The sequence below is a fragment of the Lacerta agilis genome, chromosome 1 (genome assembly GCF_009819535.1).
Source record: "Lacerta agilis isolate rLacAgi1 chromosome 1, rLacAgi1.pri, whole genome shotgun sequence".
Taxonomy (NCBI): Eukaryota; Metazoa; Chordata; class Lepidosauria; order Squamata; family Lacertidae; genus Lacerta; species Lacerta agilis.
In genome coordinates, this window is record NC_046312.1 from 1,797,011 (window position 1) to 2,373,726 (window position 576,716).

Below are 576,716 nucleotides of genomic sequence, written 5' to 3' on the forward strand. Positions count from 1 at the left end.
TGGACTGGATGGCCCTGGTGGTCTCTTCCAACTCTAGGATTCTATGATTCTATGATTCTATGGTAAAAAGAAAGCTGGCAGGCTTTTCTTGTGAAATGCACCCTGCTTCAAGCATGGCGCCCCCTTCGCCTCAGAATGAAAGCCCTCTCGCCTGTGACTGCTGCCCAGCAAAGGGGTTGACACATCCCTGAGAGGCGAAAATAAATAGCTTTTATCGTCATTGTGGTTGGCTTGGGGCAAGATTTACAGTTTTCTTGGTGCCGCTGGATGAAATAACTAATGACTCCAAAGCACAGATTTATTGGAGAGATGCTGGTCGACTGTCAGGTTGGGCTGGATAAATGGCAGCAAACAGTTGTTTCCCATCAGAGATCCGTCATCTGACATTGAGCACATTCGTGTCTCCTTGGCAACGGAGGTCTCACAAGCACAGCAGGCAAACAGATGGACCTTGATGGTCCAACTCCTTTCCTGGACAGGAGGGAAGTACTTTGCACAATGCATAGAGAAACTAGCAAACTCCCTTCCACTGGAGGCAGAAATGGCCACCAACCTGGATGGGTTTAAAAAAGGATTGGACAGGAGTTACAGTGGAACGTCTACCTGTAACCATAATCTGTTCCGGAGGTCCGTCCAGAGGTTGAAATGGGTCGCTGGGAGAGGCGCCATTGTGCGCAGGCACGGATGGCTATCGCCGCTTCTGTGCATGTGCGAACAGCGATCGCCGCTTCACCTGCTGATTACTTCCGGGTTTGCCGCAGACGTTGGGCGAAATGGACACATGCGGAGGCAGATGTAAGAAGAGGTTTGGCTGTACCAAAGAGAGGTCAAAAACTGTTTATGTATGCAAAAACTGCAGTGAGAATTATTTTAGCCCAAAAAGGGAAGCAACGAGAGATACCAACGAAAGAAGTGTGGCAGATGAAGATGATGGACTTTGCGGAGTTGGCGAAGCTGACCGAAGAAATCCGAAACCAACGTGATCAAGCTTTCCCAAAAGTCTGGAGTAAATTTATACAACGTTTGATGGACCACTGGAAAGAATTAACAACGCTAGCAGTGATAATTGTTTTTACCTTTTTATACTTATTTAAAAATTGTGACGTTTTGAATGAGTGAAACGCAAATGGGAAAATGTACAAATGCTATGAGATGAAAACCAACCTTGGGAGGAAGTCGACAGGCTCTCATGAGCAAAAGAAGTAAAGTGGATAATGTGGATGTGATTAAATATTATAAAATGGAAACTTAATAAAAATATTATTAAAAAAAAAGGATTGGACAAATTCGGAGAGGAGGAGAAGGTGAACCCCCTTCATCAGTCCCTGGAGATTTCAACTGTCTTCTTTGGGAGCAAATTCCAGAGTTTAACTGATTTCTTAATTTTTACACGGCCACCAGGAGAATTGGGAGTCAAAGTTCCACCTCCGTGGATCTTCATGTCTTGTTCTGGCCAAATTCCACCCATTTCATAGAATCATAGAATCATAGAATCATAGAATCATAGAGTTGGAAGAGACCACAAGGGCCATCCAGTCCAACCCCCTGCCAAGCAGGAAACACCATCAAAGCATTCCTGACAGATGGCTGTCAAGCCTCAGCTTAAAGACCTCCAAAGAAGGAGACTCCACCACACTCCTTGGTAGCAAATTCCACTGTCGGACAGCTCTTACTGTCAGGAAGTTCTTCCTAATGTTTAGGTGAAATCTTCTTTCTTGTAGTTTGAATCCATTGCCCCGTGTCCGCTTTTCTGGAGCAGCAGAAAACAACCTTTCACCTTCCTCTATATGACATCCTTTGATATATTTGAACATGGCTATCATATCACCCCTTAACCTTCTCTTCTCCAGGCTAAACATACCCAGCTCCCTAAGCCGTTCCTCATAAGGCATCGTTTCCAGGCCTTTGACCATTTTGGTTGCCCTCCTCTGGACCCGTTCTTGCAGTCCATGGGACTCTCAAGAGTCTCCTCCAGCACCACAATTGCATTGGCTTTTTTAGCTGCTGCATCACACTGTTGACTCATGTCAAGTTTGTGGTCTACCAAGACTCCTAGATCCTTTTCACATGTACTGCTCTCAAGCCAGGTGTCACCCATCAATTTGGGTTTGTTCCTCTGAGGCTTCAGGGAAGAAGCCACTGGCATCTGGAGCACCAAGGAAAGGGCGAAGCTTCAGCGCCCCCTGAAATGGCACATCTGATAGCAAAGCCGTTTGTCAGCTTGGGGGCCGACAGGCTGAGTGGGGAAGTCTCGCACCCAGGAAAGTTTACCTCTGGTCCTGGCAGAATGAGACATTGCGGGGTACAAATAATAAATTCTTATTATTATTATTAAATGTCAGTTTTACCATAATCATAGCCGAGCCGACTGCGGATCAGGACGGGCTGGCGGAGAGGAGAGGAGAATCTCTCCGCGGTGAATTATATGCTGTGGGGAAATAATTTACACTGCAGAAACAACCCAGCGCCTACCCTGATAAAACAGGACTAACGGCAAGTCAGGGGAGAGGGGAAAATATCAGTTTCACCAAAACAAAATTAAATAAAAAATTCCTTCCAGTAGCACCTTAGAGACCAACTAAGTTTGTTCTTGGTATGAGCTTTCGTGTGCATGCACGCTTCTTCAGATACACTGAAACGGAAGTCACCAGACCCTTATATATATTGAGAGGGTGGGGAGGGGTATTACTCAGAAGGGTGGTGGGAATGGGGGATTGGCTGATGGGTGTGGAAAACCTGTTGGCGTCTGTTAACGACTGCAATTGCTCTTAGAGGAAAAAGCAAGGCGTGAGATCTCAAAGTAGCTGTCTTAATACAAAGGAATTTCAGAAATAGACTGGAAAGAGAAGTGGCTGAATTGCAACTAATCACCAAACTTAAAACCATGGAGAAACCTGGTCTGAACAAAGACATTGGATTCTTATCTCATTATACATGACAAAGCAATCTTTAGCCATCTCAGAGTGTCAGAGGAGCAGGAACAATCAGAAGGGGAAGACAGGGAAATGGCGGAAGACGCAGAGGGGGAGAGAGCAGAGAGCAGTCAAACCGTCAGTGGCGTAGGAAGGTGGGGGGGTTGAGAGTGGCATGCCCCCGGTTCCAGCTGGTTCCAGCCTGGAGGGGGGGGTGACACTCGGCGCCACCCCCCCTGCGACTCCCAGGCTGGCACCCGGCACCACTTCCGTGTGGCGGCTTCTCGCGCGGCCTCGAGCCCGGCTTCGCTCCTTTCCTGGTGGATGCGAGGCGGCGGCAGCAGCGGCGAGGCAGAGTTGCCTCCATCGAGGGGCGGCGCCCCCACCCACAGACTGCGCTCCGTAGTGTGCATGCGTCATGATGTCACAATGCGTGCACTCTACGGAGCAGCACCCCACCCCCAGGGGGTGCCCCCACATTTGCCACTCCGGGCGGCAAAGTGGCTCCGTACGCCACTGCAAGCGGTGTCAAGGCTCTGTGATGCTGAGGAAGAGTCCAAACGCCACCCAGGAAGTTCAGAAACAGGGGGGGGGGGACTGTTCCCTCGGCACAGGAAAGAAGAGAGTTAAAACGCAGATTCGCTCGCTTATGGTGCTCAAAGGAAGCCACTCCCCAAATCTGACCCATCGGATTCAGACGCATGAGTTGTAACTGTGCTGTTTGTACACATGTAAATAAAGAACTGCAAATATCTCTCTGAGTGAGCAGAGGGTGATTATTGTGAAGAGCAGGCACCACCTTGACCCCATGGAAGGCGAGAATGGAAGAACTGAAAGGGGGGTGAGGTGAAATGCAAGGGCAGGAAACTGCTAGAGATACGCAGAACAATGGAAAGCCAGGGCACATCATTAACACACCATCTTTCCAAGGCAAACATGGTGTTTTTCGGAGGAAATTGCCACTCCAGCTGATGGGAGTGGTGCAATATGAATTAGCTATGTTTGGAGGTTAATAGAAAAAGGATGGAGGAGAAAACTCAATGCTGCAGATAACAAAGACCTCAGTGTGAAATCTGCAAATGAGTTCAGTATTCACAAGATGCCACTGTTCTAGGAATTCTAAGGTCTCATATATATAAATCATATGTTCATAAATTTACAAGGCAAACACATACATAAGTATATAAACTACGTGTCTGAAATAGTACAGCGGTACCTCGGGTTAAGAACTTAATTCTTTCCGGAGGTCCGTTCTTAACCTGAAACTGTTCTTAACCTGAAGCACCACTTTAGCTAATGGGGCCTCCTCCTGCCGCTGTACCGCCAGAGCACGATTTCTGTTCTCATCCTGAAGCAAAGTTCTTAACCTGAAGCGTTATTTCTGGGTTAGCAGAGTCTGTATCCTGAAGCGTCTGTAACCTGAAGTGTCTGTAACCTGAGGTACCACTGTACAGGAGAGCAATCCTGAAACCATTTTGACTCTCCCAAATTGACCTCAAACATTTCTCTGCAAGGAGGAAGGAAATGAGAAAGCCTCCCCATTGTCTTGTTGCTCACCAATCCAGTCTTAAGGGCACATTTGTGAATGAATAGGGCGAGTCTATGACCTTGATTCAGGAACTGAGGTATCTGAAGAAGCGTGCATGCACACGAAAGCTTATACCCAGAACAAGCTTAGTTGGTCTCTAAAGTGCTACTGGACAGTGTTTTAATTTGAGTATTTACCATCACAAAAGAATGGTCAGGACGTCCAGGTAAAAGCAATCAGTGACCATTATCAGGTATCCTGGCAGACAGGTTTTCTGCTGTAGACCGCCCCCCTGTGAGGCATGTGTGATGTTTGAGGGGGTGGTCTTGAGCTACAGGGGAGGCAATTTTCAAATGTCTATATAAGAGCTTGCACACCAATGTTCTGGGTTCTTCCTCCCTCCAGCATGGGTGGGGGGGGGGAGTGAGGACCCTGTTGCAGCAGTTTAATAAAGATCAGGCTTACTAGCCACTTTGCTTCTCAATATTCTCTGCTTGGCCTCTGTTATTTTCTCCTACCCAGAGAGAACCTACATAAGGACTCTATTTGGGCTCTTGGGTACAGCATAAGGCAGGGATGTCCAAACTTTTTTCAAAGAGGGCCAGATTTGAGGAAGTGAACATGCATGAACCTTTTTAGGATTTTACCCAAAAGTTGTTGATGTTGTTAAGCTTTTCTTTAGGGATTTAACCCCAAAGCTGTTGACCTTTTTAAGGATTTTACCCAAACGTTGTTGACCATTTTTTAGAACCCTGGGATGAAGCCCTGGAACTACCTGTGGGGGCCGGATTGAAATGACCGGCAGGCCGCATTAGGCCCCAGGCCTGACTTTGGACATGTCTCCTCCTCCTCCTCCTCCTCCTCCTCCTCCTCCTTCTGCAATCCCTCGTAGCCAAGTAAGATTGTCTTCCATAAACACGGTTTGAACAATGAGTCTGTAAGTTACTGCGGAGGCCAATTCTGGATTCACACATCCTTCCACACTGGGGACATTGGTTTCTGGCCGGTAGTTGATCACGGTGTGGATTTGCCAAGCGTGCCTTCCTCTTAGCATGTTTCTCCCTTGTGTCCTGAGTTCGAGTGTCTTCAAAGCCCATGACACCTTTGGTCAAGGCTGTTCTCCAACTGGAGCGCTCACAGGCCAGTGTTTCCCAGTTGTCGGTGTTTGTATTACATTTTTAAAGATTTACCTTGAGAGTCTTTAAACCTCTTTTGTTGACCACCAGCACTACGCTTTCCATTTTTAAGTTTGGAATAGAGTAGTTGCTTTGGAAGACGATGATTTGGATTGGGTTTTTGGAAGACGCCTGTGCGTGAATTTGTTTTATGTGTGTAGATCAGTGCACGCTGACCAACGCACAGTCTTCGCAGTAGGGCTCTGTTCCGATGGCATGAAGTAGTCACGACAAACTGGTATGCCTGGCATAAGGGAAAGGGAACCATAGTTTTCTTGTACCACCACCTTTGCCATTGAATGGAAGGCCAGGGGTTCCCGTTTGAACCGCAGCTCTCACATGGCAGGGTGGACATCAGAACAAGTGTATTATCTGAGGAGCATAAGAACATCAGAAGAACGTCTGCTGGATCAGGCCAATGGCCCATCTAGTCCAGCATCCTGTTATCCCAGTGACTGACCAGGTTCCCCAATGGGAAGCATGCAATCAGGACATGCGTGCCACAGCAACTGTCCCCTCCTGTGGCCTCCACGAACTGTTCTTCAGGAGCATTGCTGCCTTTGACCATTGAGGCAGAGCCCAGCCAGTAGCCACCAATAAAGCTATTCTCCATGAAATTGTCTTATTTTCTGCCCAAGCTGGTGGCTGTGCCTCCTGTGGGAGGGAGTTGCATAGTTTAACTGTCCAGGGTGTGAAGTAGGATTTCTTTTATCCATCCTGAATCTTCAAACTTTCCGCTTCTTGCTGCGTCGGACGCTAAACCATGGGTAGGCAAACTAAGGCCTGGGGGCCAGATCCGTCCCAATCGGCTTCTAAATCCAGCCTGTGGATGGTCCGGGAATCAGCATGTTTTTACATGAGTAGAATGTGTCCTTTTATTTAAAATGCACCTCTGGGTTATTTGTGGGGCCTGCCTGGTGTTTTTACATGAGTAGAATGTGTCCTTTTATTTAAAACGCATCTCTGCATTTTTAAAAAAACCCCAGAGCATTACAAAATGAGATGGGGAAATCCAAGCCGTTCAGCAGCACTGGGAGGAATAGGAAGATCATTCCTCCACGACGGCTGTCACATTGCAAACAGTTCGTCCCCAGCGCTCTAGGGAGGTAAAATCTGTTTGCACAAAACACTGCCTGCCCTGCTATATCTTGATCCCAACTGATTCTCGTAAACAGAGCCCACTTCATCCTGGCCCTGTAACCACGGAAAGAAACAAGGTGCCAAGCAATTTCCATCAGCCCACACATCAAAGCCCTGCTACAAATCTGCTATGCGGAGTAAACAGTATTCTGGGGTCATTATTCTCTCTCTCCCCCCCCCCCAGGCAACCAGAGGGAGAACTGAGCATAATAAACAGTTGGTTTGTTGTTTCTGACAGAAGGAAAAATTGCCATCATGCAAGCCTCGCCTGTGTTTATCTTGGCCTTTGGGAGAAGTTGGAGACTTTCAGCATCTCTACAGTTGATCTCCAAAGGGGAGTATGTTCAACAGCAATAATACCACTCATTTGGCCCCAGCTGGGAGAGAGTTCAGTGGGAGGAACAGGGGGGGGGGCATTTGACATTGCCATGGCTGAGTTTCACTCATCTTGGCTGGGAGTCCTTCAAGACTTGCTCCTTGCCTTCTTCTCTCAGCTGGCCAAAGAGGGTGGGGCCCTGACTAGCCGACTGACCGTCTCCAGCTGCAATAGCTGAGGCAGCCAAAGAGGCCAGAGGCAAGCTGTGCTGTCAAGGGGTCTTTAGTTAGTTGTGCTTCCTGCTTTGCAGGCGGTTCGACTGCATGACCCTTGGGTCCTCCTTCCAACTCTGCACTTCTTTGATTCTATGAAACTCCCAAGAGCATATGAGAGTTAAATGTGTCCGACACTTTGGAGAGGTCTACCCAATGTTTCCAGAAACATGGGAAGGAGGGGACTTGACCAGTGCCAGCTTTGCCTATTAGCTAAACAAACTATAGCTTAGGGCCCCACTCTCTTGGGGGCCCCCCCCAAAATTAAAGGAAAACAAACCTGGATGTACATTTCCAAAATATAAGATAAAAAAACGAATAAAATAAAACCTACATACAGCAACAGTGTTTTGTGTTGTGTAGGCTCCTGTTTGTTATGTGCAAATGTCTTTAGATATCTATTGTTGTTCAGTCGTTCAGTCGTGTCCGACTCTTCGTGACCCCATGGACCAGAGCACGCCAGGCACACCTATCCTCCACTGCCTCTCGCAGTTTGGCCAAACTCATGCCAGTCGCTTCGAGAACACTGTCCAACCATCTCATCCTCTGTCGTCCCCTTCTCCTTGTGCCCTCCATCTTTCCCAACATCAGGGTCTTTTCCAGGGAGTCTTCTCTTCTCATGAGGTGGCCAAAGTCTTGGAGCCTCGGCTTCAGGATCTGTCCTTCCAGTGAGCACTCAGGCCTGATTTCTTTAAGGATGGATAAGTTTGATCTTCTTGCAGTCCATGGGATTCTCAAGAGTCTCCTCCAGCATCATAATTCAAAAGCAGCAATTCTTCGGCGATCAGCCTTCTTTATGGTCCAGCTCTCATTTCCATACATCACTACTGGGAAAACCATACCTTTAACTATATGGACCTTTGTCGGCAAGGTGATGTCTCTGCTTTTTAAGATGCTGTCTCCTTCATGGATGACTGCCTTGTTGTGGCGAAGGGGTTTGAATAACTCAAAGAAGCTATGAGCTGTGCCGTGCAGGGCCCCCCCAAGACGGACAGGTCATAGTGGAGAGTTTTGACTAAACATGATCCACCTGGAGCAGGAACTGGCAAGCCACTCCAGTATCCCTGCCAAGAAAACTCCGTGGACAAAAACAACAGATACCTATTAAGTCCATCAATTACCATATAGCATATACAATATTCAACACAAAAAACAGCATCAATTTGTTGTTGACAAAGGACAGCTGGAGATATAAAGGGCCCCATTACCTTGAGTAGCTTAGGGCATCATCAAATCTAAATCCAGCCCTGGACTTGATCAGGCGTGGGCAGGAATGAGCAAGTTGCACAAAGGTAATGATGATGGGGTAAGGAAGGACATGTTTTCTAGGAGACGATTCATACTGATTGGAGAAAGAGCCTACAGCCCAGAGGATGCACAGAGTTCAGTCAAGATATGCATATTCCCCAAGGCCTCTTGAGACTGTGTACACTGACTGGGAAATGTGCACAATTACCGGTATCTGTTCACAGATGGTGTGCAGATTCTCCACCCGGCCTGGTGGATGTGCACAATGGCCAGTTGTTATTTGTTTAGGTTGTATTTATACCCTGCCTTCATCTCCAAGGAGCTCAAGGTGGCGTACCATCTCTCATCTAATCCTCACAACAACCCTGTGAGGTAGGCTAGGCAGAGAGGCAATGAGTGGCCCAAGGTCACACCCAGTCAGCTTCGTGTCTGAGTGGGGATTCAAACACTGATCTATAAGGTCCTTGTCCAACACTCCAATCTCTACACCTTGCTGACTCTCATGCACTTTAGCCACTCAACATTACCCTTGACATATATAAATATATATCTTGCATGCCTTGCAGCCCTATGTAAAATAATAAGATTATGATGGTGATGAAGTGTTTAGAATACAGGGTTTTGACAAGTTTCATCCGACACTTCCGGCGAAATGTGTGTCAATGTCTGGGGATCAAATATCTACCTTGCGCATGAGGTTTTGTGTTGCAATAGTTGCAAAGATCTGCATTAAAAAACAACAACCAAATTACACCCCGAAGCCCAAATTCCTCTCCTCTTCCAGTTGTAACTTTGCAGACAAAAACTAATTAGCTCTTCTGTGTGCAACAAGATTCCTGCACAACAAATTTTGTTCCACTCCATTAACTTGTTCTTGGGTTAGCATGGCCACAACCTTTGCACAACATAAACATACATAACCCCACATGTCTGGTTTTGCTTTGAATCACCCCCCCCCCACCTATAGAAAAATGTTGAACCCATTTATGCTTTACAGAATAACCCAGAATAACCAACCATTCAACAAGAAATCAATAGTTTGATTGCAGCATTTCATGCACCTGGAATTATATAACAGGCCCTCGGCAAGATCAGGATTCTGTCATCTCCCAAGATGATTCCCCCCCCCCTCTCTGTTGCATTTACAATTAAGAAGATTCTTCTGAAGATGTAATTATGAGCAAGAGATTGCTGAGATCAAAGAGACAAAAGCCCACGGTCAGCTCCAGCACGGTCAGACCACAAGTCTTAAATCAAGGCTATTATTTGCCCAGATATTTTAGCAGACATTTCCACTGAATGTAACAGGGGAAGGGGGAAAAAAACATACCCAAATCCCTCAACCATCCCTCATAAGTGCCGTAGAAGACTGCAGTGGAATTTTCCACTGTTAAACCCTTTCACCAAAACACCATTCCCATTTCAGTGTCAATTAAACAATTATACTTAACAAAGGCTAGCTATGGCTGCTTCCTCCACAGTTGCATACCGACCAACATTTCTCCGATGGAAATAGGGAGATCCTGTTTGTTTGTTTGTTTGTTTATACCCCGCCCATCTGGTTGCACCCAGAGTGTTTTCACTGGGCTGCTTCCAACATACATAAAAACATCATAAAGCACTAAACATACCCCTGCCCCCCCAAAAAACCTTCCTTCTACTAGGACTGCCTTCAGATGTCCTCTAAAGATTGTATAGTTACTTATCTCCTTGGCTCGGGAGTTGCATAACTCCACAATATGCTAAGGAAAAGCAGGATCAAATCAGAAACTGGGACAGCCTATGTAAATCTAGGACTGACTCTGGAAACTAGGGACACTGGGAGGGTCTGCAGTTGGAGAAGAAGAGGAGGAGGAGGAGGAGGAGTTTGAATTTGATATCTCGCTTTATCACTACCCGAAGGATCATAGAATCATAGAATCCTAGAGTTGGAAGAGACCACAAGGGCCATCCAGTCCAACACCCTGCCAATCAGGAAACACCATCAAAGCATTCCTGACAGATGGCTGTCAAGCCTCCGCTTAAAGACCTCCAAAGAAGGAGACTCCACCACACTCCTTGGTAGCAAATTCCACTGTCCAACAGCTCTTACTGTCAGGAAGTTCTTCCTAATGTTTAGGTGGAATCTTCTTTCTTGTAGTTTGAATCCATTGCTTTGAGGAGTCTCAAAGCGGCTAACAATCTCCTTTTCCCTTCCTCCCCCACAACAAACACTCTGTGAGGTGAGTGGGGCTCAGAGACTTCAGAGAAGTGTGACTAGCCCAAGGTCACCCAGCAGCTGCATGTGGAGGAGCGGAGACGCGAACCCGGTTCCCCAGATTACGAGTCTACCGCTCATAACCACTACACCATATTGGCACACTAGAAGCAGCAATGCTTCTGAATCCCAGTTGATGGAAACCACAGGAGGGGAGAGCTGCTCCTGTGTTCGAATCCTGCTTGCTGGTTTCCTATTGGGGTGTCTGGTTGGCCACTGTGAGAACAGGAGGCTAGACTAGATGGAGCTTCGGCCGGATCCAGCAGAATCTCCTTTTGTTCTTACATTCTTAACTCAGTTGCAAAGAATGAAGCCAATGAACTACAGAGAGAGTCCGATCCTGCCTGTTTCTTGACTTTATATTCTACCCCCTTTCATAAGATTTGCCTACAGGTATTTTTCAAGGAGATGGGATTTTTCTTTTCTTTAATTAACTACTCATGCTACATGGGAACCTAAATTCTGACAAGCGTTAAAAACCCCAGGCCTGTATGTTCTACATGTCAGCTGCTTTTTCCCTGCACACCCTTGACATTTGAATGGACGCCATAGCTGTGAGGCTCCCATTGATTCGTGCCTCTTTTCAAAGCAAACGTTGAGAAGTTACAAGGCTACGTTTTCGAGAGTGAAAAGCAGCGATGAAAGGTCAACTATAGGGAAACATTTACATAGGAATTGGCGGAGAAAAAAGAACAACGTTCGCTCAATCAGATGAGATGGAAATTCTGTGGTACATGGTTCATTTTCAACTTGTTCCACGGGGGAACTGGAGTCCACCAGATTTAGGCACTCATGAAAGACCACTCTCTGTACCCAAGTTTGGGAAACCTTGCGATAGGATAGAAACCCAATTCTCTTTGGAAAATTTGGCTTTTGAGAGCACAAATTAAAATCAATTGGATAGCCCATAAAAATACAAATTACCTGGATGAGTGGTCATGTACATGATTTCAAAATATCACCTCAACGGGAAATTGATTTGTGGAACACCAAACAGTGACTACTGGTTTTTGTTTTTAAGGCAAGGTTTGATACTGGAAAACCTATTTGGAAAACCAAACCTTTAAGCGCTTGATAAATATTAACACAACAGTTAATACACCACACTCCTTGGCAGCAAATTCCACTGTCCAACAGCTCTTACTGTCAGGAAGTTCTTCCTAATGTTTAGGTGGAATCTTCTTTCTTGTAGTTTGAATCCATTGCCCCGTGTCCGCTTCTCTGGAGCAGCAGAAAACAACCTTTCTCCCTCCTCTATATGACATCCTTTGATATATTTGAACATGGCTATCATATCACCCCTTAACCTTCTCTTCTCCAGGCTAAACATACCCAGCTCCCTAAGCTGTTCCTCATAAGGCATCGTTTCCAGGCCTTTGACCATTTTGGTTGCCCTCCTCTGGACACCTTCCAGCTTGTCAGTATCCTTCTTGAACTGTGGTGCCCAGAACTGGACACAGTATGTGTCACACCCTAAATGGCAAACACAGCATGAATATGTTGGAAAGGGATCTACATGCAGATCAATAATACCTAATCCTGCTTCACAGAGGCTTCATGGGATAAGCCCACCTACCCCAGCCTCAACTCCTTGGAGAAAGGGCGGTTTCCAAAGAGATCTATAAACTTAACACAAGACATTCTATAGCCAAGGTAGATCTCCACCCAGTTCTCTAAAAAGCCCAGGGCCAACATGATTTAGTAGGCTGCTCTCTGTGTTACAAAAAAGATTCCACCTAAACATTAGGAAGAACTTCCTGACAGTGAGAGCTGTTAGACAGTGGAATTTGCTGCCAAGGAGTGTGGTGGAGTCTCCTTCTTTGGAGGTCTTTAAGCGGAGGCTTGACAGCCATCTGTCAGGAATGCTTTGATGGTGTTTCCTGCTTGGCAGGGGGTTGGACTGGATGGCCCTTGGGGTCTCTTCCAACTCTAGGATTCAATGAAAACCATTAGCCCTGCAATCTTTCTTAAGCCCTCCGTAGCTTTCAATGGTCCAATGGTTTGTCACAGGTGATCTTTCCACCAGATCTCCAGCATGTCTGCTCAGCTTGCCGCTCATTGCAAAGAGAAAGCCTCTTCTGGGAACCGACGGAGGCCACATGCAAAATGAGATCTGGGGAGCGTTTTTTAGCTGGACTCAGCAAAAGGTAACCATCATTAGCAATGTGCTGAATCAGACCTCCAGGGGGCAGCTTTCAGAAGCTTAAGGCGAAAAATACCAGGTTTAAAAACACAGAGGAAGAGAGAATGTGCCTGGAATGTGGAAGCTGCAAATGTGCTTGGAATAAGCAAGTCGTAGATCTAACAAGGCGAGTGGCACATCGAGAATACTTTAGTCCTTTTGCAGTTGATATGGGAGGGAGGGGGCATTTCACCTCTTGAAGACATTGCAAGGGTCAGTGGGGGCTGGCTGTGTCCATGTTTGGAGGTACCAGGTGCATGGCATGAATGGGCTGGATTCTTGGGGGGGGGGGTCTGGGTTTGGGAGGTTTGCTGCCCTTGTAATCAAATTAGAGATGGGCACTAGCAACAAAGATGGAAAAGTGATGAAATACCAACTAAAGAACAATGACAAGAGAACAGGGGTGTACCCAGGATCAAAACTAGGGGGGGGGGGGCAAGCCATGGCCGTTCAGGTTCAAAAAACAAAAACAGCTTCAAAAAAACAGAAAAACTCTCTCCCCCCCCCCAATGGCTGAAAAACTCACTTTCCCAGGATTCTCAGTCCTCGCAATGGAACTACTCACCATGCAAGGGAACTCAGTGTCCCAAGCTCCCTTGCAATGATGAATCCCGGCAACGATGAATTCGCCCCCTGACACTGCCCAAGTCTCAGCCTGAATCCCCATTTGCCCAAGCAGGGTGCAGGCTAGGATCCGGTCTCTGATAGGCACGCCAGCTCTTTGTCAGCATGAGGGAGGGGGAAACAGCCGGCACAAAACACACACACACACACACAGTGGCCAACTGCCTCGGCAAGAGCGGTCGAGCTCAATTGTTATTGAGATTTTGGGAGGGGGAGAAAGACCAGTCGTTGAGCTTTTTTTTCCTTTTAGGCTGCCGATAACCATTTATTTTTTTTTTGCTTGGGGGTGCGGCTGCCCCCCTGCCCCCCCGGTACAGTCATGCAAGAGAAACTTATGGAATAGGGTCTGGTGGCTTCCGTTTCAGTGTATCTGAAGAAGTGTGCATGCACACGAAAGCTCATACCAAGAACAAACTTAGTTGGTCTCTAAGGTGCTACTGGAAGGAATTTATTTTATTTTATTTTGTTTTAACTGAAAGACTTGGAGATAAAGACAATAGAGACATTTTAAAAAGACTGAGAACCATTAATGTTGCATTTACGGAATCATTGTAAAGAAATGGACTCACTAGCAGGTTTTGAGTAAACACTTGCAACTAACAAAATCAATATAGAAGCTATAAAGATGAGGTTAAAATGACAAGAATAGAACAACATTTGATTTAAGAATATAATTCTGAAGTATAATTACACAAGCAGGACAAATTTATATGTAAAAAAACCCCAGAAGGGGAAGTTGAAGGAAGTCATGGGGGGCGGAATAGGGAATTCATTTACTTATTATCTGTTGTGATTGTGATAAAAATGTAAACATTATTTTGAAAAATCAAAAACAAATTAGAGATGGGCAGCTTCCTCAAGGGTCTCCCTGTTTAAACTTCCACCCATCCTAAAATATCAAGAAAGCTTGTCAGTTTCTGTAGTCAAAACAGGGGCTTCCCAAAATGTCCACCCTCGTGCCTGCCAGCCCCGGAAGCTCCCAGTCCCACTCTCTCCTCACCTCCTTCCATCCCACCCCAAAACCCATTCCTCCTTTCCTTTCCCTTCCAAGTCAAGTGATGGGCAGAATAGGAACAAGAGTCCAGGGGATTTCCAAAAGAAGGATTCCCCTGCCTTCCCCCCACTTCTGGACTACTGCAATGCGCTCTACGTGGGGCTACCTTTGAAGGTGACCCAGAAACTGCAATTAATCCAGAATGCGGCAGCTAGACTTATGACTGGGAGCGTCCGCCGGGACCAAATAACACCGGTCCTGAGAGATCTACATTGGCTCCCAGTACGTTTCTGAGCACAATTCAAAGTGTTGGTGCTGACCTTGAAAGCCCTAAACGGCCTCGGTCCTGTATACCTGAAGGAGCGTCTCCACCCCCACCGTTCTGCCCGGACACTGAGGTCCAGCTCCGAGGGCCTTCTGGCGGTTCCCTCACTGTGAGAAGCAAAGCTACAGGGAACCAGGCAGAGGGCCTTCTCGGTAGTGGCGCCCGCCCTGTGGAATGCCCTCCCATCAGAGGTCAAAGAGATAAACAACTACCTGACATTTAGAAAATACCTGAAGGCAGCCCTATTTAGGGAAGTTTTAAATCTGTGATATTCTAATGTATTTTAATATTTGCTGGAAGCCGCCCAGAGTGGCTGGGGAGACTCAGGCAGATGGGCGGGGTACAAATAATAAATTATTATTATTATGTTCCCATAAGAAGAACCTCTCTGGATCATGCCAGTGGCCCATCTAGTCCAGCGTCCTGTTCTTGCATCGGCCAACTAGATGCCCCGATGGGAAACCCAGAAGCAGGACCCGAGAGCAACAGCAAAATTCTGTCCTCCTGCAGTTTCTAGCAACTGGTATTCAGAAGCACACTGCCTCCCGCCATGGAAGTAGAACATAGACATTGGGTTTAGTAGCCACTGATAGTCTCGTTACCCTCCATGAATTTGTCTAAGCCTCTTTGAAAACCATCCAAGTTGGTGGCCACGTGTAGATAAGCAGCACGTCAGAAGATGAAGCCCAGTCACTCCTGGAAGATCGTATTTTTCGCTCCATAGGGTGCACCGGACCATAGGGCGCACCTCGTTTATAGAGGAGGAAACAAGAAAAAAAAATATTTTTCTGGTTTTCCTCCTCTAAAAGCCCTGTTTTTTTTTTTTTTTTGAGGATCAGCTAAAAGCTTTGCAGCTTTTTTTGCAAAGGGAAAAGCCCTGTTTTTTTAGGATCAGCTAAAAGTTTTTCAGCTTTCTTTGCTAAGGGGGAAAAGCAAAGAGGAAAAGCCCCATTTTTCTGGGGTTCAACTCACATTTCTGCAGCTTCTAAAGGAAAGGGAGCCTTTTCTACAGTTTCCAGACAGATAATCTAATCAGCCAGTCACATGTCGCTGGGGAAACAAACAACCTCCCTCTGCAGCACATTCAACAATGGAGGCCTGGGCAAGAGGGCGGGGTTGAAAGGGAGCCGGGGACTCTTATCTCTCTCCCAATCTCTTGCTGATCAGCTGCTGAGCAGGGTCCTTTCAACATCCCCCCTTTCTCTTTGTAAAATAAAAACCATGATTCTCTTTTGGCCCCTGGGCAATTCATCTCCAGGGACCACCATTCGCTCCATAAGACGCACAGATATTTCCCCTTACTTTCTAGGAGAAAAAAAGTGCGTCTTATGGAGCGAAAAATACGGTAAGTTTCCCCAAGGACTGCTACAAATGCAACAACCCAATGGAGAACTCCATGTCCCAGCAGCCACTGAGGGTCTCCTTCCTGATAAGGAGCACCTCAAGAAGCAGGGGCACCAGAACAGTTATTGCAGTCCTGGTGTTGGTCCTCACTCCTGTTTTCCACAGTAAGCAGGTACCTGGGAGAGATCTGCAAGAAACAGACAAGATGCACCTCGGTCTCACCAACCGAAGCACCTAGCATAGGGACTTGGGTGCCACAATTTCAAGACCCTGCTGAATGCAAGACGACACTAGCTGACGAAATCTAGGGAAATCAGAGGAACCTTGCTGTGTGGGCTGTGAAGAAGTCCTTGCTCGAATTCTAAACCTATATCGATGTTCTAATTCCTGGTTGGCCGCGGTGTGCCCACAAATGTCACCCTGGATCTGCCAGAAGAAGCCACAGAAATGTGTGATTCCATCAAAGTGGTAAGGTAATAGTGGGAGGTAATAGTACCACTATATAATGCTCTGGTCAGACCTCACCTGGAATACTGTGTCCAGTTCTGGGCACCACAGTTCAAGAAGGATACTGACAAGCTGGAATGTGTCCAGAAGAGGGCAACCAAAATGGTCCAAGGCCTGGAAACGATGCCTTATGAGGAACGGCTTAGGGAGCTGGGTATGTTTAGCCTGGAGAAGAGAAGGTTAAGAGGTGATATGATAGCCATGTTGAAATATATAAAAGGATGTCATATAGAGGAGGGAGAAAGGCTGTTTTCTGCTGCTCCAGAGAAGCAGACACGGAGCAATGGATTCAAACTACAAGAAAGAAGATTCCACCTAAACATTAGGAAGAACTTCCTGACAGTGAGAGCTGTTCGGCAGTGGAATTTGCTACCAAGGAGTGTGGTGGAGTCTCCTTCTTTGGAGGTCTTTAAGCGGAGGCTTGACAGCCATCTGTCAGGAATGCTTTGATGGTGTTTCCTGCTTGGCAGGGGGTTGGACTGGATGGCCCTTGGGGTCTCTTCCAACTCTAGGATTCTATGATTCTATGGTCATAGGTAGACTGGATGGACCTGATGCAGCACCGGCTTTCCTTATTTGCTTACGCCAGGTCCTGATGTGCCCAGAATGACATGAATCATCCCATGCAATGGAACGGTTGTCTCCTCCAAACCCAGCCCGGCAATTCTGCTGCAAGAGAACCACACGGCTATTCCCATCTGCCTGCCCGCCACTGCCTTAGGTAAGGTGCCTTAAGTTTATCACAGAGAAAAGGAGAGGGAGATAATGGCACTTCTGAATACGCTAATATATGCTAATGTGTGCTGAGTGTCATGGCTCCTCGGCTTGTGCTGGGACTATCTCAGGGCAGCTTCATGGTGACGGAATTTAAAAGCAGCAAAACAGCCTTGCCGGGGAAGGTCATGATCATTTCCGACAAGGGTGACTTATCCCTGTCACTCTCCCGGTGAAAGCTGCAAAGCCGCCACCCCAAGGCACCCCAAGATCTGATTAATATTTCACCGCATTCTAAGAAATGCTCACCAATTAACTCGCCCAAGTCCATGATCAATTAAACATGAAGTGATAGGGAAACTTCGCGGGGATGAGATGACAACGAGATGACACGGTGGGCTGGATTCTTTCTTTTTCCTCTTTGGCAGTGAGCTTCTCTCAAGTCAGCCTTGGAGCGGGAGAGGCTTCCAGAGGGGGAAGAAATCATTACAGAGATAATAAATGAAAAATTTAAAATTGCATTAATACCACAAGCCAACCCCCTGCCTGTTGAATTTTGTCAAGGTTGTAATGAAATCTCTCAAGTATTCGTGTGTCTATTATTTATTTATTGGCTGCAGCTGGAATTGCACTGGCAAGGTTTTGGAAATCGAATAAGAGGCACCTCCCCAAACGATGGGATAAGTAAGGTTTGGGGTGTTTATTCTCCCATGGATTAAACTGGCTGGCTATCAAATGGGAGAGGGCCACACACACATGGACCTGGGGAAGAATATTTATTGTGCTGTGATAATTATGCTTATTGTCAAAGTCTAAACTGATCGCCGAAGAATGGATGCTTTTGAATTATGGTGCTGGAGGAGACTCTTGAGAGTCCCATGGACTGCAAGAAGATCAAACTTATCCATCCTTAAAGAAATCAGCCCTGAGTGCTCACTGGAAGGACAGATCCTGAAGTTGAGGCTCCAGTACTTTGGCCACCTGATGAGAAGAGAAGACTCCCTGGAAAAGACCCTGATGTTGGGGAAGATGGAGGGCACAAGGAGAAGGGGGCGACCGAGGACGAGATGGTTGGACAGTGTTCTCGAAGCGACTGGCATGAGTTTGGCCAAACTGCGGGAGGCAGTGAAGGATAGGCGTGCCTGGCGTGCTCTGGTCCATGGGGTCACGAAGAGTCGGACACGACTGAACGACTGAACAACAACAAACATGGGAGTGAACCCTCTTGGATTCAGTAATAGCATTCAATAATACTTCTGACCATACATGCTCAGGGTGGCTCTAATGGGAATTGTTTTTGGTTGTTTAATAATTATTAGAATCACAGAATTGTGGAGCTGGAGGGGACCACGAGGGTCATCCAGTCCAGCCCCCTGCAATGCAGGGATCTCAGCTCAAGCATCCATCCAACCTCTGCTTTAGAACCTCCAAGGAAGGAGAGTCCTATGGATTAGAACCTAAGGATGTAAGAGGAGCCCAAGCAGGGTGCAGGCTAGGATCCGCTCTCTGATAGGCACGCCAGCTCTTTGTTGGCATGAGGGAGGGGGAAACAGCCGGCGCAACACACACACACACACACAGAGTGGCCAACTGTGCCTCGGCAAGAGGGCAAGAGCTCAATTGTTATTGAGATTTTGGGAGGGGAAGAAAGACCAGTCGTTGAGCTTTTTTTTCCAGGAGGAGAGGTTTTTTTTTCCTTTTAGGCTGCCAATAACCATTTAATTTTTTTTTTTGCTTCGGGGGGGGCAACTGCCCCCCTGCCCCCTGGATACGCCCATGCTTCCTTTAATGTGTGGGTAGGCAAACTAAGGCCCGGGGGCCGGGGCCGGCCCAATCGCCTTCTAAATCCAGCGAGTTTTTTACATGAGCTGAATGTATCTTTTTATTTAGAATGCACCTCTGGGTTATTTTGTGGGGCATAGGAATTTGTTCACCCCCCCCCAAAAAAAATATAGTCCGCCCCCCGCAAGGTCTGAGGGACAGTGGACCAGCCCTCTGCTGAAAAAGTTTGCTGACCCCTGCTTTAATGTGTCCTGAATTTCCCACCATTCAGTGTCATTGGATGCAATAGCGGAGCTTCATGCTCCGGCACTGGAGGGGGGGGGGGCAGAGAGCAGGCGGGGCCAGCTCCTCTTCCTCCGCCAGTGAATGGATGTCCACGAGTTCTGAAGGAAAACTCTTTCCCTACCCACTCTCTCCATGCCAGGAATCACTTTGCAAACTTTTACCAGGTCACATTTTCTTCTCTTTCCCCTCTAAAGTGGAAAGTCCGAAAGGCTGGATCCTTTCCCCATAGGGGACTCGCTCAGTCTCCTCGATCACTTTGGGGTCCTTTTCCTGAATATTTTCCAACTCTCTAATGTCCTTTTTGAAGGGAGGTGGAATACTGAAGACAGTATTCCAAACGTGGTCCCATCACATATTTGTATAATGGCACCATGTCGCCAACAGTTTTATTTTCATTTTCTTCCCTAATGATCCCTTGCATGGAATTAGACTGGAGATAGATGCCAAATGAATGTTAGCAAGAATTCCTTGCCCAGCATTTATTTTTTATATTTACAATGTGCATGTTTTGTGTATTTCTGTGTTCTCTATATAATGAAAGCCACTGCAAACACATTTTTGTTTTAAAACAATATGTTTGCTTTAGCACTGGTGTCCCATTTATATTCACTGTTTTGTTTAATTAGCTGTTTGGTACCCCTCCCTTTAAAATCACTTTCATTTTGTTATTTGCTCATTAAATGCACACTCATTTGGGTAATTGCTTTGTTTTCTTTCTCCTGTTTTCTTGCTGTTTCCTTTTTTCCTTTATTTTCTTTTTTTGCCATCTTGAGTGGTGACAGTGGAAACAACAGACCGGATTTCAGAAGCCATTCCTCAACACTTGATGTTTACTGAACTGGGTCCCACCCCCCCACCCCCCAAAAATGACCCTGAAGTTTCTGAATTTTATTGACATGGATGCTACATTTGTGTTGTATATTATGCTTTTTTATAGTGGTTTTTTTGTTTTTGTTTTTGTTTTAATCAATGTTTTGTATTTGCTGCTAGCTGTCCTGAGCCTGGTTTTTAAATTGGGAAGGGTGGGGCATAAATAAATAAAAATATTTATTATTTAGTATGGCTGCCATCTCATTTTCCCAAAATGCGCAGAATGTTGCATCGCTCTGAAGCATTCAAGGGAAAGCTGTGGTGGCTACCATGTAGGGCCACTGATTTTTTGTTCATGTGGCACCCACTATTCTCTCTCTCTGACTTTTATATCCCATTCCCCCCCCTCAAGTAGCTCCAGGTTCTCCTCCCCCTCCTCATTAAACCCCGACAACAACCCTGTGCTGTAGGTTAGGCTGAGAGGCAGTGACTCTCTGACGGTCCCTCTGTTAGCATCATGGCTGAGTGAGGATTTGAACTCGGGTCTCCCTGTCCATAATCCAGCACTCTAACCACTCCACTGCGCTGCCTCTCCATTCACCTTGTTGCAAACCGCAGTGTGGCTTGTGCAAAGAACAGCGCAAGAATTGCCTAAATCAGGCACGTCCAGCTCCCAAGAGAATGCGATCTACTCCCAGTATTTTTTAAAAAAACTGGCATTGCCATTGGAGGGAGGAGGAGCATGCATTTTTGGGGGGGAGGATTGCCCAGAGTTGTTGAGCTTTCTTTGGGGGGGGGGGCAGAGGGACCTAGTGCCGGGGGAAGGGGGCAGCTACATTCCTTGCCAACGATCAAACAGGATGCCGCAATCAACCTTCAATCAACCTGCAATACCCCAGAGATCTACCTGTAGATCGCGGTTGACCAGTTGGAGATGTCTGGCCTAAATGAATAAATCCAGCTGTTGCAGGGGGTGGGCTGGTGTGGAGGACTCCATGGTCCTGAATGGGGTAACTGTGCCCCTGAAGGACCAGGTGCGCAGCCTGGGAGTCATTTTGGATTCACAGCTGTCCATGGAGGGGCAGGGCAATTCTGTGTCCAGGGCAGCTGTCTACCAGCTCCATCTGGTACGCAGGATGAGACCCTCCCTGGCTTCAGACTGTCTCACCAGAGTGGTGCATGCTCTAGTTATCTCCTGCTTGGACTACTGCAATGCAGTCTACGTGGGGCTACCTTTGAAGGTGACCCGGAAACTGCAACTAATCCAGAATGTGACAGCTAGACTGGCGACTGGGAACGGCCGCCGGGACCACATAACACTGGTCCTGAGAGATCTACATTGGCTCACAGTACGTTTCTGAGCACAATTCAAAGTGTTGGTGTTGACCATGAAAGCCCTAAATGGCCTCAGTCCAGTATACCTGAAGGAGTGTTTCCACCCCCATTGTTCTGCCCAGACACTGAGGTCCAGTGCTGAGGGCCTTCTGATGATTCCCTCACTGCGAGAAGACAAGTTGCAGGGGACCAGGCAGAGGGTCTTCTTGGTGGTGGCGCCCACCCTGTGGAACGCCCTCCCATCAGATGTCAAGGAAATAAACAACTACCTGACATTTAGAAGACATTTGAAGGCAGCCCTGTTTAGGGAAGCTTTTAATGTGTGACATTTTAATGTATTTTAAACCTTCTGTTGGAAGCCGCCTAGAGTGGCTGGGGAAACCTGGTGAGATGGGCGGGGTACAAATTAATAATAATAATAATAATAATAATAATAATAATAATAATAATAATAACAACAACAGAAATCTCACATCCTGGCTGCTTTCAGTTGATGGGGTGGGGAGTCTGTAGCACGGGGATATGATTCTGGAGCGCCCTCAGGAATGCACGTTTCTCTCAGTCGGCCCACAGTTGCCCAACCTCCTTTATTTTGTCTGCCGTGTTTCTTAGGAAGAAGCAATCGATGGATGCTCAGTGTGTTGACAGAAACACCCCACGTCCTCCTGCCCACGAGTTATGGTAACTGTTACAGCACATGAAAATTCAGATCTATTAGACTGGCAAGCCATTGTGATTCGAAATGATAAGCCTGGGTGGCTGTGCTCACCCCACCGTTGTCCTCCTGCTATTAGGAATAATTGAGTTTTACAATTGCCCGTGCTAATGTTTGCCTCGTCGCCAGTTTTCTCTCCCCCTTTTTGCCATTATCCTGCATGCAAGGAGACAGCCTTGTGTATTAGTTATGTACTTTCTTGCTGTCGCTGGTCTTGATTAAAACTCCTTGATTAAAAGTCTGCTCTTGCTAATAGCTGTATGAAAGCCATTTTTTCCCTCTGCTTTTTCTCTCCCCTTCGCCAGCAATCAAAGATGCTAAACGCTCCATCTGACACAACAGCGCATCTCCCTCCACAAAGAATATAATAGCCTGAACAATAAATGGAAAGCCGGGTTCCTTTTATAAATTGTTTTCCCATTATAACAAGAAAAAGAAAGAAAGAAAGAAGCAGATCTGTAAATTACTCTGAACTGACCACATCGTGCCAGCGGGGTTAAAATCCATTAATGTCTCGTCCATTTTGAAATGTTCGCTTTGGAAATATGAGGATTGCAAATTTCATCGTTGCTTTTGGGCAAATGAATGGGAGTCGAAAGGAATTTCTATGGAAGGGATGTGATTATCTGCCCTGCTCTCTTTTGCTCCCCTTCCTACCCCAGTTGCTTCCCCCGGCATCTGACACCACGTACCTTGGAAGTCAAACGTATTCCGATCCGGAAGTCCGTTCAACTTTCAAAACGGTTGGAAACCAAGGTAGGTGCCGCTTCTGATTGGCTGCAGGAAACTCCCGCAGCCCATCAGAAGCTGTGGAAGCCGCGTCAGACATTTGGGTTCCAAAAAACGTTCGCGAACTGGAACGCTCACTTCGTGAGTTTGCGGCGTTCGGGAGCCAAAACGTTCGACTCGCAAGGCGTTTGGGATCCAAGGTAGAATCATAGAATCCTAGAGTTGGAAGAGACCCCAAGGGCCATCCAGTCCAACCCCCTGCCAAGCAGGAAATACCATCAAAGCATTCCTGACAGGTGGCTGTCAAGCCTCCGCTTAAAGACCTCCAAAGGAGGAGACTCCACCACACTCCTTGGCAGCAAATCCCACTGTCCAACAGCTCTCCCTATGTAACAAAATGTAAATGGCTACAGAATTCAGAATCCAGGCATTTGTCCAAGCGTGTAGTCCTCTTGGTGGCTTTGAAGGGAGGCTTCTAAGTAGATACAGTTGTACAAGAAAGAAGATTCCACCTAAACATTAGGAAGAACTTCCTGACAGTAAGAGCTGTTGGACAGTGGAATTTGCTGCCAAGGAGTGTGGTGGAGTCTCCTTCTTTGGAGGTCTTGAAGCGGAGGCTTGACAGCCATCTGTCAGGAATGCTTTGATGGTGTTTCCTGCTTGGCAGGGGGTTGGACTGGATGGCCCTTGTGGTCTCTTCCAACTCTAGGATTCTATGATTTGTGGGAGCGTATCCATTTGTACACACCCTATATGGGAAACAGGTGTCATCTTGGCTGTTCATTATCTAGCCAATCACCTCCTGCCATTCGAGCACCTCACCACCTCTCATCTAACCATAGTTGTTGGAAATGCTTACGCAACCCAAGTTTTCTTTTGCGGTATAAGCAGAGCCCTCCTTGCCCCTTAGCTGGAGTTGTTTTCCACTCTAAAAGCCAGCATCGGATTCCTCCTAAGGTGGTTCTTACCAGTTTTGCGGTCAGCCAGCGCTCTTGCTTTGTGACACTGAAAACGGGTTTTGCTGAATTTCTACCTCAGGGTGTGTCAGGCAAGAGAGAGAAGGGGGAAAAGACAACCATTATATCAATGCTGTATTATGATTATGGCCAGCTCATCGTATCTGAGCTTTCCAAATGGGCAGCCAATAGATGCCTCGCAGGCTCTGGCTTGAAGGCCTCATTGAGTTCAGGGGAAGAGACTGAAGACCCACTTCAAGCCATAATGCAATGTTCAAACGCTGCTTTGTCCCACCTCCAAGAGCCTCAGCTGTCCAGGCTCATGAATTCCACCAACGAGCTTCAGAGTTACCTTACGAGAAGTTTTGAAACATGCTTTGGTTACGAAAAGGAGATAAACCGGTAAATATGATATCTATAAGGTGATGAGGAATCTATTGAAAACAAATTCAATAGAGGCCATCAAGACTAAATGAATGTTTTATTAGATATATAAATCTTGTGCTCCACTATTAAGTCCTGCTTGGATTTATTAAATTCTGTGTGCTTTGAGGAACACACTCGAATTGTAATAAAAAAGACGGATTGAATCTCATCAAATGTTAATAATCCTCAAGCAGGTCGATTAGATCTTCTGCGATGTGGGTGAATATTGGAAGCCCTAATATTTGTTGGAAAACATTCGGCAATCAAACGCGGTGGGCATGAAGCTATGACGGCTGCAAGGTATGAGGCTGGCAAGTTCTCCTGCTCAAGTTCTGCACTGCTCACTTAAGAACCTAAGAAGAGTCTGCTGGATCAGGCCAATGGCCCACCTAATCCAGCACCTTCTCCTCCCAGTGGCCAACCAGATGCCCCAATGGGAAACCAGCAAGCAGGATCCGAGCCCAAGAGTTATCTCCCCTCCTGTGGCTTCAAGAAGCTGGTGCTCAGAAGCATTGCTGTCTCCGACTGTGGAGCCAGAGCAGAACCGTCCTGGCTAGTAGCCATCAATAGTTCTCTCCTCCTCCATGAATTTGCCCAATCCTCTTTCGCTAAGTATTTGTAGCTCAGCTGTAGTGTTTTCTTTTCTCTCTCCTTTTATTCCTTTTTCTTGTTCTATTTGTTCTTCTTCGAGGCTTGTAACTGCTTTCTCTCATGGAATCCTAGAGTTGGAAGAGACCACAAGGGCCATCCAGTCCAACCCCCTGCCAAGCAGGAAACACCATCAAAGCATTCCTGACAGATGGCCGTCAAGCCTCCGCTTAAAGACCTCCAAAGAAGGAGACTCCACCACACTCCTTGGCAGCAAATTACACTGTCCAACAGCTCTGACAGTCAGGAAGTTTTTCCTGATGTTTAGTCGGAATCTCCTCTCTTGTAGCTTGGAGCCATGGGTTCGAGTCCTACCCTCCAGAGCAGGAGAAAACAAGCTTGCCCCATCTTCCGCTTTCCAAGCATCACCATGAAGGCTGTCCAGTTTCTCCACCCCTTGGTCATCATTCTCTTGCCATTCCTCATGGACCATCTCTCCCTTTGCCTCTGATAGGATCGGTCTGTAGTCCTTGTCATGCTAGAATCATAGAATCCTAGAGTTGGAAGAGACCCCAAGGGCCATCCAGTCCAACCCCCTGCCAAGCAGGAAACACCATCAAAGCATTTCTGACAGATGGCTGTCAAGCCTCCGCTTAAAGACCTCCAAAGAAGGAGACTCCACCACACTCCTTGGCAGCAAATTCCACTGTCGGACAGCTCTCCCTATGTAACAAAGACGTATTTGATGGCGGGAGGAAGCCGCCAAGGGTGATGGCCGTCACTGCTTCCTGTGGGAGAGAGTTATGCAGTTTAACTCTGTGCTGCATGAAGAAGTTACAGGTGGGTAGCCGTGTTGGTCTGCCATAGTCAAAACAAAATCGAAAATTCTTTCTAGTAGCACCTTAGAGACCAACTGAGTTTGTTCCTGGTATGAGCTTTCGTGTGCATGCACACTTCTTCAGATACACTGAAACAGAAGTCACCAGATCCTTAAATATAGTGGGGGAGTGGGGAGGGGTATTACTCAGAAGGGTGGTGGGAATGGGTGATAGGCTGATAAGTGTGGAAAACCTGTTGACGACTCTAAACGGCTGCAGTTAGTCTTGCAGGGAAATGCAAGGGGTGAGATGGCTAAAGATGGCTTTGTTATGTATAATGAGATAAGAATCCTATGTCTTTGTTCAAACCAGGTTTCTCCATGGTTTTAAGTTTGGTGATTAGTTGCAATTCAGCCACTTCTCAGTTTTGCAACTAATTGCAACTAATCACCAAACTTAAAACCATGGAGAAACCTGGTTTGAACAAAGACATTGGATTCTTATCTCATTATACATAACAAAGCCATCTTTAGCCATCTCACCCCTTGCATTTCCCTGCAAGACTAACTGCAGCCGTTTAGAGTCGTCAACAGGTTTTCCACACTTATCAGCCTATCACCCATTCCCACCACCCTTCTGAGTAATACCCCTCCCCACTCCCCCACTATATTTAAGGATCTGGTGACTTCTGTTTCAGTGTATCTGAAGAAGTGTGCATGCACACGAAAGCTCATACCAGGAACAAACTCAGTTTGTCTCTAAGGTGCTACTAGAAAGAATTTTCTTTTTTTTAAAACAGAATTTATTAGCTTTTTCATAATATAACACAAACCCAACCCCACACCTACAAATACAAAAACAAATACAAATACACATAATGTCAGGATTCTTCTTCTTATCTATATACCTTGCCAAAAAAAAAAAATTCTAGTTCTGAATCTTGACTTTTGACTTCCCCCGCCTATACACCTTCGGTTTTAAATCAATATACTATTTCCTTAACAACTTTTCTCTGTAAAAAAATTAACTTTACTTAAAAAAAAAAAAAAACACAATTGTCTTAATCTTTGCATTATAACCTAGATCTTAACCAAATATTCTTATAGCTAAACTTATTTCTTCTATCCTTTATCATGCTGCTTTTAACTTAAGATTCAATATCTCCTTACTTATTTAAAATAAACTTGTAATTAACAGACTTCACACTCCGATTTCGGATACCATGGCAGACCATTTGGATTATACATTTAATATTTCAACCCACTCCCCCTCTGTCCATTGTCTTTTTCTGTCTTTCACCAGAACCAAATCTCCAATTGTCTTCCTCTAAGTGTCCACAGGTCCAGGCTGCATCCACAACAAACCCCGCATCGAGCCTCAGGGTGTTCCTCCCCTCCATTCTGGGTTTCTCCGTTTCTTTTTCTTCTTCTTCTTCTTCTTCTTCTTCTTGTAGAAATCTTAATTCCTTGTCCCTTGCCCCCGAGCTGCCACCTCGGAGTCTGGATATTGTAAATTTTCCCGTTCCAGGGCTGCCACCCCCAGAAACCGGCCCCCCTTCCTTTCGGAGTTGCCCAGCCATCTCAAACCATCCTTCAAGCGCCTCTCCCAGCTCTTTGCCAAAGTTTGTTTCCATTGTGTAGAACTTTTGAAAAGCCTCTTCTGTGGAAAGTAAGTTCTTTTCATTTATAATTCCACTCAAAATTTGTAGTTTTCGATTAAGCAGTTCCAGTTGCAAGACAGTAAGCATTTCCTCATCCTCCAAACCAGAGCTCGATACCAGTGCAAGCGCAAAGTCCAGCATTTTAGGAGGGAGGGTGAGTATCAAGTTTCAGTTCCTGTCTCTTCCTTTCTTTGTTTCAGTTTTTCCCCACGAAAGTCCAAGTCGTCGCCATTTCTCCGATGCCGGAGTATAAAGACCAAAACTTCAAATGGAGATATTTTTTCCCCAGTTAACCCCCGGAGGGAAATCTCAACAGTCTCAGTTTTCAAATTCCAAATACTTTCTATCGATTGTTGTAGCAGCAGTCACTTAAAGAGTTAATTCCTTTCATCTCCCGAAGGGAGGGAGGCGGGCTGCCTTTCTTCTTTCCCCCAGATCGTTCCAGGAATACAAAGAGTCAATCAATTACTCACCGCCTCTGGGTTCTTAACAGCTCATTAAGGACAGGTAGAACTTAGACGCTCATCACAGGCTTTGTCGCCGCATTTACATCCCGGTTGGGGCATGTCCCCTATAGCCCGGCTCCGTCGTCCCTTCACCCCCACTCCCCCTTTACAGGGGGAGCGGGGGAAGGGTTCGGAGCCACAACGGGCACAGCCGGGGAGCCCAGGGTGCGGGACGCTCTTCCCGCACCCCAACCGGAGCCCCGCTTTGCGGTAGCAGGGCTCCTAACCCCCGGGATGGACTGGGTGCTTCGCAGCCGAAGCAGCCCACGACCACCCGCAATGGCGTCAGCCGCCGGAAGTACTAGAAAGAATTTTCGATTTTGTTCTGCATGAAGAAGTTTGCCCTTCACATTCGTTTTCGTGGAACTTGCAGAGGAGAATTTGCTTAGAGATATGAATAACAGACAAGGCTAGTCTGTAGGGCAAAAGAGGAAGTAGAACAGCTCAGCAGTGGAGCTCCCAGGGCTGCTCACAGAAGGAATTCTAGTCACTATGGAAGTGGAATCTCTGTATACCAACATCCCACACAACGATGGTTTACAAGCTATAAGGAACACCATTTCAGATAAAACTACAGCAGACTTTGCTACCAAACTTTTTGTCCTTACCCTTATCTGAAGAAGTGTGCATGCACACGAAAGCTCATACCAAGAACAAACTTAGTTGGTCCCCTAGGTGCTACTGGAAGGATTTTCTTATTTTTTATTTTGTTTTGAATATGGCAGACCAACACGGCTACCTACCTGTAACCAGGAGGACAGGGAGTTCTAGATCTGCAGTCTTCATATGACTGGCCACCATGGTGCTCAAGAAATGCAAAGAAAGGAGAAGAGAGCTATCAATGGCTACCAGCATCGATGGGCTGACTTTGGCAGACGCTGACGAGGACCCTAGCCTTTGTCCTTATCTTTCTTCAGCTGAATTTGAAGAATTCTGTGCATTTTGCTGGCAACACCAGCAGGGCATTTCCCCCAAAAGACGGAATATATTTATATGCACGTGCTAACCGGACTTTCAGGCGGCAAATCATCCAAAGAAAGCAATACATTACAGCAAAACAGTAATAGAATATATATATTGTGAGGGAAACAAACAGCACACCCAGGACCTGGGACCATGCTAATGAATCCCATTATTCATCACTCTCTTAATGGCTCAGCCATGGATAACTGGCATAATTCAATTGTAAAGAGGCTTCATTGAAACAGATGGAGCCTGCCAGGACTTTAATGGGCACCAATGTGCATTTCGCATGGCTAACCAGGCTGGCAGGGGCACTGCCCCACCCGTTTGAGAAACTGCACTCATCCTACCCAAATTCTGTTTCGTTGTTGCTGCTAACAGCACACAAACACACACACACACACAGAGAGAGAGAGAGAGAGAGAGAGAGAGAGAGAGAGAGATTTTCCCTACAGATGCGTTGACTCAGGACACATGAAATGAAGTGCAGATCAAGGGAAGTAATGTTGTTGTTCAGTCATGTCTGACTCTTTGTGACCCCATGGACCAGAGCACGCCAGGCACCCCTATCCTCCACTGCCTCCCGCAGTTTGTTCAGACTCATGTTGGTCGCTTCGAGAACACTGTCTAACCATCTCATCCTCTGTCATCCCCTTCTCCTTGTGCCCTCCATCTTTCCCAACATCAGGGTCTTTTCCAGGGAGTCTTCTCTTCTCATGAGGTGGCCAAAGTACTGGAGCCTCAACTTCAGGATCTGTCCTTCCAGGGAGCACTCAGGGCTGATTTCTTTAAGGATGGATAAGTTTGATCTTTTTGCAGTCCATGGGACAGTTTGGAGACTCCTCCAGCACCATAATTCAAAAGCATCAATTCTTCGACGATCAGCCTTCTTTATGGTCCAGCTCTCACTTCCATACATTACTACTGGGAAAACCATAGCTTTAACTATACGGACCTTTGTCGGCAAGGTGATGTCTCTGCTTTTTAAGATGCTGTTTAGGTTTGTCATTGCTTTTCTCCCAAGAAGCAGGCATCTTCTAATTTTGTGACTGCTGTCACCATCTGCAGTGATCATGGAACCCAAGAAAGTGAAATCTATCACTGCCTCCATTTCTTCCCCTTCTATTTGCCAGGAGGTGATGGGACCAGTGGCCATGATCTTAGTTTTTTTGATGTTGAGCTTCAGACCATATTTTGCGCTCTCCTCTTTCACCCTCATTAAAAGGTTCTTTAATTCCTCCTCACTTTCTGCCATCAAGGTTGTATCATCAGCATATCTGAGGTTGTTGATATTTCTTCTGGCAATCTTAATTCTGGCTTGGGAGTCATCCAGCCCAGCCTTTCGCATGATGAATTCTGCATATAAGGTAACAGGACTGCTCTATTTTGCCTTGGTCTGACCCCCCTGGAGACCTGTGTCCAGTTCTGGTTACACAGTTGAAGAAGGATATTGACAGCTTAGAAGGTGCACATAGGAGGGCCACGAAGATGGTGCAGGGTCTGGAAACCAAGCCTTATGAGGAACAGCTGAGGGAGTTGGAGAAACCTGGAGAAGAGATGGTGGAGCGGAGACATGACAGTCACCTCTAAATGTCAACAGGACTGTCACATGCAAGATGGACCAAGCTGGTTTTCTGCTGCTCCAGAAGGGAGGATTCGAACCAATGGCTCCAAGAAAGGGGATTACAACACAACATCAGGAAGAACTTGCTGACAGCAAGAGCTGTTCAATAGTGGAATGGTCTCCTTCGGGAGGTGGTGGACTCTCCTTCCTTGGAGGTTTTTAAGCAGAGATTGGATGGCCATCTGTCATGGATGTGGGATGTGAAACACAGAGCAGTCAAATACAACATTCCTAGAGTGGACATAAAAAGGGTGTGTCTGGATCAGCCATTTGGAACTTCTTGGTGGCCTCACCTGTGTAGGTAATGAAACACAGGGGAGGCTGCTCTCCAAGAGAGGACAAAGGAACTATTTCCTTATGGGATAGATCTTAAGACAATCATAACCTTTGGGATTTAGTGTCAGGAGTATAACGTATTCCTGGACACAGCAGAGTTAGACGCAGCCTTTCTGGAAGCTTCTGGCTGTTGTGAAATTGACTAGACAGCTCAACGCAGGAACTCAGCAACTCACTGGATAACTATATGCAGTATTTATTGATTGAAGCAACTAGCATCCATAAGTTACTATTTACAGACTTTACAAAATAAAAGAAACAAAACATAAAATCTTTTCCTCTCTCTGTCTCTCTCTCTCTCATCAACCTAACGCCACACACCAGCACCTACCACACCCTCTCAGAGAAAGCTGAGTTCTTTAAGTACTCCACTGACCAATCACAGGTGCTTGCTAATGGTCAGAGAGAGAGCAATCTGGGCTTTCTGCCAACTACTAATTGCTTAAAGATAACAGCTGCATTTCCTTTCTGCAGTAGGTCACTGAAATCTCTAACAATAGATTCCAGGTGTATATATTTTGTAACTTAAGTCTGCCTTCTGAGATCCATCTGTGAACAGAATGTGTGTGAGTAAGCTCTTTTATTCAAGACTGTGTCGTGTCTAATCTTTTTATGAGGGAATAAAGGGGAATTGCCAGGAAACTTATTTTACAGGCTTAAACAAGCCTGGCAAAGACGTTATCCACTGTACAAGTTTAAAAAGGGGAATGTTACTCTGCTAAATTATAGAACTTGTTAACACAAGTTAGGAAGGATATAATTAAACAATATATACTCTCCTGCCTCCCTGAACATTCCCACAATGGATCCTTTAGCTGAGATTCCTGCATTGCAGGGGGTTGGACTAGATGACTCTCGGGGTCCCTTCCAACTCTGCAGTTCCGTGCAGCTAAAATGCAGCCTGGCCTGCACCTGCTTCTTCCCCCTCCATTTGTTAAGTCCATCTCACTCATCCTCTGGCGCCATCATGTCCTGCGTTTCACACCATGAGCCGCTGGGAGTTACACTTGGCTTTCCCAGGTCATCTTTGCTGTCCATGCCGACCACGAAAGGGTGACCTGCCCTTGCTCCATCTCGCTTGCAGGCTCTGAAATTAAGAAAAGAAAAACGGCAGGAAAGTGAGCTAACAAAACAAGTTTCCCAAAACACACTCACACCCCGGCATTTCCAAAGCAAAGCATAGTTCTCCTTCAGACGAAATTACTATTATTTCCATTAAGTGCGTCCTCCAGCGGGGATGGCGATTTGCTTCTTTGGTTGATTTAAATCATCTCTCCCATCTCGTTGGGCTCCGAGCCCTCTACTCATGTTCCAGTCTCCATAGAAACAAGATGCGGTTGGTTTTCACTCAAATGCAACCATCAAAAGCGATGTGCTCCAGCATTGCCTAAATAGCAGCTCCGCTCTGCAGACACACAGGCCGGCGGGTGGGGTGGGGGAGGCAGTTCCTTGAGAATGCAATTGCTGCTTCCAGATCTTATCCCTCAAGAGAAATGGCTATTTCTCTCGGAAGGCGGAAGGGAGAGTGTAGTTCTGAGCAATCAACACAATACTTACCCCATGATATTTTGGCCCAAGGAAGTTTCCCCTGGTGCTTTCATTACCATCATCAGTACAAAGCCATAACTCCTCCAGGAAACAGAAAACTGCCGTGCTGGAAGGCCCACAGTGCTAGATTCCATGTCTCTGTGGGATGTGATCCACTGGGAGCAGTCAAATACAACATTCATTGTTTTCCTAGAGTGGACCTGCAAGGGGATGTTTGGTCCAGCCAGTCGAAACATCCTTTTTCCTCCTGGCTGGAGCATCCTTCCTTTTGGATGTGATCGAAGGTGTGCGTGACCTCACCTGTCCAGGTAACAAAAGGATGAGTCACACAGCACACCTCTCTCTTCTTCACTTCCTTCTTCGTTCAACCAGCTTTTAGCTAGGGCAGCTCTGCTAGCTCTCAGCTAGCAGAAGGACTGGGATTATTCCCCCATATGGGGTAGACCCACATGTACATATTTGTAACCAAGTCTGCCTTCAGGGATCCAACTGTGAACTGATGTGAGTAAACTTCTTTTACTGAGTTTGAATAAGATTGTGGCGTCTTTATTCTTTTAAGAGGGAGTCAAGGGAACTTACCAGGAACATACAATTCAATCTGAGACAGACTGAATTGTATAACAGTGAGAGGCTCACACGAGCCTGCAACCAGCTATCTGCTGTGCATGTAAAAAGGGGAATGTAAACTCTGCTAAGTAAAGGAACTTGCTAGCGCAAGCTAGGAAGGATATTAAGAAACAATATATCCTCTCCTGCCACCCTGAACATTCCCACAATCTTTTCCCCTCCAAGCAAAAGCATCGTCCGGTCAGCCAAGGGCAGCCAAAGTTTCTATTCTCTGAAGGTCATCTTTATGTAGGATCTAGGGATGTTGGTGCCACCTGAAAGCCAGGACTCCCCAGTTATAGACTCTGCACACACCCAGGAGCAACATGACCGCCACATGTGAGCATCTGATATGCTAATGTACTTCTGGGCTGCATCAACCGAGGTCTTGCCTTCTGGTTTCCCGTTGGGGCACCTGGTTGGCCATTGTGAGAACAGGATGCTGGACTAGATGGCTCATTGGCCTCGTCCTTCAGGCTCTTCTTAACGTTCTTACGTGTCTGGAATTAGTGATGGGCTGGATGAGGGGCAATAAAGGCAACCCAAATCCTCATGAGCTGGAGATGTTGTGGACTGACTCCCCCAACTCACAGCGATATATTTTAAGAAGGGGTGGAAGTGGTGTCCTGACCTCAGAGACTGTATGTGGGAGTGGACTCCACTTAGGAAGCAGCAAGGGAATCTGTTCATGTTCAGAAGTACCCTCTCCTTTGCAAGCTAAGAAGGAAGCAGCTGGTATCTTAGGCATTTTAGGAAAGCTCAGTCGGTAGGGCATGAACTCTTAATCCCAGGGTTGTGTGTTCAAGCCCTGCGTTGGGCAAAAGATTCCTGCATTGCAAGGGGTTGGCCTAGATGACCCTTGGGGTCCCTTCCAGCCCTATAGTTCTAGCATTCTATGGACTACAGCCCTCATTCTTCTTGACTGATTACAATTAATGGATTCAGCACGTTCTCTTGATTTTAAAGGGGATGCAACAACAGCCTGGGAGCTGCAGAACATCAAGACACGAGGAGAAAAGGTACCATGGTTCTCCTGATACAGAGGAAATTTGCGCTGAAACCCTGACATGTTTTTTCCGAGGGTCTGTCCTGAAGACAGATAGCAGGAGTCGGGTACTAAAAAGCACCTGCTGCCACAAACTCCTGATGTCAGCTCCTCACTGAACAACTCAGACATGGTTTTGATAATTGCTAAAAAAAGGGAGGGAAATCTCAAGCGAGGTCTTTTCCGCAGTCTGCTGCGCCGAGCTGGGTAATGCAATTCTTCCCAGAGACACTAAAAAAGCAAATGAAGTCTGCAGATCTATTTTTGCCTTCTCTTATGTGGTGCATTATGAAGTGATGCTCAAAGTTCTGATAAACAGGTAAATAAATTTTACTTAGGGGGGGGGAAGAATAAGAAAACAGGCCAGTGCTACAAATTGCTTTCCCCGAGTGTTTTCATCTTCAACAGAGATAGCAAATGCAAACATGCCCAAACCTATTTTTATTCCCTGGTAATTCCCACATGGACGAGATCTGCAAGCAAGCTGCATTTGGGGGGAAACTATTCTGCTGATGTTGGCAGGGTCAGGAGGGAGAGGCTGGCAGAAGCAAGGAGTTGGGAGAGACAGAAAGAGCGGCGGCAGAGGGGGGGTACTTAATAGAAAATTGGAGCATAAACACTCCAGTTGCCGCTAACACATTTTCACTCTCTGTTGATGGCGCGTTTTATGTTATTTTATTCAAAAAATGCAAGTTAAGTTTTTGTCGAGATAAACCAAAACAGGAGAAGAGAAGAATCTGTTCCATGCTTGCAGTTTGCCTCCTTAAACCACAGAGAAGTAACATTAGGAAGAACTTCCTGGTGGCAAGAGCTGTCGGATGGTGGAACAGACCCCTCAGAAGCTTTCAACAGAGGTCAAATGGTCATCAGTCAGGGATTCCTTAGCTCCAATTCCTGCATTGTAAGACCCTTCAGGGGTCCAGTCCAACTCTCCAATTCTATGATTCTAGGTGTGATGAGCTTTTATTTATTTCATAAAATCTATAAACCACTCCATCCATCCATCAACCAACTAACCAACCAACCAACCAACACACCCTTCCATCTATTTGCCTGTTGCTCCCTTTCTCTGTAACTATCTCTGAATTTAAATAAATAAAAAATTGACCAGTCTTCTTCTTCTTCTTCTTCTTCTTCTTCTTCTTCTTCTTCTTCTTCTTCTTCTTCTTCTTCTTCCTCCTCCTTCTCCTCCTCCTCCTCCTTCTTCTTTCATCCCTCGTAGCCGAGTAAGATTGTCTTCCATGAACACAGTCTTAACAGTGGATTCGCAAATGACCATGGAGGCCAATTTTGGATCCACTCGTCCTTCCACAGTGGGGACATAGGTCTCCAGCATGCCTTCCTCTTAGCACGTTTCTCCCTTTTGTCCTGAGTTTGAGCATCTTCAAAGCCCATGGGACTTTTGGTAAAGGCTGCTCTCCAATTGGAGCGCTCGCAGGCCAGTGTTTCCCAGTTATCGGTACTACATTTTTTAAGATTTGCCTTAAGAGCATCTTTAAACCTCTTTTGTTGACCACTGGGATTTCGCTTTCCATTCTTAAGTTAGGAATCTGCCATCTACCTACCAACCTACTTACCTCTCTGCTGGTAGGGGGTTGGACTGGATGGCCCTTGTGGTCTCTTCCAACTCTATGATTCTATGATACTTTTAGAATTAAATGGCAACCAACCCTCTTGTTCCTCTGGGTCTTACACATGGCTTTTGTTCTCCAGGGAAAACTTTCACTAAGATGCGGCTGGTCCATGGTGAAAGTTATCTGCAGATCAACAAGCTGTCTGCCGTTTATTAATGGCCGGTTGAAGGGAAAGGCACCATTAAGCAGGATCTTCTTCTGAAACTTATGATATCCTGGGCTGGTTATGGAACATTTATCCCACACCTTGCGGCAGCTGCTGCCTCACCTGCTTGAGCTAACATTTTCCCAGTATGAAGGATGTGGCCTGTGAAGGGGAAAAAATCCTTCGTTCTGCTTGACCTTTAGAAATAGAGACAGATACCAGATGGGTGCTGAGACTTTCTCCACAGAGTTAACTTTGGTTTCGGACAAATTGCTTCAAGTTACAAGAAAGGAGATTCCGACGAAGTATCAGGAGGAACTTTCTGACAGCAAGAGCTGTTCGATGGTGGAATGGTCTCCCTCAGGAGGTGATGGACTCTCCTTCCTTTGAGGTTTTAAAGCAGAGGTTGGATGACCATCTGTCATGGATGCTTGAGCTGAGATTCCTGCATTGCAGGGGGCTGGACTGGATTGCCCTTGGGGTCCCTTCCAACTCTAAGATTCTATGGGCTTTGGATGGATCTTGGCTATAAAACAAAATCGAGAAGAGTATTCTCCCCCAAGTAACTTGATACATTCCCACAATGTAAATCCAGGAAACCTCAAAAGGAAAACTGCCTAGGAGGAAAGGGAGGGTGGGTCAATAGCCACCTATGAGCAAATCTTGGAATCTCCCAGAAAACAAGATCCTGAATTATTCAAAGAAGCTCTAAAAATAACTGGAAGATAGTTAGTTGGGGTTGTTGTTTTGTGCATGCCATTGCAGATGTCTCACAGATGTATTTTAATTGTTAGATTGTTCTTTTAATCTGGTATGCTGCTTCTGTGCAGTGAGAAAAAATAATAAAGCTCATCTCATTTTAGATCATTTCCTACAGCTATGTCTCACTCTCCAAGGCCTTCCTTTGCTTACATGAACCTCTGAGGAAATCTGTGCCCTCCTTTGCCCATTAACCTTTTGAATTTTCCTGGTATTTGATAGCATTTCTGCTAGTGTGGGAGAGCGAGTGTGGTGTAGTGGTTAAGAGTGCTGGACTCATAATCTGGTGAACCAGGTTTGCATCCCTTAATCCAGTGTGGTGTAGTGGTTAAGAAGAAGAAGAAGAAGAAGAAGAAGAGTTTGGATTTGATATCCCGCTTTTCACTACCCGAAGGAGTCTCAAAGCGGTTAACATTCTCCTTTCCCTTCCTCCCCCACAACAAACACTCTGTGAGGTGAGTGGGGCTGAGAGACTTCAGAGAAGTGTGACTAGCCCAAGGTCACCCAGCAGCTGCATGTGGAGGAGTGGAGATGCGAACCCGGTTCCCCAGATAACGAGTCTACCGCTCTTAACCACTACACCACACTGGCTCTCCAGTTAAGAGTGGTGGACTCGTAATCTGGTGAACCGGGTTCGCGTCCCTGCTCCTCCACATGCAGCAGCTGGGTGACCTTGGGCTAGTCACACTTCTCTGAAGTCTCTCAGCCCCACTCACCTCACAGAGTGTTTGTTATGGGGGAGGAAGGGAAAGGAGAATGTTAGCCGCTTTGAGACTCCTTCAGGTAATGATAAAGTGGGGTATCAAATCCAAACTCCTCCTCCTCCTCCTCCTCCTCTTCCTCTTCTCCAACTGTGGAAGCAGAGCACAGCTATTCTGGCTAGTAGCCACTGACAGGGCTCTCCTCCATGAATTTGTCTAAGCTGCTTTTCAAGTCCGCTAGGTTGGCGGCCATCCCTACCTCCTGTGGGAAGGAGTTCCCTAGTTTAGCTATGTGCTGTGTGGTGGGAAAAAAGCCTTTTAAAAATCTGCCCTGAAATCTTCCAAGATAATAATGCCCACTCACACCACAAGGAGCTCATAACCCACCTACTCTCAGCAGCCAGAAACATCATAGCCAGAAATTGGAGAGACCTGTCAGGAGTAAGCATGGACCAGTTGTACCAAACAGCATGGGAAACATCCTTATTAGAAAAAAACAACAACTAATGAATAAACTGAAACTGACATGGGGACAAATGGAAGAAGACACCTTCAAAGTGCCGGATTTACGTATAAGCTAAACAAGCTATAGCTTAGGGCCCCACTCTCTTGGGGCCCCCAAAAAAATTAAAGGAAAAAAAACACCTGGTTGTACATTTCCAAAATATAAGAGAAAAAACAAATAAAATTAAACCGACATACAGCAACAGTGTTTTGTGTCGTGTAGGCTCCTATGTTCAACAATTACTTTGATGAAATACATATTTTGTTATGTGCGAATGGCATTAGAGGTCCATCAGTTACCATATATATATAGCATATATTCAACACAAAAAACAGCAACCATTTGTTGTTGACGAAGGACAGCTGGACATATAAAGGGCCCCATTACCTTTAGGAGCTGAGGGCCTCATCAAACCTAAATCTGGCCCTGTATGCAGCCATCATGGCGGGTTGGCATTGAGAGCCTTCTCCTCCCTAATTTTTCCCATCAATGCCCTTTGTTGGTTTGGATGTAAATCTGCCCCCTGCCAACACTTGGCATTAGCCTCCTTCCTTCTCTCCTTTTTGCGTTATATCCCATCAGTTCTGGACATGAAGATATTCTGTTTGAATTGCTTGAATGTTATCTCCGTTCAACTTCGGTGCGTGACCTTTCCGCTGGGATCCAGCCATTACACTGAAGGCTCTATTCAGCGGGATTGTTCGACGCACTCAAACATGGCTTGCCAGAGGACTGCGAAGGAGAGATAGGGCTCCTGCTCCAGAATTCACAATGCAACAAAGCACCCCCCCCCCTTTTTCTCTCTCTCCTGGTGACTCACGGCACCAACAGGCTTCTCTCGTTCTCCTGATCTCAGTATTAGAAGTGGGGTGCCCAAAGCTCGCCCCTCTCTGAACCTGATTAAACAGCTGGAAAAATCTGCTTGAATATCCACCGGACCCTGGAGGATCCCCCTCCTGTGTCCCTGACATAGAGGGGAGCCAGCCTGGAGATATTTATACAGAAGGTCAGTGTCGGAGCTGACTAAATCAATAGAGGAAAGCTGGAAAATGAAAGCAGGGTATTGATGAAGAGGCCGAGCTGTGGGCACAATAGTAAGAATGAAAGAAGAGTGTGCTGGATTAGGTCAAATGGATTAGTTTTCCGTTCCCACAGTGGCCAAACAGATGCCCAAACCCTCCAAGTGTCCCTATTTTCCAGGAACAGTCCTGAATTTACAGAAGCTGTCCTGGTTTCTGATTTGATCCCCAAATGTCCTGTTTCTCCTTGTTGTTGTTGTTTAGTCATTTAGTCATGTCCGACTCTTCATGACCCCATGGACCAGAGCATGACAGGCACTCCTGTCTTCCACTGCCTCCCACAGTTTGGTTAAACTTATGTTAGTAGTTTGGTAGTACCTGTAACTGGTTCATGTTAGTAGCTTCGAGAACACTGTCCAACCATCTCATCCTCTGTTGTCCCCTTCTCCTTGTGCCCTCCATCTTTCCCAACATCAGGGTCTTTTCCAGGGAGTCTTCTCTTCTCATGAGGTGGCCAAAGGATTGGAGCCTCAGTTTCAGGATCTGTCCTTCCAGTGAGCACTCAGGCCTGATTTCCTTCAGAATGGAGAGGTTTGATCTTCTTGCAGTCCATGGGACTCTCAAGAGTCTCCTCCAGCACCAGAATTCAAAACCATCAATATTTCGGCGGTCAGTCTTCTTTATGGTCCAGCTCTCACCTCCATACATCACAACTGGTGTTTTCCTTAGGACATCGCTATTTTCATTGGAGAAATGTCAGAGGGTATGGAAGACCACAAGCAGGATTCAAGCACAAGAGCGCTTTCTCCTCTTGTCAAAACAAAATCGAAAATTCTTTCTAGTAGCACCTTAGAGACCAACTGAGTTTGTTCCTGGTATGAGCTTTCGTGTGCATGCACACTTCTTCAGATACCAAGATTTATGGACTTCCATTTCATGCGGCTCAATGTGGTGCCTTCCATAGTTCCAGTTACAGGTGGGTAGCCGTGTTGGTCTGCCATAGTCAAAACAAAATCGAAAATTCTTTCTAGTAGCACCTTAGAGACCAACTGAGTTTGTTCCTGGTATCTGAAGAAGTGTGCATGCACACGAAAGCTCATACCAGGAACAAACTCAGTTGGTCTCTAAGGTGCTACTAGAAAGAATTTTCGATTTTGTTTTGACTATGGCAGACCAACACGGCTACCCACCTGTAACTTCTCCTCTTGTGGTTTCCATCAACTGTTATTCAGAAGCATCCAAGTCTTCTCCTGGTGGCATGGGGAACTTGTCTAACAGAATTAGGGTGCAGGGCAGGGAGAAGGGGGGAATGGAATATCCTGTTGTGCGAGGACTTCTTGCAACGAGAAAATGCTTACAGAGCACTTAGTCGGATGTAACCCTTTGAGTCTTCCTCTAAAGTCTGATTTGCCTTCTCAGAAACAAAGAATGTGTCACAGTCCTTGCCAACTGCACAATTTCAAAACGCAACTGCAAAGTTCACACCGCTTCTGCTCTCTCTCTCTCTCTCTCACACACACACACACACACACACACACACATGTTTTCTGTGTGAGCAGATTCTGCACACAAACCTTGAAGAGCAATCAACCCCTTTGCCTTGCAGCTGCCTTTTAAAGTGGCAGAACAGGTCTGTATTGCATCTCCATCTCCATCTCCACCCCCAAGCCCTTTTCTTTTCTCTCTCCCTTTCTCTCTCTCTCTCTCTCTCTCTCTCTCTCTCTCTCTCTCTCTCTCTCTCCACTTCATTTTCATAACTGAAATTTAATGGATGGATGGATGGATGTTGGCCACCTTGAAATATGTAAAGGGCTTCTCCATGGCAGATGGAGAAAACCTATTTCCTGTGGCTCCCTAGATTAGGACCCAAAGCAATGGACTCAAGTGACAATAAAAGAGCCCCCAACTTTACATAGCGGGTTCTCCTTCATGGAGAGCACGTGTTGCGGTGGGGGCCAGCAAGTCACCCCTCTGTTGTTGGGCGGGATCGTTTAGATGGCCAAGGGCTATGATTGGGCTCTGTGTGTTGTTGGGGGAGAATTGCATGTAGCAAGTTGTGATGGACATGTCGCCCTGAGGGTATAAAGGTTGCTGGGACACAGCGTGAGCCCCTCTTCGCTGCGTGCAACGGATCACCCGCCCTCCCTCCCTATAATTTAGGCTGCTGCGTTGACCTTGCTATGCCTGTCTTGGGATCATCTGCTTTTGGGGCAGGGGCCTGGTAGGAATTTTTCCATTTGGCTGATTGGCTGGTGCCATTTGGTTTTCGCCTACTGCATAGCAATTAGTCACAACTTGTAAGGTTTGCGGTTAGGCATTGGTTAAAATTGGTTGGTGGAGGGGAAGTGGTTGGCTGTGCCTGCCCCTCCAACGCTGCTGCTGCGCGAGGAATTCTGTTAAAGGAATCCAGGGGCTCACCATGCTTTTGTCCGTACCCCCTGGTCAGGGGCTAGGGCCACGCAAGAGCCCCTGGGAACATTAGGGGAGAGGCGAGGGCCTGACCCCCACCCCCCGGCTCCCATTCTCTCCCCAAAGTGTTTTCCCTTTACTGACTTCCGTAAGGCGGGCGCATGTCAGTCTGTCCCCAGGCGGGGACAGATAGTCGGAACCAATGCCTAAGCAACCACTCACATTTTGTATTTTAATAAAGTTGTGTCCAAAATTATGCCAAAAACCTTAAACTTAAATTCCTGTGTGAAGTGTGTGTTTATTTGTGGAGTGGCTTGGGGACCTCGACATGCAACAAGAATATTTTCTGACAGTAAGAGATGTTCAAGAGTGGAGCGGATGACATAAGAAGATGTCCTATGCCCCCCATGACAGGGGGTTGAATTAAATGATCCTTGGGGGTCCCTTCTATGATTCTCTGTTGGGTTGGGACTCATAAAGATATGCTTCTCATGAGAAAGGATTGCGGCTCCTCTCTCCAATGTTTGGGTCGAATCCTGGTGCCTTTGCCGTTCTGCTCTCCAGCCTCCAGCCTGGAGTAGTCTTTGCCCCCTCTCTCCTCTCTTTGCTCCGGCAATCCTTGAAGCGGGCGATTGAAATTCTGGCCCTGTGCTCTGCACATTCCTTGCCAGAGAGGCCCATTCATCAGAACTTCCTTGTTCTGGTTCAATTAAATTCTATAGCACTCAGAGGTGATGTAGCACTAGCCCTGGTGTGGAATTTCAATCCCGCCGACGCTCTTGTAAATACACGGCTGAGGATAAATTGGCCATCAGTGGCGCTGAGAGGAGGCGCAGAAAGTGTGTGACTACAGCTTGTATTTATATGCTTGGAAGAGGGTGAGCCATTGCCAAGGACCCGGGCAATGTTGTTGAGCCTGGCAAGAAGGGGGCAGGATTTGGGTTTTTAAAAATGTAAATATATATAAACATAAACTAAACCCTGCTTTGCATTGGATGTTTTCAAGCAATGTTTTGGCACAGACTGGGAGATCTTGCTTGGATCACTACATTTAAAGCTGTGTTTGTATGTATCCAGATATCTTTGCCTCCATCTCAGAAGAGGAGAGTGGGGCTGGAAAAACAAAACTCCTTTCTCCCACCTTAATGCTGGGAATTGGCTTGATTGTTGTTGTTGTTGTTTTTGATTTATTGACCACCTAATGCAAAAGAAAAGAAAAGAAAAGAAAAAAGTCCCCAGGTGTTTTGCAAACGGAATAGAAAGCACGTAGTTGACAAATAGCGAGCATCAGTGCAGGAATAAAACAACAACGCCGAGAACCACAATCCTGCAAATAAAAATAAAACCCAGCTTTACATGAGATGTTTTGGAGCCGCGCTTTGAGGCAGGCTGGTAGATCTCGCTACGTTTAAAGTCTTGTGTGTGTGTGTGTGTTCAGGACTTTGAAAGAAACTGTGTTGTATCTCAGAAGATGGGAGTGGGGTTAGAGAGGCAGTGTAATGCAGTGGGGCAGTTGAGGGTTGTTCTAGGACCTGGGAGACCAGGGTTCGAATCTCCACTTGGCCACAAAGCCCCCATCTCTCAGCCTAGTCTACCTCGCAGGGTTGTTGTGAGGTTGAAATGGGGAGGGGAAGCATAGAATCATAGAATTCATAGAAACATAGAGTTGGGAGAGACCACAAGGGGCATCCAGTCCAACCCCCTGCCAAGCAGGAAACACCATCAAAGCATTCCTGACAGATGGCTGTCAAGCCTCCGCTTAAAGACCTCCAAAGAAGGAGACTCCACCACACTCCTTGGTAGCAAATTCCACTGCCGAACAGCTCTCACTGTCAGGAAGTTCTTCCTAATGTTTAGGTGGAATCTTCTTTCTTGTAGTTTGAATCCATTGTCCCGTGTCTGCTTCTCTGGAGCAGCAGGAAACAACCTTTCTCCCTCCTCTATATGACATCCTTTGATATATTTGAACATGGCTATCATGTCACCCCTTAACCTTCTCTTCTCCAGGCTAAACATACCCAGCTCCCTAAGCCGTTCCTCATAAGGCATTGTTTCCAGGAAGAACCAGGTATGCCACCTTGAGGTCCCTGGAATGTGAACATAATAATGAAGCATGGGGGGTTGGACTAGATGAGCCTCAGGGTCCCTTCCAACTCTACAATTCTATGATTCTGTGAAATAAATGAGATGAAAAGGAAAATTGCCCTCCCCTGCCCCCCCAATCTAGGAAAGGGCTTGATAGTTCATTGCAGGCATAGGCAACCTTGGCCCTCCAGATGTTTTGGGACTACAATTCCCATCATCCCTGACCACCGGTCCTGTTAGCTAAGGATGATGGGAGTTGTAGTCCCAAAACATCTGGAGGGGCCGAGTTTGCCTCTGTCTGGTTTATTGATTTGATTTGTTAGTCACCTAATGCAAAAATAGGCATCCTGCAAGCAGAATAACAAGTACGGAGTGGAAGAAAATTATCAACCACTACTGCAGGAATAAAAGAGCAACATCAAGAAGCGCCATCCACACAGAAGATAGAGATGTTAGAGATATAAATTCTCCCAACACAGGCAAGGTTCCAGGAGAAGCTCAATACCCAGCGACTGAGAAAAGTGACGTCTCCACCAGCCCCGCAACATCTGGCACAGAGGATGCATGTCACAAACGTTGGCGCATTTTCCTGACAGCCAAAGATGTTGCCGGGGTGTTGGGAGGAAATGAAGAGTGTTGTGGTGTCAGGATATAACACTGTCCCCCATGAGTTTGTCTAATTCTCTGTTAAACCTCATCGAGGTTGGTGGCCATCAGAGCCTCCTGTGGAACTGAGGATGGAGGAGACCAGAATTCAAATCCTCACTCGGCCATGAAGCCGCTTGGATGACCTTCAACCAGTCACCTTCGATCTGTCTAGCCTGCCACCTAGGGCTGTTGGGAGGATAAAATGGGGAGAGGGAGACCCATGGCTGCCCCTTTGAGCTCCCTGGACAAAAGAAGCGGGCATATAAATGCCCTTAAACCCATAAGTAAATGTGACACACGGGTGCAGATGGAGCAGCGCATAGTTAAACTATGGAACTCCCTCCCACAGGAGGCAGAGGCGTTGAGTAAGAATCTCCTTTCTTGTAACTGGAAGCCACTGGTGCGAGTCCTACCCTCGGGAAACAAGCTTGTTCCGCCTTGCATGTGGCAGCCCTTGAAATTAGAGAGTTGCTGGAGGGGAGCAGGTAGTGCCTTGGGGACAACTGGAGAAGAGCTAATGACCCATCTAGTCCAGCATCCTGTTCTCATAGTGGCCAACCAGATGCCTGTAGGAAACCCCAAAGTGGGATTCAAGGGTGAGAGCATCTCTCCCCTCCAGCAGTTTCCAGCAGCTGGTCTTCAGAAGCACCATGTCAGAGACCAGACTGAGGATTACAGCTCTGAAGAGGAATGTTGGGGACCTCCCTCTGTTACTGCTCCTGACCAGGATCCTGAAGCTGTTCAGGAACAGTGGAGCAGTATAGATTTAGAGAATTGGTTTGAAGAGGGACATAGTTCGGAAAACAACAGCTTGGCAGAGCTGAGTGGGGAACAGCTAGAAGAAGCAGAACGGGAAGAGAGAGAAATAACTGAATCCCCTTCCAGGTAGGTAGCAGTGTTGGTCTGCCATAGTAAAAAAACAAAATAAAAAATAATTCCTTCCAGTAGCACCTTAGAGATCAACGCCAGTGTGGTGTAGTGGTTAGGAGCGGTAGACTCGTAATCTGGGGAACCGGGTTCACATCTCCGCTCCTCCACATGCAGCTGCTGGGTGACCTTGGGCTAGTCACACTTCTCTGAAGTCTCTCAGCCCCACTCACCTCACAGAGTGTTTGTTTTGGGGGAGAAAGAAGGGAAAGGAGAATGTGAGCCGCTTGGAGACTCCTTCCGGTAGTGATCAAGCGGGATATCAAATCCAAACTCTTCTTCTTCTTGGAGTGAGCTTTCGGTATCTGAAGAAGTGTGCATGCACACAAAAGCTCATACCAAGAACAAACTTAGTTGGTCTCTAAGGTGCTACTGGAAGGAATTTTTAAATTTTGTTTAGACTCCCCTTCGCTAGAGAGTGTCCAGCCTATCTCTCCAAAGGCAAGGAGAGCTGATAAGGTTGCTATGCCCAGGGCTCAGTGGTTGCGATATCTTTTGCTGTGATCATTAAGCACTCTTAAACTGGTGAGGGACTCAAATTGCTCTGTTCTGCTGATGCATGGCCAAAGGGGGGGAGGAAGCCGTTTCTCTGAAGCCTGACGCGTCACTGCCTCTGACAGTGGAAAAGGAGCATGGCCATCCTGGCTAGGAGGAGCCATTGATAGCCCTCTCCTGCTCCATGAATTTGCCTAATTTCCCTCATCTATGTTGGTGGCCATCCCTGCCTCCTGCAGGAGGGAGTTCCATAGTTTAACTTTGAAGAAGGTGTGGAATCTCCTTCTTTGGAGGCTTCTCATTGGAGGTTGGGTGGCCTGTGATTCCTGCATTACAGGGGGCTGGACAGGTTGACCCTTGTTGGTCCCTTCCAACTCTGTGATCCTACGATTCTATGAAGGTAAAAGACGGGTGGGGGGGAGAGATTTTGTAAGATCCTGTACTCACCACTTTGAAAAGAAATGTCCCCAGGGCAGTCTGGGACGAGGGGAAGAGGAGTCAGAAAGTCCCTCTTCACGCACCACAAAGTTAAACTATGGAACTTGCTCCATCAGAAGGTAGTTATATCTGTAATTATGGATAGATTTCCAAGAGGATTAGAGCACAATGCTGGACTTGATGGGCCACTGCCCTGATCCAGTCTCTTCTTAAGAGCCACATATTCCTTCCTCGGAGGTTATTAAGCAGAGGTTGGGTGGCCACCCGTCAACTGAGATTCCTGCATTGCAGGGGGTTGGGCTAGATGACCCTAGGCTCCCTTGCAACTGTAAGATTCTATGATTCTATACTGGCTTTGGTTCTGCATGATAACTGGGCAGTTTCTTTCTTTGATGGCCGGGTGCTTCTATATTATTTGACAAACAAAACAAGAAGCGATCTTCTCCTGCCTGCCTCGACGCCATCGATTCAGCTCCAGCAATGTGAGGACCCTGGCAGGCAGACTATAAGCTCTGGGTGCTAATTCAGCACCAACAATTGTGCAACAAGTGTGGCGTCCGCAGCACCTAGGATACAAAGAGTGGCATGTGGCCTTTCAGCGACGATGGGGGAAAGCTCTCTCTCTCTCTCTCTCTCTCTCTCTCTCTCTCTCTCTCTCTCTCTCTCTGTCTCTCCCCATCCTCTGGAATCCAAACACATTGCCCAGCGCAGCGGAGAAAGAGCTATTTCAGGATATATGAAATTGCTGTGAAGCAAAGGAGGTAGAGAATGGCTGTCGAAAGGAGGTGTGCAATGTTTCCAGATTGCACGAGAGCTCAAAGGGCAAAGAGCGCGGAGTCTATTTCTTGCTAAGGGACCGCTGAGGAGGCCTCGCTGTGCAGGTCGGCATCTTGTTCAGAAAAAGCAGGGGGGGGAGAGAGAACAGTAACAAATCAACCCCCAAGCAGGCTCATCTCCTCATCTCCTGGAAGAAGAGTCTCCTTTCCCGCCCCCTTGACATGGTAATTATCATTCAAGGTGCTGATGGCAGCAAGCTTTACAGCTTCCAAATAAACGGTGCTTTTTGAGGGAAGGGCTCCCCAGGCAGACATCAGCCAGCAGAGAAGAGCCAGGGAAGGTGAGCCGGGAAAAGGATGCTGCTTACCTAAGATGGGCAGACGAGGGCCGGTCAGGCGTACAGATGAGATCGCAGCCACTTGAGCTCTTGACTGAGAGATTCCAGGGCAGGGACACAGGGGAAAAAGGGTCATGCAATCTCTATATATCTCCAGTCCTGGACAAGGCAGATATCTCACAGGTGTAGCCAGCTCTACCTCTCCTTTAAATCAGAACCAGTGAAGGGGGTGAAGGTCCTGCCTGGAGAAAGTTGGAGGATGGATGGTGGATAACGGATTGAGGTTGAATCCTGACAAGACAGAAGTATTGTTCTTGGGGGACAGGGGGCGGGACTCACTGGTCCTGAATGGGGCAACTGTGCCCCTGAAGGACCAGGTGCGCAGCCTGGGAGTCATTTTGGACTCACAGCTGTCCATGGAGGCTCAGTAAGAGCTGACAGTGAGAGCTGTTGGACAGTGGGATTTGCTGCCAAGGAGTGTGGTGGAGTCTCCTTCTTTGGAGGTCTTGAAGCGGAGGCTTGACAGCCACCTGTCAGGAATGCTTTGATGGTGTTTCCTGCTTGGCAGGGGGTTGGACTGGATGGCCCTTGTGGTCTCTTCAAACTCTAGGATTCTATGATTCTAGGTTAATTCTGTGTCCAGGGCAGCTGTTTACCAGCTCCATCTGGTACGCAGGCTGAGACCCTCCCTGTCCGCGGACTGTCTTGCCAGAGTGGTGCGTGCCACTCTGATGGTGTTTCCTGCTTGGCAGGGGGTTGGACTGGATGCCCCTTGTGGTCTCTTTCAACTCTATGATTCTATGCTCTAGTTATCTCTTGCGTGGACTACTGCAATGCGCTCTATGTGGGGCTACCTTTGAAGGTGACTTGGAAACTGCAATTAATCCAGAATGCGGCAGCTAGACTGGTGACACGGAGTTGCCGCCGAGAACACAAAACACTGGTCCTGAGAGATCTGCATTGGCTCCCAGTTTCTGAGCACAATTCAAAGTGTTGGTGCTGACCTTGAAAGCCCTAAACGGCCTCTGTCCAGTATACCTGAAGGAGCGTCTCCGCCCCGTCATTCAACCCAGACACTGAGGTCCAGCTCCTTCTGGTGGTCCCCTCCCTGCGAGAAGTGAAGTTACAGGGAACCAGGCAGAAGAAACTTAAATGAAATGGAATCGAATAAATCACCATCTCCTGTTTTTATTTCTGGATTATTACACTTCTTTCCGCCCAGTGTTCAGTCTAGAAGCTCATGCTGGGCTTATCCCATTTTGTCTCCACAAATCTTCTGCAGGGTTAGGTTGAGAGGAACTGGTCCATGTTCAAGTGGATGCCTGAAACCAGGTCTCCCCGTCCAAGGCCTCGCTCACTCTTAGAAAGCAGGATGGGTCTGAGAGGTTTTCTATTTGCCTTGCCACTTCCCCCAGGGAAAAGGGTGCTTTGCTGCTGAATCAGGGCAAATGTCAGCCCATGGGAAACACTATTGATGTTTGCTCTGGTTCAGCAGTAAAAAGCAGCTTTCCCTGGGGCGAGGGAAACCTCAGGACAAGCAAAAGTGTGGACGATTCCCTGTTTCCAGCAATCTGATCCAGTATTAGACAGTTTCCTACATTCCTGGAGAGCCAGTGTGGTGTAGTGGTTAAGAGCGGTGGATTCTTAATCTGGTGAACTGGAGAACGGCATTGCAAAACCATGGTTATGCTTCAGTGTGGTCATTATTGTGAAATGTGCAAATTCCCCAATCTGGCTGTTTCATTTAATTCAGTTTAATGAATTTTAATTAATCCAGTGTGGTGGTGGTTAAGAGTGGTAGACTTGTATTCAGGTGAACCAGGTTTGCGTCTCCACTCCTCCAGATGCAACTGCTGGGTGACCTTGGGCTAGTCACACTTCTCTGAAGTCTCTCAGCCCCACTCACCCCACAGAGTGTTTGTTGTGGGGGAGGAAGGAAAAGGAGAATGTTAGCCGCTTTGAGACTCCTTTGGGTAGTGAAAAGCGGGATATCAAATCCAAACTCCTCCTCCTCCTCCTCCTCCTCTTCTTCTTCTTCTTCTTCTTCCTGTGTTGATTTTGGGCCAGATAGAATCATGGAATCATTCTTTGAAGGGATTCCCAAGTTTCATCTAGTCCAACCCCTGCATTAAGAACATAAGAATGGCCTGCAGGATGAGGCCAATGATGCATCGAGTCCAGCATCCTCTTCTCACAGTGGCCAACCAAGTGCCTCAATGGGAAGCCCCGAAAGTAGGATCTGAGCGCTACAGCACCTGGTATTCAGAAGCATTGCTGTCTCTGACGGGGGAGGCTGAGCACAGCCTTTGCGGCCAGCAGCCGTTGATAGTCTTTCCCTCGCCCATGAATTTGTCCAATCCTCTTTTAAAGCCAGCTGCATTGGTGGCCATCACTGCCTCCTGTGGCAGGGAGTTCCATAGTTTGTCAGGACACAGCCATCCCGACTAGGAGCGATTGGGGTATCAATGGCTTAGTCAAGGCTGCCTTCTTCTTTTCCCATCCCTCTTTGCTGCTTAAGGCTACATTCTCAGGCGCAGCAAGTGGCAACCATTCATGGCAAATTACAGCTGCAACAGCTCTCCAGCCCATCTCAGCCGTGAGCCGCGGCACATTGTCTTGAGAGCAAAGGTGGATTTACAATGCTCCCCCCCCTCCCAGTCCATGTCAAATGACTCCTCCACCACCAGCCTCTTTAGAATTCACCCGTTCTAATTAAGATTCAGGGGAAGAGAAGGTTGAGGAGGCAATAAAATGCAGAGAGACTCACATTCTTTTAAGCTTAATTTACTAGTTCATAAGCTGGGCACCCTCTAGAATTCCAGAGTGGCAGCAAAGCAGTTGGGCTAATGAGCGCGAGGGGACTGGTAAATCGAACTCGGGACTCGGCCGACTCTCAGCAATGTTGTTGTGTGGCGGGGGGGGGGGGGGGGAGGAAGATGAAGAAGGGCAGTGAAGAAAGACAGGCACAATCTGTTGGGCGATTGATTATTATAATTACTATTTTACTTTTTGAAGTGAATTTTCAACATAATTTTCAACAGAGTGGCTGGGCCAACCCAGTCAGTTGGGCGGCATATTAATAAAACTAATACTAATACTACTAATAAATTTAGAATATCTGCCCTTCTGCCATGATCCCACACAGTTTAAGGGTGACAATTTTTATTTGTTTATTTTTGAACATTAGAAGAACCTGCTGGATCAGGCCTCCGGCCCATCCAGTCCGGCATCCTGTTCTCGCAGTGGCCAACCAGGTGCCCCGATGGCAAACTCACAAGAAGGACCTGACCACGAGATACCTGTGGGAAACCTGCAAGCTGGATTTGAGCACAAAAGCAACTCTCCCCTCTTGCAGTTCCCAGCGGCTGGTGATTCAGAAGCATTGCTGCCTCCTGCTGCGAAGGCAGAGCATAGCACTCATCCTGGCTAGGAGCTACTGATAGCCCTCTCCTCCTCCATGAATCAGTCCAATCCTCTTTTAATGCCAGCTAGGTTGGTAGCCACCTCATGAGAAGAGAAGGCTCCCTGGAAAAGACCCTGATGTTGGGAAAGATGGAGGGCACAAGGAGAAGGGGACGACAGAGGACGAGGTGGTTGGACAGTGTTCTCGAAGCGACCAACATGTTGTTCAGCCGTGTTCAACTCTTCATGACCCCATGGACCAGAGCACACCAGGCACCCCTATCCTCATAGAATCATAGAATCCTAGAGTTGGAAGAGACCCCAAGGGCCATCCAGTCCAACCCCCTGCCAAGCAGGAAACACTACCAAAGCATTCCTGGCAGATGGCTGTCAAGCCTCTGCTTAAAGACCTCCAAAGAAGGAGACTCCACCACACTCCTTGGCAGCAAATTCCACTGTCCAACAGCTCTTACTGTCAGGAAGTTCTTCCTAATGTTTAGGTGGAATCTTCTTTCTTGTAGTTTGAATCCATTGCTCTGTGTCTGCTTCTCTGGAGCAGCAGAAAACATCCTCCACTGCCTCCCGCAGTTTGGCCAAACTCATGACCAACTCATGCCTCCCACAGTTTGGCCAACATGAGCCTGACCAAACTGTGGGAGGCTGTGGAAGACAGGAGTGCCTGGTGTGCTCTGGTCCATGGGGTCATGAAGAATTGGACACGACTAAACAACGAAACAACATCAGGTTGGTGGCCATCCCTGCCTCCTGGGGCAGGGAGTTCCATAGTTTGACTATGTGCTTTTTAAAGAAGTCCGTTCTTTGATCTGTCCAGAATCTTCCAGCTTTCAGCTTCAGTGGAAGCCCATGAATTCTGGTGTAACAAGAGAAGAAAGAACTTCTCTCTATCCACTCTCTCCTTGCCATGCCTCCTTTGATAAACTTCTATCATGTTGCCCTCTTCCTTGCCTTCCTAAAAAGTCCCAAACACTGCCACCTTTCTTCATAGGACGGGCGCTCCATCTCCTTCACCCTTATGGTTGACCTTCTCTGAACCTCTTCCAACACCACCATATCTTTCCCAAGGTGAGGCAACCAGAAGAAATGCAAGATATATAGAGAAATTCCTCCCCACCACCACTTTCCAGACATGCCTCCGTGAATCCTAGCAATTGCATTTTTGCTACCTGCCCATGTTTGCTGGCATAGCTGTGAGTCTTTCGACACTCATGAGATTTGACTAGGGCCCTCAGGATTTGCAACTTGAATGTCAGTGTTCCTGTAGTTTTGGACGTTCGCTGTCACTGCCCGACCCAGCACCAAACACGGCTTTGAATGTTTTCTGCCCTCTGCCCACCGTTATGTTCTTGGTGACGATGAACGAAATCTTTGCTCGCCCATCACCTGCCCGCAGGCCCAGCGCATAGTGCTGATTGGCTATATCACCCTAACCATGTTCCCTGTCGTCAGGTGACTTCTTCGCACCCGTTGCAATCTTGCCTAATATTCCACTGCAACTTTCCCTTTCATCAGTCTGTCACCCTCTTGATGGCTATTCATATGCCGAGGCACTTGCACTATCCATCACCTGTCAATTATCTTCCTTTTCTTTTCTCTTTTGGAGCTATCGGGAAGGAGCCTTTCATCCCCAGCGCACAGGAGCAAACCCTTTTTTCTAAAGATAACACCTTCCGACGTGCAAAGGTATTTGATCACATCGCTCCACTAAATGGGCTCTCAGACGCAAAGTAAATTTGGACGTCACCTTACAGGAGCTGGAATGACCAGTTAACAAAGGCGTCGAGATAATAATATACAGATAAGGGTGCTGCTCTCCTGTAAATTACAAATTGAGATACATGCACCATTGTCTCAATCCCCATAATAAGGATTTGTGAGGTATAGGCTAATTTGATCATGTGTAAGATCTCCAGGCTTGTTGCTGGCATCCGTTTGTCTCAGGAGACAATGGAGGAGTGAGCCTTTTGGGGAGTAAAGTCAAATCATTAAAGAGTTACAACGCCTGCTGTGGTTGTAGAGACCGATATGGGAGAGACATGTTTAGTTGCAGCCGGGGCAGAGGAAGGCTTCTGGTGTGTTGCTGCAGATGCACCAGGGCGTTTCTTCCCTCTGTGCTCCTCCCAGCAGTCAAAACATCTTTGTAACACAGCCTTATGGGGAGTTGATAGCATTGGTACCAGGTGATGCCAATTTTGGCCTGAGCTTGTAGGTCTCTTGGTGCACTTTCAGAGCTGCATCCTTCGTTATCCTGCAGGGGCATCAAGAAAGAGCAGACTTTTGCCCACCTGGCTCCCTCCACAAGTTTTGGACTACAACTCCCGTCAGCACCAGGCTGGCCAGGGCTGATGAGAATTGCAGGGCTAGCTTTTGGAAGGAGCCAGTTTGAGGTATGCTGGGTTTGGGACCCAGCATGTGGGCTGACAGAGCCGTCTTTCCCATTGGTCGGAACAAAATAAAAAAATTCATTCCAGTAGCACCTTAGAGACCTTCTGAAGAAGTGTGCATGGAAACGAAAGCTCATACCAATAACAAACTTAGTTGGTCTCTAAGGTGCTACTAGAGGGACCCATGTGGCGCTGTGGTTTAAACCACAGAGCCTAGGGCTTGCTGATCAGAAGGTTAGCAGTTCGAATCCCTGCCATGGGGTGAGCTCCCATTGCTCGGTCCCAGCTCCTGCCCACCTAGCAGTTCAAAACCATGTCAAAGTGCAAGTAGATAAATAGGGACCGCTCCAGCGGGAAGGTAAACGGTGTCTCCGTGCGCTGCTCTGGTTCGCCAGAAGCAGCTTAGTCATGCTGGCCACATGACCCGGAAGCTGTCTGCGGACAAATGCCGGCTCCTTTGGCCTATAGAGCGAGATGAGCGCCGCAACCCCAGGGTCGGACACGACTGGACCTGATGGTCAGGGGTCCCTTTACCTTTTAAGGTGTTACTGAGAGGATTTTTTTTGTTTTGTTCTGACTACAGCAGACCAACACGGCTACCTACCTGTAACTATTTCCCATTGGTGTTAGTGGTTCGTTGCGCCAGGGCGCCGGCCTCTCAGGGGCGCCCTAGCGAGTGGGGGAGCTGTGCGGCTTTGCCGGCTGCCTCCCCTTTCCCTGCACACCCACCAGCTGCGCCCCTCCAACTATATGGCTGGCGTGCGTGCAGCTTCCTTCGCAAGCCTCCGCAGGAGGAGAGCGATCCCCGCAGAGGCTTAGGATGGAGGTTTCCCTCCCAAGCTTCTGCATCTGCTAAAGACGGCCCTGCTCCCGGTCGTTGTCCTCCTCCTGCTTCCTGTCGAAAGGCAGCGTGCAGCCTTCCCACCCATGCTGCCTCCTTGGGCACCCCGACGCCAGAGAGCATGTCTGCTAGCACATTTTCCTGCTTGATCGCCGCTGCCACGCGATCAGGGCGGTGGGGGAGGCAGAGGACATAGAATCAAAGAATCATAGAGTTGGAAGAGACCACAAGGGCCATCCAGTCCAACCCCCTGCCAAGCAGGAAACACCATCAAAGCATTCCTGACAGATGGCTGTCAAGCCTCCGCTTAAAGACCTCCAAAGAAGGAGACTCCACCACACTCCTTGGCAGCAAATTCCACTGTCAAACAGCTCTCACTGTCAGGAAGTTCTTCCTAATGTTTAGGTGGAATCTTCTTTCTTGTACTTTGAATCCATTGCCCCGTGTCCGCTTCTCTGGAGCAGCAGAAAACAACCTTTCTCCCTCCTCTAGATGACATCCTTTGATATATTTGAACATGGCTATCATATCACCCCTTATCCATTTTCCACTGCCCCCTCCCTTGTTTTGGAGTTGCTGGGTGTGTGTGTGTGTGTGTGCCGGAGGGCTCTTTGCACCACAGCGCCGGATATGCTTAAGACGGCCCTGTGGGCTGAAGCTTGGGACCCACACGTGGGCTGAAGCTGAAGCCACGCTGAAAGGCGGCAACCGCCTCATTTCGCTTTGTGCTCTTCTGTTTGGGAACGGAGAGCAAAATGAAGGCATCCTCCCTCGGAGACACGAACACCAGCGAGAGGATGAATGAAGCTGCGTCTTCCTTCATCTGAGCTCAGCAGGCTCTGCCGCCGCCAAACTGAGACTCGCCTGGCTATGTGCGCTCAGCCACTTCCTCTCGCTCCGGGGTAGCAATAAACCCACCGCCGGATGATAAACTGCAAACATCTTGCGAGAACCTAGGCAGGGAATTCAACGACAAAGTGGGAAAACATGTGTGGGAATGACCCTGCCGTCTCAGGGGCACATGTGTTACCTGGACACTTTCATTATCATGTCATTATAATTATATCATTATAAATTTCCTCCATCGTCTTCCGAGACAGGTGGATGCCAACAATTATATATTTGTTTACACCCCACCTTTTCCCCTGACTCAAGTGGCTTACAGATAACATAAGAACAGCTAAAACCATAGAAGAAAAACAACCATTAAAAAACAATTAGACATGAATAGAAGTAAAACTATATATACAATCTGTTAAAAACATACGGCTGCTTACAATAAAAACAGCACAGCACCAGACCTTTCATTAAAAGCAGTCAGTTCCCTAAAGCCTGTTGGAATAAGAAGGTCTTCACTTGGTGGCAGGAAACAGGTGAGGGAACTAGTTTGCCTCTTCTAGGCAGGGAGTTCCAAAGTTGCCTGGGAGAAGCCACCACCAAGAAGGCCCTCTCCTGTGTCCCCATCAAGCGTGCCTGGGAGGGTGGCAGGACCAAAATAAATACCTTCCCTGAAGATGTCAGAGTCTGGGCAGATTCCCATAGCCTGGACCTATAGATCATAACCAGCCCTTTGAGTTGTCCACAGAGACAGACTGGTAGCCATCTGCTCCCTATAGCCAGCCCTGGTCAGGAATCTGGCTGTAGTTCTTTGAACTAGTTGGAGTTTCAGAGCACTTTTCAAAGGAAGCAAGTTGCAGCCACTCACCTTGAGGCCTGTCTCCAAAATATGTGAGGCTGAAGGCTTAGCAGCCAGAAAATACAATCGAAGCATCTCAGCAGCTTTTGCTTTGTTTTGTTTGTTTATGAAAAAGCACTCATAGATTGCTGTTTCACGAAAAAGAAGACCATTGTTGTTGTTCAGTAGTTCCGTCGTGTCCAACTCTTCATGACCCCATGGACCAGAGCGTGCCAGGCATGCTAATAATAATAATAATAATAATAATAATAATAATAATAATAATATTTATTATTTGTACCCCGCCCATCTGGCTGAGCTTCCCCAGCCACTCTGGGCGGCTCCCAAACGAATGTTAAAACAATACAGCGTTAGATATTAAAAACTTCCCTAAACAGGGCTGCCTTCAGATGTCCCTTAAAATAGGATAGCTGCTTATTTCCTTGACATCTGGTGGGAGGGCGTTCCACAGGGCGGGCGCCACTACCAAGAGGTCCCTCTGCCTGGTTCCCTGTAGCTTTGCTTCTCGCAATGAGGGAACCGCCAGAAGGCCCTCGGCGCTGGACCTCAGTGTCCGGGCTGAATGATGGGGGTGGAGACGCTCCTTCAGGTATACAGGACCGAGGCCGTTTAGGGCTTTAAAGGTCAGGACCAACACTTTGAATTGTGCTCGGAAACGTACTGGGAGCCAATGCAGATCTCTCAGGACCGGTGTTATGTGGTACCGGTGGCCACTCCCAGTCACCAGTCTAGCTGCCGCATTCTGGATTAGTTGTAGTTTCCGGGTCACCTTCAAAGGTAGCCCCACGTAGAGCACATGGCAGTAATCACTGCTTCCTGCAGTTTGGTGAGACTCATGTTGGTAGCTTTGAGAACACGGTCCAACCATCTCGTCCTCTGTCGTCCCCTTCTCCTTGTGCCCTCCATCTTTCCCAACATCAGGGTCTTTTCTAGGGAGTCTTCTCTTCTCATGAGGTGGCCAAAGTACCATAGTGGTTTGCAAAACATAAAAACACAGTCAAACAAACAAACAAACATGTTAAAAGCAGACTTAAATTGACCATTGTGGAAAGATGCATTCTAAATCATCTCTAGGGTGATGACAGCATTCCGTTTTTATGTATATAGGAAAACCAGGAGGATAGAGCAAATTGGGAGGGGGATCTTTCCCAGGCACATGCTACAAATTCACAAGGATTGTTTTCATAAAAAAGCTTCCCTTCTTTCAACCTTTCTGCATATGGTCAGCAGGGTGTTAAGGGTCAACAGGGAACATGGGTGGCGCTGTGGTCTACACTACTGAGCCTTTTGGGCTTGCCGATTGGAAGGTTGGCAGTTCGAATCCCTGAGACGGAATGAGCTCCCGTTGCTCTGTCCCAGGTCCTGCCAACCTAGCAGTTCGAAAGCACGCCAGTGCAAGTAGATAAGTAGGTACCACTGTGGTGGGAAGGTAAATGGCATTTCTGTGCACTCTGGTTTCCGTCAAGGTCCTTCGTGCGCCAGAAGCGGTTTAATCCTGCTGGCCACATGACCCAGAAAGCTGTCTGTGGACAAATGCCGGCTCCCTCGGCCTGAAAGCGAGATGAGTGCCCCAACCCCATAGTCGCCTCTGACTTGACTTAACTGTCCAGGGGTCCTTTACCTTACCTTAAGAGAAGCAAATGGTGGCATCCGGTAACACTGGATTCATGCTCCATCAACCAACAGGGAGTTTGTGAGACTGACACACAAAGAGTCGGTCGCTACCGCAGCTCATTCTCAAGGATGCACATGCTTCCCCAAATGCTTTGGCCCAGATCCAAAGTCAAATTAGAAGACATTGTACAAGATTCTTGTGTCCAGTTCTGGGCACCCCAATTTAAGGAGGATATCGACAACCTGGGACGTGTTCAAGGCAGTGCGGCCAGGATGATCAAGGGTCTGGAGAAGAGGAGACTGAGACTGAGAGGTGACATGAGAGCCACCTTCAAACATCTGAAGGGCTGTCCCATGGGAGCAAACTGGTTTTCTCCTGCTCCAGAGTAGAGGACTCAAACCAAAAGATCCAAATGACAAGAAATGAGATTCCAACTCAATGTTAGGAAGAATTTTCTGATAGCAAGAGCCATTCAGCAGTCGAAGAGACTCCCTTGGAAGGTGGTGGACTTGCTGGAGGTTTTTGAAGAGAGCTGGGATGGCCACCTTTCAGGGATTCCTGAATACAGTGGTACCTCGGATTACAGACCCTTCAGGTTACAGACTCCGCTAACCCAGAAATAGTACCTCAGGTTAAGAACAGTTTCAGGTTAAGAACGGACCTCCAGAACGAATTAAGTTCTTAACCCGAGGTACTACTGTACCTTCTTTCAGAAGACTTGGAAATGTGCTCAGGTATGGGAGGGTGTTTGCACAGTGTGTGTGGTATTAAAAATGGGGGATAAGGTAAGGTGAAAGACTGAAGAAAGTGAGACATTTTATTTTTCAGCTCAGACGTAGCAAACATCACAAGGGCTCGCGCTGCCATTGACTCTGCCTTTGTCAACTCTTTCTCTGCAGAGCAAAACATTTGTCAAATAATATAGTATCTCCCTTTTGCTTTCCGCTTCCTCATCCGCCCTCCCCTTTGGTGTGAATATCCATAATCCATAGATCCAGGCTCTTGGGCCTGGTTTGTTGTTGCTCTGGGCAATGGTTAAATTTATGATTTTAGGACTGCTGCACTCATGGGAAAGGAGAAGGGGAAATTTGCAGAGATTATTTCACCTTCGAGGGTGAATAAATGTTTAGCAAAGAGCATAATCCCTCTGAAGGAGGCCGGCATCTTCACACAGCTTTCGGCAGGAAACAATGAGGGACCCTGCTGCATTATTTTATTCAAATGTTGGTTTGGATAACGTCGTTTTCAAGAAGATAATGACGGTTTAAGGTCGGCCTCTTTTAAAAAGTGGATGTTTATCAGGACAAGGCTTGAACTGCGGAGGAAAAAAAACAGGCATTCTTTACAACCATTCTGGAATATTGCACCTCCCGCAAGCTCTCACATACCGTCCAACTTTTTTTACAGGAAAAACCAGGATGCACATCTTCCGTGACACATTCACATGATCTCGCTCTGAGATCGCGGCACAAGGGTGCATGAGATTGCAGCACCCCAAATGGCCTCTGTGATCTTGCATGAAAAAAGTCCTGTTTTCCCCCGGGACACTTGGCATGCATGCTCTCAGCTGTCTCTCCCTAAAGGCTTGCAGCCTGCAGGTGCTTCTGGATGCTGCTCTGTCGCTGGAGGTAGCCTCAGTGTCCAGAAGGGCCTTTTACCAACCACAGTCCAACAGGTACAGCCATTTCTGGCCTGGGAATGCCTGGCCACAGTAGTTGGTGCATCGGTTACTTCAAGGCTGGATCAATGCAATGCGCTTTATGCGGGGCTCCCCTTGCGCTCGATCCAGAAGCTGCAGTCGCTGAAGAATGCTGCAGCATGATTGCTGACAGGAGTGCGGTTTTGTCAGCATGCAATTCCTGTGCTCAGAGAACTGGCTGCTATTCTGCTACCAGGCCGAGTGCAGTGTGTTAGTATATAAACCTCTTAATAACTTGGGGCCAAAAAAAGAAGGAGAGAGACATAATTTGAATATTATTTGATTCAGCGAATGCCTTCCTAGTCTTTTCTGGCTTTGAGATCTAGGACCTGCTCCCTCAATTGGCCCTGGGCAGAGAGAGTGAAGGGCCAACCAGTAGCCATAACTCCGGAGACATGTCCAGGAGAAATTCTGCCCCAGCAGCCACAGATTCAGAGCATCACAGTCCCAGAGGTGGAAATTCTGCAAAAACCCATTATCAGAAGAATACGACCTGGCCATATAACTGGCAGGCAGTGGCGGAGCTAGCTGCTCTGGCACACGGAGTGGCACAAATGCTGTGCACCCAGGGGCGGGGCTAGCTACCCAGGGGGTGGGGCTAGCGTCCCAGGGAGGCACTGCCCGCAGAGAGTGTCCCAGGGGGCGGGGCGTCGATGTCACCCCCTCACGGATGACACCCTGGGCAGACCGCCCCCACCGCCCCCCTTCCTCCACCAGTGCTGGCAGGAAGCAGTTTAGGAGGAACCTAACAACTGACTTGTTAAGAGTGGAAAACAGCACCAGGTAAAGTACAAGGAGGGTTCTGACCATAGCTGTCAACTTTTCCCTTTCCTTGCAAGGAATCCTATTCGGAATAAGGGAATTTCCCTTAGAAAAAAAAAAGAAAAGTTGACAGCTATGGCTCTGACAGGTACAGTGAAACACAAACCAACCAGCATCTCAGCTTGGGTTGAGTAAGTGTTTCCAAGGACTGTAGTTGGATGAGAGATGTTGGTGCGAAAGGGTGGGTGAAACAGCCAAGATGGTGTATTTTCCCGTATATAGCGTGCATCATAATGGAAGGTGTGACGGATTGGCCCTAGGGTGGAGGAGTTATTACCTCCCAGCTCAGAAGGAGTTGATCCACCTTCATCTTGACTGACAGTTCATCCTTTGGGGGCTGGACGGTCCCCGGTTTAAAAGGAGGGAACAGCCGTTTTGACAGTTGAGAAGAGGGAAGGTGTGTGTGGAGACAGGGAAGAAGAAGGGTGTGGGGCCAGGATAGTGGTGGTTTAGGTAAGGTTAAGTTTAACTTGAAACTATAGAGTGAAAGATTTTTCTGTATTACCGCAACTAAGATTGTGAATGCATGAATCTTCTATTCTCAAGAAAATAAAGTTCAGTTCTTTTTGGTGCCAAGGAGGAATCGTCATTATTGGTCCAGCAGGGTATCAAATCTCACAGAGGTGTGGACTCAAGAAAGGGCAAAACTTACCTGAGGAAAGGGAGGTGATAGTTTGTGGACCCAATTTTAGTAACTGAGAGGTGGGGGTTCGTCACAGAAGGCACTCGCAGACCCTCTGGAAATGCATTATTGAATAAAGTCTGGCCAATTTGGTGTGAGCCTCGATACTGAACCCTCAAAGTGGATTTTTTTTATTCCAAATCCCATAACAGAAACACCACTGGACAAACTATGGGGTTTGTGGATTTGTGACACGAGCGACGGACAACCTGGGTAGAATAACAACCCCTGAGATAGCAGCATCTGAACCACAACCCCATAAACCGGGGGAGGGGGGCTCCTTTAAACAATGCTCCTTTTGCATCAATGTCCTTGAACCAATCAATCGAGAAACGTGAATTTCCTGATTGCAGAACACATTTAAAACCCCAAACGAGAACATTGCGAGCGTCTACCTTGCTCAGCCCAAATTAGCGTTCTATTTTTATGCAAATGGAGTTTCCGCATGGATTTCTGTCAATCAGGGACTCCATCTCTTGTTTGGCATCTTTCTGACGGTTTGGTGCTTGATGAGTGTTCATCATCTCCCTGTCACGGTTGCCCTGAAAAGAAAAAAAAGGGGGGAGGGGGAGATGCTCAAATTGGAATATCTTTGCAAGACTATAATTTGTAGATTTGGATTTGTAGTTTTGTAGTATGAGGAGGAGCACGATAGCCAGCTGGTTGATGCTGTGCTTCTTCCAAAAGACTGGAGTTCCTTACTGAAAGTTCCATACAAACTGGGGAGCTGGAAGGGACCTAAAGGGTCCTATAATGATAAAATCTTAGAGTTGGAAGAGACCTTGAGGGTCATCCAGTCCAGCCCCCTGTAATGCAGGAATCTCAGCTCAAGCATCCCTGACAGATGGCCAGCCAACAGCTGCTTTTAAAAACTCCAAGGAAGGAGAGTCCCACCTCCCGAGACAGTTCCAACCCCCCCCCTTGAGTCTGCCCATAAAGAGCAAATCGAGAGCGAGACTTGTTGTGAGACTTTTGTAGGTGAGGTGAGAGTTTATTTGGATGGAGAGGGACGGCATTCCAGAAGGAAAAATGAATTGATATTGATCTATTGGTTGTTGTTGTTGTTGTTCAGTCGTTCAGTCGTGTCCGACTCTTCGTGACCCCATGGACCAGAGCACGCCAGGCACGCCTATCATTCACTGCCTCCCGCAGTTTGGCCAAACTCATGTTAGTAGCTTCGAGAATACTGTCCAACCATCTCATCCTTTGTCGTCCCCTTCTCCTTGTGCCCTCCATCTTTCCCAACATCAGGGTCTTTTCCAGGGAGTCTTCTCTTCTCATGAGGTGGCCAAAGTACTGGAGCCTCAACTTCAGGATCTGTCCTTCCAGTGAGCACTCAGGGCTGATTTCCTTCAGAATGGATAAGTTTGATCTTCTTGCAGTCCATGGGACTCTCAAAAGTCTCCTCCAGCACCTTAATTCAAAAGCATCAATTCTTCGGCGATCAGCCTTCTTGATGGTCCAGCTCTCACTTCCGTACATTACTACTGGGAAAACCATAGCTTTAACTATACGGACTTTGGTCGGCAAGGTGATGTCTTTGCTTTTTAAGATGCTGTCTAGGTTTGTCATTGCTTTTCTCCCAAGAAGCAGGCGTCTTCTAATTTCGTGACTGCTGTCACCATCTGCAGTGATCATGGAACCCAAGAAAGTGAAATCTCTCACTGCCTCCATTTCTTCCCCTTCTATTTGCCAGGAGATGATGGGACCAGTGGCCATGATCTTAGTTTTTTTGATGTTGAGCTTCAGACCATATTTTGCGCTCTCTTCTTTCACCCTCATTAAAAGGTTCCCTCTATTGGTAACTTGGTCTTAATGTAACATTTTTTATAGGCAACTCTGTATTTTTGTAATATTTTGTTTAAGTTGTCTGCTGTCGCTTCAGTTTTTTTGCCCACCACTTTGAGATATTTTTAATCTATATAGTGGTATAGAAAATAAATAATCAATTCAAAGGCTGTTGCTGGAATCAGAGTGTCTTGTCATTTGGCACAGGGAAGTCAAAAGTGCCAAGGGGCGGCAACCCCACCACCAGTGATCTTGCCTTAATACACAAACCATTGTAGAAATTGTAGGCCATGGACCTCTGAGTGTCTGCTGCTGGAGAGATGCAAGTCCCAGATGCAAATCCCAGGCTTCATGCTGTGCTCTCTGCTGGCAGGTGGGAGCCCCCAAGGCATCTAGAGGTGCCACGTTTTCCCCACTCCTGCTTACGCTGTTGGCCAAATGAATCGAGGACCCACATGACTCACCTGGCAGGAAACAAACGCAGCCAGGAGACTAATGACATTGTTGATCAGAGTGCAAACCTTCACGGTAGAGAGGCCATCAGGACCGCCTTGGGCAGCAAATGCCATAAGTTTAATTATGCATTGCATAAAGCACTTCCTTTCACCTGTCCTGGATCTACTGCAAATCAACATTATCAGAGGGGCCCAAATTTGGAGCAGAAAGGGGCAATTTCTCTCTAGCCTCTGTCTCTGCACCATATTTTACAAAGCTCCCCTCAGGTGGATCTCTTCAGCTTCCTTCCTTCCTTCCTTCCTTCCCTCCTTCCTTCCTTCCTTCCTTCCGAATTAACAGATCTGAAATTCTTTACTCAGTGCTTCCCAAACCCTTTTGGGTTACCACCTCCCGAGTTCCACAAACTCATTCCCGGCACCCCCTACTCTACACTGTAAAAAGCATGATCCGGAACAGCAGTTTGCACGACGCACTGAGGAAGATAATAACATGGCAAAATTCAAAACGGTAACAATCAATTGCGCATTGTTGCAAAATCCAATTAAAACTATTTAGTTTAATTAATTCAACAAAAGGGATGGAAATGATCCAGCGAAACCAGCTTTTCAAAGTCTGATAGTCATTTACACCTCCAACCCTCCTGTCACCCCTCGTTTCTCAGCGTTTCAGGGTGGTGGTCTTGGGCTACGGGGGGGGGGGGCAATTTCAAAAGTCTACATAAGAGCTTGCACACCATTGTTCTGGGTCCCTCCTGCCTCCTTCGTGAGGTTGTGAGCACCATGTTGCAACAGTTTAATAAAGATCATGCTTACTAGCTGCTTTGCATCTCAATATTCTATGGCTGGCCTCTGTTATTTTCTCCTACTGATAGAGAACCTACATAAGGACTCTATACAGGCTCTTGGGCACCCCATAAAGGAAACAGAGCAGTTTTTCTCCTCTTCATCCTTGAGAGAAGTGACTAGTGGGGTGCCACAGGGTTCTGTCTTGGGCCCAGTCTTATTCAACATTTTATCAATGACTTGGATGATGGGCTTGAGGGCATCTTGATCAAGTTTGCAGATGACACCAAATTGGGAGGGGTGGCTAATACCCCTGAGGGCAGGATCACACTTCAAAATGACCTTAGCAGATTAGAGAACTGGGCCAAAGCAAACAAGATGAAGTTTAACAGGGAGAAATGTAAAGTACTACACTTAGGCAAAAAAAATAAAAAATGCTAGGCACAAATACAGGGTGGGTGACACCTGGCTTGAGAGCAGTACATGTGAAAAGGATCTAGGAGTCTTGGTAGACCATAAACTTGACATGAGTCAACAGTGTGATGCAGCAGCTAAAAAAGCCAATGCAATTCTGGGCTGCATCAATAGGAGTATAGCGTCTAGATCAAGGGAAGTAATAGTACCACTGTATTCCGCTCTGGTCAGACCTCACCTGGAATACTGTGTCCAGTTCTGGGCACCACAGTTCAAGAAGGATACTGACAAGCTGGAACGTGTCCAGAGGAGGGCAACCAAAATGGTCCAAGGCCTGGAAACGATGCCTTATGAGGAACGGCTTAGGGAGCTGGGTATGTTTAGCCTGGAGAAGAGAAGGTTAAGGGGTGATATGATAGCCATGTTCAAGTATATAAAAGGATGTCATATAGAGGAGGGAGAAAGGTTGTTTTCTGCTGCTCCAGAGAAGCGGACACGGGGCAATGGATTCAAACTACAAGAAAGAAGATTCCACCTAAACATTAGGAAGAACTTCCTGACAGTAAGAGCTGTTGGACAGTGGGATTTGCTGCCAAGGAGTGTGGTGGAGTCTCCTTCTTTGGAGGTCTTTAAGCGGAGGCTTGACAGCCATCTGTCAGGAATGCTTGGATGGTGTTTCCTGCTTGGCAGGGGGTTGGACCGGATGGCCCTTGGGGTCTCTTCCAACTCTAGGATTCTAGGATTCTCATAACACAAATTTGTGGAGGAGTGGGCTTTCGATGGCTGCGAGACATTACAGAGGCTCTGTAGTCAGAGGCAGTGATGCTTCTGGAAACCAGTTTCTGGAAACCACAGGAGGAGAGAGTTGCTTGTGTGCTTGGATCCTGCTTGCAGGTTTCCCACGGGCACCTGGTTGGCCACTGAAAGAACAGGATGCTGGACTCGACGGGCCCTTTTTGCATCAGCTGAGAATAACATTGTACGACTCCGAAGAAGCACTTTCCGCCGGGTCCGTTAAAGCCTGCGCCACAGTGAAGTTGTTACCCCTGTGGATTTCATTCCACGAGACGGTAGCTCCTCCTAGTGGGGCACGAAGCAAGTGGAGAGAGCAGCCCCTTTCTCCAGACGCAGCTGCTGGAATGTCTTCCACCGATGGGGAATGGCATCGCTGCTTCAATTTTTGCAAAAAAACATCCTAATCGTGTTGCGCACAAAAGACTGCAAATTCAAGGCAGATTCCTGGCACGTTGCAAATTTGGACACCTTCCAAGGACACCAGCAGGCTGGTGCCCACTCACTCCTCCCTTTAAGAGGGGCCAATATCCCAGTGGTTTTGCAGGCAGCTGAGCTGGTCCCAGTTTCAATTCCTGGTCTCTCCAGTTAAAAAGAAATGACTAAGAAGAGGTGTGGGGAAAGGAGACAAAAGGGCAGATAGATAGTCAAAGCTGGGGGGGGGGATATGAGAGAAACATACAATGAAAATGTTGTCTATAAGAATAAATATATATATGCATATATATTATAAATTAGTTTGGAGATGGTCTTGAACACCAGTCAGGTTAAATCAAATAAACAAGGAATATTCGGTGTTATGTTGGAGGGGATGCCAGGAAACTGGGAATTATGTCCACATGTGATGGGGGTGTAAATCTGTACAATTTGGGGGGGGGTAAAGGGAGATAACAGAAAGCACCGGATTAAAGCTGACCGAAAGTTCAGAGGTAGTGTTATTATCAATTTACGATGGGGTGGACGGTTCGCAGGGTATGAACAAATTTATTGACAGCTGCACGAGTTATTATAGCTAGGAAGTGGAAGGGGCAAGGTTTTAATGATAAATTAACAAGTGCCGTTAAGGTAAGACGGGGACTATGCAGGAGAAATGATTCTGAGAAGATACGGAGGTTGTTTGGAGTCAAACCATTGAAAGATGTGCTGAAATTTTGGGAGGTTGGATAGTTACAATGGAATGGTCTCGGTGGTGGGGTGCACATTTTTATTCTTATTTATTTATTGTTATTCCTTTGTCAAATAAAATAAAATAAAATAAAATAAAATATGTCTAAGAACATAAGAACTTAAGAAAGAACCTGCCAGATTCAGAAGCATTGACTGCCTCCATGTATAGGGGAAGAGCATAACTAATTTTGAAGGAGGAACCCTGTTTTCCATTTGCATCTTCTTCTTTTTTGGAAAGCATGAATTGCACAGGTTCACCCTTAAAATGCAACCTGATCCAAATTTCTCCCTACCAGGCACCATCAGGAGTTTGCAAATGCACCGTGCTGGATCCTTGGGGCCGCTCTGTGCTCCCAGGGCAGGGCAGGGCTCCTGGCTCAGAGCTTTGCAGCCATCCGATATCGAGGCAGTAAAACCCGAGGAGATTTTACGCACCGGCTCAGGGCTCAAGAGTCACTGTTAAAGCCCATTTATGGACTCACTCGCCTGCTCCCCGAGCAAATCCTCCCCTCATTAAACCTTCCTGGGGAGAGCCATCAGGTTTCACCGCCTTGTGTCACAAATGGCAAACGGGCCGAGAAAATGCCATTCCGGGACTGCAAACCAGGAGGCAGAGGAGGCACCTGAAACGACCTGAAGCAGAATGAGGCTGATGGGAGGAAATCGGACATTTTTAGGTCCTCGGGGGCAGTGAAAGCAAATTGACGGAAAAGGAAACTTGACTTTCTGAGTCCATGAATCGTAGAATTGGGGGAGTGAGTTGGGTATGGAGAAGAGGTGATATGAGCAGGGGCGGAGCAAGGTGGGGGCGGGCTGCCCCGGGTATCATCTGCGAGGGGGGTGACATTTGGCGTGCCGCCTGCCCGCGACTGCCACCTACCCCAACTGTCAGGGGGTGGGGGGGGGGAGCTGAGCCGCTTTGCTGGCTGCCTTCCCCCTTCGTTTTGACAGCCCCACGCTCCCGGGCTGCAGGAGGGGGCATGCAGGCAGGCAGGAAGGGGGAGGACAGGAAGGAGGCAGGCGAGCGAACAAGTGGAGGGTAGGGGGAAGGAGAGAAGCTCCCCCAGCTCAGGACTGAAAGCTTGTAATCCCAAAAAACAACAACTTTGGCCAACCCCTCCCCCCCAAAAATCTCAACATCTTTGGCCAACCCTCCCCTTAAAAAAGCTCAACAACTCCTGGCAATGACAATGGGTACATCACAGCTACTCTCTTTATACTGTGAGTAGATTGCAGTCTCTTGGGAGTCCATCTAGCGGTACATTTCAATGCGGGGGGTGGGGGCGGCAAAACAATTCCGCACCGGGTACCACCTGACCTTGCTACGCCACTGGACATGAGAGCCCTCTTCAAATTTCTGAAGGGCTGTCCCGTGGAAGGTGGAGCTGGCTTGATTTCTGCTGCTCCGGAGTTGAGGGCCCAAACCAATGGATTCAAACGACAAGAAACAAGATTCCGACTCAATGTTAGGAAGACGTTTCTGAAAGCAAGAGCCATTCAGCAGGACAAGAGACTCCCTTGGAAGGTGATGGGCTTGCTGGAGGTTTTTGAACAGTGGTGAGATGGCCATCCGTCAAGGATGCTTTAGCCTGCATTACTGGGGGTTGGACTGGATTTACGAATTATAGGGTTGGAAGGGACCCAAAGCACCATCTAGTCCAGGCATGTCCAACAGGTCGATCGCAATCTACTGGTCGATCGTGGGGTGTTCCTGGTCGATTGTGGTCAATCTTTGGATCCTCAGCAATCTATTATCAAATAAAAATTTAAAAAAAAACTCAACAACTCTGGCTCCCTAAAAGAAGCTCAACAACTCTGGTCCATCCTCCAATGTCAATGGGTAGATCACTGCCAGTTTTTTAAATACAGTGAGAAGATCACAGTCTCTTGGGAGCTGGACATGCCTGATCTAGTCCAACCCCCTGCAATGCAGGATGCCATGAACCATGTTTTGCTTTTGCTGGAAGCAGGTGTTTGTGTTCCCCTCACTCCGGGCCCTCGTTCACGCCTCTGACCACTACACCACACTGCATCTCAGTTTGCTATTCATGTGCGGAAGGCTGGAACAGGGCTATCCCAGTGATGGGGTGAAGCCTGCCCTATTGGAGGGATGGAGATGATAGTTTTCCTCTCCGTTTTAGTCTCCCAGCCTGCAAATCAGTTGTTTATGGGCTCACTCCCTCCCTCATCCACTTATAGAATGCAAAAAGGCAGAGAAGATGCCTAATGGCTTCATCTGTTTGCAGCGCATTCCGGAAGCTTCCTTGACGTGTCACCAGGAATATTTCACAGCTTCCTAATGAGGACCGGTGTTTGCCATGCCGAGCCAGCTCCTTGGTGCTCTTGGCAGAGAAGGAGCTGCTGTTTGCCTCCTAATGATAACTGAATTACTATAAAGAGATGCAGTGGCATCTAATTGCAATTGAGAGGGGACATCCCTAACAACCTCTCGGTCTCATTAGGAGCTGTCTGTTTTCTCCCTGGTGTTCTGGTGGGGTTTCTTTCCTCCAAAGCCAAGGTTTATTAACTCCTTTAGCAGAGGAGCGACTTGGCAAACACCTTTTGGAGAAAATGCTGAACCTTTCAGGGTCTCCACATTCTCTGGTGCTGTGCCACCACGTAGGTACCAGTTTCTGGGAACAAACCATGGGAGTGTGCTGTCTCCTTCATTTTCTGTCTATGGCTGCTGGGCCAAGGCTGGATTGAGACACATCAAAGAAGCGTTTCAGTTGTAAATTTAAACAGGGAAAACAGGTAGAGAAAAATGAGACTCCACGGTGCCACCTGGTGGCACAATGTTATATTGCATATACAACGCATGTATAACACGGCCCCATGTATAAGACTACGCCCCCTTTTAACATTATTTTTTAGAGTTCCAAGTGGACCTTCGGTGGGGTGTGACTTCCCCCGCAATTCAGTCTTTCCTGGGGATTTTCTTCTCTTATTTCAGTCAAGGCTGAGATTGCTCTCCCAGGGAGTAGAAGGATAACAACAACAACAACAACAACAACAACAACAACAACAACAACAACAACTTATTTATACCCCGCCCATCTGGCTGGGTTTCCCCAGCCACTCTGGGCTGCTTCCAACAAAATATTAAAAAATACATTAAAACATCAGTCATTAAAAACTTCCCTAAACAGGGCTCCCTTCAAATGTCTTCCAAAACCCAGGTAGTTGTTTATTTCCTTGACATTGGATGGGAGGGCATTCCACAGGGTGGAAGGAGGCAGAATCCCACCCCTACCAATGTCCATTGGGGTACCAGATTCATCAGAACATTGGAAGAACCTGTTGGATCAGGCTAATGGCCCATCCAAGCCACCATCCTGCTCTCACAATGATGAGGTTCCTGTGGAAAACTCTGATTGAGTTGAGATTCCTGCATTGCATGGAGTTGGACTAGACAATCCCCAGGGTCCCTTCCAACTCCGCAACTCGAGGATCTGAGGATTTAAGCACAAGGGCATCTCTCCCCTCTGGTGGTTTCCATCAACTGGTACAGTGGTACCTTGGTTCTCAAACTCAATCTGTTCCAGAAGTCCCTTCCAAAACCAAAGCGTTCCAAAACCAAGGCGTGCTTCCCCCATAGAAAGGAATGCAAAATGGATTAATCCGTTCCAGACTTTTAAAAACAACCAGCATTATTATCTAACAAGACCATGGATCCATGAAATGAAAGCAATAGACAATGTACTGCAGCCACACACTCAATCAATCAGTAGCCGAACCGGGTTCCACACAGTCACAAAAAAGAGCTGCAAAAACAAGAATGCAAAATAAATAGCAAAAACAGACAGACCTCAGCGTAACACTCAAAACAGAAGTGTGGCACTCAAAACGGAGCACGTTCGGCTTCCGAAAACAGTTCGCAAACCGGGACACTGACTTCTGGGTTGGCCATGTTTGGGTTCCAAGTTGTTTGAGTACCAAGGCGTTTGGGAACCAAGGTAACCCTGTATTGTACCCACCCCAAAATAACAAAGTCTCCCCTGTGATGGAGCAACTACAGATATCTTCCTGAAGTTAGGTCAATAGACTATTTTTTGAAAAATTCTGTTCCCCCCCCCTTGTCTAGTTGGACCCTCTTTCAGCTCTGGCAAATCCTTTCTCAGAACTCACCCCACATATGAGTTCAAGACTATCACTCAGGTGAAAGATACCCTGTTTCTCAACCCCCCCTTTGATATCATTATTCTTTGGGGCTTTCTTGGTGATCCATTACTCTTGTGTGGTTTTTCTTCTTCTTTCATTTTACAATGTTAAAATCTTTTGTGTCAACAGAATCATGTACAAGGGCCTAATAGGATTTATAGGCTTTTATAAATTAGAGTTATGGAATATTACCTGCTTCTCTTCATTCTTAACCAGCAATTCCTGGAGATAGATGGCCTTTAATGACACGTCGTGGCATTACACATTTATTTATTTTAAACTCGCCTGCCATGCAAAGCTGAACGGGGTGAAAAATGACATTTCAAAGGGGACCTCGGAGATTTTAGGAGGAGATGGAGAGGAACGGAGATCCATTCTAATCCAGAATGACTGCCAGGCATGCGTTTCGCACAGCAATTAGCTGAACAACACATTAGCTCCAGGAAACAGGGATGGCTTTTTGAAGTCTGCAACTTTTCAGCACTTCTGAGCTTTCTACTTAGTGGGAAGGAAAGGTTTCTGGGGCTCAGCCCTGTGGAAACCCTTCTCCACCTGCCTTATGTAGGAGAAAGGGAGGTTGGTCAAAACCCCATCAGGTTAAAAGTCCAGCAGCTGTTCTGCAAACTTCTCTGAATGTGAATTCAAGTTTCAATAAAGGAGAGGATGGGTGACACCTGGCTTGAGAGCAGTACATGTGAAAAGGATCTAGGAGTCTTGGTAGACCATCAACTTGACATGAGTCAACAGTGTGATGCAGCAGCTAAAAAAGCCAATGCAATTCTGGGCTGCATCAATAGGAGTATAGCATCTAGATCAAGTGAAGTAATAGTACCACTGTATTCCACTCTGGTCAGACCTCACCTGGAATACTGTGTCCAGTTCTGGGCACCACAGTTCAAGAAGGATACTGACAAGCTGGAACGTGTCCAGAGTAGGGCAACCAAAATGTCCAAGGCCTGGAAACGATGCCTTATGAGGAACGGCTTAGGGAGCTGGGTATGTTTAGCCTGGAGAAGAGAAGGTTAAGGGGTGATATGATAGCCATGTTCAAATATAAAAAGGATGTCATATAGAGGCGGGAGAAAGGTTTTTTTCTGCTGCTCCAGAGAAGCGGACACGGAGCAATGGATTCAAACTACAAGAAAGAAGATTCCACCTAAACATTAGGAATAACTTCATGACAGTAAGAGCTGTTGGACAGTGGAATTTGCTTGAAGCCACAGGAGAGAGGAGGGCTCTGGTGCTCGAATCCTGCTTGCAGGTGTCAGGAGGTTCTACACACAAGTAGGAATCCGGCAGAGACACATGCCCGACTGGCCTGTTCTCTCCCTCCTGGTTGGTTGGTTGGAAGATTCAAAAGCTTTTTCCAGCCCAAACATCACATCGACTGATACCAAAACGTATCAGCACACTTCAGGATCAGCAGAGTATAGGCAGTCAGCGTTCAGACTCAGAAGTGCAGCTTTGTGGCTAAACTTCGTTTATTTGCATATAGACACTTGGAGCATCGCAACTCAGCTTCTTCCTCTTCAGCATCAGAAAGCAAAGAGAGAAAGAGCAAAAGGACAAATGTCCGACATCACGGAAACACAGTAATACAAACATCCTGCCTCCGTCACTTCCCACAATGTGGAATGAAAACAGACACCGTCATGTGATATAAACAATCCCACGACTGCAACACGGGAAAAGAATCTTAACCGTTTTGAGGCATGAGTCCTACCTGGAGTTGTCAGGGATTGAACCCGTGAACTTCTGAATGCAAAGCAAGTTCTCTACCCCTGAGCCACAGTCCATTGGTCATCACCCCTCCCCCAACCAGACGCCTTGGCAGGTGGATTTCTGGAATTTGAGCATGGGGCTACCCAAGGCTGGATTTAGGTTTGATGAGACCCTCAGCTACTGAAGGAAATGGGGCCCTTTCTAGGTCCAGCTGTCCTTTGTCCACAACAAATTGTCGCTGTTTTTGTGTGTGTTGAATATATGCTATATGGTAATTTATGGACCTAACAGGTATCTCAAGCCATTTGCACATGTTGCCTTGCAACCAGTCCATGCAGAATGTAGGCACCCTATATATAGAAAGGAGCAAACCAGTGATATTTGAAGGAGCAGGCTAGCAGGCGGGGCCCATGACTTACATCCTAGGAGCCTACACAACACCAAACACTGTTGCTGGATGTAGGTTTTATTTTATTTGTTTTTTATCTTATATTTTGGAAATGTATGTGATGTTTGGAGCTTTGAGGGTTAAAGAAGCTCAACAGTTCGCTCCTCCCACAGGGATGATGTCACTATATCCGGGTTATCTGCTGTATACAATGTCTTTGTGATTTATGTGACGCACCGTTTATTTCCGAGTCAGTCCTACTTTTGGTTCTGAACCGGAGAGACCGGAGAGATGATGGCCTCCCAATCTCCGGGAAAGTGGCTATGATTTATATGCTTGTAATAAAGCGTACTTGCTTTGAAAAAACCCAGACGTTGTGGGAGTTTAATTGCTGGCACGAAAGGTACACACACCGTTGCGCAAGAAGAAGTAAGAAGTTTGAACAAACTCTGCAAAAGGACTGGAGAAGCAGGAGAACGCAGAGGAAGCATTGCTGGACACCACTCCAAGTGCTAAACTGGTTTTAAGGCTTTTCCAGTTAAAACCAAAAGCCCCACAATGTACATCCAGTTTTTTCCTCCTTTAAATTTTTTTGGGGGGGGGCTCCCAAGAGAGCGGCGCCCTAAGCTAGAGCTTGATTAGCTTATACGTAAATCAGGCACCGGGGGCCACCTAAATCCTGTGTCGGACTGGTGCTATTAGACAAAGAAATGGGAGTTTCAGTTCAGCTCGATTTAGTCATGCTCATTAGGTGCAAAGCCTGAGCCAGAGAGTTCCCTGTGTGCCTGATCCTTTCCATAGGGCTGCTCCCCACTTTATTCCCCTACCATATGGTTGGCTCAGTGCAAACATCAACGCAGGGATGGTTGAAGCCGGCAGTGTGAATACCCGCTTCTCCCCAGAGCATCCTGAGCCCCAGAGCCGCTTCTCACCGCAGGCACGTCACCCGAGCTACATTTGGGAGAACATAATTTCTGCTGCCCTTCAATTGCATGTCAAACACTTCTGGTCTTGCCACGATATTACATCCCACAGCCATTAAACATGTATTATCTTTGGAAGAAAAAGCAGAGATTAATGACCCAAACCAGAATGATGAATTTACTGTGGAAGGAGAAGGTAGACTTACGAGGGAAGCCGGAAAGATGGAAGAGCAAAAAAATGTTATTATGGGCAGATAAGTAATGAAAGGAGAAGGTTAAAGAAGGAGAAATGAGCAAGTTGTTATTGTAAATGATTTTCTCGCCGGAGAAAGAAAGAAAGAAAGAAAAAAAGACAGATTATTTGGATGACTTTGTCCCCTCTGCCTTTTTAGACACACTCACTTCCCGGCACCAAAGTAATAGATTGATAGATTTCCATACAAGACCAGATCATTATGATCTGCTCTCATCTTTTGCCAAATTTAGACCAGAGCATCTCAGTCAACAGTTTTGGCCCTTCAGCCAGGATTTCTCATGGAGGAATATCAGAGCTCTGAAAGTTTGGGTGGGGAAGCTGATGTTCTCCCAAGTGTTGTTGGGATTACAACTCTTATCAACCTTGACAACGGGGCTGTTGGAAAATCCAGGACGGTGAAGAGAAAGAACTTACTCATGCAGCACTTCGTTAAACTGTGGAACTCACTGCTGCAGGAGGCAGCGATGGCCACTGACCTGGGGGGCTTTAAAAGAGGATTAGACAAATTCATGGCCACTGGTCCCATCACCTCCTGGCAAATGGAAGGGGAAGAAATGGAGGCAGTGAGAGATTTCGCTTTCTTGGGTTCCATGATCACTGCAGATGGTGACAGCAGTCACGAAATTAAAAGATGCCTGCTTCTTGGGAGGAAAGCAATGACAAATCTAGACAGCATCTTAAAAAGCAGAGACATCACCTTGCTGACAAAGGTCCATATAGTTAAAGCTATGGTTTTCCCAGTAGTAATGTACGGAAGTGAGAGCTGGACCATAAAGAAGACTGATCGCCGAAGAATTGATGCTTTTAAATTATGGTGCTGGAGGAGACTCTTGAGAGTCCCATGGACTGCAAAAAGATCAAACTTATCCATTCTGAAGGAAATCAGCCCTGAGTGCTCACTGGAAGGGCAGATCCTGAAGTTGAGGCTCCAATACTTTGGCCACCTCATGAGAAGAGAAGACTCCCTGGAAGAGACCCTGATGTTGGGAAAGATGGAGGGCATAAGGATCTCGAAGCTACCAACATGAGTCTGACCAAACTGCGGGATGCAGTGGAAGACAGGAGTGCCTGTCGTGCTCTGGTCCATGGGGTCACGAAGAGTCAGACACGACTGAACGACTGAACAACAACAACGAAGGTTCCAAGTCAAATTGGCTATGCTATTTCTCCATGGTTGGGGGTAGTAGTGCCTCTGAAGACCACGGGGGGGGGGGGGCTCTTGTGCTCAAATTCTGCTTTGAATAATAATAATGATAATAATAATTCATTTAATCATCCCGCCCATCTGACTGGGTTTCCCCAGCCACTCTGGGCAGCTCCCAACAGAATGTTAAAAATAGAAACAAACATTAAAAACTTCGCTAGACAGGGTGCCTACAGATGTCTTCTAAAAGTCAGGTAGTTGTTTATTTCCTTGACATCTGGTGGGAGGGCGTTCCACAGGGCGGGCACCACTACCGAGAAGGCCCTCTGCTTGGTTCCCTGTAGCTTTGCTTCTCGCAGCGAGGGAACCACCAGAAGGCCCTCGGAGCTGGACCTCAGTGTCCGGGCTGAACGATGGGGGTGGAGACGCTCCTTCGGTTCTACTGGGCCGAGGCTGTTTAGGGCTTTAACGGTCAGCACCAACACTTTGAATTGTGTTCGGAAACTTACTGGGAGACAATGTAGGTCTTTCAGGACCGGTGTTATGTGGTCTCGGCGGCTGCTCCCAGTCACCAGTCTAGCTACCGCATTCTGGATTAGTTGTAGTTTCCGGGTCACCTTCAAAGGTAGCCTCATGTAGAGCACATGGCAGTATCCAAGCGGGAGATAACCAGAGCATGCACCATTCTGTCGAGACAGTCTGCGGGCAGGGAGGGTCTCATCCTGCGTACCAGATGGAGCTGGTAGACAGCTGCCCTGGATACAGAATTAATCTGCACCTCCATGGACAGTGGTGAGTCCAAAATGACTCCCAGGCTGCGCACCTGGTCCTTCAGGGGCACACTTACCCCATTCAGGACCAGGGAGTCCCCCACACCCGCCCGCCCCCCATCCCCCCAAATCAGTATTTCTCTCTTGCCGGGATTCAACCTCAATCTGAGTTCCCCATAGGCATCCTTTTGGCCACTGGGAACAGGATAATGGACTAGCTTCTGCCTTGGGCACTAGCCCATTGACCTCCCTTCACTGCCTTTCCTTGGAAATTGCCATTGACCCATATCCCTGGTCTCTGGCTTCCCACATGTGGAGCCAGAATCCTGTTATCTCTTTGGATGCCTTTGGGAGACAAGCAAGCAGGATTTGAGCACAAGAGCCTTCTCCACGCCTGCAGTTTCCAGCAACTGATATTCAGAAGCATTTCTGCCTCTGACTGTGAGACCATCATAGCTAGTAGCCTTTGATAGCTTTCTCCTCCATGGAATTGACCGGTCCTCTTTGAAAACCATCTCAGTTGGCTCACCGTTGCTTGGCACAGGTGCAGCTTTTCAGCTGAGTCCACATAGAATCATAGAATCCTAGAGTTGGAAGAGACCCCAAGGGCCATCCAGTCCAACCCCCTGCCAAGCAGGAAACACCATCAAAGCATTCCTGACAGATGGATGTCAAGCCTCCGCTTCAAGACCTCCAAAGAAGGAGACTCCACCACACTCCTTGGCAGCAAATCCCACTGTCCAACAGCTCTTACTGTCAGGAAGTTCTTCCTAATGTTTAGGTGGAATCTTCTTTCTTGTAGTTTGAATCCATTGCCCCGTGTCCACTTCTCTGGAGCAGCAGAAAACAACCTTTCACCCTCCTCTATATGACATCCTTTTCTATATTTGAAGATGGCTACCATATCACCCCTTAACCTTCTCTTCTCCAGGCTAAACATACCCAGCTCCCTAAGCCGTTCCTCATAAGGCATCGTTTCCAGGCCTTTGACCATTTTGGTTGCCCTCTTCTGGACACGTTCCAGCTTGTCAGTATCCTTCTTGAACTGTGGTGCCCAGAACCACCTTCTCCTCCATAGTCATTCCTCCTCTTCAACAGCAAGAGATCTGCTTTGCTCTGTCCTCCTGCTGCTTCCAGGGACTCTAGAGCTCCCTTAATTCCTGGGGACCAGAAATGCCACGCCAGATTTTGGCATATCTGGCTTTTGTATCACTCAATACAAAGCATTTGGCGGAGATATAAATACTATTATCATTTTGCAGTAACTGACACCCACTGGCTCTCAAAGTGAAGGCTTAAATGGACAAAGGAGGCTAGGCTGCCCCCTGCCCTCCTTGCCGGACGACAGCTAAGGAGCAATTATTACTTTTGAAAGGTCAGGCTGCCGGTTGTGCATCTTTGCTGCCAATAAAGCTCAGCCTACAGCTTTTTTTTTTTTTTTTGCCTCCATTGATCCACTCGGCTATTGTAAATCCAATCTGCTTTATGATTTATTACAGGATGAAATCCATGTATTATTTCCCTCCTCTGTAATAGGATCTGATGATTTCTGGCTTAGCGAGAAAGAAAGTCAATAGTACAAATCTACCCGGTCCAGTACTCAGCGACCACCTTGGGAGCCCCAGCTTATCATCCCGGAGGAGGCTCCCTTTCTGGCACAGTCCCTCTCTCAACACTCAACAGAAAGCCCTGGAGCTCGGGGGGGGGGACACGCCTGCCCTGGGGGAACCATAAGTGGAAGGCACGGTCCTCAGGGCCGTCTTTACCCGGGGGTACAAAGGGTGTGGGGCACCTGGGCACTGAATTCTGGGGGGCGCCGCCTAAGCTCTTAACTATCTACCCGTTATGAAACAGTAAATAATTTTGATCAAGCTAGAAAAACAAAATACATATATACCTAGGTATTACCGAAATGTATACCTACTGTTTCACTAAAGGACTTTCGGCTTTGTGTGGCGCTTGTCATTCACAACAACAGCGCTTGACTCATCGACGGCGCTTGTCATTCTCTTTTTTTAAAAAAATAATAATAATTAAAAAATCATTTTTATTAATTTTCCAATAAAAACAGCCAAATAACAAATCCATCAAATCATAATCCAATTAAAAACAATTAAAAAACCAAATTATAATCCAAATTATTAATTATTGATTTTTCCAGGTTTCCCATGGTCTGAAGTATATCTCCAATATTTTCATTTCTGCCTTCTTCTTGTTGTTCTCATATTTTCCGCATTCCGATCTTAATGATTTAAAGTTCCCCGTCCCTGGCTATGCGATTCTCAATCATGTCAAATATCATATACCGGTATCCGGTATCCTTTCATCCATCGGGTACAGCTTTATTTGTGCACATATATTTTTTTCAACTGTCTATTTGCCAGCGCAGCTTTTCCTAACTTCATTCCAACCTTCCAATCTGGGCCTGTTGTCCAAGTCTATTGTTTGAAGTTTAATGACGCGGTAACTCCCAAGTTGTTAAATTGTTGCTGTTCACGATAATTTCCCTTTGTTAAATTGTTGAGCGTACTATTTGCAATATTGCAATGTAAATGAACTGTATTCCACAGATATGAGTCATTTCCAGGAGACCACACAAATCCCCCCTCTGGGCCCTAGAAGGGGGGGGGGGTTGCTAGACATCAATTTAGCCTTCTCTCTCGCTCATAATGAAGAAATTCTGCAAACAGATGCACTGTATGTTGTCCCAAATTGTTATCTCAAGTCATTATAAAGTCAGCTAGCAAATATTTCGCACTTCCCTTGAAAAAGGGAGCAATTTTCATTTTTCCGTGCTGCGTCATATTAACAAGCGCCATCTTGTTTCTTCTTTTATCTTTATGGAGTCTAAGTAAAGCTGATGGCACTTGTCATTCTCATTGGCACCGTGCATGCGAAATTAACTCTTACATCAAAACATTATGTTACGTATTGTATTGAGCTGCTATGCGGCAGTGGGGCGAGTCAGTTTCTCCTAAGTAGGTGCCTAAACAATACCTATAAGTTTAAGTGTGGTGGTGTTGCATACTTAAGTATAAGTGTATTGTAAATAAATGAGCAAATAAAAAAGTTTGTTTCTTTTCCCTCCCTTCTTTCGTAAACAAGAGATAAGGTCGAAACAAAATAAAAAATAAAAAAAATTCCTTCCAGTAGCACCTTAGAGACCAACTAAGTTTCTTCTTGGTATGAGCTTTCATGTGCATGCACACTTCTTCAGATACACTGAAACAGCAAATCCCGCATTCCCACTGCCCTTCTGAGTAATACCCCTCCCCACCCTCTCACTATATATAAGGGGCTGGTGACTTCTGTTTCAGTGCATCTGAAGAAGTGTGCATACACACAAAAGCTCATACCAAGAACAAACTTAGTTGGTCTCTAAGCTGCTCCTGGAAGGAATTTTTTCATTTTTCATTTTGTTTTGACGACGGCAGACCAACACGGCTACCTACCTGTAACAAGAGATAAGGTGTAAGCATGGTGTCTGACATAAGAATAATAAAAGTTAATTTGGGAGCTAAACTATTTTTTTGGGGGGGGGGGGGCTGGGTGGATCTTTGCACCCAGTTGGCGCATATGCTCAAGACAGCACTGATGCTCCTCATGACCCTGACAGACAGCCATGTAACCTCCGCTGGTCAGTCTGGGTCCCACAGTGTCTCCAGATGCTGCATGGCCTGGCAGGATATCAGTCCAACCAGCATGGTCTGGTGCACAAATGTTGCACGGTGCGATAGTCAGCACGCGCATGCATCACATCACGTGCACATGCATTCCCCGAAATATTGTGTGGGATATGATCCACGAAAAGCAGTCAAGTACAACATTCCTTGTAATGCTAGAGAAGACATGCGAGGGAATGTTTGGTTCAGCCAGTTGAAACTTCCTGTTCCTCCTGGCTGGAGCATCCTTCCTTTGCACGTGATAGAAGGTGGGCGTGACCTAACCTGTCCAGGTAACAAAAGGATGAGTCACGCATCACTCTCTCTCTGTCTCTTTTTGACTTCTTCGTTCAACCAGCTTTTAGCTAGGACTGCTCTGCTAGCTCTCAGCTAGCAGAAGCACTGGGATTATTCCCCCATATGGGGTAGACCCACATGTACATATTTGTAACTAAGTGTGCCTTCAGGAATCCAACTGTGAACTGATGTGAGTAAACTTCTTTTATTGATTTTGAATAATATTGTGGGGTCTTTATTCTTTTAAGATGGATTCAAGGGAATTTACCAGGAATGTACAATTCAATCTCAGACAGACTGAATTGTATAATAGTGAGAGGCTCACACGAGCCTGCAACCAGCTATCCGCTGTGCATGTAAAAAGGGGGGGAATGTAACTCTGCTACATAAAGTTAGGAAGGATACTAATAAACAATCACCCGTGTTTCCTAGGGAGTCTGTCCCATAGTCAAGCAGCCCTTGCCGTCAGAAAGGTGAGTTGGAACCTAGGAGGTACATTAATCTCTTGCCTTTATAATGAATCCATCAGGTGGACCAGTACTCTTATGCTCTTTTGCAGACTTCAGGGTGGGGGTAAGCTGTGGGGCTCATGGTTTGCCTAGGACTGCCTAGTCATTCCCGACTGGAGAGCTGTTTGAACCAGGAATTGAGCAACAACCCCCCCCTGGCAAAAAAAACAAAGTTCTTTCATGGCAGTGAATGTTAGATTGATTCTGAGCAGTTGTATCCTCAGCAAGCTGAACTCCTGCACTTCCGGCACATGCAGAGAAGTTCCTTCCAGGGTGAAAAACTAAGTAGCTTCTTAAGTCTTTCGTGGCAACTTCCAGCTGGGATGTGGTGCGCCAAACTACAAATCCCAGGAAGCCATGCAACATGCACAGCACCATCCACATCGATGCTCCCAGTATTACAGGAGCCGATTCTGAGCTCAGTGGATGGAAGTAGAATCTGTCCATTTCATTTGGACTTATTTTTAAAGTCCTCAGCAAAATTCAGCAGTATTTTAAATGTGAATTTCTGCTAATAAACACATTTCCCATGTGATTTTGCCTAGGGTCATTTTTTGAAAAGCAATTTGCCCCAATAGATTCCAATTTTCCATGCAGTTTTAATGAATAGATGCATTCTTAGGTCCTAGTAGATACATTTTTGTACACTGCAATGCAAAGTTCAGAGAAGCACTGGCGGAGGAAGGGGGGTGCAGCTCACCCCGAGTGCCATCCCGGGGGGGGGGTGACATCGCCACACCCCCCACGCTCACTGAAGCCCTGGATTTCCCACCTTCTTCTCCAAGCTGCTCAAGGTGGCCGACACAGCTCTCCCCCTCCTCATTTAATTCCCACAACAACCCTTTGTGGTAGCTTAGGCTGAGAGGCAGTGACCAGCCCCCAAGGTCACCCTATGGGTTCCATGTCCAAGTGGGGATTTGAGCCCTCGTCTCCCAAGTCCTGGTCCGACACTCTAACCACCAGGCCATGCTGCGTAGGTCCACATTTCATAGAATCCTAGAATCCTAGAGTTGGAAGAGACCACAAGGGCCATCCAGTCCAACCCCCTGCCAAGCAGGAAACACCATCAAAGCATTCCTGACAGATGGCTGTCAAGCCTCTGCTTAAAGACCTCCAAAGAAGGAGACTCCACCACACTCCTTGGCAGCAAATCCCACTGTCCAACAGCTCTTACTGTCAGGAAGTTCTTCCTAATGTTTAGGTGGAATCTTCTTTCTTGTAGTTTGAATCCATTGCCCCGTGTCCGCTTCTCTGGAACAGCAGAAAACAACCTTTCTCCTTCCTCTATATGACATCCTTTGATATAAAATTTATATAAAATTATTTAAATGTGAAGCGAATCATATTTCTTCCCCATTGCCCGCGTGATGTGGTTCTCACAAGAGTTCCCTGCGCCCCCTCGCTCTGCAGGAACCCCACCCCCCACCAGCTCTTGAAAATCCAGGAGAAACCTTTAGCAATGCAGGTCTGATCCCTCCTGGAGGCTGACTTGGCGATGGGCTGTTTTCTCTTTCCTCGGCAGGAGCCAGCTCCTCCTGCTTCGCTGAATGCATCATTGCCGTGAATCCGCTTTTTAAAATAGTGGGGTATTTCTCGCTGTTGAAACATCTAGTAGCAAGGCATAAAAGAACTGACAAGTGCTTTGGAACAAAACGCAGGCAGCCAAAGAATGGGAAATGGCTCTCTGTTCCACACGCAATCTGCCCCCTCTTTTCCTCCGATTCAGCTCCCTCCAATCATGCCACTTCCATTGTGAACTATTATTCCTTGCTATGCAAAGCAATAGAAAGAGACTAATGGATTCCTTGAGGGAAAATGTGCGTGTAGGGGCAGCTTTCTTTCCCACTTCTTGAATATATATATATATATATATATATATATATATATATATACACACACACACACACACACACACACACACACACACACACATAGATTGGAGGGGGTGAGGGGAAAAAGCAAGTAATTACCCCTGCTTTTATTTAAGATTGCCTTGGCTAAATATATCATATTTTTGCAGCGTGAAAGACTACCCATTTGAGCTTCTACTTAATGGCTCGTCATTAGCATTTGCTTAAAATAGAGTCATTGATTCGCCAGGAAGCCAATACTTTGCCGGATGCAGAAAGCAGGCTCTCGCCTTGATCTGGGGATCCCTGTTTGGGCCTGTGGCTTATGGCAGGACACAGTGCCATGCTTGCAGTAATCGTGCATGTGTTGCAAAGGAGGGCAACCAAGATGATCAAAGGTCTGGAGGAATGGTTGATCTGAAGGGCTGTCTCATGTCTCATGGAAGATGGAGCAAGCGTGTTTTCTGTTGGACAGTGAATGGTCTTCACCAGAAGATGGAGGACTTTCCTTCCTTGGAGGCTTAAGCAGAGGTTAGATGGCCATCTGTCAACACAGGCATGTCTAACCAGTTGATCACAATCTACTGGTCGATCGCGGGGCGTCTCTGCTCAATCCTGGTCGATCTCGTGATCTTGAATGATTAACTAACTAACAACTAACTAACTAACTAACTAACTAACTAACTAACTAACTAACTAACTAAAAGCTCAACAACTCTGGTCAATCCAATGGGTAAATCACTGCCAGTTTTTTTATTATAAAGTGAGAGTAGATCGCAATCTCTTCGGAGTTGGACATGCCTGCTTTGACAGAAAGCCCTGGCCCTCTGGATGGAAAAAGGACACTCCTGCCATGGGGGAACCATAAATGGAGGGCATTGTCCTCATGACTGAAATGTGGAGAGCGACAACTAAAGTGGCAGCTTGCTTCCCAAAGGGATCAATACACCCTGCTGTCTCCCCTGCTTGCGGGTTTCCCATTGGGACATCTGGTCGGCCACCATGAGAACAGGATGCTGGACTAGATGGGATTTTGGCCTGATCCAGCCAGGTTGCCTTAGGTTCTTCAGGGTCCCACCCAGCAGCCTTTCCCAGCAGGTGGCAAGGCGACCTCACAAGCTATTTAACAAAGATGACTCAATTTAACCGGCAGCCACAATGCACGGGGCTAGAGATCCTCCTTGTCTCAAACGGTTAGGCGAGCAGTGACGGGCTGCAGCCCTAATTTAATAAATAGCATTTAATTAGATATATCAAATTAGTGCCACGCAAATATTTGCAGAGCTTCTGTTTGTGCTGGCGCTAATGAATGAAACACTGGAACCCTTTCAGGCTCTCTCCCATTCTTTTCTTCTTTTCCACAGGTTTTCTTCTGCAACGTCTTTTGTGCCAAAGGAAACTAGGAGGAATAAATTACACAGTATGGAATTGTGTGTGGTGAGGATTTATTTTAATTTTTTTTTTAAAAAAAGAAAAATAGGGGAGGAGGGGATCTGATGTTGGACGTTTGGTTAATAGCTTTTCTTTTCCTGCTGAATATGTATTATTGACGTGCATCAAGGAACAGCGTGGAAGACAAAAGGAGCTGGCCATGAGCCTGGCGACTCCGGAAGCAGCCAGGGCCACGTAACTGATTATCTCTTTCATTTGGAACAGTTTTATATGCTAATTCGGAGGGCCGAGCATGCAGATAGGAGCAAATCAAAATTCCTGGCACACGTGGAAAAACGGAAGCTGGCTGGGCGGCCCCCTCCCCACCCCGAATTGCTTTTTTGTTTGTTTTGTTTCAATATGTTAGAAGTCAGGAGAAATAATCCCACTCATTTTTCTTCCCTGGCAAAGTGCAAAGGGTGCTCATGATGGGCAGTTTGACATCCAGGGCATTGCCTCCATTCCTGGACTTCAAAGCTCTTGTTACAGGTGGGTAGCCGTGTTGGTCTGCCATAGTCAAAACAAAATAAAAAATTCTTTCCAGTAGCACCTTAGAGACCAACTAAATTTGTTCAAAGCTCTTGTTATTCGGTGCCAGGTGAGCCAATATTCTGTCCCCAATCACAGAAGGATGGATTCTGCAACCAGAATCAAGCAAATCAGTGCATTTGGGTAGATCCCCTCTTTTTGCTATGAGAAAGATTTGGAGCGCTGCGAATGGTTCTGGTCGCCTGGCCTCGAAAGGGATATTGTTGTGTTGGAAAGGGTTCAGTAAAGGGCTGCCAAAATGATCAAGGGAATGGAGCAACAGCCCTATGGAGAATGGTTGCAGCATTTGGGGCTTTTTAAGTCTAGAGAGAAGGCAAGTGAGAGGCGGCTGGGTAGAAGTTTATAAAGCCATGCCTGGCATGGAGAAATTGGAGAGATGAAAGCTTTTCTCCCTCTCCCGTAACACCAGAACCCGCAGACATCCACTGAAGCTAAATGTTGGAAGGTTCAGGGCAGATAAAAGGAAGGACTTGTCCACACCGCATATAGTTAAACTGTGGAACTCACTTCCACAGGAGGGAGTGATGGACACCAACCTGAATGGCTTTAGAAGGGGATTAGGAAAATTTGTGGAGGAGACAGGGCTATGAAAAGCTACTTGCCAGAATGTCTATGCTCTGCCATCATAGCTGGAAGCAGCAATGCTTCTGAATCCCAGTTTTTAGGGAAATGCAGGAGGTGAGAGACAGGTCTTGGGCTCGAATTGAAGGGGTTAATTAGCTAACCTGTATATATTTACCTGAATGTACTGTTAGTCCAGAAGTATAAAAGAACTCTTTCTTATGGAGGCTTTTGCTGTGAACTTTGATCTGCATTGCACTCCTTGCTGTGTAAGCTATGACTAAGAGTCTGGAGATAACAGTCGAAGATCAACCTTGCACAGAGAGGAACTGTCTAGGTCAGAAACAGATAGGATGGCTTTGCTGGAGTGAGCATGTTAGCGCATGAACCAACTCAGGGCTAAATGTCCTTTTGCCTTATATGTACAACAGGAAATGTTCCTTATATGGGCAAGGATGGACAAGGACAAGATTCCTGGGGTGGGAAGATGAGCCAGGGAACTGTCTATAAGAACTGTCTGAAAATTGACTTTTTTTGGACTTGATTGGGTGTCTAAACACCCCAAGTGCCTCTGCATGCAGAAATAAATCTTTCTCTCTCTGAAGCCAGCAGCCTCAGTGTCTATTGACTGCTTCCATTTTCTCAGCGGGCGCAACTTGAGGAACCCCGTTGGGGCAAATAAGGCTCCAGAATCCTGCTTGCGGGCTTCCTCCAGGTACAGCGGTACCTCCGGTTACGAACTTAATTCATTCCGGAGGTCCGTTCTTAAGCCAAAACCATTCATAATCCGAGGCGCGCTTTCGCTAATGGGGCCTCCCGCTGCTGCCACGCCGCCGGCACGCAACTTCTGCTTGCATCCCTGGGCAAAGTTCGCAACAAGGGGCATCTACTTCCGGGTTAGCGGAGCTCATAACCCGCAGCGTTCGCAAGGAGGACAGTACGTAACAGGAGGTTCCACTGTATTTGGTTGACCACTGTTTGAACAGGAAGTTGGACTAGACTGGCCACTGGTCTGATCTAGCAGCCTCTCCTTATGTTCTGCCCCAAATCTAGTAACCCAGAAGAAATTGCCATAGCAACAGGCAGAACTTTCCTTAGAGGATGTGAGAGAAGAAGCTGACAATAAGGAAGGATTAATTGAAGCCGCTTAATGAATAGAAACATTAAATGCTAATGAATCATAGATGTCCCACCAAACCCTGTTATGAATTAGTCTGAAAGCCAAAAAGAAACACTCCAGTTGAGTGAAATCAAGGGGGAAAGAAGAAGTATTTTCACACTCACTGTCCTTGCAATGAAGCAATGGATCAAAAAAATAAATAAATCTGGAATTTCTGAAGAACTCCAGAAGTTGTACAGCTAGAGAAACAGATTGGAAGCCCCTGGATTCTGCAATGCCTCCAAACGAACCACAGAGTTGGGTCGTGGGAGATGAGGAATGAGGAACTGACAAACAGCATTGGCAGCAGCAGGAGAAGCGTTTTAAAAACCAGGAGATTTTTTAGACAGAGGGAAAAAATAATTTGCAGCTCAATTAAAATGGCTGTTTTAATGCAGAGAACTGAATTGAAGACTGGGAAAATCAGGCTGGAGGAAAATGAATAAACAGAGTTTATCCATCCCTTCCTCTTTGAATTCCGAGTAGAAATGGGTAGGATTGTGATGTAAGCAGGGAAATAAATGAAGCTAAATCATGCATTGAACCAGATTGGCGAGGAGTCCAAAAAACCAAGGCGTACAGTTTAGTGCAACCGTTGGCAATTGTGCAAGATCTGGTGGCAGCTTTGAGCCTTGCGGGTTGATAGGGAAGTTCCAAGAGCTTCGTGCAACCTGGGCTCTCCTCCCGTCTGGAAGGGATGGTCTTCAGGGAGCGCATGATGAACTCTCCATCATCCGCAGGAAACCAGGATTGCCATCGAAGCAAGTCGGAGGCTGGAATCAATACTTGGCATTATTTTAATTAACAACTGGAGGGCACTTGATCCTGTCTCCAGTCAATTAAAAAGACATTATGTAGTGATGAAGTGGGATGTAATGATATCCGCGGTTCATTCCCACCTATTTGTCTTGAATGAAAGGATGCCTTTAAAGAAAGGTGGAAGCTGCGGGGGCCAGATCACTTCCGCCTCCTAGACACTCGCGAGTCCCCAAGCGGCTGCCATTCGGGTGGGGGTGCCAAAAACAAACCCATTCGGGTGGGGGTGTCAGAAGGAGGCTCCCTGTTCCGATGGGATCCACTCCAGGGGGCATTAGAAGGAAGGAAGCGGAGATCAGTGGGTGGATTGACGCACAGGAGTGAGATCTCCTCTCTTGTCAAAGGCCAGCCATCATGATCCATAAGCCATAGGATTTGTATGGCATGTTAGAATGACCCAAGTCATAATTCTCACAGTGGCCCTGGAAGTTAGGATGTTGTTTATTTTTTTAATGAATCCTAGAATCCTAGAGTTAGAAGAGACCCCAAGGGCCATCCAGTCCAACCCCCTGCCAAGCATTCCTGAAAGATGGCTGTCAAGCCTCCGCTTAAGGACCTCCACCTCTGCCGCCTCCCTCCTGTTTTCCCAGGCCAAGGAGCGCCCATCGCTCGACAGCCAGCTTCAGCAGCCTTCCTCTGCAAACAAGCTGTTGAGCGGGGGACACATTTCTCGGCTCGGGCTCACACAACCCGGGAATATACAGGTTTTTGATTCATCCGGGACAGCAGCGGGAAACGCATTTAAAACGGGGGAATCCCGGCCAATACGGGATACTTGACAGCACTGGCAGGTGTAAGAGGCTCGGGATTTAAACTAGGCAATAGGCTTCTTCTTCTTCTTCTTCTTCTTCTTCTTCTTCTTCTTCTTCTTCTTCTTCTTCTTCTTCTTCTTCTGCAATCCCTCGTATTCCTTGCCAAGATGTTTTGGGATCTCAAGGAGTAGCTACGTTCAGTTGAGATAGCAATCTTCCCAAGGCCACCCAGTAGTGAGCTTTATGACTGAGCAGGAATCTGAACCAGTCTCCCACAGGCACCCTGTCAGTCTACTGCACCATGCCAGCGTTCTAGCTGCTCCACTCGCTTTTGCTTCTGGCTCCGCCCACCACTGCCATGTGACTGTCATAGGTGAAGCTGCTGGTCCCTTATTTTCAAATCCGAAAGTTGACAGCTATGACACCTGCCTTTGAACAGCCTCTGAACAGGTTGATGGTTTGTGAGAGCTGTGTTCCCCCTTGTCATGCAGGATGCAGATTCAGAAGCAGAGGACCATCCGGTTGGACCCTCCCTTTCCATTGTCCTGAAAGTTCTTGATTGTCTTGCTCGCCTGGTTCCCACTGAAGTGGCCACTCTCTGCTGATGTGAGCCATGGATTAGCATTCATGCCCAGCGGGGGGGGGGGGGGCATTGCAGCGAAGACCCCCCCCCACAGAGCCCACAGCGGCACCACTAATGAAAATTAGAGAGGGTTTAAAGGTCATTCCAAACTCATTCAGCCTCTCTTAATGGCCGTCTGCAGGATGTGATTACCATTTGTTAACAACAGAGATGATTTATTAGCAGGTTTCCGAGAGGCTGGTCTGGTAAAGCAGAGAGCAAGGGAAAAGGTTCACACTTGTGAGCAAAGAAAAAAAACCCCAAACCACTTGAGATCACACAATCTCTTGATCTTGGGAGACCCCATGGTTCTCCCATGAAGTACTTTCCCTGATGACAGGGCAAGGGGTTTCCTTGGAGAACTCACAATCCTCATTTATTGGGGCAGGAGCCCTGGCATCCTTAGGGCGGCATGTATGCTCAATTCCTGCACATCTGAGCCACTCTTCTGAATCCACATCCATACAAGCTAGTTGCCTGCGTCTTGAAACATCTGGTGGGGGCAAGGGACATCCATCTGCTCTGCTAGACAATTGCTTGATGCGTAATTTGGGTCAAAACTAACCCTATCCAGGGTTTTCCCTTTCCACACAATTAACATTGCATGGAGAGAGAACATGGCTGTTGGCATTAACCCTCCCGCACCATTGCATTCCCTGCCAGCCTGGCTCCTTCAACACACACCCTCACACACTGTCCCTGGTCACAAAAGAGTTGCAGATCACAGTGGGGCATGTGGTGGAATCAGTGGCGGAGTAAGCCGATTGGGTGCCTGGGGCGGCATGCGTGCCATGTGCCCAGGGATGGGGCCAGCCATGGGGGCAAGAGGCTCCGTGGGGCCTCCGAGGAGTCTGCCGGCCTCCTCCCACTCAGCCGCCCTACGGCTGAGAGGGAAGCAGCAGGCAGACCGTTTCGGGCAGCGCGGAGCCTAGAATCATAGAATCCTAGAGTTGGAAGAGACCCCAAGGGCCATCCAGTCCAACCCCCTGCCAAGCAGGAAACACCATCAAAGCATTCCTGACAGACGGCTGTCAAGCCTCTGCTTAAAGACCTCCAAAGAAGGAGACTCCACCACACTCCTTGGTAGCAAATTCCACTGTCGGACAGCTCTCACTGTCAGGAAGTTCTTCCTAATGTTTAGGTGGAATCTTCTTTCTTGTAGTTTGAATCCATTGCCCCGTGTCCGCTTCTCTGGAGCAGCAGAAAACAACCTTTCACCCTCCTCCATATGACATCCTTTGATATATTTGAACATGGCTATCATATCACCCCTTAACCTTCTCTTCTCCAGGCTAAACATGCCCAGCTCCCTAAGCCGTTCCTCATAAGGGATCGTTATGGGCCTGCGGGTGCCCAAGCCACCGCGTCACACCCAGGAGAGAGGCGTGGCTCGGGCACGCTGCAGGCCCTGCGGTGAGTGCCGCCCAGCATTTTGTCACCCCCTTCAGTGGTGACACCTGGGGCAGACCACCCCCACTGCTCCCCCCTTCCTTGGCCCTGGGTGTAATCCCTGTTAGATCCATTATTACTGAGTCCGGGGTCACATACACAAGAGGGCAACCTAAGCACAAGACTGGAGAGAGCTGCTTGAAGAGGAACTTGACAGCGGAATGTTAAAGTGAAAAGCAACTTCGGATAAAGTACAAGGAGGGTTCCGATACGTGGAGTAAAAAATGGGTTGAGTAAGTTGCTGTGGTTGGATGAGACGGTGAAACAGCCAAGTTGACACACGCTTGTTCTAACTAGTGTTTTCTAATGGAAGGCTCTCACAGAGGGGGTTGGGGATAAATGAAATAATAATAATAATAATAATAATAATAATAATAATAATAGCAATCGGGTTTTTTAGCATATTAAAAAATAAAACATATAAACCATCCTAACAGATTTCTGGAAAAATAGGTATTTTTCATAATGTTTTGGAGTACATAATGAAAATGTTCAACCTCAAGCTGTCTTTGCCCTGTTGTAGTATCACAAGAACCTGTTTATGGATCATTATTGTTTGTTTACTTTATTGAATTTAAATATAAAACTAAACTAAACTAATAATAATAATAATACCATTGTGATTTCTGCACTAGGCAGCAAAACGTCCTGAGCAAACCACGTGAAAACATGAAAGAGGCAGGTTTAAATTATTATTATTATTATTATTATTATTATTATTATTATTAATTTATTATTTGTACTCCGCCTATCTGGCTGGGTCTCCCCAGCCACTCTGGGTGGCTTCCACCAAACATTAAAATACATTTAAGATAAAGGATCAATTCATTTCCTTGCACGTCTAAAGTGTGGCTTCTCCCTGTGGAAAGGAATTCCTGCCCTGACATAATGGTAAAAACAAAGGGAGTTATCTGGGGGGTTAGCATGAGTCCCATTTCTGCCTGGGGCCATTTCATTCAGCCGGGCGGGAAACGCCTCTCCCAAGTCACCTAATGGATGCCACCACAGACAATCTATTTGTGAGGAGTTATTGTGTCCACGAAACAAAAGGGAGCAGCTCTGTGCAAGCTTGGCTGCTCTTCAGTGCAGAGCACAGCATGGAAAGTGGTCAAGAGAGCACAAAATGTAATTATAGTTACAGGTAGGTAGCCGTGTTGGTCTGCCGTAGTCGAAACAAAATAAAAACATTTCCTTCCAGTAGCACCTTAAAGACCAGGTATCTGAAGAAGTGTGCATGCACATGAAAGCTCATACCAAGAACAAACTTAGAATCATAGAATCATCGAGTTGGAAGAGACCAAAAGGGCCATCCAGTCCAACCCCCTGCCAAGCAGGAAACACCACCAAAGCATTCCTGACAGATGGCTGTCAAGCCTCTGCTTAAAGACCTCCAAAGAAGGAGACTTCACCACACTCCTTGGCAGCAAATCCCACTGTCCAACAGCTCTTACTGTCAGGAAGTTCTTCCTAATGTTTAGGTGGAATCTTCTTTCTTGTAGTTTGAATCCATTGCCCCGTGTCCGCTTCTCTGGAGCAGCAGAAAACAACCTTTCTCCCTCCTCCATATGACATCCTTTTATATATTTGAACATGGCTATCATATCACCCCTTAACCTTCTCTTCTCCAGGCTAAACATACCCAGCTCCCTAAGCCGTTCCTCATAAGGCATCGTTTCCAGGCCTTTGACCATTTTGGTTGCCCTCCTCTGGACACGTTCCAGCTTGTCAGCATCCTTCTTGAACTGTGGTGCCCAGAACTGGACACAGTATTCCAGGTGAGGTCTGACCAGAGCGGAATACAGTGGTACTATTACTTCCCTTGATCTAGACGCTATACTCCTATTGATGCAGCCCTGAATTGCATTGGCTTTTTTAGCTGCTGCATCGCACTCTTGACTCATGTCAAGTTTATGGTCTACCAAGACTCCTAGGTCCTTTTCACATGTACTGCTCTCAAGCCAGGTGTCTCTAACTTAGTTGGTCTCTAAGGTGCTACTGGAAGGAAAAAAATAATTAGCCAGGGACCATTGGATTTTTCTTCTCTGGAGAGCCGCGGGCTCCTGTGCCAGCCTCTGGTGTAGATCCATCTCATGCCCACAGAGCCAATTTAATGCATCTGGGCTGAGTCAGTGGTGGTCCTGAGGACCCCTCGCCCAGAGATAACCGACTTCCGTTCTCTGTCTTACTGTATGAACCTTTATTGTCCAACACAAACTTTCATCTCGCATGTTGCAAATTAATCCATCGAATGGGGGTTCTAGAAATCACTAGCCTCCCCCCCCAGCTCTATCTAGGAGAAAGGGAAAACTCTGATCCTCAACCTTGACTGCCTTGTGGACATCAGCGAGAAAGGCTTCAGGAGTAAACCCCAAGGAACAAGCCATACCCACAGCCTTGCGGGACATCTTCAGGAGAAGGGAAGGCTAAGGAGTAAACCCTACACAAATCCAGAGTGGAGTCCCTAAGACCATTGGATTGTGCCTTGTATGCCTCCTTCTGGAAGTTCCTACAGCCAAGCTGGTGACAAACGTCTTGCTCTGATTTCTTTTGGATCACCTCAGTGAGGCCGAGAGGGGGGTCTTGTCAACTGGGCTGCCGAGGACCGCCAGACACACTGCCCAGGTTTGCACCCCAGGGAGGTCATTTCATAGAATCATGGAATTACAGAGTTGGAAGGGACCCCAAGAGTCATCTAGTCCAACCGCTGCAATGCAGGAATCTCAACTAAAGCAACCATGACAGATGGCCATCCATCCTCCACATAAAAGCCTCCAAGGAACCAAGAGTTCACCATCTCCCAAGGGAGTCCATTCCACTCTCACTGTCTGAAAGTTCTTCCTGATGTTTAGTTAGAATCTCCTTTCTTACAACTTGAAGCCATGGGTTCGAGTCCTACCCTCTGGAGCAGGAGAAAACAAGCTTCCTCCCTCTTCCACGGGACAGCCCTTGAGATATTTCAAGATCGCTCTCGTATCTCCTCTCAGTCTCCTCTTTTCCAGGCTCAACATACCCAGTTCCCTCAACACTCAATAAGGAGAAGACCAGGGGGAGGAGAGGACTTAAGGGAGGACTAGAATGATCTTACCCAACACTATCCAATCAATTGGGGGCGGAGCTAGACTTTGCCTAATGAGGGATGCAAGATTATCCTAGAATGCTATGACCTCAATCAACGCTCTCCAATCACAGCAATTGGAGACGGAGCTAGACTTTGCCTAATGAGGGGTGCAAGATTAGCCTAGAATGCTATTACCTCAATCAACGCTCTCCAATCACAGCAACTGGGGGTGGAGCTAGACTTTGCCTAATGAGGGGTGCAAGATTGGCCTAGAATGCTATGACTTCACTCAACGCTCACCAATCACAGCAATTGGAGACGGAGCTAGACTTTGCCTAATGAGGGGTGCAAGATTGGCCTAGAATGCTATGACTTCACCCAACGCTCTCCAATCACAGCAATTGGGGGCGGAGCTAGACTTTGCCTAATGAGGGATGCAAGATTAGCCTAGAATGCTATGACCTCACTCAACGCTCACCAATCACAGCAATTGGAGGCAGAGCTAGCCTTTGCCTAATGAGGGATGCAAGATTAGCCTAGAATGCTATGACTTCACTCAACACTCACCAATCACAGCAATTGGGGGTGGAGCTAGACTTCACTGCAACTTACTATCAGTTCTCTAATTAGAACTGTGTTGTGTTGTGTTGTGTGTGTGTGCGTGTGTGTTGTGAGTACATTGCACACAGTCCAGTACTTTAGTATAGCAACAGCCAGGCACATCATTATAGTGTTTTTCTGATGATTGTTATTATTCCAGTTGCTAGGCAGCCACCAATCAAGCAAGCAAGGCAACAGCCTAGTGTTGTGGCACACCATGTTATTCTCATCATCTTCATAATCTTCATCATCATCATCATCATTCCTGAAGCTGGGGACCTCTGGGTGGATGGAGTGTTCAACAAACATAATCACCACTTACCAATACCTTACCTGGAAATAAGCTTTATTGAGCATAGTTGTAAAATTATCTCTTTCAGTTGAATGACTGAATCATCGGCACAAACGTTTTTCTACAGATTTTTTTTTAAAATATAAAATCAAGCCTCCTCACTGTTTACCTGTGTCTCTTTGTGCTTTTTTTTGAAATATTACTGTTTTCAAATGTTGAACTTTTATTTTCCTCCTTTTAATATCCAAATCATTTGCATACACGCCCCCCCTCCCCTTTCCATCCCCAGGGTTCTGAAAGAATGTAGAATATTCGTAATAATTATAATAACTCTTGATTAGGCAAAACTCTTTTTCTTTTTAATGAAGTCAAAAGCTGAGATAATTTAAGGGAAAAGGTCTTCAATTTTTTTCCCCATTACCAACTTGTATAGAAGGGGAAATTTACAGTGTATTGGAAAAATTGGCTGATTATAGGTATGGGATGGAGCCAGGTAACTGAAAATAATTTGTACAGGTTTTATTTTTTTCTTTTATTATTATTTTTCTGTAAAAGTGATTTGCTGTCGTTGTTTTTTTTTTCTGTAGTTTTTTTTTTTAATTTTGCTAAAATAATAAAATAATATTTCACAATTTTGCACAAGAGTCTGATGAAAGGGCAGAGGACTTCTCTTCTCCGTGTTTCTGACATGAAACCAGGTCGGCTGGCCTGCATTTTGCTGCAAAGAGTCTGTTTGCTTCCCCTCGCCCCGTTGACCTCCCCCTGCTTCCTCAGCTCGCTAAACGTAAGGACCAATCTGGTTTTGCGCAGAGGTTAGAGTAAGGAAAACTCTGTGTTTGTGTGTGTGTGTCTCTGTGTGTGAACCACCTTCTTCTACAACTCCTCCAGCCAACCTCACTTGGTACCCTGGAAAGCAAGGGCTGCCCCTGTTTCCCCCAGGATCAAACAGGCACCAATTTCTCACAGGTGCTACGTCGAAAGGCCATGGCTGTTGGGAAGGTCTCTGCCCGCAAGGGGATTCCAAGTCAATCCATCTCCAGAAGCAGGTCGCTGCTTTTGCTCCTTACCATTCCTCTTCGGCGTTTACGGTTGACTTTTTATTTATTTAATTTTTTTGCTCTTTAGGGAAAAAAAAAGAAGTGGTTTTGTTTTGTTTTGTTTTTGCAAATGTCCCCCGAACCTGCAAGCTTCTTCCCTCCCTCCGCGATTTCATTTCCCCACCCCACCCCACGCTTTTCTTCTTCTCAGGCTTGTTATTGTTGAAGGCACTTGGTTTCCATGGCATTTTAGAAAAAAAAGATGTTAGTTTGGTTTCGTCACTTGGTTCAAACGGATGATTCCGGCTGGGCTTGGGAGGGGAGGTGTGGAGCGAGGAGGAAGAGGAGGTGGGAAGGGGTCTCGGAGGGCGCAAGGGCCTGGGGGCAGGGGAAGATGGCATCCGGGCATGGCGTCCGAGCAGCCGCAAGCCAACTTTGGACAAACCCGTGTCGCCGCCGAACGTCCGTATGTTCCTGGAGTCACGTCAATGCATGCAAAGCGAGGAGGCCGCAAACCGTTGATCTAGCCTTGCCATGGGGAACTGAAACGAGAATGTCTTCCAGAAGAGCTCGGGTGCCGCCCGAGGAAAGGGGGCATGGGACTCGGTGCAAGGGGAAAACCTCGCGTGGAAGGGGGAGAACAGAAACGCAGGCTTATCTTCTACCCTGTTTTGCAGTGAGGTGTAGGGAGTGGGCTCTCTCCTCCTTTCCCCCTTCTTTCACGCTCTCTCTCTCTCTCTCTCTCTCTTTCACGAAATCTCTCCGTTGGCAAGTCATTCGGGCCTCCATGGCAACAAGCGAGCTATTCATTTGAAACAAAACAAGCCATGACTTTGTGCTTTGAACAAGGAATTCTATAGCTCTTTGACAGAGTTCGTCCAATGAATGCTGTGTATATATGTGTGTGTATGTGTGTGTCTTTCTCTCTCTCTCTGGTTTCGTTTGTTCGTCTCTAATTAACCACAAAAGCACCTGAAGGTCTCTCTCCTTCACTTCCACGTGGAAAACTGTGGCGTCCGCAGCCCCTTTGTCGCTCCATCTCTTTTGTCTTTTATAAACTCCCAAGGCTCCTTTTTTATATATATTTATATTTTTTTAAATGTTCGATTCTTCTTCTTCATCTTCATCATCATCTTCTTTTTTATTTTTTAAAAAAATCGTTTTTGAGTCAGTCAGTGGAGGAATCTTTGGTAGTTTCTGTTTCTTTTTAAAAATGTTCTCTTTTCCTCATGCCACCTCGTCTGCTGTAGCCTCCGCCAGAATAAGGTCACCTCTGATGACTTAAGACAGACATGAGAAGGAAAACGGGGAAAATCCGTATATGTGGCAGAGTCCTGACTGTGCCCGAAGGTATATCTGAAGAGAGAAGGGGAAAGAGAGTTACGCAGGCCTCTGAGGATTCAATGGACGGACAATGGATTCTCCCTTTCCTGTTTCCCACTCTTAAGTCCACTTCAATGCAGGTTTTTGCCCTCACAAAAACCTGAGCAGATTTCAGATGCATTCCTCCTAGAAAGCACATTTTTTCCTAGGAAACTCTCCTTCCATCACTGCTAGAAGTATAAAACAAAATTTAAAAATTCCTTGCAGTAGCACCTTAGAGACCAACTCAGTTTGTTCTTGGTATGAGCTTTCGTGTGCATGCACACTTCTTCAGATACACTGAAACAGAAGTCACCAGACCCTTATATATAGGGAGAGAGTGGGGAGGGGTATTACTCAGAAGGGTGGTGGGAATGGGTGATCAGCTGATAGGTGTGGAAAACCTGTTGGCGACTGTTAACGACTGCAATTGGTCTTACAGGAAAAGGCAAGGGGTGAGATGTCTAAAGATAGCTTTGTCATGTATAATGAGATAAGAATCCAATGTCTTTGTTCAGAGCAGGTCTGGTGACTTCTGTTTCAGTGTATCTGAAGAAGTGTGCATGCACACGAAAGCTCATACCAAGAACAAACTTAGTTGGTCTCTAAGGTGCTACAGGGAGGAATTTTTTAATTTTTAATTTTGTTTTGACTAGGGCAGACCAACACGGCAACTTACCTCTAACTGCTAGAAGTATAGTCTTTCAGTGCGGAATTTGCTCGATAAGTTCATTTCCCCCCTCCCCTTATAATGGTATGAGCTGGAGGTTCAGTTGCTAACAGGGGCTCAGGGCCGGCTTACCAATAGGCGCTAGGGGTGCAGGATACCCAGGCACCAGGCTCTCAGGGGCGCCAGGACGGAACCTGGGGCCGAGATTTGGGAGTCCGGGGATTGAAGAGCCAGGGCAGCCGGCAGCCGCTGCAGAGCCTGTTGGAGGGCTGCAGGCTTTCCTGTTGCGGGCGCCGAGGCATCCAGCCGCCTCTGCCCTCCTGAGCATGTGCGCTAGGTGGTCCATCAAGCGGCCTGCCCAGCGCACGCACACTGCTCACACGAGGCACGCAGCTTCCCTCCCAAGCCTCTGTGGGGGGTGCTGCCCTCCTGCAGGGGCACACAAGTCTCTCCTCCTGCAGTGGCATGGGAGAGAGTTGCGTGCCCCCGAAAAGCTCAACAACTTTACCCCCCCCCAAAAAAATGGGGGCGCTGGGCTGTTTTTGTGCACCCTGGCGCCGCATATGCTAAAGACGGCTTGGACTACATGACCCTCACGGTCCCTTCCAACAATTCTATTTTCCCAGGTGTGCCTGTATTCCCCCCCCCCCCTTTCTGGCTAGTTCACCCTTATGAGCAACCCATAGCTTCAATTCAGTGTTGGGCTGAATGTCGCGTGGGGTTAATGACAAACGAGCAGCATATTTGGCTAAAGGGACAGAGTGGTTAGCCACTTAAATTGCGATGAAGGGGCTGTTTCCCCGTTTGCAAGTCTTCTGTTCCAAAGGAAGCAGTCACGAGACATTAAGCCTCTTACACATTTCATTTCATGCCATAATACGAGGAGATGTGCATGGGAGAGGGAACCGGAGAAACAGGAGCAATCCGCGGTAACGTTTTAATGTTCCGATGCTCTGCTGAATTACAGCGCATAAACCTGCTCAGAGACCTTAGGGTGAAGGGCAGGAAACAAAAAAAACAAGTACTGATCTTCTGCAAACTAAGGCATAACCCATGGGCTGGGGACTGGATCCAGCCCAATTCCCTTCTGGATCCGGCCCACAGACGGTCTGGGAATCACCACGTGGATCGGCATGGGGATTCTGATTGTTCGGTCTGCGCCATTTCCCCACTCCCTCACACGCACCGTGGCGGCGCCTTCTCCTCCCTCCCTCCCTCCTCCAGGCTTCTCCCTGCCCTGCCTAGAGGAGGAAGGGGGCTGGGCTTTGTTGAGCCGCGGTTGGCTGGGCGCCATTTTAAGCAGCCCCTCTCCGGAGCCAGTCCTTTCGCGCCGCTCAGCGCCCCTCCTCCTTCGCTGCCAGCCCCTGCCGCTCGCAAGGCACAGGTAAGCAGCCACCGGGGCTTGTCCAGTGCTGTGGAGAAGGGAGGGGAGAGTCGTGGGGGGGATTTCCACCCCCAAAATATAGTCCGGTCCCCCACAATGTCTCAGGGACAGTGGACCGGCCCCCTGTGGAAAAAGTTTGCTGACCCCTGGCGTAACCCATTGCAATTTACTCAGTGGTGTAGCGCATCTAAACAGGGCCTGGATAGGGCGCAAGGGGCAAGTCCCCAAAGGGGGCGCAACATGGAGGACACATAGAGGGGGGTCTTCACCCTCTGTGCTCTCCAGCCCCCACTGCCAGCAGGGCGCAAGGGGTGTCTCTGCGGGGGCCCCCTCTAGTTTGTGCCCCCCGATTGTGCACCCGGGGCCACAGCCCCCCATGCCTCCCCTGCTACGCCACTGAATTACCTGTTCCTTAGTAGTGGCTTATATTTAGAATACGCAACAAGCCCTCCCATTGATCATGGTTAATTTATTGTGCCTTCCTCTAAACCCATTTTTTCTTCCCATTTATTAATTGCAGTTTCTACCCATTTATTATAGCTCATATATTTTCCTCTTTTTTTTCAAAACGTCAAATTTTTGCCACGTTTACTTTCAGGATCGCCGCTCTTGCCGTTTTGCAATATTTCCCAGACCCTCCTGTTCATTCCCATGAGTGCAGTCCAGAAAGGGACTCCTGTGGTTATGCTCAAAGGTTCGAACTTAAACGGCTCAGGACCACAATACCTCAAGGACTGCCTCTTCCCATATGAACCTACCCGGACACTGAGATCATCTTCCGAGGCCCTTCTCCGTGTGCCTCCTCCTTGAGAGGTCAGAAGGGTGGCAGCATGAGAACGGGGCCTTCTCTGCAGTGGCACCCTGTCTGTGGAATGCTCTCCCCAGGGAAGTTCGCCTGGCGCCTTCATCATACACCTTTAGGCACCAGGCAAAAATGTTCCTTTTTAACTAGGCCTTTGGTTGATCTTATTGTCACCCAACAACTAAAAGGCTTTTTTTTTTTTGGAAAGGGGTTTATTGGGTTATTGCTTTTGGTTTGATTTCATATGTTGTCGTCTTGTTGTGAACCACCCAGAGACCTCCGGGTATAGGGCGGTGTATAAGTTGAATAACAGGAAAAAAGAAAAGAACTTAAGATTATTACGTTTCCACTGGGGCCTTGGAGCAGATGGCTGGGATGCTGCTGCGAGGACATGGGTGGGTCAAAGAGGAACTTACGATTGTTTACATAGTCCTCTTTTGTGCATTCGCCTTCCACAATTGAGATGTCGTCGATGGCGATGTCGCCTTCGATACCCTTGCCGCGGATCCCTTCAAAAACAACCTGCAATGAGATCACATGGGAAAGATTATCAGCGCAGCAGGAGCAACAGCAATAGGGGATCGTGCCTGCAGAGTTGCTTCCAACAGACACAGGGCCAGTTGAATCTCCTACGACTACTATATCTCTCTGTGAGGTTTGGAGCTTTCAGGGTTAAAGAAGTTCAACAGTACGCCCCTCCCACAGGGAGGATGTGTCACAACATCCGGGTATCTGCTGTATGCGAAGCCTATGTGATTCATGTGACGCACTGTTTATTGTCAGTCCTACTTTCGGTTCTGACCGGAGTGGCAGGAGATGTCGTCCGTAAGCCCAGGAGAGAAGCTCCGTGATTTATATGCCTATAATTAAAGCTTGATTTACTTTAAGCAAGCCAGACGTTGTGTGGAATTTATTGCTGGCACAAAAGGCACACATACCGTTGCGCAAGAAGAAGTTTGAAGTTTGAACAACTCTGCAAAAGCACTGGAGAAGCAGGAAAACGCAGAGGAAGCGTAGCTGGACACCACTCCAAGTGCTAAACTGGTTTTGAGGCTTTTCCGGTTAAAACCAAAAGCCCAACACTCTCCTTTATGAATGTTCGGTAATCTGTTTTAAGAAGGCACCATCCACAGTTCCTTCTATTTCTTTACATTTCTTTACTATGTACCATATGTGGTGGAAATGCAAAAAAAGAAAAAAAAGGAATTTTGGGATATGATCTACAAATTAAATTTTTTTTTTGTTAACCTTCGCCAAAAATCCCGAAGCTTTTCTCCTAGGTATTATAGGCGTAGATATACCGAGGGATTTGAGGACGTTATTTATGTCTGGAACTACAGACACGAGAATGCTATTAGCCCAATTTTGGAAAGGAGACAATATGCCGACAAAAATGGAATGGCAGGCAAAACTATTTGAGTACGCTGAGATGGCAAGACTAACAGGGAAAGTTAGGAATCATGATGACCAAACACTGAACACAGAGTGGGACAGATACAGACAACACCTAAAAGATAATTGTAAACATCTGAAATCTTTGGCAGGCCTTGAATGACTCCTGCAAGGTGACATAACTTATGCATATATTGGATAAATATAAACTAGACATTATTCATTATGCAGTTAATATAGAATTGCAGAGGACCCACGTTCAAGTGGAGGGAAGTCTTAATACTTTACTATATAATTTTAGTTCATTTTCAACATTTAAGTATTTTTTTTCTTTTTATGTACATCTCTGATGGAGAATTATAACTGTGATGTATACTAAAAATCAATAAAGATTAAATGCAAGATATAATAATAATAATAATAATAATAATAATAAGGCATCATCCAAGTCTACAGACTGGCTTGGAGATCTATAACAGACCCCTACAGTAAGATAACACTTGTTTCCCTCACCTACAATTTTTACCCATATACTCTCAATCTGCCTTCCATGCTCCAGGTCATGGATTTCTTCATAAGTGTACGTATCCTTTACATGCAATGCTACTCCTCCTCCCTTCCTGTTTGGTATATTCCTTTTGAACAGGTTATACCCCTCAGTTTCTTAGATTTCAGTCAGGAGTTTTATCCCACCAGGTTTTAGTAATGCCTACCAGGTCATATTTGTCATCCTGAATCAAAAGCTCAAATTCGTCTTGCTTGTTTCTCATACTCTGTGCATTAGTATAGAGACAACTGAAACAATGAGGCAACTGCTGTCTCTGCTCCTCTGGCTCCGGAACAGTGTCTGAGATAAGGGCAAGGAATCAATTTTGCAGCCCCAGGGACACAGCACGGCTCCTGACAGTCCTGCTTCTGTGTGTCATGTTCCTCCATCACCTGGAATGGGTGATCTTCCTCCTCCCTATGGGCACCCCTCATGTCATCTGGCCCAATAGCTTGAATTGTGGATAGGTGGGGTTAAATGAGAGCCATCTTAAAATATCTCATGCTCCAGAGGGGAGGACCTGAATCGATGCATTCAAATGATAGGAAAGGAGATTCCAGCTAAACATTAGGGAAAACATTCTGGTGACAAGAGCTGCTTGCCATGGGATGGAGTACCTGGCAAAGTGATAGACTCTCCTTCCTTGGAGGTTTTAAAGCAGAGGTTGGGTGGCTATCTGTCAGAGATTCTTTAGCTGCGATTCCTGCAGTGCGGTGGTTGGACTAGATGACCCTTGGGGGTTCCTTCCAACTTTCTATGATTCTATGATTCTTTGTGGTTCAGAAAAGAGCTATGTCAGACTGTCAGACTGCGAGACTGCAGTGAGATCTCAGAAGGTCCTTTGGGCAAGGACTGGCACTCTTTTCATCTATACAAAACAGCACTCCGGTAATGTTGAATTCTAGTTTATACTAGAAAATGCTCTTGCTATAATTTATCCCTGCCTTAGCTGGTCATTTAGAATCAGGGATTGCTGCAAAGCATTCATAATCCCCTCTTCAGATGAGAAATGCTTTCCGATGATATGTGGGCCTGGGAAGCATAAAATAAATCTTGGATGCACTTCAGTGTGCGAATTAACCTATAAAAAGCTTTAATTTCTGTGCTGGAGCAACTGCATTTACTGCAGACAGAGATTCACTCTGATTCACTCCACTTAAAATTAACTGGGAGGTTTACATTCCTCCCCATTTAGGCTCTGAAATGCAAAATAAAGTTTGGTTGGCCCAGGAGCTGCAAGAAAGAAAGAAAGTAATTTAAAGTTCCAGCTGTGCTGACATTTATTCTGCTTTATTTGTTCAGCGTTTTCACGGCCCTAAATTTGTTTTATGCTGTAAAATAAGAAAGGGAGGGGCAGGGGAACCAGGGAGGCAGGAAACTCCAGGAGCGAATCGACAAATTGAATGATTCCACTGAAACAGACTCTCGCTAGTCCTGTTCATGGGCAAAGTAAGAGGGACAGGGCATTGGAGTTAGCAATGAGTTATGCAAAAGCATAACAGGTGCATCCGGGGGTTGGGGGGGTTTTCAGTGGGGGGGGTATCTTGGGAATGGCAAAGTTCTTGGGGTACACTGCATAGGCTAGAACCTCATGGGACTCACATTCACTATCTCCATGCCCTCTCTATACTTGTAAGCAGTTTCCCTCTTGGTCTGAATGCCCTCCCACATCAGTATTCATTGTTTTCATTCTGCAAATGACACACAATTGATTATTGCCCCCCCCCCCCTGCAATTTGCACTGTGTTCCCTTTGCATTGAAATAAATGGGGTGGACTAGCCTAATAGTTACACAACTGATGGCGTAATTAATCATGGGAAACGAGGTCACAGGCGAGAGAGCAAGGTGGAAAAAAGCAGGTTTTGTCAGAAGCCGAATCGCAGCAGAGCGGAAACGCAGCAAATATGTCTCAGAATGGAAATCAGTGCTGAATTGCATCCCTAGTTGCAATTCAGTTCTAACCATGGCTACTGAGATGCAAGCCCCACTGAGTTTGTGGTACCTATGAAAAGGCAACATGGTTGTGAGCGCACCACGGGGATAACTTGCATTTCATGGGATGCCCCTCAAAAGGAGCCGTATCTTCATTTCCTCTGCAACGTGTGGAATCCAGCCTCGTAGCTCTGGCAGGTGCATTAACACAAAAGGATCAATTTTGCTCGTCAGCCATGAGCAAGAAACCAGAACGGATCTATTCAGCCACCTGGCCCATTTCAGGAAGCACCTGCCAATCATCTGCATATGCTCCAGACCTTAAGCCCTTTTCAGATGCATATGCAAGAGGGGAGAGAATGCTTTGCCTAGCAATATAAAGTCCAATATTGATGCTTAATCAGCAATGTCATCATATGCAAAAAATATATATGCTTTGATTAGCATCCCAAACGAAGAGATGAGTAACACAGTATAATAATGGAACTACTGGATCTTGGCCACTGCCTGCCAGTTCAGAAGACTCTGAATTTCATCCATCTTTGGATGTTACATCTAAGACCAGGAGCACAAATCTGCCATTCCAAATTTGAATTTCAGCGCCCAGCAATGTCCTCCTGACTTGGGTGGCTATTTAGACGCACACAGTGCAATCCCATTACTCAGAAGTAAGCCCATTCCTTACCTGAAATGAAGTGTTTGGGTGTATATTCACTCGGGCCTGAGACCAATGCTGCCCTTTGTTGCCGCTCGAAGACCAGAAGGGGTTTTCTATGGAAGCCTGGTTCTTTAACCGCAGGTAGACATTCAAGGTTCCTTTGAGAGGGAAACAAACACACAAAGCAGAAGGCAAATATTAGGAGGTTGTGAGATGTTGGGTGATGGGAGGAGAAACCTGGAATGGGCCACTGAGCCAGAGCTCTTGAATCACAGACTAGCAGAATCGCAGAACTGTAGAGATGGAAGGGACCCCCGGGGGGCATCTAGTCCAGCCCTATGCAATGAAGAAATCTCAACACACAGTTCTCCTCATCCAATTGGAAACCACACCAGACCCTGCTTAGCTTTGCAAATGCATTAGCAGTGATTTGAAGATACATAAGAATCATAGAATCATCGAGTTGGAAGAGACCCCAAGGGCCATCCAGTCCAACCCCCTGCCAAGCAGGAAACACCACCAAAGCATTTCTGACAGATGGCTGTCAAGCTTCCGCTTAAAGACCTCCAAAGAAGGAGACTCCACCACACTCCTTGGCAGCAAATCCCACTGTCCAAAAGCTCTTACTGTCAGGAAGTTCTTCCTAATGTTTAGGTGGAATCTTCTTTCTTGTAGTTTGAATCCATTGCCCCGTGTCCGCTTCTCTGGAGCAGCAGAAAACAACCTTTCTCCCTCCTCTATATGACATCCTTTTCTATATTTGAACATGGCTATCATATCACCCCTTCACCTTCTCTTCTCCAGGCTAAACATACCCAGCTCCCTAAGCCGTTCCTCATAAGGCATCGTTTCCAGGCCTTTGACCATTTTGGTTGCCCTCTTCTGGACACCTTCCAGCTTGTCAGTATCCTTCTTGAACTGTGGTGCCCAGAACTGGACACAGTATTCCAGGTGAGGTTTGACCAGAGCAGAAGAGTCTGCTGGATCAGACCAAAGGGGGTCGGTCTAGTCCAGCATCCTATTCTCACGGTGGCCAACCAGATGCCAGCCAAAAACCTGAAAACAGGATCCGAGCACAAGAGCAACTCTCCCCTACTGCGGTTTCCAGCAACTGGGATTCAGAAGCATCGCTGTCTCTGACTGAGAAGACAAGAGCAGGGCCAGCTGCCATCGATATCCCTCTCCTCCTTCAAGAATTTCCCTAATCCTCTTTTAAAGCAAAGCAAGCTGGTGGCCATCCCTGCCTCATTCCTCCTTGCACTGCTTTAGGTACCCTGCCTTTTCTTGCTGGCTTTTAAGGCTGAAATTTTGGTCCAGCGACGGAGATCATTTACTTTATTTATTGCAGATTTTAATGTTGCCGACAAAGGTCCGTATAGTTAAAGCTATGGTTTTCCCAGTAGAGATGTATGGAACTGAGAGCTGGACCATAAAGAAGACTGATCGCCGAAGAATGGATGCTTTTGAATTCTGGTGCTGGAGGAGACTCTTGAGAGTCCCATGGACTGCAAGAAGATCAAACCTATCCATTCTTAAAGAAATCAGCCCTGAGTGCTCCCTGGAAGGGCAGATCCTGAAGTTGAGGCTCCAGTACTTTGGCCACCTCATGAGAAGAGAAGACTCCCTGGAAAAGACCCTGATGTTGGGAAAGATGGAGGGCACAAGGAGGAGGGGACGACAGAGGACAAGACGGTTGGACAGTGTTATAGAAGCGACTGGCATGAGTTTGGCCAAACTGCGAGAGGCAGTGAAGGATAGGCGTGCCTGGCATGCTCTGGTCCATGGGGTCACGAAGAGTCGGACATGACTGAACGACTGAACAACAATAACAGTGTTGGGTCCTTTATTATGTTTTGATTTGTGTTGGAAGCCGTGCAGAGTGGTCGGAGCACTATGGCAGTCATACATGGGAAGTCGAACAGAATCCGTTCCGGAAGTCCGTTCAACTTTCGAAACGTTCAAAAACCAAAGCGCGGAAGACCCACTGGATGTTTGGCTTCCAAAAATAGTTTGCAAACCGTAACAGTCACTTTGCGGCGTTTGCGGCATTCAGGAGCCAAAACGAAAGCTGTTCGAAAACCAAGGTACAACTGTATTATTATTCTGCTCATCACATTTTATATTTTAATGGAGCATTTCCACTGTGTTAGTTTAATGGTGTAGTAGCAGTAGGAGTTATTATTAAAATTATAATTAGTAGTATTACTATTATTAAAATGCATGTTTACGCACCCTGAACTTTAGGGAGATGGTGAGATTAGAAACTGAAATATATATTTATGTGTACGTGAGTGTTAAAAATGAACAGATTTATATTATAATGATGTATTGTTTTTCTTTTGCCAGTGACTATCTCCTTGCAAAGGCCCAGAGTAGCACCTGCCCTATTCAGACCTCAAACCTCCGAGGGCACTTGGCGAATGCCTCAGAAGCTCGTTCCAACTGACTTGGTGACTTTGCGGAAGAGTAACCCCAGAGAAGTTTGAAAGGAGCTTATCCCGCAAACACGTGTCTGCCCGGCCAGGCCTTTCATTCCCGCTTCTAAGAAGGAGCAGAGCTTTCATGCATATGGATGTTGCCAGCCAGCCTCGTTTGATCTCCGCAAGGAGCTTAAGAAGGTCTTAAGACGCTGGGGTTCTCGGATACATGGCGCTCGAGATGCTCGGGCTCCCAGCCCCTTTCCCCCAGACTCAGGGGGGAACCTTTTGTGCAGCAGATGTCAGTTCAGCTCAGGAAGCTCCCTGCCCTCTTCCAGCTCCATTACCCTAATTTAACAGTCTCCAAAATCCCTTGGATTCTGGCTGAAAGATTTTCGACGATGAATAATCCCAGGCAGCGATGAAAGACGGAGGCGGCCGGCCGGCCAAGCCTTGCGATGTGGCCACTGGCGGAAGGAATCCACAGCCCGACCTGTGGCTTCATGTCACAGAAAGAGGCGCAGGGAGTCCTTTTCAGGCTCGAGGGCCATATTCGTATCTGGGTGACCTTCTGAGGGCCACCTGCTACTGGTGCCCAGCAGGGCCTGGTTTGGAGGCTCCAACTGGTGCAGAATGTTGATGGGTTGCTGATGAACACAGCACACTGTGGTTAAAACAGCTGCACCGGTTGCACATCCAGTACAGAGCTGGGTTCGAAGTCCTTGGATTAATTCCCAAAGCCCTGAACAGTTTATGTCCGGAGTCTCTCAGGGATCGCCTGAACCCTTCGATCCCAACTCGATCTCTGAGATCATCTGCACGAGTGTTGTTGGTCATTCCCTGAGTTGCTGAAACTAGTCCAGTCCTGTGGAACTCCCTGCCACTAGAGATTCAGCAAGTGCCTTGTGCGCCAGCTTTTAAATGCCTGCTGAAAACTTTTTTATTTTGCCAGGTAGTTATGAATACAACTTTACCTCAGTAGTTGATTGATGTCAGATTCTAACTCTTTATATGGTTTTTTATTGTACTTTTGTTGTAAACAGCTTTGATATACACATAGATTTAATGATACAGCAGTACAGATATATATGTGTGTGTATATATATATATATATATATACACACACACACACACACACACACACACATATATATAATATAAATCAGCACGTCTGTCTGCAAAATCAAAGCCATATTTGGACAACATTTTGCGGTCATTATTTGGGCTGTGTAGCGATTATTCAGGTACCAGAACTGAAGCACAAAACAAGGAATAGGTTTTTATTTTTGCATTGTATTATTTTCTGACTCATAGGAAATAATAATAATAATAATAATAATAATAAACCAAAGTGGCTAGTAAGTCCAATTAATAATAACCACAAATAAATAAATAACTGGCTGTAGCTCAGGGGCGGAACAACTGCTTGGCATGCAGAACGTTGACATCCCCTGTTAAGGGGGGAAGAGGGTCTCAGATAGCAGGGGCACCTTTTAGCCAGGGGCTGGGCTGACTTAGTATGAGAAAGGATCTATAAAAAAATAAATAAATACTGGGTTTGCCAGTTTATTCCCCAAAGGAGGTATGCCCAACAGCTAAAAGCAGGCTACAGTCGTTGAAAGCTCCACTTTCTGGCTCCAGGTGAACTGAGATGAATTCTTCCTAGTTACCAACTCTCCTTCCCTGGAGGTTTTTAAGCAGAGCCTGGCTGGCCATTTGTCAGAGATGCTTTAGCTGAGATTCCTGCATTTCAGGGGGTTGGACTAGAGGACCTTTGAGGTCCCTTTCAACTCTACGCTTCTGTTATTCTATGATTCTAACAGCTGAGGTGTAATGGGATGTTCAGGAACATTCAAGCTTCTCAGCAGTTTGAAAAAAGCCCATGAAGAATAAAGTCTGGCCGCGATGAGAGATAATGGACCTCCCTGAGGCATTTAGCTAAGCCAGAGCTCTCTTCCACCAACTTCTCCACATCTGAATTCTCTCCGGAGGTCAAGCAAGAGATGCTGAAAAGGGCAAGGCCAGTAGCAATGTTTGTTAAGCAGTTTCAGTTCATCCCCAAAGACCAGGAGCTGGAGATGAAGGACGGAATAAAGGTCAAAGGTAGGGGAGAAGAGGAGAGGAGGAGGAGAGGCAACATCCCTGCCCAGAGAACATTCAACCTCCCTCAGAAGATCTGGGCAAACTTATTTCGTGACAGCAGTGATATCAACATGAGAAGTGGAATCAGCTCACCTATGTGTTGTCCGTACATTAAACTTATATGCAGAATTCATCATGCGAAAGGCTGGACTGGAATTAAGATTGCCGGAAGAAATATCAACAACCTCAGACATGCAGATGACACAACCTTGATGGCAGAAAGTGAGAAGGAATTAAAGAACCTCTTAATGAGGGTGAAAGATGAGAGCGCAAAATTTGGTCTGAAGCTCAACATAAAAAACAAAACAAAACACTAAGATCATGGCCACTGGTCCCATCAGCTCCTGGCAAATAGAAGGGGAAGAAATGGAGGCAGTGAGAGATTTTACTGTCTTGGGCTCCATGATCACTGCAGATGGTGACAGCAGTCACGAAATTAAAAGACGCCTGCTTCTTGGGAGAAAAGCGATGACAAACCCAGACAGCATCTTAAAAAGCAGAGACATCACTTTGCCAACAAAGGTCCATATAGTTAAAGCTATGGTTTTCCCAGTAGTGATGTATGGAAGTGAGAGCTGGACCATAAAGAAGACTGATCGCCGAAGAATTGATGCTTTTGAATTATAGTGCTGGAGGAGACTCTTGAGAGTCCCACGGACTGCAAAAAGATCAAACTTATCCATCCTTAAAGAAATCAGCCCTGAGTGCTCACTGGAAGGACAGATCCTGAAGATGAGGCTCCAGTACTTTGGCCACCTCATGAGAAGAGAAGACTCCGTGGAAAAACAAAATCGAAAATTCTTTCCAGTAGCACCTTAGAGACCAACTGAGTTTGTTCCTGGTATGAGCTTTCGTGTGCATGCACACTTCTTCAGATACGGTATCTGAAGAAGTGTGCATGCAAACAAAAGCTCATACCAGGAACAAACTCAGTTGGTCTCTAAGGTGCTACTGGAAAGAATTTTCGGTTTTGTTTTGACTATGGCAGACCAACACGGCTACCCACCTGTAACTGGATCCCTGGAAAAGACCCTGATGTTGGGAAAGATGGAGGGCACAAGGAGAAGGGGACGACAGAGGATGAGATGGTTGGACAGTGTTCTCAAAGCTACCAACATGAGTTTGGCCAAACTGCAGGAGGCAGTGAAGGATAGGCGTGCCTGGCGTGCTCTGGTCCATGGGGTCACGAAGAGTCGGACACGACTAAACAACAACACAAACTTGTGACAGCAGTGAAATTAACACGAGCAGCGGAATCAGCTCACCTATGTGTTGTCCGTACATGTTGTAATAGAAGCTGAAGCAGTATGCCGTGTTGGTGGCTCCGTAGGGGTTTTTGGGGGGGATGCTGAAAAGAGGGCTGGTCAGCCTGGCCCGGTCTCCTTCCTTCCTGGGACTGGAGGCTTCAATGTACATGAAGAACCCTGCAAAGAGGAAACAGCAAGGTTAAGCGGCGAGATGCAACCGAACCCAGGAAGAGCTTCTCCTTCTGCCCAGGCTGTAGACCGTCAGCAGGTAAATCAGTGGTTCCCAAACTTTTTTTGGGGGGGACGCACCACCCCCTTGGTTCCATAAAGTGACCCCCAGGGCCCCCTTCCATATAAAAAGCATTATTCAGAATAGCTGTTTGCATAACCCACTAAGGAAGCTGGCAATGCAATGAAATTCAAAACGGTAGCAATTAATTGCGCACACATTCAAAATGCAGTTGAATTATTCAGTTTAACTCAGGCTTTCCCAAACTTGGGTCTCCAGCTCCTTTTCGACTACAGTTCCCATCATCCCTGACCACTATTCCTGTTAGCTAGGAATGATGGGAGTTGTGGTTCAAAAACAGCTGGAGACCCAAGTTTGGGAAACCTGGTTTAATTGATTCAACAAAACTGATGAAGTTGATCCAATGATACCAGCTTTCCAATCTCCGACAGCCATTTAGCAAGAGTCTCAGAGGCCACATTTAGCAACTATGTCACTTTTCAGTAAATTCTTAATGCGATGGGTGAGCATGATGAAATGTTACCAGATTCCCAATGTCTAGTTTAGAGTCACTTGGCAGGAGTTTTAAATTGCCACTTCCAGGGTCCCCCTGGCACCCCTTTTCTCTCAGTACGCTCCCTAGTTAATTCCCCCCCCTCCCCAGGGGCAGTACCAGCCATTTGGGGAATCCACTGAGCAAAATACGTGGGTCCCATTTATTTACATTCCAGGGTCCCAAAGGCCAATTGCAACTTTCAGGACATATTGGACTTAAAAGTTCCTGGCTCAAATGGTAGCATCCTTCCCAGAGATGTCTGAGATTGGAGATCCTGAATCATGTCCCCAGCACATAAGATAACCTCAAGGTTAGATTGCTGCAATGCGTTCTACATAGGGCTGCCTCTGAAGGCGGTTCGGAAACTTCAGCTAGTGCAAAATTCAGCGGCCAAGTTGCTCACCGGAGCAAGACGGTCTGAGCATATTACACCAATCCTGGTCCAACTGCACTGGCTACCGAATAGTTTCTGGGACCAATTCAAAGTGCTGGTTTTGGCCTATAAAGCCTTAAACAGCTCAGGACCGCAATACCTCAAGGACCGCCTCTTTCCATATGAACTTCCTGACAGTAAGAGCTGTTTGACAGTGGGATTTGCTGCCAAGGAGTGTGGTGGAGTCTCCTTCTTTGGAGGTCTTGAAGCGGAGGCTTGACAGCCATCTGTCAGGAATGTTTTGATGGTGTTTCCTGCTTGGCAGGGGGTTGGGCTGGATGGCCCTTGGGGTCTCTTCCAACTCTAAAATCTATGATTCTATGAACCTACCCGGACTCTGAGATCATCTTCTGAGGCCCTCCTTCGCGTGCCTCCTCCTCGAGATGTCCGGAGGGTGGCAGCACGAGAACGGGGCCTTCTCTGCAGTGGCTCCCCGTCTGTGGAATGCTCTCCCCAGGGAAGTTCACCTGGTGCCTTCATTATACACCTTTAGGTGCCAGGCAAAAATGTTCCTTTTTAACCAGGCCTTCAGCCAGTGTGGTGTAGTGGTTAAGAGCGGTAGACTCGTTATCTGGGGAACCGGGTTCGCGTCTCCGCTCCTCCACATGCAGCTGCTGGGTGACCTTGGGCTAGTCACACTTCTCTGAAGTCTCTCAGCCCCACTCACCTCACAGAGTGTTTGTTGTGGGGGAGGAAGGGAAAGGAGAATGTTAGCCGCTTTGAGACTCCTTCAGGTAGTGAAAAGCGGGATATCAAATCCAAACTCTTCTTCTTCTTCTTCTTCTTTGGCTGACCTGATCTACATCCTATGCCTTTTAAAAAAATGCTGGCTCTTTTTAGGGGGGTTCTATTGGGTTGTCATTTGTATTTTGATCTTCTGTGTGTGATCTGAGACCTTTGGGTATAGGGCGGTATAGAAATAAAATTAATAAATAAAATAAAATAAAGATGCTCGAAGGACACATTCCCCTAGTGTCTCTCCCAACGGAGTCCATCACCCAGGGTACCCAGGACATTACAAATGGAAGAGTGAAGGAGCTCTTGTGTGTGGTCAAAAGCCAATCTGAGCTTTAGGCCGAGATATGAACTTTACCTTCCTTGGATCCCGATCGGTCAGCGCTGGGCCCTGTGTTTGGGGTGTACTTGGTGTCCCGGAGGATAATGTTTTGCCTGGTCCAGTCAAAATTGTCCTTCTCGTCTTGGGTGAACAGACAAATGTTGCCGTCTTCAAAGCCGCAGTGGAATTCTCCTGCCAACAGACGGACACCGCATTCACATGAAAAAAAAGAGAGGATTTCAACAACTGGGAAGCGTTTGGGGCTCATCATCTCAAGCAGGCTGAATGCAGACAACCCCAAGACAAGGCTCTACTTTGGTCCTTAGCTCCGGCAACCTCTAGGAGGAAACAGCCTGGGAGGTCAAGCAAAGGTATGTCCAACTCCCAAGAGACTATGATCTACTCCTACTGTTAAAATTTTTTTGGCAGCGATCTACCCATTCGATTGACCAAAGTTGTTGAGCATTTTTTGGGGAGCCTTCACCAAAGTTGTTGAGCTTTTCAACAGTTGATGGTTGTTGTGCAATCAATCTGGATCACGCGATCGACCAGGGACACCCAGCGATCGACCGGTAGATCGCGATCGACCGGTTGGACATGCCTGATGTAGAAGATTTCTTGGTGGGGGCAGGAAGGAGCAGCGGTGGAAGGAAGTGGAGGGATGGGGGGTGGGGTGGCAGCTGTAAAGCGGAGCAGAACATCCCTAGGTAGGTTTAGCTGAAAATTCATCTGAATTCAATGGGACTTCTGAGAAAGTCTGCCTGGGACTGGGCTGCAAAACCCATTGAATTCAGGAGGACTTGGAGCTAGGTAAACATGCATGGGATCAGGCTGTAGGTTGCACTGAACTCTATAGTAGTGCTTTTAAAAGCTGGGAGCAAAAAAAGAAATTAAGGGACTGCAGCTAGGATCCTAGGGAGTGGGCTGGCTCTGCTTCTCTTCCCTTGCCATCAAAATACCCCCAAGGCAGAAGGAGGAGAGCGAGATTGTTCCATGAGGCAAGCAGAAATGTTTGCATTTATGGAGATCACTATGTCACATTCCTCCTTGCATCAATAAATAGCAGGCTCATAGCCAGGATTGCTTGGGAATAATAATAATAATAATAATAATAATAATAATAATAATAATAATAATAATAATAAATTTTTATTTATACCCCGCCCTTCCCAGCCAAAAACCGGGCTCAGGGCGGCTAACACTAATTAAAATCACAGCAAAAACATAAAAACAATCAATTTAAAATACAGATTAAAATACAAATTTAAAAATTCAAAATTAAAACTGCAGTCTCATTTCCAAATAGCCCACCAATAAAAGAATGTTTAGAGAGGTTCCATTCAGCATCTAACTGTATCCCAACATAGATGAAAACCTGCTCCCATGATCTCAGGAACCGTCATGCAAAATTTGGTTTAAATCAGTGCTGCTTTGAAAAGTTTGGTCTGCCATCTTGATTCAAAATGGCACCCAACCATATCCCAACATAGGCAAAAAGCTGCTCTCTTGATCTAAGGATGCATCATGCGAAATTGGGTCATGACATCTGAAGAGGTGTCCAAATGCTTAGCAAACAGAGAGGCAAGCAACTTCCCTAAGCATACCATAGATTATATTTATTGACATTTCATTCTAATTAATGCAGAAACCAGGTATTGCAAATACTTACGTAGGTGAGGATTCATTGGAGCTAGAAGGGAAGGAGAAGATCCTAAAATTAATTAATTTCTGCACATGCTAATGAGAAATTTGCAGCTGATTCTCTGCCCCCTCTAATTATCTTTCCAAATCGACAATCCACTTAAATTCCATTCTCAGTTCGTTTTATTTAAGGCATTTGCATTTATTCATTTAAGACCTCAATTTTTCATACATCTAAATCAGTGTTTTTCAACCACTGTTCCGCGGCACACTAGTGTGCCGTGAGATGTTGCCTGGTGTGCCGTGGGAAAATTACTTTATATATAGTCAATATAGGCACAGAGTTAAATTTTTTAACATTTTCTAATGGTGTGTGCCTCGTGATTTTTTTCATGAAACAAGTGTGCCTTTGCCCAAAAAAGGTTGAAAAACACTGATCTAAATGGTGTGCATACAAAACCACCCACAGAAAATGGAGTTTCTGATGTTGCATTTTTGTTTTGTTTCGTCAGTTTAATTTTGTCCAGTTTTTAATATTAACTTTGCACTGGCCTTATTTGTTTAAAGTGAAAGGCATTGCATAAATACTTGTATGACATAAATGCATAAAAATGAACATTTCGCCTTCGGTTCAGATGGGGTTATTTTGCGAGCATATACTCATGTTTCAGTAAAACGACTTCTGAGATGGAGGGAATGGGGAAGGAAATCCTGGCACTCTGCGCGACTCTTGCTGAAACGTCGGAGGAGATTTAATAAATAAATAAATTCCTGCAAAGGCGTAGAAATTTTTATAAATAAAATATAATAAAATAATACAAAGATAAATGGTGTCATGTGACTCCAAGGCTACAGGGGAAGGGAAGGCATCGGATCTTAATATGCAGAACCCATTTGTTCTTCTGTGTCCTATTTCAGGGAAAGGGGAACTTTGGCTCCCACTCGATGTTGTTAAATGCCAACTCACATCAGTCCCAGGCACCATCCAAAAACACCTGGAAGGCCACAGATTCCCCATCCCTGTCATGTTTCATGGAAATAGGTTTGAAAAGCATTGTGCATATAAGAGGATGAGAAGAGCCTGCTGGATGAGGCCAATGGCCCACCTGGTTCAGCATCCCGTTCTCTCAGTGGCCACCCAGATGCCTGCAGAGAACCCGAAATCCGATCATGAATGCAACAGCACCCTCCCCTCCTGCAAATCCCCAGAAACTCCAGCCACCAACAGCCTGCCCCTCCACGAATTTGTACGTTCCTGATTCCAAGGCCACCCAAGGTGGCACCCACCCCAGCCTCCTCTGGACGCATGTGGTACAGTGTGCAATGTGTAAAGAAATATGTGGCTGGCCCAAGAGGTCTTTGCAGGCAAGACCTCTGCTTCCTTTCTCCAGCTCATCTCATTCACTCGGATTCTCTGTCTTCTCCCAGGCAACTCTTCAGAAGAGTAGCTTGCTACATCTGGCCAGTGGCCCATCTAGTCCAGCATCCTGCTCTCTCTCTCTCTCTCTCCTTCAGTTATACAGGACCACGGCTGTTTAGGGCTTTAAAGGTCAGCACCAACACCTTGAATTGTGCTCAGAAATGTACTGGGAGCCAATGTAGATCTCTCAGGACCGGTGTTATGTGGTCCCGGCGGCCACTCCTAGTCACCAGTCTAGCTGCTGCATTCTGGATTAATTGCAGTTTCCGGGTCACTTTCAAAGGTAGCCCCACGTAGAGTGCATTGCAGTAGTCCAAGCAGGAGATAACCAGAGCATGCAGCACTCTGGCGAGACAGTCCGCGGGCAGGGAGGGTCTCAGCCTGCGTACCAGATGGAGCTGGTAGACAGCCGCCCTGGACCCAGAATTAACCTGCGCCTCCATGGACAGCTGTGAGTCCAAAATGACCCCCAGGCTGCGCACCTGGTCCTTCAGGGGCACAGTTACCCCATTCAGAACCAGGGAGTCCCCCACACCTGCCCGCTTCCTGTCCCCCAAAAACAGTACTTCTGTCTTGTCAGGATTCAACCTCAATCCGTTAGCCGCCATCCATCCTCCAACAGCCTCCAGGCACTCACACAGGACCTTCACCGCCTTCACTGGTTCTGATTTGAAAGAGAGGTAGAGCTGGGTATCATCTGCATATTGATGAACACCCAACCCAAACCCCCTGATGATCTCTCCCAGCGGCTTCATATAGATATTAAAGAGCATGGGGGAGAGGACGGAACCCTGAGGCACCCCACAAGTGAGAGCCCAGGGGTCTGAACACTCATCCCCCACCACCACTTTCTGAACACGGCCCAGGAGGAAGGAGCGGAACCACTGTATAACAGTGCCCCCAGCTCCTAACCCCTCTAGACGGTCCTGAAGGATGTCATTACTTTGTTCTTCTTATGTTATCTTATAATTTCTTTCACCTTTTCATATCCATTTTTCACCTTTTCATATCTATCCAAGGTGGCCACCCAGATGCCTGTGGAAATCCACAAGACGGATCTGAGCACAGGAGCAACCTCTCCTCCTGTGGTTCCCAGAAATGGGTATTCAGAAGCATTGCTGCCTCTAGCTGTGAAGGCAGAGCATGGGCTTCATCCTGCTTGGAGCCACCGATAGCCCTCTCCTCCTCCATGAATCAGTCCAATCCTCTTTTAAAGGCATCCGGGTTGGTGGCTGCCACTGCCTCCTGTGGCAGGGAGTTCCAAAGTTCGACTATGCACTGCATGAAGGCCTTTCCTTTGTTTGTCCCATTCACCTTCATCGGACGCCCATGAAAACGGCTCCAGTGCCGTCCTTTCCGCCTTCATGGATCTGAGCCCATTGAAGGCAAGCACCACTCGAGTGCTAACCTGGTCTGAAATTTGACTCAGCGAAAACTCTTTTGAAAGAACACTTTGATTCAGCTGCACTGCCTTTGTACTTGATCCCCAACCCCATACCTTTCTCTAAGAAGAATAATCAGCGATTTGCTTCCTGTGTAATTTTCCACGGGGAAAAAAACGTAGTCGGTTATTCAAGATCGCCCTCTCCGTGTTTGCTAACACAATTACATTGCTCATTATTAGTATTATTTTGGCATTCTCCTGACTCCAAATGAACCCAAATTGTGGGGGGCGGCGCTGAGCGACACCCGCTTTGTCGCCAAACTTTTTTGGCTTTTAGGGAAGCTATCATTAACGGCGGACCTTGAATGGCGCAATATTCATATTGTTCTCAGCGTGGCGGCCAGGGCGGAATGGGTGGGCTGGCAAACAAGGCTTACCTCCCCTGTGAGTGGCAGCAGCGCAGAAACAAATCCAACATGCTGGTTAGTTATTTGAATGTCAGGGACCAGCAGCGGAAAGAGAAGATGGAGATGTAGGTGGGGGGAGCTGCAGTTCACAGGGATTTTTCTGCTGTCCCTTCTGGAAGTTCTAGCGCCGAATGGGTGGGAGAGAGGGTGTCGAACCAGTGCAGGGTGGTGGATAGAGCGCTGGGCTACGACCCGAGGGAGACCAGGGTTCGAATCCCGACTCGGCCATGCAGCTCACCGCAGGACCTCAAGCCAGTTCCAACTTACTTCGCAGGTTCGTCGACAGGAGAAAATGCAAAGCAATTTCCCCTAGCAGACACTTCTCGGTTTGGCAGTTTCCCCTAATATGTGCATTTCTATGCAAATATATGCATTTCTGTGCACATGACGAGGCTGGAGAACTGCAGTGCGAAATTCAGAGAGGAGAAAATTTGGAAAGGGTGCCTCTGTTTCAGCTGGCACATCATCTCAGAAAGTGCGAATTACGTAGATTTGCCTTTCAATGTGAAATGGATGGATTATCTCTCTCAACCCTAAGGCAGTGGAGCTGCATCCCTCACATCAGCAGGAGCGACTATCTCTTCCTAGAACAGGGACGTCCAACTCCCTACAGACTGTGATCTACTCACAGTATTTAAAAACTGGCAGTGATCTTCCCATTGCCGTTGAATGGATCAAAGTTGTTGGGCTTTTTTTTAGGAAGCAAATGAATGAATGGAACTGAATGAGCATTGTGAGATATACACAGAACACAATAAAAAGTCAATTATATAAAACACAGTTTAGGGTCCTGAATCCGCAGTGAAATAGTGGACCTTAATTTGATGGACAACTTTTTTTTTGCTAGGAACCAAAAGTTGCTGAGCTTTTTTGGGAAAGGCTAAGTTGTTCAGCTTTTCCTGGGAAGCCAGAGTGTTGTTGTTCAGTCGTTTGGTCTTGTCCGACTCTGTTGGACAGTGGGATTTGCTGCCAAGGAGTGTGGTGGAGTCTCCTTCTTTGGAGGTCTCGAAGCAGAGGCTTGACAGCCATCGGTCAGGAATGCTTTGATGGTGTTTCCTGCTTGGCAGGGGGTTGGACTGGATGGCCCTTGGGGTCTCTTCCAACTCTAGGATTCTATGATTCTTCATGCCCACATGGACCAGAGCATGCCAGGCAACCCCATCCTCCACTGCCTCCTGCAGTTTGGTCAGACTCATGTTGGTAGCTTCGAGAACACTGTCCAACCATCTGGTCTTCTGTCGTCCCCTTCTCCTTGTGCCCTCCATCTTTCCCAACATCAGGGTCTTTTCCAGGGAGTCTTCTCTTCTCATGAGGTGGCCAAAGAGTAGTTGAGCTTTATTTAAGGAAGCAGTAGTTGTTGAGCTATTATTGTTGTTGTTATTATTATTAATATTAATTTTGGGGGGAAGGCGATCCCTAAGGGACCAGTGATCTACCAGTAACACCCCGTGATCTACCAGTAGGTCGTGATCTACCTGTTGGACATGCCTGTCCTAGAACATCCCACCTGGTCACAATGCAACTGTGTTATGCACCAATGCCTAAGACTCAATACCTGAATGCTCCTCCCTGCTTTTCCTTACTTCTAACTATAAAATCATAGAATAATTGAAATGTACAGTTGGAAGGAAACCTGAGAGCCATCTAGTCTAACCTTCTGCAATGCAGGAATCTCATCTAAATGACAGATGGCCATCCAACCTCTGCTTAAAAACCTCCAAGGAAGGAGAGTCCACCACCTCCTGAGGGAGACCATTCCACCGCCGAAGAGCTCTTGCTGTCAGAAAGTTCTTCTGAATCTCCTTTCATGTAACTTGATTGGTTCAAGTCCTGCCCTCCAGAGCAGGAGGCAACAAGCTTTCTCCACCTTCCATGGGACAGGCCTTGAGATATTTGAAGACGGCTCTCCTATCAGCTCTCCATCTCCTCTGAAAACCATTTCCCAAACCATAAACCAGCTTTGGCAAAAAGGCGGCATGCAAGCAGATAAATAATAATTAGAATCTGGATGAAGTAATCCACTTATTCCTGCATATTTCCGGAGGAGATTTGATTGCGTCCACCTTGAGTGTTTGGCGTTGTCATAGAGACAGCCTCAGATGATACCTGGCTAACAGGCTCATTTTCAGCATTGAGTCAAGAGGAAGGCAGCCGATATCGTAAACATTTACCGTGCAGGACTTCAAACGTAAAACAAGACGAATGCAGGAGTTAAGGAAGAATTTACAACCCAGTTGGTAGCATGACTAATCTTTCGCTCTCCCCCCCCCCACTCCTCTCTTTCCAGCCCGCAGCCAAAGAGGCATGAATCAGACTATTAATATTCTCAATAAACTTCTAATTGCATGTGTGGCACTTTGCACAAGCCAAAATGACTCATTCTTTGAAAAAGACGTTACCCTCCTCTTTTCGTGCAGGAGCACCAGCCAAGTATAAACATACATGTGCGTGTGCCAGAAACGGAGATGCTATTCAGCACAGATTTTTTTTTTTTTTTAAAAAGGACTTATTCACCCAGAGCATAGGTAAACTATTGAACTTGCTCCCAGAGGAGGGAGTGATAGCCATCAAACCACATGATACCCAGCTCTATCTCTCTCTTAAATCAGAACCAGTGAAGGCGGTGAAGGTCCTGTGTGAGTGTCTGGAGGCGGTTGGAGGATGGGTGGTGGCTAATGGATTGAGGCTGAATCCTGACAAGACAGAAGTACTGTTTTGGGGGACAGGAGGCAGGCGGGTGTGGAGGACTCCCTGCTCCTGAATGGGGTAACTGTGCCCCTGAAGGACCAGGTGCGCAGCCTGGGAGTCATTTTGGACTCACAGCTGTCCATGGAGGCACAAGTCAATTCTGTGTCCAGGGCAGTTATCTCCCGCATGGACTACTGCAATGCGCTCTACGTGGGGCTACCTTTGAAGGTGATCCAGAAACTGCAATTAATCCAGAATGTGGCAGCTAAACTGGTGACTGTGAGTGGCCGCCGGGACCACATAAGACCGGTCCTGAAAAATCTTCATTGGCTCCCAGTATCTGTCCGAGCACAATTCAAAGTGTTGGTGCTGACCTTTAAAGCCCTAAACGGCCTCGATCCAGTATACCTGGAGGAGCGTCTCCATCCCCATCGTTCAGCCTGGACATCGAGGTCCAGCACCAAGGGCCTTCTGGTGATTCCCTCCCTGCGAGAGGTGAGGTTACAGGGAACCAGGCAGAGGGCCTTCTCGGTAGTGGCACCTGCCCTGTGGAGCGCCCTCCCATCAGATGTCAAGGCAATAAGCAACTATTTTACTTTTAAAAGACAACTGAAGGCGGCCCTGTTTAGGGAAGTTTTTAATGCTTGGTGCTGTATTGTTTTTAATATTCTGGCTAGCCCCCCAGAAGGGCTGGGGAAACCCAGCCAGATGGGCAGGGTATAAATAAATTATTATTATTATTATTATTATTATTATTATTATTATTATTACCCAGATGGTTTAAAAAGAACTTTGGACAAATTCATGGAGGTAAAGGTAAAGGTAAAGGGACCCCTGACCACTAGGTCCAGTCGTGTCCGACTCTGGGGTTGTGGCGCTCATCTCACTTTACTGGCCTAGGGAGCCAGTGTTTGTCCGCAGAAAGTTTTTCCGGGTCATGTGGCCAGCATGACTAAGCCGCTTCTGGCGAACCAGAACAGCGCACGGAAACGCTGTTTACCTTCCCACCGGAGCAGTATCTATTTATCTTCTTGCACTATTGATGTGCTTTCGAACTGCTAGGTGGGCAGGAGCTGGGACCGAGCAACAGGAGCTCACCCCGTTGCGGGGATTCGAACTGCCAACCTTCTGATCGGCAAGCCCTAGATTCCGTGGTTTAACCCACAGCGCCACCCGTATCCCATATTCATAGAGGAGAGAACAATTGATGGCTGTTAGCCAGGATGGCTGGGCTCTGCATCCAGGGTTAGACCTTTCACGACAAGGCTTGGTTTCCAGGCCATGGATCATCTTGGCTGCCCTCCTCTTCACATGTTCCGGCTTATCAGCTTGTTAGTATCTTTCTTATATTGCGATGCCCAGAACTGGACACAGGACTCCAGGTGGGGTCTGACCAGGGCCGTCTTTACCCAGGGGTGCAGGGGGTGCGGGGCACCTGGGCGCCAAATTCTGGGGGGCGCCAGGCACCCACCTCTGAAGCCACCTAATCTCTTAACTATCTACCTGTTATGAAATAATAAATAATTTTTGATCAAGCTAGAAAAACAAAATACATATATACCCAGGTGTTACCAAAATGTATACAGTGGTACCACGGGTTACAGACGCTTCAGGTTACAGACGCTTCAGGTTACAGACTCTGCTAACCCAGAAATAGTACCTCGGGTTAAGAGCTTTGCTTCAGGATGAGAACAGTGTTATTGTTATTGGAGTTTAGTTTCTCTTTTGAGTGTGTCGCAGTTCTGTACGCTTGTTCAGAGAACGCAGACGTGCACGATGGAGTCTCTTGTACATAGACTGTGATAAAATAGTTTTGAACTATGGATTTGTCTGTCTTCTGTCTGGATGGATGAAAGAAGACGTGCGTGCTGTTCTCAGGAGAAAAGGGTCGCATATATCGGCTCTTTGGCCTGAAGGGCGAATGTCAGCCAAAGTGAGCTACGGAAGACAACCCAGATCCTGGGGCTCCCACCGTCTCCACAGGGAGTGCATTTCCACTGGTAGAAGAAGAGTTTGGATTTGATATCCCGCTTTATCACTACCCAAAGGAGTCTCAAAGCGGCTCACATTCTCCTTTCCCTTCCTCCCCCACAACAAACACTCTGTGAGGTGAGTGGGGCAGAGAGACTTCAGAGAAGTGTGACTAGCCCAAGGTCACCCAGCAGCTGCATGTGGTGGAGCGGGGAATCGAACCTGGTTCACCAGATTACGAGTCTACCGCTCTTAACCACTACACCACACTGGCTCTGGTAGCACTGTACCTACTGTTTCACTAAAGGATTTTGGACTTTGTGCACTCATTTACCAAAGACATGCCGTGCCGTGCCAGAGGCGGCGCTTGTCAGACTTGGGGGTGCTGGGTGGATCTTTGCACTCTGGCGGCGCATGCGCTAAAGACTCCCCTGGGTCTGACCAAGGCAGAAGAGAGCAGGTAGGCCTGTGCCTAGGCAGCAGGCCTCACGGCACCGCGCTTCCTCTGCTGCCAGCTCCCTGCAGCACCTCCTGCTATTGGGACCGGATCCTGCCGGCACTGCAAGCGTGATGGATCTGCTTGGCAGGCTGAGCCAAGGCCCAAGCGAGGGGCTTTGGTTTCCTCTCCTGCTATAAAAACCAGCCTTTTTTTATGACGATGTACTTACAATGTGGAAAATTCCCCCTCTAAAAAACGAGGTAGAGGGAGATTGTAAACATTCAATTAACTGCCTTTGGTTACCGGCTGATAACAGTTCCGTTCCTGGCATTTGGAGGAGGACGTTTCAACCGACAAAAGGTTTACGCTCTATTAATACGATTAATTGGCTTTAAAAGTGCTACTGGAATCTAATGTTCCATTACTGCGAGGCGAGACACCCTCCTGTCCTATTGCTGCAAAGGGGGGGGGGAGCCATTTGTTGAGGGAGGGATATTGTCTAAAGCTCTGAAGAGCCACATTTCCTAGGATCCTTGAATTAGGGACCCCCTAGGACCACCCAGTTCTCCCTTCCTACAATGCAGTGCTTGCAAAACAACCCTCTGCAATTTGCAGTGCGTACTTCCGGGGCTGTCTGCACGTTTTAATCTGGGTTTGTTTTTGTTTTTTAGTTTGTCACTGATTTGATCTTTGGAATATTTTAATTATTTCTTTTCCTGGTGGCTTTATTGTCTTGCCCTTTCCGTAAACTGCTTTGAGGTTTCGAGAGGCGATTGTTTACAATCTACAATTCTATGATTCTACGAAATCAATACGATGAAGCAAATCTGCTTACCGCTGTATTTGATCACACGTATGGTCGAGTCTCCGTCTCCGAATATGGTGACCGGCGTCAGGCGGACTTCGTAAGCCTCAGGCTTGATCAGCTCGGTCAGGTTGTAGGTGATCAATTCTCCCTTCTGGATCTTCAGGTTCACAGCAATTTCCTGCTCCCACCAGCGCTGCTGTCCGGCCTAGAAGCAAGAGGCGAGAAGGCTGTTGAGTTCCAGATGCTCAAAACATGCAAATGAGCAGCGCAAAACCCGACAAAACTTGAGAAAACCAGAAAAATGTTTATTTATGAAATATATTACAGTCATACCTCAGGTTATGGCCGCTTCAGGTTGCGCGATTTCGGGTTGCGCACTGCGCCAAACCTAGACGTACCGGAATGGGTTACTTCCGGGTTTCGGCGCTCGTGCATGCACAGAAGTGCCGAATTGCACTTTGTGCATGTGCAGAAGTGCCAAATTGCATCACGCGTGTGTGCAGATGCAGCGCCGCAGGTTGCAAACGCGCCTCCTGCTCGGATCGCATTCGCAATCCGAGCGTCCACTGCTGTTGCTTAATTTTTTTGCCCAGAAACTCAAAACAAAGTACAGAACAACTTAGGGAAGAAAACAAAACTACATAAAACCAGGAAAAAGATATATTGTATGTTGAAACAGCCCACCCACTCTAAAAGGCTACAGATAAAACAAAATAAAAAATAAAAAATCCTTCCAGTAGCACCTTAGAGGCCAACTAAGTTTGTTCTTGGTATGAGCTTTCAGTATCTGAAGAAGTGTGCATGCATACAAAAGCTCATACCAAGAACAAACTTAGTTGGTCTCTAAGGTGCTACTGGAAGGAATTTATTTATTTATTTATTTGTTTTGACTATGGCAGACAAGCACGGCTACCTACCGCTAACTGAGGCTACAGATTGTGGTCTCTTCCAACTCTAGGATTCTATGATTCTTCGATTTCTATGTATGTAGAGAGAAAACCCTATTAATCAGCTTAGAACAAAGTCTGGCTGGTGGATGCAATTGCCTTGTCCTCATAAACGGAGTCTTTTAACAAAGCTTTGCCCAACCACAGTGTGTAGGCTTGATTTCCTTTGACATCCTACGCTAGCCTTGTTGATGGGAACAAACCACTCAAGGTGCAAGGAAGCCAGAGCAGAGACGCCTCTTTAAACATTGCTTCTTCTCTGGGAAATTGCATCGGGAGACGGTTTGCTTGCAGAGAGAGTTTCCATTTGACCCCAGAGGGAAATGCATGGGCCACTCTCCATTATTCATTAGGATGTAAGTGAGCAAATTTGTTTGCTTGTTTTGAGATCTTACGGCCGATTTTCAAGGACGTTCTCTCACAGAGCTGCTTCCAACATGTAAAATAGCAATGGAGCCATGAAGAACGATAAAAAAAGGAATGGAAGGCCACTCTCTGTGCTTTCCAGAAGTGATTGAAGCCAAACCCTCCCCAAACACACAACAAGCTTTCCCAGCTAGATGAGAAGGTCTTTGCACCAGGAGTTCATTTGTTGTGAATTGCCCTGTGATATGCAGGTGAAGTGCTGTGTACAAATTTAATAATAAACAAACAATTCAAATCAATAAATTTGGGATTGTTTTAAAACCGATTTTCAGTTAGTTTTCTGCTTCATGATATGTCTGTAAAAAAAAGAAGAAGTCTTTGCCAAATATGCAAAAGGACATTCCTAAATTAACCAGGTTAATCATAGAAAATAGAATCATAGAATCCTAGAGTTGGAAGAGACCCCAAGGGCCATCCAGTCCAACCCCCTGCCAAGCAGGAAACACCATCAAAGCATTCCTGACAGATGGCTGTCAAGCCTCCGCTTCAAGACCTCCAAAGAAGGAGACTCCACCACACTCCTTGGCAGCAAATCCCACTGTCGAACAGCTCTCACTGTCAGGAAGTTCTTCCGAATATTTACGTGGAATCTTCTTTCTTGTAGTTTGAATCCATTGCCCCGTGTCTGCTTCTCTGGAGCAGCAGAAAACAACCTTTCTCCCCCCTTTTCTATATTTGAACATAGCTATCATATCACCCCTTAACCTTCTCTTCTCCAGGCTAAACATACCCAGCTCCCTAAGTGTTGTTGGACTCAAACTCCTTTCATCATCCCTGATCATTGCCCAGGCTGGCTGCTGTGGTTGATGGGAGCTGGAGTTCAACAACATCTGGAGGCACCAGGTTTGGGAAGACCACATTACAATTTTCAAGCACACAATTAAAAAGGTAGAGATTGACAACAATGTCAGAGGAGTGCTCCTGGATCAGGCCAATGGCCCATCCTGTCCAGCCTCCTGTTCTCATAGAGGCCAACCAAATAATTGGGGCAAACTTGCAAGCAGATTTGAGAACAGCGGCAATTCTCCCTTCCTGCGGTTTCCAGCAACTTGCGTTCAGAAGCATTGCTGCCTCCAACTGCAGAGGCAGAGCCGAGCCACTGATAGCCCTCTCCTCCAAGTTTGTTGGAACCAAGAATCTTATGCGCCCTTGTAGACCAACACCTTTGCTAGCGCATAAAGCAGAGGTCTCCAAACTAAGGTCCGTGGGCTGGATACGGCCCGAGGGACTCAATTTTCTGGCCCGTGGTGACCCCCGCCGCCCACTGCCACCACCTTCTCTTACCAGCGCAGAGCGGCGTGGCGTGGCTGCCCACTACCAGGTCGGAGGAGCACCAGAAATACCTTGTGCACATGTGCAGCACATGTGCAAGCGTTATTTCTGGTGCACATTCGGGGCAGAGGAGGCCCATGCACATGCGCACAAGCTATTTCCCGCATATGGGCACACACTCCCCCGCTCTCCAGCCCGCCACACGTTCAGCGCTGGAGACACTGGCCCGAGGCACGGTAGGTTTGCTGACCCCTGGCATAAACTGTAGTCCACGAAAGGTAATGAGCACGTTAGTTTTTAAGATACCGCAAGTATCTTTGCCGCTTCCATTTCATTTAAGTGTGTCAGAGGAATCAATAAGTTTGGCTCGGGATGAAGGATTAGAGATGCCGAACTGGGCCCCAGTTAAATTGGGAAGGAGAGCGACCTGGAAGAAAAGCTGGCATGGCATTTAATGATTCATTTATTGCTTAGCTGCAAAAGAGCAAAGTTCTGTCCTGGGACAGGAGAATAACTGAGCTATTATGCAAGAGGAATTTAAAGGGGCGGCAGCAATTTCAGAACATGCAGAAAGTTTGCTTTGAACCCCTCATATACAAATGAAATAGAAAAGAAAACAATGAAAATAAATTGGGTGTGTGTGTGGGGGGGGGAGAACACAGTAAGCAAGGAAGCAAACAAACACCCTCTACAGTATGGTGAAGAAATTGAAAGGAAAACGTATCATCATTTACATTGGAATTTCAGAAATGTAAAAACCGGGCCTACCTCTCCATTAATTTGTTTTCTTGATTGTGTTTCTCTCATAATTTTTTATCATTAAGGCAGTTTGCCAAATTTTTCTTAACCAATTAGACACGGCAGGGGGGAATCTTTATTTTTTCCATTTCCCCGCAAGACACTGTTTTGCTGCTGTTAGCAGTGCGGTAATAAGCTGCAAATCAGTATGAATGGCTTCATTTTATATTCTGAAGGGCAACCAAAATGATCAGGGGGTTGGAGCCAATGATGGCATCCGATGGCTACTAGACAAGCTAGCTATGCCCTGCCTCCCCAGGAGGGGAAAGGGCTCCTGTGGTTGGATCCTGCCCCCCTGTTTCCCATAGGCAACTGTCCAGCCCCTGTGAGAACAGCCAGCAGGTTCTTCTCACGTTCTTAGACTTTGTGCTTCGTGTGACAAACCGTATAAATATTCCTTACATTCTGCATGCAGCTCAGAGGACTTGGCACTCATCCAGGCTTGTGTGTTGAGCACACTGTTTTATGGAAGTGGGTTGTGGGCAACTTACAAGCATCAGGTGCGAGGCCTCAACACCTGCCACATGCACTGCATCAAGAAGGTGCTGGGTATCACATGGCAGGACAGAATCCCAAACAAAGATGTGCTCTCCCAAGCCCACATTGCCGGCATGTTCACACTCTTGTCTCCGCGATGTCTACGCTGGTTTGGTCACGTCCACAGAGTGGAAGATGGCAAGACCCCCAAAGACACGCTCCGTGTGGAACTGGCTTCAGGCACCAGGCCTGTTGGCAGAACAACTCTGTGCTACAAAGATGTTTATAAATGTGACATGAAGTCTGGAGGCATCAACCGCGCCATGTGGGAATCCCTTGCAGACGCCCGCAGTGCCTGGAGACAGACAGTCAGGTTTTTGCATCCGCAGCAGTGACCAGAGGAGGAATGACCGCTGGGAGGAGCACCGAGAGAAGAAACTCCAAGGTGCATCTGCAGCAGCACAACTGGACGCCTTCACTGAGAGCCAGTGTGGTGTAGTGGTTAAGAGCGGTGGACTCGTAATCTGGGGAACCGGGTTCGCGTCTCCGCTCCTCCACATGCAGGTACTTCTTCTTCTTCTTCTTCTTCTTCTTCTTCTTCTTCTTCTTCTTCTTCTTCTTCATCATCATCTGCCGCAGCTGCAACAAAACATGTCTCTCCCATATTGGTTTCTAGAGCCACAGCAGATGCTGTAACTCTTCAACACTCTGACTTCACCCACAAAGGTGCACTGTTCCATTCAGGGCCTTCTTTAGCATATGCAGCGCCGGGGTGCAAAAAACTGCCTAGCGCCCCCGATTTTTGGGGGGTGGGGGCAGGCCAATGAGCTTTTTTTTAGGGGGCAGCTCAGAGTTGTTGAGCTTTTTTTTGGGGGGGGCATGCAACTCTCTCCCATGCCACTGCGGGAGGATAGCAATCCCAGCAGAGAGGTTTGGGAGAGAAGCTTTGTGCCTCTTGATGGCCTGCCAATCCCAGGTGTGCAGGAGAGCGGAGCCGGCCGGCTGCCTCAGTGCCCACAGCAGGAAAGCCTGGGATGCTCCGACGGGCTCTGCTCTGCTCGGCAGCGGCTGTCAGCTGACCTGGCTCTCTTCAATCCCCAGACTCCAAATCTTGGCTTCGGACTCTCGGCCTGGTGCCCCTGAGAGCCTGGTGCCCGGGTGCCCTGCACCCCTAGCGCCTATGGGTAAGCCGGCCCTGGTTCCATTGCCTCCTGAGACAGACAGATGCCAAAACAACATCCAGGTGCCTGGATAAAAAGAGAGCTTTAAGGTGAATCTGTGCATTGCTTGCTTTTCTTCAGACTGCATTTATTGAGGCCTTTTGCCAGGTTGCGATGGTCACCCATACATGAGAGACAGAGAGAGAGAGGGAGAGAGAGAGAGAGAGGAGCAGACAACGACAGATCCTGTTTGCTTTCACTGGCTTCGTCTCCTCCTGCCGAGTTTGAGTGACAGCTCAATTTTTTCAGCTCCAAGGAATCTTGGTGATCGACGCCGTTGCAGCCGGAAGGGTGGTTGTGCGGTAGGGAGGGCAGCTCGCTCCGGAAACTTAAAGGTTTTCAACTTTCACAAGATTGTTACCCGTCAAAACCCTCTTGACATGTGTTTAGCACTCGCTCTGTCAGGGAACAGCGGCAGAATGACAAGAGGTGCTGTTTTAAGGAATTCTGCCACAGAGCCGGGCGATTGATCTCCAGTGGAATCTGGGTCGTTTCTCACTCAGATCCAGACAGACTTTTGTCTCGCTGGGAAATAAATAAATAAATAAATAAAAGCATCTGAATTCACGAGAAGGCAGGGATGGTTTGCCACTTCCAAGACTGCCTGAGCGGTGTCCACACAGGTGGAAGTTGCACCACGCAGTGAGACTTCATTGCTCCTGTCAGTTTACTCTCTTGCCATTTATTCCTCGTTATTCAACAAGAAGCCTTGGAAGAAGGATGAAGGAAAGAAAGGGTGGTGAATCATCCATCCATCTGTGCAGGGAAGGACCGCTCCTGCTCCATCTGGCAAGTGATTGACACCCTTATCTGCCCTTTCAGGATCCTCGAAGTTGCCGATATCGCCTCCTGCGTCCTCCCGTCAATCAAGATGTGATTGACGTAGCTTTGAATAGACTCCTCCGCTTGCCATTTCTGGAGTCTGCTCGGAACCACTTCCGAGAAGGCCGGCGAAACTCTCAAGAAAACAGTAGGGCAAAAGAGCATGGGTGCTGGATCAGGCCAGTGGCCCACCTGCAGCTTGGACCATCAATGCTTCTCGAGGCCGCTGGCTGGAAGCTACAGGAGTGGAGCAAGTGCTCTTGCAATCACATCCTGCATGCTGGTTTCTCCTCGGGGCATCTGGTTGTGAGAACAGGATGCTGGAGTGGATGGACAGCTTGCATGATTCTGCAGGATGTTTTCATGTGCTTAGCTAGCCCAGCATCCTATGCTCAGGATGCCCCATTGGGAATAATAATAAATAAATAGATTTGTTATTTACACCCCACCCATCCGGCTGGCTTGCCCCAGCCACTCTGGCCGGCTCCCAACAAAACAGTAAAAGATCCAACATTAAAAACTTCCCTAATCAGGGCTGCCTTCAGATGTCTTCTAAAAGTCAGATAGTTGCTTATTTCCTTGACATCTGATGGGAGGGCGTTCCACAGGGTGGGCGCCACCACCAAGAAGGCCCTCTGCCTGGTTCCCTGTAACCTCACTTCTCGCAGGGAGGGAACCGCCAGAAGGCCCTCGGAGCTGGACCTCAGTGTCCGGGCTGGATGATGGGGGTGGAGACGCTCCTTCAGGTATACTGGGCCAAGGCTATTTAGGGCTTTCAAGGTCATTTTGTGCTCGGAAACATACAGGGAGCCAATGTAGGTCTTTCAAGACGGATGTTATCTGGTCTCGGTGGCAGCCACTCCCAGTCACCAGTCTAGCTGCCGCATTCTGGATTAGTTGGAAGCCCATAAGCAGGACCTGAATGCATTTTGTCTCTCTGCTCTTACCATAGATATTCTATGTTATTCTGGGCTCAAGGGATCTTCACTGCAAGAGTCATCCCTAGATTAAAGTGGGTTGGGCTAAATGACCCTCTGGGTCCCTTCCCAACCTACAATTCTATGATTCCGGCCAAGATTTTGCACATGGAGAAATGAAGAGCTTGGGATTTTTATTTTTTTATTTTTGCTAAAGCACAGGCATAGAGGATATTTTGTTTCTGTTTAGCGAGAAGCTTCATTTAAGTTTTAAAAAACCCCACGTTGCTCTGCTCTAACAACACAAAACACCCCGAGCTCCTTGGAACTCCACGGGGCAGTATTTTCGACAGCCTCACTTTGTAATGCCTATCGGAAGCCTCTAAGGCCCAGACCGGCATAGAGCTGCAATGTCTTTTAAAATGCAGGAAATAAAGAGCTTTGTTTAAGCACAGATTGAAACGGAGGGAGCACAGAGTGACTTGGGAAAAGATCAGAATTTTGTTTAGCCTGGAGAACAGAAGACCAAGAGGAGATAGGATGGCGATGTTCAAACATCTGATGGGCTGCTGCCCCCATGGAAGATGGAGCAAGCAAAATAGACTTTTGTGCTCAAGGGAATGAAATGGCCATAGCAATTAAAAAATAATAATATTCTTGGGTTACATGATCACTGCAGATGGTGGCAGCAGTCATGAAATTAGAAGACTCCTGCTTCTTGGGAGAAAACCTAGACAGCATCTTAAAAAGCAGAGACATCACCTTGCCGACAAAGGTCCGTATAGTTAAAGCTATGGTTTTCCCAGTAGTAATGTATGGAAGTGAGAGCTGGACCATAAAGAAGGCTGATCGCCGAAGAATTGATGCTTTTGAATTATGGTGCTGGAGGAGACTCTTGAGAGTCCCATGGACTGCAAGAAGATCAAACCTATCCATTCTCAAGGAAATCGGCCCTGAGTGCTCACTAGAAAGACAGATCCTGAAGTTGAGGCTCCAGTACTTTGGCCACCTCATGAGAAGAGAAGACTCCCTGGAAAAGACCCTGATGTTGGGAAAGATGGAGGGCACAAGGAGAAGGGGACGACAGAGGATGAGATGGTTGGACAGTGTTCTTGAAGGTACCAACATGAGTCTGACCAAACTGCGGGAGGCAGTGGAAGACAGGAGGGCCTGGCGTGCTCTGGTCCATGGGGTCACGAAGAGTCAGACATGACTAAATGACTAAACAGCAACAACAAACAACAACAACATTAAAAGGAGGCAAGATGCTCAAAGGACAGGATGGTGACCGACTCTTAAACATCTCAACTGGCTCACCTTCTTTTCATCTGAGGGCCACTGTCACCCTGAGTCAACCTTCCAGGGGCCACAGACCTGGTGTCTTACTGGGCAGAGGAAGGAGGGTTGAGACTGCTCCATTCTTGGGAATAAGGATCAAGGTTTCCAGTCCCTTGATAATTTGGGTTGCCCTCCTCCGCACACCTTCCAGCTATGATTCTAGGATGTGTCAATAGAATTCTAGGCAAGAAGGGAGATGCTGAAAGTTTAGGACCAGGACAACGCATTTGGTCTCAAATCCAGAGGTGAATTTGGGGCAGTGCAACCCATTCCAACGAATCAGGTGCCGAGCCTAAGGGCATTGCGATGTACACTATCCCTTTTATGTCCTTGGGAGCCAGTGTGGTTTAGTGGTTAAGAGCGGTAGACTCATAATCTGGGGAACCGGGTTCGTGTCTCCGCTCCTCCACATGCAGCTGCTGGGTGACCTTGGGCTAGTCACACTTCTCTGAAGTCTCTCAGCCCCTCTCACCTCACAGAGTGTTTGTTGTGGGGGAGGAAGAAGGGAAAGGAGAAGGTTAGCCGTTTTGAGACTCCTTCAGGTAGTGATAAAGCGGGGTATCAAATCCAAACTCTTCTTCTTCTTCTTCTTCTTCTTCTTCTTCTTCTTCTTCTTCTTCTTCTTCTTCTTCTTCTTCTTCTTCTTCTTCTTCTTCTTCTTCTCCTCCTCCTCCTCCTCCTCCTCCTCCTCCTCCTCCTTCTCCTTCTTCCAAAATAATTACCATGGAAGGAAATAATTGCCTCCAAGGACATGCTTTAGCCCAGCAGAGAAATTATTTTTCTCCTGGCCCAGATTTTGAGCTGTATTTCATCCCGTTCTATTTTAGTGTTGGCCATCCATAAACCTCTTGCAAACAAGATCCGAAAAGCTCTGTGGGTTTCTCTGCTTTAGAAGAGAGCTCTTCTCCTGGTTAACTTGGCCCTGGATGGTGTCTGGAATAAAACCCAAGTGCCAGATTGTGGATTAAGCACCCCCTCTCCAACAGGGTGGTTAATTTAAGGAATCAAGGCAAGGCAATCTAAACCTCTCAGTCGGAGCACTCGACACCCGCTCTCCAAAATCAACTCTTTGCCAAAGATGGAAATGAGATGATGTTTTCTCCAACAAAAGTGTGTGGAAATTTTGACAAAAAAGGGTCTCAGCCATTTTTATTTTGCATAGGTCGAGAGCTCCTTTAGCACAGCAGCTGTGAGATGAAAAATCCTCCATTTATCGCTTTGTTTTTATTCCGTTTTTCAGAGTGAGAAACCCTCCCGAGGCAGCTTGCGGTGATTGTAAAACTTAAAATGACAACAATAGTTGATACGCAATTAAAGATGATCAAAACCAGCCAGACAACAGGAACTCACCGCCAGCACGTATGACAAAATCAACCAAACAGCAAGCAAAACAAAAAAAGTTTTGAAGGTCTGCTTAAAGGCAGCTGCTGTTAAGAACATTCCACAGATGTGGAGCCAACACCAAGATGACCCTGACTCTGACAACTGCCAGTCTGAAGGTGGAGCGGAAGGTAAGTCTGATGGGGTGGAGACGCTCCTTCAGGTATACAGGACCGAGGCCGTATAGCAGAACTGGCCTTACTAAACACCTTCCAAGACAATAATGCCCACTTACACCACAAAGAACTCATCACCCACCTACTCTCAGCAGCCAGAAACATCATAACCAGATACAGGAGAGACCTGTCAGGAGTAAGCATGGACCAGTGGTACCAAATAGTATGGGAAACAGCCTTATTAGAAAAAACTAACCAATAAGCTGAAACTGACATGGGGACAAATAGAAGAAGAACGGCTTCTCCTCAGTATGGCTCCCCTTTATCACACACACACACACACACACACACACACAGCCCAACAAGACAACAACAAAAATCCACCAACAGCATATGAATCAATATGGCTAACCTGACCCAAAACACCCACCCACCCCACTCACACATGAAAACAAAGACCACCACAGCCAACCACAAATGAACAACCATACCCTAGGCCAACCCCAACCTCTCACCACCAAAGAAACTCAAGCGAACAACAGAGAACATGCACAAGCAACACTGACACCATACATTAAGTAAAATAGAAACATCGTCACCCTCCATCTCCCGCACCCCCCCCCCCACGTCCACCTCTTTCCCCCTTTCCTCCCTAATGTCTCAACAAATGGAACTGATTTGTAAAAATGTTGCATGAAAAAAATACGAGAGAGAGACATTGCACATATTTTTGTAAATCAATAAAATCTTTAATAAAAAACACATTTTTTTTAAAAAATCTGGATTTCAAGAATTGTGTAAGATTCTTTCCACACCTAGAACCGACAGCACAGTCCTCACCATGCCTCCTCAGAAGGAATTCTCACGGATTTCAACGAGAACATAAGTAGAGTTTGCTGGATCAGGCCAACGGCCCATCCAGCACAACATCCTGCTCTCACAGCGGCCAACCAGAAGCCCAAAAGTGAAACCTGCAAACGGAATTTGAGCACCAGAGCTCTTTCCTCTCTTGCAATTTCCAGAGACTGGTATTCAGAAGCATCTGCCGTGGAAGCAAAGCATAGTATCTCCTCCACAAATTTGTCCAATCCCCTTTTAAAGCTACCCAACTAATGGGGTCAAGTCCCACGGCAGCAGGCACAGGACTGAAGTGGCTCATAGCTGCCTTTCCTCGAGGCAAAAGGGGTCACAGGACCCATGAATGATTTTTTAAAGTGTTACAGTTACAGATGAGGAAAGTCCCTTGAGCTTTTTTTCCTCCTTTTTCTTTTTAACGTGTGGGTGAGAATTTGATCCGCCTTCTAGCTACCCTAGGAAGACTGGTGTGCCTAAAGATCAAACTGTATTATTTAATACTCATTCCCACTCCTTATCAGGTTCCGCAACTGAGTCAAAGAGGGATATTTGCTTTTGCAAATGTGTTTGCACTGAGAGATTCCTTGAACATTATCGCTGGGCAGACTAACTCTTAAGCAAATTCTCAGCAGGTGTTAACAGGGAAGAAGGCGTCTAATTATCACCCTGGCTCCAGGAGATATCACGGCAGTAATGAAGGAAGAGAACGGAGTCTCTCTCTCTCTCTCTCTCTCTCTCTCTCTCTCTCTCTCTCTCTCTTCCTCAAACAAACACACGCGTGAAAATCCCCATTTGCAGTTGAGTCACATAACCAAGAGCAGCTCCAAGTGAAGGCACATCTGGACATTTAAAAGATTGTGGCTATTTATTTGAAAGATGTCCTACTCACCCTTCACCATAAGGTTCCAAGGTAGGTGAGGACAATACATTGATACAACTGTGGAGTTGGGAAGGGATTCCCAAAGGTCCTCTAGTCAGTGGTGTAGGAAGGGGGGCGAAGGGGGCGGGGAGCCCCGTGTTCCAGGCTGGAGGGGGTGACACTCTGGACGGCCCACCCCCCAGTGCAACACCCAAGCCGAGCCCCACAGATGGCGGGAAAAAGCCACCCGCCCCTCACCGCCGCCCGAGCCTGAAATAGCAAAGCACGCGCCAAGCAGGTTAGCCGTTGGCGCGAGCTTTGCTGCTTGGGCTGCGGGCGGAGGCGAGCTGCGGACTAAGCCCTGCCCCTCCCCTCTGCCCGCTCATACCAGGAACAAACTCAGTTGGTCTCTAAGGTGCTACTAGAAAGAATTTTCGATTTTGTTTTGACTATGGCAGACCAACACGGCTACCCACCTGTAACTTTATCACACACACAGCCCAACAAGACGATGACAAGAATCCACCAACAGCATACGAATCAATATGGCTAACCTGATCCAAAACACCCACCCACCCCATTCACACAGGAAAACAAAGACCACCACAGCCAACCATAAATGAACAACCATACCCTAGGCCAACCCCAACCTCTCACCACCAAAGAAACTCAAGCGAACAACAGAGAACATGCACAAGCAACACTGACACCATACATTAAGTAAAATAGAAACATCGTCACCCTCCATCTCCCGCCCCCCACGTCCACCTCTTTCCCCCTTTCCTCCCTAATGTCTCAACAAATGGAACTGATTTGTAAAAATACGAGAGAGAGAGAGACATTGCACATATTTTTGTAAATCAATAAAATCTTTAATAAAAAACACAATTAAAAAAAAATCTGGATTTCAAGAATTGTGTAAGATTCTTTCCACACCTAGAACCGACAGCACAGTCCTCACCATGCCTTCTCGGAAGGAATTCTCACGGATTTCAATGAGAACATAAGTAGAGTTTGCTGGATCAGGCCAACGGCCCATCTAGCACAACATCCTGCTCTCACAGCGGCCAACCAGAAGCCCAAAAGTGAAACCTGCAAACGGAATTTGAGCACCAGAGCTCTTTCCTCTCTTGCAATTTCCAGAGACTGGTATTCAGAAGCATCTGCCGTGGAAGCAAAGCATAGTATCTCCTCCACAAATTTGTCCAATCCCCTTTTAAAGCTACCCAACTAATGGGGTCAAGTCCCATGGCAGCAGGCACAGGACTGAAGTGGCTCATAGCTGCCTTTCCTCGAGGCAAAAGGGGTCACAGGACCCATGAATGATTTTTTAAAGTGTTACAGTTACAGATGAGGAAAGTCCCTTGAGCTTTTTTTCCTCCTTTTTCTTTTTAACGTGTGGGTGAGAATTTGATCCGCCTTCTAGCTACCCTAGGAAGACTGGTGTGCCTAAAGATCAAACTGTATTATTTAATACTCATTCCCACTCCTTATCAGGTTCCGCAACTGAGTCAAAGAGGGATATTTGCTTTTGCAAATGTGTTTGCACTGAGAGATTCCTTGAACATTATCGCTGGGCAGACTAACTCTTAAGCAAATTCTCAGCAGGTGTTAACAGGGAAGAAGGCGTCTAATTATCACCCTGGCTCCAGGAGATATCACGGCAGTAATCAAGGAAGAGAACGGAGTCTCTCTCTCTCTCTCTCTCTCTCTCTCTCTCTCTCTCTCTCTCTTCCTCAAACAAACACACGCGTGAAAATCCCCATTTGCAGTTGAGTCACATAACCAAGAGCAGCTCCAAGTGAAGGCACATCTGGACATTTAAAAGATTGTGGCTATTTATTTGAAAGATGTCCTACTCACCCTTCACCATAAGGTTCCAAGGTAGGTGAGGACAATACATTGATACAACTGTGGAGTTGGGAAGGGATTCCCAAAGGTCCTCTAGTCAGTGGTGTAGGAAGGGGGGCGAAGGGGGCGGGGAGCCCCGTGTTCCAGGCTGGAGGGGGTGACACTCTGGACGGCCCACCCCCCAGTGCAACACCCAAGCCGAGCCCCACAGATGGCGGGAAAAAGCCACCCGCCCCTCACCGCCGCCCGAGCCTGAAATAGCAAAGCACGCGCCAAGCAGGTTAGCCGTTGGCGCGAGCTTTGCTGCTTGGGCTGCGGGCGGAGGCGAGCTGCGGACTAAGCCCTGCCCCTCCCCTCTGCCCGCTTTGCTTCGTTCCTTCCCACTTGGGCTGCGGGCGGAGGCGAGCCAGGAAGGGGTGTCAGCGGCCCAAGAGAAGCCCGCCCCTCCCCTCCGCTCACAGCCTGAGCGGGAAGGAACGTACCAACATTGCGCATGTGCGCTATGGAGTGACTCCGCCCCTGGGTTTGCCGCCCCGGGTGGCAAAGTGGCTTCCTCTGCCCCTGCCTCAACTCCAAACCTCTGCAATGCAGGAATCTCAACTAAAGCATCCATGGCAGGTGGCCAGCCAAGCTCTGTTTAGAAACCTCCAGTACCAAGCCCACTGTTTTCCGAGGGAGATCGCTTTACTGTTGAATGGTTCTTGCCTAATATTTAGCTGGAAAGCCCTTTCTCGTCATGTGGGTCCTCCGTTCCAGAGCAGGAGAAAACAGGCTTGCTCCATCCTCTGTGGGACATCCCTTTGGACCTTTGAAGACGGCAATCACCTCACCTCACAGCGCTCTCTTCTCCAGGCTAAACATCCATCCTTCCTAAACCAGAGAGTGGCACCATAACTGAAGTTTTGCAGTGTGCACATTTACGGATTTGCACGTAATGAATGAATGAACCAATTAACCAAATGAACACAAATGAATGAAAACGGATGTTCTTTGCACCCCTTCCTGGCCCAGTCACCATAACTTTAGGGAACGGTCCATTGTTGTTTAGTCGTTTCCGACTCTTCATGACCCCCTGTACCAGAGCACGCCAGGCACTCCTGTCTTCCACTGCCTCCCGCAGTTTGGTCAGACTCATCTTGGTAGCTTCAAGAACACTGTCCAACCATCTCATCCTCTGTCGTTCCCCTTCTCCTTGTGCCCTCCATCTTTCCCAACATCAGGGTCTTTTCTAGGGAGTCTTCTCTTCTCATGAGGTGGCCAAAGTACTGGAGCCTCAACTTCAGGATCTGTCCTTCTAGTGAGCACTCAGGGCTGATTTCTTTAAGAATGGATAGATTTGATCTTCTTGCAGTCCATGGGACTCTCAAGAGTCTCCTCCAGCACCATAATTCAAAAGCATCCATTCTTCGGCGATCAGTCTTCTTTATGGTCCAGCTCTCACTTCCATACATTACTACTGGGAAAACCATAGCTTTAGATAGATAGATTTATTGTTACGGTTCTCAACCAGCATGAACCATAGCTTTAACTATACGGACCTTTGTCGGCAAGGTGATGTCTTTGCTTTTTAAGATGCTGTCTAGGTTTGTCATTGCTTTTCTCCCAAGAAGCAGGCGTCTTTTATTTTTGTGACTGCTGTCACCATCTGCAGTGATCACAGAACCCAAGAAAGTAAAATCTCTCACTGCCCATAGATCAACTGAATTGAGCCTCTTCTGGTAGGGCCCATTTCTAGGCCATTTGTGACCATTCACTTCTTCACACAGTGCAGAGGTAAACTGTGGAACTCCCTCCCACAGGAGGCAGAGATGACGATCAATTTGGATGATTGTAAAAGAGGATTGGACCAATTCATGGAGGAGGAGAGAGCTATTGATGGCTACTATCCAGGATGGCTCTTCTCTGCCTTCGCAGCCAGAAGCAGCAATGCTTCTGAAGACCAGCTGCTGGAAACTGCAGGAGGGTGAGAGCTGCTCTTGTGCTTGAATTCTTCTTGCTGGTTCCCCGCAGGCACCCACAGGTTGGTCACTGTGAGAACAGGATGCTGGACTGGAAGGGCCACAGGGCTGGTGCAACAGGCTCCTCTTATTTTATTATGGAGCCTCCAGGTCCTGAGGCAGTCTATCTGGATTCTTCTGGTTATTTGGCCCCTGTGAGAACAGGATGCCAGACGACAAGCCTGACCCACAAGCATTCTTCAAATGTTCTGAAGTGCGAGCTGGCAGAACCGTCTCAGATTTCCTTCCCCTCTTGGCACAGTCGCACATTCCTTATTTAGTAAGAAAGCAAATAGCGCGAGGCCCGAGTGGAGCTGTTCCGGAACGCTTTGAGCTTCGCTACCAAACGGCAAGCAGCTCAGATCCCGTTGCTTTGCCTGAAACGTGCTCAAGCCGAGGCGCGCCAACTCCCCATCGCAGACATGTCAGCCCTTTCAAAAGCCGCTTATCTCCACGAGTGCTCTTTGATAACGCCTTGTAAGCTTTGCCCGGGGGCCCTGTGTCTCGAGCAGCCGATCCGGGGAGCGCCGAGCACGTCCCGCCATCTTGCCTTTCTGAAGACAAACCCGCCTCGCAGGTGGCACTTGTGAGGACGCAATGAATATCAAAGTGCTCATGTAACTCCTCAGATAAAGGAGGATGCAATTATTGTTCCAGAACAACACTGGCAGGCGGATACAAAAGCCAGCCTTCGCTCTGCATCCTCTCATCCACAGGGAAAGTCAGCAACTAGTCAATGGTCTTGGTTCTCTGCTCATCAGGACGTTGTCCTCGACTGAGGCCAAAGGCTGCCCATAATCTTCTCACTTTGCCATTGGTTTATCCTGCGAAGTCTAGATCGTCCTTTTCTGATCTGGTGCCCTCCTGATGTTGGAGACCAAGGACAATAAAAGTTGTATCTTAGAGACCAACTAAGTTTGTTTAGGAATGCGGGTGGTGCTGTGGTCTAAACCACAGAGCCTAGGGCTTGCCAATCAGAAGGTCGGCGGTTCAAATCCCCGCGACGGGGTGAGCTCCCGTGGCTCGGTCCCAGCTCCTGCCCACCTAGCAGTTCGAAAGCACGTCAAAGTGCAAGTAGATAAGTAGGTACCGCTCTGGCAGGAAGGTAAACGGCGTTTCCGTGCGCTGCTCTGGTTCACCAGAAGCGGCTTAGTCATGCTGGCCACATGACCCGGAAGCTGTCTGTGGACAAATGCCGGCTCCCTCAGCCTATAGAGTGAGATGAGTGCCGCAACCCCAGAGTCGTCCGCGACTGGACCTAACGGTCAGGGTTCCCTTTACCTTTAAGTTTGTTATTGGTATGAGCTTTCGTGTGCATGCACACTTCTTCAGATACACTGTATCTGTACCAGTGTATCTGGTTTCAGTGTATCTGAAGAAGTGTGCATGCACACGAAAGCTCATACCAAGAACAAACTTAGTTGTCTTTAAGGTGCTACTGGAAGGATTTTTTTGTTTTTGTTTCGACTACGGCAGACCAACACGGCTACCTACCTGTAAATAAAAGTTGTGTAGCAATGTAATGGACTCCCTCAGAAGGTGGGGGTCTCTCCATCTCTGGAGGTATTTAAGCAGCGGTTGGGGGGCCATCTGACAGCAATACCTCAAGGCCTGCCTCTCCCCATATCAACTGACCCAGACCCTACAATCATTGTCTGAGCCCCTTCATTGTGTGCCTCCTCCACGAGAGGTCCGGAGGGTGGCAACACAAGAACGGGGCCTTCTCTGCAGTGGCTCCCCGTTTCTGAGATGCTCTCCCCAGGGAGGTTCACGAGGCACCTGCATTATACACCTTTAGGCACCAGGGGGAAATGTTTCTCTTAAACCAGGCATTTGGCTGATTGACATCTGGTTCCATTTTAACTGTGTTGTGTGGGGGGGGGGAGTTCTTGGTTTGTTGTTGTTCTTATTTTACAACAGTGGAACCTCAGTTGTTGAACATAATCTTCTTCCGGAAGACCGTTCGACTTCTGGAACAGAGGCGCCAAGGGCTGCCTGCAATTTCAATGGAGAAAATTGAGAAACGCGCCTCAATTTCCGAGACGCATTCGGAAACGGAAGCAATTACTTTTGGGTTTTCGGCGTTTGAAAACTGAAACGTTCGGCTCCCGAGATGCTCGAAAACCGAAGTTCCACTGTATGTATTTTGTGGTTTCTGTACCGTGATTTTATGTTGCGAACCAGTATGACATCTTCGGGTGAAAGGTGACATAAAAATGAAATAAATAAATAAATAACAGGTGTTTAAGTTGAGAACCTTGCATTGCAGGGGGTTGGACTAGATGGCCCTTGGGATCCCTCCCAACTCTACAGTTCCATGATTCTATGGTCACGGCTCCCATCAGTGCTGCGTTGGCTGAGGCTGATGTTAGCTGTAACATCTGAAAGGGCAACAGGTTGGCAAAGGTGGATCTGCCTTAAGAATACAGTGGTACCTTAAGGCAGATCCACCTTTGCCAACCTGTTGCCCTTTCAGATGTTACGGCTCCTAGTTCAGTGCTTAACAGTTGCAGCTGAGAGCAACGTCAAGAAGTGCTCTAAGGTAGAATCCATACAAACCTTACCAGGACATCATTCAAAAGACCTGCATTAGTGCCTTGGAGCTGATGTGGAAGGGGGCAACAGGTGATGATTTTGGGAGGATGATGATAAAGTAGTAGTAGCATTCAGCCGTAGCAACATATCTACATGTAGAGTGATCTGTATCACTATACAGTGGTACCTCGACTTACGAATTTAATCCGTTCCGAATGCACATTTGTAGGTCGAAAAATTCATAAGTCGAAAAAAGTGATTTCCCCATAGGAATGCATTGGAAACGAAAAATTCGGAAAAATTCGTAAGTTGAGTAAACCCCATCTAAAACCACCAACGGGTGTCCTTCAGATGTCGAAAAATTCGTAGGCGTGCAGGCACTTTTTTCATTTGTAAGTCGAAAAATTCGTATGTCGAGTAATTTATAAGTTGAGGTACAACTGTATAAGAATAGCCTTCTGGATCAGGCCAATGTCCCATTTAGTCCAGCATCCTGTTTTCACAGTTATCGAGAACATGCCCGCAAGCAGAACATGAGGACCAGAGCTCTCTCCCATCCCATGGTTTCCATTTCTCCAACTGTGGAGGAAGAAGCCATTTGTGGATGGTAGCCATCGAGATAGCCCCCCCTCCCATTAATTTGCTGAATCTGCTTCTAAAGCCATTGAGGATTTTGGCCATGGCTGCCTCCTGTGGGAGAGAGTTCCACAGTTTAGCTCTGTGCTGTGCAAAGAAGGACTTTTTCTTACCTGCTCTCAGTCACCACTCAAGCTTTGCAAGATGTCCTGGGAGCGCCCTACACCAGTGACCAGCAGTGAGTTGGTGGTCTGATTTAGGAAAATAATCTGGAGGTAATGCAGCCAGTTCCTTTGCAGAAGAAGTCAGCCTCCTTATGCATGTGCTATTCCATAAGGTAAAGGGACCCCTGACCATTAGGTCCAGTCACGGACGACTCTGGGGTTGCAGCACTCATCTCGCTTTATTGGCCGAGGGAGCTGGCATCCAGCTTCCGGGTCATGTGTCCAGCATGACTAAACCGCTTCTGGCGAACCACAGCAGCGCATGGAAACGCCGTTTACCTTCCCGCCGGAGTGGTACCTATTTATCTACTTGCACTTTGTGCTTTCAAACTGCAAGGTTGGCTGGAGCAGGGGCCGAGCAACAGGAGCTCCCCCCGTCATGGGGATTCGAACGCGCCACCTGCGTCCCTTTATGCTATTCCATAGTGGGATTATAAATGTGCAGCTCAACAGCCATACCTATGTCACATACCTGCGAGGGACCTCACACAACCTTTGACCTTTGCCCAAGTGATGCGATGAGAAGGGAGGGATGCCAACTTTCGCCAAAGTGGGGTGGGTGGTTTAATTCCTAAAGACCATTCAGTTTTCTACACCACTTTGAGATTATTATTTTTAAAGTCCTCATGAAAATGCACCAGCATTGTAGCACTGATTTCTCCTCCTATACAGTTTTGTTTCTGTGGTTTCCCAAAATCTACCCATTTCTGAGAGCAAATTTTATCTCTAAAATGATGGGTTTGGGTATGTTATTTTCACTGAAATGGATATTTGTATGTACACATTTCCTCTAATAAATGTATTGTCAGGAAAAAAAAACTCTCCTCGTGGCTGCCGGCGTCGCAGGAGCATTTAGAATACAGGGACCCATGTCCGTTGTTCACGAGCTCCTCCTCCCCCTCCTCAACTGGAAGCGACCATTCCTCAAGCGGGGGAGAGCAGGGGGAGCCAGGAAGGCGGTGCCGGGGCTTAGAAGGGGTCAGAGAGCCTCAGCACCGTGGGGAAAGCAGAGATAGGGGTCAAGTTCCCACACTCCGGGGTCGGATGCAGGAAGGACGTGGGAGAGGGAGACGGGGGTTTAGAATCCCGCGGCTTTTTTGCTGGACAAAGAACCGGAAGACTTCATTCCGGGACTCTGCTGAGGATTGAGATGGACGTTTGAACATTTACTGCACTGTAAATAGCTCAACATAAAAAAAAACCTAAGATCATGGCCACTGGTCCCATCACCTCCTGGCAAATAGAAGGGGAAGAAATGGAGGCAGTGAGAGATTTCACTTTCTTGGGTTCCATGATCACTGCAGATGGTGACAGCAGTCACGAAATTAGAAGACGCCTGCTTCTTGGGAGAAAAGCAATGACAAACCTAGACAGCATCTTAAAAAGCAAAGACATCACCTTGCCGACAAAGGTCCGTATAGTTAAAGCTATGGTTTTCCCAGTAGTAATGTACGGAAGTGAGAGCTGGACCATCAAGAAGGCTGATCGCCGTAGAATAGATACTTTTGAATTATGGTGCTGGAGGAGACTCTTGAGAGTCCCATGGACTGCAAGAAGATCAAACCTATCCATTCTCAAAGAAATCAGCCCTGAGTACTCACTAGAAGGACAGATCCTGAAGTTGAGGCTCCAGTACTTTGGCCACCTCATGAGAAGAGAAGACTCCCTAGAAAAGACCCTGATGTTGGGAAAGATGGAGGGCACAAGGAGAAGGGGACGACAGAGAATGAGATGGTTGGACAGTGTTCTCGAAGCTACTAACATGAGTTTGGCCAAACTGCGAGAGGCAGTGAAGGATAGGCGTGCCTGGCGTGCTCTGGTCCATGGGGTCACGAAGAGTCGGACACGACTGAACGACTGAACAACAACAACAACAACAAAATAGCTTTCACAATAAAGAACTTAGTTTTTAGAAGTTGTCCGCCTGGCGCGTTACTCATGAGCAACCACTGAACGATCTAACATGTATGCTTGTCGTTTGGTCAGAAAACTGCACCACCAGATTCAGGCACAACCAGCTCTCCATCTTTGTAGCCAAAAGAGTTGCATTTGAAATATGTTGGGCTCCATGTAAAGAGTTCTGTGCCTCTCCTGCCTTTCCCTCGACAACCTCGACAACCAGGAAAAAAACAAAAACACAACATGAAGCTCGTGCAGCAGATTGTGATGACACTGCAGGTGTCTGTCTCCACTGCAAAACATCTTTCCTCTTTTTTTTTGTTGCTGAGATTCCTGCAGCCCTCCAGCCTGAACCGGGACTGCGTCTTTCATCTTCCTGTTCAGCTCTGCATCCTAGAGAGGTACAAATTCATTTTGTACATCGAAAACCCTCTTTTGTAAATTGCGCGTGGCCCCCCCCCAACTTCTAATTGACAGAGACAAAAAGCGAGTTGAAACAGGAGATGAGATTGGAGTTGGGGGAAAGGCACCTTGCCCTGCTTCGGAAGAAGCACCTGAGCCTCTCACCTGCCGGATGCCCAGGTGGTACGTGAGGATGCGGTCCACAGCGTCCGGGTTCATCTGAGTCCACTCGAGGCTGTAGGCGTAGACGCGGGCCCGATTCTGCCACAGCGGGTTGTAGGTGTCGTAGTAGAACTCCGGGGCATAGGCTTTGCCTGCGGGGAAGAGAGGAACGAGGGTCAGGCGAGAGGAGGCGATGTCAAAGCAGAAAGAAAACAGTGTGTGCGCATCATGCTTCTAGTCATGCTTCTAGTTTTAACATGAGTAGAATGTGTACTTTTATTTAAAATGCATCTCTGGGTTATTTGTGGGGCATAGGAATTCGTTCATTTCCCCCCCCAAAAAAAAAATATAGTCTGGCCCCCCACAAGGTCTGAGGGGCGGTGGACGAGCCCACGGCTGAAAAAGGTTGCTGACCCCTGTTAGATCATGCAGCGGTGGAGTAAGCCTCTTCGCTGCCTGGGGCAGTGGCGCAGAGGCACCCCCCGGGGGCGGGGCACGATGCGTGCATTGTGACGTCACGATGCACGTGGATGCAGCATGGAGGTGAGGGGTGGGCCAGCGAGGAGGGGGCATCATGCCAGCGACAAGCGTGACGCCTCCCCCTCGCTGGCCTGCCCCTCCCACCGAAAAAAGCTGCTGAAAGGGGGAAAAGGGGAAGCAAAGCAAGCGCTTGAACGCGCCTGCTTTGCTTCCCATTTCCCCCTTTTCAGCAGCTTTTTTCAGCGCTGGGCTCCCTGGGCGGAGCTGCGGCATGGAGGTGAGGGTCGAGCCAGCGAGGAAGGGCGCCCTCCTTGCTGGCCCGCCCCTTGCCTCCATGCCGCGGCTCCGCAGGCCAACCAGCGCCAAAAAAAGCGCCGGCCGAGCAAGGGTTTGGAGGCACCAACCGTGGGGGCGGGGCTCTGCCCTGGAGTGTCACCCCCGGGTGGTACCCGGGGCAGTCTGCCCCTTATGCCCCCCTTGCTATGCCCCTGAGATCATGGGTGGGCAAACTAAGGCCCGGGGGCCAGATCCGGCCTAATCGCCTTCTAAATCTGGCCCACGGATGGTCCAGGAATCAGTGTGTTTTTACATGAGTAGAAGGTGTCCTTTTATTTAAAATGCATCTCTGGGTTATTTGTGGGGCATAGGAATTTGTTCATTCCCCCCCCCCCCCTAAAATATAGTCTGGCCCCCCAGAAGGTCTGAGGGACAGTGGACTGGCCCCCTGCTGAGAAAGGTTGCTGGCCCCTCTCTAGATCATGCATCTTAAGAACGGAAGAAGAGGAGGCATGTGGATCAGGCCAATGGCCCATCTAGTCCAGCAGCCTGTTCTCACAGCGGTCAACTCAATACCTGCAGGCAAGTAGGATCCGCGCACCAGAGCCCTCTCCCCTCCTGGGATCTCGAGCCACTAGGATTCAGAAACATTGGTGCCTCTGAATCCTAGTGGCTAGGAGCCACCAATAACCTATTATTATTATTATTATTATTATTATTATTATTATTATTATTAATTTTATTTATTGAATTTATATACCTTCCTATACCCGGAGGTTTCAGGGTGGTTCACACAAAAAGATCACAGTATATAAAATAAAAATTAAAGCAATAACCCAGTTATACCCCTCCCCTCCCAAAGGACCACATTTTAGAAGGGTATGGGATGTCTATCAGGTCAGCCAAAGGCCTGGTTGAAAAGGAACGTTTTTTGCCTGGCGCCCAAAGGTGTATAATGAAGGCACCAGGAGAGCCTCCCTTCGGGAGAGCATTGCACAGACGGGGAGCCACTGCAGAGAAGGCCCCGCTCTCGTGTTGCCACCCTTCGGACCTCTCAATGAGGAGGCAAGCGAAGAAGGGCTTCAGAGGATGATCACAGGGTCCAGGTAGGTTCAGATGGAAAGAGGCGGTCCTTGAGATATCGTGGTACTGACCCGTTTAAGGCTTTATAGGTCAAAACCAGCCCTTTGAATTTGGACCGGAAACTAATCGGTAGCCAGCGCCATGAGTTTTTCTAACAGATGAAGTTCAGACTATAAAATACATTCATAAATGAAATGCACAGTAAAGCAATCCCATTTAAAAACACACCACAGCAATTTAAAACAAGAGGCTCAAGTTGAACGATGGAAGGTGTGCCGGTGTAAACAGATGCGTCTTCCAGAATGCCAAGATAGATGGGGACTCTTGCATTTCACTACGGAGTGCGTGCCACATTTTATTTATTTATTTAATTTTTATCCTGCCCTTCATCCAAAGGCCACAGGGCGGATCGCAGCATAACGATGCAAAATAAGAACACAAAAGACATCATAAAGAAAGGCTGCATTGCAGGGGGGTTGGGCTACATGACCCTCAGGGTCCCTTCCAACTCTACAATCCTGATCCTAAAACGGAGTGGGTGTTATTTGCTGATCTTAATGCTTGGTGCCTCAGCTCGCTTGTTTTCCTCTTCCCTCCCCATCCCTGTTCCCTTTTGTGCCGTGTCATTTTAGACTGAGGGCAAGGACTTTGTTGCTTCCCTTGACACGTAAGCTGCTCCAGGAGCCCTCCGGAGCAAAGAGGGGGATACAAGTGGCCTCTGAATAAATAAATCAATGGACAATAAATGTCTGAACGAGTCCTTTATACACATTTGAGCTCAGAGCAACATTGCCCTGCATTGTGAAATGTATCAATATTAGTGGAGTGTAGGGTATTCTCTTCCACAAGAAATGGAACTCCTCACAGTCCGTTTTAGGTTGCGATTCCCGACAGAGCTGGGCTCTGCCTTGAAAGGAGATGCTCTGGGGCGCTTGTCAGCCCAGGCAGGAGAATTTCAGTTAAAATTCCGCTCACAGAGAAGCTTCCATCTCCACGGCATTTCTTATCGACTGCGGGCTTGGCGCCTCCAAAGAGCAGGCAAGGAAAGCGCAGGATCTCTCGAGTTCAAAGAGGTTCCGCCTGCCCGTGAGCAGGAGGATCAATACGGAACAGAGATTGCGGTGCTGAACTCAAAGAAACACAAGTGTGTGAGAGGAGGAGGAGGAGGAGGAGGAGGAGGAGGAGGAGGAGGAGGAGGAGGAGGAGGAGGAGGAGAGAGAGAGAGATGGAAATTGTGGGCTTCCAATAAATCATTGCTGCAATGATTCTCCAACACCAACTTTGTTGGACTGGTCATGTTGTGCGGATGCCTGATTATCGTCCAAAGTTCATAGAATCCTAGAGTTGGAAGAGACCACAAGGGCCATCCAGTCCAACCCCCTGCCAAGTTGTCCAAAGCAACAACTCTATTCTGAACTTAAAAATGGGAAGCGTAATGCTGGTGGTCAACAAAAGAGGTTCAAAGACTCTCTTAAATCTTAAAAAATGTAGTATAAACACCGACAACTGGGAAACACTGGCCTGCGAGCGCTCCAATTGAAGAACAGCCTTGACCAAAGGTGTCATGGACTTTAAGACACTTGAACTCAGGACACAAGGGAGAAACGTACTAAGAGGAAGGCACGCTTGGCAAACCCTCACCGGGATCAACTCCCGCCTGGAAACCAATGTCCCCACTGTGGAAGGACGTGTGGATCCAGAATTGGCCTCCGCCGTCACTTACGGACTCATTGTTAAAACCGTGCTCATGGAAGACAATCTTACTCGGCTACGAGGGATCGCCAAAGAAAGAAGACGACTTCCAATGAAGCAGAATGTGGAAGATTCAGGGCAGAGCAAAGGAAGGACTTATTCATGCAGTGCAGCGTTAAACTCTGGAACTCTCTCCCACAGGAGGGGTGGCCACCAACCTCTCTGGCTTCAAAAGTGAATGAGGCAAATCAATGGAAGCGTATTGATGGCTGCTAGCCCCAATGGCTGGGTTCTCCCTCCAGAGGCAGCAACACCATTTGCTGGAAACCAGAGGAGGGGAGATGGAGGGCACAAGGAGAAGGGGACGACAGAGGATGAGATGGTTGGACAGTGTTCTCAAAGTGACTGGCATGAGTTTGGCCAAACTGCAGGAGGCAGTGGAAGACAGGAGTGCCTGGAGTGCTCTGGTCCATGGGGTCATGAAGAGTCGGACACGACTGAACGACTGAACAACAACAACAACAACAACAACAGAGGAGGGGAGAGTTTCTCTTACGCCTGAATGCTGCTCATCGGTTTCCCAGAAGAGTCTACTGCTTGGCCCCTGTGAGAACGGGACTAGATGGGCCTGATCAACCGGCTCTGAGTGTAAGTGTGTGTGTGTGTGTGTGTGTGTGAGAGAGAGAGAGAGAGAGTTTGCCTTCCAAAAGCAGAGCCAGTAAAACCCAGCAAACCTGAAAGCTTTGAACTTAACACTTTGGCAGAGTTCTGGTGCAAAGTCCCTTTCTTCAAACTGAATGTTGTTGTTGTTGTTCAGTCGTTCAGTCGTGTCCGACTCTTCGTGACCCCATGGACCAGAGCACGCCAGGCACGCCTATCCTTCACTGCCTCTCGCAGTTTGGCCAAACTCATGTTAGTAGCTTCGAGAACACTGTCCAACCATCTCATCCTCTGTCGTCCCCTTCTCCTTGTGCCCTCCATCTTTCCCAACATCAGGGTCTTTTCCAGGGAGTCTTCTCTTCTCATGAGGTGGCCAAAGTACTGGAGCCTCAACTTCAGGATCTGTCCTTCTAGTGAGCACTCAGGGCTGATTTCTTTGAGAATGGATAGGTTTGATCTTCTTGCAGTCCATGGGACTCTCAAGAGTCTCCTCCAGCACCATAATTCAAAAGCATCAATTCTTCGGCGATCAGTCTTCTTTATGGTCCAGCTCTCACTTCCATACATCACTGCTGGGAAAACCATAGCTTTAACTATACGGACCTTTGTCGGCAAGGTGATGTCTTTGCTTTTTAAGATGCTGTCTAGGTTTGTCATTGCTTTCCTGCCAATAAGCAGGCGTCTTCTAATTTCGTGACTGCTGTCACCATCTGCAGTGATCATGGAACCCAAGAAAGCGAAATCTCTCACTGCCTCCATTTCTTCCCCTTCTATTTGCCAGGAGGTGATGGGACCAGTGAATACTGAATACAGTATCCAATTGCATTTTTTCTTCTTCGAAAATAAATACACATGTGCAGAACAATATGCTCCATTTGCACTATCTAGGGGTTTTTTCCCTCTGAGGAAACAGGATTGCTTGCAGGTTTCTGCACTGAAATGCAGCGAGCAGCTTCCGATGTGCGCATTACGTACAAATATGTATGTAGGACTTATTGCTACAAGGGAGCTCGGTATTCTTATCCCATGGGGGGATCTCGATATGTGTCGAGTCTCAATTTGCGGGGTGGGAGGTGACCTACAAAGCTCAAAGAGGCTTGGATTCAGAGGCTTGCAGAATTGTAGAGTTGGAAGGGACCCCCAAGGGTCATCTAGTCCAACCCACTGCAATGCAGGAATCACGGCTAAATAATCCCTCTGTAGAAAAAACTCCAGTGAAGGGCGCCCATCGCCTTCTGTGGGAGCCCATTAATAATGGAAGCAGCTGCTCTGTGCTTTATTTTATTAACAGAACAACTGTTTTAATTGCATTGATGAACCCCACACAGAGGTCCCTTTGATCTAGGGTGGGTTACAAGTATTGTAATACAACAAAACAAATATTGCAGAAGGGAAACCGAGGCTCGGAATGGGCAGCTGGTCTGAGACCACTTCCGCTTACTAAGATGAGGTTTGAGTCTGTGCAGCTCTCATCCACCCCACAGCCATTATGCCCCTTTAGCGCTTAACAATTTAATTATTGCTATCGTTTATATTCCACCTTTACGCCACAGAGCTGAAAAATGATGTGCTTGGTTCCCTTCCCTCCTCCATTTCTCTTCGCAGCAACTCTGTGAAGCATGGGAGTCCGAGAGGCAGAAACCGGTTCAGGCTTTGAAACGAGTCGGATGCATTAACCACTACACCGCACTGTCTCAACCGGCTTATCGCGACCCAGCTCCCAGTTTTGACGCAAGAAATGTAAGCCTCTCGGGGACGTAGGAAAGTGCCTTATAATGAGCCAGACCATTGGTCCATCTTGCTCAGTATATATTGCACTGACTGGCAGCATTCCTCCAGGGGGTTGGGGCAGGGGATACTCTCAGCCGTACGAGGAGATGCCGCCGGGACCTTCTGCATTCAAAGCAGATGTTCTGCCACGGAGCTACAGCCTTCCTGTGCAGACCGGGACTCCAGAAACCCCGGCCACATCCCAAAGGCCTTAATGGATATGTCGTGTGTTCGTTTAGCACTCTCTGCGTTTTCCATAAATACACAGAGAGAGAGAGAGAGAGACAGGGAGACGCAGCGATTAGTCTGACAGGGTGCGGTGGAGGAAATGAACTGGGGAACGGCGCTCCGGCAGATGGCGGGGAAGCATTTCCTCTCCCCCAGAAAGATCAGGCGCGTCAAGTCTCAAAGCCTCGTTCTCATAATTACCAATTTGGCAAAGAATTCGAGGCAGGGAAAGCAGACACAACTGTTTACGCTTCCCTTTCTTAAATGGCTCGGGGAAGAAAGAGCATTTTTGCATTCATCCACATTCTCGGAGGAAGAGATCGGAGCATCATCATCATATCATAGAACTGGGTGGTGGTAATTGGGGGTGGTTTGTGTTTTTAAACAACAACAACAACCAAGAAAATAAAGAAAATAAAAAGGGCTGTAGAGTTGGAAGGGAGGTCCCAAAGGTCAACTTGTCCCCCTCCCCCTGCAATGAAGCAATTGTTAAGCATAATTGTTTAATATTCACTGAAATGGGAATGCCAGTGGTATGGGTGAAAAGGTTTAACTCTAAGGGACTCTGAGCTTTAACTGAGTTGATAATTAATGCTTGTTGTTTTCTGCTAGCCAACGCGTGAGTGTTTAACCTTAGATCACATGAGAGGTGTTGAATTGCAAATCCGCCATCCTGGAAAGCAGGTGGCTGGAGTCTTTGTTCTCAGACTCCGTGGAAAAAAAGGTGGCTCTCCAGGAAAACAGCCTCAAGCTGGAATGCAGGTTGTGGGGAGAGACAGACCTCTGCTTCTAGGGCTGTTGGAGTTAGTTCATATGTTGGAAGATGCTGAGTTTATGCCTCGGACTGGCATATGTCCTATGGAACTGTTTGGATGCATCAATTGATGTTTCTGCATCATTTTGAAGAAAGTTCTGCAAGTAGAGTTTTGAATAATACCTAACCGGTCTGCAGAATGTTTCATTTCCAAAAAGAGTTTTGATGCATCCAGTCACATCAAACTGCAGTAGGAATCAGAAGGTGATCACAGGTGGCCTTCTGTGGGGAGGACATTTTTGCTCAAGATTTTGCTCCTTTTGGGATCACCACTAAGAGCACAAGATCGCAAGAGGAGTGTGCTGGATCAGACCAGTGGCCCATCAAGTCCAATATCCTGTTCTCTACGTCGGAAATTCACATAGTTCTGCTCTGCTTCCAGGGTTGGAGGCAGCAATGCTTCTGAATATCAGTTAGTGGTGACCACAGGAGGGGGGAGGAGCGCTCTTGTGCTCATGTTCTGCTTGCAGGTTTCGCACTGGGGGCATCTGGTTGGCCCCTGGGAGAAAAGGTTGTTGGATTAGGTGAGCCACTGGCCTCATCCTGCAGGAACTTCTTAGCTTCTTATGTAGGTCCAGCCGCAAGCTCCATTACACAACTGTCTCAGCTGTTCAGTTTCCAGTACATCACCTGCCCCAAGCACACAGCCCTTTTCAGCAGGGAGCCTGTCAGGGATGCTTTAGCTGTGATTCACGCACTGCAGGGGGCTGGGATGGATGACCTTTGGGGGTCCCTTCCAACTGTACGACTCCACGAGCCTCCTGGTGGCTCCTTGTGGGGTTTAGGGCCCTGGCTGTTCCCTAAACTGCAGTTCTGAAGATGGGTTGGGGTCGAATTCGCTGATCCCCTCGCAAGTTCTGGTTCCTCTCCTTACGAGACTTGTGGTTTATAAATCCCAAACAAAGCAGTATATTTAACCTGCGAGTTATGGCCAGCTGCAGCCAGCCTGAAAGATGCTTTGCATTACCCGCTTGGCCTTTATTGTGCAATATATATTTTATGAAGAGCTGATAATAAATGCAGATGCAGATTCCTCTCTTCTGTCTGTGCAATGGGGGAGGCATGCCGTCAGTTTGAATTAGATACACCTTCAAGCAGCCGGGGGTCTGTTGGAGGAGACCATTCTTCCCATTGCAAGTCACTCTCCACCTTCCAGCACCAACTGATCCTCTCTCCCTTTTCGCTGCTTCCATTAATTATACAATTATCGAACTTAAGATGCGCACAGCGGGATCTCTGGAGCAGGCACAATCCCAAGAAGTGGACCCAGTTTCTTCCATGCTTCCCTTTCTCAGAGAACAGAAAGTCCACAAAACCTTCCGTGCCAAAACTAAGCAAACGTGACCCCTGCTGGATGAAGGGGGAAAGAGCAGGGATTTTATCTGCCTTTCCTCCAGCACAGAATCAAAGAATTGAAGATGACCCCCAGGGGTCATCTAGTCCGACCCCAACAATCTTGTTTCCCCAACTCCAGCTTCATCCTCCCAGTAAAAACAAAGAAAGTGTGTTGCTGGCTTATCCTAGAGACCAGAGACAGATCCGTTAATTTCAGTTTCTCCCAATCTCCCATTCCTCCACCCGCCCGCCCTTCTTAAACCCAGTCCTTCACATTCCTGCAGCAACTTGGAAATTATTACTTTTATAAATCCTCATGAAAATTCATCAGCATTACAATGAGAATTTCTGCTGATAAATACATTTTCTAGGCAGCTTTGGCTAATAGACCCACTTTTTTTTTTTTTTTTTGCAAAGCAATTTACCCTAATAGAACATATTTCTATACACACAGAGAGAGACATTTACTCTAGTATATCCATTTTCTTACACATTCCTTGGCTGGAGAACCGCACCGTGCAATTCAGAGAAGTGTGCATTTCAGAGTGTGCGTCGCATACATTGCAGGGGGTTGGTCTAGATGACCGTTTGGGACCCTTCCAACTCCACAACTCTATGACGCTCTGCACATTTCCTGCAACAAGCCTGTAACTGATGCAAATAAGTGCTGCTATCACCATATCTCCTGAAAGGTCACTTCCCTTACATTGACTCATGACAGTACAGTGGTACCTCGGGTTAAGAACTTAATTCGTTCCGGAGGTCCGTTCTTAACCTGAAACTGTTCTTAACCAGAAGCACCACTTTAGCTAATGGGGCCTCCCGCTGCCGCGTGATTTCTGTTCTCATCCTGCGGCAAAGCTCTTAACCTGAGGTACTATTTCTGGGTTAGCGGGGTCTGTAACCTGTAGCAGGGTCTGTAACCTGAAGCATCTGTAACCTGAGGTACCACTGTATTGAGGGGCCCATATCGGTTCTGATGTGGGGAATTCCTGTGCCATAAAAGGAGAGGAAGCTGTCCTCAGGCCATTGGGTCCCTCTTGTTGTTGTTCAGTCGTTCAGTCGTGTCCGACTCTTCGTGACCCCATGGACCAGGGCACGCCAGGCACGCCTATCCTTCACTGCCTCTCGCAGTTTGGCCAAACTCATGCCAGTCGCTTCGAGAACACTGTCCTACCATCTCATCCTCTGTCGGCCCCTTCTCCTTGTGCCCTCCATCTTTCCCAACATCAGGGTCTTTTCCAGGGAGTCTTCTCTTCTCATGAGGTGGCCAAAGTCTTGGAGCCTCAACTTCAGGATCTGTCCTTCTAGTGAGCACTCAGGGCTGATTTCTTTAAGAATGGATAGGTTTGATCTTCTTGCAGTCCATAGGACTCTCAAGAGTCTCCTCCAGCAGCATATAGCTCAGTGTTATCTACAGTGGCTAGCAGGTGCTCTGTGGGTTTTTGGGAAGGACCATCCCCTACTCCTTACTGGAGATGCTGGGGATGGAGGCTGAGATTCTGCAAGAACAGCAGATGCTCCACCTTTCAAATCTCTGAGCCACAATCCACCAGGTTTTCCTCCAAGAGCTTCACTTCCTCGTGGCTACATTCCAGAGAGCAAGACAGACCACAGCAATCGCTCTTCACGCATAGCCCGTGGTTAAACTGTGGAACTTTCTCCCACAGGATCAGGGCCGGATATAGGTTTGATGAGGCCCTAAGCTACTGAAGGTAATGGGGCCCTTTATATGTCTAGCTGTCCATTATCAACAACAAATTATCACTTTTGTGTGTGTTGAATATATGCTATATGGTTATTTATGGAGCTAATAGGTATCTAAAGCCATTTTCACATAACAAAATATGTATTTTATCAAAATCATTTTTGAACTGAAATTCAATTAAGAAGAAGAATTTTAATAGTGAAATACAATTAGGAAGAAGCATATTTTTTTGGGGGGGGGCAAGAGAGTGGGGCCCTAAGCTATAAGTGGAAGTGGAAGACAGGAGTGCCTGGCATGCTCTGGTCCATGTGGTCATGAAGAGTCGGACACGACTAAACGACTAAACAACAACAACTAGGCTTCTGTCACTACATAAGCAGAGTCTGCTGGATGAGGCCAATGGCCCATCTAGTTCAGCATCCTGTTTTCACAGTGGCCAACCAGATGCATATGGGAAACTCTCAAGCAAGACCTGAGCACAGGAACACCAATCCTTTCTCCGATTTGTAGCGGCTGATTCCCCCCAGGGGCACAGTTATGCAGAAATTCAGCATAGCCCCAACACCAAACTTTGTAATACTTGTTGTGGGGATTCCAAAGTAACCCAAATGCAGAACTTCTTTCATGTCTTTGCACTGCAGTTGATGGTTTTGGTACAAAGCCATTTGGAAGACAGAGTAATTAAACAATGATTCCTCTTCTGGTAATATACCCTTGTTTTGTTTTGTTTTTTTGTAAAATGACAAACACTGTGTTGTCTGATGTCTGCTTTGCCAAGTCAGCATTAATAACTGGAATAAATCTGGAATAGATCTATCAGTATATAAATATTTTGGCCACCACAACTGCGTCTGATGGAGGCTAGATTCCAATATCATCAAATCCTGGTCTCTCAGCCCACAGTCCAACACTAACCATTACACCGCACTGCCTCTCCACGCAGCCATCAATCAGGGATTTATTTGTTTCATGAAATTTACACACCTCCTGAGTGTAAAAGCAAACAAACCTCAAATAACAAAAATATAAATTGATAAAATCAAGGGAAAAAATGCATACAAAAAGTCAAAATACGAAAAGAGATTAATATGCACATCTGGACAGGCTTATCTGAACAAGAAAGTTTTCGGCAGGTGCTAAAAAGAGTCCAGGGGTTCTATGCTGACAAGGCCTCAGTCCTGTCAGCAATTGCGCTGCAGCATTCTGCACTAACTGCAGCTTCCAGACTGAGGAATGATGGGAGTTGGAGTCCAACTACATCTCTGTTTTAGAGACTACATGACAGCTTTCATGTGCTTGGCCAATCAGGGTAAAGGACAGTGAAGATATAGAATCCCAGAGTTGGAAGAGACCCCAAGGGCCATCCAGTCCAACCCCCTGCCAAGCAGGAAACACCATCAAAGCATTCCTGACAGATGGCTGTCAAGCCTCCGCTTCAAGACCTCCAAAGAAGGAGACTCCACCACACTCCTTGGCAGCAAATCCCACTGTCCAACAGCTCTCACTGTCAGGAAGTTCTTCCTAATGTTTAGGTGGAATCTTCTTTCTTGTAGTTTGAATCCATTGCCCCGTGTCCGCTTCTCTGGAGCAGCAGAAAACAACCTTTCTCCCTCCTCTATATGACATCCTTTGATATATTTGAACATGGCTATCATATCACCCCTTAACCTTCTCTTCTCCAGGCTAAACATACCCAGCTCCCTAAGCCGTTCCTCGTAAGGCATCGTTTCCAGGCCTTTGACCATTTTGGTTGCCCTCCTCTGGACACCTTCCAGCTTGTCAGTATCCTTCTTGAACTGTGGTGCCCAGAACTGGACACAGTATTCCAGGTGAGCGGAATACAGTGGTACTATTACTTCCCTTGATCTAGACGCTATACTCCTATTGATGCAGCCCAGAATTGCATTGGCTTTTTCAGCTGCTGCATCACACTGTTGACTCATGTCAAGTTTGTGGTCTACCAAGACTCCTAGATCCTTTTCACATGTACTGCTCTCAAGCCAGGTGTCACCCATCCTGTACTTGTGCCTTTCATTTTTTTTATTTTTTTTTTGCCCGAGTGTAGTACTTTACATTTCTCCCTGTTAAAATTCATCCTGTTTGATGTCCCAGTCCCCAGTCGCCTTTGGAAAGGGGTGAAGTGGACACTCTCGAAAATGCTCCAGAAACCCCATAATGCACCTTCATATGTACAAGAGATGGATGGAGCTCCACAGCCGAACAATGTTCCTGTGAGGCTTGGAGGGTGCATGGAGCATCCTTCCAGTTTGTGAGCCACTGGGGTTTTGAGCCCAGTCCATTCAAACCACGCAAAAAATTAATTACTGTCCTGACCCTCCTGCAATGGAGAGGCAGCCTGCCAGGGTCACGTTTCCGATTTACCTTACCCAGACACAAAGCCCCATAATTGGCGTATCAGCTGCGGACGTGGCAAAGCGTCTTTGGAAAGACCCACTGCGATAATTTACTGGAAGCTTTGAAGACTTAAAGCAGAGTTTTGACTATGGGAGGAAATGTACAGGGTGGGCTTAATCCTGCCCTGACATTTTGTGTGAACGGAGGGATACAGACGCGTTTCTGTTTAAACTGGAGCTTGTAGGTGTGTGGGGGGTCACTGACGGATCAAGTGCTTTAATAACCGAAAAATAAAGGAGCCAGCAGTATTAAATAGTCTGCGGTTTAATGAACAGCTTTTAGTTATTCCTGCAGACTGTAGTTTGGTCAGGCTGTGTCTGTTGCAAAATAATTAGACATCTCCTTGCTGCCGTATTGTGCTTTCCTGAATCCACAAAAGATCCCTTTCGAACTTGGCTCCTCGTGGGTTTGGTTTGATATCTCTATAGACCCTCTCCTTATCTATTCTGGGATGTCCTCTGAAGTCAGAATTGTGGCATGGCGGGTCAGGATTAAATATAAAATCTGAAGAAGTGTGCATGCACACGAAAGCTCATACCAAGAACAAACTTAGTTGGTCTCTAAGGTGCTACTGGAAGGAATTATTATTTTTTTATTATTTTTTTTATAAAATCCTGGCACATGTCTACCCATTTCATAAACTAGACCTGGTATATTGGGACTGAGGTGGTAGGTTGCGATCCAGCAGCTTAAAAATAAGAATCCCATTTTAGGTTGCATCAATTGAAGTATCACTTCCAGATCAAGTGAAGTAGGGATGGCATTGCCCCACTGGCACAGACGCTTTTGTTACCTGGTTTGTGTGGGGATACTTGTGAAGCAGTAGTCGGTTCCTGTGAGATCTGGCAAGATTTTGGCGAGATCTCACCAGAAACCGGCACCACTCCAGGCTCTGCTACTCCACCACTGGTGGTGGTAGCAGGGCAGACAGGGCACCTCAGCCTGCCTCATGGGTGGTCCAGGTCTGAAGGGAAGTCATAGTATCACTCTGTTCTACCTTGGTCAGACCACACCTAGAATACCGTGTCCAGTTCTGGGCACCACAATTTAAGAAGGATGTTGACAAGCTGGAAGGTGTGCAGAGGAGGGCAACCAAGAAGATCAAGGGTCTGGAAACTAAGCCATATGAGGAATGGTTGAAGGAGCTGGGTATGTTTAGCCTGGAAAAGAGGAGGCTGAGAGGAGATATGACAGCCATCTTCAAATATCTCATGGAAGACAGTGTGATGCAGCCGCTAAAAAAGCCAATGCAATTCTGGGCTGCATCAATAGGAGCATAGCATCTAGATCAAGGGAAGTAATAGTACCACTGTATTCCGCTCTGGAAACTAAGCCATATCAGGAACGGCTTAGGGAGCTGGGTATGTTTAGCCTGGAGAAGAGAAGGTTAAGGGGTGAGATGATAGCCATGTTCAAATATATCAAAGGATGTCATCTAGAGGAGGGAGAAAGGTTGTTTTCTGCTGCTCCAGAGAAGCGGACACGGGGCAATGGATTCAAACTACAAGAAAGGAAGTTCTTCCTAATGTTTAGGTGGAATCTTCTGACAGTAAGAGCTGTTGAACAGTGGAATTTGCTGCCAAGGAGTGTGGTGGAGTCTCCTTCTTTGGAGGTCTTGAAGCGGAGGCTTGACAGCCATCTGTCAGGAATGCTTTGATGGTGTTTCCTGCTTGGGACGAGGTTGGACTGGATGGCCCTGGTGGTCTCTTCCAACTCTAGGATTCTAGGATTCTAAGAGGGAACAAGCTTGCTTTCTACTGCTCTGGAGGGTAGGACCCGAACCCATGGCTCCAAGTTGCAAGAAGGGAGATTCCGCCTAAACATTTGGAAACACTTTCTGACAGTAAGAGCTGTTCAGCAGTGGATCGGACTCCCACGAGAGGTGGTGGACTCTCCTTCCTTGGAGTTTTTAAAGCAGAGATTGGATGAAGCAGCTGTCAGGGATCCCTTATCCAAGATTCCTGCATTGCCGGGGGGTTGAACGAGAGGCCCCTTCCAACTCATCATTTGATAAACTTCTGCCATGTCCCCATTTACCGCCTCTTCTCATACACTAAAAAGCCAAGCAAACTCCAGGAAGGACGTTGATCTCTTTGCATATAGGCTGGCTCTCTGAACTGCCGACTGAATGAGGAGGCGGCACATGAAGGTCTCGACATGGTGCCCAAGACGTCACAGAACATTTGCCGGATGACTCAGCCGGACACAAAAGGTCACCTCGTGAGAGCTCTGATGTGTTAAACTGGCTGTGTGAATTGAACCAGAGCTTCAGAGCATCAAAGGTGAGGGATGGCTTCGTTTGAACTTTGCCTGTTGGGGGGTCAGGGCTTCAAAGAGGTAGCAGATACATGGCCTGCAGGACTCTGAAACTGCCACCCTGGATGGCAGAGCTAGGGAAAAAGAGACTTATGTTCTCCCTGTCCTTGCGGGAGGTTTAAAAATCGTGGAAACCGTTCTTAAGGCTCCTATGGAAACCTATAACTTACCCTGCTGTTTTGTAGCCTCCAACTTTCATTTGGACTTAAAAGAGGAAGCTAATAACTAACAGTCAGTCTGATATTCAAATCTCCCTTTGCAGGGAGGGGAGAATTACAGGTGATTTGTTCTCATGACCCCACAAGGAAACACATTCAGTTGAGTGCCATCATTTACAGCGGATGTCTCTGGGGTATTCAACGGACTTGAAGGTACCAGCTACCCAGGGGGTTCCAGACAGAGGAGGGTCCAAGCCCCAGGGGTTGAACCTGAGACCTTCTTCATGCAAATCAGGCGCTTTCTAGTTTTACTGTCTGTGACCCTTCCTCTTATCGAATGCTGCCTTGTTGAAAGCTTTCTTCTGAGAACCTGGAGGTTGCAAATGGAACGATTTGCACTGAAAATAAACACTTTCCCACTGAACCTTCGCCCTTCTGCAAAAATAAATATAGCTTTGCATCTTTGCTTGGTGGCTTCCGTGGTTTCTATGGAACTCTGCACATTTCAAAATTCTCCAGGACTTTGGGAGTCTTTCATGTATTTTAATATTTTGATATTTGTTGGAAGCCACCCAGAGTGGCTGGGGGGACCCGGCCAGATGGGCGGGGTACAAATAATAAAATTATTATTATTATTATTATTATTATTATTATTATTATTATTATTATTAGAATCCTAGAGTTGGAAGAGACCACAAGGGCCATCCATTCCAACCCCCTGCCAAGCAGGAAACACCATTATTATTATTATTATTATTATTATTATTATTATTATTAGCAACATAAAACAATCTGATAGGTCTGGCTTTGGATAGTGATGGAGTTCATGGTGGGAAATCATAGAATCATAGAACTGTGGAGTTGGAAAGGAGCCCAAGGGTTTTCTAGGCCAACCACCCATAATGCAGGAATGGGAACTTTAGCTGGTTTTTTTTAATGTTGCATGGATTTCTTTTAATGCATTCTAACGTGGGTTCTGGGAGACTTCCTGGGGCTGGCCAAGATGCCTCACATTGTTTCTCTAAGGATTCCAGAATTACCGTATATACTTAAGTATAGGCCGACTTTTTCAGCACTCTACTCGAGTGAGGCGGGCAGGGGCGGAGGGACGAGCAGCGAGAAAGTTTTCCCCTTTTTTGGGGGGGGGGTAAAATTAGGTGCCTCGGCTTATATTCGGGCTGGCTTATACTCGAGTATATACGGTATTCTGTTGCCGGTCCAGGGTCTGATGCATCCACTGGGATGGTGGGGGGCAACAATGGGTCTAATGAGGTATCAAGTGTTAGGATTCCTTTCCCGTGTTGCAGTCGTGGGATTGTTTATATCACATGACGGTGTCTGTTTTCATTCCACATTGTGGGAAGTGACGGAGGCAGGATGTTTGTATTACTGTGTTTCCGTGATGTAGGGCATTTGTCCTTTGTTTTCTCTCTCTTTGCTCCCGTTGCTCGGTCCCAGCTCCTGCCCACCTAGCAGCTCGAAAGCACATCAAAGTGCAAGTAGATAAATAGGTACCGCTCTGGCGGGAAGGTAAACGGCATTTCTGTGCACTGCTCTGGTTCGCCAGAAGCGGCTTAATCCTGCTGGCCACGTGACCTGGAAGTCGTCTGCGGACAAACGCCGGCTCCCTCGGTCTATAGAGCGAGATGAGCACGCAACCCCAGAGTCGGACACGACTGGACCTAATGATCAGGGGTCCCTTTACCTTTACCTAAGGAAGTGGCACTTTATAAAAATCATGCGCTGAGTGGAGAAAATGGATACAGAAAGGGTTTTCTCTGTTGTAAGACGAGAACTCGTGGAAATCCATTGAAACCGATTGCTGTAAGGTTCAGGGTGGATAAAAGAAAGCACTTTTTTCACGCAGCGCCTGGTTAAACTGCCGCACTCGCTCCCCCAGGAGGCAGTGATGGCCACCCACTTAGAGGGTTTTAAAAGAGAACGAGGCAATTTCGTGGAGGAGGGAAAGGCTATTGACAGCTACCGGCCAGGATGGCTCTGATCCGGCTCCACAGTTGAAGGCAGGAATGCTTTTGAATGCCAGTTGCTGGAAACCCAAGGAGGGGAGAGTTCTCTCGTGCTGAAATCCTGTTTGCAGGTTTCCCATGGGGGCATCTGGACGACCACTGTAAGAACAGGATGAGGGACTCGAGGGGTCATTGGGCTAATGCAGCAGGGTCTTGCGTTCTGGAAGCCTCTCAGCCCTCCCATAGACATGAAATGGCGCTCATGGTTTAAAAACAAAACACTCAACGAGAACTCAAGTCTGTTTGCAACCTCCAGAGTCCACTTTGTAAAGAGTTGTCTGCCAGAGGGCAAAATCACGATTTTTTTTTAAAGACCTTGTTCTACAAGTTATCTCATAACAACCCACACAATGGTTTGCAATATCCTTTTTTATTTTTTATTTTGCAATGCAATAAAACCAAGTGAGGGGTTCAGCCTAGGATCCAGGATTGCGTGATGAAGACAGGAATCAATCCCTAACAGAAGACATAGAGTGATCCAAGGATTTTGGTGTACTTTTCTCTGCCTATCTATAAGTTAAGTTGATGAGAGGTTCCATAATGCCTTTGATGCAACGGGTGCCAACAGGCAGAATGAGGCATCGGCAGGTAATGGGCCTCGATCCTGCACCTCTCTTTGTAGGGAAGAGCTGAGAGACAGGGAGGGGGTCCCTGATTCAACCCTGCCAGTGCTGTGCAGATGGGAAAATATGTCAAGCTCAGTTTATCTTTTTTTCCTCTCTCTCTGATCTTAAATTTGGTTCTGTGCATTTTCAGATCGGCTTGTGATTGTTATTTCTTAAAGTCCTCGTGAAAAATGTTGTGCAATCATCCCCGATGCCATCCATTTTCACCAATATATCCATTTTTTTAAAAAATGCACCTTTAACTCCAGTAAATCTGTTCTTGTACACATTAGCGAGCAAATTTTGGAAGAAAACGAATTTCCAAAGGCGGCTGTTCATCAGTCTGTATGTTGTGTCAGGAAGTGCAAATTAACTACCGGTAAGTTTGACTTTCCGTGCAAATGGAACTGAATTCTTCCCCCATTCCTACATGAGAGAAACGTGGGCTAGAAGGAGAGTCATCCAAAGCTGACTTGGGTGGCATTAATATCCCTTGAGTTGACAGTTACATCCTTCCTTTGGGGCATCAAAAGAGCCTTTTGGATCTGACTGGTCACCCATCTATTCCAGCACCCGGTTCTCACAATTGCCAAGAAGTTGCCCCAATGGGAAGCCCATCATAGAATCATAGAATCCTAGAGTTGGAAGAGACCCCAAGGGCCATCCAGTCCAACCCCCTGCCAAGCAGGAAACACCATCAAAGCATTCCTGACAGGTGGCTGTCAAGCCTCCGCTTCAAGACCTCCAAAGAAGGAGACTCCACCACACTCCTTGGCAGCAAATCCCACTGCCCAACAGCTCTCACTGTCAGGAGGTTCTTCCTAATGTTTAGGTGGAATCTTCTTTCTTGTAGTTTGAATCCATTGCCCCGCTTCTCTGGAGCAGCAGAAAACAACCTTTCACCCTCCTCTATATGACATCCTTTTATAAATTTGAACATGGCTATCATATCCCCCCTTAACCTTCTCTTCTCCAGGCTAAACATACCCAGCTCCCTAAGCCATTCCTCATAAGGCATCGTTTCCAGACCTTTGACCATTTTGGTTGCCCTCCTCTGGAGACGTTCCAGCTTGTCAGTATCCTTCTTGAACTGGGGTGCCCAGAACTGGACACAGTATTCCAGGTGAGGTCTGACCAGAGCGGAATATAGTGGTACTATTACTTCCCTTGATCTAGACGCTATACTCCTATTGATGCAGCCCAGAATTGCATTGGCTTTTTTAGCTGCTGCATCACACTGTTGACTCATGTCAAGTTGATGGTCTACCAAGACTCCTAGATCCTTTTCACATGTACTGCTCTCAAGCCAGGTGTCACCCATCCTGTATTTGTGCCTTTCATTTTTTTTGCCCAAGTGTAGTACTTTACATTTCTCCCAGTTAAAATTCATCTTGTTTGCTTTGGCCCAGTTCTCTAATCTGTTAAGGTCATTTTGAAGTGTGATCTTGTCCTCTGGGGTATTAGCCACCCCTCCCAATTTGGTGTCATCTGCAAACTTGATCAGGATGCCCTCAAGCCCATCATCCAAGTCATTGATGAAGATGTTGAATAAGACTGGGCCCAAGACAGAACCCTGTGGCATCAGGTGAACCAGAAATCAACACCTTCCTGTGGTTTCTAGCAATTTGTACCCAGGAGCATTGCTGCCTCCAGAACTCAACTCTCTCTATTTTGGTTTTCCACAAAATGTTTCGGGCCACAATTCCAAATCACCATTCTGGCCGATGGGAGTAGTAGCACACAACATCTGGGAGGCACAACATCCGGTTGCAGGCGGCTGCCCATCGCGGTTGAATAATCTGCTCTGAATGAAGAGCCTGAGTGACGATCGGCTGGTCTGCCTTGCGGAGCCCCAGAGCATCTCCCCGTTGCATCAGGGGAGAGCGACGGAGCTGTGCTTGTTTGTAATGGGTGGCAAATTGTTGGGCAATGAGTGCCAGAGCTATTAAACAGGGACTCGGCAGCGAGCAGGAGGGACGTTAATGGCCCCCGAGGCTCCTCTCTGCGCCGGCAATTTGGGCTTCTGACAACGCAGCGGACAAAAGCAACCGTGTCAAAGGGATTCTTTTCGGATCTCTGTGGAAGGTGGGGGAATCCAAAGCTGAGCTCAAGGCAAGAAATCCAGAGATGATGCAAACCCTGCCTCCTCCCGCACATTCCTTCTCCTCACCCCAAGGAACATCAGAAGAGTCTGCTGGATCAGGCCCATAGCCCATCTAGCTCAGCATCCTGCTCTCACAGGGGCCAACCAGGTGCCTGCAGGGAACCAGCAAGGAGGATGCAAAAACAAAAGGAGCTTCTCCTCCTGTGGTTTCCAGCAACTGGCATTCAGAAGCATTGTTGCCTCTGACATTCATGCCTCATGACTAAACCACTGAGCCTTTTGGGCTTGCTGATCAGAAGGTCGGCGGTTCGAATCCCCGCAATGGAGTGAGCTCCTGTTGCTCTGTCCCAGCTCCTGCCAATCTAGCAGTTCGAAAGCACGCCAACACAAGTAGATAAATAGGTACCACTGTGGCGGGAAGGTAAACGGCGCTTCTGTGCGCTCTGGTTTCCATCACGGTGTTCTGTTGCGCCAGAAGCGGTTTAGTCCTGCTGGCCACATGACCCGGAAAGCTGTCTGTGGACAAACGGCGGCTACCTCGGCCTGAAAGCGAGATGAGCGCCGCAACCCCAGAGTCGCCTTTGACTGGACTTAACCGTCCAGGGGTCATTGACCTTTTATTTTTTTACCCTTCCCCTCCATAAATTTGTCTAAATTACATCCTAAATCCGCAAGTCATTCCTACACACACATGCAGAACGCCTTCCAACATTTCTCCAGTGAAAATAGGAAATGTCCAAAGGAACGGATCAGGACCACAATACATCAAGGACCGCCTCTTTCCATATGAACCTACCTGGACCCTGAGATCATCTTCTGAGGCCCTCCTTCATATGCCTCCTCCTTGAGAGGTCCGGAGGGTGGTAACATGAGAGCGGGGCCTTCTCTGCAGTGGCTCCCTGTCTGTGGAATCCCCCTCCCCAGGGAGGCTCACCTCGCCCCTTCGTTATATACCTTTAAGCACCAGGCAAAAACATTTCTTAAAGGCCTTTGGTTGACCTGATTGACATCCTATACCCTTTTAAATGTGGCTCTTATTTTGGGGGGGAGGGTGTTATTGGCTTATTGTTTTTATTTTGGTTTTATATATTGTGATCTTTTCTGTGAACCACCCTGAGAGCACCGGGTATAGGGTGGAATAATAATAATAATAATAATAATAATAATAATAATAATAATAATAATAATAAACAGAATAGAAAATTCTTTCCAGTAGCACCTTAGAGACCAACTGAGTTTGTTCTTGGTATGAGCTTTCGTGTGCATGCACACGAAAGCTCATACCAAGAACAAACTCAGTTGGTCTCTAAGGTGCTACTGGAAAGAATTTTCTATTTTGTTTCGACTATGGCAGACCAGCATGGCTACCCACCTGTAATAATAAACAGGACATTCTAGCATCAAATCAGAAGCTGGGACAACTCCTGTAAATCTAGGACTGTCCCTGGAAAAATAGGGACACTTGGAGTCTCTCTCTCTCTCTCTCTCTCTCTCTCTCTCTCTCTCTCTCTCTCCCTCTCTCCCACACACACACACACACACCTACACACAATTATGACAACATGCTCTCAACACATGCACACTGCTTTTTCTCCACCACAAAGTGACCACTGCCTGCCCACATTGATCAGTGATGGAGGAAGGTGGCCTGTCTTTTGCACCCAAGAGAGAAGGGACCTGTTCCGCATTTCCATGCTCTGGAGTGCGCACTGCAGACCTTGGCATCCTGGCAATCCTGGGGTTGGGGGGAAGCCTCTGTCCCCTGCCCCATCCTGCCCTGCCAGCCCTAGACCGAGCAGTACAGGGGGGAAGCCTACCTGTCACCAGAAAGGTGCACCTCCCAGCCCCCGCCTCGTTGATGATGTTGCAGTTGTAAATCCCATAGCTGTCCCTGGAAAGGCTCCGGATCGTGTACTCGGTGGAGTCCTGGGCGTCAAACTGCCCCGTCCGAAGGAGTTTGTTGCCCAGCCGCCACTCAAAGGTCAAGACGCGGGTTGGGTAAGCCCTCAGCACGCGGCAAGTCATGGTGACGCTTCGGCCTTGGCCCTGGCGGATCTCCAGGAAGGTGGGCTCCACGGCGGGGGGATCTGCAAGAGAGGAGAGGGGATTGCAACAGGTTTTCTTCAGTCAACCACACCGGTTGTGGTGCTGGAGACAGTTTTGCTAGGTCAGAACCCACCAAAAGCAGAGTCGCCAAGCCTATATAAATTACACAGAGGCCTTCCTTAGCTTTGCACACAAGTAGACAATAAGTCACATAACAAGCGTCGTTGCGACCGGGTAACTAAGCAACAGCCTTATCAGACAGAGCAATCCCAGGCACAGAGGAAGCATCAAGGCTGTAAACTCATCAGCAAATTTCTTCGATCGTCAGAAGATCTCCTGGCTCTCTGTTTTTTACAACATTCCCTCCACCCATCAAGGTTTTAAGAGTTTCTTTTCACTGCCTGTAATTCATTCTCCTGGGTGGGACTCAAATTGCAAGAAAGGAGAATCCAACTAACAGTTAAGAAGAACTTTCTGGCAGTAGGAGTCCCAGGTAGGAATCACAGCTTAAGAACCCCTGGCAGATGACCCCCCCCACACACACACACCTCTGCTTAAAAGTGTAAGTTGTTATAACGTGGGGATCGTGATTCGGCAAGTGATTTCAGCTCTGACATAGCAGGCAGGGGACAGCTTCTTCATGTAACACTCTTTATTCAGACAAACAAGACTGGGGAACTGAGGAGAGGGATGCTACATTTATAGGGACAGAAGACTGGCTAGAAAAGGATAGGATACATTTTGGAGGGAACAATCTCAAGCAATCACAAAGCTGCCTTTTGCTGGGAACCAATAAGACTGAGGATCCAAATACAGCAACTTGAATGAACCAATAGTAGCTGTTCTTTCTGGAACAGGAAGGCAGTTACTTCCCCCTAATGTGAATACAGACAATAGTAATACAGATATTATAACCCTTGAATCAATACACAACAGTAAGATAGCCCACCACCTTCCGAGGAAGTCCATTCCACTGTTGAACAGTTCTAACCATCAGAAATATCTTCCTAATATTACCAGTATGTCAGAATCGCCTTTCCTCTCCTTTGAATCCATTGGTTCCTACCCTCTGGAACAGCAGAAAACAAGCTCGCTCCATATGACAGCCCTTGAGATGTTGGAAGATGGCTATCATACCTCCTCTCAGTCTCTTCTTTCCCAGGCTAAACATACCCAACTCCCTCGACCGTTCCTCATCAGGCTGTATTTCCAGACCATTTAATAACTTGGTCGCCTTTCTCTGCCCACGTTCCAGCTTGTCAGGATCATCCTTAAATTGTCGTGTTCAGAAGTGGACTCCAGGTGTGGTCTGACCAAGGTAGAATAGAGTGGGACTATTCCTTCCCTTGATCCGGACACTAGATTTCTGTTGATGCAGCTTAGAATAGCATTAGCCTTTTTTGCTGCTGCATCACACTGTGGGTTCCATTAAGCTTGTGGTCTATTATGGGCACACTGCCACTCATCCTGTGCCTAGAAAGTACCGGTCTGAGCTGTTTTCATCTTGCCCCTCTCATCTCCCAGGGAAAAAACCACTCTTTAGTGCTAATTCAGAGCAAATGTCCACCTGGAGAAAACATGCATTGCTGTTTGCTCCGATTGAGTACTAAAGAGCAGTTTTCTCTGGGGGGAAGCAGCAGGACAAGTGGGAATGTGGATAAGGACTAAGACTCTTAGATGCTTTTCCTGTGTACTCCTGTCAAGCCAGGTGTGTCCCCCATCCTACCTGTGTGCATCTGGGTGCTTCTGCCTAAGTGCAGAACCTTTCACAACAAATAAATGACAGAAGAGACACTCCCAATTTTGCACATCCCCCAGCAACGACCCACACGTCCTTTGTGACCATCGTCATTAGCCACATCCTTTGGGTGTCCCGGCTCTGCTGGGCCCCTACAGAGAAGCTGCCCTCCTCGGTCATCTTTCCTCCAGCCTTCAGGCTATTAATGGGCCAGATCCTTCCAGCCTGTGGAGGCGCAAAGACCTTTTGTGGCTCCAGGCATCTGCTTGATTGACAGGCAGGAGATTAGACGGTTTTAAACAGCGCTGAGAGTTACAGGTCATTCTGAGTCCCCAGGAGGGCAATTAAAGTTCTTTCTCTTTTCCTCAACTCTCTGCCCCCTCCCCTAAAATTACAGATTTTTCCCCTTCTGATGAATTTCAGTATTAGATCCAGGTGAGGGAGGGAGCTGGAGGCACACCTGGACTGGGATTTTCAGGTGGGTCTGGCTGGGGAAGCTCCTAGTTCACTGGCAGAGCAGTGTGGACAATCCTGAGCCACGTAGGGAGATCAATGTTTTCATAGAATCAGAGAACTGTGGAGTTGGAAGGGACCAGGGTGGGTTTGATTTAAATCAAATCGATTTAAATTACTAGTCTTGATTTAAATCATTTCTTTTTACAGAAAGCATCCTTCTTGCCGGTATAATCTTAATATTTACAACCAGATGGAGGTTTCATTTTTGGAATAATAAATTTTCATAGTAGTTTTTACAGTTATATAAAAAAATGCTGATTTGGTTATACTATTACAAATACATAGATGGATACTGTAATTATGAAACAAAATAAAAATATATATTAAAAATTCCTTCCAGTAGCACCTTAGAGACCAACTAAGATTGTTTTAGGTATGAGCTTTCGTGTGCATGCACACTTCTTCAGATACACTGAAATAGAAGTCGCCAGACCCTTATATATAGCGAGAGATTGGGGAGGGGTATTACTCAGAAGGGTGGTGGGAATGGGTGAAACCACACCTATCAGCCAAAACAAAATAAAAAATTCCTTCCAGTAGCAACTTAGAGACCAACTAAGTTTGTTCTTGGTATGAGCTTTCGTGTGCATCTGAAGAAGTGTGCATGCACACGAAAGTTCAGATGGCTGGCAGGAGCTGGGACAGAGTAACAGGAGCTCACCCCGTCGCAGGGATTTGAATTGCCCACCTTCTGATCGTCAAGCCCAAGAGGCTCAGTGGTTCAGACCACAGTGCTACCCCCGTCCCTTCCTTGCACTTGAAACATCAAAGCAGGTGAGGGGGAACCTTCCTCCTGCAAGGAGATTGCCATGATTTTGGCGTCTTGGCTGCTGATTCCTCAGGCAGCGGAACAATTTGCAACCTGCTTCAATCAAGGATTGCAAACAGCAGCCATTGAAATCAACGCCGGCTTTGGGAAGGCTGTCAAAGGGCTGTTTCACAGCAGATCCGCCAGGCGGGCTCCTGGCAAACCGGGTGCTGGGAACAATCAGCACCTCACCTGCAATTAACGTTGAGGTTTCTCGATGCGAATCTCTCCTCCTCTCCACGCCTCTGCTTCCCAGGGGTGCAATGTGAATCCTGGCAACAGACCTGCCTCCCAACGAAGATGGTCATAAAGCGCCAAAAACCAAGCCTAAATATAAGAATGTAGGAAGAGCCCTGCTGGGTCAGGATAGTGTCCCATCTAGTCATAGAATCATAGAGTTGGAAGGGACCCCCAAGGGTCATCTAGTCCACCCCCCTGCAATGCAGGAATCTCAGCTTAAGTCTTGCATCCTGTTCTCACAGTGGCGAAGCAGATGCCTCTTTTGGGAAGCCCCCTGGCAGGAGCCGAGCACAAGTGCCGTCTCTCTACCTGCTGTTTTATTAATTTTCATTTTATTGATTAGTTTCATATAGTGCTGAGGTTCACAGGGCACTTTCCAAAATACCGGTGTTCAGAAGCATTGCTGTGGAGGCAGAGCACAGCCATGGTGTTTAGGAGATTTCAATTGGCATTGCCAGCCCTCTCCTCCTCCAGGAATCTGTCAAATCATCAGGGTCTTTTCCAGGGAGTCTTCTCTTCTCATGAGGTGGCCAAAGGATTGGAGCCTCAGCTTCAGGATCTGTCCTTCCAGGGCTGATTTCCTTCAGAATAGATAGGTTTGATCTTAGAATCATATCATAGAATCCTAGAATCCTAGAGTTGGAAGAGACCCCAAGGGCCATCCAGTCCATCCCCCTGCCAAGCAGGAAACACCATCCAAGCATTCCTGACAGATGGCTGTCAAGCCTCTGCTTCAAGACCTCCAAAGAAGGAGACTCCACCACACTCCTTGGCAGCCAATTCCACTGTCAACAGCTCTTACTGTCAGGAAGTTCTTCCTAATGTTTAGGTGGTATCTTCTTTCTTGGAGTTTGAATCCATTGCCCCGTGTCCGCTTCTCTGGGGCAGCAGAAAACAACCTTTCACCCTCCTCTAGATGACATCCTTTTCTATATTTGAACATGGCTATCATATCACCCCTTAACCTTCTCTTCTCCAGGCTAAACATACCCAGCTCCCTAAGCTGTACCTCATAAGGCATCGTATCCAGGCCTTTGACCATTTTGGTTGCCCTCCTCTGGACACGTTCTTGCTGTCCATGGGACTCTCAAGAGTCTCCTCCAGCACCAGAATTCAAAAGCATCCATTCTCCATTGGCAGGCTTTAAAAGAGCATTAGACCAATTCCTAGAGGAAAGGTCTATTGATGGATACTAGCCTGGATGGCTCTGTGCTGCATCTACAGTTGGTGGCAATGAAACTTGTGTATATCATCCCCTCCAACATTTCTCTGATGAAAATAGGGACATCAAAAGGAAAAGCAGAACAGTCTGGGATCAAATCAGAAGCCGGGACTAATCTGTTTGGCCACTGTGAGAACAAGATGCCAGACTAGACTGGCCACCGGCCTGATCCAGCAGGCTGTTCTTAAATTCTGATGTCACAGGAAGCTCCCCCACCTACCCCGCAAAGTGGTTTTGGGCTGCCCATCATCGCAAAGGCTGGGCGTGTGTCTGAATCAATCCTCTTCAGATCCTCTTCCTCGCCGCAGGGCTCCCTTCTCGGCATCTGTCTCCTGCCGCCAGTCACCAGAGTATTCTCCAAGAGACAGATATATCTCAAGCCTGTTTGTAGTGAATTTGAAACTTTTATTTGCTGAAATAGTCACAAATCACAAGGAGGGGGCCTTACGAGGCCGGCTCTCGAGGGATTCTCATTTGCCACAGTGACAGACTTCTTTAAAGTTCCATGAAGCCTGCATAATTTACGGCTCTTCAGAATAACCTACTCCGCAGCCGATGTTTTATGCATTATCACTCCATACTTCATATTTTGGATGAGGTGGTTTGCATAGAGGAGACGGACTGCACAGAAAAAGAGAGCAATGCATCAATGGAGGCGGGTGGAAATGGCTTCGATTAGCAGGCGCGGCCGGGGTGTGTGTGTGGCAGTGTGTGTGTGTGTGGCATCCTGATCAAGTTTGCAGATGACACCAAATTGGGAGGGGTGGCTAATACCCCAGAGGACAGGATCACACTTCAAAATGACCTTAACAGATTAGACAACTGGGCCAAAGCAAACAAGATGAATTTTAACAGGGAGAAATGTAAAGTACTACACTTGGGCAAAAATAAAAATAAAATAAAAATGAAAGGCACAAATACAGGATGGGTGACACCTGGCTTGAGAGCAGTAAATGTGAAAATGATCTAGGAGTCTTGGTAGACCATAAACTTGACATGAGTCAACAGTGTGATGCAGCAGCTAAAAAAACCAATGCAATTCTGGGCTGCATCAATAGGAGTATAGCATCCAGATCAAGGGAAGTAATAGTACCACTGTATTCCGCTCTGGTCAGACCTCACCTGGAATACTGTGTGCAGTTCTGGGCACCACAGTTCAAGAAGGATACTGACAAGCTGGAAGGTGTCCAGAGGAGGGAAACCAAAATGGTCAAAGGCCTGGAAACGATGCCTTATGAGGAACGGCTATGATTATTATTTATTTGCAAAATATGTGTCCCTCAAATAAGCTTCCAGCCATGCTTCATGGCAACCCCATCTGTATGGTGGTTCCTATTCATTCATTAGAGGCAAAACCTTCCCTTTGTTCAAGGTCAAGCAACCCCCTTTCCCCATTTTTGCATGGTAAGAAAACATTTAATTTTTATTATAATTGTCCTTCCTTCTCCCTCAAAGGGGCACAGAAGCTGCTGCAGAGATCTCTGCTCTCAGACCCTGGAGGCCTGGCAACCCTGCTGGTCTCAAGGCCCACACGCCATTGAATTGAGAATATTAATTTATGCCGTTGCAATCTTGCCTGGTTACCATACAACAGAATCTTTTCCATTGTTTACTGGCCCTGTTTATGTGATTTTCTTTTTTGGGGGTATTGTATTTCCCTGTTTATTTTTATTGCTTCGCTCCCCCCCCCCACTCTGGGATTGAAAACATTCGACAAAGAGCAGACTATGAATACTGCAGAAAATAAATAACACAAGGCTTTTGCAGGCCCCGCGATGGACGTCCTGAGCACTTTCCTAGCCACAGTTAGGAAGGGCCTGGGAGAAGGAAATAAAACACGACGGAAGCGACTGGAGTGGGCACCACTTGGCAGGCTCTTAATACCCATAAAAATATTGCCAGTATGGATTCCCTGACCATGTCCAGAGCAGCAGTCTCCTTTTGCCAACGATACACTTCATGTTGGAGGTATTTGAGGGGCTCGTAAAAGGAACCACAAACCCACAACAGTGGGGGTTTTGCTCAGGCACTGGATGCTTGGCCTATTGCTCAACATCCTAAAAACCAACAAGCACAAAACAGCTCTGAAGCAAAATCCAACTCAATGGTGTAACATTGGAAAGTGTCAATCACTTCTCCTACCTGGGCAGTTATCTTTCCACAAGGGCCGACATTGATGCCAAAATCCAGCATCGTCTGAGTTCTGTGAGTGCGGCTTTCTCCCGATTGAAGTGCAGAGTGTTTGAGGACATTTGCAGGGAAACCAAAATGCTTGTCTACAAAGCTATTGTACTACCGACCTTATACTGTATGCTTGTGAAACATGGACCACTTGCGGTATAAATGCCATCTCCAACTCCTTGAAAGATTCCATCAACGGTGTCTCTGAAATTCTTTTACACATCACTTGGGAAGACAGGTGAACTAATGCCTGTGTACTGGAAGAAGCAAAAATCACCAGTGTCGAAGCAAGGATTCTTCAACATCAACTTCGTTGGACTGGTCATGTGCGGATGCCTGATTATCATCTTCCAAAGCAACTACTCTATTCCTAACTCAAGAATGGAAAGCGTAATGCTGGTGGACAACAAAAGAGGTTTAAAGACTCTATCAAGTGTAATATAAACACCGACAACTGGGAAACACTGGCCTGCGAGCGCTCCAATTGGAGAACAGCCTTGACCAAAGGTGTCATGGGCTTTGAAGACACTCGAACTCAGGACGCAAGGGAGAAACATGCTAAGAGAAAGGCATGCTTGGCAAACCCTCACCGTGATCAACTCCCACCCGGAAACCAATGTCCCCACTGTGGAAGGACGTGTGGATCCAGAATTGGCCTCCACAGTCACTTACAGACTCACTGTTAAGACCGTGTTCATGGAAGACAATCTTACTTGGCTACAAGGGATCGCAGAAGAAGAAGAAGAAGAAGAAGAAGAAGAAGAAGAAGAAGAAGAAGAAGAAGAAGATGATGATGATGATGATGACACAAAAGCACAATTGTGATTTGCAGGGTAAGAACAGACCCTCCAAATTTCCCTATTTTCCAGGGACGTCGCCTGATTTAGAGAAGCCGTCTTGGTTTCTGATTTGATCCCAGAATGTCCCACTTTTCCTTAGGATGTCCCTATTTTCATTCAAGAAATCATGGAGGGTATGGAGTTTTCCAACCCCAGAGCTGTCTGAAGTCAATCCTGTATAGGAAAGGGTTTTTTAAAAACACGTTTAATGTTTTATTATGTTTTTATATATGTTGGAAGCTGCCCAGAGTGGCTGGGGCAACCCAATCAGATGTGTGGGGTATAAAAAAGTAAAATTATCATGATGGAATGGGACGTCTCTATTTTCATCAGAGAAATGTATGTGAGAAGGCACGGCTGCATGTTTCAGCTGACCAGCTGCACATACAGAAGTTGAGTGTGTCGTGTTCAGGCTAGGCAGCGGTGGGAAAATGGGTCCATTTCAATTTCTCACTGCTTCTCATTTTCACAATCTTCAGTGCAGGTCCCCTAGCTCAGGGGTAGAGCATCTGCTCTGAGTGCAGAAGGTTCAATTCCCATGGCATCTCCACTTAGGGGGAGAAGACTCTCTGAGAGTTTGGAGAGCTGCTGCCCGTCAGTGTATGGCTTGATTCAGGAGAAGGTCTTCCTATAAACTGACAGGTTTCTCCACATTTCATGCAGTTCCATGTAGAAACTCTTCAGTTCACAAGAAAATCGACGTTAGCAAATCCATATTTAAATTATGAACGAATCCAGGTGTGTGTTTGTGTGTGTGTGTGTTTTAACAAAATAGCATCAGGTTCTCTGATTCTTGCAGCTTTAAATATATTGACTTTTTGGTTCCCTTCCAAAAATTATTTTCTGGGTAGCGTGTGGCCTGACCTTTTCAGAAACAAACAAACATCAGCGACAACATATCTAGCCCACCTTATCTGGGTCACGCCACTGTGCGTGGAGATCTTTCCTGGGCACTCACTTGTTAAAGTAACCCCCGAACTCCACCTCCGTATTTCTGCTAAAGAACCTCGGGGAATGTCGCCTCCTGTTTCAACGGGGATCTCAAGGCGCAACGCAGCAGTCGGAGAAAGCATCGTTCCTCCAGCTCAAATGGTGCTTCTTTGCAAAAGGCACCAACAGAGTTTTCATTAAAGATTGAAAATGACAACAATAATAACAGAAACTGTGAGAATGATCAGGACCATAAAAAGGTAAAGGTACCCCTAACCATTAGGTCCAGTCGCGTCCGACTCTGGGGTTGTGTGCTCATCTCGCTCTATAGGCCGAGGGAGCCGGCGTTTGTCCGCAGACAGCTTCCGGGTCATGTGGCCAGCATGACTTAGCTGCTTCTGGTGAACCAGAGCAGTGCATGGAAACGCCGTTTACCTTCCCGTCAGAGCGGTAACTATTTATCTACTTGCACTTGATGTGGTTTCGAACTGTTGGCAGGAGCAGGAACTGAGCAACGGGAGCTCACCCCATCGGCGGGATTCGAACCGCTGACCTCCCTAGGCTCTGTGGTTTAGACCATACCAGAGTGTAAAGCCTATTAAACTCAGTGAGACTTAGTTCCAAATAAACCTGCTTAGGATTGCAGTGTGAGGCTGCCCAGTCTTTAGCCAGTTATCTGGGAGTAAGCTCCATTGAATACAGTGGGGCTTACTTCTGAGTAGACATGTAAAGGCTTGCAGGGTAAGGCTCCATTTACAATAAAGGAATAAACGCCTCCCTCGCTTCCTAAGAAATGGCTGGCTGCTTGAATCATCGCAATTAAAGAATTTAAAGTGGATTGGTGACATTTCCCTTCAAAATTATAGAAAGGGCTTTATATGCCAGCTTCAACATTTCCTTCATTTGGTGCAGGTAATTTTTCCCAGTATAAACAGGACTCCATTTTTGCACCTACATACAACTTCTTTTAATTACCGGTGTTATTATTTATTATTATTTTATTAAATTTGTATATTGCCCTATACTCGCAGGGAGGGAAGAGGAAAACCGGGGTGTTCTGGGGTCAAATCAGAAACCGGGATAGCTTCTGTAATTCCGGGACTGTCCCTGGAAAATCGGGACACCTGCAGGGTATGCAGAAGAAGGTGACCCCCCCTGGGGTGAAAGCCCCATTGAGGCTGCCATCCTGCTTCTCATAGCAGATGACCAGTCTGCAGGCTTCCCAATGGGACATCTGCTTGGCCCCTTGGAGAACACGCCCCCCCTTCGGCCTGATCCAGCGGGAGTCTATTTTTACGCGATTTAGCTCCTTCATCTAATATTTTGCCATGCACGCCACTGGAAAAGTTTTGTGATTCAGCGGCCCGCGAGCCTTTTAAAATAAAATAAACACCGCAGAAAAGCAAACGAAGCGCTTTCCCCCTGCATTCAGACAAAATCTGAAATGGGAAAGGGAAGCCATCAACCGACACGGTTCCTTGAAGCGGAGCCAACTTGCATCCGCCACGAAACTCACGAGTCGGGTCCCGAACGCTGCCGCCCTTTTGCGCAACAGCACAAAACATAAGCCCAGCCGACGCTTTTTTTTTTTGCGACCGCATGTCCTCTGTAATGAAAGCTAACAGACCAATTTGCTAGTAATTTAGATAATGTACAAGCGAGAGACAGCCACTTACGCGTAATTTCGAACAAATTAGAATCGTCCGGGGTTTGTAAATTTTACCTGGAAATGATTCTTCCTAATGTGGCACACGCACGCAAGGTTTTCTACGATTCAGCGGCCACTTGTAAGTTCATCATCGCCGCTGACTGGCAATCAGATCTCTCTGGCAGGGCTGGCCCTGTCTGCGCTTCCGCCAACAAGCGCTTTGCAATTTGCGGAGAAAAGTGAGCACTAGGATTGTGTAAGGTGTGTCAGGAGGACGGAAGCACAAAATAGCACCCTGGAGGAGGAGGAGGAGGAGAGGGCTACCCTTTCACGGCCCCTGTCCTGAGGGTGAGTTTTGCCTTTGACAAAGGCCCTCATCACCAAAGGTTTCCTGACAAAGGAAAGAGGAAAGAAGAGGAGTGTGAAGAATTTGATGTGGAGGAAGCTGCAATTGGCTCATCCAGCTCAGTAATACACTGTTCTCCAGTGTTTCTCAGACTCGGGTCCCCAGTCGATGTTGGACTACAACTCCCATAGAATCATAGAATCCTAGAGTTGGAAGAGACCCCAAGGGCCATCCAGTCCAACCCCCTGCCAAGCAGGAAACACCATCAAAGCATTCCTGACAGATGGCTGTCAAGCCTCTGCTTAAAGACCTCCAAAGAAGGAGACTCCACCACACTCCTTGGTAGCAAATCCCACTGTCCAACAGCTCTTACTGTCAGGAAGTTCTTCCTCATGTTTAGGTGGAATCTTCTTTCTTGAAGTTTGAATCCATTGCCCCGTGTCCGCTTCTCTGGAGCAGCAGAAAACAACCTCCCTGAGCACATCCCTGAGCACATCCCTGAGCACTGGTTCTGCTAGCAAGGAGCTGGGACAGAGCAACGGGAGCTCGCTCCGTCACGGGGATTCAAACCGCTGACCTTCAGATCGACAAGCCGAAGAGGCTCAGTGGTTTGGAGCACAGCACCACCCTCTAGCAGTTCAAAAGTACATCAGTGCAAGTACATAAATAGGTACCGCTGAGGTGGGCAGGTAAATGGCGTTTCTGTGCGCTCTGGTTTCCGTCACGGTGTTCTGTTGCACCAGTAGCGGTTTAGTCCTGCTGGCCACATGACCCGGAAAGCTATCTGTGGACCAGCTCCCTGGGCCTGAAAAGCGAGATGAGCGCCGCAACCCCATAGTCACCTTTGACTAGAGCCAGACATGCCCAACAGGTCGATCGCAGGTGTGTCCCAGGTCGATCACGGAATGAAGTAACTTGATCTCCTGTGTGGTACTTAACAACAAAGCTCAACAATGACAATGGGTCGATCACAGCCAGTTTTTTATATATATATATAATGGGAATAGATCACAGTCTCTTGGAAGTTGGACGTGCCTGGACTAGACTGAACCGTCCAAGGGACGTTAACTTAAGTAGAACAAAGGGAATTGAAAGTGGATTGTCTTATGGATCTTGCTGTGTCTTCTGGGGCAACCCGGGTCCAGGGGTTGAGGGGTAAAAATATATGAGATTTTGGTTAAAAAAACCCATAAAGTTAAATAAAGGAATATCTTTGGGAATTAACTTTAGGCTAAGGGGTTAAAATGTATGGACAGAAAGAATGTATGAATTTAGATGTAAGAAATAAAAAGTAATATGAAAATTGCTAAAAAGGTAAAGGTAAAGGGACCCCTGACCATTAGGTCCAGTCGTGGACGACTCTGGGGTTGCGGCGCTCATCTCGCTCTATAGGCCAAGGGAGCCGGCGTTTGTCCACAGACAGCTTCCAGGTCATGTGGCCAGCATGACAAAGCCGCTTCTGGCAAACCAGAACAGCGCACAGAAACGCCGTTTACCTTCCCGCTGGAGTGGTCCCTATTTATCTACTTGCACTTTGATGTGCTTTCAAACTGCTAGGTGGGCAGGAGCTGGGACCGAGCAACGGGAGCTCACCCCGTCGCGGGGATTGAAACTGCCGACCTTCTGTTCAACAAGCCCTAGGCTCTGTGGTTTAACCCACAGCGCCACCTGGGTCCCCATGAAAATTGCTACAAATGTATTAAAATGGACATAATGAGGAGGGAAGCGGGAAGTCTAGACAACAATGTATTTTAAATTATGAATGTGAGACTGTTTAATATGGTTGTTAAATCTATAAAACTGATTAAAATATTATTATTATTATTATTATTATTATTATTATTATTATTATTATTAATAAATAGACTGAACCGTCCAGGAGTCCTTTACCTTTAGCAGCTAGCAAGGGGTGATGGGAGTTGTATTCCAACCACAGTTGGGGACTGAAGTCTGAGAAACAGTGGGGACTCCACACTGCTTGCGAGTGGCTCTCCAGGGAAAGACCCCCTGATTAGAGAATCTGCTTTGCATGCAGAACGGCCCACGCTCGATCCTTCTCATCTCCAGCTTGGGTTGGGCGAGATCCCTGCCTAAAGCCCTGGACTTCGCTTCTGACCATCTAAGGCTCTTCCCCATCTCCAGTAAGACCATTACTTGGGGGAGTCAGGTCCAGGATCCAAATGTGATCCTCCAAGACCTCTCTCAGGACTTCCCCCAGGCCATCATCCTCCGAGTAGGAATGAAAGGATGTGTCCATCTTGCTTCTCATTTCTCCAATCTTAGAGACCTTTCCTAGCTCTGCTCTGTTCCTTCTGCTGGAAGCGGAGTCTGGGGGGCAAATGTTCATGGTCAAAGGATGCTGGACCAGATGGGTCACTGGCCGGATCCAGCAGCCTCTTCCGAGGTTCTTATGTAATTCTTGCGCTAGTGCAAAAGTTGAGCTGAATCCCACCTTCTGCTCTGCAACCCCACAGCTTCTGCTGGGCTTTGGGTCGCATCCGTACCCCATGCCCAGGAGGAGCCTGATCCAGAAACAGCTCCTTGAAGCCTCTGTGAAGCCCGCCAGGCAATCTTCTTCCTTTAGCAGGCTCCTTTAGGCAGGAATAATATATTATTATTATTATACAGGAGGAAGTGCATTCCTGCACCTGATCATCGCCCTCCTATTTCAGGATTTCATGAAATCTAATGCTTCTCCTTTGCAAGTCTGTTTTCTTCCTCTGTGCGGTATAATTGTCTGCTTTTTATTATTATTTTAAAAAAGACCCACACAAAAGCATCTCTCCTGCCCCCCACCTGCACCGACCCCGTCTCTTCCGGGCTTTCTCATTCCCTTTCTTCTGTAGTTCTTTGCTGCCCCCTCCAAGCTCCTCGCTCGTTTTTTTATCAAGCCCCCTTTTTATCTCTCAAATTGAATTTCAAGGTTACTGGAGAGAGGTATTTCCCCCTCCTCCTTCTCTCTGTTCCTTTCTGAATACTGTCACACCTTATTCTGCAAATGCACTCTCTCTCTCTCTCCCCACCCTTTGCAACCCTGCAGTGCTTTCCAAGGCTGCCCCCCCCCCAAGAAAATTCTTGCATGCGCAATGGGATACGGACCCTGTGCGAGTCTCCCTCCCCAACAAACCAAAAGCCGCAAGATAAATGCCTGGCCCCTCCTGCCCCCTCCTCATAACCTGCTGCTATGGACAAAGACACACCTTTCGCCTCCAGGCTGTCAACCGGGCCAGAAAACACATTTATGTTATTCTCTAGGGAAGCAACACCCTTGTTTGTGGGTGGGGGGGGGCGGCATCGCATTTGGGAGCTCTCGGAGCTGAAAGCCTCCGATCCATCCGGTGACAGGTTTGCTTACCTGGCATTGCAGCTGATAACTCTTCCCTTGAGCGGTCGTGAAAGGTTACTGTTGAAGGACAGACCCCGGGCGCGATTGTCAGTTTCTGAAGAGCGTTTACCAGATCTGAAGGGTTGCGCTTTCTGGAGGGAAGTCTGTCACAAGGCCTTTCCCTCCCTGAGCTGAGAAGGGAGATGCTGCAGACACACCGCCCCCCCCCCAGCTTAGAGTGACCATGGGTAGGCAAACTAAGGCCCGGGGGCCAGATCCGGCCCAATCGCCTTCTAAATCTGGCCCGCGGACGGTCCGGGAATCAGCGTGTTTTTACATGAGTAGAACAGGTCCTTTTATTTCAAATGCATCTCTGGGTTATTTGTGGGGCCTGCCTGGTGTTTTTACATGAGTAGAATGTGTGCTTTTATTTAAAATGCATCTCTGGGTTATTTGTGGGGCCTGCCTGGTGTTTTTACATGAGTAGAATGTGTGCTTTTATTTAAAATGCATCTCTGGGTTATTTGTGGGGCCTGCCTGGTGTTTTTACATGAGTAGAATGTGTGCTTTTATTTAAAATGCATCTCTGGGTTATTTGTGGGGCCTGCCTGGTGTTTTTACATGAGTAGAATGTGTGCTTTTATTTAAAATGCATCTCTGGAGTATTTGTGGGGCCTGCCTGGTGTTTTTACATGAGTGGAATGTGTGCTTTTATTTAGAATGCATCTCTGGGTTATTTGTGGGGCATATGAATTCGTTCATTCTGCCCCCCAAAAAATAAAGTCCGGCCCCCTGCAAGGTCTGAGGGACAGTGGACCAGTCCCCTGCTGAAAAGGTTTGCTGACCCCTGGCTTAGACTCATGCAATCATAGAAGTGTGTAGTTGGGAGGGAACCCCAAAGGTCATCCAGCCCAACCCCCCTTCAATGCAGGAGTCACAGCTATGGAATCCCTGACCGATGGCCATCCAACCTCTGCTTAGAAACCTCCAAGGAAGGAGAGTCCACCACCTCCTGAGGTTTCCTGTTCTAGGGTTGAGCAACACCCTCAGAAAATTCTTACCAATGGTTGGTTGGAATCTCCCTGCTTAGCGTATGTGCATTTGTAAGTTTTTGTACTTTATATGGTATGGAACTCTTCACCCCAATGACTTATGTGCCACTGTTTTGTTTTACTGCAGAAGGAAAGTTCTCAATAACTCTTAGCAGTTTGAGAGTTATTGGGGGCTTTTTAGATGTACATTTGATCCAGTTACTCAGTAGGTACAGTCCATTATTCTATTTAATGAGGGTTAGCAGAAATAATTGATGCTTTTGAATTATGGCGCTGGAGGAGACTCTTGAGAGTCCCACAGACTGCAAGAAGATCAAACTTACCCATCCTTAAAGAAATCAGCCCTGAGTGTTCACTGGAAGGACAGATCCTGAAGTTGAGGCTCCAAGACTTTGACCACCTCATGAGAAGAGAAGACTCCCTAGAAAAGACCCTGATGTTGGGAAAGATGGAGGGCACAAGGAGAAGGGGACGACAGAGGATGAGATGGTGGGACAGTGTTCTCGAAGCGACTGGCATGAGTTTGGCCAAATTGCGGGAGGCGGTGAAAGATAGGGGTGCCTGGGGTGCTCTGGTCCATGGGGTCACGAAGAGTCGGACACGACTGAACAACTAAACAACAACAACAACAAGCAGAAACATTGGAATAAGCCCCAGATCTCTCTCTCTCTCTCTCTCTCTCTCTGAAATATACTCGGAGTCAAGTGTGAATTTCATGCGCTTTATTCAGGTCATAGTAGCAAGGAATGAGTCTTTCCCCCAAACGTCTGCTATATATACATTGTTTACACAATGGGCCCCGCATCATTGGCTAATTCTGGGCTACTCCTGTAGGCCAATCAGGTTGCGGATTCACTTCCTCCAGGAGCCTGATTGGCTGATCTTGAAGGCCAATCAGGTCGCTGATTCACTTCCACCTGGAGCTGGATTGGGTGGCTCCTGCAGACCAATCAGGCTGCTGCATTCTGGATCCTATTGTTCTAGGATTCAGCTCAGCGCATATCTCTCTCTCTCTCTCTCTCTCTCTCTCTCTCTCTCTCTCTCTCTCTCTCATCTATCGTCCTCCTCATATACATACACATAAACACACAGACCCCAAAAGCAAAGCAATGCCAAACATTTTCGGACTCTGTGCTAAAAGCACATTTCCCTGAGTAATTTAAACATTGGGGGGGGGGGGTCAATTTCTCTCTCTCTTTCCTCCATTTCTGCAGCTCCAACTGCTTCCCGCCTTCCACCCACCCCCGCAACCTAACCAGGTTTCTACATTTCTGCTCTTTTCGCCATGTATTATCGATGGGCTGGGATTTTGCTTCCTCTTAACATATCCCAGTAACAATTCTGAGCACAAGTCAATACATTTTAAAAACCACATTTTTTAAAAAAGCAATCTGGCTAAATCGACAAGTCATCATATCCCATGTTGTACACCTGCGTGCATAACACAACATGCTCACGGAGGGAGATTAGACATAATCTAACGCAGTGTAGCAGGAAATACGGATTCACTCGCCCGTAATGCTTTTACACACATTCTGGAACCAGACACATATACATGCAAATGCACCTTCGCTGATAAACAGAGCAGCTGTCCTCTGTGCCTGGGCTAGACAAATGCGCGCAAGGCTATCAGCAGCTACCAGGTACGATGACTATGTACTCTCTTCATTGTTGGAGACACCATGAGAAGAGGATGCTGGTTTTGATAGCACCCCTTTGGCCCTGATCCAGCAGCCAGGATCTTCTTACCTCCTTAGGGCAGCTGTTTACCAGCTCCATCTGGTACCCAGGCTGAGACCCTATCTGCCTGCAGAATGTCTCACCAGAGTGGTGCATGCTCTAGTTATCTCCCGCTTGGACTACTGCGATGCGCTCTATGTGGGGCTACCTTTGAAGGTGACCCGGAAACTGCAATTAATCCAGAATGCGGCAGCTAGAATGGTGACTGGGAGCGGCCGCCGAGACCACATAACACTGGTCCTGAGAGATCTGCATTGGCTCCCAGTACGTTTCTGAGCACAATTCAAAGTGCTGGTGCTAAACGGCCTCGGCCCAGTATACCTGAAGGAGCGTCTCCACCCCCATCGTTCTGCCCGGACACTGAGGTCCAGCTCCGAGGGCCTTCTGGTGGTTCCCTCCCTGCGAGAAGAGAGGTTACAGGGAACCAGGCAGAGGGCCTTCTTGGTTGTGGCGCCTGCCCTGTGGAACACCCTCCCACCAGATGTCAAAGAAATAAACAACTATACCAAGAACAAATTTAGTTGGTCTCTAAGGTGCTACTGGAATGATTTTTTATTTATTTATTTTTTTACTATGGTAGACCAACACGGGTACCTACCTGTAACTGTTTAGGGAAGTTTTTGATATTTGATGAATTACTGTATTTTAATATTTTGTTGGAAGCCCAGCCAGATGGGCGGGGTATAAATAATTTACTACTACTACTACTACTACTACTATTATTATTATTATTAAGCAGCTGTGATGGGACTGTGCCCTGACGGCTCCTGCAGCTTCACTGCTTCAAGGTGTGGTCAGGACTTAAATCCAAGCTCAGCACAATGTGGCTAAGGGTGTGTTGTACCTCAACACTGCTCTCGGCCGCTTTGGCACAGAGCACTCGGTGGAGGTGAAGGATCGATGCAAGTTTGCAGAGTCCGGTCTGGGTCTCTCCCCCCCCCCCAATTGGTTGGAAAACTTTGCCATCGTTTCAGAGTAGAAATGCTGTCTTCCTTTGTCCACCCCACCCCTGCCAAATTCACACGTCGCTGGATCATTTAGAGGAATCAATGTGCACTTGATACGAAAGTTTGGGTTCCTGCTAACGAGATGCATATTTTGACCTAGAAGCAGAAAGCAAAGCTATCAGCCTTGGACTGGGGACTGATTAGATGTTCAGGAAAGGGGAAGAGTGTTCTTTTGAACGAGTGTGCTTGATTGAAAAAGAAAATCAAGATGGCCCTTTGGAGTAGCCGTAAGCCGCTAATTACCTCCTCTAATGAAACCAAACTATCCGGGGGCGCTCCGGAGGAAGAGGCATGAAGGACTCGCCTCCACTTCGACACAGTCCCCCGAGACAGAAACTTATGAGATCGGCTCTGCAATCAACCTGCATAATGTGGCTAAGGCGGCATAAGCTGCTAATTAGCAATTTTCCAAAACAAAGCTGTTTGAGCTTGTATGAAAGGGCATGGAGGAGGGATTAGCGGGCTGGAGCCGGGAAATTGGAGATTTGTTTGGAGGGCTGTTGGGCGCAGCTTCAGGGAAGGATGCGCAACTGGGGGGGAGCTATGGGACCGAGATGTCTGCACCCCAGAGCCCGGCGGATTTGTCAAGAATCACGAGAAAATGATTACTTTTTGCAGTGCTTGAGATGCGGCAGTTAAAGAGAGGCGTGTGCAGCTCAGGGTAGAGCATCTGCCTTGCATGCAGAAGGGCACAATTTCAATCCCCACCAGCATCTGCATCTACTGGCTCTTCTCGCGTTCTTATTCTGGGTGCCTCTGTTCTGCTCAGGGCCGGATTTCAGTCTGATGAGGCCCTTAGCTACTGAAGGTAATGGGGCCCTTGACAGCCACCTGTCAGGAATGCTTTGATAGTGTTTCCTGCTTGGCAGGGGGTTGGACTGGATGGCCCTTGGGGTCTCTTCCAACTCTAGGATTCTAGGATTCTATGTCCAGCTGTCCTTTGTCAACAACAAATTGTCGCTGTTTTTTTGTGTTCATTATATGTTATATGGTAATTTATGGACCTAATAGCTATCTAAAGCCATTTGCACCAGTCCATGCAGAATGTAGGCACCCTATATATAGAAAGGAGCAAACCAGGGATATTTTAGGGAGCAGGCTAGCAGGCGGGACCCATGACTTACATCCTAGGAGCCTACACAACACAAAACACTGTTGCTGGATGTAGGTTTTATTTTATTTGTTGTTTATCTTATATTTTGGAAATGTACATCCAGGTTTTTCCCCCCCAAGAGAGTGGGGCCCTAAGCTGGAGCTTGTTTAGCTTATATGTAAATCCGGCACTGCTTCTGCTTCTTAAACCAAAGTCACAATTTAGCCCTCCGTTGGAGTTCTCATCTCTACTCTGAATTCTTTGCAGCAGGTTGTCAACTCCTTGAGAGAGAACCGTGATTCTAATGGTGCCAGACAACTGCTCCAGGGACTCAGGATTCCCTGCCTTCAATATTTGCTACACCGACAAGTGTGGGGTGGGGGGGCCACCTCCTGCTTTGTTTGAACGCTTCTTCTGTTTGCTTGTTTTCTTATCCAACAGGTCTCATCTGTTCTGCCACATTCTTCAGTATTTATTTGGGGGGGGGGGCGTGTTTGGGTGCACAGATCCAATATCTGGAAAGCCAAGATTTGACTTTCCAACGCAGTCATACATTTCAGCTCTTGCCTGTACCTAGCTTTCAACAAACAGCCGGCCTCTGTCTTGACTGCAGACTGACACGGCTCAGTCTTTTTCGCTTCCTTCCTTTTTCGATTTTCCTCTTATTAACCGAGGAAGAACGCGCAAGCATTACAAAAAGGAAAGAAATAAACGAATCAAAGAGGGAAACCATCAAGCGTCACGGCCCGGAAGCGCCAATGGGCCGGACGACTGTGAGACGCGTCACGGGACGCAGTTCCTAAATAGAATTTCTCATTTCTTATTATTCATGCTACTGATGAAACAATGCTTCTTGAAAAGTAAGGAGAAGAAATTGGTGTCTGATCCTTCCGTTGCGCAGAACTGACATGGCAGTGGAGTCGTTTGGTCCAGAGAGCGTCTACAAAATCAGTCAAAATAGTCCCTGGGGCACCACAGGTCTTAGCCACTACTATCTTGCCGTGGCAAGACTGCGATAGGAAACTGTCAAATCTATTTCATATAACTGTTTGCTTGCTTGCTTGCTTGCTTGCTTGTTTAAATGATTGCTGCCTTGCTTTTATTAATTCTTGATTAATTCTTCAGGAGTCTGCAAACCTAAAAGTGATGTAACAGTCGTGGACAACTCTGGGGTTGCACGCTCATCTCGCTCTATAGACCAAGGGAGCCGGCGTTTGTCCTCACACAGCTTCTGGGTCATGTGGCCGGCATGACTAAGCCGCTTCTGGCGAACCAGAGCAGCGTATGGAAACACCATTTACCTTCCCGACGGAGCGGTACCTATTTATCTACTTGCACTTTGATGTGCTTTCGAACTGCTAGGTGGGCAGGAGCAGGGGCCGAGCAACAGGAGCTCACCCCGTCGCGGGGATTTGAACTGCTGACCTTCTGATCGGCAAGCCCTACACTCTGTGGTATAACCCAGAGCGCCACCCATGTCCCTAAGGGTAAAGGAGGTACCCTGACCATTAGGTCCAGTCGTGGACTCTGGGGTTGCGGTGCTCATCTCGCTTTACTGGCCGAGGGAGCCGGCGTACAGCTTTTGGGTCATGTGGCCAGCATGACTAAGCCACTTCTGGCGAACCAGAGAAGCGCACGGAAACACCGTTTACCTTCCCGCCAGAGCGGTACCTATTTATCTACTTGCACTTTGACGTGCTTCCAAACTGCTAGGTGGGCAGGAGCTGGGACCAAACAATGGGAGTTCACCCCATCGCAGGGATTCGAACTGCCGACCTTTTGATTGGCAAGCCCTAGGCTCAGAGTTTTAGACCACAGTGCTACCCGAAAAGTGGTGTAGAAACGCTTTAAGTCAGTGGTTCCCAAAGTGGGTGTTCCTACCCCTTGGGGGGCAGTATGGTTAAATGGGGGGGGGCAACAAGAGGCAAGGTGTGTGTGGCATGGGGCACTCAAGGTGTAAATGACTCTCACTTTGAAAAGCTGCTATCACTAGATCAAGCAATTTGGTCGGAATAACTAAATTGTTTTCTTTTTTTATCAGAGATTTTCTTGGGTTACAAAAGCACATACATCGTCTCTATTTGCAGATCATAAAGCCCTTTCTGCAGATGAGTTAGATTTGATGTGATACATTAAAACTTTATATAGTATAAGGTTGGGGGGGGGCAGAAGAGATTTAGGGAAAGAGAAGGGGGTAAAAAAACTCTCATTCTTTTACTTGGTGTATAAATCACTAAATAGTTTTAATTTGATTTTGGAATCAGTGTGCAATGAATTGTTGCTGTTTTGAATTGAATGGTGTTATTATCTTCCTTAGAGGGTTGTGGAAACCACTATTCTGGAAAAAAAATGCTTTTTAATAGGGTAGGTGGCATTGGGGGAGATGTTTACGGTGCCAAGAGGGAGGTAATCTCCAAAAGTTTGGGAACCACTGCTTTTGATATGTAAAGAAACAGATTCAGCTTCTAACAGCAGCAGTTTGCATTCTCTACTGATGTGCCAGCCAGGAAGGGCCAAACTACGCAACACTCCTTGAGTCACCTTTTTTTTAAAAAATAAAACAATAAAATAAAACACACCAGCTAGGAATAAGAGCCCTTTCCACCAGCCACAACCTTATTAAACTTATCCTCGGCATTTGCAAGTTTCTGTTTCTGTTAATACTTGCAAATTCCTCACCTTTGCACAGGTCGTTGGGCACAGATAGCCTTCAACCACCGTAAATGTCAGGGTGCCCTCACTGCTCGCTTTAGTAAACAGAGTCATGGTGTTGACAGCTGCTTAATTTTTCTTGTTTTGTTGCTTTCTGGAGCCAGTAGGGAGTTCTCCCAACCCCCCCAGTCAGTTTGCTGTCATTTTCAGGAGTGGCAGCTAGCCTCCCCACACGCTGCTATCCCATAACTGAAGATCACCTCCAGCACCACAACGAAGAACGATCGCAGTGTTGGGAACGTGTAAGTTTAGAGAAAAGCCAGGGAAGCGGCGGCATGAGAGAAGGTTATAAGATCATGCACGGCTTGGAGAAAGTGGAAAGATGAAAGATTTTCTCTGTCTCTCAAAACACTAGAACTCCTGGGCTTCCCAAAAAGCTGAGTGTCGGGAAATTTCGGAGAGGTAAAACAAAGCCCTTCTTCATGCAGCACGTTATTGCACTCTGGAACTCACTGCCACATGAGGCGGTGTTGGCCACCAACGGCAACGGCCAACTTGGAGGATAGGGCTATTGATGGCAACCAGTCACAATGGTTCTTGTCGTCTTCCAAAGCAACTACTCTATTCCAAACTTAAAAGTAGAAAGCGTAATGCTGGTGGTCAACAAAAGAGGTTTAAATACCGTCTCAAGGCAAATCTAAAAAAAAATGTAGTATAAACACCGACAACTGGGAAACACTGGCCTGTGAGCGCTCCAGTTGGAGAACACGCCTATCCTTCACTGCCTCTTGCAGTTTGGCCAAACTCATGTTAGTAGCTTCGAGAACACTGTCCAACCATCTCATCCTCTGTCGTCCCCTTCTCCTTGTGCCCTCCATCTTTCCCAACATCAGGGTCTTTTCTAGGGAGTCTTCTCTTCTCATGAGGTGGCCAAAGTACTGGAGCCTTAACTTCAGGATCTGTCCTTCTAGTGAGCACTCAGGGCTGATTTCCTTCAGAATGGAGAGGTTTGATCTTCTTGCAGTCCATGGGACTCTCAAGAGTCTCCTCCAGCACCATAATTCAAAAGCATCAATTCTTCGGTGATCAGCCTTCAAGGTAGTATCATCAGCATATCTGAGGTTGTTGATATTTTTTCTGGCAATCTTAATTCCGGTTTGGGATTCATCCAGTCCAGCCTTTCGCATGATGAATTCTGCATATAAGTTAAATAAGCAGGGAGACAATATACAGCCTTGTCGTACTCCTTTCCCAATTTTGAACCAATCAGTTGTTCCATATCCAGTTCTAACTGTAGCTTCTTGTCCCACATAGAGATTTCTCGTGCTAAGAGGAAGGCACACTTAGCAAATCCACACCGTGATCCACGCCTCCCTCTCGTCAGCAATCGTGCTGCAGCATTCTGCGCTATCTGCAGCTTCTGGATCATGCAAAAGAGAAGCCCCACACAGAGTGCATTGCAGCAACCCAGTATTGAGCTTGATGGACCAATGGTCTGATTCATCATAAGCCTTTTGGTTCTTTCTTCTTGCTACTTGTGGCATCAGAGGAATCTGCACGTGCCTAAAACAGTTCTTGAAGGGGCGTCTGCTCGCAGTGGTAAACGTTTAATCAGAGATATTGACTGTAAAAGAAAGCCATGGTGTCCGGGATTTTGACTTCATTTTAATATAGCAAAACACCAGCAGCAACAGGCTCCCAGGAGATTTTTCTTACGTGTTTAAAATAACAGGTCCGTAAGCTTGGCTCAGTGCTTCAGACTCCACTTTTCGACCCAGAGTTTCCAAGCCAAAGGACTCTCTATGTTACCGATTCAAATCCCAACAGACATATAGGACAGGAGAATTTATCAAGCGTGTGCATGCGAGAGAGAATTCAAACGAAAGTCTCTCCTTTAATGGAACCGCTGCTTTCTTTATCAAAAGGTCCACAGCAGGAGGCTCTGTGCGGAAACAAGCTGTGAGACCTGCTACAGGTCGGAAGGTCAGCACCGATGGATGAATAAGGGTCCAGCTTAATAACTCGGAGCAGGGCGGAAATGATCAAAAGGGAGGTGGGACAAAGAGCGATCCTGGGAACGTCAAAAGTGCAGGAGAAGCAAGAGCAACAGGAACATAGTTAAGCGAGATCACCTGCTGGGGGAGAAGAAAGGAACACCAATACACCAAAGGAGCAGAAATCAAGCATTTGGCAATGACATTATTAGGACATCAGTGCAGGAGAAGAAAAAGAGGGACTCTGCGTTTCCTTACAGAGTGACACAGCAAGAGACCTCTGGAGCAGAGTCCTGCAGCAACATGCTCCCAGCTCCTTTAATAGAATCATGGATTCTCCAACATCAACTTCGTTGGACTACCGCATTTTTTCGCAAGAGGTATCTGAAGAAGTGTGCATGCACACGAAAGCTCATACCAAGAACAAACACAGTTGGTCTCTAAGGTGCTACTGAAAAGAATTTTCTATTTTGTTTCGATAGATAAAAGTTGATTAGATAAGTTCATTCAGGAGAAGCCTATTAATAGCTACCAGCCAGAAGAATAATGTCGAAGCTCCGGCTCCAACATAGGATGCAGAAATACGTCTGAATCCCAGTTGCTGGAAGCCAGAGGAGGAGAGAAAGTCTCCTTGTGCTCAAATCCTGCTTGCGAGTTTCCCAAAAGAGGAAACTTCTGGTTTTCTTTTCCATTACTCCTCACAACACTTTCCCTGCGCCAACTGAGCCCACTTTGGCTGACTCTCCTACTACAGGGTATTCTAAGGATCAGTGGTGGTGCTTCATTCTCCGGCACCAGGGGTGGAGCTGGCATGCGTCCAGGGGGCGAGGCACGCATACTGGGGGTGGGGCGTGCAGCCCGTAGGGGCGGGGGAATGCGTTCTGGGGCGGGGCGTGCAGCCTGTGGGGGCGGGGCATCCAGCGCGGGCAGGGCAGGCAGCCGTGATGGAACCCCACTGGGATCGCGCCAATGGGGGTGGGGTGTTCCCATCGCCCCCACCCTCCTCCTCCCCTGCCAAGGATCATTCTAAATTCCTGGCCCCCCTCTTTTTTGCATCTACTTGCAGACGTCATTCTGGCACGCTCTTCCAAACGTGGTGGAGCTGCACATCTGTACAGAAATGCTGGAGACAAGTTTCACAAGAGATTTCTTTTTATATATATAAAGAATTTATTGGTATTTTTCATAACAAAGAATACCATCACCCACCCACATTTATACAAAACAAAAACAAACATAACCACGATTCTTCTTCTTGTTTACACACATAATAAAAAATTTCTTGTTCCGAATCTTTACAGTTGACTTCCCCTGCCTTCTCTCCTTCGGTTCCAAATTCAAATTCTACTTTAATAACTTCATCTCTCTAAAAATTGAATTCATTGAAAGAAAATTCAAATCCAAACAATCATCTTAATCCATAATAATTAATAACAAAACTTTATATCTTAACAAATTATTCTTATATCAAATCTAAGCTAACTTCTTCTATCCCTTAAACTGTTGCTAATAACAAAAAATTCAAAATATCCCTTTTCTTGTTAAAAAAATAAAATAAAACTTAATGTCTTAACCCTCCGATTTCAGATTACCATAACAAACCATTTATTTTCTGCACTTAACACACTTCACCCTATCCCCCCTCTATCCATTGTCCTTCTCCATCTTACACCGGAACCACTCCTCAAATTGTCCTCTTTTCTTATGCGTCCACAGAACCAGACACAGTCCCCAACAGTCCTTGCATCGAACATCAGGGTACGCTGTTCATCTTCTTTCGGCTTCTCCCATTCAATGCTGCATTCTTCTTCTATTTGTAAATATCTTAATTTCTTGCCCTTCGCTCCCGAGCTCTCACCTCGGGGGCTGGATATAACATTCTTCACTGTCCCAGGGCTGCCACCGCCGAAGGACGTTTCTTTTTCCGGGAGTCGCCAAGCCATCTCTCTCAGTTCTTCAATCATCCCCTTCAGCTCTTTGCCAAGGCTCTCTTCCATGGTGTCGAATACCTGAAAGGTCTCCTCTGTGGGAAGTAAATTTTTCTTCATATCCCCACTCAAAACCTTCAATTTCTGATTGAGCAGTTCCAGTTTCAAAATAATAATCCTTTGTTCATCAGTTAGTCCAGAGTTCAAAACAAGTTCAAAAACAAAACCCAACATGGTGAGGACGGGCATAGGTATCAAATTTCAGTTTCTATTTCAATGTTTTCCATCTTATACCAGTAGTTTTCCACTTCGGCTCAGGCTTTTCGCAGCCATTTTTCCTGAAACCAGGGCGCAAAGACCATAACTTTCAAAAGGGATATTCTCCATCCTCTTCCTCCCCAAAGGGAGATCTAAATAGTCTCACTATTCACAAGAGATTTCTGAGATTGTAGGAAGACCAGTGAATTTCAGGGTCAGGCTGTTCTCAACACCTGAAGATAACAACGCAGGACTGGTTTACAAAACTCTTATTGTATATTTGTGTCCGTGTGTGCTTTATAAAATAGTTCTTTCAGATTTGGAAATTTATAAACAATTATCAGACAACCAAGACAGAAAGAGAATTCCGAAGAATCTCCTGGACTTCCCTCCTCCCCTTCCTTCTATTAACCTTTTCCTCCTGCATCTTACGTATTAATCCAAATCTATTAAATCTCCATTATAACCAAAATTCAACATTAAACAACGAGTGTTATTCCAATCCTACTAATAATTTAATTGTTTACAGTGGTTTTTAAGGTAACTTATATATTTTCCCCATTCCTTATTAAAATTTCGGTCTTCCTGATTTCTGATTCTTCCGGTCATTCTTGCCACTTCAGCGTAATCCATCAACTTAATCTGCCATTCTTCTGTGGACAGGACTTATATATTTGTTGGCTGTAGCCAATTACCTGTTGCCCAAGGATGGAGAAATATGTCAGATCTTCCCTTTAACATTTGGTTTCGGTAGGCTCTATGTATTGCAATGTGAGAAAAGTTGACTCATTTGACGTGAGTTTCGCAAGGCACCGTCAACAGACTACGCTGTTATGTGTTTGAGTCTTTTGACATATATTAAGAAACAATCTCATGGCCGGCATGTACCCAACAAGTCTGATTTTATTTGGTACCGACATCCACTGCTACTGGCCATCTTTGTTTCCACGAAAACAATAATCGTATCTTCTTGTCTGAGTTTAGATCTGTGGGAATATGTTTTCAAAAGTGCTACTGCACCTGTTTGTTTGGATTTACTTTAGGTGTCCTTCCGCTTTAGGAAAGAAGGGCAAAGGATCCAGCAGGGAGTTTTGCTGCATGGATCCCTCCGCGTTTGGGCGAAGCGCGCCAATTTGGCCAATATAACGGCCAGTAGTTAGTTTCCCGCCCAAAAGCTAGCATAGAAACAAGATTGTGATTGGTTTGTGTAACTGTTATGACGATGTTTGAGTCTTCAATAAATAGCCTCCGCTCTCTGTAGCGTGTGTGGAGAACGCGCGAGACAAGCTAGAGAGAACATCGGTGTGTGGCAAGCCAAAAGAGAAACCAAAACCAAAACCAGCCGCACAGAGCAGTTGAGAGCTTCTTCACCAGACTGCAGTCTCTTAGCATTTATTTCATTTTATTTAAAAACTTTCATTTGGCCGTCTACGTTTTGGCCACTACCTAGTTTAGTCTATCTTCTTCTCCGGAGACTTCCGGAATCTTCGGAACTTCCAGACACTTGCAGAAAACCTTCAGAGGCTCCAGCAACCTTCAGAACTCACAACAGAAACCTTCAGATCATAGCCAGTGGACCTTTTCACGGCGCAGTGGGAGCGGGAACTCCAGAATTACTGGCCGTCCCATCTGCTGGCTATCCCCACATAGATCTACATGTTCCGATGAAATATCCAACCAAGTGCTATGGATCTATAATAGCAAGCTGTTGCCTGGTTTATTGTTTTGCTTTGTTGAATTTTGATTACTTAAAGTTTAAGAACGGGGAAATAAGGGTGCTGGGGTGAGTTGTCGCAGATTGAAGGTATTATGACTCCGGAGTCCAAGAAATGAAATGAAATCCGGAATGAAGATTTCTCTCCTCCAAGCAAAGAGGTTCCTACAGACCTTCTCAGCTGTGAAGCTCCAAGCTTCTCCAATCAATTTGGAAGTCATAACCTGTGTCGGCACAATTAATTAAATTGTTATACATCACTTCGCAAATACCTCCAGGAAGGAGGGCTTCCTCGCTCCTGTACACAGAGCGAGGCTTCTTCTTCCAAGGTGCTGGTGTTAATCAATAGTTGCTCTGATCCCAATATTGGCTTTAGATGAGAGCTCCTTCCTTGGTAGCCCCCTTGGGGAGCTGCTCTCTGTGATCCCGATTACCACTAACAAAACAAGGCCGTTTGCTCATCAAGTCGCGGCACCCCAAGAGCGAGAGAAGGTGAGCAGCGCTCAATACATCTATACTGCCGTCTTCTGTCAGTTGGATATAGCTATGCCACTGCGTGAGAGGAGCGACTTCTCCTAGTGCAACAGAACTTCGAATCTGCCATGGATGCTTGAGCTGAGATTCCTGCATTGCAGGGGATTGAACTAGATGGCCCTTGGGGGTCCCTGTCAACTCCACAGTTCTATGATTCCACGATTCCCCTCCCTCTCTTCCCCTCACCCCACCCCTAACTTTAAGGAGACGGTGGGTGCACAAAGGGTGCAGGTGGAGGAGAGGGAGGGAAGGTCTGTTGCTCGAGAGGAAGCTGTTCCACTTGCACAGTGGACCAGAAGAACATGAGAAGAGCACCTGCAGGATCAGGCCAATGGCCCACCTGGCCCAGCATCCTGTCCTCTCAGTGGGCAACCAAATGTCCTTGTGGGAAGCTCAAAAGCTGCTGTTCGTGTGGGGCATGCAAATTAGATAGGTTCACATTAAAATGCAAAATGGATGGTTTTCTTCCTCATCTCCAGCAACAAAATTCCTCCCTAACCCCCCCTCCCAACACAGCACAGGCCATACTGCAGATTTCCTTAGCCATTCCTAACACACAGGGGCATATCGTGGGTTGCCAGGTCCCGGGGCAGGGCAAGTGTTGCACTCTTCGCCGGCCAGCATCTAATCAAGGGAGCCTATCCTTGCAAACCAGCTCCAGTCTGGGAGCAGAGAAACATGATGCCAGGATTGCCGTTGTGTCGCATCCCCCTCCTGTCCTTGCAGCGAGGCGCTCCGGGCAACACACGGGGCTCCGGGAGTGCTTCCACCCTTTCCACTTCCTCCCTCCTCCCTCCCTCTCGGCTGGCTCAGGGACAGGACATGTGCAGGCATCCCTTTGCTGGCCACAAGGTGGCTGGCCTCCCCATGGCTCCGGCCTCAATGAGGGAGCCTGTCATGGGGGCGCCTGGTTGCACACACCCCCTCTCAGAAATTTGCACCTGGTGCCACGGCCCCCTGCTCCCCATGCTACGCCACTGCCAATACAGTACCAGGATGTCTTCCCTCCCACTTCCCCAGGCTCTCCTGCACTCCTCTTGGCTTCGGGAGGCCACCCCTTGCCACTTGTTGCTGTCCCATAAAAAGTTCATTGTGTAGCCCACGCACAATGGAAAAATTCACCGCAAGTCTGGGAGATTGAAGTGTTCTCCTACTGTTTTCTTTGTCTTGTGATTCCTGATATCAGATTTATGTCCATTTATCCTTTGGCATAGGGTTTGGCCTGTTTGTCCAATATAGAGAGCTGAAGGGCACTGTTGGCATTTGATGGCATACATAATGTTAGAAGATGAGCAATTAAATAGTACTGAGATGGTATGTTTGATGTTGTTGGGGCCAGTAATGGTGTTGTCCAGGTGTATCTGGCAGCAAAGTTGGCATCTGGGTTTATTGCAGGCTCTGGTACCAGTGTCCATGTTGAGTCCTGTTGTTGTATTATTGTGGGTGAGGAGTTGTTTAAGATTGGGTGGCTGTCTGTAGGCGATGAAAGGTCTTCTTCCCAGGGGAAGTCCTTCCTCATGCAGCATAGAGTTAAACTATTAAAGAAGGCAGTGATGGCCAACAATCTAGACACAAAAAGTTCTTTTTAAGGAAATTTGCCAAAATCCACACTTCCAACATGCTTCCAAGCATTGGTTGCTGGGAACCACAGGTAGGGAGAGGGTTCTTGTCCTTGGGCCCTGCCTGCATGATGATTCCCATTGAGGCATCTGGTTGGCCACTGTGAGAACAGGTTGCTGGACTAGGTGGACCATTGGCCTGATCCAGCAGATGCTCTTCTTGTGTTCTTATCCACCGATATCTGAATGTGGGGGCACAGGAGCCCTTGGGTCAAGTCAGAGGGAACTGGGCTGAGAGTGTGTGACTGGTCTTGAGTGAACTAGCAAGCTTCATAGCTGAGCAGGTCCTACTCTTCCTTGGACCCAAGAAAATAAGAGGAGGCTGCTGGATCAGGCCCATGGCCCATCTAGTCCGGCATCCTGCTCCCACAATGGCCAACCAGATGCCTGTTGGGAACCAGCAAGCAGGATCTGAGCATGTGGCCATCACTGCCCCCTGTGGGATTGAGTTCCATAGTTTGTGCTGGACCATAAAGAAGGCTGATCACCAAAGAATTGAGGCTTTTGAATTATGGTGCTGGAGGAGACTCTTGAGAGTCCCATGGACTGCAAAAAGATCAAACTTATCCATCCTTAAAGAAATCAGCCCTGAGTGCTCACTGGAAGGACAGATCCTGAAGTTGAGGCTCCAGTACTTTGGCCACCTCATGAGAAGAAAAGACTCCCTGGAAAAGACCCTGATGTTGGGAAAGATGGAGGGCACAAGGAGAAGGGGACGACAGAGGATGAGATGGTGGGACAGTGTTTTCGAAGCTACCAACATGAGTCTGACCAAACTGCGGGAGGCAGTGGAAGACAGGAGTGTCTGGCGTGCTCGGGTCCATGGGGTCACGAAGAGTCAGAAGAAGAAGAAGAGTTTGGATTTGATATCACGAAGAGTTGGACATGACTAAACAACTAAACAACAACAACAGTCCGTGCTGCAGAATGAATGACTTCCTTTTATCTGCCCTGAATCTTCCAAACTTCATTGGATGTTCATTGGACAAGCTAGAACCATCCCTGGTGTTGCCCTAATTCTCTCCAAAAGTCTCTTCCGTCAGGCTGCTCTCAGTTTGGGAAGGCATGCAGCCTCAAAGCAGGCTGGGTTTTCTCAGAAGGCCTCATAAGCACTCTGAGGCCGATCCTTCCCCCAAGCCGCGGATGCTATAAACAATATTTTCTATGCAGCACCAACGTGAAATGATTGCATATAAACTCTGGACGGAAACCCCGGCAATAACTTACCTCTTGTCCTTTTGGATATTGTGGCTTGATAAGGTACATGATGTAAACATCTGATTATATTGTGCCTTGTGGCATTTTTATGCGCTAGGTGTCGTCCCAGAGGGTGGTAAAAGCGGATGGCTGAAATTGCTTTTGGACACGGCTCCAGGCCGCATTGATGGTTTTGCGCTCATCAGCATGGATGCGAGGAGTGAAGAGGGGGGAACAGGGAGCTCAGGCACACTTCTCTTTTGCCCCGCTCTTTCCAAGCACAGGTCTGAACTTTAAAGGTCTGAGCGCTCCCCCCCCCCCTGGTGAAAACCCACTCTTTGAAGCTGAAGTGCAACAAATGGCAGTTTGGGTTTTCTGTGGGTTGCTGTTTGCTCCAATTTAGCTTTAAAGATCACATTATCGTGGGGAAAGCTCTGGGGCAAAAAGGGCGCTTGGATATGGAAAGGATAGTGTAGATATGCCCAGAGACAGGCTGAAACTCCAGAGCAGGGGCGCTGCAAGGGGGTGCGGTCTGCCCCGGGTGTCATGCCTTGGGGGCGGGGGTTGACAAAATCTCCCCAGGCAGATCGGCGTGGCGGCACTCCTGCCTCCCCACGGGTGGATTTTCGTGATTGGCGCAATCGTTGTTGCGAAAATCTGCCAGCTGATCGCGCAAGTACGCTAGGCGAATTTGCACGATCAGCGGGCAGTGCTGGCACCCTGGGAAAATCGGTGCGCCCCTGGGTGCACGTCATGTTTGCCGCTCCAGGTGCCCGAGCAGTTTCCTCACTGTTGCATCTCACACTTTGATCTCTCTCTGTTTGTTTGTGTTTAAGCCTATCCAGGACAATGGGCACAATCCACCGGAAAGCTCTTCTGCACACCCACTCACCCCACAAGAATGAATGGAGTCTGTGCAACAGCCCTACCCTGGTTTTGCCCACGCCCCATTAATTTCAGTGGGTCTTGGGCGGGAGAACAATCCCAGGAGATTGTGTTGAATGTGTTTAAGGAAGAAGCTTCCCTCATAAGAACACAGTAAGAGCCTTGCTGGGTCAAGCCAAGGGCCCGTCTACTCCAGGCTAAACATACCCAGCTCCCTAAGCCGTTCCTCATAAGGCATCGTTTCCAGGCCTTTGACCATTTTGGTTGCCCTCCTCTGGACACGTTCCAGCTTGTCAGTATCCTTCTTGAACTGTGGTGCCCAGAACTGGACACAGTATTCCAGGTGAGGTCTGACCAGAGCAGAATATAGTGGTACTATTACCTCCCTTGATCTAGATGCTATACTCCTATTGATGCAGCCCATAATTGCATTGGCTTTTTTAGCTGCTGCATCACACTGTTGACTCATGTCAAGTTTATGGTCTACCAAGACTCCTAGATCCTTTTCACATGTACTGCTCTCAAGCCAGGTGTCACCCATCCTGTATTTGTGCCTTTCATTTTTTTTGCCCAAGTGTAGTACATGAGATACTATGAGCCAGTGAAGGAGACATTTGCTCTCGTGCTTGGATCCAGCTCGCTGGTTCCCCCCAGACATCTGCTTGGCCACTGAGAAAACAGGTTGGTGGACTAGATGGGCCAATGGCCTGATTCTGCAGGCTCTTCTCATGTTATGTTCTTATGTTTTAAAATCCAAAATTAAAATTTGGAGTAGCAATCTTTGCTTCTTAACAGGTTTCTGATAGCCACTTGAACACATGGGAAATGGAGAAACAGCAACTCTCCCCGAATGTATATAGGTGAGACTGCAAAAACCAAAGCACTGTGATTTTTTTGTTTGTGCTGTGATCTTCAGGCACAATGTAGCTGCTGCACAATGGTGACTTGCAAAATTAATAATAATAATAATAATAATAATAATAATAATGTTGCAAATGTAAATCTTCAGAAATATGTGCATGCACAGAAGTCTTGGCAAAGCCAGAGACTGCAACTTCTGTCTTTGCATTTGGCGGGGAAAACACCCTCTCATCTTATATACACTCACACATTTTACAAGAAACCAATTATGGCATTCTAAGATAAGATACTGCATTCTATTCATAGCCTACCACAGAGTCATCGCAGGCGGAATCTTACATAATTGCTTCCCAAAAAAGAAGTGGAGTGCCTTAATAAGGTGTTTGCAGGATCCTCAGCTGCCTTCAGAAATAACCCTGAACTCAGTCATGCAAACACACCTCTTCACTGAGAGAGAGAAAAAACCATGTAACACCTCCACATTCTTTCACATAATAGCAACCAGATTTCATAATCTTTACTTTGATGGTTTTTTTTCTGATTGCCACACTAAAAGCAGGTGCCTTGGATTCTATATGAAGGCATTTTACCAAGAACCTAAACATATTATCCCTAAAAATGCAATATTAAAAAAATGGGGTCAGGCCTTTAAAGGAGCCATTGAAACTTCCAATTCCTTCAGTTTAGACATGAAGAGTGATCAGCAGTCAAAGACCCCCCCTCCCCGCTGAGCCAGACTCTGTAGAGACCATCACCCAAACCCCTGCAAGCAGCAGATATCCTCCCTCAATAACATTTGTTGGAGGCAAATAGCTCAGCTGGTTAGAGGATCGCACTGACAATGTCAAGGTTGCAAGTTTGATCCCCGTAAGGGGCAGCTGCATAATCCTGTACTGCAGCGGGTTGGACTAGATGATTCTCGGGGTCCCTTCCAACTCAATGATTCTATGAGCTAAAGCTTCTGGAGAAGGAGAAAAAAACACACCTCGATTTATCCTGCCTTGTGGAACGAACCTATCTTAAGCTAAGCAACAAAGGATCCAATCCACAAAAGTTGTCACTATAAAGCTGTGGAAGGCACAACAGATTAAGAAGGCGACATCTCTAGAATTTTATTACACTAAACTGGATTCAGTATCATGAAACCACAAAACTGTAGAGTTGGAAGAGACCCAAACGGTCATCTAGTGCAATCTCCTGCAATGCAATGTATCTTTTAATGAGCGTTCCCCCACATCAAATGGGGTGCGCGTTTTGCGTGATCGTGAGTAGCCCCCTTGTATCACGGTGCAGCCCCTGGAAGTTGGGTTTGGCACAGCCTTCCCAGCTTGGGATACCTGTGGACTCCACCTACTCCAGAAGCCGCCAAATCCCGGCTGGGGAGGTGTTGCCAGGGGGATTGGCCAGGTGGAAGGAGGGATTATACAGTACACACAATTGAACTTGAGTCATACCTGGGAAGCGGCCGTTGGATTCAGAGCTCCCCCCCCTCCACTCCCTCAATTGACGTTTACTTTGCAGGTTAACCACCTTCTTTTTCCACAGGCACACAGCCTCGCAGGTGCTGCTATGACAAGGTCGCTGTTGAAGGGCCGGAAAGGACTTTCCCTGCATTGGCAGGTTTCGCCTTTCCCGTAGCAATTCGTCACAACTTTGGCGGTTACAGGCCTTGGGCGGAATCCTTTAGTCATCTACAAAATTGGGGGGGGGGTTGCAGGGCAGTGACCCCCACCCCCATTGTGGCATCGATAACAGGGTTCCCGTTAAAGGGGTCTCAGGGGGAGGCATTGACCATATGCCCAGAGGTCGTCACTGCCCTCCCCCCCCAGCGGCGGCGAACAGGGGGGCGGGCTATCTGCTTGGACATATGTTCTCCAGAGCTAGCCCACTCCCCACTTATGCTGGATAACCCTGAAATTACCCAGAACCCCGGCTGGGGGGCTGGGAAGGATAAACACCCAATGCCTGAGCCAAGGTCTCCCTACATCTGAATATTAATAAAGTTGTGTCCAATTTAATCCCATAGAACGTTGTCACGTGTTGTTATTTCCCTCAGGGGCTGCCCAGGGTTCGGGGGACTCCGCCTTGCTGCGCAAACAACAACAACAACAACAACAACAACACACTGTGACTTGGGAGAGGGGTATGTTTTGAACTCAATATTTCATTACTAAAGAGCTTTCCCCAATCATACAAGGGTTAAGAACACCCATCGCCTTGTCAAAGGTTAGCATCACCTTCCGCTCTCCAAGATACCCAAAGCCACCTCTTTTGGCTTGTCTTGGGCCAACTACACAATACAGTTGTGAGTTTGTGGGGTCAGTTTGAAGGGTGCCCCGACTTACTTCCAATTCTTGGGGTCCCGTACCCAGTGAGGCTTAGGATCTAAATAAAGGGTTCAACTCCTACCAAATTACCAGACATGTTTCTTTGCAAGACAATGGCCTTAGCTGGCCACTCGAGTGTCTTCATCAGCATCCCCAAAGGATGGTTCAGGTTGCAAGAGCTACAACTGACAGTGCCTTACAGGCTAATGGGTGGGCCTTTCCCCCACCCGCCTCACCTGTCTGCTAGGTAGGAGAACAAGAGCCAGAGAGGTGTGTGTATGAGCTGAACTGGAAGAAGGCTGGAAGCTGGAGACACAGACTTGCTTGCTCTGTGCTGGACCCAAAATTGACTTATGGAGAAGCAAGATCTGTTTTGGGGATTAATGCTGTGCTGCCCTCGATCCTATGCTCAGGTTGCATATATGTGTAAATAAAACCAAACATCCTAAAGACATTGCAGTTGCTGATGATCTTCACTCCAAGGAAACAGAACCCAGGGAACCCCCCGAGTCCCTCTCCGCTGGGAGATTGGGGTGCATGCAACAATACTGATTGTTGGGTAGAGCTGAACCCCTGACAAGAAAGCCACAAAACTCACACACAAAACAGTATCATGAAGCAGATTCCCAAACCTACCCCCAAGACTCTGTGGAGCTCAGGAAATCCTCGGGCACTTAGAACCGACAGCGGATCGTTCCAGAGACAAGACCTGGCCCAGAAATGCAATCTAGACTCATTTCTTCAAAACGGGGGGGGGGGGGCGGCAGGGGAGGGTGTGGACTTACACTGCACAATGAGCTGCACCAGGGCTTCCCTTGGCTTGACGTTAAATCCATTGTACTGGCTGGTCTGACACCTGTAAGTCCCCGTCATCTCCCTCGAGACGTTGACGATCCGCAGGATCCCGTCGTAGCTCTCCATCTGCATAGATCCATCGGGCATGGGGACCTCCTTGTCGGCCCTGGACCAGAGGATGATTGGCTTGGGCTTCCCGGTCACCTGGCACTGCAGCTCAACCGTGTCTCCTTCCCTGGTCACCAAGGGCGACTTTTCTTGCGGGACAGTCAGGTTGGGTGGAACTTCAAATGGGGGCAAAGGGGTGGGAGAGAGAAAACGGAGGAAAGAGAGAGGGGGGGCAAAAAAGGGATGATTAGTACTTGGAAGTTCTCTGCATACGATGCAAGCATAGGATTGCTCTGTCTGTCAGGGCTTACAGCATTCTTTTATATATATCATATGGTTGAAACCGTGCAAATTAAATGCAGGAGGGAAACTCTTTTGCACCAGGTGGAGTCCATGCAAAAGGTTTTTAATCTCTCTGCCTTGCTTGCTAGGCTAGGGATGGTCAAGTGAGATGTCGTGGGTAGTTGGATGGCCCTGTGAGATCTCGTGAGAGCTTCGCAGAGCCTGGCCCAATAAGCAAAGCAGATAGCTTTTAGGGTTTTTTTTGGGGGGGGGGTGTAAGGCCTGGAGCCTTATTTGCCCCTACGGGTTCCCATGGTTGTGCCCGGTGAGAAAACATGGAAGCAGAAAAGACACCTGAGGCTGCTGGCTTCAGAGAGAGAAAGATTTATTTTCTGCATGCAGAGGTACTGCGGTGTTCAGACATCCAAGCAAGTACAAAACTAGTCAATTTTCAGACAGTTCTTATAGACAGTTCTCTGGCTCTCTTCCCACCCCAGAAATCTTCCTCTTGTCCATATAAGGAACATTTCCTGTTGTACATTTCCTGTTGTACATATAAGGCAAAAGGACATTTAGCCCTGAGTTGGTTCATGCGCACTCCAGCAAGGCCATCCTATCTCTGACCTACACAGTCAGTTCCTCTCTGTGCAAGGACAGTTACTCTCTGTGTTATCTCCAGACTCTTAGTCATAGCTTGCCAGAAAGAAGTACAATGCAGATCAAAGTTCACAGCTTTACAGAGAGGTTTCATAAGGCAAAGCTTAAAAAATTCTTTTATACTTCTGGACTAACAATACATTCAGGTAAATATATACAGGTTAGCTAATTAACCCCTTCCAGGCCTGGTTGGTGACCAGCTCCAGAAGGCATGGATGCACGAATGGGGGCAGTTCCAAGGAGGCCATTTGAATATATGCATTTTTGCATATCCGCACCATCCCCAGAACGTAATACCCATGAAAGATGCCATCGTAAAGAAATTATCTGGGCTTTTGAGAATTTCACATGAAGCAGGACAAAGAGGGGGAAAGTCCCCCTCCCAGTAGACCAACCACTGTGCAGTCCATCTCCCTCAATGTCTGCTGCTCACAGCACCAGAAGTGTGGGAAACCAGCAGGAAAATCTAACAAGGCACATTCTTGCCATTTAGCATAAGAAGGGGTTAAGACCACAGAGCTGTATTGCTGATGGGCAGAGACTCAGACCATAGAAATGTAATTGGTAGAGAGGGCTCTGTGTGATGTCATTTCCCTTCCTCTCTTGAGCGGGAAGACTCAAAGAAGCATTTCCTGCTCCTTTCCCCTCTCTTCCTCTTTGACCAGCGATGGGGGCAGACATGGAATCCCACTGCTCCATCTCAAGCACAGGCCTGTTTATGCAGTAAAGATTTTGCCTTCGTTTATTTCACTGCTGTTGCTGCTGAGAACAAATGCAAGACTATGAGTAAATAAATCATATTTTAAACTACTACTCAGACTCTTGTCTGAACCTTTGTTAAGCAGGGAAAGAAAAGGGGGAGCCAGCTTGCTTCTCAGCTGGACTTAATTTGCAACCTGTTCCTATATGCTTTCCATTTTTCCGCTAAGGATCAGACTTTAAACTCCTCTCAGTGTATGTTCAACCCACACATGTGGGCACCTGAAGGGATAAATTGCCATTAATACACCCTCTCCTACCAATTAAAACCTATCCCACAAGAAGAAGATAAAAAGAAGCGAAAAATAATAATAATTTGCTTTTCCATTAAAACAGGTATTGGTTTTGCAGGCACAATAATATTGAAAGGTGTTAAAAAAGTTATAGAAATGGTTGCTCTGAATAAGGCTTGCCGTTTTTAAAAAGTCTCGGCCGGGCCACTAATTACAGCCTAGGAATTTACTCTTGTCGTGATTGCAACGGGCACATTTATTTAAAGGTAACAAAATACTCCAGCGGTTGCTTTCGAAATGAAGAGAAGGTTGGCACTCTCCTTCCCCGTCAGGCTCATCCAGGGAAGGGAGAAAAAGCACCGGGAAGAACAGGCTCCCCTCGGTCTCATGAGAGTGTGACATTCAATTAGTAAGTGCATTTTGTAGATAAAAAGGTCAGTCAAAAGGAGAAGAGGCCACCCTGACCTGCCACTTCCTTGCTCAAAGAGCTTAACACAGTTTCCAACTGTGACTCACTCTGTACGATGAAAAGGGGGAGCAGAGAAAAAACCAACTTCCCTAGATGCTTAAAGAAATGACTCAGAACAGGAATCCTGATGGATGTATTGTGGCAATCAGCCTGTGCCCTAGCTTTTGGTGAGGTTACCCTACTTGAAGGTAAGGTAAAGGTAAAGGACCCCTGGGTGGTTAAGGCGACTATGGGATGTGGAACTCATCTCGCTTTCAGGCCAAGGGAGCTGGCGTTTGTCCACAGACAGTTTTTCCGGGTCATGTGGCAAGCATGACTAAGCCGCTTCTGGCGCAACGGGACACCGTGACGGAAACCAGAGCACAAGGAAACACCATTTACCTTCCTGCCGCAGTGGTACCTATTTATCTACTTGCAGTGGCGTACTTTCAAAATGTTAGGTTGGCAGGAGCTGGGACAGAGCAACGGGAGCTCACTCCGTCGAGCAGATTCGAACCGCCGACCTTCCGATCTGCAAGCCCAAGAGGCTCAGTGGTTTAGACTACAGCGCCACCCGCGTTCCCTCCTTTTACCTTTACCTAGTTGAAGAGGCATAAAGAAGGCTGATTGCCGAAGAATGGATGCTTTTGAATTCTGGTGCTGGAGGAGACTCTTGAGAGTCCCATGGACTGCAAAAAGATCAAACCTCTCCATTCTGAAGGAAATCAGCCCTGAGTGCTCCCTGGAAGGACAGATCCTGAAGTTGAGGCTCCAATACTTTGACCACCTCGTGAAAAGAGAAGACTCCCTGGAAAAGCCCCTAATGTTGGGAAAGATGGAGGGCACAAGGAGAAGGGGACGACAGAGGATGAGATGGTTGGACAGTCTTCTTGAAGTGACCAACATGAGTCTGACCAAACTGCGGGAGGCAGTGGAAGACAGGAGTGCCTGGTGTGCTCTGGTCTATGGGGTCACGAAGAGTCGGACATGACTAAATTACTGAACAACAACAGTTGAAGAGGAGGAAAGGATGGGAGAAGCTGCTTGAAAGTCAGAATGTTGTTGTTGTCATCGTCATCATCACTTGTTTATTTAATTCACAAAATTCATATACTGTTTGAATGTAAACAAAAGCGGTTTACCAAAAGATAAAACAAGAAAATCTGGGCAGGCTTGTCTAAAAAGGAATGCGCCGAAAAAAGCACTGTGAAGGTGCCTGCTTGATCTCAATAGGCAGGGAGTTCCAAAGAGTAGATGCTGTTGCACTAAATCAGCTTCTCGCTAATGCGGAACTGGTACCACGTGGCACCTGCAGCTGTGGCAATTCTGCCAATTGAAGCGGTCGAGTGGGCACATGTGGAATAATGAGATATTGTAGTTTTTTTTTTGCCAAGTCAATTCCAAGAGGCTTACAAAACAACTTCCAGAAAACAAACAGCCATATATTAAAAACAAGGGGGAGAAAAAAATACATTAAAACACTCAGAAGTCAAGAGAGGGCTGCTGCCCCATCACACCATCATAGAATTGTAGAGGAACGGGAGTTGGGAGGAGAAGAGACTGAGAGACAATGGAAAAGCCATCTTCATATACTGTATATGCAGGGTTGTGACATGGAAGGTGGAGCAAGCTTGCTTTCTGCTACTCCGGAGAGTAGGACCTGAACCACTGGATTCAGATGACAAGAAAGGAGAGTCCAACTAAACATTAGGAAGAACTTTCTGACAGTAAGAGCTGTTCAACAGTGGAAAGGAGCCATCGGAAGGTGGTGGACTCTCCTTCATTGGAGGTTTTTTTTTTTTTTAAAGTTTGCCATCTGTCAGGGAATCTTGCCATGAGATTCCTGCATTTCAGGGGGTTGGGCTGGATGGCCCTTGGGGTCCCTTCCAACTCAACAATTCTATGATTCTGTGATTTTAAATCCACTTGGGGAGTCATACAGGATTTGGGGGCACGTGGGGAGAGATGGAAGTCCCACTGCAGAAGCAGAAGTCATTCCACTCATGCAGTGTCTCAACACTACTTGGGATTTGATATGTGTGTGTGTGTGTGAATTGTTGGACATTATGGGAATGTTTCTAAATATCTCTTAGCGATCCCTGCAAGTCCAAACAGCAATGAGTAACTCTCAATGACCTTCACATGCACTTGGAGTTTGCTGTGCGATTGTGATCAAGTCCTGCACTCTAGACGGCGTTGATGACTAAGAGGACACCCAAGGAGATTGGTTCTACCTCAAGGCTTTCTTCCTCTCAGCCCTTTCCCTCTTTCTCCATCCATCATCGCCCATCCATCACTGCCCGAGGAAGTTATGGAGAGCTTTCAGGTCCGACTGTCTGACGAATGCTTCTGATACCTCCAATCCCTCTTCCAAATGAATCCATCACAACTAACAATAATGCATTGGTTACTTTCTGCTGGAGAAGAAATACACCACTGTGTGGAACGGCCCAGCGGCAACCTGGCGAGACGGTCGCAACACAGCCGTGTCCGTCGCCCATCCATCATGCCGTGGACATCCAATAAGACCTGTATTCACACTACACTTCAACATTTGGGTCTTGCTGTGAGTTATGAGCAGCTGTGTTGTGCTAAAGGAAAGAAGGATGTTGGCAAGCCCCCCCCCCCCACACCCTGAGCAAAGTTACTTTAGGATCCATGAACATTGCTCACATTCTGTCTTATATTGATTTGAAATCCTAGAGGAGGGGCAGGGAGTCTCTCGCTCGCAGGCCCACCAGAACTGATAGGCTGGCCAGTGAGGATGTTGGGGGGAAATGCCCACCTTTCCAGGGCCTGACATATTGTGTGTGTGTGTGTGTGTGTGTGTGTGTGTGTGTGCCTGTAATGATCTTGAGGGGCGGGATCAGCCTGGATGATGCCCTGAGTTCCTTTCAATTCCCAGAGGACTGTACCCTGCTTTCAGGGCTGGTTTAGATGCAGGTCAGCATTCAAGATGTAGACAAGCAGAACGGTTAGCTCTCCCTTCAAGAAAACAGCCCGCCAAGCAGCAAGGAATGGTCCCCATGACACAGTTGCCAGGACTGAAGCTCTCTGCCTTCTCCCCAGCCAGATGTCTCCCAAGCAGCCTTAAACTAAGTCGGCTAACCGTGCCCACCGTTCTGCTACATGCAAGGATCTCTGTGACCTTGGAGACGAGTGGCCCCCTCCTTCTCTGCTTCATGTCCTGAGTCTGCATTGCTTTCTGCTCCAGCTCTTCTCTCTCGCTCAAGCCGGTTGCTTAGAATCATAGAATCATAGAATCATAGAGTTGGAAGAGACCACAAGGGCCATCCAGTCCAACCCCCTGCCAAGCAGGAAACACCATTTTGACCATTTTGGTTGCCCTCTTCTGGACACATTCCAGCTTGTCAGTATCCTTCTTGAACTGTGGTGCCCAGAACTGGTCACAGTATTCCAGGTGAGGTCTGACCAGAGCGGAATACAGTGGTACTATTACTTCCCTTGATCTAGACGCTATACTCCTATTGATGCAGCCCAGAATTGCATTGGCTTTTTTAGCTGCTGCATCACACTGTTGACTCATGTCAAGTTTGTGGTCTACCAAGACTCCTAGATCCTTTTCACATGTACTGCTCTCAAGCCAGGTGTCTCCCATCCTGTATTTGTGCCTTTCATTTTTTTTGCCCAAGTGTAGTACTTTACATTTCTCCCAGTTAAAATTCATCTTGTTTGCTCTGGCCCAGTTCTCTAATCTGTTAAGGTCATTTTGCTTCTTCAGCCTCCAACCCTTCTGTGCCCCACCTTCATCCTTCTTCTTCCTTGGCTGGTGCCTCCCACCCCTCCTCTTCATCCAGCCAACACCTGACATCCCGCTTGCTCTGTGCTGGGTCCAAAACTGCAACTAATGAAGAAGCCCATTGACACTGTGTCAACGCTGTGAGCTCCTTCATCCTACGCTCAGGAGGTATCTATGTGTCAATAAATCCAAATATCCTAAAGACACCACAGTCTCCACTGACCTTCACTCCAAGGAAACTAACTCCTGGGCAGGCGCAGAAACTCCTGGTGTCTCTCACCGCCCAGAGATTGGGCTGGCATGTCACACTGACTCTCCCTTCTTGTGGTTTCCAGCAACTGGTGTTCAGAATCATTGCTGCCTCCAAGTGTGGAGGCGCAAAACAGCCATGATGCCTAGTAGTTATCAATAGCCTTGTCCTCCATGAATCTGGCCCATCCAAGTTGGTAACCATCACTGCTTCCCGTAGGACGCCAGTTCTGTTGTCTAACTATCAGAATCATGACCTGTAGAGTTGGAAGGGACCTCAAGGGCCATCTAGCCCAACCCCCGGTAATAAGAACCCAGGAAGATCCCTGCAGGATCGGGCCAGTGGCCCATCTACACCAACATCCTGTTATCACAGATGCCTGAGATCCAAGCACAAGGGCAATTCTTCCCTCCTGTGACTGGCATCACTGCCTCCGACTGCGACTGAATCTCTGCCCCCCTCATTGTCCAACCCCCTCCCCCTTCTCCTTCTGGTGAGTCAGCAGCCTGACTTCCACGAAGTTGTCCCAGGAGACTTGTTACTCATGCCACAAAGGACCAGGAGACTGTGGTGAGACTCATTCCCAGGACACAATGTCCGCTTTACAGGTCAGGGTGTTTGGCTTTACAAAAGCATTGACAATGGGAGCGCCTCTTGCCTTTCAAACCTTAAGTGAAAATTTACCTCCTTTTCTTCCCCGACATCTCCTTGGTCACCCTCCCAAAATGTTAATCTTGTTTAGGAATCAAATCTAAAGCTTCAGTAGCTCTTTCTTCCCCTCCTCTGGTGCTCTGAGGGTTAAGTAACAAGCAGACTAAATCGGGCTGAATTGGGGCCTACGCCGAGATGCTTAACTTGCAGAATTCACGGGCGTCGCGAGGGGGGCGGTGGGGGAGGTCCGCCCCGGGTTCCAGGGGAGGCGGCTGACACTTGGGCCAGGCCCGCCCTGCCAGTGGGCCCGAAGCAAGCCACGGAGTGAAGCCGCTCCGCCCCGCGGCCCATCCGGGGTCCGCCCGCCAGCGCCGCTATGGGGCTGCCCCATGCGAGCGTCAGCTCATGGGGTTGCCCCGTCCGTGCTGCTTTAAGGGGGGTGCCTCCGCGCGGCAACACCAAGAGGCTTCCTACGCCTCTGGCAGAATGCATTCTATCCACAGGCTCAGGGTCCATATCACTAGAGTAGGTGGCCTTACATACCCTCCAACATTTCTCCAGTGAAGGAGAAGTGGGAAATTCCAGGATCCAATCAGAAACCAATATCGCTGCTGTAATTCCAGGCATGGAAAATAGGGACACTTGGGCATTATACGGAACCAGACCCACTGGTCCCTGTTCATGTTGTAAGTCACTTTGGGCATGGTTTTGATTGAAGGAGCGTCTCCACCCCCATTGTTCTGCCCGGACACTGAGGTCCAGCTCCAAGGGCCTTCTGGCGGTTCCCTCGCTACGAGAAGCCAAGTTACAGGGAACCAGGCAGATGGCCTTCTCGGTATTGGCGCCCGCCCTGTGGAATGCCCTCCCATCAGAGGTCAAAGAGATAAACAACTACCAGACTTTTAGAAGACATGTGAAGGCAGCCCTGTTTAGGGAAGCTTTTAATGTTTAATAGATTATTGTATTTTAATCTTTTGTTGGAAGCTGCCCAGAGTGGCTGGGGAAACCCAGCCAGATGGGCGGGGTATAAATAATAAATTATTATTATTGTTATTGTGGAGAGGTGACATACAACTAGACGATGATGAACCCCACCCCAAATCACTGTATATTCTGGTGTATAAGACTACTTTTTAATCCAGGAAAATCTTCTCAAAAGTCGGGCGTCGTCTTATACGCCGGGTGGAGAATCTGTGGTCGAGTATATCTCAAACTCTATATTTTAACTGGAAAAGTTGGGGGTCGTCTTATATGCCCAGTCATCTTATATGCTGGAAAATACGGTAGCTCCTTTGATATTTGCCCTTGTTGAAATGAGTGATGGGGCAAAGGTTGCCCATCACTCCTGGAAACCTAACCGAGTCTCAAGGCTCTGTGACAACCGTGCTGCTGGGTCTCCATTTACTGCCCACCCACCTGACTCTCCACTGTGGGGCAGTGTTTCTCAAACTTGGGTCCTCAGCTCTTTATGGACTACAACTCCCAGCATCCCTGACCACTGGTCCTGCCAGCTAGGGGAGATGGGAGTTGTAGTCCAAAACCAGCCGGGGACCCCAGCTTGAGAAACACCAGTAGAGTGTTGTCTAGGAGCTGGGAACTTTTCGGGCTATAATAAATACCGTTAATAAATAAACATCTCTTGCCTCCTATCCCTGCTGCCAAATCGGACTCCAACAGAGTGACCGGAAATGCCCTCACCTGTGCTGCTGGAAATGTTGACGTCGATGCTGATGTCTGAGATGCCCCCGCCCTTTAGGGATGCAACACAGGTGTATGTCCCAAAGTCCGTGAACTTCAGGTCAATGATATCCAAGTTGGTGGTGCCTGGGGAGACGTCAGGGTCCGTCTGGGTGATGACCATCCTCTCGGAGCTGCGCAGCGGCCGGCCGTTTTTGAACCAGCTGAAGGTGAGCTCCTCGGAAGGGACCGCCTCCACCTGGCAGGAGATCTTGACCTCCCGGCCGATCTGGATGTTGTCGTCTTTGTGATACGGGTCAGGCGTGATCCAGAACCGCCCTTTCTTCAAGGCTAAAGGGAAGAGTAGCGCAAGGTGAGTTGGGGAAAGGACCCCTTTCTATTCACTGCACAGGTGAGACCAGGGATGCAGGAACCTGCCAATTTCTACTTCTCACAGCTTTTCTAATTCGGTTGTTCACATTTTTTGCAGTAACTTGCAACATGAGTATAATGTTTCAAAAGCTGCATGAAACTTTGCTGGCAATTTAGTGCGAATTTCTCTTAATGTACACATTTTTTGTTTGCACTTTTGACTAATGTGCATATTTCTGCAAGCTGCTTCCTTTCATATAATGCATTCATTGATGCTTTTCCCACTAATGCACACATACAGGGAATACAGGGAACCAGGCAGAGGGCCTTCTCGGTAGTGGCACCTGCCCTGTGGAACGCCCTCCCACCAGATGTCAAAGAGAAAAACAACTACCAGACTTTTAGAAGACATATGAAGGTAGCCCTGTTTAGGGAGGCTTTTAACGTTTAATAGATCATTGCATTTTAATGTTCTGTTGGAAGCCACCCAGAGTGGCTGGGGAAACCCAGCCAAAAGGGGCGGGGTATAAATATATTATTATTATTAGTATTATTATTACTTTTCTCTTTCTTAAAAAATTAAATTTTTATTACTCTTCCAATATTATTCCAATAATAGACACATCATAACAATGCCAATTCATATCCAATTAATACAATTATTAATACAGATTAATCAAATACCAAACTGCACATTTTAGTTAAAGTGGCTAGATTCTCTGGCTTCCTAAGGATTTTTCACCTCCCTGTATTCCAAAATCTTATTAATTTCAGTTACGTTCCAGTTAAAATTATAATCCTTTAACACAAACACACACACTTCTCAGACCCCTCAAGTGTCCTGATTTAATCGGGGCATCACGAATTAACAGAAGCCATCTCGGCTTCTGTTCCCAATCCGGAATGCCACGATTCTGCTGGGGAAATAAATAAATAAATAAATACGTTGTTGTTGTTGTTGTTGTTATACGCCCTTTAATCTGTGAGTTTTTTTACACATTTTTTGGTTGGAGAAGTGTTTTGTAAAATTCAAAGAAGTGCGGATTGCAGAGGATCACTTTGTGTTGGGTTCATGCAATGGTTTGAAATGCTGGAATAAGGTCGTTAAAACAACTCAGATATAACCCAAATACCTGAAAAAAACACCTCCTTACAGACTCTCTTGGGTGCTGAGATAGGCAGAGGGGGCCCTCTTGGTCGTTCCTCTACCCACTGAGGCTCAAGTGGTGGCAGCACAGGGCCTTCTCCGCGGCGGCCCCTGAGGTGGGGAACCCCTTCCCCACAGAAGTGCATCTGACACCTTCATTGCACAGCTTCTGGCAAATGACGAATGGCTTTTGACAACCTGTGATGTATATTTTCAGCACCTACGTTATCTGTGACTGCAAGTTTCTTTAAACTGATTTTAATATTGTGTTTTCACTATTGCAACCAAACCCTGGGGGCTTAGGTGGAAGGGCAGAGAAATAACAACAAACAAAGCAAGATTTCTCCCCCTTCCTTAGGCAAGACACAACACCATGGCAAACCGTCCCTTGACTTTTGGGGGTCCCTTCCAACTCCACAATTCTCTGATTCTATAGGGAGTGCTGCTGAGTTGCAGCTTTCAGCTTTTCTTTAATTGTTCTTTTGATATTTCCTTCCTGAGCATATTAAGCCACTTTGGACGGCCGTTTGCCTTAAAGGATTCGAGACTTTTACCAAGAAAAGAGAGAGGCCATTTTAGCGGTTGACTGCTCCACACTCAGGAAACGCCCCACCTGCAAGATTCACCTACTCCAGAACATATTTTTAAGCAATTCCAAAACATGTCCTAAGCCAGGGGTCGGCAACGTTTTCTGAGGCCGGGACGGTCCACTCCCTGGCAGACCTATTGGTGGGGTGTGTGCGCATGTGCACGGGTGCTCCTCCATCCCGGAAGTGTGCCGGAAATAGCACATGTGCACACGCTATTTCCGGTGCACTTCAAACCCAGATGTCTGTCCATGAGACGAGAAAAAAAATGGCGCCGCGGGGGGGGGGGGAGCACGGAATCCCCATGCCGATCCACGGAACAGCCGTGGACCGGTTCCAGGAAGCTCATGGGCAGGAACCGGCCCATGGGCCTTAGGTTGCCGACCTCTGTCCAAAGCCCTCCCTGTGGCCAAGCACAACCCTTTCTATATCCTCCCTCAAACTGCCTTTCTAGTGCACAAATTAAGTTGCAACCGCCTTGGCGACAACTTCTCCATGTTGTAGCTGTGCTAGCCTTCCTCCACCCCAAGCATTCATCTAATCTGCCCAAACATCCCCTATCTTGCAAATGCACATTTAGCCGGACATGAATGGCATCAAAGGGAGCCTCTCAGCTCCCTTCTGTCAACAGGCTTTGCTGGAATACTTATGGCAAAGTCAGCCGCCTCTGAAGCGCCCACGAGGGACCCAGGGCTGCCTCTGCAGAGGATGTTTACGGGTTTGACCATGCAAAGCCCGTGGCGTCAGCCATAGTAAGGAGCCGGCCTGCGAGACGAAACAAATTGGGCTAGAGCTGAGCCAACAATTCTCAGAAGACTGTTTCTTTCCCCCTGGGAAAATTCTGCCGAGTCTTTCCTCTCTCTCTCTCTCACCCCCACTTTGCGATCAAAGCATAGCTGTCAACTTTTCCCTTTTTTTAAGGGAAATTCCCTCATTCCAAATAGGATTCCTTGCAAGAAAAGGGAAAAGTTGACAGCTATGGATCAAAGCCACATTCACACTGTGCATTTAAAGCAGTGTTTTTCAACCTTTTTTGGGCAAGGGCACACTTGCTTTATGAAAAAAATCACGAGGCACACCACCATTAGAAAATGTTAAAAAATTTAACTCTGTGCCTATATTGACTATATATAAAGTAATTCTCTTGAATAGGAATCAAATAAACACAATTTTTCCCACGGCACACCAGGCAACATCTCACGGCACACTAGTGTGCCGCGGAACAGTGGTTGAAAAACACTGATTTAAAGGACTACGGTGCCACTTTGAAACACACATGGCTTTCCCCCAAGAATCCTGGGAACTGTAGTTTCTTAAGGGTGCCGGTTGTCTTTGTCCATGGAGGAATTATACCAGAAAGATATGGAGCTCTCATACACCCCAGGTAATGTGGTTGCTGACCTTGAGCCAGACATCCTGGAGAGTGAAGTCAAATGGGCCTTAGAAAGCCTCGCTAACAAGGCCAGTGGAAGTGATGATATTCCAGCTGAACTATTTAAAATTTTAAAAGATGATGCTGTTAAGGTGCTACACTCAATATGCCAGCAAATTTGGAAAACTCAGCAGTGGCCAGAGGATTGGAGAAGATCAGTCTACATCCCAATCCCAATGAAGGGCAGTGCCAAAGAATGCTCCAACTACCGCACAATTGCACTCATTTCACACGCTAGTAAGGTTATGCTTAAAATTCTACAAGGCAGGCTTAAGCAGTATGTGGACCGAGAACTCCCAGAAGTGCAAGCTGGATTTCGAAGGGGCAGAGGAACCAGAGACCAAATTGCAAACATGCGCTGGATTATGCAGAAAGCCAGAGAGTTCCAGAAAAACATCTACTTCTGCTTCATTGACTATGCAAAAGCATTTGACTGTGTCGACCACAGCAAACTATGGCAAATTCTTAAAGAAATGGGAGTGCCGGATCACCTCATTTGTCTCCTGAGAAATCTCTATGTGGGACAAGAAGCTACAGTTAGAACTGGATATGGAACAACTGATTGGTTCAAAATTGGGAAAGGAGTACGACAAGGCTGTATATTGTCCCCCTGCTTATTTAACTTATATGCAGAATTCATCATGCAAAAGGCTGGACTGGATGAATCCCAAACCGGAATTAAGATTGCCGGAAAAAATATCAACAACCTCAGATATGCTGATGATACTACCTTGATGGCAGAAAGCGAGGAGGAATTAAAGAACCTTTTAATGAGGGTGAAAGAGGAGAGTGCAAAATATGGTCTGAAGCTCAACATCAAAAAAACTAAGATCATGGCCACTGGTCCCATCACCTCCTGGCAAATAGAAGGGGAAGAAATGGAGGCAGTGAGAGATTTCACTTTCTTGGGTTCCATGATCACTGCAGATGGTGACAGCAGTCACGAAATTAGAAGACGCCTGCTTCTTGGGAGAAAAGCAATGACAAACCTAGACAGCATCTTAAAAAGCAAAGACATCACCTTGCCGACAAAGGTCCGTATAGTTAAAGCTATGGTTTTCCCAGTAGTAATGTACGGAAGTGAGAGCTGGACCATCAAGAAGGCTGATCGCCGAAGAATGGATGCTTTTGAATTATGGTGCTGGAGGAGACTCCTGAGAGTCCCATGGACTGCAAGAAGATCAAACCTATCCATTCTCAAAGCAATCAGCCCTGGGTGCTCACTGGAAGGACAGATCCTGAAGTTGAGGCTCCAGTACTTTGGCCACCTCATGAGAAGAGAAGACTCCCTGGAAAAGACTCTGATGTTGGGAAAGATGGAGGGCACAAGGAGAAGGGGACGACAGAGGATGAGATGGTTGGACAGTGTTCTCGAAGCAACTAGCATGAGTTTGGCCAAACTGTGGGAGGCAGTGGAAGACAGGAGTGCCTGGCGTGCTCTGGTCCATGGGGTCACGAAGAGTCGGACACGACTGAACGACTGAACAACAACAACAAGGGTGCCGGTGGCTGATGGGAGACTCTCCTTTTCCCCTGCCAAAGCTACAACTTCAGAAGCTCCCTGGGGAAAGGGATTGATGGTTCCGGGAGGGGGATAGGAGGGTCTCATAACAACCTGCAGCACCCTTAACAAACTACAGCTCCCCCAGGCGCTATCCCGTCTAAATCAGACTGACAAAACAAGTTAAGAGAATCTGTGTCATTATTTCTATCGGGAGTGGGAACTCGCCACGCAACAGTCCTAACTGCAATAGAGACCCCCATCTGAATCCCCAGAAAGTTGTTGCTGCCAGTCCGTGTGGGAAATACTGAGCTGGGTGGAGCCACAGTCCGGCTCCACAAACGCCATCTCCCCGCGCTCCTCTCCTTCCAGGCGCCAGCAGCGCCTTCCTCTGGTCCTGGCGGGGCTCCTCCTCCTCCTCCGCTCCTTAGCATTTAACAAATCCCCAACTTTCAAAAAGTGTCGGTGCAATTAAGCAGCACGGCATTATCCTACCAGGGCATCTCAAAACTTTTTAATATCAAGTAATTACTTGGCACTTATGAGACCAGATGCATTCACATTTTCAATTTAAATGCAAATACTGCTGAAGGATTTACACAGGTTGGTACCTCTAATTTTTATAAATGCCTCTTTCTTTAAAAAAAAGGGGGGGAGGAGAGGAGAGAGAGAGAACGGCAAGAGAACTTGATCTTTTGCAAGTGTAGCGCTACAGATGTCTCCATCCACCTGGGATCAAGTTAATTAGGTACTGTTTGCCTGGCAGGATTCCAGTGGGGGATGGGGGGGCATAGGTGGATTCTCTGCAGGGGGGAGGCACTCTGCAGCTGAAGTGCACCTGAGCACGATTCTGGCACCTCTCAGGTGGGCACCATTGCGGGCTGGCGCTCCCCCCACCCGCTTCTCGCCTTTAGGTAAGAAAAGGTAAAGGACCCCTGGACGGTTAAGTCCAGTCAAAGGTGACTATGGAGTGCTCATCTCGCTTTCAGGCCGAGGGAGCCAGCGTTTGTCTACAGACAGCTTTCCAGGTCACGTGGCCAGCAGGACTAAACCGCTTCTAGCACGACAGAACACCGTGATGGAAGCCTGAGCGCATGGAAACGCAGTTTACCTTCCCGCTGCAGTGGTACCTATTTATCTACTTGCACTGGCATGCTTTTGAACTGCTAGGTTGGCAGGAGCTAGGACAAAGCAATGGGAGATCACCCCGTCGTGGGGATTCAAACAGCCGACCTTCTGATCGGCAAGCCCTAGGCTCTGTTGTTTAGACCACAGCACCACCCGTGTCCCTTCTCGCCTTTACGTACTTCTGAAAGCAGAAGCTGGCCAGCATGTGCAAGTCTACTCTCTCTCTATTTTTTTTTTAGACCTATGGTTCCAGCTAGCTTCTTAGCTGCTATTGGACAAGCTACGGTCCATTTTCATCTCCTTTCCTTCAACCCTCTCCTGTGTAGCAGCTGTGGGCTTTGAGCTTTCCAGCCCACTACTCTACTGTTGCACATGCGTGTGTTTGCAAAAGTGCCCATCCACACTGTCCTAGGCACCTGCTTGTATCTAAGACAGAGGTGCCCAAACTGTTTACAAAGAGGGCCAGAACTGATGAAGTGAACAGGCATGAGGGCTGACCAAAATAATTGTTGAGCTTTTTTTTAGGATTAAACTTGTTGAGCTTTTTTGGGGGGGATTTTGCCTCAGGGCATATACTGCCACAGGCCTGGATTCAAGCAACCGGTGGGCAAAATTAGGCCCCCTAAACAGACTTTGAACATGCCTAATCTAAGAGAATGAGGAGTCAGGAGCACATTTATTTGGCCGGCACCAGAACCAGGTCCGATCCCCAAACCAGCTAGGGAGACAGCCTGCCGTAGTTTTCAGCACCCCCATGGGCGTCAAACTGGCATTGGTTCAAGGCTGTAATAACTTCGTGATGAGTTCCGGCACCTATTTTTCTTGGGGGAAAAGCACTGGTTCTCCCTTTTCATCTGCTGGATGGTATTCTACAAATGATTTAGCACATCTATGAAACACGAAGAGCAGCCCTCTCGATGAGGTCAATGGACCATCTAGCCCAGCATCCTGTTCTCGCATTGGCCAACCAGTTGCCTGTGGGAGACCAGCAAGCAGCATTCAGGCACAAGACCCCTCTCCCCTCCTGGGGCTTCCAGCAATTGGTACTCAGAAGTTTTGCTGCCTCCAGACATGCCACACAGTCATCACTGGGAGAGAAAAAAAATCCCCAGAGAAGTCTCAAAAGCAAACGACAAGCTCGGAGTTAGAGTACGTGCTTTGCTTGAAGAAGGAAGCAAGCTCAGTTGTCACTGAGATGGATGTTGGAAAGGAAGGACAAGAAGGTGTTATCTCCAGGTACGGCTGGAAGAGAACTGCATCTCAAGTCCTGGAGAGCTGCTGCCAGTCAGTGTAGACATTACTGAGCTGGATCGACAGAGGTTGGATGGCCATCTGTCATGGATTCCATAGCTGAGATTCCTGCATTGCAGACGGTTGGACTAGATGATGCCTGGAGCTCCTTCCACCTCTACAATTCTTCAATTCTATGAGCTGACGTGGCAGAAGACAGCTTCCAATATTCCTCAGGCCCTGGAGATCCACTGCTGTTTGCAGCCTTCCTTCAGAGCTTGATTGCACCCTCTTCCCCCCAACTATTCAGAGGCACCCTCGTGGCACGGAAAGCTTTTAACCTATTATTTAGGAATAATCATTACTGCATCCGGCTACAACAACCATGATCAATAGGCTATCTACATCTTAATGTGGAGCTGCCTATAAAATCGACCCAGGAAATGCCACAGCTGCTGGCAAAGGAGAGAGCCGCGGCCTCGGACTCCGTCTGTAAAATGCACAAGGCGATTAAACTGAGTGGCCGTTGCCCTTCTGTGTTTTTATCCATGGCCTTGTAAAGTCTCGTGGGGAGAGGGATGCTCAGCACGGCAAAAGTACAAACTTAAACCACCTGCAAACCACTAAAGAATGTAGGAAGAGCCTACTGGATGGTCCATCTCATTCAGCATCCTGTTCTCACAGTGGCCAACCAAATGTCTGTGGGGAACCAGCAAGCAGCATTTGGGCACAAGACCCATCTCCCCTCCTGGGGCTTCCAGCAACTGATATTCAGAAGCATTGCTGCTTCCAACTGTGGAGGCAGAACAGAGCCATCTTAGCTAGGAGCCATCAACAGCCCACTACTCCATCAGTTTCCCTAATCCTCTTTTGAAGACATCTAGGTTGGTGGCCTGTTGTCTTTGTCAACAGATGGTGACAGCAGTCACGAAATTAAAAGACGCCTGCTTCTTGGGAGGAAAGCAATGACAAACCTAGACAGCATCTTAAAAAGCAGAGACATCACCTTGCTGACAAAGGTCCGTATAGTTAAAGCGATGGTTTTCCCAGTAGTGATGTATGGAAGTGAGAGCTGGATCATTAAGAAGGCTGATCGCCGAAGAGTTGATGCTTTTGAATTCTGGTGCTGGAGGAGACTCCTGAGAGTCCCATGGACTGCAAAAAGATCAAACTTATCCATCCTTAAAGAAATCAGCCCCGAGAGCTCACTGGAAGGGCAGATCCTGAAGCTGAGGCTCCAGTACTTTGGCCACCTCATGAGAAGAGAAGACTCCCTGGAAAAGACCCTGATGTTGGGAAAGATGGAGAGCACAAGGAGAAGGGGACGACAGAGGACAAGATGGTTGGACAGTGTTCTCGAAGCGACTGGAATGAGTTTGGCCAAACTGCGAGAGGCAGTGAAAGATAGGCATGCCTGGCGTGCTCTGGTCCATGGGGTCATGAAGAGTCAGACACAACTGAATGACTGAACAACAACAGGTTGGCGGCCATCCCTGCCTCCTGCAGGAGGAAGTTCCACAGTTTAACTATGTGCCGCATGTAGAAGTACAATTCTGCTACTTTGGATTCCACTGAAGAACCTTGGCTCCAGTAGGTTTATTGAGATGACATTATTGCAGTCAGATCAACAATTCATGCTTTGCCTGACAGGCACATACGTGAAGGGACTGAGGCTCACAGAGCTTTCTTGTAAAATTTGCTAGAGAGAACTCTGGGGGATTACTTTCTTTGTCTGCCTTGGCAGGAAGCTGTAACACTACACACTTCCTTTCATTCTGAGCAGCATCCTCTTTCTTCATCATGATTCCAAGCTGACCACATATGCATGTTTGAGCTCTGCACCTCAGATGCCATTTTTGAATTTACGTTTTGAGCTTTTGTAACTTAGATAATAGTTATAAGCTTGCCTTCATTTTGCTACTGCAATTGCTGCTTCAAGACCTGGATTATGTAAGTAAGTCCAACTTTTACTTCTTCACAAAACTGTGATTTTTGCTTTCAAGGGGGAGAAAAAGGGCTAATACCAGGAAAATCCACTCCGCCTTCAAGCATCTTGCATAATTGTTTCCAGAAGTTTAAAACAACCTAGTCTTGGCTTCTGAGTTTAAGCTGCAAAGAACTGTACTCTGCTGAGCCAGGAAGGAACATAACTATGCAATATATCCTCTTCTAGTGTATAAATCCAGACCTGCACATTGAAGAGACTCCTTTACAGTTGTGGCGTGCATGCACTTTGATGGTGCCAAAAGTTGGGGTAGAAAATTGAATCCTCTGCAACTTTCCGTCTCTAGAATCATAGAATCATAGAAGAGTTGGAAGAGACCACAAGGGCCATCCAGTCCAACCCCCTGCCAATTGTAACCCCCATTCCTCTAGTGGGAAACATGAATGGGCCTGTTTGAGCACCACATCACAAGCAGAAGGAGAATGCACCCAAACACAGATTCCAGGCATCTAGCTCTCTGCAGAAGATTGTCCCTCCTGGTGGGACATGGCTTGATTTAGCTCCAGGTGACTCAAGTGGTATGCTAAAATGGCAAATAAATTCTTGCCCCTGAATCCCTCTTCACTTGCATTTCTCCCCAGCCCTGGAACAGGTGCTAATACTGTGTCCAGTTCTGGGCACCACAGTTCAAGAAGGATACAGACAAGCTGGAACGTGTCCAGAGGAAGGCAATCAAAATGGTCAAAGGCCTGGAAACGATGCCCTATGAGGAACGGCTTAGGGAGCTGGGTATGTTTAGCCTGGAGAAGAGAAGCTTAAGGGGTGATATGATAGCCATGTTCAAATATATCAAAGGATGTCATATAGAGGAGGGTGAAAGGTTGTTTCCTGCTGCTCCAGAGAAGCGGACATGGGGCAGTGGATTCAAACTACAAGAAAGAAGATTCCACCTAAACATTAGGAAGAACTTCCTGACAGTAAGTGCTGTTCGACAGTGGAATTTGCTGCCAAGGAGTGTGGTGGAGTCTCCTTCTTTGGAGGTCTTTAAGCGGAGGCTTGACATCCATCTGTCAGGAATGCTTTGATGGTGTTTCCTGCTTGGCAGGGGGTTGGACTGGATCGCCCTTGTGGTCTCTTCCAACTCTAGGATTCTATGATTCTATCTGCTTTGGGCTTCTGAGACTTCTGTTTTGGAGACTTTTGCTGAGCCAGGAAGAACTGCAACTGACACGGACAGTCCCTTAAAAGGCACTCCCCCTTTTAAAATAAACTCTCCGAAACCAAAATATATGGAGAAAAGTTTCACCACAGAGGAACAAAGAACCAAGATAGGCTGCTTTTGCAGGAGAAGGATGGGGCTTCATTAAATATACAAATTTCTCCAGGAAACCAAACACCCATTTCAGTGGTTTATACTAACTTCTGGATCACTAAATAAGAACATGTTTTGCAGATGTATATACAGTCGTAGCTCGGAAGTCGAACGGAATCCATTCCAGAAGTCTGTTCGAATTCCGAAACATTCAACTTCTAAAGCGCGGCTTCTGATTGGCCACAGGAAGCTCCAATTAGATGCTGCGGAAGCCCCGTCATATGTTCGGCTTCCCAAAGAACGTTTGAAAACTGGAGCAGTCACTTCCGGTTTTCCATTGTTCGGGAGCCGAAATTTACGAGTTCCGGGGCTTTCGACAACCAAGGTACGACTGTACTGTGATTCATTGTGGTGTGTGTACAGGGGTATAGGTTTTCATAATGTATTTGTGGGGGTCTCCAGGGAAATAAGGAGGAAAGAAAAAAGAATTGCAGCTCCCAGGAACAAAATCTTAAAAGCCAACCGCCCCTTTAAAAATCTCTCTGAAACCCAAAATAGGAAGAATAGTTTTCCTACAGAGAACTTGGTGCCCCGGAGCATATAAAGCAGAATGAAGTAATCTTGCAATAATACAGGAAATGTCCCCACTGCTTGAGTATGGCAGATTAAAAAGCTGGCACCAAAATGCCCACTCTGCCGATGCTGTGGCAGCCTGCTGGCATTCCCGCCTAACTGCAAACATGGGGCTGCTACATGAATGACTTGCTCCTTCCAAATGAGCCACGGAGGCTTTGGAGCATTAGTCTGCATTTCCACAGACGAGGCGCAGCTCCCGTGCCCCCCCTCCCAACCTTTCCATTCCCCTGTCCAAATGAGAGGTTGGCACAAAGCAGACACAAATAAATGGCCTTCTTCTTCCTCTTAAGGATGGAGCAGGCAGGGGCGGAGGAAGGGGGGCGGTGGGGGGCGGTGCGACCTGGGTGTCATCACTGAGGGGGGTGACATTCGGCATGCCGCCTGCCTGCGACTCCCAAGCCTACCCAAAGCCATCGGGGGAAGGAGTGGAGCTGTGCCGCCTTGCCGGCGGCCTTCCCCGCTTCCCCCTTTGTTTTGACAGCTCAGGGGAGGCTTGGGAGTCATGGGTGGGTGGTGCGCCATTGCCCCCACTCCTGGGCTGCTTTCTGGGGGGGGGAGCCTCCCCCGAGCCGTCAAAAGGAAGAGGGGAGGGAGGGAGGCTGCTGGCAAAGCGGCACAGCTCCCTCCTTTCCCCCATCCAGGAAGCAGCCCACCATGGGTGGCGCGCTCCACCCCACCCCCCAGGGATACTCACCCTGCCCCTATGGCCCTGGCCCCGGGTGCACAGCATGTGCGGCGCACCGGGTGCCGGAGCATCTAGCTCCACCTCTGGGAGCAGTTGCAGCCTGGACAATTCTGCACGCCTTTCCTCTGGCAGAAGACAACACTCACAGTGGACGGGAAACAAAAGCATGCTAATCCTGGCAGAATCAAGACTCCAAATAATAATAATAATAATAATAATAATAATAATAATAATAATAATAATAATAATAATAATAATTTATTATTTGTACCCCGCCCATCTGGCTGGGTCTCCCCGGCCACTCTGGGCGGCTTCCAACAAATATTAAAATACATTTTCATTTTCATACTGATATCCCACCTTTTCCTCCAAGGAGCTCAAGGTGGCATCGATGGTTCTCCCCCTCTCCCCATTTAATCCCCCCAACAACCCTGTCAGGTAGGTCAGCCTGTGATTGCCCCAAGGTCACCAAGCGAGCTTTGTAGCTGGGTGAGAGATTTGAACCCTGGTCTCTCCACATAAATGCCTTGGGTTGAGTGTTTTCAAGGACTGTGGTTGGGCGAGAGACGGGCAGATACTAGGGTGGCAGGAGATGACAGAAAGTGGTTGACTATCATTAATATTATTGCTATTTCTGCACTGCTGAATGAAGCCCGGTTGACTGGGAATCTGGCTTGACCCTCTTGACTTGAACCCTCAAAGGGAATTTTCTGGGTTCGCTGCGGAGATGTTTCAACGCCACGTCCGAAGCGAAGCTCACCACATCTCAGCCACGTGGTGTGTCCAACATGTGGGGACATGTTGCAGAAATCCAGTAGCTGCTTTGGTCCACATCAGGTGTGCACCTTTGCAAAATGTAACGGGAACTGGAGGGAGGAAAGGAGAGCCATTTTGTACACAGGTAGGTAGCCGTGTTGGTCTGCCATAGTGGAAACAAAATAAAAAAAATCCTTCCAGTAGCACCTTGGAGAGCAACTAAGTTTGCTGTTGGTATGAGCTTTCGTGTGCATGCACACCTCTTCAGATACCAGCACATGAAAGCTCATACCAAGAACAAACTTAGTTGGTCTCTGAGATGCTACTGGAAGGAATATTTTTCATTTTGTACACGTTTCCCTTATTTCCTACCCCTTTCCAGTTTTCAAAATATACTTGGAAGGAAGCTCCCCATTTGAGCTGTAAATTTGTTTATTTCATAAGGAAGCTCACAGTTCAGAGTGGCAAATCTGCTTGTTTCAAACGCTGATGGGCTCCCTGAGCTTCTGGAGAAAGGCTGGTTCACTCAATAAAGAGGGAGGCAGGCCATCACAAGTATTTTTTCTCGCCAGCGTCGGAGGCTTTGGGGATGCAGCTGAGTTTATTCGAGCTCCCTGGCATTTCCATTTCCTTCTCCCAGCTTCTGATCATTTGAGGAATTCATTAGGCAGTGCAGGAGTTTGTCTTTTAATTTAAAAAAAAAAATCGAGATAGAATTTTAATTATATTTTGTTCAGTCTCATGAGGCTCCCAGGCTTGAGTTGCTATGAATAAATATGCAGGAGGTTTGGTTTATTATGCCATGACTCATGAAATCTGTATCCAAGGGGAGTCAGGGTTTATATTCTTTGCTATCTCTTAGAGAATCTTGGATGCTAACCTCTTTCCTTGCCTGTTCTGAAATGCTAAAACACACATACACACACACACACACACACACACACTCCAACAAAACACATCAACATGTCAAGCCAGCTTTTTCTCAGTTTACATTTCCGGTTAGGGATGTGTGAGACCCCAAAGGAGAAATTGCATTTTTCCGGTGCAACTTTATGCATTTCCAACGTTATGCATTTCCATGGAAAACACTACAAAGATCTACTCCACTGGTCTTTGCTTTTCCTGCCTGCAGTGCAACAATTCTCAGTTTCAACATGTTTTCTCTTGTGCATTCTCCCTTCGCACTTTCACTGCATCATGGGCCTTGCAGTATTACAGTACACGATGCTGCAAGAAATGTTAAAGGAGATGCTCGATTGCGTGTCGTTTTCAGGTGCGTCGGGCAAGAAAAAGCGACCCATAAATTTAATAAACAAGCCATCAAAACACTATATGAATTTCACACTGCATTATGGGTTTAGTTGCTTTTGATGGCATCCACTAGCCCTCACCAGCCTGGCCCCATCCCGAACTGCTAACTGGGGCTCATGGGAGTTGTAGTCCAGACTGCCTGGATGGCATCAGGTTAGGGAAATGGTTATTATTATTAATAATAATAATATTCACAATTACTTTGAAATAAGACTATAAACACCTGATGCAGTGCGACTGCAAGCTACCTATGAATGAAGGAGAACATGCAGCACTTGTCTGTAACAGTCATTCCACAGCAGCTGAGCAGGTGGTAGCAATGAACATATCGACAGAGTCTGCCTATGAATCTTGAATGAAAGTTGCCATTATCAGGGTATTCCATTTTAGGCAAAAATCTGGCTCTTTTCAGAGAGGGGAGAGTGCTTTTAAACCATGGCTGACTTGCTATGAAGAACCAGCCATCTCCCACAGATTTAATTTAACAGCGTCTCCTCCTTAGCATGAACAATATTTATGGCACAGTGGTACTTTGGTTCCCAAACGCTGAAAACCCAGAAGTAAGTGTTCCGGTTTTCGAACATTTTTCGGAAGCCAAAGGTCCGATGCGGCTGTCAGCTATTGTTTCCGGGGCACCTGCCCCAATCAGAAGCTGCGCCTTGGTTTTCGAATTACAGGTGGGTAGCCGTGTTGGTCTGCCATAGTCAAAACAAAATCGAAAATTCTTTCTAGTAGCACCTTAGAGACCAACTGAGTTTGTTCCTGGTATGAGCTTTCGTATCTGAAGAAGTGTGCATGCACACGAAAGCTCATACCAGGAACAAACTCAGTTGGTCTCTAAGGTGCTACTAGAAAGAATTTTCGATTTTGTTTTGGTTTTCGAACATTTCAGAAGTCAGACCAACTTCTGGAACAGATTAAGTTTGGCGCTTTTGTTATTGCTATTTATTTTGCGTTTTTGTTTTTGAGGCTTTTTCGGTTAATTTGTTTTTGTGACTGTGTGGAACGCAGTTCAGCTACTGATTGATTGATCGTGCCACTGCGGAAATGGATAAAAGCCCCCCATCCAAACAATGACTATAATCAGTACAGGTAAGAAAATGATAATAATTTTAGTTTTTATCATCTACAATACTGTCTTATTTATTTTATAGTACAGTACATTGATTATTGCTTTCATTTTATGGATCAGTAGTCTCGGTAGGTAGTAAAATTCATGTTAAGTTGCTGTTTTAGGGGTTGTTTTTAAAAGTCTGGAATGGATTAATCCGTTTTGCATTACTTTCTATGGGAAAGCGCACCTTGGTTTTGGAACGCTTTGGTTTTGGAACGGACTTCCGGAACGGATTAAGTTTGAGAACCAAGGGACCACTGTATTTATAGGGGGAACCTCCCGCAAACAGAGGACTGAGCATGCTCAGTGAGCCCAGAATTTCGATTGGCTGATGGGGAGTTAGGGTAACTAGGATGAAATAGCCCAGAAGGAGGTCATAGCAGGTGAACACTGAACAGGAACTTTCCATGCTACACCATTTTTAATGCAGATCCAAATCACTCAATCTAAAAATCTACCAACCTTCTACCTTGTGATCCCTCCACCCACCCCCACTGCTGCCGTGAGCCACACACTATATAACTTGTCATCCTGAGGAGTCCACAGTTTTCTGGGTGATAAACTGCAAACGGAGGTTGCGACCCTCATGAAATAATCACAGAGGGATTTCTCTGACACCGCAAAAGCCCTCCGAGGCTATTATGATTAATCTCTGGTTCTTATTAAAAGCCCCCTTTGCGAACGAGGCTGGGGTCTAGTGTTATTGCCCTATTGGATTACAGAAAGAAAGAGAAAACACTGTTTATATGAACTACTCAGTTTGGGCAGATTAATTTGCCACGTTGGTGCCAAGCAGCCAACATAAAGCAGCCAGCTCTCCACAAGAGTTATTCGTGTTATTTTTAGTTGAAAATTCGGAAGTCTCACCTTCAAACGCAAATGGAATCAAGTTTCCCTCCCACCTCTACTTTTTGAGAAAACTTATTTTGATGGAAGAATGGAGGTGTCCTAACCACAGAGAGAGAGAGAGAGAGACAAACTTCGTTGGAGATTCATTCCCCGTGTGCAGTCATGGGTTTGTTGTCTATCGCATGCCTGGGTGTGTGTTTGTCTTACTGGGTGTGTGTTTGTCTTACTGTGTTGCCTGAAGTGGGACTACTGTCCTTTGTTCCCTCTCTTTGCTATCTGGTGCTAGAGAGAGAGGGAGCCATGTTGCAGTGCTCCGTGTGTGTTTGTATGTAAATAAAGTAGATTAGCCACAATGCTGAGTTTCTGTGGTCTGTCACGCAAGCTGAGCAAACCTCTGGGAATCCCTAAGTGCGATGATGGCAGAAGATATCAGTCGCTGTGATGTTCGGGCTGAGGAATGCTTGAGAAGCTCCCAAACAATCATCCAGGAGGGAGGGAACACGCCAGTCGGTCATGTGTCTCTGCCAAGGTCCTACTCACGAGTAGGACGTTTCCTGACACCCTGAGGGTATGAGCTGTTTGACAGTGCAACAGATTCCTCCAGAAAGTGGTGGAGTCTCCTTCATTGGAGGCTTTTAAATAGAGGCTAGATGCTCCCCCTGTTGCCCTTGCATTGTACTAGCTGATTGTTGGGATCCCTACGATTCTATGATTCTTGGATTCTTGCCTTTTTCTTAATTTTCAAAAGTACAGTGGTAACTTGGTTCCCAGACTTAACCCATTATGGAGGTCTGTTCCAAAACCAAAGTGTTCCAAAACCAAGGTGCGCTTTCCCATAGAAAGTAATGCAAAACGGATTAATCCATTCCGGACTTTTGATCCATAAAATGAAAGCAGTAAACAATGTACTGCAGTCACACAACCCATCAACCAGTGGCAGAACTGGGTTCCATGCAGTCACAAAAACAAAACAAAAAAGAGCCCCCAAAACAAAAATGCAAAATAAATAGCAAAAGCAGACAGACCTCAGCGTAACACTCAAAACGGAAGCATGGCCCTCAAAACGGAGCATGTTTGTCTTTTGAAAAACATTCGCAAACCCAGAACACTTACTTCCGGGTTTGCAGTGTTTGGGTTCCAAGTTGTTTGAGTACCAAGACACCACTGTACAGTCACACCCCGGGTTGCGGACGTTCGAGTTAAGAACACCCGCAACCCAGAAGCCTTTCCGGAGTGTGCGCAACCTGCGTGGGACCCCCGGATGCGCAGAACGCTTCTGCGCACTTCGCGCATGCGCATAAGCGCTCAAATCGCACTACTACCGAGTTTTTTTTCTTGGGGGGGGCATTCGTGTTAAGCACGCCCGTGTTACACGGGGTACCACTGTAATTCAAAGCAACTTACAGCAATAAATATGGAACACGTGCATTAAAAGCAGTATAAAGAAATTATAAAACATATTCGTGTTTTTAAAAGGCAGGATGAAAGCATCCCACCCACAGGAGGAGTGCCCAGATAATTTAAAACTAAAGGCCTGGCAGTAAAGAAATGCTTTAGCTATGTTCCCACCAATCTTTACTGCATCCCCACCCATCAAATGTGATTTGCCATTTCTTTTGACGTTCAGACACCAGGTTTTTTCTGTCGGATTGAGGCCACCCACTCCCTTGCCATTGCATTTCTCTCCCTTCCCTGATCAGCCACCTCTTCGCACATTAATTTTTTTGGGTCCTGTCCTTTATTCGAGGCCCTTGGGGTGCTGTGATGGCTCCCTTGCCAAGTTATCCTCAGGAATAAGGTGGGAAAGGGGAATGTTGAGCTCAGGGCTTCCATGGTTGAACAAGTCCCTCTTTCTTTATCTGAACCACCTACTGTTTAAAAATCTCTAACAGAAATACAACACGAAGTCGAGAAAGCAGGAGCATAAAAACAGAGGTGCATTTCTTTTTCCTTTTAAAAAAAGTATGATAAAAATAGGAAATCGGTGATAAAAGGCTCCGATCTTATGGGCCAGGGAAAACCTGGAAATGAAGATATGTTACACAAAGGACCCTGAGTGAGATGTACTCATCACTCAAAATTCAGGAAGTCCAACTCCGGCTCTCCAGATGTTTTGAGACTATAATTCCCACCATCCCTGACCACTGGTCCTGTTAGCTAGGGGTGATGGGAATTGTAGTTCCAAAACATCTGGAGGGCCAGAGTTTGCCTATGCCTGGTCTACCTGGTCCAGCATCCGGTTCTCACAGTGGCCAACCAGATGCCTCAATGAGAAACCAGCAAGCAGGATCCAAGCCCAAGTGCCCTCTCCCCTCCCGTGGTCTCCAGCAACTGGTATTGAGAATCAATGCTGCCTCTGACTGTGGAGTCAGTCATGGCTAGTATCCTTTGATGGTCCATGAATGTGTTTAGTCTCCTTTCAAAACCATCTAGGGTGGTGGTCTTCATTGCCTCCTGTGGGAGTGAGTTCCAAAGATCAACAAGGCACTGCACAAAGCACCCTGACAATGGAATGGTGCGCTGTGAAGGGAACAAAACACCAAGGCAGTAAAGGACCAGAGCCAAGAACTGAGAGATACAGAAACAACAGAAACCGGACGCTGGATGGAGAAAACCAAGCAGCAGCGGAGCACAGGAGCATAGGAAGCTTCCTCATTCTGATTCAGACCAAAGGCCCATCTAGCTCAGCATTGTCCACACTGACTTGCAGAGGCTCTCCAGGTGTTCAGACCAGGGTCCTTCCCGGTCCTACCTGGAGATACCACCGGAGGTTGAATCTGGGACCGTCCGCATACAAGGTAGATCATAGAATCATAGAATCATAGAGTTGGAAAAGATCACAAGGGCCATCCAGTCCAACCCCCTGCCAAGCAGGAAACACCACCAAAGCATTCCTGACAGATGGCTGTCAAGCCTCCGCTTCAAGACCTCCAAAGAAGGAGACTCCACCACACTCCTTGGCAGCAAATTCCACTGTCCAACAGCTCTCACTGTCAGGAAGTTCTTCCTAATGTTTAGGTGGAATCTTCTTTCTTGTAGTTTGAATCCATTGCCCCGTGTCCGCTTCTCTGGAGCAGCAGAAAACAACCTTTCACCCTCCTGTATATGACATCCTTTTATATATTTGAACATGGCTATCATATCCCCCCTTAACCTTCTCTGCTCCAGGCTAAACATACCCAGCTCCCTAAGCCGTTCCTCATAAGGCATCGTTTCCAGGCCTTTGACCATGTTCTGCTAAGGAACTATGGGCTTCTCTCGTGCATGCCCAGACTGCAAGGGGATTCTGAGGATGAATTCCCCCTTTAGCAGTTGTGCACCTGTGCAGACTGTGACCCACCAAGCCCAACCACAGCTTACGAGCCATGCATGATAGCCAGCTCGCTGGATCGTCACCTGGTCGTGGCGAGTGGGCTTCCACGTTCCTATGACCCTTGTGAGTGAAGCCTTTCAGAGTCTTGTACTCCCAGGTGGGTCAACCAAGGCGGTAAGGTCAAAGAGGAGGAGCTAGACACAGAATGATGCAAGAAGTCCTCAACGGCAGAACAGGCGGATGATAACAAGTGTTATGTTACGGCTGTGAAGGCGGATGAAGGCTGCAGCAGATAAGAATCTACCGGTCGTCATGATTACTCATGCCATTGGAACAGAGCCTTACTGCGAAGACTGTGCGTTGGTCAGCGTGCCCTGATCTACACACATAAAACAAATCCACGCACAGGCGTCTTCCAAAAATCCAACCCAAACCCAAACCTCCAAAGTCCCATGGCTATCTGCAAATGGTAACGGGGGGCAGGATTGTGAAATCTGGAAGCCCCTAGTCATGAACCAGCCCATAGTCTGCCTCCCTTTTTCCCTGGCTGGAATACCACGCCCAGTGGGGTCACCACCTAGCGGTCGTAAAAGAAGGACGTGTGGATCCAGAATTGGCCTCCACAGTCATTTACAGACTCACTGTTAAAACTGTGTTTATGGAAGATAATCATACCCGGCTATGAGTGATTGTCGAAGAAGAAGAAGAAGAAGAAGAAGAAGAAGAAGAAGAAGAAGTGGAGGAAGACCAGCTAGTTCAGAACACCTCCTCCAATGGTTTGACGTTACCCCTGATATCACACTCTTCCACTGTCTCTTGAGACAGACGGATGCCAACATTGTGTTTGGCATGGTGGATCACACATGGGAAGAAGCCTGGTCCGCAGTGATTAACCAAGAGTCCTAATAAGAACCATATTCTCCTGACGATTGCCATATTTTGAAGAGAAAAAAGAGGGCACATTTTCCAGCACCTGGGGCAGAAGGGGGAGATGGTGCAGAAGTGGGCATATTCTACAATGTCCCTTCATAATATACAAAAACGAGAACCTGGTCCTTTCCTGCATCATGCAAAACCCACACAGTATGTATATGTTTTGCACTTGGTTGTCTAGTACCACACAGGCAACATGAAAAGTAGCCCGCTTCTGTTACCCCTAGACATTTTGGCAAATTCAAAAAATCTGCCTGGACAGAAATTTAACCCCTGAAAAAGAGGGCACGTTCTGGGAAAAGAGGAAGAATGGCGACCCTAGATGAAATGCCAAGTGTGAATGAAGCTTGCTTGGAGAGGCGGCAGTTGTTCGTAAAGGACCATCCTGGGTGCTAGCAGAACTCTGGGCCAATGGCCTGTCTCCTCTGTAAGCAGGCAGGAGCTGACATCTGTCCCCGGTGCAAAGACAGCTTTTAAAAATAGCACAACTATTTCTTTCTGAATTACCTTCTACATGTGTGCCGTGCTAAAAATAGCTGTTGTTTCTAAAGAACTGTACTAAGAATAACTGAAGTTAGGTCAGGAAACAGTAGAAAATGAACTCCTCAGACAGAGACCTTTTCATCCCAATGAAAAAACTAGTTTGAAGAAAAATGTCTTCGTCTGTTTCCGGAAAGTCTCAAAGTGTCACCTGTGATATCCTGGTGCTGCAATGCTGCGCAACAGAACGGGGCACCCATGTTAAAAGCCTTGCTCTACGGGCCTCGGGTATTTGGGGGACCCCCAAGGAGAAAAAGAAAACAATCAGCTGGTTCCTCCAGTTACCTGGTCCTGAGATAGAAAATTTTGTTGTTGTTGTTCAGTCGTTCAGTCATGTCCGACTCTTCGTGACCCCATGGACCAGAGCACGCCAGGCACCCCTATCCTCCACTGCCAAACTCATGCCAGTCGCTTCGAGAACACTGTCCAACCATCTCGTCCTCTGTCGTCCCCTTCTCCTTGTGCCCTCCATCTTTCCCAACATCAGGGTCTTTTCCAGGGAGTCTTCTCTTCTCATGAGGTGGCCAAAGTACTGGAGCCTCAACTTCAGGATCTGCCCTTCCAGTGATCACTCAGGGCTGATTTCTTTAAGGATGGATAGGTTTGATCTTCTTGCAGTCCATGGGACTCTCAAGAGTCTCTTCCAGCACCAGAATTCAAAAGATAAAACTAATACATACACACAAACATGGAATCATAGTCTTGTAGAGTTGGAAGGGACACCAAGGGTCATCGAGTCCAACCCCTGCAATGCAGGAATCTTTTGCCCCATGTGTATACACATTCTATCAGGCTGCCTTGGTGGGATCGATAGGAAGGAGAAGGCTCATTTCATCAGCTTTGCTGGAGGCCCTGCTCCACCAGGCACCTCCTGCCCCAAATTGTCCCAGCTGGTCAGAATAAGAACTGTTTAGAAATTGATGCCTGAGTTCCGATTTTTATTTTCCTCATCTCTCCCTGTCCCTATTCCCTTGTGTCTCATGGCTTCGGCTTACTACTATTACTACTACTACTACTACTACTACTGCTACTACTGCTAGCACAACCACCATTCTAGAAAAAGGGGTGCTGGAACTCTCCCTTGTTCTCTTATAGTGGCCATGGCGCCCACCTGAGAGGAGCCGGAACTGAGTGCGAGAGAGTTCTGGCTGAAGAAAAGCCCATATTATGATCACTGTAAGCCTGCAGGTAGGGATTGCCTTATTTTGCCTGTTTGTAAGTTACTCTGTCCACCCTTTTGGCTGGACAGTGGGGCACAAATGCTCTAAAAAAATAACCAGAACAAATAAATAAACATAAGGAAGGCCTTCTACGTACGTTACTACCCAAACCTTGAAGCCCAGCAGCAGAGGGGCAGCCAGTGCAAATAATAATAATAATAACAATAACAATAATAATAATAATAATAACAATAATAATAATAATAATAATTTTATTATTTATACCCCGCCCGTCTGGATGGGTTTTCCCAGCCACTCTGGGCAGCTCCCAACAGCCTACAAAGGTGCCATATCCTGTGGCAATTTGCCCCCAGAGGCCATCGAGCTTCCACGTTCTGCACTAGCTGGACCCACCTCAAGAGTAGCCCCACACAGATGCACTTTGCATGAATCCGCATCTTCCAGCCAGTAAGCCCAGTTCCAATGCCATTCCATGCGTCTTCCACAGAACATTTCAACCCTAAAGAGTCGCGCGGAATTTGAGCTGTCTCCATCAGAGGCACGGAGACCCAGATCTCACAGCAATTCAAAACTACGCAGGCAAAGAAGACCCCCTCTCATTGCCACAGAAGGTCGCTGGTGGCTTTTGTCGAGATTTCACAACTATGACTAGTTGCATATTGCAGAGTGCGCGCAGTATTCCAGGAAGCATAAACAGTTGTATGTTGCGTATTATGAAGCAGGAACAAGACGTTGCGACTAGTAACTTGGTTAAACTAAAGACTTTTATTAGCAAGTTATTATATTCAGAAATACAGACACGGATCATAAACTCTCTCTCTCACTAACCACGATCTCACCAACCAGCCTCCATTTACACTACCAGCACCAACAGAGGAAGTCATGAGTCATTATGCCTTTACGGATAATATTAAATAGTGGGTGGACACAGCAGACGACACAGTGATTCTCCAAGCAGCTCTCGTTTATTCTCAAGCTGGAACAGGACTGAACTGAAGGGCTCGGCAGCCTGCTTATATAGAACTCAGCTACAAGCAACAGTAACAACTTTCTGTAGTTACCCAATCCCTGAACGTCACTTTTCAATCCCTCATTTGCATGTGCGGACCTGAGTGAGAACTGCAGCAGAATGAACTATACACACACACACACACACACACACCCCTAGTGGCCTAGCGTGAGAACTTCAATACATAACAGATAACCCTGTCCAATAGCAGACCTGTTTCCAGGGCCCCATATATCCGGGCAGATTAGTTCTCAGCCCAGACTTCTTGGCTTCCAGCCAACCCTTAATGGCCACTGCTATGTAGCTGCAACTCAGAAACGTAGTAAAAAAAACCCAACAGCTCTTACCTCGGACGATGATGTTGGTGGACTTCTTTGCTGGGTTCCCCACGTTGTTGTTGGCGATGCAGCTGTAGGTGCCGTCGTCGTCAGAGGTGATGGCCGGGATGGTCAGTGTCCCCCCTTTCAGGACGGTCTTCTCAGGCAGGGCTCCCACCGACCGGACCCAGGTGAGGGTCGGGAGGGGCTCCCCGCCTGTTGTGATGCACACCAAGGTGATGGCCTCCCCAGGATTGACCACGATGGGGTCGTCCACCAAGAGCTTGATCGAAGGGGATGCTGTGGAAAGAGGACCAAGGGGCAAGTCGGTCAGGGTTCGAGGTCACCACCAAGAAGGATGATAAGAACATCAGGAGCATTTTGGGAATTATGGGGACAGACGTGCCTAAATTGTATGGGAATTTATTTATATATGCGACTACAGCAGCAAGAATGCTACTTGCCCCCAAATGGAAAGAAGCAGAAGTCCCAGCGAAGGAAGAACGGATACAAAAACTTACGGAGTATTCAGAAATGGCGGAACTTACCGGAAGAATACGAAATCAAGATAACAAACAAATAAATAGCAAAAACAGACAGACCTCAGCGTAACACTCAAAACGGAAGCGTAACACTCAAAATGGAGCACGTTTGGCTTCAAAAAAACATTCGCAAACCGGAACACTTACTTCCAGGTTTGCAGTGTTTGGGTCCCAAGTACCAAGGCATTTGAGAACCAAGGGGCCACTGTACACAAGATTGTTTAAGGATATTGATTAGGGGATCTATTTTCACTGTTTTAATAGCACAAAGCGCAAGACCTCGAGGACTGCCTCTCCCAAATGAACTACCCGGACCCCAATATCACCTTCTGAGGTCCTCCTTCATGTGCCTCCTCCGTGAGAACAGGACATTCTGATTTTCATCGGAGAAATGTTGGAGGGTATGCAAGAGGTCCGGAGGGTGGCAACATGAGAACAGAGTCTTTTGTGCAGTGGCTCCCTGTTTCTGCAATGCTCTCCCCTGGGAGGTTCACCTGGAGCCTTCATTATACACCTTGCGGCACCAGGTGAAAATGGTCCTCTTCAACCAGGCCTTGGGCTGATTGACATCTGATGCCCATTTAAATGTGTATTTTGTGCTTTTGATATGGTAATTTTATGTTGTGACCGCCTAATAATAATAATATACAGTGGTACCTCGGTTTTCAGGCTTCTCGGAAGCCGAACATTTCGGTTTTTGAACGCTGAAAACCTGGAAGTACTGTATTTTCCCGTGTATAACATGCCCTCCTGTAAAAGACGAACCCTATTTTTGGGTTACAGGTTATTAGCCGTGTTGGTCTGCCATAGTCAAAACGAAATAAAATAAAAAAAATTCCTTCCAGTAGCACCTTAGAGACCAACCAAGTTTGTTCCTGGTATGAGCTTTCGTGTGCATGCACACTTCTTCAGATACTTTTTCAGATACTTCTTCAGATATTTTTGGGGACACCAAATTTAGAAAATGGGGGGAGATTGCCCAGGGTTTTGGAGCTTTTCGGGGGGGGGGGGTGCCAGGAAGCACACCTCACCAAAGCCACCTGTCGCCTGACCAATTGCCGCCGCAGCAGCCAATCGTGAGCAAGCCTTGCCGCAGCCACCAATCACCCGCCCAATCGCCACTGACAATCTCCTGCTCACAGCTGTCACCAATCGCCCGTCCCCCCTCTGCACTATCCCTGTATAAGATGACCACATTTTTAAAAACCCACATTGTCTTATACATGGAAAAATACGGTAATTGCTTCTGTTTATTAACATGAACCAGAAGTTGAACAGCTTCCATTGTGTTTTTTTCTCAATTGAATTTGCAGGACGCCCTTTGTACCTCAATTTTCAAGTGTTTTGGAAGCCAAACGGTCTTCTGGAACAGATTGTGTTCAAAAACCGAGGTACCACTGTACCAGGAATGCTTACAGCATCCCTGTAAGGTTGGACTTTGTCACCTTGCCGACAAAGGTATGTATAGTTAAAGCTATGGTTTTCCCAGTAGCAATGTATGGCAGTGAGAGCTGGACCATAAAGAAAACTGGTCGCTGAAGACTTGATGCTTTTGCATTATGGTGCTGGAGGAGACTCTTGAGAGTCCCATGGACTGCAAGAAGATCAAACCTATCCATTCTGAAGGAAATCAGCCCTGAGTGCTCACTGGAAGGACAGATTCTGAAGTTGAGGCTCCAGTACTTTGGCCACCTCATGAGAAGAGGAGACTCCCTGGAAAAGACCCTGATGTTGGGAAAGATGGAGGGCACAAGGAGAAGGGGACGACAGAGGATGAGATGGTTGGACAGTGTTCTCGAAGCGACTGGCATGAGTCTGGCCAAACTGCGGGAGGCAGTGGAAGACAGGAGTGCCTGGCGTGCTCTGGTCCATGGGGTTGTGAAGAGTCAGACACAACTGAACAACTAAATAACAACAACAAGAAGGTTGGACTCCTTCGGAAGGTGGTGAACTCTCCTTCGTTGGAGATTTTCTAGGTTGGATGGCCATCTGTCAGGGATTCTTTAGCCTGCATTGCAGGGGGTTGGACTAGATGACCCTGGGGACCCCTTCCAAGTCTACCACTCTATGATTCTAGGATGCTCGACTCTATAATAAATAAATAATAAAGAAACAATTTATTATTTATACCCCGCCCATCTGGCCTTGGCTCTGCTGCAGCAGGGAAACCCTGATGTTCTTTGGCTCCGGGCTCCCATCCTCACCCCTGGCTCTGACTTTCAGAGGACGGGCGCAATGAACCCAAGGCATCAGGGAACCAGCCGCTTTGTAAAACGACGGCATATTGCAGCCGGTGATGCTCTGTGGTGTCTCCTGATCCCCAAGCGAAAGGCTGGGTCTTTTATAAATGCCGGCAGTAATTGTCTCAGACTCCAAGGCAGCTGAGAGGGCAATGGGCCATTGGTCCTCTAGCGCATGGTGTCCAGCGAGAAGCACATCAGGCAAAGTCTGCCTGGCACTATGCACAGACCCTGCCCAGAGGTTTGAGACTATGCCATGGCAGAGCTGACAGGGTTACTGAGCATCAATCAAAAGCAGAGGGGAGGGGGCATCGCACCAGCTATATAGGAACAAATCTGTTTCTGGTCCATGCTACTGTGTAGACAGGCAGCATTGTATAGTGCTTAGGGCAGGGGTGAGCAAACTTTTTCAGCAGGGGACTGGTCCACTGTCCCTTAGACATTGTGGGGGGCCAGACTATATTTTGAAGGGGAAAAGTGAACAAATTTCTATGCGCCACAAATAACTCACAGAAAGTGAGGAAGAATTAAAGAACCTTTTAATGAGGGTGAAAGAGGAGAGCGCAAAATATGGTCTGAAGCTCAACATCAAAAAAACCAAGATCATGGCCCCTGGTCCCATCACCTCCGGGCAAATAGAAGGGGAAGAAATGGAGGCAGTGAGAGATGGTGACAGCAGTCACGAAATTAAAAGACGCCTGCTTCTTGGGAGAAAAGCAATGACAAACCTAGACAGCATCTTAAAAAGCAAAGACATCACCTTGCCAACAAAGGTCCGTATAGTTAAAGCTATGGTTTTCCCAGTAGTAATGTATGGAAGTGAGAGCTGGACCATCAAGAAGACTGATCGCCGGAGAAGTGATGCTTTTGAATTATGGTGCTAGAGGAGACTCCTGAGAGTCCCATGGACTACAAGAAGATCAAACTTATCCATCCTTAAAGAAATCAGCCCTGAATGCTCATTGGAAGGACAGATCCTGAAGCTGAGGCTCCAGTACTTTGGCCACCTCATGAGAAGAGAAGACTCCCTGGAAAAGACCCTGATGTTGGGAAAGATGGAGGGCACAAGGAGAAGGGGACGACAGAGGATGAGATGGTTGGACGGTGTTCTCGAAGCGACTGGCATAAGTTTGGCCAAACTGCGGGAGGCAGTGAAAGATAGGGGTGCCTGGCGTGCTCTGGTCCATGGGGTCACCAAGAGTCGGAAGAAGAAGAAGAAGAAGAAGAAGAAGAAGAAGAAGAAGAAGAAGAAGAAGAAGAAGAGTTTGGATTTGGTATCCCGCTTTATCACTTCCTGAAGGAGTCTCAAAGCGGCTCACATTCTCCTTTCCCTTCCTCCCCCACAACAAACACTCGGTGAGGACACGACTAAATGACTAAATAACAACTCTCAGCACCCTAAACAAAGTTTAGTTCCCTGAAGTCTTTGGGGGAAGCCCAGAAGATCTCTGGAAATGGCACCAGATCATGTTAAATGCCTGGTGTGGATGGGGCCTCAGTTTATGGCAGCTTCCTGGGTCCCTATTCTCCCTCCCAGCCTACAGAGGAAGCAGACAGAAACACCTCACTGAAATGATTGTAAAAGCATATCCTCTTCACCAGGACAGAGTTAACCTGTGGAACTCATTCCTCTAGGAGGCGGTGATGGCCACTCCTGGCACCATCTCTGGGGGGTGTCACCCATAAAATGTTGATTGTGGGTGCCTGGCCTTCTCCCTTGCTGCCGCCCTCTGTCTTACCTGCCAGACTCTCCCAAGACCGCAACCGGCCCCGTCCGGCTCTCCCACAACCACGGAAGGCCCCCTTGGGCATCCCTGTGGCCACGGCGGGTACCATGCCACCTTCGCCTACCGTGTGATGCCATGCGCGTGTCCCGGGCACCCACAGAATGGGGCAGAACCTGGCGCGTCTGGTGGCCACCAGCTTGGATGGTTTTAGAAGAGGATTAGACAAATGAATGGAGGAGGAGTGGTCTCTCGGCGGCTGCTAGCCTTGAAAACCACAGGAGGGGACAGTTGCCGTGGGAATAGGATACTGGAATAAATAGGCTATGGACCTGATGTGTCGCTCCAGAAATGGGCTGTGCCCACTGCACCCTTCCAGCCACTGCCAACCATCCCTCTTTCCCTTATTGCTTGTTGGCCATCTGTAATTTGCTGTTTCAAGCCTCCTCCTCGAGGCTAATGCCATCCCATTTTATCACTCCGTTCTGCTTATTAGAGGGGCTGTTTTCCTTATCGGGGGATTACAGGCATCTTCGGAGCCAGGCAAGTTGTTGTTCTGCCTACTAAAGGAATAATTTATATATTGCAACGCGCGCACAGAGACATGCATACACTCCTCAACCCAGATAATTCCTTAATATGTTGACATTGAAAAGAATTTCTCTCCCTCTCTCTCTCTAAAAAAAAGAAAAAGCATTAGACAAAACAGGCTGACACTTAATGGCGAGATTAAGAGTCGAGGCACCCCTTTCAGCCTGGACCTTAGGAGAGAAGATAAAAGGGCAGCTTATGACATGATTTCATTACACAGCGCCACACCGCTAAGGCAGGAAGATTGCAGGGGATCATCCTCCCTTAAGGAACCCATCAGCATCTCACATCCGCATTGTGCTCTTCGCCACGAGGGCCGCTGCAATCTCAGTCGAGAGGTGGGCTTAATCCACCCGCCATGCCTTTGCAAAATGAGCATGAAGTCATCGCCGGAGCAGCAGCTGAGCATCGCAGGGCTCGCAGGGGCCAGGAAGGTCAAAAACCCTGCCTGACTTGGACCCAGCTGATCATCGGAAGCCCTGCTGCCTCCGACCAAGGAGGAGGAGCACAGTAGCCTGTGTAGCATAGCAGTCAAAGTGTTGGGCTAGAACAGGGGTCAGCAACCTAAGGCCCATGGGCCATAAGCGGCCCACGGGGGTCGTTGAACCGGCCCACGAGCCGCCCCTGAACTGAGCTGCCCGCTTGGTGAGCCTCCTTGCGCGGTGCTAAACTGGCGCAGCGTGGTGCGGGGGATCGCTTTTGTGCCAGTGGAAATCACATCAACACATGCGCAGATGCCGAAAATCATGTCTGCGCAGACGCAGATCCCGAAAATCACGGGTGCGCTCGCGCTCACGCACGTACGCGTTCTGGCCCATGGAGGGATCTCCGCTGGAGTGAACCGGCCCAGGCGAGGTAAACTTGCCGACCACTGGACTAAAACCTGGGGGACCAGGGTTCAAATCCTCCCTCAGTCAGGGACCTTGGGCCCGTCCCTGGGATGAAATGAGGAGTGCAAGAACTGTGTTCACCACCTCAAGATCCTTGGAGAAAAGGATAGGATAGAAATGCTACTACTACTACTACTACTACTACTACTATTATTATTATTATTATTATTATTATTATTCTGATGGTGATGGTGACGACGATGATGCATAGAGAGTAGAGAGAGGTGTAGAACATATCATGGTCCTTTGGGGGTAGTCTGTCCACCTTTGGTCCCCACGTTGCACTCAGCTCTCACCTGTGGCTCCTAGAAGCTGTCCACATGCAACAGCAGCCACAATCCTGTGAAGCAGCTTTGGCTGACTGGCTGAACCAGGTGAGGGGAGTCGATGGCTCTCAAACCCTCAGCGAGTTTGAGACTTCCCCTGCATGCGAAGACAGGCTGCGGCAAACTGAGTGGATGAGACCCAAAGTGGGTCCAGCTGTCAAGAAGGAGTGTGGTGGCCTGGGAGTCAGACTCAGATGCTGATGAGGGATCTCAGTCTGCACAGGATTCCCCACCTCCAGAACTAGCTGAGCCAGGCCAGGGCTTCAGCCTGAAGAGTCCTCCCCTGTGCTGGGTCCTCAGGTGCAGGCATCAGCGGAGTCTGCTCTGGTCTCTGATGGGGTGGAGGACCCATTGCCTGCAGGTGCTCCACTCCCAGCCCCAGAGGTTCAGGGCAGAGAGGCAAAGGGAGCTAAGTGCTTACAGGAGGGGTGCTCACCTCCAGGTCCGGAGGAGAGGTGAGTCTCCAGAGGATCGGGGCCACCCTAAGCATAGGGCCAGATAAAAGCCAGCCAGCTCCAGCCCCAAGTTGTGCGAGCAGCATAGTTGCTAACATGCTTCTGACTGTAACCCTGTTTCTGCTCCTGCCCTGTTCCCTGCCCTGCTCCCTGCCGGACTGACCCCATTGGACTCCTGGACTTAGGATTGGACTAGACCTTGCTTTACGGACAAAGCCCTGGGGGCCAGCACAAGGAGATTTCTGCACCTGCTGTACAGGGAATCATCAACCTGAGAAGGTAGCCCATGGAGAAGAAGGAAAACTCTGACCCTAAACCTCTGCTGCCTTGTGAGATATCTTCAGGAGAAGAAAAGGCTCAGGAGTAAACCCCACACAAATCCAGAGTGGAGTCCCTAAGACTGTTGCATGGTGCCTTGTATGCCTCCTTCTGGCAACTCTTGCACCTAAGCTGCTGCCAAATGTCATGCTCTCCTTTCCTATGGACTGCATCAGTGAGGCTGGGTCTTGTCATCTGGGCAGCCCAGGACCTCCAGACACACTGCCCAGGCTTGCACCTCAGGGAGGTCACTCCAGCACTACTCATGCAGAGCTTTGACTTCACCCCCAGAGGCGAGCTCCATTGTCTCCCAAGACAGATGTAGGCCAACAACATTATTATTTATTGTGGCTCCTCAGGAGGTCTGTGGAGCTGTTCTGAACACTAGAGGAATTGGGACTTTGGAGCCCTTGGAACAGCCATCAGAGTGGCCCAACCAGATGCCTGTGGGAAACCGGGAAGCAGGATTTGAGCACAAGAGCAACTCTCCCCTCCTGTGGTTTCCAGCAACTGGTATTCAGAAGCATCACCGCCTCCAACTGTGAAGGCAGAGCGGAGCCATCAATAGCCCTCTCCTCCTCCATGAATTTGTCTAATCCTCTTTTAATGCGTGTTGTCTTTGTCCATGGAGAGTCCCATGGACTGCAAGAAGATCAAACCTCTCCATTCTGAAGGAAATCAGCCCTGAGTGCTCACTGGAAGGACAGACCCTGAAGCTGAGGCTCCAAGACTTTGGCCACCTCATGAGAAGAGAAGAAGCTGATGTTGGGAAAGATGGGGAGGGCACAAGGAGAAGAGGACGACAAAGGATGAGATGGTTGGACAGTGTTCTCGAAGCTACCAACATGAGTCTGACCAAACTGCGGGAGGCAGTGGAAGACAGGTGTGCCTGGCATGCTCTGGTCCATGGGGTCACGAAGAGTCGGACATGAATAAACGACTAAACAACAACTTTTAATGCCATCTCGGTTGGTGGCCATCTTGGCCTCCTGTGGGAGGGAGTCCCACCGCTTATCTATGCACTGAGTGAAGAACTACTTTCTTTAATCCGCCCTGAATTTTCCAGTGTTCAGCTTCACTGGCTGTCCACGAGTCCCAGCGCTCCTTGAGAGAGAAGGGAGTCTGCGTCTGAGAGCATCCTTTTCACCACCAAGCACGATGACACAGGTGATGTACAGCCAAGCCCCACAGATAAAATCAAGTGGCCGGTGAATTAGGTGGGTTTAAGTGCACCCAATTACACTTCTGTGTAATGCTGTAAACCTCCATTACATCTGATGCCTTCATGATGAACACACGGGGAGCTGAGGCATCGGCTTAATTGTTTACTTCTGATTAAGGCAGACGACCCGCCGATTAGGAACCCAGCCAGCTGGTGGCCATGTTGCATTGGAAAAATTGGCTTTCAGAAGACACAAAGAAGCAGGGGCGAAGGAAGGCTCTCCGGCACCTGGTACGGGGTTTCGAGGGGCGGGGTGAACCGCCTGGCAGCGCATGTGCTGCACAGCTATGTACGGCGCATGCACGTGTGCCACTATGTATGGTGCATGTGTGGCGTCGGTATGTATGGTGCCGCCTCATGTGAGCCGTATGGATGGCAGCATAATCCTCCGCTCGCGGCTGCAGCAGGGCAGGGCAAACCGCCTGGCAGCACATGCGCAGCACCGCTACGTGCCTTCTTGTCACCCCCTTCAGAAGATGCCTATTGGCCTGATCCTGCAGGCTTTCCTTATATTCTGGTTGTTGGGCTAAGGACCTCTAAGTTCTGCCCCCCTCTCTCAATTTCTGATTTTCAAATGCTGGTGAATAGTGGTTTTCCCCCCATGGATAAAATGTCCAAAGGACAATCACAGTTTTAAGAATTCCATAAAGCATGGGGGAAAGTGATATCAGCAGGATATGGATGCTGGAATAAAATTAATTCCACCCCAATCACCAGTGAATAGTGTGGATTTTACATTATTCGACCGTCAGCTGCTTTCTGGGAGGGGATTGTCATTATTGCTTTGTGATATGAAACAGACTGTTTTTTTCAGAGCTGACTCCCCAACACAGGCATAAATCTCTGAGCCTGAGAATGTCTGGTGCTGGCTCCAGGCCCACAAACAGAGTCACCCCACCTTTGTCAATAGGCTGAGCAAAGCATTCAGACACACCTTCCTTCCTTCCTTCCTTCCTTCCTTCCTTCCTTCCTTCCTTCCTTCCTTCCTTCCTTCCTGAATGTTTTCCCCACTGAAGCTGCATATATTTTCTTGACAATACTGACAAAAGTGTATTTTGTCACACAGCTCAAATGTTTCAGGTGTGGTGAGGGTGCCTGAATCTGCCAGGTCCAGCTCCTCATTTTTCTGACCTAAACTTCAGTTCCACATTGCTTTGCATTTTTTTTTAAAAAAAGAAGTTCCCCTGAAAATTCATCAGGCTTTTAGTGTGCATTTCTCTTCGCGAACACATTAGTATGCAAGTTTGCCTAATGCACAGCGCCTTGCAAAGCAATTTCCTCTAATACAGTGCATTCTTGTATGTTATTTTCGGTAATATGGGCATTTAGATGCACAATTTGCCCCAATATAGACATTTTTATACACATTACTTGGCTGGAGAACTACAGTGATGCAAGATAAGGCACAAAAAGGGAAGAAGAAAGTCCTTCTTCACACGGCGCATATTTAAAACTATGGAACTTGTTCCCCCAGGAGACAGCGATGGCAGCCAACTTGGATGGCTTCAAAACAGGATTGGACCATTTTTGAAAATGCTCGGGGGTGAGCAGGTGTGTGTACCCGCTTTTGTTCCTATTCCGTTCCATGTTTCTGCCACCTGCTGTACCCCACCTGTTGAAAAACGGTAAGATTAATTTCAATTCTCCCCCCCCCCCGCTAGTGGTTACCACTGCGCAAGGGTGAGTATAGATGCGCCAGCTTTAATCAGGAGCGCATAATGCACTCATGTGCTTCAGCCACTTCTAAGGGGAAAGGGGAGAGACCCAAATGGAAAGCGGCGGCAAACCGTGCATGACCAGAAGACCTCCGAACAAATCATGCAGATCGGGAGCAGATTGTTCAGGCAACGGTGCCATTCCCACCCGATTTGATCGCCGGGAACAGGGAGGAAATTGATTGGCAGATCCGGCTTTCCCTACAGGAGGGAATACAAGCAGAATCTCGATTCAAGTTTGGGAGAATGCCAAGAGGCGGGTGAAAGTGCTCAGTGGTCCACATGCTGCCCATCAAAAAAAGAAGAAGCTTTATTTGAGTGACAATTTGCTATTATCATACCGTAGGACTCAGCCGCCGTCAGTACAGAACATACCATCCTAGTTACAAATCTGCAGGTTATCCAGCAACCATGAAACGAACAAGCTATATAAAACAAAACCAGCGGTAAAGAACTAAATTGCAGTGTTGCAGTAAGTTGCCCAGGTTACAGGTGAGTTGAAATTAAATTCTTATCTTTTGTGCATTTAGGATAAAGAAAGCACAATCAGTAATTCCCAACTCTATGTTCCTATGAGTCTGCCTGCCTGTCGGCTGGCCTGCCTGTCTTGGTCTCCATAGAATCATAGAATCCTAGAGTTGGAAGAGACCCCAAGGGCCATCTAGTCCAACCCCCTGCCAAGCAGGAAACACCATCAAAGCATTCCTGACAGATGGCTGTCAAGCCTCCGCTTAAAGACCTCCCAAGAAGGAGACTCCACCACACTCCTTGGCAGCAAATTCCACTGTCCAACAGCTCTTACTGTCAGGAAGTTCTTCCTAATGTTTAGGTGGAATCTTCTTTCTTGTAGTTTGAATCCATTGCCCCATGTCCGCTTCTCTGGAGCAGCAGAAAACAACCTTTCTCCCTCCTCTATAGCAGTGTTTTTCAACCACTGTTCCGCGGCACACTAGTGTGCCGCAAGATGTTGCCTGGTGTGCCGTGGGAAAAATTGAAAAATTACTTTATATATAGTCAATATAGGCACAGAGTTAAATTTTTTAACATTTTCTAATGGTGGTGTGCCTCGTGATTTTTTTCATGAAACAAGTGTGCCTTTGCCCAAAAAAGGTTGAAAAACACTGCTCTATAGGACATCCTTTTATATATTTGAACATGGCTATCATATCACCCCTTCACCTTCTCTTCTCCAGGCTAAACATACCCAGCTCCCTAAGCCGTTCCTCATAAGGCATCGCTTCCAGGCCTTGGACCATTTTGGTTGCCCTCCTCTGGACACGTTCCAGCTTGTCAGTATCCTTCTTGAACTGTGGTGCCCAGAACTGACATACATGATGCTATGATTTACGAAGCCTCCTCCATCATGATGTCTGGTCACTGCTGAGACCATATCCGACATTCTCACCAGCCCCCAGGATGTATCCCTGACCTAAATTTGTGCAACCAGTTTGACTTTCTCCCTCCAGCAGGATTTCTGAGTTTGAGTCCCCATTAACCAAGAGGTAGGGTGTTAAGGGGCTTCTCTGAAGCCCATTCCTCCTAAGAACACCAGAAGAGCCTGATGGATCAGACCATGAGTAGGCAAACTAAGGCCCAATCACCTTCTCAATCTGGCCCACAGACAGTCCGGGAATCAGCATGTTTTTACATGAGTAGAATGTGTCCTTTTATTTAAAATGCATCTCTGGGTTATTTGAAGGCATAGGAATTCATTCATTCCCCCCCCCTTCAAAATATAGTCCGGCCCCCCACAAGGTCTGTTTCAAGGTCTGAGGTATTTCTGTCTGACCCCTGGATCAGACCAATGGCCTATCTTGTCCAACATCTTGATCTCCCAGTGGCTGACCACTGGTCCCCCAACTGATTCTTGGGACACCCAACTTTCTACATCCCCCCATTCAGAGAACCACCCATTTATTCCTACCCTTTCCCCCAATTCCTCATTCATAGAATCCTAGAATCCTAGAGTTGGAAGCGACCACAAGGGCCATCCAGTCCAACCCCCTGCCAAGCAGGAAACACCATCAAAGCATTCCTGACAGATGGCTGTCAAGCCTCCGCTTAAAGACCTCCAAAGGTCACAAGAGGACCTCTGCTTTGACTGCTAAGCTTACTCGGGAGTCTTTGGTGAGGTACTTTGTTGAAAGCTTCTTCAGAGTGAGAGTATGCTGTGTCCAGCGGATCATCTCTATCAATATGCTTGTTGACACTCTCAAAGGACTCGTCTGTGCTTGCACGGGTTGCGATTCGGCACTTATGCGCAAAGTGCGATTTATCGCTTCTGTGCATGCGCGAGTTCCAAAACCCGGAAGTAACGTATCCTAGTACTTCTGGGTTCGGCACGGTGCACAACCCAAAAAATCACAACCTGAAGTAGCCATAACCCAAGGTATAACTGTATTGATGTGATGTTGAATGACAGGCCACTGGCTTGATCCATACTTGAATCCCAATAACTACACTTCTAAGGAAGCTTACAACAACCACAAATGTTGCGGACGCAACTTCACCCAATCCTAGTCATTAGTTATCATACGCCATGTACAGTAATTGTGCATGATAAACAAACAATATAACATACGAATCATTGCATGTAAATACAGTCATACCACGGAAGTCGAACAGAATCTGTTCTGGAAGTCCGTTCAACTTCCAAAACATTCGGAAACCAAGGCGTGGCTTCTGATGGGCTGCAGGAAGCTCCTGCAGCCCATTGGAAGCAGCGTCAGACGTTTGGCTTCCAAAAAACATTCGCAAACTGGAACACTCACTTCCGGGTTTGTGGCATTTGGGAGCCATGATGTTTGACTCGCAAGGCGTTTGGGAACCAAGGTACGACTGTAAATCTGTATGGGAGCATCTATGCACAGTATGGAAACACGGTGGGTGGAAATGGGTTGGTAGCACTCATCACTGAGCCCCCCGCCCCCCAAAAGTGAGGGGGCTTGGTGAGAGGTCTCCTACTGACTGACAACAGCAATGAGAACAGGGGATCGTGAAATACCTGTTTTGTTGGAAAGCCGGAAGGACACCATTTTGTCGGAGATGTTGCAGACGTTCCTGACCGAAGCAATGCAGCTGTAGTTGGCATAATCCTGCGGCCGGAGGTTCTTGAGTTTCAGGATCTTGGTTTCACCCTGTTGGCAGCAGGAGAAACAATCGTGAGTGTGCAGGGAGGATCATTACTCCCGTTTGCAAAGAGATATCCAGGATAGGTTCATCGTTGTGAAAAGTCTAGACAAGGGCAACCCAAATGCTCAAGGGGGTGAAACGGCTCTCCCAGGAGGAAAGCTTACAGCGTTCGGGACTCTTTGGCTTGCAGAAAAGGAGAGGAAGAGCCAACATGATAGGAATGTATAAAATGATGCCTGGCATGGAGGAAGTGGGCAGAGGAACATTTTGATAAGAGTCTTCTTCGGGTCAATGGCCCATCTAGTCCAGCATCCAGCTCTCACAGTGGCCAACCAGATGCCCCAATGGGAAACCAGCAAGCAGGATTTGAGCTCAAAAGCACTCTCCTTTCCTCTGGTTTTTAGTAATTGGGATTCAGAAGCATTGCTGCTTCCAATTGTGGTGGCAAGGCACAGCCATCATGACTTGTAACCGTTGATGATGAAGAAGGAGGAGGAGTTTGGATTTGATATCCCGCTTTATCACTACCCGAAGGAGTCTCAAAGCAGCTAACATTCTCCTTTCCCTTCTTTCTCCCCCACAACAAACACTCTGTGAGGTGAGTGGGGCTGAGAGACTTCAGAGAAGTGTGACTGGCCCAAGGTCACCCAGCAGCTGCATGTGGAGGAGCGGAGACGCGAACCCGGTTCACCAGATTACGAGTCTACCGCTCTTAACCACTACACCACACTGGCTCTCCAGTGATAGCCCTCTCCTGCTACACGAATTTGTCTAATCCTCTTTGAAAGATATCCAAGTTGCTGGCCAACTTCTCTGTCCTGAGCCTTCCAACTTTCAGTTTCATTGGATGCCTATGAGTTCCGGTTTTAGGGGGGGGTGGGAGACAGATAAAAAGGAAGCACTTCATGCAGCAAATGAAGAACTATGGAACTCCCTCTCACAGGAGGCAGGGATGACTAATAATAATAATAATAATAATAATAATAATATTTATTATTTGTACCCCGCCCATCTGGCCGGATTTCCCCAGCCACTCTGGGCGGCTTCCAACAAAAATCAAATACATTAAAATATCACACATTAAAAGCTTCCCTAAACAGGGCTGCCTTCAGATGTCCTCTAAATGTCTGGTAGTTGTTCCACAGGGCGGGCGCCACTACTGAGAAGGCCCTCTGCCTGGTTCTCTGTAGCTTTGCTTCTCACAGTGAGGGAACCGCCAGAAGGCCCTCGGAGCTGGACCTCAGTGTCCGGGCAGAACGATGGGGGTGGAGACGCTCCTTCAGGTATACAGGACCGAGGCCGTTTAGGGCTTTCAAGGTCAGCACCAACACTTTGAATTGTGCTCGGAAACGTACTGGGAGCCAATGTAGATCTCTCAGGACCGGTGTTATGTGGTCCCGGCGGCCACTCCCAGTCACCAGTCTAGCTGCCGCGTTCTGGATTAATTGCAGTTTCCGGAAAGCCTGTTATGGCTTTCAAAGTGGATTAGACAAATTTGTGGAGGACAGAGCTATGGGTGGCTCCTAGCGAGGATGACCATGTCCTGCAACCGATTGGGGGCAGAAATGCTTCGGAGTCCTGGTTGCCAGGTTCAGAGAGTGCTTTTGCTGCCTTCATGTCCTGCTCATTGGCTTCACAAAAGATGGACTGAGGTTCTTCTTGTTCTTTGTAAGACGAATATGTGTTGTGGGATAAAAGAAGGGAAAGTCACAAATACCACCTCAATGAAGTGTAAACATGACATTCCCCCCTCCCTTACACCCCACCCATGATAATTTTACTGATTCCCCCCCCCCCCACTCTCTCCTTTGATAATTTCCAAATACAATTTCTTTCCTCATTAACTGCTGCAGAACAGGGAATCACCGGAGTTATTATTTCATACAGTGGTGGTGTGAGCTGGCCAATGTTTGGCTTGCAGCGTAATTACTGGATTTTTTTAATTCTTGGAATACCATAGCCAAAAAAAGGAGAAAGAAACAAGTTGAAAGTCTCTTGGGAATTGCTGAGTTAAAATATGCACAGAAATGCATATTTTTTGGAGAAAACCTGTTCCAAAATCCGTATGAAGTTGTAGAGTTTCATGCGGATTTTCAGGGACTGATTCGGTTATGCGTGGACATGCGGAAAGGATGCCACAGACTGAAAGGAGACCATTTCCCCCATCTCTACCAATAAAGCATTTCACATATTAAGCTTATGAAGGTATCGAGCAGAGGGGGAAATACACACCCCACCCCCAAAAAACAGGTTCTACCTCCCAATCGGAGTGGGATCCATGCCATGAAAATTTCAAACATTTGTCAAAAGAATTTTTCTCAGCCAATTTGTGTAATTAGACTTATTATGCCTAATGACTTAATTAGCGTAAACACAGCAAATGTAATCTCGTAATTGGGCTCTGCAATTACAATATGTAATGATGATGAAAATTGCTTTTTTGGGGTGGGGGTGGGGGTGAGGTCCCCCTCCTGCCTGCAAACATGATGTCTGGCCATCCCTCCTCGTAAGGAGAAGTTATGTTCAGTTCAAGCCAAATTAATTCCTTTAAGGCATAAACCTCTTCTAAGTGCATCTATGATTCAAATTGCATATAGCGAATGATACCAATGTTTTGCAACTGGTGGTGGAGCATGGCTTTAGAAACAAATTCAGCTACATTGAAAACCCTGAACTTAGTCTCCAAAATTTTAATCATTACAGACAACCAGTGATATGAGACATAAAGATTCACATGGAGTTAGTTGGAAGTCAATTCATTTTTTAAAATTTTTTCTTCTTTTTGGTGTTGTTTTTCGTTCTTTTTTTCCTTTTTTGGAAGAATATGTCTTGTATTTTTGGTTGCAGATTAGGTTGTTGTGTTTACATCCTTGTAATTTTGTTTTTGCGTTTTCTTCTGTTTTGTATATTTTGGTTCGTTTTCTTCAATGCTTGTTTGTGTGATGTATAAGTATAAATAATAATTAAAAATTAAAAAAGAAAATCCTGAACTTATCTGTGTGAGAGCCAGTGTGGTGCAGGGTTTAGAGTGTTGTACTAAGAGCTGGGAGACAGGGTTTCAAACCTCTATCCCTCCCTGAAGCTCATTTGGGCCAATCCCTGCCCCACAGCCTAACCTACCTCACAGGTTTGTTGTGGGGACTAACTGAGGAGGGGGAGAAGCATCACTTTGAGCTCCTTTGAGAAGAAAAAAGCAAGATATAAATAACTAAATCATAAATGGAGGCCACGCTCCATCAATATATGGCTCACCCAATTAATCGGCTCAACCTCCTGAAGGGCAACAAATGGCAATTCAGGTTTCCTGTGGATTGCTGTTTGCTCCAATTGGGCTTCAAAGAGCAGGATTTCATGGGGGGAAACCCCAGAGCAAAAAGAGAGGGAGCTAAGTGTGGATCATGAAAGTGCGGAGGAAAGATAAGTGTGGATAAACCTTAACCTGTTGTTGTTGTTGAGTCGTTCAGTTGTGTCCGACTCTTCGTGACCCCATGGACCAGAGCACGCCAGGCACTCCTGTCTTCCACTGCCTCCCGCAGTTTGGCCAAACTCATGCTGGTCGCTTCGAGAACACTGTCCAACCATCTCATCCTCTGTCGTCCCCTTCTCCTTGTGCCCTTCATCTTTCCCAACATCAGGGTCTTTTCTAGGGAGTCTTCTCTTCTCATGAGGTGGCCAAAGTACTGGAGCCTCAGCTTCAGGATCTGTCCTTCCAGTGAGCACTCAGGGCTGATTTCCTTCAGAATGGATAGGTTTGATCTTCTTGCAGTCCATGGGACTCTCAAGAGTCTCCTCCAGCACCAGAATTCAAAAGCATCAATTCTTCGGCGATCAGTCTTCTTTATTGTCCAGCTCTCACAAAGACAACCTATTGTTGCCTACATATAAAACCCTAAACAACTATGAACTTGGTTACCTGAAAGACTGGCTTCAGCAGAACCCAGTTAGACTTGCCATTCCCTAATAATTATCTTTGTGTGGAGAGGAGACTTTTCCTGGATGCACCAGGGTTATGGAATACGCTTCGTGCTGAAACACAAATGGTCCCATCTGTATTGACATTCTGTCGGCTTTTGAAGATACACCTGCTTACACTGGCATTCTCGACTTCTCGACCCAGTCTTAAATACTGTGCCCATGAAATTGTTTTATTGCATATTTTATCTCTGGATGTTTACGCATTGATGTTTCCATGAGTTGTTTTATTGTGTACAGGGGTGCTGACTTGGGCCTCTGGTTATGGATGCCCAATGGCACAGATGATGTCTGGGACCTTTGCAAAGAATGAACCTATAGATCAGGAGTGGCCAGCTCCCAAGAGACTGCGATCTATTCACAGAGTTACAAACTGGCAGTGATCTACCCCCTTTTTGGGGGTTCGGGTAAAAGTTGTTGATTTTTTTCAGGGAGGGGGTAAAATGTTGAGCTTTTTTAAAGGGAGCCAGAGTTGTTCAGCTTCTTTGGGGGGAGCCAATGATCTACCAGTGATCTACTGCAGATGTCCAGTGATCTACCAGTAGATCTACCTGTTGGACATGCCTGCTGTAGATCTACTTTCTCTAGCCCAATATTGCCTACACTGGCTCCCAACAGCCCTGGAAAGTCAGCATCCAAGCATCCTTTTCCGCGATCCTCTTTAAAAAAAAGAACAACAACAACAACTGGAACCTTGCATGTTGTACATAGAAATCATGCATTCCGCCCCCAAAGCTTCGGACCAGCCCCACCCCTGACATCAAGGCAGATTTGTGGGGCACATTGGCGATTCTTAAACTTTTAATTACATTTTTGTCCTTTTTATAAACATCTTTCCAATCTCACCCTCACCCAGGGAGAGATACACTAATTCAAGCTGACCTCTGATAAATATAGAAAAGGTTAGCGATAAGCCTTCAGTTATCAAGGCGGCAACTTGATTTGTTCATTAAATTCGAAGCAGAGGACGAATCCCAGGCAGGAGCCTAAAAAGCTCAGCGCTATTCCAAAATGGAATCTAATTTAATGTGACATGTCATATAACCCGGTAAGAACTTATCTAATAAAGGAGATAATAATAAACATTTCCGTATCGCGGCATTATTAGGTGAGGAATCCCAGCTCGCAAGGAGCCCTTCGCTTTTAATTAAATGCTCAAAAGAGCAGCCAGTCAGCCTGTTTGTGTCCGTTCCTCCAATAATAATTAATAAATTAATAAAAAAATGCAAAATTACCCGCGCGGCACGAAGATGAAATCCAGCGCCTGAGATCGCTTTTGACAGGGCAATCTCCCCACCGGATTACGGGACCTTGTCAATTTCTTGGCGGGGGAGGGGGGCACTTCTTATCAACGCACCTCGACATTTGGGCAGCTAATGCTTTGACATTACGGAACACTTGGTTGCATTTATATCCCAACCCTTTCCCCCAAGGAGGCGAACACAGTTCTTCCCGTCTCATCTAATTACACAACAACCCTGCGAGGTGGGCTAGGCTGAGAAAGGCAGCGAGTGATTCCTAAGGGGAGTTTTTTGTCTATGTGTTTTTTAATATTTGGTTGGAAGCTGTCCAGAGTGGCTGGGGAAACCCAGCGAGATGGGCAGGATATAAATAAATTATTATTATTATTATTATTATTATTATTATTATTATTATTATTATTATCATTATTAATTTCATTAAATTCAAAGCAGAGAACGAATCCCAGGCAGGAGCCTAAAAAGCTTAGCGCTATTCCAAAATGGAATTTATTTAATAATAAAATTTATTTATTTGTTTGTTTGGTCCCACCCAGTGACAGTTTCATAGCCGAGTGGGGATTTGAACCGTGGTCCCTCCCAGGTCCTAGTTTGACACACAAACCACTGTAACACACCATAACTGCAAGAAGGAAACGACTCTATCCCCACCTAAATTAAGGTGCTGAAAGGAAGGAGTGGACTTTTGTGCGAAAATACCTTGCGCTCAGGGACCCAGGTGGCGCTGTGGGTTAAACCACAGAGCCTAGGGCTTGCTGATCAGAAGGTCGGCAGTTCGAATCCCCGCGACGGGGTGAGCTCCCATTGCTCGGTCCCTGCTCCTGCCAACCTAGCAGTTCGAAAGCACGTCAAAGCGCAAGTAGATAAATAGGTACCGCTCCGGCGGGAAGGTAAACGCTCCTCCGCATGCAGCTGCTGGGTGACCTTGGGCTAGTCACACTTCTCTGAAGCCTTTCAGCCCCACTCACCTCACAGAGTGTTTGTTGTGGGAGAGGAAGGGAAAGGAGAATGTGAGCCGCTTTGAGACTCCTTCGGGTAGTGATAAAGCGGGATATCAAATCCAAACTCCTCTTCTTCTTATCCTGGGGCAAAGTTCGCAACCCGAGGTACTACTTCCGGATTAGCAGAGTTTGTAACCCGAAGTATTTGTAACCTGAAGCATTTGTAACCCAGGTACCACTGTAGTTTAAAGTGCATTTTTGAGAGTCGGTGCGGTCTAGTAATTAGAGTTTTGGACCAACCAAGACCTGGGAGTGCAGTGTTCTAATTAGTATTAGTATTAGTATTAGTATTAGTATTAGTATTAGTATTTATACCCCGCCCATCTGGCTGGGTTTCCCCAGCCACTCTGGGTGGCTTCCAACAGAATATTAAAATGCAATAGTCTATTAATCATTAAAAGCTTCCCTAAATGTCCACTTGGCCATGAAGTTCACTGGGTGTGGCCTCTCAGGGATTAAAGGAGGGCAAGAACCATGTGTGTCATCTTGAACTTCCGTGGAGAAAAAGAAGAGATATAAATGGAATAAACAAAAAATTGTCCACAATTCAGTTCCAGCCAGGAACCTCTCCTGAGCAGGAGCCGTATCCTGCAGAGCATTGTGGGTGATCCCATCCCGGGAAGATGGCTGCAACTTCCCCAAATGTTCCTAAGGAAGGGAGTCCGATCCCACGGTGTTGAAGCTGGCCCAATCCCTCCACCTCCCGGAGGTCCCAGCGCTGCCTCTTCCTCCGCAAGGCTTTGCCAGCGATTCTGAGCAATATAAAGCTGTCAAGTGCAATAAAGGAGGAAAGCGATGGGCCTTTTCTGAGCCATTAGTTGAGAATTATCTATGAAAGTTGAAAGTTGTTCTGTGCCGGGTTGCTGATTGTACACTCAGTATCTCATTTGTTGCCTCTCGTCGGTTCTCGCGCCTCGAATCCCAGGAGCTGCACCTCCCCCAAGTGGGGAAGGGTCTGGAGCCGAGCGTGATGCTCACATTGGGAAGGCAGCTCATGCGCAGGAGGATCTGGCCCAAGAGAGACTCATGGAATAGTAGAATTGTAAGGGGCCCCCAAGGGCCATCGAGTCCAATCGGCTCCAATGCAGGAATCTCGGGTGCAGATGTTGCATCTGCAGCTGTCGCCAAATGACAGAAAGATAGAATCAAAGAATTGTAGAACTATAGAGTTGGAAGTGTAATGGAAAAACCCCAGGTGTGCTTGTCCACCTGGCCCTATGAGAGAAGCCCACGGGTTCTGCGGAGATCAAGGAGGAAGCCAGCCAGGAGCAAAGTAAAGCAAAGAAGCTTTATTGCGCAACAGGAGCAGCCAAGACTGTTCAACGGGGAAAGGGGTGACATGGACTTTTAAAACTTCCCGCCATTGCCCAGAATACACAGCGAAATACATCATAGAAACGTCAGAGATGGGGAGGGGAGAGAGGAGGTTACAGTAAAATTTACATAGGGGAAAAACAAGTTTTGCATATCAGGAAGGATGGCAGGAACCGGTGAATGGATCTAGGGTGGGTGTAATACACATTGAAGGTTTCTTCTGCGTCAGGACAATAGAAAGCTCCTAGGAGGATGTCTGCTGCCATGGTAGCTGGTGGATGGGTGCTTGACTGGATTATCGGGAGGGGTGTATCTCCTCCTGCGGACGTGACTCGCTGCTTAGGGGATTATGAAAGCCACTGAGTGGAGAGTCCAAAAATTATGCAGTATCGAAATAATATACTTCTGATGATCGGAGGATGGCGGGGACCGAGGGGTTAGAAAGGTTATTTTACAAGGAGCAAATAGACACCCGAACCAGGCAAATCGGACACTGCGTTCAGGAGTTGTGGATTTTTACAATAATAAATATTTCGAGCTGTCAAAATTGGGCCACCCAGCGTCTAAATTGTCCATTTGATACATTGTTGCAAGTTATAATTAATAGTTTCCCCAACTGGTTACATTTTGGTTTCGATTCCATTGTTCTCCCAGCAGGGAGCCTGTCAAAACCCACTTAGTGTTCAGTCAAGCGTGAAGGTGATGATTGAATCATAGTATCTGAGCTGAACGTTCCATTTTGCAGGCTGAGCTGGATGCATGCTCCTGATTGGCGGGCCTGCCGCTCATTGAGAAAATGGTGTGTAGCGAAGCGCTTCTGACAGGCGAAGCGGTACGGGTTTTTAGGCTTTATGTACAGCCTTTTGAAGGGGTATTGGGGAAAGTCAGTGTGCTGCTTGTGAGACCGTGTGGGGAAACATGTGGAGGGGTTTTCGGGGCCCAGGGGAAGTGTCCTAAAGGCGATCCGGTGAGTCCCGGCTGGCCGCCTTGTCAGCAGGCCTCCGGGAAGAGCGCTCCCCCTGCCGGTTTCCCTATCATATCCCCCATTCGGAGAGAGGGTTGCGGCCCGTTCCGGAGGAACAGCAACCCCTTCTCTCCGCACCTTCACAGTTCGGTGATCTGATATTCCCCTTCCCCCAGGTGCCGCATCTGTACGTATTCAGGGAAGGGAATGGCGGTACGGGAATAGGCTCTAAGGGGAAATATAGCGTTAGGAGCTTTCCGGGAGGGACAACGAAGCAAAGAACAACACGGTCCCCAGCAGTGAGCAACACAACAAAAGGTCACAATGCATACGGTAACGACTAAAACAATCACAACTAGTCCCTTCAGGAGTTGCTTCGCCCAGCCCAAATCAGGCAGCCAACCCCACAGGTCGAGCCCCGACAGTCCTTCATGCTGGATGTCACGCAGGGTCCCAGCAAGTCTATGTATGTTGTTTAGGTGTCCCGTTATGTTTAGGGTTTGGTCGGTTACATACGTACAGCACTCTGAACCAATCAGAGCACAAGTCCCGCCCTCCGATGACAGTAAAAAATCGGTAGCAATCCGGTTTTGGATCGATAATTGTCGTACCTGGGAGAGCTCAGTGGTTAGAGCATCGGTGACCTGTTCGGTTTCTCGCATGAATTTGAGGAGGATGTCCGTGAGTTTCAAGATGTCAACGTGATTGGAACCCGCTCCGTAGGCAGGGAACAATGCTCTCCCCCACGTCTCTCCGTTAGCGGCCACATCGGAGAGGTCCGAGAGAGCCTGTTCCTCTCTTTTGTTCCTTTGTCTCCCGGTAGGCAGGTCATGGGTGACTCGGATGCCCGGGACAATATATCCGATATAACAGGAGCCAGACATGTGGGGGCTGACCCACCGGTATCCGCGGTGAGCACAGATCCACCACAGGCCCGCGAGGTAGGACTCCATCCGGCCTGAGGCAAAACTCTGTAGGAGAGCGGGGTTCGGCTTTCCCACGGGTCCAACAACGGTGGTCCAAGCGGCGGAGAGGTCGGAGGCAGTCTGTGTGCCTCTCGGGCTGGTGATGATAACTTGCCCTGTCTCACGGAGTTCCAGGTTGATGTCGCACACACTGACCCCCACGTTAGGTCCTTGTCCAGTGAAGCGGCGGCAAAGGGGGCCCCTGGTTGGACCTGTCAAGTACAGGTATTGGTGGGTGAGATTCAAGGCGGTTAGGTTCCATGAGGCAACGTCCCCTGACCGGAACTGCTCCAGGGTGACGGCCACCGGAACCAGAGGTAGTCCTTGTCTCATATGGGTTGGAGCATGAGCACAGATCCAACAGTCCCGAGTAGTGGTCTCCTTTGCCACCTTGCTGAGGAGTTGGATGAAAGAGTTCTGCTCCCAGGAGGAGAGGAGGTCCGGTTCTATGCCAGACCGGTTCAGTCCTAATTGTCGGGGAGCGGTGCCTATCGGGTGAAGGGGGTCAGTGGAATTAAGGAGGCTGACGCTGGAGGCAATGCCTCCACATCTCATAGGTCCTGTATGGTCCCAAGCAGGAGGATGGGAAGGGGCTACTGGGTGATGCCACCCTTCTAAGTACTCTCTCCCCTGCCAGTTTCCCGTAAGTCCAAGGTCCCAGAGGCAACAAAACCTCCGGAGACATACGCCTTGCAACTGGGATCTATGGGGTCCCGGAGCCATACGGAGGCATTGAAATCCAAAGAGGAGACTCTCAGAGGGTTGGTGGGTGTCCGTGTAGGCGTGTGAGGCTCCACCAAGCGCCACCTCAGTCCAGTTGGGAAGTCTGGTAACTTCCCCTCGTTCATAGAGGAGGTAGGACCCATTCACGCATTGCAAACGGTAATGCCCATGGTCCAAGGCGAGGACAGCGGCTCCAATGCGATGGAAGTATTGGGTACGGATAAAGAGTTCCCAATACTGAGAGTCAGAGAGTTGGGGTACTGCAGAGTGACGCAAGAGGGTCCGGGACTCAGGAACACAAAAGTCAAAGTCCCCCATTCGATCCTGGTTGTCCCTACCCCCTAGGTCAACAGCATGGAAGTCCAGGTAACGGTAGTCGGTGTGCAAGTGCACGCAGTAGTTGGCTGCGAAGGTGATAGTCGCAGCAGTTAGAACAAGGGATAGAGTCCGGGGAGAGCAGAGAAATTGGGGCGGCATGGTAGAAGTTGAAGGTGGAGCTGTCAGATAGCTGTCAGCTGTCAACGAGCTGTCAGAAGGCGAGGCGAGCTGTCAACGAGCTGTCAGAAGGCGAGGCGAAGCGAAGGACGAGCTGTCAGCGAGCTGTCAGAAGGCGAGGCGAGCTGTCAACGAGCTGTCAGAGGGCGAGGCGAAGCGAAGGACGAGCTGTCAGCGAGCTGTCAGAAGGCGAGGCGAGCTGTCAACGAGCTGTCAGAAGGCGAGGCGAAGCGAAGGACGAGCTGTCAGCGAGCTGTCAGAAGGCGAGGCGAAGCGAAGGACGAGCTGTCAGCGAGCTGTCAGAAGGCGAGGCGAAGCGAAGGACGAGCTGTCAGCGAGCTGTCAGAAGGCGAGGCGAAGCGAAGGACGAGCTGTCAGCGAGCTGTCAGAAGGCGAGGCGAGCTGTCAACGAGCTGTCAGAGGGCGAGGCGAAGCGAAGGACGAGCTGTCAGCGAGCTGTCAGAAGGCGAGGCGAAGCGAAGGACGAGCTGTCAGCGAGCTGTCAGAAGGCGAGGCGAGCTGTCAATCGAGCTGTCAGAAGGCGAGGCGAGCTGTCAGCGAGCTGTCAGAAGGCGAGGCGAGCTGTCAACGAGCTGTCAGTCGCGTTTCAGGCGTAGTTTGATACCGGTGTTGCCGGGAACGATCTCGGAGGTCCAGATGGCGCCCGGTCCGGTCTGTTGGACCCGATCCTGGTCCCGATCCTGGTCCGGTGGCGAAGGCTGTTGGACCCGATCCTGGTCCCGATCCTGATCCGGTGGCGAAGGCTGTTGGACCCGATCCTGGTCCCGATCCTGATCCGGTGGCGAAGGCTGTTGGACCCGATCCTGGTCCCGATCCTGATCCGGTGGTGGGGCGATATGTTCTCCGTCCTCGTCGTCTATATAGGAGGCTGCAGTGGGAGGTGGGTTATCAAAAGTATAATCCTCCCCCCCGCTTTCCTGTGTCTCCTGTGGCGGTTGTGTGGCCTTGCACCTGGTATGGTGAAGCCAGGCATTTTTCTCCCCCACTTTTAGAGCTGTGAGTGAGACGAGGAGGACCTGATATGGACCCTCCCAGGCTGGCTGCAGTGGGAGTTTCTGATAGACCTTCACTAACACCCAGTCTCCTGGTTGGAATGAGTGAACGGGGGCATCTGCTGGCAGGTTCTGGCCTTCTATGGCCGCATATTTATGGAGGCTGCGCAGCTGTTTCTGCAGTTGTATCACATAGCTGGTAAGTTCAGCTTCCCCAATGTCCAATTCTGATAAGGGGAACTGGGTGTTATAGATAGGAGGGGGTCGTCCGAAGAGAAGTTCAAAGGGGGAGAGTTTTAGGGGTCCAGTGGGGGCGCTCCTGATGTTGTGAAGGACTATTGGCAGTGCATTGACCCACTTCAAACCAGTGGAGCTACAGATTTTCCCCAATTGGACCTTTATTTCCTGATTCATGCGTTCGACTTGCCCTGAGGAAGCGGGGTGGTAGGGGGTGTGCAGTTCCCACTTAATGCCAAGAGCAGATGCCACATGCTGGACCACAGCCGCTGTGAAGTGGCTCCCCCTGTCAGAGTCTAACTTGCGTGGGATTCCAAATCGTGGAATGATCTCATGGAGTAGGGCTCTGGCCACAACCGAGGCTGTAGCCCTTTTAGCAGGAAAGCCCTCAGTCCATGAGGAGAATTTGTCAATTATAACCAGAACATGATGAAAGCCCTGACACGGGGGAAGATCAATAAAGTCCAATTGTAAGTTTTCAAAGGGGACAAAAGCCCATGGTCTAGCCCCTGGTGGCCGCCTGGGCTCACGTTTAGGGTTATAATTTTGGCAAGTGACACAGTTCTTAGTAGCAGCGGCTGCTGCCGTGGCTGTCCCAGGGGCATACCAGGATCTTTGAACAAAGTCTATCAGCTTCCCTTTGCCCCAGTGGGTTTGTTGGTGGAGGACTCTGACAAACTTAGGGGTCCAAGCCCTGGGCATGACGACTCTCCCATCTGGAAGAGTCCATACGCCATTGACCTTTGTCGCACCAATGGTAGTCCACGTGGATTGCTCCTCTTCAGGGGCAGTCCTATACATTAGATCAAAGTCGAAGTCTGCAGGTATTTGAATGCATTGGAAGTCTGCCCCCTCCCGTGGGGTTTGCAAGGCTGCCATTTGGGCGGCGCGATCCGCCCTCCTATTGCCTTTTGAGACCGGGTCCCTCCCTTTGGTGTGGGCCTTACAGTGGACGACAGCGATGGAGGCCGGTAGGTGAATTGCAGACAGCAGTCTTTCCACTAGGGCGGCGTGGGAGATTTGCGATCCTGCAGCCGTTAGGAAGCCCCTTTGGAGCCATATCTGCCCCGTAGTGTGGACCAGACCGAAGCAATATTTGCTGTCGGTGTATATGGTGGTGCGCTTTCCTTCGCTAAGTTCACAGGCTCTGATGAGGGCTACTAGTTCGGCCGCCTGAGCACTGTATTGGGCATGTATGGGACCCGCTTCTAATACTTCGAAATCAGATGCTACCGCATATCCAGTCTTTCTCTCTCCATTCACTATCTTAGAGCTGCCATCTGTGTATAATATAAGATCTGGGTTCTCCAGGGGGAGGTGATCCAAATCCTCTCTAGGTTTTTCAGTTTGTCTGACAATTTGAGCGCAATCGTGATGGGGGGTGCCATCTTCCGGCAGTGGAAGTAGGGTCGCCGGGTTCAAGGAGTTTACTCTCTTGATGACTACGTTTGAGGGAGCCAGTAGGAGGGCTTCGTAGCGGTTTAAACGCGGATTGGAAAAATGGTGGGTGCCTTTCATAGATAGGAGGGTGGAGACTGCATGGGGCACATGGATGGTAATTTCATGCCCCAGTACTGTCTCCTGCGCTTTCTGGAGGAGGATTGCTGCAGCGGCTATGGCCCTAAGGCAGCTTACGGCTCCTTTGGCGGTGTTATCGAGCTGCAGACTGTAGTAAGCCACTGGCCTCTGCCGGTCCCGAAAGGATTGAGTTAGGACTCCCGAGGCCACCCCCATCTGTTCGTGGACGTATAGATTGAATGGGATGCGGTAATCTGGGAGGCCTAAAGCGGGGGTGGAACGTAATTCCCTCTTCAGGCGCTCAAAGCAGGCAAAAGCCTCCTCGCTCCATATTAACTTATCGGGGTGGTCCTGGCGGGTCATGGCAGACAGGGGCTTCGTTATTTCGCTGTAGGCGGCGACCCATTCTCTACAGAACCCAGCCATCCCGAGCAGCCCACGCAATTGTCGTTTAGTCTGAGGTAGGGGTATTTTCGTGACTGCATCTATTCTGTCGGTTGCCAAGCTCCGGGTGCCCACCCCTAGGACGTGTCCAAGATATCTGACCTCCTGCTTGCAGAATTGTAGCTTTTTGGGGGAAACTTTGTGTCCTTTGTAGGCTAGGGCAACAAGGAGGTGTTTGGTGTCCAATTTGCATGCCTCCTCGCTATTAGAACAAATCAATATATCATCAACGTAAAGCAGATACTTGGATCCAGCAGGCAGTACTACATCCTGTAGATCTTGGTGCAAGATGGCAGAGAAGATAGCCGGCGACTCCACATACCCCTGGGGTAGCCTGGTCCAAGTGAGCTGGCCGGGTCCCCAGGTGAAGGCAAAGAGAAATTGACTTTCAGGGGCCAGGGGTATGCTGAAAAATGCAGAACATAAATCTGCAGCGCTGTACCAGGAGGTGCCCGGTGGTATTGCATTTAGTAGGGAGTTTGGGTTCCCCACCACCGGGTGGCGCGGCACCACGAATTGGTTAACTAATCTCAAGTCCTGTACAAAACGGTAACGGGTTGGGGCGCCCTCTGTAGCGGCCTTCTTAATGGGGAGGACTGGCGTGTTGCACGGGGAGGCGCAAGGTACTAAAATTCCCTGTTGTAGGAAATCCTCTATCATGGGTGTAAGTCCCTGTATTGCAGCCTGTGGCAGTGGGTACTGCTTAGTACAAGGGTATGGGAGATCTGCTCTATAAGTGATCTTGACAGGCACAGCGGATTTTAAAAGCCCTACAGAGGTGGATTCTGTCCCCCATAGCCAAGGGGGTAGTTCCAATTCAAGGTCCAAGGGGAGATCTGGGAACTGACGCTCCTGGACTGCTTCTTGTACAAGTCCCTGGAATGCAGGTACAGATTCCTCAGGCATGTGCAGATATATGCCGTCCTGTGAGCATTTAATAGTCGCTCTCAGCTTGCAAAGTAGGTCCCTCCCCAAGAGATTCACTGGGCTGCTGGTTAGCAAGAAGGTATGTTCCGCTAATAGGGGTCCCAGGGTGACCTTGGCTGGCTGTGAGAGCGGGCAGGTGCGGGGTATCCCATCCAGTCCCATGACCTGCTTGGTTTCCTGCCCAGGTTCCAGATGGCTGTTGGCCAAGGTGGAATAGGTTGCTCCGGTGTCGAGAAGGCACTCATAAGGGTGCCCATCGATCTCAATGGTGCAGATGGGATCTTCCGGAGAGAGCGCTAGGACTGGGCAAATGGAGTGGGTCTGGTTGGGATCCCCGGCTGATTGTCAATACTGATTTGCTCCATGCGGCTGGGGAGGTAGAGTGGCCGGTGGTGCTGCAGGATTCTGGACCCCACTCTGGTGAATGGGGGGGCGCATATTGGACTGGGATGCCTGCGGTGGTCTGGAAGGTGGTTGGGGCCACTGTCCTTGAGTCGCTGGGGTTTGGTTCCCAAACCCTGGGGCAGCCTGTTGGTTAGGTAGGTAGGGCGCATAGCTCGTTCCTCTGTGGTGGGGAGGCCTGTTCTCTTGTGTCCAATTAGTTACTGGATTAAGATATGGACAAAATTTGCGTATGTGCCCCTCCTCCTGGCAATGGAAGCAGCCCCCTCCTGTATAGCCCCAGGGTCGGTTTGTGACTTGTGGCCCCCTTCCTCTTCCTCGTCCTCTTCCCCTGCTTTGATACTGAGCCGGTTCCATGCTGAGGGCGAGCACATGGTCGTCCTCTGGCCTTGGTTCTCTCCTTTTCTTCTCATCCCTAGTGTTGAAGATGGTTTTTGCGATGGAGAGGATTTCACTGAAACTCTTTCCATCGTATCCTATCTGGAGGCTTAAAGCCTTTCTTATGTCCGGGCTGGATTGATCCTTAAAGAATCCTTTCACTATCACTGAGTGCTGAGGATTGTCGGGGTCTATCCCGCCCCAGGTCTTTATCGCCGATACCAGCCTAGTATAATAATCTGAGGGGTGCTCATTAGGTCCTTGTAGAACCGACTGGACTTTAGTCCAATTCACGGTGCGCTGGCCAGCCGCTTTAATCCCATCTAGGATGGCTTTCTTGAAGATTTTTAGGCGCCACACGCCGCCAGGGGTGTTGTAGTCCCAAGCAGGCTCCGGCTCAATCCTAAGATTTTGGGCTGTCAGCGGTTCAATACCGTCGGGTTTGTTTTGCTGGTAGTTTTCAAGCTCTAGTGCTTCTCCCGCCTTGGCCAAGATATCTGCCTTCTCCGCCTCATTAAAGAGGGCATTAAGGAGAACATGCGTGTCAGCCCAAGTCGGATGGTGTGTGGAGAAGATAGCGCTTATTTGGCGATAACATTTATCAGGGCTATCTCTTAGAGACGGCATCTGGCTTGCCCAGGCCACCAGGTCCGCTGTATGAAACGGTTGGTGGGTGTAAATCATACGGGGTGGGCCATCTGGTTCCGCCGGTGGTATGGGCAGTGCTCTCAAGGGCATCTGTATCTCTGGCTCCCCACTAGGCTTAGATGTGCTGGGGCCCGCGCCTGATGGTGGTGGCGGCTGTTTCCCAGATGTGCTGGGGCCCGCGCCTGATGATGGTGGCGCTTGCTTCCCTTTTGTTTTATTCCCGCTACGAAGGGCCATCCCCTCCTCCCCCTCCGACTCCTCATCCTCTGAACTTGTCCCGAGGTCTGAAACGGGTGCTGTTGCGCCCTGGTAGTAGAAGGGGATTAAGGTCCGATCTATGAGCTCTTCATTTGAACGTTCCTCGTAAGGGGGAGGGAGCGACTGGGCTGGTTTTTGGCGCCTCTTCTCGCTGGGCTGCCGATTAGGCTTGATGATGGGAAGTTGCAGCGATGGGGCAGTCTGCAGGGAGCACAGAACCTGCTGGACTGCCTCAAAGGCAGCCAGGTATTCTAGCTGGCGGGGTTTTTCTTCTAATAAGTACTTCTTCAGAGAATTGAGTCGGTCTTTATTGAAAGACCCGTCCGTTGGCCAGCGGAGCTCGGGTTTTAAGGTGGCAGTAGCATTTGGCCATAGATTCCTGCAGAGGTCTCCTAACTTCTGCTTGGATAGCAGTTCGTGCCCTGGTATTTGCTTCCAGTGGGCTAAGACGAACTCAAGAGGGGAGTCGGGGTCCAGCTGAGAAACGGAAGGCTTCCGTGAAGCTTTCCTCTCAGAGGGAGCCCGCTCATGCTTCGAAGCTTTAGTTCCCATCTCGCGACTTCGGGGTTCGGGTTCCTAAGAACGGGAAAAAAGGGGTAGGGGTTCGGGTTTCTTAATTGGATATCCTTAGTCCTCCCTTTCCTATTCCTAACACTTCAACTTCAACTCTGGCGCCTTTTCTTACTCCGTCGGGGTTCCTTCCCCAGACCTCTTCCTTTCCAAACAACCAGGGGTTTCCTCACCACTCTGCCTTGTCTTGCCCCTCAGGCCAAGCTCTCCCTCCTGGCAACCTCCTACCTGACGTTACAACTTGAGAGAGAGGGCCCTACTGGACGCCCACTTAGCGTGGTGCCAGATCAGGTAGCCTCTGGATAGAGTTTTCGTTCCGGAATACCCCCCTTGCGTTTGGAAGCGGGTTCACACGCGACAAGCGCGTACACGTGTCCCGACCAGTGCGGCTAGGGTAACGATAGAAAGGAAGTCCCCCTGCCCCTCGGCTGGTAGGTCACCCGTTTGCGGGGAGGTGGTTGTTTAGGCCGTCCTCCCCGTCTTATTTCTCGGGTTCCACACCAATGAGGAAGACAGAGGTACGAAGAAGAACTCTGGCCCCTTGCGTTCGATAGGGTACCCACAGCGGAGAGGTGGTTGTTTAGGCCGTCCTCCCCGTCTTACGTTCGAGTCCCGTCTCGGTGCGGCTGACCAGAGGTTTAAGAGAAAGAAATAGAGCTCAGGACTCCCCTGTCGAGTTGAGCATGGGTCCACGCGTTGGACCAAGAGAAAGGCAAGAAATAACGATAGGTAAGAGGGCAGAGAATTGGTTGCCAGGAGTCACCACCCCTCTCCCACCGATGCACGGGGATTCAACCTATACTCACGTCTCTGGTCCTGTGATCCCGGGATCAAGAAGGTAGCCGGCGAGCTTTCCCTTTGCTCCCTGGTTGGTCCCTCGGAGACTTGCAATTACCGCCCGGAGGATGGCCGGAGGTCCGGAAAAACTTCCCAGGCAAAAGGGCCCGGTGCCGGCTGAAGGTTTTGGGGTCCCGCGGCCAGCCACACGGGAGCACCGCAAGACTCCCGGCTTTCGGCACCAACTGTAATGGAAAAACCCCAGGTGTGCTTGTCCACCTGGCCCTATGAGAGAAGCCCACGGGTTCTGCGGAGATCAAGGAGGAAGCCAGCCAGGAGCAAAGTAAAGCAAAGAAGCTTTATTGCGCAACAGGAGCAGCCAAGACTGTTCAACGGGGAAAGGGGTGACATGGACTTTTAAAACTTCCCGCCATTGCCCAGAATACACAGCGAAATACATCATAGAAACGTCAGAGATGGGGAGGGGAGAGAGGAGGTTACAGTAAAATTTACATAGGGGAAAAACAAGTTTTGCATATCAGGAAGGATGGCAGGAACCGGTGAATGGATCTAGGGTGGGTGTAATACACATTGAAGGTTTCTTCTGCGTCAGGACAATAGAAAGCTCCTAGGAGGATGTCTGCTGCCATGGTAGCTGGTGGATGGGTGCTTGACTGGATTATCGGGAGGGGTGTATCTCCTCCTGCGGACGTGACTCGCTGCTTAGGGGATTATGAAAGCCACTGAGTGGAGAGTCCAAAAATTATGCAGTATCGAAATAATATACTTCTGATGATCGGAGGATGGCGGGGACCGAGGGGTTAGAAAGGTTATTTTACAAGGAGCAAATAGACACCCGAACCAGGCAAATCGGACACTGCGTTCAGGAGTTGTGGATTTTTACAATAATAAATATTTCGAGCTGTCAAAATTGGGCCACCCAGCGTCTAAATTGTCCATTTGATACATTGTTGCAAGTTATAATTAATAGTTTCCCCAACTGGTTACATTTTGGTTTCGATTCCATTGTTCTCCCAGCAGGGAGCCTGTCAAAACCCACTTAGTGTTCAGTCAAGCGTGAAGGTGATGATTGAATCATAGTATCTGAGCTGAACGTTCCATTTTGCAGGCTGAGCTGGATGCATGCTCCTGATTGGCGGGCCTGCCGCTCATTGAGAAAATGGTGTGTAGCGAAGCGCTTCTGACAGGCGAAGCGGTACGGGTTTTTAGGCTTTATGTACAGCCTTTTGAAGGGGTATTGGGGAAAGTCAGTGTGCTGCTTGTGAGACCGTGTGGGGAAACATGTGGAGGGGTTTTCGGGGCCCAGGGGAAGTGTCCTAAAGGCGATCCGGTGAGTCCCGGCTGGCCGCCTTGTCAGCAGGCCTCCGGGAAGAGCGCTCCCCCTGCCGGTTTCCCTATCAGAAGGGCCCCCCAAGGGCCATCTAGTCCAACCCCGTGCACTGCAGGAATTACAGCTCAAGAATCCCTGGCAACATAGTCATCCAAACTCCGTTTAGAAACCTCCATTGAAAGAAAGTCCACTGGGAGGAAGTAGGGTGTCTATGTAAATTAAAGACTCTTCTGGTAACGAGCCAAAAACAAAACTAATTTATCTCTCAGGTAAGTCTGGGCACTGCTCCTAGGGAGACTGTTTGAAAATGCTGCAAGAACCATGTCCTGTTCACATAAAGAGCAGAATGATGAAGTCATAGGGTTGGGACACCAAGGGTGATCCAGTAACACAACCTCCAGGTAAATAAGCCCTGACAGATGGCCGTCTGTCATCTGCCTCAAAACCTCCAAGGAAGAGGAGTCCCAGGAGAGTCCGTTCCACTGTCAGACAGCTCTTCCTCCTGTTGAGTTGGAACACCTTTTCTTGTCATTCGAATCCGTTGTTTAAGGTCCTCTCCTCCAGAGCAGCAGAAAACAAGCTTGCTCCATCTTCCATGGGACAACCCTTCGGATAGATGAAGACGGCTCTTAGTGTCCTCTCCTCTTTTCCAGGATAAACGTATGCAACTCCCTCATCCATTCCTCCTCAGGCTTCCTTTCCAGACTCCTGATCATATGGACCTTGGGTGGTGGTTTCCTGAGCTCTGTTTCGGATCATGTTCTGGAGCCAAACTGATTCTGTGCACTGAACCTTGCATGCTGAGACTAGGCTGTACCTCGAACCCCAGTCTTCTGCGTACATTTTTGGGTGAAAGCCTTTTACAGCCCTGGACCGAGACCCTTGTCCCCGAGGGCACCCCATGGAGCATGACAAGGTGTTACAGAGGGAAAGAGAAGAGGTGACCCCCCACCCACTTTTGTCAGAATTGTTCAGCCCCCAAGCACTTTCACAGTATAGGATTCACCACTCAGACACCCAAAGGTTGTCCACCCTTGCCCTAGAGCAGGCATGTCCAACAGGAAGATCGTGATCTACCAGTAGATCACTGGACGTCTGTGGTAGATCACTGGCTCCCCAAAGAAGGTGAACAACTGTGGCTCCCCTGAAAAAAGCTCAACATTTTACCTCCTCCCTGAAAAAACACAACTTTGACCCAAAGCTCCCAAAAATATGGGCCTTCCTCCTTCCTAAAAAAGCTCAACAACTTTGACCTGAACCCCCCAAAAGGGGGTAGATCACTGCAAGTTTTTAACTCTGTGAGTAGATCAGTCTCTTGGGAGTTTGCCACCCCTGCCCTAGAGGACAGACCTTGGAGTGGGGCCTCCCTGGCGGATCTTACCTGGCCAGGTGTTCTCTAGGACGGGAGTCGGCAAGGTTTACCTCGCCTGGGCTGGTTCACTCTAACAGAGATCCCTCCGTGGGCCAGAATGTGCGCGACCACGATTTTCAGCATCTGAGCATGCGCAGACGCAATTTCTGGCACCACGGAAGCAAGTCCCCGGCACTGTGCTGGTTTAGTGCAGCACGTGGGGACTCGCTGAGCAGGCGGCTCAGTTCAGGGGCAGCTCGTGGGCTGGTTAAACGACCCCCGTGGGCCGCTTGTGGCCCATGGGCCTGAGGTCGCCTACCCCTGTTCTAGGATGAGCCTTTACAAGATTAAAACATGGCATTCAGTGGAACCCAGAAACATACCGGTGCAGCTATTTTGTCACCAGTCTGCCTTGCTTTCGCCTCAACCCACATGCCCATTTGAAAGGCGTTTCTGCAAAAAAATTGAAATGACATTGATAAGAGTAATAAGTAAGAAAAAATATGACTGTACCTTGATTCCTACCTGCGTAAAGAAGGGCTCATAAATTTCAACCCCTTTGTCGGATCCTTGGAGCAGCACCTCCTGCCCTCGCCGCCAGCTGTACCGGACAGGTGGGTTGGAATTGGCCACGCACCTGAGGAACACCGTCCGCTCATAGTAAAACTGTTCCTTGGCTTCCCCTATGCTCTGGTGGACGGTCACAATTGGGTCGTCCAGATCTGGAAAGGGAAGGAGGAGGAAGCAGGAGGTTAGCAGTGGCATAGGGCTCCTTTGTTTCAATAATAATAATAATAAGTTTCCCGAGACACTCGGGGCAGCTTCCAACAAGAGATTAAAAATGCATTAAGACATCAGTCATTAAAAACTCCCCTAAACAGGGCTGCCTTCAAATGTCTTCTAAACATCAGAGAGTTGTCTATTTCCTTGACATCTGGTGGGAGGGCATTCCACAGGGCGGGTGCCACCACTGAGAAGGCCCTCTTCCTGTTTCCCCGTAAATCTGCTTCCCGCAGTGAGGGAACCGACAGAAGATCTTCGGCGCTGGACCTCAGTAGCTGAGCAACAGGGGTAGAAATGCTCTTTTAGGCATCCTGGGCTGAGGCTGTTTAGGGCTTGAAAGGTTAGCACCAATACTTTGAATTGTGCTCGGAAACGTACTGGGAGCCAATGTAGATCTCTCAGGACCAGTGTTATGTGGTCTCGGCGACTGCTCCCAGTCCCCAGTCTAGCTGCCGCATTCTGGATTAGTTGTAGTTTCCAAGTCACCTTCAAAGGTAGCCTCACATAGAGCACATTGTAGTAGTCCAAGCGGGAGATAACCAGAGCATGCACCACTCTGGCAAGACAGTCTGCGGGCAGGGAGGGTCTCATCCTGCGTACCAGATGGAGCTGGTAGACAGCCGCCCTGGACACAGAGTTAACCTGCGCCTCCATGGACAGCTGTGAGTCCAAAATGACTACCAAAATGACAGTGAGTCCAAAATGGCTTCTAAACAGGGTTATAGCATGTGTCCTCTATAGATGATTCAGGTTGAGGGAAACACAACACAACCGTCTTTCGAATTTTGCACTTTTGCAATGCAGTTCTGGAACCAAGCAATGCTACCGAAATGCATTTATCAGAGGAAATAAAAATAAAAAATTTTGTGGAAGCAACATATGAAAATGTGTTATATGAGGGATAATTGCTTGCAAAAAGATATGTACAAAACTGCATACAAAACCATGTGCATGTTAGGAGAAATTTGCCCCCAAATGCTGATAAATTTCCGTGATGATTTCTGCAGAAGTCTGGAGAACTGAATTTCAGATTTTGGGGGGTGGGGGATGAGAAACCGAGAACCTTATTCTTCATTTATTTATTAACTTTGTTTACCATGCTTTGTCTGAGTTTCTGAGGGCAGTTCACAACAGAAAAATACAAAAGGAGAATACAAAATACATAACACATTGTATTTTGAAGAAGCTCCTGAGGATTCCGTTGGAGAAACGCTTCGAGGATTTCCTCTCCAGGGCTTCCTTGGGCAAGGAAATGTCTGCTCAGCAAACTCAAGGCTGCGTCTGGTGCAAGACTTACTCCTAAGTAATCATATATAGGATCGAGCTGCAAACCTGAGCACAGTGATGCCCAGGGCAATGAGCTTCATAACCTTTTCGTGCCTCGCGGCCTTTGGCTTTTGCCGGGAGTGCAATCCAAAGCCTGCTTCCAGCAAATGTCCCTACAGAGGGTTATAACTCTCTCCCGGCTGCAGCAATAAAGATCCAATTCGGAGACCGAAAATATAGTTCAGCCGCCTCATTAATTTCCATGCTACCTTTCGGAGTCGAGTTTCCTGTGGCCTCTCTGCAGACAGGCCAGCCTTCTTATTGCAATGCCACTTTTAAAATCCATCCAAGGCAGATGCCCATATCGTATCGGCCTCGAAAGAGGACGTGGCAAAATATTATTATTTAAATATTATTATTTAATTCGGCATAGGAGGCGGGGTTGGACCCAGGGCTGGATTTAGGTTTGATGAGGACCTAAGCTCCTGAAGGTAATGGGGCCCTTTATATGTCCAGCTGTCCTTTGTCAACAACAAATTGTTTTGTTTTTTTTGTATTGAACATACAGGTGAAACTTGAAAAATTAGAATATCGTGGAAAGGTTCATTTCTTTCAGTAATTCAACTTAAAAGGTGAAACTAATATATGAGATAGACTCATGACATGCAAAGCGAGTACAGCTGATGAGAACCCCAAATTAACAATTTCAACTTTGGGGTTTTCATCAGCTTTGCTCCATAATCATCACAATTATAACAAGCAAAGGCTTGACATATCTCGCTTTGCATGTCATGAGTCTATCTCATATATTGAAAACAATCGCTTACATAAATGGACTTTTCCATGATATTCTAATTTTTCGAGTTTCACCTGTAGGTTATATAGTAATTTATGGACCTCATATGTATCTAAAGCCATTTGCACATAACAAAGTATGTTTTTTATCAAAGTTATTGTTGAATTACATCCAGTTTTTCCCCCTTTAAACTTTTTTGAGGCCTCCCAAGAGATTGGGGCCCTAAGCTATAGCTTGTTTAGCTTATACGTAAATCCGGCACGGGTTGGGCCGCTGTTGGGAATACGGGATCTTATTTAAAAAATGGCTGCCTCTTGTGTGTACTTGACACACTAAGGACATAAGGACATGAGAAGAGCCCGCTGGATCAGGCCAATGACCTCTCTAGTCCAGCATCTCGTTCTCACAGCAACCAGCCAGATGCCCGTGGGAAATCCACAAGCAGAATTCAAGCGCAAGAGCAACGCTCTCCTCCTGCCGTTTCCATCAACTGGGATTCAGAAGCATAACAATGGGTGCACAGCGCAGCCGTTGTGGCTGCCAGCCAGCGCACACTTTAGCATATGCGCCACCAAGGTGCAAAGACCCACCCAGCGCCCCCAAATTTAGTTTAGCCTCCCAATTAACTGAGAATGACAAGCGCTGTTGTTGACTCCTCTGAGAAGTGCCGTCGTTGTGAATGACAAGCAGGCATCTTTGGTAAATAAGCTCACAAAGTCGAAAGTCCTTTAGTGAAACAGTCGGTATACATTTCAGTAATACCTAGGTATATATGTATTTTGTTTTTCTGGCTTTATCAAAATTATTTATTATTTCATAACAGATAGATAAGAGCTTCAAAGGTCTGTATAGTTAAAGCTATGGTTTTCCCAGTAGTGATGTATGGAAGTGAGAGCTAGACCATAAAGAAGACTGATCGCCGAAGAATTGGTGCTTTTGAATTATGGTGCTGGAGGAGACTCTTGAGAGTCCCATGGACTGCTAGAAGATCAAACCTTTCCATTCTCAAGGAAATCGGCCCTGAGTGCTCACTAGAAGGGCAGATCCTGAAGCTGAGGCTCCAGTACTTTGGCCACCTCATGAGAAGAGAAGACTCCCTGGAAAAGACCCTGGTGTTGGGAAAGATGGAGGGCACAAGGAGAAGGAGACGGCAGAGGATGAGATGGTTGGACAGTGTTCTTGAAGCTACTAACATGAGTTTGGCCAAACTGCGGGAGGCAGTGAAAGATAGGCGTGCCTGGCGTGCTCTGCTCCATGGGGTCACGAAGAGTCGGACACGACTGAACAACAACAACAGATAAGAGCTTTAGCAGCGGGCGCTTGGCGCTCTCACCCCCCCCCCCCCGAATTCAGCGCCCGGGTGCACCGCAACCCTTGTACCCCCGGGTAAAGACGGCCCTGCTGGTAGCCAGTGGTAGTCATCTCCTCCGTGAATTTATCCAATCCTCTTCTAAAGCCATCTAAATTGGTGGCCATCACTTCCTCCTGTAGCAGGGAGTTCCACAGTTTAACTCTGAAGAAGATCTTTTATTTTAGCTATCCTGAACCTTCCAACATTCGGCTTCCTTGGATGCCCATGAGTTCTAATGTTACGAGAGGGGAAGGGGAACTTTTCTCTACGCACTTTCATAGAAACACAGAATGGCAGAGTTGGAAGGGACCCCAAGAGTCGTCTAGTCCAGCCCCCTTGCAATGCAGGGATATCAGCATCCAGGACAGATGTCCATCCAACCTCTGCTTAAAAACCTCCAAGGAAGGTTTTTAAACTTTATTCCAGTTTAAAACAGGGGCAATTCTCCCTCGTTTCGAAGTGGGGAATCCTTCTTCCACGGTAACTAGTTTTGAACTCGGAGCATCTTTGCAGTGAGTGATCATTACCGGAGGCTGAAGGACAAGAAGTGATTGGCAGGTGTTTGGGGTTTGTTTTTTTGCTTTCTTTTAATGAGCCTTTGCCTTGCCTCATATAACCAATGGCAGGCCAGCCCCGGGGGACTTTAAATCAGGAAGGCCTGCTACAATGGGTATCTTTGCAATGCTCATTTAATTAAAGTGTGGTTAATTTTTTAACAGAGCTACATCCATTATTAGTCACGCATGTTAGCAGTAAGATTTTTCTTTCTGCAAACACATCCCTGAGACCTATTTTTCCCTTCCCACAAAGGCTGGTGGCACTGCAATTAGCTCAATAAAACATATTAATTAGTTCTTTTTTTCCAAATGGAGACAAAATGCAAATGAGCTCTCCAGCCCATTAATTTGTGACTTAAAAAAAAAAAAAATCTACTGTGAGCTTGTTCTGGCGCAGTTTGCTTCTGCTGGACTTCAAGCAAGCTGAATCTCTAGTCCGATATAGGCTCCATGTGTAGCTTTGTGCAATTGGTTTTCTGAAATATCAATTTCTAAATCAGAGATGCTAAAAAAGATAATAATGGATTCTCAGTAAAAACAGTCAGTAGCTTGTAATTCTCATTTGTTTACAGGTGATGTGTTGATTTTTTAATAAATAAATAAATAATCAGTTATACTTTCCTCCTGTTAGCTCAGCATTGTGCAGAGCTATAGCATAGAATTGCAGAGTTAGAAGGGACCCAGAGGGTCATCCAGTCCAACCCTTTGCCATCAGTTTGGATGTTCAGAGAGTGAGAAAATGCTTGAAATGTGCAAAGTCCTACTTCAGATCTCCTGGGGGAGGTGCTCATTCCAGAGGAGGGCAACCAAAATGGTCCAAGGCCTGGAAACGATGCCTTATGAGGAACGGCTTAGGGAGCTGGGTATGTTTAGCCTGGAGAAGAGAAGGTTAAGGGGTGATCTGATAGCCATGTTCAAATATATCAAAGGATGTCATATAGAGGAGGGAGAAAGGTTGTTTTCTGCTGCTCCAGAGAAGCAGACACAGGGCAAGGGATTCAAACTACAAGAAAGAAGATTCCACCTAAACATTAGGAAGAACTTCCTGACAGTAAGAGCCGTTCGTCAGTGGAATTTGGTGCCAAGGAGTGTGGTGGAGTCTTCTTCTTTGGAGGTCTTTAAGCACAGGCTTGACAGCCATCTGTCAGGAATGCTTTGATGGTGTTTCCTGCTTGGCAGGGGGTTGGACTGGATGGCCATTGGGGTCTCTTCCAACTCTAGGATTCTAGGTTTTACGCCAGACTGTATTTACAGGGAGGTGTGAGCCCCTACAGTCCAAAGACAATTGATGAGCTTTTCCCATTTCCTTCCTCCTTGCAGAGAAATATTTGAGGTCCATTTGACAGAGTCAAAATGGCTTCAGGATTGTTCTCCTGTATGGGCGGGGTACAAATAAATTATTATTATTATTATTATTATTATTATTATTATTATTATTATTATTATTTCAGACACGTGGTTTATATACTTATGTATGCGTTTGCCTTGTACGTTTATGAACAATTATTTCATATATATAAGGCCTTAGAATCCCTATAACAACTGATATGGGGAGAAGTGTGGATATCGGGGGGGGGGGATTTTGCAGGCATCCTGATCTCCCATCACGCCACCTGTAAGTACGATGACAGGGAGAGGGTCCAGGTTTGTTTGTTCCCGGCTTCCAACACCAGGCTTGCAAGGAGTGAATCACATTTGCATCCCAACAGCCTGCAAGATGAGGACGCAGGATGTTTACAAGCCTTCACCCCAGGCCAGGACAACTCTTTGCGGCTCCAGATCCTTTCCCAGGGCAGGGAGGGAGCAAGGAATCAAGCAATCCTCATGCAGAGCACAAGGCTGACCCTTTCATCCAAAGGGCAAGCCGGTCTCCCTCCATTCCGATTGACAACTTGATTGGCAGCTCCTGCACCTCCACACCTAGCCTGCCTTTGACGGTTCTCTCCCTCCACAGACCCCGGCGTAAAAAAAAAAAAAAAAAAAAAAAACGAAGCAAAAATTGAACACAGCGAGAATGATAACAAGACCTCCGGGAGGAAAGGGCAAATCTCGGCCAAATATTCCTACAAAGTGACTACAATTGCAGGACTCGCACGCCGGCTGGCGGCAGGGGATGCACATGCGGTTGTTTTTATTTTTAATAATAATAATAATAATAATAATAATAATAATAATAATAATAATAATATTTATACCCTGTCCACCTGGCTAGATTTCCCCAGCCACTCTGGGCGGCTCCCAACAGAACACTAAAAACAGAATAAAAAATTCAAACATTAAAAACTTCCCTAAACGGGACTACCATCAGATGTCTTCTAAAAGTCAGAAATAAAATTATATACTGCTTCTATAGAAACAGGGACCCTCCCAACAGTACATATTCCATTATTATTATTATTATTATTATTATTATTATTATTATGCCACATTTTTCTCTAAAGAGCTTAAGGTCCTGCACATGGTTCTCCTTGTCCCCATTTTATTCCAAAACAACCCTGTGAGGTCCGTTATAATGAGAGATGCTGCTGATTGGCCCAAGGTCAACCGGTGAGCTTCATGGCTGAGTGGGGATTTGAATCCTGGTCTCTCAGGTCCTCGTCCAACACTCCAACCGTTAGCAGCCACCGCCACTGTCACTTTAACTTTTAATTTGTCTTTTAAAAACAAGTTTAAAATAATTCTGCACAGCTTCAAAGATTGGAAAGCAGTCAAGTACCCCCGTAAAAATAAATTCATTAGGACACTTGAGCAATTAAATATATTTTTTAGCTGAATGACCATCTGCCTTTACCCAATTAATCCAACATCACACACAAAAAATGATGCATTTCCCAAAATGGACGTGCATTCAACTGCCTAAAGGCGGTCTTGCCACCCAGGAGATCACAGACGCAGGGATAGGAAAAGAAGAGCCGTTCTGTTGTCTGGAGTGGTCACTTCCTGGTTTGCATGGAGAAGCCCCTTTTAATGGGATGCAGCTACAGAATCATGTAGCTGTGCTGAGGCAGCACCAAGTCTTGAAATTTTGCGCCTCTAAAAATGTTGCACCCGGGGCAAGTTGATGCAGAATTTGGATGCTCAACCAAACAATCAGCTGTACGCTGCCTGGTGGTACAGTCCAGGACAACGACTCAGGAACAAAACTCGCTGAACAGTAACTTAGAATCATAGAATCCTTATAACACAGATAAAAGTTTTCCTCTCTCTCCCCTAAGACTAGAACTTGAAGCTGAACACTGGAAGCAGGGCTGTCTTAACCATTGAGCCTACTGGTGCAAGGCGCCAGGGCGCAATGGCCTGGAGGGTGCCTCTGCCCTCCAGCCCAACCGACAGCGCCCGCCGGCAGCACCCTCCAGTTGGCCGGCCGCACCGTGCCCTCCGGCCGCCCAGCGGAGCACGGGAGCACGAGTTGGCCGGCCGTGCCGTGCCCTCCGGCTGCCCGGCAGAGCATGGGTGCACAAGTTGGCCAGCCGTGCCACGCTCTCCAGACGCCCGGCTGTGCCCTCCGGCTGCCTGGTGGAGCGCAAGCTGGCCGGCCGTGCCGCGCCCTCCGGCTGCCCGGTGGAATGCAGGAGCGCAAGTTTGCCGGCTGCGCCAGGGCACCTCATAAACTCAAGACGGTCCTGACTGGAAGATTCAGGACGCATAAAAGGACGTCCTTCTTCACACAGTACAGAGTTGGGCTATGGAACTCCCTCCCACAGGACAGGAGGCAGCGATGGCCACCAAACTCGGTGTCTTTAACAGGGGACTGGACAACTACATGGAGGAGAGAGAGGTCTAGCGCTGGTTGCTAACTATGGTAGCTCTGCTCCGTCTCCACCACTGGAGGCAGCCCTGCTTCTGAATCCCAGTTGCTGGAAACCGCAGGAGAGGAGAGTTGCTCTTGTGCTCGGATCCTGTTGGCAAGTTTTTTACTGGCGTCTGGTTGGCCACCCTGAGAACTGGATGCTGGACTAGATGGGCCCCTTCTGGTCTGATCCACCAGAGCTATTCCTATGTTTTTTTTAGCAAAGTTGTTATTTATTCGTTTTGCACATCTTCAACTTCGTCCATGCACGCACTGTTTGTGGTACATTTCAGTCCCCCGTTCTTTGCACCTCTGTGTTTTTTTTAAAAAAGACGCCCCGGTTTCTGATGCACGCCATGCCAAACAAGGAATCACGAAGGGTGTAATGTTATGCGTGATCACACGCTTCATCCGTCTGCCCTGACACTCTCCAGGAGCCTCAGCTATTATTCAGCAGCCAAGTGCATCGGCAAACCAGGCCAGGAAAGGGACGCAAATTAATCGAAGGGGCTGAACTTTTGCTGCAAACTGCCCATGCACTAATTCTGGGATAAATTTGAGAAACGGTCTATTGTTCCGACTGGCAGGAAGCTGGAACATAAGTCATAGGTCAGTAATGGACGAAACGCAGGTGAGTTGGTGATAACTCCTGGAAAAAATAAAACCATGGAATTGCATGGCATTCTATAAATAGGAATTCAGTAAACAGAAATTTACCTCCTTGTGAATGGTGGGATAGCTCAGCCAGTAGAGCAGGAGACTCTCAAAATCAGGGTTGTGGGTTTGAGCCCCACGTTGGGGAAAGTAGTCCTGCATTGCAGGGGGTTGGACTAGGCAGGGGTCAGCAAACGTTTTCAGCAGGGGGCCAGTCCCTCATACCTTGTGGGGGGCGGACTATATTTTGAAGGGGAGGGGGAATGAACCAATTCCTATGCCCCACAAATAACCCACAGATGCATTTTAAATAAAAGGACACATTCAGTGGCGTAGCAAGATGGAGGCGGGTCACACCGGGTTCCACTGGAGGGGGTGACACTCATGCGCGCCCTGCCCCGTGACGCCCAAGGAGAGCCCTGCCAGCAGGCCCCGAGCAAACCGTGCTCGCAAACCTGCACGGCGCCTGCGAACAAGTCACTAAGCAAGGCCGCTCCACCCCGCAGCCTGCCCGGGGCCTGCCCGCCGGCGCTGCTATGGAGTGGCACGGCATGCACGCCCAGCATGTGACGCATGTGCTGTGTGCCATGCACAGAGATGCATGTTGTATCCACTGCATGTTGTATCATGCATTGTATGCAGCTACGCTGCGCATGCATGCTACAGAGCGGTGGGCGGTAGCTCTGGGCCCCTGGGTTTGCCACCACGGGTGACCAAGTGGCTTCCTCCACCACTGGACACATTCTACTCATGTAAAAACACGCTGATTCCCGGACCACCTGTGGGCTGGATTCAGAAGGCAATTTGGCTGGATCTAGTCCCCGGGCCTTAGTTTGCCTACCCATGGACTGGATGAGCCTTGTGGTCCCTTCCAACTCTAAAATTCAATTCTATGAATTCTTGGATTAGGAAGTACCAGATCAGTATACAGAAGATTTCAGGAAGGCCTTTCTCCTCCACTATGTACAAACTACCCTCTGCAAGACCCTTCTCTCGATAGAGGCATCAGAGGAAGAGTGTTTAGTGAACACATGGGGAGATGCCCAGATAGTAGCCTTGCAAATGTCTAACTGTGATGGCCTGGGAGTCAGACTCTGATGCTGAACCTGAGGGATCCCAGCCTGCACAGGATTCCCCGCCTCCAGAACCAGCTGAGCCGGGGCCAGGGCTTGAGCCTGAAGGATCCCCACCTGTGCTGGATCCCCAGGTGCAGGCATCAGCAGAGTCTGCTCTGGCTCCTGATGGGAGGGAGGACCCATTGCCTGCAGGTGCTCCACTCCCAGCCTCTTCCGAGGAAGCTGAGGCAGCCCCTGGGTCCAGTAACCCACCAGCCTCTCCTGAGCTGCAGAGGCTCAGGACAGAGAGGCGAAGGGAGTTAAATGCCTACAGGAGGAGTGCTCGCCTCCAGGCCCGGAGGAGAGGCGAGTCTCCGGAGGATCGGGGCCACCCTAAGCATAGGGCCAGATAAAAGCCAGCCAGACCCAGCCCAAGTTGCGTGAGCAACTTAGTTGCAAGCGTGTGCTCAACCTGCAACCTTGTGCCTGAACCTGCCTTGGACCTCGACCTGCTCCCTGCCTCGCTCCCCGCCGGACTGACCTCCTTTGGACCCCTAGACCCAGGACTGGACTTGGACCTCGCTTCACGGACAAACCCTTGGGGCCAGCACACTAACAAAGGGAAGCTACTATTAAAGTCTTCTGCGGTTGCTGCTCTGCTCATGGAATACGCAGTGACCGCCCAGTTAGAGTTACGTGAGCAGAATCCCCTGAGCTGGACCTTGTGCAGAGAATGAATCGATAAGCTCTCCACGCCGATAAAAGACTGCCAAACTTTAACTGCAAACCGTCTTTAAACATTTTACAGAAGAACCCCTTGCAAATAAAAATCAACCCATTGCTCTTCAGCAGCTAGCAACGCAGTCCTGCTTTCTTCAGGTTCCAACTTGTTAATGTTGTTCAATAAAACTCTTTCTGAGAGAGATTCAGATAAGCAAGTTGCTTCCACAATATCATGGCAGTTTTTGAAACGACCCAGATTCCAGGGGCGGGGGGAATACTCTGCTGCCTTCTTTCAGCCTTAGCTGCACAAGCACCTTTTGCACTTCCTACACTTTTCCACCTAAGATTTTATGCACATTAAACTTACATGTTTTCAGGGGCGTCGCTAGGGGGGGCGGTCTGCCCCAGGTTCCAGGGGAGGGGGTGACTCTCAGCATGCCCACCCCACAACTCATAAGTTGCTCAGCGCAGCAGCTGGCTTACACAGCACACACTTTGCTTTTTCCTTCCTGCTGGGAAGAGCCACAGAAGCACAGCTCTGCCCAGCCAGGGCTCCACCCAGCAGCCTGGCACATTTCACCAGGGCACTGCCCTCTCAGGGGGCACAAAGGTGCCATCTTCAAGGGGTGGCATTTGGCACCTCCACCTAGAGCCTCAAGCACAAGCCAGAGCAAATCCAGTGGCTTTGGACTCAGGACTCAGCACTGCAAAAGCATTAGCTGTTCTTGCTTTACTCAGTCCACCTGGACCTGGGGTACCATCCGCCCACACCCCTTCAAGTCACAGTGAGCGTTTTGCGCCCCCATATGCAAATGAGGTGCTGCAAAGCATTGTGGGGGAACACAAAATGCTCACTGTGACTTGAAGGGGTGTGGGCGGATGTGGGGGGTGACAAAAAAAACTGCCCTGGGTACCACTTGGGCTTGCTACACCTCTGCATGTTTTACACCCCCTTGGAGGGTCCTTATCTACAGCCTTATATGCCTGCATAATAACCTCCCTCCCTCATCTGGTGATAGGCGAGGAAGAGACCTTTCTGGGACCCAGAAAAAGAAATAAACAGTGCCTCAGACTTACGAAAATCTTAATCAATACCTAGATAAAACTAACGGGCTCTCCTAACTTCCAATCTGTGCCACCTGTTCTCCTTATCACAAGAGAAAGCGGGTGTCAAGGAGCTGTCAGGCAAACCCAGGTCCTCCACAGGACGAGGGAAGCACAGGAGGCATGGAATGCAATTAGCTTTTTATTAGCAGAAAACACAGTAGAGTCCTCTGGTTCATCTGAATCTGAGACATTGCTGAAGCTGCAAAACTCTGCTCAATTGGGGTGTCAAAGAAGGAGGAGAGCCAGCAGGACTGGGACTGTTCTGCCGCTGGGTAGAAAGAGCAAACTCTGGCTCCTCTTTGTCTGAGTCTGTGCTCGCACTGGGACTCTCAGCCTCTAACCCTGTCCTGGGAGGGCCTCCTGCTCCTGACCCCCTATGATCGCTCAAACCCCCTTCTTCTAGTCCCTCCCAGCTCCCCCCCTTCCCCAGACGGCAATAATAATAATAATAATAATAATAATAATAATAATAATAATAATAATAATAATAATTTATTATTTATACCCCACCCATCTGGCTGGGTTTCTCCAGCCACTCTGGGCGGCTTCCAACAGAATGTTAAAATACAATAATCTATTAAAAATTAAAAGCTTCCCTAAACAGGGCTGCTTTCAGATATCTTCTAAAAGTCTGATAGTTGCTTTCCTCTTTGACATTTGGTGGGAGGGTGTTCCGCAGGGCAGGCGCCACTACCGAAAAGGCCCTCTGCCTGGTTCCCTGTAGCTTTGCTTCTCTCAGTGTGGGAACTGCCAGAAGGCCCTTGGCGCTGGACCTCAGTGTCTGGGCAGAACGATGGGGGTGGAGACGCTCCTTCAGGTATACTGGACCGAGGCCGTTTAGTGTCAGCACCAACACTTTGAATTGTGCTCGGAAACGTACTGGGAGCCTTTCATGTAGGTCTTTCAAGACTGGTGTTATATGGTCTCGGCGGCTGCTCCCAGTCACCAGTCTAGCTGCCGCATTCTGGATTAGTTGTAGTTTCCGGGTCACCTTCAAAGGTAGCCCCACGTAGAGTGCATGGCAGTAGTCCAAGCGGGAGATAAGTAGAGCATTCACCACTCTGGCAACACAGTCCGCAGGCAGGTAGGGTCTCATCCTGCGTACCAAATGGAGCTGGTAGACAGCTGCCCTGAACACAGAGTTAACCTATGCCTCCATGGACAGCTGTGAATCCAAAATGACTCCCAGGCTGCGCACCTGGTCCTTCAGCGCACCTGTCCCACCACCAGGATCTGGGATCTATGCCATGGAGGCATGTTCTGTTTGCATTGAGGAGCCTTCAGTCTGGCAAGTCACCACCTGCAGCCTAAAGCGTTACAGTCCCAGCCCAGGATGGCTCCCTCCACGAGAGCTCAGCCCTGATGACCTCGCTCGTAACCATTGCCACATGCCAAGCCATTCCTGATCTTGGGCGTTTGCCAGGATCAGCCCCATAAGAAGATTAAGAAAACACGTTCGCCGTGCATCTGTTAAGACTCCTTTTGTTCAAAAGCTCGTCAACTTCTTTTCTGAGCAGAGAACAGAACCATGACTAGAATTCCTTCTTTCAAAAGATAAGACGACCATTTTCTCCCCCCATAAGCTGATTTTGCTTTATACAATGTAGATAATTCATCCGCCACTAGGTCAAATTTCCTTTCCAGGGAAAGTATAAAACGTTCCCCATCAGCACCCTCGGGTAGAGAGAGAAGAGATACCAGCAAATGCTTTGCGCATACTGAGATCTTACAGTATATATCTGCCTTATACTGGATGTCTTTCCTGTGACTTTCTTCATGCTGAGTGTGACTTAAAGCTGCAGAAGATCATAGCATCAGAACTGAAGAGTTGCAAATGATCCAAAGAGTAATCTAGTTCAACCCTATGCAACGCAGGCCAAAAGGGTGGAATACATTTTCTTCCAGGATAGCTAGCTCCCCACATCTGAGATTCCTGCGTTGTAGGGGGTTGGACTAGATGACCCTTGGGGTACCTTTTTAACTCAACAATTCTATGATTCTACATTTCTACAAACTGTGATATGAAAATGCACTCAAAGTTATACACAATTGGTATATACAGGTGAAACTCGAAAAATTAGAATATCGTGGATAGGTTCACTTCTTTCAGTAATTCAACTTAAAAGGTGAAACTAATATATGAGATAGACTCATGACATGCAAAGTGAGTTATGTCAAGCCTTTATTTGTTATAATTGTGATGATTATGGCATACAGCTGGTGAGTGTTGGCATATTAAGCTGAGCAACTGCACAACAAGAAGGTTGAGGAGACTGTAGAGCAAAACTAGGAGTGGTTTAATGAAAAGCAAAAATAACAGAAATTTCATCAGCTAACATTACATTACAGAAACATGACCCATATGGTGACCCACCACCCAGGGCAACTGAGGAAGGTACGCAGACCTCCTTATATACCGTACCCGATTACTGTCACGCCCAAATCAAGACAAACTCAGCATCACCTGCTGCACTGTCCCACAGCTGGAAAACTAGGTCAATTTACTTCTTTCATTCTCTTAAAGAGATATCCCTGTGGAACAATAATGAACCTTGAATTAACATCCAACAGTGAGAACCCCAAATTCACAATTTCAGCTTTAGGGTTTTCATCAGCTGTGCACCATAATCATCACAATTATAACAATCAAAGGCTTGACACATCTCACTTTGCATGTCATGAGTCTATCTCATATATTAAACTCCAGCAGCTAATGAAAACAATTGCTTACATAAATGGACTTTTCCACAATATTCTAATTTTTCGAGTTTCACCTGCTCAGTGAAATGACTAAAAACATATCAGCTATGTGTTGACAAAATAGTAAGGCCATTGGCTCACTTATCCACATGTGTCTTTCTGTTTCGGGGCGAAAAGGTCTTTCATGAAGCAGGCCTTATCACAAAACAAGATATTCCTTTGTTTCCTAAAATAGCACTTCAGTCATATTATTCAGAAACTGCTGAACAAGGATCCCCACAAGGATCTCATTGTTCACCAAATGGCTACAGCACAGTATACTATTGCAAGGGATCAGAAGTCCCTAAATGCAGACCTGTTTGAGATCTGGACCTCATAACTCTGAGACGCAATATAGAATCCTAGAATCCTAGAGTTGGAAGAGACCACAAGGGCGATCCAGTCCAACCCCCTGCCAAGCAGGAAACACCATCAAAGCATTCCTGACAGATGGCTGTCAAGCCTCCGCTTCAAGACCTCCAAAGAAGGAGACTCCACCACACTCCTTGGCAGCAAATTCCACTGCCGAACAGCTCTTACTGTCAGGAAGTTCTTCCTAATGTTTAGGTGGCATATTCTTTCTTGTAGTTTGAATCCATTGCCCCGTGTCCGCTTCTCTGGAGCAGCAGAAAACAACCTTTCTCCCTCCTCTATACGACATCCTTTTATATATTTGAACATGGCTATCGTATCACCCCTTAACCTTCTCTTCTCCAGGCTAAACATACCCAGCTCCCTAAGCCGTTCCTCATAAGGCATCGTTTCCAGGTCTTGGACCATTTTGTTTGCCCTCCTCTGGACACCTTCCAGCTTGTCAGTATCCTTCTTGAACTGGGGTGCCCAGAACTGGACACAGTATTCCAGGTGAGGTCTGACCAGAGTGGAATACAGTGGTACTATTACCTCCCTTGATCTAGATGCTATACTCCTCTTGATGCAGCCCAGAATTTCATTGGCATTTTTAGCTGCTGCATCACACTGTTGACTCATGTCAAGTTTTACTAGTTTTACCCATGTCCGAGAGAGTGGAATAAACAATCCACCTGGCACAGTTTTATTACATATGCAACATTGGCAGAGCTTGCCTATTGGTGCTCACCAAACATTGCAACTTATGGAACAATACCTTTGTCTATAACCAGTTAAATGCAATAAAATAAACATTTGGTGCTTTTGTTGGGAGTGGGATTGTTGAATGTTGCTTGTTGCTTCTCGTATAAATAAGTGAAAACAGTAAAATATTTGGACAAAAGAACCCTGTTGCATTCCAACTCTAGAAATCTCTGCCGGCCACCCGCCTGGCACCCTGCCTGGTCAATCCCTCTCTTCCCTCCAGGCTGCCAGCCATGGCACTTTGACGCTCAACCGCAACAGAGAAAAGAACAGCTGAGGGGCTTCCAGAAGCGATGATACTTACAGTACACGTCGACCCTGATGGATTTGATCGCTGGCGAGCCCAAGCCATTCTCCGCCTTGCAGTAGTAGCGGCCCCCTTGATGTCGCTGGATGTTGGCGATCCTCAACGTCTCGTTGAAGACGCTGGAGTCTTGAAACCGGTCAGAGGCACTTCCTGCTGTTTTTGTCCACCTGATCTGAGCAAGCATCAAAACAGATTGTTACTTTAGCATGCCCATTTGTGGGGCGGAGGCAGGGGCTGCTTCCTTAAGACGCAGAAAAAGAGAGAGACTGGTGTTTCATGAACCATCCAAGCCGGTCGAGGTTCAAGGGGCTACCATTAGTGTTGTAACCTGGGAACATATAATCTCACCTTTGCTTTATTCTGTATGCTTATGCGTTAAGACTGTACCTTGTAAGGAATGCTTCTTACAAAGAGTTTGTGGGTTATAGCTGAATTAAGCAGAAATATCTAGCTAGGCAGATTGACCGCAGAAGATACAAGTTATGTCATGGGTCCTATGTCCCCAAGTGAAACAGGATGTTGGGAGAAACAGGATGTCTGCAGAATGTTCTGGGTGTTTGAGATACATATATAGAGTTTTGACCAAATGACATAATGAGATTTATATGCTTACCAAGCTAAACCAATGGCCCAACGAAAGGAATTGGGGGAGAGTTCACAGGGGCAGAAGGTTGTTACAAGAAAGCAGAAGTGAATCTCCTTGCCTTAGCTAACTAGGGTGAAGTTCAGAGAGTCTTCTGGGGACAAGAGGGTTGGATTTCTGGGTTGCTGTCATACGTTCATTGGCTTGATGCTTAATGCAAGACATGAATATGTAACCTTTGAAGGATCTATAAAAACCTTTGGATACCTGTGATTGATGTCCAGTCTTTTGGAGATGACTCCCTGGACCTATTGCTCAGCAATAAAAGGCTTACTCTTGATTTCTCCTAAATCCAGTGTTTGGCATTTATTTTAAGAACTAAGGTTCCCGGAAGGATATAACATTAGTATATAAAACCCCTAGCTACTTGGGGCCAGTTTACCTGCGAGAATACCTTGTTCTGTATATGCATACTTGACTGCTTTGATCTGAGGAACTGGCACTGCCACAAGTGTCACAAAACACCCATTTACATTTGTAACAAATTGATCTCTTAGCGTGGCAGGTCCTAGACTTTGGAACTCCCTGCCTATTGATATCGGGAAGGCAACTACCACTGTACTGCTTTCGCCACCTGCTGCAAATGTTTTTGCTTAGACAAACCTACCTAGACACGTAGACATGTTGCTGTAGGTTTATACCTGTTTCTAGCATACTGCTGTATAGCCTGTGGCTATGGGAGGAGGAGGACCTTTTGGGGGCACTGATGTTGTCACAGGAGCTGGACAATGTCTCGACAAATTGTCCTATCCCGTGATAATGGTTTTGTAATATTCATCATGGTGATACATCACGATGTGTGCATGTGCTGTGTAAAAAATTGCAATGTGGGGGAAACTGTGAAGCCGTACATCACTTCTCTTGTGATTCCCGCCACCCCTAGTGCCCTGGACTATTAAATAACAGTTGTAAAAGTATGTGAAAGCTAAGTAACCACATATCAGTTTTAGACCCCTAAGTAGTAGCATTTGCCAGGACGTTGCCCCATTTGGTCCATCCTTATTTCAGACATTGTGACAGATTGATCTATCACGATGTTCAGCTGTTGATATATCACAACGTTGAAAACCAGGCACCGTCCAACACTAGTTGTGACCCCTCCAGGTGTAAACCATATATATTTTGAAGACCTCACAATCTCCGCTGTGCCTTATTCCCAAAAGGAAACACGAAATCTGGGTGAGCACCTGCAACTCCTGGAATCTCACACTGCTCAGAGATCGGAGTGGCATGCAACCATATGAAGACCCTGCTGGCAGACCCTCCAGGTGTCCCTATTTTCTGGGGATGGTCCCAGATTTAAAGAAGCCACCCCGGTTTCTGGTTTGACCCTGGAATGTCCCGCTTTTCCTTAGGACAACCTTATTTTCTTTTTTTTTTTATAAGATTTTATTATTTTCTATTATGACAAAAGGAAAACATAATATAAACACCAACATTAACAATACAGAAATACAATACATAAACACAGCACAAAAACACAATCAAACAATTACAATAAAAAAAGAGAAACATATACAAACCTTTAAACTAACACTTATCCTCTTACTGTTCTTGTTACTATCTTCTCTGTTTTGGGGGACTTCCCCCATTCCCTCCACTGTCTTCAAAATCATATATATCTTCTAGGTAGCTTTATATCTTATTCTATTCACATTTGCTCAGTTTTTAATGTGCTTTACTTTACTTAATCATATCTTAACTTAAACACCAAATCTTAACATATTTTCTAACAAATAAATCTTTCACACAAAAATATCTTGCTAACAATTTTATCTAACATAAACCTACTAAAGCCGCTATTCTATTTAATTCTGCTCAAATATTCAATTTTACTGATTTAACTAGATAATCTTTAAATTTCTTCCAATCCCGTGACGCCTTCTCCTCCCTCTGGTCTCGGATTCTGGCGGTCAGTTCTGCGAGTTCCATATACTCCATCATCTTCATCTGCCATTCTTCCACCGTTGGTATCTCTTCACCTTTCCATGTTCTTGCCAATAAAATTCTAGCTGCTGTTGTGGCATACATAAAAAACACTCTATCCTGACTGGGTATCTCTTCATTAGTTATGCTCAGAAGAAATGCCTCTGGTTTCTTACAAAAGGTAACCTTCATTACCTTCTTGAGTTCGTTATAAATCTTATCCCAGAAAGCATTTACCGCTGGGCACAACCACCACATATGAAAAAAGGTACCTTTCGCATGTTTACATTTCCAACATACATCTGACATTTTGGTATTCATCCTAGCTATCTTAACTGGTGTCAAGTACCATCTGTAAACCATTTTCATTATATTTTCTCTTAAACTATGACAAGCAGTGAATTTAATACCTTTTTGCCACAATCTCTCCCAGTCATCCATCATAATATTATGTCCTACATCTTTCGCCCAATCTATCATTGACGATTTAACCAATTCATCTTTCGTATGCCACTCTAGCAAAAGATTGTACATTTTGGAGAGGTTTTTAAAGTTCGATTCTATCAGTTCTGTTTCCAGTTTTGATTTTTCTACTTGAAAACCAACTTTCTTGTCCATTTTAAATGTTTCATATACCTGATGATAATGCAGCCAGTCGGGGACCTGGCTTTTCACTTGATCATAGCTTTTTAGCTTAAAAGAGTCCCCTTCCTGCTGCAATATGTCCATATATCTTAACCAATTTGCAGACATGTTCGGTCTCTTATAGGCTTTGGCCTCCACTGGAGAAATCCATCTAGGGGTCTTTCTCTCTAACAAGTCTTTATATCTAATCCAGACCTGATACAAGGATTTTCTAACTATATGAGACTTAAAAGTTCTGTGGATCTTAACCTTGTCATACCAAAGGTATGCATGCCAGCCAAACATATTATCGTGTCCTTCCAAGTCCAATACATCAACGTTCTCTAGTTTAAACCAATCCTTTAGCCAGCAAAAGGCCGCTGCTTCAAAGTAAAGTCTTAAGTCCGGCAGGGCAAAGCCTCCTCTCTCTTTAGAGTCTGTTAAAATCTTAAACTTGATTCTTGGCTTTTTGCCCTGCCATATAAACTTTGATAAGTCCTTTTGCCATTTCTTAAAACAATCCAGTTTGTCCAAAATTGGTATGGCTTGGAATAAAAACAGCATCCTTGGTAGGACATTCATTTTTATCACGGCGATTCTTCCCATTAACGACAATTTCAATCTTGTCCATATCTCCATGTCTTTCTTTATTTCCATCCACAGTTTTTCGTAATTGTCCTTGTACAGGTTCAGATTCTTGGTTGTGAGATTGATACCTAGATATTTTACTGTTTTAACAAAATTGAGGCCAGTGCCTTCCTGTATTCTTTGAATTTGTTCTGCACTCAAATTTTTTCCTAAAACTTTGGTTTTCTGCTTGTTTAATTTGAAACCAGCTACAAGTCCAAATTGTTCAATTATTTCCAAGGCTCTGGGGACACTGCTTTCCGGTTCCTGCAGGGATAACATCAGATCGTCTGCGAAGGCGCGTAGTTTGTATTCTTTCTCTCCCACACGAATTCCTTTTATCTGTTTGTCCTTTCGTATCATATTTAGGAGGACTTCCAGGACCATAATAAAGAGTAGAGGGGAAATAGGGCACCCTTGTCTTGTTCCCTTTTCAACTTCAAACTCCTCCGATATCACACTGTTTACTATTACTTTAGCTCTTTGTTCTGTATAAATGGCCTTAATGCCATTCAAAAATTTTTCTCCAACTCCCATCCTTTCCAAATTCTTTTTCATAAATGTCCAAGAAACTTTATCAAATGCTTTCTCCGCATCAACAAACAATAGTGCCGCATCTGTATTTATGTTTCTCTCCAGTTTTTCTAAAATGTCCACAATAATTCTTGTATTGTTGCTAATTTGTCTTCCTGGCAAGAAACCTGCTTGGTCTCTATGTATATAGTCTTTCAACACTCTTTTCAACCTTGTAGCCAATATGTTTGCAAAAATTTTATAATCCACATTCAAAAGGGATATTGGACGATAATTTTTCATTTGAGTCTTATCAGTATCTGGTTTTGGAATCAGTGTGATAAAGGCTTCTTTCCACGTCTCTGGTGCCCTATCTCCTTCTAATATTTTGTTGCAAATTTCTCTTAGCGGCTGCGATAGCCAGTCTTTCAATGTCTTATAATATTTTGCTGTTAATCCATCCGGTCCTGGAGCCTTCCCTAGTTGCATGTTGTTTATTGCATCTTCTATCTCCTGTGTCGATATTGGGTGGTTGAGAGTAACTAATTTTTCCTCTGGGACTTTTTGCAATCCATTCTTTTCCAGAAATCGGTCTATTTCTGCTTCATCTATCTTATTTCACCTTATTTTCATTGGTGAAATGTTGGAGGGTATGGAGTTATCCGATCCCTGAGCTTTCCGAAGGCAATCCTGTAGACGGAAGGGTGTTTTTTTTAAAAAAAAAAATGTTTAATTATGGGAGTGCCTGATCACCTCATCCGTCTCCTGAGAAATCTCTATGTGGGACAAGAAGCTACAGTTAGAACTGGATATGGAATAACTGATTGGTTCAAAATTGGGAAAGGAGTACGACAAGGCTGTATATTGTCTCCCTGCTTATTTAACTTATATGCAGAATTCATCATGCGAAAGGCTGGGCTGGATGAATCCCAAACCGGAATTAAGATTGCCGGAAAAAAATATCAACAACCTCAGATACGCTGATGACACAACCTTGATGGCAGAAAGTGAGGAGGAATTAAAGAACCTTTTAATGAGGGTGAAAGAGGAGAGCGCAAAATATGGTCTGAAGCTCAACATCCAAAAAATCTAAGATCATGGCCACTGGTCCCATCACCTCCTGGCAAATAGAAGGGGAAGAAATGGAGGCAGTGAGAGATTTCACTTTCTTGGGCTCCATGATCACTGCAGATGGTGACAGCAGTCACGAAATTAGAAGACGCCTGCTTCTTGGGAGAAAAGCAATGACAAACCTAGACGGCATCTTAAAAAGCAGAGACATCACCTTGCCGACAAAGGTCCGTATAGTTAAAGCTATGGTTTTCCCAGTAGTAATGTACGAAAGTGAGAGCTGGACCATAAAGAAGGCTGATCGCCGAAGAATTGATGCTTTTGAATTGTGGTGCTGGAGGAGACTCTTGAGAGTCCCATGGACTGCAAGAAGATCAAACCTCTCCATTCTTAAAGAAATCAGCCCTGAATGCTCACTAGAAGGACAGATCCTGAAGTTGAGGCTCCAGTACTTTGGCCACCTCATGAGAAGAGAAGACTCCCTGGAAAAGACCCTGATGTTGGGAAAGATTGAGGGCACAAGGAGAAGGGGACGACAGAGGATGAGATGGTTGGACAGTGTTCTCGAAGCTACTAACATGAGTTTGGCCAAACTGCGGGAGGCAGTGAAGGATAGGCGTGCCTGGCGTGCTCTGGTCCATGGGGTCACGAAGAGTCGGACACGACTGAACGACTGAACAACAACAATGTGTTGGAAGCTGCCCAGAGTGGCCTGGGCAACCCAGTGAGATGGGCAGGGGAAATGTCGGTGGGTATGCCTGCTGGATCTAGTCCGGCATCCTGTTCTCCTGATGGCCAGCCAGCTGCCCCTGGGAAACCTGCAAGCAGGATTTGAGCACGAGAGCAACTCTCTTAATCCTGTGGTTTCCAGCAACTGATTTTCAGAAGCATCGCTGCCTCCAAGCGGGGAGGCAAACTATAGCCATCCTGGGCTGAGTTGAGTCCAGCCCTTATATTCCACCTACATCCTCAGGAAGTCAAGAGGGTAAACAAGTCAAAATGCAAATATCAACGTTTCTATATAATTCAATTGTCAAACCCCATCATAAAAAGCAATAGAGTAAGAAGCAGAGCAATAATGATATTCAAACTAGCATGCGTTGCTAGCCATAGATGTTCATATATTTCTACTCAACCTCTCATCTGCATCTAATTGTCTGTTTTCTAGCGATGTTGAAGAACACTGTCTGCAAAATCACCACATATTTAAGCACACACAATAATCTTAGGGAACAGGTTTCGGAAACTGTTTTAAAGAAACAACAACTGCCCACCCATTTATTTTTCAACAGAGATGAAAGCCATTTTCACAGCATCCAAGTAGAATCTGTACAATTCAGCCAATATCCTGCCTATTTTTAATATCTCAGCTAGACAAGGGAAGGGAAAGAACAGAAGGAGATGGCAGGCAGGGGCGGACGTGATATTTATTATTTATTTCATGAAATCATATGCTGATGAATTGTGGAGGGAAAACTTCACAAAATAAAATAAAATTATCACTAAAAAACTTAGAGCCATAATTCAAAACTTACAAATAATAATAAAAAATGATAGAATAGACTAAAAGAAATTAAAACACATAGAAACTTTCTAAGCATCTGGGTAGGTTTGTCCACCAAAAAGAATAAGGTGAAGGAGTGTGGTGGAGTCTCCTTCTTTGGAGGTCTTTAAGCAGAGGCTTGACAGCCACCTGTCAGGAATGCTTTGATGGTGTTTCCTGCTTGGCAGGGGGTTTGACTGGATGGCCCTTGGGGTCTCTTCCAACTCTTCTAGGATTCTAGGATTCTAAGGCGCCTGCCTGATATCATGAGGCAGGGAGTTCCGAAGTTCCAGCGCTGCCACACTGAAGATTGCATTCTTACAAGTGCCAATTTAAAGTGCTGATGGAAGCAGCAGAAAGGGAACATGTCGGGTAAGGAGATCTTGTAGGTAAACTGGTCCCAAGTTGGTAATAGTAACACCTTGAATTCGGCCCAGTAGCAAATCCGCAACCATAGAAGATCTCTGAGCATGGGTGTACAAGGCCTGTCAGCAATTGCTTATCTTTATTTATATTAATATACGGAACCAGAAGAGGGTATGAAGGGAAGTCCAGAGATTTAAAGAACCTCAAAGAGAAGCAAAATAAAAAATTCTTTCCAGTAGCACCTTAGAGACCAACTGAGTTTGTTCTTGGTATGAGCTTTCGTGTGCATGCACACTTCTTCAGATACACACGAAAGCTCATACCAAGAACAAACTCAGTTGGTCTCTAAGGTGCTACTGGAAAGAATTTTTTTATTTTGTTTCGACTATGGCAGACCAACACGGCTACCCACCTGTAACTCAAAGAGAAGGTTCGTGAAAAGGCACTTGTATAAATTTATATTTGGTAGAAATGGGAGGTAATTTCTGTTTCCATTGGTGGAAATGTAACTGTGAAAAATTAATAAAAAAATTATTTACCAAAAAAACAGAAAAACCAGTGAGCCCAAGAAGATCGTGTCTATGAGCAACAACAGCACAACCATCTTGGAAAAGGGCACCACGCTCTTGACTTAGAAATTGGTGCATTTTCCTGCAGGGTTTGAGGCCAATGTCTGCTCCAAAATGCCCTTCTAAATGCAATTGGGGAGGGGCTGCCAATGTATTTCCAGAGCTGTCATATCTCTCAGAGCTTGGAGTGGCAGCTGCCCCCCGTCCCTGCCACACTCGACAACACAAGCGCCATCTGTCAGTCCGTCCAAAACCGAGCAGATGTGTTCTGTCAAGAAAACTCGACGTACACGTGAGACAGCCAACATTAGCACAGATATCTCTCTCCCCCCCCCCCCATCTCAGACTGTCAGCATTTTTGTATTATTAAACTCCTGGCAATGAGGAGCTTTAAATCATTTGTACAAGGAATGTGCCACTGGATAAACGCACGATAGGAGGTCAAATGGATTGTTTTCTCCCTTCCAACTTCCTGCTTTTGCATTAGAAAATGCATCCTTCATTGCATTTATTCTGGGAGCCAGAATTTGGAATCATCATTGCGCCTTTTGAGATTAGCAAGCAAAGAAGGATGGAGCGGGTCGTATGGCATTTGATTTATATTATTATTATTATTATTATTATTATTATTATTATTATTATTATTAAATGTCCAAATGGAAGAAATGGGAAATGCATTCCAACAGGAGGTTGGAGCTAACTTAAAATATATAAAAAAAGAAGAGAGGAAGAACACCAGCCATGATGGGCAGTGGTGTAGCATGGGGTGACAGGGGGGGGGGCGTGGCCCTGGGTGCAAAATTCTGAGGAGGTGCAATCAGGCACCCCCATGCAGGTGCCAGCTTCTGTGGGGATCCCTGCCCTGGCAGAGCAGCGTAGGTCCACAGTGAGTGAGTGCGGATGGAGAAGGCCAGGGGGCCACCCCAGCATGGCAGAACCCAGTGCTCCTCTCTGTGGGCATCAGGGGAATTTGCCTCCCAGGGGCAATGTTGGCCAGCCAGGCTCCCCACTGTATAGGCAGGCAGGCAGGCAGTGCAGCGTGGCCTTGCTTGGCTCCAGTGGGGAGGAACACAGGCAGCGTCAATGACTGCCTGCCCCGGGCACTGGCAACCCACGGTACGCCACTGACAATGGGAAGATTAGGAGTTGCCTTGAATCAAACTACTGTTCCATCAAGCCCAGTGTTGCCCACTCTATCATGACCTGCAGTGGCTCTCCAGAGTTTTGCAGAGACACCCCTTCCCTTTCCCGGAGATGCTATGGACTGAACCTGTGCATGAAAAGTAGCTGCTCTACCACTGAACCTTTGGGTGTCCTGGTCCACATGCCACATGAGTCACTGAAGAGCTCCAGTACCAGATGACTGCTGAGGTTCCACCAGAAAAAGCTCCTTGTGTGCAACACACATGGTTTCCCCTTGCAGAACACAGAAATTTGAACTCCAAGACTGCAGCTGCTTCTGATTCGTTCCTACAGTTTGCCAGGCCCTATTCCCTGTTAAATGCGAAGATGTAGCTTCTGCCGTGAGCCTTGTAAAGGAGGAGAATGATGAAATATCACTTTCTCCTATTGAACTTTTGCAAATTGCCATGTCTGCGCTCCACTTCTGTGGCCTGAAACAGCAGGCTGCTTAGCTTGCAGAGGCACCAAAGACTCCCAATTTAGCATATTTTGCTTGGAAAGGAGAGGATTGTTTGCTAATGCTGATAGGCTGACACCCGCAGCCCGCTCCATAAACAGAGAAGAACATCTAGGAAGGGAGGAGGACCGGGCGCACCTTGCCAGTGTGGCAAATTGCAGGTTTCACTGTAGGCCCATTTGTAAATACTTGCAGGAGGTGGATTTAAATTTTTATTGTGCGGCAGGAAGTAACTTACTGGCCACCCACAGAGTCTGGAAAAATGTATAGGATGCAACTCTTCATTTGAAAGAAGGCAGCAGAGTAATGAATATGCAAGGGCAGGAAGGAAAACTGCCTTCTTACCTTATTCCATATGCTAATAGCTGTGAGACGCAGAGAAAAGCAGCCTTGGTCATCTACAGCTTAGAACAAAAAAATGTGAATATCAAATAGTTTGCAAGATAATCACCCGAGAGCAAGTCCCACAGTTGATAATAATGATAGTTTAAAGTAAATGCAGGCATGATGGAAGTTTGCAAAATCATGCACGGCGTGGAGAAGGGGGAGAGGGAAAAGTTTTTCTCCCTCTCCCATAACACTAGAACTTAAAGGTAAAGATAAACGTAAAGGGACCCCAGGTTTTCCCAGTAGTAATGTATGGAAGTGAGAGCTGGACCATAAAGAAGACTGATCACCGAAGAATTGATGCTTTTGAATTCTGGTGCTGGAGGAGACTCTTGAGAGTCCCATGGACTGCAAGAAGATCAAACCTCTCCATTCTCAAAGAAATCAGCCCTGAGTGCTCACTAGAAGGACAGATCCTGAAGCTGAAGCTCCAAGACTTTGGCCACCTCATGAGAAGAGAAGACTCCCTGGAAAAGACCCTGATGTTGGGAAAGATAGAGGGCACAAGGAGAAGGGGACGACAGAGGACGAGATGGTTGGACAGTGTTCTCGAAGCGACTGGCATGAGTTTGGCCAAACTGCGGGAGGCAGTGGAAGACAGGCGTGCCTGGCGTGCTCTGGTCCATGGGGTCACAAAGAGTCGGACACGACTAAACGAGTGAACAACAACAACAAAGGGACCACTGACCGTTTGGTCCAGTCACGGTCGACTCTGGGGTTGCGGCCTTCATCTTGCTTTACAGGCCAAGGGAGTCGGCATACAGCTTCCGGGTCATGTGGCCAGCATGACTAAGCCGCTTTTGGCGAACCAGAGCAGCGCATGGAAATGTCGTTTACCTTCCTGCCATAGCGGTACCCATTTATCTACTTGCATTTTGTGCTTTCGAGCTGCTAGGTTGTAAGGAGCTGGGACCGAGCAACGGGAGCTCACCCCGTCGCGAGGATTCGAACCGCCAACCTTCTGATTGGCAAGCCCTAGGTTCAGTGGTTTAACCCAAAGCGCCACCCGCGTCCCAACACTAGAACTTGTGGACATGCAATGAAGCTGAAGGTTGGAAGATGCAGGACTTCAAGCAGTGGGAGAACTAACTCCAACAGTCCCGCAGGGATGACCGCCAACCTGGTTGGCATTGAAAGAGGAATAGGCAATTTTGTGGTTGTTGTTGTTTAGTCCTATAGGCGTGTCCGACTCTTCGTGACCCCATGGACCAGAGCACACCAGGCACTCCTGTCTTCCACTGCCTCCTGCAGTTTGGTCAGACTCATCTCCTTCATGGATCACTGCCTTCTCGTGGCGAAAGGGCTTGAGTAACACAGAGAAGCTATGAGTTTTGACTAAATGGGATCCACCTGGAGCAGGAACTGGCAAGCCACTCCAGTATCCCTGCCAAGAAAACTCCATGGACAAAGACAACAGGCATATAAAATTTTTGGAGGAGAGGACTATTGGTGGCAAAGCTTCTGAAGACCACAAGAGAGAGGCGAGGGCTCTTGTGATGTTGTGCTTGTGAGCTTCACACTGGCACCTGTTTGGCCCTTGTGAGAAGAGGATGCTGGACAGGGCCATAATAAATGCCCACCATGGACCCTCTCCCCTGAGACCCTCCCTCAAACTTGACATGAGTCAACAGTGTGATGCAGCAGCTAAAAAAGCCAATGCAATTCTGGGCTGCATCAATAGGAGTATAGCGTCTAGATCAAGGGAAGTAATAGTACCACTGTATTCCGCTCTGGTCAGACCTCACCTGGAATACTGTGTCCAGTTCTGGGCACCACAGTTCAAGAAGGATACTGACAAGCTGGAACATGTCCAGAGGAGGGCAACCAAAATGGTCAAAGGCCTGGAAACGATGCCTTATGAGGAACGGCTTAGGGAGCTGGGTATGTTTAGCCTGGAGAAGAGAAGGTTAAGGGTGATATGATAGCCATGTTCAAATATATAAAAGGATGTCATGTAGAGGAGGGAGAAAGGTTGTTTTCTGCTGCTCCAGAGAAGCGGACACGGGGCAATGGATTCAAACTACAAGAAAGAAGATTCCACCTAAACATTAGGAAGAACTTCCTGACAGTAAGAGCTGTTGGACAGTGGGATTTGCTGCCAAGGAGTGTGGTGGAGTCTCCTTCTTTGGAGGTCTTGAAGCGGAGGCTTGACAGCCATCTGTCAGGAATGCTTTGATGGTGTTTCCTGCTTGGCAGGGGGTTGGACTGGATGGCCCTTGTGGTCTCTTCCAGCTCTAGGATTCTAGGATTCTATGAAACTCTCCCATCAGGGGTTGCCGATGGATCAGCGAGGAAAAAAGCAAGGAACCTTTTCTCCTTGGATATATGGAAACACAACCCATATATCATCTGAGGGTCTGCAGGAGGAGATTCCCTCTGACCTTCTTCCCTGCAAGGGATGCAACATTTCTCTTTCCTATCTAGCTGCACGTCCTCCGGGCCTCATCATCCAAAGGTTGGGCACTTAATATTGAGACGTCTCCTTCTGCTGTGCCTTAGGGCTCAGCTCTCCTTATAGCTTAACACACAGAGCAAGTGTCTTTGCTACCTGAAAGGCCTTCAAAGCAATTGTGCGCAGCAAGAACCCTCTGCTGCCCTGAGGTGAGTGGAGCTTCAACTCCCCGGAACAAGGCAGCTGAAGCTGAATTGGATCCTGCCGCCTGTTGAGCTTTCGGTGTCCATTCGCACGCAGGGGGTGGAAATTCGAGCTCCTTCAGACCTCCTGATCTGTCCAATGTGAATCCAGGAGTGATTCAATCATCATCCTGTCTTCCTAAAAAGACTTTGCAAACCTTTTTAAGAACAGAAGACGAGCCTGCTGGATCAGGCCAATGGCCCATCCAATCCAGCATCCTGCTGTCACAGCGGCCAACCAGATGCCTATTATGGGAAAACAGCAAGCAGGAATCTTCATTGGAGGTTTTTAAGCAGAGGTTTGGACGGCCATCTGTCAAGGATGCTTCAGCTGTGATTCCCGCACAGCAGGGGGGTTGGACTAGATGACCCTTGGGATCCCTTCCAGCTCTACGATTCTGTGACTCTATGACAAGAGCACTCTCCCCTCCTTTGTTGTCCTGCAACTGGGATTCATAAGCTTTGTTGTCTCCAACTTTGGAGACAGAGCAGGGCCACCACGGACAGCTCTCTCCTCCATGAACTTGCCCATTCCTATTTTAAGGCCACCCAGTGGCCACCAGTGGCAGGGAGTTCCACAGTTTAACTATGTGATGCATGAAGGAGTACTTTCGGGGGGGGGGGGGGTCTGTCCTGAATCTTCAGTTTGGTTGAATGACTGCGAATTGTAGTGTTAAAGCCCAGTACGTCCAGACATTATTAACTTTCTCTTATGGCTGAAGTATCCGTGGCTAAGCAGCTTAATTTAATTAGATCATATGCTCCAGATCATCTGCTTGACAGTATGGTGCAAACCACGGACGAGCCAGCCTCTTGGGAGAGAGACTACAGGCTGTCCTTCATTATACGCCATCGCCTAATGATCCAGACAAGGTGCAGAGACTAAACACGCTGGACTTCCGAGCTCAGGTCAGATGTCAGGATGCTACCATGTGCCAAAGTATGTCTGACATCTCCCTACAGGCTGCATCTCTCACAATGATGGATAACTTGGTGTGGCTCCTTTAGCCTCTGCAGATGTTCCCCTTTGATTCGCACAGCTTTGCTTTGTCCAACCTCCTTTCCCAGCAGTTAAGTAGCAAATCGGGAAGAACGAGACTCATGGGAGGAGAGCCACAAATTCATTTATGACCGATAGCACCAAATATTTCCATTGGTTTGTTTGCTTCCTGCTCGCTTCCTTTCATGGAGTTCAGTGCTAATGTCTTTAAAGGAGGATTAGACAACTTCATGGCGCAATGGGTCAATGGGTCTGGCTGTTAATCCAAAGGTTGGTAGTTCAAGCCCTCCCAGAGATGGCTGTGGACAGGATTCCTGCTTTGCAGGGGGTTGGACTAGATCAGTGTTTTTCAACCTTTTTTGGGCAAGGGCACACTTGTTTCATGAAAAAAATCACGAGGCACACCACCATTAGAAAATGTTAAAAAAATTAACTCTGTGCCTATATTGACTATATTTAAAGTAATTCTCTCGAATAGGAATCAAATAAACACAATTTTCCCCACGGCACACCAGGCAACATCTCGCGGCACACTAGTGTGCCGCGGAACAGTGGTTGAAAAACACTGGACTAGATGACCCTTGGGTTCCCTTTCAGCTCTATCGTTCTATGATTCTTTGAGAGGGCTATGAGTGGCTGCTAACCCTGATGGCTATGTTCTAACAACCTGCACTGATCCTTTCAAACTTCCTTCTCAACCACTATGACTCTTCTTAGCTGCAATTCCTGGACTAGATGACCCCTGAGGTCCCTTCCCACATGGCAATTGTATGATTCTCCCAATATTGGAGGTTAAAAGGGGGGCAGAGTACCACTCTATTCTGCCTTGTCCTGGTCACCTTACCTGGAGTCCTGTGTCCAGTTATGGGCACCACAATTTAAGAAGGATGTTGAGAAGCTGGAATATGAGCAAAGGAGGGCAGCCAAGATGATCAAGGGTCTGGAAACCAAGCCTGATGAGGAATGGTTGAAGGAGCTGGGTATGTTTAACCTGGAAAAGAGGAGACTGGCAGGAGATAGGAGAGTCATCTCCAAATATCTGAAGGGCTGTGTAACGAAACAGATCTAAGTCAAGGGATTTTCAGAAACCCACGGTGTTTTATGAGTTAATGGGCACCCCAGTTTGAGTGGCAGGTATCTCATGGGAGGCAGGACATTCCGCTCTTTAAAAGGAGGGAGCAGCTGTTAGAGATGGGGAGTGGTGACTGGAAGAAGGAGGGTGTGGGGCCAGGATAGTGTTAGGTTAGGATAGGATAGGTTGAAGATGTGTATTTGATGCTGAAAGAAAGAGTTTACACTGCTAAGCTTATAAACCATTACTGAAACCGTTATGTTCTGTAAGAAATAAAGACTTCTTATTGTTGAGCTAAGAAAATATCGTCGTTCATTTGGGTCCAGCAAGCTATGTATGCTCATGAGGAGGTGAACTCAGGGAAAGGACAAAACTGACCTGCAGGGTGATAGTTTGTGTCTTGGAGTTCCCTCAGGAGGGGCTAGCGGGCGGAAACCTTGGCATTGCCACAGAGTTGCTAAGAGGGCTTAGCTAACTGATATAGTGAGGGATCTAATGAAAGAGAGACTCTGAACTGTAGGCAAAGGAGAGTTTAACCCCTGAAGCCCAGAGCAGAGGGTATAACCGGCCACGGCCGCTGGACAGGAAAACTCCCGTTACTAAGAGATTCCCAGATTATAAATAAAAGGGGATTGACATCACAGACAGACCTCAGAGGGACAGGTGGGGTGGATTGAAATTTGACCCAGAACACCTGATTAGAAATTCACTTAGTAACAAGGGGAGAGTGTGAAGGGGAGGTTCGTTGTCACGTGGAAGATGGAGAAAGCTTGTTTTCTCCTGTTCTGGAGGGTTGTTACAAGAAAGGAGTTCCAACTCTACAATTTTATGATTCCAAATGATAGAAATGCCTGTGGGTTTTGTTTTGTTTTCCTTTTTAAAGGAGTGGGAGGGGGGCAAAGGTTTTGTGGATGTTTTTTTTCCTCCCCCCTGAAATTGCTTTTTGAAAGTTGAACCCTCAGCAGTTCTTTGGCACGAATAAAGGGGTAGCGAAATGCCTGCGTTCAAAATGAGAGGCTGAAAAAGCCCCGGAGCAGCTTAATGGCTGCATTATGCAGAGGAGAAGGTATGCTGTTAAAAGTAAAATTGCTGGAGCCGTCTTATGAGAAGACCATTCCGGAAATCGCCATTATAACAGAGCCGAGTAAATGTGTCATTATCGCGAAGGCAAGGAAGACGGGATGCTGTGATGGCAAACTCTTGCGGGTGTGTGTGTCACCCACCAATTGATTAAAGGCTGCCATTTATCCCCGTGAATTGTTCCTCTCCGATGTTAAGAGGTTTTTATCGCTTCATATTTAGCACTTTTCATATGAAATAATCAATACTAATTCTATGATTAAATAATTCCTTTGAATGGCTGTTTTATTTATTTTGTATTTTTGTCTGTTCGGGCAGGGAAAGCAACCTTCTCCCCTCTTGCTTTCAAAATACAGCAGGTAGATTCTTTCTCATTTTGCCAGTTAATGGATCGGGACCTCCCAGGACAACTTCCAGATATATTTTTTATTAACGAGACTAGTGAATATTTGCTTATTTGCTTGCCTACTTATTCATTACCTGCCCTTCTCACCAAATCTCCCAGTGTGGGTCACAACATTAAACACAATACTGAAATCAACTACGAACAACTTCAAGAGATCTACGAAGCAACCTACAAGATCGCTTTGCCCTAAACGTGCCCACTCAACCACTTTGATCGGCAGAACTGCCGCTACTGCAGCTGCCACACAATCCACGTTCCAACATCTGTAAGAACTTGACCGTTTAGTGTGGTCTTCACCTGAACACTGGAACTTTCTGCTGCAGATATTCATATTGTGCAGCTTGAAGCGACTGGATGCATAAGAACTGGCTCCTTTGGGAAATAAAACATTGTCCATCTAATTAAAGCGTAACTTGCAGAACTTTTTTCAAACCAGAACAAAAGCAGTAGATGATATGTATAGAATCCTAGAATCCTAGAGTTGGAAGAGACCCCAAGAGCCATCCAGTCCAACCCCCTGCCAAGCAGGAAACACCATCAAAGCATTCCTGACAGATGGCTGTCAAGCCTCCGCTTAAAGACCTCCAAAGAAGGAGACTCCACCACACTCCTTGGCAGCAAATTCCACTGTCCAACAGCTCTTACTGTCAGGAAGTTCTTCCTCATGTTTAGATGGAATCTTCTTTCTTGTAGTTTGAATCCATTGCCCCGTGTCCGCTTCTCTGGAGCAGCAGAAAACAACCTTTCTCCCTCCTCTATAGGACATCCTTTTATATATTTGAACATGGCTATCATATCACCCTTTAACCTTCTCTTCTCCAAATAGTTCCAGACAATACTTAGCACAAAAGAATATTCTAAAGGTCTCTCTCCTTACAGCTTCCATTTTGCCTGCAGCTTTTTTCCCCTGGAGATCTATTTACACATCCTTCCTTCTACAGAGCCTGGGAACAAAAACTAAAATGGAGATTTGCAACCAAATACCTTTGTCACCTGATCTAAGTTACAGGTGGGTAGCCGTGTTGGTCTGCCATAGTCAAAACAAAACCGAAAATTCTTTCTAGTAGCACCTTAGAGACCAACTGAGTTTGTTCCTGGTATGAGCTTTCGTGTGCATGCACACTTCTTCAGATAACCTTCTTCAGGTATCTGAAGAAGTGTGCATGCACACGAAAGCTCATACCAGGGACAAACTCAGTTGGTCTCTAAGGTGCTACTAGAAAGAATTTTCGATTTTCTTTTGACCTGATCTAAGGTTAATCACTCACATGTTGAAACAAAAAAAGAAAGAAAAAAATCCTTCCAGTAGCACCTTAGAAACCAACTAAGTTTGTTCTTGGTAAGAGCTTTCGTGTGCATGCACACTTCATCAGATATCTGAAGAACAAACTTAGTTGGTCTCTAAGGTGTTACTGGAAGGATTTTTTTTTTTTTTAATTTTGTTTCGCCTATGGCAGACCAACATGTCTGCCTTCCTGTAACTAACACACATGCGTTGGCTAGCAGAAAATAACAATAGTTAATTAACAACCAATCAAAGAGCTCAGAGACCACTGAGTATACTTCAGTTGAATCTTCCAATGTTAAACCATTCAGCAACACACACAGGTATTTTCCATTCCAGTGTTAATTAAACAATTACACTTAGCACTTCCTGCCTATTGATATTAAGTAGGAGCTGAATTCTGGTGCTGGAGGAGACTCTTGAGAGTCCCATGGATTGCAAAAGATCAAACCTATCCATTCTGAAGGAAATCAGCCCTGAGTGCTCACTGGAAGGACAGATCCTGAAGCTGAGGCTTCAGTACTTTGGCCACCTCATGAGAAGAGAAGACTCCCTGGAAAAGACTCTGGTGTTGGGAAAGATGGAGGGCACAAGGAGAAGGGGACGACAGAGGATGAGATGGTTGGACAGTGTTCTCGAAGCTACTAACATGAGTTTGGCCAAACTGCGGGAGGCAGTGGAAGACAGGAGTGCCTGGTGTGCTTTGGTCCATGGGGTCACGAAGAGTCGGACACGACTAAACAACAACAACAACAACTGCTGCACTGTATTCTTTTTTGACACCTGATGCTGATGCAAAATTTAATTTGTTTTGGAATTTTAACTTATTGCAAGTTTTAATGTATTGCATTTTCTCCTGATTCCATAGTTTTATATTTTCGTAAAGCACTTTGAGATTTTTTATATATATAATCAAGCAGTGCATAGATTTTTAGGAAACAAACACAAACAAACTTGGAACCATGCAAATAAGGTGGGTCCTAAAAACGTATGCCTTGAGTTTCAAAAGGCTCAGGGAGGGAGATGTGTCTTCCATATCCCCTGGAAGTTGTACAATGAAAGTGCTGGGTGCACCTCTTTGGGGAGTTCCACAGCTTCGGAGCCACCACAGAGAAGGCCGTCTCCCAGGCCATTGACACCCCCAGCCTCTGAGGACAGAGGAGCCACCAAAAGTGTCCATTACAGAATGACCAGGCCTCTAAATTGTACAGAGAGCCTATTGTGAGTACAGCAGGCCAGGCTGGGTGGGTCAATAGTCCGACTCAGCTTCTTCTGTTCCTAATGCTGAAATCCAAGGACAAATCTGCAGGTGGGAAACCTCAGAAGCGACCTGGCCTGGCCTTCAGTTCAGCCCAGGGAAATGCTCACCAAGCCTCCATAATCGGTTAAAAATGACAAAAGATTGTTATTTTAGGAAAACATTCTTTAAAAAAACAGATAAAAGTTCCTGGAAGCTTTAAAGAGGGTTCCAGAATTTTCTTTAGTGTGAAGGAGTGGCACTCTAGGCTTGACTGGTGTCAGTTGAAGGTGAAAAAGGTAAAGGACAATCCGAGGGAAAAATTCATTGAGGAATGGAACAGCTTTTTGTACTATCTCAAAAAACGGTGCAACATCAATACAGCTTTGTATTTAGAATAACTCTTGTATGGTTTAAAAATGGTATAGTAATGAAATAAAATTAAAAAGTAAAGGAATGAAATAAAAAGAAAGAAAGAAAAGGTAATCGAGGTCTGAGTCATACTTTTATGTGTTACTTATATATTTATGAAATATTTATTAGAATTTAATGAAGAGATGTATCAGGGAAGTCGAGGAACAAAATTATCTAATAATTTAGTCCTTACGTTACGAACGGATGGCTAAAAAGTAGGAATATATGGATTTAAATTAATTAGTGTTATAATGTGATATTTGTCTAATAGGAATATGGAAGATATGGATGTAAGTATATTATATGTGAATAGTTTAATTTTATTTTTCCTCTTTTGTCGTTCTAGTTGCATTTGTATTGTTGGTTGGTATGTTTGTATGTATGTTGGTTTGTATGTATTTATTTTTGTAAAATAATAAAAGAAAAAAAAAGGTGAAAATAAAGGGAGGAAGTTGCAGGCTGCAATTTCTGCAAGAGGAAAGCACACACACACACTGTCAGCATGCACACTGACAACAAGGTTGGAAGTAAGACAACTTGTGCTGCTGATACTGTGAGTTTTGCTGTGAATACTTTTGTTGAATACTGGACTGAGAGTTTACCATGCTGGAGAGATTAAGAAGGAATGTGAATAGTTTGTACAGTGGGACCACGGGCTGCGGACGTAACCGTGACGGAGGCACGTCCGCAACCCACAGCATTCGTAACCTGGAGCGCCGCGTCTGCACAAGCTAATTACGCAATTTGGCATATCTGCGCATGCGTGAGCGGTGATACCCGGAAGTAACCCTTTCCGGTACTTCCGGGTTTCCCGCGGCTCGCAACCTGAAAACGCGTAACCCGAAGCGTTTGTAACCCGAGGTACCGCTGTATGTAACAGTAACAGGAATGCTTGTGCAACCAGTCAAGCAATAAAGAAGTTCTTGACTGCGAATTTGAGTATGACTCCTGTTCTTGTCCTCTGCCTCCGGGGAAAACTCTGCTACAAACAGTAAGAAGTGGTTTTACCGAGGTGCTATTGCACAAGCAGAAAAGTGCAGCGGAAGTGTGTGAGTGGTAACCTCTAATATCTTATACACCACAGAAATGGGCATTCATTGCGTTCTGCTTGTCTGCCAACCCCAAGTTACATGCTGACAAGTCCACATCTAGGGAAAGTCACTGGTGGGAGGTGCAGGGCTGAATATTTAGGGGAGGAAGAAGAAGAAGAAGAAGAAGAAGAAGAAGAAGAAGAAGAAGAAGAGGAGGAGGAGGAGGAGGAGGAGGAGTTTGGATTTGATATCCCGCTTTATCACTACCCGAAGGAGTCTCATAGAATCCTAGAATCCTAGAGTTGGAAGAGACCCCAAGGGCCATCCAGTCCAACCCCCTGCCAAGCAGGAAACACCGTCAAAGCATTCCTGACAGATGGCTGTCAAGCCTCCGCTTAAAGACCTCCAAAGAAGGAGACTCCACCACACTCCTTGGCAGCAAATTCCACTGTCCAACAGCTCTTACTGTCAGGAAGTTCTTCCTAATGTTTAGGTGGAATCTTCTTTCTTGTAGTTTGAATCCATTGCCCCGTGTTCGCTTCTCAAAGCGGCTAACATTCTCCTTTCCTTTCCTCCCCCACAACAAACACTCTGTGAGGCGAGTGGGGCTGAGAGACTAGCCCAAGGTCACCCAGCAGCTGCATGTGGAGGAGCGGAGACGCGAACCCGGTTCACCAGCTTACAAGTCCACCGTTCTTAAGCACTACACCACACTGGCTCCCGTGATGCTGGTTTTCTTGAGGGGCAATGGCTCACTTTTGCAGATTGCGACCCAGAGGAAGAGGTTTTCTCATCCCGCTGCTGAGAGGCTTGTAATCAGCTCTCCATCCTTGGGGCTCCAGGGAGCTTTTCTCTATATCCTGGCCCTGCAAGCAGGAAGCTCCTTGAGTCTCTGAAAGCCTTTCTTCCCAAGCGAAATAATCCGGGAGGTATTGAAGCATCGAGCCGTATGCCGGGGGTGAACCCCTGACCTGCCTGACATCTCCGTAACTCGAACTCATATCCTTAGAGACAAGGAAGTGTCAGAGACTACACCACTAGGCTGGTGCTGAGCTATCCCAGCCATTCTCCCTACAGCAGCCTTGGCACTGTTTTTGGCCCCTTGGCCCCCTCCCTCACCTTCAAATTAAATCCAGTTAACTGAGCATCCAAGAACACTCTCTTTGAATGTTTTTTCCTCCCACTATATTGTCCTCTGTGCACAGACACTATTGATTTCTTGCAATACAACAGCGTTTATTTAAACTAGCTCCCATGATGAAAAACCCACAGCATTAGTTAAACGAGAAGAGGGGGAGATTCCAGCACATTTTATGTGCACTGGGTCATGGCAGCAATTTTTCTCCATGGCTAAATACACAATGTTCAGTAAAAACAACAACAGGTTATCCCTCTCTCAGATTACTAGGGACATCAATGAAGCTGAATGTTGGAAGATTCAGGCCAGATAAAGGGAAGTCCTTTGTGCAGCTCATAGTCAACTTAAGCTCAGTTAACTATGGAACTCCCTGCCACAGGAAGCTACTAACCTGGATGGCCTTAAAAGAGGATTCATGAAGGAAGTTAAGGCTATAGCTGACTACTAGCCACAGTGGCTATGCTCTACCATACCCTCCAACATTTTTGTCCCCAAAATTGAGACCTCGGGAGGGGCGCACCTTCCACTTCAGAGCTCTTGCACAAGTCAGCAGGGTTCTGAGAGGCGCTCTGTGGCGGAATATTGCCTGCTGATGATTCAGGTTCATCAGGGGTTAACCTATCACTCCCCTGTTAGGTAGGTGTTCCCTGGGAGGCGGAGCTAGTTGGCATTCTAAAAGGAGGGGGAACAACCTTGAAAGGCAGTTGGGGGGCTGGCAGTTGGGGGTGGAGGGTTAGAGAGAGGAAATGAGAGGTTAGGCTTTGGGGAATGGGAGAAAAGGTCATTACCATTGCTAAAGGGATGCAGGAAATATTATAACAAAGCTGAATTACATGAGAAGAAGATTTGTACCAGTAATAACCCGAGACATCCATGTTTTCAAGTTACCTAATAAAGTTAAATGTGCTTCAACGTTCGCTGACTGTGGCAGTGTATCCGTACCTTAAGAGGTGTGACTAAGAGGAGAGAACAAAGCTTTCCTGCGGAAGAGGAAACTGTTTGCTTATTCTCCTGTCATACAGAGGGCTGGACAGTGAAGCCAAAGGTGCCACTTATTTGCCTAAAGGGAAGGCAAACTGCAGTAGTTGGGAACCCTGGTAGGGAGATCCCATAGGTGGCGAGAGGTATTCAACCGTAGAGCCCTGAGGTACCCCCAGAGACAACTCCCATATGAACACTGAAGGATTCATCCTAGTTGTCAGTGAAACTTAGGGAGAGTCACAGCAGGGGAAGCATTGAAGGGGAGGGAATAGGATCCCTCACACGCTCTAGCTCTCACCAGCAGGTGCTCCAGAGCTCTGGCGTGACCCTGCTGACTCGCGCCGGACCGGAAAACAGGAGATGCAAACGGAAGCTGGGATTGGGTTCAGTTTTTCCGGGATGTCGCACATAAAACGGGACAGTTTGGGGATATGTGCTCTGCCTCCACGGTTGGAGTCAGCAATGCTTCTGAATGCCAGTTGCTGGAAACCGCAGGAGGGGAGAGGGGTCTTGTGTTCGAATCCTGCTTGCAGATTTCCCATAATGGGTAGCTGGGCTAGATGGGTCATTGGCCTGATCCGGCAGCGCTGTCCTTCTGCGACAGAACATGGGACTTCCTGCAACTGAACTATGTGTCGGAAATGCTCGAGGGTGTGTCAGTCTAGAATCCCTGCTCATGTCTCTCCACCCCCACCCCCCACCCCCGGGAATAACACTTGCACATTGATGATCTCCCATGGGGTTCAACTTACTCTTTTGGGGTGGTTCCTGCCAATTTCCTTGATTATTATTTTTTTTAGGTGGGAAAGAAGCTTTTTCTGGTAATTGGGTATTTACCTCATCAGCATAATGATCCTCAATTATGCAATTAGTTTTCATATGTGTAATCATTTGAACATGTCATTATGCTTAATTGCGCTTTTAAAAAAGGTATAAGACAAAATCTCCACCCTTTGATTGACACGTGCATGGATGGGGTGAGGGAAGCCCAGGGAGGAGGAGGAGGGTGGACTTCTGTCTTTTGAGTTGCTGTTTTTTTAAAAACATTTTTAAAAAGAAAAACAACATCTTACTAAGATGGAGAAGTTTCTGGCATCCTCTCCAGGTTTTCGGTTGCCTTTGCCTTGAAACCATTGTGGGTATTTTGGGGGGTGAGGGCAGTCAGTCTGGAAGACGCCCTGAGGCTCCTCCAATTCTTTGGGTCTTGTGCCCAGTGAGGTTTGGAGGAGTTTGCTGAGAACCAGGTTTCAAGAGCTGTTGTTGTTGTTCAGTCGTTCAGTCGTGTCCAACTCTTCGTGACCCCATGGACCAGAGCACGCCAGGCACCCCTATCCTCCACTGCCTCTCGCAGTTTGGCCAAACTCATGCCAGTCGCTTTGAGAACACTGTCCAACCATCTCATCCTCTGTCGTCCCCTTCTCCTTGTGCCCTCCATCTTTCCCAACATCAGGGTCTTTTCTAGGGAGTGTAGAAAAGAGCTACAACTACCGTATTGGCCTGAATATAAGCCTCACTCCCCCCCCCCAAATTCTGACCATGAAAAGTTAAAGTGCAGCTTATATTTGCGACCTTACGGTATGCAGCCAGGAGCGTGGGGCAAACAGCGCCAGGAACGCGGCAAAGCTCCCCCCGTCCTGCGCGTAGTCCCTCGTCCTTTCCCCCAAGGCCGGGAGGGGAGAGAGCGAGGAAGGGGGAAGGCCGCTGGCAAAGCAGCACGGCTCCCACCCCTCACCCCGCCACCCCAGTATGCAGCCAGGAGCAGCAGGGAATGTAGCGGCTTATATTGGGGTATTTTTTTTCTTCCCTCCAATTTTAAAGGTGCGGCTTATATCCGGGTGCAGTTTATATTCGGGCCAATACGGTAAGTGACGGGGGCCCTCCAGGATAATGGGTGGGCCTTTCTTCAACCCCATCATTTAGCTGTGAGGCAGGAGAACAGGCTGGAAGCTGGAGACACAGAGACCTGCTTGCTCTGTGCTGGATCCAAAACTGTGACTAACAGAGAAGCAAGATCTGTTGGGGGTGTTGATGCTGTGAGCCCCGGCATCCTAGGCTCAGGTTGTATATATGTTTATAGAAAAGCATATATCTTAAAGGTACCACATTCTCCATTGGACTTCATTCCAAGGAAACAGAACTCTGGGCAAGGGCCCGGCACCCCCGGAGTCTCTTGAGAAAGCTAGTATGGTGTAGTGGTTAAGAGTGGTAGACTCGTAATCTGGTGAACCGGGTTCGCGTCTCCGCTCCTCCACATGCAGCTGCTGGGTGACCTTGGGCTAGTCACACTTCTCTGAAGTCTCTCAGCCTCACTCACCTCACAGAGTGTTTGTTGTGGGGGAGGAAGGGAAAGGAGAATGTGAGCCACTTTGAGACTCCTGAAGGGGAGTGATCAAGTGGGATATCAAATCCAAACTCCTCCTCCTCCTCTTCTTCTTGCCACTTGGAGTTTGGGACGGCATGCAATGATGTGCTTGGGTTCCTGGTGGGGTAGCAATGGCGATGAGGCAATGGTACGGCTCTGCAGTCCTATGAGTAGTGGTTAAGAGTGGTAGACTCGTAATCTGGGGAACCGGGTTCGTGTCTCCGCTCCTCCGCATGCAGGGTGACCTTGGGCTAGTCACCCTTCTCTGAAGTCTCTCAGCCCCACTCACCTCACAGAGTGTTTGTTGTGGGGGAGGAAGGGAAAGGAGAATGTGAGCCACTTTGAGACTCCTTTGGGTAGTGATAAAGCGGGATATCAAATCCAAACCCTCCTCCTCCTCCTCCTCCTCCTCCTCCTCCTCCTCCTCCTCCTCCTCCTCCTCCTCCTTCTTCTTCTTCTTCTTCTTCTTCTTCTTCTTCTTCTTCTTCTTCTTCTTCTTCTTCCCGCTTGGAGTTTGGGGTGGCATGCAACAATGTTACAGACGGTTCAGGTTACAGACTCCACTTACCCAGAAATAGTACCTCGGGTACTTAATTCGTTCTGGAGGTCCGTTCTTAACCTGAAACCGTTCTTAACCTGAGATTCCACTTTAGCTAATGGGGCCTCCAGCTGCTGCCACACGATTTCTGTTCTCATCCTGAAGCAAAGTTCTTAACCTGAGGTACTATTTCTGGGTAAGTGGAGTCTGTAACCTGAAGCGTCTGTAACCTGAGGTTCCACTGCACTTGGGTTCCTTGTGGGGTAGCAATGGCGATGAGGCAATGGTACGACTCTGCAGTCCAGTGAGCCTCAGCCAGCATTCTGGGATGGTAAGGACGAGGTGCAGGTTTGCCGCCTCGTTGAGAAAAGAGGCCACAGACGCAGCTATTTTTGATTTTGTGCAATCTGCTGCTCCGCTCATCAAGGCAAGGATCGCTAAAGTGGGCATTGTTATTTTGCAAGCCAAATTTGCAACAAAAAAGAAAATAAGAAGACCTCTTTAAAATTATATTTACAGCTTCCTTTGATCACAATTAAGTGAAACATAAAAGGCTCCTTTCATGTCTAAGCAGAGAGAGGAAGTGCAGTTTTAATTGACAGGAATGCTGATAATTACACTTCATTATTGCCTGCAAGAGGGATAGTGCTTACTCAGAATTCTCCCGTCCTGATTTAATGCTCCAGGCCTAGATTACGAAAATTCATACTTGGTGAGGCAGCTCTTGGAGAGAAATTTCCAAAGCTTTAGGTAGAAAGTGGAGGTAAAGATAACAGTCTTATGGGTTCTTGCAGCCTGCAGTCCACTTCATTGAACATATGGTGTGTTGTCTTAAATTGTGATCTCTACAATTGTATAGTCATTCACATGTGACATTCAATGAGTCTGTGTACCTGCGTATGAAATAGCTGAGCTGCCCAAATCAACCAACGTAACTCTTTGACTTGTTACAGGTAGGTAGCCGTGTTGGTCTGCCATAGTCAAAACAAAATAAAATAAAAAAAATCCTTCCAGTAGCACCTTAGAGACCAACTAAGTTTGTTCTTGGTATGAGCTTCCGTGTGCATGCACAGGTATCTGAAGAAGTGTGCATGCACACGAAAGCTCATACCAAGAACAAACTTAGTTGGTCTCTAAGGTGCTACTGGAAGGATTTTTTTATTTTATTTTGTTTCACTTGTGACAGAGGCAGCTTGAGCCTGGGTCCAAGGCAACATGTGGAACAGTCTCTCTTGGGAGGTTGAGGACTCTCCTTCCTTGGAGGTTTTTAAGCAAAGGTTGGGTGGCTATCTGTCATGGATGCTTTAGCTGACATTCCTGCACTGCAGGGGGTTGGACTAGATGACCATGGGTGTCCCTTCAATCCTATGAGTCGATGATAAGAATGTATGATGAGCCTGGTGTATGATGAGCCTGGTGGATCAGGCCAGTGGCGGTGGAGGAGGAACAGCCCGGCTGTTGCATCAGACCAAAACCCATCTAGTCTAGCATCCTGTGCTCAGAATGGACACCCAAACGCCTGCGGGAAGCCAACAAGCAGGATTTGAGCACAAGAGCCCTCTCTGGCGGTTGCCGGCAACTGGAATTCATAAACATTGCTGCCTCTCACCACGGAGGCAGATGCCAGGGATTGAACCAGAGACCTCCGGCATGCAAGGCAGACGCTCTACCAGTCAGTTATGGGACCCTTCGCCGTGTCCTAGGAGACAAGGATTTGCTCAACCTGCAATCTGAACAGGAATTATCCAGCAGAGACAGGGCAAGATGCTCCCAGATCATGGGAGTGCAAGATGATACACCGAGCTTATTTGGCATGGGCCTGCAGGTAAAGGTAAAAGGTAAAGGACCCCTGGACAGTTAAGTCCAGTCAAAGGCGACTATGGGGTTGTGGTGCTCATCTCGTTTTCAGGCTAAGGGAGCCGGCGTTTGTCCACAGACAGCTTTCTGGGTCATGTGGCCAGCAGGACTAAACCGCTTCTGGTGCAACAGAACACCGTGACGGAAACTAGAGTGCATGGAAATGCTGTGTACCTTCCCGCCACAGTGGTCCCTATTTATCTACTTGCACTGGCGTGCTTTCGAACTGCTTGGTTGGCAGAAGCTGGGACAGAGCAACGGGAGCTCATTCCGTCTCAGGGATTCGAACCGCCGACCTTCCGACCGGCAAGCCCAAGAGCAGGGGTCCTCAAACTAAGGCCCGGGGGCCGGATGTGGCCCAATCGCCTTCTAAATCCGGCCCGTGGACAGTCCGGGAATCAGCGTGTTTTTACATGAGTAGAATGTGTCCTTTTATTTAAAATGCATCTCTGGGTTATTTGTGGGGCATAGGAATTCATTCATATTATAGTCTGGCCCTCCACAAGGTCTGAGGGACAGTGGACCGGCCCCCTGCTGTAAAAGTTTGCTAACCCCTGCCCAAGAGGCTCAGTGGTTTAGAGCACAGCGCCACCTGCATGGGCCTGCATCCCACCCCACATTGCCTGCTGCTGTGGATGAGCGTAGCCCATCTGCCGTTTGTGCTTCCAGGAGACGGGGTGGAAGAAGGAGACTTCAGCTGACTGCCCCAAGGCCCAGCACTGGCTCCCACCCCACACTGTCCAGCGAGCCGCCCCCGAGCCCTTCCTTGTGCAGCCGACACCATCCATGCAGCAAGAGCCTTTTGGCAATATTAGTGTACACCAGCTTCGCTCCTCGCTGGCTTGCTGCTTGTTGCTAACCAGCCCTGCAAAGCTCAAGGATCGGCTGTGCTAAATATAGCCCTCCTCTCTAAGCCACTGCTGGGATGCAAAGGAAGATGCTCTGTCAACTCCTTCCCAACTGCGCATCGGCATCTTCGCCGAGAGCAGGCCTCCAGCTCAGAAGAAGCGGCAGGGATGCAGGCAATGTGGAGCCTTCCTTTCAGAACAGGAGGATCATAGAATGGTAGAGTTGAAAGAGAGCCCGAGGGTCATCTAGTCCAACCCCCTGCAATGCAGGAATGGCCAGCACAGCCCATAATCAGAGTGGCTTCCTATACGCATCTGGTTGGCTGCTGGGAGAACAGGATTCTGTGGGATGTGATGCATAGGTAAAGGTAAAGGGACCCCTGACCGTTAGGTCCAGTCGCGGATGACTCCGGGGTTGCGGCGCTCATCTTGCTTTACTGGCCGAGGGAGCCCCGTCCATTGCCAAGGGCCTTCTGGCGGTTCCCTCACTGCAAGAAGCCAAGTTACAGGGAACCAGGCAGAGGGCCTTCTCAGTAGTGGCACCCACCCTGTGGAACGCCCTCCCATCAGATGTCAAGGAAAGAAACAACTACCAGACTTTTAGAAGACATCTGAAGGCAGCCCTGTTTAGGGAAGCTTTTAATGTTTAATAGATTATTGTATTTTAATATTCTGTTGGAAGCCGCCCAGAGTGGCTCGGGAAACCCAGCCAGATGGGCGGGGTATAAATAATAAATTATTATTATTATTATTATTATTATTATTATTATTATTATTATTATTAACTTTAAACAAGATTGTGGCTTGTTTATTCTTTTAAGAGGGATAAAAGGGGAACTTACCAGGAACATAAAATTCAATACTGAATTGTATGATAGTGAGAGGCTCACACGAGCCTGCAACCAGCTACCTGCTGTGCGTGTAAAAGGGGAATGTAGAACTCTGCTAAGTAAAGGAACTTGTTAGCGCAAGTTAGGAAGAATATTAATAAACAATGTATCCTCTCCTGCCTCCCTGAACGTTCCCACAGATTCTGCACTCGATGGTCTGCTGGCCTGATCCAGCAGGTGTCCCTTGCACCTTTACGCCCTCCCAGCCAAGCCCACTTCAAATATTGACAATGTACAGGTGAAACTCGAAAAATTAGAATATCGTGGGGTTTTCATCAGCTGAACGCCATAATCATCACAATTCTAACAAGCAAAGGCTTGACATATCTCGCTTTGCATGTCATGAGTCTATCTCATATATTAAACTCCAGTAGCTAATGAAAACAATTGCTTACATAAATGGACTTTTCAACGATATTCTAATTTTTCTAGTTTCACCTGTATTTCGGTCTGGCGTTTGCATGCTTCTATACATGGTTAATTACACCTGACTCCTTGCTTAGCACCTCGGACTGCGCTAACAAGGTTTGTGCGCCATTATTCCCCAAACGCCATTAGGGAGGCTGTCTTTTATAGATTTCACTTTTATTACATGCACCGCTAATGAAGGCATAATGCGATTATGATGGACCGAGTCCCAGGGAAAATTGTTGCCAATTGGGTTTGGCACAAAATAATAAATTGCCTTTGGATCGAGTGGTAGGTTTGGGGAATAAAAAGAGGGACCCTTTTAGGCATCAAAATAAGGCCGGTTATAAGTTGAACAAGGAAATTAGATTTAACAGGAGCGAATCAATTTGCGGCATAAACTAACACAATAGCTATATACAAGCTGGGACTCCAATTTTTGGGGTTGGGGTGGGGGGGAAGATGTGCAGTGCAGTGACTTTATATTTATTTTATTTTTTGCAGAGGAAACTTGTTAGATGAATTTGTTGTTTGTCCCTCCTCCCGCCTGATTTTTTTCCTCCCAATTAAATTTTCTTATAGATTCTTAAAGCGAACAAGCATTTTTGCTAATGGTTGTTCCTCTAAGGAACGTTGAATTGGATCGCTAAGCAGGAGAGTCATAAGGATTTGTCTCTAAACACCAGAGGTGCCTGTTCAGCAGCAGAAAACTGCCAGGTCTGAAGAAAATTATAAGAATTCTCAAGCCTAGCAAGGATTCCTGAAAAATGGGGTGGTATTCATAGAACCACAGAATCACAGGAGAGTTGGGGTCTCCATGGCCCTTCTAGTCCCACCCCCTTCAATGCAGGAATCACAGCTAGAGAAGCCCTGACAGATGGCCATCCAACCTCTCCTTTAAAGCTCCAAGATATCTCCTCTCAGTCCACTCTTTGCCACGCTAAACAAACCCAGCTCCTTCAACCGTTCCTCATCAGGCTTGGTTTCCAGACCCTTGATCTTCTTGGTCACCCTCCTCTACACACCTTCCAGCTTCTCAACATCCTTCTTAAATTGTGGTGCCCAGAACTGGACACAGGACTCCAGGTGTGGTCCGACCAAGGCAGAATAGAGCGGGACTATGACTTCCCTTGACTGGGATTAAATGCTAGTTCTACTCCGAGTAGATCTACTGAATAATAATAATAATAATAGTAGTAATAATAATATTAATAATAATTTATTTATACCCTGCCCATCTGGCTGGGTTACCCCAGCCACTCTGGGCGGCTTCCAACAGAATATTAAAATACAATAGTCTATTAAACATTAAAAGCTTCCCTAAACAGGGCTGCCTTCAGATGTCTTCTAAAATTCTGGTAGTTGTTTTCCTCTTTGACATCTGGTGGGAGGGCGCTCCACAGGGCGGGTGCCACTACCGAGAAGGCCCTCTGCCTGGTTCCCTGTAACTTGGTTTCACGTAGTGAGGGAACCGCCAGAAGGCCCTTGGAGCTGGACCTCAGTGTCCGGGCAGAACGATGGTGGTGGAGACGCTCCTTCAGGTATACTGGACCGAGGCCGTTTAGGGCTTTAAAGTTCAGCACCAACACTTTGAAACCCCTCTGGGGTTGCAGCGCTCATCTCGCTTTATTGGCCGAGTGAGCCAGCGTACAGCTTCTGGGTCATGTGGCCAGTATGACTAAGCCGCTTCTGGCGAACCAGAGCAGCTCACGGAAACACCGTTTACCTTCCCGCTGGTGCAGTACCTATTTATCTCCTTGCACTTTGACGTGCTTTCGAACTGCTAGGTGGGCAGGAGCTGGGACCGAGCAACGGGAGCTCACCCCGTCATTGCGGGGATTCGAACCGCCGACCTTCTGATCGGCAAGCCCTAGACTCAGTGGTTTAACCCACAGCGCCACCCGCACCCCTTTAGCAGGGAATACCAAGAACCAAAACTGCCTCCCTTGCAGTCCTGAGGCGCTCCCAAACGGCTGTTTTCAGGAGACGAGGCCCAGGATGGGAGAGAAATGTGCAAGCGCGGACTCCTGCGCATTTCAGCATTTCTCTCTCTGCCTCCACCCCCCTCGCCCGCTCCAGGGCCCACAGCCTCTCCGACTCGTTATGGAATTTCACTTTCCCTGCTAATGCTGATGACTCTCGCTTTCCCCACTGTGGCAGTAATAGCTGCTAATCAACTTGTAATGCAGTAATCACAACTGCAGGCTACGGCCATGCAAAGCAGGGGGAAAGAAATAAAGAAATAAATCAGAGAGAGAGGGGAGGGGAGAGGGGGAAGGAGAGAGAAGGAAGGAAGGAAGGAAGGAAGGAAGGAAGGAAGGAAGGAAGGAAGGAAGGAGAGGGGAGAGAAAGAGGGGCAATGCAGGCACCACAGAAATTAGAAAAAAAAGTAGGAGGAAAAAATGTCATATATAAATAAAGTGGAAGTATACAATAATAAACATTCTTTTCCATCTCACTGTAGGTTTTGTTACATTTTGAAAAATGAAATTTTTTTATGCTGTTTATCAGTGCTTTTTCCCCCCTGGGGGGGATGCAGCGGTCCGTATACCCCAAAACATTTTGTGAATATTTGTACTTTTGTCCATTTACTGTATTTATTTCCCCCGATTTGAACTATAAAGTGGTGATCTTCTTGAGACAGAATGAGAGTACCCCTCAACATTTTTTTAATAGAAAAAAAGCACTGCTGTCTATTATTGTTCATATTTTGAATTAGATGTATATGGGGTACCGAAATTTCATAATGGCTTAAGGCCTCTAAAGGTCTTGATCTGGCCCTGGAAAGAAGGGACCAGGTTGGGGTGTGTGTTTGAGAGAGAGAGATACAAAGCTGGTGGAAAGCAGATTAAGACGTTTGGCACCAGTTTGACTGCAGGAGTTGCTGGAAGGAGACGTACATGATGCCTAAGGGACTCCTCTCCAGATTTTTTTGTGGAGTTTACTCCCCTTTTCTCTCCCAAAGATGTCCTACAAGGCAGTGGAGGTTTAGGGTCAGAGTCTTCCTTCTCCTAGCTGCAGTGCCGGATTTATGTATAAGCTAAACAAACTCTAGCTTGGCACCCCACTCTCTTGCCCCCCCCCCCAAAAAAAAATTAAAGGGAAAAAAAACCTGGATGTACATTTCCAAAATATAAGATAAACAGCAAATAAAATAAAACCTCCATCCAGCAACAGTGTTTTGCGTCGTGCAGGCTCCTAGGATGTAAGTCATGGTCGCCGCCTGCTAGCCTGCTCCCTCAAATATCACTGGTTTGCTCCTTTCTATATATAGGGTCTGCCGACAAAGGTCCGTATAGTTAAAGCTATGGTTTTCCCAGTAGTGATGTACGGAAGTGAGAGCTGGACCATCAAGAAGGCTGATCGCCGAAGAATTCATGCTTTTGAATTGTGGTGCTGGAGGAGACTCTTGAGAGTCCCATGGACTGCAAGAAGATCAAACCTATCCATCCTTAAAGGAATCAGCCCTGAGTGCTCACTGGAAGGACAGATCCTGAAGTTGAGGCTCCAGTACTTTGGCCACCTCATGAGAAGAGAAGACTCCCTGGAAAAGACCCTGATGTTGGGAAAGATGGAGGGCACAAGGAGAAGGGGACGACAGAGGATGAGATGGTTGGACAGTGTTCTCGAAGCTACTAACATGAGTCTGACCAAACTGCGGGAGGCAGTGAAGGATAGGCGTGCCTGGTGTGCTCTGGTCCATGGGGTCACGAAGAGTCAGACACAACTGAACGACTGAACAACAACAACAATATATAGGGTGCCTACATTCTGCATGGACTGGCTGCAACAATTACTTTGCTAAAAGATATATATTTTTATGTGCAAATACCTATTAGGTCCATAAATGACTATATAGCATATATTCAACACAAAAAAACAGTGACAATTTGTTGTTGACAAGGGACAGCTGGACATATCAAGGGCCCCATCACCTTCAGTAGCTGAGGGCCTCATCGGACTGAAATCCGGCCCTGCCTACATGGGCTCCCTTCCCAGGCGGATGAGCCCCACCTGCCCCTCACTTCCCTCTATAGCACACGCAGAATCCTCCTTCTTAACCTCTTGGTCTCGTCCACTCCAGCCCCTGTTTTCACACACAGGGGAAGTCTCTAACGCAGGCATCCCCAAACTCGACCCTCCAGATGTTTTGGGACCACAACTCCCATCATCCCTGGCTAACAGAACCAGTGGTCAGTGGTGATGGGAATTGTAGTCCCAAAACATTTGGAGGGCCGAGTTTGGGGATGCCTGCCCTAACGCGTCAAGGGTTAGAGACCCATCGGCTACCTTTGCCTGGTTTAGCCAGCCAGTCGAAGCCGTTCCCCAGGTGAGGCTGCTGTCACCTGCTGACAGCTTCTAGGAGCCTCAGGTGAGAGCTGAGTGCAGGGTGGTGGACAAACTACCCCAGAAGGAGCACAGTGTGCCCCCTACCAGAGATACTGGCCCTCCCCTAACACCAAATACACCTTCCACCCAGTAATGGAATATTGACATTTTTTATCAACTCAAGAGCAGGGTGCCAAGAGGATGATTTAGGCTTCCTTTGTTGAGTTGATCATTTTGGGAACCGCTTCCTCATATAGGAGACACGCTCCTTTTATGTTTTCCAATTAATCTGAACAAAAGGACCTCCGCATGGATCCTGTTTGGTTGTCGACCACTGCAGTCCTATGCTCAGAAATAACTCACACCGAGTTCTGTGTGGCTGCTTCCCATGGAAGTGGTATAACATGACAGCTGTTTTAGACATACTGTACTTCAGAGTAGACATGCTTACAATTGTCCTGTACACAACCCTCCTCTCCAAAACAAGCCACTTCTGGATGCTTTTTAGCCATTATCTGCGCTGCAATATCAAACACTTTGGCAAATTACTTAATTTTCTATTTTGCATCATTCTGATGCAGGAAGCCAGGAAGAATGTGAATAATTTCATCCATTAAGTGGGACATTAGTTGCCATGGAAGCAATGCCCCCATATATAAATCTGTATCGTAGTCTCTCTGTCCACTGTGGGGGCTTCAGAAGGGCCTTGACAAGCTAGGAGAGTTGCAGGATCAGGCCAAGTGCCCACCTAGCCCAGCAACCTGCTCTTGCAGTGGCCAGTCATATATTCTCAGTGCTCACAATGGCCCTGTAAGGCAGGACAGTATAGTTGCAGTTGGTAGAGTGTGAGACTCTTAATCTCAGGGTTGTGGGTTCGAGACCCACTTTGGGCAAAAGAGAAATACCCCGATCAAGAAAGGTTGCAGAGAATGCATGGCGAGGAGAAAGCAGATAGAGAAAGTCTCCCCTTCTCATAATGCAATGTCCAATGGGCCCCTGGCCTGATCCTGCAGGCTCTTCTTGGGTTCTTAAGCCTTGGACTTCCTGATTCCAAGCTCATCCCCCTTGGCAGGACACAACAGTGGTTTGCTTTCTTCATCAGGGACTCCAAGCAATTCATTGTCAGAAGCAATTCATTTGCCACCTTTCTCTTTGCTGAGAGTTGCAATGAGAGAGAGGGGGAGAGAGAGAGAGAGAGAGAGAGAGAGAGAGAGAGAGCGCATGGGAGACAGGTGGAGATAATCAGCGTGTGAGCAGGAGGGAGAGAGAAATCCATAAACTGGTAAAATGAAGTGAAATCAATTTTCCTTCCAGGGCCTGAGATGAGAAAATAGAGATTTGAGGGGAGAAAACACACTGATCTGTGCAACGTGTTGGAACCACGATAGTTTGGCCAGAGTTTTGCTGATCTAGTGTCACCAGAGTCTCTCTGCCTGCTTAAGGAGGCTATTTTCCAGACACTATAAAAAGCTGGCACCCACGCCGAGCCATTCAGAGCACCTGAAGCTCTCAGGTAGCAATGGCTAGGAGTCCTCCAGGAGTCAGATACCGTCCCGTGCCACCTCCAATCCCCAAGTGGTGGGAAATTATAACCAGAGCATGTACCAATCTGGTGAAACAGTGCGCAGACAGGTAGGGTCTCTGTGCCCTGGATACACAAATAACCTGCACTTCCATGGACAGCTGTGAGTCCAAAATGACTGCACACCTGGTCCTTTAGGGGCACAGTTACCCGATTCAGGACCCGGGAGTCGTCCCCCCGCCTGCCCCCCTGTCAATATTGTCAGGGTCGTTTAATTATGTAGGTTTGGTGCATTCCACATCCTGATTCAATGGTGTCTCTAAGCAGCTTATGACATCATACAAAAATATCACAGGTAAAGGCAAGAAAAACCAACGCTCTACCCCCCCCCCCCGCACCAATTTTGAAGATGCAAATCCAGCTGTGGACCTCGCGCCTCACAAGAAGAGCTCACCTGCGGCCGAGGGTGCCCTGTGACCAAGCAGGTCAGTTCCAGTGTCTCCCCTTCCCGGATTGTGTACACTCTCTCCGAGTATCGCTCCTCCTCAATGTTGCAGGCCAGGCCCGAGTGAATGATCCTCACTGTGGGTGGGGCTGCAAAGACAACCGGAAGGAGATCTCTGTTATCATTTTTGAAAATAGGATACAGGACAAAACCCAACCGTGAACTTACTGCTTGTGGATGCACAGAAAAAGAAGAAGAACTGAAGCAATAATGGTTGCAATAGATAAGATGCAGAAATAGCAATCTAGAAGGCCAAAGGAAGCAATTTGCACACAGCCCTTAGTATGCCACAACTCTAACTGAATGCCAAACATTTCTCCTTTGTGGCAATTCTCCCACTGTTTCATTTGAGATTGTAGTCTACTTGGAGGCAGGGATCCTTCTCTTTTTCAACCAATGAATTAATGTACAGTCATTCATTCATTCATTCATTCATTTGTCAGACACCTGCTATAACCCCACTGAGGAGGACATGAGTGGTGCTGTGGTCTAAACCACAGAGCCTCTTGGGCTTGCTGATCACAAGGTCGGCGGTTCGAATCCCCGCGACGGGGTGAGTTCCCATTGCTCGGTCCCAGCTTCTGCCAACCTAGCAGTTCAAAAGCACGACAGTGCGAGTAGATAACTAGGTACCGCTGTGATGGGAAGGTAAATGGCGTTTCTGTGCACTCTGGTTTCCATCGCAGTGTCCCGTTGTGCCAGAAGCAGTCCTGCTGGCCACATGAACTGGAAAGCTGTCTGCGGACAAACACCGGCTCCCTTGGCCTGAAAGCAAGGTGAGCGCTGCAACCCCATAGTCGCCTTTGACTAGACGTAACCGTCCAGGGGTCCTTTACCTTTTACCTTTTACCTATAACCCCACTGAACTGTAGGGTGTTGGACCAGGTGACCATTAGGGTCCCTTCCAACTTTCCATCTTATGATTCTGTGACTACTGCATTAATTCTGTATAGTAATAGTGAACTTTTTCTCCATGTGCTAGCTCTAGCCAAAAGAGCATTGCTCTCACAAAAGAGGAGGGTATCAGCAGAACTTTAAAAGTGTCAAAATATCTGTGGGGAGGACCCCTAAGAGGAGGAAGAAAACCAGCATGGAAAACTGGCAGAAAAGAAACCCAATGGAGAGAAGATCCCAGAAAAGGTTCCTTGTCATCCTGAACAAGGCATTGCAACATTTTGTTACAGGTTCCCCTTGTAAATAGCTCATAGAATCGTAGAGTTGGAAGGGACCACGAGGGTCATCTAGTCCAACCCCCTGCAATGCAGGAATATTTTGTCCGAGGTGGGTCTCGAACCCATGACCCTGAGATTTAAAATATCATGTTTTGCTAACTGAGCTATGCCAGCTGAAATGTCATCACAGTAATCACTTGGTACTATCAAAACAAAATCGAAAATTCTTTCTAGTAGCACCTTAGAGACTAACTGAGTTTGTTCCTGGTATGAGCTTTCGTGTGCATGCACACTTCTTCAGATACACTGAAATAGAAGTCACCAGATCCTTAAATATAGTGGGGGAGTGGGGAGGGGTATTACTCAGAAGGGTGGTGGGAATGGGTGATAGGCTGATAAGTGTGGAAAACCTGTTGACGACTCTAAACGGCTGCAATTAGTCTTGCAGGGAAAGGCAAGGGGTGAGATGGCTAAAGATGGCTTTGTTATTGGAAAATGGACAGAGTGGACATGAATTGACAGCAGGATTTGATCCCGGGTCCACCAGCAGGGGTGGAGGAAACCTCTTGGCCACCTGGGGTGGCACGCAGAGGCACCCCCTGGGGGTGGGGCGTTATGACGTCACAACGCACGGCAGACGGGCTGTGCATGCGCGGAAATGCAGTGCATGTACAGTCCATCTGGCCCGGCGCTGCTGCTCCCGTGGCGAGCGGGTGACCCACCGAGTGGGCGGCAGGTCGTGGGGCCGCCCCTTCTGTGCTGCTTTACAGACAGGGCGGCCCCATGGGCAACCACTCGCTCAGCGGTTCACTCAGTCGCCACGGGAGCAGCAGTGCCGACTCGGATGCACTGTGCATGCCCGGAATTTCCTTGTATGCGCAGTGCATCCAGCCTGGTGCTGCTGCTCCCGTGGGCGAGCAGCGGCTTGTGGGGCTGCCGCGGCCATCCATGGAGCATCACGGACGGGGTGCCGGGCGGCAGGGAGTGGCGGGAGGGGCCGCCAAGTGTCACTCCCCCTCCCCTGGAACACAGGGCGCCCCGCCCCCATTGCCCCTCCCTTGCTATGCCACTGTCCACCAGCACTAGGAACCAGAAAATACCAGCCTTAGCTTAAGCTAATGGAACCATTCAACGGTTGAAGGCATGCTCAACAACCCTCTTCTGACCCAGAGCTTCATAAAGGTTCACATTGAAATGAGATTCCTGTCCCCCATTTTTCGTTTCACCGGCATGTACAGAATTTCCCCCTCCGCTGAATCTGCAGGTGGGGATAACTCCATCTCTGCATCAGCGTTCCCACAGAAATGGTAGGAAATTAGCAGACAAGGCCCCATCCATCATCGGTTTATTAATCTCCAAGAACCCCCCAAAGGAAACTTTGTATTTTTATTTTTATTTTTTTAAAAAAAACTCTCGTTGTTTTGGGTTTGATTTTCAAAAATTAGCTTTTCATTATTGTTCCTTCATTATTGCGTGTACTGCTTGAAGTGCATTATCTCGCTCGTTACGCAAGCGAAGCACTTTAACGAGGACAATAAAACTAAGCAGTTGGCACAACGGGACCCCTCCGCACCCTCTCTCTTTTGCAGAACTCATCTGGAACAGCCCATTCTTCTCCACGGGAGGGTGCCGCCTGCTGGCTTATTGGGGACACTCAGGCTTCCGACTCAATCATCGTAAAATAAACTAAGAGGCCTCCCCACCTCTCTCCTTTTCTAGGTAGCTCAAATTCCAATCCTTGGGTGGGAATTGACAGTGAAACATTAACTAACACTCTGCAAAATTTAAACTTAATTGCAAGCGATGGTTCAGCCCATATGAGTGCCGTGTGTACTGCAGAAGTGATGTCTACGGAGGTGGGAATTCTGTTGGCCCATTAAAATAACAGAACGAAATCAAACACACTACGAGAGAGAAAGAGCCATCCCCTGATTTTTTTTTTTGATTTTTTTAAAATGAGCTCCTTTATTTAATGGCATGGAGAAAGCAGACAGAGAAAAAATTTCCCTCCCTCTCTCTTAAAATTTGAATTTAGGGATATCCAAGGAAGCTGAATGTTGGAAGATTCAACACAGATAAAAGAAAGTCCATCTTCACACAGTGCAGAGCAGGGGCGTAGCAAGGGGGGCGTAGGGGGTGGACCGCCCCATGTTCCATAATGAAGGGGGTGACAAATTATCAAGGAACAATTACTGCCCTACTGCCGGTTCATAAAAACTTTTTTAAAAAAATAAAAAATGCCTGCTCCAAAGGTCTTATCCTACTATACTACGGATTATATAGCTAAATATGAAATTTCATGCATATCGGTTCATATCTTGACCCTCCTCCACCAAAATAGCTGTTCACTTGGCTGTTTTCCTATGTCACGAAGGCTGAAATTTCAGTTCAGTGGAGCACTTACTGTTCCCAACCCTAACCCTGTGGAAAGCCATCTAATTAGACTTTAATTTGATTTTGAGATGTTTTTAGGAGGTAATTTAATTATTGTTTGATTTTATACCAGTGTTATGTATCTGATGTTAGCCACCCTGAGCCCGACTTCGGCCGGGGAGGGTGGGATATAAATAAAAGTTTTTATTATCATTATTACTTGTTATTATTCCTTTGTAAGAAAATATGAAATAACGTAAAACCATTTTTGCGGGGGGGGGGATCAATGCGGGGGGGGGGGTGTCAAGAAATTTTCCGCACCGGGTACCACCTGACCTGCCTACGCCTCTGGTGCAGAGTTAAACTATGGAACTCACTTCCGCAGGAGACAGTGATGGTCACCAATTTCAATGGCTTTGAAAGAGGGTTGGATAAATTCATGGAGGAGGAGAGGGCTATCAATGGCTACAAGCCAGGATGAGTGCTATGCTTTGTCTTCACAGCTGGAGGCTGAACCCCAGTTGCTAGAAGCCACAGGAAGCGAGAGGGCTCTTGTGCACAATTCCTGCTTGTGAACAGGATGCTGGACTAGATGGGCCGTTGGCCTGATCCAGCAAGCTCTTCTTATGTTCTTAAAGGTAGACAGTTACCGCTCAGAGATGCACTTTGCAAATATGCCATACAACAATCCCAGACCTGTCCCGTCTACCCTCTGCAAAGGGTTGTACCCCAGCAGACCTCTGGGCAGCATCCTTCTACTGATGAAATTGCCCAGGCCTGCCTCATGTCGGCAGCCATTCTTGGGAGTGACTTTTCTGAAGGCTTCAGACTTCAAAGCCCATCCATGCACTTGCGATCGCAAGGGAACTGTCCGGTCACACAAGCATCCTTGACCATTATTTACCGGTGACACAAGCTGTTTGCCCAACTAAAGGAACCGACTTGCGATCAGAAACTCCCGAAAGTCCATGTCACAGATTGATCTTCCCTTGAAATTTTATGCTCAACCCCAAAAGATGAACTTCAACATGAAACTCCTCCAGACAGTTGGGTTTCCCATACCCAGTTTGCAAATACCATTCATCCATCAATATACCCAGTGCCAGATTTACGTATAACAAGCTATAGCTTATGGCTCCAGTCTCTTGTCCCCCCAAAAAAAATCACTATTAATATACTTCTTCTTAATTTCAGTTCAACAATTCCTTTGATAAAATACATATTTTGTTATGTGCAAGTGGCTTTAGATACCTCCTAAGTCCATAAATTACCATATAGCATATATTCAACACAAAAAAACAGTGGCAATTTGTTGTCGACAAAGGACAGCTGGAAATATAAAGGGCCCCATTATCTTCAGGAGTTTAGGGCCTCATCAAACCTAAATCCGGCCCTGAATATATCTAACAGAAGTTGCAAGGACCATTTCTGAGGGATTCTGCAGCTATGAACCCTTTGAAGCCTTCTCATTCTATGATTCTACCATGAAGATGTCATAGAAACACTGATTCTGGTTCCCACCCCCCTTTTACCCCTTGCAATTTTAGTGGAGATAAATTCTCCCTGACATTTCACCTAAATCCCACTTCCTGCCATTTAAAAATGATGCAGAACAATCGTTAGAGACAAACGGTTGAGTCAGAAGACAGTAGAGATCAAACTCATACGCCAAGAGTATCGCGTTTTGTTGCTGCTGCTTTGACTTCTTGTTTTTTTATGGTTCAGGAGATCTCACATATTTACCAAATGTCACTTCCTTCCCACCTGTGGAAATAATCGCCACCGTGGCTCCTCCCGAGAGAAGGTCGGCCAGGATTAAATGCCAGCCGAGACACGGCGGTAATATACTATGTGGCATTTATGTTGGGGGAGAGGCTTTTATTCTTCTTTTCCCCCGTAGAAGAATTCATCTTTGTATTATACCCAATAAAAGTAGTACGAAGGAAACCATTAGGATCCTATCCTCAGGAGGAAATAAACCGAATGCAAGAAGGCAGAGGCAATGAGGAACTGACAAGGTACAGCCAAAGTTCTAACTGATTAGTCAAAATTAATTAGTCTAAACACTCTCTTTCCAGATTTGAAAGCAGCGAATACCTCTGAATGTCGGTTGCTGGGAATCAGTTGAACTCATATCCTGCTTCCAGGCTTCCCTTGGGGGCATCAGGTTAGCCACTGTGAGAACAGGATGCTAGGCTGTTTTTTCAATTTCATTTTTTAAAATTGCATTTTTACCCCACCCTTTTCTCCGAGAAGCAAAAATTGAGGTAGGTTGGCCAGAGAGGAAGTGACTGGCCCCAAATCACCTGTTGAGATTCATGGCTGAGTGGGGATAGAATCCTAGAATCCTAGAGTTGGAAGAGACCACCAGGGCCATCCAGTCCAACCCCCTGCCAAGCAGGAAACACCATCAAAGCATTCCTGACAGACGGCTGTCAAGCCTCTGCTTAAAGATCTCCAAAGAAGGAGACTCCACCACACTCCTTGGCAGCAAATTCCACTGTCCAACAGCTCTTACTGTCAGGAAGTTCTTCCTAATGTTTAGGTGGAATCTTCTTTCTTGTAGTTTGAATCCATTGCCCCGTGTCCGCTTCTCTGGAGCAGCAGAAAACAACCTTTCGCCCTCCTCTATATGACATCCTTTGATATATTTGAACATGGCTATCCTATCACCCCTTAACCTTCTCTTCTCCAGGCTAAACATACCCAGCTCCCTAAGCCGTTCCTCATAAGGCATCGTTTCCAGGCCTTTGACCATTTTGGTTGCCCTCCTCTGGACACCTTCCAGCTTGTCAGTATCCTTCTTGAACTGTGGTGCCCAGAACTGTGGTGCCCAGAACCCTTGTCCGGTACTCTAACTACTGCACCACATTGAATTAGATGGGTACTTGGGCCTGACTAAAGAGGCTATTCTTATGTCAACCATTACAAGCATGTCCTGTTATTGTATTCATCAAGTCGAGAAAATGGGATGCTGGACTAGATGGGTTATCAGCCCTGCAGGACATTTCTGCTCTTCTTGGGTTGAGCTCCTTCCACAACTCCCCTAGTCTCCGGGGTCTGGAAGCCAAGGCTGATGAGTTAAGGGAGCTGGATGAATCCCAAGATGGAATTAAGATTGCCAGAAGAAATATCAACAACCTCAGATATGCTGATGACACCACAACTTTGATGGCAGAAAGTGAGGAGGAATTAAAGAACCTTTTAATGAGGGTGAAAGAGGAGAGCGCAAAATATGGTCTGAAGCTCAACATCAAAAAAACTAAGATCATGGCCACTGGTCCCATCACCTCCTGGCAAATAGAAGGGGAAGAAATGGAGGCAGTGAGAGATTTGACTTTCTTGGGCTCCATGATCACTGTAGATGGTGACAGCAGTCACGAAATTAGAAGACGCCTGCTTCTTGGGAGAAAAGCAATGACAAACCTAGACAGCATCTTAAAAAGCAGAGACATCACCTTGCCGACAAAGTTCCGTATAGTTAAAGCTATGGTTTTCCCAGTAGTGATGTATGGAACTGAGAGCTGGACCATAAAGAAGGCTGATCGCCGAAGAATTGATGCTTTTGAATTATGGTGCTGGAGGAGACTTGAGAGTCCCATGGACCGCAAGAAGATGAAACCTCTCCATTCTGAAGGAAATCAGCCCTGAGTGCTCACTGGAAGGACAGATCTTGAAGTTGAGGCTCCAATACTTTGGCCACGTCATGAGAAGAGAAGACTCCCTGGAAAAGACCCTGATGTTGGGAAAGATGGAGGGCACAAGGAGAAGGGGACGACAGAGGATGAGACGGTTGGACAGTGTTCTCGAAGCGACTGGCATGAGTTTGGCCAAACTGCGGGGGGCAGTGAAGGATAGGCGTGCCTGGTGTGCTGTGGTCCATGGGATCACGAAGAGTCGGCCACGACTGAACAACTGAACAACAACTTTTGACGTGCTTTTGAACTGCTAGGTTGGCAGGAGCAGGGACCGAGCAACGGGAGCTCACCCCGTTGTTCACCTCTAAATTGTGAAACAGAAAATTTAATAAAAATTATTGGGGGGGGGGGCGGAGAGAAGTTGGTGGATTCTGTGTCATTTGAGGTTTTGAAGCAGAGTTTGGAGAGCTTGTTTAGCTGTGAATCTGTTTGTGACCTTTGGGTTCAATTCCATCTCTAAAATTCTATAATTCTACTCTATGGCGGCCACTTAAAAGGTGTGTAGCTATTCCCCGGAGCCACTGCAAATGAGCCTGGCAACAAAATGTCCTCTCCCTGGAGAGGCAGCCTGCAGGGGTCCCCTTCGCCTCGCTCCCCCCTGGAACCCCCTGATTTCTACCCTGCACTTTTCACAAAAGCATCTTCAATTGGCTTAGAGAAATATGTCGAAGCCATTTGTTGAGTGTAGAACAAGCCCGTACGTCTTCGGCAGCCTATCTGGGGAGCACTAGGGATGCCGTTGAACTAAGAGATTTAGGCAGGTGACCAGATGCATTTCATGGGAAGAGGAAAAATGCGGAATGCGATCTCCGCGGCAGCATGCAAAGGAGCCAGAGCATGGCCTCAACATCTTATTTCACAGTGGGGAGAAGAGGCTGGCTGTTACTACAATGCAAATCGTGGTAAGGCTGGCTGCACAGACACATGGCAGGGGGGGCATGAAGGGTCAGGGCACATTGACTTGTTTGCCCTTGTCCCAAAATAAGAACATCAGAAGAGCCTGCTAGATCAAGCTAGTGGACCATTCTCACAGTGGCCAACCAGAAGCCCCAGTGGGAAAACCCTCCAGCACAATCTGAGCAACTCTCACCTCCTGTAGTAGTAGTTACAGGTGGGTAGCCGTGTTGGTCTGCCATAGTCGAAACAAAATAGGAAATTCTTTCCAGTAGCACCTTAGAGACCAACTGAGTTTGTTCTTGGTATGAGCTTTCGTATGCATGCACACTTCTTCAGATACACTGAAACGGAAGTCACCAGATCCTTAAATATAGTGAGGGAGTGGGGAGGGGTATTACTCAGAAGGGTGGTGGGAATGGGTGATCAGCTGATAGGTGTGGAAAACCTGTTGATGACTCTTAACCACTGCAATTAGTCTTGCAGGGAAAGGCAAGGGGTGAGATGGCTAAAGATAGCTTTGTTATGTATAATGAGATAAGAATCCAATGTCTTTGTTCAAACCAGGTTTCTCCATGGTTTTAAGTTTGGTGATTAGTTGCAATTCAGCCACTTCTCTTTCCAGTCTATTTCTGAAATTTCTTTGTATTAAGACAGCTACTTTGAGATCTTTTATAGAATGTCCTGGGAGATTGAAGTGTTCTCCTACTGGTTTCTCTGTCTTGTGATTCCTGATATCAGATTTATGTCCATTTATCCTTTGGCGTAGGGTTTGGCCTGTTTGTCCAATATACTACTACTCCTGTAGTAGTAGTAGCAGTAGTAGTAGTAGTAGTAGTAATTTATTATTTATACTCCTCCCATCTGGCTGGGTTTCCCCAGCCACTCTGGGTGGATTCCAACTGAATATTAAAATACAATACAGCATCAAACATTAAAAACTTCCCTAAACAGGGCTGCCTTCAGATGTCTTCTAAAAGTCAAATAGTTGTTTATTTCTTTGACATCTAAAGGGAGGGCATTCTACATGGAGGGCGCCACCACCGAGAAGGCCCTCTGCCTGGTTCCCTGTAACTTCACTTCTCTCAGCGAGGGAACTACCAGAAGGCCCTTGGCATTGGACCTCAGTGTCCGGGCTGGACGATGGCGGTGGAGACGCTCCTTCAGGTATACAGGACCAAGGCTGTTTAGGGCTTTAAAGGTCAGCACCAACACTTTGAATTGTGCTCGGAAACGTACTGGGAGCCAATGCAGATCTCTCAGGACCAGTGTTATGTGGTCTTGGTGGCCACTCCCAGTCACCAGTCTAGCTGCCACATTCTGGATTAATTGCAGTTTCCGAGTCACCTTCAAAGGTAGACCCACATAGAGCGCATTGCAGTAGTCCAAGCGGGAGATAACGAGAGCATGCACCACTCTGGCGAGACAGTCCGCAGGCAGGTGAGGGTGTTACCCTGTGGTTTCCAGTATTCAGAAGCATGTCTGCCTCTGACCCTGGAAGCACAGCTCAGCCATCGTTGTTAAGAGCCATCAATAGCCCTCTTCATGAATTTGTCTAATCTTCTGTCAAAGCCATCAAAGTTTGCTATCCAAAGGACAAAGGGAGCCTTCCTAGGTTGATCCAACCTCCTCCTGCCAACATTTTGCCACAAATTGCCTTTACAGGCCGTTAATACTTGTACGTTCTCATTTGTATGTTCGTTTTAATGTCTTTTCTGTTTTGTTTTGTTTTGTTTTGTTTTTAAAAAAGATTAATTCTTTGTGTCCGATTCCAGGCAGCACTGTTTAAGAAAATAGACAAGAGAGAAAGTGCACAGAGGAGGGTGTTTATTTGACATATATACCACCTTTCAGCATAAGATCTTGGGTGGTTCACAAGATGGAAACACAACATAAAACCACAGATAAACAGTCCAAACAGAAGCAACAGAATATTCCAATAAACACACAGCTGTGGAATACTAATCAGGAGGCACCAGATGAACCTCCTTGTGGAGAGCATTCCACAAACAGTTTCCAGGTAAGCTACAGATCCCAGGATTCTTTGTGTGTGTGTGTGGGGGGGGTGATAGGCTTTAAATTTGTTTTAAATGTATGGTATGGACACAACAAAACACAACAAAAGCAGAGAAATCACTTTGCCGACAAAGGTCCGTATAGTTAAAGCTATGGTTTTCCCAGTAGTAATGTATGGAAGTGAGAGCTGGACCATAAAGAAGACTGATCACCGAAGAATTGATGCTTTTGAATTGTGGTACTGGAGGAGACTCTTGAGAGTCCCATGGACTGCAAGAAGATCAAACCTATCCATCCTTAAAGAAATCAGCCCCGAGTGCTCACTAGAAGGACAGATCCTGAAGTTGAGGCTCCAGTACTTTGGCCACCTCAAGAGAAGAGAAGACTCCCTGGAAAATACCCTGATGTTGGGAAAGATGGAGGGCACAAGGAGAAGGGGACAACAGAGGATGAGATGGTTGGACAGTGTTCTCGAAGCTACTAACATGAGTTTGGCCAAACTGTGGGAGGCAGTGAAGGATAGGCGTGCCTGGTGTGCTCTGGTCCATGGGGTCACGAAGAGTTGGACACGACTGAATGACTGAACAACAACAATGGATACAACCACAGACCCACAGAGACAGATGTGCCTTTCTGGCCAGCGGCTTCCATTTGCTGAACATTTGTCCGTTTCTGTCTGACCCCCAAACCACATTGCCCAATTTGTGCCAGTGTCCCTAATTAATAGCAGAAGCATAAGACAACACACTGCTAATAAGATCCCAGCCCTGCCTCTCTGGCCCTCCTGTAGCTGGCTGATCTAATTTTGACACAACAAGGCTGATTTGCAAACTATCTATTAAGTTAGAGCGGGGGAAACACTCTGGTTCTTGGAAGCACTGAGATCTCCCCCTTATAGCACATTTGCAGGGCTGTTCTGTGTTCCTCCAGCTGGGCGAGCATTAAAAACTTATGGCCTGTGACATACGGCGCATGTTCATATTTACTTGCAGAGAATGAGGCTGTAGCAGTTTGAGGGGAGAGGTGGGAAGCCGGGCCTTTTATCATGCATTTTAAAAGGCCATGGTGTTTTCAGTTCTCTGCTGATGGATCTGAGCTCGTCAGTTCCTTTGTATTGACCAGCATCCTGTATGGCCGGGCAGCACACCAATTTGCACGACTGCCAGGTGTGCAAGGGCTCAGTGAGAAACCGCTTGCAAGTCCTGCACATGCTGTTTTACAAAATGAGCGCAAGCCATGCAGAAGGATTAAGGATTTAGCTCACCAAGGCAAGAATGAATCCTGCAAGTAGCAAGGGCTACACAAAGTAAATATTATTATTATTATTATTATTATTATTATTATTATTATTATTATTATTAATACCCCACCCATCTGGCTGGGATTCCCAAACAGGTCAAAACATCAAACATTAAAAACTTCCCTAAATAGGGCTGCCTTCAGATGTCTTCTAAAAGACAGGTAGTTGTTTATTTCCTTGACATCTGGTGGGAGGGCATTCCACAGGGTGGGTGCCACCACCAAGAAGGCCCTCTGCCTGGTTCTCTGTAACCTCACTTCTCGCAGTGAGGGAACCGCCAGAAGGCCCTCAGAGTTGGACCTCAGTGTCCGGGCTGGACGATGGGTGTGGATACGCTCCTTCAAGTATACTGGGCTGAGGCTGTTTAGGGCTTTCAAGGTCAGCACCAACACTTTTAATTGTGCTAGGAAACGTACTGGGAGCCAATGTAGGTCTTTCAGGACTGGTGTTATGTGGTCTCGGCGACTGCTCCCAGTCACCAGTCTAGCTACAGCATTCTGGATTAGTTGCAGTTTCTGGGTCACCTTCAAAGGTAGCCCCACGTGGAGCGCATTGCAGTAGTCCAAGCAGGAGATAACCAGAGCATGCACTACTCTGGTGAGACAGTCCGCGGGCAGGTAGGGTCTCATCCTGCGTACCAGATGGAGCTGGTAGACAGCCGCCCTGGACACAGAATTAACCTGCGCCTCCATGGACAGCTGTGAGTGGACATGCTTTTCTGAATGCTGAGATGTCCTTTTCCAAATGAAAATGAACCAAATGTGTATATTGGGCAATAATGTATATAAAAATGTGTCAGCTAAGGCAAAATGCATACTAAAATGCTAATAATGTTTGTGAGAATCTTTTTTAAAAATAAAAATAAAAATAAATGCAAGCTGATGCAACAATGTGAGGAATGGAACCTAAGATTGAGGAAATGTGAAACTAGGGGAAAGCAAAGGTGATAATGTGACTTCCATCACACACACACACACACACACACACACACAAACACACACACACAAAAACACACACACAAAAACACACACACACGATAGTGCACTAGCGCACACACGCGCACGCACGCGCACACACACACACACACACAAAACAGGTCTCTGTCACAAAACAGGTCTGTGTGTGACTCAGAGTCCCTAGGAAGCTTCAGCAGGAAGCAATGGATTGTTAGTATTCAAGAGATGCCCCCTTCACTCTTGGCCTTGGGAGAATTTGCATTTCTGTAAGCACCAGCTCATGCTGCTGAGTGATCACATTCATAGCCACTGAGAGAAGGCATCAAATTCCTCCTTCTGCTCAGCTACAAGTACTGAAAGGTATCTGCTTTGATATGCAGGAACAAGAAGCTTTTGCAAATGAAAGGAAGCTGCTCCTCAAAGGGTCTTAGGAGGACTTGAGAGCTGGCTCTCCAGAAAACAAATTGAGAGGAGGCATTGATCATGGAGGAAGGAGAGATGAAAAGCTGTACACCCAGGTTGCTCTTGGTGGGTCACAGTGACCCTTTCAGGTGCCTCCTGGTGGCCTTCATAAACACCCATCTTATGGTCCTGTGGATTTCGTGATTCATGGAAAGCACTTAAGAACATAAGAAGCGTCTGCAGAAAACAAGCTTGCTCTGTCTTCCATGCAACAACAGCCCTTCAGATATTTGAAGACCACCTCTTGGTCATCTTCTCCTGATTAAACACCCCCAACTCCCTCAACCATTCCTCTTAAGGCTTGGTTTCCATCATCAGCATCATCTGACATCTGAAAGTGAGATGGTCGAACCACCTCATGGCCTTCTCCTTAAGACTCGGGAGTCATTGATTTCTACTCTGAGTGGGTCGGGACCCCTGGAACTGATTTTAAACGGCAAAGGAAAATGCAACACCATGGTCTTGTTCTTCAGAGGAGCCATACCAATTATCCCCCCATGTCTTGAAGCAATATTTAATGTTATTGCTATTTTATTTGGGGGCTGTCATGAGCCTTAGATCTCAATACTCAGACCTTGTTAGATGCCATCATTTTATCACCTTGTGTTTTTTTTTAAATGTTTGTTATTTATTTCATTTATATCCCCCTTTTTTCTTCCATGAATTTGAGGTGATATACACATACAGAAGACTGATCGCCAAAGAATTGATGCTTTTGAATTCTGGTGCTGGAGGAGACTCTTGAGAATCCCATGGACTACAAAAAGATCAAACCTATCCATTCTGAAGGAAATCAGCCCTGAGTGCTCACTGGAAGGACAGATCCTGAAGTTGAGGCTCCAATACTTTGGCCACCTCATGAGAAGAGAAGACTCCCTGGAAAAGACCCTGATGTTGGGAAAGATGGAGGGCACAAGGAGAAGGGGACGACAGAGGATGAGATGGTTGGACAGTGTTCTTGAAGTGACTGGCATGAGTTTGGCCAAGCTGCGGGAGGCAGTGGAAGACAGGAGTGCCTGGCGTGCTCTGGTCCATGGGGTCACAAAGAGTCGGACACGACTGAACGACTGAACAACAACACAGTTCCCCTTCCTCGTTTAATCTACACAACAACCCTGTGAAGTAGGTTAGGCTGAGAGGCAGAGACTAGCTCAAGGTCACCCAGTGAGCTTTGTGGACTCAAATCCTGGTCTCCCAGGTCTTTGTCCAACCACTACCGATATTTTCTAACCACCCTGTCTCTCCATAGTCTGAGCCACTTCAAATGCAAGAGGAGAAACCACAACATCTCAAGGTTTTGGGTGGGATCCAGAACACAGCTATAGAATCCAGTTAGCCAGACCACTTTCTGGATATTTGGCCAAACTTCCTCTGCAGAGGTCAGGAAATCAGTTTGCCAATGAAGCTGGACAAAAGGTGGAACCTCCTAGCTACATTATATTCTGTCAGGGTGCTGAGGAAACCACAGATATCTCTGTTTACTTCCTTATTAAATGAAAGGAAAGCCTTTTGCCACCTCTCTGCTGATCTCAGCATCAGGCCATTAACAGAAACTCTTTGCATTACCTGCTAATTTTGAGAACTTTGCCGAAAAAAACGTCCAAGCACAATCGCAAATGTCAACAGAGAGACTGGCTCTCGAACAAAGACCATTCTTTCTCCTCTTTTGAAGAAATCAATGTTCCCTTGTAGAATTTGGCACTTGAATAATGCAGAGCTAAGGGGAAGGGAATTGATTTGAGATATTCCCCTTTTCTTAACAAAGCTGGGAAGTAAGCAGAAGCGGCGGTTGAAGCCAGATATTTCAGAACAAGCCTTTTCTATAATTATAATTATAATCATGTCAACGGGTTTGAATTGTGTGTCTAACATGTGTTTAACTTAAACGGGTCTTTGATTATTTTTTAAATTTAATTTAATTGAGCTTTGGTGTAAAATAAATCCTTGTCCAGGGGTCTTCATTGCACATTGTTTAAAGTGGGACCCATCTACAGCTCTCATATACATCCTTTCTGCTACCTGAAAGAACTCAACACAAACATTGATATGATCAGAGAGCTTCATTCATGGACAGCCAATGAAGTTGAACATTGGACTATCCAGGACAGATAAAAGAAAGTCCTTCTTCACACGGTGGGAGGGGACGTGGGTGGCGCTGTGGGTTAAACCACAGAGCCTAGGGCTTGCCGATTGGAAGGCCGGCGGTTCGAATCCCCGCAATGACGGGGTGAGCTCCTGTTGCTGGGACCCTGCTCCTGCCAACCTAGCACTTTGAAAGCATGTCAAAGTGCAAGTAGATAAATAGGTATCACTCCAGCGGGAAGGTAAACAGCGTTTCCTTGCGCTGCTCTGGTTATCCAGAAGCGGCTTAGTCATGCTGGCCACATGACCCGGAAGCTGTACACCGGCTCCCTCGGCCAGTTAAGCGAGGTGAGCGCCGCAATCCCAGAGTCGTCTGTGACTGGACGTAACGGTCAGGGGTCCCTTTACCTTTACCTTTACCCATAGGAAAATTCATGGAGGAGGAGAGGACTATTGATGGCTACTAGCCAGGATGGATATGTTCTGCCTCAATAGTCGGGGTAATGGCCAGCAGGCAGGGCGCGTGACCCAGCAAATGACATGATACATGCCAGCCCATTCCTCTCATCTGCATGCCACTCCTGGCATCCATCAAACTTCTTCTCCGACGAGATTCTGTGACTCATGTCCAGAGACACTGAGCACACATTAGCAGAGAAACAAACAACGTCAGTAGAAAGCAGGCTCTGGGGTGTGAGTACTAAACTACTTTATTTATATACAAAATCAGGGCAAAGGAAAACATGGCTGCTCTCCTTCTTGCCCTTGGAGAGAAGCAATACAGAACGGAACTTCCGTTCACAAGACTCCAACCATCAGTGCTGGAATGCAAAACACAGACATGTGATTAAAACAATTCCACACGTCTGCACAGCGAGGGAATGGAACACCAACAATAGGCAGCAATGCTTCTGAATGCCAGTTTCTGGAAATCACAGGAGGAGAAAGTGCTTGTGTGCTCAGATCCTGCTTGCATTCTTCCCATTGAGGCATCTGGTTGGCCTCTGTGAGAACAGGATGCTGGACTAGATGGGCCATTGGCCTCATCCAGCAAGCTCTCTTTTATTCTTAGTTGTTCCATCTCGGAACTATTCTTAAGAATATAAGAAATGCCTTAGAATCATAGAATCCTAGAGTTGGAAGAGACCCCAAGGGCCATCCAGTCCAACCCCCTGCCAAGCAGGAAACACCATCAAAGCATTCCTGACAGATGGCTGCCAAGCCTCCGCTTCAACACCTCCAAAGAAGGAGACTCCACCACACTCCTTGCAGGCAGCAAATTCCACTGCCGAACAGCTCTTACTGTCAGGAAGTTCTTCCTAATGTTTAGGTGGAATCTTCTTTCTTGTAGTTTGAATCCATTGCCCCATGTCCGCTTCTCTGGAGCAGAGAAAACAACCTTTCTCCCTCCTCTAGATGACATCCTTTTATATATTTGAACATGGCTATCCTATCGCCCTTTAACTTTCTCTTCTCCAGGCTAAACATACCCAGCTCCCTAAGCCGTTCTTCATAAGGCATCGTTTCCAGGCCTTTGACCATTTTGGTTGCCCTCCTCTGGACACATTCCAGCTTGTCAGTATCCTTCTTGAACTGTGGTGCCCAGAACTGGACACAGTATTCCAAGTGAGGTCTGACCAGAGCGGAATACAGTGGTATTCCTTGATGGATCAGGTGAAAGTCCACCAAGTTCAGCATTACTGAGAAGACCAGCAAATGCTTGATGGCTCACCAGGAACTGATTCACTCCTGAACACAATGTTCCTCTTTCCGCATTGCTGCAGAACACTACCCAGTGCACACTTCTCCAAGTTGCGGCCCTCCAGCTGTCTTGGGCTGAAGGTCCCTTCCTCCCTCACCATTGGGCATGCTGGTTGGAGCTGATGCGAGTTGCAGTCCGAAATACCTGGAGGGCATCAGGTTGGCCATGGCAACCTCAGGGACACAAATTAAATGCAAAGCCTTCCCAACAGCAATTAAGCTCAGAGTCTCTCCTTTCCGTGCCAACAGCACCATGGATGAAATAAAAATCCATATCAAATAGGGATCATGCAAATTTTACTGCCCCGATATCCCCAGAGTTTGTTTAATTATTAGCACTTCCTTGGGCTTTTTTATTCTTCCATAAGATCAACAAATCAATAAAAAAATTAATGACGAAGATTCTCGTTTCCCTGTTCCAGTTTCCAGAGCACATAAAGATGATGGATTAAGGCTTATACAATATCTGGTCCCCCTTCAAGCTGTTGTATGACATTTTCAGTTTAATTAACACAATACAATTAGCCATTAACTTTCATTATGGAAGTGCTCGTTCTGTTGAGAACTGGAGAGCCAGCTAAGTGTGCAAAGGGAGAGGAAATGTGAAATTGGTCTGGAGCAAAATAGAAAATTCTTTCCAGTAGCACCTTAGAGACCAACCGAGTTTGCTCTTGGTATGAGCTTTCGTGTGCATGCACACTTCTTCAGATACACTGAAATAGAAGTCACCAGATCCTTAAATATAGTGAGGGAGTGAGGAGGGGTATTACTCAGAAGGGTGGTGGGAATGGGTGATTAGCTGATAGGTGTGGAAAACCTGTTGACGACTCTTAACAGCTGCAATTAGTCTTGCAGGGAAAGGCAAGGGGTGAGATGGCTAAAGATAGCTTTGTTATGTATAATGAGATAAGAATCCAATGTCTTTGTTCAGACCAGGTTTCTCCATGGTTTTAAGTTTGGTGATTAGTTGCAATTCAGCCACTTCTCTTTCCAGTCTATTCTTATCTCATAATACATAACAAAGCTATCTTTAGCCATCTCACCCCTTGCCTTTCCCTGCAAGACTAATGGCAGACCAACACGGCTACCCACCTGTAACTGGTTTGGAGCAGAGATGGACAGCATTTCCCAAGCTCGACTTCATAGAATCAGAAAACTGTTGGGGTTAGAAGGGACCCCAAGGATCATCTAGTCCAACCCCCTGCAATGCCGGAATCACAGCTATGGAATCTCCGACAGACGGCCACCCAACCTCTGTTTAAAAACCTCCAAGGAAGGAGAGTCCACCACCTCCCAAGGGAGTCTATTCCACTGTTGAATGGTTCTTACCGTCAGAAAGTTCTTCCTGATATTCAGTTGGAATCAACTTCCTTGTAATTTGAATCCATTGGTTTGGATCCTACCTTTGGAGCAGCAGAAAACAAGCTCGCTCCATCTTCCATACAACAGCCCATCAGATATTTGCATAGCTGTCAACTTTTCCCTTTTCTTGCGAGGAATCCTATTCGGAATAAGGGAATTTCCCTTTAAAAAAGGGAAAAGTTGACAGCTATGGATATTTGTAGAGGGCTATCATATCTCCTGTCTCCTATTCTCCAAGCTCTAGCACCCCTGTCTCATGATCCAAGTTTGTCTAGAGAGAATGGATAAAACAAACACCATTAGCTGTACTGCTGGATAAGTGTTTAATGGTTATTGCATTTGCATTTGTTTAAAAACCAATAAAAATTGTTTTTAAAAAGAGATTTGGAGTGGCCTTGCAGATTTGGGCTCATTTAAGATTTGAGGCCCCTTCATGGATCACTGCCTTGTCGTGGCGAAGGGGCTTGAATTACTCAGGAAGCTATGGACAGGTCAAGATGGACAGGTCATAGTGGAGAGTTTGGACCAAACGTGATCCACCTGGAGTAGGAACTGGCAAGCCACTCCAGTATCCCTGCCAAGAAAACTCCATGGACAAAGACAACAGGCATATAAAAGATATGACGCTGGAAGATGAGCCCCTCAGGTCGGAAGGCGTCCAACATGCTACTGGGGAAGAGCGGAGGACAAGTACAAGTAGATCCAGAGCTGATGAAGCGGCTGGGCCAAAGCCGAAAGGACGCACAGTTGCTGATATGCCTGGAAGCGAAAGGAAAGTCCAATGCTGTAAAGAAAAGTATTGCATAGGAACCTGGAATGTAAGAACCATGAACCTTGGAAAGCTGGATGTGGTAAAAAATGAGATGGCAAGAATAAACATTGACATCCTAGGCATCAGTGAACTAAAATGGACAGGAATGGGCGAATTCAGTTCGGATGACTATCATATCTACTACTGTGGGCAGGAATCCCGTAAAAGAAATGGAGTGGCCCTCATAGTCAACAAAAGAGTGGCGAAAGCTGTACTGGGATGCAATTTCAAAAATGATAGAATGATCTCGATACGAATCCAAGGCAGACCTTTTAACATCACAGTAATCCAAGTTTATGCACCAACTACCAGTGCTGAAGAAACTGAAATTGATCAATTCTATGAAGACTTACAACACCTTATAGAAATGACACCAAAGAAGGATGTTCTTCTCATTATAGGGGATTGGAATGCTAAAGTAGGGAGTCAAGAGATAAAAGGAACAACTGGCAAGTTTGGTCTTGGAGATCAAAATGAAGCAGGGCAAAGGCTAATAGACTTCTGCCAAGAGAACAAGCTGGTCATCACAAACACTCTTTTCCAACAACACAAGAGACGACTCTACACATGGACATCACCAGATGGGCAACATCGAAATCAGATTGATTATATTCTCTGCAGCCAAAGATGGAGAAGCTCTATACACTCAGCAAAAACAAGACCTGGAGCTGACTGTGGCTCAGATCATCAGCTTCTTATAGCAAAATTCCAGCTTAAACTGAAGAAAGTAGGAAAAACCACTGGGCCAGTAAGATACAATCTAAATCAAATTCCTTATGAATACACAGTTGAAGTGAAGAACAGGTTTAAGGATTTAGATTTGGTGGATAGAGTGCCTGAAGAACTGTGGATGGAGGCTCGTAACATTATACAGGAGACAGCAACGAAAACCATCCCAATGAAAAAGAAATGCAAGAAAGCAAAGTGGCTGTCCAATGAGGCCTTACAAATAGCGGGGGAGAGAAGGCAAGCAAAATGCGAGGGAGATCGTGAAAGATACAGGAAATTGAATGCAGATTTCCAAAGAATAGCAAGGAGAGACAAGAGGGCCTTTCTAAACGAGCAATGCAAAGAAATAGAGGAAAATAACAGAATGGGAAAAACCAGAGATTTGTTCAAGAAAATTGGAGATATGAAAGGAAGATTTCGTACAAAGATTACCACAATTAAGGACAAAAGTGGAAAGGACCTAACAGAAGCAGAAGACATCAAGAAGAGGTGGCAAGAATACACAGAGGAATTATACCAGAAAGATATGGAGGTCTCATACACCCCAGGTAATGTGGTTGCTGACCTTGAGCCAGACATCCTGGAGAGTGAAGTCAAATGGGCCTTAGAAAGCCTCGCTAACAACAAGGCCAGTGGAAGTGATGATATTCCAGCTGAACTATTTAAAATTTTAAAAGATGATGCTGTTAAGGTGCTACACTCAATATGCCAGCAAATTTGGAAAACTCAGCAGTGGCCAGAGGATTGGAGAAGATCAGTCTACATCCCAATCCCAAAGAAGGGCAGTGCCAAAGAATGCTCCAACCACCGCACAATTGCACTCATTTCACACGCTAGCAAGGTTATGCTTAAAATTCTACAAGGCAGGCTTAAGGAGTATGTGGACCGAGAACTCCCAGAAGTGCAAGCTGGATTTCGAAGGGGCAGAGGAACCAGAGACCAAATTGCAAACATGCGCTGGATTATGGAGAAAGCTAGAGAGTTCCAGAAAAACATCTACTTCTGCTTCATTGACTACGCAAAAGCATTTGACTGTGTCGACCACAGCAAACTATGGCAAGTTCTTAAAGAAATGGGAGTGCCGGATCACCTCATTTGTCTCCTGAGAAATCTCTATGTGGGACAAGAAGCTACAGTTAGAACTGGATATGGAACAACTGATTGTTTCAATATTGGGAAAGGAGTACGACAAGGCTGTATATTGTCTCCCTGCTTATTTAACTTATATGCAGAATTCATCATGCGAAAGGCTGGACTGGATGAATCCCAAACCGGAATTAAGATTGCCGGAAAAAATATCAACAACCTCAGATATGCTGATGATACTACCCTGATGGCAGAAAGTGAGGAGGAATTAAAGAACCTTTTAATGAGGGTGAAAGAGGAGAGCGCTAAATATGGTCTGAAGCTCAACATCAAAAAAACTAAGATCATGGCCACTGGTCCCATCACCTCCTGGCAAATAGAAGGGGAAGAAATGGAGGCAGTGAGAGATTTCACTTTCTTGGGCTCCATGATCACTGCAGATGGTGACAGCAGTCACGAAATTAGAAGACGCCTGCTTCTTGGGAGAAAAGCAATGACAAACCTAGACAACATCTTAAAAAGCAAAGACATCACCTTGCCAACAAAGGTCCGTATAGTTAAAGCTATGGTTTTTCTCAGTAGTAATGTATGGAAGTGAGAGCTGGACCATAAAGAAGGCTGATCGCCGAAGAATTGATGCTTTTGAATTATGGTGCTGGAGGAGACTCTTGAGAGTCCCATGGACTGCAAGAAGATCAAACCTATCCATTCTCAAAGAAATCAGCCCTGAGTGCTCACTAGAAGGACAGATCCTGAAGTTGAGGCTCCAGTACTTTGGCCACCTCATGAGAAGAGAAGACTCCCTAGAAAAGACCCTGATGTTGGGAAAGATGGAGGGCACAAGGAGAAGGGGACGACAGAGGATGAGATGGTTGGACAGTGTTCTCGAAGCTACTAACATGAGTTTGGCCGAACTGCGGGAGGCAGTGAAGGATAGGCGTGCCTGGCGTGCTCTGGTCCATGGGGTCACGAAGAGTCGGACACGACTGAACGACTGAACAACAACAACAAAGATTTGAGGCTCCTTTTCGCATCAAGTTCCGGGTTTGTAATGATCCTGGTTATGTCATTGGATATATACCAAGGACCTAGTCTCCTGAGAAGTTTAGAGAATGGAAAAGAACACTAGGAATACTATGTACAGTTCTGGTTGCCCCACCTCAAAAGGCATATATTAGAAATGGAAAATGGGAATGCCATAATTTAGTGCTGCTACCTTTCGTGTTGTATGGAATGGAAGTGAGAGCTGGACCATAAAGAAGTGAGTAATGTATGGAAGTGAGAGCTGGACCATAAAGAAGACTGATCGCCAGAAAATTGATGCTTTTGAATTCTGGTGCTGGAGGAGACTCTTGAGATTCCCATGGACTGCAAGAAGATCAAACCTATCCATTCTTAAAGAAATCAGCCCTGAGTGCTCACTAGAAGGACAGATCCTGAAGTTGAGGCTCCAGTACTTTGGCCACCTCATGAGAAGAGAAGACTCCCTGGAAAAGACCCTGATGTTGGGAAAGATGGAGGGCACAAGGAGAAGGGGACGACCGAGGATGAGATGGCTGGACAGTGTTCTCGAAGCGACTGGCATGAGTTTGGCCAAACTGCGGGAGGCAGTGAAAGATAGGCATGCCTGGCGTGCTCTGGTCCAGGGGGTCACAAAGAGGCAGACACAACTGAACGACTGAACAACAACAACAACAACAACACCTTTTGCGTGAGCAAATTCCATCATTTTCACGTAGAACACTTTCCTTTTGTCTATCTTGAACTTTCGTTTTGCCCTTTTCTCATTCTTTCCTGGCTCCACAATATCCTTTCTGATGGGCTATTGGCCTGATCCAGCAAGTACTTCTTATGTTCTTCAGAGTATTCCAAATATGCATGCCACTTGGAGCTCTGGGATTGGGACGAATAATCCTGAGATGAAACACAACAAGGCAGAGATCTGGACGCAGCCTTAGGCTGCAACCCAACATCCGCTTACCTGCGAGTAAGCCTCACCGAACTCATTGAAGCTTCCACAGTCACCTAAAGTCTAACATGGACTCCTAAAACTTGGATCATGGCACCTACTTATTTGAAATTAATTTTAAAGCCCATTTCTTCAGAATTGCATGAAAAAGAAACCCTGAAGGTGTGACGGGGCCCAAAGAAATCTACCCCTAAAATCCCACAGGCAAGTTTCTCAATTTCTTGCTCTCCCAGCATACTAATATACGGTAGATAGCATCCCCTCCTCTAGACTTTGTTTCTCACTCACAGCCATCCGAGTGGATGAAAATATTCCCCTTCCAACATTTCCATACACCCGCTTTGGCGTGGAACCATCTAACCACAGGGAATTCCACTGAGGCGTGTTCAGGAGGTTATTCGGCAGGCTTTTAATCTTGTTTTTACTTGCTGTGAGGCAAGGCAAGTTTAAACCATTCAGATGCTAAGTTTTATTGAAGCCATAGACTAAAATGGGAGGCAGTTTTTGTGCAGCAGGTGGTCTTCCCCAATAGGGAAGGAAGCATGTTAGCTCAGTGGTAGAAGATCTGCCTTGCAGACAGAAGGTCCCATGGGTCAATACTCATGCTGTTCGACAGAGGAACGTACTCCCTGGGAGGTGGGGGACTCTCCTTCCTAGGAGGCCTTTAAGCAGCGGTTGGATGACCATCTCTCATGGATACCCCTGCCTTGCAAGGGATTGGACTAGATGACCATTGTGGTCCCTTCCAACTCTACAGTTCTTTGAGACACTCCCTCCATTAAATCCTGGAGAGCTGCTGCCACTGATCTGCCCATTATCGTTGGATGGACCAAAGTTGTTGAGCTTTTTTTAGGAAGCCATAGCTGTTGGTTTTTTTGGGGGGGGGATCGCTGAGGGGGCCAGAGATCTACAAGGAACGCCATGTGATCTACCAGTAGATCGTGATCTACCTGTTGGACATGCCTGGTAGACAATGCTCAGATAGATGGGCTCAGGGCAGTGGTACCTTGGTTCTCAAACCTAATCCATTCTGGAAGTCCTTTCAATAAACCAAAGTGTTCCAAAACCAAGGCACGCTTTCCCATAGAAAGCAATGCATAACGGATTAATCCATTCCAGACTTTTAAAAACAAACCCCGAAACAGCAATTTAACATGAATTTTACTATCTAACCAGACCATTGATCCATAAAATGAAAGCAATAAACGATGTACTGCAGTCACACAATCAATCAATCAGTAGCTGAACTGGGTTCCACACAGTCACAGTCACAAAAACACAAAATAAATAGCATAAACAGACAGCGTAACACTCAAAACAGAAGTGTGGCCCTCAAAATGGAAGCGAAACACTCAAAACAGAGCACACATTCGGCTTCCAAAAAAAGTTCGCAAACCGGAACACTTACTTCCGGGTTTGCAGGGTTTGGGTTCCAAGTTGTTGGGTTCCATACCACAAGGACGCATGTCATCCAAATCTGTTGTCATGTCCTTCCAGATCTAAGATATCCATATTTTCTAATTTTATCCAATCTCAGATCCAAGTAACACAAGCAGCTTTGTAATATAATTTAAAATCTGGAAGAGAGAATCCTCCTCTGTCTTTGATACCTGTAAGTAGTTTGTATTTTATCCTTGGTTTCTTCCCTTTCCATATAAATTTTGAAATATCCTTTTGTCATTTTTTTTAAACATGCTGTGCTACTTATTACCAGTATTGACTGAAATAAAAACAACATTTTTGGCAAGGCGTTCATCTTAATTGCTGCAATTCTTCCTAATAATGATAAGTTCATTGGTCACTGTGAGAACAGGATGCTGGACTACTGGCCTGATCCAGCAGGACCTTCTTATGTTCTGGATGCAAAGTCAGTCCCCATATGTGCATGGCTCACTCAAGGACATCGGCTAAAAGTGACGAGATACCTTCCTGGAAGGACAAGCACTACTGATCAAACTGCCCTATCACCTCAAAGACAAATGGTTATTATAAGAGCCACATCCATCAAAGGTTGAGCAAGTCACCCAGCGCCATAAGGCAGAGGTTAACTGGCAGGTGGCTTGCTTACGGCAGCAATGAGTTTAATATTGTGGGGACGGTTGCTGCTCTGGCTTGGAGGGCCGGATCCTTGTTGCTCACCTGACATTCTGGGATATCATACACAGGAATCTTCAAGGTGTCGTGTCTGCAAAATCAGCAGAGTCAATGGGTGGGCATCACCCCCTGTACCCCACCTCCAAATTGTAAGTGAACATGCTAATAATAATAATAATAATAATAATAATAATAATAATAATAATAATAATAATAATTTATTTGTACTCCACCCATCTGGCTGGGTTTCCCAAGCCACTCTGGGCGGCTTCCAATAAAGATTAAAAATACATTAAAATGTCACATATTAAAAACTTCCCTAATCAGGGCTGCCTTCAGATGTCTTCTAAAAATGTCAGGTAGTTGTTTATCTCTGACATCTGAAGGGAGGGAGTTCCACAGGCAGGGCGCCACTACCGAGAAGGCCCTCTGCCTGGTTCCCTGTAACTTGGCTTCTTGCAGTGAGGGAACCGCCAGAAGGCCCTCGGAGCTGGACCTCAGTGTCCTGGCTGAATGATGGGGGTGGAGACGCTCCTTCAGGTATACTGGGCCAAGGTCGTTTAGGGCTTTCAAGGTCAGCACCAACACTTTGAATTGTGCCCGGAAACATACTGGGAGCCAATGCAGGTCTTTAAGGACCAGTGTTATATGGTCTCGGCGGCCGCCCCCAGTCACCAGTCTAGCTGCCGCATTCTGGATTAGTTGTAGTTTCCAGATCACCTTCAAAGGTAGCCTCACGTAGATTGCAGCAGCTCAACTGCAGGAAAACTGTAGAGTACAGACCCTGGTTTGAGACCCAGAAGGTCTATTGATGTGGGGGGACCCCTATCGTTCCACGCAAAGAGCAGGTATGGGTAGTCGACCCCTTTTCTGTGCTTGGTGCTGTAATTCCCACCACTGCCACCCGGAGGCAGGATGCTGTACTTTGTTTTTCCCCGGCTGCCATCTCCAATTCCCGTGGAACCAGGCAGAGAATCCCTGAAGTTTCTTTCTGTGACAGCTGCCAAGCCTGAATAACCATGCACAATATTTGAAGGCCTCTAATCTTGTGTTTCAGCCCAAATATTTACTAGACTCAAGTCTGCGCTGAGCAGCTGCTCTATTCATAACTTTATTTATTTATTTATCTATCCATCTATCAAAAGGGAGAGAGTTGTGGACTGTGCCTCATTTGCAAATTGGGACATGTATGATGGACAAGAAGAGCACATCGGTGGGCTTTTCGGCATTTTACCATCAGATAATCAAATTCCCAAACTGGGCATGATTGTCTGTGATACGCAGACATCAAATGCAGTTAGCACAGCTTGCCAGACAATTCAGTATGCAACACAGCTATTGAATTCCGGTATTATTACTGCCGATCAAAGGTATCCTTTATAATTAAAGTGTTCCCCGCAGCTGTTTGCTAAGAAATGTTCAAGAAACACAACACATAAAAGGAATAGTCAGGCACGTTTGCAGGGAACAAATTTCATCTGTTTGGGACCATATCAAAACCCCAGGTTCCGTTCCATGGGTGGATATCCAATTAAGGAAAATGTGATCTGGCAAAACATGCCGCGGTTATGCACATCGGAATGTAAGAAGAGCCCTGAAGCATCAGGCCAAAGGTGGTCCATCTATTCCAGCATCTGGTTCTCACGGTGGCCAACCAGATGGCCACAAGAAGCCCACATAAGAAGTTCTAGTTGCCCATCTAGCCCACTATCCTGTTCTTATAGTGGCCAACCAGTGGCAAATTGGTAAGCCGGACCAGAGCACCAGAGCCCTCTCTCCTCCTGTGGCTTCCAGCAACTGGTGTTCAGAAGTATTACTGCCTCCAGCCGTGGAGGCAGAGCAGAGCCACCATGGCTAATAGCCCTCTCCTCCTCCATGAATCTGTCTAATCCGCTTTTAAACCCATCCAGATTGATGGGCATCACAGCCTCCTGTGGGAGGGAGTTCCATTGTTTAAGTATGTGCTACACGAAGGCGGACTTTCTTTTATCTGTCCTGAATCTTCCAGCGATAGTATGTTTCTCCCAGCAGGTAACATTCAGAGGTTTACTGCCTCCAACTGTAGGAGTCAGACACATGAATCTATGATCTTGACATATACTGAGTCAGACAGACCTTACAGAGGCCCAGTAATGGGGTAATGAACATTTCCCTTCTCATTTCTCTAACTTACAAGTGCCACCCAGATGTTTTGGACTGCAATATTCCCATAAGCCCTGGCAAACAAGGAGGCCACCTGGTTTGGGAAGGCTGATTTAAAAGGATGTGTCGGCATTTCCCCAGTAATGTTATTAAATGTCCGAAATAAGCCCCATGACAGAACCATTTCTGATATTTGACAGGAGATCTTAAGATCCAATGGCCAAATCCTATCCTCCTTTCCTGGTAAAATTTTCAGGCAAGTATCAAAGGCCTGTCAGACATAGGCATAAAGCAGAGTTCTTTTTTTTTTTTTAATTAGAAATTTTAAACTTTATTCTTTTATTCTTTTAAAAACACTCAGACATATAACAAATATCACAACATTAAAAGCTAAATACAACAAAACATAACATAAAAGAAGAAAGAAAAAGGAAAAGAAAAAGAAAAAAGGAAGGATATGAATGAAGAAAGAAAAGGAAAATTAATAGAAAAGAAAAATAAGATTATTTACATTCTTACCAAAAAGAATAATCCAATACAAACATCAAAAACAAAAATTGTAACATAATTTCCACAAATTAAAACATTTCGATGTTAAATAAAAAAGCAGAGTTCTGTGTCTCCCTGGGTGCTGTCCGTGGTCCTGAAAAACTGGTCCTCACCTACCCTTGAAATAGAGATGGACAGTTTGGTCACAGAACACAGAGAGGTAATTCAGACCATTGTACCATCTAGCTCAGTATTTATTCACACTCACTGGCAGTGGCTTTCCAGAGTTTCAGACAGGAGGAGTCTTTCCCAGCCCTCCCCAGAGATGCCATTTGGGACTGAACCTGCAAACTTTTTGCATGTAACATCTTCCCCTGATATATGATTCATTCAAAAATTCTTTCCAGTAGCACCTTAGAATTTTTGATTTTGTTTTGACTATGGCAGACCAACACGGCTACCCACCTGTAAATGATTCATTCAAGTTATTTTACAGCTCACTGATTTCCCCCCCCCAAACCATAATAGTTTTACACAGGGCTTGTTCCCCCCCCCCAGCTAGAGCTCACCAGAGCTCAGCTCCAGCACCTCTCAGGTGAGCCCCATTGCTATTCTAAGATAAAGGAGAAGTTCATGGTGAGCTTTGTAGCCTTTCCCCACCTAGAAAAAATATCACTGGTTTTATCTGTGTTCGTTCCTAAGCCTGCTCCACCCAGTTTCCACATTTATCAACACACACATATATCTGTACAAAAATGTGCATTTATTGTTCTCTCAATATGCACATCTCTGGGGGGGGGGGAAACTATTTTAGCTCAATAGATGAGTTTTTGATGCATCTGGGCCCTTTTTGAGCTGAGAGTTGTGTCACAAATTTCAGATGGTTGCGATTCAGATTGGACTTAGAAAGATGAAGACCCAAATTGAAAATCTAAGTTGTTTGCTTGCTGGCCAAGTGCTTTGGTCTACCCATTTATAGCTAACGCTCCCTCTTCTCATTAGGGACATGTTTGTTTCTAAATAAAAACATGCCAATTCTGTCTCCCTTTAATTGGGCCTGACCCATTTTCTTTCTTTATTTCTTTTTGCAATGCAGTGAACCAAGCGGCAATTAACAAAATGCCCCATCAGGCTAATATTCTACTGGGTCTCTGCAGGTGCCTGTTCAGGGAGAGGGAGAAGAAGGAGAAGGCAAGAAACTGAAAGGAAGGGGCATTGGTCACAAAACATTTGATGCATAGATTTATTGCAGTTCTACCCTGTGGTTCTTCCCCCTCTTCTTTAATCCCCCAAACAACACTGCTGTGAGGGAGGTTAGGGTGAGAGAAAGTGACTGGGCCGAGGTCACCCAGTGAGCTTCGTGGCTGAGTGAGAATTTGAGCCGGCGTACAGCTTCTGGGTCATGTGGCCAGCATGACTAAGCCGCTTCTGGTGAACCAGAGCAGCACACGGAAACGCCGTTTACCTTCCCACCGGAGCGGTACCTATTTATCTACTTGCACTTTGACGTGCTTTCGAACTGCTAGGTTGGCAGGAGCAGGGACCGAGCAACAGGAGCTCACCCCATCGCAGGGATTCGAACCACCGACCTTCTGATCAGCAAGCCCTAGGCTCTGTGGCTTAGCCCACAATGCCACCCGTGCTCTAGAGGGGATAGTAAATATTGCTTTTAAAAAAAGTAAACCTGGGGCAGGTTTTTCACGAGCATTTGGGTTCTTCCCAAATGAAAATGTTCACCCCATCCCAAAGTTTCTGTAACACTGTTGATGCATCAGCTCACTCCTGGCCATGTCTCTCACTGGATTGCCTGTGGGCAGATGGCACGTACCATACCAGAGGAAGAAGCCAAGGGATGGCTGAGGCTTTTGTCCCCCACCCCCACCCCTCTTGCAATGAATGGATTCTCTCTGGGAGCTTCTGAAGACCAGCATTGATGTCCCCGTCAGAGACAGCTGCTCACCCATCTTTGCAGGGTGGAAAATTGGTCGCAGCCAAAGCCAGGAAAACATGCATCTGTCAGAGGAAGTGGCTGTAACTTCCGGTAGAAATAATGAGGAAAGCGAAGAGGCAATAAGCAAAGGAGAAGAAGTAGTCCTTTGGGGCAAATGGAGCCTGGCAGCAATGCTTCTGATCCCAATTGCTGAGGCCACAGAAGTGGAGACAGCTCTTCTGCTCAATTCCTGCTCATGTGCATCTTGTTGACCAATGCAAACCAACAGGGTTCCTCTTAGCAGTCCATTTTTCTTTTTTCATTTTGCTGTGTCAACTTCTTTTCAGAATGAAACTCGCAGGAGGGTTTAAAGGATGTCTCTTGGCATTGTACAAGCTGTTTGCACAACCACAGTGTGAGCTGACCCCCTCACTTAACCCCCTCGGTCTGCTGGCATCTCTAGTCCTTGTATTTATGATGGGGAAGAGGGCAAACCCTTTGCATTCTTCATCAGATGACAACCACCAGCAAAAACGCCAACGCCAATATTTGTCCCTGAGGCACCCCCCCATAACCCTTCAACATGGCTTTTCACACTCCTAATAGTAATTAACTGGGTGGACATTTGCCTTGTCACCCGGCGTATGCCGTATTTCCAGATAGTTGTCCCCTTAAATGACTTCACCACACTCTTCATTCATACGGCACCATCTCTCTTTGAGATCTGCTGTGACTGTCAAAACAAAATAAAATAAAAAATTCCTTCCAGTAGCATTTTAGAGACCAACTAAGTTTGTTCTTGGTATGAGCTTTCGTGTGCATGTGACTGTGTTTGTTCATTTCAGTAAATCAAGGCCCAGCTCTCTGAAACTGAACATAGGAAGATCAGGCCAAAGGGGGGGCCCATTGAGTCCCACATCCTGTTCTCACAGTGGCCAACCGGATGCCTCAATGGGGAACCAGCAAGCATGATTCGAACACAAGAGCAGCCCTCTCTCCTCCCGTGTTTTCCAGCAAGTGAGATTAAATTGGCTTGGACCTTTTTCTTTGCGTCTCAGCTAACAGATGGCTTGCATTTCTATCTCGACACTTTCTTTTAATGAACACAATAATAACTGTGCAAAATTTGCTAGGTGTCAAATAGTTGAACCTTTGGGAAGGAAGTGAGGGATATAAAATCTAATAACAAGGGCAGGGCAAACAGATAAGGAGAAATATACTTTGTGGTTTCCCACTAACTCTTCAAGCTCCACCTCCACTCCCCTCTCTCCTGCCTGAAGAAACCACGAGAAACTAGCCCCCATCCGAAGTCATCCCCGTAAATATGAAGAAACTGTAAGTAAAGAATCTTTACTCTTTTGAGCACTGCTAATGAGACAGATGGGTGGTGAAGGACTGGATGCTTTTAACTCTGAAATATATAAACCAAGTTTTATAATTTAAAACCCAATTTTTAAAGTCATCAGACTCGGTTGTCTCCCCAGCATGTTTCTCCTTTTGGAAAATGTTCCTGTAAAGCATCTCTCCCAGTGTTTTTTTTGGGGGGCAAATAGAAGGGGAAGAAATGGAGGCAGTGAGAGATTTCACTTTCTTGGGTTCCATGATCACTGCAGATGGTGACAGCAGTCACGAAATCAGAAGACGCCTGCTTCTTGGGAGAAAAGCAATGACAAACCTAGACAGCATCTTAAAAAGCAAAGACATCACCTTGCCGACAAAGGTCCGTATAGTTAAAGCTATGGTTTTCCCAGTAGTATTGTATGGAAGTGAGAGCTGGACCATAAAGAAGACTGACTGCCGAATAATTGATGCTTTTGAATTCTGGTGCTGGAGGAGGAGACTCTTGAGAGTCCCATGGACTGCAAAAAGATCAAACCTCTCCATTCTGAAGGAAATCAGCCCTGAGTGCTCACTGGAAGGACAGATCCTGAAGCTGAGGCTCCAATACTTTGGCCACCTCATGAGAAGAGAAGACTCCCTAGAAAAGACCCTGATGTTGGGAAAGATGGAGGGCACAAGGAGAAGGGGACGACAGAGGATGAGATGGTTGGACAGTGTTCTTGAAGCTACTAACATGAGTTTGGCCAAACTGCGAGAGGCAGTGAAGGATAGGCGTGCCTGGCGTACTCTGGTCCATGGGGTCACGAAGAGTCGGACACGACTGAACGACTGAACAACAACAACAACAACCACCTTTTTGGTTCAATAAACTCACACCCGGTGCTTCCACCCTATAAAAAGCATTGTTCAGAGAAGGAGAAGAAGAAGAAGAAGAAGAAGAAGAAGAAGAAGAAGAAGAAGAAGAAGAAGAAGAAGAAGAGGAGGAGGAGGAGGAGGAGGAGGAGGAGGAGGAGGAGGAGGAGGAGGAGTAGTTTGGATTTGATATCCCGCTTTTCACTACCCGAAGGAGTCTCAAAGCGGCTAACATTCTCCTTTTCCGTTCCTTCCCCACAACAAACACTCTGTGAGGTGAGTGGGGCTGAGAGACTGAGTGGAATCTCAGGTTAAGAACGGTTTCAGGTTAAGAACGGACCTCCAGAACGAATTAAGTACCCGAGGTACTATTTCTGGGTAAGTGGAGTCTGTAACCTGAACCGTCTGTAACATTGTTGCATGCCACCCCAAACTCAAAGCGGGAAGAAGAAGAAGAAGAAGAAGAAGAAGGAGGAGGAGGAGGAGGAGGAGGAGGAGGGTTTGGATTTGATATCCCGCTTTATCACTACCCAAAGGAGTCTCAAAGCGGCTCACATTCTCCTTTCCCTTCCTCCCCCACAACAAACACTCTGTGATGTGAGTGGGGCTGAGAGACTTCAGAGAAGTGTGACTAGCCCAAGGTCACCCAGCAGCTGCATGTGGAGGAGTGGAGACACGAACCCAGTTCCCCAGATTACAAGTCTACCGCTCTTAACCACTACACCACACTGGTTTCCATGACCCACTAAGGAGGATAATAACACAATAAAATTCAGAAAGGTAGCAATTAATTGCACATTCAAATCTAAAACGATTCCATTTGATCAATTCAATGAAACGGATGAACTTGATCCAGTGATAACAGATTTTTAAAGTCTGAGAATCATTTACACATCCAGCAAACCGCCCCCCCCCCCCGTTCCCCTTGCCTTTCAGCACCACCCCCCAGCTATTCCCTCTGGGAGTTGGTCCTGTCCACTGGGGAGCCACTGCTCTAACCAAATGTCAAAATGTACCCCCTCTTTTTTGGGGGGGGGGCTTTGCCTTGTTTTCCCTCCCTGGATATTTGAGCCACTCTATTCTGCTGGATCTCTCAAGCATTTGGGGGCATAAGCCCCACCAGACAAAAGAGATTTGGAATCTAAATATCTGCAGTAATGCAGAATAAGCAACACGGGGTGAAGTGGGCCAGGTATAATCCAGGGATTAATTTATCAGCAAAGGGAAATGTTTCTTTGTTCTATTCCCTGCTTTCAAGTAGAGGAAGTGTGTTTGTGTGTAGGTGGTAATCAGCTGTAGCCTACCGAAGAAACCTGGTGAACAATATGAGCATCCCAGCCATTAAAACCTCTCTCAGGTGATTAGTCACTGTACTAATGAACTATTTACGGATGCTCTGATAAGTGTAGGAGGAAGCAACACACAAATTTACACCCTGATATATCCTGAGTCCCAAAATACTCACAGTGTAGAGCTAAACAAACCTTTTTCAAAGAGATTTGCCTTGTGAGCTTTGTAAAACTGCTCACCTATTCATCTACAGAATTATTATTATTATTATTATTATTATTATTATTATTATTATTATTAATACCCTGCTCATCTGGCTGGGTCTCCCCGGCCACTCTGGGCAGCTTCCAACAAATATTAAAATACAATAAAAAGTCACAGATTAAAAATGTCCCTAAACAGGGCTCCCTTCAGGTATTTTCTGAATGTCAGGTAGTTGTTTATCTCTCTGACCCCTGATGGGAGGGCGTTCCACAGGGCATGCGCCACCACCGAGAAGGCCCTCTGCCTGGTTCTCTTTAGCTTTTGCTTCTCACAGTGAGGGAACCGCCAGAAGGCCCTCGGTGCTGGACCTCGGTGTCCGGGCTGAACGATGGGGGTGGAGACGCTCCTTTGGGTATACTGGGCCTTTGAGGTCATTTAGGGCTTTAAAGGTCAGCACCAACACTTTGAATTGTGCTCAGAAATGTACTGGGAGATAATGTAGCTCTCTCAGGACCAGTGTTATGTGATCTCGGCGGCCACTCCCAGTCACCAGTCTAGCTGCCGCATTCTGGATTAATTGCAGTTTCCAGGTCACCTTCAAGGGTAGCCCCACATAGAGCGCATTGCAGTAGTCCAAGCGGGTGATAACTAGAGCATGTACCACTTTATTGTTATAGCTTTTCTATCCCAACTTATCCTCAAAGGTACTCAAAAAGGGCATGCATGGTACTCCTCCATCTTAGCACCTTAGAAACCAACTACGTTTGATCTTGGTATGAGCTTTCGGATTAAGTTTGGCACTTTCATTTTTGCTATTTATTTTGTGTTTTTGCGGTTTTTCGGTTAACCGAGCAGGGAGGGAGGGAGGGAAGGAAGGAGAACTGTCTCTGTCTTCCCTCCTGTGGATTCCAGCAACTGGGATTCGTATTTTTCTGTGTATAAGACTAGGTCCCCCCCCCCTTTAAAAATAATGTCAAAAATTAGGGGGTTTCTCATACATGGGGCCATCTCCCCCCATTTTCTTAAACTTGAGTCCCCCAAAATAGTGGGCATCTTATACATGGGGGTGTCTTATAGATGAAAAAATACGGTATTTACTGCCTCCATCAGTGGTGGAAGAGCATGACCGCCATGGCTAGTAGTCAGAGGGGAGGGAGGGAGGGAAGGAAGGAGAACTGTCTCTGCTGCTACCAGAAGTCATAGCCTATCTCCGACATCCTTCTCCCATTAAAGTAATGAAAGGCAACAGGCAGCCTATTTTTAGCTCCGCTCCGTAGGTACAATGAGAGCCTCCCAGAAGACTTATGCGTTGTGACACAGCCGAGGGCCCGCCGGGCGCTTATCTCGCAACTTGTTTCATTTCATGTGTCTTGAACTATAAGGAATACATATTAAAAATAGCCCATGTTTCCTCTGTGGCAACAGTTCAGCAGACAAGACAGAGCGGGCGGATTTAAGGTCACCGCCCCCTGCTGTGGACTGGGTCTTCTCCCCTTATTAGTATGATTAGTATTAATTATTATTATTATTATTATCATTGCCCTGCCTTTTCCCCTGATGGGGCTCAAGGCAGCTTACAGATAAAATAAGAACAGCTAAAAACATAGGGGAAAACAATTTAAGAACAAACATACAGTGGTACCTCGGGTTAAGAACTTAATACAATACAATACAATACAATACAATACAATACAATACAATACAATACAATACAATACAATACAATACAATAGCTTTATTGGCATAAATAAGACAATAAGCATAAAACCATCAGTATATATTAAAATTCTAGAGCGTACAATATAAAAGAAGGGAAAGGGAATCCCCACTATTGTACAGGCCAGAGCTCCCCAGATTTAACTTCAAAAATCCCAATTGTGCCATAACTCTCTAGTCACTTCTGGAGAATCATCCCCCAGCAAAAACTGGGCTACAAGTCGTTTATTATGGGGGACCCTGGGCCATATAGAGGACATTGCGGGATCTTCGCGAAAGATATTGAAAAGAGGACAACCCAGAACCATATGGGCTATGGAGTCAGGTACATTCTGACCACAGGTGCAGAGTCTGTTCTGGAAGGGAATACCTCTAAACCTTCCCGGTAACACCGCGGACGGAAAAGCATTCAAACGCGCCAATGGAGTGTAATGGAGTGACCAGATCATGAAGGTAGTTAGGCATCATTCCATGGTGGGGTTGCAGCCCCAGATAAGCAGAGGAGCACACAGAAGGCTGCAAAGGGTGTAATTTTTGGAATTCATTGTCTTCATTCGTTCCGGAGGTCCGTTCTTAACCTGAAACTGTTCTTATCCTGATGTACCATTTTAGCTAATGGAGGCGTCCCGCTGCAACCGTACCGCCACCGCCGCGCGATTTCTATTCTCATCCTAAAGCAAAGTTCTTAACCTGAGATACTATTTCTGGGTTAGCGGAGTCTGTAACCTGAAGTGTCTGTAACCCGAGGTACCACTGTATTTATAAAACATACAGATTATTGCAAGAGAAACAGCATGGCACCAGCCCTTTCCTCAAAAACAGCCAGAAGCCCATTGGAATAAGATGGTCTTCACCGGCCAGCAGAAGGACAGCGAGGAGGGAGCCAGTCTGGCTTCTCTAGGGAGGGAGTCCCAAAGTCTTGAAGCAGCCCCACCGAGAAGGCCAGTATTGGAATAAACAGGAGAGGAGGATACAATGTTGTGGGGCAAAGGAGGCGACGGAGAAAAGCCGGCAACAAAAGCAGAAGACAAATGAGCAAATGGCACACAACACTGACTGCTCCTGCAACTTTTCTGGGTTACAAACTCTATTACAGTTATTTAGCCATGCTTTGTGCATCCTAATTGCACTACAGTGAAATTCAGATTGATGGAGGTGGGGGACGACGACGCATACATATGCAACTATGCAAATCTCTGTGTAAATGTGATGCAACCCTTGGGGCATTGGTAATATGCCAAAAAATTGGTTTCGGACATAGTAATGAATTTATATTCCTGAATGAAGGATGTTTCTTGGGTCCAGGGTGAAATAGCTCGACATGAAAACGGCCTAGAGAAAAGTCTTCATTTGCATCTGAAATCCAGAAGGGGTGCTAAATCTTCCGGGGCATCTTACCCACAATCCCAAGGGTTTAAAGGGATTCCACCCCCAGTACCTGACCTGGCCTGGATTTTGGCAGAGGTAAGGTAAAGGTGGCGCTGTGGGTTAAACCACAGAGCCTAGGGCTTGCTGATCAGAAGGTCAGCGGTTCGAATCCCTGCCACGGGGTGAGCTCCTGTTGCTCAGTCCCTGCTCCTGCCCAACTATCTGACTTTTAGAAAACATATGAAGGCAGCCCTGTTTAGGGAAGTTTTAATCTGTTGGGAGCTGCCCAGAGTGGCTGGGGAAACCCAGCTGAATGGGCAGGGTATAAAATTATTATTATTATTATTATTATTATTATTATTATTATTATTATTATTGATTTGTGGTTTTTTAACCCCTATATTTATCACTGCATTTATCATGTCACAAAATTCCTCATTCTTAAAAAAAAAAGGGGGACGGGGTTTCATACTAATGAATACATCACATTACATCACCAAGCTAAGAAATTTTCTTTTCAAATTCCTTCTCTCAAGAATAACAAATCTGCATTTCCCATGGGCACATCATTCCCTGTGTTTGTGGAGTTTGTTTTAAATTATGTCAAAATACATTTTCTGTTCAAGACAGCCTTTTACAGGGTTATTCCGTTACCAGAAGCAAAGGGTGAATGTTCGTATCGCTAGATCAGGCATGGGGACCCTTCGTCTGGTGGGCCCACCTTGGCCTGCCAGGACCTCCATTTTGGCCCATGAGACCACTTTGGGCAAGCCACGCCCATCCAAAGTACACCTGATGTCATATATAGGTACGGGCAGGGCTTGACCGAATCGCCCAGCGCACCTGACAAACAGCTGGTTGCCAGGACCCTTGCTGAGTGTTGCACAAATGCACGCACAATCTCTGAAGGAAGTCCCAGGAACTGGAGAACATTTGGGGTTTTATTTACAGCTGCACATTTCTCCTTCCCCCTTCGAAGAGGCCATGCGTTTCCACGCCACAGGGCCTGCGCATGCTTGGGGAGTGAATGGATGGGGACAATGGGAATACTATAGAGCTTTTCTGTAACTCAAAGAAAGAAAGATCCTCTCTGTTATGAGGAAAACCCTCTTGGCTACAAGCCCTCTTGCACATGGAATAATGCGCAGGGGTGGCCTCGGCTTCCAATATTCATTCCTAAGTAGGGAGAAGAAATGTGGATTGATCCTAATTGGATTCTTTCGACACAATGCAATAAGGAAAAGCATCAAATTAATGGCCCGGTGCCTGCCCTTCTTGAATCTTTCCCTTAACAGCCTCCTTGTTGCTTTCACTCTAAATTGTTTGGAGGGAAAGAAGGGAGCACAGAGGTGGGTGGAGAGGGAAGAGAAGAGGCTTGCTTGCAATAAAAGAAGAGAGAGAAGAGAGGGACCCCCATGATCCCTAGGCACCAAATTAAATTAATCTCTGGATTGAAATGCCCATGGGGTGATGGAATAGTGGGCACCAGACCCTGGGAAGAGGAGGGGGGCCACTGGGTGATGGTGTAGTGGTTAGAGTGCCGGGCTTGGATCTGCAAGAGATCAGGATTCAAATCCACACTCAGTCATGAAACTCACTGGGTGACTTCGCGCCATCCCTCCTCGTAAGAAGAAGTTACGTTCAGTTCAAGCCAAATTCATTCCTTTAAGGCATAAACCTCTTCTAAGTGCATCTATGATTCAAATTGCATATAGCGAATGATACCAATGTTTTGCAACTGGTGGTGGAGTACGTCTTTGGAAACAATTTCACCTAGATTGAAAACCCCAAACTTCTCTGTGGGAGAGCCATTGCTTTTTTTTTTCAGAATGAGGAATTCTGTGACATGATAAGGGATACACGCCCAAGGCCTAAGCCAAGGTCTTCCTACATTCGGAAGTTTAATAAAGTTGTGGCCTACTTTTAATTCCATATATCATTGTCAGAGTCTTTATTCCTTCCTTATCATCCTTGGGGGCTGGGGCTGTCGCCGCCTGGTCACGCAATTTAAAACCATGCAGCCCTGCCCTGCCCTGCCCTGCCCTGCCCCAGCCCAGCCCACCAAGCACCTCTCCGTCAATGACTAAGGAAATAGCAGCATAGAGACCCTGGAAATAAACAAAGAAGGAAAGATGCTAGCTTTAAGCTTTCGAGTCCCAAAGGAGCACCATTTTGCAGCAAGCATATCACAAAGGTGGCATTGTCTGTATATCCCCTACTTCTTGCATTTCTGCCAACCCAAGAAAGCTATCTCCCGCAGGGTTGTTGTCAGCATAAAGGAAATGTTTATTGTGAAGGCGGTTGTACACGGTGGAAATCTATGGCGTAATGGAAATAATGAATGGTTTCTCGCATCTGGAATATCCATTCTAGGATCAAGACAGAGAGTGTGCCTTGACCATAACCAGTGTCCTGTGTCCATTTCTGGGCACCTCAGTTGAATAAGGCTATTGGCATCCCGGAAGGTGTGCAGAACAGGGTGGCCGAGGTGATCAAGGGTCTGGAAACCAAGCCCTATGAGAAATAGTTGAGGGAGTTTGGTATGTTTAGCTTAGAGAAGGCGGTATTGCATTATTGTTTGAAGATGCCTTTGGGGGCGAAGTCAAACCATTGGCGAGTTACAGCGCCTGTAAAAATACAGTTACAGGTAGGTAGCCGCGTTGGTCTGCCATAGTCAAAACAAAATAAAAAATTAAAAAAATTAAAATAAATCCTTCCAGTAGCACCTTAGAGACCAACTAAGTTTGTTCTTGGTATGAGAAGTGTGCATGCACATGAAAGCTCACACCAAGAACAAACTTAGTTGGTCTCTAAGGTGCTACTGGAAGGATTTATTTATTTTTTATTTTTATTTTTTGTAAAAATACAGGAGAGAGATGTTTTGTTGTAGCTGGGGAAGGTGATATTACAGCTCTCTGCACCCATCAATCTATCACATGGAGAATGGAGAAGGATTGTTTTCTGTTGCTCTGGAGGGAAGGATCCAAACCAATGGATTCTCATGACAAGAAAGGACATTCTGACTAAACATCAGGAAGGACTTTCTGGTGATGAGAGCCGTTTGACAGGGAAACGGGCTCCTTCGGAAGGTGGTGGACTCCCCTTCCTAGGAAGCTTTTAGATAGAAGTTAGATGGCCAGATGTCAAGGATTATTTAGCTGTGATCCTTGCATTTTTGGGGCTAGGTGACCCTTGAAGTCCCTTCAACTCTGGTTGGCATCCATCTGTCTCATGAGACAATGGAAAGGTATGACTTCAGGGTTGAAGCCAAACCGTTGGTGAATTACAGTCCTGTGGTTCCACTATGCATGTGAATTTCTGCGTTTGCAGGCATTCCGATCTGCTTCCCACGTTTCCGATGGAACGCCAAGGGAGTCGATGGGTCTGGGCTTGTGAAAAGAAGAGCTTTCCGGGGCTTAATTAAGTCTGAAACGATGCTCGATAGGATTGATTTCGGTAGAGGGTTTCCTTCAAAAGCCTGATTGCCTATTTGTAATAAAGGCAATGGCTTATCAATTGCATAAACAAATGGATTGGCAGGGAGCTCAGCGGATCAATCCGCGCTGGGCGCTGCACACCTCCCAGATATTTAGCTGCTTCTCTTCTGTTTTGCTAGTGCAACTTCCAGATTTCGGATATGTCTGCAGCCAAGAAACTGATGCTGCAGCCGTGGGTGGAGAAGGGGAGGCCCACAGAGTCAGCGCCATGTTCTGCAAACAAGAGGAAGGTTTAAAGTATAGGGCCATGGGAAGGTGATTTATACCGAGTCAGAATATCGGGGCCCATCTTGCTTAGTATCGTCTACATTGACTAGCAGCAATGGTTCTCTGAGATTCAGGCAGGGAGTCTCTCCCAACTCTGCCAGGAGTGGTTGCCATGTAAATTTGTAAATTATGGGCTAGATCAGTCATTGATTTGCTCCAGCAAGGGTCTTTTTATCACCTTACACATTCCAGTTACAGTCATACCTCGGGTTGCGTTCGCTACGGGATACGAATGTGCTGAACCCAGAAGTACTGGAATGGGTTACTTCTGCGTTTTGGCGTGTGCGCATGCACAGAAGCACTAAATCACGGTTTGCGCATGCGCAGAAGCGCCAAATCGCGCCACGCACATGCGCAGATACGCCGCTTCAGGTTGCGGTCTTTTCATGTTGCAAACAGGCCTCCGGAACGGATCCCGTTCGCAACCAGAGGAACCACGGTATTTGAATTTGCAATTACCGTGTCTATCAGGACCTTAAATACCATGGTCCAAGATGGATGGCCATCTGTCATGCATGATGTAGTTTTCTGCATTGCAGGGGGTTGGACTGGATGACCTCGGGGTCCCTCCCAATTCTACAGTTCTATGATTCTGTGCTTCCATATTCCGTTTGCTAGCTGCTTCAACTTATCCCTAACGTCAGGCACACCTCACACTCCAACTGGAGCAATGCATCTTTTCGAAACCTTTGAAGGAGTTGTGTTTCTTCCGACCCACGGAGAACATTCATTATTTAATTGGCATCCCAAAAGGTCATTCCTTCCATTGCTCACCAGGTGAAAATAGACATGTTAAAAGCTCCTCGGTGTGACAGTGCACACTTGGTAAGATCTGACAGCAAAAAACGCCCCTAAGGAATGAATTTTGCAAATCTGGATGTTACCATTCAGATCCAGCACTGAGTCACACGCGCCATAGATTTCAGTGAAATGCACTTTTGTGCATTATTCTGCACTGAATTGTAGCCAATGATTTTATGAATTTGAATACTCACTCTCTATATATGCTGTAGGAAATGCAGAACCATAGAAGTTAAGGAAAGCTAGTTAATTCTAGTTTTATGCATGGATTTGCATTCTGACAGCTACTGATGTCCAGCTCTCATTTATATTGTTACAGATTGGGCAGGACCTCCCTAAACCCTAGAATTTAATAAATGGTAGGATTTTGATTATTTGGGGGGGGGGTATGAAGGGAGAATACAAGCTGCAGAGGAATTCCTGGGCTAGCCTATGCAAAACGACCTGGCCAAGCTAGGGCCATTGAGGAACAGTAAAGGGCCATTGAAGGGCAATGGCAATGCAAGAGAACTGCCCTTCCCCCCTTTCCCTGAGATGTGAACAGAGACTGGGGGGTTGGAAGATTGCCAGAGTAACTGGGTGTGAGGTGACAGGAAAAGAGAGTCCTGAGCAAGGGTTGCTGGGGAGGAGGAGGAGGAAGGAGGAGGGGGATCCATCTTGGGCAGGGAGAGATGCTTCCAGGGATGCACTGCAGTGGGGGCAAGGCCAGGGCCGGCGCGTCCATTAAGGTGAACTAGGCAATTGCCTAGGGCACCAAAATGGAGGGGGCGCTGGCCAGGCTTGGGCAGGGGGCAGGGCAGGCTAGCAGCAGCTTCTCTGTTGTAGTGGAGAGGTGTTGCTTGCCCCCTACACCACCCCCCGGCTCCCACTAAAGCAGGCTTTGGCGGGGGGCGGGCGGCGGGACGGGCGAGCAGCAGCTTCTCCGCTACAGTGGAGAAACTGCTCCTTGCCTCTCCACCACCCCCCACCTCCCGCTAAAGCAGGCTTTGGCGGGGGGCACCAGAAGTTGGTCTCGCCTAGGGCGCAAGAAACCCTAGCACTGGTCCTGGGCAAGACCCTCTTGAAATGACCATGCTGTAAGATCTAGATTCCCTCCATGCACACTGAAGGTGTAAACAGGTGAATAAACCACATTTCTTCACGCTACAACAGTCTCTGCTGTGTCTCAATTCTCCAAATGACCCTGGGTGAGTGTTGGGAACACCCTGGGATCTTGCTACTGCTCATCAGAGAGTGGGGGGTGGCTCTCAACTACTTATTTATTTATGGCCCCGTCCACCCCCAAAATCATGGGTTGGATGTGGTCGAATATGGAGCCAAGTGTGGCATGGCTTCAGTAGCCAGCTCCTCCTCCTCCTCCTCTTCCTCCTAGCACGGAGGGGAAGCAGCTCCCCACTGGTGGTAGCAGCAGCAGCAGGAAGAGCAGCTTCTGGTCATTGCTGCTGCTTTGGACTCCACCCTGGCTCCTCCCAGCATCCTGACATGGTGCACACAATGCTGCCCTCCCCAACTGCCCTCCCAAGTGGGCATCTCTGGAAGCCACAGATCCCTTTAGAGCAGGGATGGGGAACCTCAAAGATGGGGGCTGAATCAGGCTCCCTTGCCTGGCCCTTGGGAATCTCCCCGGCTCCTCCCCTCTGCAGACCACACCCCTCACCAGACCATCTCCACACTCTCCTTACAGTTTTACCTTGGCTGGGATATGTCACCCCCCTGTGATCATGGCTCTTGTTTGCTCACAGAGAGGACGGGAAAGGGCTCTGTGCCTCTGAAAATCCTCTGGCTCTAGGATGGCTGGAATGCAGCCTGTTCTACATATGTCACATCCGTTGCTTCACCCATGGAAACATAAGAAGAGGCAGCACGTAGCTCAGTCGGTAGAGCACAAGACTCAGCATCTCAAGGTTATGCGTTTGAACCCCACGTTGGGCAAAAGGCATTGACCTTCATGGCCCCTTCCAACTCTACAATCCTATGATTCTATGAATTCTGTTCTCACAGTGGCCAGTGCTTCCTGCTACTGAAATGAACCCCCCCCCCACTGTACCCTTACCCCAAAATTGGTTTCGGGGTTTAAAACACACACACCCCCAACACTGTGCAAGGGAAGGAGAGAGGCGATCATTTCATCTAATAAGCAGGAAATGTGATTAATACTTTACTCTGCTGGTTTTACTGTGATTTTTTTTTCTAGGGTGAGGATAAATTCTTTCTAGAGTCAAAGGTGATCTATATTTTTTGTTTAATTAATTGCACATCATGTGAAGACCACTGCCCAACAGTTTCACTGTCGCAATGTTAGGAGAGAGGAGCAGCCCAGTTGGGAGCGCATAGAATCATAGAATCATAGAGTTGGAAGAGACCACAAGGGCCATCCAGTCCAACGCCCTGCCAAGCATGAGACTCTCAGTCTCAGGGTCGTGGGTTCAAGTCACGCATTGGGCAAAAGATTCCTGCATTGCTGGGGGTTGGACTAGATGACCCTCGTGGTCTCTTCCAACTCTAGGATTCTATTATTCTAACCTGGCACAGCCCAGAACCTAAACTTTGGGCTGCACCCTCAAACCCACCGCAGCTCTGTGGGAAGTGGCTGCCAGTGTGCCGGTTTGCAATCCACTGCAGAGCTTCATTATCCAGGCCTTGCCCCTCCCTGGAGATCGAACGGAGCGCTCCAGAGACAGCTCTATCTCTCGCAAAGGTGCCTTCCTGGATTCATAATCACCAAGCAAGAATCTCTTTGTGACTGGATTGCACAAGTTCATTCCGACATGATGGCTCTGCTTCTGGGAATTACAATGAATCTTTCTGTCAAATTTCACACCAGGAGTCCACAGTCTACATTTGCTACTCAGGACTGGGGAAAGTCTGCAGCTCAGAAGCAGGACATCCATTTTACATGCAGAAGGTCCTGGGTTCAATTCCCAGAGGTGAGACTTGGTGAGACTCCAGTTTCTGAAACCCTGCTGCTGCCAGTCGGTGCAGGCAATACTGAGCTAGATGGACCAACCGTCTGACTCACTAGAAGGCACCTTCCTACAATCCTATGATTTCGCCCCATCATGAATGTCAGACAGCAAATTAGGTTTAGGATTGAGGCTTAACACGTTGAACTCTGCCCTAGTTAAAATGGGAAGCAGAGTCTTGCTGGCATCCGGCTGTCTCGAGAGACAATGGAGTGTGCCTATGAGGGTGAAGTCACACTGCAGTGACCTCCCCGGATGCAAACCTGGGCCGTGTGTCTGGAGATCCTGGGCTGCCCAGATGACAAGACATGCCTCCCCCTTGCTGGTCCAAAGGAAAGCAGAGCAATATATTCATTTCAGGAGCTGCGTGCAAGGAACCACCCAACCGGCTTAGGGATTCCACTCTGGATTTGTGTAGGGCTTACTCCTGAGCGTTTTCTTCTCCTGAATATATCTCTCAAGGGAATGGAAGTTTAGGGTCCGAGATTTCCTTCTCTTAGATGGGCTACCTTCCCAGATGGATGAGCCCCATCTGGCTCTCTTTTCCCTCTGCAGCTTGTGCAGAAACCATCTTCTTGACCATTGGACCCACTTCTGGTCTCTTCTGCTCAACACACCAGAGCCTGTCTTCACAAGCAGGGGAAGTCCCTGACTCACTGAAGGTTTGAGACCCATCAGCTCCCCTGTGCTGGCCCCAGGGGTTTGTCCGTGAAGCGAGGTCCAAGTCCAGTCCTGGGTCTAGGGGTCCAAAGGAGGTCAGTCCGGCGGGGAGCGAGGCAGGGAGCAGGTCAAGGTCCCAGGCAGGTGCAGGCACAAGGTTGCAGGTCAAGCATACGTTTGCAGCTAAGTTGCTCATGCAACTTGGGCTGGGGCTGGCTGGCTTTTATCTGGCCCTATGCTTAGGGTGGCCCCGATCCTCCGGAGACTCACCTCTCCTCCGGGCCTGGAGGCGAGCACTCCTCCTGAAAGCACTTAGCTCTCTTCGCCTCTCTGCCCTGAGCCTCTGCAGCTCAGGAGAGGCTGGTGGGTTACTGGACCCAGGGGCCGCCTCAGCTTCCCCTGAAGAGGCTGGGAGTGGAGCACCTGCAGGCAATGGGTCCTCCCTCCCATCAGGAGCCAGAGCAGACTCCGCTGATGCCTGCACCTGGGGATCCAGCACAGGTGGGGATCCTTCAGGCTCAAGCCCTGGCCCCGGCTCAGCTGGTTCTGGAGGCAGGGAATCCTGTGCAGGTTGGGATCCCTCAGGTTCAGCATCTGACTCCCAGGCAATCACATCCCTTCACCTGGTTTAGCCGGTCAGTCGAAGCCAAACCTTGGGGTGTGGCCGCTGTCACATGCTGACAGCACCTAGGAGCCACAGGTGAGAGCTGAGTGCAGGGTGGGGACCAAAGGTGGACAAACTTCCCCAGAAGAAGCACAACACATCCCCTAACACTACACACACGCCAGAAGCAGGGGGACCTGGCACAAAAGGCCAAGCTGACCGCTGAGCTGCAAAAGAACAAATGAGCCCAGTGCTCTTTCACATGTAACCACAAGCTGCCCGGAACAAGGAAGCAACTGCTGTGCAAACTCACGTCAACAGCTTTCGTTTGAAAAATGTTGGAAATCTGCTTGTACCTTCCATTTTATTTTAAGGAAGTGCACCTTGCACTTTGCGTGACAGACTGTGCATAAATATTTCTTTCGTTCTGCATGTTCCCAGAGGATTCGCTGACTCTCCTGGGGTTAAAGACCACTCTCTCAGGTGCCTAAAGGTAAAAGACCCCTGGACGGTTAAGTCCAGTCAAAGACGATTATAGGGTTGTGGCACTCATCTGTTTAGGGCAGCCCTGTTTAGGGAAGTTTTTAATCTGTGATATTTTAATGTATTTTAATATTTGTTGGAAGCCGCCCAGAGTGGCTGGGGAGACCCGGCCAGATGGGTGGGGTACAAAAAATAAAATAATAATAATAATAATAATAATAATAATAATAATAATAATAATAATAATAATTATTATTATTATTATTATTATTATTATTATTATTATTATCTCGCTTTACAAGCCGAGGGAGCCGGTGTTTGTCCACAGACAGCTTTCCGGGTCATGTGGCCAGCAGGACTAAACTGCTACTGGCGCATGGAGGACTGTGACGGAAACCAGAGTGCACAGAAATGTAGTTTACCTTCCCACCACAGTGGTACCTATTTATCTACTTGCACTGGTGTGCTTTCGAACTGCTAGGTTTGTAGCAGCTGGGACAGAGCAACGGGAGCTCACCCCGTCACGGGGATTCGAACTGCCGACCTTCCGATCAGCAAGCCTATGAGGTTCAGTGGTTTAGACCACAGCGCCACCCGCATACTCTCTCTGTGTGTTTTATTTCCACAACATTAACATGAAACTGCCACCCGAGTGCCAAGGAGTACATTTGACACTTTGCCCTGAGCTGCAACTCAGTTCTCCAAACCAGTCAATAATTACACACACACACTCACACTGCTCCGACACTGCATCTGATCATCATCCTTGGCATCAGGAAGGAACTCTTCCCAGCTCAGATTGGCCAGTTTCCATGTGTTTCTGAGGTTTTTCCTTTCTGATATTCAGAGATACAGGCAGCTGCCGTCTCCTGAGTCAGATAACAGGTCCATCCAGCTCAGCGTTCTCTGCACAGACTCACAGAAGCTCTCCAGGGTTTCCGAGTTAGGAAACTTTTCCTGAATGCACAAAGGGGGCTCCACGGACCCTGTGCTGGCCGAGGCTGATGGGAGTTGTAGTCCAAAACATCTGGAGAGCACCAGATTCACAAAGGCAGCTCTATGGTCTTGCTGGATGAGACCATGACACACTGACGGTCATCTCTTGCAGCAGAACTTCCCACCAGAGAGCCTCTGCATCTTCCGTCCAGCTCTCCCAAACCTTGCAGCGGATCATGTCCCAAGTGGGCGAGGCTGGCGTCACGCTCTACCACCCCCACAAATCTTTTTTTAAGAAGGTTTCTCCTCCTTCCCCCACCCTAACATTTCCCCCCCCCCAAAATCCCTCCCCCGACTAATGTTCACGTTGGGTTGCCTTGATGAACACGTTGAGTCATCGCTGAACTTCAACTACGCATGAGAGACACTGTTAGGGAATTAAGGTCTTTTGTTTCACTCTGGAGGGCTGTCAAGAGGACACATTCCTCTCTCTCTCCCCCTCTGGATCAATAACGAACAGGGGAAGTTACAGGAAAAGAAGGGCTTTGTGGAACTTTACAAAGATCCAGGCGGAGAGTGATTAAAAAAACCAGAACGTTCCAAACCTATCAAAACAATCAAGGTGAAATGTCTATATTTTGCTGTTCTCACTTTCCTTTTTTGTTTGTTTAAGTCTGATGGAAACAAATTCAAGAGTCTTAGGGTTTACAATCCCCTTAAGTGGGTGTGCTGATCAATTGTAAAAGACCAAACACAACCAAATATTGTTGGTTAGTCGTTCAGTCGTGTCCAACTCTTTGTGACCCCAGGCACTCCTGTCTTCCACTGCCTCCCGCAGTTTGGTCAGACTCATGCTGGTAGCTTCGAGAACACTGTCCAACCATCTCGTCCTCTGTCGTCCCCCTTCTCCTCTAAATAACCAAATATTATTTATTATTTATTGAATTTGTATTTGTTGTTGTTGTTGTTCAGTCGTTCAGTCGTGTCCGACTCTTCGTGACCCCATGGACCACAGCACGACAGGCACGCCTATTCTTCACTGCCTCCCACAGTTTGATCAGACTCATGCCAGTAGCTTCGAGAACACTGTCCAACCATCTCATCCTCTGTCGTCCCCTTCTCCTTGTGCCCTCCATCTTTCCCAACATCAGGGTCTTTTCTAGGGAGTCTTCTCTTCTCATGAGGTGGCCAAAGTACTGGAGCCTCAACTTCAGGATCTGTCCTTCTAGTGAGCACTCAGGGCTGATTTCTTTGAGAATGGATAGGTTTGATCTTCTTGCAGTCCATGGGACTCTCAAGAGTCTCCTCCAGCACCATAATTCAAAAGCAGCAATTCTTTGGCGATCAGCCTTCTTGATGGTTCAGCTCTCACTTCCATACAATACTACTGGAATTTGTATACTGCCTTTCAAACATCACAGGGCGGTTCATAACATGGAAGTTCAAGTTGTGACTATTTGCACCTAGCAGAACTGAACACTCCTGCACTCAGCTGTGTGTGAGTAACAAGTATGATAAGTGTGTTGCAGTCAATGGCCATTTGTGCATATACCGGCACCGTATTTTCCCATGTTTAAGACTAGGTTTCTTTTCCTAATAAATTATGTCAAAAATGAGAGGGCGTCTTATACACAGATAGTGCCGAGGCCATTTTCTTAATCTGGGTCCCCCAAAATAGGGGGCGCCTTATAGAAAGAAAAAAATTATGCCACTTCGTTGATCAAATGCCTTGCTGTCTCAAAACCCTTTGGACAATGATCGGACTACGATGTTCATTATGAAGACTTCCCAATGCATTTGAAGACTGCCCGTTTTGCTTTCTGCAAAGGCAGAACCATGCCACCAGCTCCAATAACAACAAACCATGCGGATGACTTTTTTTAAAAAAAACCCAAATCAAACAAATTCAAGGGCGTTCTTCAGCCGCGATAGTTAAAAATAGAGTTCTATCAATAGTTGCCACGATGAGCAGCCGCAACAACCGAAAAAAAGGAATCTGTTGGATGGCTCCTCTTTAAGACTTCTTCATGCCACTATTGGGACTGTCCTCTCTGCTTCCCACAGCTTCTCGGAATAATACAACTTTAAATTTGGAAGGGTCGCAAAGGGTCATCTAGTCCAACCCCCTGAAACACAATGCAGTTCTTGATGTGGTCTTTTTTGTCATGCGTGACCCTGTATTTAAAAAAGGGGTTGGTTGCAAATAAAGGCTGACGAAAGAATGTAAGGAAAGCCCTGTTGCATCAAGTCAATGGCCCATCTTGACCGCCACTCCTGTTTCCAATGGTGGTTGGCAGTGGCGGAGGAAATTGCTCAGGCACCCGGAGCGGCAAATATGATGTGCACCTGGGGGCGGGGCGATCCGCCCATGGAGGTGAGAGGATCTGCCCACGGGGGCACGCTGATCCTCCCGGGGTGCCAGTGGCGGTGCCTGATACTCCCAGGGGTGCCAGCAGTGGCCCCGATCCTCTCAGAGTTGCCAGCGCTGCCCGTTCATTGCGCAAATACGTCCGGCATGCGGCACTGACTGCTGGGGATGTGAGCGCTGCCCAACAGGGGGTGCATCTCCAGCAGCCAGCACCACCCACTGGGCATATTTTCACAATCAGCAAGCAGATTTTTCACGGCAGTGATTGCGCCAATTGCAAAAATTTGACCACTGGGGGTGTGATCTGCCGGGGGGATTTTGTCACCCCCCAGGCATGACACCTGGGGCAGACCGCCCACCGCCCCCCCCCCACAATGCCCCTGGTGGTCGGAGGCTTCCAGAAATCCTCTCTGCCCGTCCTCCTCTAGTAAGAGGAGATCATGTTAGAATGCCTCTGAACATCTATCCAGTGCCAAGGACCACCCAACTGACTGTATTCAAAGCCACACTAAGGGGAACATCCCATCAGTCCAGAAGGTTCTCCTTTCGGTGAAATACCCTTCACCTTCTCTCCCTTCGTTCCTCACATCTGCTCCAGGGGTTCCCCCAATCTTCTGGAGGGCATTGGGAAACAGCACGGGTGGTTATTTTGAATCCCACCACAAGAAATAAACTTGCCTGAGGTCAACATGTTGACTCCCATGCTACATGCAGAACCTGACTTGACCTCCAGTGGTGCAATGGGTCAGTGCGCCTGGCTGCTATGCAGAGGGTGGGTGGTTCAAGCCCACCCAAGGATGGCTATGGGCAGGATGCCTGAATTTCAGTGGTTGCTCCAGATGACCCTTGGGATCACTTCCAACTCTACGATTCTGTCATTCCATGACCAGAAACTGACAGCTATGTCATCACTGGCAATGGGAGAAGATCCTCGAAATCGCCTGAAGGCAGCAGACAGGACTAAGGAAACATTGTGCCTTAAGAACATCGGAGGAGCCTGCTGGATCAGGCCAATAGCTCATCTAGTTTTAGAACCCCAGAGGCAGGATTTGAACACAAGATCACCCTTCTCTACTCTGCTTTCCAGCAACTGGTATTCACAAGCATTAGCTTGGAGCCATTGAAAGCCCTCTCATACAGGAATTTGTCTAATCTTCTTTTAAACCCATCTACTTGGCCATTACTGCCTCCTGTGGCAGTGAGTTCCATAGTTTACTTCGCTTTATCTGCCCTGAACCTTACAACATTCAGCTTCATTGGATGTGCATAGGTCCTCCCCGCGACCACCACAACCCCCCAATACCTGCCGCCTGAGGCTACTGCCTCACTTTGCCTCACAACAGGGCTGGCCCTGGACCACCCCTGTCCCACATGGATGTTCGATCCCTTCCCTTTGCAATCTTCTGAGGAGCTGCAAAGCGAGAAACGGGAGAGCCTGTCCCGTCTCCATTCTGCTGGTTCTCCGGCCCCGAAAAAGCAAATAAAAACCTTCTGCATTTGTCATTTGATTTGGTGCTGCTTATAAACCTCCCTAATTAACATGCTCGCTTGAGCTTGCCTGGAGATACCGGCTCGCTCAAGCACTGTAATAACACCGCGGAGGAGAGAAGTGGTGATATTGGAAAGCACGCACGGACAAGGAATACCCGCCCACACCTGCAAACCGCATCCGAAGGTTCGTGTCGGTGGTCAGGACAATGACAAACACAACGAGGAACAGCAAAGAAATGACTCAGGAAATGGAATTCAATTTCTCGACGCCGCTCCTGGAGAGGTACATGACAAATAGAACAGAAAAGGGAACACAATGAAACAGAATATAATGTATTTTGCCGCGCTCCTCCAGGGTTGTAAAAATGCATTTTCCTGCTATCCTTCTTTCTCACGTGCTGACAAGCCTGTCGCCATCATTCCCTGACGGAATCGTTTAGCTATTCTTCTAGCACTGCGCTTCGTAAAAAAAAGAGGAAAAAAAGTCCCAGACCACACAATGCCCCTTCGGACAAGATGGGAAAAATTAATGAGTTAAGAAACCAGAAGCTGTGAGAGAAGCTCCTCTGAAAGTCAGGAGGGGACGTGAGAGGACTTTACGAAATTATGCACGGCATGGAGAAAGGGCATAGAGAAAAGTTATTCCTCACACTAGAACTCGTGGACATTCAGTGAATGTTGGAATATCCAGGGCAGGGCTCTTGGATGGCTGTGGAGAGGATTGGACAAATTTGTGCAGCAGGAGAGGGTTATGGGTGGCTCCATGGGCAGCTCAACCCTGGTCAGACCTCACCTGGAATACTGTGTCCAGTTCTGGGCACCACAGTTCAAGAAGGATACTGACAAGCTGGAAGGTGTCCAGAGGAGGGCAACCAAAATGGTCAAAGGCCTGGAAACGATGCCTTATGAGGAACGGCTTAGGGAGCTGGGTATGTTTAGCCTGGAGAAGAGAAGGTTAAGGGGTGATATGATAGCCATGTTCAAATATATCAAAGGATGTTATCTAGAGGAGGGAGTAAGGTTGTTTTCTGCTGCTCCAGAGAAGCGGAAACGGGGCAATGGATTCAAACTACAAGAAAGAAGATTCCACCTAAACATAAGGAAGAACTTCCTGACAGTAAGAGCTGTTGGACAGTGGAATTTGCTGCCAAGGAGTGTGGTGGAGTCTCCTTCTTTGGAGGTCTTGAAGCGGAGGCTTGACAGCCGTCTGTCAGGAATGCTTTGATGGTGTTTCCTGCTTGGCAGGGGGTTGGACTGGATGGCCCTTGGGGTCTCTTCCAACTCTAGGATTCTATGATTCCTAGCCCAGATGGCTGTGCTCTTAGAGGAAGAAGAAGAAGAAGAAGAAGAAGAAGAAGAAGAAGAAGAAGAAGAAGAAGAAGAAGAAGAAGAAGTAGAGTTTGGATTTGATATCCTGCTTTATCACTACCTGAAAGAGTCTCAAAGCGGCTAACATTCTCCTTTCCCTTCCTCTCCCACAACAAACACTCTGTGAGGTGAGTGGGGCTGAGAGACTTCAGAGAAGGGTTGACTAGCCCAAGGTCACCCAGCAGCTGCATGTGGAGGAGCGGAGACGCGAACCCGGTTCACCAGATTACGAGTCTACCGCTCTTAACCACTACACCACGCTGGCTCTCAGCAGGGCTTCTCATGACCAGTGGCTGGAAACCACAGGAGGGGAGTGGGTTGTTGTGCTCAAATCTTGTTTGGGGATCACTCATTGGGCCATTTGATTGGCTACTATATGAACGGGATTCTGGACCAGTTGAATTGCATCAATAGCTGGTTAAGAAAGCTTTCTGTTGGCTTATCTCCACCTGTTCAACACACACACACACACACACACTGCCCATATAAAACGTATATTTAGCATCTCCCTAGGAGACATACTCACATTTAAGTTTTGTGGGTTACTGGTGAACAGCTGGTCTCTGAAATAACACCCCAAGAAATGCTATTTTCTCACAATGAAAATTTAACGGCAACAGTGGGGAGCACCCCCCCACACACACACACCTGCACCAAAATAAATGCTTGCCAAGAAACAAACATTTTCCTCTGTTTCACATACAGTCTGGCAGCCTCAGACTCCTGCATTTTGACTCAGAGTTGGAACTCAGGCGAGGCTTCGCCTGAGTCCCAAATCTGAGCTGAATATAGACAGGGCCAAGGTCCATGCCCCACACGCTTAGCCCAGAGATGGAGACTGAATAAGATTCTCAAGGACTTGCATTTTGCAAATCCCTCTATGAAATGTCATGATCCACATCCCAGCTGGGATGACGAAGACGCCACTTAACCCCGTGTTGTCTGGAAAACAGTTTCCCTCTGGTTTGTTTCTTTTATTTAGATCACAAAAGGAGTTATTTAAAGACAGAGCAGAGCTCTGCTTTGCTGTCAGTCTCCTCAATTAAGATTTTTTTGTTAGATGCAGCTGTTGCTGACAAGGACGGAAACCAGCCGGGGAAATGCCACTCCGAGCTCCTTGGAGGAAGGTTGGGAAACAAACAGAACAAGTCAGAAGGGCCCCAAGGAAGTGTTTGTTGTTGGTTGGTTTTAATGAAGAAAATCAACCTATGTTCAGAGGTGTAGTGGGGGGACAGAAGGTGGGGGCACTAGATGCCACACCGTGGGGTGTGCCACATGTGGGATGTAAACACAGAGCAGACAAACACAACACTGCTAGAGTGGACATGAAGGTAACTCAGTCCTCCAGGCTTAACTTCCTGTTTACCTGGACTGAGTTACAGGAACCAGAAGTAGGTGTGGTCTTACCTGGGAACAAGAACCCAAAGAAGACTTCCCCATTTTGCCTCGTCTTTTAAACAAGCAGGATGCTCTCTCTCAGCCTGAAGCTGAGAGAAGCAGAGGTGAAGCCTGTTCCCATATGGAAGCAGCTTCACCGCATGTAAATAGATTTATCTAAACTTATCTGCCTCTTTGAGACTGTGACTCATGGATGAATGTAAGTAAACTCTATTATATCTAATAATCAGAACCTTGTTGTGTCTTTGCTTTTAAGAGGGAACAAGGGGAATATACCAGGAATTTCTTTCTTTCTCCGCGCTGCCTGAAATGCCAGCATGGGACTTGCGTCTGCCCGCTGCCTCCCCTTCAGGTTTCGAGGCTCCGCGCAGTGCACTCTGCCCCAACTCACCTGCCCCCATGGGCAGCTCAACCCAGTCCCTGGGAGCAGGGCACCCACACTGCCCCGGGCACCCAAGCGGCTAGCTACGCCACCGCTATGTTGGTAAAATTCTCCATCAGCCCACCCTCTTTCAAGACTGTGGTTTAACCCACAGCGCCACTGAGCCTAGGGCTTGCTGATCAGAAGGTCAGCAGTTCAAATCCCCGCGACAGGGTGAGCTCCCGTTGTTCAGTTCCAGCTCCTGCCCACCTAGCAGTTCGAAAGCACGTCAAAGTGCAAGTAGATAAATAGGTACCGCTCCGACGGGAAGGTAAACAGTGTTTCCGTGTGCTGCTCTGGTTAACCAGAAGTGGCTAAGTCATGCTGGCCACATGACCCGGAAGCTGTACGCCGGCTCCCTCGGCCAATAAAGCGAGATGAGCTCCGCAACCCCAGAGTCGTCCGTGTCTGGACCTAACAGTCAGGGGTACCTTTACCTTTACCTATGTATCATGAAAAGAAAGGAGATTCCAACTTAACAGCAGGAATAACTTTCTGGCGGTGAGAGCTGTTCAGCAGTGGAATGGACTCCCTCAAAAAGGTAGCCACCTGCTATGGATGCTTTAGTTGAAATTCCTGCATTGCAGGGGTTGGACTATATGACCTCTGGGGTCCCTTTCAATTCTACAGTTTTATGATTCTTTGAAAAAGCTGCTTAGCAGCACTGCAAACCAGCAGGCTCTGGATCCTAGAACTCTCTGGATCCTTGTGTTGTGTCCAACACAAAATTGTAACTTATGCAAATAAGTGAATGACTAAGCAGACACTGTGTTTAGTTAAACATTCATAGGATATTGGAAGAAATTTGGGATTTCTGCCTCCATAGACTTAAGACCCTAACACTCCATAGAATTCATCTTGAAGATAACACCTACTTTGTATCCAGATTTTTCTGGTAATTTGTTCTTTGCCAGATTTCCTTAGATTCCACCCCCCCCCCCATCCTTAGTGTTATTAAAACTGTCACCTCGGCTCCCAGCATTAATTTAAAATCCCTGGTGTAATATTTAGGAAGGCAAGAAACAAAAATATTTAACTAAAGAGGTTTATGGGTTTTTTTTTTTTAAAAAAAATCATTTACACACACTGCATGTTCCACGCATAAACACCAAAGGTTCAGTCTTTGGGAAGGGGTTTCATAGCCTTGGTGACAAAGTCCCTCACCCAAGACCCCTGAGCAAGCTTAGCAGTCAGGGAATGAGAAGAGAGGTCCTCTTGCAGTTCAGGAGCTGGTTAAGTAACAAGAAGGAGAGAACTGGGGCATATGGACAGTTAAGAAGGGCCTGGTGGATCAGGCGAGTGGTCCATTTAGTCCAACATCCCATTCTCACGGTGGCCAACCAGATGCCTCTTCTGGGAAGACCATAAGCAGGACCTGAGCACAAGAACTGGTCAACCAAAATGGTCAAAGGCCTGGAAACGATGCCTTATGAGGAACGGCTTAGGGAGCTGGGTATGTTTAGCCTGGAGAAGGGAAGGTTAAGGGGTGATATGATAGCCATGTTCAAATATATAAAAGGATGTCATATAGAGGAGGGAGAAAGGTTGTTTTCTGCTGCTCCAGAGAAGCGGACACGGGGCAATGGATTCAAACTACAAGAAAGAAGATTCCACCTAAACATTAGGAAGAACTTCCTGACAGTAAGAGCTGTTGGACAGTGGAATTTGCTGCCAAGGAGTGTGGTGGAGTCTCCTTCTTTGGAGGTCTTTAAGCGGAGGCTTGGCAGCCATCTGTCAGGATTGCTTTGATGGTGTTTCCTGCTTGGCAGGGGGTTGGACTGGATGGCCCTTGTGGTCTCTTCCAACTCTAGGATTCTAGGATTCTATGATCCTCCTGCGTTTTACAGCACCTGCTATTCAGAAGTATTGCTTCCTCCAACTGCGAAGGCAGAGCATAGCCGGGAGCGGAAGAAGGGGGGCACTGGGGGCGCTCCGCCCCGGGTATCATCGCTGAGGGGGGTGACACTCGATGCACCTCTCGCCCACAACTCCCAAGCCTACCCTGATCTGTTGGGGGAAGGGGCAGAGCTGTGTCGCCTCGCCAGCAGCCTTCCTCCCTTCCCCCTTCGTTTTGACAGCTCAGGAGAGCCTTGGAAGTTGTGGGCGGGTGGCGCACAGTTGAGCCCTGCTCCCGGGCTGTTTCCTGGGGGGGGGGAGCCTCCCCAGAGGTATCAAAAGAGAGAGGGAAGGGAGGAAGGCTGCTGGTAAAGCTGCACAGCTCCCTCCCCCCCGGAAGCAGCCCTCCATGGGTGGCTCGCTCTGCCCCCATGGGCGTCTCACCCCCTGGGATGCTCACCCTGCCCCCATGGCCCTGCCCCCCAGGTACACAGCATGTGCATCGCTCTGGGTGCTGGCAGGGGTGAACGAAGGCATTGTGACACCTGGGGCGGGCGTTGCTACATAGGGCGCATGTGTGGCATCGCTACATACGACGCATGTGCCATATGTAGTGACGCCGCACCTTTGCTGTACATAGCAGTTTGCCAGCACCACCGCTCCAGTGCCATACAGACGGTGCGGGGATCCTCTGCTTATGGATGCAGATGCAAACGGCGGATCCTCCGTTCACGGCTGTAGCGGCAATGGAGGGATCCCGGCACCGTGCGTATGGTACTGGAGCGGTGGCACCAGCAAACCACTAAGTACAGCACATGCATGCAACACTGCACATCCACTGTACATAGCGGTTTGCTGGTGGCGCCAGGATCCTCTGCTGCAGTTGTGAACGGAGGATCCTCCACATGCGGCTGCTGTGAGCCCCCACGGGTTGCCTTCTTGTCACCCCCGCAAACATGGCACCTGGGGTGCACCGCCCACCACCCACGTTGCAACGCCACTAGGTGCTGGAACAGCTAGCTCCGCCTCTGAGCATAGCCATCATGGCTGGTAGCCTCCAACGACCCTCTCCTTCTCCATGAATTTATCTCATCTTCTTCTGAACCATTCAAGTTGGTGGCAATCACTGCCTCCTGCGGGAGTTAAACTAAGAGAGAGGGAGAAAAGCTTTACTATCCATGTTCTCCATGCCATGCGTCATTTTAGAGACTTCTATCACATCACATCTTACTTGCCTTTTCTCTAAACTAAAAATTCCCAAACACTGCCAGGTTCCCCCACATGAGTCTGACCAAGTCAGAACAGAACAGAACTATTCCTTCCCTCGATGATCGCACGGTGTTGGCTGCATGTGCATGTATGATTCTTTGTACATGCCCAATGGCCCTGCAATGTGCAGGCTCCCTCCATATATCACAACAATGGGGATTTTGCCATTAATGACTCGACTACTTGAGATTCCTGCATTGCAGGGGGTTGGACTGGAGCATCCTCGAAATCCCTTCCAACTCTACAATTCTATGATTCTGTGGATCGTGACTCATACAAAACCGTTGGCTCCTAAAAGAATCTGGGTCAGGGAGAAGGAAGAGAGGGATGTCGTAAAGTAAGCCAAAAGCCAACGTCTAAGATGACAAAAACGGACGCGGGTAGCGCTGTGGTCTAAACCACAGAGCCTTGGGCTTGCCGATTGGAAGGTCGGTGGTTCGAATCCCCATGACGGGCTGAGCTCCCATTGTTCGATCCCTGCTCCAGCCAACCTAGCAGTTCGAAAGCACGTCAGAGTGCAAGTAGATAAATAGATAAATAGGTACCGCTCTGGCGGGAAGGTAAACGGTGTTTCCATGCACTGCTCTGGTCTCGCCAGAAGCGGCTTAGTCCTGCTGGCCACATGACCCAGAAGCTGTCTGCGGACAAACGCCGGCTCCCTCGGCCAGTAAAGCAAGATGAGTGTGCAACCCCAGAGTCGTTTGCGAGTGGACCTAACAGCCAGGGGTCCCTTTACCTTTTTAAGATGACAAATGGATATGAAGGCTGAGAGTTGAATGTAGCAAGTGGCAAATTATTCTGCCTTGGTCAGCCGTCGCAGATTTCCCCACTGTACAGTTCTAGAGAGTCCAAGCAAGTAATCTGGAGCGCCCACCCATCCGTCTGAACACTGAGTGGGGGGGGGGGTGGTCCTATGTAAGGTATTTCGTCTGACTCAGCCGGAGAGAGTCTACAAGCATAACTCATATGAGCTACGACTGACTGGTGGGCCATAACTCTTTGCTTGGCTGGTGCTGGCACATGTAAATCTGAAGTATAATGTAGCATTACATTTCCAGTGATTTCCAGTTATTTGTTTGGGCAAGGATGAATGCTGCACCTGAGCTAGCAAGTAACCAGAAGGCTGTATGAAACAATCAAGAAATAAGCAATATGGATGAGGAATGGAGGAGCCAGGAAGCACCGTGGATATTACAGATAAATAAATGTGGCATTATGATCCCCGAAGTCTCTCTTCTAATGCATAACACATCATTTCACTTAGAAGTTCAAATGTACTTGGTTAACTCTTGCTGCCTAAGCAGCCTTCAACAAAAGAGGAATGTGCTGGATCAGGCCAGTGGCCCACCAAGTCCAGCGTCCCTGTGGGAAACCTGTGAGTAGGATCAGAGTGCAAGAGCGCTTTCCGCTCCATTTTCAAGTTCCAAGAAAGGAGATTACGACTCAACATCAGGAAGAACTTTCTACAGCAAACCTTTTTAGAACTGAAATATCCGCCTGATGAAGTTAAACAACAGATCAACAGAGCCAGACTGATACCCAGAGAGAACTTGCTGCAAGACAGACCCAAAAAAGAAAATAACAGAACACCACTAGTAATCACATACAGCTCCCAAGTTAAAACAGTTCAACGCATCATCAGAGATCTACAACCTCTCCTAGACAATGACAGTTCTCTTTCTCAAGCTCTGGGAGGAAGACCTTTCATCACCTACAGACAACCACCCAATCTTAAACAACTCCTCACCCACAATAATACAACAACCAGACTTAACATGGACACTGGTACCAGAGCCTGCAATAAACCCAGATGCCAACTTTGCTGCCACATACACCCGGACAACACCATTACTGGTCCCAACAACATCAAACATACCATCTCAGGACTATTTAATTGCTCATCTTCCAACATTGTGTATGCCATCAAATGCCAACAGTGCCCTCAGCTCTCTATATTGGACAAACAGGCCAAACCCTACGCCTCCGTGAATTTGTCTAATTCTCTGTTAAAGCCTTCCACGCTGGTGGTCACCACTGCCTCCTGTGACAGGGAGTTCCATATGCACCGCGTGAAGAATTACTTTCTTGTGTCTGCGCTGAATCTTCCAACATTCAGCTTGGTCGTATCTCCATGATTTTTAATTTTATAAACTTCTCTCTTACCTTTTCTCTAAATGCTGCAACCTTTCTTCATTGGAGAGTCACTCCATCCCCTTTTCCTGCACCTTTCCCAACTCTACAGGTGGAGGTGATACAAAGATGCTTGTATCCCATCCATTCTGCAGCTGGCCACCTCACACTCTGAATCTGCAGGCTCAGCCGCTGAGGAAAGGAGAACTTGACCCCCAGACCTATCTCTTTATTTGGTAATAGTTTCCGCTCTCCACCCTTCCTCTATTGCTCACATGCTGCTCTGTCTCTCCAGAGAGCCCCCTCTCCAGCTTTAACAAAATAATTGCCAGTTCCATCTGAAAACTAGCCACGTACTAATTTTGCCTATTTTTGTAATGAGCTATCTCATTGCAAATTTCTTGGATGTTGGAAGATCTGGGGGCAGATAAAAGAAAGCACTTGTTTACGCAGTGTGTTGTTAAACCATGGTACCTGCTCCCCAAAAAGGCCGTCAACCTTGGACAAATTCATGGAGGAGAGGGTTATCGATGGCTACTAGCGATGGTGTCTATGATCTGCCTTCACAGCTGGAGGCAGCAAGACTTCCAAATACTAGTTGCTGGAGGCCACTGGCGGTGAGAGCGCTCTTGTACTCCTGGAGAACTCTAAATTGTATTCAACACAGCACTTAAGACAAACATTGCATCAGTGCAAGGACTTCTCCTTGTACAACGAAATGTCCCCCTCCCTTCCCATCATGCACCCCCAGATCCATTTTTAAGGGTTCTCCCAACCCTTCGGAGCAGGCATGGGTACAGACCAGCAAGGAGGAAGACCAAAGTCCCATTGCATTAGCTGTCATCCTTGTGTCCTCACAGCTGTTTTGTTGAACACCACTCCCAGTTTTTAACCTACATCCCATGACTCTAACATACCTTTCAACATTTCTCTGATGAAAATAGGGACATCCCGTTCCATCATGATAATTTTACTATTTATAACCCCCACATCTTACTGGGTTGCCCCAGCCATTCTGGGCAGCTTCCGACACATATAAAAGCATAATAAAACATTAAACTTTTTTTTTAAAAAAAAAAAAAAACCCAAAACACTTCCCTATACAGGATTGCCTGCATACAACTTGGGTGTCGGATAACTCCATACCCTCCAATATTTTTCCAATGAAAATAGGGACATCCTAAGGACACGGGTGTCACTGTTGTCTAAACCACAGAGCCTAGGACTTGCTGATCAGAAGGTCAGTGGTTCGAATCCCCACGACGGGGTGAGCTCCCGTTGCTTGGTCCCTGCTACTGCCAACCTAGCAGTTCAAAAGCATGTCAAAATGCAAGTAGATAAATAGGTACCACTCTGGCAGGAAGGTAAACAGCGTTTCCGTGCACTGCTCTGGTTCGCCAGAAGTGGCTTAGTCATGCTGGCCACATGACCCGGAAGCTGTATGCTGGCTCCCTTGGCCAGTAAAGTGAGATAAGCACCACAATCCCAGTGTCATCCACGACTGGACCTAATGGTCAGGGGTCCCTTTAATTTTCAAGGAGAAGTGGGGCATTCTGGGATCAAATCAGAAACTGTGGCAGCTTCTCTAAATCAGGGACGTCCCTGGAAAATAGGGACACTTGGAGGGTCCACTCTAAGATTCCAGCACAAGTTAGTTGCATGGACACGTGGAATCACATTTAGACAAGGATCGTGGAGTCCAACTCAGTGCCAGAGTAGTAATACTGCTTTCAGTGGACAGATAATTTGGCTTGTTACAAAGCAACTTCCAGCGACAGTCAATGAGAGCAGTGAAGCAGAGATTCCTTGAAAGGTCAGGTGATAAAACCATGAAAAATGTTTTGAATTGCATAAAAAGGGGCAAAAACATGGCAGCATTTACAAAAATGCAGAAGTTCAAAGAATCTAGGGAAAACAGAGCTAATGGAGAAGTATTTTCACAGTTCTACTGCTAACGCTCCTTTTGGTTTTTAGTCTTATTTCTTTGATTCTTTGTTCATGCATCATTCTCTCCTCTCCCGTCAACACAGAACAATGTTAGGATGCATGCAATAGAATGCTGGAAAACACTGCAGCTTTAGCGAGGAAAGGGAAAGGTCAAATGGAAAGACTGTGAGCTTTTGGCAGGAAGGAACTGGCCACACAAGAGAAACAGTAGAAACTGGAGGTGTGTGTGTGTGTGTGTGACACCAGATGTGCTCCAGGCTGAGTTTTATAACGTAATTCTGATTATTAAGAGATATGAGAGTGAGTAAGAAATAGAGCTGTTTCTGGGGGGTCAGTTTGGATTATGCCCTGAGTACCATTCAATTATTGGGGTCTTGGTGTCCTCCAGTGAGAAGGATGTCTCCTAGCTGCTAGGTAGGAGAACAAGAAACAGAGTGGCTTGTAAGAATGAGCAGAGCTGAGCTAGAAAGAGGCCGGAAGCTGGAGTCTCAGAAACCTGCTTGCTCTGTGCTGGATACAGAGATGTGATGTATGGAGAAGCAATATATGCCGGGTTGCTGATGCTGTTCGGGTTGTAGATATGTGTACATAAAGTTGTATATTCTAAAGCAGGGTTTTCCTAACTTGGGTCTCCAGTTGTTTGGGGAGCTACAGTTCCCATCATCCCCAACCACTGGTCCTGCTAGCTAGGGGTGATGGGAGTTGTAATCCAACAGCAGCTGGAGACTCAAGTTTTGGAAACCCTGTAAAGACACCGCAGTTTCCACTTCCTTCCAAGGAAATCAAACCTGAGTGAGTACCTGGAACCCCTGGTGTCTCTCACTGCTCAGAGATTGGGGTGGTGTGTAACAGGATAAACAGATTGTCTTACTGTGTTTTGTTTTCCCTTCAGTGTGGTGGCCAAGCCTAGGAGGATGACAGCAATTATTTGTCCCCAAGGTTTTTAATCAGAGATGAGTGGGTGAGTTTCTCCTTCTCCTTCTCCTTCTCCTTCTCCTTCTCCTTCTCCTTCTCCTTCTCCTTCTCCTTCTCCTTCTCCTTCTCCTTCTCCTTCTCCTTCTCCTTCTCCTCCTCCTCCTTCTCTTTCTCTTTCTCTTTCTCTTTCTCCTTCTCCTTCTCCTTCTCCTTCTCCTTCTCCTTCTCCTTCTCCTTCTCCTTCTTCTCCTCCTCCTCCTCCTCTTTCTCCTTCTCCTTCTCCTTCTCCTTCACCTCCGCTTTCTCCTTCTCCTTCTCCTTCTCTTTCTCTTTCTCTTTCTCCTCCTCCTCCTCCTCTTTCTCTTTCTCCTTCTCCTCCTGCTCTTTCTCTTTCTCCTCCTCCTCCTCCTCCTCCTCCTCTTTCTCCTTCTCCTCCTTCTCCTCCTGCTCCTTCTCTTTCTCTTTCTCCTTCTTCTTCTCCTCCTCCTCCTCCACCTCTTTTTCTTTCTCCTCCTCCTCCTTCTCTTTCTCCTCCTCCTCCTCCTCCTTCTCTTTCTCTTTCTCCTCTTTCTCCTCCTCCTCCTTTTCCTCCTCCTCCTTCTCTTTCTCGTTCTCTTTCTCTTTCTCTTTCTCTTTCTCTTTCTCTTTCTCTTTCTCTTTCTCTTTCTCTTTCTCTTTCTCTTTCTCTTTCTCTTTCTCTTTCTCTTTCTCTTTCTCTTTCTCCTTCTCCTTCTCCTTCTCCTTCTCCTTCTCCTCCTCCTCGTTCTCTTTCTCTTTCTCTTTCTCTTTCTCTTTCTCTTTCTCTTTCTCCTTCTCCTTCTCCTTCTCCTCCTCCTCCTCCTCCTCCTCCTCCTCCTCCTCCTCCTCCTCCTTCTCCTTCTCCTTCTCCTTCTCCTTCTCCTCCTCCTTCTCCTTCTCCTTCTCCTTCTCCTTCTCCTTCTCCTTCTCCTCCTCCTCCTCCTCCTCCTCCTCTTTCTCCTTCTCCTTCTCCTTCTCCTTCACCTCCTCTTTCTCCTTCTCCTTCACCTCCTCTTTCTCCTTCTCCTTCTCCTTCTCCTTCTCCTTCTCCTTCTCCTTCTCCTTCTCCTTCTCTTTCTCTTTCTCTTTCTCTTTCTCTTTCTCTTTCTCTTTCTCTTTCTCCTCCTCCTCCTGCTCTTTCTCTTTCTCCTTCTCCTCCTTCTCCTCCTGCTCTTTCTCTTTCTCTTTCTCCTCCTCCTCCTCCTCTTTCTCTTTCTCTTTCTCTTTCTTTTTCTCTTTCTCCTTCTCTTTCTCCTTCTCCCCCTCCCCCTCCTCCTCCTCCTCCTCCTCCTCCTTCTTCTCCCCCCATCCCCTCCCAAGGCCTCTCCTGGATAAGATTTATGGGGAGTGTGTGGCCAGCTCTGATCTTGATGAAGGATGACAGTTGATACCAAAATTAATCCAATCCTAAATGATACTTAATAAATCAGCTATGAGCCACAAGCTCCAGTCAGAAGCCAGGCTTTGCTGAGGACTTTCTGCTCCTGACCTCTTTAATTAAATTGCCCAAGGACAGGTTGCTCCTTTGCTGGCGGCTGGTTCAAGGGATGCAGAGCAGCAGCCCAGAGCCAATCAAGAAAGGGCATTTGGGGTCACCAGGCAGCGGTGAGGCAGGCTTAGCACTTCATCTCACCCATTAGCACCGTAACTCGACAGCCGCTCAAAAAATGTGCATTTTGCTTCTGCTGAGGTGGAAATAAGACGGAAAGAACAAAAGAGAAGCATTGCTATGCAAGACCAGAGGCACGCCCAATGTAGCACCCTGTCTCTGGCAGTAGGAAGTCCTTCTGGGGAGCCCACAAGCATCAGAACAGAAGAAAAGCCTGTTGGATCAGGCCAATGGTCCATCAAGTCCAGCATCCTGTGGCCAGGGGCATCTTGCCCATAGAGGCAAGTGGCACAGGGCAACAGGGCTCCAAGTTTGCACCAAGTTCTGGAGGGCACCTGGGAAGAGGCGGAGGCTGGATTGCTCACTGCACCAGCTCACTGCCCTCGCCTGCCATGCTGAAGCAGCACAGCGCCCAGAGCCTCAGCCTGCTGTGGCCACTGTGGCATGGGCACCAGCCCAGAGCCTCCGCCTCTTCCCCACTGGAGGAGCTGCCCTCCAGCCGCTGCATGCCTCCTCCAGCCCCACAGAGTTGCCGGCAGTGCTGCAAAAAGGTGAAACCGGGGGGGGGGGGGTGATCTTTGAACCATGGCGCCGGATAACCTTAAGATGGCCCTGCCTGTGGCCAACCAGATGCCTCTTCTGGGAAGCCCATAAGCAGGATTCAAGCACAAGAGCCCTCTCTCCTCCTGTGGTTTCTGGAAACTGGTATTCGGAAGCACTGCTGCCTCTGACCATGGAAGCAGGGCATAGACATGACGACTAACAGCCGTTGACAGCTCTCCCCTCTATGAATTTATCCAGTCCTCTTTTAAAGGTAAAGGGACCCCTGACCGTTAGATCCAGTCGCAGACAACTCTGGGGTTGCGGCGCTCAACTCGCTTTACTGGCCGAGGGAGCCGGCGTACAGCTTCTGGTGAACCAGAGCAGCACACGGAAACGCCGTTTACCTTCCCGCCGGAGCAGTACCTATTTATCTACTGGCACTTTGACGTGCTTTCGAACTGCTAGGTTGGCAGGAGCAGGGACCGAGCAACGGGAGCTCACCCCGTCATGGGGATTCGAACCGCCGACCTTCTGATCGGCAAGCCCTAGGCTCTGTGGTTTAGACCACAGCACCACCCGCGTCCCCAGTCCTCTGATAACTCTGGCTGAAGCTTTCCTTAACCCCAGAACATTCAGACGGTCAACATGAGTTCCCCCTTCTCCTTCACATCTCTCTCCCACCGCAGCAACTGCCACACTGAGTTCTCTGGTGTCTCCTCGAACTTGCCTTGCCTCAGAAACATTGCCCACACTGAAGATGAAGCACTTGCCACTCTGCAGACAGAAGTATGGCATCCCTCCAGCGTGAATTCTCACAAACATCCCACGGAGGCCACCAGAAGTGGCCTCCTTGTGCCACTCACTTCCCAAACACAACAACAAAGCCATAAAATGACTGGTGGGGCAACTGCATCATTTTGGCAGCTAGCAGAGAAGGCTTCCATGGACGCATCAGCTGACTCTTGGAAAAGAAGCTCCGTGGGCCAAGATGAGTCATGCTGTATTCTGCAGGCAGATGCCATTCCCACCAGAGAAAGTCCGTGGCAGAGAGGAGTCTGGAATCAGAGGCAGCAGCTGAAGCAGGAGAAGAGGGAGACCAAGAGGCAGAGATGGAGAACGCTTCTTCCGTGGGACTCCAGAGCAGAGGCCCCAAACCAAGGGATTCAAATGGCCAGGAAGGAGATTCCGACTAAACCTTAGGATGGCTTTTTTGAGGGCAAGAGATGTTTCACAGTGGAATTGAGTCCCATGGACGGTAGTGGGCTCTCCTTCAATGGGTGCTTTTAGCAAAGGTTGGGTGGCCATCCATCAGGGATTCTTTCACTGGGAGCCCTGCATTGCAGGGGGTTGGACTAGATGACCCTCAGGGTACTACAATTCTATGATTCCATGATCTTGAAGTGAACCAGGGGGACCACCCTTAGGTCAACTTGCCACAGGGCACCGCTTCCCTTTCTTTCCATTGTCAAATCCCCCGTGTGTGTGTGTGTGTGTGTGTGTGTGTGTGTGTGTTGGGAATTATCGTTCCCAAGAGAGCTGGCCTGGTCAGCTTCCATTCGTGACTTAACGGCATCCCTTGGGCCTCATATTCTCCTTCCCGCTGAGCTGCCCCCGTCTGCCTCCACCACTGGCTGGCATGTCAGTTTCCAAGAAGAAGAGGGAGGATTGTTTTTTTTTAAAGGGGGGCAGGAAGAGAGAGGAAATATAGGGAGATAAAGTAGAAAGCCAAGAATATAGTTGTAAAAAAATAAATTATGATGCACATCTCTAGAAAGGATTTTGAAATCTACACTGCTCCATGGTGACATGACATATTTATACATGGCCTGATACTTCCACCGTGAGGAAGATTCTATGGCGTTTAATTGAAGGATGCCGGAACGTGTCTGTTGCTTAGGAAACAAAGCTTTTGTGGGAGAATGCTGGACCGCAGTGATGAATTGAGGGCTTTTTCAAAAGGTTGTTTGGCCCCAGAAGAAAAGCCATTTCTGCGGAAATAACAGGTTCCGTGCTTCTCGGCAAAAGCAGTGGAATGCCGAGTCAGCTGCCTCGCTCCGCGACTAAATCGCATTTTCATATATTGGACTCCACAGATCTCCCAGTAGGATTTCCAAATGCAATTAATATTTATTCAGACTTATCAGAGATTGACTGCTTGGTTATTAATGTTTGTTATTGACTATTAACTAGGGAGCGCTAACTTCCTTCACCCATAACTTCCAGATCCTTTTTCATTTCGTAATTGCATTAAAAACAGAAATTGTGTCAACCAAGGCTTAATTTTAAAAAGTCCCTTATGGGCTAAAAATAATGAACTCATCTCCATTAACTGCAAGGCCTGGATTTTAGACTATTATTAAGTGCTGCTGCTTCTCTCCGACATAATAAAGTTTTATTTTCGCCAGTGCCTCAAAGCATGATGAAGTTGCAGACCGACTGAAAGAGGGGGGGAATTCCTTAATAACACAGCCCATAGTTAAACTATGGAACTCCCTCCCCCAGGAGGCAGCAATGGCCACCAGCATAGATGGCTTTAACAGAGGATAAGACAAATTCGGGGGGGGGGGAGAGGGCTTTGGATGGCTCCTAATCACGGTGGCTATGCTATGCCTCTACGGTCAGAGGCAGCAATGCTTTCCAGAAATAATAGTTTCCAGAAACCACAGGAGGGGAGAGTGCTGCTTTTGTGCTTGAATCCTGCCTCTGGGCTTGCCAGAAGAGGCATCTGGTTGGCCGCTGTGAGAATAGGATGTTGGGCTACAGGTAGATGGGTGTTTGGCCTGATCCAGCAGCCTCTTCTTCTGTTCTCAATACTAAGAGCAGAGGGACGCGCGGGGGCGCTGTGGGTTAAACCACAGAGCCTAGGGCTTGCCGATCAGAAGGTCGGCGGTTCGAATCCCCGCGGTGGGGTGAGCTCCTGTTGCTCGGTCCCTGCTCTTGCCCACCTAGCAGTTCGAAAGCACGTCAAAGTGCAAGTAGATAAATAGGTACCACTCCGGCGGGAAGGTAAATGGCATTTCCAGGTGCTGCTCTGGTTCGCCAGAAGTGGCTTAGTCATGCTGGCCACATGCTTCCGGACAAACGCCGGCTTCCTTGGCCAGTAACGCGAGATGAGCGCCGCAACCCCAGAGTCAGACATGACTGGACCTAATGGTCAGGGGTCCCTTTACCTTTACCTTACTAAGAGCAGAGCAACACATTTTTCTCAGTGCTGGGACGCTATCAAAAAGAGTATGCCTGCATTGAGTTCTCAGTTCTTATAATGCACATAAATTTTAATAAAACACCACCACTACTACTACTTCTACAAATATTAATAATGATAATGTCTTATCATGATTAGGCAAAAAGTGCCATTCCTCCTCCTTTAGCAGGTGACTGCAGGATCTACTGTCCTTCCAAAGGAACCATCTGGATTCCACATATCACCACCATCACAATCAGCAGCAAGGACATGATTATTCTCATTGTTAATATATTTCAATCAGCGTTTGTAGCATTTTGCAGAGGTGCAGAGAGAGGTCTCTGCCCTGTACCGCTTGCCATTTAAGATTCACACTGAGCAAGCCGGAGTTGACTCTGTATTAGCAAAACAGGATCTACACCGGTGTGTCAGGCCTCATGAGCACAGCAACTCAGGTCTTGCCCTCATGAGCAGCTGCTGAGACTAAAGGTCCCCGAATCCCCACAGCCAGCTGTCTCCTCCTCTCCAGGGTTCCTCCCTCCAAGCAATCAGAGACTGTGCCCGCATGACTGTCTTTGCTCCACTCTCTTCATACCTCTCCTGGTTCTGGGAGACCAGGGCGAAGGGGAGCTGGAGGCAGCAGGAGGGGGAATACACCCATGCCTCTTGACAAGCCTGACCCAACTCTGCCTGTCAGCTTCCCTCTTCTCCTGCTCCAGCTTCTGCCTCTGATTCTGGACTCCTCTTTGCCCCAGACTCTCTCTTCAACTTCTGACACTTCCTCCTCCCCATGTTGAAGATTCATTGCATTCACAAAGCTAGCATGTCAGGAAAAGGGGGTCTAGTCTCACCTCCTGTGCTAGCTTTCTTCATGCACAGAGAGTTTCCTTTTTCTAATGTGGGATCAAGATACCCCAGTGATCTCGCAATGTGATCCCTGCATGTGTAGATATATCTTCCTGTGGTATCGATCTGCACCTATTCCCCTGATGTGGGAACAGCAAGGGTTGGAGATTCTCCTTCCTGGCACACGTTGGCCTGGAATTAATAAGGCACAAAAAAATCCATCATGTCAAAAGCCCTGGCAGCTCACCTAAACTGCCACCACGAGAAGGCAATTTAGAAAGCTGATGGGTTTTTGTAAAGGACTAATGACATTAGTCTAATCACTAAAAATCAGACACGGTGAGAGAGGGAAAGGAGCTTTTTACATCACAGCAGGGATAAGATTAATGCAGCGCCCCATTCTTTTAGGTCGTTTCCTCGACAAAAGAGGATGATTCAAAGGTTTCAGGTAGGGGTGCTCAGCTCCTAGAAACTGCCTTCACTTGAAAGCCTTGGACCCAACACAGGAGCCCAATCCTGCCCTGTAGTCTATGAGCAGCCAGGCAAGCTTCTATCTTGGCTCCATCCCTGCGGGGCTCTGTCCCACGTCCTGACCCAGGATTTAACATGGTGCATTCCTGCCTGCCTGCCTGCCAGCCAGCCAGAGAAGAGATGGGTGAGGAATTTGCTCTTTGCAGATTCTGATGTGAGTAGACCTGATCTCATAAGGATGTGCGGCTCAGAGCTTCTTTATCCACTGGCTTCTACATTTGCTGAATGTTCCAGTCCAGTTCTCAGCTCAAACACACACACACACACACACACACACATCAAAATACATTTTAGAAAGCTTACTGGGAGAGATGAAATGTTTAGAAAAGTGAGAGAAAACAAATTCAGTATTTAAATATGGTGTATTTAAATATGCATTTAAATGTAAATTTCCATGCAGCCCAGAGATCTGGACCGGTTGCCAATTCGCCACTGGGCCAAGTTAAAGATGCCACTACTATTGCACAAAGCCCTTAACAATTTGGGGACAGTTTAGCTATGAGGTCGCTTTATCCCATATCACAGTCGACCAGCTCCATCAGCGGAACTGGCACTATTACAGATGCCACATAATACCTGTTCCATCTTTTGCTGTGACAGCACGAAACTTTGGAACTCCCTGCCTATTGATATCAGGCAGGCACCTTGCTTGTGCTCTTTTTGGTGACTGCTAAAAACATTTTTGTTTAGAGAAGCCTACCCAGATGTGTGTTCCAAATCCAACTGCATATCAATACTTATCCAAATTTTTAATCCTTCTATGTTATCCATACTTTCCATTAATTTACAAGAGTGGTCAGAATCCTGCTAATGTTTTAACCTGCTTACAGTGGTCTCGTAAGTAAATTATGAACTCTTCCCATTCCTTATTAAAATTCTTCTCTGCTTGACTTCTGAGCTTGCCAACTAATCTTGCATTTTGGCATAGTCCATCAACTTGGTTTTCCAATCTTCTCTGGTCAGGGTAGTTTCTTACTTCCATTTCTTACCCAGATGTTTTGGAAGCAGATGCAAGTTTTAATCTCTTTTTAGTCTATTGTTATTTTAGCTTTTCAAATGCCTTAAATTATTATTAATTCTTCTTATTGATAATTTTATTGTTTTAACTTGGTTTATAAACCCCTTTGAGGTTGTTGTTTTTCACTATCAAGTGGCGTATACATTTTACATTTAAAATGATAAATAAATAAATCAGGTGGCTACCTTCCAAATTAGCCACTTGAGCATCCTTTTCTTCATGCCCCAGGGATGCACTCATTTCCCCCAGGGCTAAGGAGCACAGAAAATAAAGAAATTTGGGGAAAATAATGATAGATAATACAGAAGAAGAAAAATCAATGCTGTAGGTTTTCTCCCTTGGGAAACCTTAAGGAAAACGAAAGATGACAAGTTGCTGGAGGCCTCTGCTCTGTTCCCCCCCCCCCCCCCCGGAGAGAAGTATGTGACCCACACAAATGGAGACATTTTCCTAAGTGTTGCTGAGGACGGGGATGCAGGCAGAAGAACAGGTTGCAGGTTCTCCAATTCCCATGCCACAGTTTTGTGAGCAAGCCCAGGCATATTGAGGCTCTCGAATGAGGGCTCGAAGAAGAAGAAGAAGAAGAAGAAGAAGAAGAAGAAGAAGAAGAAGAAGAAGAAGAAGAAGAGGAGGAGGAGGAGGAGGAGGAGGAGGAGGAGAAGTTTGGATTTGATACCCCGCTTTATCACTACCCGAAGGAGTCTCAAAGCGGCTCACATTCTCCTTTCCCTTCCTCCCCCACAACAAACACTCTGTGAGGTGAGTGGGGCTGAGACTTCAGAGAAGTGTGACTAGCCCAAGGTCACCCAGCAGCTGCATGTGGAGGAGCAGGGAATCGAACCTGGTTCCCCAGATTACGAGTCCACTGCTCTTAACCAATACACCACACTGGCTCTCACTGGGACTATGCATGGCTTTCCTTTATGAATTTCCTCGAGATTTGGCTCAGGGATACCATCACTTGGATCAATGTGAGCTGTGGGCCATTTCTGTCAACTTTGCTTGGCATCAATCACTGCAGTAAACAGGTGGTCTAGATCCAACCCCCAAGGATCATCTAGTCCAACTTCTTGCAATGCAGATGCCCATCCAACCTCTTCTTAAATACCATCATCATCACCATCATTTCTTATTTATACCCCACCCATCCGGCTGGGTTTCCCCAGCCACTCTGGGTGGCTCCCAACAGATTAAAAACAGAATAAAACCTGAAACATTAAAAACATCCCTAAAAGGGGCTGACTTCAGATGTCTTCTAAAAGTCAGAGAGTTGTTTATTTCCTTGACATCTCATGAGAGGGCGTTCCACAGGGAGGGTGCCACCACCAAGAAGGTCCTCTGCCTCCACGGTTGAAACAGACAGCTCTTCCCAACGTTTAGTCAGCACCTCCTTTCTTTTAACTTGAATCCCTTGGTTTTGATCCTCCTCTCTGGGAGCAGCAGAAAACAAGCTTACTCCATCTATGATGGCCCTTAAGATATTTGATAATGGCTATCTTTAGATTTGAAAACTCCATGGACATAAAAAAGGAGAAGCTTTGAGAAGAAAGAGAGAGGCATGCTCTGGTTCATGGGGTCACAGAGAGTCGAACACGACTAAGAAGACTAAACAACAACATCTTTAGTTGCGGTTATTATTGATATTATTAATAATAATTGTTTTTGGTTTTTTTAAAATTTATTTATTTATTATTAATGTTGCAATACATATATGAAATCTTGCATATACATATACATATACTGTACGTATATGATACATATACATTATATTTGTAACTTCGCATTTTCACATTTCATGATGTACCAACATTTATCCATTTCTTATTTCTTGCCCTCTATGTCTTCCCTCACCCGTGCGTGACTTCCTTATTATTATTTTGTAACTTTATAATTGAGATTGTATTTTTGTATCTTAATAATTAAACATTTATTCTTATATATCTGCTTAACTTAACTTTGTGAAATGTGTCTATACATATCAATAAATTCAAGAATGTATTATTTATAATTGTTTTTATATGTGTTGCTGGGTTATTGGTTTTTTTGTTTTTTGTTATGTTGTAAATCACCCTGTGATCATCAGGTGAAGGGTGGTTTACAAATCTAAATGATAATGATAATAAATAATGCTATATCTCACCTTCCTCCAACTTGGGATTAAAGGCGACTTGCAACATTCAAAAACAATGCAAAATAATAAAAACAAACTACCGGTAGTTAAAAACGATATATTAAAACACATTTAAAACCAGCAGCTGAAATGCTGTTTGCCCTGACAGCAGCCCAGGGGTCAACATCACCTGCGCCTAAATTCTGAAAGGCCTGTCTGAACAGCAAAGTCTCAAAGGCTTGCTGGCAGAAGGATAGTATAGAGGGAGCCAGTCTAACCTCCCTTGTCAGGGAATTTCACAATAGGGGAGCCACCACCGAAAAGGCCCCACCTCTCATGTCACCACCAACCATGTCTCTGATGTGAATGGGACCGAGAGAGGGTGCTCACCTGAGGCTCTTAGTGACTGTGCATGTTCATATAGGGAAATGCCATCTTTCAGGTAGTCCAGGCCCAAGGTGACAGGTCATAGCAGATACTTTGAATTGTTGTGCTGTTCCCCTTCCTAATATGAACAGGTGCCAATCTTGGCACTGGATAGCAAAGGAACACTTGATATCTGATGCTTAGCACTAGATAGCTGCTGCTTTATTTTTTTATGCTTAGCATTTAGTAGCTGTCATTCAGTATTCAACAATGAAATGAAGATTGATTGGAGGTTGGAACGATTTCAAGGAGGAAAGGAATGCTACTCAGCAGCCAATGCACTGAATTTCCTGAGTTTCATATAAAGCTTCATCTACGGTTATCATTCATTTCTCTATTACATTTATAGATCCCACCTTCCTTCCAGGGAGCTCAAGAAAGCTTACATGTCCAGAGGAGGGCAACCAAAATGGTCAAAGGCCTTATGAGGAACGGCTTAGGGAGCTGGGTATGTTTAGCCTGGAGAAGAGAAGGTTAAGGGGCGATATGATAGCCATGTTCAAATATATCAAAGGATGTCATATAGAGGAGGGAGAAAGGTTGTTTTCTGCTGCTCCAGAGAAGCGGACACGGGGCAGTGGATTCAAACTACAAGAAAGAAGATTCTACCTAAACATTAGGAAGAGCTTCCTGACAGTGAGAGCTGTTGGACAGTGGAATTTGCTGCCAAGGAGTGTGGTGGAGTCTCCTTCTTTGGAGGTCTTGAAGCGGAGGCTTGACAGCCATCTCTCAGGAATGCTTTGATGGTGTTTCCTGCTTGGCAGGGGGTTGGACTGGATGGCCCTTGTGGTCTCTTCCAACTCTAGGATTCTATGATTCTATGTTTCTCCTCCTCCCCCTCCTCCCCCTCCCCCTCCTCCTCCCAACAACAACAACAACAACAACTCTGTGAGGTAGGCTTGGTTCAGAGCAAGTGACTGGTCCAAGGTCACCCAGTGAACATCATGGCTGAGTGGGGATTTGAACCCTGGACTCCCCGGTCTTAGTCCACTCTACACCACACTGGTTTTCATCCTGATCCATGGGTATGGCCACCACCAGGTGATGGTCCAAGGAAAGTGGAAATGGGTAGTCCCAGGGTTTCAGGCACAAAGGGAGGTGAGGTAGGATCAATACCTTAGATTAGATTAGGGTTACCATATTTCAAAAATTATAAAACCAGGACACCCAATAAGTTGTTGAGGTTTTTTTAGGGAGGCCCCAAAATTGTTGGGCTCCCCCCCCCAAAAAAATCCAGAAGTTGTTGAACTTATTTTAGGGAAATTGTTGTTCTTTACTAATATGCCAAAAAGTGACAAAGAAATTCTCCCCAGACATCAATTCCACCTTTTAAATCCTGGTAATGTCCGGGAACATCAAGATGTATGGTAGCCCTACCTTGCATTTCAGGACTATGGTCAAGAATTCTACAACTAAGGCATAATCCCTAAATGTTGTCTCAGCAGTGCCCTGGAGTAAATGCTAGATATTTAGAGCCTGGGCTAAGTATCTATTGACTAGAAGTCTCACCCCTTGAATGCTGTGACCCAGAAGCCATTGGCTCTTCCCATCCTCCAGTGACTGTGTGATCCAACCATTGAGTTCTGGTGGCAAAGCTGTCTACTCAGCGCTCATGTTGACTCTGATGCTGGAGGTAAACTCCAACTCCCATCAACCTCAAACAGCATGGCCGATGGTCAGGGATGAAGGGAGTTGCAGTCCAACAACATCTGGGGAGCTCCATGTTGGATATCCCTACTGGAAACAATCCATCTCTCCTACAGTTGGTGGGAAATAACAGTCAGAATGTTTGAACCTTAGCTATCCATTATGCAGGTTTGGCATGAATTTATCCGTCTAAGACAGCCAAACAAATCCAAAACTTTCCTTCGCTTTTTTCCCCAAACAAGTTCCTCCACATGCAGAGAAAGAGACAGAGTCACCATCAGCCCACAAAGGGAGGCTGAAGTCACCAGCAACATAAATTAAAGCAGATATGTTCTTAACTGATATGATCTCTTCTTTTCAAGTGCCCAGGATTGGGATGACTTATGAGGAGCAGGCTTGCGGGGTGAAGTTAATAAATCTCTCCATCCCTGAATCAATCAAGGCCCAGGCTTGGTAATAGCTCAGGTGCAAAATGCAAATGCAAGTCTCCGGCTGAAAGAGAGGCTTGTAGGAAGGTGAATATATTTTGCATGGTTTTTGGTGCACCGCCCCGCAGATGCATGCCATTCCTTCTAAGTGCCCCCAAGCGAGGCACTTGAGAGTGGCTCAGAATTCACCTCTGCCACAGAATTGCAGCCTTGGGGAAGACTCTGAGCAATGGTTCTCTTGCCTGTGAAGTAAGGATAATTTTTAAGTGGACTTCCAACTCACAGGACCAATGTGTAGGTGAACAAGGTTAGCTCGGGCTTCTAAAGAGACACTCACCTGGTTGACCATAGGGAACAGAAATTGCGTACAGGTGAGCATGCATGAAAATGCTCGGAAAAGGAAAGAGAAATGCTTGGTTGGGAGGGGAATGCTCTGGAAATCGTTACTTTTGGAGCTCTTTAGTCTATTGCATATGCTATATTCAGCAGCATGGAACTGCTGTGAAGTGGCTGCCTCCATAGCAGTGAAAGGAACAGTTTCTACTGGGCCCTGTCTTAAGGCTTACTCACACTATGCATATAAATCACATTGAAAGTGTTTTCCCCAAAGAATTCTGGGAACTGTAGTTTGTTCAGGCTGCCTTCACAAAGCACACCCTTAAAAAGACTACAGTTCCAGTATATATATATATATATATATATATATATATATATATATATATATATATATATATTGGGGGGGAATAAAGGGACTGAAATGCATAAATTGAATAAGCCCATAATCAACAGGTTTCATTTAGATGGCCATTCATTTAGATGACAGACAACGTTTGACCTTGGCTTCAAGGTCAAGCCATCAATCTCCGCACTGCTTTAAAAAAAAGATAACATTTTCTGTATACATTTTTATGGAAGGGTTGATGATATCACAATAGAATGCAGATGCTATGAACATGCTGAATACACACACGCACACAAAAACCCTGCAAATGAAATACAAGCAAAAGTCATGGGTCTTTGTTACTGCCGATGAGGTCTCATGAGATCAAAGAAGGTTAACCCACCCAGTTCTATTGTCGTTTGGCGGATGGGGTGAAATGGGTGTGGTGTCTAGTGAGATCATGCCAAGTGGCTTTAAAAGATGATTTTTAAAATTCATGGAGGAGAGGGCTGTTGATGGCTACTAGCCACAATAGCCTTGCTCTAGCTCAGGCATAGGCAAACTCGGCCCTCCAGATGTTTTGAGACTACAGTTCCCATCATCCCTGACCACTGGTCCTGTTAGCTAGGGATGATGGGAGTTGTAGTCCCTAAACATCTGGAGGGCCGAGTTTGCCTATGCCTGCTCTAGCTCCACAGTGGGAGGCCGTGATGCTTTTGAACATCAGTTCCTGGAAGGCAGAACAGCACCTTGGACAGCTCCAAGGTAGTTGAGGTTGCTGGCTCACATGTTCTCTCCTAAGGAAGTGGTTGTGGTGCTGAGACCAAGAGCAAAGGGACATGGTCCATAAACTGAGTGTGATCTGACCTGGTCTAAAGGGGACTGCGTCCAAAAGGGAAGCATCTGCTTTGCGAGCAAAAGGTCTCGGGTTCAATCCCCGGCATCTCCATTCAGGGCTGGGATCTAGATGATCGAATGGCAGCTTCCTAACATAAGAGCATCAGAAGACCCTGCTGGATTAGGCCAAAGCTGCTTTAGTCCAGCTTCCTGTTCTCAAAGTGGCTGACCAGATGCCTGTGGGCAGGGATGTAGGAGGGGGTGGGGGTGGGCCGCCCCACATGCCCTCACTGAGGGGGGGTGACATTCGGCGCACCGCCTGCCCGCGACTCCCAAGCCTACCCCGAGCCGTCGGGGTAAGGGAGGGGACCTGCATTTCCCACTTCTCCCTTAGTTTTGACAGCTTGGGGGAGGCTTGGGAGTCACGGGCGGGCAGCGCACCAAATGTCCACCATGGGCGGCTCGCTCCGCCCTTGTAAGTGGCTCACTTCGCCCCCAGCTGCAGGGTGCACACTCTGTTCTGGGCACCCAAGCGGCTATCCCATGCCTGGGAGGGCACCCTCCATGCCACGCCCCCCTCGGGAGTGCGTTCGCCCTGGGCAGCTCAGGCATATGCTCCGCCATTGCCTGTGGGAAGCCAGCAAACAGCATTCAAGCACAACAGAACTCTCTCCTCCTTTGGTTTCTAGCAGCTCATCTTCAGAAGCATTGCTGCCCCAACAGTAGCAGAACATAGCCATCATGGCTAATATACATCAATAGCCCTCTCCCTCTCCTTTAAAGCCACTCTTCCTGGTGGCCATCCCTGCCTTCTTTGCGCTGCATGAATTACTTTCTAAGTAGGGCTATTGACCACCAGAGCCCAGAAGGATATCCTTTGATCGTTGTCACCATCTTTTTCAGCAGGACCTCTTGGGGAAAGCCAATGACCTTGGGTGGTTGGGAGATAAGGTCTCCTCCTCCCAAAGGACTGGGGAAATGGTTCCAGAGTTAAATTCAATCAAAGATGCCCACAACCCACAAACTGACCACCACCAGCCCTCCCATGAACTGAGGTTACTGCAAGAGCGACAGTGAAGGAAAACAGCTGAGCTGGCTTGTGGGGTGGGGTGGTAGCCAGCTGCCAGCTCAGAGCATGGGGAAAGAGCCTCCGAGAGGAAAGCTGACATTTTATTAACAGCTTTGTTAAAATTAATGGGACCACATCCAAGCAAACAATCAGGAATCAATAAAAGAGCTGCTTTAAATTAAGAACTGTGTCATCCTGTGGGAGACAGAGAAGACAAGACCCAGCCAACACAGCGGTGAATATTGGCAACTTCATATTCTTGGATGGCGGTACATTGTTTTGAGGAGAATCGAGAATTCCTGCCCGTCAAGGCTTCGCAAGATTGGCAGTGGCTGGAAAGGATCCTGAGAGTCGAGTGCCAAATTATCTGGGCGGGAACTTCCGAATGATGTGGCCGCATCATGAGCCAAGGAGACTCCAGGTATACCTTAACTTGGGTGCGTTGAGAGCATTGATTGCTCTCCACCAATGGGCTGCTGTCCAATTGACACTGGGTGGCGCATTAGTGCTTTCTGTTTGTCTGAACATCCAGCTGGATGTTGCAGGGGGCTCACTCGAAAGCGATGATTCTTCAACAACAACTTCCTTGGACTGGTCATGTTGTGCGGATGCCTGATGATCATCTTCCAAAGCAACTACTCTATTCCGAACTTAAAAATGGAAAGTGTAATGCTGGTGGTCATAGAATCCTAGAGTTGGAAGAGACCCCAAGGGCCATCCAGTCCCACCCCCTGCCAAGCAGGAAACACCACCAAAGCATTCCTGACAGATGGCTGTCAAGCCTCCGCTTCAAGACCTCCAAAGAAGGAGACTCCACCACACTCCTTGGCAGCAAATTCCACTGCCGAACAGCTCTCACTGTCAGGAAGTTCTTCCTAATGTTTTGGTGGAATCTTCTTTCTTGTAGTTTGAATCCATTGCCCCGTGTCCGCTTCTCTGGAGCAGCAGAAAACAACCTTTCACCCTCCTCTATATGACATCCTTTGATATATTTGAACATGGCTATCATATCACCCCTTAACCTTCTCTTCTCCAGGCTAAACATACCTCTTCCAACTCTAGGATTCTAAGATTCTAAGATTTATATAAGGTGCAAACTCCAGGGGAAGGGGAAGTGGTAAAAGGTTTGGAAACTGAAAATTTTGGCGACAGGCATTTTGATGCAGTTGGAAAGGTGGGGGGGGAGGCACCAGGGGGGGGGAGGAGGATGCTGTGGGTGCCAGGATGGGATAGAGTGGGTGTGGGATAAGCAACAACAAGGGTTGTGATATTTTAAATTGGTTAAAAAGGACTGAAACTGGATCGCTGCATGGAATTTGCTGAAACGTCCGGGGGTCCCCGAGTCCAGGGGAGCAGGGATTAGAACCAGAAGCAGTTATTAGAGGAAAAAGTAATGGTTAAATGTATGGATGTTTTTGGGAAGTAATTTAGGCTAAGGGATGTATTATAAGATAAATGGATGAAAAGATACAAGTTTTGGAATAGGATTTAAGATATAAAATGAAAACTGCTAAAGATGGATTAACAGAGGGACCCAATGAGGGGGGAACTGAGGAAGTCTATATAAACAATGTCAACTAAGATATGTTATTTGAAATAAATGTTAATTGTTTTAAAATGTGGAAAAAATCTATTAAATTTTTAATAAAAAAAGAACTTATATTTGTTACAGAGGTCCGTTCTTAACTGAAACTGTTCTTAACCTGAGTTACCAATTTAGTTAATGGGGCCTCCCACTGCCACCGCGTCGCCACCGCACAATTTCTGTTCTCATCCTGAAGCAAAGTTCTTAACCCGAGGTACTACTTCTGGGTTAGTGGAGTCTGTAACCTGAAGAGCCTGTAACCCTAGGTACCACTGTAAAAAGGTAAAGGTAAAGGACCCCTGACAGTTAAGTCCAGTCACGGACGATTCTGGGGTTGTGGCGCTCATCTCGCTTTACTGACCGAGAGAGCCGGTGTTTGTCCGCAGAAAGTTTTTCCGGGTCATGTGGCCAGCATGACTAAGCTGCTTCTGGTGAACCAGAGCAGCGCACGGAAACGCCGTTTACCTTCCCGACGGTACCTATTTATCTACTTGCACTTTGATGTGCTTTCGAACTGTTAGGTGGGCAGGAGCTGGGACTGAACAACGGGAGCTCACCCCATCGCAGGGATTCGAACCGCCGACCTTACAATCAGAAAGCCCTAGGCTCGGTGGTTTAGACCACAGCACCACCCATGTCACTCCACCACTGTATACAAATTGAATTAACAACAACAACAACAATTGTCTCTGTTTTCTCCCCACCACGGCTTCAAACATAAGAAGATAAGGAGAACCTGCTGCGTCAGCTCAATGATCCATCTAGTCCAGCATCCTTTTCTCACAGTGGCCGACCAGATGCCCCAATGGGAAATCTGCAAGCAGGATTTGGGCACAGGAGCAACTCTCTTATACTGTGGCTTCCAGCTACTGATATTCAGAAGCTTTGCTGCCTCCAACTGTGTAGGCAGAGCATAGCCACCCTGGCTAGTAGCCATCGATAGCCCTCTCCTCCATGAATTTGCCCAGTCCTTGTCTAAACAGAAAGTTGAATGGAAGACACGGAGCATTGGCATAAATAGCTGCTGGCTGAGGAGGATATGACAATATATCCATTTCGCTCATCAGCTGCGAGTGCTGAATCAGCAGCTTGCTAAGAAGAAATAATCAAAGGGATGCCAGGCGCCCGTTTCATACCCACCGGCAATGGCCACTCACAGAAAGAGCCTGTCAGGGATGGCAGCTGACATGAGACTTCCTGCACAAGGCCATTCATCGTGGATTTGACACCGTCTCGTCCCATCCTTCCCCCCAGCAGCCAGGGAACAGATGACGGTGGGGGTTAGAGATTAGCCCGGTCTCATTTCCGGAACAGAGCCAAGGTGTTAGCTAATCAACCTGTCACATCATTTCAGATTCCAGGACTCCTGCCAGTCCTCTGGGCACGTCCCATTTTGAATTAATGTTAGAACTGCATTTTTGGAAAGTTTCTCAAACTGGAAGGCAGTCGTTGTAGACTGTGCAAATGATCATGAAACAGAGATTGGGAAGGTTACTTCTTTGCTCCTGAGCTTCCCGGTGACTGGCATTCGGAAGCATTGCTGCCTCAAACCCTGGAGGCAGGACAGAATCATCCTGACTTGCATGAATTTGCCCTGTCCTCTTTTAAAGACATTTAGGTGGGTAGCCACTGCTGCCTCCTGTGGAAGAGAGTTCCACAGTTCATGTGCAGATGTGACTTACAATGATTTACAACAACTACTACAATGATGACAAAACTGCAACAAAAACGTTCTGACAGTGAGAGCTGTTCAACAGGGGCCCCTCCTTCCTTGGAGGTTTTTAAGCAGAAGTTGGATGGTCATCTGTCATGGGTACTTTTCAGGGGGTTGGTCTTGATGACCCTTGGGGTCTCTTCCAACTCTACAATTCTATGAGCACAATTCAAAGTGTTGGTGCTGACCTTTAAAGCCCTAAACGACCTCGGTCCTGTATACCTGAAGGAGCGTCTCCACCCCCATCATCCAGCCCAAACACTGAGGTCCAGCGCCGAGGGCCTTCTGGTGACTCCCTCGCTGCGAGATGTGAGGTTACAGGGAACCAGGCAGAGGGACTTCTTGGTGGTGGCTCCTGCCCTGTGGAACGCCTTCCCATCAGATGTTAAGGCAAGAAGCAACTATTTTACTTTTAAAAGACAACTTAAGGCGGCCCTGTTTAGGGAAGTTTTTAATGCTTGATGTTGTATTGTTTTTAATATTCGGTTGGAAGCCGCCCAGAGTGGCTGGGGAAACCCAGCCAGATGGGGAGGGGTATTAATTATTATTATTATTATTATTATTATTATTATTATTATTATTATTATTTATTTGTACCCCACCCACCTGGCTGGGTTTCCCCGGCCACTCTCGCCAGCTTCCAACAAATATTAAAATACATTGGTGTTATGTACTGAGTTAAATAGGATCCAGAATGCAGCAGTCTGATTGGTCCACAGGAGCCACCCAATCCAGCTCCAGGTGGAAGTGAGTCCGCAACCCGATTGGCCTACAGGAGTATCCTGGAATTAGCCAATGACATGCGGCCCATTGTGTAAATAATGTATATAAAGCAGACGTTTTGGGGGGTACTTTCATTCCTCGCTACTATGAGCTGAATAAAGAGCATGAAATTCACTATTGACTCCGAGTATATTTCAATTAGAATATCACAGATTAAAAACTTCCTTATTATTATATGACTCTACGATAAAAAGCAAAAGCAGACAGGAGTTGTAAAACTGGGTGTCTTCCCCAGGACAGCCTCAGGTTGGGATTCTGAGGAGCATTTATTTAAAAAGTCACAAGGCCAGCATCTTCCCTGCACAGCTATCCATCAAATAAAAGTACACGGCTTCAGTTTGGAACCCAAGCAAAACTGTCTCCTATTTCTTCCATTAGCAGCTTGCAAGCTGAAGAGTGTAGCAAATGGGATCATAAAGCTGAGCTGAGGCATTTATTTCCCCCTGAAAACTATCTTCACAGAGTGGAACTGACAACCTTTTCCAGTAACGCTGGAGGACAAATCAAGGGCAGACAGGGAGGGTGGAATTAAAGAGGCCTCAAGTGGGTTGGGAGCATCTTCATCGCCCCCCCCCCGCCCCGCCAGACTTTCAGTGGGGGGGGGGGGTTATGTGTAGCAGCCCTTTCAAATGCAAAATATCTACACAGTTGTCACTTTGGTGTACAAAACATATTTGCGGAGAAACAAACGATTATCATTTCAAACCAGAGGAAGGCAGCCCTCTCAGCCTGGGTTATTAAAAACCGTGATCAAACACCGGTAGGGAACTTTTAAAACACACACGCACCACACAGAAAGGAGACAGCGAGATAAAACCTTAACTCAGGAGAGCAAGAAGTGGGGGGAAATATCTAGTTCATTATGCTTTTCCTATGTGTGACATGTTGAGAGAGGTGAAATATTGAAAACGCAAATTGAGAGGGGGGAAACATTAAAAGTCATCAAAGTTCAGGAAACCAGGAAGACGGTAAAGGAGGCCATGCAGATTCAGCTCCAAAGTGATCCTGGAATATTGGGGGGGGGGGAGCTTAGAAAAACAGGAAGCTTGATATGTTCAGCTGCCCATCACAGCTGCAGATTAGTCTCCTTGCGCCACGTGAACATAAAAAAGATATCTGTGTGTATCTGAAGAAGTGTGCATGCACATGAAAGCTCATACCAAGAACAAACTTAGTTGGTCTCTAAGGTGCTACTGGAAGGATATTTTGTTTGTTTGTTTGTTTCGACTACGGCAGACCAACACGGCTACCTACCTGTAATAAAAACATAAGAATGGCCTGCAGGATGAGGCCAATGCCCCCATCTAGCTTAGCCTCCTGTTCTCACGGTGGCCAACCAGGTGCCCCAATGGAAAACCTACAAACAGGATCCAAGCACAAGAGAATTCCAACCCCTTCCTGCATTACGTGATGCCACCGTTTACATATATTTAGGTGCCAGGTGAAAACATCTCTTTCTTGCCAAGCCTTTGGCTTTTAATTATCTGAAATATACACACACACACACACACACACACACACACACACGTACATAATATTTTTCTTTGTTCTCTTTTATGCCAGTTTCAATTTATGTGTCTGTTTATATATTGTAAGTCGCTTTGTGTTACTTTGGTAATCAAAAAGAGCAACAAATACATTTGACAAATAATACAAGTACAGTGGTAACTCGGTTCCCGAACGCCTCCATTGTCATATGTTTCGGTTCTTGAATGCTGAAAACCCTGAAGTACAGTAAATGCTTCCGTTTCCAAATGTTTTTCGGAACCCAAACGTGCAATGCAGCTTCTGTCGAGTGCAAGAAGCTCCTGCAACCAATGGGAAGCCGTGCCTCAGTTTTTGAGCATTTTGGAAGCTGAACGGGCTTCCGGAACGGATTCCGTTCAAGAACCGAGGCACTACTGTATATCGTTATTCCGTCTATTGCATTTGATGGGACCTGCCTTTGGGTGCCAGTTGCTGGAAAGCACGGGAGGGCAGAGGGTTCATGAGCTCATATCCTGCTTTTCAGGCTTCCTTTTGGAGCATCTGAGAGGCCACGTGGGAACAGGATACTGAGCCACATCGGTTCTTAAGCACACATCTAGAAATCACAATACGTTAGCTGCTCCACCCCCCTCTGTCAGATAATCAAGTGTTTTCTGCCTCTTGGGCTCCTGTACCAACGTCCTACTCCCAGCTACCTACAAATTGTATTTTCCTTCATCTGATTTGATAGCTCCCAGCTCCGCTCCCCGCTCAAATCTGCCATATGTCCCATTTGACCTCGTTCTTGAAGTGCCTAGCATGTCAAAACTCACACCGCATATTTGGCAGGAGGAAGGAGGGTTTTTGCAGAATGTTTCGGATGCAAGCGGCACGACAGGCAAACAAGAACTGCTGCAAAAGCAAAAACACATCCATTACCGAGCAGCTCTCCTTCCCACCAACTGGCCCTTGGAGAAAGAGGGCCACATCTCTGCGCTAAACATTCAAAGCAGTTTTGTAACACGTTAAACCGCCTGGGCTTCTCTCAAAGCATCCTGGGAGCTGGAGTTCCTTCAGGGTGCTGAGAGTTGCTGGGAGACTCCCTCATTCCCATTAAAGGTAAAGGTAAAGGGACCCCTGACCGTTAGGTCCAGTCGCAAATGACTCTGGGGTTGTGCACTCATCTCTCTTTACTGGCCGAGGGAGCCGGCATTTGTCCGCAGACAGCTTCCAGGTCATGTGGCCAGCAGGACTAAGCCACTTCTGGCGAACCAGAGCAGTGCATGGAAACACCGTTTACCTTCCTGCTAAAGCGGTACCTATTTATCTACTTGCACTTTGACGTGCTTTCGAACTGCTAGGTGGGCAGGAGCAGGGACCGAACAACAGGAGCTCACCCCGTCGTGGGTATTCGAACCGCCGACCTTCTGATCGGCTAGCCCTAGGCTCTGCAGTTTAGACCACTGCGCCACCCGCTCATTCTCCTTGTTGTTGTTGTTGTTGTTCAGTCGTTCATTCGTGTCCGACTCTCCGTGATCCCATGGACCAGAGCACGCCAGGCACTCCTGTCTTCCACTGCCTCCCTCAGTTTGGTCAGACACATTCCCCTTACAGAGCTACAATTCCCGGAATGCCTTGGTAAAAGGAATTGATACTACCAAGTAATAGTCCTTTCAATGGCATTATTGGGGATGGGGGAGGAACCACTTTTGAAAGGGTAGGATAAAAAAAATTGCAATTTCACAAGTCGCCCAAGCTTCCTTTTTGTCTGTACGTTTCAATTAAGCAAGATGAAAGCAGCAGCCAAGAAATGGGAAGGGATCCTTGCTCAGTGGTTACAGAAAAAGAAAAAGAAGAAGAAGAAGAAGAAGAAGAAGAAGAAGAAGAAGAAGAAGAAGAAGAAGAGTTTGGATTTGATATCCCGCTTTATCACTACCGGAAGGAGTCTCAAAGCGGCTAACATTCTCCTTTCCCTTCCTCTCCCACAACAAACACTCTGTGAGGTGAGTGGGGCTGAGAGACTTCAGAGAAGTGTGACTAGCCCAAGGTCACCCAGCAGCTGCATGTGGAGGAGCGGAGGTGCGAACCCGGTTCCCCAGATTACGAGTCTACCGCTCTTAACCACTACACCACACTGGCTCTCAGTAGCATGTAGCAGGTCCCAGGTGAGATCTCCAGCATTTCCCAGTTAAAAAGGACTGGTAGAAAGTGATGGGGAAGTCACCTTGCTTCCGTCTCTGGAGACCCCCCTGCCAGTTGGAGTAGATACCACAAGTGTGAGATGGATGGATTCAGTGAAAGACCCCTTATCTTATTTATGACCAAAGTTGCACAAAATTGGCCCAACTGCCCTGATAACCAGAGTTTGGCACCTCTAGAGGCTACTATAATCTTACATGAGGTTCAGCACAGCTTCCCATTGATGGAGATCACGACTGAACATACAGAAAAACTTTCTGACAATAAGAGCTGTTGGACAGTGGAATGGACTCTCATGGAAGGTGGTGGACTCTCTTTCCTTGGAGATTTTTAAGCAGAAGTTGGATGGTTCTCAGTCGTGGGTGCTTCAGCTGAGATTCCTGCAATGCAAGGGGTTGGACTAGATGACCCCCAGGGGCCCCTTCCAACTCTGCAATTCTATGGTTCCATGACTTGACCAAGAAGAATATATGCAGAGCTAGAAGACCTCTGAAGTTCTTGCCAGGGATCGCCACACAGCTCCTCTCTCCAAAAGGGCATGGCAGATAGAAACCTGTTCCCTTAAAATAATAATGTAATAATTTATAATTTATACCCCGCCCATCTGGCTGGGTTTCCCCAGCCCTTCTGGGGGGCTACCAACCGAATATTAAAAACAATACAGCACCAAGCATTAAAAACTTCCCTAAACAGGGCCGCCTTCAGTTGTCTTTTAAAAGTAAAATAGTTGCTTATTGTCTTGACATCTGATGGGAGGGCGCTCCACAGGGCAGGTGCCACCACCGAGAAGGCCTTAGATTGGTCACACGTGCAGCCACAGTCTTAAGAGCAGAAGGACAGCTGGCCAGTGGTGCATTTATTTAAGAAACCTGTTCTCAGGGTGACCATCCATATGCCCTCAACAGGAAAACCTGAAACGGAAAATGAATGCAAGAGCCTTCTCCTCTCCTGTGGTTTCCAGCAACTGGTATTCAGAAGCCATTATTGCCTCCAGCCATGGAGACAGAGCCTAACCATTCTGGGTAAAGGTAAAGGTAAAGGGACCCCTGACCATTAGGTCCAGTCACGGACGACTCTGGGGTTGCGGCGCTCATCTCACTTTACTGGCTGAGGGAGCAGACGTTTGTCTGCAGAAAGTTTTTCCGGGTCATGTGGCCAGCATGACTAAGCTGCTTCTGGTGAACCAGAGCAGCACATGGAAACACCATTTACCTTCCCACCAGAGCGGTACCTATTTATCTCCTTGCACTTTGACGTGCTTTCGAACTGCTAGGTGGGCAGGAGCAGGGACCCAGCAACGGGAGCTCACCCTGTCGTTGCGGGGATTCGAACCGTTGACCTTCTGATCAGCAAGCCCTAGGCTCAGTGGTTTAACCCACAGCGCCACCCGGGTCCTTAACCATTCTGGATAGTAGCCCTCAATAGCCCTCTCCTCCATGAATTTGCCTATTCACCTTTAAAATCCATCCAAGCTGGTGGCCATCAATGCCTCCTTTGGGTGGGAGTTCCACAGTTTAACCACGTGCTGCATGGAGACGGACTTTCTTTTATGTTTCAGTTACAGGTGGGTAGCCGTGTTGGTCTGCCATAGTCAAAACAAAATCGAAAATTCTTTCTAGTAGCACCTTAGAGACCAACTGAGTTTGTTCCTGGTATGAGCTTTCGTGTGCATGCACGAAAGCTCATACCAGGAACAAACTCAGTTGGTCTCTAAGGTGCTACTAGAAAGAATTTTCGATTTTGTTTTTTCTTTTATGTCTCCTGAATCTTCCAAAGCTGAGCTCCATTGGCTGTCCAGTTTTGCATGAATTCTTTGGTTGGCGAACTGCATGGCAGAATTCAGAGATGTGTGGATTTTGAAGGAAGACAGCAGCTCATTCATGGGCTGGTTTGGGAAATGGAAATTTGGGGTACATTTTTTAGTGCGTGTTGCCTATGAAACCTTTGTTATGCTGCTCCTTGTGGCAGACCTTCTTCTTAATTGGCGGTTCGGATAGAACAACCACGTTAAGTTGAGCTCTGCTCTGTTGCAATAGCTACAATAAACGCTGGGCCTCTCCTGGGTGCTAGCCTTGAATTAATTCCCTTGGTTCCATGGTTTATTTAAAAGGTGTTCCCTCACCTGGGGAACAGAAGCATTGCTTCCTCTGACTGCGGAGCCACAGCATAGCCATCATGGCCAGTATGTAGCCATTGCTAGCCCTCTCCTACACAAATTTGCGTTTAAAATAGAAAATTCTTTCCAGTAGCACCTTAGAGACCAACTGAGTTTGTTCTTGGTATGAGCTTTCATGAGTATCTGAAGAAGTGTGCATGCACACGAAAGCTCATACCAAGAACAAACTCAGTTGGTCTCTAAGGTGCTACTGGAAAGAATTTTCTATTTTGTTTCGACTATGGCAGACCAACACGGCTCCCTACCTGTAACTTGCCTTTAAAAGAGAGAGAGAGAGAGAGAGAGGGAGGGAGGGAGGGAGGGAGGGAGAGATTCCTGGGGTGGCGGCCATCACTGTCTCCTATGGGAGGAGAATGCCTGCACCAGGTTTGCTGGATCAACTTCTCTCTCTGCTTGTCCTAGAGGATAAATGGAAAACCTATTTATCGCAGGTCATCTGCGCACAGAGATCAGAGGACCCCTGTCAGAATCAGTTAGCCGCTCCCCCATCAGCAAACTCGCGGTATATATTTATGGAGGAATTAAGAGGTCAATTGATTTCCGAGTGCAGTTTGAGCGGTGCCAGGATCTCTGCCGGCAGCTCTCCTTAGCAGGAGCCGCCCGCAACATTCCCCAAGGGAGCTGGCCTTAGGAACCACCGGTTGCCTCTGCAAAAGCTTGCCACCCCCACACAAAAGGGGGCGATTTCCCCATCAGCCTCTCTGGCATCAAGCAAATCACATATTCTAGGATTGCGGCACCAACTCGCCAGCCCCAGCGCCACTCCAGCCTTATTAATTGGAAGTATGAAAGTGACTTCTGACACCTTCGACTGGAGAGCATATGGAATGCTAAATGGCGCAGGGCAATGGGAAGAGCTCAGAGGATGTGCAGAAATAGTGAGAAGAGAGGAAAGTGGACAACTTGTGTCTGGGGGATAGCAGCACAACAACAACAACACACATTACACTCGCTGCTGGCCCTCAGCTATTTGCATGCTCCAGCCTTTGCCAATGTGGCGCCATTTTGAACTACAACTCCCATCAGCCCTGGCAATCACACGACAGGTGGAGGGCACCAGGTTGGGAAAGGCGATATCCATCTGTGTTCCACACTGACAGCCGCAGGGAGCAAGTTGCTCTGAGGTGAAAGGAACAACACGCCTCTGCCGACCAGCCGTACCAAGACATGTTCAACGTTATTGTACTAATTAAAAAGTGCAGGGTATCTCAGGGACTATCCCAGCTGGATCAATGAAATCATAGAATCCTAGAATCCTAGAGTTGGAAGAGACCCCAAGGGCCATCCAGTCCAACCCCCTGCCAAGCAGGAAACACCATCAAAGCATTCCTGACAGAAAAGTCAAAGCCTCCGCTTAAAGACCTCCAAAGAAGGAGACTCCACCACACTCCTTGGCAGCAAATCCCACTATCAAACAGCTCTCACTGTCAGGAAGTTCTTCCTAATGTTTAGGTGGAATCTTCTTTCTTGTAGTTTGAATCCATTGTCCTGTGTCCGCTTCTCTGGAGCAGCAGAAAACAACCTTTCTCCCTCCTCTAGATGACATCCTTTGATATATTTGAAGATGGCTATCATATCACCCCTTAACCTTCTCTTCTCCAGGCTAAACATACCCAGCTCCCTAAGCCGTTCCTCATAAGGCATCGTTTCCAGGCCTTTAACCATTTTGGTTGCCCTCCTCTGGACACGTTCCAGCTTGTCAGTATCCTTCTTGAACTGTGGTGCCCAGAACTGGACACAGTATTCCAGGTGAGGTCTGACCAGAGCGGAATACAGTGGTCCTATTACTTCCCTTGATCTAGATGCTATACTCCTATTGATGCAGCCCAGAATTGCATTGGCTTTTTTAGCTGCTGCATCACACTGTTGACTCATGTCAAATTGATGGTCTACCAAGACTCCTAGATCCTTTTCACATGTACTGCTCTCAAGCCAGGTGTCACCCATCCTGTATTTGTGCTTTTCTTTTCTTTTCTTTTCTTTTTTTCTTTTTTTTTTTTGCCCATCTGCAAAAGTATCACTGGTCATTCCCTGAGTTGGTGAAGCTCACTTATACCAGTGAGAAACCGAGCCCTTAGTGTCATCAACCTAGTCCTGCGGAACTCTCTGCCACCAGAAATTCAGCAGGCGCCTTCTGTGCCAACTTTCAAGCACCTGCTTAAAACCTCTCCATTCTGCCAAGCCTGTTAATCAATGTCTGTTTTTAACTATTTTAACTTTTGTGGTTTTTATGGTACTGTTGCAATGTTTTATTGCTGCGAACAGCTTTTTTTTAATGACCCAGCAGTATATAAATATTTTTTAATAAATAAATGAATAAATCCCCGTGGTCATTAGTCAGCATTTCACAGTGTCTTTCTTCCAATACACCCATTTTCTGAATGCAATTTTGCCTAACATGCATCTTTTTACAATGCGTTTGAGTAGCTGTTCCCACTAACTTATGCATTTATTCCAGCTTTCTCCTGGCATATGCATTTTTGCACACATTGGGCAGACAACTACATTGTAAAGGTTGGAGAAGGGCGATCTTCAAAGGGCAGCTGTGTGAATTACATACCTTCCAACATTTATCCAATGAAAATAGGGACGTCCTATATAAGTTCTGGGCACCACATTTCAAGGAGGATACTGACAAGCTGGAACATGTCCAGAGGAGGGCAACCAAAATGGTCCAAGGCCTGGAAACGATGCCTTATGAGGAACGGCTTAGGGAGCTGGGTATGTTTAGCCTGGAGAAGAGAAGGTTAAGGGGTGATATGATAGCCATGTTCAAATATATCAAAGGATGTCATATAGAGGAGGGAGAAAGGTTGTTTTCTGCTGCTCCAGAGAAGCGGACACGGGGCAATGGATTCAAACTACAAGAAAGAAGATTCCACCTAAACATTAGGAAGAACTTCCTGACAGTAAGAGCTGTTCGGCAGTGGAATTTGCTGCCAAGGAGTGTGGTGGAGTCTCCTTCTTTGGAGGTCTTTAAGCGGAGGCTTGACAGCCATCTGTCAGGAATGCTTTGATGGTGTTTCCTGCTTGGCAGGGGGTTGGACTGGATGGCCCTTGGGGTCTCTTCCAACTCTAGGATTCTAGGATTTTATAATAGCAACATCTGACTGGGTTGTTCCAGCCCCTCTGGTTAGCTTCAAAGATATATAAGAACATAATAAAACATTTAAAAGCTTCCCTATAAAGGGATGCATTCAGATGTCTTCTAAACCTTGTATAACTTATCTCCTTTGCTTGGGGGCTGGATAACTCTACACCCTCCAACATTTCTCTGATGAAAATAGGGAAGTCCTAAGGAAAAACGTGACAGCAGTCACGGAATTAAAAGACGCCTGCTTCTTGGGAGGAAAGCAATGACAAACCTAGACAGCATCTTAAAAAGCAGAGACATCACCTTGCCGACAAAGGTCCGTATAGTTAAAGCTATGGTTTTCCCAGTAGTGATGTACGGAAGTGAGAGCTGGACCATAAAGAAGACTGATCGCCGAAGAATTGATGCTTTTGAATTATGGTGCTGGAGGAGACTCTTGAGAGTCCCATGAACTGCAAGAAGATCAAACCTATCCATTCTCAAGGAAATCGGCCCTGAGTGCTCACTAGAAGGACAGATCCTGAAGCTGAGGCTCCAGTACTTTGGCCACCCCATGAGAAGAGAAGACTCCCTGGAAAAGACCCTGATGTTGGGAAAGATGGAGGGCACAAGGAGAAGGGGACGACAGAGGATGAGATGGTTGGACAGTGTTCTCGAAGCGACTAACATGAGTCTGACCAAACTGCGGGAGGCAGTGGAAGACAGGAGTGCCTGGCGTGCTCTGGTCCATGGGGTCACGAAGAGACGGACACGACTGAATGACTGAACAACAACAAGGAAAAACGGGACATTCTGGGATCAAAACAAAAACGGGGACGGCTTCTGTAAATCTGGGACTTTCCCTGGAAAATAGAAACCCTTGGAGGGTCTGGGATTAGGGAGATTGGCTTTTAAATGCCAGCTGAATCAAATTTTTCTCCCATTGTTACCCCCCAGGGGTGTCTTGCCCATAGAGGCTAGTGGTGCAGGGCACCAAGTTCTGGAGGGCGCCAGGGAAGAAGCGGAGGCTGGACATGGCGCCTCCTGGCATCAGCTTGCCGCCTTCGCCCGCCTCCGCCATGCTGTGGCGAAGCAGCCCAGAGCCTCCACCTGCCATGGCCACCACGGCACGAAGCAGCCAGCTGAGCCGGGAGCTGCCACATCGAGCCTCCACCTCTTCCCTGCCGGAGGAGCTGCCCTCCAGCCGCTGCCCACCTCCTCCAGTCCCGCAAAGCTGGGCGCATCACCAGCAGTGCCGTCCTCCCTAAGAAAAGGTTGGCAACTCTAGGAAAGGGGAGGCACCAGAGGGATCTTCGCACCAGATATGCTTAAGACGGCCCTGGTTACCCCCCCCCCCAAACTTTAGTTATAGTAGTAAAGGTAAAGGTAAAGGGACGCCTGACCATTAGGTCCAGTTGTGTCCGACTCTGGGGTTGCGATGCTCATCTCACTTTATTGGCCGAGGGAGCTGGCATACACCTTCCGGGTCATGTGTCCGGCATGACAAAGCCGCTTCTGGTGAATCAGAGCAGCGCACGAAAATGCTGTTTACCTTCCTGCTGGAGCGGTACCTATTTATCTACTTGCACTTTGATGTGCTTTTGAACTGCTAGGTGGGCAGGAGCTGGGACCGAGCAACGGGAGCTCACCCCGTCGCGGGGATTCGAACTGCCAACCTTCTGATCAGCAAGTCCTAGTCTCTGTGGTTTAACCCACAGCGCCATCCACGTCCCTCTGCTCTTAGTATTGAGAACATAAGAAGAGGCTGCTGGATCGGGCCAAACACCCATATACCTGTAGTCCAGCATCCTATTCTCATAGTGGCCTACCAGATGCCTACCAAGTGCTTTTGAACTGCTAGGTGGGCGTGGTTGAGTCTGCTGAACATATTCTTTTGACTTGTCCTCTCTATGTAGAACTCAGGCCAAACCTTATAGCTCCACTCTGACATCAATTTAGCTTTCTATCCAGAGAAAGTCAGGTTTCATACTTATTGAATAATGTCACTAGAAATATAGCCTCCCCGGTGGCTAAATTTCTTTTTTTAGCTTTTAAGCGCTGTAAGATTTTAATTGATTATATCGATATGTTTAGCTCCATTCCATTGTGTTTAATGTCTTCTTATTTCTTTAAAGTTCCTTCAGAGGCTTTTTAAATTCTGTACAAATGTATTCTTTCTGACTGACGGTCGAATAAAATGAATGTATGTATGTATCTACTTGCACTTTGACGTTCTTTCGAACTGCTAGGTAGCCAGGAGAGTTATAGTTGTAGAATTTCCTAATAAAACTCTTTCCAGGCACCCATCTTGGCAGCCCCACACCCCATTCGCAGGCGATTGTGCCTCCAAGGAGGGAGCGGAAGTGTGCCACAGTGTCTAACACACACACACACACACACACACACACGAGTGCACACACAGATGGCTGATCTGACTAAACCAGATTTAGTTGACCTTGGAGCTAGTCCATTGAGCCAGACCCAACATGCGACAGCTCAGCTCTGAACTTTGCCACTCCATCTGACGCGAGGGTGGGCTTGGCTCCAGAGGCCGTCCTTCCAGCCTAATCCCCGCATGCTCCAACAAGGGATTATGAGGGCGCGTGAAAACGAGGAGGGGCAGGGACCCGGCAACAACAACGTAGGCGGGAGGGTGAAGCCCAGGCTGGCAGAGGCACCGGGAAAAGCAAACAGCACAGGAAAAGGCAGGAAAAGCCACCCGCCGGGCCAGATTCTGCAATGTTTCGCAAGGTGATTTTTGCAATCAAAATCATAAGAACAGAGCCTGCTGGATCAGGCCAATGACCCATCTATTCCAGCATCCTGTTCACACAGAGGACAAATGCCTGTGGGTAACCAGCAAGCAGGATCCGAGCACAGAAGCAATTATTCCAGCAATTGGTACTCAGAAGCATTGCTGTCTCCAACTGGAGGAGGAAATGGAGGAGGAATGCATAGTGTCATCGAAGTGCAGAGCCACGAGGTAACCCAAGGGTCATCTAGCAGACCCTCCAAGTATCCCTAATTTCCAGGGACAGTCCCAGATTTACATAAGCCACCGCAAATGTGAGATGGTGGCAATCCTCCGACCTCAGAGCATGGGAAGTCAAACAAAGATTTATGATCTGGCTTAATATTTGGACTGTTTGGGTTTTTTTTATAATTTGGAATGTCTTTGATGTGGCCTTTATTGGATTGTTAAATTAGAAAACTTAATAAATATTATTTTTTAAAAAAACAACAACAGAATGTCCCGCTTTTCCTTAGGACATCCCTATTTTCATCAGATCAAACCTATCCATTCTCAAAGAAATCTGCCCTGAGTGTTCACTAGAAGGACAGATCCTGAAGTTGAGGCTCCAGTACTTTGGCCACCTCATGAGAAGAGAAGACTGCCTGGAAAAGACCCTGATGTTGGGAAAGATGGAGGGCACAAGGAGAAGGGGACGACAGAGGACGAGATGGTTGGATGGTGTTCTCGAAGCTACTAACATGAGTTTGGCCAAACTGCGAGAGGCAGTGAAGGATAGGCGTGCCTGGCGTGCTCTGGTCCATGGGGTCACAAAGAGTCAGACACGACTGAACGACTGAACAACAACAACAACAATTTTCATCAGTCATGGGGTGCTGTGACCCCCAAGCCAAGGAGATAAGTGTACCAAGCCAAGGAACAGTGATACCTTGGTTTACGAACTTAATCCATTCCGGAAGTCTGTTCTTAAACCAAAGCGTTCTTAAACCAAGGCGTGCTTTCCCATAGCAGCGGGGGACTCAATTTACAAATGGAACATACTCAACAGGAAGCGAAACATGTTCTGCTTCCAAGGCAAAGTTCACAAACCAAAACACCTACTTCTGGGTTTGCAGCATTCTTAATCCCAATTGTTCATAAACTAAGCTGTTCTTAAACCAAGATACCACCATACAACCTTTAGAAGACACCTGAAGGCAGCACTGTACAGGGAAGTTTAAAAATGTTTAATTACATTTTGGAAGCACCCCAGAGTGGCTGGAGCAACCCAGTCACATGGGTGGGGGTACAAATAATAAAATTATTGTCATTATGGAGTTGTTGTTGTTCAGTTGTTTAGTCATGTCTGACTCTTCGTGACCCCATGGACCAGATCACGCCAGGCACACCTGTCTACCACTGCCTCCCACAGTTTGGTCAAACTCATGTTAGTAGCTTCGAGAACACTGTCCAACCATCTCATCCTCTGTCGTCCCCTTCTCCTTGTGCCCTCCATCTTTCCCAACATCAGGGTCTTTTCTAGGGAGTCTTCTCTTCTCATGAGGTGGCCAAAGTATTGGAGCCTCGGCTTCAGGATCTGTCCTTCCAGTGAGCACTCAGGGCTGATTTCTTTAAGGATGGATACGTTTGATCTTCTTGCAGTCCATGGGACTCTCAAGACTCTCATTATGGAGTAGGACCTCCCTATTTTGATCAGAGAAATGTTGGAGGGTATGATCTAGTCCAACCGTTTGCAGTGCTAAAGCCTCTATGACAAATGGCCATCCAACCTCTGCTTTAAAACCTCCAAGAAAGGAGAGTCCACAACCTTCTGACGAAGACCATTCCACTCCCCAACAGCTCTTATTGTCAGAATGTTTCCCCCCCCCCCCTGAATGTTTAGTCGGAATCTCCATTCTTGTAACTTGAACCCATTGGTTTGGGTCCTTCCCTCCGGAGCCACAGAAAACAAGCTTGCTCCATTTTCCACGGGACAGCCCTTTAAATATCTGAAAACAGCTATTGCAGTGTAGCTGCAGTGACATCACAGAATCTCAGCCAATCATAGAACGAAGGGCTACGAAGCAAGAAATACAACGACCCCTCAACAGGCCGGCATCACCGCCTAGTCTCGAAAGTCACAGGTTGTTGGCTTGCTTAACAAACAACGCCTGCTTCCCCCAAGGCACGAATCCTGCACTTCGCTGAGCATTTCCTGCATCTCAGAGGCCCCAAAGAAGCATGGACCGTGCTCCGGTTAATGATGCCCTTGTTGCACACACAGCATCATTTTCATGTCAAGCCGCGACAACCCCTGGCTATTACGAGTCCCCAGATTAATCATTCTCCTCCGCTATTTCAATAATATATGTAATTTCCAATCCCTCCCCCCCCAACCCCCAGCTCCCGATGCACCCTCTATTTACGACTGAAGTGCGGCCTCGCCAGCGCACCCCGGGCCTTATTAATAACCTGCCGGCCTGCGAGCCTAATTGGTATTCCGGCTCATGTGGAAACTTGGAGGTTGATTACACCTGATCCACTCGAGGCTGCGTTGGACGGCCGCCAAGGCCTGGCCCTTCGCCAGAGAGGCAATTCTGTGCCATCCTCGACTAGAATTCCAACTCAGGATTAGGCCCCGGAGGAAGAGCCCCAACCGGAGCCAGGCAGGGGGAGGCCAAAGGTCTCCCGTCAACTCTCAGCAGTCAGACGTCTCCGAGACAGGCAGTTAAGGATCCTCTGCGTAACATTTCAATCTTAGGGAACGGGCAAATATGTAACCAACCAACCAACAATTATTATATTAGGTCAAACAGATCAGAAGAATAAGAAGTACCAATTCATAAAGGAAAGAGCTGTGTTGTATGATTCCTGCATTTCAGGGGGTGGGATGGATGAGCCTTGGGGGTCGCTCCTGACTCTAAAATCCTGTATCTGGAAGAGACTGATTCAGCAAATAAAAGGTAAAGTGACCCGTGACCATCAGGTCCAGTCGTTTCCGACTCTGGGGTTGCGGTGCTCATCTTGCTCTATAGGCCGAGGGAGCCGGCGTTTGTCCGCAGACAGCTTCTGGGTCATGTGGCCAGCATGACTAAGCCGCTTCTGGAGAACCAGAGCAGTGCACGGAAACGCCGTTTAACTTCCCGCCTGAGCAGTACCTATTTATCTACTTGCACTTTGACGTGCTTTTAAACTGCAAGGTTGGCAGGAGCAGGGACCCAGCAACGGGAGCTCACCCCGTGGCAGGGATTCGAACCGTCGACCTTCTGATCAGCAAGCCCTAGACTCTGTGGTTTAACCCACAGCGCCACCTGGGTCCCTAGTACCGGTAAGTACCAGTAGATAATCAGGAAAGCCAGATTTTGTGTTGTGCCAGGCCTGTGTTTGCTGCATATTTGCCAAGTTTCAACAACAGCCGACTCTGAGATTGGAGTTGTGGAGGACTCTTAACTGCCTGTCTCCAAGTTGATATGTTAATCATAGGAATGGGAAAATATGTCAATTTTTATAAATATTTTTGAAGCAAATCAAACAAACCAATACAATAAAAACAGCTGATGTAAACTCCCCTTTCTTTTTCATGTGGTGTATCTAAAACAGCCAGAAAAAAGGTTCAAATCTTTATGTATAAATTTAGTAATTTGTTTTGAACTCCTCCAGTCTGTGAGAAATGAATAACAAACTTCACTGCCCAATGGATATGCTTTGGATATGGTATACCTACTGTGGTATATATTTTGTGTTTGTGTGTGTGTGTGTTTCTAAAAAAAATGCCTACTTTTGTTTTATTTACTTTTTTAGTTATTCATTTCTTTAGCGGTTTATTGGCTGCCAATCTTAGACTGTGTCAGTTTCTTTCAAGTGTATAATACTGTCTGGGCAGCTGCAATATTTTTATGGTTTTTTCTAATAAAAAAGGTTAATGAATTAATTAATAATAGAGCTACCAAAAAGCAGTGCCAATGGAGCTGCATAAAAATTCATACATATTTCCATATGCATCTCTGTTAATCTATGAAGTTCCGTACAAAGTTTTCCCTAGTACATGCATTCTTCCAAGAATTTTTTTTAATGTCACCTGCCAGCACAAATACACCCTCTTTTGCATGCTTTCCCCACTGATATGTGCATTTTGGAACAATTTTTGTTTGTTTGTTTGAGATCCGCACGGCAGAATTCAGAGACGTGTGGACTGAGTTTGAAGGAGAGCGGAGTCTTCATGGATTGGTTGGGGAAATCTGCAAATCTGGCAGGTTCTTGTGAACGTTGCAAAGAGTTTTGCCGCTGGATCAGGTCCAAGAGTACAGTGGCCCCTTGGTTCTCAAATGCCTTGGTACTCAAACAACTTGGAACCCAAACACTGCAAACCCAGAAGTAAGTGTTCCGGTTTGCGAACTTTTTGCAGAAGCTGCACGTGCTCCATTTTGAGTGTTACGCCGAGGTCTGTTTTTGCTATTTATTTTGCATTTTTGTGTTTGCGGCTCTTTTTTGTGACTGTGTGGAACCCAGTTCAGCTACTGATTGATTGATGGGTAGATCAATGGTCTTGTTAGATAGTAAAATCCATGTTCAATTGCTGTTTCAGGGGTTGTTTTTAAAAGTCTGGAATGGATTCATCCATTTTGCATTACTTTCTATGGGAAAGCGCGCCTTGGTTTGTAGAACATTTTGGTTTTGCAACTCACTTTCGGAACAGATTAAGTTTGAGAACCAAAGAACCACTGTAAATCTAGTCCAGGGGTGGCCAGCTCCCAAGAGACTGCGATCTACTCACAGAGTTAAAAAATGGCAGTGATCTACCCCCTTTTGGGGGGTTCAGGTTGAAAGCTGTTGAGTTTTTTTCAGGGAATAGGTAAAATGTTGAGCTTTTTTAGGGGGTCACAGTTGTTCAGCTTCTTTGGGGGACCCAATGACCTACCAGTGATCTACTGCAGACGTCCAGTGATCTACCGGTAGATCACGATCTACCTGTTGGACATGCCTGATCTAGTCCGACATCCTGCTCTCTCAGTGGCCAACCAAGTGCCCCAAACTGAAAACTCCCAAGCAGGATTTGAACACAAGGAGGAGGAGGAGGAGGAGTTTGGACTTGATATCCTGCCTTTCACTCCCCTTAAGGAGTCTCAAAGCGGCTCACATTCTCCTTTCCCTTCCTCCCCCACAACAAAGACTCTGTGAGGTGAGTGGGGCTGAGAGACTTCAGAGAAGTGTGACTAGCCCAAGGTCACCCAGCAGCTGCATGTGGAGGAGAGGAGACACAAACCCGGTTCACCAGATTACGAGTCCACCGCTCTAAACCACTACACCACACTGGCTCCCCTCCTGTAGCTTCCACCAAGTGGTATTCAGAGACATCGCAGCCTCTGACTGTGGAGACAGAGCATAGCCATCGTGGTTGATGTGCCAACAGGCAAGAGAAAAAGAAGAAGAGTTTGGATTTGATATCCCGCTTTATCCCTACCCGAAGGAGTCTCAAAGTGGCTAACATTCTCCTTTCCCTTCCTCCCTCACAACAAACACTCTGTGAGGTGAGTGGGGCTGAGAGACTTCAGAGAAGTGTGACTAGCCCAAGGTCACCCAGCAGCTGCATGTGGAGGAGTGGAGACGCGAACCCGGTTCCCCAGATTACGAGTCTACCACTCTTAACCACTACACCACACTGGCTCTCAGCAGAGTGCTGCTGCTTTAGCAAAATGCCTGATAGAAACTGATATTGTTGTCCCTCTTCCACCCCCTTAATCACACCCAATTTATATATCCGAGTCCCACAAAGTCCCCTTTTATGACACACACACACACACACACACACCATGCACAGATAAAAGCCCCCCATCTGGAAAGGCCAGCTACCATTAAACACTGATAGTTGGGCTTTAGAATATTTTTAGCACCAGTGTTTAATGACATGGAGGCAGTTTTAACTACAAGCCAGGAAATCCAGTGAAATGCACTTTCATTTAAAAAGGAAATCCCAACTTTGGAGCTGCGCAGTCCAATTACGGGGCTTTATTCCATCCCGTATGCGGCAGAAAGATTAAAGCAGTTTAGGGGTGGGAGGAAGAAGTGGGAAGAGAGAAGGAGATGGCAGGAGAAGAAGACCCTTTTTTTCACAAGCACACACCCCCAACCCCAATTGCAATGAGCCGGGTGTGCATCTCGGCACAAGAATGGCTTGTTATTTTTAACCAATGTCTCCTCCAATTGGCTGTAGGACGTTCTGGCTCAAATCAAGCCTTCATGATGGGGAAGGGCTGTAGCTCAGAAGCCCTGCACCTGCTCTGCATCTAGAAGGCCCCTGGTTCAATCTCTGGTGTTTCCATGTAGTGCTGGATACGTCCCCATCTGAAACCCTAGAGAGCCTCAGCCAGTCGGTGTCATCAGCCCCAAACTAGATAGACCAACTGTCTGACTCAGTGTAAGGCCACTTCCAAGGTTCCTAACTTTGCCCATTTACAGACCAGTGCTATTTTGCAGGTGGGATTCCATCACAAAGCGTCAAATTCAGGTTCTACCATGTAGTGCCCTTGTACAAGAAACCCATTTTTTTGCCTTTTCCAGAAGCAAAACTAGGCTTTATTTCACCTGGGTCAAAGACCCAGTTTGGTCCCACCCCAATGTACACACACACACACACACACACACACACAAACACATGCTTGGAGCATCAATGGTGTCCCTCTGGAGGCTTCACCTGGGGCAAAACAAACAAACAAACAAAACCCAGATAGCCCCCCACTGCTGTAGCTACAGCTCTACTTTCTCTCTGGCAAGCTGTAGAATTCCAGAAGTGCACCTGGACCCTTTTAAATACACATCAGGGTGAATTTTCTGGTGCTCAGAACCAGTGGAAAGTGGAACAGTCTCCCTGACAGCTAGCATGGTGTAGTGGTTAAGAGCGGTAGACTCGTAATCTGGTGAACCGGGTTCGCGACTCCGCTCCTCCACATGCAGCTGCTGGGTGACCTTGGGCTAGTCACACTTCTCTGAAGTCTCTCAGCCCCACTCACTTCACAGAGTGTTTGTTGTGGGGGAGGAAGGGAAAGGAGATTGTTAGCCGCTTTGAGACTCCTTCGGGTAGTGATAAAGCGGGATATGAAATCCAAACTCTTCTTCTTCTTCTCTTCTTCCCTCAAAAGGTGGTGGACTCTCCTTCACTGGAAGTTTTTAAGCAGAGGTTGGATGGCCATCTGCCAGGGATTCTTCGAGCTGAGATTCCTGCATTTCAGGGGGGGGGGGAGTTTGCCAACCGCTGCTCCACTGGCTTCAAAGCTCTGTGATCCTGTGATTTCTCTTCTTATAATTCACATTTTGGCCAGAAGATCTTCCAAGCAGATCTGATCTATAAGTGTGCCGACAGACTGAGCTGGGCGTTGTTCTTGTTTTTGGCAGTGTTGAAATGCAGCCACTAGCCCTTTAGTCAAACGTGAGGAAATTTCTTTTGAGCACTTTCAGAGAATTCGCCTAATAATCAAATCAAATCAAATCATTCTTTATTACGGTCAAAGACCAGCTCTTAAAAAGGAGGTAAAGTAAAAATAAAAATAAATACAGCGGATCCCTTTGACGAAACACTTTCTGGGGATGTTACATATATAAAACTCTTTGAACAAGATTTAAAAGAAAATTATTAATTGCATTACAATGTTAAAGATTTAAAATAGTGGCTGCAGAAGGCTGAGCCCGGCTCGCTCGAGATTCCATTGAGGAGAAACTTAGATGGGCTGAGAAGAAGGTCTATATCTGCAAATTTGGACACAAAATCTGGCAACCGCCCTGATAATCATCGGGTCTTTACCTAACAGGAGCAGGTTGTATAACTGCTTTTCTGGGAGGCTTGCAAACCTCACCAGTATGGGGTCCATGATCTCCCTTCGAGCTTCTTCATATAGAGGGCATCTGAAGAACAAGTGTTCAGGGCTTCCTATTTCCCCTAGTGGGCATGCGCAGAGTCTTTGGGCGTATGGGATTTTTTTATAGAGCCCCTCCAGCACTGGTGTGGGCAATGCCGCACTTCTGGCAAGAGTAAACGCCCTTCTTGAGTTTTTTGACAGGAGAAAGGAGAGGTAAGGTGCCGGGGCAGCTATGTATCTCTCGATTTCTCCTGTTCTGTATTCAGGGCATCTTGAACAGTCCTGTTGTCTTTCAATGTCACTGAGTCGTTGTCTGACTGTTACTTTAGCTTGCCTTGGATCCATCTTTAAGAGGGCTTGGGGGGAAAGGCCCATATTCTGGAGAGAATTCAGGACCGCTAACTGCCACCCGGACTGAAACTGATCGCAAAGGATCAGTGGTGCAATCCCTTGGGGTTTCAGATTTAGAGCCAGCCATTTATAAATTGATGTTAGGCGTATTGAAGCCTCCACACTCATCATTCCCGTTTCGAGTCTGATCCATGCGTTGGATACACATTTGGGGACGTGCAGGAGGGCTCTGAGAAATTTAGATTGTACACGTTCCAAGGGGGAGAAAGAGGAGGAGGACGGGCCTAGAAAGGTTCCGTAGAGGAGCTGAGCCAGCGCTTTGGCCTTAAATAACTTAAGGGCCGCCGGAACGAAGAAGCCCCCCTGTGTTCTGTAGAATTTGAGAATACAGTTTGCGGATTTTTCGGCTGAGCTTCCAACAGAATTTATATGCATTTTATTTGCTCCTGTGGCCTGTACTGCCATTCCGAGATATTTATAGTTGGAAACTTGCTCTAATCTATGTCCTTGTAGTTCCCAGCTTCTGGGCTTTGATTTTTTCCCAAACGCTATTACCTTAGTTTTTTGGTAATTGATTTTGAGGCATTCTCTTTCGCAATATATAGCAAGCCTCCTTAATGCCCTTTTGAGACCGACTGGTGTTCTGGATAGGATAACCGCATCGTCGGCATATAGAAGGACGGGAATGTGCCGGTTTGCGAGCTTTGGCGGGTGGAAATCCAAATCAGTTAGTGCAGCTACTAGGTTGTTAAGGTAGAAGTTAAAAAGTAGTGGAGCCAAAAGGCACCCTTGTCTGACGCCCTTGTATGTTTTGATGGGGTCTGTTAGGTGCCCTTGGTGGCTGCACCTAACTCTAAGGGCCGTATTTGCGTGAAGTGCCTGGATTAGTAATAGGAGCCGTTTGTCGATTGATGTGTCCTGCAGTCTATTCCAGAGTCTGGATCTGGACACGGTGTCGAATGCAGCTTTTAAATCTACGAAGGCGGCATACAGAGAGGCCTGCTCCCTTGATTTGTATTTGTCTATGAGATGATGTAACGTGAGACAGTGGTCCAACGTGGACCGGCCGGGTCTGAATCCCGCTTGTTCGATAGCAAGGATGTCTTCCTTCTCTAACCAGTCTGAAAACTTGGCGAGAAGGTGCTTTGCATAAAGCTTGCTGGTCACGCTTAGTAGGCTAATCGGCCTGTAGTTTGCTGGGTCCCGTCTATTACCCTTTTTGTAAAGTGGCACTATTATCGCTGTTCCCCAATCTCTGGGGATACGGCCAGAGTCATCAATATGTGTGAAGAGGGCAGCTAGAAATGGTGCCCACCATTCCACTTGTGCTTTTAACATTTCTGGTGTTATTCCGTCTAGGCCGGGGGCTTTAGCCAATTTTAGTTGGTTAATGTAGGTTTCCATTTCAGATACTGTTACTGGGGGCCATTTTGCCAGTAGTTCTATTTTGCAGGTCTGAAATGATGGTACAATGTCGTCATAAAGAGATTGAAAGTACGAGACCCAGAGGTTTGGAGGGATTTGTGAGATAAGAGAAGCGTTGGTCATGCGGATGCCAGGGGCCACTAATTTCCAAAAAAGGGTTTGATCTTTGGATTTCGCCGCGCTGATTAATTCCGCCCAGCATTTTCTGCTGTAAGCATTCTTTTGCTGAATTATACGCTTTTTGTACTCTTCTTTTTGGGAGCGGACAATAAGGTAGGCTTTTAATCTATCCGCCTTTTCGGCTGTCAGGGCTGCCTTGTATGCATTTTGAAGGGCTCTCTTAGCTTCCAGGCAAGAGTGGTCGAACCAAGGTTTGTTGGGTATTGGCGGTTTGTTAAACTTTTTCACTGTGATGTTGAATAGGTACGGTTTTAATTCTTGAAGTAGGCTATCATACGCAGAGATTGGGTCCTCAGACATGGAATTGGGCCCCGTGCCATTCAAGATTGTACTAAGTTTTCCAGGGGATAGGATCTCCTTCAATCTGCGGCCGAGGGCCTGGGACCATTTAGCTCTGCAGCCAGGTCGCTCTAAGGCAGTAATTTCAGCGGGATATATTGTCCTCAGGAAGGGAGATTCGATTTTTGGTGCTACCTGCAGGTGTAAGGGAAAATGGTCCCCTTCAATGAATGGAAGTACTTTTAGATGTTCAATTATTGGTAGGAGTTCTTTATCTGCCAGCATGTAGTCGATTGTGCTTGTTTTTGCCCCTGACATGTAAGTGAATTCCCCAGGAATATCGCCGCTGGTACACCCATTTAGAATAGGGAGACTCAGCTGTCGTGAGAATTTAAGGAGACAAGCACCTGCGAAATTTGAGTATTGATCCTTTGATTGCCTTGGAAGTAGGTAGGTTTCTGGGTCGGAGGCAGCTAGGTAACCGATTGTATACCTGTATTTGATTTCTAAACTGGGATCATCCGGCCCTAATCTTGCATTCAGGTCACCCGCCAGCAGGACCTTTGCTCCTGGATAGTCTGCTTGCAGTGTCCTGACATATGAGGCCAGTTTTGTCCATTTACTCTCAATATCTGTTTTTTTTGAGGTTGGGGGAATGTAGACGTTAATGATTAAGAGATTGCAATTTCTCCAGGAGATGAGTAGGGCCATTGCAAGCTGCTCTAGCGGGGATAGTTCCTTGCATAGGGCATTTAAGTGTGATGAGATCAGTATACATAGCCCCCCTTTGAGCCTCCCTGGGCCTTTACCTGCGACCGCCCCTACTGCATATGTGTGATATCCTTCCAAGATTGGGTTTTCAGCTGCCCAAGTCTCCTGGAGGGCAATAATACTAAAGTTTTGACGGTAGAAAGGAATATCGGAAGAGCGGGATAAGCAACTAGCCCAGCCTGCTATGTTCCAGGAGAGAATGTTTAGCGCTGAGGTTTTTCCATGGGAGTTTTCGATTTTATCGCACTCAGCTGTTTTCTGCCACTGACTCCTTTGTGCCTTAAAGTTGGCCTTGATTTTTCCGGGTTGTGGTGTTGTTTGAGAACCCTTTTGGGTTAAGATGTTAGTGTGTCCGAACAGGGAGCATCCCTCTGACCCCTGAATTCAATCCTCTGTGTGGATGACTTCCAGGGTTCCCAGACAGTCCCTGAAGATTGAGCCGTTTCCCGGCGCTGGAACCACTAGCTCAATTTGTTGTGATTTGTGATGTGGGATTGAAGGAGGCGTGGGGGAGCCCATTTCTTCTGGAGACAGAAATAGACTGGTAAACCATTCTTCTTTAGTTAGGGGTTTGGCTTTATGGTTAGTAAAATTGAATTCCAAAGGTGGTGGCTGGGCTAGGAGATGTAAGGAGTTCCTTATAACCGCGAGTCTTTCAATTAATGCGTCTTGGGAGCGTTGTATCTGTTCAAAGTATGTTGTGAGGGGGTACTCCTCCTCAAGGGGAATATCAGCTTCTGATGTAACTGGTAGTTGAGAGATTTTCTTCTGTAGTCCCACCTGATTGGGGGGACCCATCTCCGAGGGGGGTGATTTGCGGTATCCACCGCTGTTAGCTTCTTTGGGATTTGCTTTGATTTTTGGCTTGCCTGGCTTAAAGGATCCAAAGAGTGGGGAGGGGGCTTCGATGTTTTCGAAAAAGCGCTGCACTAGCAGATCTTCCCTCAGCAAGTTTTCTTTAGCTGACAAAACCCGCTTAACTGAGAGCCCGTCCTTGAAAGTCACTTTGGCTCTGCATTGCGCTATGTCATAAGGGAGGAGTTTTACCTCGCTGATGTTTTTTGCTGTCACGAGGCCCCCGGTTGCTGAAGCGATAATTGCAGAGATGATTTCTTTTCTCCTAACATGGGATGAGGGAAATCTAATAATCAAACTTTGCCATCCCTCCGAATCGATTTCTGCGTCGGGTCTCAGTGAGGTTGGCAGATGGCCAGATCCGATTGCCTCCAGAGTATCTTCCTGTCATCCCATTCACTGTGCAAATGGCAATTTTTTTTTAAATGCTCCTGTGACTCATCCCGGCTGACGATTAGCACAATTAAAGAGTTATGGGGGAATGTGGTTTTTTCACCCTCCTGCAAAAGCACTGGTTTTTATCCAATAATTCAATACAGAGGAACTTGTGGTACACCCATGGTTCTGACATTAGGGTTTCTCTATCCTGCTCCCGAGGAAGTAGCTCAGTGACAGAGCATTTCTTTGCATGCAAAAGATCTCAGGTTCAACATGCAACATCTCAATGTAGGAAAGTCCCCTGCCTGAAACCTACGTAGTAGCTGCCTGTCAGAGTTGACAGAACTGAGCTAGATGGACCAGTGGCCTAACGTGCTATGGCAGCACCCTATACTATTATGATAGCATGTATCTATTTATGGGCTCCATGATCACTGCAGATGGTGACAACAGTCACGAAATTAGAAGACGCCTGCTTCTTGGGAGGAAAGCAATGACAAACCTAGACAGCATCTTAAAAAGCAAAGACATCACCTTGCCGACAAAGGTCTGTATAATTAAAGCTATGGTTTTCCCAGTAGTGACGTATGGAAGTGAGAGCTGGACCATAAAGAAGGCTGGTCGCAGAAGAATTGATGCTTTTGAATTATGGTGCTGGAGGAGACTCTGGAGACTCCCATGGACTGCAAAAAGATCAAACTTATCCATCCTTAAAGAAATCAGCCCTGAGTGCTCACTGGAAGGACAGATCCTGAAGTTGAGGATCCAGTACTTTGGCCACCTCGTGAGAAGAGAAGACTCCCTTGAAAAGACCCTGATGTTGGGAAAGATGGAGGGCACAAGGAGAAGGGGACGACAGAGGATGAGATGGTTGGACAGTGTTCTCGAAGCGACTGGCATGAGTTTGGCCAAACTGCAGGAGGCAGTGGAGGATAGGGGTGCCTGGCATACTCTGGTCCATGGGGTCACGAAGAGTCGGACATGACTGAACGACTGAAGAACAACATCATCTATTTATGCCCTGCCTTTTTCCCTGATGGGACTCAAGGGGGCTTACAGATAAATATAAGAACAGCAAAAAACATGGGGGGGGGGAAATCACTAAAAACAATTAAATAAAATTAAAAATTAAGTAGCACCTTAGAGACCAACTAAGTTTGTTCTTGGTATGAGCTTTTGTGTGCATGTATCTAAAGAAGTGTGCATGCACATGAAAGCTCATACCAAGAACAAACTTAGTTGGTCTCTAAGGTGCTACTGGAAGGAATTTTTTATTATTATTTTGTTTTGACTATGGCAGACCAACACAGCTACCTACCTGTAACTGGAACAATTAAACAGTTGTGGATGCTTTAGCTGAGGTTCCTGCATTGCAGGGGGTTGGACCAGATGACCCTTGGGGTCCTTTCCAACTCCACAATTCTATGATTGATAGAATCAAAACTATATACTTATAGAAAATATATTACCAATGATTACAATAAAAACAGCACGGCACCAACAGCTTAATTAAAAGCAGTAAGTTCCCCAAAGGCTGATGGAACAAGAAAGATTTCACCTGCCAGCAGAAGGACAGTGAAGATGGAGCCAGTCTGACTTCTCTAGGCAGGGAGTTCCAAAGTTGCCTGGGAACAGCCACCGCCGAGAAAGCCATCTCCTGCATCCTCCCTGTGAGGGCAGCAGGACCAGGAAAAGAGCCTATGCACATATCCAAGGATAGGGTTTTAGATGTATGGAGTTGCCTTTTTTCAGTTTTATAGCCCACTTTTCCATCAAGGGACTCAACGTGAGGGTTCCCCCTCTCTCATGACAGTAGAGCTCATGGACATCCAGCGAAGCTGAATGCTGAAAGATTCAGGGCAGATAAAAGGGAGTCCTTCTTCACACAGCACAAGCCAGGGAACTCTCTTCCGCAGTGGTGGCTGTCAACTTGTTGCAGATATTAAAACTGCCCAGTTTGAAGCAACTGGAAGCATAGGTACTGTCTCCTTTTTGGAATAAATCATTGTTCAGACCCATAAAAGTATTTTTCAAACTTTTACTGGCAGAACTCTTTAAAATAAAACAGAATCCATCAAATGATACATCCAAAATATGCATATAATGTATTGTGTTGTCCAGCACAGGTTCAGCATCTTAGAAAATATGAAATAATCCAAACAGACCTAAAAGCAAAGGTCTCTCCAACACCTGCATTCCAGTCTCCAGGTTGTTTAATCTGCCTTCATGAAGGTTTCATTTTACATCTTCAATCCATTGAGTTTGGGAGAAAAACTCAAAAGGCAACTCCTTTCAAAATGGAGATGTGCAACCCAATACCTCTCACGTGATGTAAGGTTACAACACTCACATGTTAGCTACCGGAGAACAATCAGTTAGTTAATCATTAACTTAGCAAGAGCTCAAAATGCTCTCCTCCGCTTTAATACAGCCCCATGGGGGGGGGGGTGGCACCCATGTTAAACCTTTTCACCAATACACATTTAGTCACTCACCTTTTAAACCTTCGTTAATACACATGCATTTTTCATTTCTGTGTGCATTAAACCATTATACTTAACACAACATGCATGGCTTCAAAGGTGGATTGGATGAATTCATGAAGGAGGAGAGGGCTATCAATGGCTACTAGCTATGCTCTGCCTTCACAGTCTGAGGCAGCAATGCTGAGGACCATAGGATAGGAGAAAGCTCTGAGGCTCAGGTCCTGATTATGGGCTTCCCAGAAGAGGCATCTGTTTGGCCATTGTGAGAACAAGATGCTGGACAAGTTGGGCCACTGGCTTGATCCAGAAAGCCCAACGCGGGTGACGCTGTGGTCTAAACCACTGATCGGAAGGTCGGCGGGTCGAATCCCCGTGACGGGGTGAGCTCCCATTGCTCTGTCCCAGCTCCTGCCAACCTAGCAGTTCGAAACCACACCAGCGCAAGTAGATAAATAGGTACCGCTCTGGTGGGAAGGTAAACAGCATTTCCATGCGCTCTGGCACTCGTCACGGTTCTCCATGAGCCAGTAGTGGTTTAGTCCTGCTGGCCACATGACCTGGAAAACTGTCTGTGGACTAATGCCGGCTCCCTCGGCCTGAAGCGAGATGAGCGCCGCAACCCCATAGTTGCCTTTGAATGGACTTAACAGTCCAGGGGTCCATTACCTTTACCTTTTACGTTCTAATGTACAAGGAAAGAATTATTTATCCTGTTAGATGTTTCCTATGCTCTTCCCTCTGGCATGAAGTTTCCTTGGCTCTTTTGCTTGGAAGAGTGAGAGCTGGTTGCTGTTCAGTCTGCCTTTCATTTCACAAACACACACACACACACACACACACACACACACTGACTCCCTGACTGCAGCACATGGCAGCCCGGAACTACAGAGGCCAATCTGTGGGCAGATTGACATTTGGTCCTTTCCAACCCCTGTGCAAATGCTGTGCTTCTTAAATTTGACTTTGCCATCTGTGACACTAAACCCAGAATCGAGCAAAATGAATTCAAAAAATAGCGCACTAGGCAGGTAAAAATAGCTCCCAGAGTTCCTTATCAGCCCCTCTGGCTCCTTCCGAAAAGTTGTGCTTGTATTATTCATCCGGCTTTTAAAAAGATTGAGTGAACTGAAAGGAAACAAAAGGAAGGGAACCTGCGGTAAACAGAACTATTTAACTGTGGGATGGACTACTTCAGAAAGCAGAATCATAGAATTGCAGGGTTGGAAGGGACCCCTGGGTCATCTAGTCCAACATCCCGCAATGCAGGAACCACTAGAAGAAGAAGAAGAAGAAGAAGAAGAAGAAGAAGAAGAAGAGGAGGAGGAGTTTGGATTTGATATCCCGCTTTTCACTACCCGAAGGAGTCTCAAAGCGGCTAACATTCTCCTTTCCCTTCCTCCCCCCCAACAAACACTCTGTGAGGTGAGTGGGGCTGAGAGACTTCTGAGAAGTGTGACTAGCCCAAGGTCACCCAGCAGCTGCATGTGGAGGAGCGGAGATGTGAACCTGGTTCACCAGATAACGAGTCGACCGCTCTTAACCACTACACCACACTGGCTCAAGAGGAAAGGGAGCAGATTTTGAGGGGGACTCTCCTCCATTGGAGGTTTTTAAGAAGGGGGTTGAACGATGGCCATCTTTCAGGGATTCTTTAGGTGTGATTCCTGCATCACTGGGGCTTGGGCTGGATTTGTCAGCTGTGTTCCTTCACTGACAGGGAATGAGAATGCAGGCATAGAGAGAAAACAGATAAGAGTGGAATGCAGAGGGGAGGGAGAAGCACCAGGGAGCAGCCACAACTTGATCTCTGGACACAGGGAAAATGAAAGAATGCAACTTGTTAGCTCAGACAATGACACAGATACAGGGAGCGCCCTCTCCAAAATCTCATATGGTCTCAAGACTGGCTGAGAAGCACGAAAAGGAAAGGAAGAGAAGGTGGGGGGTTTTCCTGTTGGGGGGAAAGGGGGCGGAGCTCAGTTCTGGCACCTGTGCTATCTGAGGATGATGGAGATTAGCTGAGGTCCGACCGGGGCTTTTTAATGTGACTAATAAATCTGTAATAATTAACTGCCGCAGTCGTCTCACGTGTGTGGGAGAGACCCAAGCCATTACAAGATTACTCTTTGGGCCCTTAAAATCCTATGATTCTTTAAGATATAATTTAAATTTCTTCTAATCTTCTTCCACCATCTCCTCCTTCTGATCACGTAATCTCCCAGTCATTTCGGCGAGTTCCATAAAACCCATAACCTTCATTTGCCATTCATCTATTGTTGGTATCTCTTGCGTCTTCCAATTCTTGGCCAATAAAATTCTGGCAGCTGAGTAATTTGATTCCTTAGAAAAGAAATTTAAGGCTAACAGCATAAAATTAGGATTTCAAGTTAAGAAAAAAGATAAAAGAGTAAGAAATAATGGATAAGTGAGAAAGATGTTTACATAATCAATGATGTTTAATAAATTTGGTCAATAAACTGCTAAAGATGTATTATAAGGAAATTTTGCAGAAAGGAAAGTCATCATATAATGTTAATAAAAGATGGAATATAGAAAAAATAATCCCCCCCCCCTTGTTTTCTTTCTTCCATAGCCTTTTCTTCTCCCATTCAGAAGCAAAATCTATGTTTGGTTGGAGTGCTAACCACAGAACTAAGCCAACAGGGGTTACCCTGAGAGCCAGTGTGGTGTAGTGGTTAAGAGTGGTAGACTCGTAATCTGGAGAACCGGGTTCGTGGCTCCACTCCTCCACATGCAGCTGCTGGGTGACCTTGGGCTAGTCACACTTCTCTGAAGTCTCTCAGCCCCACTCACCTCACAGAGTGTTTGTTGTGGGGGAGAAAGAAGGGAAAAGAGAATGTGAGCCGCTTTGAGACTCCTTCGGGTAGTGAAAAGTGGGATATCAAATCCAAATCCAAACTCTTCTTACCCAGCTCTTTCCATAGAATCACAGTCATAGAAATGCAGAGCTGCAAGAGACCCCAAGGGTCATCTGCTCCAACTCCCCTGCAATGCAAGATCATGATGACCCAAAACACCATCTGGAAAGCCTCTGTGTTAGGCAGCCAACTGCATCCTCCTCGCAATCTTTCCCAGTACCTTATTGAACAGCAATAGCAAGACTGCTGAAACACTGCAGCAACATCAAAGGTGAAGGCACTTCATTCCACCATGCTCCCCTTTTTTAAGGGAAGACTGGCTTTCTTTCTTTTCCTGCAGTGCAGAACATAAGCCCTGACACCGATCGTTAAGTGTAATAATTAGATTGGTTTCGTGTTGCAATTTTCGCATTCAATCACAATTAGAATGGATCCATGCTAAACTAGTGCAACCCTATTATCTTTCCTCAGAAGCAAAGCTTTCTCAAGACAGGGTGGAAAACACACAAGAGGGACAGCAGCACCTTCAGTGCCTGCAGGATGGAGATAATGTCCTCTTGAATATCAGTTCAGCTGAGCAGCCTGAAGCTCAGGAAGAAAGTCTGATTTGGGGTGTTCCTTCCGTGCGCTGGGAGTAGATTGGCAAGGAATGCAGAGCTAAGTAAATCAATTAGTTATACCTGGATGATTGGCTAAGGAAGAATCTATCAACACAAATGGCAGCATTCAGAATAGAATATGAATACCATCCTGTATATCAGGGGGGCCAATGCAATGATCTTCAGATCCTTTTGGATCACAGTTTAGAACCATTTAATTGTAGAATTGGGAGGGACCCGACTATACACTCCCCTTGCAATGCAGGAATCACAGTTACAGCTTCGGTGACAGATGATCAGCCAACCTTTGATTAGAAACTGCCAGTGACGAAGAGTCCACCACCTTCCAAGAACAACTTCTATCCTCTTTGGCCATTGGCTATGCTGGCTGGGGTTGATGGGAGTTGATGGTCCAGCACAGGAAGAAGAAGAGTTTGGATTTGATATCCCGCTTGATCACTACCCGAAGGAGTCTCCAAGTGGCTCACATTCTCCTAGAATCCTAGAGTTGGAAGAGACCACAAGGGCCATCCAGTCCAACCCCCTGCCAAGCAGGAAACACCATCAAAGCATTCCTGACAGATGGCTGTCAAGCCTCCGCTTCAAGACCTCCAAAGAAGGAGACTCCACCACACTCCTTGGCAGCAAATTCCACTGTCCAACAGCTCTTACTGTCAGGAAGTTCTTCCTCATGTTTAGGTGGAATCTTCTTTCTTGTAGTTTGAATCCATTGCCCCGTGTCCGCTTCTCTGGAGCAGCAGGAAACAACCTTTCTCCCTCCTCTATATAACATCCTTTTATATATTTGAACATGGCTATCATATCACCCCTTAACCTTCTCTTCTCCAGGCTAAACATACCCAGCTCCCTAAGCCGTTCCTCATAGGGCATCGTTTCAAGGCCTTTGACCATTTTGGTTGCCCTCCTCTGGACACGTTCCAGCTTGTCAGTATCCTTCTTGAACTGTGGTGCCCAGAACTGGACACAGTATTCCAGGTGAGGTCTGACCAGAGCGGAATACAGTGGTACTATTACTTCCCTTGATCTAGATGCTATACTCCTATTGATGCAGCCCCAAATTAGGAGTTGTCTGGTCATATTAAATCTCTGATCAAAGAAAGCATTTAAGCTAAAGAACAGAGAGGAGCCCCAGAGCAGGCAACCCAGGAGAATTCCCATCCATTGCCCCATGTCCGCTTCTCTGGAGCAGCAGAAAACAACCTTTCACCCTCCTCTATATGACATCCTTTTATATCCTTTCCCTTCCTCCCCCCCCAACAAACACTCTGTGAGGTGAGTGGGGTTGAGAGACTTCAGAGAAGTGTGACTAGCCCAAGGTCACCCAGCAGCTGCATGCGGAGGAGCAGAGACGCGAACCCGGTTCACCAGATTACGAGTCTACCACTCTTAACCACTACACCACACTGGCTCTCTACCTTGGCTCCACATCCCTTTCTGACCCAGGTGGACTACAAGTGACCAAGCAGCCAAAGAATTACAAAGGGGCTTGGATCCAACTGATCAACACCATCAAAATTAATGAACCTAAGTTAATCGCATCTATTTATTCCATTAAGTCTACTCTGTATGGGACAACTGTTGGAGGCAGGCAAGGATCTCTGCTACAGCCAAGCCAAACAGATCTTCAAAAACTAATGTCAAGGAAAACCCCACTGTGACAAGACAGCAGGCAAAAGGCAGCTAATGAACAGAACCTATCGGCTGCTGTACTGCTGCAAGACATTTATTTCCAAACCATAGTCCTGGGAGAACTCAGAGATTGCTTAGATGCATTTCAGGGGTTATGTAAGAATGGAGAATGGGAGCGGCCGCCGAGACCACAGAACACCGATCTTCAAAGACCTATATTGGCTCCCAGGACATTTCTGAGCACAATTCAAAGTGTTGGTGTTGACCTTTAAAACCCTAAACGGCCTCGGCCCTGTATACGTGAAGGAGCGTCTCCACCCCCATCATTCTGCCTGGACAGTGAGGTCCAGCTCTGAAACCTTCTGGTGGTTCCCTCCCTGCGAGAAGCAAGGTTACAGGGAACCAGGCAGAGGGCCTTCTCGGTGGTGGCACCCACCCTTTGAAACACTTTCCCAGCAGATGTCAAGGAAATAAACAAATATCTGACGTTTAGAAGACATCTGAAGGCAGCCCTTAGGGAAGTTTTTAATGACTGATGTTTTAATTACAGGTATGTAGCCATGTTGGTCTGCCATAGTCAAAACAAAATAAAAAATTCCTTCCAGTAGCACCTTACAGACCAACTAAGTTTGTTTTTGGTATGAGCTTTCGTGTGCATGCACACTTCTTCAGATGTTTTAATTTTTAATATTCTGTTGGAAGCCGCCCAGAGTGGCTGGAGAAACAAAGCCAGATTTTTTTGGGGGGGACATATTATTATTAGTGCATTGCTGGACCAGGGCAGTGGCCCATCTAGTCCAGCATCCTCTACTCACAATGGCCAACCAGGTGCCTGTGGGAAACCCACAGGATCCGAGCACAAGAGCTCCCTCTCCTCCCATAATCTCCAGCAGCTGGCATCCGGAACCATTTCTGCCCCTGACCATGAGGGCAGAGCTTAGCCATCCTGGCTAGTAGCCATAAATAACCTTCTCCTCTATGAATTCACCCAATCCTTCTCTTAAAAGAATGCCGCACCATTAAAACATAAATGGAAGACATGAAGCGCTGGCATAAATAGCAGCCGGCTGAGGAGGATATGACAATATATCCATTTCACTCATCAGCTGCGAGTGCTGAATCAGCAGGTTGCTAAGAGGAAATAATGAAAGGGATGCCAGGCGCCCGTTTCATACCCACCGGCAATGGCCACTCACAGAAAGAGCCTGTCAGGGATGGCAGCTGACATGAGACTTCCTGCACAAGGCCATTCGTCGTGGATTTGACACCGTCTCGTCCCATCCTTCCCCCAGCAGGCCAGGATCCAAGAACAAGAGCAACTTTCCCCTCCTGGGGTTCCCAGCAGCTGACATTCAGAAGCCTTTGTCTGTGGAGGCAGAGCTAAGCCATCGTGGCTAACAGACACCAATATAGCCCCCTCTCCCATGAATCCCCCTAATCAGAGGAAGATCTAGGGCAGCGTGCCTGGTTCTGCAGCACTGGGCGCTGAGCCTAGGGGGCGCTGCAGGGCGCTGCAACTATGACACAGTGAAATGGGGAGAACAGAAGGGGAGAGGTGTGTGCATAGCTGTCAAGTCTTCCCTTTTTTGTGGGAAACTCCCTTATTCCAAGCCGTTTCCCGCAGCTATCCCTTATTGCTGATATCCCTTAAATTTCCCTGATTTCCAGGAAGGAGAGTTGGAGTCTGGGGACTCCTTGGGTCCCTGCATTTCTGAGCCCTGCCTGCCTGCCTGCCTGCCTCACAGGACTGTTGTGGGGATTAAATGAGGACTAGGACACCAGGGAGCTCCTTGGAGAAAAAGGTGGAATATGAATACCTAATAACAGACAGACAGACAGACAGATACATAAAGAAGAAGATAAAATAGACGAATGTTTCTTGGCAACAGGTGCTCAGATTAAGCATTGCTGCCCCTAACTGGAGGCAAAACAGAGCCAACCTGGCCAGAAGCCATCAGTGGTCCTCTCCTTCTGCATGAATTTGCCTAATCCTTTTCCAGAGACATCCAAGTTGGTGGCCATCGCTGCTCCCTGTGGCAGGGAGTTCCAAAGGTTAACCGTCTGCTGCGTGAATAAGTGCTTTCTTTTCTCTGCCCTGATTTCTCTTTCCTGGGAGCTCTTTCCTGGTGTAAATTAATTTGTAGCCTGGGGGGGGGGATTACAGCGGCGTGGACTGTGTCCCCGAGAACTGTAGACTGTCCCCGGGACAGGTGAGGGTGCTGATCCCTTATTTTCAAATCCGAAACTTGACAGCTATGGGTGTGTGTGGGGGGGGGGTAATTTTGGCCTCGCACGGGGAGCTGCTGAAATTTGAAAGACTAAAGTCTGCTCCTGGCTTAATCCTCTTTTAAAGAGCCATGGTCGCCAGAACAAACCATAAAGCTTGGCTGAAAAGGGGGGAAATGAATGAAAAAGTAATTTTGCAAAATGAAAAATAAAAGAGCAATGAAATAAGGTGGACCTACTGGCTACCCTGTACACCATAAGGCTTTCGTTCCATCACACACCTCTTAAGGCTGGTCCGGCCACTGGACTCGTCGCTTTCTGAATTTCGCTCCTCAGCCAAATTTATTCCCCTGCAACTCCTTGTTTGCAATCTTTATTTAGAACTTGCGTAAGAAGAGCCTTATTTTAAACATTAAAACCTCCAGCGTTTCGATACGAGATCCCAGTGCGCCGGGTAGGAGAGAACAGTGTTCCTTAAAATAATCCCAATTTGATGCTCTCTGTTCTAATGTTATGGAGATTGGTGAGAAAATGACATCTCAAAACTGATTTCCCTTGAAAATATGTACAGTTAAAAGCACTTCAGCTCGCTGAGGCTCTGCAGAGCAATTTTGTTCACAATGTGCTATAAAAAGCGTAGACGTTGCCACTATTTCAATGTTCGTTAGCAATGATCGTTTAAAGAGCTTGAAGCGATAGGGCATGGAGGGGTTTTTTCCACCTCTTTTCCTTAATTAAAGTGCCACAGGTAAGGCTTCTATGCAAAATAGGTGTAATCACAATGTGATGATTAATAATAATAATAATAATAATAATAATAATAATAATAATAATAATAATGCTTTTAATGTGTTTCCTTAAAAAAAATGTTCTACTCCTGGTTTTGGATTTCCTTTTCTTTCAAAGCTTATCCATGTGAACAGCAGCGGCTAGAGCAGGCATAGGCAAACTTGGCCATCCAGATGTTTTGGGACTAATAATAATAATAATAATTTATTATTTATACCCCGCCCATCTGGCCGGGTCTCCCCAGCCACTCTGGGCGGACTACAACTCCCATCATCCCTAGCTAACAGGACCAGTTGTCAGGGCTGATGGGAGTTGTAGTCCCAAAATGTCTGGAGGGCCGAGTTTGCCTATGCCTGAGCTAGAGATAACAGAAGGATCAGGAAAGCCAGACAGCCAATGCTTCGTAGAATCACAGAATAATAGAATTGTAGAGTTGGAAACTGGAAGACAACCTGAGGGTCCCCTGCAGTGCAGGAATCTCAACCCTGAAAGTCTGATAATAGTGTGGCTTGTGATGTTCCCATCAAGCTGGAATATTCCACCACCAGTGAAAGGGGTTGGGAGTGGGAGATATCTGAGCCACCTTCTATGAACAAGAGAAACAGCATAAGAACTGGACCAGAACTGACATAATGAATTTCAGTGGAGACAACTCTAAAGTTCTACACATAGGCAGGAATAACCATCTGTACCAGTGAAAGTTGGGGGGGCACCTGGCTTAACAGTAGGATGTGTGAAAAGAATCTAGGGGTCTTAGTAGACCATAAAAATCCATAGAATCACAGAATCATAGAAATGTAGAGTTGGAAAGATCATCTGTTCCAACCCCCTGCAATATAGGAATCTCAGCTAAAGCATCCATGGCAGATGGCCATCCAACGTCTACTTAAAAACCTCCAAGGAAGGAGAGTCCATCACTTCCCAAAGGAATCTGTTCTTACTGTTGGAAAGTTCGTCCTGATGTTTAGCCAGAATCTCCTTTCTTGTAACTTTAAGCCATTGGTTTGGGGGTCCTACCCTACAGAGCAGGAGAAACAAGCTTGCTCCATCCTCCATGGGACAGGCCTTGAGATATTTGAATATGGCTCTCATATCTCCTCTCAGTCTCCTCTTTTCCAGGCCAAACGTACCCAACTCCTTCAACCATTCCTCATAATAACTATTCTACTTTCCTTTTAATAAGAAAATGAGAATAGATTCATGTAACCCCTGAAATGATGGGAAAGCTCCAGGGTCAACCACTTTGTCCAGCTGACTGATGGGGTTATCAGAAGATTAAGAATTCCCTACCGCAAGATGTAGCGATGGCCACCTAAGAAGATAAGGAGGACCTGCTGAATCAGGCCAATGACCCATCTAGTCCAGCATCTTGTTCTCACAGTGGCCAACAAGATGCTCCAATGGGAAGCAAGGAGGACCTGAGCACAAAAACACTCTCCCCTCTTATGGTTTCCAGCAGCTGGTATTCAGAAACATTGCTGCTTCCAGCTGTGGAGGCGCCATCCATAACCCTCTCCTCCTCCATGAATTTGTCCAATCCTCTTTAAAAGCCATCCAAGTTGGTGGTCATCCCTGCCTCCTGTGGGAGTGAGCTCCATTGTTTAACTGTGCGCTGCATGAAGAAGTATTTCTTGGGTGGCTTTAGGAACATTGAATGCTGACTTGGACTGAGTCAGACTGTTGGTCCCATCTAGCTCAGTATGGTCTGCCTGGACAGGCAGCAGCTCTCCAGCTTTTCTGAGAAGGTTCTCTCCCAACCCTGCTTGGAGACCCCACTGAGGATTGAACCTGGGACCTTCTGCATGCAAAACAGATGCTCCGCTACTGAGCTCCAGTCCTTCCTCAAAGATGGCGGCAAGAGGGAATCCTCCTGGGTTGCCTGCTCTGGGGCTCCTCTCTGTTCTTTAGCTTAAATGCTTTCTTTGATCAGAGATTTAATATGACCAGACAACTCTCCTAATTCTGGGCTGCATCAATAGGAGTATAGCATCTAGTTCAAGGGAAGTAATAGTACCACTGTATTCCGCTCTGGTCAGACCTCACCTGGAACACTGTGTCCAGTTCTGGGCACCACAGTTCAAGAAGGATACTGACAAGCTGGAACGTGTCCAGAGGAGAGCAACCTAAATGGTCCAAGGCCTGGAAACGATGCCTGATGAGGAACGGCTTAGGGAGCTGGGTATGTTTAGCCTGGAGAAGAGAAGGTTAAGGGGTGATATGATAGCCATGTTCCAATATAGAAAAGGATGTCATATAGAGGAGGGAGAAAGGTTGTTTTCTGCTGCTCCAGAGAAGCGGACACGGGGCAATGGATTCAAACTACAAGAAAGAAGATTCCACCTAAACATTAGGAAGAACTTCCTGACAGTAAGAGCTGTTTGACAGTGGAATTTGCTGCCAAGGAGTGTGGTGGAGTCTCCTTCTTTGGAGGTCTTTAAGCAGAGGGTTGACAGCCATCTGTCAGGAATGCTTTGATGGTGTTTCCTGCTTGTGCAAATGTCTTTAGATGCCTACCATTAAGTCCAGTCGTGTACAACTCTGGGGTTGCGGCACTCATCTTGCGTTAATGGCCAAGGGAGCTGGCGTACAGCTTCCAGATCATGTGGCCAGCATGACTAAGCCACTTCTGGCGAACCAGGGCAGTACACAGAAACAGCGTTTGCCTTCCCACCGGAGTGGTACCTATTTATCTACTTGCACTTTGATGTGCTTTTGAACTGCTAGGTTGGCAGGAGCAGGGAATGAGCAACAGGAGCTCACCCCGTCGCAGGGATTCGAACCGCTGACCTTCTGTTCAGCAAGCCCTAGGCTCTGTGGTTCAACCCGCAGTGCCACCCGCATCCCTAGATACCTATTAGGTCCATAAATGACCATATAGCATATATTCAACACAAAAAACAGCGACAATTTGTTGTTGACAAAGGACAGCTGGACATATAAAGGGCCCCATTGCCTTCAGGAGCTTGGGGCCTCATCAAACCTGGTTGCATCACAGCATATGCTTACTCACACTTTCTGCTGCTGGTGTTCAGGCAGCCCTGGTTTGTTGCGAAAGACATAAGAACACTCTGAACAGCTCATTCATTTCATAGCATTGCAGAAACAAAAAACAAAAAAGATATTGCAAAACCATTGTGAGAATGTGGTGTATTATGAGATAACTGAACAAGAGAAAGAATGCAGAACAAGGTCTTTTAAAACATCACGATTGTGCCCTCTGGCAGACAACTGTTTACAGAGTGGGCTCAGGAGGTTGCACACGGACTTGAGTTCTCGTTGAGTATTTTGTTTTTCAACCTTGAGGGCCATTTCATGTCTGTGTGAGGACTGAGAGGCTTCAGAACATAAGAAGATCTTGCTGGATCAGGCCATTTACCCATCCTGCCCTGCATCCTGTTCCTGCAGTGGCCAACCAGATGCCTGTGGGGAACCAGCAAGCAGGATCCGATCGCAAAAGAAGCCCTCTCCACTCCAGTGGCTTCCACTGGAGCCTTATTTGCCCCTATGGGTTCCCATTGTTGCACCCGGTGAGAAAACATGGAAGCAGAAAAACACCTGAGGCTTCTGGCTTCAGAGAGAGAAAGATTTATTATTCTGCATGCAGAGGTACTTGGTGTGTTCAGACAGCTAAGCAAGTACAAAACTAGTCAAATTTCAGACAGTTCTTATAGACAGTTCCCTGGCTCTTCCTCTTGTCCATATAAGGAACATTTCCTGTTGTACATTTCCTGTTGTACATATAAGGCAAAAGGACATTTAGCCAGAGTTGGTTCATGCACACTCTAGCAAGCCCACCCTATCTCTGACCTAGGCAGTTCCTCTCTGCAAGGACAGTTACTCTCTGTGGAAGGTCTACTGTTATCTCCAGACACTTAGTCATCATTTGCCAGTGCAATGCAGATCAGAGTTCACAGCTTTACAGAGAGGTTTCATACAGAAAAGCTTAACAAAGGCACTTTTTACTTCTGGACTAACAATACATTCAGGTAAATATATAATTAACCTAATTAAGCTAATAATTAAGCTAATTAACCCCTTCTTCCACCACCAACTGGCATTACGAATCATGGCTGCCTCCAATCGTGCAGCCAGAGCAAAGCATCGCCTCCCAATCAGCTATAATTGTGCAACATGGATTTATGCATCTGCAGGTGAATCCCTCCCCCCAAATAGTCTTTAGGTGTTTCCAGGTAACTTTCTGCATCTCCTATCAAAGTTCCTAGATGCTCTGTGCTAGCAAGTGAACCATGGGCTGTGCCCACTCTCCTTGGATACAGGAGAGAGGAGAAGCCTGCGGCGTTTTCTTATTCAGACTCACTCCATGGTTGTACCACCTTAAATCAGCCACAGTAATGTTCACTTAATGCCTTTGTGTGTTTAATTAATCCCATCTCCTGGGACTTGCCTCGGGCAGGGAAAATGGCAGCCGCAGAAGAGTTTCTTGCAATGATTTGTTGCACCGGTGCATCGCCAGGGCTCCTGCAAGCCACGGTGATATAGATGCAAATTCCTCCTTGTAAACAGGGCAAAAGGTGACTCCATTCCAGCTTAGGAAATCCCAGCCCAGGATTCCATCTAATTATAAGATGAAGGCCTATCAATAGAGCAGCTCTCTTCAGAACAAGAACATAAAAACATAAGAATCTGTTGTATCAAGCCAGTGGCCCATCCAGTCCAGCATCCTACATACCCTCCAAAATTCCTCAGATGAAAATAAGGACATTTCCCCCTCCCTCCCAACTAATCTCCTCAACTCCCCATTTTTGCCCCCCCCCCAGCATTTCCTATAGTAGAATCATGAAATCCTAGAATCCTAGAGTTGGAAGAGACCCCAAGGGCCATCCAGTCCAACCCCCTGCCAAGCAGGAAACACCATCAAAGCATTCCTGACAGATGGCTGTCAAGCCTCCGCTTCAAGACCTCCAAAGAAGGAGACTCCACCACACTCCTTGGCAGCAAATTCCACTGCCGAACAGCTCTTACTGTCAGGAAGTTCTTCCTAATGTTTAGGTGGAATCTTCTTTCTTGTAGTTTGAATCCATTGCCCCGTGTCCGCTTCTCTGGAGCAGCAGAAAACAACCTTTCTCCCTCCTCTATATGACATCCTTTGATATATTTGAACATGGCTATCATATCACCCCTTAACCTTCTCTTCTCCAGGCTAAACATACCCAGCTCCCTAAGCCGTTCCTCATAAGGCATCGTTTCCAGGCCTTTGACCATTTTGGTTGCCCTCCTCTGGACATTCGTAGGTCGAAAAATTCATAAGTCAAAAAAGCGATTTCCCCATAGGAATGCATTGGAAACGAAAAAGTCGGAAAAATTCATAAGTCAAGTAAACCGTATCTAAAATTCATAAGTCAAGTAAACCCCATCTAAAACCGCCAACGGATGTCCATTCATAAGTCGAAAAATTCAAATATTTCGTAAGTCGAGGTACCACTGTATAAGGGTCTGGTGACTTCTGTTTCAGTGTATCTGAAGAAGTGTGCATGCACATTAAAGCTCATACCAAGAACAAATTTAGTTGGTCTCTTAGATGCTACTGGAAGGAATCCTCCCCCCCCTTAGAACTTGTAGACACCCAACGAAGCTTCCTGCTTGGCAGGGGGTTGGAAGATTTGGCTAAACTGTGGAACTCCCTCCCACTTGGTCTCTAAGGAATTTTGTTTTGACTATGGCAAACCAACACGGCTACCTACCTGTAACTACGAGTTCTAGTGTTTGGAGAGAGGGGGGGGGAACTTTTCTCCCTCCATTTCCCCCCATGCCAGGCATCATTTTGTAACCTTCTGTCACGTCACCTCTCCCTCGCCTTTTCTCTAAACTAAAAATCGCAGACGCTGCAACCTTTCTTTATGGGAGAGCTGCTCCATACACGTGATCATTTCCAGTTTTATGAAAGGCCTCAGCTGGTGTGAGAAGAAATGCCTCTCTTTCTCTCTTGAAAGTTCCCCTTTCCAAGTCTCACCCATCAGAAAACTCATCTCTTCCACGAAGACGCTGGCTTATTTACGATTTCGGAAGATTGATGTCCCACCCTTCAGTTATCAGTAGTTTGGGGGCTGGGGTGGGGTGGGGTGAAGAGAGGGACTATCAGTCACACACAAAAGCAATAAACTCATACAAAGGCAATGCATTAATAAATCAGACAAATAAAGTCATCTCTCAACTAAAAGCACAAGGGCGGTGCGGGGGGAGGGGAGGAGGGGAGTCATAGTGGCAGGATGAAAATTTGGGGAAATATGTCACAGATTCAAAGGCCTGAGAAATCATCAAAATAATATCCTTCCTTCTTCCCAAAGGATTCCAGGATGGCAATCACAGAAAAGAGAAAACAACGTTAACATCTTAAAAATCAGTTCAGGACAATATTTCTGATATGTTAGGGTATCATATCCCCTTGGAACCTGAAATGTTTCTACTTGGTGAGATAAAGGAAAATGTTTGAGAAATAGTGTTCCAGTCCTGTAACTGCTGCTAAGATGATTGTTGTTGTTCAGTCGTTCAGTCGTGTCCGACTCTTCGTGACCCCGTGGACCAGAGCACGCAAGGCACCCCTATCCTCCACTGCCTCCTGCAGTTTGGCCAAACTCATGCCAGTTGCTTTGAGAACACTGTCCAACCATCTCATCCTCTGTCGTCCCCTTCTCCTTGTGCCCTCCATCTTTCCCAACATCAGGGTCTCTTCCAGGGAGTCTTCTCTTCTCATGAGGTGGCCAAAGTACTGGAGCCTCAACTTCAGGATCTGTCCTTCTAGTGAGCACTCAGGGCCGATTTCCTTGAGAATGGATAGGTTTGATCTTCTTGCAGTCCATGGGACTCTCAAGAGTCTCCTCCAGCACCATAATTCAAAAGCATCAATTCTTCGGCGATCAGCCTTCTTTATGGTCCAGCTCTCACTTCCGTACATTACTTCCATACAGTGAGATGCAGCAACAAAAAGAGCTAATGGTATTCTAGGCTGCCTCAACAGTTGGAGTTACAGGTAGGTAGCCGTGTTGGTCTGCCATAGTCAAAACAAAATAAAAAATTCCTTCCAGTTGCACCTTAGAATCCAACTAAGTTTGTTCTTGGTATGAGCTGAAGAAGTGTGCATGCACACGAAAGCTCATACCAAGAACAAACTTAGTTGGTCTCTAAGGTGCTACTGGAATGATTTTTTTATTTTGTTTTATTTTGTTTCAACAGTTGGACTTTACTTTATCAGTCCCGAACCTTCCCACATTTGGCTTCCTTGAAAGTACAAAAGTTCCAGTGTTAGGAGAGAGAGGACAAAACAACATTTTTCTATCCACTTTCGCGATGCATATAATTTTTATAAATCTCTATCATGTCATCTTTTGAGGGGATGGATAAACCAAAAGTTCAGGGGATCAGAGAGAGAAAGGAAAGTGAATGACAAAGCAAGAGAACAAAACATCCTCCTGCCCAACTCTTGCAAGGAAGGACAATTAAGGGATGCTACCATGTTTTATGAGACAACGGTCTCTGCCAAACCCCAGTGGTGTGCTCCACCATTTCACACCTTAATGGATTTATCTTCTCGTAAGAGTAAGTGCACCTGAAACTCTTTGCTCGGTCCAAGAGTCAGATGAGTTATTTCACGTATCCTTGCTTTCGTCCCACCCGGCGACCTTCCAGAGTAACCAGGAAGCTCTGTTCATATATCAGCATAATCCGTGCGTGCTTGGCTGTGATGGGGAAGATGAAGGTTACCTGCCGTTGGAAGAAACCCATCCAAGATAAAGGTTGGCTCGCTAAGCTAATTTACAAGAAGGAAGGGGCCCCAGAGTGCCCCACTTCACAGAAGACAGAAAGGTCATGGGGGGAGGAAAGGTACTTATGGGGAATAGGGAGCAATTATCGGAGAGACCCAATACGCTACGGACCTTCAATAGCCTTTCTTGACTTCCTGAGCCACATACTTTGCCATTTCACATACCAGTAGATCTATACCTGAAAGTCTTCATATGATGAGCTGCCATATATTCAAGGAGGCCAATCTAGCCCCGAGGTGGACAGTTTCCAAAACCCAAAACTGAGGTCTTCTCCACCCAACTTCCCAATACTATCAAGGGAAGTAATAGTACTTTTCTATTCTGTCTTGGTCAGTCCCCACCTGGAGTCCTGTATCCAGTTCTAGACACCACAGTTTAAGAAGGATATTGACAAGCTAGAACGTATGCAGAGGAGGGCAACCAAGATGATCAAGGGTCTGGAGACGAAGCCTTATGAGGAACGGTTTTGTTTTTTTTAAATGAACTATTTATTCAGAAGATATAAATACCTCTTAACAAAAATCTGCAGCTGATTTACAGAAAAAAGAATCATCGTACAATAAGATATGCACAAAGTTCAGAATACAATTAATACATTTCGAATGCGTCATTTAAAACAGCCACTAAACAAGGTAGCACTCTCAAGCATCTCCAATAGACCTTTTTTTTTTTCCCCCTCCCACCCTCCCCTCTGGACAGACCTTCGTTCTTCAGATCTTTATCCATGTACACAGTGAGGAACGGTTGAAGGATTTGGGTATGTTTAGCCTGGAGAAGAGGACTGAAAGGAGTCTTCAAATATCTAAAGAAGAGATGGAGGAAGCTTGTTTTCTGCTGCTTCAGAAGATAGGGCCAATGGATTCAAATGACATGAAATGAGATTCTGACAACATTAGGAGGAACTTTCTGGTGGCAAGAGGTGTTTGACAGGCTCCCTCAGAAGGTGGTGGACTCTTTTATTGGAGGTTTCTAAACTGAGGTTAGATGGCTGAGGTCAGGGATTCTTTAGCCGTAACTCTTGCATTGTAGGGGGTTGGACTACATGTGATTTTATGATTATTTTTTCATCTGAAGATAATTTTATCTGAAAGTTCATCTCAGACTCTCTGTTCAGTATTCCTGCTATTATTATTTCAGGCTTGCAACGTGCCACACATGATAAATGTAGGTACATATCTGAAGGAAAACTCTTGCCTTTTCTGTGTGCAAGGGGGATTTATCACTGCATATGCTATCTAATGCTTAAGTCATCCGGAACCTGGAAGACATAAGCCATTCTGTTTCGCTGTACAAACCTTTCCCCCAACTGTTCACCTGGTAAGATCCCTCTGCTCGCCATAGGCGAATGTCTCCATAGATACCTGCCCTATCCTTCTTAGCCCTTCAGATATGCTAATGTGATTTCTTTTTCCCCAGTGCCTGCCTTGGCCATAAACCGCTGCCCACTGTAGCAGATGGGCTTCAGTCTGTTTAAGAAGGGGCTATTTATGGTGTCGTCATTTACACGAGAACAGGAAACGCAGCACATTGGCATACAGAAGCGTGTGGCAACATACCATGTGTGCTGCGTTCCGATTCAAGTGCGTTTCGTGCTGAGGAAGCCTCGTCTTAATGAGAAAGCCTACATAATTAACCCAGATTAATTTAGGGTGTGCATTTAATACACAGAGCTTAATCTGTGCTAAGCCCCTTCTAAACCTCCATCCAGACAGGCACCCGTTGCAGATTAACAGGCCCTCCTCTGAGCCAAGATTAATGCTGTTTTAAACTGAATTAAGGGTAGCCGAAGGAAAGGGGACGGTCACTTCTAATCTACTCCTCGTGCTCTGCAGGCGTCGGACTTCACCATGGGCAGTGTCGAAATCCTGCGCCTCTGTCTGTTCTAAGCAAAAACATTTCAAGAAACACCTTAACCATTTCGGATATTTTTCTAGGAGCCCAATTTGAGCAGAAAGCTTTAAAATCTGCACAGTAGGGAGGGGGGGCAACTGCTGTTTCCTGCACCGAGATTTTTTTTTTTTTTTTTTTAAATCCCATTGACCACCTGCAACATGGCGATCTTCCAGGATCCAGCTCTTTACTCAAGTGGGTGTTGGAAGGATGAGAAAGAACGGGGCTCATATCTGCTTCAGCCCCACAGCTGTGCACTTTTTGACAGCCAGGGCTTCTGCCGGTGAGGTCCACATGAAGACCTTTTCTTCTAATACTCCTTTTATATTTTACCCAGATCTTATATAATTAGGAATAATTAGGAATTAGGAATAATTTATTATTGGCCAAGTACATTTTCCAACATACTTGGAATTTGTTTCGGCTACATTGCAATGTAAACATACAGACACTGTTCCTCTCACAATACAAAGAAGCAAAGAAACCCCACCCATAATTTACCTCCCCTTCAGCTATACTATGAATTTAACAATTTAATGGCACAAGGGGAAAAACTATTCTTGTGCCTGGCCGATTTTGTATATGAAGTCCTGTAGCGACGTCCGCATGGAAGTGAATCAAGCAGATGATGACCGGGATGTAAAGGATCTGCTACAATTCTCTCTGCTCTCTTCCTAACTCGGGTAGCATAAATTGTCTCTATTGAAGGCAAGCTAACACCAATTACCCTTTCTGCAATTCTTACAGCGATTTTCTTACAATGTGATTCAGAAATCCCTTGTGTACCCTTTTCGTAAATTAGATAAGCGTGTCAACCATAGCGGTTATCAAAACCCTCTAGAACTAGCAATCTGTATCTCTTAAGGTCACCCAATCTTTAATCCTTTTTAATTATTATTTTTCAAGTGTAGCACACCAATAAAAAGTTCGTTGAAATTAGTATTACAATAAAATAATAAAAAGCAGCATCAATGCCATCCAAAAAACAAACCTAGTCTGTTAACCCAAGTCAAGGAACAGACACAATCCTTTTAAAATAATAATAATAATAATAATAATAATAATAATAATAATAATAATAATAATTTTTATATTATATTAAAGCCAAGGAGAGCACGTTGAGCTCTTGCTGAGTTGATAATTAACTAGCTGGCTGTTGTTCTCTGGAGCTAACAGGTGAGTGTTGTAACTTTGGATCATGTGCTGAAGGTATTGAGTTGCAAATTTGCCATCTTGAAAGGGTGGTGGCTGCTAGTCCTCTCTCCGAAAGCTCAAGGGAGAACAATGCATGTATATGGCCAGTGCTTTTTTTTTCTTTTTTTAAAAAATGTTTAGGGGTACTCTCATTTTGACTCAAGAAAATCACTATTTTATAGTTCAAATCAGGAAAAATAAATATAGTAAATGGACAAAAGCACAAAGATTCACAAAATGTTTAGGGGTATGCATACCCCTGCATACCCCCAGAAAAAGCACTGTATATAGCTCTTCAAAAGCTGCATAGCCTAAGGTTGATGCAAGCTGCAATGGGGGAAGAGACAGAGTATGGATTTTTGGAATCTTTTATTTCAAAAAAGATGCCGAGGCTGTGCTGGAGAACACAAGACATTGTATGGATATTTTGGTTGCATCTTTGATGCTTATGTTCAGTTTTTGAAGAGCTCTGCCAGTAAAACTTTGAATAATATTTTTAGGGGACTGGACAACGATTTCTTGCAAAGGAGACAGTTCTCTTCAAACTGCGCAATATTAGAGAAGTGGCTGAATTGCAACTAATCACCAAACTTAAAACCATGGAGAAACCTGGTCTGAACAAAGACATTGGATTCTTATCTCATTATACATAACAAAGCTATCTTTAGCCATCTCACCCCTTGCCTTTCCCTGCAAGACTAATTACAGCCGTTAAGAGTCGTCTACAGGTTTTCCACACCTATCAGCTGATCACCCATTCCCACCACCCTTCTGAGTAATACCCCTCCCCACTCCCTCACTATATTTAAGGATCTGGTGACTTCTGTTTCAGTGTATCTGAAGAAGTGTGCATGCACACGAAAGCTCATACCAAGAACAAACTCAGTTGGTCTCTAAGGTGCTACTGGAAAGAATTTTTGATTTTGTTTTGACTATGGCAGACCAACACGGCTACCCACCTGTAACTGCACAATATTAATATCTGCAATATATGTTAAGATTCGAATGCAAACCTGCTCTTGCAAATGTGACCTTTGGGCTTCAAAGCTCCCAATATTCGTAGCGTTTTCACTACCTTTGTTAAAGTCAGAGCTAAATCGGCGTCACCGGCTGTCAGGGCAATTTTCCATCGCGGGGCTAACAATAAAAAGGTGCTCGGTTTTAAAGATAAGTAGACGATTTGCCAATAAAAGGACACGGTGGTTATCATAATGATAGCTAAGTCCTTCATCCTACCAGCCCATCTTCCCAAAATAGCAACACACTTTGAATTAACATATAATGATCCTTTTTATTCGAGTCATCTGTGTCTGTAAAAGAGGAAGTAATTGGTGGGGAAACGGGAGGAGGAAGTCAGCGGCAGGGGCGGTAAACACAATTTGTGCTTCTTCCTTCTGCTAGGGAACAAATCAGGGCTCCCCAAAGCAACACAACATCATGCCTTCTGGATGTTGCCAGACTACAACTGCCAACACCCCGCTTTGTTTGCTCTGCTGGCTGAGGCTGGTGGGATCTGGCATCCCAAACGGCAGGAAGTGTTGACTGAGAATGCCGAGGGGATGGAGGTCAATGCACAGGAACCAGAGCAGCAGGACCCATGGCCAGAGCCAGAGAGGCCCCTGTCTGCACAAACAAGGTGGGCTCTGAGGCGTAGGGAGCAGTGAGAGGGACACTCCGGGAGGCAGGGGCAAGCAGGAGCCCCCACTGCATTGGCTACACCTGAGTGATGCCAACTAGGTATACCTGAAGGAGCGTCTCCACCCCCATCGTCCAGCCTGGACACTGAGGTCCAGCTCTGAGGTTCCCTCACTGCGAGAAGCGAGTTACAGGGAACCAGGCAGAGGGCCTTCTCGGTGGTGGCGCCCATCCTGTGGAATGCCCTCCCAACAGATGTCAAGGAAATAAACAACTATCTGTCTTTTAGAAGACATCTGAAGGCAGCCCTGTTTAGGGAAGTTTTTAATGACTGATGTTTTTAATGTATTTTTAATCTTTTGTTGGAAGCCGCCCAGAGTGGCTGGGGAAACCCAGCCAGGTGGGCGGGGTATAAATAAATAAATTGTTGTTGTTGTTGTTGTTGTTGTTGTTTTATTTTTTATAAATTACTAATTAAATCTTTATTGAAAATTATCACATTCATACATTAAAAACAAAACACAACAGAACAGACAACAACACAAAAAAACCTAAACCTAAAAGTAAATATCATAACATAACAAAATAAATAAAAAAAATACAACCAAGACAAATCATGCATATTCATTCATTCTATTAGTAACAAATCAATATTCACTACTTCCGTTAAATAAATCATAACAAATCAAAATTAATCATAATACCTGATTGTAGACTTTCAACCCTGCCTACTTCTTAGGCTTCTGCTTGCCCTCCTCTCAGGTTGCTTAACTAAGTTATTCGATACTGCTTTCCTCAGCCACTTGACCAAACTTCTTGTAGATTTGTTAACCTCTTATCTTTCCTTCCCCTTATTACAGATACAGAAAATTAAAAATGGATCCAAGTGTTTATATTATTATTATTATTATTATTATTATTATTATTGGTTTCCCATAAGACCATAAGAGCACAAGAAGAGCAATGGAGCAGTCACATACCCTCCAACACGTTGAGTCCCAAAACCGGGATGTGTGTCTTCCCTGATGCGTTCCCATGTGTGTTTTGGGGCAACACGTGAGATTGTGGCCCTGAAATCTTGGGAGATCACAGAGCCCAAAGCGGCCGCTGTGTTCTCATGGGGAAAAATGAAAGGTCCAATTTTTTCCCCAAGATACTTCCAGCGTATACACTCATCCATACTGTGGCTTCCAGCAACTGGCATTCAGACGCACTGCTTCCTCCAGCTGTGGAGACAGAGCACAGCCACCATTGCCAGTAACCAGGAAGAACCCTCTCCTCCATGAATTTGTCAAAACTTCTTTTAAAGGGATCTCAGTGGGTGGCCATCACTGCCTCCTGTGGCAGTGAGTTCCACAGTTTAACCATGTGTTGCAAAAAATCCTCCGTCCTGGAATTTCCGACATTCAGCTTCATTGGGTGTCCATGAGCTCCAGTGTTTTGAGAGAGGGAGGAAAACTTTCCCCCGTCCACTTTCTCCATTCCATGCATCTCCCCACTTGTGAATCCCAGCAAGGACCTTGCCAGACTGGACTTAACCAGAAAACAGCAAAACAACTCCAAAAAGTATTATGACCAAGTGCCAAGCTGCTCCAAAAGCAAATTTTGATTCTGTATAACCAACTTACATCCCTGCTTCTTCAATAGCTTCACCCGAAAACACCATCAAGTTTTGTCCCAGGTTAGCTCGGGGGGGGGGGGGGGAGTCAGGAGCCAATTGGCTTGTTTCTATATGAACTTGTGTCCACCTTGGCAATTTTAAAGTAAAAGACATAAGCAGATATAGTGCAGAAATCACCCAGCTGATAGATGCCCTCAGTTCTCCTGCTTCTAGCATGAGACTCTTAATCCCAGGGTTGTGGGTTTGAACCCTACTGTGCTGGCCCCAAGGGTTTGTCCATGAAGCGAGGTCCAAGTCCAGTCCTGGGTCTAGGGGTCCAAAGGAGGTCAGTCCGGTGGGGAGCGAGGCAGGGAGCAGGTCGAGGTCCAAGGCAGGTGCAGGCACGAGGTTGCAGGTTGAGCACACGCTTGCAACTAAGTTGCTCACGCAACTTGGGCTGGGTCTGGCTGGCTTTTATCTGGCCCTATGCTTAGGGCGGCCCCGATCCTCCGGAGACTCGCCTCTCCTCCGGGCCTGGAGGCGAGCACTCCTCCTGCAGACACTTAACTCCCTTCGCCTCTCTGCCCTTCGCCTCTGTAGCTCAGGAGAGGCTGGTGGGTTACTGGACCCAGGGGATGCCTCAGCTTCCTCTGAAGAGGCTGGGAGTGGAGCACCTGCAGGCAATGGGTCCTCCCTCCCATCAGGAGCCAGAGCAGACTCTGCTGATGCCTGCACCTAGGGATCCAGCACAGGTGGGGATCCTTCAGGCTCAAGCCCTGGCCCCGGCTCAGCTGGTTCTGGAGGCGGGGAATCCTGTGCAGGCTGGGATCCCTCAGGTTCAGCATCAGAGTCTGACTCCCAGGCCATCACACCTATACTGGGTGAAAGATTCCAACTCTACAATTCTATGATTCTTATGAGTCTATCCCTTGCCAGATCCAAGTTACAGAAAGGATGATTGTTTTTATTATTATTACTTTAAAAAATCAATGGGAAAAGTTTGGAATTCCTCCAAGTGCAACCCCCTCCCCAAGGGAATCTCATTCCAAGGAAACGTGTGACAGAAATGTGAAAGCCAGCATGAAGAACCTGGGTATCTGTCAATATTCACGGGAGCCAATTTTAGGCAGGGAGGCAGGAGAGAGAGAGAGAGAGAGAGAGAGAGAGAGAGAGAGAGAGAGAGAGAGAGAAGTATTAAAATGTTAATGCAAAGTTGTCTGCGTCTGATTGCCTTTAGCGAGCCACTCGCAGGTTCATTAGCCAGCAGCGGATCCCAAACCGTGCGGCCTTCAGGGATCAGGGCTCTTGAAGTCTGGACTGGAAGCAGAGTTTGCCTGGAAACTGTAGTTCTGCCAACCTCTTTTTCTTTTTGCTATGTTCTGAGTTGAACAGGATCCAAAATGCAGCTGTCTGATTGGTCCTAGAACAATAGGATCCAGAATGCAGCAGTCTGATTGGTCCGCAGGAGCCACCCAATCCAGCTCAAGGTGGAAGTGAATCCACAACTCGATTGGCATACAGGAGTATTCCGGAATTAGCCAATCACGTGGGGCCCATTGTGTAAATAATGTATATAAAGCAGACGTTTTGGGGGAACTTCCATTCCTCGCTACTATGAGCTGAATAAAGAGCATGAAATCCACACTTGACTCTGAGTACAGGTGAAACTCGAAAAATTATAATATTGTTGAAAAGTCCATTTATGTAAACAATTGTTTTCATTAGCTACTGGAGTTTAATATATGAGATAGACTCATGACACGCAAAGCGAGATACGTCAAGCCTTTGCTTGTTATAATTGTGATGATTATGGCATACAGCTGATGAAAAACCCCAAGTTGAAATTGTTAATTTGGGGTTCTCATCAGCTGTACGCCATAATCATCACAATTATAACAAATAAAGGCTTCACATATCTCGCTTTGCATGTCATGAGTCTATCGCATATATTAGTTTTACCTTTTAAGTTGAATTACTGAAAGAAACGAACCTTTCCACCATATTCTGATTTGTCAAGTTTCACCTGTATATTTCACTTTTCTTTTCTTTTTGAGCAGAGCTTTTATTGATCAAACAGATCTGGAAGGAGGAGTGTTGCCTCTGAAGAGGGGAGTCTGGGTTGCCAGCAGAGTCATCCACACAGCCAACCTGTCTGACCACAAACACACCTGAGTTAAGAAAAGCAGCCGTTGGCAGAAGAGCACCCAAGCCCACTTCTGAGAGCTGTCAGTCTAACCTTTGCTCTAGCAGCTGCTGAAGAAAGACCGATAAGGCAGGAGGAAGTGCAGGGAGGGGGAAAGAGAACATATTGGGTGGACTTGAATAATTAGAAGTATGACAGGGTTTCAAAGTGTAGAGAAAGATCTCCCTTTGGAAGGAGGCTAAGGCAGAGTGGAGGGGACAGTTCAGGTTAGTATCAGGTGAGAACAGGATTCCCTACAGAGATGCAGTAGTATTGTATGGAAGTAAAAGCTGGACCATAAAGAAGACTGATCACCGAAGAATGGACGCTTTTGAATTATGGTCCTGGAGGAGACTCTTGAGAGTCCCATGGACTGCAAGAAGATCAAACTTATCCATTCTTAAAGAAATCAGCCCTGAGTGCTCACTAGAAGGACAGATCCTAAAGTTGAGGCTCCAATACTTTGGCCACCTCATGAGAAGAGAAGACTCCCTGGAAAAGACCCTGATGCTGGGAAAGATGGAGGGCACAAGGAGAAGGGGGCGACAGAGGATGAGATGGTGGGACAGTGTTCTTGAAGTGACTGGCATGAGTTTGGCCAAACTGCGGGAGGCAGTGGAGGATAGGGGTGCCTGGCGTGCTCTGGTCCATGGGGTCACGAAGAGTCGGACACGACTGAACGACTGAACAACAACATGGCTTGGTTTCCTTTCAAATCCCCAAAACACAGAACTTGGAAGTGTCTGCAGCACCCTCAGCGAAGCCACAGTATCCATCTTCTCTGCAGTAGCCATGAACGCAGAGATTAACATTTGAAATTGTTCACTCTTTTCCTACACACCCACCCAACTTTTAAAACCTTTTCAAACTTCTTGTTTGATGAATATTTGAGGACGAGAGCTTTAAATGCTGGGCTTGAGAGCATTTTCTTGTCTCTTAAAAGGATTGCCGGAAGAATACGAGGCCAACATGCAGCAAGGCCCATTTATTATTAGCCCCTGGAAATAACTGACATTATTTTAAGGACTGTAATATTTGTACAGGCTCTGACAATGAACACCTCTGTGCCTCTTCTTGTCTTGAATTAAAGTCTTTGCATGATGCAAACTGAAGACTCTCCGTATTCTACTGTGGGCCTAATTCATATGCGAACAAAGCCTTGACTGGGGTCCTCCGGCTTCCAAACTTGACATGTCTCAACACCCTTGCAAATATTCACCATATCCAAAACCACATTCAGTTTAGTGGACACTGCAGGAGAGGGGAATGTGCAGAAGCCCTGAAATTAAAGGCATCCCAGAGGCATCTGGTGGGCCACTGTGAGAACGGGATGCTGGTCTGCATGGGCCACTGGCCTGATCCAGCTGGTTATTCATAAGCATGAAAGGAGCCTGTTGGATCAGGCCAGTGTCCCGTGCAGTCCAGAATCCTGTTCTCACAGTGGCCCACCAGGTACCCATTATGGGAATCCCACAAGGAGGAGTCAAGCACAAGAGCACCTGTCCCCACCTGCAAACAGAATTCGAACACAAGAGCCCATGATCTCCAAAACACCCTGCCCAGGCTTGAGCTAAGGGGAGGTCGCTTTGCTGCTGCTAAAGCAGTGGTTTGACTTCAATAATAATAATAATAATATAATAATAATAATTTATTTTTAAACCCCACCCATCTGTTCCCAGAATTGGCCCCATCAAATCCTAGTATGGTAGTAAAGGGAAGAAGAAGAGAAGAAGAGTTTGGATTTGATATCCCACTTTATCACTACCCGAAGGAGTCTCAAAGCAGCTAAAATTCTCCTTTCCCTTCCTCCCACACTAGAAACACTCTGTGAGGTGAGTGGGGCTGAGAGACTTCAAAGAAGTGTGACTAGCCCAAGGTCACCCAGCAGCTGCATGCGGAGGAGCGGGGACACGAACCCAGTTCACCAGATTACGAGTCCACCACTCTTAACCACTACACCACACTGGCTCTCTTTTGCTACGAACCAACGGCCCCTTTTATTCACTTCAATAATAATAACAACAACAACAACAACAACAACAACAACAACAACAACAACAACAACATATTATTTATACCCCACCCATCTGGCTGGGTCTCCCCAGCCACTCTGGCCGGCTTTCAGCAAAATATTAAAATACAATAATTCATCAATATTAAAAGCTTCCCTAAACAGGGCTGCCTTCAGATGTTTTCTAAAAGTCAGATAATTGTTTATTTCCTTGACATCTGGTGGGAGAGCGTTCCACAGGGCAGGTGCCACTACCGACAAGGCCCTCTGCCTGGTTCCCTGTAGCTTTGCTTCTCGCAGGGAGGGAACCGCCAGAAGGCCTTCGGAGCTGGATCTCAGTGTCCGGGCAGAACGATGGGGGTGGAGACGCTCCTTCAACCCCAGAGGTGCACTCCGTTGTCTCTAAGACAGACAGGTGCCAACAGCAAAAGTTACTTTGAGATATTTTGTAAAAAGCAATGATCAAATATTGCAAGTTGATGAAAAACAAAAAGCAAACTCGCCATGTCCAGACTGCCTCCATAACACAGGGCGGCAATGGTGCGGTTCAGTAGAATTTTTTTTTAAAAAAATGAAATGAAAGAGACAAAGGGGGGCATGTAAGCCCCATCCACACAATCACATGACACAGTGCACGCACACCATTTGAATGGCAATGCCCATCAACTTTGAAGGGGTTGCCCCCTCAAATATTTTATTGGGGAGCTGAAGACCCCTCAACCCCCAGGAGTTGGTTCCAATGATCAATGCTGCAGGGAGAGCTAGTTTAAACACAGAAACACAAGCACACACCTCACACAGAGCTTAAAACCAATGAGAAGGATTAGGGGAAGTAAGAGCCAGTGTGGTGCAGTGGTTAGTGTTGGACTAGGGCAGGCATAGGCAAACTCGGCCCTCCAGCTGTTTTGGTACTACAACTCCCATCATCCCTAGCTAACAGGACCAGTGGTCAGGGATGATGGAAACTGTAGTCCCAAAACATCTGGAGGGCTGCGTTTGCCTATGCCTGGACTAGGGTCTGGGAGACCAGGGTTCGAATCCTCACTGGGTTACCTTGGGGGGCCAGTCACTGCTTCTCAGCCAAACCTACACCACAGGGTTGTTGTGGGGATTAAATGAGGAGAGAGAGAAGGAACCATACATGCCACCTTGAGCTCCTTGGAGAACAGGGACTCAGCTACATTAGTAAAAACACACAAACAAACAAACAGTGTTTTAGATGTATTATAAACATGCAACACCAGATGGTGCTGTAGAGCACAAAACTTTTCTATGTGATTTCACAAAGCGTTTTTTTTTCTTTTGTTATAATGATTTAATTTGTGACTTATTTATAGCATTTTTCCCCTGTGTGCACATCCAGCCCAGGTGGGATATAAATGCAATAAGTAAATAAGTGGAGGAGGAAGATGGAGATAGGGAGGGGGAGATTTCATATGTGCCTTAAGTGCTGGTGTTGTGTGGATGCAAAAAGGGAGGAGGAAGGTGAAATTGCAACGCAAACTCTCATCGGCCAATTCCTTGGCTGCGAGTCTCCGCTTGGCATATAAATGCAGTGATTAACCGGCACTCTCAGCAGAAGAGGGCAACCAAAATGGTCAAAGGCCTGGAAACGATGCCTTATGAGGAACGGCTTAGGGAGCTGGGTATGTTTAGCCTGGAGAAGAGAAAGTTGAGGGGGGATATGATAGCTATGTTCAAATATAGAAAAGGATGTCATATAGAGGAGAGAGAAAGGTTGTTTCCTGCTGCTCCAGAGAAGCGGACACGGGGCAATGGATTCAAACTACAAGAAAGAAGATTCCACCTAAACATTAGGAAGAACTTCCTGATAGTGAGAGCTGTTCGGCAGTGGAATTTGCTACCAAGGAGTGTGGTAGAGTCTCCTTCTTTGGAGGTCTTGAAGCGGAGGCTTGACAGCCATCTGTCAGGAATGCTTTGATGGTGTTTCCTGCTTGGCAGGGGGTTGGACTGGATGGCCCTTGGGGTCTCTTCCAACTCTAGGATTCTAGGATTCTATGATTCTATAACTTACTGTCCAAGGCTAGCATCCACCAGAGAGAGACGGGAGATAAATAGATGGTACTATCAAGATATCTGAATCATTTGGCCTTGTCATCAGTGCTTCCCATCAGTCAGGGCAACCTTGGAGCATGCTGCTTTCTGCAGCCCCCACCTGATGGGAAGACCCAGATTCCGTAGCATCCAGGCCAGGCATAGGCAAACTCGGCCCTCCAGATGTTTTGGGACTACAACTCCCATCGCCCCTGGCCACTGGTCCTGTTAGCTAGGGGTGATGGGAGTTGCAGTCCCAAAACATCTGGAGGGTCGAGTTTGCCTGTGCCTGATCCAGGCACCCAAGGTAGCTCGGTTTGGAGAGAGGGAAGCAATCCAGGGGAAAGGAAACACAGCCTTCCAGGACTGCAAAGGCATTCTGCAGCAGCAGCACTGCAGCCTCAACTTCTCTGCATGAAAAGCAGCGCTTGCTCCATCAAGAGGACGTCGGGTGTGATGCGCACGGCGGAAACGTAGGCACCTGCCTGATGCTGAATCAGTGCATCTAGCACGGATTGGCAGTGGCTCCCCAGAATTTCAGGCGGTGGATCTTTCCCAGCCCCATCCAGAGATTGAAACTGAGACCTTTGGTGTTCAAAGCAGGTGCCCTGCCTACTAAGCTACGGCCCTTTCCCTGATCCGAGGCAAGCCGAGTCTCTGTTCCTGCCCTCCGCTTCGCTGCTCTCCTCCTGCAAAGACCCCATAAAGGGACCGGAAAACTGCCGCACATTCAAGATGCCATAAATACCCGGGATCTCGAGTCTCCAAAGCGATAACTGTGTATCGAATCCTCTCTCTCGTTTGGGATAAGGTGCCCAAGGAGTCAGCAGGTCCAAGAATTATCACTGTTGCAAGATAAAAACACTGATCCAAATACACACGCACACTTACAAAAGAGGCTCGTTATTTCTCTAGCAAATTGTGTGGCGATTCATGCTACCAAACGTGGTTTTTGAGTGGGAGACATACGAACATGAGAACATAAGAAACACTTGCTGGATATTTATTTATTTATCTATCTATCTATTTTTTAAAAAAATGTTTAGGGGTACTCTCGTTTTCCTACTCATATTGAAATACTGCCCCACAATGAGGCCAAACTTAGATTCACAAAATGTTTAGGGGTATGTGTACCCCTGCACCCCCCCCAGAAAAAAAGCACTGTATCTATCTATTTATTAGATTCAGGGGTGCCAACTTGGATAAAAAAATGGGGGCAGGTAAGCCCTGTCCTGCATAATCAATCACGTGGCACTGTGCGCACACATGCCATTTGAATGGCAATGCCCATCACCTTTCGGGGGGGGGGCGGACTCACCCCTTCAAATATTTTATTGGAGGGGACGAAGACCCCTTGCCCCTAAGGCTTGGCTCCTATGATTAGATTTATGTAGGATTAGGCCACATACCCCATCTTGAGCTTCTTGGAGGAAAAGGTGGGGTAGAATCAATCAATCAATCAATGGAAAGTCTTGCTTTTTTAAAGAAATCTATCAAGTGATAGCAAATTAGGGGAGCTGGGTATGTTTAGCCTGCGGGAGAAGACACTGAGAGATGGCATGATAGCCATCTTCCAAATATCTGAAGGGCTGCCCCATGGAAGAGGGAGAAAGCTTGTTTTCTGCAGCTCCAGAGGGGAGGATCTGAACCAATGGATCCAAGTTACAAGAGAAGAGATTCCGACTAAACATTAGGAAGAACTTTCTAATGGCAAGAGTCGGAAAGGACACCCTCAGAATGAGGTGGCCTCACCTTCGTTGGAGGTTTTTAATCAGGGCAATCTGTCTGGGATTCTTCAGAGGGTTGGAATGGATGACCCTTGAGGGTCCCTTCCCATTCGACAATTCTGTGATTCTATGATCCACTAGAAACCAGACCGATCAGCCTTCTGTAGTGAGCTGTACATCTCTGCAGCACATATTTGGATCAGCCATACAAATCAGCCATACAAATCTCTCTGCCCCCGCACCCACCCAAAGCAGGCCAATGTAAGAGTTAAAACCCGATGAAAGATCGGTTGTTTCTCTAGATTTTTTGCCGGAGTCCTTTGGCTTCGCTGGGAGAGAGCGCAGCATGCTATTTAGAAATGCACGGCACTGCGGCCCCGGCATAATGAGGTCCCTGTTCTCTGCTGAAACCGCTTTGGTTCCTATCGCACAATATCCAGAATTGTACAGGGTTAAACCCATATGATACAATAACCGCATTCAAAACAGTTCTCCCAAACAGCCACGGACCACCACCAGCAGCAGCAACCCCCCACCCCACCCCCAAAAAAGACAGGCTCACGAGGAGAATTATCACCAGCTTGGGGGAAAATAGCAAGGAATAATGAACTAGGCCCCCCCCCCCCGTTTTTATTAGGCTTTCTAATGAGGAAGGTGCATTTCAAAAGCTGTCTTTTGGGAGGGAGAGGTTTCGCCAGACTTCCTTTTTTGATGTTCTCCTTCCAGCTTCTCGCCCACAGCAAATCCCACCCTCCCTCTCACTGTCCTTAAAGCATCAGACCAAACACGAAGCGTTAGGCAAACCTGAGCCAGCTCCGATGACATCCATCCATCAAGAACCACCGAGCCAATCCCCATTCACCCCCCCTCCCGGCTCGCTTGGCGGCAAAACGTGAGAAACGGAAGGAGTGACTTGGCCAGCAAAAGCCGACTTTGACTACAGTCTGCTCAAGAAACAGACCCGTCCTTAGATGAAGAAGCACCAACCATCATCATCATCATCATCATCATCATCATTATTATTACTATTTATAAAAGCAAATTGAACAGATACATTTCCATTGGCACCTCATTTCTCCCACTAGCTGTGGCAATAGATGTGAACTACAATGCCCATCATGACTGGCCATGCTGTTTGGGGCTATAGGGAGACAGAAGGGCTGGGGCCTTCCTGTTGGCAGAGACATACTCTGGGGCTAGGGACACGGGTGGCGCTGTGGGTTAAACCACAGAGCCTAGGGCTTGCCGATCGGAAGGTCGGCTGTTCGAATCCCTGCAACGGGGTGAGCTCCCGTTGCTCGGTCCCAGCTCCTGCCAACCTAGTAGTTTGAAAGCACACAGTGAAAGTAGATGAATAGGTACCACTCCGGTGGGAAGGCAAGCGGTATTTCCATGTGCTGCTTTGGTTCGCTAGAAGTGGCTTAGTCATGCTGGCCACATGACCCGGAAGCTCCCTCAGTCAGTAAAGCGAGATGAGTGCTGCAACCCCAGAGTCATCTGTGGCTGGACCTAATGGTCAGGGGTCCCTTTACCTTTACCTTTACCCTGGGCCTGGTGAAACCAGGCCCGCCAGGGGCATAAAATCACCTATCACTCTATGGATTGTGTGGTATTTGTCGCTGCAAGATCAAAAGGGGGCAGAAACTCCCCATCCTTCTTGCACCACAGTTTAAAATTTGCGGTAAACTGATTTTTTTTCCCCAGGGGGTGGGCAGGGGCTGATGTAGCTCATTGCTGGAGATGCCAATACAGCCAAGGGCACAAGGGACGGGACCCCAGGAATGCCTCTGGGTATAAGAGCTCATAGTTCGCATGCCAAAGGTCCCAGTTTTCATTCCCAGGATCTCCAAGTTGGATGGCAAAGGCTTCCACCAGAATCCTTGGAGAGCCACTATTCATCTGGAATAGACCAAAGGTCCCAACATGGTGACTATAAAAGTTTCATGCCCTCCAGTGCCTCGGTGGCAAAATCTGGGGCACAATCTTGCCAGTTGCCATCTTCCCGTTTCCCCCCGCAAGAGAACGGTGCCCATTTTGGACACTGTGCCCTCGTGCGAATTTGCACCACACTTCAAAATCGCACGAGACAGCCATGTCCTAAAAGGGCCGCCATTCTCTCACAACCCCCCCCCCCCACACACACAGGATGTCCCGGTTTTCCCACGACACTTGCAGGGGATGCAGTGTGCCCACCAGTACTGATGCCAATTAAATACCCCACTAAAAATCTTATTCAACATGACTGCTGTTTGTTCTTTCTCTTTGCACTGGCTTAGGTGCATGCCTGAATTTCATTGAATGCCAGGATTGGACATCCGCCCTCCCTTCTGTGAAGAACAGGAGAGAGGTGTGGTGGCCATTTTGTGCCACACACAACACAGCGGCCATTTTGCGGTTGGCTCCCACGGTATTTTCTCAAAATGGAAAATGTGCCCTTCAGTCTGGTACAGAAAGCACTAAGCCAGAAACGTCTAGAGTCTAGCTCAGCTTAAGACAAAGTCCAATAATATATGGATGACCAGAGGTTCCTCAACTTATCTCCAGGGGTTTATGCTGTGACTCGTCTCTTTACCACCTCCCTCAGAAATGGGAAGACTGGGTACCAAAGTCTTTCTACTTTTGACCAAGTGCACTGAGCTTTATTTGAACTGATTTGTAGAGCAGTTCAGCTCTTGCAGTCAACTCTGTTGGGACATAGGAGCTTGGGTCATGCAAAGTTTCTTTCCACTAGCCAGTGGTTGGCCAATACACTGGGATTTCCAATGTTATAGGAATTCCAAGGTGTGTGTGTGTGTGTGTGTATAATCATAAAATAGTTAAAGCTATGGTTTTCCCAGTAGTAATGTACGGAAGTGAGAGCTGGACCATAAAGAAGGCTGATCGCCGAAGAATTGATGCCTTTGAATTATGGTGCTGGAGGAGACTCTTGAGAGTCCCATGGACTGCAAAAAGATCAAACCTATCCATTCTCAAAGAAATCAGCCCTGAGTGCTCACTGGAAGGACAGATCCTGAAGCTGAGGCTCCAGTACTTTGGCCACCTCATGAGAAGAGAAGACTCCCTAGAAAAGACCCTGATGTTGGGAAAGATGGAGGACACAAGTAGAAGGAGACGACAGAGGATGAGATGGTTGCACAGTGTTCTCGAAGCTACTAACATGAGTTTGGCCAAACTGCGAGAGGCAGTGAAGGATAGGCATGCCTGGCGTGCTCTGGTTCGTGGGGTCACGAAGAGTCGGACACGACTGAACGACTGAACAACATATATATATGAAAATATAAAATCATAAAATGTACAAGGCAAACACATACATAAGTATATTATATGAAATAGTACAGGAGAACAATCCTGAAGCCATTTTGACTCTCCCAAATGGACTTCAAATATTTCTCTGCAAGGAAGAAGGAAATGGGAAAAGCTCTCCAATTGTCTTTGGACTGTAGGGGCTTACACTTCCCTGTAAATACAGTCTGGCAAGTATCTGTTAAGCTGAGCACACTATCAATATGTGTAAGGGATTCAGGAACTATTTACCATCTCCAAGGAATGGCCAGTCTACCCAGAAAAGGCAATTGATAAGATATTATCAGGCATCCTGGCAGACAGGAGAGAAGCAACCCAATCAAATTTCTGCTGGGGACCACCTCTCTCTCTGATGTATGTATGATGTGTTTTTTTTGGGGGGGTGGTCTTGAGCTACAGGAGTGGCAATTTCAAAAGTCTATATAAGGGCTTGCACACCAATGTTCTGGGTTCCTCCTCCCTCCTGTGTGTGTGGGGCGCATCCTGTTGCAATGGTTTAATAAAGACCAGGCTTACTAGCGGCTTTGCTTCTCAATATCCTCTGGTTGGCCTCTGTTATTTGTCTCCTACCGATACAGAACCTACATAAGGACTCTATATGGGCTCTTGGGTACCCCATGAGGGAAAAGGAGCAGGTTCCCCCCCCCCAATAACACCAAGCAGCAGGCTCAGCTTTTGACTTCTAAGAAACATCCACAGGAAATCTCAGGAAGGACCTGGTAGGGGTGTAGTTGTTACCTGGGACTAGGGAGACCAGGGTTCATACCCTACTCAGCTATGAAGCCTTAAACTGTCTCTCTTTAAGACAGTCACTGTCTCTCAACTTAACCAACCTCACAGAATTGTTGTGGGGATAAAATATAAAGCAGCAGAGAAGTTTGTACATCAGCCTTGAGCTCTTTGGAGAAAAGGTGGGGTTGGATGCAACCATTTAAAAAAGAAACAAAATAGAAAATTCTTTCCAGTAGCACCTTAGAGACCAACTAAGTTTGTTCTTGGTATGAGCTTTCGTGTGCATGCACACTTCTTCAGATACACTGAAACAGAAGACACCAGATCCTTAAATATAGTGAGGGAGTGGGGAGGGGTATTACTCAGAAGGGTGGTGGAAATGGGTGATCAGCTGATGGGTGTGGAAAACCTGTTGACGACTCTTTTCCACACCTATCAGCTGATCACCCATTCCCACCACCCTTCCCCTCCCCACTCCCTCACTATATTTAAGGATCTGGTGACTTCTGTTTCAGTGTATCTGAAGAAGTGTGCATGCACACGAAAGCTCATACCAGGATAAAACTCAGTTGGTCTCTAAGGTGCTACTGGAAAGAATTTTTTATTTTGTTTTGACTATGGCAGACCAACATGGCTACCCACCTGTAACTGTATTTAAAAGAGAGAGAAGTATGTGTGTGGTTTTTTTCCTCCCACTCTTGCTTTTCTTCTCTGATGGCTGACCAAGATGGGTGACGTGCCTGGCACTCACTCAAAAATCCAAATGTGTCCAAACACCTAAAAAAAATATGTTAATGTCCCCTAGCAACATTTTTATTTTACAAAGAAACCAGAGAGTGCTTTCTCTGCAAGGCCATGGGTAGGGTATGGCAGGACAGTCAGAGTCATAGGAAGGTCAGGTGGTACCCGGTGAGGAAAATTTCTTGTCAACCCCCCCATTGATTCCCCCCCCCCCGCAAAAATGGTTTTACGCTATTTCATATTTTCTTACAAAGGAATAATAACAAGTAATAATAATAATAAACTTTTATTTATATCCCGCCCTCCCTGGCCGAAGTCGGGCTCAGGGTGGCTTAACATCAGATACATAACATTGGTATAAAATCAAACAATAATTAAATTACCTCCTAAAAACACCTCAGAATCAAATTAAAGTCTAATTAGATGGCTTTCCACAGGGTTAGGGTTGGGAACAGTAAGTGCTCCACTGAACTGAAATTTCAGCCTTCACGACATAGGAAAACAGCCAAGTGAACAGCTCTTTTGGGGGAGGAGGGTCAAGATATGAACCGATATGCATGAAATTTCATATATAGCTATATAATCCCTAGTATAGTAAGATAAGACATTTGGAGCAGGCATTTTTTTAAAAAAATAAGTTTTTTATGAACCGCCCTAAGTAGGGCAGTAATTGTTTCTTGATAATTTGTCACCCCCTTCATTATGGAACATGGGGCGGTCCACCCCCTACGTCCCCCCTTGCTATGCTCCTGGCAAGATCCCCTTTTCCGTATTGATTGATTGATTGTTAATTCATTTGCCCCAAAGGCAAAACCTTTTTCAGACATTGTGGTGAGGAGGGAGAAGTATAAGCAAAGCGGTGAGGATCCGTTTGCTTCCTTGATTTTATTGGCCATTTTATGTAGGCTTTAGTATACCATCAGCACTCTAGTTTTCTGGAGTTACACAAGCTATAAATACAGAGCTCGGCTTCTGTGGCACATGGGACATGAGCAGTGGAGGGGGTTTTTTCTGCCTCCTTTTCGCCGAGGACAAATTTATTATGCTGCCCCTGAAGTTCCGTGATTTGATTTAATATTTGTATTCTGCTTTTCCAGCAACAAATGCTGGGATAAAAGCGTCTCAGAATAATCGCAATCACATTATTAAACCACAAATGTTCCATTACGATGATATCAAACACAACCGTATGTATAGGTGAAACTTGAAAAATTAGAATATCGTGGAAAGGTTCATTTCTTTCAGTAATTCAACTTAAAAGGTGAAACTAATATATGAGATAGACTCATGACATGCAAAGCGAGATATGCCAAGCCTTTATTTGTTATAATTGTGATGATTATGACGTGCAGCTGATGAGAACCCCAAATTAACAATTTCAACTTTGGGGTTTTCATCAGCTGTGTGCCATAATCATCACAATTATAACAAGCAAAGGCTTGACATATTTCGCTTTCCATGTCATGAGTCTATCTCACACATTAAACTCCAGTAGCTAATGAAAACAATTGCTTACATAAATGGACTTTTCCATGATATTCTATTTTTTATTTTTTATTTTTGGAGTTTCACCTGTAAATAAAGCGAACAACAACAGTTTGGGAGACAGCGCCCAGCCAGGTTGCTCAACTCCCAGATTTTATTATGTGGTTTGGAAGGAAACAATCCATTGAAAAGAACCAGGGGATATTTTCCTGAACCTGTCATCTGGGAGAAGTATATATTGTTATGAAAATTCTGAGGTCTCAAATATGGAATAAATGCATAATTCTTGCTTTTGAAACTTGTTGGCCATGTGGGCATCTTTGCATTGTAGGAGTCCTTCATAATTCTCCTTGTCTGAGACCACATAGGCCAGGGGTCAGCAACCTAAGGCCCATGGGCCGGAAGCGGCCTGCAGAGGTCGTTTGACCAGCCCATGAGCCAAACCAAGGGGCCTGCTCACACACTGTGCTAAATCGGCGTGGCGCAGCACAGGGACTCACTTCCGCGGCGCCAGGTTCCACGTGGCAATTCCCGGAACATCCATAGGCTGGGTTTACGAGGCAATTGGTCCTGATCTGGCCCTCAGGCCTTAGTTTGCCGACCCATGGTCCAGATGCTCTGCAACCAGGTCTGGCTGGGCTTTCTGACTGTCATATCAATGATCCTCCTCTTCCTCTTTCCAGCGTTTTGAACTATGTGAAACTTGCTAATCCTCAGGAATACCACACCTTGACCTGCCTGAGCCACTGTGACCCCACCTTATGTTTGATGTCTTTCTGGTTTGTAGAGGGGATGTCTGTCTTCTCCATGCCAAAAATGCTAACCTTCAAAAAGAGATGTCTCTCTTTGTTCTGGGTCTCTCACCTGTTTACAAGGAGGGGTGGGGGACTCTGTGGCAACAGAAAAATATAGTTTTGCTTTGCTTCCCACTGGATCCCACCTCCATCCATTCTTCTCTGACCAGTCACAGACTATGGGGACTCAGAGTCCCTTGGGGAGTTGGGCAGCAAAAGCCAAACGAGAATTTCCCCTATAACAGTATTATGGGAAGAGGCAGTGCCGTGCAGTGGTTAGAGAGTGTTGGACTAAGACCTGGGATACCAGGGTTCAAACTCCCCACTCATCTATGAAGCTCACTGGGTGACCTTTGGGCCCAGTCTCTGCTTCTCAGCCTCACCTACCCAGCCTAAATATACTCAAACCCTTCGACTGTTCCTCATGAGGCTTGGTTTCCAGACCCTTGATCATATTGGTCGCTCTCCTCTGCACACCTTCCAGCTTGTCTGTATCCTCCTTAAACTTTGGTGTCCAGAACTGGACATAAGACTCCAGGTGGAGTCAGATCAAGACAGAACTGAGCAATACTATGGCTTCCCTTGATCTGGACACTAGACTTCTATAATTCAGTAGACTCCAGCAGAGCTAGAATTTGATTCCTGGGTCTTCTGAGAATCTCAGGAACTCTTACCAGCTTTCCGGGACTTGACTTGAAGAGCGAACTTTTGCTATTCTTCCTCCTCCTCTGAGGAAAAAAGGAGAATTGTCCTTTTAAAAGCTCAATCTCCTTGATATTTCTTATGTTAATGATCTCACATTTTTTATCCTTCTTGCTGTAACAATGGCTCCTTGCAGCCATGCTGTGCTCTTCCCTTTCGTTTTACTTAAATGATTGCCCCATGACACCCTTCTTGAATAAAAGTATGGAGAAAGCAAAAGCTGATCTCCTCTTACTATTAAGCAACATTAGACTCGTGTTTGTTCTCCATTTAATTTGCATATGGAGAGTTAAAAACCACTCCTGCAGGGATTGACAAAGAGGTAATTCTAAGGTTGGGTTCTCTCCCCCCAAGAAAATAAAGTCAGTATGCTAAACAAAGAGGCTAACAGGACCTTTTGTTCGACCTTTCCGGGAGCTTTGAAAAATGCTTTCAGCTTCCCACAATCACCAGAAATACATGGTATCACACAGAGATGTGCCCGCTTCCAGCAGATCAAGGAAATGAGATTGGGATTGTGTTGAAACCGACTCTGAGCCCACAGAAGGGGGAACAAGGACAGTGAGAAATCTGAGATCAACATAAAGCGGGAAAGGAACCATCGTTGATCTGGCTACTGACGGGTGGCCGACAGAATCTACTACAAACTGACTGTGGTTTAACATATTTCATAGGGACATAAGACGATAATATGAGGCTGCTGGATCAGGCCAATGACCCATCTGGTCCAGCAGCCTGTTCTCACAGCGGACGACCAGATGCCTGTGGAAAACCCGCAAGAAGTGCCCTAGCAACCTTGCACAACTCAAATGCAACATTGTCTTCCCAATTGACTTCATTGAGCAAAGAGATGCTTCTCGTGGTTTCCTGAAATGAAACAGAGGGTGCTGAGCAGTTGATGGTAAACAGCACAGCGGCCCCAGCATTCACAGCAACACTGCAAGGCAGTAGGAGAAGCTCATTGGACGCAGACCTCTGCTACTCCTGCAGCGCTTGCAAGAGGCTAACCCTGCATGTCCTAAGCATCAGGCATGCCCTCTAGATCAGACCAAAGCGGGTCAGTTGGAGTCAAAACCCTGTTTCACATAGCAGCCAGCCAGCACAGCCACAAACAGAGTCACAAGACAACCCCAGTCTCCAGCAACTAGCATTCCGTGGTAGGCTACCCCTGAGCCTGGAGGCTCCATTGTTGATTGCTGTCTCCACAGGAACATTGCACACCACCCTGTGACCCTGATGGATAAATGACAGTCTAGGAGGTCTATAGCAAGTAACTAAATAAATGTAGCCGTCGTGACTAACAGGCTGCAAGACATTGACTCATGCATTAAGTAATGAAGTAAGATTCCATCTTGAATCTATTGCCAATCAGTTTATGAAAGCAGACCCTTGAGAGACAGGTAGGAAATAATTACCTTGGCTCTTCCAACAGCATATATCACCTGTGATCTGTTTCTCAAAAGTAAGTCATGTCAAACGAACCTCGTTTCTTTTTCTGATGGAATTAAGTTTGATGGAACTTGGTGGATCAGGGGAATGCTGTGGACATAGTGTATCTTGATTTCAGTAAGCCTTTTGACAAAGTCCCTCACGATATGCTTGCAAGGAAGGTGGTAAAATATGGGTTGAATGAGGTAACTGTTAGGTAGATTAGTAACTGGTTGGCAGACTGAAGCCAAAAACGACACATTAATGGTGCCTCGCCATCCTAGAAAAAAGTGACAAGTGGGGTGCCACAGGGTTCTGGCCTGGGCCTGTTGTTGTTCAACATATTTATAGGTGACATGGATGAAGGAATTGAGGGGATGCTTATCCAATTTGCTGACGACACCAAACAGGGAGGGGTAGCTAATGCTGCAGAGGACAGATTCAGACTTCAAAATGACCTTATCAGATTGGAGAACTGGGCACAAGCTAACAAAATGAATTTCAATAGGGACAAATGTCAGGTTCGGCTCTTAGGCCTTTCACCCTAAGGTCCCATGGCAGATTACAACAATTAAAACACAATGTCAAGAATATTTGGAGACAACTTACAATCACAGAAATGTGGTGGGTCCTACAGCCTGTCTAGAGGGGAAACTCCCCAGGGAGCAATCCAGCTCTGACACTGGAAGTGGCACCACTTTGGACGAGGAGTCTCAATCAGCTCCCCAACCAAGTCTGTCTGCCCTTACCAGTTACAGGTAGGTAGCCGTGTTGGTCTGCCATAGTCAAAACAAAATAAAAAATAAAAAATTCCTTCCAGTAGCACCTTAGAGACCAACTAAGTTTGTTCTTGGTATGAACTTTCGTGTGCATGCACACTTCTTCAGATACACTGAAACAGAAGTCACCAGACCCTAATATATAGTGAGAGGGTGGGGAGGGGTATTAGAATCATAGAATCCTAGAGTTGGAAGAGACCACAAGGGCCATCCAGTCCAACCCCCTGCCAAGCAGGAAACACCATTCCTGACAGATGGCTGTCAAGCCTCAGCGTAAAGACCTCCAAAGAAGGAGACTCCACCACACTCCTTGGCAGCAAATTCCACTGTCAGGAAGTTCTTCCTAATGTTTAGGTATTACTCAGAAGGGTGGTGGGAATGGGTGATTTGCGGTTTCAGTGTATCTAAAGAAGTGTGCGTGCACATGAAAGCTCATACCAAGAACAAACTTAATTGGTCTCTAAGGTGCTACTGGAAGGAATTTTTTTATTTTTTGTTTTGTTTTGCCCTTACCAGTTCTGCAGAATGGCAAAGAAGCCTTCAGAGGCTGTCGGGAGAGGCCACACCACAAGGACTCTCCAAGGTCCTGAAGTACCCAAGGCTACACGTCTCTCTCCCAACCATCTTGCCCTGCGTGATACAACCATGTAGGCTGGGATGGGTGGGAGACGTAGTCCCAAACCTCTGGGGGATATCAGGTTGCAGAAGGCTGGTTCAGGAAGAGTTCTGCAATTCTTTCTTCTGTAGCTGGATTTTTTTAAAAAGAAAAAAATCCTGGAACAGCCTGCACATGAGTGGTAAGATAAGAAGAGGCTGCTGGATCAGGCCAATGGCCCATCTAGTCCAGCATTCTGGTCTCACAGGGGTCAATCAGATGCTTATGGGAAACCAGCAAGCAGGACTCAAGCACAAGAACATTCTCCTTTCCTGTGGTTTCCATTGCTGCCTCCGACCATAGAGGCATAGTATAGCCATCATGGCTAGCAGCCATCAATGGCTTTTTCCTCCATGAATTTGGCCATCTAAGTTGGTGGTCACTACTGCCTGCCTTCCATGGAGGGGAGTTTCATAGTCTAACTCTGCACTGAATAAACACGTACTTCCATTTATGTGCCCAGAATCTTCCAATATTCAACTTCATTGGATGCCCACAAGTTCTAGTGTTGTGAGAGAGGGAGGAAAACTTTCCTCTCTCTACTTTCTCCATGCCATGAATAAATTTTTTTAAATAAACTTCTATAATGTTATCTCACTACCTCTCGCAGTTTGGCCAAACTCATGTTAGTAGCTTCGAGAACACTGTCCAACCATCTCATCCTCTGTCGTCCCCTTCTCCTTGTGCCCTCCATCTTTCCCAAAATCAGGGTCTTTTCTAGGGAGTCTAGGGAGTCTTCTCTTCTCATGATTGGACAGTGTTCTCGAAGCTACTAACATGAGTTTGGCCAAACTGCGAGAGGCAGTGAAGGATAGGCGTGCCTGGCGTGCTCTGGTCCATGGGGTCACGAAGAGTCGGACACGACTGAACGACTGAACAACAAAATGTTATCTCTTATTCATCAAATATAAGCAGGACTTGGTCTGGCCAATGGTGGAGTGGGAGACCACCCTGGGAACTCTGTGTATGATATTTAGAGTCCCACAAGAGGGGGAACATAAAGCTTTAAATGTTCAGGTGAATCCCTGTAAAACTGGACAATTGCACTGGGTCTCTGTGAACTCTGTCCAGGGCTGCAGGAGATTGATTATATATTTTAAAATTGCCGGTGGCTTCTGAACCCACTGAACTGAAGCATCTCCGAGACGGAAATTAATTACCTTTCTTCTACCTATTTGCAGAGCAAAATCCTTGATTGAGCCTTCTTAGCCCTGGCAAAATATTAATCATAATATTCATACTTGTGTCAAGATTTTAGATTATTACCGGTAACTGTTATTTTTTTAAATAATAATAATAAATCCATCAGACACATTTTGCTGAGATTTAAAGGCTATCTGGCAATGCAGATAAGCAGTGCAAACCTGGAGACCGGCCTTCCCCAAGTAGTTCCTCTCCAAATGATTTGGACTACAACTTCCATCAGGCTCAGCCAACGCTTCAAAGCAACTGGAGGGCAACATGATGGAAAAGCTGTTTTAGAGGAAGCAAGAGAAGGGCACTCTCAAAGCTGCTGGATGCCCTCTGTTTGAGCTGTTGACCCTTGTTTCCAAAGGCCATAAGAGCGTGGCCATAAGAACATAAGGATAGCCTGCTGGATCAAGCCATTGGCCACTGCAACCCAGCATCCTGTTCTCACAGTGACCAATGAAATGGTTGTGGGATACCTGCAAACAGGACCTGCTGGATATACTCTCTGTGCATAGGCAAACTTTCAAAGGTACGTCTGCTGTTGGTGAGTTGCAGATGATGCCAGCCTAGTCCTCATAGCAATGGGAAGCCTGCGTTTGGGTCTCACCACTTCAGAATGCTTCAGAATTATGGTGCTGGAGAAGACTCTTGAGAGTCCCATGGACTGCAAAAAAGATGAAACTTATCCATCCTTAAAGAAACCAGCCCTGAGTGCTCACTGGAAGGGCAGATCCTGAAGTTGAGGCTCCAGTACTTTGGCCACCTCATGAGAAGAGAAGACTCCCTGGAAAAGACCCTGGTGTTGGGAAAGATGGAGGGCACAAGGAGAAGGGGACGACAGAGGATGAGATGGTTGGACAGCGTTCTCAAAGCGACTAACATGAGTTTGGCCAAATTGCAGGAGGCAGTGGAAGACAGGAGTGCCTGGCGTGCTCTGGTCCATGGGGTCACGAAGAGTCAGACACGACTGAACAACAACTTCAGAATGCAGGCAGGGGCTCACCTAACTGAGCACCGCCCCAAGGAAGGGGGTTACTCCTTCTACCACCAAGGGTGGCGTGCTAATTTTCTATGTGCAAGGGTATTGTGTGGGGCAGGGGGGTTTCTGCATGGAGGAGAATTCCAATTGGGGAGCTGCCATCTGCAGTGGCGGGGAAAGGGGAGTGTGGTGGGGGCGGTCAGCCCTGGGTGTCATCCCTGGGGGGGTTGACAAATTCCTCCTCCCCTTGGCGGATCGCCGCCATGCCGATAGGGACACGGATAGGGATGGGGCGCTCTGCGGGACCTAGGCTGCCCTACAGTGGGGGGGGGGGGGAGGCAGCAGGTGGACAGTGGGCAGGACAGGCCATCATGGGCGCCACGCACGCCACGTCCCTAGGAGAAGCCACATGTGCCGTGTCCCTAGGGGCAGTTTGCCCCGCCGCTAGGGGACTGCCCCAGGTGCCCAAGAGGCTTTCTCTGCCACTGGCCATCTGTAGAATGAGATAATAAGGCAAGAGACAGATTTGCCACCACACTGAGGAACAGGCCCGAGTAAGGAACTGTCCCCAAGGTAGAGCACCACCACTCAAAAGAAGAAAACCCCCCCAAAGCAAATCTTGCTGGCCTTACTGAGCTCTCAGAATAGCACCACAGCAGAAACTCTGCAATTCCCCAATGCACACAGGGTGTATAGCTGAGATTTTGTGTGTGTCAGCTGGTTTGCACATGTGCTTGTGACATTGTAAACAAATATACATACATTACAATTCCTGAGTAAGGAGATGGCCTTTCCCCAAGGTGTTTGCTTAGCCTTAGCAATAGCCAAAAGTGACACCTTAAAGCAGAGGTTCTCAAGGGGTGTGCGGCAGCACACTAGTGTGGCAGGACAGGAAGGCAAGTGTGGCAGGAAGATTCAAGGACAATCAAAGAAACATTTAAACCTTTCAGTGTAGTATAGTTTTGGTTTGGTTTTTGCATAATATAGATAGATATCGTCAGTGCTTTTTTTCCTGGGGGGATGCATACCCCTAAACATTTTATGACTCTAAGTTTGGCCTCATTGAGGGGTGGAATTTCAATATGAGTAGGAAAACGAGAATGCCGACAAACATTTTTTTTAAGAAAAAAAGCACTGGATATGTTTGCAAAACGAGAGCAAGAACACCGCGTGATTGTGCAAGCTCACCCCTCTCATTGAGGCTCATTTATAATTATATTTTGGAAATGATTCCTGTTCTTATGTAGCTGCATTATTTTATACTTTCTGGATGTCCCATGATCATATTATAAAGTAGTTGTGTTCTGGGTTAAAAACAGCTAGGAGCTTTTTCTTTTGGTTCTCCATTGTATAAGAAGTACACTCAATAATCAACGTCAATCAATATCAATAAAAGCAGCAATATTCATGCCAGTATCAATATCAATAAAAAAAAAAATCAGTGTGAGCCCAGAGAAAATAGTTTGAGAACCACTGCCAATGGCTAGAAGATGCTTGCTTAGATGAGCATTGCTGGCCCTTGAATTCTGGTGGCTACTAGCTATAGCACAAGTTCTGACTATTTTGGTGAGGTTTATTGCGAAGCGGTTTACAGGTTGGGAATCCAGCGATTCCAAGCAGGAGATGCCTGGGAGTGTGTGTCGTCCGTTCCTCCCACCCACCCACCCACCCACAATTCAAGAAGGAGCATTGGCCGTGGAAACTCCAAGGTTTGGGGCAACAACTGTCATTGCTTAAAAAGCCACCTCTGCCTACATTCTTGCCTTCCCTCTCCAGCTTGGCATGCATTTTTCCTTAAGCAAACAGGTAACAGCAAAAAAGAAACTGTTATTTCTCCAGGACAGTCTCACCATTAGGAAACTGACCCTGTAAAAGACTGCCCCCTAGAGGCTCCTGCTGCTCAGGGAGGAGGTGGGGGAGCACAAAACACTGAAATAATTCAATTACATTGTAATGGACTTCCTCCTGTCTCCTCTTCCTGCGTTCCTTGTCTATCGTCTTTAGTAACTTCTAAACATCTTACCAAATAATATTTTGTAACAAAACTTATCTAAATATTTAATTTTATCTATTTACCATTACAATGTGAGGAATAAATATTAGGAATAAGATATATATGTATGTTATTATGTTTGTTTTTGTTAGTTTTTATGTAATTGTAGGTATGTGTATTTTTTGTGTTTAAAAATGTTCAATAAATATTATTATTATTATTTTTAAAAAGAAATAATTCAATTACAGTTGCTTTTGCTGATCTAGGCATTTTGGACAACAGTACATGGAAGGCCCCATCTTCCACAGAAGGGGGCACCTTAAAATCAGAAATGCTCTGGATCTGAGCACCCTACTAAGCCACCCAACAGCCTACCTGGGTATCCACACCACTGTGAGGTTCACAAAGGCTCCATATCCCAGCCCCCACTGGAGCAGATTATTCCAGATGGCCAAAAATCCAACCGGTTGATGCAGGACCATCACAAATGCCAAAGCAAAGATAAACCCACAAGAAAGAATTATTATGGCAGTCTGCACACACCATACACAAAAAAGCCAAACAGATTCCACCTGTGTGCAATAGCAAAAAAGGGGGGGGGATAAAGGAACCTCAAAAGCATGGAGGGCAATTCTTTATCTGCATTTTTTTTAATATAAAAGAATCCTTTTCAACAGCAATTGACGGAAGGGTTGGGGTATTGACGACTAAGTCCTACCAACTGTCTCTAGATGCAGACTCGCACCCAAAACCTGCAGATGAAACTCCTCGACCAACCACCGTATTTTGAATGGGGAGTGTCAGCAGAATCACACATCATTTGCCGGGAGGGGGGGGAGCTGTGTGTCGGCTGCCACATCCATGCACTCTCATCACCAGCACAGCTCACCCAGCGTTGAGCAAAAACGACAGCAGGAAAGGGTTCTGCCAATCATGCTCATTGCTCTGTGCCCGACTCCAGGAAGCCCACACCTCAGAGCCACCAGGACTGGCGGCCTGTTTCTTCCTGCCCACATATAACACGCTGTCTTTGTGAGAAAAGAGACACACACACACTAGATTGAATGAACATCCTGTCCTCCGAGGAGAACCTTTTGTAATGCATACTCACACGAAAAAGATTATTTTTTCATATATATATATATATATATATATATATATATATGCCAACCATGGTGCCAAATAACACCACCTGCCATCAAAACTCAGATCTGCAGGAGCCACAAAGTCAGGCAGGGACATCAACAGATGGTTGGGGGATCATTATGAATTGAATATAACCAAACACAAGTCCAAGTCCTATTACAGTGCTCTGTTCAGGGGTGAAATTGGAAAATCACATGCATTTGCCCCCAAAAGGAAATATTATGAAACTAGCAAAAGAACTTCAGCAACACACATTCTCTGCGTGCAATATTTTTTTGTGCGTTTGGCTAGGAAGGAAATTGGTGGAAGTGTATGGGGGAGAAATATCAAGCACACCAGAGGAGAGTAATTTGTTTGGGGTTTTTTTTTCCCTCCCCAGGAACAGGCCACCTAGAACAGCTAGAACCTGGTTTGATCACGGGAAAGTCACACAAGAGACAAAATTCCCGGGGCCCAACAGAGACCACTCATCATTACCCAATGGCCTTCCAGGCACCAGGGGAAGCCAAGGGGCCTGTCTCTGGCCCAGAGCCAGCCCTGCCCAGCCTAGCCCCCTTTCCAGAGAGGATGCTCTTCAAAGAGGCAGGAAAGCCATCTCTTCCCTCTGCGTGTGTGTGTGTGTCATCACTAGCTGGAGAAAAGAGACGCAGGGAAGGCTTGGTCTCTCTCTGGGTTGGCATTCCCCACACCAGAAGGCTGTTGCCAGGGAAATGGAATGAATGAGAGAAATTCAGAAGGAAAATGCAAAACTACCCCCACTCCTACCAAAGCAAAACAAAAACAAAAAACAGCAGTTACTTCCAGGGGGAGAAAGGGGTTAGAAGATACAGAGGCAACGAGCCTTGTCTCTTTTCTGTGCAGCAGGATGAGGCTGATTCTGAGGAGGAGCAGGTTTTTGTTTTTTACACACACATACACACACACACAATTGCCGCAGAGAAGGAGAAGCAGCCTGCTTGCCTGCCTGCCTGCCTGCCTGGGGAGTGAATGAATCTTCCCTCCCCCGCCGCCCCCTCGCTCTGCCAACGTCAGCCGGAGATTTGCATGGCACAAGCGGCGCCCACCGCCGTCTCCTCCTCCTCCTCCTCCAAACTGGGCATCGCGGCCATTGGAGCCGGCCAGCGCTGTGTGTGCGTAAAATGTGCCACGCTGAAGATGCCGCCCGCTCTCGGCTGCTTCCAGAGGGTTAAACTCCATCTCCCCCTGGCTGCCAACCCGAGTTAATTCCCACCTCCACAACACCGGGGGTTGGGGAGATTTAATAGAGGGTTATTTTTAGCATCCTTCCAACACGCGCGCACACGCGCGCGCACAAACACACCAAAAACCTTATACAGGGAAGCTTCCCCCCGCAAGAAAGAAAGAGAGAGAGAGAGAGAGAGAGAGAGAGAGAGAGAGAGAGAGAGAGAGAGAGAGAGAGAAGGAGAGAGAGAGAGAGAGATAGGGAGAGATCTGAAAGGCTACCCCAGAAATAGATGCGGGAAAGTTTGCAGCCTGTCAAAACCTCTCCTAACCTCCGCTCACCGGGAAGCAGGGCTGAGAGGAGTCCAGGAAACTGGGGGGAGGGGGGAAGAGAGAGGGGGGAGTCTTTTTCAGCCTCCAAGAGTCTCTCTGGGCTCTGCTGACATCTCTGCACACGCCCGCCTGTCTCTGCAGCCTCCGATTGCACCCACCAGCCTCTCCGGGCGCCCATCACCAGGGCCTCCTGCCCACCAATGCAAGACCCCCTGGAGGCTCCCAAGCCGAGCCCAGAGGTGGAAAGATTCCCACTCCCATGTGCAAGCAGACCGTGGTTGGCATCGCATCTTTTTGGGGGGGGGGAGTGGAGTGGAGAGGGATGAGGCAAACGAGCCTCCTTCTCTTTCCCGAGGTCTTTGCAGCTGGTATTTAGACAGCTGCGTGGAGAAGGGGAGCGGGGGCCAGCAGGAGAACAGAGGGGGCCATTTACGCGCCCAGGAGAGCCCAGCCAACCTAGGCAACGCGGAGCTCCAGAAAGCCCGGAGCTAGGAGGATGGAGCGGTGGACGGACCGAGTCCTCCCGGGCATTGCCCGGTGCCCAGATGTGCCTCTGGCTGCATTTGCAGCTGGAGGAAGAAGAGGAGGGAGCCAGGGGCTTCCTCTCCTCTCCTCCCTTCCTTTGCCCACCGCTCCCCGCCAAATCTCTCATTCCTCGCTCCCCACCCCAAAGTCAGCTCCCTCCAAACGGCCCCTCTCCCTGGGATGCCAGCCCCCTCCACCGTTCTTGGTGGCGCAGAGCAGGACCGGCGGGGAGGTGGGGGCAGCAATCCGGTCGCCTGGGCAAATACCCGAGTTCGAGCCTCGTTCGGCTGAGATTTGGGGGTAGGGGAATGCGAAGGGGCTGCGTTTTGAGCCCCGTAAGGTCGGGGGTGCGAAGAGAAGGCTCTCCATGCTTGCAAGGTCACCACGACGCGGGAGGTGGGCTGTTTTCCCCTCTCCGGTGAGGAGAGAGAGAGAGAGAGAGAGAGAGAGAGAGAGAGAGAGAGAGAGAGAGCAGCAGCAGCGAGCCGGTGGCCGGCACTCACCGTAGACGCCTTGCCCGGAGATGCCCTCCAGCAGCACGGCGAGCAACCACACGGCCCCGTAGGCTAAATCCATCTTGGCGGCGGCGGGAGGAGCGGCAGCCACATATCCGGGCGGAGGGGACCGGGAGCAGGAGGAGGCGCGCCCCGCTCGCTCGCTCGCTGGCTCCGCCACGGCCCGCTCGCGGCTCCCGAGGATGGAGGAGGGCGAGGACGAGGATGGAGAGGGAGGCAGCGGCAGTAGCAGTAGCAGTAGCAGCAGCAGGAGGAGAGGAGGCGCCCCCCGGCAGGAGGCGACGCGCGACGGCGGAGGCTCCGAGCCCCGGCTAGATCGCGGCGTCCTTGCGCGGCGCACTCTGCTGCGGCGGGGCCGGCGGCAGCGGCTCAGCGGCGGCGGAACAGGGCGCAGCCATGGCGGGAGCGCCCCCGGCGCACTCCCGGGCCTGCGGGCGGCGGGGCTGCTGGCTCTCTCCTCCTCCTCCTCCTCTTCCTCCTGCAGCGGCAGCGGCGGGCCCGGGCGGGGAAAGGCAGGATGCGCGCCTGGCAGCAGCTGCGGGGCTTGCGCGCCGCGGTCACGTTGGGCGCTACGTGCTCCGAGCCGCCAGCCGACAAGGCAGCCCCGAGCCGGCCGCGACAACCGCGCGCCACCGCCGCCGCCGCCGCCACAGCCGCTGGGACCGCTCGTGCCGCCGCCTCTCGCTTCTACTCCTCGCGAGCGCCGCGGAATGGGAGGCGCCGCGCCTGCCTGCCTCCTGCTTGCCCAGCCTCCGCGCCTGCCTCCTCCTTCCTTCCCTCCTCCTGGCCTGTGGGAAGCTCGCCGGCTTGCGGGCAGCACCGCACGCTTCGTCGGCCAGCGGTTGGGTGCAGGGATCTCGCTCACGTCTGCTTGGACATCTTTGGTAAGGGCGCACCGACCCGTCTCCTGGGGAGAGTCGAGAGGGATGGAAAGAGGTCCTTCTTCAGCAGCGCATAGTTAAAGCGTGGAAATCCCCCCCTCCTCCGGGGGGCAGCGGCAGCCACCGACTTGGAGGCTTTAAAAGAGGCAGACAGAAATTGGCGGAGGAGACGGCCCTCGGTGGCTACTAGCCAGAATGGCTCTGCTCTGTCTCCACAGCTGGAGGCAGCAATGCTTCTGAATGCCAGTTGCTGGAGGTTGCAGGAAGAGAGAGGGCTCTCGCGCTCAGGTCCTGCTTGTGGGCACCATCTGGTTGGCCATCGTGAGAACCGGATGCCGGGCTAGACGGGCCACTGGCCTGATCCAGCAGGCTCAATTTTTGTTCTTAATGGACATGGCTAACTAAACATCAGGAAGAACTTTCTGACACAAAGAGCTGTTAGACAGCGGAACGCTCTCCCTCGGGAGAAGGTGGACTCTCCTTCCTTGGAGGTTTTTAAGCAGAGGTTGGATGGCCATTTGTCTTGGATGCTTTAGCTGAGATTCCTACATTGCAGGGGTTTGGACGAGATGACCCTTGGGGTCCCTTCCAACTCTACCAAGAAGGAGAGGGCTACCAATGGCTACTAGATACGATGGCTATGCTCTCCTCCACTGTTGGAGGCAGTAATGCTTCTGAATTCCAATTGCTGGAGACCACAGGAGAGGGGAGAGTTCTTGTGTTCAGGTCCTGCTCCTGTGTTTCCCACAATGAGCATCTGTTTGGCCACTGTGAGAACAGGATGCTGGGTTAGATGGGCCATCGGGCCATCACCCTGGGACCTTAGGGTAATAAATAAGTGAAGAATAATTATTTTCTTAAATATGTGACTCCTGGTTCTGGAAGCCACAGTGAAGTCAGCCACAATCCCCACCCCACACACCCTGTCTGGATGACATGATGTGCAAGGGGGCTCTAGCAGCATTTCCCCCCAAGCTGGGGAACTCACTGCTACAGTGTTTGCTCCTGGGCCGCATCACACTCTTGGGCACCAGGTCTTTTCACCGACTTGATTTTGGGTGGGCTCAGAAGCCAGTTGACACCCACAAGACATGCCCCTCCCAGGAGCTTCTCAAAAGTGAAGACATGCATATATACAGAAAGAAGTTCCCAAAGTCAACCTGGGAGGGGGAATAAGAGGGTGACCTGCATTATTCTCAAGGCCCCCTCTCCCTTCTGGGACAAACATCAACAGCTGCTTTGTGTTGAATCAGCTCACTGGTTAGTACCGGTTCTCCAAGATCTGAAGCCCGGTCACTGAAATTATGGAGATGGTCTGGAGGCAATGTGTGTCTTCTTCCACTGAGCTATAGCTCTTCCCACAGATGATTTAATTTTCATTTCCTCAAATTTGGGCTAATCTGGGATTTGAGCCTGGGAAATGACCCCCAAAGTGAGAATTGGGACCCTTGGCCAGGGATAATGAGCCTGTAGCCCTCTAGATGGGGCTGGACTCCAGATCCCATCTGCTCCAGGGAGCTTGGCTAACCACCATCTGGCAACTTCTAGATGGCCCACAGATTCCTCATGCCCTACACAAAGAAGTTGGAAACTTTCAAGAGATGGACAATTCATAAATTTGGTGTGTGTGGGGTGTGTGTGAATGAATCTATACTATCAGGAGAAAGAATTGAGGAGGCTGATCTAGCAGGTCTCTCTGTATGTTCTTAAATTCATTGAGGACAAGGCTATCAGTAGACAATGCAGGAACATTCATGGAGCAGAGTGAGGTGTGGACTCCAACACAGACAACTTCCAGGGTTGAGGGTTACAAGTGAAGTCAAGTCTATTTGAAACACCATTGAAAAAGCCTGCAAACTTTTCTGTGCCCCTTTCTGTGTCTTTTTTGTGACATTTTCAGGTCATTTCCATGTTCAGTGCGATGCTCACATGCGCGGTCATGCACATATCGGGTGCGCCGACAACGGTCGCTGCCTGTACTAATCCGCCACCAATGCACTATTATTGTGTCAATTACATGTTGCAGAAGACACCTGCAAAAAGCCCCACCTCGTTCCCCACTCGCTGGCTCCCCATGGGCATTTGATTGGCCAACGTTGGAACGGGATGCTGAGCTATCATGGGCCATTGGCCTGATCCAGCAGGACCCCTGAGCACTCTTTCCAGCATTTGAGAGAGTTTCTGAATATCAGTTGCTGGCAATCACAAACGGGGAGAGGTGGTGTAGTGCTTCTGTCCCACTTGCATGGTTCCCATTGGAGCATCTGGTTAGCCACTGTGAGAACAGGATGCTGGAGTAGTCGGACCTTGGGCCTGATCCAGCAGACAGGCTCCCTTTATGAGACAATAAAAGCAAGACAACAACAACAAAATAGCATTTAATAAACACCACCCAGAAGTCCTGGGCAAATAAAAGGTCTTTGCTGGACGCACATTTCAAGCAGCAGAAGGCAGGTCTTCCTGGAGAGAATTCTAGAGACAGGGTGCCAACACTGAGAAGGCCCTCCCAAGAGGACCTCACTAGCTAGTCAGAGCACTCATGTGAGAGAAGGGATCCTTGAGAATGAGGTCCATGGGGACCTGCCTTCTACTGGATCAGATTATTTCGTCCCGGTATTCTCCACTCAGTCACACGGTGGTCTCAGACAGTGAATGGTCCTGCCCATAGCCTGTTATATTTTCTCCAGTATCAGAGACAGACAGCCTCTCAGAAAGCTAGTTGCTCCATTTCATGAACGGGAGAGTGGTCTTGTGCTTCTGGGTTTCCCCAAAGATACCTGGTTCATCACCATGGAAAGCACTATGATGGGCTGGAAAGGCCTTTGTCCTGATCCAGCCAGGCTCTTCTTAGCAGCGCCAGCCCTACCATTAGGCTGAGGGAAGTGCCTGCCTCAGGTGGCAGTTACTGAGGGAAGGGGACACAGCTGTGTGAGCTGTTTGGCTTCTCCTGAGCCTCTGGAGGAAGTCAGACGTGGAGGAGCTGTCCCATTGCCAGTGCTGAAATGGGATGCAACTCCCAGCATGGTTGGCTTTTGCACATGGGTTGGGGTGCAGGGTCCCATATGGTTCTGTGGGATATAAACACAGAGCAGTCAAAACACAACATTGCTAGAGTGGACATGAAGGTGTCTCAGTCCTCCAGCCTTAACTTCCTGTTTACCTGGACTGAGACAACTTCCCCTATGTAACTGGAGATGGGTGTGGCTTCACCTGGGCAGGTTTACACAAAAGCACAGGGGCAGTCTCCATCTTTCTCTTTTTTGGACTCGTCTCTTCAAGGAGCAGGATGCTCTCATGGCTTGCAGCCAAGAGGAGCACAGGTGAAGCCTGTTCCCTTATGGAACCAGCTTCACTACATGTAAATACATTTATCTAAACTAGCCTGCCTTCTGAGCCTGTACTGTAACTCAGGATGACTGTAAGTAAACTCTTTCTATATCTTTTATAAAGAGCACTGTGTTGTGTCTTTACTTTTAAGAGGGAAGAAAGGGGAATATACCAGGAATATAAATTCTTCTAGAGGCTTTAGCAAGCCTATGCAAGCTCGTCTGCTGTGTTTTAAAAGGGAATGTAACTCTGCTAAGTTTGGAGCTTGTTAACACAAGCTGGGATGAGATATATAAAGTAATATATACTCATCCACACTCCTAAGCATTCCCACAGGTTCTGCATTCCAGGCAGCAAAGTGTTGTAGGCCAGCCCTGCTCCTTACTAGAATTCAAGGGCTCCCCAAGAACACTTGGGGTGCAAGGGGTGGTCAGTGAGTGGTGTGACCAGAGGAGAGGGGAAGTGGCAGGGGTAAAAGCCCCAAAGGCCAGAGAAGGGGCCACATCCTGGTTCATCAGTGCCGAAGGGCTAGAAGGTGCAAAAGCAGCCTGAGGACCAGACCACCCATTCATTTCCCTTCTCTCCAGCTTGGCTGACACTCTTGAAGCCAACGCTCCGGATCATTTTGCCGTCTCGGCTTGTGATTTGAGTACATGAGTCTGTGCAAGGGCTTTCACACATGTGGGGGGCAGGGAGCCAGGGCCTTCCAAATCCAATTTTAGGGTTGTGAGTCAGCCTCCATGGTTCGATGTGGCATGCTAATGGCATTTCCTCCCAGAAAAAAAGGAGGGGGGTTCTTTACGCAGAACCAACACCCCTGACCCAAGGGAAGGTGTCCTGCCCTCCACCCCAGCCCTGTCTTTGGCAAACATGGGAAATTGTTGAAACTCTCAAAACTTGGCATCGTAGGAAAACAAAACTGCCTTCCCCTCCCCACCCCAAAATGTTGTGGATACATTTCAAATTGACATATAAAAAGAAGGAAAGGGCATATGCTAAACCATACTGGGAGATCCCAGCAATGTAGGCATTGCTTAAACATGACATATCTGAGCTAATCTCTAATTGGGGTCCCTGCATACATTATGTTTTTAGGTGTACATCTAATGTTTTCCCCTGCAAATTGTCCAGAATTTCCAGCAGAAAACTTGATGCCTATTTCTTTTCATTAACTGTTATTCATAACATTTATTTATTTAACAAAATGTATATATCTCACATATATATGAGAACCTCTAAGCTGTATCAGACAGAATATTTTAAATGATCAATTAAAACACGCAAAAGCAACTAAAAAGATTTAAAGATAATTAATGTTAAACAGTGAAAAAAAGACAAATCAATACCAACGAGTCTAGATGGGCTTACCTAAACAACAAGAAAATTAATCAGCCACTGAAAAGAACACAGCGAATGCGCCTGTCTGGTGTCAATTGGCAGAGAGTTCCAAAGTTTAGGTGCCGTGCTAACATATTGATTTCTTACAAGTGCAGTATAAGTGTTATTTGGAATCTGTGACAGCACCAGTTCTGCAGATCAAAGTGGTTGAGCATAAGTGGCTGATGTAAGGTGACCTAACAAGTAAACTTGTTTCAAGTCATTAAGAGTTTTATATACCACTTTGAACTGGGTCTAGTAAGAAGTTGGCAGCCAGTTCAAATCTCTGAGCAGAGGTGCAATGTGCTTATCAGGAGGCACTGATGGCCACCAACATGGGTGGCTCTATCTAGTATACCTGAAGGAGCATCTCCACCCCCATCGTTCTGCCCGGACACTGAGGTCCAGCTCCGAGGGCCTTCTGGCGGTTCCCTCACTGCGAGAAGCCAAATTACAGGGAACCAGGCAGAGGGCCTTCTCGGTAGTGGCACCTGCCCTGTGGAACGCCCTCCCAACAGATGTCAAGGAAAGAAACAACTATCTGACTTTTAGAAGACATCTGAAGGCAGCCCTGTTTAAGGAGGCTTTTAATGTTTAATAGATTATTGCATTTTAATATTCTGTTGGAAGCCACCCAGAGTGGCTGGTGAAACCCAGCCAGATGGGCGGGGTATAAATAATAATTTATTATTATATTATTATGAGGATGAATTCATAGAAGAGAACACTATCAATGGCTGCTAGCCAGGATGGCTTTGTTCTGCCTTTGCCCTTAGAAGCTACAGTGCTTCTGAATACCAGCTGCTGAAAACTGCAAGAGGGGAGACTGCTCTTGTTCTTGAATTCTGTTTGCAGGTTTCCTGTTAGGGTATTTGGTTGGCCGCTGTGAGAACAGGAGGCTGGGCTAGAAAGATCCAGCACGATCCTCTTATGTTCTTGCTGTGAGAAGAAGAAAAAACCCAGAAGCCTACCTCTCCTTTTCCTCCCTCTTGTCAGTGCAATATCCATGCCCAAAATGAATGACAGATGATGCAGACTGGAAAGAGCTGACCTGCTTGTCAAAACGTCTGTCCAGAAGGGGCAGGTGGTGGTTGGCCAAAGCCTTAACTAGATTGGGAGGCTTGGAGCCAAGATACCTGATGCTATCTTGGCTGTCGACGGGACTGTGGCTCCGCTGCAAAGCCAATATGGTGTTGCGTGAAGGTTGAGTTCTCATTGAAGGGGGAAATGAAGGGCTGTGTTGTATTGCAGGTTGGGGGCTCACAGGATTCAATGTCCCTCTGGCCTTCTCCAAATGAAACATGCTCAGCTCTTTCACCCTATCTTTAGAGGACGTGCGTCTCCAAGCACCTATCACCGTTGTCACCCTCCTCTGGAAACACTTCAGTTTGTCAATATCTTTCTTGAACTGTGGAATCCAAACCTGGAGACAGACCCCAGCCTACCCTCCAACGTTTCTTCAATGAAAATAGGGACGTCCTATTCTACATCAGGAAACTTCTCCTGCATTTGATCTCTCTGCAGACATAAACGTCATATACAGGGATGCGGGTGGCGCTGTGGTCTAAATCACCGAGCCTCTTGGGCTTGCCGATCAGAAGGTTGGTGGTTCGAGTCCCTGCAATGGAGTGAGCTCCCGTTGCTCTGTCTCAGCTTCTGCCAACCTAGCAGTTCGGAAGCACACCAGTGCAAGTAGATACATAGGTACTGCTGTGGCGGGAAGGTAAACAGTGTTTCCATGCGCTCTGGTTTCCATCACGGTGTTCCGTTGCTCCAGAAGCAGTTTAGTCCGGCTGGCCACATGACCTGGAAAACTGTGGACAAATGCGGGCTCCCTCTGCCTGAAAGAAAGATGAGGGCCACAACCCCATAGTCCCCTTTATCTTAACTTAACCGCCCAGGGAACCTTTACTCAACAGTGTGATGCAGCAGCTAAAAAAGCCAATGCAATTCTGGGCTGCATCAATAGGAGTATAGCGTCTAGATCAAGGGAAGTAATAGTACCACTGTATTCCGCTCTGGTCAGACCTCACCTGGAATACTGTGTCCAGTTCTGGGCACCACATTTGAGGAAGGATACTGACAAGCTGGAACGTGTCTAGAAGAGGGCAACCAAAATGGTCAAAGGCCTGGAAATAATGCCTTATGAGGAACGGCTTAGGGAGCTGAGTATGTTTAGCCTGGAGAAGAGAAGGTTAAGGGGTGATATGATAGCCATGTTCAAATATAGAAATGGATGTCATATAGAGGAGGGTGAAAGGTTGTTTTCTGCTGCTCCAGAGAAGCGGACATGGGGCAATGGATTCAAACTACAAGAAAGAAGATTCCACCTAAACATTAGGAAGAACTTCCTGACAGTGAGAGCTGTTCGGCAGTGGAATTTGCTACCAAGGAGTGTGGTGGAGTCTCCTTCTTTGGAGGTCTTTAAGCGGAGGCTTGACAGCCATCTGTCAGGAATGCTTTGATGGTGTTTCCTGCTTGGCAGGGGGTTGGACTGGATGGCCCTTGTGGTCTCTTCCAACTCTAGGATTCTAGGATTCTATACTCTTTTGTATGTTGTTGTTGTTTAGTCGTACAGTCGTGTCCGACTCTTCGTGACCCCATGGACCAGAGCACACCAGGTATTCCTGTCTTCATTCTTTTGTATACTCATATACATTGATCACCTTGAGCCAATTGCAACCTCTCAGCCTCACCTGCCTCACAGGTTTGTTGTGAAGAAAAAAGCTGTGAGGGGAGGGATAATGTGTAACATCTTTGATAGATAAATGGAATGAAAAAAAATTGGACTAGATGACTCCTGGGTACCCTCCCAACTCTGCAATTTTATGATTCGATGTTATACTGCAGTTTGTCTTCCACCGAAAGCTACATTATTCGCCTTGCCGTCCACCATGGCAAAACACTGCAACTTAATGTAATTTACAGAATTAATTATGTAAATTGTATTGCCATTATGTTATTCCACCCCATTCATTTCAATGCAAAGGAAACCCAATGCAAATTGGGGGGGGGGGAATGGATCAATTACTTGCCATTTGCGGACAGAAAACAACACTAGCAGCAAATGCTGATTGTATTTGCAGGATTGATTTCCATTCCAGACATGGGGACGACAAATAAGCGAGCATTGGCAATTTCCACTCCAGTTTCTGTCAGAATTCTGCGACAGCCCTGCAAGACAGTTACATCTGCCGGGCAGCTGCACCAGGTGCTATGTCACTGCTGTTAGACAGACCGCTATCCCTCACGCATTCATACTGGCCAACTTTCCCCCTCTCTGAGGGCCCCTGTGCCCTTAACACCCGTTTCACAACTGTAAATTCAACAGGTGGTGATATCCATATCACTGTATGCGTATGCTGGAAAAGCTTCACCTGTAGAACTTATCATTATCCATTACTTTTGTATCCTATCCTTTCCCCAAGGAGGAAAGGGGCCGTGGGCACTGCCCTCCCCTTCCATTCATTGCCATAACAGAAATAGGGGTTCGCCTGGCAAGGAGCCAGTGGATCAATGTCAACCAGTGGCTCAACTCCATGGCAGACTGTAGATTTCACAGAACCATAGAAATGTAGAGTTGGAAGGGAACCAAAGAATCCTCTAGTCCAACTCTCCACAATGTAGGAATCACATCTGAAGAATCCACCTGCGGCTTAAAAACTTCCAGTGAAGGCGAGTCCATTGCCTTTCCAGGCGGGGCTTTTTTCAGCCAGAGCTCACCAGAACCCAGCTCCAGAACCTTCCAGTTGAGCACCATTGACATTATAAGAGAACGAGGGAGAAGTTAATGGTGAGCTCCAGCCCCTCTGTTTCTAGAAAAATATGGTTTCTAGGTAACAGCTCTGACTACCAAAAACTCTTCCTAAAGTTTAGTCAGACTCTCTTTTCTTGCCATTGGTTGAGGTCCTAACCTCTTGCAGCAGAAAACAAGCTTTCTAACTTCCATGCGACAGCAATTCTATAGCTATCCGATTGTGGGAATGTTGTAGATACTAGGAGAGGATATATTGATTTAATAGTGTCCTTCCTAACCCACACTTGTGAGTCAGCAACAGAGAGACATCCCCCCAATATATAGCAGGAAGCTAGTTGGTAGATTCATTTGAATCTCTTTACTTAAGCAATCCAATCTGGCTTCGTTCAGATTGGAGTATATTCCTGGCAAGACCCCCTTTATCCCTCCTAAAAAGGATAAAGACACAAGAAGCTTCTTTTAAAAGTAACAAGAAGTTTACTCACATTCAGTTCACAGTTGGGTCCCTGAAGGCAGGCTTTAGCTTGTAGCTACAGATACAGTGAGGCTTACATCCTTGTAGCCTACATTCTCTTGCAGTCCAAGAGGAGAAAAGGCATTAAAAGAGAGGAAGGTGGCTGCATGACTGGACCTTTTGTGGGGTCTGCCAGGGTCACACCCACCTAGCAGGTCACATGCAGGGGGAGGATGCTCCAGACCAGGTGGAAGAGGAAGTTCAACTGGCTGGATCAACATCCCCCTGTCCGTGTCCACTCTAGGCAAACAAGGAATGTTGTATTTGACTGCTCCCACACCTATCACCTCCCAGTCTTCTCTTCTTCCAGCTTGAACATCTCCAACTCCTTCAACCATTCCTCATAAAGTTTGGTTTACAGACCCTTGATCATCTTGGCCTGTTGGGCTTTTGGTTTTAACTGGAAAAGCCTCAAAACCAGTTTAGCACTTGGAGTGGTGTCCAGCTACGCTTCCTCTGCGGTTTCTTGCTTCTCCAGTGCTTTTGCAGAGTTTTTTCAAACTTCTTACTTATTCTTCTTGCACAACGGAATGTGTGCCTTGTGCCAGCAATTAAACTCCCACAACGTCTGGGTTGTTTCAAAGTAAGCAAGCTTTAATTACAAGCATATAATTCACAGAGCTTGTCCCGGAGAATAGCACGACATCTCCGGCCTCTCTGGTCCGCTCAAAAGCGAAAGTAAGACTGAACAGGAAATAAACAGTGCGTCACATAAATCACAAAGACATTGCATACAGCAGATACCCCGGATGTTTGTGACACATCCTCTTCCCTCTGGGAGGAGCGAAATGTTGAGCTTCTTTAACCCTGAAAGCTCCAAACCTAACATATTCCCCTCTGCACATATTCCAGCCTGTCTATAGGCTACTTAAATTGTGGCACCCACAACTGGACACACTTCTCCAGGTGGGGTCTGACCAAAGCACAATGACTTCTCTTGGTCGGGACACTCAACTTCTGTTGATTTGATCTCAGGTCTGTCTGCCATTTGAAAGAACAATGTCCCAGCAAGCAGGAAATCCCACTATTTGGCAAAGTTGCTGCAGTTCCTGCCATCTAACCCGGCCGCTATTGTGAGAAGGGGAGAGCTCACTGCCTCATGGGATTTTGCCTGCCATTAATATTCAATGCACACCTAGAATCCCATAAGTAAATAGCTGCAAATGGTTGGGTCCATCACATTTCTCTTTAAATGTGCCAAACTAATTCAATTTCATTCCAATTTGAAATGGGCTGGATAATGTTGACCTTCTCACTTCTCACACATTACATCAATCAGAACACCACCAACCTGAACAAAATAAAAAATACAAAAAAAATTCCTTCCGGTAGCACCTTAGAGACCAACTAAGTTTGTTCTTGGTATGAGCTTTCGTGTGCATGCACACTTCTTCAGATACACTGAAACAGAAGTCACCAGACCCTTATATATAGTGAGAGGGTGGGGAGGGGTATTACTCAGAAGGGTGGTGGGATTGGGGGATTGGCTGATAGGTGTGGAAAACCTGTTGACGACTGTTAAAGACTGCAATTGGTCTTACAGGAAAAAGCAAGGGGTGAGGTGGCTTTAAATGGGGATTAGATAAATTCCTGGAGGAGAGGGCTATCGATGACTAGGTTCTACCTCCACAACTGGAGACAGGAATACTTCCAATCTGCAACATTTTTTCTGGTTGGCCACTGTGAGAAAGGATGCTGGACTAGACTGGGAGATTCACCAAGGAACTTGCTGGCCTGGGCTGCCCAGTTGTCCACCTGCCTGCCTGCCCCCATCTCCCTTCTCCAAAGCCTCCAGCACAGCTGTGATGGACCAGCAGCTCTGAGAGCCCATTTTGTTGGATGCTGTAGTTCAGAGCACCACCTGTTGGCAGCCATGTGAACTGCAGAGTGACAACATCCTTAGAAAATATTGGGTTTACATAAAGCACACACAGATCTATATCTATATCTATATCTAACCTATATTTAATGAGGGTGAAAGAGGAGAGCGCAAAATATGGTCTGAAGCTCAACATCAAAAAAACTAAGGTCATGGCCACTGGTCCCATCACCTCCTGGCAAATAGAAGGGGAAGAAATGGAGGCAGTGAGAGATTTCACTTTTTTGGGTTCCACGATCACTGCAGATGGTGACAGCAGTCACGAAATTAGAAGACGCCTGCTTCTTGGGAGAAAAGCAATGACAAACCTAGACAACATCTTAAAAAGCAAAGACATCACCTTGCCGACAAAGGTCCGTATAGTTAAAGCTATGGTTTTCCCAGTAGTAATGTACGGAAGTGAGAGCTGGACCATAAAGAAGGCTGATCGCCGAAGAATTGATGCTTTTGAATTATGGTGCTGGAGGAGACTCTTGAGAGTCCCATGGACTGCAAGAAGATCATACTTGTCCATCCTTAAAGAAATCAGCCCTGAGTGCTCACTGGAAGGACAGATCCTGAAGTTGAGGCTCCAGTACTTTGGCCACCTCATGAGAAGAGAAGACTCCCTGGAAAAGACCCTGATGTTGGGGAAGATGGAGGGCACAAGGAGAAGGGGACGACAGAGGACGAGATGGTTGGACAGTGTTCTCGAAGCGACTGGCATGAGTCTGGCCAAAGTGCGGGAGGCAGTGAAGGATAGGGGTGCCTGGCATGCTCTGGTCCATGGGGTCACAAAGAGTCGGACACGACTGAACGACTGAACAACAACAAGAAATATCTATATCTATATCATTTCCATCTGTGAAGAGACTGGAAATACACAGACAAGAAGAGTATTGTGGATTAGATATGGTCCTCAACCAGGGGGCCAATTATGTTAGGGAATTTTTTAATTTTATGAGCTATGTGACTTTGCTGTAGTTTGAACTTTTTACACAGCCTTTTCATGCATTGTTGTATTTTATGGTGTTTTGACTTTGCGGTCATTGATTATAGTCTAGTAATGATTTGCTGTAACTGTTGAGAGTGGATTTCTGTTTATTCTTTGCTGACATTTTGAGAGTTAATTTTATTGCGCAATATATTCTAAACGGATTATTGAACATTACTTGGTACAAGTTGCTTGTTTTAAGGTTATATTTTTTATTAAGACACATCTGCATTGGGTTGGATTGTTACAGGATGTGTGATCCTCGTTTTATATTTTGTTGTTTCTGGAGCTTATGGAAACTGCCTTGTGTAGAGCAATAGAGAAAGATGGTGTACAAATTAAAAGGGAAATGAAGAAATGAAATCTGTGTCACTTAATGGAGTGTGTAGCAGAAGCTACTTTATGCAGAAGAAGGTGGGCAGGAGAGGACGGGTGGTTGCCAGCTGGGTGCAGGGGGGGGGAGACAATCTGTCCAGCTCCTTTGAGAAGTTCCATATGCAGAAATCACCAGGTCAACCTTTGCTAGCTCCTTCCATTTGTTACAACAAATGAGAGGGATGTTGACCTCGAGGCAGCAAGCGCCATTTCCGGCCAGGATGCTGCCCTCCCAATTCCCATGCATTGCTACAGATTGGAAGACCTGCAATTGCTGGCGATCGAGTCCCTGTCAAAAGAACATCTCCGGGGCTCAGTTCCAATGCTGGGAAGAACACACATTGTAATCCAAGATTTGTCAAGGGTTAAATTCTATGTAACCATTTCATGATTGCCCTTTAGCATTTTGATTGTGTGTCCCACTGAGCCAATTTTCCAGGAAGGCCGGTGCAGAGCTGTCAACCCCCCCCCTTTTTTTTTGCAATGGGAAACGCCTCTGGAATAACGGAATTTCCCGCAAAAAGGGGAAAGTTGACAGCTATGGGCCAGTGATGCATTTCAATGTAAGGAAAGACATTGGCCAAGATAGGTTTTTGTAGCCCCCATGGAAAGGTCTCCCCTCCAAAAGAGGCACTTGGGACAGTCTGCAACAGGCAGCCCACTCCTGCCCCGATGCCATATCGCTGAAGGTTTCCATCTGTAAGCAGCTCCCTGAACACAGAAAACTAGCAAAGGGCTGTTGTGCTCTAGCCTTGCTTAGTAGCTTCCTGTTGGGGCATCTGGTTGACCACTGTGAGACCAGGATGCTGAACTAGATGGGCCTTTGGGACCATCAGACAGACTCTTCTGACATCCTTGAATTAGGTCCAGCATTTGGGGTTTGGGGAAAAAAGATGATTGGGATGAGGTATGATGGGTATATATATATATATATATATATATATATATATATATATATATATATATGATGTGAAGGGAGAGAGCATTTCCAAGAACACTTTCTCCTAATACTTGATTTGCTCAAGGAATTTCCTGGGCAGCAGATTCACCACAGGTATGTTTCCAAGCACAATTCAAAGTGTCGCTGCTGACCTGTAAAGCCCTAAGAGACTCAGCCATGTATACCTAAAGGAACGTCTCCACCCCCAACGTTCAGCCCGGGCACTGAGGTCCTCCTCTGAGGGTCTTCTGACGGTTCCCTCACTGCGAGAAGTGAGGTTATAGGGAACCTGGCAGAGGGCCTTCTCGGTAGTGGCACCCACCCTGTAGAACACCTTCCCATCAGATGTCAAGGACATAAAGTGTGCATGCACACGAAAGCTCATACCAAGAACAAACTTAGTTGGTCTCTAAGGTGCTACTGGAAGGAATTTTTTATTTTATTTTGTTTTAACCTTTAGAAGACAGCTGAAGGCAGTTCTGTATAGGGAAGCTTTTTAAGATTTAACATTTTATTATGTTTTTATATCTGTTGGGAGCTGCTTCAAGTGCCTGGGGTAACCCAGTGACATGGGTGGAGTACAATTATTATTATTATTATTATTATTATTATTATTATTATTACTTTTATCCTAGAAGATAAGATGGCAGTACTCACCATGAAGTTGTTATAGTAAGTGCCACACTTTTAACCAGTGTTCTTCTCCTTCCTCCTCCCCCTCCCTCCTCTCTCCTTTCTCCTTCCTCCTTCTCCTTCTTCTTGAGATTCTTGCATTGCAGGGATTTGGGCTAGGTGACCATTGGGTCCCTCTGAACGCTACAATTCTATGATTCTATTAAAGGGTTGTTTTCTTTCCGCAATACATAATGAACTTACTGGATCCACTAACACAAAATGTGGAGAAGATGACCATTAGCTTGCTTTAAAGGGTGGTGAAACAACCTCATGACGAAGGTGGTGGAGGAGGAAAGGTCTATTCACAGGAGCTATGGATTCGTGAGGAACAAAACCTCTAATTTTAACAGACCTCTGACTGTGAACTTCTACTAGCTGCAAAGCAGAGAAGGGCATTTTATTCCTGGGCCTCCTGGATGCTCTGGGTTGGAGAAGAGGACACTGGCTTAGGCTGACCCAGCAGGGCTCCTCTTCTATTTTTACAACTGCCTTGGGACCCAAACTCCCGATCAATGGGGGGTCCAGCCACGAGGTCTGGGCTCCTGGCAAAGACGCAGAGATCCACGTGGCTGCCCAGCTTCTCCCTAGAATGATCTTGCCTGAGAATCGGACACAGTCCTTGCGGAGAAGGCAGCTGTTCCCTCTGGTGGACTTGCCAGACAACTGCCAGGGGAAGGCAGGTGAGAGCTTGACATTCTCCGCTCTTCAGTGGCAGATGCTGGAAAAGAACAGAGGCCCTATCGGGTGACATGGTTTCCAGACAATGTTTATCGATCCCTCTGTTCTATCGACAGGGAAAGCGTTCGATATTATCTTTCGAGTCTTGCAAAATAAGGAGGGGCCTTGAGGACAATAGCCCCCCCCCCATGTCTACCATGTGCAAAACACTACCTTAAAAACAAAAAGGGGCAGGGAGAAGAATATACCGGTAGGTGTATGCTGAGGGAATCCCAGTTCAGATCCAGCACAAAAGAAATTTTGCAGCTTTCCTTCCCATTGTACTGTTCTGGGTGCATTACAATATTGCAGAGCTGGAAAAGGGCGACCGAAAAGGTCAAGAGGATGGAGGAGGTCCTCTATGAGTAAAGGCTGCAGCATTTGGGACTCATGAATAATTTGTCATGTATAAATTATACAAGACAAAGCTATCTTAAGCCATCTCACCCCTTGCTTTTTCCTTTAAGACTAATTGCAGTCGTCAACAGTCGTCAACGGGTTTTCCACACCTATCAGCCGATCCCCCATTCCCACCACCCTTCTGAGTCATACCCCTCCCCACTCTCTCACTATATATAAGGGTCTGGTGACTTCTGTTTCAGTGTATCTGAAGAAGTGTGCATGCACACGAAAGCTCATACCAAGAACAAAGCAAGTTGGTCTCTAAGGTGCTACTACTGGAAGGTTTTTTGTTTTGTTTTGTTTTGTTTTTTGACTATGGCAGACCAACACGGCTACCTACCTGTAAAAGCAGAAACAGTTATTAATAGCTCACTTTAAACTGGTGAGAAGTAACATATCTCTCCCCCCCCAAAAAAAACCTGCAATCCAAGAAGCATTGATTAAAATGTAAATAGGAAGCAAGCAGATTTCCGTCAGCCCCACCCAAGATGGCCATCTGCCACTTTGGCTGATGGGAGCATGGCCAGGTCGAAGAGGGATTCTGGAAGTTGCTTCACAGAATCAAAGAACTGCAGAGTTTGAAGAAGGTCCCCAAGGGTCATCTAATCCAACCCTCTGCCATGCAGGAATCACAGCTACAGAATCCCTGGCAGAGAGCCACCCAGCCTTTGTTTAAAGACCTCCAGGAAGGAGAATCCACCAGCTCCCAAATGAGTCCATTCCACAGTTACCATCAGCAAGTTCTTCCTGAAGTTTAGTCAGAATCTCATTTATGGAAACTTGAAGACATCAGTTCGTGTCCTATCCTCCGGAGCAGAAGAAAACAAGCTTTCTCTACCTTCCATGGGACAGCCCTTCAGATATTTAAAAGGTCAATGGACCTCTGACCATTAGTTCCAGTCGTGTCCGACTCTGGGGTTGCAGCGCTCATCTCGCTTTACTGACTGAGGAAGCCGGTGTACAGCTTCCGGGTCATGTGGCCGGCATGACTAAGCCACTTCTGGCGAACCTGAGCAGCGCACAGAAATGCCGTTTACCTTCCCGCTGGAGCAGTACCTATTTATCTACTTGCACTTTGACGTGCTTTCAAACTGCTAGGTGAGCAGAAGTTGAGACCGAACAACGGGAGCTCACCCCGTCGCGGGGATTCAAACTGCCGACCTTCTGATCAGCAAGCCCTAGGCTCTGTGGTTTAACCCACAGCTCCACCCACATCCCAGAAATTTAAACATCAATAAAATATTGTTTTGCTCTTGTTTTTGTTTTATTATGCATTTTCTTTTCTCATTTTCTTTTTTTTTAATGTTGCGAACCGCCCTCTGATCTTCAGATGAAGGGCACTATACAATTTCAACAAGTAAATAAATAAACAACATTTAAAAACGGCATCATTACAAGGCTAAAGGACACCATTGGAGTGGTGGCCATGGGGAGGACAAAGGAGGGAACGTTGACGGGTATGTCTTGCCCAATTGGCCTCCCCCCCCCCCGACTCACGGCTCCCCTGCAGCCCCCTTCTGTCCCGGGAAGACGTCTTCCTGGATGTTTATCACAGGATTGCAGGAGAATAACAATTAGGTTTTATCAGGATGTCACCGTTGATTAAAAAAGGCGGTGGATCCAGGAGGACTGTGAGATAATTACATTTTCCACGGTGCCGTACTGTAACATTTTATTTTTGGAATATAGCCTTTCACCGCCACAAACCCCAATCGCTTAATATTCATCTCAGACTCCCGCACACAATAGGCAGCGGCCCTGTGGAGATACAGTCCCTGAAGCCTCTGACGTCGTGCATCCTCTTTATATATATATATAAAGCGAAATCTAAATTGCAGCTCTATTCCTGTAGAGGCTGAAAGAAAGAGCTGTCAGCAAACTTTACCACAGTGCCCTGATTTCCATCCCACGCTGCCGACAGGCTGCCTGCCTCATTTGTGGAGCAGCGAGGGAACATTGGGGCAAAGCGGTGGGTGGGCCGATGTCGAGCAATGGATTGTGAAATGGAGTGTTCCACAATCTATAGCGTATACCAGGGTCCGGCACGCTATCACTGCGTTGCTTTGCTTTTAATGCCTGGCAACTCCTGGCTATTAGCAGAGTTCAAAGCCACAGCGAAAGCTTGTGTGTAACTGCCAAGGCAGCCCAGTAATAACTCACTGAAGCGTTGTCTTCTTAACGAGCTAACTTTATTTACAAAAACAATAAATCTTCTCCCGGAGTGCTCAGTTCCATGACTGCTCCGGTCGGTGAAAACGAAACCAAAAAATACAGCTCACACAGACAAAGACAAAAGCCCGTATGTGAACTGCCCACACAGTGACCAGTGCGTCACAGCAGAGCACTTAACTCTTCAGGCTCTGATACTCTCCACACCCCCTCTCGCGCTGGTTCACTGTGGAAAACAACAGTACATCAACTTATACAAGAGATAACCCTTTACAGAACTCCTCATGTCTTTGAAAGGTTAACGGTTTTGTGAAACCATCAGCTAAATTTTCAGTACTCGGACAATAACTGAGTTTCACCAATCCTAATTGAACACTTTGGCACACATTTTTAAACCTGATATCCAGATGCTTTGTTCTGGCCTTAAATTGCGCTGACTCCGCCAATTTTAGACAAGGTTGATTGTCTTCCCAGATGACAATGGGTAAATCACAAACACCGTAGATTTCTTGTACTAAACATTTATAGAACTCTACCTCTCTGCACAAATCGGATAGAGCACTAAACTCAGCTTCGGTGGAGGAGAGTGCGATTAGACTCTGTTTTTTCGACCTCCAACCAATCAGAGAATTTCCAAATTTTACTACTGAACCAGATACAGATTTCCGATCTTCTAGATTGGCCCAATCGCTGTCTGTGTAGCACGTAAGTTTTGGCTCACCCTGTGCTGACAGCTTGAGGCGGAAATCTTTAGTGTTGTGCAGGTATCTTAACACTCTTTTTATACCGTTCCAGGCATGGACACTAGGTTCTGAAGCTTCTCTGCTCAGCAAATTGACTGCGAAAGCTATGTCTGGTCGAGTCCACTGGGACAAGTATAACAAACTTCCCAAAGCAGACTGAAAGACTTCGGGGCTTTCAAAAACAGCTTTATCCCCGATTTGGGAATCTTTTATGAAACTTGCTTCCATGGGTGTTCTAGCACCCTTGCAGTCAGACATCCTAAATTTTTCTAGTATCTGCTCAATTTTGCCTTCCTGGCTGAGCATGAAACTACCATCTTCAATCCTTTCAACCTATACTCCTAGGTAATTTTTCACAGGTCCTAGGTTCTTGTGTTTAAAGTATTTGCCCAACTCTTTAGCAAATTTTTGCACCTGTTTCTGGCTCCTTGCCAGAAATATGATGTCGTCTACAAAAACTAACAGTAGCTCCTGTTGCTCCTGAGAGCCCTTCAGATATAGGCAGCTATCCGCCAAGCTTTTCTGGAAACCTTGCTTTATATTGTGGTTCACCAGATATTGAGGGTTTGAGTCTATATACCCACCGGCTGCCAACAGCTCGCTTGCCCTCTGGCAGTGGTGTGGTGCTATAGACTCCTAGCGATCTCATGGAGTTCAATTCCTTCTCCATCGCTTCCTGCCATTTGCTAGCTTCCTCTGGAGGTAACCTCTGAACCTCCTCAAAGCTTTCTGGCTCACATTGAGCCATGCAAGCCCATACACTGGTTGCTGTGAACCGTTCGGGTGGTTTACCTTTTGTTGTGCGTGCTGACCGTCTTAGCACAACGTCAGGTACCCCCTCTGACTTCCCTACATCAGAGTCAGACTTCGTGTCAGAGATCTCACTCAGTGACTTACTGTGTCTCCGTGTCACCTCGGGACTAGATGTGGGTGACGTAGGCTCACTCTTTACTTCGTGTCTCACTGCTCTTGGAGTTACTGGGCTAGGTACTCTTTCAGGTTCCTGTACTTCTCCTTCCTCATCATCAGACACATCTAGACTGTCTAGGAGAATATCAGGATTCCCGTGAACGCGCCTCCACCCATCTTGTTCGCAGAACTCAGCACTTCTGCTAATGTGGATACGTGATTGGTCACCTTCTGCATTCACAAACCTCCAGCCCTTACAATTTGGCTCATAGCCACAGAAAATCATCTTCCTTGATTTGGGGCTTCCCTTCCTTCTTTTAGATTTGGGAAAAAGAACATAGGCTTCACAACCAAAGGTTCGGAAGAAATGCACTTTTGGCTTCTTGCCATACAGTACGAAATAGGGTGTGTCCCTCACAACAGAATTGTAGGCCCTATTCAAACAAAAATTGGCAGTCCGCCAGGCTTCCGCCCAGAAGCGTTGCGGCAAATTAGCGTCAAAAAGCATGGCGTCCGCAGCTTCCCCTAACGTGCGGTTGCGGCGTTCTGCAACACCATTCTCCTGTGGACTGTCAGGACAGGTTAATCTGTGCTTAATGCCCTTTTTCCGAAAGAAATTTCTCAGATCTGAACCTAGGAACTCCCCGCCTCGGTCACTCTGGAAGCTTTTCACCTTTAGGGAAAATTGAAGCTCAATTCCAATGACCCAGTCCTTTATCACTGAGGCCGCCTCCCTCTTGTCCTTCAAAGGGATCAACCACGACATTCTAGAATGGTCGTCAACGAGAACTAGAGCATAATGGGATCCGCCAAGACTGGCAGTAGCCATAGGACCGGTCAGATCCATATGAATCAGCTCAAAACACCGTGTGCTTACCCGTTCTGACCTTGGGTAGCTACACTTCTTGACTTTAGCACGTTTACATGCTCTGCAATCGAGAAATTTAGAGCATGACTTGAACTTGCACCCGTGAGCACATTCTGGTACTTTGCTCACATATTTCCAGCATACATGCCCCATTCTTCGATGCCAGAGATGTTGACACCTATCATGCACAGGAGCATTGACACACTGTGCTTGCGCTGTATCTGGGCTACTCCTGTCTGTTTGCCCCCTCCCATCTAGGACAAACAGCCCATCCTTGCTTCGGCTTTTCACACTAACTAGCACTACCCCCTCTTTGGAGATAGAGCATGTGTCACCTTCAAAACAGACCTTAAAGCCATCTCTTAGCAATGCAGGTACTGATAACAAACCACTTTTCATGCCAGGTAACACATAAACATTTAGATGTGCATGCAAGCACTGCATAAAATAAGAACCAGTAGAAGAAAGTGTCCTGGTGCTTCCATCTGCCAAGTTGACTTGCTTCTTTTCAGCAACTTCTTTGCAGTTCTGCAACTGGCCATCAGGGGGGCATAAATTGTCTGAAGCTCCCGAGTCGATGATCCAAGATAAACTGCTTTTCTGTCCTCCTCGGACTGTTGCCATGGCAGCAGACAAGTTCTGAAAAACTTTGCCTCCTTCAAAGCCTTTGCCACGGCCTCTGGCACGTCTCTGGTTTCCTCCTCTCCCCCTTCTGGGTTGGTTGCCATGGGAACTTAATTGGCTGGTCTTTGAAGTCTCTTGCCAGGTGCAGTTTTGAGCTACGTGGGAGGGAGAGTTGCACCGATAACATCTCCTTCCAGCATAAGCTTGCACAGTGGAGGAATCCTCCCTGCTTCTCCCCAAACTGCATTCTTTGCCATCACAGCCACTCTTAGAAACAGAAACAGCTGCTTCTTTCTGGCGTCTTTGCTCTTCATCTGAAAGTCTCCCCGAAACATAGTGCAGGGTCAGGTCAGCAGTAGGCATAGCCTCAAATGAGAGACATAAATTTTCAAAGCTCTTATCAAGGCTGGATAACAGAATGTACACCATAACGTCCTCTGCAAACTCAATTTTGTGTTGCCTCAGCCTATGAAATGCTGCCAAAACGCTAGCTATGTGGGTTTTCACGCTTTCCCCAGGCTTTAGTTTCAGCTCAAACAGATGCCTCATAGCATGTAGTTTTGCTCCAGCTGTTTCTCTTTGGTGCACACGTACTAAATTTTGCCAAGCCTCATGTGCACATGCAGCTTGCTGGACGTGGGGTAACACAGAAACATCACAGCTCATGACTATGGCACAAAGCGCTCTCTGATCTTTGCGTTTTGCTGCAGCAGCTGTGTTTAGCTCTGCCTGCGTGGCTCCATCAGGGGCAGACACCGGGGGGGCTGATACACAATCCCAAAGGTCCTTCCCCAATAGCCAAAACCTTGCCCTTTGTTGCCACTCCTCCCAGTTATGGCCATTCAAGGGTGCAAAAGGTGGAGCAAAGCTGTCCTTATTGCCATCCATCTCCCAGCTCCTTTGGGGCTCTTAGCGTACTCACTCAGTAGCTCTCCTGGCTCCCTTCCTGGGCTAGAACGATGGCTGCTTTCACTTCTGTGTCCGTCTTCTGCCAGCGAGTTCCACTGCCCTATGCCGACTGCATCAAGACAGGCTTCTCCAGCTGGCTGCGTGGGCGTCTTGCAGCTAACACTGTGCTTTTAATTACATCCATAACCTGCTGGATTGTGAAATGGAGTGTTCCACAATCTATAGCGTATACCAGGGTCCGGCACGCTATCACTGCGTTGCTTTGCTTTTAATGCCTGGCAACTCCTGGCTATTAGCAGAGTTCAAAGCCACAGCGAAAGCTTGTGTGTAACTGCCAAGGCAGCCCAGTAATAACTCACTGAAGCGTTGTCTTCTTAACGAGCTAACTTTATTTACAAAAACAATAAATCTTCTCCCGGAGTGCTCAGTTCCATGACTGCTCCGGTCGGTGAAAACGAAACCAAAAAATACAGCTCACACAGACAAAGACAAAAGCCCGTATGTGAACTGCCCACACAGTGACCAGTGCGTCACAGCAGAGCACTTAACTCTTCAGGCTCTGATACTCTCCACAAGAAAGACCTCAAATAGATTGCGGGAAGGTCACTGCATACTCACCTTTCCCCCAGCCTAAAAAAAAATCCCTGACGCTGCAAAGTTTCCTCATAGGGGGCGTCACTCCACCCCCTTGAGACTCTGGGTTGCCCTTTACCGAACAGTCTCCAACTCTACGGTATCCTTTTTGAGATCAGGCAGCCAGAACGAGACACAGTCTTCCAAATGCAGTTGAACCAAATATTTGTTTAAAATAACATTTGTTTTTTAAAAAAACAAACAAACAAAAAACAGAAGCTTTCCTACTAGGTATTACTGGAGTGGACTTACCAAGATCACAAAAGAATTTATTTATGTGTGCAACCACGGCAGCACAGATGCTGTTAGCACAACATTGGAAGCAAGAAGGTGTCCCAGCTAAAGAAGATTGGTGAGTCAAACTGATGGAATATGCTGTAATGGCAAAAAATGACAATGGAACAAAGAGGGAGAGACAACAATGAATTTAAGGAAGAATGGAAGATGTTTTTTGTATATATACAGAAGCATTGTACACAGATTAATACATTAGCAGGGGAAACCCAGCCAGATGGGCGGGGTATAAATAATAAATTATTGTTGTTGTTGTTGTTGTTGTTCCGGGTCATGTGACCAGACTGATGAAACCGCTTCTGGAGCAACAGGACACCGTGACAGAAACCAGAGCGCATGGATATGCTGTTTACCTTCCCGCCACAGCAATACCTATTTATCTACTTGCACTGGTGTGCTTTCGAACTGCTAGGTAGCCGCCCTGAGCCCGGTTTGGCGAGGAAGGGTGGGGTATAAATAAAAAAATATTATTATTATTATTATTATTATTATTAGGTTGGCAGGAGCTGGGACAGAGCAACGGGAGCTCACCCCGCCGTGGGGATTCGAACCGCTAACCTTCTGATTGGCAAGCCCAAGAGGCCCAGTAGTTCACACCACAGCGCCACCTGCATCCCATGTACTAGGAAGAACTTAATACAGTGGTAGCTTGACTTACGAAATTAATCCGTTCCGAAGGCGCGCTCGTAAGTCGAAATCTTCGTAAGTCGAAGGCGCCATCTCGGAACGGGGAAAAAAATTCGTATGTAAAAAAAACTGCATTCAAAACTTCGTAAGTCGAGGCATCGTGCTACCGCTTTCCCTTGGTAAGTTGAAAATTTCGGAAGCGGCAGCCATTTTTTCGCTTGCGGAGGTCATTCGGAAGTCGAAAAATGTGGAAGTCGAGTCGCTCGTAAGTCGAGGTACCACTGTAATGGCAAGCGCTGTTCAACAGTGGAAGGGGTTGCCTCCAAAGGTATTGGAGTATTCTTCATTGGAGGTTTTCCAACAGAGATTGACTGGCCATCTGCAAGGGGTGCTTTAGCTGTGATTCCTGAACTGCAAGGGATTGGACTAGGTGATTCTTGGGGGATCCCTTGGAACTCTACAATTCTTTGATTCTCTGGAAACCAGGACTTGGACTCCCAGAGGTTGGGGGCTCTTTTAATTGAGCAGTGGAAAATCTAGGAGTCAGGTAAGATGCCTCAGCATGTTGGTTGATGGATGGCCTGGGGTCTGAACACATGAGCTTGCTCTTCTGCTCTGTCAATACCAGCGGCATTGCAAAAAATGCAACCTCGTTCCTCCCATACTTTCTTGGGGCCATTTTGCAAGCCAAAGGCACACACAGATAATTCAGCGAAGGCTGACATTAAAAAGAGTAATGACTGTCTTCTGCATTATCAGCAGGGGTGGGGGGAGAGTAAGGGAGCCAGCCCTTGTTAAGTTATAAAGATAGATGAATGCACAGCGCACTTGCTTGGCAAAGTTCTCTCTCGTGTGCTATGGGAATGAGCCGCGGGAGCAATTGAATATCGCGTAACCTAGCTGAGCTGATGCGCCTGCATGGAGGGAAATTCCTCTGGAACGTCTCTCTCCGGGCCTCCTCAGAATTCCCGGGGAAACGCTAGGCACTCCACCATCGCTCCTGGCTAGCAGATACTCTGCATTAAACACAGGAGAGATATCATTAGCATGGGAGGGCCGTGCCCATCCCTCGTGAGAGGAGGGTGCCAGAGAGTAGATGGATTTGAGCACACTCTGCTGGCAAGGGGAGACAGGGAGCCTGTGTGTGTGTGTGAAACAGACATTAGGATAACAGGATTGTGCATAATCTAGAATTATGCATTGCATGGAAGGAGTGGATAGAGAAAGCCTTCCCTCCCTCTCTCATAGCATCAGAACTTATGGACATCCTATGAAGCTGAATGTTGGAAGATTCCGGAAACATTGTAGAAAGGCAGTGAAGAAGAAGAAGAAGAAGAAGAAGAGGAGGAGGAGGAGGAGGAGGAGGAGGAGTTTGGATTTGATATCCCGTTTTATCCCTACCCGAAGGAGTCTCAAAGCGGCTCACATTCTCCTTTCCCTTCCTCCCCCACAACAAACACTCTGTGAGGTGAGTGGGGCTGAGAGACTTCAGAGAAGTGTGACTAGCCCAAGGTCACCCAGCAGCTGCATGTGGAGGAGCGGAGACGTGAACCCGGTTCACCAGATTACGAGTCTACCGCTCTTAACCAGTACAACAAACTGGCTCCTTTCATGCAGTGCATGGACTATGGAACTGGCTCCTGCAGGATGTGGAAATGTTCAGGGTGGCAGGAGAGGATATATTGTCTATCAATATCCTTCCTAACTTGCGCTAGCAAGTTCCTTTACTTAGCAGAGTTTACATTCCCCTTCTCACGTGCACAGCAGATAGCAGGTTGCAGGCTCGTGTGAGTCTCTCACTGTTATACAATTCAGTCTGTCTCAGACTGAATTGTATGTTCCTGGTAAATTCCCTTGAATCCCTCTTAAAAGAACAAAGACGACACCATCTTATTCAAAATCAATAAAAGAAGTTTACTCACATCAGTTCACAGTTGAATCCCTGAAGGCAGACTTAGTCACAAATATGTACATGTGGATCTACCCCATAGGGGGAATAATCCCAGTGTTTCTGCTAGCTGAGAGCTAGCAGAGCAGTCCTAGCTGAAAGCTGGTCAAAAAAAAAGGAAGTGAAAAAGAGAGAGGTGTGCTGCATGTCTCGTCCTTTTGTTACCTGGACAGGTAAGGTCACGCTCACCTTTAGTCACCTGCAAAAGGAAGGATGCTCCAGTCAGGAGGAGCAGGAAGTTCGACTGGCTGGACCAAACATTCACTCACATTTACAGGTGGGTAGCCATGTTGGTCTGCCATAGTCGAAACAAAAAAATTCTTTCCTGTAGCACCTTAGAGACCAACTGAGTTTGTTCTTGGTATGAGCTTTCGTGTGCATGCACACTTCTTCAGATACCAATTCACTCACATGTCTTCTCTAGCATTACAAGCAATACGCCCTTCTCTAACAGGAGCTGTTTGCGATGTTTTGTTTGTCCAGCTTAGACTGTCCCCCAAGAGGAATGAATCTGGCGAACTTCACCGCCGCTCCACGAAGGATGATTTACCTGAATGGAGGTAATTGTGTAGGAAAACACTTTTAACACAGCAACATTCAGCATCCGAGCTGAGAGCTCCTCACAGCAGGAAGACGGTGATCCAGCTACCTGCTGCTGCAGCCTCTGTCAGCTCCCTTGTGGATTTGTAGTGCATTGGTGGGGGGGGGGGAGCAAGCTCTTGCCAGACTTTGGATATCACAGTTTGTAAAAGGTATGCCTGGTGCAGGCAGAGGGAGGGTTCCCCCCTTCCCTTTCTTCATAGTACCAAAGCGCAATCTCACCCAATTAAACTGATTGGCAGCAGATTGAGGACAGATGAAAGAAAGCCCTTCTCCACACACGGCACATAATTAATTCAATTAACAAAACAAAAAAAAACCCCTTTCGTTTTAAATCTTGCGTTAAGGGCGTTTTCAATCTTCACTCCAGCTCCTAAATGTGAAAGTATTAGAGCTCTTAAGGGCAACAATATTAAGAGACGTGCCATTTGAGCGAAATGGAGAAGGTGTGGAGTCCTTCGTTGTTGTTTAGTCGTTTAGTCAGCTATAGTCCTTCGCCAGGGGGAGGCTGGGGGGGGGGATGCCCACCAAAGGGATGGGACCACAGTACAATTGCATCTCTCTCACTTTTGTTGCTGTTTAGTCATGTTTGCCTCTTCATGACCCCATGAACCAGTTGATCTACCCCTGTTTTTTGAGGGGGGGGGGTCGGCTCAATTTTTTTCAGCTTTTTTGGGAAGGAAAGCCCTGTTTTGTGGGGGTTAAGAAAAAAGCTATTGGGGGGAGTTCCGCTTTTGGGGGGGGTTAAAGGCAAGGGAGAAAGGGGTAAAGTCACTCACGAAAAGTTCGCTATGGATCAAAACAGCAGCACAGAGAAAGCTCCGTCTTCCCTTCCAGAAATCATACAACAATGGAGGGCAGGGCAGGAGTCTGTTTTAGCGATGCAAAGGAAAGGGAGCCAGAGATCGACCGCGATCTACCAAAACCTCACGGGGATCTACCAGTAGATTGTGATTGGCCTGTTGGGCATCCCAGATATACTTTACAGAAGATTTTGTTGTGTCTATTCTTTTAAGGGGGAGAAAAGGGGATGACCAGGAATCTAATATTTAGAGTCTTAAGCAAGCCTGCAACAAGCTAACCGTTCTGCAAATTTAAAAGGGGAATGCACTCTGCTGAGTAAAGGGACTTGCTAACGCAAGTTAGGAAGGCTATTTTTAAACAATATATATCCTCTCCTACCTCCCTAAACATTCCCACATTCTGCAGGTTGACGCTACTTCTGGTTCGGCAATAAACTGCACGTTTTCCCAGGGGAAAGTGCGGGACAGAGCAACAACCTCTTTGACCTGTGCCTGGAAGTCACAGAACAACCAGAAGAAATTGTGACACCAAGAGATGTGTGGGTGAGCCCTGCCCCCAGCTTAACCCTTTGTGCTGCTGGGAGGAGGCCAATCCCTGCTCTTGCCTTGGAGTGGGTTTTGGCAGCAGCTGCCTGGGGCATTTTGCCCTCAGCCAAACACCCAAGCAGGGGCGTAGCAAGGGGGGCAGGGGGACGGCCCGCCCTGGGTTCCAGGGGAGGGGGGGTGACACTTTGGCCGGCCCCACCCACCCCGCCCTGCCAGGCAGGCCCCGAACGGGGACATGCTGCCCCCCCTTCCAGCAGCTATTTTTCGGCGTGAGGGACAGGCCAGCGAGGAGGGGGCATCAGGCTTGTCGCTGCCATGACACCCCCTCCTCGCTGGCCCGCCCCTCGCACAGAAAAAAAGCCGCTAGAAGGGGGAAAGGGGAGGCTTGAACGCGCCTGCTCTGCTTCCCTTTCCTCCCCTCCCAGCGGTGTTTTTCAGTGGGGGTGGGCCAGTGAGGAGGGGGCATCATGCCAGGGACAAGCATGACGCCCCCTTCTGGCTGGCCCGCCCACCCCCGCTGAAAAAAGCTTCCCTTTTCCCCCCTTTCCGTAGCTGTTTTTCGGCCCGAGGGGCGGGCCTGCGAGGAGGGGGTGTCATGCCAGGGACAAGTGTGACGCCCCCTGCTCGCTGGACCGCCCCTCGGGCCGAAAAAAAGCTATAGAAAGTGGGAAAAGGGGAAGGTGCCCTTTCCCCCCCTTTCAGCGGCATCCACGTGCGTTGTGATGTCACAACGACGTCACGGCGCACGCGTTGTGCCCCTCCCCCAGGGGGGATGCCTCTGCGCCGCCGTCGCCCCGGGCATCGCAGAGGCTTGCTACGCCCCTGCACCCAAGCACGGCTCTCCCAGCAGCCGCTCAGAAATGTTTGCTTGTGTCGAATGAGCTAATGCTGGCCGTTTGGCAGAGCTACATGCTCCGCTCCTTGATGGGATCGTTCCCGATAACAGCTTCACAAATTGGAAGAAAGTGCTACGCGTCAGCTGGGAACACGTAGAGGATTTTTCTCATTCGGGAAAGGAACCAGACCTTGATAGACTGAACCTGGAGGTTCCCAGTGTGCAAATACTATACACCGCCACCTCTCCTGACCCTACTTGGCTAAAAGCTGACTATGTGATCCCTTGCCATTTTTTAAATTTCCCCTTGTTCGGACAATGCTCGCCAGTAACAGCCGATGTCTCAAACATTCTCTCTGCTAAATCTGGGGTTTCTGATCCTCAGAAATTCTGAAAAGGACACCTACACTGCTTCAAGAGGCCCATTCCTCCCAGCTTTCTGTGGTGCTCTTGTCTGGCTTTGTGTTTTTCAATGTAGGCATTTTCTTTGTGGAACAGATGATAGCCATCGGAAGATGCGGTAAGCATGTTTGCTGCTGCTCCAGAAGGCACGACCCGAACCCATGAGAAGAAGATGTTTGTTTTATCTGTCCCGAACCTTCCACCTTCATGGGATGCCCACAAGTTCCAGTGTCAACCTGCCTGTTCCTTGAGATCTGCTTCCAAGGACGTTCTCCAGGTTCTCCCCACCCTCAGCACCACCTTCAGAACTTAACTGGGTGCCGACAGAGAAGAAGGCCTTTGCGGCAGCGGTGTCACGCCTCTGCAATGGATTTCCAAGGCGCCTGTATTATGATCATTTAGACACCAGCTGTTTCCCTTTTTCCTCCTCTTTATCCAGGCTTTTAATTGAATTGTTGCTGCTAGTTTTTATTGGCCCTGTGCTTTTATTGACTGCTGTTTATTGATTTTGTCTGCTGCTTGCTGCTTATTTTATTGCCAACGGTGGTTTTTACTGCTTGGTGCGTTGAACGTGTTGAATATTGTAAGTCGCTTTGGAGACCTCTTGCTAGGAAGCAATGAAAAGTGGGGGGAGTCCTTGGGGGGGTGCTCTCTCCATCCCTGATATATTCCATGTACTTGGGATGGGTAAACATAAGAAAATAAGATTCAGGTAGGTAGCTGTGTTGGGTCTGACGCAGTAAAATTAATCAAAAAATTAAAAAAATGTCCAGTAGCAACTTAAGGTAAAGGTAAAGGGACCCCTGACCATTAGGTCCAGTCGTGTCCGACTCTGGTGTTGCGGCGCTCATCTCGCTCTATAGGCCGAGGGAGCTGGCATTTGTCCGCAGACAGCTTCCGGGTCATGTGGCCAGCATGACAAAGTCACTTCTGGCAAACCAGAGCAATGCACAGAAACAGAGCAGTACCTATTTATCTACTTGCACTTTGACGTGCTTTTGAAGTGCTAGGTGGGCAGGAGCTGGGACGGAGCAACAGGAGCTCACCCCGTCATTGTGGGGATTCGAACTGCCAACCTTCTGATCAGCAAGCCCTAGACTCTGTGGTTTAACCCACAGCGCCACCTGGGTCCTAGCACCTTAGAGACCCTAGCACCCAGTAGCACCTTAGAGACCAACTAAGCTTGTTCTGGGTATGAGTTTTGGGGGCATGCACACTTCTTCAGATACACTGAAAGAGAACCTGTTGAGACTGTTAATGGTTGCAATTAGTCCAATTGCAGCCATTAACAGTCCTCAACAGGTTTACCACACCCATTGAGCCAATCTCCCATCTTCTACTAAAGCTAAAGGTAAAGGGACCTCTGACCGTTAGGTCCAGCCACAGATGACTCTGGGGTTGCGGCGCTCATCTCGCTCATCTCGTCTATACCTGAAGGAGCGTCTCCACCCCCATCATTCAGCCCGGACATTGAGATCCAGCGCCGAGGGCCTTCTGGCGGTTCCCTCACTGCAAGAAGCAAAGCTACAGGGAACCAGGCAGAGGGCCTTCTCAGTAGTGGCGCCCGCCCTGTGGAATGCCATCAGATGTCAAAGAGATAAACAACTACCTGACATTCAGAAAATACCTGAAGGCAGCCCTTTTTAGGGAAGTTTTTAATGTGTGATATTTTTGTATTTGATTTCTGTTAGAAGCCGCCCAGAGTGGCTGGGGAAATCCAGCCAGATGGGCGGGGTACAAATAATAATAATAATAATAATTATTATTATTATTATTATAATTATTATTATTATTATTATTAGCCAAGGGAGCCGGCGTACAGCTTCTGGGTCATGTGACCAGCATGACTAAGCCACTTCTGGCGAACCAGAGCAGCACATAGAAACGCCGTTTACCTTCCCGCCGAAGCGGTACCTATTTATCTACTTGCACTTTGACGTGCTTTCAAACTGCTAGGTTGGCAGGAGCAGGGACCAAGCAATGGGAGCTCACCCCGTCGCAGGGATTCAAACCGCCGACCTTCTGATCGGCAAGTCCTAGGCTCTGTGGTTTAGACCACAGCGCCAACCGCGTCCCTCCATCTCCTACTACCCTTCTGAGGAAAACCCCACACTACCCTCCCACTCTATAAAAGGTGACTTCTGTTTCAGTGTATCCGAAGAAGTGTACATGCACACAAAAGCTTATACCCAGAACAAATTTCGTTGGTCTCTATGGTGCTACTGGACAATTTTTTATTAGTAAATAAGAAGAGCCTGTCTGCTGGATGATGCCAATGGCCCATCTAGTCTAGCAACCTGTTTGCACAGTGGCCAAGCAGTAGCCAACATGCTCCAATTCCAATCTAGGGATTTCTACGATTTCCTAAAATTGTAGAATTGGAAGGGGACCCTCAAGGACCAACTCCCTGCATTGCAGGATCCTGCTGTCAGAGGAATCTAGCAAAAATAGGATTGGAAGTCGCCCGTGTTTTCGTATTAGTCCCATGTTCAGAATGGAAATCGATCCATCAAACACTGACGCCGTTTGCTGCTGCCGTTGTTCTCACTCTTTAAATGATATGAAATTGATTATGTTCATCCCCCTACCCCCATCATTTGTGCTGTGTTTCCTCTGCATTGCAATGAATGGTGTGAAGTAATAAAATAATTACACAATGAATTGTGTAAAATGCCACCTCAGTGGATGCTGAGACAAATAACACAGTTTTTGCTCGTAGCCCAATTACACTGAGATGGAAGCAGCCCTGCAGGTGATGAATGTGGGTCGGAACATAAATCATTGCCTTTTTATATCCCTATTCCCATAGCCCCTGACTATGAGCCTTGTTGGTGGGGCTGATGAGAGTTGTCACTCCCAAAATCTAGAGGACACCCAGTTGTCTGCCTCTGGTCTGGGAGCTGATTTTCACTTGCAGGTTTGCTGAGCCAGGGTTGTAGAGGAGCACCACCCAAAGGTCAATGAATAGTGCCTGCAATCTCTCAGGAGATTGACAGCCATCTGTCAGGAATGCTTTGATGGTGTTTCCTGCTTGGCAGGGGGTTGGACTGGATGGCCCTTGTGGTCTCTTCCAACTCTAGGATTCTAGGATTCTATTCTGCCTTAGTCAGATGCCACTGGAGTCCTCTGTGCAGTTCTGAGGGCCCCAGTTTAAGAAGGGCACTGACAAGGTGGAAGATCTATGGTGGATGGTGACCGAAGTGACCTGGAAACAAAACCTTATGAGGAATGGTTGAGGGAGTTGGGTAGAACTCAACTTTAGCCTGGAGAAGAGAAGAATTGGAGATGATATGATAACTGTCCCAAACTATCTGAAAGGCTGTCGCATAGAAGGTGGAGTGAGCCTGCTGCTTCAGAGGAGAGGACCCAAGGCAATGGACTCAAGTGACAAAAATGGAGATCCTGACTGAAGATCAGGAAGAATTTTCTGATAGTAAGAGCTGTTCGACACTGGAACGGACTTCCTTGGAAGGTGGTGGACTCTCCTTCATGGGTGGCTTTCAAACAAAGGCTGGATTCCATCTGTCAGGGATTCTTCAGCTGCGGTTCCTACATTTCAGGGGGTTGGAGATCCTGGAGGTCACTTCCAACTCTAAAGTTCTATGGTTCTATGATTCCATCAACGGTGTCTCCTAAAAATTTGTAGACATCAGTTGGGAAGTCAGGTGAACTAATGGAAGTGTACTGGAAGAAGCAAATATCACCAGTGTCGAAGCCATGATTCTTCAACATCAACTTCGTTGGACTGGTCATATTGTGCGGATGCCTGATGATCGTCTTCCAAAGCAACTACTCTATTCCGAACTTAAAAATGGAAAGTGTAATGCTGGTGGTCAACAAAAATGGTTTAAAGACTGTCTCAAGGCAAAGCTTTAAAAAATGTAGTATAAACACCAACAATTGGGAAACACTTGCCTACAAGCGCTCCAGTTGGAGAACAGCCTTTGCCAAAGGTGTCATGGATTTTGAAGACACTTGAACTCAGGACACAAGGGAGAAATGCACTAAGAGGAAGGCACGCTTGGCAAATCCACAACGTGATCAACTCCCGCCCGGAAACCAATGTTCCCACTGTGGAAGGACGTGTGGATCCAGAATTGGCCTCCACAGTCACTTGCGGACTCATTGTTAAAACCATGTTTATGGAAGACAATCTTACTCGGCTATGAGGTATCGCCAAAGAAGAAGAAGGTTCTATGACCATTGGGCTTGCTGGCTGGAACTGATGAGAGTTGTAACCCACAGCAACCGGAGGACAACATGCTTTCCTCCTCTGGTCCAGGAGCTGACTTTTATTTGCAGGTTTGCCGAACCAGGTTTGGATGGCTAGAGTCAGGCATGGGACTTAGTAGATGTGTCTCTGCCTGTCCTGACTGCCATGCAGTAAGCTTATGCCCAAGTGAGTCCAACCAGTCACTCTCTCTCTCTGTAGATGCAGCACAATGTGGGAGCATCACAGTCCCACCGACTCCAGTGCAACCCATTTCCACGTAAGCATGCCTAAGATCACGGCCTCAATCAAGCACCCAAGTGACTGTCCCCTTTGAAATTACACAATAAATTAAAACATCAAATATTCATTGCGTAATCTCTGTTTGACATTTCATTCTCATCCATGAATTGCGGAGGGAATTCGCGCCCGGCCGTATTATTAATTACCCATCCATTATTTATGCGCTGCTGTATTATTAATAGAAGTGCAATATATATATTTTATTTTTTTTCCAAAAAAAATGTATCCCTATTGACGCTTGCATTGGAAACCTACAAAATACAATGCGATGGAGAAAGAAGCCGGGTGGTCCACAAATCATGGCAGGGCTAAACCGGTTGAGAAGTTCTGCTCAGTTGAGCCTACTTGTCAACAAGCTTCTGGAGCAGAAGGATGTCAGAAGATCGTAGCAGGATTGGACCCGAGTCCACGTTGCAACAATGTCCACCCAGATGTCAATGGAAGCTCACAGGGTGGGGATAATGGCCAAGTCACCATGGTTAATAGTTTATTTGGAGTTTTTCAGAGCATCATCATCACAATCGTCCTTTTTTTGTAGGCCACTTTTCCATAGTTAAAACAGTGCTCAAGGCACATGAAGGGATTTACATACCGGTAATTACAAAAATATAACAGTAGTAGTAGTAGTAGTAGTAGTAGTAATGATGACGATAACGATAACGATAACGATAACGATAACGATAACGATAACGATAACAACAACAACAACAACAACAACAACAACAACAACAATTTATTTATTTACACCCCGTCCATCTGGCTGGGTTTCCACTCTGGGCGGTTTCCAACAAAGATTAAAAATACATTAAAATATCATTTTCACTTCAAAAAAGCCAATGCAATTCCGGGCTGCATCAATAGGAGTATAGCATCTAGATCAAGGGAAGTAATAGTACCACTGTATTCCGCTAGTCTGGTCAGACCTCACCTGGAATACTGTGTCCAGTTCTGGGCACCACAGTTCAAGAAGGATACTGACAAGCTGGAATGTGTCCAGAGGAGGGCAACCAAAATGGTCCAAGGCCTGGAAACGATGCCTTATGAGGAACGGCTTAGGGAAATGGGTATATTTAGCCTGGAGAAGAGAAGGTTAAGGGGTGATATGATAGCCATGTTCAAATATATCAAAGGATGTCATATAGAGGAGGGAGAAAGGTTGTTTTCTGCTGCTCCAGAGAAGCAGACACGGAGCAATGGATTCAAACTACAAGAAAGAAGATTCCACCTAAACATTAGGAAGAACTTCCTGACAGTAAGAGCTGTTGGACAGTGGAATTTGCTGCCAAGGAGTGTGGTGGAGTCTCCTTCTTTGGAGGTGTTGAAGCGGAGGCTTGACAGCCATCTGTCAGGAATGCTTTGCTGGTGTTTCCTGCTTGGCAGGGGGTTGGACTGGATGGCCCTTGGGGTCTCTTCTAACTCTAGGATTCTAGGATTCAGTCATTAAAAACTTCCCTAAACAGGGCTGCCTTCAGATGTCTTCTAAATGCAGTTTAGTTGTTTATCTCTTTGACATCTGATGGGAGGGCGTTCCACAGGGCGGGTGTGTTGAGATAACGCTCTGGGCTATCAGCTATCAGGATCTCCAAGCGTCTTCCTGTGAGCATAGCTCCCATTCACTGCTAAATGCCCTTGTCCTTATCTATTCAGGCGTGGTTTTATGTTGCTGTGGTAGTTATGAAATGCTTATTTGTTCCACAATAGTTTTATGATCCCACTCACCATTGAAATTTCACCCAGAGTGAATTCCAGGCTAAATCTGTTTACTTGTTTTTCTCAAAAGCTGACATTTGGAAGCTGACATTATCTGGCAAAACAACTGAGGTATTTCAAAATAATGCGTAAAAGCCAGTGGGATTTCTCGGGGACTACAACCCCCCTATGTATTCTTCACTGCTGTGGACACAATTTCAGGGTCTCCTATTCCAGGCAGTCCCATAACTGCTAATGCCCCACAAGAGAACAGGGCCTTTTCTGTAGTAGCCCCTCGCCCCCATCTATACAATACTATCTGCAGGGAGACCCACCTGGTGCCAACTTTGTCATTTTTTCAATGCAAAGCCAAGGCATTCTGTTTTCCCAGGGGTTTGGACAGTGCCCATGATGGGATATTTTGAAAAGATTTTTATACATTTTCATCACTACATTCCACTATTGCAACCCATCACTTCAAAACTTTACATTGTGGGAATGTCACTGTGGGAATTGTGGGATGTAAACACAGAGCAGTCAAAACATACCATTGCTAGAGTGGACATGAAGGGTATCTCAGTCCTCCAGCCAAAGCTTCCTGTTTACCTTGACTGAGATAACTTCCTGTGTAACTAGAGGTGGGTGTGGTCTCACCTGTATACAAAACTCTTGAGACCAGATGCCATCCTTCTCTTTTGGATTTGTCTCTTCAAGAAGCAACACCTTAGGACAGGATGCTCTCTTGGCTCCCAGCCAAAAGAAGCCTAGTGAAGCCTGCTCCCTTATGGAAATAGCTTCACACATATAAATGCATTTATCTAAGCTAGCCTGCCTTCTGAGACTGTACTGTAACTCAGGATGAAAACTGTGAGTAAACTCTTTTTATACTTTTAAAGAGCACTGTGTTGTGTCTTTACTTTTAAGAGAGAAGAAGGGGGATATACCAGGAATATATATGTTATTCTGAGGCTTTAGCAAGCCTGTGCAACCGTTTTCTGCTGTGCTTTAGAAAGGGAATGCAACTCTGCTAAGTTTGGAGCTTGTTAACACAAGCTGGGATAGGATATCTGAATCAATATATCCTCATCCACATTCCTAAGCATTCCCACAGGAATACCCTTAACTTAAGCTTGGAGTGTCTCACTTGTAGAGCTCCTTTGTACTGGTGGCTGCTAGCTGAGATGAACCCCCATGCAAGGTGATGGAAGAGAGAGCTACTGATGGCTACCAGCCCAGATGGCTCTGCTCTGCCTCCAACAGCCAGAGGCACCAAAACTTCTGAACGCCAGTTGCTGGAAACTGCAGGACAGGGCAAGTTCTCTTGTGCTCAGATCCTGCTTGCTGGTTTCCAACAGGCATAGGGTGAGAACAGGATGCTGGACTAGATGGGCCACTGGCCTGATCCAGCAGACTCTTCTTATGTTATCACAAATTCTCCTCTCATGCCCATTATAGCAAGCGACTGAAATATCTGAAGGGCTGTCCCTTGGAAGATGGAGCAGCTTTAGTTTGTAAGACACAAACTAAAGGATTCCAGTTCCGAGAAAGCAGAGTCCAACGAAACATTAAGAAGAACTTTGTTTGACAGTGGAACAGACTCCCTCCATTCACTGATGGTTTGAAAACAGAGGTTGGGTGGCCATCTGTCAGGGATTCTTTGGCTGTGATTCCTGCATTGCAGGGGGTCGGACTACATGACCACTGGGGGTCCCCTCTGTGGGAATGTTCAGGGTGGCAGGAGAGGATATATTGTTTATTAATATCCTTCCTAACTTGCACTAGTAAGTTCCTTTACTTAGCAGAGTTTCCATTCCCCTTTTACATGCACAGCAGATAGCTGGTTGCAGGCTCGTGTGAGCCTCTCACTGTTATACAATTGAGTCTGTCTACACAGATTGAATTGTACATTCCTGGTAAATTCCCTTGAATCCCTCTTAAAAGAATAAAGACGCCACCATCTTATTCAAAGTCAATAAAAGAAGTTTACTCACATCAGTTCACAGTTGGATTCCTGAAGGCAGACTTAGTTACAAATACCGGGTATGTATATGTAGATCTACCCCATATGGGGGAATACTCCCAGTGCTTCTGCTAGCTGAGAGCTAGCAGAGCAGTCCTAGCTAGAAGCTGGTTAAACCAAGAAGGAAGTGAAAAAGACAGAGGTTTATTCCGTGACTCGTCCTTTCGTTACCTGGACAGGTTAGGTCACACCCACCTTCTATCACATGCAAAAGGAAGGATGTTCCAGCCAAGAGGAACATGAAGTTTCGACTGGCTGGACCAAACATTCCCTCGCATGTCTTCCCCAGCATTACAAGGAATGTGGTACTTGTCTGCCTCTCGTGGGTCACACCCCACACCCTCCAACTCAATGATTCTGTGATGCTAAGATTCTATGGCAAAAGGCAGCTTCCTCTGTTCCCATCAGCGTGCTTGTGAAGGGCAAGGCACTGCCTCGGAAGTGGTTCCTTGTTGGAGGCAGGGGTGCCAACTTGAATAAAATATTGTAGGCCCAAGTAAGACCTGCCCTGCATAATTGATCACATGTGGTGCATAGAAGAGCATTTGAATGGCAATGCCCATCAACTTTGGGGGTGGGGCTCAGCCCCCTCAAATATTTTATGGGTGGGGCAAAGACCCCTAGGAGTTGGCTCCTATGGTTGGAGGAGAAGTGAAACTCTCCACCTGATCTTCGTGAACTCCACAGAACGACTCCCGGTGGCTCACGCACCTTTTCCGCACGCCCTTTTGTTTTCTGTTACTGAGAAGTAGCGGGAGTTTTTGCTGAGAGAGAAAGATGAAGGCATCACAGAGAGAAGGGTCTCGTTCTCTGTACTCTGCAAGCGACGACGCAGCACTGCAGATTGCTTGCCGCCTCTGTGGGGAGGGCTATTTTCTTTACAATACGTCTATGAATTATAAATAAAGAGAAATTGCAGGGTGCTCATTCCTGGAAATCCAAATTGGGCTGGTTCCCTTTTTTAAAAAAAAGAAAAAGAATCCTGCTGAACTTGCTGAAAATTAAGGCAATGTGGCACAAACAGAGCATTTTGGCTCCGCAGCTGACGGCAGAATGGCAATTCCACTTTAATGATTATTAAATAGCTTGCATGACATTGTTAAAAGGACACAGCAAAACTGTGGTCTGGAATCTCAAATGCAAGCAGCAGCGAAATGGTTTCTTCTTTTGAGCTGAGCCCAATGTCGGCTGCAGAGGGTGGGAGCAAAATGCCTGGGATTCCCCTGGGTGGATTCCCCTGGGGGAAGCTTGAGGCCACCTCAAATGTAGAACCTGCAGAACTAGCAGCCTCAAGGTTTTGTAAGCAAGGGGGCTGGCCTGGAATTTTAACATGGTTTATTTCTGTGCATCATGGCATCAGTGCAGTGGAGGGTAAGTCTAATGTAAAATATACTGCTCTTGAACTATCTGTGACCCTGGTTACAAGCGCCTATCTCAGACGTGACCTGGAAGGAATAATTACCACCCTGACCTCTAATAGCTGCAGAAAAGATCGGCATACTAATCCTTGCATTTGCCAGAAGACTTAAATATCACCCCCTCCTGTAAGCAAGAAACAGATGCCATGCAGACGTTGGAAATCTCTTGCAAGTAAATTTATGATTCGGAAACTGTGAAAATCAACATGGGGTCTCCCTGAAATTAAGCTGGTGTTCCCCTTCACTATAAACGTGGGATGGAGAGGACCAGTTTTCCCTATGAAGATTCTTTGCACATAGAAAAACAGCCCATCAGGGCAGATCCTTTCTGCTGAGATGTTGGATTCCTTCCGACAGGGAAGAGAGGGATTTTATGTGATGTCGCTGGAACATGCAACAGGCCTGGTCTATCCCAGAAGTCCCTAGATGCTCTCTTTCCCACTGCCGTGTTGCAAGGATCCTGATGAATCACAAGGAATCACTGCCTTGTGAGAAGGATGATCCTGAGGAATTTTAATATTGTCATTATGACGTGGTATCTTGGTAGTGTGTGTAACTAAGGTGCCTTGGAGGAATTTGTATCCTGAAAGGCAGGATGGAAAGGAATCGGATTATTGGAAAATGATCCACTTAGATCTATCTGGCAGACATTGCAAATGTAGCTCACTGAAGATGTCGAGCCAGCATGCAGCAGCTGTGGAAAAGGCCGATTCCATGCTAGGGATCATTAGGAAAGGGATTGAAAACAAAATTGCCAGTGTCATAATGCCATTACATAATGCCAATGGTGTGACTGTACTTGGAATGCTGTGTACCACTCTGCATGTTGAAAAGGAAATTGCAGACCTGGAAAAGATTCAGAAAAGGGCAACTGAAATGATCAAGAGCCTGGCATCATTAAGAACATAAAAACAGCCTTGTTGGATCAGGCCAGTGCCATTTCCGTATGCTATTTTCACTAATAAATGGTTTTTATGCACTTTTATGCACTTCACCATAATATATACATTTTCGTAAACATTGTGTGCTTGGAGAACCACATTGTTATACTTGGACTAGTGGCAATTCCGTAGGACGGCTGTGTTTTGTAGAACCATATAGTTGGAAGGGACCCCAAGAGTCATCTAGTCCAGCCCCCTGCAATGCAGGAATCTCAGCTAAAGCTTAAAAACCTCCAAGGAAGGAGAGACCATTGCTTTTTTCTGGAAAAATGTTGGGGAAACTCCCACAAATTTCATTTGTTTGTTTGTTTGTTTGTTTGTTTGTTGTGGTCCTAGTTGGCAGTGCAAACCACCCACCCCCTGGAAGAGGATAAATATAAGATGTTATCAATAAACTCAAGCAATGATCTGGATTAGAAATGACCATAATTTTAATAATTACAGATATAGGTGGATTTTTGACTCGGGCATTGGGTGTATATATCTGCTCCCCCCACCCAGCCAGAAAATTATTATTATTTAATTTTTAAAAGGCAAGGGGACTCAGCTCCCCCAAGTTCCTGCTCCAAAAAGCCCTGGGAGCGTCCATAACCTTTCTAGGGATTCCTCCCATTGTTTCGCCTCTCATGGAAAACGCGAATTTGAGCGGTTCGGCTTTAAATGCCCCACAGCCTGCGAATTCCACCCCCATCTCTAGAGGGCACCTGAGGAGCATGCAGTTCAGAAACTCCCTGCTCGTCTTCCTCCTCCCGGAGACCCGATTCCCTCTTTCTGCCTTCCACGCTCTTGTAGCTGCCGCCTCGCCCGCCCGCCCGCCTCCGTTTGTCCCGGTGCGCTCAGCCAGGGGCGCGCCGGCAGCCGAGCAGAAAATGATCCGAGGCCTTCCGTGACAGCTCCGTTCCCGGGAAGCGACATGCCTGCGAGGCTCCGCCATCCAGAACCACCAGCGGCACCTGCATCTGAAGAGCTGTAACGATCTTCGGCCGCCTCTCGCTCCCGGGGAGAGGGAGAGGAGACGCCCCGCTGTCAGGACGCGCGATGCGATGCGTCCGAGGCGCGCCATGGAGACATGGACCAGCCGGCTTCTTCAATCATCACTTTATCATTTCTGCCCTCTCCTCTTTTTTTTGGCAGAGGCGCTGTCAGCAGCTGGAGATGAAGAGGAGCATGCAGTCGACTCAAGTCCCAGCAGAGCCTGCAGGCCATCCCCATCATCGGGGCGCTGGCCCTTTCATGTAATTCCAGCTCGCTTCCTGCAGGCTCACATTATTTAACGCGGCCATTTGGGCACTGCCACTTACTCTTCCTGCCTGCCTCTGCTGCTGCTGCTGCCTCTTCCAGGGGACGGTCAGAGTGGAGGATTTGTGGCTGGAGGCAGCCTTATCTCCACAGTCCAGCAACGTGGGGGAGGGGGGGAGGCAGTGTGCTATCTGTGTTGCAGGCATTGGTTTGAGGCTGCGGGGACAATGGCGGAAACGGCCGTCATGCTACTGAAGTGCAGGGCCATCTGGAATGGGGACAAAGCAGTGGCGTAGCATGAGGGCAAGGGGGGCTGTGGCCCCGGGCACAAAATTCTGAGGGGTGCCCCCACAACAGGCTTCCTCACTGAGGCTGCCTTCTGGAGCCACAAAGAGGTGAGCTGCACTCGGGCCTGGCCCTTGAGGCTGCAGCAGTGCCTCCACGTGGCCAGTGAAGGGATGCTTGCCCCGGGTATAACTCCTGCCAGTCAGAGCCCAGACTGGCTTTTCCTGGCCAGACAAAGCCCAGAGCCTTTTCCTGGCTTGGTCCTTCCCTGTGGCCTCCCTCCTGGTCTCTGTCCTTGGGCGAGGTGCACCCCCAACCACAGGAGCACAGAGAGGAGAGTCACTCATTCGCCTGGGACCTGCCACTGCCTGTCCACAGCTGTGCAGCCAAGGAGGTGCGGCTGGGGAAGGGCTGCACTTGGCATCCTGGCTTGTTCTCTGCTGCCCTCTGCCTAGACCTGCAGCAGCTGTTGTGGGATGTGAAACACGAGAGCAGTCAAATACAACATGGCTAGAGTGGACATCAAGGTGGTCTCAGTCCTCCAGCCGGAGCATCCTGTTCTTCTGGGCTGAGACAAAACTTCCTCTGTGTAACTAGAGATGGGTGGGGCCTCACCTGTGCAGGTTAACACAAAACCACAGGGGCCAGAATCCATATTCCTCTTTTGGATCAGCTGCTTGACAGAGCAACATCTAGTTAGGGCAAAGATGCTCTAGAGAGGACACAGGAGCTGTTTTTCCCTTGTGGGACAGTCTTCTAAGTTCATGTAACTTTTAATAAGTTTAAGTCTGCCTTCTGGGATCTTATTGTGAACAGGATGATCTATGTAAGTAAACTCTTTTTATGCTTTTATAGAAGACTGTGTAGTGTCTTATTTTGAGAGGTATTAAAAGGGGGAAATACCAGGACATTTATAATAGAGGTTCTAGTGAACCTGAGCAAACTATCTGCTGTGTGTGTTTAAAAGGGTAATAGAAGACTCTGCTAAGTTCTGGGACTTGTTAACACAAGTTGGAATAGGATATCATAAACAATATATCCTCTCCTGCATCCCTAAACATTCCCACAGCTGTGGCTCTGGCACGGCTGGGACACCACCAAGCCCACCAGGGAGTGGCAGCTGCTACTCCCACCGGGAGCTCACAGAGCTGAGAGGAAAGCGACTAGCAGCTAACCTCCATGAGGAGCGGCCACCGCATGGGTGCAGCAAAATCCACCTGTTTCCTCCCATGCAATGCCTTCAAGGAGGTTAGGGGGCACAACCCTTGCCTTGTCCCGGGTGCTTGTAATCCATGCTATGTGGGAATGTTCAGGGTGGCAGGAGAGGATATATTGTTTATTAATATCCTTCCTAACTTGTGCTAGCAAGTTCCTTTACTTAGCAGAGTTTACAGTCATACTTCGGGTTACAGACGCTTCAGGTTGCGTCTTTTCGGGTTGCGCACTGCACCGAACTTGGAAGTACCGGAACAGGTTACTTCCAGGTTTTGGTGCTCGCGCATGTGCAAAAGCACCGTATCACGCTTTGTGCATGCACAGAAGTGCTGAATCACAACCCGCGCGTGCGCAGACACGGCACTGCGGGTTGTGAACACTGCGGGTTGTGAATGTGCCTCCCGTGTGCAGCACATTTGTAACACGAGTGTCCACTGTACATTCCCCTTCTCATGTGCACAGCAGATCGCTGGTTGCAGGCTCGTGTGAGCCTCTCACCATTATACAATTCAGTCTGTCTCAGACTGAATTGTACGTTCCTGGTAAATTCCCTTGAATTCCTCTGAAAATAATAAAGATGCCACCATCTTATTCAAAGTCAATAAAAGAAGTTTACTCACATCAGTTCACAGTTGGATTCCTGAAGGCAGGTAAAAGTAAAGGTAAAGAAACCCCTGACCATTAGGTCCAGTCATGAACGACTCTGGGATTTACTGGCTGAGGCAGCCTGCGTACAGCTTCCGGGTCATGTGGCCAGCATGACTAAGCCGCTTCTGACGAACTAGAGCAGCACACGGAAATGCTGTTTAGCTTCCCACTGGAGCGGTACCTATTTATCTACTTGCACTTTGATGTGCTTTCAAACTGCGAGGTTGGCAGGAGCAGGGACCGAGCAATGGGAGCTCACCCCGTTGCGGGGATTTGAACTGCCAACCTTCTGATCGGCAAGCCCTAGGCTCTGTGGTTTAGATCACAGCACCACCTGTGTCCCTTGTCCTGAAGGCAGACTTAGTTATAAATATGTACATGTGGATCTACTCCATATGGGGGAATAATCCCAGTGCCTCTGCTAGCTGAGAGCTAGCAGAGCAGTCCTAGCTAAAAGCTGGTCAAAACGATGGAGGAAGTCAAAAAGAGAGAGGTGTGCTGCGTGACTCGCCGGACAAGTTAGGTCATGCCCACCTTCTATCACCTGCAAGAGGAAGGATGCTCCAGCCCAGGAGGAACAGGAAGTTTTGACTGGCTGGACCAAACATTCCCTCGCATGTCTTCTCTAGCATTACAAGGAATGTTGTACTTGACTGCTCCCGGTGGATTACATCCCACACGCTACGCCACTGGGGCACAGGGATGGGCAGCAGGGCTGCGGGCCTGGAGGAAAGCAAGGACTCTATGCAGCACCTAGTTGAACTATGGAACTCACTCCCACAGGAGGCAGGGATGGGCACTGTCGCGGTCACTCTCTCAGACCTGAGCAGCACCCCCGGACGTTTAACGGTCTATTGGTGACTATCCATACGACATGTGGTATATCCGCTGCCACCAGCCAGTCTTCACGCTGGCAATGAATAACTCACTTCAGATTTGAATTGTGGTAGAAAATAAACATAAGTTTCTTTATTGTTGGTACAAAGCGTAATTGTTTCATATGAACGGGTAAAACATTTTAAGATAACCAAATGGTTCTTCAGGTAAGTATATTCCAACTCTCTACCTAATATTTCGATAACTATCCCTAATGCCTCCTACTATTTATTCAATCTGCTCTAGCTCTGCTGTCCTCATTTCCTCTATTTCCCTCTCTCTTCTCTAACTGCTCCTTCCACTCTCCAACTGCCTCCCTTCTACTCTCTCCCTTGCATACATGCCTGGAGAGCTCCCATTGGTCAATCTCCTCCCTGCCAAGTTAACCCTTGGAGAACCTTAAGGGGTGAACCGCCACAGGCACCAACTTGGATGTCTCCAAAGAGGGTTAGATAAATTCATGGAAGACAAAATTATGAGTGGCTACTACTCCATAGTTGTCAACTTTCCCTTTTTTTGCAGGAAATTCCCTTATTCCTGCGCCATTTCCCATTGCAAAAAAGGGGAAAGTTGACAGCTATGGTTTCCCAATGCAAAAAAAAAAGGAAGGTTGACAGTTCTGTTGCTACCTCCATGGTGGAAACCATGCTTCTGAATCCTAGTTGCTGGAAACCACAGGAGGGGAGAGTTCCTCTTGTGCTCGAATCCTACTTGCGGCTTTCCCATCGTGGGCACCCAGTTGGCCACCGTGAGAGCAGGATGCTGGACTAGATAAACCATTGGTCTGATCCGGCAGGGCTTTCATTACATTCTTAACGGGGGCAGCTGATTATTATGTAAGCTGTGCAAATCCCACCCTGGTTTGATTCTGATGTCTTTAGCTATATCGGGTCATTGTTGTTCCGTCCTGGCCTTTTAGTGGCATTTGAAATGAATCTGATATTTTGAAAAGGTTTAAATTGTATGTATTCAGTAGGTTGTAAACTGCTTTTGGAAAGAGTCTGTAAAACGGCAATAATAGTAAATAATGAATTGCTGCTGCTTGCCTTCCTGAATACACAGACGGGAAGACTGCAAGTTAATAGATAAATGAACAACAAAGGATAGGAGAGGGAAGAGTAGCAAAGGATGGCAGTGGGAAAATTACATGCCAGCAAATTCCATCTCTGAGGATGTTTCAGTGGCGAGGTAAGTTTTCCTTCTGTTGCAGTGGTGGAGAAGCTGGCAAGCAAATCTGACTGACTTCACGTTGCCTTGCGGAAGATTTGGAGATGGGTCACTTCAGCCGGGCTTACAAAACAGACCAGACTGTTTTCATGCATTATTCCGGTCCAGGACAGGGGTCAGAACCCTCATTTGCATGTTTGGTGACTGAACAACATTGCTTACAAAAACACAGTTGATTAAGGGGAAAGTGCGTCGGGCAGAGGTTTCTCGAGAGTGCCACGACCAAAGCGAATGTCCAGGTTTAATCAACGCAGCATTTGCATAAAAAGCAGACATGGATTAATTTCAGATGCTCTCTTGTTTACTCAAAAAACAAAAACAAAAAACAAAAGCACCCTCAAACTGGCGCACGGTTTATTTATTTATTATTTAACAACGCGCTTCAGAAATCACTTGACTCTCCCCACCCCACCCTCCACGATGTACAATTAAACTTTACTCCTCCTGCTCGTTGCACATTGGGTGAAGCTGAGGTCATGCAACAAAATTGTTTAGCGCAAGGTAGGTCCTTGCGCTACACCTAATTAATTCATGTTCATGGGATGTGTTGATGGCTACTAAGTTGGATGGCTTTTGACGAGGCTTCAGCAAACCCAGAGAGAACAACTCTCTTAAACCTTAATGGATGGGATTGGGGCATCCTAAGGGTGTTCTCCCCACATAAGACTTTCATGGTTCCTTCACCAGGGGCATGCTCTGTGGGAAGCTGGCTTCAAGCACCAGGCCCATGGAATTGTAGAGTCAGAAGGTACCCCCAGGGCTCATCTAGTCCAACCCCCTGCAATGCAGGGATCAGGGACGGAGCGAGCCAATCTGCCACCCGGGGCGGCATGTGTGGACATGTGCAGTCCACCCAAGGTGGGGGGTGCGATGGGCTGGCGCCCCTTCCAACCGGCACCAGGCCGCGCCACGCCACATTTTAAGGCTGGAGCGGGTGAACAGCAACACTGTTCGCCCACTGCAGCCTTAAAATGCGGCGCGGCGCGGTGCTGGTCGGAAGGGGTGCTGGCCCATCGCACCCGCCATCTTGGGTGGACATGCGCAGTCCACCCAAGATGGCGGGTGCGATCAGCCGGCACCCCTTCCGTGCGGTGTGGCAACCTTTAAGGCGTTGCAGCCTTTTAAAAGTTGCCGCACCGTCGATCGCGGGGGTGGGGCCTGCCCCCAGAGTGTCACCCTCCCCAGGGCGGTACCCGGGGCGGACCGCCCCCCACCCCCTTGCTCTGCCCTGGGCAGGGATCTCAACTAGATCATCCATGACACATGGCCACCAACTTCTTAAAAACCTCCAAGGAAGGAGAGTCCACAACCTGCTGAGGGAGACCATTCCACTGCCGAACAGCTCTTACTGTCAGAAAGTTCTTCCGTACGTTTAGCTGGAATTCCCTTTCCTGTAACTTGAATCCATTGGTCCGAGTCTCACCCTCTAGAGCAGGAGAAAACAAGCTTGCTCTGCGTTACAAATATGTCTGCAAATGGGATTTGAAGGTTGGCAACATCTTTTAGATGTAACGTCACTGAAGCAGTCAAACACAACACTTCCTGTTTGCCCAGAGTGGAAACACATGGGGATGTTACTCCAGCCAGGAGGACTTCCTCTCACACCTGTGTGCAGCATCCTCCCCTTGCATGTGACCAGGTAGATGGGCATGAGCCCGGGAGACCCCACAAAAAGGGTTGGTCATGCAGCCGTCTTCCCACACTTGGGAACTGCAAGCTCAAGCAGGCATAGGCAAACTCAGCCCTCCAGATGTTTTGGGACTACAACTCCCATCATCCCTAGCTAACAGGACCAGTGGTCAGGGATGATGGGAATTGTAGTCCCAAAACATCTGGAGGGCCGAGTCTGCCTAGGCCTTGAGCTAAAGCCTGCCTTCAGGATCATACTGTGAACTGAATGTGAGTAAACCTCATATTACCTTTAAGAGAAGACTGTTGTGTCTTTATTATTTTTAAGAGGGAATTAAAGGGGAACTTACCAGGAACGATCCAATCTGGACAAGCCAGATTGGGTTGCTTAACGTGGGTGGGCGTGACCTTTCCAGACCTGGTAACAGGACAAGGCATGCTGCCACTCTTTTCCATCTTCCTTTTGTCTTGCGAACTTCCCGGACTACTAACTGCAGTCACTAGGTCAACCCACATATGGGGTAAACCTGTTTGTATATGCTTGTAACTTTAAGCCTTAAGCCTGCCTTCAGGGATCACACTCTGCTCTGCCTGATCGTGGTTCATCAAGCCCTAATGCTGCTACTTAGAATGGGAATTTTATACCCACTGATGCGCACCAGGACTATACCATTAAAGAGCCTTAACTAGGAAGAGAAGAAAAAGATTATCCCTCGGTTAAATAGGTCATGCATACACTTAGCATATGTTGCATTAATTCTCTTCTGCTGAGCCAATCACGCTGGCTAATTGAAGATATAAGAAGAACAGGGGGAAGTTCGTTCCCAAGCAGGTTAAAACAAATCAGTCTTCAGAGGAGAGCAGGCTGCGCATTGGAGAGGGGCCTCCAGTTAACGGGTGATAAAATTGGTCAATTTCTGGTCCATGTCTTCCTCTATTAACTCCGTCTCACCTGTCTCCTGCCTTAATCTATAGGCTTATTTTTTTAAAAGGAAATCTATACAAAACTTTCATAGAATCATAGAACTGTGGAGCTGGAAGGGACCCCAAGGGTCATCTAGTCCAACCCCCGGAGATGCAGGAATCTTTTGCCCAACTTGGGTCATAAACCCACAACCCTGAGATTAAGAGCCACATGCTCTACTAAGCTATTGACCTTGCATGTAAATACATTTTCAAACGTCTTTTCAGACATAATTTTCCTCTCCCAATACACGTTTCCTCTTGCTTCAAAATGCCTTTTCGTAAAGGATGGCTGGACCCGTCCATTTTTTTGTGAACTCTGTGCTGTGAACTTAGCCCTACTCAGAGGAGACCCGCTGAAATGGATTTAAGTTGTCCAGTGATGACAGTGTCCGATGCAACTCTGCGTAAATTTTGCATTGTTAATTCCTAAATTTGCTCTGTCCTGTGGTTTGTTATTTAAATATGTATTTCCCACAAAACAGAATCCTGGAACTGCAGAGTAGAATGGGACCTCCACACCCCTTGCAATGCAGGAAACACAGCTGTTCCCAGCTTGCAGCTCCTTCCCTCCGCCGCCCATACAATAACTCATCTAAAACTTTGTTCCAAGGGTGTTTTTTCTTTTTTTTGCCCCAAATCTGCCACTTGAGATCTGAGTGAGGCTGCAAAAGGAAAAGAAATAGGGGGCACGCTGCAAATAAATTTGAATTTGCATCCCACATGCAAATGAAGGACTCACTTGTTTACCACGCTGAAACTAAATAAATATTAAAAGCATTGGTATTAGTATTCATTAATTATTGAATGTAATAACCATTAGTTTGCTATTTGCTCATCATTAATTTCGTGTTGTTGCATTTGTGGGTGCTTATATTTTGGGATGAGAGATTTCACTTTCTTGGGCTCCATGATCACTGCAGGTGGTGACAGCAGTCACGAAATTAGAAGACGCCTGCTTCTTGGGAGAAAAGCAATGACAAACCCAGACAGCATCTTAAAAAGCAGAGACATCACCTTGCGGACAAAGGTCCATATAGTTAAAGCTATGGTTTTCCCAGTAGTAATGTACGGAAGTGAGAGCTGGACCATCAAGAAGGCTGATCGCCGAAGAATTGATGCTTTTGAATTATGGTGCTGGAAGAGACTCTTGAGAGTCCCATGGACTGCAAGAAGATCAAACCTATCCATCCTTAAAGAAATCAGCCCTGAGTGCTCACTGGAAGGACAGATCCTGAAGTTGAGGCTCCAGTACTTTGGCCACCTCATGAGAAGAGAGGACTCCCTGGAAAAGACCCTGATGTTGGGAAAGATGGAGGGCACAAGGAGAAGGGGACGACAGAGGATGAGATGGTTGGACAGTGTTCTTGAAGCTACTAACATGAGTTTGGCCAAACTGCAGGAGGCAGTGAAGGATAGGCGTGCCTGGCGTGCTCTGGTCCATGGGGTCACAAAGAGTCGGACACGACTGAACGACTGAACAACAACAAAATATTTTGGGATTTGCTCTGAAATTTGTTGGCGTGTTGTGCGCTGACAGTTGCATCCCACCTAAAAGGAAGGACCGTAGTTCAGTGGCATGCAAAAGGTCCAGGAGTGAATCCATGGCATTTTCAGGCAGGGCTGAGGGAGACTTCAGTTTCTGAAAAAGATAAAACAATGAAATTATCAATAGGAAGAAATAAGGACATTTTAAGACTTTCTAATAGTTAAAATTAGAAAGGAGTACGACAAGGCTGTATATTGGGAAAGGAGTATGACAAGGCTGTATATTGTCTCCCTGCTTATTTAACTTATATGCAGAATACATCATGCGAAAGGCTGGACTGGATGAATCCCCAACCGGAATTAAGATTGCCGGAAAAAATATCAACAACCTCAGATATGCTGATGATACAACCTTGATGGCAGAAAGTGAGGAAGAATTGAAGAACCTTTTAATGAGGGTGAAAGAAGAGAGCGCAAAATATGGTCTGAAGCTCAACATCAAAAAAACTAAGATCATGGCCACTGGTCCCATCACCTCCTGGCAAATAGAAGGGGAAGAAATGGAGGCAGTGAGAGATTTCACTTTCTTGGGTTCCATGATCACTGCAGATGGTGACAGCAGTCACGAAATCAGAGGACGCCTGCTTCTTGGGAGAAAAGCAATGACAAACCTAGACAGCATCTTAAAAAGCAAAGACATCACCTTGCCGACAAAAGTCCGTATAGTTAAAGCTATGGTTTTCCCAGTAGTAATGTACGGAAGTGAGAGCTGGACCATAAAGAAGGCTGATCGCCGTAGAATTGATGCTTTTGAATTATGGTGCTGGAGGAGACTCTTGAGAGTCCCGTGGACTGCAAGAAGATCAAACCTATCCATTCTCAAAGAAATCAGCCCTGAGTACTCACTAGAAGGACAGATCCTGAAGTTGAGGCTCCAGTACTTTGGCCACCTCATGAGAAGAGAAGATAGGGTAGGATCTTTTAGTGTAGCACCACCTACACTTTGGAACTCCCTGCCTCTTGATATCAGTCAGGCACCATCACTGTATTATTTTCGGCACCTGCTAAAAACATTTTTCTTTAGACATGCCTACGCAGATATTTTAAAAACTGAGGCGTGTTATAGTCTATCTACCCTATCTAGCCTATACCTACCCAACTCCTTCAACAGGTTATGACAGCCGTCTTCAAATATCTCAAGGGCTGCCACAAGGAAGAGGGAGGAAGATGGTTTTCTCCTGCTCTGGAGGGTAGGACTTGAACCCGTGGCTTCAACTTACAAGAAAGGAGATTCCGACTAAACATGCAGAAGAACTTTCCGGAGGTATGAGCTGTTTGACAGTGAAACAGTCTCCTTTGGGCGGTGGATGGACCTGAAAGTCTGACAGTACAGTGCAGCTCAAAATCATAGGATCTCAGAGTTGGAAGGGACCCAGGGGTCATCTAGTCCAACCCCCTGCAATGCAGGAATCTCAGCTACAGCCTCCATGACAGATGGCCATCCAACCTCTGCTTAGAAACTTCCAAGGAAAGAGAGTCCACCACAGGGACTCTTTTTACAATCAAGCGGTGTCTTCAAGGTTAGATTGCTGCAATGCGTTCCACGTAGGGCTGCCTCTGAAGGCGGTTCGGAAACTTCAGCTAGTGTAGAATTCAGCGGCCAAGTTGCTCACCGGAGCAAGACGGTCTGAGCATATTACATTGATCCTACCAATTAGTTTCTGGGCCCGATTCAAAGTGCTGGTTTTGACCTATAAAGCCTTAAACAGCTCAGGACCGCAATACCTCAAGGACTGCCTCTTTCCATATGAACCTACCCGGACTCTGAGATCATCTTCCGAGGCCCTCTTTCGCGTGCCTCCTAGTCGAGAGGTCCGGAGGGTGGCAGCATGAGAACGGGGCCTTCTCTGCAGTGGCTCCCTGTCTATGGGATGCTCTCCCCAGGGAAGTTCACCTGGCGCCTTCATTATACACCTTTAGGCGTCAGGCAAAAACGTTGCTTTTTAAACAGGCCTTTGGTTGATCTTATTGCCACCCAACACCCTTTCAGAATGTGGCTTGGTGGGGGGGGCGGTTATTGGGTTACTGCTTTTGGTTTGAATTTATATGGTATCTTGTTGTGAACTGCCCTGAGACACCCAGATATAGGGCGGTGTATAAGTTGAATGAATGAATGAATGAATGAATATACGTAAGAAATAAAAAACAAAAAACCCTTTCAAAAAGCCCTCTCCTCAGCCCCCATTTAAGACCTAAAACTACAATGTTATTTGCAAACATGAAACATCAACTTTGGCCTTTAGTTTTTGTCTTCAGTTGGATTTTATTGATGTTCTGGTTGTTGTACAGGGTTTTTTTTCCATTTAATTTGCTGTTAGCTGCTTTGAAATTTCTCCTGGGACGAAAAGCAGGATGATTATTTTAATAATAATAATAATAATAATAATAATAATAATAATAATAATATGAAATGAATGTATGAACAAGCAAAGAAATTCTTGCTCAAATTTTCACCCTCCACCCTTCCTCCAACAAAATCAGGGTGGGTTCCTTTCCCCTCCATTCTACAGCACAGATCAGGCCTGTCCCCCCCCCCCCGGTGTCCATGACCAGCATTTACGCCTCTAGGCAGCCCTGTAAAATTGAATTATTTGTCAGCTGGCAACAGCTTCCTGGTCCAGCTCTTATCCACCTTTCAGAAGCTGGCCTAGTTTGCTTTAAATAGCTGGATTGATAGCAATTCAGATCATTCCCGAGTGCACTGGAAGCAGTCGCAGAAACCCTCTGGAAGCCGGGTGATAACAGCGTCTCTGATTCACAGCCTCGCGGAGAGGGCTTTTCCGTATCTGCTCAGCTGCGACAGAATGAGAGACCCAGGAAGACACCAGCATCTTGCCTTCAGCCATCCATCTTCAGCCCCCACTGGCTCCTTTGATCATTTCTCCCGGCTCCTTTCAAAGAATCATAGAATCCTAGAATCCTAGAGTTGGAAGAGACCCCAAGGGCCATCCAGTCCAACCCCCTGCCAAGCAGGAAACACCATCAAAGCATTCCTGACAGATGGCTGTCAAGCCTCCGCTTAAAGACCTCCAAAGAAGGAGACTCCACCACACTCCTTGGCAGCAAATTCCACTGTCGAGCAGCTCTTACTGTCAGGAAGTTCTTCCTAATGCTTAGGTGTAATCTTCTTTCTTGGAGTTTGAATCCATTGCCCCGTGTCCGCTTCTCTGGAGCAGCAGAAAACAACCTTTCTTCCTCCTCTATATGACATCCTTTGATATATTTGAACATGGCTATCAGATCACCCCTTAACCTTCTCTTCTCCAGGCTAAACATACCCAGCTCCCTAAGCCGTTCCTCATAAGGCATCGTTTCCAGGCCTTGGACCATTTTGGTTGCCCTCCTCTGGACACGTTCCAGCTTGTCAGTATCCTTCTTGAACTGTGGTGCCCAGAACTGGACACAGTATTCCAAGTGAGGTCTGACCCGAGCGGAATACAGTGGTACTATTACTTCCCTTGATCTAGATGCTATACTCCTATTGATGCAGCCCAGAATCGTAGAGTCGTAAAGGAAGCCAAGGGTCATTTAGTCCAACCCTGCCCTGCAATGCATTCTGCTGCTCCTTCTCCTCTTGAGATATGCCCCGACTTGTCCCAATTCATTCTTGGATCCTTCCATGTTCTATTATTTCACCTTCCCGACAGACAGAGCGACTCCCTATGAGGAAAGGTTGCAGAGTTAGGGACTTTTCCATTTAGAGGAAAGACAAGAGGCTACATGATAGGAGTCTGTCATATGATGCGTGGCAGGGAGAAAGTAGAAAGAGAAATGTTTTTTTTTTCCTTTCTCCTCCTCTCCTAACACTAGAACTCATAGTCATCCAGTGAAACTGAGTGCAAGAAGATTCAAGAGGGGTAAAAGAAAGTCCTTTGTACACCTGTAGCCTCACCTTCAGTGAATTTGTCTAATCCTCTTTTAACTCCATCCAGGCTGGCAGCCATCACTGCCTCCTTTTTCATAGTTTAATTATCTGTGTTAAAGGCAAGGTTATAAGATATCCCTTTAGGAATCCTTCGCAGCTTCCAATATGCCTTCTCAGAGCCACGGAAGGCGATCTCCGGTATTAGGCGGCTACAAATCTTTCTAAACTGTAGACATGTGCAGTTCTGAAAACACCTGCCTAAGATGCCCTGATCTTTTGAAGCAAAAGCATAAAGATCTGCGTTTTGAAATATAAACACGCCAAGTAACAGAGAGAAGCTGGTTTCAGTCCAGGCAAAGCACCAGGAAGTCCAGGGAGAGAAAAAACGAGTGTTATGACCAGGGGCGGAGGAAGCCTCTTGGCTGCCCAGGGCGGCAAACGCCATGCGGAGGCAACCCCTGGGGGCGGGACGTCCTGATGCATGCGTGCGTCGTGACATCATGACGCATGTCGGGACGGACTGCGCATGTGCGGAAATGCCGCGCATGCACAGTCCATCCGGGCCGGTGCTGCTGCTCCCATGGCGACCGAGCGAGCTGCCGAACGAGCAGCAGCTCGTGGGGCTGCCCCGTCTGTCTGTAAAGCAGCACAGACGGGGTGCCGGGTGGTGGGGCTTGGCTTGGGGAGTGGTGGGAGGGGCCGCCGAGTGTCACCCCCCCTCCCCTGGAACCTGGAGTGCCCCACCCTCATCGCCCCTCCCTTGCTACGCCACTGGTTATGAATTAAAAGCTGCTTATCTCTCAGAAGCTGAAACTGATTAGCTGCCTTGAAATTGTAGTGTTTTCAAGGATATATTTATTGAAGGATATATTTATTTTTATATGCCTGTTGTCTTTGTCCATGGAGTTTTCTTGGCAGGGATACTGGAGTGGCTTGCCAGTTCCTTCTCCAGGTGGAGCACGTTTGGTCCAAACTCTCCACTATGACCTGTCCATCCTAACCTGTCCATAGCTTCCCTGAGTAATTCAAGCCCCTTTCCCATGACAAGGCAGTGATCCATGAAGGGGTATAAAAATAAATATATCCTTCAATAAATATATCCTTGAAAACACTACAATTTCAAGGCAGCTAATCAGATCAAACCTATCCATCCTTAAAGAAATCAGCCCTGAGTGCTCACTGGAAGGACAGATCCTGAAGTTGAGGCTCCAGTACTTTGGCCACCTCATGAGAAGAGAAGACTCCCTAGAAAAGACCCTGATGTTGGGAAAGATGGAGGGCACAAGGAGAAGGGGACGACAGAGGACGAGATGGTTGGACAGTGTTCTCGAAGCTACCAACATGAGTCTGAGCAAACTGCGGGAGGCAGTGGAGGATAGGGGTGCCTGGCATGCTCTGGTCCATGGGGTCACGAAGAGTCGGACACGACTGAATGACTGAACAACAACATATTTATTTTGCTTGCACTTTCATAAGAAACTATCCAATTTGCACTTTTCAAACCAAGGCACAGGCCAAAACACAATCACCCTTTGAAATCTGTGCCTTTCCAACTTTTGCGATTCGGTTCTTCAGCCAACGGGTACAAGAATGGACCCACTAGGAGAAAGTCTGCATTGAACAGCTGGAGCATTGATCCCTAAGACCTGCAAAGCCCTGCTTCCTAAGTCAAGATGCTTACATTCCCCCACGTGTTTAGTTTACAGCGCTGCCGTTCATTTACTGTACTGCTTTTATGTACTACCTGCAAGGCATACAATCTAATAAATACACTTAAAAAGAATGTGTGCATTGGTGGAAATAACATACAAAGATGTGTTGCGTTTCAAAATCAGGGTTGTGCTTGCACCCCGACACCAATCCCACCCAGATCGACCTGGGGAACACTTGGATTTGTCCCTGAATCAATTTGGGATGTGGGACTGGTCTTTAATTAGGGGCATTTTATAACCTAATTTAATATTTAGTTGGGCCCCTCCTGGTTGCACTGCAGAGACCAGGAAGGTCACTCCTACTGGGAGCTGTTTCACCTGTGCTTCTCTGGGGAGAATACGGCAGACCCCTGCAGCCAGCAGGATTGCATCCTCCGCTCCCCAGCTGAAGGTTTAATCCTGCTCAGTTTGACTCCGTGTGCATGTCGTGTCCCCCCTGCTGGGAACAGCGACTAGCAAATTCCATCCATTGCAAATCCATCCAGCCAACTTCCCCTGCCAGGTTCTTGCTTTCCCCCTGCAATTGAAGCTTCGTGGCAAATCTCTAGGAATAAATCTCCCAGGGCCCTATAGATGGCGCCCTTATGTGCTGAAAAGAAAGGAAGGCTCCGGAAAAGAGGAGCCAGAGTAGGAAAGGGGAGAATAAACAGGCGGAGGGGTGAGTTGGGTGGGGCTCTTTCCCCAGGTGCCTCTGTACTGAAATTCTGTTTCTCACAAAGGGGTACCCAAATTGCCTCTGGCCTAATCGAAGCATCCTCTACCTCATCCACAAAACCAAACCAGCTACCAAGAATATTTCCCGACCTTCCGGGGAGCGTGGAGTAGTGGTTAGAGCAGTGTTTCTCAAACGTGGGTCTCCAGCTGTTGTTGGACTACAACTCCCATCATCCAGGGTGGGCGTCGTTCTTTCAAATGTCAGCAGCACCCTTTGCAAAGCCCCCCGCCCTTCACCTTCCGTTCGCCCCAATTCACTGCACCCTAGCTGCAATGCCCTGCAGCGCCCCCTAGGCTTGGCAGCGGACTCAGACATGCTGCCCTAAATCTGCCCCTGCCATCACCCTTATCCAGCAGGACCAGTGGTCATGGATGATGGGAGTTGTAGTGCAACAACAGCCTAGGAACCCACATTTGAGAAAGACTGAGTTGGAGTGTCGGACCAGGACCTGGGAGGCCAGGGTTCGAATTCCCACTCAGCCATGATGCTCACTAAGAGGTCTTTGGCCAGTGAGGGTGAGAATCTCACAGGGGAGCTTGCTGAACTAGTCAGACCAGACACTGTCCTCCGATGGCCATTTTATATCAATCAATCAATCAATCATGGATGAAGAGTGGCAGCTCAGCAGTAGATCCAGATCTGGGATACCTCAGATGGTAGAGCATGAGGTCTTGGGGTTGTGGGTTCGAGCCCCACGCTGGGCAAAAGATTCCAGCATTGGACTCAAAGACCCTCACAGTCCCTTCCAACTCAACAGTTCCATGATTCTGTGAATATGAGCCACATGAGGGGAGGGTGGTCTTGTGTTCGAGTCCTGCTTGTGGGTTTCCCTTGGGGGAATCTGGTTGACCTCTCTGTTGGACTCGATGGGCCATTGGCCTGATCCAGCAGGCTTTTCTCCTCTTCTCACAGATGGCACCTTTTGCAATTCTCTGCCACTTGGCTCCTTCGTCCTCCCCCCAAAACCTGCAAACGGAGGCTAAGATTTCATGCATCTGATTCGCAAGAAGGCAGAACATCAGCAGGCAAAGCTGAATCTTGCCGGCTTGGAAAAAAAAGGAAAGAAAAATGATCATCTCCCTTGGTTGTTTATATCTACATGCACACAGACAATGCAATATATAAACAAGTAATAAATTCATTACCTTTTTTTCTTAAAACACTCAGCCAAATGAGAAATGGAGATGAATGAATCTCATTAATTTCTCTGTTTTTCATAGAGGCTACCAAGGATTATCCCCCCCCCCCCCCCGTTTTCAAGACTAACGTCTACCTTCCACACTAATCCAAGAAAAATGAGAAATGTGTGTGAGTGGGGGGGGGGGTTTCTTACTGGAAGGACCACAGCCTAGTGACAGAGCAGCTGCTTTGCATGCAGAAGGTCGCAGGCTGGATCAGGCCAGACACCCCAATGCGAAACCAGCAAGCAGGATTCGAACACAAGAGCAACTCTCCCCTCTTGTGGCTTCCAGCAACTGGTATTCAGATGCATTTACTGCCTCCAGTCATGGCCAGAATATAGCCATCATGACTTCTTGTTGTTTAGTCATTTAGTCATGTCCGACTCTTCGTGACCCCATGGACCAGAGCACGCCAGGCACTCCTGTCTTCCACTGCCTCCCACAATTTGGTCAGACTCATGTTGGTAGCTTCGAGAACACCGTCCAACCATCTCATCCTCTGTCGTCCCCTTCTCCTTGTGCCCTCCATCTTTCCCAACATCAGGGTCTTTTCTAGGGAGTCTTCTCTTCTCATGAGGTGGCCAAAGCACTGGAGCCTCAGCTTCAGGATCTGCCCTTCTAGTGAGCACTCAGGGCTGATTTCTTTAAGTATGGATAAGTTTGATCTTTTTGCAGTCCATGGGACTCTCAAGAGTCTCCTCCAGCAAAAGCATCAATTCTTCGGTGATCAGTCTTCTTTATGGTCCAGCTCTCACTTCCATACATCACTACTGGGAAAACCATAGCTTTAACTATACGGAACTTTGTCGGCAAGGTGATGTCTTTGCTTTTTAAGATGCTGTCTAGGTTTGTTATTGCTTTCCTCCCAAGAAGCAGGTGTCTTTTAATTTTGTGACTGCTGTCACCATCTGCAGTGTTCATGGAGCCCAAGAAAGTAAAATCTCTCACTGCCTCCATTTCTTCCCCTTCTATTTGCCAGGAGGTGATGGGACCAGTGGCCATGATCTTAGTTTTTTTGATGTTGAGCTTCAGACCATATTTTGCGCTCTCCTCTTTCACCCTCATTGAAAGGTTCTTTAATTCCTCCTCACTTTCTGCCATCAAGGTAGCATCATCAGCATATCTGAGGTTGTTGATATTTTTCCGGCAATCTTAATTCCTGCTTACTTAACCACTACTGGGAAAACCAGAGCTTTAACTATACGGACCGTTGAATAGTAGCCATCAATGAATTTGCCTCGTCCTCTTTTACGGCCATCTTGGTTGGTCCCCATCACAGCCTCCTGCAGGAGGGAGTTTCATAGTTCTACACTGTGTGAAGAAGTGCTTCCGTTTTATCCTGAACTTTTGAGCAGAGTTTGGAGGGCCACCTGTCATGGATGCTTCTGCTGACATTCCTGCCTTGCAAGGGGTTGGACTAGGTGACTCTTGGGGTCCCTTCCAGCTCTAAGACTCTATGATTCTAACTTCATTGGAAACCCACAAGTTCCAGCAGAGGGAACAGGGGCAGACCTTGGTAATAAGGTACCCTGTGCCAGGCCAAAATTTGTCCACCTGACACCAGCCCTCATGCTGTCTTCCCAAAGCTGACTAAGTGAGATGCTGGGCTTTGGGAAGGAGGCACCATGGCTCTAACATGGCTCGGGGTGGGGGGGTTATTGGGTTGTTGTTTTTATTTTGATTATATATTTTGTGCTTTGGTATTCTGGTTTTATTCTGCAAACAGCCCTGAGACCTCCGGGTATCGGACAGTATATAAATTCAATACAGTCGTACCTCGTGGTGCGTTCACTGCGGGTTGCAAACGTCACGGGTTACGAACGCGCCAAACCCGGAAGTAACGGAACGGGTTACTTCTGGGTTCGGCGGGTGGTGCATGCGCAGACACATCAAATGACGTCACGCGCATGCACAGACGCGCCGAATCACCACCCATGCGTGCACAGAAGTGGCGCTGCGGGTTGCGGACTGCTCAGGATGCGAACGGCACTCTACTTACGGACTTTTCAGGGTGCAAACGGCACCCCGGAATGGATCATGTCCATAAGTAAAGGTACCATTGTATATGCCATCATTTGAAATGAGATGAAGGGAGGACAACATTTCTGTATTCCGCTCTGGTCAGACCTCACCTGGAATACTGTGTCCAGTTCTGGGCACCACAGTTCAAGAAGGATACTGACAAGCTGGAACGTGTCCAGAGGAGGGCAACCAAAATGGTCAAAGACCTGGAAATGATGCCTTATGAGGAACGGCTTAGGGAGCTGGGTATGTTTAGCCTGGAGAAGAGAAGGTTAAGGGGGGATATGATAGCCATGTTCAAATATATCAAAGGATGTCATATAGAGGAGGGAGAAAGGTTGTTTTCTGCTGCTCCAGAGAAGCAGACACGGAGCAATGGATTCAAACTACAAGAAAGAAGATTCCACCTAAGCATTAGGAAGAACTTCCTGACAGTGAGAGCTGTTGGACAGTGGAATTTGCTGCCAAGGAGTGTGGTGGAGTCTCCTTCTTTGGAGGTCTTTAAGCAGAGGCTTGACAGCCATCTGTCAGGAATGCTTTGATGGTGTTTCCTGCTTGGCAGGGGGTTGGACTGGATGGCCCTTGGGGTCTCTTCCAACTCTAGGATTCTAGGATTCTATGAATTACATCCTTACCCAATGTGTGCTTTCCATCCATTTTCTACATGTAACTGGGGGACACACATTGGGAAAATTAAACATTCAATGTAGTCTTGATTACCGTATTATCATTTGCAGGAGCAGAATGAGGTTCTGAAGATAGACAACCATAAGCACCAACTAAGAGATTCGCTCTAATGGATAGAATCCAGAAGAGACCTCCAAGCAATTAAATCACCTAAATGTTCCCCATATTTCCCTCTAGTGAAAATGGAGCATTTTAGACCCAGTTACTTGTCTAAACTTCTGCCTGTACCATTAGATTGGTTGGCATCCATCTGTCTCAGGAGACCTTTGGAGCTGAAGTCAAACCGTTGCTGTGGCTGTAGAGACCAATAGGGGAGAGATATGTTTGGTTGCAGCTGGGACAGGTGAAGGTGCTGTGGATGCACAACCTAACTGTTTCCAGGTACTGCGGTTGTCTGCAAGGGATTCCCACACAATGGGGTTAATGTTGCCAGCCTCCATATCATGTTTGCAGACATCTACCATTAAGATCCATTTTTACTGAGTTGTGATTTCAAGCAATGCCCCCAGCTGTGCTGTTATTCCATCAGCAGATAGACAATGTATATGTGAGCAATCGTGGGTAGAGGATATTTTAGACAGTTGTTGAACGTTTTTGTAAGGAAACCACTGAAATTGTTAAACTTATTTTAGGAAAACCCAAAAGTTGATTACACACACACACACACACACACACACACACACACACACACAAGCCACGATTTCTCAATTTGCTGCCAAGGAGTGTGGTGGAGTCTCCTTCTTTGGAGGTCTTCAAGCAGAGGCTTGACAGCCATCTGTCAGGAATGTTTTGATGGTGTTTCCTGCTTGGCAGGGGGTTGGACTGGATGGCCCTTGGGGTCTCTTCCAACTCTAGGATTCTATGATTCTATGATTTCTGGGAAACATCCTCAAAGCACCCATCATATCCCCTCCAAATGGCCTGAATACATCTTCCATCTTCATAATTCAAAACGGACCATTCATATTTTATGGGGCAAGGAATTCCCTGCAAAGAAGCCGCTCCTGAAAATGGATTCTTAAGGGGCTTCTTCAAGTCAGCTGAGCTCTTGAGGCTGAGAGTGGTTTATTTATTTATTTCGATTGACTTGACTTATTTATATCCCACACTTCAATTAAAGGACTCCCCCCCCCCCCCCGGGATGGCTTCCATAGGAGATAAGATTAAACAATAAAATGTGACTCTAAAAATCAAGGATTAATGACATTTAAAAAGTGGCACACATGCTAGAACAATCAAGATATTATATATATATATATATATTGCTTGAAATTCCCTTATTATAGCATTGGGAAACAGCAGGGAGGGTTGACAGCTATGCCTCTGGGTGTGCTCCACACCTGAAAGGGTTTTTTACTTCCTTACTGATGCAGTTCGGTGTCTAGAACCTATATTTAATGGTCTTATGGGGGTCTTTTTTAAAAAACAACAACGTCTATTGCTTCAATTTAGTCACACAACACATATCCCTCTTCTCTCCCCCTCTCAAAGCCATTTCATGTTTAGCAACCGCTTCTACATTCCTGATATGGTTAGAGCAAAAAGCAGTAACAAAAAAACAAAAAAAGTTTGCAATATTTGATTTTTAAAGGGCAACAATCATTAATCCATGAGCACGTGCAGGCCTGCATTTGAAAACTCACTTACATCGTAGCACCCCCATGACAAAAGGAATAAAATGTGCTTTGCTTCTGCTGCCCTGATGCTCAACTCATTTACTTGGGATTGATAAGCACCATGGTGTTGTTCAGTTGTTTAGTCGTGTCCGACTCTTCATGACCCCATGGACCAGAGCACGCCAGGCTTTGCTTTTAATAGTGGCCAGGATCATTAGAATGAGGAACTGGAAGACCTTATGAAAGTGCTTCTCTGACCAGTTGCGACAACAATGTGTGGCAAATAGCCTTTGTGGCAAAATTAAACAATAAACTTAAAGTGGGACGAGGTTTGAAGCACAAAGACCCTCTTGCAACTGACTGGCACAGCTTTGTTATGTGCATGGCTAAAAATGCAAATAGAGGACTCCCCTCACATTATAAAGCTTTTTGGCTAATTTTTATACCTTCTGTACAAAGAGCAGTCTGGGATAAGAACATAACATGTTATCCGGATGTTGTTTTGCAGGCACTGCTTAACGCCGGCTTCCGGACTAGGGTGGGCTATTTCATCACTTACGTGATTGATGTTGTTACATAGTGAAAGAATTTAATGAAATCTTTAAAAAATAAAGGTATTGTGAAGACATGGGAGAGATTAGTGGGATTAACCTCCTGGTAGTCCCTCATTTTCCACACATGCATCGCCAGCCATTGCATAGATGTGCGGACATGTTCCAGTGAAGATGTGAGCATTGGGGTGAGCTCAATCGCAGGCGAATGCATGAGTTGGCCGTGTGTCTCTCTTTGCCGTCCAGCATTTGCATTGTGATGTTGAAGGTCGGATGACCTTCTTCAGAGGTCGACCCTCGCTCCTTGATGCCCGCGTTCACTGCAGCTCATACAACGAAGCACAGAGGAGGGCATGTGGCGACGAGAGGTACACAGTGCCCTACACATTCGTTTCTTCGGGAAACCAGAACAACATGTTCCTTCGTTAGCGGAGGCTGCAATTCAACGAGCTTCCTCCAATTCCCAGCGGGGCAGCCTGCAAGCAAATGTTATTCAGCAAATCCGAGAAACTTATAAACAGTCTCACCTTAGCGATGGCAGGAGATGCTTCCTGCTCTTCGGTAAGGACCTGGGCTTGTAGGCACGAGCCCCCAGGGCAAGCATTTCATAAGCGCTTCCTGGAAAGTCAGGATGAAATATGGGCTGAAATTAAATATGCAGTTAGTTTTGTGTGCACACAAACACACACACACACACACACACACACACACACACAGAGAGAGAGTTTAGATCCTGCTGCTTTTGCTTTCCGGAAAAGTTTACACTTTGATAAACCTCCACCACAGGTCATATATGTTGCTACCCATTTTAAAGCAGCACATTTTTTTGACTATCATTTTCAATTTTGTGTACCCTATCTTTTCCCGAAGGGCTCGTGGTAACTGTAACTTGCAGGATGCTGCCTTCTTCAAGACGTCTGATGTGGAAGAGCTCTGAAGCTGCTCTCCCGAGACCTGCGCTGCCACTACCACTTACCTGGATGAGCTCCAGCAGGGTAGCAGTGAGATCAGGTCCATGTGGGGGTCCTGATTCGGGGCAGACGTCCCACCAGTGTCTTGCCCTTGGCTCTGCCTGCCACAGCCGTCCAGCTAAGCAGCGGCAATGATGCCGGTGTTGGGAGGGGGCTCTGTGACTTCGCCCGACCCCATACACTGATGCTTGTTCCAGATCAGAATATTTGATCGGCCCAGTATACCTGAAGGAGCATCTCCACCCATATTGTCCAGCCCAGACACTGAGGTCCAGCTCCGAGGGCCTTCTGGCGGTTCCCTCACTGCGAGATGTGAGGTTACAGGGAACCAGGTAGAGGGCCTTCTCGGTGGTGGTGCCTGCCCTGTGGAACGCCCTCCCAATAGATGTCAAGGGAATAAACAACTATCTGACGGTTAGAAGACATCTGAAGGCAGCCCTGTTTAGGGAAGTTTATAATGTTTGATGTTTTTAATCTGTTGGAAGCCGCCCAGAGTGGCTGGGGAAACCCAGCCAGATGGGTGAGGTACAAATAAATTATTATTATTATTATTATTATTATTATTATTATTATTATTATTATTTGCACATCTGGACCTGTTTTGCCTACTCTGACTGGTAGCAGCATGCAGAAAGTGCCAGGCTCAATCTATACAGTGGATGCTCGGGTTGCAAACGTGATCCGTGCGGGAGGCACATTCGCAACCCGCAGCGTCCGTAACCCACAGCGCCGCGTCTGCGCACGCGCGTGGCGCAATTCAGCACATGTGCAAAGCGCGATTTAGCGTTTCTGCACATGCGCGAGCACCAAAACCCGGAAGTAACACGTTCTGGTACTTCCAGGTTCGGCGCGTCCGTAACCTGAAAACGCGCAACACGCAGCGATCGCAACCCGAGGTATGACTGTAGTTCTGTATCTCATTGTGAACACCGCAGTTTAAGAAGGACAGCGACAGGTTTGCAGAGGAGGGCGGCCAACGTGGGCTGATAATGCCAAGATTGCAGATTTGATGCCTGTGTGGGACAGCTGCATATTCCTGCATTGCTAGGGGTTGGGCTAGAATTAAAACTATCCCTTTGAAAGATGCAAGGATCCCTTTGCGGGAGGGCAAAGGGTGCGAGGCAATTGCTTTTGTCCACCACTGTCAAAACGCACCTGTTTCCGGCTGCAGCGCTCCATGCCTCCTGGTCACCAGTGGCGGATTTGGGGCTCTCAAAATTCAGCGGGCTTCTGCGCGGTGCTAAAATTCGGCACACCACCACCACCTCCTCTCACCCTCCGTTCTACAGCACTTTTGGGGTGCCCCCTGCAGCGCAGAGCCCGGTACGGCCGCACTGGTTGTGCTACCCTCAAACCACCTCTGTTGTCACCCGGAGGTTCCAGGAACAGAATAACATGATGTGGCTTGAGAAAAGACGCTGAGCCCTGCAGGATCAGATCAAAGGTGTATTATGGGAGGAGAAGAACACACACCAGAGGTGGTTTATGTGAGAGAGGGTGGCAGGGGAACAGAAAGCAGCTGGCAGGGCTCTGATTTCGGCACCGCAGCAGCCGCAGGCCTCCCCGGCAGCTTTCACCATTCGGCAGGGACCTAGTCGGAGGGAAGCTGTTCCCTTGCTGCGAAAACAAAGATAATTGTCTTGAGGACTCTTCAGTTCAAAGACTCTCAACAGCAACTCTTGTATTTGCATACTCCAGGCCCGCAGAGCTGGCAGAGGCACTGAGGTGGTGGAAACACAGAATGCCCCAGGCTCTTGCAGGTTCCTATTGCACTCGTGGAGTTTTGGGCAGGAGAGAATTTCTCCCTGGAACTTCCGCTCAAAGGGAAACAAATGCATCCTGCTCCACAAAGCAAAAGCAGGGGAGACGGCTCCATTCTTGTGCGCAGGAGAGTTGCATTTCTGTTGCAGTTCCACTAATTTTGCTACACCCCCCAAGTTCCTTCTGACGCCGGCACCCTGCTCCCTTCATGTAGTAGCAACAACAACAACATATTACTTGTACCCCGCCCATCTGACACCCTACAGCTGAGATTCAATTTACACAAGGGCATAGCTGTCAAGTTTCGGATTTGAAAATAAGGGATCGGCACCCTCACCTGTCCCGGGGACAGTCTACGGTTCTCAGGGACAGTCCCCCCAGGCTACAAATTCATTTACACGAGGAAAGAGCTCCCAGGAAAAAGAAATCAGGGCAGAGAAAAGAAAGCACTTATTCACGCAGCACACGGTTAACCTCTGGAACTCCCTGCCACAGGGAGCAGCGATGGTCACCAACTTGGATGGCTTTAGAAAAGGATTGGGCAAATTCATGCAGGAGGAGAGGACCACTGATGGCTTCTGGCCAGGTTGGCTCTGCTCTGCCTCCAGTTAGGGGCAGCAATGCTTAATCTGAGCGCCTGTTGCCAAGAAACCTTCGTCTATTTTATCTTCTTCCTTATATATCTGTCTGTCTGTCTGTCTGTTTGTTATTAGGTATTTATATTCCACCTTTTTCTCCAAGGAGCTCCCTGGTCCTAGTCCTCATTTAATCCCCACAACAGTCCTGTGAGGTAGGCAGGCAGGGCTGAGAAATGCAGGGACCCAAGGAGTCCCTGGACTCCAACTCTCCTTCCTGGAAATAAGGGAAATTTAAGGGATATCAACAATAAGGGATAGCAGCGGGAAACGGCTTGGAATAAGGGAGTTTCCCACAAAAAAGGGAGACTTGACAGCTATGCACAAGGGACAACCAGATAACAGAAAGGACTTTCCCATGTGGTTCATTGTTAAACTGCAGAATGCCCTCCCACAGGAGGCAGGAATGGCCACCAACCTGGGTGGCTTTAACAGAGGGCTGGACAAGTTCACAGAGGAGGAGAGGGCTATCAAGACGCCCACACTCTGCGTCCACAGTTGGAGGCAGCGATGCTTCTGAACAGCAGTTTCTGGGAACCACAGGAGGGAGGGAGATGGCTTTGGTGGTCGGATCCTGCTTGCAGGTTTCCCATTGGGGCATCTGGTCGGCGATTGTGAGAAGAGGATGCTGGACTAGATGGGACAGCTGCATGTTCCTGCATTGCAGGGGGGTCAGACTAGATGATTGTCTGGGTCCCTTCCAACTCTACAATTCCAGGATCTGAGATCACTACCTCTGTGTGAAAAGAGAAGGAGCATATTTCAGCAGCCCTACCTCACCCCTGTGAGGTTGAAGCTAGAAAGCAGCCTGTGGCAATGGGGTTAAATAGATTGTCCTACCTTACAGGGGTGTTGTGAGGCTTTAATGAATGCTGTTCATTGGTTAGCTTTCTCTCTGCACCCTTTTGCCCAAAGGAGCCGTGGGCAGCAAAGGACAGAGTAGGAAAAGCAATATAGTGGAATACTATGATTACAAACGTAGAACCGTAACATTGTAGGGACTGCGAGGGTCATCTAGCCCAACAATTTAAAACATTTCATAACAATTACTCTATGCAATACACATTGAGCACTTTGGGGAAGTGCTGTAAAAACATTCCTCCTCCTAAGTGCTGCAGGGATGGCAGAGCTTTCCTCGGTGCGGTATTTCTGAGAGAGCTGGGAACCTGCTTCTGCCGTCAAGCCCTGCATTTTGCAGCGAATGGGTTTCTTTGCTCTCAAATTGCTTTCAAATCTTCTGCAGAATAGATGAGAACATTGTGCGGCTGTTTGATTTCCCTGACCTGAACGGGGTTGATTGCGGTTTCGAAATTCTCTGCCTTACATAAGGAGATGCCGGGAGATTGCCTCCCTCCCTCCTTCCCTCCCTGAAAGAAAGAAAGAAAGAACACTCTACTCATTCCAACTGAGGGTCTCTCAAGGGCTGCAGAGCTGAAAGGAAGAAGCTGAGGCTGTCCCCATCCGTGAGACAGAGAAGGAACAGCTGCCCCAATGCTTCCTCTTCCTCCTCCTCTGCCCTCCCCATTCCTTTTTCCTTTTATGCCATGCCTATTAGATGGTGAGCACGAAGTTAGGGTCCCTTTGCTCTTGTCACAGTCAAGAAGGGCGCAATCCGCAAACCTCTTTACTCCAGAGCTGAGCTGTGCAAGCCGACAAGCTTACGCACTTGCCCACAAACACATGTGCATGTGCAGAGAGCATTAGAGACATCTTGCACCTGTGTTCAGCATCACAGTCTAACTATGGTCAAGATGGCAATGCCTCCATCTTTCTAGAGTCTCAGGTAAAGTGAAATGTAGCTTCCCAACCTCACTTATGACCTAGTCCTTCCTTAAGGTGCCAGGAGTTGCATAGGTGCCAGTCACTGTCCCAATGTGAGCAGCTAGAGTCTTGGGCTTGAATTGGGGAGAGCTGGGTTCAAATCCTCAGAAAGCTCACCAGGTGGCCCTTTGCTCCTCACTGCTTCCCAGCCTGACCTCCCTCGCAGGGCTGTTTTCAAATTAAGCTGGGGAAGAACCTTGAATGCCTTTTAAGAGAAATATAAGGAAATCGTTAGGAATAAATAAACACCAGTGAGGCGTTTTGTGCAATAGCCTATGGGGGTGGGGTGGGGGGATCTAGTCCAGCCAGAAGCATTCAGAAGTGGGTTGATGTGGTACAGTCACTCCTAGTAGCAATAAAACTGCTAGCGCATTTGTAAAGAGCCAAGCAGGATCCGTTCTGGCTTCAAATAGGATGGGGAATTGCGTGTTGAGATTCTTGCATTCAAGGGGGTTGGACTAGATGACCCTTGGTTTCCCTTCCAACTCTGCTCTTAATGGAACGGATGCTGGATTCATTCCTGGTGCCACAACACACATGTTCATGCCAGTCCAGCGCTTCCTATTTCTCTGCCAGCGTGGGCAACACTCGCTGCTTCCTGGGTTTTTCAGCACCCAAGGAAGATGGCAATACATTGTATTTAGGTGCTATCTATTTTTTTTTTTAAAAAAAAAAAAAACCTCCAAAAACTTCCCCCTAAAACACCGGCAAACACCGCCAAATTCCACCAAAAGTCCACAAAATTCCCCCTTTCCCAAACTCCAACTCTCCGCTGGCCTCAAAGGTCTGTGCAAAGGCTCATGGGATGACTTTAACTGAAAATGATTACCAAGTACTTGCAAAAATATTTATATTAATAATAATAATAATAATAATAATAATAATAATAATAATAATAATAATAATGGTAAAATTGAAATTCTTAGGTTTTCCAAAAGCAGACGATGTGGTTCTTCATTAAACAAAACCAACAGCAGATTTGAATTCCTCACAGCTAGAAATATATTTTTAAGAAACCCTCACTGAAGAAATGTGTAAATATTGAGTTTCACCCCCTGAAGTGACACCCCCACTAGGGAAGGTGGAGCGTGCTTGTTTTCTGCTGCTCTCGGGTGTGAGACCTAAACTAATTAGGAAGGACTTTCTGGTGGTAAGAGCTTTTTGGAGAGTGGAAGGAAGGGACTCCCTCGGAAGGTGCTAGGCTCTCCTTCCCTGGAGGTTTCTTAGCAGAGGTTGTAGGATTATCTGCCAGGGATGCTTTATCTAGGAATCCTGCAATGTAGGGGGTCAGACAAGATGACCCTTGGTGACCCCTTCCAACTCTACAATTCTATTATTCCTTTTCCTCTACCCTCCCCATTCCTTTTTCCTTTTATGCCGTTTATGTTTACACTGTATACCGTTTATATATATAACCCTTTATATCAGCAACAGGTAGACATCCTCATAGGATTATTGGAGACAGGCTTCCCAATGGCAATTTTTTGAAGCAAAGGTTAATTCCAGTCTCATGTATATTTTTAACAGATTTTATCAGTGTTAGGTAAAAGTAAAGGACCCCTGGATGGTTAAGTCCAGTCAAAGGTGACTCTGGGGTTGTGGCGCTCATCTCACTTTCAGGCCGAGGGAGCTGGCGTTTGTCCGCAGACAGCTTTCCGGGTCATGCAGCCAGCAGGACTAAACCGCTTCTGGCGCAATGGGACACCGTGACGGAAACCAGAGTGCACAGAAAGGCAGTTTACCTTCCTGCCACAGTGGTACCTATTTATCTACTTGCACTGGCGTGCTTTCGAACTGCTAGGTTGGCAGGAGCTGGGACAGAGCAACGGGAGCTCTGTCAGTGAGAGATTTTAATTTCTTGGGCTCCATGATTACTGCAGATGGTGACAGCAGTCACGAAATTAGAAGACGCCTGCTTCTTGGGAGGAAAGCAATGAGAAACCTAGACAGCATCTTAAAAAGCAGAGACATCACCTTGCCGACAAAGGTCCGTATAATTAAAGCTATGGTTTTCCCAGTAGTAATGTATGGAAGTAAGAGCTGGACCATAAAGAAGGCTGATCGCTGAAGAATGGATGCTTTTGAATTCTGGTGCTGGAGGAGACTCCTGAGAGTCCCATGGACTGCAAAAAGATCAAACTTATCCATCCTTAAAGAAATCAGCCCTGAGTGCTGACTGGAAGGACAGATCCTGAAGTTGAGGCTCCAGTAATTGGCCACCTCATGAGAAGAGAAGACTCCCTAGAAAAGACCCTGATGTTGGGGAAGATGGGGGGCACAAGGAGAAGGGGACGACAGAGGATGAGATGGTTGGAGAGTGTTCTCGAAGCGACCAATATGAGTCTGACCAAACTGCGGGAGGCAGAGAAAGATAGGCGTGCCTGGCATGCTCTGGTCCATGGGGTCACGAAGAGTCGGACACGACTGAGCAACTGAACAACAACCACAAATGGGAGCTCACCCCGTTATGGGGATTCAAACTTCCCACCTTCCGATCAGCAAGCCCAAGAGGCTCAGTGGTTTTAAAATCTAATAATATTTAATTGTTTCTAATGATCTTTTCTGTGTTTTTTAGCAGTTCTTGTTTTGATCTGTAAGCCGTCCCATGGGGGGTGTGTGTGGAGGGGAGGCAGGGTATAAATGAATAACAACAACAACAACAATGCCTATTAGAGAAAAAGCCTGAGGGTAGCGACCATCTTATAACACATTTACTAAAAGAAAAAAATCCCCGTTAAATGACGTTCACAATGTTACATTAAAAGTGTGTACAATCTGTTCACCTCTGCAAACTAGAGGCGTCTAAAGAGAGGCAGACACCCGCAACAGATCTTGCTCCTTTACTAAACAGAGATTATGTGGCCGTCTGTTAGGGAATCTGCGTTGCAGGGGGTTGGACTAGATGACCCTCGGAGGTCCCTTCCAACTCTACCGTTCTAGGATTCTCTGATTTTTTTCGGCAGCTGCTGAACAAATACCTCGGGGTGGCTTGCATGACCAAGAGCCCGGGCATCCCTCTGCTCTGATGCATAATACATTTCCCCCCTTGCCACGGCTGCCTGACAGTAATGGAATAGTCCCAGGTTTCGCTGGCAGATAATCACTTTGGTAGCGGCGTAATGAACATTTCTGGCCCTGCGCGCACGCACGGACGCTCCGCTTAACACCCGGACGGCTTTGCTTTCGCTCCAGCCAACCGGCCTCTAAGCAGCGGCCGCAATAATCAATTTGCGGCAAACTTTTGTTCTGCCCAAGACTCTAATTTACATTGCCAGGCTGAAGATTCCGAGCCATTAATCATCTGTTTTGTGCTCTGGGTGGCTTTCATATTTAACAGGCGAGGAGGACGGGGACAGAGAGAGGCTGTTTACCTCGCGAGAGACGCCCACGAGTCCATCTCGCAGCCAGGAAGGCACAAGCATCCTGGCTCCATTCAGGAGCATTGAGTGTTGTTGTTTTTTCCAGGAAAAGTGTGATGGGGAAATAAGAGATGGAGGGTGGAGGGTTGGATGTTCCCGAGGAAGAGGAGTCTGGCTTATTTTATTTTTTTATATATAGAATTTTTTATTTTTTCAGTATAAGGAAAAAACACAAACACATACACATATACACATAAAAAACATAATAAACAATTAAACAGAAAAATACAATAAACAAAGAAAAAACTTATACCTACCTAAATAAACACAAACTAACATTGATCCTTATCTCATTCATGTTTCAATCTTCATTAATTGGGGACCTCCCCCGCCAACTCGGCTGCATTCTATATCAATATACTGTGGTAATTTTATATCTTTTCCCCATAAACATTAACTAAACTTCTTAAAATCTTTAAAACAATTGGTCACATATAATTCGTCACTTATACTTCATATTCTAAAGTTCTTAAACATTTAACTCAATCATAACAATACTTCTTATAAACAATTTTATCTAACATCAACTAGCTACAGCCAATTAACCTAGCTAATTCTGCTCAAATATTCAATTTTACACACTTATTTAAATAGTCTTTGAAATTCTTCCATTCCTGGAACACCTTCTCCTCCCTCTGGTCTCGGATTCTCGCGGTCAGTTCAGCAAGTTCCATAAAGTCCATCAGCTTCATCTGCCATTCTTCCACTGTCGGGATCTCTTCACCTTTCCAGTTTCTTGCAAGTAAAATTCTAGCGGCTGTTGTGGCATACATAAAAAACACTCTGTCCTGACTAGGTATCTCACCATTAACCATGCTCAAAAGAAAAGCCTCTGGTTTCTTAATAAAGGTAACTTTCATTACCTTCTTGAGTTCATTATAAATCTTCTCCCAGAAGACCTTTACCTTTGGACATATAAGTCCGGCTTATTTTGGCATGGAGAACATGGATAAAACTTTCCTTCCTCTCTCATATCACTAGAACTGGTAGATTTCCAGTGAAACTGATTTTCGGAAGTCCTCCTTCGCATGGCGCAGAGTTAAACTGTGGGACTCCCTCCCACTGGACACAGCGATGGCCACCACCCTGGATGGGTTAAACAAATTCATGGAGGAGAGGGCTATCGGTGGCTACTAGCCAGGATACCTACCGGTATACTCTGCCCCCCCTGTTGAGAGCAGCAATGAGTCTGAATACCAGTTGCTGGAAGCCACAGAGGAAGGGAGAGTGCTGGAATCCTGCTTGCGTGTTTAGACCTTTTAACCACCCCCTAGAAATAAATTCACACATGACTCAGATATTTGGTTTGGTTTGGGGCAGAATTTAGGCCACAACTTTATTGATTACAACCAAGTGAGTGGTTGCATAGGCTGTGGTTCGACTAGCTCCCTGCACCCTTGCAGGCAGCGCTGTCCCAGAGCTCTATCCTAGGTCAGCCAAGGGTGAACACCAGGGGCAGCCAGTCGGTCACCCTGATATCCCCCAGACTTGGGCACGGGCACAGCCCTTCTCAGGGTTGACCAAACCATTGAGTCCCTGGATTCCTTTAATGGAATACCCTTCACATAGGGGTGGCCAGACCGTTCTGCCACCCCTATCACTTGAACCAGAGCCTATCCTCAACCTTACAAGTTGTGACGATTTGCTGTGCGGCAGGTGAAACCCAAGTGGCAACAGCCATTCAGCCAAGTGGGAAAATTCCTTCCATGCCCCTGTCCCAAGACAGGCGACACACGACGGCATAGCTAGGTCACGCGCAAGCCCTAAATATAGGGAGATGTGGGCGGTTTGTTCCGATGCACTGGCCCAAAGAGGAAGCTCGGGGACATGTGCATGGGCTTAAGTAGGTCCCTCGATGCCCTTTACTTGCGTCTCATTGGTCAGATTGCTACCAGCATTGAGGGACCCACCAATAGGGTGTTGTGGCTATCCAAAAGTTCCCCACCCACAACACAAGGTCTGGTTGCCGGGTCGCACCACAACACGTGCCCTCTTCGAGGGAGGACCCAATTTGCAGGTGTCCCCCCAAGCATCTGGTTGGCCACTGTGAGAACAGGAGGCTGGACTAGATGGGTCACTGGCCTGATCCAGCAGACTCTTTTTGTTTTCCTGCACAATCTTTAGAGAGTCCCGGGTAGTCATTTCATTAATTGTGTATAACGTAAAGGTAAAGGGACCCCTGACCATCAGGTCTAGTCATGTCCGACTCTGGGGTTGCGGCGCTCATCTCGCTCTATAGGCCGAGGGAGCCGGCGTTTGTCCGCAGACAGCTTCCGGGTCATGTGGCCAGCATGACAAAGCTGCTTCTGGCTAACCAGAGCAGCACACGGAAACACCGTTTACCTTCCCGCTGGAGCGGTCCCTATTTATCTACTTGCACTTTGATGTGCTTTCGAACTGCTAGGTGGGCAGGAGCTGGGACCGAGCAACGGGAGCTCACCCCGTGGCAGGGATTCAAACCGCCGACCTTCTGATCAGCAAGCCCTAGACTCTGTGGTTTAACCCACAGCGCCACCTGGGCCCCCTAATTGTGTATATCCTCCTTCATTAATGGATCTTAGGACGGTTCATAATATAAATACACAAAATACACAACAAGAAGAACCCCCACAGACACATTTAAAATGACATACGGTGGTACCTTGGATCTCAAGCTTAATCTGTTCCGGAAGTCTGTTCCAAAACCAAAACATTCCAAAACCAAGGCACGCTTTCCCATAGAAAGTAATGCAAAATGGATTAATCCGTTCCAGACTTTTAAAAACAACCCCTAAAACAGCAATTTAACATGGATTTTACTATCTAACGAGACCATTGATCCATAAAATGAAAGCAATAATCAATGTACTGTACTATAAAATAAATAAAACAGTATTGTAGATGATAAAAACTAAAATTATTATCATTTTCTTACCTGCACTGATGACAGTCATTGTTTGGGTGGGGGGCTTTTATCCATTTCCGCAGTCACACAATCAATCAATCAATCAATCAATCAATCAGGAGCTGAACTGGGATCCTCACAGTCACAAAAACAAGCCTCAAAACAAAAAAAACGCAAAATAAATAGCAAAAACAAAAGCACCAAATATAAGCTCCAAATATCATCTCAGAACACTGCAATCAGAAACGGAAGGCTTGAATTACAATGGGGGGGGGGACGCAAATTAGCAGCGCAACAGAGGAAACACAGGAGGACTCAAAACGGAGCGCGTTCGGCTTCCGAAAAAAAGTTTGAAAACTGGAACACTGACTGCAGCGTTCGGGTTCCAAGTTGTTTGTGAACTAAGCTTTTCAAAAACCGAGGTACCATTGTAGAATGTTAATTAGCCAAAGGCCTGGTTGAGTCATAGAATAACAGAATCTTAGAGTTGGAAGGGACCCCAAGGGTCATCTAGTCCAACCCCCTGCAATGCAGGAATCTCACCTCAAGCATCCATGACCTTCCAACCTCTGCTTAGAAACCTCCATAGAAGGAGAGCCCACCACCTTCTGAAGGAGATCTCTTGCCATCAGAAAGTTCTTCCTGAAGTTTAGTCAGAATCTCATTTCTTGTCACTTGAAGCTATTGGTTCAGGTCCTAACCCCCAGAGCAGCAGAAAATAAGCTTGCTCCATGTGACAGCTCTTGAGATATTTGAGGAAGGCTATCGTATCTCCCCTCAGCATCCTCTGTTTAGTTTCCTTGTTAAACATACCCAGCTCCTTCAACCATTCCTCATAAGGCTTAGTTTCCAGACCCCTGAGTCGAGCTGCGGGCATTTCATGTTACGGACGGGCCTCTGGAACGGATCCCGTCCGTAACACAAGGTACCACTGTAATAAATATCTAAAGCCATTTGCACATAACAAAATACGTATTTTATCAAAGTAATTGTTGAACTGAAGTACAATTAAGAAGTATTGTTGTTTTTGTTGTTGTTCAGTCGTTCTGTCGTGTCCGACTCTTCGTCACCCCATGGACCAGAGCACGCCAGGCACTCCTGTCTTCCACTGCCTCCCGCAGTTTGGCCAGACTCATGCCAGTCGCTTCGAGAACACTGTCCCACCACCTCATCCTCTGTCGTCCCCTTCTCCTTGTGCCCTCCATCTTTCCCAACATCAGGGTCTTTCCCAGGTAGTCTTCTCTTCTCATGAGGTGGCCAAAGTCTTGGAGCCTCAACTTCAGGATCTGTCCTTCCAGTGAGCACTCAGGCCTGATTTCTTTAAGGATTGATAAGTTTGATCTTTTTGCAGTCCATGGGACTCTCAAGAGTCTCCTCCAGCACCAGAATTCAAAAGCATCCATTCTTCGGCGATCAGTCTTCTTTATGGTCCAGCTCTCACTGGACCATACAGTGAAATACAGTTAAGAAGAAGTATACTAATAGTGAAATAATTATTAAGCTCTAACTGTGTGTATGTTTTATTTTATTTTATCTTAAATTTTCAAAATGTACACCCAGTTGTTGTTTTTTCCTTTAAGTTTTTTTTTGGGGGGAGGCCCTCAAGAGAGTGGGACCCTAAGCTATAGCTTGTTTAGCTTATACGTAAATCCGGTGCTGCTCAGAGGCCAGGAAGGGGCAGATGAAATGAGAGCAGGGCAAGGCGGCCCCCGCCATGCTGGCATGCAAGTTTGAAGATTTTAATTAGACCTCATTATTTCTCCCCCATGAAAGCTCCTCCTGTGCCTTTGGAGACTCTGCCACCTCCGAAGGGTCATTGGCTGGGGTCCTGGGATGCACGCAGAGAGCTCCCAGCCCTCCCAAAGGACGCTTTAATTATCAAACTTTTAACAAGGAGTGGCACCGGCGAGCCCTCACATATTGTTCACAAATGCTTGGAACATCACATGGAGTACAACGTCCCCCCTCCCTTCATAACACAGCACGTTCCCTCGCTTTCCTGCCTGCTCTCGGAAATAACCCAGGCCAGAATTCAGAGCAAAAACCAGAGCTTGGAAGGAAACACTTAGTGGGGGGCTGATATCCAGCCAGCCAAGCAGACAAGCTTTTCACATGCTCAGTGGCACTATGATATATGTGAATTATTAGGAGACATTTGCACTAAAATGCTGAGGAAACCGCAGCAGGACTTAAAGGTAAAGGGACCCCTGACCGTTAAGTCCAGTTGCGGACGACTCTGGGGTTGTGGTGCTCATCTTGCTTTACTGGCCGAGGGAGCCGGGGTACAGCTTCCAGGTCATGTGCCCAGCATGACTAAGCCTGTTATTTTTGTTGCTGTTCAGTCATTCAGTCGTGTCCGACTCTTCGTGACCCCATGGACCAGAGCACGCCAGTCACGCCTATCCTTCACTGCCTCTCGCAGTTTGGCCAAACTAATGTTAGTAGCTTCGAGAACACTATCCAGCCATCTCATCCTCTGTCGTCTCCTTCTCCTTGTGCCCTCCATCTTTCCCAACATCAGGGTCTTTTCCAGGGAGTCTTCTCTTCTCATGAGGTGGCCAAAGTACTGGAGCCTCAACTTCAGGATCTGTCCTTCTAGTGAGCACTCAGGGCTGATTTCTTTAAGAATGGATAGGTTTGATCTTCTTGCTGGCCTACTGGAAGGAATTTTCTAAAGAAAAGTTTGTTGAATGTTATCTCTAGAAATCTTGGAAATATTCCTACGAAAAGGCAAGGGATGCTTCTCCAGAATAATTCACTAAATGTTGGCCATGTGGTTCCACACCTGAGGATCGCCCAGGGAAGCTTCAAGATCAGAAGGTGTGGTTTGGAAGGAAGCATCCGAGCCCATTTCTCTTCTTGGAAATTCTTCAAGGGGAACGTCTAGCTAGCTCGATGTATCAAGCAATCTCTTCCCTCTCGTCCCTCTGCCTTTCTCCCTCGCTCTCCTTTTCAAATAACAATTCTATTATTTGGCAGAGACTTATCAAGGAAAAGAGTGCTTCTAATCCTGTTTAACCCTCTTTGGCTTTTGAATTTGCTCCCCGGGCTTTTAGCGTAATGAAAATGCATCCCATTTGCGCCAGGAAACTTGAACACAGGGACCCCTTTTGCCTCCCCTCCCCCACCCTGTTTCCTGGGCACAGGATGCGACCCTGCAATGGAGGGATGGAGCTCTCAAGGTTAGGCTCTCTCTCCTTTGCATTTTCCCAAATGGGGGTTCAGTTCTCCACCTCAGGTTTGCAGTTCCCTGCAAATTTATCCTAATACGAAAAAGCATCTGCGGAATTTGGAGATGTGTCCACAAGCCTGCTCAAATTTCTCAGGGCGATTCCACATACCTCTGCTCTGCATGCGATTTCAGGGAGCCGCGGCAAATTTGGAAATGGTTGTGCTGTGGCTGGCACACAGTGGCCTGCAAACAGGTTCCGTGGCAACTTGCGTGGCAACTGTCCCCCGGCCAAAGCAGTCCCTATCCACTCGCTCTTCTTCCTCTCCTTATTCCATGAAGCACTTTTCTTTCTAATCGCCGCCTCAACCTCCCGACCCCATAGGAAATTCAAATCCGATTTAAATCCAATTTTGCATTTGTTGAAGTGTCTTCTGTCAGCTCTCTGTTGAATAAATAAGGTAATTTGTCCCTGGGAGATATCCCCGCAGGCCTGATCAATACGTCGGATGTGACTCAGCCTCCTCCCTGCACTTATGCTAATATTTTTATTCCAAGGCATCATCGGCTAATATTTCATCTCAATTCTAGAGGTGGCCCTGCCAGGAGGGACAGGTAAGCTTCTGCTTCAGGTGGTGGGTTCAGGGTGGCAGTGGGGTGGGCAGGCATTGCTGAACCTCAGGGCAGAACCCACCCAGGAAGGTCTCCGGGGTGGGAGATGGGCAACCAAACCTAACAAGTGCATATTCTTGCTAAAACAAAACAAAATAAAAAATTCCTTCCAGTAGCACCTTAGAGACCAACTAAGTTAGTTCTTGGTATGAGCTTTCGTGTGCTAGTTAGCATGGGAAGGGGTTAAGTCCATAGAGATGAATTGCTGATAGGCAGGTACTTGGACCATAGAAATACAATTAGTAGAGAGGGCTCTGTGTGATGTCATTTCCTCTTGAAGCATATAGTACTTCCTGTCCCCCCCTTTCTTTGACTAGCCATAAGGGCAGATGTGTGCTGCGCTAGCTCTAGCTTTCAGCACATGTCTGAAGCTGGTTATATTGTGAATGTAAGTATTTTGCCTGCATAGATTTGCTGCTGTCTCTGCTGTGAACCGGTGCATGATTATAAAGTAAGTAAAACTTATTTTTAAATTTTGCAAGTTGTTGCCTGATTCTTTCTTAAGCGCGGTAAATTGGTACAGTGGGGATCCGTGCTGAGGGAGGCCCTTTACTGTAGGTACAAGGTGGTTCATTCAAATAGCCTGGATGGGTTATGATAATAGGCCACTAAAGCTGCAATTAGGCTCTCATTTCTAAGAAGTCCAGAAATATAGAGCTGTTTAAAAGAAGGACGGAAGGATTTGAGGGTGAATTGCTTCAACCCTGGACTTCCTTCACTTTTCAAATTTATTAAAAATTTAAATTTGTTTAAAATTTACTGAAACTTCGAGGATTCGTCGCACTAGCCACAAGGGCTATGGTCTGCCTCTGCAGTTGGAGGCTGCCATACTTCTGAATACCAGGGGAGAGGGCTCTTGGGCTCAATTCCTGTTTGCTGGTTTCCCAAAGATTTGAATTTCCTAAGGGGTCGGGAGGTTGAAGTGGCGACTAGAAAGGAAAGAGACATCTGGGTTACCATGGTGAGAACTGGATACTGGATTACATGAGCCGTTGGCTGGACCCAGCAGGTCCTTCTTAGGTCCTTATGTCTCACTGCCTCCTGTGGCAGTGAGTTCCATAGTTTAAACCTGTGCTGCGTGAAGAAGAACCTTCTTTTATCTGGGCCGAATCCTGCAACATCCACCTTCATTAGATGTCCACAAGTTCTAGTGGTATGAGAGAGGGAGAGAAACTTTCTCTAGGCACTCTCTTCATGTCATGCCTAATGTTACAGACGTCTCTCATCTTGCCCTACTCACCCTTTCTCCATATTAAAAAGTCCCAGATACTGCACCCAGCAGCAGAGGAAATTCTCTCCGGCACCTGGGGCAGTGTGCCTAGAGGTGGGGGCAAACTGCCCATAGGGACAGGGCGGGACACTCAGAGGAGCAGGGGGCAGCACCCATGGGGTGGAACGGGGGGGGGGGGCAGCGCCCCATGCCGTCCCTATGGGTGCCGTGGTGCGCCTTGTCCCTGTGGGTGTTGTGCACCCATGTTGTGCTATCCCGTGCCTATGGGTGCCGTGCGTCTCGTCCCTATGGACGTCACGTGCCACGGGGCACATGGCACCCATAGGGACGGGTGCGCAGCGAAGCCTCAGCCGCCCTACAGCGGGGGGGGGGGGAGGCAGCGGGCAGACAGTGCGGAGCCTGCGGGCACCGAGACACGTAGCTCATGCTCACTGCAGGCCCCGCGGTGATGAGTGCCGCCTGCCATTTTGTCACCCCCATGAGGGTGTCACCTGGGGCGAACCAGACCCTGCACCCCCTCCGTATGCCCCTGACTGCACCCTTTCTTCATAGGGGGGGTCTCCCTATCCCCTTGATCTTTTCATTTTCTGGTGCTCTTTTCTGGACCTTGTCCAGCTCTACAATATCCTGTTTGTAGTAAGAAACCAGAGGCCTGCCTTTTGAGCATGACCAATCAGGAGATACCCAGTCAGGATAGTGTGTTTTTTATGTATGCCACAACAGCTGCTAGAATTCTACTTGCAAGAAACTGGAAAGGCGAAGAGATCCCGACAGTGGAAGAATGGCAGATGAAGCTAATGGACTTTATGGAACTCGCTGAACTGACCGCGAGACTCCGAGACCAGAGGGAGGAGAAGGTGCAGCAGGACTGGAAGAAATTTAAGGACTATTTTAAAAAATCGTGTAAAATTGGATATTTGAGCAGAATTAGCATGGTGAATTGGCTTAGCTAGTTGATGTTAGATAAAATTGTATACAAGAAGTATTGTTAAGAACGATTTAAATGTTTGAGAATGTTTTAGGATATGTAGACTAAGTAATGAATTATATTTGACTAATTAATGTCTTAAAGATCATTAAGAAGAGTGGTTAATGTTATGAAAAAAGATACAAAGTTACTAAAGTATATTGATATTGAACGCAGTTGAGGGAGCGGGGGAAGTCCCCCCTCAAAGAAGATAGAAACTAGATTTAAATAATGATAGTATATGGTTCCTGTTTATGTAGGTATGTATAAATTTTCTTTTGTTTTTAGTTGTTTCTGTTTGATGTGTTTATTATGTTTTCTTTATTGTGTATTTGTGTATGTATTGTGTTTTTGTTTTTAATGTGAAAATAATAAAATATTTTTTTTTAAAAAAAAATACAATATCCTATTTGTGGCGAGGTGACCAGAACTGCACACAAAAGCATTCCAACTGCAGCCACACCATAGATATATATATAACGGCATTAGGATATCGGCAGTGTTATTTTCAGCGCTCTGGTCTTAATTGCACGGACTGCTTTAGCTCTTGTTGCTTTTGAAGTCTCCGATGAGTTTGACGGATGCCTTGGCTCTGCGTCTGATGGAGCAAGCAAGGGCCCCGACGCTTGGACACGCAAGGGGGAAATTCTGGCCTTTCCAGACTGATGCTGGCAAAACTGTCTCGGCCGTTTTGCAAGGCGTTCCATCTTCATTTGCAAACCAGATGAAAGACGTTTTGGCTTCCCTTCAGGCGCTGACAGCAGCAAAGCACCTGGAGGCTGGGTTCCCCTTGGCAGCGGAACAGGCAGAATTTAGGAGAGGAAGGCAATCAAATCGTGACGGCCTTTGCAACTTGGGACCCGCCAGCCACGGATCATGCCCTGCTGGGTGACTCGCTGCTTGCCCAGGCGGACAAAAACATCAGGGGCTTATTTCACTCTGGGGGGTGGGGATCATTTATATTTCTTAGGCTGTTTGGGGGTGGATGGGTCAGAATTTGTGCAGGCCTGATGTGCTTTTTAATTTATTGTTATGAGTTTGAAGGATCACAGTCTGGAAGATGCCCATTGAGTCCCTTCCAGTTCTTCAGATCCTGTATCTTTCTGGGTAGACGATATGAGAGGACCCTCCAAGTGTCCCTATTTTCCAAGGACAGCCCCAGATATACAGAAGCCATCCCAGTTTCTGATTTGATCCCGGAACGTCCCTCTTTTCCTTAAAGGTAAGGGGATCCTTGACCATTAGGTCCAGTCATGTCCGACTCTGGGGTTGCGGCGCTCATCTCGCTTTACTGGCCGAGGGAGCTGGCGTACAGCTTCCGGGTCATGTGGCCAGCATGACTAAGCCGCTTATGGCGAACCAGAGCAGTGCACGGAAACGCCGTTTACCTTCCTGCCGGAGCGGTACCTATTTATCTACTTCCACTTTGACGTGCTTGACGTGCTTTTGAATTGCTAGGTTGGCAGGAGCAGGGACCGAGCAACAGGAGCTCATCCCGTCAAGGGGATTCGAACCACCGACCTTCCAATCGGCAAGCCCAAGGCTCAGTGGTTTAACCCACAGTGCCACCCGTGTCCTTAGGATGTCCCTAATTTCATCAGAGAAATGTTGGGGGGTATAGTGCATGCATGTGTAAATAAAACCACATACCTCAAAGACACCAGAGTCTCGGTTGACGTTGTTTTTAAAAGTCTGGAACGGATTAATCCATTTTGCATTACTTTTCATGGGAAAGCGCGCCTTGGTTTTGGAACGCTTTGGTTTTGGAACGGACTTCCAGAACAGATTATGTTTGAGAACCAAGGTACCGCTGTATAGAAGATACAACACAAAAGGAAAAGGGAACAGGGAGGGAAGAGGGGGGAGCAAACTCAAGCACCAAATCTTGAAATGAAATAGTAGTTCTTAGGATAACCAGTTGAAATGGAAAGAATTTGGGGTCAAGTGGTCTCTTTGCTTTTGGCATTTCCCAAATCTCTATTGCTTAGCTTGAGTCTGGACCCATCGCAATACGAACTGGTGTTGTCTTTGATCCTTGCTAATAATAATAATAATAATAATAATAATAATAATAATAATAATAAAATGCAGCCCTTTCCGTTTCCTTCTTCTGCCTATTCTTTCATCTGAGCAGTGAGTCTCTCCGCCAGGGCACGTTCCAGTCGTCTGTGCCACCCTCTGGGCAGGAGCCAACTGCAAACAAGTTGTCAAGTTAATTCGGACGTTTTAACATCCGCGTCTTATTAAGAGATGGAAACATGCAGCTGGGGCTCAGGGAGCAACGAGGTGGGGCTTTATTTCTGGCTCCCCAAGAGCTTTGAAAACTAAGCAAAGTAAATGCCCGGGTCTGATTTGCAGGATGCAGCCTCTTATTCCTTTCAGGTAGCCTCAGATTTTGTGCTATTATTCTGCAGTATTATTCTGTCCAATCTTTGCCAACCTGGTTCCCTCCTGATGTTTTGGACTACGGCTCCTATCAACCCCAATTGTGGGAGACAATTCCTTCCCCCCCCCATAAGATTTTATTAAGACCTTTCATAATACAATACAATTTAAAAAAACAATTTGATCTCAACAAGAGAGAGAGAGAGGGAGAAGAAGGCAAAGTCCTCTCTCACAGGTAGATCTTAACTTGTCCCACACAGACAAGTGTCTCACCTGGGATCTTAACTTTTCCTTGCCTTCTACGCTGGAAGATCTTCCCTTCCCTACCTCTCACACAGGAGACAATTCCCATGGGGAACTGGAGACTCAGACCGGATCCCCAATTAATCAGACCCCCCCCCCCAGTGATTCAAAAGAGTGTGTGAGAGCAAAGCCATTATGGGTACACACTCTATAGGGGAAATATGCAGTGTCCGGCTGTTTCATCCTCTACCTAACTACCCTCTCTGCCAACCCATCACCCCACCATCTCACATCCAACCATGGTCCTTGAAATACAATTTACTCAACCCATTATTATTTTTACTACATATGCAGAGCACTCCTTGCACCTTATATGGAAACATTTTTCACATTCAGTTAGGTTCCTCCACAACCAATTTGGAGTTTAGTGTGTGCCTTCATACTTGAACCCCCAAGGGGAAATTTCCCTCCCAGTTGGGACTAGATGACCCTTGAGGTCCCCAGCTGGAATTCTGTGGTTCCTGCCCCTACATTTATAAATGTCTGTCACCTCTCCTAGGTTTTGTGTGTTGGGGGGGGGGGGTCTCTAGCCCTTTTCCTTTCCTTTCCTTTCCTTTCCTTTCCTTTCCTTTCCTTTCCTTTCCTTTCCTTGGGCACGTTGTGGACATGCCCATGCTTTCAGATTTCATATGCATATGACTGTGATTCCTGAAGGCAAGGGGGTTGGGCTAGATGACCCCTAGGTGTCCCTTCCAACTCTGCAATTCTGTGATTCTAAGAAATGCTTTGTGCTGGCGGGGAGTTTCTGAATCTCTCCTACAGACGCATGAAAACACCGATGAAATGTAAAAGCTCCTATGTAGCACAGTGCCTGCCAATTCATGTTTCAGCGGGTACAAGTCGCTGCGAACAGTTGATAACATATTAGTTTTTCCAGGGGATGTTCATCCAACCGGAGACGCACACTCCTTTTAAATCATGGCAGGTCAGGTTCTGCTGCAAAGCAGACTAAGGCATCTTGTGGGGAAGAGCCTTCAGCTATGTGTTGTAGCATCGCACGGGTGGAGGAGCTCAGGCAGTGATCCTTGATGTAAGACGAAGAGGCTGCGGGGAGCAGAGGCTGGCCCTCGCTTTGCCTGTGAAATTATGGGCTGGCAGGCAAAGGGATAGATCTGCCTGCAACACATTGCTGGTGCAGTAACAGTGCATTACGTAAAGGTAAAGGGACCCCTGACCATTAGGTCCAGTCGCAGATGACCCTGGGGTTGCGGCGCTCATCTCGGGCGTACAGCTTCCAGGTCATGTGGCCAGCATAGAATCATAGAATCCTAGAGTTGGAAGAGACCCCAAGGGCCATCCAGTCCAACCCCCTGCCAAGCAGGAAACACCATCAAAGCATTCCTGACAGATGGCTGTCAAGCCTCCTAGGGTTAGGGTTAGGGTTAGGGTTAGGGTTAGGGTTAGGGTTAGGGTTAGGGTTAGGGTTAGGGTTAGGGTTAGGGTTAGGGTTAGATTCGAACCGCCAACCTTCTGATCGGCAAGTCCTAGGTTCTGTGGTTTAAGTAGGTTCCTCCTCAACATTAGGAAGAACCTTCTAAGAGCTTTTGACAGAGGAATGGACTCTCCTTCCTTGGAGGTTTTTAAGCAGAGGTTGGATGGCCATCTCTCTGGGATTATTTAGCTGTGATTCCTGCATTGCAAGGGTTGGACTAGAAGACCCTTGGGGTCCCCTCCAACTCCACAGTTATACGATTCTATGCTAATTCAGCATCCTGTTCTCACACAGAGTTATGGCCTCCCATCTCCATGGCTTCCCTGGTGACTTCAAAGAGGCGACTTTCAACCAGGGACTAAAGAGAAGATGTGTGCAGGGCAAACTCTTCCACTGAATTGGGAAACACAAGCAGACAGGAGTTCCACAAGTGCATTGGAGCAGCATGTAGGAAGGAGAGTCCATTCCTCTGTAGGAAACTTGAGGTTTTTGTAGATATTTGCATAACCACTTAAAATCCCAGCATTCCTGACAGGTGGCTGTCAAGCCTCTGCTTAAAGACCTCCAAAGAAGGAGACTCCACCACACTCCTTGGAAGCAAATTCCACTGTCGGACAGCTCTTACTGTCAGGAAGTTCTTCCTAATGTTTAGGTGGAATCTTCTTTCTTGGAGTTTGAATCCATTGCCCTGTGTCCACTTCTCTGAAGCAGCAGAAAACAACCTTTCTCCCTCCTCTATATGACATCCTTTTCTATATTTGAACATGGCTATCATATCACCCCTTAACCTTCTCTTCTCCAGGCTAAACATACCCAGCTCCCTAAGCAGCATGACTAGGCTGCTTCTGGTGAACCAGAGCAATGCGCAGAAATGCCGTTTACCTTCCCGCCGGAGCGGTACCTATTTATCTATTTGCACTTTGATGTGCTTTCAAACTGCTAGGTGGGCAGGAGCTGGGACCGAGCAACGGGAGCTCACCCCGTCACGGGGATTTGAACCGCCGACCTTCCAGTTGGCAAGCCCGTGGCTCAGTGGTTTAGACCACAGCGCCACCTGCGTCGCAACAATGCATTAATGGGGAATTTATTCTGGACCCTTCACACAGGGTTCCCCTTTCTTGAGTCACTCGGAGATGCTTCCCTGCATTATTGCTGGCTGGAGGGAGAGTCTTGTCTTGCAGCGCAACAGAAGTGGGAGAAATAAAAGGTGAGATCGGAAAGTTCGGTGAATGGCCACAGAAATCGGACAGTGAGAAATACAGGCCTTCAAAGTAGGCCCCCTCTAATACAATGCACCATTGACAACATTTGTTGGGAACTTCTGGAGAAGTCCTCTTTTCGTACTGCTTTCAGTTCCCTCGTCACAGCAGCTTGGGCGTGTGAAATGTTGGGAAATCTGTTCCCTTCCAGTGCTGATTTCAGTTTTGGAAGAAGAAAGAAAGAAATCCGGTGGGGCCAGATTGGGAAATTATGGAGGGGGGGGGACAACTCAGTCACCTCAGTAACGATTTCACACGGAATATGTAATACCGACCTTGCCGACAAAGGTCCGTATAGTTAAAGCTATGGTTTTCCCAGTAGTGATGTATGGATGTGAGAGCTGGACCATAAAGAAGACTGATCGCCAGAGAATTGATGCTTTTGAATTATGGTGCTGGAGGAGACTCTTGAGAGTCCCATGGACTGCAAGAAGATCAAACCTATCCATTCTGAAGGAAATCAGCCCCGAGTGCTCACTGGAAGGACAGATCCTGAAGCTGAGGCTCCAATCCTTTGGCCACTTCATGAGAAGAGAATACTCCCTGGAAAAGACCCTGATGTTGGGAAAGATGGAGGGCACAAGGAGAAGGGGACGACAGAGGATGAGATGGCTGGACAGTGTTCTCAAAGAGTCGGACATGAGTGAACAACAGCAACAACAACAACATGTTGTTGTTGTTGTTGTTGTTATTATTATTATTATTATTATTATTATTATTATTATTATTATTATCATTATTACTAAACTGCTTCTTGATACTGTAGGATTTTCTTTCCTCCCTTGTTTCTAATGTGTTTTCCATTTGTATGTCTTCGGGAACAGATTTCCGTGCCTTGTGTGGCGGCTTTATTTTCAGAGTCTCTCCTCGCCCCGGACCCCATTGACAGAGTGGCCGTGTCACGCGGGGTGTGAATTGAAATGGCTCTATTAATGTTTCGGAGGCTGCGAAGAGGAGCTTGCAGGTCACGGAGATGCTGATGGAAGCTTTCAAAGCGGCCTCTCTAACTTGACATTTCTAATATACGAAACCTTAACATTATCATGGACGTTCTCTTACGGCGCAGATTATTCCGGCAGCTCAATATTTTGCTAACTCTTTTTAAACGCTTGGTAAACAGGATTTGTGGCATGTTTCGCATCCCCAAGTGTCACTCAAACTGCTCTTTATAGAACAGGCCTCTTGGTGGCCCACATTTATTGTTCTGGTCGCCCCACCTCAAAAAGGAAATTGTAGAGTTGGACAAGATTCAGAAGAGGGCAAGCAAGATGGTCAGTGAGATGCAGCGACTGCCATGTAAAGAAAGCTTGCATGTTTGGGACTTTTTAATTTGGAGGAAAGGGGAGGAAGTGGGGACATGATTTGTTGTTGTTCAGTCGTTCAGTCGTGTCCGACTCTTCGTGACCCCATGGACCAGAGCACGCCAGGCACCCCTATCCTCCACTGCCTCCCGCAGTTTGGCCAAACTCATGCCAGTTGCTTCGAGAACACTGCCCAACCATCTCGTCCCCTGTCGTCCCCTTCTCCTTGTGCCCTCCATCTTTCCCAACATCAGGGTCTTTTCCAGGGAGTCTTCTCTTCTCATGAGGTGGCCAAAGTACTGGAGCCTCAACTTCAGGATCTGTCCTTTCAGTAAGCATTCAGGGCTGATTTCTTTAAGGATGGATAAGTTTGATCTTCTTGCAGTCCATGGGACTCTCAAGAGTCTCCTCCAGCACCATAATTCAAAAGCATCAAATCTCCGGCAATCAGCCTTCTTTATGGTCCAGCTCTCACTTCCATACATTAGTACTGGGAAAACCATAGCTTGAACTATACGGACCTTTGTCGGCAAGGTGATTTCTCTGCTTTTTAAGATGCTGTCTAGGTTTGTCACTGCTTTCCTCCCAAGAAGCAGGTGTCTTTTAGTTTTGCGACTGCTGTCACCATCTGCAGTGATCATGGAGCCCAAGAAAGTGAAATCTCTCACTGCCTCCATTTCTTCCCCTTCTATTTGCCAGGAGGTGATGGGACCAGTGGCCATGATCTTAGTTTTTTTGATGTTGAGCTTCAGACCATATTTTGTGCTCTCCTCTTTCACCCTCATTAAAACGTTCTTTAATTCCTCCTCACTTTCTGCCTTCAAGGTTGTGTCATCAGCACATCTGAGGTTGTTGATATTTCTTCTGGCAATCTTAATTCCAGCTTGGGGACATGATAGAAGTCTGTAAAGGTATGCCTGACATGTAATTTGTGGGCACCCAATGAAGCTGGAAAATCCAGGACACATTCAAGAAACAGGTGGGTAGCCGTGTTGGTCTGCCATAGTCGAAACAAAATAGAAAATTCTTTCCAGTAGCACCTTAGAGACCAACTGAGTTTGTTCTTGGTATGAGCTTTCGTGTGCATGCACACTTCTTCAGATACACTGAAACAGAAGTCACCAGATCCTTAAATATAGTGAGGGAGTGGGGAGGGGTATTACTCAGATGGGTGGTGGGAATGGGTGATCAGCTGATAGGTGTGGAAAACCTGTTGACGACTCTTAACGGCTGCAATTAGTCTTGCAGGGAAAGGCAAGGGGTGAGATGGCTAAAGATAGCTTGTTATGTATAATGAGATAAGAATCCAATGTCTTAGTTCAGACCAGGTTTCTCCATGGTTTTAAGTTTGGTGATTAGTTGCAATTCAGCCACTACTGTTTCCAGTCTATTTCTGAAATTTCTTTGTATTAAGACAGCTACTTTGAGATCTTTTATAGAATGTCCTGGGAGATTGAAGTGTTCTCCTACTGGTTTCTCTGTCTTGTGATTCCTGACATCAGATTTATGTCCATTTATCCTTTGGTGTAGGGTTTGGCCTGTTTGTCCAATATAGAGAGCTGAAGGGCACTGTTGGCATTTGATTGCATACACAATGTTGGAAGATGAGCAATTAAATAGTCCTGAGATGGTATGTTTGATGTTGTTGGGGCCAGTAATGGTGTTGTCCGGGTTTCAAGAAAGTTCTTCTTTACGCAGCACATAGTTAATCTGTGGGACTCTCTGCCACAGGAGGCAAGGAAGGACAGCAATCTGGATGGATTTAAAAGAGGATTTAATCATAATCATGCTACTTTATTTTTTTGTACCTGGTCGAACTGACTGGGTTGCCTCAGCCATTCTGAGCAGCTTCCGATGTAATATACTGAAAACAGTAACAAAAACAGTAGGGACAGGGACAAAAGCAGCAACAGCAACACAAATTCATGGAGGAGAAGGCTGTCAATGGCAACTAGCCATGTTGGAGGCAGTAATGCTTCTGAATACCAGTTGCATGAAACCACAGAAGAAGTGGTTCAAATCCTGTGTTCGAATCCTGCTTGCAAGTTTCCCACAGGCACTGCGAGAACAGGAGGTTGGAGTAGATGAGCTGCTGGTCTGATCCAGAAGGCTGTTCTTAGTGTCACTGCAATCTGGGATTAATTACAGTCCCATGGCAAAATTCAGGGTCCCCCCTCTCTACATCACTAGAGACCAGTTTTAAGGCTTATCAGAATCTGCTACACATCTAGCACAGGTCTGAGTTGGAGCCTGGACCCAATTAGAGGGTCAGTCTATTATCCTGCATACTGTTAATCACCCCACGGTCATAAGGCCTAGAAACTTGGGGTAGTCTCTAAATGGAATCCATTATTTTCTGGACCCCCAATGCCACCTGTGATACCAAATGATTTATGGGATGTTCCTGCAAGGGCAACTGCTGGTTAATTTCCTACGGACGATCAGATTGTGGCGCCTGGAGAGGCCTCTTTCCAATCTCAGGTCGCCCGGGAGGTGAAGGGTCGCGTTTTTCATCTCCGCTAATCCCCCAGGCCTTCCTTCCATCCCCCAAAAGTGTATTAATATATTATTGACCCCTACTGGCTTGTTGTGTTTTCGTGCTTTCCTCCGGCAGATTAAAACCTCAGACAATAATCTTTGCCTGGGCTGGGCGCTTCTACTCTCCCCTCCAACCAAGCCTTCGACTTTTATTTCCTCCTGCTGGATTATACATTTTTAAAAAATGATGCACCAGGGAACTGTCAGGGGAGGCGGAGAACACGGCGGCTTTTTTTCCGCCTAATCCCCCGGCACATCAGAGGATTGTAGAGGTTTGGAGCTTTTAGAGTTAACAAGCTCAACCAGGTTGTCCCACCCACAGGAGGAAGAGCGTCACCGGATGCTCTGTGTACTGTTGTACTGTGTAATGTGATACTTTCTTTTCCTGTGTCCGGAGAACGGAGAGAAGGGAGAAGCCACCAACATGGCTTGCGACTCTCCCGGAATGTAATGATTTATGCCTTGTAAAATAAAGCTTCTAGATTAGAATGAAGCCGGACTCTGTTGTCTGTAATATGCTGGCATACACAACCCCGCTGCGTGAGAGAAGATAAGAGAAGATAACTCTGCTGAATAGCACAGGAGACGGCAGCAAGGAGAACGTACAGGAGAGGTACGTGCGCTGAAGGAAGCGTGCCGGGCTCCAAGGTGTACTAAGGTTGGTTTGAAGTGTTTCCAACAATCAAAAACACTTCAGGTTATGGTCCCATATTTGCGCTTGTTTATTATTCTGGACTGGTTCAGGAGCGGTTCTGAAGAGTTCCAGACTGTGTGTGCATTGCCTCCCTGGTTTGGACTGTGATGGAGCATCCAGGGAAGTTTGCTTTGCCAGCAGGAGCATTCAGCAGTCTGCTGAATGGCTCAGGAGCCTAAAACCTGCTGCCAGAGGTTGGAAGGCAGCAGGGAAGCCCAGATCGAGGGCTGCAAAAGCAGTTGTACCTCTCTGGTGAAACCCCCATCTGTGGAGCCGGGTGAGAAGCTACAGATTCGTAAGTACGCTACCCCTGGGCAAGATGGAGGGAGCCATAGCATTCCCAGCAAGGAGGAGGGAAGCTTTTGTTTGCAAGCACCTCCAGCCTCACAGCTTCAATGCAGAGGGCTGTTCCCTGAGAGCGTTGATGTTCTGGCCAACGCCTGTGAGGAGGAAGGTCTGGCCAGTGCTTGTGAAGCCTGGAAGAAGACCCTAGCCCAGTTTCAAGGGGCTGAGGGACTGGCTGAAGTGGCTTTGGAAGGCTTGCCCCCAGCTCGGCTTATGGCTGTTGTGCAGCAACAGTGCCATGGAAAGCAGGAGGGGGGCCAGATCGCCGTGGGCTTTGCTCCCAGAAAGGGAGGGGCTGTTTCCAAGTCTGAAGCCAGTGTAAAAGCCTTGAATGTGGAGCTGTGTTTTGGCACGTAGCCTGCACCTGGTCTTTTGTTGACGTGCATGGCTGAAGATAAGGCCAAGGACATGACGTGTGGTACTGGCCATGAGAATTGCAAAAGCTCTACCACAGCCCAGGCGGAAGAGGATGCCTACTGTTGTCGTGCAGTTGCCGTGGCAACGAAGGCCAACCCTGGTGAGCTGCGTGTGATGGTTGCCATCGTCATCGTCATCGTTCCTCCTGGTGGACTTGTGAGGAACTGCGAGTCTTTTTCTACAGAGCAGTTTGGAGAACTGACTGTTGGAGGCAAGAAAAGGCTTGACTTTTTGCTAACAGTCAAGGGACAGATCCAAGGGACAGAACTGGCGTTTTCTTTGGTTGATGACGTGGCTGTGTATCTGTTTATGTCAAACCTTCTGTCCAATGTTTTTGCTGTTTGTTTTGTGATTATCACCTGTTCTGATTGCAGGGGTCAGAAGTTGCTTCTACGCGTGAAAGGCAGCCAGGACGGGCTGTTTGCTGTTAAGAAGTCTCAATCCAGAACAGGGGGAGGTGGCGCTGATGGAATGTTTGCTCAGTGCACCAGTGTGCCCGTGCACCACTTATGTTTGTGTCAGTGGTACCAAAGGCTGGCAAGTCGCCACTGGGACAGTGTGCTGAAGCAGCCTGAGTTCTCTGAAGGGTGCAAGTTAAGGGCATGTAACAGCTTTCTTGATTGCAGGGTTTGCAAGGTCGAGGAGTCGACATCCTGCTACCCCGCGTCTGAAAGGGAAACCACGCGTCCCTTTTCCCTGGTTCATGTGGCTGTTTCTGAAGGGAAGCCAGATGCTAACCTGGGGGGAGCGTGTTGTTCTGAGTGTTTGGCTGATATTTTCTCTCACCACATGTGGTCTGCGTTGCTCAAGGAGGCAACTGAGGCAGCACCACTGGTTGCAGTGGAACAGCAGGTTTCTACTGGAGTAGGCTGTTCCCAGGTCCTCAGTGAGAGGGGGAGTAAGCACAGTGTGTCTAACCTGCTTTCTTCACAGGTATGTGGTCTTGCAGAGAGGCAGCAAAGGATGCTGCATGCTGCCACTGAAGACATGCTCTTGGATGCAGAGCTTCCACAAGGGTTCCAGGTGGAACTGGGTGATACCAAGGTTCTGAAAGTGTCTTTCTGTGGGTGCGAACCCAGCTTGCATAGCTGGAGGTTAGTTAACACAGATAGTGACCAGACCCAGGTTCTAGTCAGCAGGAGTGCTGAATTTTGTGAGCAGAATGGATTGGAACACATCCCTAGAAGCCCTGATGTTCTGGATGGTCCTGTCAGTGCTGGACAGGCCAATGCGCCACCTGCTGGTGGCAGTGGTCCAGGTGGATCAGCCCCAAGAGGGGGTATTGCTGTGGCTTTGGCACCTGCTGGTGGCTTGGGCCGAGTTCCCGGCCATCACCAGGGTGCAGCGCAGCTAGGGGCAACTCCAAGGCAGCAGCCTGGGAGTGCACCCGCAACTCCTATGTCACGGACTAGGAGGCAGGCCACGTTTGGCGACTCTTTGTGTGGCAACTCTTCTCCAGGAGAGCCTGGCGCAGGTCTCATCCCGGAGCAAGAGCAGGGTTCTTTGGCAGTGAAGCAGGAGCCCAAAGGCGCGCCAACGTCATCCTTGGGTGGTTCAGTTAGGATGCACAGGCGCAGCAAGTCTGTAGGTGAGATGCCTGACGTCAGGGATGTGCAGGTGGAGTCCAGTGCAACTGGAGCAGAGGGAGAATCTGACGTGGTATCACAGCAGTCTGCACGATCCACTGAAGGGATTCTGCCCGAAAGGTTCACGTCCACTAGCGTGAGTGCTTGTTTGGTTCAGTGTAAACCGGAGAGCCTCGTGAAGGTTCAATGGGTATCTCAAGGTGAGGCCCAGAAATGGCAGGATGCCATGGTAGAGCAGGTAAGCTCAGTGAGGTCTTTGGGTGTGTGCACAACCACGACGCTGTCAGAAGGTCGTTGGGTGTACAGACTCAAGACGGCAGCAACTGGCGAGTTGCAGTGCAAGGCTAGGTCAGTAGCCAGAGGTTTCACTCAGGAGGAGGGGGTCCATTGTTCCGAGGTACTGGACGCGCTCTCTCTCAGAAGCGAAACCACGTGCATGCTGTTAGCGGTCGCGACTCAAAGCAGTTTTGAGGCAAGCCACTTTGGTTTGGATGCCTGTTTGGATTCCGACCTGGATGAGGAGAGGTACGAGGTACCTCCGCCAGGGTTCGAGGACAACGGGCCAAATCAGGTGTGGAGTTTGCACGAGGCAATCACTGGCTTGAAGGAGTCAGCCAGAGATTGGTCCTCAGGCGTGCAAGAAGCTTTGAGAAAGCTAGGTGTCAGCCAGAGTTGTGCTGATAGCTGCCTGTTTCTGGCAGGAGTAAGTCCAGAGCAGGAGCTAGTTCTGCAGTCCGGTGCGGACATGCTTTACCTGGTGGAGACCAGGGGACAGGTGCAACGGTTCGCAGAGGAGCTTGGTCAGTCTTTCCAGCTCAGGAACCTAAGCCCTGTTGGTGTTTACCTAGGTGTGCAGGTAGACAGAGCCGAAGACGGTAGTGTCTTGCTCAATCAGACTGGCAAGGTAGTGCAGTCGTTGAAGAAGTTCAGAGTGTCTGAATGTGCTAATGTCAGAACACCCATGGAGACGTGTCTAGGTGAGGACAGTCAGACCGGGGAACGCTCTGAGTTCGAGAGCCCCGAGGTGTTTAGGTCAGCTCCTGGGAGGCTGTTGATTCCTTCACAGTTGAGCAAACCTGACATAGCAGTTGCTGTGGATCTGTTCAGCAAGGTGGCTGCAAATCCCAGCGTGCATGCCTGGAATGGCATGGTGAGAGTGCTCCAGAGTTTGCAGGAGATTAAGGAGTTTTGCCCGGAGTTGTCAGCTACCGGTGAGCCCCAGCTCACGCGCTGGTGCGACGGCGGTTGGGCAAATTCCAAGGACAGGAAATCTGTGTCTGAAATGGTTGTACAGTGTGGAGGAGCTCTAGGCGGGCTGAAGTCCCGGTGCCAGAGCCTCATTGCTCGTTCTCGTGCAGAAGCCAGGTACAGTGCGTTGTCAGTGCTTTGCAGGGAACTGGAGTTCTATAGGTGTTTGGTCCAAGAGATCTGCGTTCAGAGTTGCCTGCCCGTGATGGTTTGGGAGGACAACCAACTCTGTTTGTTGGTGGCAGAGTCTGGACAAGTCAAGGCCAGACCCAAACACCTAGACGTTCTCTTTCGAGACGTGTGCGTTCAGACCGGCTTGGAGAAGCTGAAGTACTGTCCTGGTCAGGTGAACCAGAAGGTTGGGTTCACGAAGCCCCTGAACTTCCAACGTCATGGGGAGTTCTGTGAGGGTTTGTGTAGGGTAAGCTGCAAGCTTACAACGCCCCTGTGTGCGGGACAAGAGGGGGTGTAGAGGTTTGGAGCTTTTAGAGTTAACAAGCTCAACCAGGTTGTCCCACCCACAGGAGGAAGAGCGTCACCGGATGCTCTGTGTACTGTTGTACTGTGTAATGTGATACTTTCTTTTCCTGTGTCCGGAGAACGGAGAGAAGGGAGAAGCCACCAACATGGCTTGCGACTCTCCCGGAATGTAATGATTTATGCCTTGTAAAATAAAGCTTCTAGATTAGAATGAAGCCGGACTCTGTTGTCTGTAATATGCTGGCATACACAACCCCGCTGCGTGAGAGAAGATAAGAGAAGATAACTCTGCTGAATAGCACAGGAGACGGCAGCAAGGAGAACGTACAGGAGAGGTACGTGCGCTGAAGGAAGCGTGCCGGGCTCCAAGGTGTACTAAGGTTGGTTTGAAGTGTTTCCAACAATCAAAAACACTTCAAGGATCAACTTCTAATTTGATTTGATTCCTCAGAAATGTCTGGGTTGTAGGAGCCGTGCAAGGACTCTGATGTTTACAGCTCTGATCTGCTTTGCAACAAGACTGGAAACAGCTTCCTCCTACTGCCAACTGCCACCACCCTTCCCAGAAGCTCCCAAAAGCCGCAACATAATTTTATGATTTTCTTTTCCAAAACCGTAATTAAATAGGAAAAGGGTAGAAAAGAGAGGCTGTGCCAGAGCCGCCCTTTTGTATTATTATTTGCTCATTCCATTTTCCACCTCACCTTTCCTTCGAGGTGGCAAGCATAGTTCTCCTCCTCCTCCTCCCCCATTCAATTTCCACAACAACCCGATGAGGTAGGTTGGGCCGAGAGAGGGAATGACTGGCGCCCAAGGTCACCCATGGAGAGCTCCGTGGCCAAGTGGGGATTCGAACCCTCCTCTCCCAGAACCTAGTCCAAAACTCTAACCACTGAACCACACATCCCTTTATGATAGCCACCCATTTCCTCCCCCATTCGTAGCAGGCCCCTATATTCATTTACAAAATGCTAGCTGTGATTCCTGCATTGTACGGGGTTGGACTAGATGACCCCTGGGGTCTTTTCCAACTCTATAGTTCTGTGGTTCTGTGTTGAATGGCATTTGTCTCCTGCAGTCCCATTGGAGACCCTCACGCCTGTGCAGAGAGGGGCTTCCTTCTCTGGGTCTCTCCTATCCCTTTTTCTTTCTGCCTCATTCAGCTATAGTCCATCGCCAAGGGGAGGTTAGGGGATGCCCACCAAAGGGATGGGACCACAGTACAATTGCATCTCTCTGGCTTTTGTTGTCGTTCAGTCGTGTCCGACTCTTCGTGACCCCATGGATCAGAGCCCGCCAGGCACTCCTGTCTTCCACTGCCTCCTGCAGTTTGGCCAAACTCATGCCAGTCGCTTCGAGAACACTGTCCCACCACCTCATCCTCTGTCGTCCCCTTCTCCTTGTGCCCTCCATCTTTCCCAACATCAGGGTCTTTTCCAGGGAGTCTTCTCTTCTCATGAGGTGGCCAAAGTACTGGAGCCTCAGCTTCAGGATCTGCCCTTCCAGTGAGCACTCAGGGCTGATTTCCTTCAGAATGGAGAGGTTTGATCTTCTTGCAGTCCATGGGACTCTCAAGAGTCTCCTCCAGCACCATAATTCAAAAGCATCCATTCTTTGGCGATCAGTCTTCTTTATGGTCCAGCTCTCACTTCCATACATCACTACTGGGAAAACCATAGCTTTAACTTTACGGACCTTCGTCGGCAAGGATGACGTCTCTGCTTTTTAAGATGCTGTCTAGGATACTCTCACTTTTAACTTGCGCAATTTCAACCATGCACAGTTGACGGCAGACTGGTTGGAACTCTGCAAGTCAAATCCCGCGCAAGGCAGAGAGCTTTTTTTCCTCTCTGTGTCCAAAAAAATCACTAGACGCAAAACAAACAAAATGGTCAATTATCTTGCATTTATGACCCAACGCAATATCCAGAACATTGTCTTGGAGCACTGAGGTGCAAAGCTTGGGACCAAATGGAAAACACAAAAGTAACAAAACATGAAGCATCTGTGCAGCTGCGATATGGAAGCGTTCCCAAGCTCTGAGCTTTCCCAGAGCAGGTAAGTAGCAGCGGTTTTTCCGATCATAAAACGGTATTGGGGTTATATGACAATTGCTTTTCTTATTGCCTCACAAGGAAGAAAGCTATGATACGTGAGAGGAGATAGGGTTCAATCGAGATGGTTGCTAAATTAACCAGATAGTGCTAAAGGCAGGAGAAGTGGCTTAAAAGCATTTTTTCCTGTGCTGAGTCTGCCTGGGGTTACTTGGCACATTAAGAGCCCTTGGGAACCAGTGTGGTACTGTGGTTCAGAGTGAGTGGTAGACTCGTAATCTGGTGAACTGGGTTCGTGTCTCCGCTCCTCCACATGCAGCTGCTGGGTGACCTTGGGCTAGTCCCACTTCTCTGAAGTCTCTCAGCCCCACTCACCTCACAGAGTGTTTGTTGTGGGGGAGGAAGGGAAAGGAGAATGTGAGCCACTTTGAGACTCCTTCAGGTAGTGATAAAGCGGGATATCAAATCCAAACTCTTTTTAAGCTCTCTGCCTTCCTTGCTGGACAGCTCAGAGTGTCGCCTTTGGAAGACTTTCACGAGATCTCCTGGGGCCGTCCAAGTTCCTGGAAGATCTCGCATGTGCATTCCTAGATTCCAGAACTGGTGCGCTGAGCAGGCCTCCCTCCCCAAGCCAGTGAATGCACACATGGATCTTTCTGAAACACGTGATTCTGGCAATTTCCCGATTCTAACACAGAAGCTCTAATTAAATTCGAACGTTTACCGGTATTTAGCACCCACAAACCTATACAATTATGCTCCTGGTTCCAGTGGAAAAGAGAACTATGGAGCTATGGGCCATCTGTCAGGGATTCTGGAGTTGTGATTCCTGCATTGGAGGGGGTTGGACTAGATGACCCCCGAGGTCCCTTCCAAGTCTACAGCTCTTTGTTTCCGTGAGATAAGGCTTTCTCTGTTTTGCCCCCACCTCAGTCTAAGGAACATCTTTCCCTGAGACATCCAGGTGGTCCCTCACCAGTCTGAGCAATAAGCAAAATACTACATCTCAGGGACTTTTGCCTGGAAATCTAATACGTAGTTTCTGCTCCCTGGTATGAGTTTGCTTATTCTTTGCTGCTCTGCTCAATAGAGTTTTGAGAATTTGGCTGTTTCGTTGCATTTTTAAAAAATTGGATTTCTGTTGTTTTACGGATATGGCTGTTAGTCACCTTGCAGGTCCTTTGGAACAGAGAGAGTAAATAGAATAGAGAGATAAATGTTTTTAACAGAGAACGCAACGAAGAGGTTACCCTGTTTCCGCTTTGATTTCTGCAACATGCCATCCTGCCTTTAATTCTCCACATTTTGGCTGCAGGAAATGGGTTTTTTGACTTTTGCAATGGTTTTTCATCCCGATGAGTGTTTGTTAAATGCAGAAATCAAGTCATGCCCGTCTCTCTCTCTCTCTCTCTCTCTCTCTCTCTCTCTCTCTCTCTCTGGAGATGAGGGAGGGAAACCATCTGACCCACCGAAAGGATGATTTTAAAAAAAAGTCCTCATAAAAATAACGATGTTTCTACAAATGGGAAACAATTCCCTGCATCTCAAGCCCCATCATTTACTCTCCATTTTTATGACCCGAGGATTTATGGAGAGGCAGATGACGACCATTGCTCTTGCCGCAGATTGGGCACCATGCATTTAAAGGGACAGATCCCCACTCAAAGCCTAAGTTTTTAAAAAACATAGAACTGGGAATCCCTCCTTTCCTCCCATTAAACCCATTAATAGAACTTAAGGGTGGAAGGGAATGAAGCAGGGAGGTCCACTTACTGCCGCTGCAATACATAGAATCATAAAAGCGACTTCAAAGGTCATAGAATCATAGAATCGTAGAGTTGGAAGGGACACCAAGGGACACCTTCTTCTTTGGCGACCACTCATAGCCGAGTAAGATTTTCTTCTGTGATGTTTGGAGCTTTGAGGGTTAAAGAAGCTCAACAGTTCGCTCCTCCCACAGGGATGAGGATGTGTCACAACATCCGGGTTATCTGCTGTATGCGATGTCTTTGTGATTTATGTGACGCACCGTTTATTTCCGAGTCAGTCTTCCTTTCGGTTCTGAACTGGAGAGACCGGAGCAATGATGGCCTCCCACTCTCCGGGAAGGTGGCTATGATTTATATGCTTGTAAATATAGCTTACTTGCTTTAATCAAGCCAGACTTTGTGGGAGTTTAATTGCTGGCACGAAAGGCACACATACCATTGCGCAGGAAGAAGTAAGAAGTAAGAAGTTTGAACAGAAACTCTGCTAAAGCACTGGAGAAGCAGGAGAACGCAGAGGAAGCGTTGCTGGACATCACTCCAAGTGCTAAACTGGTTTTAAGGCTTTTCCAGTTAAAACCAAAAGCCGCACATCTTCCATAAACACAACTTTAACAATGAGTCCATAAGGGACTGTGGAGGCCAATTCTGAAGAAGAAGAAGAGTTTGGATTTGATATCCCGCTTTTCACTACCTGAAGGAGTCTCAAAGCGGCTAACATTCTCCTTTCCCTTCCTCCCCCACAACAAACACTCTGTGAGGTGAGTGGGGCTGAGAGACTTCAAAGAAATGTGACTAGCCCAAGGTCACCCAGCAGCTGCATGTGGAGGAGCGGAGACACGAGCCCACACGTCTGGATCCACACGTCCTTCCACAGTGGGGACATTGGTTTCTGGGCAGGAGTTGATCACGGTGTGGATTTGCCAAGCATGCCTTCCTCTTAGCACGCTTCTCCCTTTCGTCCTGAGTTCAAGCATCTTCAAAGCCCATGACACCTTTGGTCAAGGCTGTTCTCCAATTGGATCGCTCACAGGCAAGTGTTTCCCAGTTGTCGGTGTTTATACTACAATACACAGGAGTGCCTGGCGTGCTCTGGTCCATGGGGTCACGAAGAGTCGGACACGACTAAACAACATACTACAATACAAGGGACACCAAGGCTCATCTGGTCCAACCCTCTGCAATGCAGAAGATTAGGACACTTGGAGGGTATGGAAGTAAGTGCCTTCTGGATCAGGCCAATGGCCCACCCGATCCAGCACCCTGTTCTTACAGGGGCTGATCAGATGCTCGCAGGAGACCAGCAAGCAGGACTTGAGCACAGGAGCAGCCCTCTCCCTTTCTGCGTTTTCCAGCAACTGGTATTCAGAAGCATTGCAGCCTCCTCTCCATCTGTGGAAGCAGAGCATCTGTGGCCTACAGGCCCCTTCCTGCCATAGAAGTGAATGGTTGCCAGCCAGCCCTCAGCCCAGCAGGGCAGGTTGCTACGAATCCCGTTCCTCTGAGTCAGTGCGAGAAGAAACATGCCAAAGCGCATCCAGAATGCCTGTGCGATGACTCCTCGTAAAAACCTGTGCTATATATAGCCTTGCTTTTAATGGCTCTTTACGGCTCAGTGCAATATTTTACTTCAACGGCAATAAAACACGAGATGTGAGGTATTAATCTGGTGGCTTTGAAAGAGCTAAATCATAGCCAGCGTGTGCCCAGTGGGCTGGATTAAGCCAGGACAGGGCCTACTCTGTGGACCATTGGCCCAGTGCAGCATTGAGCGATGTGACGGGGCCAGACTCTGGCCACAACCTCATTACTCTTTTGGATGGGTCACAGAGGTAGGCGGCAATGAGCACCTGTCAGGAGTGGCAAGAGATTTTCCTTCCCACAGCCGCAGGGATAATAGCAGGGCTCTGCATCAAACAGAAGGAGGCTGTAGCACTCTAGACTCTGCAAAACTCCAGGTTGCAAAGGTATGTTTGAGAGAGACAGTGTTTTGCAAAGCTGTCTGCTTTTTTTATTTTAAGAAAACATAAAATTCATACACCACTTTTTTAAAAAAAACTTCAAAACAGTTTCCAAAAACACAATAACATTATCAATAAGGGCTAACAACAATTTAAGACTTTCAAAAAGGTTGAATAGAATAAAAACAGATTTGAAACGTGCGTCAGCTTTCTAAACATCTGGGGTGGCTTGTCCAGTGCTTTTTTTTCTGGGAGGACGCAGGGGAACGCATACACCTAAACATTTAGTGAATCTAAGTTTGGCCTCATTGAGGGGCAGTATTTCAATATGAGTAGGAAAATGAGAGTTCCCCTAAACATTTTTTAAGGGAGGAAAAAGCACTGGGCTTGTCTAAACGAAAATGGTTTTTTGCAGGCGGCAAAAAAACAGTACAGCCCCTGCCTGATGTCAACAGGCAGGGAGTTCCAACTGACTTGATCAGCTGTCAGGATGCATAGCAATTGACAGGGCAGGTCCCTGCCCTGATGATCTTACAATCCAAGGTTCATTCTCTCCGCAGGAAACACATCACTTTGTAGGAGCTTCTTAGAATCCGTTGGCTGTGGGTTGATAGATAGATAGATATCTGCTGCCTTTCGTCTCCTTAGTATCAAGATTTCACCTTCATCCTTTCTATTCACTTACAAGTATAGTGCATTTAAATTGCATTATTTCTCAGCAGCTGAAGTAGCAGTTTTGCTCTGAAAACTGTTGAGTCTGCCTTAGAACGATTTATTCATTATTAACCCTGACTTGCCATTTTCTCTCTTTCATGCATCAGGAAAGTATGAATCAATTAATCAATTGATTCTTTTTATCTTGCATTTTTGCTCTGGACCCAGAATGCCCAAGGTAGCTGATAACATTTTTTAAAAAAAATAACACACACCAGTGCTATTTTTCTAGAAAAAGAAGTGCCAGAATTCACCATAAACACCTCCCTTGTTCTCTTATAATGGCAATGGTGTTGACCTGAGAGGGGCCGGAAATGAATTCTGGTGAGTTCCAGCTGGAGAAAAACCCTGACACACACTCTCTCTCTCTCTCTCTCACACACACACACATCTAAATTAAAATAAAATAAAACCATAAAACCAGCAGAACATCAACAAACAAGAAAAAAATGTGTCACTGGAAGATTTTTTAAAGTCAATCGAAAGAGACACCAAATGCTAACCGGGTCTTCTTCAGCATATGGTGGAAGACCCCCAAAAGAGGGAAAGGGGTGTTGTCAAATTGGATGGGGAAGAAATTTGATCCGGTTAACATTTACAGGACCTTTCCGAGCACAATTCAAAGTGTTGGTGCTGACCTTTAAAGCCCAATATACCTGAAGGAGTGTCTCCACCCCCATCGTTCAGCCCGGACACTGAGATCCAGCGCCAAGGGCCTTCTGGCGGTTCCCTTGCTGCGAGAAGCCAAGTTACAGGGAACCAGGCAGAGGGCCTTCTTGGTAGTGGCACCCACCCTGTGGAACGCCCTTCCACCAGATGTCAAAGAGAAAAACAACTACCAGACTTTTAGAAGACATCTGAAGGCAGCCCTGTTTAGGGAAGCTTTTAATGTTTGATTGATTATTGTATTTTAATATTTTGTTGGAAGCTGCCCAGAGTGGCTGCGGAAGCCCAGCCAGATGGACGGAGTATATTATTATTATTATTATTATTATTATTATTATTAATTCCACACTTTCGGGGGGGTGTGCATCCTTTAAATTGCACTTCTTTTGCATGTGATCTGTACATCGAGGCACATACTCAGGGCTTTTTACTCGGCCAGAACTCACCGGAACTCATTTCCAGCATCTCTCAGGTGGGCCATTAAAAGAGAGCAAGGGAGGTGTTCATGGATGAGTTCCGGCATCTCTTTTTCCAGAGAAATAGCACAGCAACTGGGATTCAGAAAATTGCGGCCTCTGACTGTGAAGGCAGAGCAGAGCCATCCTGGCTAGTAACCATCAGTTGCCGTCTCCTCCTCCATGAAGTTGTCCCACCCTCTTTTAAAACCATCCAGGTTGGTAGCCATCATTGTTTCCTGTGGGAGGGAGTTCCATAGTTTAACTGTATGGCGAAGGACTTTCTTTTATCTCTGTTGAATCTTGTCCTGAAACTGGGGTTCCCTTTAGAACTCCTCTAAGCCGTGTTGCTTCGTGGAACAAATAGGCATGTAGGACAGAGAATTCCTGGGTGCCAAGGACCAAATTCACGGAGGAGAGGGCTATTCATAGCTACTAGCCACGACAGAGGCTATGTTCTAGCTCCAAAGTTGGAGGCAGCAATGCCTCTGAATACCAGGAAGCCACAGGAGGGGATAGTTGATGCTGGGCTCAGATCCTGCTTCTGAATTTCCCTGGGAGACCAGAATGCTAGACTAAATGGGCCCCCTTTGGCCTGATCCAGCAGTCATGAAATTAGAAGACGCCTGCTTCTTGGGAGAAAAGCAATGACAAACCTAGACAGCATCTTAAAAAGCAAAGACATCACCTTGCCGACAAAGGTCCGTATAGTTAAAGCTATGGTTTTCCCAGTAGTAATGTACGGAAGTGAGAGCTGGACCATAAAGAAGGCTGATCGCCGTAGAATTGATGCTTTTGAATTCTGGTGCTGGAGGAGACTCTTGAGAATCCCATGGACTGCAAGAAGATCAAACCTATCCACACTCAAAGAAATCAGACCTGAGTGCTCACTAGAAGGACAGATCCTGAAGTTGAGGCTCCAGTACTTTGGCCACCTCATGAGAAGAGAAGACTCCCTGGAAAAGACCCTGATGTTGGGAAAGATGGAGGGCACAAGGAGAAGGGGACGACAGAGGATGAGATGGTTGGACAGTGTTCTCGAAGCGACTAGCATGAGTTTGGCCAAACTGCGAGAGGCAGTGAAGGATAGGCGTGCCTGGCGTGCTCTGGTCCATGGGGTCACGAAGAGTCGGACATGACTGAACGACTGAACAACAAGCAGTATCCTCTTAGGTTTGATGGCTATGCTCTGCATCCCCAGTTGCTACCGAACACCAGTAGCTGGAAACCACAGGAGGGGAGAGTTGGTGTTGCACTCAGGTCACAGAATCATGGACTCAAAGAACTGCAGAGTTGGATGGGACCCTGAGGGCCATCTAGCCCAACCCCCCTGCAATTCAGGAATCCCAAGCAGAGGGCCACCCAAGGTCCTGCTTGCAGGCTACCAATTGGGGCATCTGCTTGGCCCCTGTGAGAACAGGGTGCTAGACTAGATGGGCCATTGGCCTGATCCAGCCAGCTTGCCTTATATCCTTATGTCCTTCAGTAGATGATCTGCCACCCCCAGAAACAGGCTCCAGCAATGGCAAGGGCGAGGCTCTGCGTCTGGATCCTGGAAGCTGCTCAGGGTTCCTCCATGCAGGGGATGGTGGTGGTGGTTTGGATCAGATGACCCTTGGGGTCCCTTCCAATTTTATGATTCCGTTGTGGAGCTGGGCCTAATTAACTGCTTTGTCTCCAGCTTCGCTCAGCCTTTCCTGGCTTCGCTGCTAATGATGACCGAAGCAGGCATCCGAGTGCCTGGAAGCAAAGGCTGTCGAGAGATGCACAGCCAAAGATTATCGAACACCTCGCAGACAACTCAGCAAAAAAAAAAAAAAACGGAGTCGGAGAAGAGAGCAGGGGATCCCCCAAGGCACTCTCTGCACTCACAAGGTCTCTCTATTCAGCGACCCCAAAAACATTTCCCACTGCCCACGTGTCACTCCTTGGCCGAGGTCCAGCAAAAGCCTTGGACATCACCCTTATTCAGCAAAGATGAGCCAATTAGGGACGGACAATCGCAAAAGCCTTTTAACCTCCCAGAGTGTTTTCTGCACCTCGTTCTCCGAATGCTCAAAGCAATTTCAAAGCGGCAGATTACCAGGGCATTGTGAAGCTCCTCCGAATCTGGAGATCGCAATTAAATTCCCCATCCCGCCCCGCCCCCCATGCCCTGCGTGGGACCAAAACTGAATACGTAAAATGGAAAGAGACATGCTCCTTGCTGTCCCCCTTCCCCTTTCACCTCCCCTGGGTCTCATTATAGATTGTAAGCGCCTTGCGAACAGGGAAATGTCCTCTTGTGCTTTGCAGTAACAGCAGTTCAACAGTGGAACAGAGGAGCTGGTGGACTTCTTCCTTGGAGGTTTTTAAGCAGAAGTTGGATGGCCATCTGTCATGAATCCTTGAGCTGAGATTCCTGCGTTGCAGGAGGAGGAGAGGTTGCAGCCACAGAGGTCCGGCCTGGTGGGATAAACCAGCTCTGAGAGGAAGGCAGAGAGCAAGACCACCTTGGGCAGGGAGAAAGAGGGAGCAAAGCGGAGTGGAAGGGGTCTTGATTTAAAAACAAAACAAAATGCTTTGTGCGTCTGCATCTAATCTTGCCCCTTTCTAAAATCAATATATTAGTGTGCGCTTTCCTTTTTGTAAATCTACCATAGAATAAAATATAGTCATACCTTGGTTTTCGAACAGCTTAGTTCACAGCTCCCGAACACCACAATTTTTTGGAAGCCGAATATCCGATGGGGCTTTCCTTGTTTATTTGTCTCTTTTGTAATGCAAGAAAATCTCCAATAAAAACTTGCTTTTAAACGGCTGCCTAATCTCCCTGCAAAGGGACGCGGGTGGCACTGTGGGTTAAACCACTGAGCCTAGGGCTTGCCGATCAGAAGGTCGGTGGTTCAAATCCCCACGATGGGGTGAGCTCCTGTTGCTCGGTCCCAGCTCCTGCCCACCTAGCAGTTTGAAAGCACATCAAAGTGCAAGTAGATAAATAGGTACTGCTCTGGTGGGAAGGTAAACGGTGTTTCCGTGCGCTGCTCTGGTTCGCCAGAAGTGGCTTTGTCATGACCCGGAAGCTGTACGCCGGCTCCCTTAGCCAGTAAAGCGAGATGAGCACCCCAACCCCAGAGTTGTCCATGACTGGACCTAATGGTCATGGGTCCCTTTACCTTTTTAATCTCCCTGCAAACAAAAGTCAGTATGAACGTTCCATCAACGGATTGTCTGGAAGTGACCTAACAGTGGAATCCGCTGCCTGCAAACGATTCTCTCCTCTTATTCGTCCTCTTGGGAGGAAGCGATGGCCACAATCTTGGATGGCTTTAAAACAGGGTTGGACAAATTTGTGGAGAATGCTACATGATGGCTATTCTCTGCTACATCTGGAGGCAGTGATGCTCCCAGGACATTTCCGAGCACAATTTAAAGTGTTGGTGCTGACCTTTGAACAGCCTCGGCCCAGTAGACCTGAAGGAGCGTCTCCACCCCCATCGTTCTGTCCAGACACTGAGGTCCAGTGTCCTTCTGGCGGTTCTCTCACTGCAAGAAGCAAAGTTACAGGGAACCAGGCAGAGGGCCTTCTCGGTAGTGGCACCCGCCCTGTGGAACGCCCTCCCACCAGATGTCAAGGAAATAAATAACTACCTGACTTTTAGAAGACATCTGAAGGCAGCCCTGTTTAGGGAAGTTTTTAATGTTTGATGTTTTATTCTGTTTTTAATATTCTGTTGGGAGCCGCTCAGAGTGTACGGATATCCTCAGGAAGTTCTTCCTAGTCAGAACAAAATAGGAAATT

At 47.2% G+C, this 576,716-nt stretch overlaps 1 protein-coding gene across 1 annotated transcript; it reads right to left on the reverse strand.

Moving 5' to 3' along the window:
- Nucleotides 1-94,841: 94,841 nt before the first annotated feature.
- Nucleotides 94,842-472,737, reverse strand: MDGA2 (MAM domain containing glycosylphosphatidylinositol anchor 2). Its single transcript, XM_033158260.1, has 17 exons — nt 472,503-472,737; nt 317,082-317,221; nt 281,685-281,859; nt 265,972-266,168; nt 244,752-244,884; nt 231,755-232,024; nt 208,448-208,777; nt 199,592-199,885; nt 163,924-164,193; nt 142,439-142,587; nt 121,390-121,567; nt 112,214-112,234; nt 110,581-110,736; nt 108,288-108,446; nt 102,491-102,621; nt 98,350-98,455; nt 94,842-95,071 (listed from the first exon to the last, which is right to left on the reverse strand). Exons 1-17 carry the CDS (start codon nt 472,573-472,575, stop codon nt 94,983-94,985), a joined length of 2,871 nt encoding a protein of 956 aa, XP_033014151.1. The 5' UTR covers nt 472,576-472,737; the 3' UTR covers nt 94,842-94,982.
- Between the last annotated feature and the right edge of the window lie 103,979 nt (nt 472,738-576,716).

Coding starts and splice junctions, on each gene's coding strand:
- MDGA2 (XM_033158260.1), bottom strand. CDS start 472,575: ATGGATTTAGCCTACGGGGCCGTGTGGTTGCTCGCCGTGCTGCTGGAG. Junction 232,025..244,751: donor CCGGCTTTCCAACAAAACAG/GTATTTCACGAT, acceptor CTCTTTCCACAG/CATCCCCTTCGATCAAGCTC. Junction 208,778..231,754: donor CACCAACATCATCGTCCGAG/GTAAGAGCTGTT, acceptor TCTTCCCTTTAG/CCTTGAAGAAAGGGCGGTTC.